General features: G+C 45.1%; 17 protein-coding genes, 3 long non-coding RNA genes, 8 other non-coding genes and 2 pseudogenes across 45 annotated transcripts; 12 read left to right on the top strand and 18 right to left on the bottom strand.

The window, feature by feature from the left end:
- Positions 1-1,505: 1,505 nt before the first annotated feature.
- On the bottom strand, positions 1,506-28,172 carry PIP4K2B (phosphatidylinositol-5-phosphate 4-kinase type 2 beta). 3 transcript variants are annotated; one of them, XM_060289937.1, is made up of 11 exons: positions 27,892-28,172; positions 18,129-18,226; positions 15,406-15,513; positions 14,970-15,066; positions 12,704-12,856; positions 11,669-11,815; positions 10,577-10,615; positions 9,925-10,038; positions 6,878-7,136; positions 6,308-6,411; positions 1,506-5,656 (listed from the first exon to the last, which is right to left on the bottom strand). In XM_060289937.1, the coding sequence occupies exons 1-11, from the start codon at positions 28,048-28,050 to the stop codon at positions 5,576-5,578; spliced, it is 1,359 nt and encodes a 452-aa protein (XP_060145920.1). In that variant the 5' UTR covers positions 28,051-28,172; the 3' UTR covers positions 1,506-5,575. The 3 variants fall into 3 exon arrangements, with proteins under 3 accessions (XP_060145920.1, XP_060145921.1, XP_030696062.1); XM_060289938.1 differs by having other exon boundaries at positions 15,406-15,487; positions 27,892-28,032; XM_030840202.2 differs by lacking the exon at positions 15,406-15,513 and having other exon boundaries at positions 27,892-28,171.
- A 918-nt stretch (positions 28,173-29,090) lies between these two features.
- CWC25 (CWC25 spliceosome associated protein homolog) lies at positions 29,091-62,269 on the bottom strand. The gene is made up of 10 exons (XM_030840201.2): positions 62,113-62,269; positions 59,685-59,857; positions 51,963-52,199; positions 48,887-48,956; positions 48,051-48,178; positions 47,328-47,391; positions 46,494-46,705; positions 46,020-46,118; positions 31,062-31,223; positions 29,091-30,579 (listed from the first exon to the last, which is right to left on the bottom strand). The coding sequence occupies exons 1-10, from the start codon at positions 62,128-62,130 to the stop codon at positions 30,465-30,467; spliced, it is 1,278 nt and encodes a 425-aa protein (XP_030696061.1). The 5' UTR covers positions 62,131-62,269; the 3' UTR covers positions 29,091-30,464.
- On the top strand, positions 53,674-54,413 carry LOC115843785 (mitochondrial import inner membrane translocase subunit Tim17-A-like; annotated as a pseudogene).
- Positions 62,270-81,051: 18,782 nt separating the features above from the next.
- SPMAP1 (sperm microtubule associated protein 1) lies at positions 81,052-86,276 on the bottom strand. The gene is made up of 3 exons (XM_030839718.3): positions 83,621-86,276; positions 82,167-82,266; positions 81,052-81,302 (listed from the first exon to the last, which is right to left on the bottom strand). Exons 1-3 carry the CDS (start codon positions 83,825-83,827, stop codon positions 81,145-81,147), a joined length of 465 nt encoding a protein of 154 aa, XP_030695578.1. The 5' UTR covers positions 83,828-86,276; the 3' UTR covers positions 81,052-81,144.
- Positions 86,277-86,425: 149 nt separating this feature from the next.
- On the bottom strand, positions 86,426-91,503 carry RPL23 (ribosomal protein L23). Its single transcript, XM_030839716.3, has 5 exons — positions 91,442-91,503; positions 90,800-90,883; positions 90,370-90,498; positions 86,669-86,782; positions 86,426-86,561 (listed from the first exon to the last, which is right to left on the bottom strand). Exons 1-5 carry the CDS (start codon positions 91,452-91,454, stop codon positions 86,479-86,481), a joined length of 423 nt encoding a protein of 140 aa, XP_030695576.2. The 5' UTR covers positions 91,455-91,503; the 3' UTR covers positions 86,426-86,478.
- Positions 90,633-90,768, bottom strand: LOC115843828 (small nucleolar RNA SNORA21). Its single transcript, XR_004035887.1, has one exon. It is a non-coding gene; the product is annotated as a small nucleolar RNA SNORA21 (small nucleolar RNA).
- Positions 91,504-96,492: 4,989 nt separating the features above from the next.
- Positions 96,493-96,564, bottom strand: TRNAC-GCA (transfer RNA cysteine (anticodon GCA)). Its single transcript has one exon. It is a non-coding gene; the product is annotated as a tRNA-Cys (tRNA).
- Positions 96,565-101,646: 5,082 nt separating this feature from the next.
- On the top strand, positions 101,647-101,718 carry TRNAC-GCA (transfer RNA cysteine (anticodon GCA)). The gene has a single exon. It is a non-coding gene; the product is annotated as a tRNA-Cys (tRNA).
- A 1,639-nt stretch (positions 101,719-103,357) lies between these two features.
- On the bottom strand, positions 103,358-103,429 carry TRNAC-GCA (transfer RNA cysteine (anticodon GCA)). The gene has a single exon. It is a non-coding gene; the product is annotated as a tRNA-Cys (tRNA).
- A 653-nt stretch (positions 103,430-104,082) lies between these two features.
- Positions 104,083-141,626, top strand: LASP1 (LIM and SH3 protein 1). 2 transcript variants are annotated; one of them, XM_030839880.3, is made up of 7 exons: positions 104,083-104,357; positions 111,411-111,505; positions 120,509-120,593; positions 127,776-127,883; positions 137,794-137,938; positions 138,294-138,397; positions 141,022-141,626. In XM_030839880.3, the coding sequence occupies exons 1-7, from the start codon at positions 104,289-104,291 to the stop codon at positions 141,193-141,195; spliced, it is 780 nt and encodes a 259-aa protein (XP_030695740.1). In that variant the 5' UTR covers positions 104,083-104,288; the 3' UTR covers positions 141,196-141,626. The 2 variants fall into 2 exon arrangements, with proteins under 2 accessions (XP_030695740.1, XP_060146607.1); XM_060290624.1 differs by lacking the exon at positions 104,083-104,357 and adding an exon at positions 104,956-104,977.
- A 5,235-nt stretch (positions 141,627-146,861) lies between these two features.
- On the top strand, positions 146,862-149,457 carry LOC115843659 (uncharacterized). The gene is made up of 2 exons (XR_004035837.2): positions 146,862-147,181; positions 147,758-149,457. It is a non-coding gene; the product is annotated as an uncharacterized lncRNA (long non-coding RNA).
- Positions 149,458-155,397: 5,940 nt separating this feature from the next.
- On the bottom strand, positions 155,398-172,789 carry FBXO47 (F-box protein 47). Its single transcript, XM_030839972.2, has 10 exons — positions 172,609-172,789; positions 171,970-172,140; positions 169,021-169,097; positions 167,620-167,697; positions 165,916-166,024; positions 161,151-161,327; positions 159,452-159,598; positions 158,630-158,772; positions 156,160-156,331; positions 155,398-155,507 (listed from the first exon to the last, which is right to left on the bottom strand). The coding sequence occupies exons 1-10, from the start codon at positions 172,787-172,789 to the stop codon at positions 155,398-155,400; spliced, it is 1,365 nt and encodes a 454-aa protein (XP_030695832.1).
- A 30,013-nt stretch (positions 172,790-202,802) lies between these two features.
- Positions 202,803-267,147, bottom strand: PLXDC1 (plexin domain containing 1). Of its 2 annotated transcripts, XM_030839924.2 has the most exons (14): positions 266,977-267,147; positions 258,401-258,582; positions 237,297-237,440; positions 236,936-237,005; positions 236,209-236,331; positions 235,474-235,592; positions 234,440-234,539; positions 225,297-225,392; positions 221,102-221,183; positions 217,762-217,822; positions 216,450-216,585; positions 210,231-210,266; positions 207,928-208,088; positions 202,803-206,383 (listed from the first exon to the last, which is right to left on the bottom strand). In XM_030839924.2, exons 1-14 carry the CDS (start codon positions 267,050-267,052, stop codon positions 206,264-206,266), a joined length of 1,506 nt encoding a protein of 501 aa, XP_030695784.1. In that variant the 5' UTR covers positions 267,053-267,147; the 3' UTR covers positions 202,803-206,263. The 2 variants fall into 2 exon arrangements, with proteins under 2 accessions (XP_030695784.1, XP_060146683.1); XM_060290700.1 differs by lacking the exons at positions 258,401-258,582; positions 266,977-267,147 and adding an exon at positions 248,345-248,417.
- A 1,884-nt stretch (positions 267,148-269,031) lies between these two features.
- On the bottom strand, positions 269,032-269,103 carry TRNAC-GCA (transfer RNA cysteine (anticodon GCA)). Its single transcript has one exon. It is a non-coding gene; the product is annotated as a tRNA-Cys (tRNA).
- Positions 269,104-269,762: 659 nt separating this feature from the next.
- Positions 269,763-269,834, bottom strand: TRNAC-GCA (transfer RNA cysteine (anticodon GCA)). Its single transcript has one exon. It is a non-coding gene; the product is annotated as a tRNA-Cys (tRNA).
- Positions 269,835-271,281: 1,447 nt separating this feature from the next.
- ARL5C (ARF like GTPase 5C) lies at positions 271,282-276,859 on the bottom strand. Its single transcript, XM_030840085.2, is given in 7 exon segments — positions 271,282-271,330; positions 273,326-273,360; positions 273,362-273,484; positions 274,010-274,093; positions 274,803-274,950; positions 276,135-276,195; positions 276,814-276,859. Coding segments are annotated over 7 exon segments (546 nt in total).
- Positions 276,860-281,485: 4,626 nt separating this feature from the next.
- On the bottom strand, positions 281,486-301,132 carry CACNB1 (calcium voltage-gated channel auxiliary subunit beta 1). Of its 3 annotated transcripts, XM_060290032.2 has the most exons (15): positions 301,000-301,132; positions 300,445-300,575; positions 297,926-298,012; positions 294,807-294,926; positions 293,559-293,681; positions 292,854-292,990; positions 292,551-292,627; positions 291,239-291,258; positions 290,902-290,982; positions 290,402-290,460; positions 290,106-290,215; positions 289,806-289,957; positions 286,114-286,209; positions 285,516-285,701; positions 281,486-283,763 (listed from the first exon to the last, which is right to left on the bottom strand). In XM_060290032.2, the coding sequence occupies exons 2-15, from the start codon at positions 300,526-300,528 to the stop codon at positions 283,302-283,304; spliced, it is 1,794 nt and encodes a 597-aa protein (XP_060146015.1). In that variant the 5' UTR covers positions 300,529-300,575; positions 301,000-301,132; the 3' UTR covers positions 281,486-283,301. The 3 variants fall into 3 exon arrangements, with proteins under 3 accessions (XP_060146015.1, XP_030696073.1, XP_030696074.1); XM_030840213.2 differs by lacking the exon at positions 301,000-301,132 and having other exon boundaries at positions 300,445-300,733; XM_030840214.2 differs by lacking the exons at positions 281,486-283,763; positions 291,239-291,258; positions 301,000-301,132 and adding an exon at positions 291,988-292,142 and having other exon boundaries at positions 284,361-285,701; positions 300,445-300,733.
- LOC132594098 (uncharacterized) lies at positions 300,827-303,318 on the top strand. Of its 2 annotated transcripts, none has more exons than XR_009560218.1 (3): positions 300,827-300,920; positions 301,974-302,039; positions 303,219-303,318. It is a non-coding gene; the product is annotated as an uncharacterized lncRNA (long non-coding RNA). The 2 variants fall into 2 exon arrangements; XR_009560219.1 differs by having other exon boundaries at positions 300,869-301,820.
- Positions 303,319-303,495: 177 nt separating this feature from the next.
- Positions 303,496-307,776, top strand: RPL19 (ribosomal protein L19). The gene is made up of 6 exons (XM_030840215.3): positions 303,496-303,607; positions 304,485-304,591; positions 305,939-306,061; positions 306,700-306,820; positions 307,200-307,310; positions 307,570-307,776. Exons 1-6 carry the CDS (start codon positions 303,603-303,605, stop codon positions 307,691-307,693), a joined length of 591 nt encoding a protein of 196 aa, XP_030696075.1. The 5' UTR covers positions 303,496-303,602; the 3' UTR covers positions 307,694-307,776.
- Positions 307,777-312,403: 4,627 nt separating this feature from the next.
- On the bottom strand, positions 312,404-326,332 carry STAC2 (SH3 and cysteine rich domain 2). Of its 3 annotated transcripts, XM_060290918.1 has the most exons (12): positions 326,152-326,331; positions 325,853-325,992; positions 318,704-319,010; positions 318,268-318,365; positions 317,995-318,085; positions 316,476-316,591; positions 316,308-316,380; positions 316,154-316,215; positions 315,589-315,686; positions 315,148-315,199; positions 314,664-314,801; positions 312,404-313,967 (listed from the first exon to the last, which is right to left on the bottom strand). In XM_060290918.1, the coding sequence occupies exons 2-12, from the start codon at positions 325,940-325,942 to the stop codon at positions 313,863-313,865; spliced, it is 1,230 nt and encodes a 409-aa protein (XP_060146901.1). In that variant the 5' UTR covers positions 325,943-325,992; positions 326,152-326,331; the 3' UTR covers positions 312,404-313,862. The 3 variants fall into 3 exon arrangements, with proteins under 3 accessions (XP_060146901.1, XP_030695662.1, XP_060146902.1); XM_030839802.2 differs by having other exon boundaries at positions 316,476-316,588; positions 325,853-326,331; XM_060290919.1 differs by lacking the exon at positions 314,664-314,801 and having other exon boundaries at positions 325,853-326,332.
- A 6,286-nt stretch (positions 326,333-332,618) lies between these two features.
- Positions 332,619-332,691, bottom strand: TRNAK-UUU (transfer RNA lysine (anticodon UUU)). Its single transcript has one exon. It is a non-coding gene; the product is annotated as a tRNA-Lys (tRNA).
- A 4,847-nt stretch (positions 332,692-337,538) lies between these two features.
- Positions 337,539-343,107, top strand: LOC115843622 (transcription factor CP2-like protein 1). The gene is made up of 10 exons (XM_070044571.1): positions 337,539-337,621; positions 338,120-338,271; positions 338,407-338,480; positions 339,226-339,331; positions 339,440-339,546; positions 341,640-341,792; positions 342,031-342,141; positions 342,618-342,712; positions 342,929-342,983; positions 343,057-343,107. The coding sequence occupies exons 1-10, from the start codon at positions 337,539-337,541 to the stop codon at positions 343,105-343,107; spliced, it is 987 nt and encodes a 328-aa protein (XP_069900672.1).
- Positions 343,108-343,154: 47 nt separating this feature from the next.
- Positions 343,155-345,842, top strand: LOC132594330 (transcription factor CP2-like protein 1). The gene is made up of 6 exons (XM_060291240.1): positions 343,155-343,360; positions 343,754-343,844; positions 344,300-344,382; positions 344,834-344,979; positions 345,124-345,175; positions 345,805-345,842. Exons 1-6 carry the CDS (start codon positions 343,195-343,197, stop codon positions 345,840-345,842), a joined length of 576 nt encoding a protein of 191 aa, XP_060147223.1. The 5' UTR covers positions 343,155-343,194.
- A 2,126-nt stretch (positions 345,843-347,968) lies between these two features.
- On the bottom strand, positions 347,969-460,719 carry FBXL20 (F-box and leucine rich repeat protein 20). 2 transcript variants are annotated; one of them, XM_030839845.3, is made up of 15 exons: positions 460,350-460,719; positions 412,931-412,992; positions 383,979-384,033; positions 381,282-381,356; positions 379,481-379,575; positions 378,918-378,986; positions 369,211-369,306; positions 367,449-367,575; positions 366,089-366,163; positions 362,577-362,707; positions 360,586-360,646; positions 359,395-359,439; positions 357,578-357,634; positions 356,361-356,573; positions 347,969-354,892 (listed from the first exon to the last, which is right to left on the bottom strand). In XM_030839845.3, the coding sequence occupies exons 1-15, from the start codon at positions 460,395-460,397 to the stop codon at positions 354,785-354,787; spliced, it is 1,317 nt and encodes a 438-aa protein (XP_030695705.1). In that variant the 5' UTR covers positions 460,398-460,719; the 3' UTR covers positions 347,969-354,784. The 2 variants fall into 2 exon arrangements, with proteins under 2 accessions (XP_030695705.1, XP_030695706.1); XM_030839846.2 differs by lacking the exon at positions 460,350-460,719 and adding an exon at positions 459,498-459,800.
- On the top strand, positions 424,652-424,906 carry LOC115843646 (small ribosomal subunit protein eS27-like). The gene has a single exon (XM_030839850.2). It carries the CDS (start codon positions 424,652-424,654, stop codon positions 424,904-424,906), a length of 255 nt encoding a protein of 84 aa, XP_030695710.1.
- Positions 460,718-468,817, top strand: LOC132594257 (uncharacterized). Its single transcript, XR_009560454.1, has 2 exons — positions 460,718-463,462; positions 465,182-468,817. It is a non-coding gene; the product is annotated as an uncharacterized lncRNA (long non-coding RNA).
- Positions 464,651-487,452, bottom strand: MED1 (mediator complex subunit 1). Of its 3 annotated transcripts, XM_030839842.2 has the most exons (17): positions 487,239-487,452; positions 485,156-485,262; positions 482,627-482,705; positions 481,086-481,140; positions 480,849-480,981; positions 480,078-480,106; positions 477,351-477,422; positions 476,758-476,832; positions 475,885-475,958; positions 475,190-475,279; positions 473,564-473,675; positions 472,916-473,040; positions 472,545-472,663; positions 471,566-471,767; positions 470,013-470,108; positions 469,784-469,889; positions 464,651-468,140 (listed from the first exon to the last, which is right to left on the bottom strand). In XM_030839842.2, the coding sequence occupies exons 1-17, from the start codon at positions 487,261-487,263 to the stop codon at positions 464,900-464,902; spliced, it is 4,740 nt and encodes a 1,579-aa protein (XP_030695702.1). In that variant the 5' UTR covers positions 487,264-487,452; the 3' UTR covers positions 464,651-464,899. The 3 variants fall into 3 exon arrangements, with proteins under 3 accessions (XP_030695702.1, XP_030695704.1, XP_060146976.1); XM_030839844.2 differs by lacking the exon at positions 485,156-485,262; XM_060290993.1 differs by lacking the exons at positions 480,849-480,981; positions 485,156-485,262; positions 487,239-487,452 and having other exon boundaries at positions 482,627-482,675.
- Positions 487,453-494,430: 6,978 nt separating this feature from the next.
- Positions 494,431-558,217, top strand: CDK12 (cyclin dependent kinase 12). Of its 6 annotated transcripts, XM_060290130.1 has the most exons (19): positions 494,431-495,518; positions 499,634-500,515; positions 506,472-506,648; positions 507,583-507,722; positions 508,717-508,887; positions 512,195-512,384; positions 517,579-517,635; positions 518,057-518,158; positions 524,026-524,103; positions 525,352-525,468; positions 525,947-526,078; positions 528,103-528,314; positions 529,381-529,833; positions 533,700-534,117; positions 545,556-545,666; positions 547,196-547,340; positions 551,180-551,278; positions 553,063-554,920; positions 555,021-558,217. In XM_060290130.1, the coding sequence occupies exons 1-15, from the start codon at positions 494,470-494,472 to the stop codon at positions 545,569-545,571; spliced, it is 4,194 nt and encodes a 1,397-aa protein (XP_060146113.1). In that variant the 5' UTR covers positions 494,431-494,469; the 3' UTR covers positions 545,572-545,666; positions 547,196-547,340; positions 551,180-551,278; positions 553,063-554,920; positions 555,021-558,217. The 6 variants fall into 6 exon arrangements, with proteins under 6 accessions (XP_060146113.1, XP_060146112.1, XP_060146114.1 ...); XM_060290129.1 differs by having other exon boundaries at positions 553,063-558,217; XM_060290131.1 differs by lacking the exon at positions 533,700-534,117 and having other exon boundaries at positions 553,063-558,217.
- Positions 502,492-502,564, bottom strand: TRNAW-CCA (transfer RNA tryptophan (anticodon CCA)). The gene has a single exon. It is a non-coding gene; the product is annotated as a tRNA-Trp (tRNA).
- Positions 558,218-559,043: 826 nt separating the features above from the next.
- On the top strand, positions 559,044-559,618 carry LOC132594148 (large ribosomal subunit protein eL19-like; annotated as a pseudogene).
- Positions 559,619-560,471: the final 853 nt, after the last annotated feature.

The following is a 560,471-nucleotide window of genomic DNA, read 5'->3' as shown; positions in this document are numbered from 1 at the left end:
TCTTTTTTGTGTGTGTTTTTTTTATTTTTGGCTGCGTTGGGTCTTTGTTGCTGCGCGCGGGCTTTCTCTAGTTGCGGTGAACGGGGGCTCCTCTTTGTTGCGGTGCTCAGGCTTCTGATTGCGGTGGCTTCTCTTGTGGAGCACGGGCTCTAGGCACGCGGGCTTCAGTAGTTGTGGCACACAGCCTCGGTAGTTGTGGCTCACGGGCTCTAGAGCACAGGCTCAGTAGTTGTGGCACACGGGCTCAGTTGCTCCGTGGCATGTGGGATCTTCCCGGACCAGGGCCTGAACCCGTGTCCCCTGCATCGGCAGGTGGCTTCTTAACCACTGCGCCACCAGGGGAGTCCCCACATCAGTGTTTCTTAACCTTAGCTGCATATTAGTCACCTAGGGAGCTTCTAAAACACAGGTATTTTGATCCCATCCCTGATTTATCTGGCCTTTTAAAGGGGCTGGGGCACCTCTTTTTTCGAAAAGTTCCCCAAGTGATTCCAGCTTGCAACCTGTAGCAGATGCCCTAATAAGCAAGTAGTTCCTAAACTTTAGCCTCCATTAGACTCTGGGGGGCTTGTTAAAGCAGGGGTCCCCAGTGCCTGGGCCTCGGACCAGCGGGCGAGCGAGCGAACCTTCATCTGCCGCTCCCCATCGCTCGTGTTACCGCCTGAACCATCCCCCACAACCATCTGTGGAAAAATTGTCTTTAATCCCTGGTGCCAAAAAGGTTGGGGGTCACCGTGTTAAAGCACAGTTTCTGATTCAGAGCTGCAGAAGGCCCTAAGAATTTATGATTCCCAGGTGCTGGTCCAGGACCACACTTTGAGAACCACTAGATTTTTTTTTTTTTTTTGGCTGTGTTGGGTCTTCGTTTCTGTGCGAGGGCTTTCTCTAGTTGCGGCGAGCGGGGGTCACTCAACGTGGTGCGTGGGCCTCTCTTGTTGCGGAGCACAGGCTCCAGACGCATAGGCTCGGTAGTTGTGGCTCACGGGCCTAGTTGCTCCGCGGCATGTGGGATCTTCCCAGACCAGGGCTCGAACCCGTGTCCCCTGCATTGGCAGGCAGATTCTCAACCACTGCGCCACCAGGGAAGCCCGAGAACCACTAGATTTTAAGCTAAACGTTTAGATGGAGAACCGGAGGCACATAGAGGTGACTTGTTAAGTCAGCAACATAGCTAGTCAAGGGAGAGCTAGGACAGGTGTGTCGGGTGTGTGGCTCCCAGCAAGTGTTGGTTCTACGCGGCTGGAGAAGTGAGGGGCTGTTGGTCCATTCCTCAGCGAGTGTGGTAATGGCAGCTGACAGGCAGATGGTCCAGTGCCTGTGCTCTTAACCATTGCTTATTAACTGCATCTGAGAGTGGGTGACCAAAGTCATTGACTGTTCTTTCCCCAAACTCAAGCCATACCCTGATTTAGCCCAAGCAGCCCCTAACACTGGGACCAAAACCTTTTAATTATGAAAAAGATAGATAAAAGGCTTATTTCCGAAGGACTCATACATAACAGGTGTGTACACAAACCTTTTTTGAATTTTATTTTTTTCCTCGGGTTGGAGATTCACCTTAACATGCATGCATCTTAAAACAGTAACAGGGTCTCGAACTGTTCCGAGCAGACATTAGACAAGCACAGGGGGTTGAAAATTCCTATTTAAAAAAAATGGAAATTGCAGTGGGAAATTGAGAAGTCACACACATATGGTGGGGTGGTCGTTTATCCTGCTCCCCCAAAAGCTGAATCTAAACTTCATTCACATTTTTTTATTACAATGACCCGACCTGATGCTTGGGTGTGCTGAGCCACACCAGGCCTTCCCCCAAAGGTTGTTGGTTCCCACTTCCTCCCAAAATGGCTCTGAGTAAGGGGAAGGGGCTTCTCTGGAAGTTTCCTCCCCAGCCTCCAAAGGATTGCCCGCCGGGGACAGCCGATTCTCCTCGTCCCTCTGGAGACACTCTTCATAAGTGGCACGTTTCAGGAGAAGGCCAGGGCTGTGTCACAAAGCCGCCTGCAGATGGCTGGTAGATTTGGGGGCAGTTTGAATGTTTTCCCTTTGATTCCTGTGCTCAGGCTGGAGCCTCCTCCCCACATTTCTGCCAGAAAAAAGTGAGGTCTCTGGTACTGGGGGAGCCACAGGTCTAAGGCCAGAGCTTCCTAAGGGTTGTTTTAAACACACTGTCCCTTCTGGCCCCTAACACGTGAGTAGCTCAAATGCTGGGGATTGCTGAAATTTCTTCTCTCCCAACCTGAATTGGTAAAAAGACAATTAGGAGGGTGGGACTGGCTACTGAGAAAAGTCCTGGGTCTTTGGTCCACCTCCCTGGGGCAGGCCCTGGCAGACTGTGAAGAGGGGAAAGTCAGTAGGGCAGGAGTATGTAGTCCCAAGCCCTGAGCGCTACCAGGGTACCTGTTTGAGGCCTAAAGCACAGGCAAGAGAAACAGAAGTAGGAAGAGGGAGAAGGGATGACGAGCTGCCTGTGGAGGGAACCTAGGGAGTGCCACTGAGAGCAGCCACAGGGGCGACTCATAGCACATCCCACAGACCAGTAACCCCTGAGCTAGATAAGGAGACATCGAGCATTGCCTCAGGCTGTGCTTCTGGAACTGCTGGCTTCCTAGCCTGCCCCATAACCCCCAAACTGCAGGGCACAGGGAATGAGCTTGCACTAGGGGACAAAGACTCAGTGGTTCATTAATAGGAACAAGGGCCAAAGGCCGCCTTCTAGTGGTCTAGGTGGAGTTTTCAGAGAACCCCTTACTTTGGTGGGGAGACCTGGGAGACTAGAGTTTTCTCAGCCATAGACTTTCAGAAGAGGGGCAGGGCGGGAGAAGCTGTGACTGGTTAAATGGCAGAGGGAGAGAATGGAGAAAAATCCTGCCCTGTCCCCATCCAGGCCTCACCCAGTCAGCCACGTTCTATTCTTATGCCTTTGTTCTTGGGAGACCAAATTATTCTGGGATGCCGTAAGACCATTCAGTTTTTCTTCATGGCTCCAAAGAGTGATGGTGAGGGTAGTCACTTTCCCTCAGACACCTGCCCAGAGAGGGCATGGTGGGACTTGGAGAAAAAACACAAAGGTTTGGGGATCACTTCACTTTCTCTACATTCAGACTGCAAACCAAATTTAACATCTTCATCGTTACAAAAAGAAGAGAAAAAACTTGTATAAAACCAGATAAATAGCTTTTAAACATTTGAATGCCAAAGGAGTTAAAGGACCAAACCCAAGGTTTTGAAGATAGCACAGAGAATGAGCTTTAAACAAAATTTAAAATCCACCAAACCACAGCTTAAATGTTTTGACCCAGTCAACAATACTGTTAGAAAAACAAAAAGAGCATTTAAAACAGAATGCTACCTCTCAAAATGTAAACAATATACAAAACAAAAACAAAAGCCCACAAAAACTCGATGTTAAAGAAGTTAGATACCTGGTAGCTCACCTTCAACTGAACACAACTGGTTACACTTTTCGTACACATGATGGCGACATGATCAGCAGACCAAATGCAGGAAGCCGAGGGAGCCCAAGGTTGTGGAGGCTGCAAGAGGACAGCCTGAAAAGCTTGGGAGATGCTGGGCTCGCCTAGGAGCAGATCCAAATTTTCATTCTTGATTAGGAGGTGGGGAAATCAAGTCCAAACATTATTCCTACTAATCCCTTCCTAAGTCAAATTTGTTTTCTCCACGAGCCACTTGGTTCCAAGTTCTTCCGGTCACTTCGCGGTCTTGCTGCTGACGTTCAGAGCTACCTACAGCCCCTTCCTGGGGCCAGGGCAGTTGTTTGGCCCCTGTCTGCCTCTTCCAGAAGGGTTCCAACAGCCCCAGTAGAGTCCAAGAATGCGGTCTCCATTCCTCCCTGACCTAAATACCGTGGGTTGGGCACAGAGATGGTGCTTGTTCCTGCTCCAGAAGCTGAGCTTGGCCAGGTTTGCAGGGAGCCAAGGAAACCAATCCATTCATTCAAAATGGTTCCACACACTTTCCTTCCATTTGCGGAGTTATCTACAGGTTTTACCGTGTCTCATCCCAAGACCCCAGTTCCTGGTGAGATGGTGAGAAGACGCAGGAATGTACCTCCCCCAACACAGGGCTGTCTTCTCTCCTAGCCAGACCAGACTGCTCTGACGGCATCGCAGAAGGACACAATTCTGAGGCTTAGGTAGCCGGCTCAGAAGGTGGGTAGAGATCCTGAAGGAAGCTGCAGGATGCCACTCCTGAGGAGGCTTGCGGGTGGCAGATCTGCGAAAAGTCTGGGGGGCCATCGAGGAAAACCAGATCCAAGGTTGGGGCCAGGTTGAATCGCACATCAAGCCTCCAAATTGGATTTCCCAGGTCAGATCCTCAAGTGGCTCAGAAGCAACCTCAGGCTTGGGTGCCACGCTCCAAGGTGGGGGGCACCACTCCCTGCTGGCCACAACCATCCAGGTGACAAACCACAGGGAGTCAGATTACCTACATGGCAGCCCTGGGGGTTGAAGAGGTATCTCTGCAAGGAGCACCCCAGGCACATGGAGATCTGCCCCCAACTAAAAAGCTCACCTACAAATGAGAGTGCCTGGGAGAAGGTCAGAAGGAAGTAAATGGATGGAGGGCATAGGACCTCATTCGATACTCAACAGCTTTGCTGGGCTTTCCCAAGGGGAAATAACCGTTTAATAAGCACGAGGGTCCTGTTATAGCCAAAGGTGCTTTCTAGTTCCTCTTGACTCAGTGGGAGGCTTTACAGAGAAGACATCTGAACTCCAGGGGCCGAGAGAGCCCAGGAGCTTGGGTGGTGATCATGGGGTTCTCTGAGAACCAGCTGTTCAAGAGCCCAGCAGCCCCCGACCCCTTACCATCCCATGAGGATGAACTCACTCCCCTCTGAGATCTTTGATTCTGATCCAAGATGCCTGATGTTGATCTGGAGTGTTCCTTCGGGAAGAACAGCACTTAGATGGAGGAATCATGTAACATTTCACTTGGAGCTGAGGCTGAAAAAGTGGAGGAAGCTGTGCACAATACTCCATGAAGTTAAAAGTTAACCTCGACAAGATCAAATGCAGCAGGGAGGGCAGAGGCGTCTAACCTCCTCTCCTGTGGCACCAGAGCGCTTTGCTCTGAGAGGACCCTTCGCTGGGTCTATGGGTGCTTCTCTAATCGAAGGGAAGTGAGAGCAGGTCAGGGATGGGGAGGGTGGATAGGGTGATGACATACATCGTTATAAATAGCAAATCTGGAGCAACGAAATTTCAGAAACAAAACCCAAATAAACCCACAAAGTCATCTCTAGCCCCAAGGTATCTTAAAAAGTAACAGGGTAACAAAAAGGAAACCCCTTTTTAACCTGGGTCAAATGGGGGGGAAATCAAGGGTAAGCAGGTGAGGTTACATCCTGTGAGCACGCGCACACACAGCACATCCCCTCCTCTCCAGCTAGTCTCTTCCAGTGTCACAGGCTGCAGTCGCATTGCTAAAGCCCTCCCCTACCCGCCACTCTGCTCCCCACCCTCCCATCCAGCCCAAATAACACCCTCTCCCTCTTCCAATCCCCGACCCCACATCCAGCACTCTGGCTCTGGCTGAAGGTAGAGGGTAACTACGTCAGGATGTTGGACATGAACTCGTTGAAGCGTTTGGAGTACTGCTCAGGGTTCACAGTTGAGATCTCCGCTCCCGCCTGTAATACACAGAGGCCCTAATCAGGAGGCTGTACCTAGGAGGGGCCTGGGTATTCAGGAGCCTCTGGCTCCACGTTAGAGTTGAATACTGCCCCCCGCCCCCAACTGGGCAGGCCACCTTGAGAAATGGTTCCCATGTCTCAGAAGTGCCCTGGCCCCGCTCCTCTGATTCACAATCCCAGGGCTGCTCCCACTGAAGCAGGAACAAGACAATGGGGAGACGGCAGAGGGGCCCCAGAGCTCTGGGGGGCCCCTGTTTAGAGAACAGTAGCTTGAAGCCCATGCGGAAACAGGCCTCTGGCGAGCAGTGTGGGCATGTAAACAAGGCTATTACTGGCGGTCAACAAGATGCATGACATGCCCAGCAGCCCTGGGGGAAGGAGCCAGAGAACAAAGCAAGTTGGGCATATCAGCCAGCTGCAGGGAGGGGATGGGACGTAGATGGCGGAGAAAGAACACAAGGCAACCAGGCGGGCTGCTCTTCCTGGTCCCTGTCCTGGGAGAAGGGGCCACGAGAGCATCCCCTTCGAGCAGGAGGCCTCCCTGGGGGTCTGAGGCCCCACCCCCAGGCCCGGATGGAGACACAAAGGACTCACCCCGGGGGTCTGAGGCCCCACCCCCGGGCCCGGATGGAGACACGAAGGACTCACCCCGTGTTTCACTGTTTTGGCAGCATGTGCAGCTTTCTTCTTAGCATCGTACGGCGTGAGGATATCGATGATGGCCATGAAGTAAACCTCCTTCTTGGGGGCACCTGAAGCGGGAGGGGAAGCAGGAAAGGAGGAAGAGCAGGGAGAAGAGCAGAAAGCAGCTGGGTCCATAACCCTCCAGATACGACACCCAGATTCATCCCTATCACTTTGAATGTGAGGAAAGGAATGACCCATGGAGTTCTTCTTAGAAGCTTTCATAGCTCTTATCTTATGTGATCTTCACAGCCACCCTGTGGGGTTGACGTGACACCGTTTAGGAGGCTTTGTCCATCCCATGAACCAGAGCCAAACCAGGCCTCAGCTATCCAGGACAAGCAAAGAGGTGAAGGAAGGCCTGACAGAGAAGGACCCCAGCGCCCCAGAAGACAGCGTTACTGCTGGTGACCCAGGATGGAGGCAGAAAGGGGCCAAAGTCAGCAGTTACTAAGATGGAGGCCCACTGAAGAGGGGGAGGGCGGGTAGGATGAGGGCTGGGGGCAGGGCAGGCAGGCAGAGGTTCCTACTTACTTTCATGGCTTTTCATGGCATAGACATCAACAGAGGGATCAAATTCCCCAGGACCAAAGAACCGGGGAAAGCTGAGGAGGTTGCCAGGGCTGTCCGGAGGTGTGCCGTAGGAGCAGAGCAGGCTGCCCCCCGCCCCGTCGTGCTCACACTCCTCATCCTCCGCCCGCTCCTCCACCTCCATCTCCTCCTGCTCTGCCCGGTCCACATCGTGGATGCCCACCAGCAGGCTGTAGTCCATGATCTTCAGCTGGGCCAGGAACTAGGGGCGTGGGGGGAGGAGAGAGGGAAGGAAGAGGTTACAAGGGACATCTGGAGAGGCAAAGTGGCATCTGGAAAGGAGAGAAAAGGCATTCCTTTCAACTTAATTCTCCCATTCTGAAATACAGCAGAGAATAAGACATCAGAGCCTCTGCCCTCAACGAGCTCACTATCTAATGGAGAAGACAGTCACTCCACAAGGGCGAGGAGCTGTGGGAGTCGACGGCAGAGGGGAGAGGGCCTCCCTGAGGAAAGGAGTTGAGCCTGACCCAACGAATGAAGAGCAGTCAGGCAGGCAGAGGCTGTGGGAGTAAAAGTAGAAGGAGCACTGCAGGAAGAGGGAAGAGCCGATTCTGTCTGGGATCAAGAGGTGAGGTGAGGTGAGGTGGAGGAAAGAGATAATGGAACGCTGCACTGCACCTTTCTCATCCATGTAGCAAGTGCTGGGGGCAGGATGGTATCTAAGCCTCCTGAGCCAGGACTCAATGACTTGGAGAAGAACAAAGAGCGTGGGAATGATACAGGATGGAAATGGCCAACTGGCATTCCAGTTTAACTAATGTGACGCCACAGCCACTGGTCCAAGTCCTCTGTGAACTAGCCAGCAGCCACCATCAGCCATGTGCCAGGCATCCTGCCATGGTCACAAATGAACCTGCAGCACTGCAGGAAACTGTCTGACTGACTAGACGGAGAATCATAACAGGACCAGAGGGGCTCTATGCACAGGCCCAGAAGACAACTAAAAGCATAAGAAGCCCCAGTGGTAGGAGATCAGCAGAATCTCCTCAGGAAAGAAAAGTGAGGGGCACCATTGCAAGCACCTCTGGACAATGCCCTCTGAAGGCCGAAGGAGAAGGGACCAGTGTCCCAAATGAATTGTGTTGACTGCCTTAAATTCTTCTTGAAGGCAGAGCAGGGAGAAAAGGAGGAAAAGGAGGAGAAAGACTCTGGACAAACCAAATGTCAGAATAAAAGCACAAACGTAGTAGGGGGTGGTTAAGGTAAAGCTTACTAACAAAAATAAGTCTGTTAAACCCATGTTCGCAGGAGCATTATTCACAATGAAGCAATCCAAGTGTGAGGGTTGATTTTATGTGTCAACTTGACTGGGCTACTGGGTGCCCAGAAATTGGGTCGAATATTATTCTGGATATGTCTGTGAGGGTGTTTATGGATGAGCTTAACATTTGAATTGGTAAATTGAGTAAAGCAGACTGCTCTCCCTAAAGTAGGTGGGCCTCGTCCAATCAGTCGAAGGGCTGAGAAGAACGAAAAGGCTGACTCTCCTGTGAGTAAAAGGGAACTCCTCCTGCCTAACTGCCTCTGAGCTGGGACATCAGTTTTTTCCTGCCTTCAGATGCAGACTGAAACATCAGTTCTTCCTGGGTCTCAAGCCTGCTGGCCTCTGGACTAAAGCTACACCATCAGGTCTCCTGGGTCTCTAGCTGGTCAACTGCAGATCTTGGGACGTGTCAACCTCCATAATTATGTGAGCCAATTCCTTACAATAAACATCTACCTATCTCTCTACACCCTATTCTGTTTCTCTGGAGACTAGAAACTAGATTAATTAGTTAACCTTAACTAGTGACCAAGTGTCCATCAATGGATGAACAGGTAAACAAAATGTAGTATATTCATACAATGGAATATTACTCAGCCTCAAAAAGGAAGGACATTCTGACACATAGCACAACATGGATGATCCTTGAAGACATTACGGTAAGTGAAAATAAGCCAGACACAAAGGACAAACACTGTATGATCCACTTATATGAGATTCCTAGAGCCGTCAATTTCACAGAGACACAAAGTAGAATGGTGGTTGCCAGGGGCAAGGGAGAAGGGGGAATGGGGAATTAGTGTTTCTTGGGTACAGAGTTTTCGTTTGAGAAGATGAAAAAGTTCTGGAGATGGATGGTGGGGATGCTTGCACAACCATGTCAATGTACTTAATGCCACTCAACTTCAAAATGGTTAAGATAGTAAATTTTATGTTATGCATATTTTACCACAATAAAAAAAATAAAACATTTGCTGAAGTTTATAGAATTTGGTTTTAATGAACAGGCTCCCAACTGATTAAAATAGGAGACACTGGGACTTCCCTGGCAGTCCAGTGGCTAAGACTCTGTGCTCCCAATGCAGGGGACCCGGTTTCTATCCCCGGTCAAGGAACTAGATCCCACATGCCGCAACTAAAGATCCCGTACGCAGCAATGAAGCTCCGTGTGCCGCAACTAAGACCTAGCACAGCCAAATAAATATTAAAAAAAAAAAAAATAGGAGACACTGAATTATCAGATATCACATTCATTATTTACCACCTGTCCTCCCCAAAGGAACTTCTCCACAGGAAGTCCTGTTCCAACCAGAATGCTGCTAGGTAAGTGGAGAATCAGAGCCAGAGAAAGGCACGGTTGGCAGATCTTAACAGCTGGTTTCCTGTCACTCTGACAGCTGGATGCCCCCTCCACTACGGGGACACCACCAGAAAGGAAGCTTGAAGAGGGGTTGGAACAGACTAGAGAAGAGATGAGGGAAAGCACTCCAAACCGAGTTACACACGTTCTACTGGCACAAATTGTGTCCCCCCAAATGGAATGTACATTTGCACTAGCTTTAGATGCAAATAACTACCTACATGGCTCAAATCACCACCCTTCCTCTTGTCTACACTCCTGGGAAGTGGTGAATTCAATTTTTCTTAAGATTAAAGAGGTTTCTGCTCTGGGGACAAGAGGAGGTCCTGTTTAACCAAAGTAAAAACGAGGGTAAATATATACCTCTACATCCCGTTTCAGTTTTTCCAGGAAGTTCTTTTTACTCTCTTCTCCCACGTGCAACTTCTGCCCTTCATTGAGGAAGTCATTGTCTTTGAAGGTTGGCAAGTCCTTGGCCTGAGAGAGCAATAGCAGTGTTAGGCTGGTGGCCTGATTTGTTCACCCCAAGGAGTCCTCTGCTGGGGGCAATGGTACAGGAAAGGAAAGGATCCTCAGCACAAAGGTGGCCAAGCTGCCAAATCAACAGCTCAGTCCAGGGGTCTACAGTCCCAGCTTCGGGCAGGCAGGGATGGCAAATATGTAGCACGAGTCAGACAATGAGGACTGACCAAAGGACTTCCTGCTGAGCCCTGAGACTACCTCAGAGCTCAAGCAGCCAGCCACCCACGGATTCAGGCTGGCCTGAGATGGAAACTGCTAGCCCTCCAGGACTACGAAGAACCCAGCAAGGGCAACGGAAAAGGCTGGAGACCAAGGCCTAGGCCAAGGATGAGGACAGACACAAGCTCAGTGACACAGCATTTCACATCAACAGACCGCATGTCTGGGAACTAGGCTGGGGCGGCAGCAGAGGAAGGGACAGGATGGCCAACAGAAGGTGTTTTTGATTCCCAGCGACCCATTCCACAAGTGATCAGCACAGGCCCCAGCATACCTTCTCCTTGTCACTCGCTTCTCTGGCAACAGTAGAACCCTGAAAGGATAAGAGCCATCAGGAGGAGTCCAGCTGAGGCAAATTCCGTTGATCGAAAAAACATGCACCGGTCTTTAGGGAGAGGCAGCAGGTGAACTCAAGTAGGCTGGTTAGACTCCTAGAGGGGCCAGGAGGCAGCAACTTGTTCACTTCCTCTGTCACAGACCGCTTACAGAGCTCTGACTATATACCAGACACATGCTCAGAATATCGGGCTGAATGGAGAGACTCAGTCGCTGCCCTTAAGGAACTCTCCTTCTAACAGGGGAGACAGACAGTAAGCAGGAGTTACACGATTAATTAATCCATTAATTCCAATGGTGCTCAGTGGTACAGGGGAGAAGGCAGGACTCTGAGAGCATGTAGTACAGGGGCAGGGTCCAGACTGGGGAGGGGCGGTGGCCAAAGCCTGCTTCCTAGAAGAACTGATTTTGAGCCGAGCTCGGAAGGTTAAGTAGGACGTAATTAGGTGGGGGAAGGTGGAGGTGGAGAAAAGGGCAGGGAGAGAAAAGATCACAGGCAGCCTATGTGAGATCTGGGGAGGCGGAGAGCACGGGCACTGCAGGAACGGAAAGGAAACCAGTGCAGCCGCAGCAGAGAGAGGGAGAGTGGTGTGAGGAGACAGGAGTCAGGAAGCCAGGTTCAAGAACAACGGAGTGCTGTGGTTCACAGGCACACGTGTGTTTCTGTCCGTGTCTAGAAATGTGCTTGTGCTGTCAGTCCATGGGGCTTGGACAGCTGCCAGGGTGCCTGCGTCTGCACAGCCTGTCCCCGTACTGCTGCCCTCTGTGTGCACATCCCCCTGACAGGGGTGGAAAAACATCAATTGTTACATAAATATGGTACATTGGGGGCTTCAATAACCTCTTGTCACTGTCACCTGGACTTGAGACAGCCTTTGGCTCCTAAGAATTAGGCACATCAACTCCAGAGCCACTTGCCCATGCGAAAACATACACTCCGGCTTTCCCATTATGTGGAAGTTGGAGTCGTGGCCCCTCCAAGCCTCAGGGAGAGGGAGGCCACAGAGCTGGGAAACACAGGGCCCCTTACCTTGAGGTCATACTTGCGGTGTACAGTGAGCCGATGGCTGAACACATTCCTGGTGACCACCATGTAGGTTTCTACGCCGTCCACAGTCAGGCGGTACATGCCCAGGAACTGTGGCAGAAGGGTATTGCCGTGACACTCCACTATGAACTAGAAAGGAAGGCAGGGAAGGAACAGGTGAAGGTGCCAGGATGGACGGGGCTCCTCCTGGGCTAACATGCTCCCTGGGATTCTAGCCTCTAGACCAGTGGTTTCCAAACTGGATTCTGTGAAGTCATGGGGGTTCCTCAGACTTACAACAGGTAACAGCCGCCACCACCCCTAACCGGCAAGGCAGAGGGAGAGGCTGAGCAGGCAGTGCAGAGCCCCTTTGGTTTCATCCGATTGGGATTCTGCAGGAAAATCACTGATCTAGGACTTGCATCTTCTCTGCCAGCCTGAAATGGGAAAGCCAAAGGGCAGAGAGAGGATGCAGAGGCAGGGCTGTGATGGGGTCGCCTGGGAAAACTGAATGGCTTCGTACCCAAAGCTCTCGCCCATGCCAGGCCCCAGGGTTTTCTGCTGTAACTCCCGAAACACCAGAAGTCCCTTTCACCACCTCTCAGGTGGCCAGAGAGAAGCCAGCTTTCCCTGAAGACCCAGGCAGGCTTCGGACAGGCACTCCCTGCCTTTCTCATGGGCAAGTTCCAGATGAGAGGAGAATGGGAGCGGGAAAAGCAGCAGCCCTGCTGAGCCGACAGGACCTCTTTTAGAAGAAATGAGGCAGGTGCCAGAGTGTGAAAACTTTCCAACTCTGACGAGACACAGCTGTTCAACTGGGCCTGCATCCATAACGTGCCTTCATTTCTTTTCTCTTTTTCTCAAGTAGGCATTTCACCTCACAGAAACACGGCCCTGGGGGAGGGCAAGTGCTTGGTTATCAGGAGGTACCTGCCATTACCAAAGAGGACCAAGCCCTCCCCAAGAAGCTCTACCGGGGGCTCCTCTCCCTCTTCCACCAACCCATCCTCTGCTGTTGAGGCTCTTGACTCACCATACCTGGTGGTATTTCTTTAAGATGTTGTGCATCTCAGCCACATCCTCACTTGACACAGTCTTGATCACAAAGCGCCGGTCATAGGTGGTGAGAAAACGTGTGCCGCACCGGCCCTGGCTGTCGCTGTTGATGGGGGCGCTGCGCGTCACTGAATTCTGATGGACCAAGACAAAAGCTGGTCTTGGGAGGGGAATGAAGATTCTGACTTGTATTCTGAGTCTTCTCTTACGGGTCAGACTGCTCTAAGGCCAACAACACTGAGACAGATGGGACCTTACCCACCCCATTTCTCATGGGAAATTCACATCTTTCCCAAAAAGTCTTCCATAAGAGAGACAAGGGTTGTTCCTTACCACCTGCTCCTAATCCTTGACTGGGATGGGAAGAGGACTGACTGAAATATTTCTTTTCATTCTGATCCTAGAGAACTTGCTCTAAAAACTAAAACTCGGCCTCAGATGTTAGGGGCCTCGGCTCTAATCCTGATGCTCACGTGTAATAGGACCTTGGGTGAGCCACGGAACTTCTCTACTCTTGAGTTTCCTCACCTGCAACATGAGATGATTGTCCCAGTCTCTTGGGGGTGACGAAGACAAAGCTTAGGAAATATTCAAGAAGTCAAGCATAAAGAAGGAGTGGACACAGTCATCTTTATCTCCTGTATGTACCCTCATGCTGGAAAACCTTTCCCAAAGCAGGAAGCTGGTCTTCACCACTCTGCCCAACACCTCTCCCCTGACCTCAGACTCCTGTTTGTCTTTGCAGAGCTACGAGGCAGATCCGGGGAGCTTTTCTAGCTCTGTCCCTGCTCCTTCTCGGAGGCCCATTCCCATTAGGATCAGAAGGCAGGAGAAGCCTCAAGCGGGGAGGGAGTAGGGGAAGGTGTGAGTCAACCAAAGAGATGTGTTCACCGAGCAGATGCTGGGAAAAGACCTTCGGGAGGTCACAAGACAGAGGGTTGACAAGCATAATTCTACCCCTGCCTCATTTCCAGGCAGCATTTCCTGTCTCTTTAAGTCACTGGTAGTCTAAGAGCAGAGAGTCCCCTCCCTGAACACCATCTTCCCTGCCCCTATTTCAGTCTTGAGCACCATTATTTGCCCAAAAGTCTATTAGAGAAAAAATACAGGATGTGGCTAGATGGCCAAGGGGAAGGGAAAGAGCCACCATGGAAGGAAGATACCCGAGCAACCTTGCCAATAATGGCAAGAAGTTTTCCAAAAACCTCATGCTCCAATCAGGGCATGACTTAGTTCAGGGTCTGGTCCCAATAGGAGGGGCTGGAGGCCCTCCCAGCACCTCCTGGACACGGCTGGTCCTGACTGTGCAAGTCTCTGGCATCTCTTCCTCCTCTCACGTTCCCTCACCCTCCTCTTAAGGAGGCCCCCTGGATGGAGGACAGAGGAGAAGGAGACCCTGCTTCTCATGATCTACTCTGTGAAAGACTTCCTGGGAGCGGGATGGGAGGAATGACAGCATCTTACAAGATGTGAGCATGCATTTTAGATTTCACTAGGCTGTACTCTCCTTTTTTCCCCCAACAGACAACTGAAAATCAGCTGTATTTCTCACTGCTGCACAAGTGAAGTGGAAAATTCTCCCACCTTCACCACCAGGCTGTCTGCCAGGGGAGGAAGTCCAAGGAAGGTGCTGGGTGGAGAAGTAACAGAAGCCCCAGACAATGAGTCAGACTAGAATGTCCCTGATATTGGGACTGATTCCTCCCAGTAGGCCAAAGGCCTCTGTGACATGATCACCCCCCGAAGGGGGCAGCTGCCCTGCCATGCCTAGCCCCCCTCCCAACGTTAGGACAGGGGAGTTTAGGAGGTGGCACTCATACCTGGCAAGAAGTTACACTACCCTTGAAGTCTTCCTTTTATAATCTGTCTTATCAGCTTTAAGAGGCCTCATCTCCCGCTGGCAATAATTCTCTCTTTTAAGTCAAACTACGAAGGAGAAGGGTTCTTCAGCCTAGACTGGGAATGTCAGACTAAAATGAAGCAGCTTCCGTAGACCCCTCTCCCTCCCACTGTGCTCCCTCCCAGGGAGAGGAGCCTGAGCCTGTGACGCATCATGAGAAGCACTTCTAAGGCCCTCACTCCTCCAAGAGCCCACCAACACTGGAGAAAGACTGCCTGGGCTGGAGTGAGACATGACAGGAAGACGCAGCACAAGAACAGTAGACACGTTTGGTTCCCTACTTGTCCCGTGGCTTCCTGACCCCCCTCCACTCCCTAACCCCTACGATTTTGCAAAGACACCCCATACCTGGTAATCCTGATCATCAATCCCAAACCTCTCCCGGAGATTTCGGAACACCATGGGGCAGTACTCCTTAAACTTAAAGCGGCTGGGGAGGTTCTCTCTGGGGAAAAGCAGAGACATGTTCTTGTGAACTTCTTATTCCTCTAACTCATACACCAGGACTTCTCAAAGTGTGGTCCACAGGTCACCTGGATCGGAACAATCTGCAGCACTGAAAATGTAGGCTGCTAAGCCCTCAGCATTCTCGAGGTCAGTCTAGAAATCTGCATTTTTAACACATACTCCAGGTGATTCTGAGCATGTAAAAGTTTAAAAACCTCACATTCCTTGTATATACTTTGTAAAAATTAATCTAGCTGTATTCTTATGATTTGTGTACTTTTTCTGAGTACATGCTATCTTTCAATAAAATTTACATTAAAGGGAAAAAGAACCTTACCTGCAGAGAAGTGAGACTGAGTGTTGGCCCTGCTTCACAAGTGCTGTACTTGCTGCAGGTAGGTGCCGCGTGTGGAGAGCTGCTGTGAGGTAAACGTCAGTCTGACTGCTAAAGGGAAAGGCTTTTCTCATCAAAGGACCCCCCTCCTCTGGAGATGCTCCTATCAATACATCCTGAAGATGGTTACACCCAGCAAGTCCTGCCCTTGGCTTCCACTGGGATGGAAGGAGAGGGTGCTTTAGATTGAAGAGGTCCTCAGTCAACTGACTGGGATCCCATCTTTCCATGAAGCCTCGTTTGCTGGCTGCTGGCAGCAGTCTACGTCCTCCCCACTCCTTAGTCAATCCACAGACTCCCAGGAGGAAGGAGATCACCTTGAAGGGATGCCTCCTCCAAATCCTCCATCTTGACAACAGTCAACCTGCTTGGGAACTCCCTTTCAGAAACATGGCCCTCTGTTCTCATCACAAGGAAAACAATTTTTTTTCTATTTCTTTAATTCTGTGTCTATATGAGAGGATGGCTATTCACTAAACTTATTGTGACAATCATTTCATGATGTATGTAAGTCAAATCATTATGCTGGACACCTTAAACTTACACAGTGCTGTATGTCAATTATATCTCAATAAAACTGAGGGGAAAAAAAAAGAAATATGTCCCTCTGACTACTCCAGGATGGTAGACTTCAAGGAAATAAAAAGCAGTGGCCTCTCATGAAGGCAGGGGCCTGATCTTCTAGTAAACAGCACTGCAGTCTTATAACTAGCATGTAAACAGTTGTTGAAAAGACAAAAGGAATCAAGAAAGATGAAAAAACAAATAAAGATACTGGATGTCCACTTTAGGCCAAGATGTCAATGTGGTGGACACCATGGACCCTGGTACAATAATGGCCACACCTGAGCCCGGACCTCTGGCACAGAACAATCCCCTTTCCTGCCTCACAGGGTAGCACTGCCTCTCTTTCCTTAGATGGTGTGATACTGGATATAATAACAAATATATATTTAGTCTTTGTCCTTGTTTCTGGCACAGAGCTCCTCAAATCTTTGGAATTTCCTAAGTGGTAAGAGTAATAAAGGTGTCTTGTTATCTGTAACAAACCCCCTTCAATCACACCTGAATTTATGTTAATGAGGTGACTTTTGTTAAGCCTCTAAGGATGGGTGCTCTTTACCAGGGGAGCCAACCAGGACTAGAGGGTTGGAACTTTCAGTCCCATATCCCTGACTTCCAGGGAGGGGAGAGGGGCTAGAGGCTGAATCAGTCGCCAGTGGCCAGCGACTTAATCAATCACGCTGTCATAAAAAGGTCCCCATAAAAATCCAAAAGGACAGGGTTCGAGAGCTTCCAGGTTGGTGAACACGTGGAGGTTTGGGGCAGGTGGTGTGCCTGGAGAGGGCATGGAAGCTCCCTGCCCCTTCCCACATACCTTGCCCTATGCCTCTCTTCCATCTGGCTGTTCCTGAGTTGTATCCTTTTATAAAAAACCGGTAATCTAGTACGTAAACTGTCTTCCTGAGTTCTGTGAGCTACTCAAGCAAATTAATCCAACCCAAGGGGGAGGGTCATGGGAACCTCTGAGCTACAGCAAATTGGTCAGAAGCACAGGTGACAACCTGGACTGGAGACTGGGGTCCGAAGCGGGGTGGAGGGGCAGTCCTGTGGGACTCAGCCCTTAACCTGTGAGACCTGATGCTAACTCCAGGTCGAGAGTGTCAGAACTGAACTGAATTGTAGGACACCTAGTTAGTGTCCTACAGAATTGCTTGATGTGTGGGAAACACACACATTTGGTATTAGAAGTGAGTAGTGATGTGAGAGTAGAGGAGAAACAGTTTTTCTTCTATACAGGTGGCCACTTAGCAAGTAGCAGCTATGAAGACAGACAGCTTCTAGAATATGATGTTATTACTTACTATGGCAGAGAGAGGCCACTAATGGATTTTTTCAAATCAAGCTTCTCCTCTGGGCTAACAGTCTGGGAATGGTGGGGTGACAGAGCCCAGCTGGTGAGGTGGTGGAGACGGTGAGACAATGGAGAGTGGAACCAGGATTCAAATGCAGAAAGGAAGAGAGTGTGAGCTGCAAATATTTCCTTGGGTGACCCACAGGAGGATGAAAAAGCAAGGCCTCTAAAGGGCTTACAGCAAGCCCCAAACTGTGCCAGGTGAGGCAGCTGCGCCATCAAAGTCCGAGACAAAGACACCAGTGTTAATCCAAGAAGCCACAATGAGCAAAAATGGGAAGAATGATTTTAGATAGCGCCCCTGGGCACCATGCTCAGCCTGTTGTTCACACGCTAGTTGGAAAGAAAGAAGCTTGGCTGCATCCCAGGCCAGGAACATGCCTGGCAGCTTCTTGCCTCAGACTAAGATCAAGATAGGGCCACTGCTGTCAGCCTCGTACTAGATACCTCAGCTCCCGAGCAGCTCACTGTTAACTAAACTGGCCCTAGATGAATCACTCTGGGCTGAGCCACAAGCCCTGAGGGACACTGGAGGTAGGCTGATAAAGGACTGAGATGACAGGACGGCACAAGGGGGAGAGGCACATAATGAATGCATTTTCCCAGCCAGTTTTTCAGCTCTGTGAGCCAGGTGTTGCTGTCACACCCTGCTAGGTGCTTGCCTGTCCTCACCACGGTGAGGTTTGGGAAGCTCTCTGCCTTGAGGGAAGGAACTGCCACAAAACCTGAGCCCACTCAGCAGGCAACTTACTTATTGAAGAGATGATTGTCCACCTTGATCTTGCTGTATGCTTTGAAGTCATCTGGCATTAGCATGACAGGGACAGGGACATTGCTCAGCTCATTGATCTGCAAAGCAAGGGGAAAGTGAGGTTCTCAGCCAAGGCACCTGCCTCAGAGAGAAAATATGCTACACCGTGGATGCCACCATCTCACCAAACACATGTCCATGGATTCCCTCCTTGTCTTTTTTTTTTTTTTTCTTTGGCGGTACTCGGGCCTCTCACTGTTGTGGCCTCTCCCACTGCGGAGCACAGGCTCCGGACGCGCAGGCTCAGCGGCCATGGCTCACGGGCCCAGCCGCTCCGCGGCATGTGGGATCTTCCCGGACTGGGGCACGAACTCGTGTCCCCTGCATTGGCAGGCGGACTCTCAACCACTGCGCCACCAGGGAAGCCCCCCTCCTTGTCTTTATTTCTGTTCTTTTCTTCAAATAAGTTCCCAACTTCATCTCTACCTACTGAAATTCTCTCCACCTGATAAGGTCCAGCTCAAAAGGCACCTCCCCTATGAAGCTTTCCATGATTCTCTAGACCATAAATGTTCTTTCCTATCTCGGGATTCCTGAAGCATTGTTTGTATCCATCCTTTGGCCATCTCACAGCCTCCCTCACGTTGCAGTTAATGCTTACAAACCTCACAAGCCTGCTTGACTATAAGCTAGGCAAGATCCTATCACTGATCTTTGTAAGCAAAGATCATCTAACTGACCTTGTAGGCTCCACACATGGTACTTGGCACCACAATTTGCATATGGCAGGTACTATATATGTATTTATCAAATGCAATAATACATGGATCTATGAATAAATATCACCCAACCTATGTGAGTATTAATTGAGGGCTTTGAACATCTTCATTACAATTGGGGATCACTCAAGAAATCAGCCTGGGGCAAGAAAAAAGCTGGATGGGTTTATGTGGGTATGTAACTCTTATCTCCAAAGTAAAGGATTAAATTTAAAGTGAGCAGAAGAGGTAGACATCTGGCCACTGGCTCGTTCTTACTCTCCTAATTAAAGCAGGGCCAGGCCCTAAAGCCATGTCCTCTCTTGTGCTGAACTGGGGGAGATGCGGGAGGGTGCCTTGCCCCCACTGCAAACAAACCTTCTCATTGTCCTTCATCCCCCCTTCAGGGAGCTGGAGGCTGCACAGGGAACTGGCTTCCCATTGGTGCAGAGCTGAGAGGGCAGCTCCTGCCCTTCCCCATCCCCAGTTTAGCCAATTAGTGGTCTAGTTAGCCGCAGATGTCCTCTCCCATCACAGCAGAGTATTTGACATTTGACCCTCAACCCAGTTGCCACTAATGCATTCAGGATTTAGAGAGGAAACCTTAGTCCCGACTTAATGGATAGGGGGCAAGGGGAGCACAGTCTTGTGTCTCCTGGATACTTTCGTTGCAAATCCTATTATCTCAATGAGGCCCCATGTGGCAGTGAGGGAATAACCTAGTCATTAGGACTCCTCCAGGAGCATAAATGGGGGGAAATACCATGTAATTTGCTGCTCCTTTCATGTTCCAAACCTTTTTTATTTAGAAATGTCAGAGGATGGAGGAAGTTCAAGTTAATGTAGTAACTGGGCTGGGGAAACCATACCTTCCTAGAACTGGTGAAAAACTCAATTTACTCACAGGGAAATGAAGGAAGGCATAGGAGTGTATGTGTATGGGGAGGGGCCGTAGGGTAGCAGTGTAAGTTGGCAGTGGGGCAGAGACAATAAACTGCTGGCATAACTGACTGGCATAAACGTAAAAGTACAGCGTGTATGATTCCATTTATATGAAATTCTAGAATCTATAGTGACAGAAATCCAGTAAGAGGCTGCCTGGGTTGTGAGGGGTGTGGATGATTATAAAGGGACGTAAGAGGCGCAATTCTAGGCTATTAGAAACGTTCTATATGTTGTTTAGGATGATGACTACATGAGTACATCATTTTGTCTAAAGTCCTCAAATCGTACACTTAAAATTCCCAGCATCCAGGTCTGAGATGCCCACCACTGGCTCAACAGCCACAGAAAAAAAGTTCTGCCAGTTACCATTCCAGGGGGTGCTCACAGGGCAAGCTGGTTGTTTAGTGAGCGACTAGAGAGGAAACCATTTCGCATCATTTTTCTGCCAATAGAAACAATTCATTGTAGCTGTCCCACTTCCTTTTTCCTGGCATATTAAGTCTGGCTCTGAGAGTTTAAAAAAGTTAAGTTCTGCCTTTTCTAGCTTATTCCACCATGCTAGAAAGAACATATCACTGGCTCAAAGAATATGGTTTTATACCAAAAGGTTCTAGTATCTGCTACTGATTGATTTGGGTTAGTCTAAAATCCAGACTCTATGCCATGGCCAGGGCTTGTTACTGGGAGAACTAGGAAAGACTAAAACACTTGCTTGCGAGGGGTCAATTGCCCCTTAGCCAGGATGAATTATTCTAATAAGAGCTATTCAGGGATGTTCCATTCGTTAATTCTCTGTGTAATTCTAAGTGCAGCATAGTTTGAATAGTTGTAAGCTGGTCAGTTTTTAGTTCTCAATTCATCTCTATTCTTGACTATAGGAATTTCTAACAGATGATATATTGCTGAACAATTCATATAGCTGAACTACGTAGACGCACCCTCATTTCCACTGGGCCACACGCAGATGATTCACTCTAGGGATCAGCTGTACTATTTTTTCTTTTTTTTCGTTGTGCTAAATTTTACATCCCCAGAGAGTTCTATTCAATTTCAGTTGAACAAGCACTTACTGAAATACCTACTACATGCTTCATTTTATGTTAGGGAGAAGGGAGTGTGCAGCAAGGGAAGCGTTGTGTGCACTGTGCACACAAAAGTGGGAGGCTTATCCTTTTATCCGGGAGATGACACAAACCTATGATACAGTAAATCTGGAAGTCAAGGAGCATTTAAGTAAGTGAGAACACAGGGACGGTGAACAGAACAGCCATGTCAGAGGAGGGTGAGGTTAATATGGTCAGAGTCAGACTCCCAGCCCTTACACCTCAGGCTAGAAACGGAACCTAATGCCCCTCCTGGTATTGCCAAGAGCACTTGACACTGGAAGAACCCACAACAAGATCACGTTACACCCTGCCTAAAAATCTTCCACGGCTCCTCACCAACCTCAGGGTAAAGTTTTAACTCCTTCAGCCTAGCAATTAAGGTCTTTCCTGATCTGGCTCAGACTCTGCCAAACTTCTATTCAGTTAACTTCTACTCAGTGTAGCCTTACTATGTGCCAGAAGCTGGGGATACAAAAATGAAAAGATATGGTCTCTGTTTACCTGGGAAGACAGATAACAAATAACAAATACAACGTGATGAGTGCTATAGAGTTATGAATAAAGGTAGACGGAAAAGTAGCTTAAGAAATGACTGATTCTGCCTGGGCATGGGAGAGCTGGTGGCTAGAGGAAGCTATAGAGAAATACCCGTGAGAAAGGCCTACGAGGGTAGTTCTCCAAAAAAAAAAGGAACAAAACACAAAACCCGAGGAAGGGAATCCCAGCTGTGGGAACAGTCAGAAACAAGCCTCAGAGCTGTAAAAGTATACTGCCCGTTTTAGGTAGGCGGGCGGGGGGAGAGTGGCAGGGTAGGACAGAGGTAATAAGTAGTGGAGGGAGACAGTACAGGAAAGACAGGTGAGCAGCCTCACATATTATCAATATTAGTAAATAACAGCTGCTTCTATTTATGGAATGTCTGTAAGTGGCCAGTGCTTTATATTATTATATATATCTCACATATATATCCTATTCTATATTTCTAATATTTAATGGTCACATTAATTATTATTAATCTGATTTTGCCTTTTGCAAAAGGTTCAAGGCACCTCGCTCAAGGTCACACAGACAATATGTGTAGAGTCAGGATTTGCTCCCAGGTCTGCTGGTGCCAAAACCTGGGCTCTGTTACACTGTGCTGTGCAATCCTTCTTATGGGCAGCTACCCTGGCTAAGGTAGTGTTTTCCATTCCTTTCCTCTGTCCTAATAATCTGCAAGGAAAGTGTTATGCTCATTTTATAGAAAAGGAAAATGAATCTCAGAGAGAAAAATTACTACTCCAAAGCTATACTAAGGGACATAGCCTGAATTTGAACTTAGTTTGTCCACTATATGATAAATTTGGACTTAACTCTGCAGGCAATGGGAAGTCCTCTCAGGTTTAAGTCCTCTCAGGTTTAAGTCTGGGAATTCACATGATCAGATGGGTGATACAGGAAGGTAATTCTGAAATCAAAATCAAGTAAGGATTGGACAGGGCAAAGGTAAGAAGCAGCAAGACCATTTACGGGGCTATTACAATAGTTCAGGTAGTAGACTATGGCAGCAAGACTAGAAGAAGCTTGAATAAAGCTAACAGAATCAGCCAAGATCTCACTAAATAACACTTCTGTGAAAGCTTCCCTGTCTTCCCCAGGTTGAACTAGTTACTCATTCCCATGTGCATCTTTATATCGTAAATATCACATTCGCCTGGGTTATTGTTTGCTTACATGTTTCATTTCTCCACTAGACTGTGAGCCCCTAGAAGGAAGAGACTACCTTACCCATTTTTATGTCCCTAGCAGAATGGCTGGCACAATTAGTTATACAATAAATGTTGGTTGGAGGGATGGATGGCTAGAAAAGGGGGACTGAAAGATGGCTAACACTAGGATAAAAAGAAAAAGAGATAGCAAAGCTGCTGTGACCATGCCTAAGGTTCATGGCCTGGAAGATGGGAAAGATGATTAAGGTTAGCTACTGAGGCTATGACCAGAATGTAAAGAGTCTTAAATGCCAGGGAGAGGAGAATAAAGGAGAGTGACCAAAAGCTTTGAAGCATGAAAGGTTGTGACTAAAGCAATGTTTCGGGAAGACGTGCCTTTCCTTTACTATCTAGCACATTTCTCGGCCAACCTCCTTCACCTTCAGCAGAAGTGCACTTGCGGAATGCAAACTCATTGGAGTAGCACGATAAACAGAACATATTAGGATGGTAAATGTGTTGTATCTCACATCATGTAAGTGGTTTTTGGATTATCCACAAGATTAACTCTATGAGCCATCAGCATAAATAATGAGGAGGCTAAACAAGCTGAGTGAGAAACAACTTAGAAGCAGAGGGTTTACCCTGTGCTGATCCTACTGGACATGAGAATTCAGTCACTAGTTCTAGTCCGGTGAACTTCTGATTCCAGAAGCCTCCACTTCCCTCTGCGACCTTCATAGGGATTGCTACCCAGGAGGCGCGCGTTGGGCATGCAGGCTTCCTGACATGTCCCAGGGTTCTGTGGGTGGCTCATCAATGGGCTGGCCACCACTGACAATCATTTGTTACCTGCCACCATCAGAAAACATGACGTGTTGGGGAACACATTCCCGAGACCAAGGAGGTCCAAGCGAGATGTGAAACTCCAGAAAGAAAAGGGGCAAGAACAGAGAGCCACAGGTGCCAACAAATCCACCCCTGGGTTTATTCCTCCTTTTTACACCTTGGTTTTTCTTTTCCTGTTTGAGTCCCCAGTGTTCTCTGTGAGGTGGGAAGGTGTGCTGAAGGACAAATTCATCCAAAGGCTTCACTAGAGCAGGAATATTTACTAAAGATTTTTTTTTGGCCACGCTGCACGGCACATGGGATCTTAGCTCCCAGGGATCAAACCCATGCCCCCTGCATTGGAAGCGTGGAGTCTTAACCACTGGACTGCCAGGGAAGCCCCTATTTACTAAAGATTTTTAAAGTAGCAGGAAAAGAGAAAAAGGCAGGGAAAGGAGGTTCTGGGTCTGCATTAGGCAAAGAAAATGTGTGGACAGAATGGGGGTAGAATGTGGGAGAGAACTGAGCAGACTTAAGAATAAATCTGTTCCTCACACCATTCACAAAAATTAACTCAAAATGGATTACAGATCTAAATGTAAGAGCTAAAACTAAAAGAGTTTTTCTTAGAAAACGCTGAGTTTTTCTTAGAAGAAAATATAGGAGTAAATCTTCACGATCTTGGGTTAAGCAAACCCTTCTTTGATATGACACCAAAAGTACAAACAACCAGAGGAAAATAGATAAATTGGACTTTATCAAAATTAAAAACTTGAGCTTCAAAAGATACCATCAAGAAAGTAAAAAAGGGCTTCCCTGGTGGCGCAGTGGTTAAGAATCCGCCTGCCAATGCAGGCAACACAGGTTCAAGCCCTGGTCCGGGAGGATCCCACATGCCGCGGAGCAACTAAGCCCGTGCGCCACAACTACTGAGCCTGTGCTCTAGAGCCCGCGAGCCATAGCTACTGAGCCTGCACACTGCAACTACTGAAGCCCACGTGCCTAGAGCCCATGCTCCACAGCAGGAGAAGCCACTGCAATGAGAAGCCCATGCACTGCAACAAAGAGTAGCTCCCGCTCGCTGCAACTAGAGAAAGCCCACGCACAGCAACAAAGACCCAACACAGCCAAAAATGAATTAATTAATTAATTTAAAAAGAAAGTAAAAAAGATAACCCAAAGAATGGGATAAAATATTTGCAAATCATGTATCTGCTAAGGGACTTGTATCTACAATATATAAAGAACTCTTACAAGTTAATAATAAAAAGACAAACAGCCCAATTTAAAAATGGGCAAAAAGTAATTGGCAAAGGATCTTAATAGATATGTCTCCAGTGAAAATATACAACTGGCCAATAAGCACATGAAAAGATGTTCAACGTTGTTAGCTATCTGGGAAATGCAAATCAAAATCACAATGAGATACCATTTCAAATCCACTAGGGTGGCTGTAATGAAAAAGACAGACAATAACAAGTGTTGACAGGATGTGGAGAAATTGGAACCCACACACACTGCGGGTGGAAATGTAAAATGGTGCAGTCACTTTGAAGAACCAGTCAGGCAGCTTTCCAAATAGTTAAACATAGTTACCATCAACTTCCCCTATTCCTTCTAATCACTGGGATGAGGCTTCATACATACCCGGTTCCTAAAATGGCCAACAGGTTATCAAGCCAGGTCTGCCTCCTCCGGTCTCCACACCCCTCTCCCAAGCCACCTCTTCCCTAACTCCAGACCCTCTGGGCTGTATTTCATTCACTAAAACTCTGGTTTTCTCTCTCTATTAGTTCTCCCCTGACAGATCCAAAGTCTTCTGATTTTTTTCTCCCTGTTTCCTACACAGTCTTCCTCTGCAAAGTCCAGGGGCTGCATCTCTTGTCCACAAGAGGAGCTCCTGTTACAACACTGAGTTCAAAGGCCTCTTTTTCCACCCAGAAGTAAACCAACCACCTCATGAGAGAGTATGTAACTGACTTGTACTACAGATAAAGACATATCCATCCTTCATGTCTCATATACCATCAACCATAGACCGTCACAGCCTAAATGCTTAAATGGGTGAGAAACTAAAGAATCAAAGAAAAGGTGGTATCTGAAAACTTAGACTGCAAAAAGTTGCAACGATGGGCTTCTGAAGGAAGGTGACCTCCAAGAAAGGCCATCAATCCACCAAAACAATGTGGTCCTGACCCCCTTGAGAACTGCAAGATTTTATAGTCTTCTGGGGAGATGCTCCATTTCCCAAGGGGACCCACGAAGTCCTAGACCTTATTGCAGGCTAAGCGAAAGCAAGAAAACTTTTGACTAACTGAGCTCCAAAGCTCGGCCTGTCCAGGGCAGTGGTGCCCAGTGCATCTCCCCCTGAGGTGTTCGCTCATTATGTCCAGAGGCTTGGGTCTTGCTTAAAGTCAATGCCTTCCCAGCTAGCTCTCAAACAAACTTTCTTAAAGTTAGCAAAACTAGAGGGTGACTAGGAATCACAGATGCCTCTTCATCTGCCAGAGACTCATTGCCTGCCTATCAGAAAACCAAGCACCACATACACTCCTGGGAACTGGCAGGCACAGGCACACACTCCTGACCGTAACATTCAGGTTCTCTAACAAGACCATAATTCCCATCTGTCCTGGCACTTGGATGAGAGGCAGGACAAGGAAAAGGAGGCAAAGAAAACGAGACCTCCTATTCAAGCACCACCATTGGCCAACACAGCCCACAGTACTGGACAACGAGCTGCGTCTTTTGTTGTAACCACAGGCGACCTAATCCTCCATCCAGGGCCTCCATTTCTTCACGTATAAAATAAGGGGCCCGAAGTCCCTTACGACTAGCTGTAACATTCCTGACTCTCAGACCTCTACCAATTCTCCATACAGACAGGATGCTTTCTAGTGAGAAACAAGCTGCACAACAAAATCAAGGATTGATTTCAAGGCAGGGACACAGGGTTCACATTTTGATGACCCAGTTTCCCTTGCAATGTTGTCAGATGACCCCTGAGGCAGCAGGAAGCAGTGGCAACAAATGCTGCTGGACTACTGAATCAAAGCAGCTCCCAGAAGTCTAGGCATTAAACCAGCGGTTCTCCCTACCCTGGCCAGGATGTCCACCTCAGTGGGGTTACTGAAAACAGTAACCTGCCCAAGACCCCCATGTGCACTTCTGTATTAGCAGTAAGGATCTAAAACCCCGGCTCAGACTATGGTTCATCAATCTCCAGCCAGAGGCTCTTCTAGAAAAGCAAAGCAAAAAGTCCTGCTGGCCCTGCGCCCCTTTGTCATCATTTGGTCTTGTGGGCAATTTCAAGTGCTCAGAAAAGTCAGGGAGCCTAAAGAACTGATATTCACGGGAAACTCAAGCCATTAGCTTCATTTTTCTCATTCCAAACTTTTAGTTGGTGAAGCTGGCATTTCAGGTCCTCTTACTTCCTCTTCTCATTTCCGGTGTAGGGACTCAATGAAATGGTCAGAACGCAAGGAGCAAGTGGCTGGAAGAGAAAGAAGATCCCAAACAAACAGGACACAAACGAAGTCCTCCAGATCAAACACTGTGCGGGGCTCCAACTTCCTAACAGGAGCTGTTGGCCAATCTCAAAACACCCCAAGGATCCAGGAAACCTCTCTCTCACCTTAATCACTGTCCATTATCACATCCCATGACCATACAGTAGAAAGCTCAGTAACTGAGAAGTCAACATCTTTGACAAGAACACCACAGTATTCAGGAAGACACATCATTTCTACTATGAGTGGTCCTCATAAGCAGGCCTCACCTTCTCTCAAATGGTTACATTCTCCCTTCTCCCTAACCCAGGAAGACCCTGGTAAAGTGTCTGTGGTCCAAGGAAGCCTGTGCTTCTTCAGTTGATACATCTCGTTCAAGAAGGAAAAAAGGAAACCCAAGGAGGATTTCCAGTCAGTGGCCAGGAGGTCTGGAGGATGGGGAAACTCTGAGCAGTCACACCAACCAAACGACCAGAAATAGAGGAATACTCAGGCAGGCCAGTGCCACCTGCCCTGTCAACTGGACAGTGAGCTAGGCAGCCAATTATAAGGAACATGGGGGAAAACAAATGCAACAAACGAGGTGAGGCGAGAAGAGAGGAAGAAGGGATGAAAGCCATTCCACCCCACCCAGGCCTTCCCTCTGCGCTCCAGGAGCTGCTCGAAGCCAGACGCAGGAAGCTTGAGGGACTGGAGAGGAGGGAACGACGCGACGGCATACCACCGACGGTGACACCAGGCCTCGCGTGGCGCGCGGGGAGGCACACCCGGCCGGGACGGCGTGCAAGGGTGGGGTGGGCGTGCAACTGGCTTGCCAAGGGGTTGCAGGCGTCACTGGCGGGGCCCGCCGGGCAAAGGCCCGGGACTGCGGGGGGCGTGAGCACGCGCGGGGCCGCGCTCGGAGGGGCGCGCGCCGGGGAGCTGGTTACCGTGTGGTTCACCCCCCACATCAGGACGCTGAGGATCGGCTCGCTGGCCCGAAATAGCTTCACTTTCTGGCACACGAAATGCTTCTTCTTGGTCTTGGTCTTGCTGGCGCTGAGCGGCGCCACCGCCACCGCCGTGGTGCTGGTGCAGTTGGACGACATGCCCGGGGCGGCGGCGGCGGCAGCGAAAGGGGGGGCGTCCGAGACGGCACACAAGCCAGCGGTCCCAGGCCTCCCCCGGACCGATCCCCACCCCCGCTCCCTCACCGCGCCATGGTCGCGCCCGTCCCGTTACCTCCCCACCCCGCCCCGGTGGTTCCGTCCGCCCCACGCTCCGCCCTTCTCGCCCCGCCCCAGGGAGCCGGCAGGCCCGCTCCGCACCCCGCCCCCGGGCGGTGCAGCAGCCCCGCAGTCACCAGGCCCTTTCCTCCCCGCCTGGGTGGTATCGCCCGTTTTGGGGAGGCAGCGGCCGCCAGGCCCGCTCCTCCTTCCCGGGCCTGACAGGAACTGAGCCGGCCTCCGCGCGCCTCAGAGCCCCGCGGCCGAGCGGGGAGGGGAGGAGGGCTGGGTAGGTCTCGCTGTCTACCGCGAGAGGGTCTCCCTGTTCGGGGCCCCAAAATTTAGCGTTTGGCTCTTTCCTCAACCTGACGTGCCAAGATGGCGGCGGCGCCACTGCTCCGGAGGGGAGGAGGGGCGGAGGGGCGGGAATGCGAGGAGGGTGGGACGTACCATCCCCACCCCGGGGGAGAGAGGAGGACCACAGCGAGGGGTAAAGTCCTGCCGGGAAAGGAAAGAAACGCCCCCTCGCTGCACCCAGGCGTGGATCTTCCCACTCCCCTGGGCCCCGGGGCTCGCTCCACCCGCAGGACACGCCTCCTCCCCCCAGGGCCAATGAGAGGAGCCAGCCGGGAGCCCTGGGTTTTATGAATGGGTCCCGCTCCCACCCACTGGCTGCCGACCTCCTCCCGCCAAAGGGTCCAGTTAAGGGACAGGCCGGCACCGTAAGACACCTATCCTTCGGTAGAGAATTATAATCATCTTACTCTCTGGCTCACTCGATGAAATCTTTGAGTAAACTGTCCACGGTTTGTTACATAATTCCTCTCAGACTAAGGCTCTCCATTTTATACTGGACACAAATTGCGGATCAATATTGTTCTGTATGGGAATTCGTTACTCAGCACAGGTGGCTTTTTGCACAGTTACAAAAATAAATGTAGCCTTTATTACCGATTAATAAAATAAAAGACATAATTAACCCTAGTATAGGGAAGCAGGATAAGGTGATTACATGCATAACAAGTGTATGTTACTTTCTCTCTGGGGAAAGACTGGGTTTTAAGCGTAACAGTGTCTGGCATCATAAGTGCTCAAAAATATAAATCCAAATTCATTTTCAGCAGAGTTAGGAATTAGCAGAACAAGGAACTGGCCCAGCTAATGTGTGGGTCAAGAGTGCCTAGGACTTCCTGGGTCAAATGAGGGCTTCTGATAAAAGAGAAGGGAAAGGCGTAAAGACAAGGAGATGGATCCCACGAGTCTGGGTTTTTTGTTTTGTTTTGTTTTGTTTAATACCTGACTAAAAAATAATAGCAAACAACTCCTGAAAATCTAGAATTGTAATAAGATTACTACATGATAAAAGGGAAGCCATGAAATACACAGCTTCCATTATATTTTCTTTTAAGAGCCAGGGAGCATACTGGTAGTTTGGTCCTGACTACTAAAATCATTTGACTTCAACACTGCACTGCCCACATCAGAGACTGTAAGCAGTGTAAATGGAGAGATACCCTAGATCCTATCAATAAACCCAGGCCCCTCCACAACCAGCCAGATTCCAAGAGGAAAGAAAAGCTGACCTGCCTTACTGTGTTACTGGATAACAAGATACAATGTGGTTCTATTACATAGTAAAGTCACTTACCAAACAAGATATTCTAACAAAGCTAACTACTCTTTTTTAAAGCATGTAAAAATTACACATTTCTACATATACACAATACACTTTACAGTTTGAAAGATAGTCCAAATAGTTCAACAGTTCATTTAGGGGTTTTTTTGCATTGTTTTCCCTTCCAGATTCTTTATCACTCCCTTGGCCCTGCCCTAATCTGACATCATCTGTCACATTATCTACTAAATCAAGTAAATGTTCTTTTACCCTAGTAAGCACAAACTATCTGGGTGACTCTGGGGAGAGAGGTTTCTGAAAGGTCCAGTCTATTCTGAGGTGGCAGAATAGGTTTGTTCACACAGGTGGAGGGAAGAGGCATAAGGGAGCCTCCTTCCAGAGCAAGATGAGTGCTCACACCTTGATGTTCCAGTGCCCACCCATTTAACAACAGTTAAGACCTGCTCTGCACCCAGCAAGTTACTGAGGGTCCCATAGAGCAAGTCACACTGGTTCTCAAAAGAAGTGGGCTGTTTTTGGAATCCATGGAGGAGAGTCACTTTGAACAGTGGTGGTTTGACATCTGTGGAAGAAGCCATTTGAACTCTTATAAAGAGAATTTTTAAGGGATCAGCAGCCTCCCTGGAAATTTCAGGAAAACCAGCAAGAGAGGGGATGGCTTTCATCTTTTCATAAAGTTCTTCTCCAGAGCTACTGAGGTTCTCTGTAGAGAGTAGATATTCCGCTTCACCCGATCTTCCAGAGAGGAGGTAGATGCACTCTCTAGCTTCATGCGGCTGGGAAGAGAAGACAGGTGAAAGTTAAGTAACATGCATTTATCAACTGGTCAACTATCTGGCAGAGTAAGAAGAAACAGGTTGCTAGCCATAAAGAGCTGCAGAAGCACAAGCTCTCTTAAGCCCATGTAGATAACTTTCGAGTGACTCCATCTGGAACTCAATTTTTTATAAATTTATAAGGGAAATGTATCTGTTTTGGAAAGTAAGTCCAAGCTTCATTTGAAAAAGGCTTCCTGAGCCATGAATTCTTAGGAGAAGGCCAAGGAGATTCAGTGAAAATACCAACTCACTTCTCCTCCCCTCAGATGAAAAACGTCCCACTGTCTGGCCAGAAGCTGGGAGTAGTAACAATGGTGTCTGGGGGCTGAGCTCCGCACCGACACAGAAACACTGGGAACACAATGAATGAACCAGTTGCCCAACTGCCTCCTTGGGACCATCGCCACAAAAGCTGATAGGCAGGAAAATGATGCACTCACTGGATAAACTTCCCATCCCGGGAGTCTAGCTTTTCCAGCCTCTGCTCCCGTTCATCGTCCTTAGCGTGCCTCTTGAGGATGTTCAGCCTCTCTTCCTCCCGCCACTTGGCGTTTTCCATCATCTCTTGCCGTTTTCGCTCTAGCTCCTCTGATGAGAGCTTTCTGTTGAACACAAAAATCACCCTAAGGTCTACTTCTCTCCCAGCAACAACAACAAAAAATAGAGAAACACCACAGGGAGAAGAGAAACCAAGTAGGACCCCAGGTTCTCCAGCCCATGGCTCTCTTCTCTCGGAAGTGCCCAGCCCAGTGCCACACTCAGCATGAGTTTCCTTCCTTCCTGATATCTTATTCAGGTGGTTGCACTCAAATTTCAAAGACTTTTAGTGAAGGATTCCATACTCTCACTCAATAATCTCTGGAGTAATTACTCTGAAACAATAAATACAAAAAATAAACTGAGAACTAATCAGGAGCCTCAGGCTATGGCAATTATATTCCAGTTGTTTGCTCAACAACTTATAAAACAGGGGACTAAGTTCATCCATGTAACGGTTAACATCTACCACCTACCCACTAGAGGTGCTTAGAAATTCATGGACGTAGTGCATGAGTATACCACTTTAGGACTAAGCTAGAAGCAAGATGCCTGAAGAATTCAATTTAGCCTTGGACAGTAATAGGTAGGTCTTTCCTGGCACTCACTGCAAATGAAGAGCAAGAAGAGGAGGTGATGAACCAGCTCGATCACTACCAATGTCAGACATCCAAATCCATTGCTTCTCAAATTTGTGTGATGTACTGATCCCCCTTTAAAAGGAAAAATAATTATCGGAGTCCCATAAGGGAGTGGGAGCCCAATTTTGAGAAAATTAAGATACTAAAATTTGACATTTAGTTATCTATAGCGAAATGAAAAGCCTCCCCTTCAAACACCCCACTAACTAAAATACATAAAAGCACAAGAAGATGGAAGAGGAAATAACACTAAATAAGAAATGTTAACAAACTGTCAGAAGATGGAAGTGGATGAAGGAGTAGTAACCACTTTAACAGATCAGAGGAAACTGAATCCTAAGTGCCTGATACTGATCAGAAGCAAGATATTCACAATGCAAAACCCAGGAAAGGTTCAGGGACTGCAGGAACCAAGCACTTTGGAGGGTGGTGCACAGGGTTGAAAACAAAGGGACTAATTTAAGGTCTGTATAAGGAGCAATTAAGACATTCTGGGGTCCTCATGCCTGACTCGGGGAAGCCTGTGACTACTCTCCCAAACATCTACAGCAGACCCTCTAGAAGGTAGACCCTCCAGTAGTTTCTGAGAAATTGAACCACACAGGAGAATGACACCAGACAGGTACATGTAAAAGAATGAAATTAGAACATTTTCTCACATCACATAACAAAAATAAACTCAAAATGGATTAAAGACCTAAATGTAAGACAGGAAACCATAAAACTCCTAGTTTTATGGACGTGGAGTTCATCTCTCTCCACGGATACATGAGGAATACATCTATAAATACAACAATTCTCACAGAACACTGGCTGAAAACTAGCAGAAGACCTTGGATGCCAGAAAGGACTATAAAGATCCCTGCATAACTGGGTAGGATGGAAAAAAAAGAAGGGAGAAGGAGGAGGAAAGGAAGCGGATGGGGACCTGCGCTCTGGGGCGGGGGAACTGAAGCAGAGGAGATAGTCCTGAATTCGGGGAAACCCCCTCTCCGACGGGAAAATCGATTGGGACAGAAGGGAAGCATTTGAGGCTGTTGGAAGAGGGTGGAGTGGCCAATCTGTGGCAGACGGGACAGAGTGAGAAATACACAGATGGTCCATACCGCGGGCCTGCGTGCCCCAGACTGGGACATGTGTTCACAGGTGTGCAAGGGGGCTGGGAGCTGGTGCATGGGGATTGGAGAACGGGCCCAGAGTGAGAACCGCTGCTGGATGTGGGAAGATGAACTGAGGGGATGAGAGGGAGGAAATCTGCAGCAGGAAATGCCTATGCAGGAAGACTGGACTGCCATGAAAGCAGGCGCTACTGCTGAGTCACATGCATGGGGAGGAGCCACTACTGTAACCTCTCTCTCCCCACACGGCCGGCGCCTGCCAACGACAATAAAAGAAGCCCGCTCAGGGCTGGCCCTCACACGCCTACTGCCGGATGCCAGAAAAACCCCGGCCGGGGCTGGCCTTCACGTGCCTTATGCTGGGCGCCAGAAAAGGCCCTCACTAGGGCCGTATCTCGTGCGCTCGTGGCCGCCGGCTTCCCTGCGCATTTGGCACTGTCCGGGCTCCTGCGATCCAAGCAGTCAGACCACCTCTGAACCCCATCCTCACAGGGGCAGACCCAAGAGCTCCAAGGCAGCCTCAGGACCAGACTCCTGTGGGTGGACCACACACAGAGGTGGGGCTAAACCAAAGCTGAACCCCAGGGACAGGGAAACTAAGGAAGAAGATTGAAAATCTTTCCATCAGCATACAAGCTGCAGATTAAATCCCCAGGATCAGCTAGGTAGACCCTGCATCTATGGAATATCTGAGTAGACAATGAGTGTTTCCCACAAATGAAAACGGTCTAGCTCTGGCAGCTGTGGACTTTGGGGGCAAGCACACACAGGAACTGGGCCAGATCAGAGTCTGAGTGGTGCTCACAGGGCCCACAGCAGGTCCAGAGACCAGCCCAGAGGCAGAGGAGCCTCTTGGGGAGGCAGAGGTGGGCTGTGGCTCATGGCATGTGCAAGGACACTTACAGCAGAGACCCCAGGGAAACATAATTATTACTATTAATTTTATTATGTTTTGATTCATTCTGTTGTTGGTTCTAGCTTTTTTTTTGGTTTCTTTTTCTTTTCTTTTTTTGTTTGTTGTTGCTTTAGTTTTTTTTCAGTCTTTTGGGATCTCCATGTTTTATTACATATTTTTATTGTTTATTTTTTATCCAATTTTATTTTTACTTTGCTCTTCTGCTGTTCTGTGTTCTTTCCCCTTATTTTTTCCTTCCTCATTTTCTTTTTCTTTTTTGAATCTTTTCATTTCTACTTTGTTTTTCTGTCGTCCTGTGTTTTTTCCCTTTTTATTTTCTTTCATTATTATTATTTTTTAATCGCTTTTATCGGTTTGTTCTGTTTCCTTGCTTTACTCCTCAGCTGGCACACTGCTTTGGTTTTGTTTTTAGATCATGTGTTTTTGTTAGTTTTAATCCTAATTGTTTGATTTCATTTTTGAGTTCTTCTCTTTGTCTGGTTCTTCTGCTTTTTGTTTTATTGGGCTCTGTTTTTGTTTCTTTTACATGAGTGTTTCTGCTTTTGTTTGATTTTGTTTTTACCATTTCTCCAGAGTTTTGTCTTTTTCTTTAATATATTTTCTATTTTATTGTTTTGTATTTCTGTTTCTACGCTGCTTTTCTGTTGTTCTGCCTTCTTTCCCCTTTCTCTCTCTTCTTTTTTTTACATCACTTTTTGTCGGTTTGTTTCGTTTCTTTGCTTCATTCTTCGGTTGGTGCTCTGCTTTGGTTTTGTTTCGGGGCTTCTGTCAGCTTTCTTCTTGTTTGATTTCGTTCTTGGGTTCTTTTGTTTGTCTGGTTGTTACCTTGCTATTTGATTTATTTAGTTCTGTTCTTGTTTCTTTTGTGTGTGTGTGTGTTTCCTTGTTTCTGTTTGTTTGATTTTACTGTTTACCATTTGTCTGGGGTTTTGTTAGTCTATTTTTTAATCCCCTTTATTGCTGGGATGAGCAACTTGCGGGGTCTTGGTCCTTCAACCACAAGTCGGGCCTGGGATTCTGGAGTGGGAGCACCAAGTCCAGGATGCTGGACCAGTAGAGAATTCCTGGCCCCAGGGGAGATTAATCGCCGAGAGCTCTCACGGAGGCCTCTATAGGAATCCAAGACCTGGCTCCACCCAACTACCAGCTGCTCCCAGTGCTGGATGCATCACACCAAACAACAAACAAGACAGGAACAAAAACCCACCCATTAGCACAGAGATTACCTAAAGTCATACTAAGCTCACAGACACCCCAAAACACACCACCTGACACGGCCCTACGCAGCAGAGGGAAAAGACTCAGCTCCACCCACCAGAACGCAGGCACCAGGCCCTCCCATTAGGAGGCCTACACAAGACACTGGACCAACCCCACAACCGGGGGCAGAGAACAGGAGCAAGAGGAACTACAACCCTGCACCCTAAGGAAAGGAAACATCAAATACTGTAAATTGGACAAAATGAGAAGACAGAGAAATATCGTACAGACAAAGAAGCAAGATAAAAACCCACAAGACCAAATAAATGAGGGGGAAATAGGCAAACTACCTGAAAAAGAATTCAGAGTAATGATAGTAAAGATGATCCAAAATCTTGGAAATAGAATAGAGAAAATGTAAGAAACCTTTAACAAGGACCTAGAAGAACTAAAGAGCAAACAAACAGTCATGAACAACACAATAACTGAAATTAAAAATACTGCAGAAGGAATCCATAGCAAAATAACTGAGGCAGAAGAACGGATATGTGAGCTGGAAGATAGAATAGTGGAAATAACTGCTGCACAGCAGAATAAAGAAATAATGGAAAGAATGGAGGCCAGTCTCAGAGACCTCTGGGACAACATTAAGTGCACCAACATTCGAATTATAGGCATCCCAGAAAAAGAAGAAAAAAAGAAAGGGTCTAAGAAAATATTTTAAGAGATTATGGTTAAAAACTTCCCCAACATGGGAAAGGAAATAGTCAACAAGTCCAGGAAGCACAGAGTCCCACAAAGATTAAAGCCAAGGAGAAACACGCCAAGACACATATTAATCAAACTAACAAAAACTAAAAACACAAAGAAAAAATATTAAAAGCAGCAAGGGAAAAGCAACAAATAACATACAAGGGAATCCCCATAAGGTTAACAGCTGCTCTTTCAGCAGAAACTCTACAGGCCAGAAGGGAGTGGCAAGATATATTTAAAGTGATGAAAGGGCAAAACCCACAACCAAGATTACTCTACCCAGCAAGGATCTCATTCAGATTTGATCGAGAAATTAAAAGCTTTACAGAGAAGCAAGAGTTGAGAGAATTCAGCACCACCAAACCAGCTTTACAACAAATGCTAAAGGAACTTCTCTAGGCAGGAAACACAAAAGAAGGAAAAGACCTACAATAACAAACCCAAACAGTTAAGAAAATGGTAATAGGAACATACATATCGATAACTGGCTTAAATGTAAATGGATTAAATGCTCTAACCAAAAGACATAGACAGGCTGAATGGATACAAAAACAAGACCCATATATATGCTGTCTACAAGAGACCCACTTCAGACCTAGGGACACATACAGACCGAAAGTGAGGGGATGGAGAAAGATATTGCATGCAAATGGAAATCAAAAGAAAGCTGGAGTAGCAATACTCTTATAAGACAAAATAGACTTTAAAATAAAGACTATTACAAGAGACAAGGAAGGACACTATATAATCATCAAGGGATCACTCCAAAAAGAAGATATAACAATTGTAAATATCTATGAACCCAACATAGGAGCACATCAATAAATAAGGCAAATGCTAACAGCCATAAAAGGGGAACTCAACAGCAACACAATAATAGTTGGTGACTTTAACACCCCACTTACACCAAAAGACAGATAATCCAAACAGAAAATAAAGAAGGAAACACAAGTTTTAAATGACACAATAGACCAGATGGACTTAATTGATATTTATAGGACATTCCATCCAAAAACAACAGAATACACTTTCTTCTCAAGGGCACACATATAACATTCTCCAGGACAGATCACATCTTGGGTCACAAATCAAGCCTCGGTAAATTTAAGAAAACTGAAATCGTATCAAGCATCTTTTCCGACCACAATGCTATGAGACTAGATATCAATTACAGGAAAAAAACCTGTAAAAAATACAAACACATGGAGATTAAACAATATGCTACTAAGCAACCAAGAGATCACTGAAGAAATCAAGGAGGAAATCAAAAAACACCTACAAACAAATGACAATGAAAACAAAACAACCCAAAACCTATGGGCTGCAGCAAAAGCAGTTCTAAGAGGGAAGTTTATCGCAATACAATCCTACCTCAAGAAACAAGAAACATCTCAAATAAACAACCTAAGCTTACACCTAAAGCAATTAGAGAAAGAAGAACAAAAAACCTCCAAAGTTAGCAGAAGGAAAAAAATCATAAAGATCAGATAAGAAATAAATGAAAATGAAATGAGGGAAACAATAGCAAAGATCAATAAAACTAAAAGCTGGTTCTTTGAGAAGATAAACAAAATTGATAAACCATTAGCCAGACTCATCAGGAAAAATAGGGAGAAGACTCAAATCAACAGAATTAGAAATGAAAAATAATAAATGACACGGCAGAAATACAAAGGATCATGAGAGACTACTACAAGCAATTATATGCCAATAAAATGGACATCCTGGAAGAAATGGACAAATTCTTAGAAAAGTACAACCTTCCAAGACTGAACCAGGAAGAAACAGAAAACATGAACAGACCAATCACAAGCACTGAAATTGAGACTGTGATTAAAAACCTTCCAACAGGGGCTTCCCTGGTGGCGCAGTGGATAAGAATCTGCCTGCCAATGCAGGGGACATGGGTTCGATCCCTGGTCTTGGAAGATCCCACATGCCGTGGAGCAACTAAGCCTGTGCGCCACAACTACTGAGCCTGCACTCTAGAGCCCGCGAGCCACAACTACTGAAGGCCACATGCCTAGAGCTTGTGCTCCGCAACAAGAGAAGCCACAATAAGAAGCCCATGCACCGCAACGAAGAGTAGCCCCCACTCGCTGCAGCTAGAGAAAGCCCACGCACAGCAACGAAGACCCAACACAGCCACAAATAAAAAACAAATACATAAATAAATTTATTTAAAAAAACCACAAAACCTTCCAACAAACAAAAGCCCAGGACCCGATGGCTTCACAGGCGAATTCTATCAAACATTTACAGAAAAGCTAACACCTATCCTTCTCAAACTCTTCCAGAATGTAGCAGAGGGAGGAATACTCCAAAACACAGTCTATGAGGCCACCATCACCCTGATACCAAACCCAAAGATGTCACAAAAAAAGAAAATTACAGGCCAATATCACTGATGAACATAGATGCAAAAATCCTCAACAAAATATTAGCAAACAGAATCCAATAGCATATTAAAAGGATCGCACCCCATGATCAAGTGGGGTTTATCTCAGGAATGCAAGGATTCTTCAATATACGCAAATCAATCAATGTGACATACCATATTAACAAACTGAAGGATAAAAACCATAGGATCATCTCAGTAGACGCAGAGAAAGCTTTTGACAAAATTCAACACCCATTTATGATAAAAACTCTCCAGAAAGTGGGCATAGAGGGAACCTACCTCAACATAATAAAAGCCATATGTGACAAACCCACAGCCAACATCATTCTCAATGGTGAAAAACTGAAAGCATTTCCTCTAAGATCAGGAGCAAGACAAGGGTGCCCACTCACACCACTATAATTCAAAATAGTTTTGGAAGTTTTAGCCACAACAGTCAGAGAAGAAAAAGAAATAAAAGGAATCCAAATTGAAAAAGAAGTAAAAATGTCACTGTTTGCAGATGACATGATACTATAGACAGAAAATCCTAAAGATGCCACCAGAAAACTACTAGAGCTAATCAATGAATCTGGTAAAGTAGCAGGATACAAAATTAATGCACAGCAATCTCTTGCATTCCTAAACACTAGCAACAAAAAAATCAGAAAGAGAAATCAAGGAAACACTCTCATTTACCACTGCAACAAAAAGAATAAAATACCTACAAATAAACCTACCTAAGGAGGCAAAAGACCTATATGCAGAAAACTATAAGACACCGATGAAAGAAATCAAAGATGATACAAACAGATGGAAAGATATACCATGTTCTTGGATTGGAAGAATCAACAATGTGAAAATAACTGTACTACCCAAAGCAATCTACAGATTCAGTGCAATCCCTATCACATTACCAATGGCATTTTTCACAGAACTAGAACAAAAAATTTTACTATTTGTATGGAAACACAAAAGACCCTAATAGCCAAAGCAATCTTGAGAAAGAGAAACGGCACTGAAGGAATCAGGCTCCCTGACTTCAGACTATACTACAAAGCTACAGTAATCAAGACAGTATGGTACTGGCACAAAAACAGAAATATAGATCAATGGAACAGGATACAAAGCCCAGAGATAAACCCACACACATATGGTCACCTTATCTTTGACAAAGGAGGCAAGAATATACAATGGAGAAAAGACAGCTTCTTCAATAAGTGCACCTGGGAAAACTGGACAGCTACATGTAAAAGAATGAAATTAGAACAATTCCTAAAACCATACACAAAAACAAACTCAAAATGGATTAAAGACCTAAATGTAAGGCCAGACATTATAAAACTCTTAGAGGAAAACATAGGCAGAACTCTCTTTGACATAAATCACAGCAAGATCTTCTCTGACCCACCTCCTACACTAAGGGAAATAAAATCAAAAATAAACAAGTGGGACCTAACAAAACTTAACAGCTTTTGCACAGCAAAGGAAACCATAAACAAGACAGAAAGACAGCCCTCAGAACGGGAGAAAATATTTGCAAATGAAGCAACTGACAAAGGATTAATCTCCAGAATTTACAAGCAGCTCATGCAGCTCAATATCAAAAAAACAACCCAGGGGCTTCCCCGGTGGCACAGTGGTTGAGAGTCCGCCTGCCGATGCAGGGGACATGGGTTCGTGCCCTGGTCCAGGAGGATCCCACATGCTGCGAAGCAGCTGGGCCCGTGAGCCATGGCCGCTAAGCCTGCGCGTCCGGAGCCTGTGCTCCGCAAGGGGAGAGGCCACAACAGTGAGAGGCCCGCGTACCACACACACACACACACACAAAAACCAAAAACAAACAAAAAACCCCAACCCAATCCAAAAATGGGCAGAAGACCTAAATAGACATTTCTCCAAAGAAGATATACAGATTGCCAACAAACACATGAAAAGATGCTCAGCATCACTAATCATTAGAGAAATGCAATCAAAACCACAATGAGAGGGCTTCCCTGGTGGCGCAGTGGTTGAGAGTCTGCCGGCCAATGCAGGGGACACGGGTCACCTCACACCAGTCAGAATGGCCATCATCAAAAAATCTACAAACAATAAATGCTGAAGAGGGGGTGGAGAAAAGGGAACCCTCCTGCACTGTTGGTGGGAATGTAAATTAATACAGCCACTGTGGAGAACAGTATGGAGGTTTTTTAAAAAACTAAAAATAGAACTACCATATGACCCAGCAATCCCACTCCTGGGCAAATACCCTGAGAAAACCATAATTCAAAAAGATACATGTACCACAATGTTCATTGCAGCACTATTTACAATTGCCAAGACATGGAAGCAACCTAAACATCCATCGACAGATGAATGGATAAAGAAGGTGTGGCACATATATACAATGGAATATTACTCAGCCATAAAAAGGAATGAAATTGAGTTATTTGTAATGAGGTGGATGGACCCAGAGTCTACCATACAAAGTGAAGTAAGTCAGAAAGGGAAAAACAAATACTGTATGCTAACGCACATATATGGAATCTAAAAAACCGGTACTGATGAACCTAGTGGCAGGGCAGGAGTAAAGACGCAGATGTAGAGAACAGACTTGAGGACACAGAGCGGGAAGGGGAAACTGGGACAAAGTGAGAGAGTAGCACTGACATACATACACTACCAAATGTAAAATGGATGGCTAGTGGGAAGCTGCTCCACAGCACAGGGAGATCAGTTCGATGCTTTGTGGTGACCTAGAGGGGTGGGATAGGGAGGATGGGAGGAAGCCTCAAGAGGGAGGGGATATGGGAATATGTGTACACTTACAGCTGATTCACTTTGTTGTACAACAGAAACTAACACAACATTGTAAAGCAATTATAATCCAATAAAGATTTTTTTTAAATAATATATAAAAAAAGAAACATAGGCAGAACATTCTTTAACATAAGTCACAGCAATTATTTTTTTAGATCTGTCTCCTCAGACAAAGGAAACAAAAGCCAAAATAAACAAATGGGACCTGATTAAACTTGAAAGCTTTTGCACAGCAAAGGAAACTATCAACAAAACAAAAAAAATGAGACTTCCCTGGTAGCACAATGGTTAAGAATCCACCTGCCAATGCAGGGGACATGGGTTTGAACCCTGGTCCAGGAAGATCCCACATGCCGCACAGCATCTAAGCCCGTGTGCCACAACTACTGAGCCTCCGCTCTAGAGCCCATAAGCCACAACTACTGAGCCCGCATGCCACAAGTACTGAGCCCACACGCCTAGAGCCCATGCTCTGCAGCAAGAGAAGCCACTGCAGTGAGAAGCCCGCACACCGCAATGGAGAGTAGCCCCCGCTCGCTGCAACTAGAGAAAGCCCGTGCGCAGCTATGGAGACCCAATGCAGCCAAAAATAAATAAATTAATTAACTTTAAAAAAAAAAGAAATACAACTGATTTTTTAAAAAACCTACTGAATGGGAAAAATATATTTGCAAATGATACGACTGACAAAGAGTTAATATCCAAATTACATAAGCAGCTCAAACAACTCAATATCAGAACAAACAACCCAATTAAAAAATGAGCAGGAGACCTGAATAGACATTTTTCCAAAGAAGATATAGTCTTCTATATCTTCTTGTGCATGTTGGCTAGTCTTCTTATAGTCAACATGTACATGAAAAGATGCTCAACATTGCTAATCATCAGGGAAATGAAACCAAAACCACAATGAGATATCACCTCACACCTGAAGAATGGCTGGTGTCAAAAAAACCACAAATAACAAAGGTCAGTGAGGACGTGGAGAAAAGGGAACCCTACTTACCCTGCTGGTGGGAATGTAGATTAGTGCAGCCACTATGGAAAGCAGTATGGAGGTTCTTCAAAAAAGTAAACATAGAACTACCATATGAACCAGCAATTCCACTCTTTTTTTCTGCCACGCCATGCAAGATCTTTGTTCCCTGACCAGGGATCGAACCTGTGCCCCCTGCAGTGGAAGCACAGAGTCCTAACCACTGGACTGCCAGGGAATTCCCAGCAATTCCATTCTTGAGTATATATTCAGAGAAAATAAAAACACTAATTTGAAGAGATACATGCACCCCAATGTTCATAGCAGCATTATTTATAATAGCCAAGATATGAAGCAACCTAAGTGTCCATCAACAGAAGACTGGATAAAGAAGATGTGGTATATAATGGAATATTACTCAGCCATAAAGAAGAATGAAAATTTTGCCATTTGCAACAACATGGATGGACTTGGAGGACACTATCCTTAGTAAAATAACTCAGACAGAGAAAGACTGTATGTTATTACTTATATGTGGAATCTAAAAAATGATACAAATGAATGACTATAACAAAATAGAAAACAGACACACAGATGTAGAGAACAAACTAATGGTAAACAGTGGGGAGGGGGATGGAGGAGGAACAAGATAAGAGTAGGGGACTAAGAGGTACAAACTACTATGTATAAAATAAATATGATACAAGGATATATTATACTGCACAGGGAATATAGCAAATATTTTATAATAACTTTAAATGGAGTATAATCTATAAAAATATTGAATCACTATGTTGTACACCTGAAACTGATATAATATTATAAATAAACTACACTTTAAAAAAAAGGTGTCTATTGGGGCTTCCCTCGTGGCGCAGTGGTTGAGAGTCCGCCTGCCAATGCAGGGAACATGGGTTCGTGCCCCGGTCCGGGAAGATCCCACATGCCGCGGAGCGGCTGGGCCTGTGAGCTATGGCCGCTGGGCCTGTGTGTCCGGAGCCTGTGCTCCACAACGGGAGAGGTCCGCGTACCGCAAAAAAAAAAAAAAAAAAGGTGTCTATTATTTGATCAAAACAATTAAAGAAATTGTGCCTTAATAATAGTAATTAATGCAAGAATAGTAACTCCATTTTCTATTTCCTATTGCCACCTTTGTTCTGGGCAATTTACAAGCCCAACAGAAGGAATTTTAGCCACTTCTGGGGTGTGACCTTATAGCAGTGATCTTTGTTAGTTTGTTTTGAGCGTACACATTTTTTAAAATTATAAGTGTTGTGGGGCTTCCCTGGTGGCACAGTGGCTGAGAATCTGCCTGCCAATGCAGGGGATGTGGGTTTGAGTCCTGGTCCAGGAAGATTCCGCATGCCACAGAGCAGCTAAGCTCGTGTACCACAACTAGTGAGCCTGTGCTCTGGAGCCTGCGAGCCACAACTACTGAGCCTGCATGCCACAACTACTGAAGCCCGCGCACCTAGAGCCCATGCTCTGCAACAAGATAGGTCACCATAATGAGAAGCCTGCACACCACAATGAAGAGTGGCCCCCTCTCGCTGCAACTGGAGAAAGCCCACGCACAGCATGGAAGACTCAACGCAGTCAAAAATAAATTAATTAAATAAATTTTTTAAAAAAGTGTTGTGATATCGTGATATCTATCACATATAGAATGCATAAACAAGGTCCTACTGTATAACACAGGGAACTGTATTCAATATCCTGTGATAAACCATAATGGAAAAGAATATGAAGAAGAATGTGCGTGTGTGTGTGTGTGTGTGTGTGTGTGTGTGTAACTGAATCACTTTGCTGTACAGCAGAAATTAATACAACATTGCAAATCAACTATACTTGAATAATTTTTTTTTAAAAGTGCTGTGTTGACTGTAAGAAATTTAGGAAGCACTGAAAGCAATGGAAAAATAATGTGGAATCCCTCAGTCCCCCAAAGAAAAACTTAAGAGAAAAAAAAAAGTCTTAGTCTGTAAAAATCGCTTTAAATTGAGAGCCTCACTGCTAAAGAAAAGCTTCATCCTTCAGCTGACAAAAAGTTGTTTTAGATCACTAATTAAAACAAAACATACATACAAAAGATAACTCAAAAAATTTTAAATCCTTACAGAACTCTCAGGCCCTTGAGGAAATATCCAGTGACTCTCAATCTGAGAAACAGTGGAACTAGTGCTAAGAAAGGTTTCACAGCCATAACTTTTCTTTTGTCTTAATTCAGCACCATCTTGGTTACATCTTTGGTGTTCAACTCCCTGGAACACCAAACCAAAACAAAGAGATATCATAGAATCCACGCTTTCAAGTTTCTGTGTTTCCATTCTTGGAAGACAAAAGTCTTGAGGGCTCTAACTCACTTTATTTATTTATTTATTTTTAAAAATTTTACTGGGACTTCCCTGGTGGCATGGTGGTTAGGAATCTGCCTGCCAATGTAGGGGACACAGGTTCAAGCCTTGGTCCGGGAAGATCCACATGCCGCGGAGCAACTAAGCCCATGTGCCACAACTACTGAGCCTGAGCTCTGGAGCCCGTGAGCCGCAACTACTGAGCCCAAGTGCCACAACTACTGAAGCCCACATGCCTAAAGCCCGTGCTCCACAACAAGAGAAGCCACCGCAATGAGAAGTCCGCACACCGCAATGAAGAGTAGCCCCTACTAGCTGCAACTAGAGAAAGCCCGCACACAGCATCGAAGACTCAACGTAGCCAAAAATAATAAATAGATTTATTTAAAAAAAAAACTTTATTGAAGTATTGGTCTATTGGTCCTATACAGTAGGACCTTGTTGTTTATTCTAACTCATTTTAAACCACAAAATTCAACAAAGATTCTAAGGGCGATAAGAAAGGCTGACAAAGTGAGACAAATTTAAGTGATGGCAGATGGCAAAAGAGACAGAAAAACAAAGCGGGATCTGAAAAAGCAGACCTTGCGCTGACCAAGAGCCTTAAAATACATCAAAAAAAAAAAAAACACTCATGAGCATCCATCCCTAAGAACAGCATGAATTACAGCAGAAGAACTGACCCAGTGTCACCAATAAAAGATTAAATTATGCATAATATACCCTCCCTCTCTGGGAAGGCAGGGAAATAGGTACATGGGTATTTTGGAAAGTTGCCAGTGAAAATGAAACCTTAAACTTAGGGAACCAGGCAATTAAAAGTTAAAAGGGACTTTAGGGTTTGCCTCTCTTCTAACAGCATACTGAGTAAAAGAGGTTGTTAGGAACTCTCAGTGGTTCTCAGTGCTGGTTGTGCACTGGAACTACTGGGATGCTTTAAAAATACTGATGTCTGGGCCCATCCCCAGAGATTGTGATGTAATAGGGCTGGGGTGCAACAAGGGATTGATTAGGATTTTGGTTTTTCTTTAAGCTTTCCAGGTGATTCTAATGTGCAGCCAACTGGGGGAGGCAGTTAAAGGAAATACACAAAAGTTGCCCAAGTCAACTAAACTTTTTTTTTTTTAATGAGATCTTCGTTCCTTGACCAGGGATTGAACTGGAGCCCACGGCAGTGAAAGCGCCGAGTCGTAACCACTGGACTGCGAGGGAATTCCCTCATCTAAACTTCTAAGAGCAATCGAGACCCCTAGGGACAGCCTTTCATGGGCACAGCCAACTCCCCTCAGGTCCCATGACTGCACACCCATGTTCTGTCTGACCCAAACCACACCCAACTCAAACACAGAGTTTATCTTAGGGTGTCTGCCCTCAAGGAGACCACCTTCCTGCTTCCCTTTCAGCTGATGCCTCAAGAAAGGAGCACACTCTTAAGAAAAGCTTCCTGTAGAAACCTCTGTGAGAATAACATGTTTACAGGTGTTGAGAGACAATCACTTAGTGAATTGGTCATTAGTTCAATAGTTCAAAACTATTTACTTTGTCCTTTCAATGTGACTCGCATGGGGTTGGGGGCAGGGCAGATGGTTAAAAGTTGACCAAGATGAATAAAAGAGGGGTGGGCAAAAAAGGTGATATAGATTATCCACTTGCCCTGGTCTGAGCCATTCCAAGACTCAGGCCTGAAAGTCTGAAGTTAACCTACTGGGCTCTTGACTCACCTGGTGTACCCATGACCATGCCGCCTTTGGTAGATGTCTTTTTTAGGTGATAGGCTCTTACTTCGGCCTCTGTCTCTCCTATTTACCTTAGAGTTGTGCCTGTAACAGACACAGAGGGCAGAGAGGAGAAGAGCTTTTTCAATACAGTGGCTTGTATCATGTCCCTCAAATGATGGAAGAAAAGCTAACAGTTTTAGAACTATAATCCAAATTGAAGAAAATAGAGGGAAGAAGTGGAAGAAAAACAAAGGCATAAGGATACATAAGATTTGATATTAATCTCACTCTAGAGATTCCACATATATAAATATGTAGTTCTAGGGGTCTGAGCTTTACATTAAAAAAAAAAGTAAAGATAATAACAAAGCAAAGACATTTGGAAGAGCTGATGAACAGACATCGCTAAAAGCAAATACCAGCTGTAACCAGGCCCCCACATACACAGGTTATTTCCCGCTGAATTCCCATACTCACGGTTTGCTTGGCCTTGGGGACCGTGACCTTCTGCCCGGGGATCGAGACCTCCTGTCCCGAGACCCTGCTTCTCTGGTGCTCTTCTTGTTGCCATGTCTGGGAGGTGAGGGAGAGGAGCTTCTGGACCTGGAGTAATTCTTCAACCCACGCACTCGCTTTTGCTCAGCTGTCAGAGGACCCTGCAGTCCCTGGCTATGGTCAGAGTTCCTGACCTATATCATCAAGGAAAGGAAGAAAAGTTATTCATAGGAAAATCTAGCAGCTCAGGAGAAGATGCAGTGAAACAAGAAAATGAGTAAGCACTGAGGTTCTGTAAGGAGCCAACTGGGTATACCGATCCCATCACACAGTTATCACTGAGAGCTGTATAAACTTAGGAAAGTTATCCTCAGAACGCCCTAAAAGGATGTATCACCCAACCACCTAAATTGGCTTGGCTCTTTGCTACAGCCGAAGGAGGAGCAGGAGGCAGAATACGGAGGACAGGACCTCAGGTTAAACATACTCAGGGGAAAAAAGGAATCCAGAGGGATGTACATTAATCAAAAAGTCATCAACCCTTAACATGTACGCATTTCATGTAAGTTATATGCAGAGGGATGCACGGAATGCCTAAATGCCCACTGGTAGTTTAGCCTCTCTGCTCAGAGGGCCCTCAGCCATAGTCAGAGGCTCAGGGATAAGGAATGGGCCTGTTCTCCAGTCTGTGCTGCCCAAACTCCCTTCTTTCCGCACGTCTGATTGGCTGCTAAATATGCTCTGTGTCCAAAAAGGTACCCAGGTTGGCACGTTCCAGTCCCACAGTCACTCCCTTTGAGAAGCCCATATCCTTACCTGTAAGCCATATCCAGGGACTTTGGACAAAACAGGGGAAGAATTTGCCATCTTCTTTTGAGATCTAAGAGATTAAAACACATATTCATTGAAAAAGAAAATGCCTAAAGGTCCAGTTTACAGCTCTTGTGCTGAGACGTGCTTCCTGTTTCAAACGTGACCTCTCCCACCTCCCGGCTCTCACATGGGAGTGTGTTTCTCTATCTTTGCGGGAAGATGTATCAGCACAGTCATGTTTTTACTGAGAAAAACCGTGGGCCTTGCTTTTCAGCCCCAGCGCCCGAGCACATTCTCCTCTCACCTCGTGCTGCTATTCTAGGGACTACGAGTGAGTCAGCAGAGACAGCGCTGGCGGCTCCCGCAAAGGAGACACACAGAACAGGTCCAGATGGGCCCATTAATGCATTTGGAAAAAAAAAAAAAAAAGCCTCCATAAAACCCACGTAAGTCTTGCAGGAATCAAGAGCTGAGATGAAAGTCATATCCAGGACGTCTGACCTAAGACTGACACAGCTACAGCCAGCTCCCCTGGGGGTTTCGCCAACTCCTCCAGGAACTCAAGTGCTAGCTGGCCAGCTCTGGGGGCAGAGGGCCGGTGTGCAAGTGTTCTCCACTGAACCCCCAGAACCTGGTGGCTCCTGGCCCGGAGCAGGTATTCAGTTCGTATCTGTGGAATGAATGAGTGAGTGAATCAAGGTGCAGGACGCCGTTCCACACACTCACCTCTCCCGGCCGTGCTCATCCTCGCTGCTGCAACGATCGCTGCCTGAGCTTCTGTGCTTATGTTTCTTGTGCTTCTTTTTCTTCTCCTTCTTTTTCTTCTTCTCCTTTTTTTCCAGACTCATTTGCAACTAGAAAATGTCCAGAACATAACCACGCAAGATTACTGGGACCCCTGTTAGTCCCTCTGAGGGGACAGGGTCATGGTAAACTACCTGCCTCCAGGCCTCAGGGTCTACAGGGGTCCAGGACATGATCAGACGTCCCCTGTCGACAAGAGTGGAGGGTCTGGACCCTGGCTGTGCACAAACACCCCTAGACTACTGAACAGACTCTCTGGTGGGTGGGGCTGGGAATCTGTGTTTTGAAACAGTCCCCAGAACCACTGCTTAGGAATTCCCATTTGTCAAAAGACTGCAACTCTGCTGACAGTAATCAGGGACCGCAAGATCAATCTTTAAATTTCCCTTACCAACTAATCCAAGGAACAATCACATAATATGTCACATGAGTGATGAATACCACCTAATCAAGCCTAAAGGCTTGATACCACCTGATCTCCTGAACACACTGCATGATCATGCTTTCCACAGGCATATCCCAATACCCCTCTTTTTCTGGAAGAATGATATAACATGCTGTTTTTCCAACCAAAAGACATAAAAGAGAAAAATCAAGCATAATTAAGCTTTATATGTTAAGATTGCACAAAATCACCAGGAGAAGGTCTCTAAAAGACAAAAATGTTTAAAGCCATGCTGCTTTCCCTCTCGTAAGAGTAAATGGAGAGGAGTTTTCATGTTAAGTAGCTCTTGATGCTTATTTGATGTACTACTTACCAATTCTTTGATTTTCTTCATTTTCACAGGATTATTCAATACCTCTCTTTTTTTCTCTTCTTCTTTCTTCCTAAAGAGAAGTTATAAAAATCATGATTCTTTCTTTCAGAAAAGGGGATTAAACCATTCATTCTACTCTCCATAATTCTATACAGCAATCTTTTTTCTCAGTGCAGGCAGACAGGCCCCATGGTGCAATCTGCATGATTCTGTGGAAGCCAGAAATCTTTCCCAAATCTGCATAAGGGATTGACTATTGTGGGGAAAGTTCACACTGGTTCCCTGTTGTGCAAGAAAGTGAGTTTGGTCTGTTGCTTATTAAGCTTCATGCTCAGGGCTTCCCAGCTGGTCAAGTAAATGTATGTCATCTTGTGTATCAAACGTATGCAACATTTCAATACTACCTCCACTGTTTAGCATGATAACCCCTGGGAAATAAACAGAATGGATACCTCTTTCAAGAAGTCTTACTCTCACATAGGGTTCATAGGAGGGTAAACTGGTCAACCTTCCCGGAGGACAATTCGGCAACATTTATCACAGCCTGTACATACTCACAAACTCTTTAGTCTTACAAATGCTTCCTCAAGAATTTGTTACTGAAAGGATATAATCAAGGAAGGTCACTAAAAAGGTGTTCATGTTATAACAATGAAAACTTGGAAACAAGTTAGGGATCCAACAGGAGAATATTAATAAATTATGGTAGAGACTTCCCTGGTGGGCCAGTGGTTAAGAATCCGCCTTCCAATGCAGGGGATGCAGGTTCAATCACTGGTCAGGGAACTAAGATCCCACATGCTGGGGCAACTAAGCCCACACACCACAGCTAGAGAGCCCACGCACCACAATGAAAGATCCTGCGTGTCGCAACTAAGACCTGATGCAACCAAAAATAAATAAATAAAAAATTTAAAAAACAAAACAAAAAAAAAGAAAGGGAAGGTGTCAAAAAAAATGTTTTAAAATAAATAAATAAATTATGGTATATCCATACAATATAGATACTAAAAATGATGTGACAGAAGTATAGTCAGCAACACAGAAAAATGTCCCATATATATGACTAGGTGATAAAAAGGAGTTTATAAAATAATATGCACAATATTTGTACACCAATGTTCATAGTAGCATTATTCACAATAACCAAAAGGTGGAAATAACCCAAATGTGCACGACAGATGAATGGATTAAAAAATGTGGTATACACATGCAACGGAATATTATTCAGCCTTAAAAAGGAAGGAAATTTTGATACATGCTACAACATGCATGAACCTTGAGGACATTATGCTAAGTAAAATAAGCCAGTCACAAAAAAACAAATATTGAAAGATTTCAACTTTTATGAGGTTCAGAATAGTCCGACTCATAGAAATGTAAAGTACAATAGTTGTTCCCAGGGGCTGGGGGGAAAAGGAAATGAAGAGTTGTTGCTTAATGGATACAGATTTTCAGTTATGCAAGATGAAAAACTTCTGGAGACTGGTTGCACAACAATTTGGATACCCTTACTACTGAACTATATATATACTTAAAATGGTTAAAATGGTAAATTTTATGTCATGTGTATTTTACCACAGTTTTTAAAAAGAAGGAAATTCTGACACATGCTGTAACACAAATGAACCTTGATGACATTATGCTGAGTGAAATAGGTCAGTCACAAAAGGACAAATACCATATGATTCCACTTATATGGGTAACTACAGTAGTTACATTCATAGGGACAGAAAGTAGAAGTGGCTGCCAGGAGCTGGGAAGAGGAGAGAATGGGGACTTACTGTTTAATGAATATAAGGTTTCAGTTGTGAAGATGAAAAAGTTCTGGAGAAGGACAGGTAGTGGTGATGGTTGCACAATGCTGTGAATATACTTACTGCCACTGAAATGTACACTTAAAAATAGTTAAAATGGGACTTCCGTGGCGGCGCAGTGGTTAAGAATCTGCCTGCCAATGCAGGTGACATGGGTTCGAGCCCTGGTCCAGGAAGATGCCACATGCCACGGAGCAACTAAGCCTGTGCACCACAACTACTGAGCCTGTGCTCTAGACCCCACGAGCCACAACTACTGAGCCCACGCGGCACAACTACTGAAGCCCATGCGCTCTAGGGCCTGTGCTTCGAAACAAAAGAAGCCACCGCAATGAAAAGCACGCACACCGCAATGAAGAGTAGCCCCCGCTCGCCACAACTAGAGAAAGCCCATGTGCAGCAGTGAAGACCCAATGCAGCCAAAAATAAATAAATTTATTAAAAAAAACCCAAACATGTACTCATGATACAATGTGAGTGTGGGAAGAGTGCCTGCTCACATTTGTACGCTGGTGAGTTTAAGGAACTTGAAAAAAAAAGAAAAAAAAAGTTAAGATGGTAAATTTTATGTTATGTATATTTTACTACAATTAATTAATTAAGACGCTAACAAAATGGGAGAAAATATTTACATATAAATATATATCTGTAATATATAGATAACTTTAAAAGAATTTTCAAAAGAAATGTAAATAAGAAATAAACATTTTTTAATGTTCAACCTTACACACTTGAAATAAAATAATGAAAATTAAAAACAAAAACAAAAAAAACGCACCACATGATTTCATTTAACACCCAAAATGCAACTCTACTTGATCTGTTACATATTAGGGTTAAATAAAATTCTACAGTTTCTTTTCAAAGGGTTCTGCTGCAAAAAACAAACAAAAGGGAGGGGTAGAGGGGAGGGGAAAAGGCCTATTCAACCCCCCAGCCAACTCTACACATATCCCCCAATTTCTAAGAAGCTGCCAGTCTTTCTCACCTTGCTTCTACCTCTTATTTTTGTTTAAGCGCCAAAGGTAAGTGAATAAATTTGGTCTGGCCTGGTACATTTACCAATCTCTTCCCAAACAGCCTAGTTCAGGCACCCTTAATAGAGCCTCCTTTTCAACATCAGAAGCCCAAATGGAGACAAATCCTTTTACATGGCAGACAAAAGCCAACAGGAAACCAACTGCAAAGCGAGAGGTGAGATAACATCTCTGCTAAGCATCTCTGTAATAAAAACCCCCTTCTCAGCCGCTCATCAGTACCTGATGATGAAGAGCGGATCCTCCCGGATTTTGCTGGCCATGTCAAGAAGGGAATTGGCACCTGATGGGGCAAAGATAGAGCCTGGGAGGAGTCCTGTCTCAGAAGAACAGCCTGCCTCCTTCTCCTCCATCTTCTCAAAAACGTATTTGTCAATGGGACGCCCCAGCAAGTACTCATCACGGTTCACCATCCCACCAGGACCCTGGTACATCCAGTCCAATTTTTCTTCCTTTTTCCTAGTTGAAGAAAAAAAAAAAATACAGTCAAAGAAAATGTAGACTTCTCAAACCTACACACAAAACCTGAACATGAGGGATAGATAAGCACAGCTGGGGGAATCCCCTGGCGGCCCAGTGGTTAGGACTCCATGCTCTCACTGCCAAGGGTGCAGGTTTGATCATTGCTGGTCAGGGAACAAGGATCCTGCAGGCCTCAAGGCGTGGCCAAACTTTAAAAAAAAAAAAAGGCACAGCTGGTCAGAACTGGACTCATTCTACAGGCCCCTTAGCAAGGGCTAAACACCACACTCCATGGGGCACTTGGGAAGAAACGGTAATTGCTGTCATGGAGTTTACATTTTAGGAGAGAGATCATTTCCACACACCTAAAGCAATTTCTGAGGAAAAAAAAGTTCCTCAGCCTGTGGCATGGATCTTCTGCTCAGGGTTTCTCAAGTCTCCTTTACAAAGTCTTTATGTTGTGCTTTCATTTCGAGGATAATCTGAAAGAGCTAACATGCATGTTCTGGATCAGCTCATCACCAAAACGATTTCAGTGACCACATATGCAGTTGTGTTTACTGTGTGTTTTGGTGCTTATTGTCACCTTGGCACCAGTGGTAATATACTACATTCGAGGGGATAATGAGAAAAGACCAGCAATAACAAGTTATGCTTTCAAGCCAAAAGAGGGAAGCCAAATTATGTCACAGTATCATGCCAAATATTTTCCTGTGGTTCTAAGAGAAAAAAAGTGGTGAGAAAATTGAGCCTTCACACAACAGACAGTAAAGGTGTGCTGAATTCATTCATAAGAGCATGTGTTGGAGCAGCCAATATCACATTCACACTACAAGTAGCAAAGTAGGTTCATCGAAACAATATTATCTATAACATTAGGTGCAATGGTTTTTGACTATGACTTTTAAATTTTGTATATTTATTTTTGTTTAAGATTATATAACAACTATGAGCATAAATAATACCTTCCTAGTTATATCTTTGCATATATTTTTAATAAAAATAATTTAAACCAATAATAGAGGGTCTAACCCTTCAGATTTCTTTTCCTATTATAAGGATTGAATTGAGAAACACTATAGTCTATGATTAAGAATTGATTGTGGGGCTTCCCTGGTGGTGCAGTGGTTAAGAATCTGCCTGCCAATGCAGGGGACACGGGTTTGAGCCCTGGTCCAGGAAGATCCCACATGCTGCGGAGCAACTGAGCCCGTGTGCCACAACTGCTGAAGCCCGCGTGCCTGGAGCCTGTGCTTCCCAACGGGAGAAGCCTCCACAATGAGAGGCCCATGCACCACAACGAAGAGTAACCCCTGCTCAACGCAACTGGAGAAAGCCTGAGTGCAGCAACAAAGACTCAGTGCAGCTATAAATAAATAAATTTATTAAAAAAAAAGAAGAATTGATTGTGGGCCACAGGGGTCAGGCTCCACCCAGCTTACCCAACCTCACTCACACCACTGGGGTCAAGATGGAGGAGCAAGAGTGAGAGCCGTGCCCCGGAGAACTATGTGGAAGACTGTGGTGGGGCCTTTATGATGGGTACCACAGGTAGTAGTGTCTTTTATGCAATTAAAGGTTTTCACCATTCTCCAGTGGGAGTAAACCAGAGACTACGTGGGAGTTTGACAGCTATTAAAACCAGGCCTCCGGGCTTCTCTAGTGGCGCAGTGGTTCAGAGTACGCCTGCCGATGCAGGGGACACGGGTTCGTGCCCCAGTCCGGGAAGATCCCACATGCCGCGGAGCGGCTAGGCCCGTGAGCCATGGCCACTGAGCTTGCACGTCTGGAGCCTGTGCTCCGCAATGGGAGAGGCCACAACAGTGAGAGGTCTGCATACCGCCAAAAAAAAAAAAAAAAAAAAAAAAAGCAGGCCTCCACAGTTGGGAGGTGGCTTTGCAGTTTGGGGAGGTCTGTTTTCCATGATTCTCTGCTGGATGGTGCATGTTAGAAAGACCTCTGGAATTCTGTCACAAGTGCAGCCTTCACAGGAGTCACACTGGCAGCCAAAAGGGACCAGTGGCCACAGCTGTTGGGTCAGCTGTGACTGGTGGCATTCTCCTAGGGTTAATTGGAGGAGCTGGTATCTTACTGACAAGATCTGCCTCTGTGTAGTTTCCCAATGGTCCTCGGTTTGCTGAAGATCCCTCCCAGGTGCCTTCAACTCAGTTACCACCCTCACCTTTTGGAGACTATCAACAATATCAATGACTTCTTTCCCAGAATTTCTTTAACAGAATAAGGTGTAATTCAAGAAGGATTTTGGAAGATCAAGATACAATGTATTTTTAAATCACAGGTGAGACAACCATGGCCAAATAGGCTATTAAGAGATATTGAGCACTTTTTTCTATTTAAAGGAACAGGGGGGATGGGTGTAAAAAGACAATACAGTTATTTATTCACAGTTGGACTGTATTTATAATCAAAATACATGTCTAACAGCCTTAAAAGAAACTGTAATAAGTGCTTAGAAGATGAAGAACCAAGGGACAAATAACAGTGAAACACAACCATCATTTCCTTGGAGACTTCTCTGCCTGGTTTTGTGTGTTCTGTTATTCAAACAATAAAAAACTCCTGGGGGTTGGAGGGAACTGACTGTGAAAGGCAGACTACATAAGAGCTTAAAGAGGTCTAAGCAAGAAGATCAGTGGTGACTAGAATATTCTGGCAAGCTCATTTTCCTGAAAGGCAGTATAACATAATGGTTAAGAGCACAAGCTCTGGAGTCAGGCAACATGGATTTGAATCCCGGCTCTAAAGCCAAGCAACTCATCTGAGCACTGGTGTCCTCACCTGTAAAATGGGGATAAAAGAGTACCTGCCTCATAGGGTTGTTGGGGATTAAATAAGTCAATGAATTTTTAAGGTGTTCAGAAGAGTGCATGCCACAAAGTAAGTACTAAATAAACACTAGCTAGTCTGTTTTGTTTTGTCTTTGTTTTACTTCAAGGGCAACTCATCAACTGGCAGAAGAAACATAAATGTATTGAGATAAAATATGTACTTCATAATTTCTTTGCCCCTCCTATCCCATAACCTACCCTGTAGTTCTGTCATGTCTTCTTACCCTGGGGATAATCACTGATGTTCCCACTAGCTAGTCTTTTTATTCTCTATGTATGTGTTTTGTATCTCCCACCAGGTTTTTTTAAACTCCTAGATGGCTGGAATGAATCCCAGACAGTTGCCTAATATGTTCAGTGTTTGACAATTCATGGGCAATGGGTCTGGAACTGGCAGTACTTTTTGAATGAAAAGCAGGTCTCAGTGATCGAGTAGGGGGGGATCCTAAAAGGACTTGTCAAAGATGGCTCAAGGGATCATGTCTATGCATGCCTGACACGAATGCAGATGGGGAAACTGGAAATAAATATTTGTTTATTCATTTGTAAACAACGACTCGGCACATTTCCTATGTGCCAGGCAGAGCAAGAAGGTCAGAAAGATGACAAAGATTCAGGCAGCTGAGTTGCTCACAGGCTACCAGATGAGGCACAGAGGTCAACTAATTACTGAACAGTGCTGCTGAGAGCTAAGTATGTGATGGGTAACTGTGGGACACTTGAAGCAGAACTGCCTGAATTAAAAAAAAAAAAAAAGAACTGCCTGAATATACAGAGGTACAAGAGTTTGTGTGGGATAAACGTGGGAGTCGTCAGCATGCAGCAGACACTGGTACCACAGGAGTGAAGGGAGAAGAACAGTGAGCCTTGGGAAGCAGGAGCAGTTACTGGATGAGGGAAAAGAAGCTAAGCAAGTGAATAAAAGAGAAGAGACAGTATGAAGAGGTAGGAGGGCCAGGAATATGCAGGCAAAGGAGCAAGACGTATCCAGAAGAAAGGATAGATAAAATGAAGACAGATACTTCTATAAAGCAGTATTTTCAGGGCTACAGCTACTCTTAAAAGGACTCAACTAATATCAGTCCTGCTCAGGCCCTCCAGTAAGAGAACATGTATCGCTGAGATCCAGTGCCACTGGACTTGACCTGGTTCCGCCACTACCCAGCTGGGTAAACATGCAAGTTACTTCTGTGCACTTCCATATCCTCACGTCTAAAATGGAGCTAGTAACTGCCATTTCTCATCATTTTTAAAGTGAGACCCTCTCTCTGAGTTTTTAAATGAGAGAACATTTGGGGTAAAAGTCATATAAAAACGAAATGGTGTATAGATTTTTGCTGTTGCTAGCACTAAGGATATAGAACAGGTTCTCAATTGAGGCTGCCCATGAGGATCACCCGGGGAGCTCTTAAAGTATCCAGATGCCCTCGCCCCAGAACCCCGCTGCTAATCTTAGAGAGTCTGCTTGGGTGGGAATCACTCCCATCTTCATTTATCTAATCTTCCAAGGACACCCTAAAGTGCAAGCGTTGAAAAATGCTGGTAAAGAAAACACAATTTTCTAATATTATCAGTAAATACTTAAACAACATTCTACTGCAAAGAGGGATTTGGATGGAGATCAAGGATAACATGCATATTGAGGTTTCTTCTTTGTTCTAAGAGAGCTGTATAATAAACACAGAAAAGATTATCTGAACCATACAAGTGAATTGTTAAATAGCAAAGGGTTGTATTGGATAAATGAAAAGCACGACACTATGCAAAGAACTACACAAACCAGTCAGCTGGACAAGCAGATCGTCTAAATACATCTGCAAGTAAAGACCAAAAAAAGTGACCTACGTGCTAACCTTTGAGTTTCATAACATTGGAGAATATGTGAGGGGGCAAAAAAATCAAAAGAATATAAAATCACCTTCCTCCCATTCCCAACAGACAAGAGAGCATGAGGGTCAGCAACAGGATATACACTGACTCCCGGCTCTGAAGCTGCTCATCTATACTCTGACCTCATTAATTAGACTCTGCAAAGCCCGAATTTCTGACGTATCAGGCACAGAATATGTAATGCTTGGCTGAATAAAAATTTCAAAATAATTTTTTACTTATGGTTAGTGGGAAAGTAAACTCTTACAACTAATGGCTATTCCGTCTAAAATTGACATTTGTTTTAAAATCAAGCGTTCAAAAAATCTCAAAACTCACATATAAAAATGTCATATAAGCTGCCCAGGAATTAATTCAAATGTGTGAAATTTATTTAGTTTAAATTATAAAGAATATAATTTATACAAAGTATATAAAGTAAAATAATTTAATGTGTATCTATGGTTAAAAAAAACTTATAAAATTTCATTATTTTACCTCATTTTATATATTAATGCCCTAAATATATTGTGCTGTACTTTAAAAACTCCAAGACTCCATTTATTTTAAAACATTTCAAATTTTATACTTAAGTCAGAATGGCCTTCTGCCAATCCTGAAAGAATGTATACATATATACAATGGAATATTACTCAGCCATAAAAAGGAACGAAAATGGGTCATTTGTAGAGATGTGGATGGATCTAGAGACTGTCCTACAGAGTGAAGTAAAAGTAAATCAGAAAGAGAAAAACAAATATCGTATATTAACACATATATATGGAATCTAGAAACATGGTACAGTTGAACCGGTTTGCAAGGCAGAAATAGACACACAGATTTAGAAAACAAATGTATGGACACCAAGCGGGGGAAATGGCGGGGGGGTGAACTGGGAGATCAGGATTGACATGTATACACTAATATGTATAAAATAGGTAACTAATAAGAACATGCTATATAAAAAATAAATAAAATAAACAAACAAACAAAAAGAAAGAATGTAATTGTTATCCTGCCTAAATTCCATAATGCCATTTCCACGAACTGAAACTAAGTCTCTCTCTCTCTCACACACACACATGCCTCTGAATGTCACAAATCCTCCTGTCATGAAATTACTAAGGAAAAGCCCTGTATATCCAACAGGGGAAGTATGTCACATGTCACCCTGGAGACTTGCCCACTAGGATATGAACAAGGGATAGTACAGATAAGTCAATTTTAGTCTATCTGGAGTTTTTATTCAATTCTGATTTAGGAATGCACTGCATATTTTTTTTAAATTAAAAAATACCGATTTATTGGTGATCGTTGCAGTGAAGACGTGGGTTTTCTCGGATTTGTTTTTTTCATACAGAATACAGTTCGTTGTTATTATATGCAGATTTTACTGAAACTTAATCAGGAAGTCAAACAAGAAAGCAATAGCTCTTACCAGAAACAAAATTTCAGGTATATTAAAATAAGTCAGAGATTATAAATAGCTTTAGTATATTCACTACTCATTGCTTTTCACTGTTTTAAAAAAACAATTCCCAAAGAATAATTTTACATTTGATTTTAAAGCAGGTGATTTTTAACTATATTTTCTTACATTTAAGATTTACAAAAAATATGTATGTACAGATTGTTTTATGTTCTTGGGATAAAAAAAAACATATTGACGACTCCCAATTTCCACTGAATACTACCTGTACTCTCAAACATGACATTTGAAGACCTTCACTTTTCATTAGCTGCAGAAAAAGTACATTGAACATTTAGAAACAAGAAAGAGTAAAGAAAATAGAGATGGAAATTTGGATCGGCTTTAAAAAAAAAAAATTGGGGCGCTCTCACAACACCTAGCTTCTATCCAGTGCTAACTCCATTAGCGCCACCATAGACCACCTCCCTGGCTCAAGAAACCTCCCTCTGAGAACAAGTTAGACTTTGCTTTTGCCCTCCCTGGGCCGTGGAACCTCCGCTTGAGAGCACCCTCCCCACTGCGCGGCCACTTCCCGGTCAAGAGCCCCGGCTGGACCCGGAGCTGATCTCGCCTTATTAAATTACAGAAATCAGTAAAGAAGAACATTCCCACTGTCTATCCTCACACCCCAGATTAGAATCCCAGGTTCCGGGAAACCTGCACTGCATATTTTATGCTTTTAATTTTTCTCAGAACACATTTATTCCCATCCCCTCTTATGAGATGGGTAGAGTAATTATTGTCTGTTACTCCTATCCTATATTATACAAGAGGAAACTGAAGTCAGGGTATATCGAATGAGACTGTCCACATTCACACAGCTTTTACTGACAGACACACCATCTACCTCCTTCCACGGGACCTCTCTGCCTCCCTAAAATGAGCCTGCAATCCATAAATAAACAAAAGCAGGACTGAGGCCTCAACACGTACTGAGAAGCAGGGTATAGGCAATCATCCTCAGCCACAGGTGTTTGGCAATCATCTACCATGAACTTGGTCTACACTAAGCCCTTTACATGTCATCTCATTTGATCCTCAACAAACCTTAGGAGTTGGGTACTCTCATTCCCCCGGTTCTACCAAGGTAACCAAGGCTCCCAAACTTGCTCCCAGTTACACAGCTAGGCTAGTCCATGCCATGCCAGCCTCAGAACCCAGGCCAGTCTGATTCCAAACTCACGCTCTTAACCAGCTATTATGCAACAACTGGACGATGCACCTGCAGGCAGTTCTGCAATTCCCCACACACCAAGACACCCCCAGGCCAAATCGCTCCAGCTCCTCACGTACTTGACAGCTCCAACGTCCTCCGCGTAGCGCTGCATCTCCTCCCGGGCCCTCTCCTCCCGCAGCTCGCGCTGAAGCTCCTCAATCTTTTTCCGCTCAGCCTCATGCTTCTGCTCAGCTTTCCACACTTTCTCCACATTGCGGAGGGTCTGCGGGTGCCAGCTCTTCTTCAGATTCTGAGGTAAATGAAAGGAGGGAGAAAACAATGCGGGCAGTGGGTGGGTGGTGAGTATAACTGGCCCTCCCTTTCCCACCCCTATATTCATGCCAAGGCAGGCATGTAAGGGCAAGACGTCTTTAACAATGGCAAGGTTGGCACCCAAAAATCTCACACATGGCGGGGCGGGAGAGAGGTTGTTCAAGTACATAAAGCTTCAGGATAAAACAGGCCCCTCCGAGATTCCCTTCAAATACTTCTATCCTTAAATGTGTGAGTCTGACTTCTACTGGCCATGCCTGAAGTGAGGGTTAGTGATGACAATACAGGAGGAATGGGGTAGAGAAGCAGGAAAGTATAGACTCTGAAAGGCAAAAGAATTCAAGTGCCTTTGGCACTGGACGTTCATTCTTATGAACACAGCCTTCTTTTCCTTGAGTCCACTTAACGTGCCTTAAACTTGCATGGTTTACAACCCCACCTAGTACCTCTTTCAACCTTCCTTCCCAAGAATCTCCCCCTGGTTCTGATCTTCCTCCTCACCCTCAAGGAATGCTTCTCCTCTCCCTCCTCCCCATGAGCCACTGCTTTGGTTCAGCTTCCCAACCAGGAAAGGTTTCCTGGAGGAAGTGACATCCAAGGATAATTATAAATTAGCCCAGTGATGCAGGAAGCGGGAAGGAGTGGGGTAGCTTTCCACACAGGGGTAACAGCACACACAACTGCCGGCCCAGTGGTGAGAAAGAACAAATAATTCAGCATGGCTGGAGATAGGAGAGCAAGCTGATGGGAAGGGGCTCAAGATGAAGCCAACTAAGAAAGCAACAGATTAAGGGCCTTATAAGCCATGTTAAGGGATTGGATTTTATCCTGTTGACAGCAGAAAACACTAAACATTCATATGCAGGTGGGAGGCATGACCAGCCTAGCATGTAAAGAATGGATTGGAGAGGATCAGGATTGAAAACCAGGAGACCAGTTAAGAAACCTAAATGAGGGAACTGCCTGGTGGTCCAGTGGTTAGGACTCCGTGCTCCCACTGTAGGGGGCAGGGTTCAATGCCTGGTCAGGGAACTAAGATCCTACATGCTGCTCAGTGTGGCCAAAATAATTTTTTTTTTTTTTAATGAGGGCTTCCTTTTCTCTCTCTCTTCTTGTACTCCCTTTCCCCTCATCAGGTTGTTCAGTCCTTCCTCCCTTCCTCCCCAACCCTCCACCTTGTCCTAATGGTCCTCGTCTCTCGCCTTCAATATGGGTGATTTTGCCTCCCAGGGAACATTTGGCAATGTCTGTAGACAGTTTTGGTTGTCACAACTGAAGGAGAAAGGTGCTACTGGCTAGAGGCCAGGGATGCTGCTACATGCACAGGACCACACACACAACAAAGAATTATCTCCAGCCCAAAATGTCAATAGCACTGAGGTTGAGAAACTCTGGATTAGAGCTTTCCTATCCCTAAATGCAGCTACTTGAAGACAGTAAGTCAGAAGAACCTTGATGGTATCTTGGAACTCATTCTAACTGATAACACCTGACAAACTCTAATATAGCTACTGGACAGGTGGCTAAACGAATCTATTTGCTGATTCAATTAGCTACACTTTCAGGAGATTAGCATTTTTCTGATCTTGCACCATGCTCTTATGGGTACATTTGCCCAATTCGGAGGCTTAGCCCCCTACAAATGAACTATACAGTTTAAGAGAAATAGCCACATAACTTATATTAAGTGCTATGAATTCAGAAGAAAGCTCTGCCACTACAGATCAGAATGCAGCACTGAAGAAGGAGTGGAAGTCAGAAAAGTGAACATGAGGAAGATCTTCCGTGACCCCAGGACATGGCTCAGGGACGAGGAGAACGGGGGCACAAATCACCCCTACTACAGCCCAGGACATGACTGAACTCCTAGCTGAGGAAAGGAGATGTATCCCAAGACAAGATATACAAAACAAAGTGACACGTCCTCCACACCTGCCTCCTTTCCTAGCCATGGTTCCAACCGCCCCCGAGTCTTCCCAGAATTTCCAGCCAGAAGAGCTCCCTGTCAACAAACACCATCTCCCCTCCTTGGCGACCCACCTCACATATCTTCCCAAGTCTCCGCCCGGTCCCTCATGGCCTTAGTTATCCGTCCCCTGTCCAGTGCTACAGCTCCCTGTCCCCAACGGCTGCGTTGCAAGAATACCCACTGCCACCCCCACCAATTTCCGTCCCCAGCCTCAGTCGGTCTCCGGCCTCAGTCTTGCCCCAGCCCTGGGCTCCCTCACTTACCAGGTCTCCGCCCCCCATGATGGTGGAGAGCCTGGAAGCCTCAGGAAGGATCGAGGCGAAACGCAGAGAAAGAGTTCAGCTACGACCTCCGGAGATCTGATCCCGGGGACGACTGGCTACCACTTTCACTGCCCGATCCAGAGACCACTTCCGGGAGAGCGTTGTATTAGAGCGACTGCGTCGCGGTACCATGACGTTTAATACTCGCTGTCGCGCTGCGTGGCGGTAGCGTCACGTGCAGCTTCGCAGGTTGCGGCCGTGATATCGCGGGATCTGTGGTTTCACTTTGGTCGCCTCGGGTTGGCTCCTCCCCTGATTTCTGGAGTAGTGAGTTAAAACGCTGCGGCTGTTTCGAGTTACAATTGGTCCTGGGCCTAGCCCGGCGGTTCGGTTGCCATGGCGACGCACGGCGGCGTCCCCCTCGGAGCTCCACTCGGGGCCTCCCTAGCGAAGCCCCAGCGTGGATCAGCCTGGGCCTCCCGGAATTTCTAAACGGCCTTTCAAATCCGCAGTCTCCTCAAACCTCGACTCACAGCCAACCCCCTTACTCCAGGCGTATTTTACGGAGTTAAATAGAAACCATCGAACCGAAATTCCATCAGCTTCCCTGCACCAAACCTTTAGAATCTGCCAGCTTTCCCCTTTCCTTCCCCTTCGTTTACGATGCAAGAAGCATCCCTCCTAATCTAAGGCACGGCGGTTCATCTGCTCGGATCCCACCCCTCGCATCTGGTATTACTCAATTCCTCCCTCTCTCCTCTATCTCCCTAAGTATTGGTTCTTTGTCATCATCATTTTAGATACGCTCAGTTGATCCTTAAAAAAGAAAAAAGCTCATGTCTTTCCCCCAGCTGCTGCACTCTCCTCTCCGTCTTTAGCGAACTTGAAACAAGTTGTCTCCACTTCGGAGACAAGATGCTTGCACTTCGGAGACAAGATGTTTCCGCTTCATCTTCTGCTTAACCTAAACCCTCCGCTCAACTATTCTTCCCGTGATCTTCAGTAATACCCCTGTATTTAAATCAAAAAACACATTTCATCCTCATCTGGACTACCCCTAGCCTTTGGTATTGAGGAGCACTCTCTCCTTATCGAAACACTTTTCACTTGACTTCTTCCCATCACTCTCCAAATTTTCCTTCTCTAGATCCTTCTCAGGGAACATTTTCTTTTTTTCTTCCTCATCCGTTCTGTCTTAGGTCCTTTCACAGTAGGTGCTCTCCTTGGGTGATCTCATCTACTCACAGGTTTCAGTTACCATCTATATGCTAATGAATCCCAAATTCATTATCTCCACTCATAGCCCTCTTTCAAGCTCCAGGGTTTTAAGCCTGGCTATTAGTCATTTCCAACTGGACATCTGGAAGTCACTTAAACTAAATGTGTTATCTCACCTATACTTACTCCCCCAATCCCCTACTACCACCACTTCTCCATCCAGACGTCATTCTTAGATCTCTCCCTCATCTCCAACATCCAATCAACAAGATTCTAACTGCTCAACATCTCTCAAATCTGTCCACCTCACCATGATATTCACCACCTGCCTGGTTCAGGCCATCATCATCCCTCACCCGGTAGAAGTCCACTTCCCCGTTTTCAGTTTTATCCCTTATAGATCTATGCACTCTTTTTATAGCTAAGAGTGATCTCTCTAAAATGCAGATATGATTGTATCAACCCACCGCTTTAAAACGTTTCATAGCTCCCCATTATTCATACTATAGAGCCCGCGTTTAAAAAATGTGAAGTCCTGGGAATTCCCTGGCGGTCCAGTGGTTAGGACTCTGCACTTTCACTGCTGAGGGCTCGGGTTCAATCCCTGGTTGGGGAACTAATATCCCATAAGCCGGGCTGTGCGGCCATGTCGAGTTCTTTCATGATCGGACTCTTCTTACCTCTCCAGTTTCATTAAGACTCCCTACCTCTCACTCACTATGCTAGAGCTAAACTTTTATTTCCCTAGCCAAACACTCTTAACAACAACAAAAAAACATTTTTTAGTGGGTAATACATTGTAAATATGTTTTAAAAGATACAAAAGTCAACACAGTAGGGAGTTCCCTGGCAGTCCAGTGGTTAAGAATCCACGCTTCCACTGCAGGGGTCCTTGGTTTGATACCCAATCAGGAAACTAAGATCCTGCTGCTGTGTGGTGAGGCCAAAAAAAAGTCAATGCAGTAGAAGCCTCCCACCATCCTTATACCCTCCTCAATCAGCGTTCATTTATCCCATGTTTCCTTTATAATTTTATATTACATATTTAAGTCTTTGATCCATTTGGAATTTTTTTTTTTTTTTTTGGTCTTTCTAGTTGATTCACCTCAACACCTCTACAGAATAATCTTATATTTTCCCTACTGGTGTGAAATACATACATATATACATATACTATATTCCCATTTGTATCTGAGTCTGTTTCTGGATTCTCTATTCCATTCCATTAATCCATCTATTCATGTGGTCTTATCAAACTGCCCTAATAGCTTTATTTTAATGACGTAGGCCTACTTCTCCCTCACTACTCTTCTTTTTCTGGAGTTTCCTGGTTCTGTTTACAATTTTATTTTTCCAAATGAACTTTCAGGTCAGCTTGTCCAGTTCCAGAGACAGTGTTTTTTATGTAATTATTGAGAGATATATTAAATTTGTAGATTAATTAGGCAAATTATATTATAGCACTTACTCTGTATTATAATTGCCTATGTAAGTTCCATAATGCTAGAGACCTCCACCTTTGTGTCCCTTGTGCTTGGCACAGTTTCTGGCACATAGTAGTTGCTTAATTATTGTTAAGTGAATACATGAATGGATGGATGAGCCTTAAAGGCCCTGTGTTTTGAAGTCACCATTGACCAAAGTGTTTTGCTTAGGGCATGACTTCATAGAAATAATAATAACCATTAATATTAATAATTTCATACAATAATAATGGGGGTTATATGTTTGAAAAAGCAATGGCTTTGACTTGCATTTGAATCACAAGTCTGTCAGCTATGTTACGTGACCTTGGACAAGTTACATAACCTCTCTGAGAGTTTTTCCTCATCCTTAAAATGAGAGCAATACCACCTACCCTGCAAAGTTGTAAGAATTAGGTGCAATTACATTTGTAAAGCATTTCACATAGTCTCTGGTAGATAGTAGATGCTCAATAAATGATAACAATTCTATCCACAAAGTTACCAATATCCATAGTAACTTCTCTTCTAGGGCTGATTGACACTAAAGGTTAGGAGGAAGGAGATGGTTCTAAAAGTCAGTGGTGCCATAGTTTTGTGGTGGAAAGTACTTGAAAACAAGACAAGGCTATTTTTGAGGCAGAGATAACTGAAATTGCAGAAACTACATGAGCCAATTTCTTTTCACTAATGTTTCTCAAAGTGTGGCCTGGGGACTACCTATAATAGAATATCTTGAAGGTCTTCTTAAACATGACATGTTCCTGGACCCTACCCTTGAACCACTGAATAGACTTTCCAGGGGTGAGATTCTCAGATTCTAGAAAGTTCTTCATGTGATTCATGTGCACACTAGAGTTTGAAAACTACTGCTTTAGAATAAAGTTAGTTTTCAAAGATAAATAAATAAATGAAATAGTCTTGTCTTAAGCCAGGAAACCTAAAGGTTATTTGCAAACACTGTAATACAGAGCTGTTTTCCCAATGAGGAGAGAGGCGTTATGAGAGGCAAATCAAGGAATTAATTGCCATGACTGATCTGTGTTGCCTTTCATCATCATTTATTCATTCATTTGTCCATTCAGTGGATGTCAGGCTCTGGACAAATTGTACTATAGCCATAGTCTGTAAACTGATAAATGCTCTTCCCAAGGTAGAGTCAGGTCTTTGCTACTCCTCAGCTACTCCAGAGATGGTTTTCCCAAATTCTGCTGCTTTGGAGCTTGTACAAGCCAGCCCTACAGTCAAGTAACCATAAATAGCCCCACAGCTGTTAAGTCAGGTTAACAACTATAGGCCCTGATCAAATGGTCTGGTTAGGCACGAATCCTGCAGAAAGTGGTGGAAGAGTACGCTGTTGAGATAGGTTAAGCCAGAAAGCATCATCCAAGTTAGAGAGCATTCCTTTCTTCCTTCCTGCATCCATTCAGCAACCTAAGGGAAAGATTATTATGTGCTAGTTAGCACTATACTAAGAAAAATGCTAAGTATGGAGGCTACAAAGATGGAAACTTTCCCCTGGCCTTTATACCCCTTTATGGTATAAAAGAGGAGGCGGATGCCTAAATACCTGACATCACTATAGTGTAGCAAAGGCCATAATTGAGAAACATACAAAGTAATATATTAACCCGGGGAAATAAAGATTTTTTGCACAAACAGTGAAGCATAGTGTGTGCTGGAGTCCAAACATACCTGGGTTAATATCCTGGCATGCCACATTGCAGGTCAGTTAACCTTTCTGTGCCTTAGTTCCCCCATTACTAAAACAATGATTTTATTAGTACCTAACCGACCTCATAAAGTTGCTGTGCAGATTCAATGAAGTAATGTTCTACTTCTCCACTTCAGTCATTCAAGTACTGCTCTCAAAATTTTTGTCACATTCATAAAACAATGATATTTAATACTTTTACTTACATTGATTCACCTTTTTTAAAAAGTCCCCAACATTTTATTACAAAAATTTTTCATTCAACACAGGTGAAAGAATTTTACATGACACACCCATATAACTACCAGCTAGATTCTAGAGTTAACATTTTCTTCTACTTGCTTTATTACATTTCTATACATATATCTATCCTTCTCTCCATCCAGTAAGTCCTCCTATTTTTAGTACTTTTTTTTTTTTTTTTTTTTTAGCGGTACGCGGGCCTCTCACTGTTGTGGCCTCTCCCGTTGTGGAGCACAGCTACGGACGCGCAGGCTCAGCGGCCATGGCTCACGGGCCCAGCCGCCCCGCGGCATGTGGGATCTTCCCGGACCGGGGCACGAACCCGTGTGCCCTGCATCGGCAGGCGGGCTCTCAACCACTGCACCACCAGGGAAGCCCAAGTACATTTTTAAAAAAAATTATTTATTTTATTTATTTATATTTGGCTGCGTTGGGTCTTCGTTGCTGCGCGTGGGCTTTCTCTAGTTGCGGCAAGCGGGAGCTACTCTTCTTTGCCGTGCACGGGCTTCTCATTGCGGTGGCTTCTCTTGTTGCGGAGCACGGGCTCTAGGCGGGTGGGCTTCAGTAGTTGTGGCTCGTGGGCTTTAGAGTGCAGGCCTAGTAGTTGTGGCACACGGGCTTAGTTGTTCCGCGGCATGTGGGATCTTCCCGGACCAGGGCTCGAACCCATGTTCCCTGCATTGGCAGGCGGATTCTTAACCACTACGCCACCAGGGAAGTCCCTTTAAGTACATTTTGAAGTAAGTTGCAGACAAACAGTACACTTCCTCCTAAATACTTCAGCATGCATATCATTAACTATAATTAGATATTCAGTTTTTACAGTGTTTATGTTAAAGTTACATTAAATGAAATGCATAAATCTTAGGTGTATGTTCACTAACTCTGTGTAACCCAAACTTCCAGCAAGAAATGGAACATTGACATCATCCCTCATTCCCCTTCCCAGTTAATCTTTGTCCCTCCCCCCAACAGGCAACCACTTTTTAAAAAAAAATATTTATTTATTTATTTTGGCTGTGTCGGGTCTTAGTTGTGGCATGCGGGATCTTTAGTTGCAGCATGTGGACTCCTTAGTTGTGTCATTCATGAGGGATCTAGTTCCCCGACCAGGGATCAAACCGAGGCCCTTGGCAGTGAGAGTGCAGAGTCCTAACCACTGGACAACCGAGAATTCCTGCTATGAATGTTTCTGTATAGGTCTTTTGTGAGCATATGTTTTCATTTATCTTGAGTAAAATCCTAAGAATGGGATTGCTGAGAGGTAGGTCAATATATTTTATTTTATATGAACTGCCAGACCTTTTCCCCGAATGGTATATACCATTTTACATTCCCACCAATTTGCTTGAGAGTTGGTATCTGATATTGTCAGTCTTTTTAATTTTAGACATTCTGATACATGTGGAGTGTCACAATGTGATTTTAATTTGCATTTTTCTGGTAACTAATGATATTAAATATTTTTTCGTGGGTTTATTGGCCATTTATTTGTATCTCCTCCTTTGTGAAATGTCTCTTCAAATCTTTTCTCTATTTCTTAATTGGATTGCTTACAATCTTTTTACTTTCAGGTAGTAAGAGTTCTTTACACATGCTGGATGCTAGTTCTTTGTCAGATATATATTTTGCACATAATTTCTCCTAGTCTAGACTTGCCCATTCATTTTCTTTTGATAGGCAGACACTTTAAATTTTGATGAAGTCTAATTTATCAATATTTTCTTTTATGCTTCTTGTGTCCTCTTGGTAAAGGAAAAATTATTCATGACACTTGTTAAAGAATAATGTTATTTAAGATTAGGGCCAATAGGGACCACTGCAATGGGGTCTTGTAGTGGGAAAGAGATTGGGCTCGACTCTGAATGAAACATGGACAAGTGGGAATTTACAGCCAAGCAGCAGTGCAGGGGGTAGTGGATGGAAAATCACTAAGAAAAAACATCAGGGGTAGGGATAGAATTCTGGCTAAATCAAACTAAAGACAGGCCAGAATGATCACACATCACCGGCAGGATGATGGGGGATGAAGGACCAGGTCAGATATGGTGGAGGGAGGATTCTGATTCTAACTAAACTGACTTCGCAAGATTCTTGCTAAAATTGGACAATGCAGAGAGGAACACGGAAGTCCAAAAGTCAAGGCTTAGTTTGGAGAGAACTCAGAAGAGTGTGCATGCCTAAGTTTGCTCATGGAGAGACTCCTAGTCATGCACTAAGAAACCTTTGCCTAGCCTAAAGTCAGAGAGATATTTTCCTATGTTTTCCTTTAACATCTTTAGGTCTATGATCCTTCTAGAATAAATTTTTTTGGAGACAATCATTTATTTATTACACAGGATAAGGTCATTTAAACAGGGGAACATCATAAAAATGTGTTCAGCCTGGGGTTGCAAGCATCAATGCTCACAACTCCAATGGAAAGAGGCCACATACAACCAGGAAGGTATTGACATGCCACTCAAAAACAAGCCACAATGCTTAGGAAACTATTAGAGAGTGTTAAAAAAGTAAACAACAGGCCCCCAAATGGAGTCACTTGTGCTAAGTCTCACATCAGCAAACCAAGACTTAATACCTAATGTAACTGCAGTTTCAGCTTCTCCCAGGAATGTGACCAATCTGGAATTACCTGGTCAACACTAGTGAGGTAATCTACTTGATAGACCCCCCCCCCAACTATCCCCAAAGAAAGGTGACCTTGCCTGAAACAATTCATTCTTTGCTAGAATAACTTCCTTGCTCTGCCCCCTTCCGCCGATAAGTTTTCCATTTTTGTACAGCTCCTCAGAGCTCCTTATGAATTGTTATATAAAACCAACTAGATCTTCAAATTTATTCAGTTGAATTTTGCTTTTTAATAGGAGTCACAGAGCATAATAATAGTCTCCAGTTCACCAGTCTGCATTTTCTGTGGCTGGGTCATTAGCCCATAGCATTTGCCTGGTGTTGTGGTTATTGAGAAGGAGACTTCCCGTATTCTAGAGAGCCTTGAAGAGTACACACTTCTGGATGTCACTGAAATCATAGTCAACTCTAGGCTTAACTAGCTCACATCACTACATTTTGGGTCTACCCTAGGTAGTGATGAGCCATCTCTGGAATTTATTTTTGTGTATGGTATGAGATTCATCTTCTTCCATATGGATATCCAGTTATTCTAGCACCAATTTTTGAAAAGACTTCTTATCCCCATTGAATTATTTTGGTGCCTTGTTAAAAATCAAATGACCACATAAGTGGGATCTATTTCTGGGCTTTCAATTCTCCACCACTGATCTATTTGTCGATCCTTATGCCAGTACCATCTGTCTTGATTACCATAGCTTTATATAAAGTATAGAGAACAGGCAGTGTTAAGTCGCTCAATTTTGTTCCTTTCTTTGAGGATGACTTTGGATATTCTAGGAGTTTTGTATTTCCGTATAAATTTGAGAATCAGCTTGACAACTTAAAAATGCTGGAATTTGATTGGGATTGTGCTCTTTCTATGGGTCTGGAGAACTGACATCCCCTATCATTGCTGAGTCTTCTATATGTGAACATGGTATATTCTTTTATTTATTTGAGTGTTCTTTAATTTCAGCAGTGTTTTGTAATTTTCAGAATAGAGGTCTTGCCCATCTTTTGTTAAGTTCATTCCTAAGTTTTTGTTGTTGTTGTTTTGTTTTTGTGCAGTACGCGGGCCTCACTGTTGTGGCCTCTCCCGCTGCGGAGCACAGGCTCCGGACGCGCAGGCTCAGTGGCCATGGCTCATGGGCCCAGCCGCTCCACGGCATGTGGGATCTTCCCAGACCGGGGCACGAACCCGTGTCCCCTGCATCGGCAGGCGGACTCTCAACCACTGCGCCACCAGGGAAGCCCCCCTAAGTATTTTTTAAATATTTATTTATTTATTTGGTTGCGCCGGGTCTTGGTTGCGGCACGTGGGATCTTCGCTGCGGCATGAGGGAATCTTCTTTTTTTAGTTTATTTAATTTATTTATTTTTGGCTGCATTGGGTCTTCGTTGCTGCGCACAGGCTTTCTCTAGTACCGGCGAGCAGGGGCTACTCTTTGTTGTGGTGCACCGACTCTAGGCACGCGGGCTTCCGTAATTGTGGCACTTGGGCTCAGTAGTTGTGGCTCGCAGGCTCTAGTGTGCAGGCTCAGTAGCTGTGGTGCACGGGCTTATTTGCTCTGCGGCATGTGGGATCTTCCCGGACCAGGGCTCGAACCTGTGTGCCCTGCATTGGCCACCAGGGAAGTCCATGAGGGATCTCTTAGTTGTAGCATGCAGGCTCTTGGTTGCAGCGTGCATGTGGGATCTAGTTCCCTGACCAGGGATCGAACCTGGGCCCCCTGCATTGGGAGCGCAGTCTTGGCCACTGGACCACCAGGGAAGTCCCAGTATTTGTGTGTGTGTGTGATGCTATTTTATTTTTGATAGATTTTTTTTCTTTCACTTTTATTCTTTTTTTAGCAAGAAAAAAATTATTAAAAGAATAGTGAAGGAATTCCCTGGCGGTCCAGTGGTTAGGACTTGGCGTGGCTTGGCCAAAAAAAAAAAAAAAAAAAAGAATAGTGGAAAACTTACAGATATTGAAAATAAACTTATGGACACTAAAGGGGAAACGTGGGGGGAAGGGTTAAACTGGGAGATTGAGATTAACATATACACACTACTATATATAAAATAGATAAGTAATAAGAACCTACTGTATAGCACAGGGAACTCTACTCAATATTCTGTGATAACCTATATGAGAAAAGAATCAAAAAAAGAATGAATATATATATATACATATATAAAACTGAGTCACTTTGCTGTACATCTGAAACGAATACAACATTGTAAATCAACTATACTCCAATAAAATTTTAAGAGAGAGAGAATAGTGGAAATGACTCATATGTCCATTAATAGAATGTGTAAGTAAACTGTGAGAGTCAGACAATGAAAGATGACAATGAAAAAAACAAACCACTGATAGAGACAACAACATGAATATATCTCACAGACCTAATCTTGAGTTAAAGAACCAGAGAGTATGCACTGAGCATGTGCTGTTAATTCCACTTATATAAAGTTCACAACCATGCAAAACAGATCTATGGTGTTCGTGTCAAGACACTGGTAACTGTTAGTGGCAGAGGGACTGCAAGGGCACCTGGTGAGGGATGCTGCATGCTGGTTACCCAGGTGTGCTTGGGGTGGGATGTTCATTGAGTTGCACACTTGATATGTGCTCTTTTCTGTGTATGCATCAACGAAAGTCACACAGAAAGAAATCAACACAGAGCTACTCGGTAAGGCAAAATGTCACCGCTAAGTGCTCAAGAAGCAGGGTTGGGGCTGTAGGTCCAAGCATGCTTCCCAAACCTGGCACAGAACTTGAATGAGCACCTCTCTGTTGCTGTGGCTGAGCACTAAATGCAGCTGTTTGCTTGGGGATGCCTCTGCCTGGGTTATGCCCATATCAGTACTTAACATTGGATTATTTATGCATTTGTTTATTTTCTGTCTCCCCAACTAGGGTGTGATCTCACTGCAGGCATGTAGTAAACACACAACAAATATTTATTGGATGTATTTGTCTCTATATCCTTCCTTCCCTGAGCAGAATTTGCCTTCTCATGGATGTATTCTTTCACCTATATTCTTTTCTTGCAAACATCCATCGTCTTATATAGATACAAAATAAAAGAAATAGAAGAATTTTTCCCTATGATGAGAACTCTTAGGATTTACACTTTTAACGAATTTCATATACAATACACAACAGTGTTAATTATATTACTCATGTTGTACATTACATCCCTAGGACTTATTTATCTTATAACGGGAAAATTGTACCTTTGACTACCTTTGTCCAATTCTCCCCACACCCCGCCTGTGGTAACCCCAAATTTGATCTCCTTCTTTATGAGTTTGTTTGTTTTTAATAACTACATTATTTTTCAGAATCCAGCAGCTTTTTAAAAATATTTATTTTTGGCTGCATTGGGTCTTTGTTGCTGCGCATGGGCTTTCTCTAGTTGCGGCGAGCGGGGGCTACTCTTCGTTGCAGTGTGCAGGTTTCTCATTGCAGTGGCTTCTCTTGCTGCAGAGCACGGGCTCTAGGTGCACGGGCTTCAGTAGTTGTGGTACACGGGCTCAGTAGTTGTGGCTTGTGGGCTCTAGAGCGCAGGCTCAGTAGTTGTGGTGCATGGACTTAGTTGCTCTGCGGCATGTGGGATCTTCCCGGACCAGGGCTCAAACCCGCGTCTCCTGCATTGGCAGGTGGATTCTTAACCGCTGCACCACCAGGGAAGTCCCTGTTTGTTTTTGAAGAATAATTGACCTACAACACTATGTAAGTTGCTGGTGCACAATATAGTGATTCAATATTTCTATACATTTCAAAATGATCACCACTGTGAAGCTATTTTATTATTATTTCTTTTGTCCGCACCACACGCTCATGGAATTTAATTCCCCCACCTGGGATCAAACCTGGGCCCTGGTAGTGAAAGTGCTGAGTCCTAACCACTGGACTACCAGGGAATTCCCCACTAATTAGTTCTTGTAGCTGTTGTATACGGAGTCAATATTTACTTAAATTTATTTGAAAAAGAAACTTTAACAGAAAATCAACCCTTTGGAAAAAAATCTAGCAGTTCCTCAAAAGGTTAAACATAATTACTGAAGCAGAGCAGGACCCTGTGGTCCTTTCCCGCCATAACCTCCGCCTGCCTTTTGTCTGTGAAAAAACTTTAGCCAAAGAATAAGTTTAATCAGAGAAATAAGATAGTTTAGTCATTAAGCATAGTCAAGGACCTTTAGTTCCTTCTCAAGGGCTATAGATAATATTCTGAGCCATGTCCTGTGAGCTGTCTTGTAGATACAGAACCCCCCCCAGAAGTTAACTATGTGATGACCAGACTGTAGCCATGACATAAGCTGCTACAATTCCGAGAACCGGCTTCAAGGAAATGGGAACAAATTGACCCTGGAACTGAAGATTAACTGTACTTACAACAATCAAGATGATGCTGGTCAGACCACCGCATGACCAATTTTAAGATAACTGTCAGAGCTTTCTGCATGTAGCCCCCTCCCTCCATCTATAAAGGCTCTTGCCCACTGATTGTCAGTGGTGGGGAGTCAGCCTTTGGACAGGAGTCTGCCCTCCCCCCGGTTTCCAGCATTCAAAATAAAGCAAATTTTCCTTTCCACCAACCTTGCCTCTTTATTGTCTTTTGAGCGGTGAGCAGCCGGACCCCACTTTCAGTAACATTACCAAATGACCCAGCAAGTCCACTCCTCAGTATATATGTAGGCTAAATGATAACATATATCCATACCAAAACTTGTACATGAATATCCATAGTGATGAAATAAAACTCATATTTTATAGCAAGAAAAATTTAAACAGAAAATTTGTCTTTGCCCATTTGAGCCTCCTCCCCCTCCCCTTTAGTGTGCATCTGCATTAACCAGATCTCTTTAGAGATAACATTCCTTCTTAATCTCATCAAGGGTCACAACTCCTTGGGAGATAACCTTCTTCTTAATCTTGTGACCCATGACCCACCCACTACTTGCTTTGTACCTGTAGACCTGGATTGTGTAAACTGTCATTTAATGTACAGTCCTCAGTCTCAAAACCATATATAACTGTGCTTTGACCTCTAATGGGCAGAACAGTTCTCAGAGCTTTCTGAGAGACTGTTCCTGGGTTATAATTCTCAATTTGGCTTGAATAAAATTTTCCATTTCTTTCTTAGATCAACTATTGTTTTTCTTTGACGATAGCAGCATAAGAGCCAACACATGGAAACAGCTCAAATACCCATCGACTGATGAATGGCCAGATAAAAGTGGTATATCCACACAATGGAATATTATATGGCCATAAAAAGGAGTGAAGTCCTGATACATGCTACATGGATGAACTTTGAAAACCAGTATGCTGAGTGAAAGAAGCCAGTCACAAAAGACCACATGTTGTATGATTCAATGTATATGAAATGTCTAGAATAGGCAAATCTACAGAGACAAAAAGTAGATCAGTGGTTGCCTAGAGATGGATAGGTTGGAGGGAATGGGGAGTGATTGCCAATGGGTATGGGGTTTCTTTTGGGGTTGATGAAAGTGTTCTACAATTGATTGTGGTGACCATTTCACAACTCTGTAAATATACTAAAAACAATTGAATTGTACATGTTTGATAGGTAAATTTATCAAATACGAATTATATCAATAAAGTTGTCATTGAAAAAGGAAAACCAGTATCACTTGCCATAAATAGAATGGAAAATCAAATACAAATTATTAAACACTAGCTAGGGAATTCCATGGCGGTCCAGTGGTTAGGACGTCATGCTTTCACTGCCCAGGGCCCGCTGCGTGACACAGCAAAAACAAACAAATAAAAACCACTAGCGGGCTACCCTGGTGGTGCAGTGGTTGGGAGTCCGTCTGCCGATGCAGGGAACGCGGGTTTGTGCCCCGGTCCGGGAGGATCCCACATACCACAGAGCGGCTGGGCCTGTGCGTCCGGAGCCTGTGCTCCGCAGCGGAAGAGGCCACAGCGGTGAGAGGCCTGTGTACCACAAAAAAAAAAAAAAAAACCCACTAGCAAGATAGTTACATTTACTCTCTGATTAAAAAAAACAGAGGATTCAGAAGTGTTAGACAGTTGACACCAAAGAAAACTTTTCCCTTAAGTTACTCAGGAACAAAAAAGAATTGAAAAAGGAATCATTTTTTCACTCTGTGGTTCAGTGTTTTTTGTGACCTGTTGGCTAGCTGCTGTCAAATTGCACGTACCTGCATACCCATCCCACCCTTGGGACAGACTGAGGTACAAGATGTGAAGCCAAAGTACAGCACCGAGTGTGTGGCATGTACTCCATCCACTTAAGCAATTCTTACTAAATGGCAAAGGAAGGGACATAAAAGCATTTCAGCTATCAATGTACAAACAGGCTTCTAAAAGTGATGCCAATTGGGTTTAAGCTGTCTCTTAGAAATAGAGGGGGAATTTCTGGGAAAGAAAACTGAATTGAAATAGGGACCAGCTGCCTTGCGATGAACTATTCCACCACAGAGTTCTGACCTCCACCAGCGCATTGCCATCATCCAGTAATATACATTCCTTCTGAATACTGTAAGGAAGTACTCTCTCCCCAGCTGGGGCCCTGTGAGAGCAAAAGGAAGGGACAGCAAGTCCCTTCTTCCACACTTTGATGATTAATTAATTAATGAAGGCAGTTTCAGCTGACCGTTCTCAAACACTTTCTCAGCAACACTGGGTAGAATTGGACCCAAAGCCCCCAGGTTTCTTGGAAACTACTAAGAGACAGAAAAGGTGCAGTGATTGCAAAGGGAACAGTAGGACTTGAGGTTGGGACTCCTGCTGGATAATGAAAGATTCTAGTCCTGCTGTAATAAGCCCAAATTCTGTTAAGTGTTGCAACACTTAATTAAAAGGGTGGGGGACTCCCCTGGTGGCGCAGTGGTTAAGAATCCGCCTGCCGATGCAGGGGACACAGGTTCGAGCCCTGGTCCGGGAAGATCCCACATGCCACGGAGCAACTAAGCCCACACACCTAGAGCTTGTGCTTGGGAACAAGCCACCGAAATGAGAAGCCCGCACCCTGCAACTGATACAGCCCCTGCTCGCCACAACTAGAGAAAGCCCGCGCACAGCAACGAGGACCCAGTGCAGCCAAAAAATAAATTAATTAATTAAAAATAAATAAATAGAAAGGTGACCTTTTAATTACTAGGGTTAAAAGGTGGACGTGGCTCAGTGTGTTGAAAGCAACTTCAAATATCATCCTGGCATGTGTCTATCAAAACAAAGACACAACAAAAAGGGCAAGGAACTGAAGACAGCTTTCATTTGACCAAATGTGTATGTTGGTAGAGTTATATCTGTTGTTTGGCCAAAAATTGCCCCTATGTGGGGCATACGCTGTGCGCCCAGCACGTGGTAGGTGTTCTGTACTGTGGCTACATGAACAAATGAGTGAATGAATGAATGGGAGAATGCAAGAAAACTGTTTCCTGGCCACTGTAAAGAAAGAGCAAGCACAGCAAAGCAGTCGCTCTTAAGGAATTCCAACTCAAGAGATAGGCCACATGTATGCACACTTTAAAATCCATATAAAAATAATTATCATAGAGAAAAAAACATGGAACGTGTATTTATCAATAGCTCCATCCCCTCCCAAAACTCTTCTAAAACAATAGCATATATAACTTGACAAGGACAAAGACAACTGGAGAGGGAACAGAAGAGCTGTGTCAAACAGTTTTTGAAGGTGGAAAGCAGTGTGGGGGGGTGTGATTTAGCTGAGAAGAGGAAGCTGAAACCTAAGTATTGGCGCTGACAGTGGTTCTTCATCTTGAGTGCACATTAAAAGGACCTGGGAGATAAAGAAACAAATCTGGAGACCTGGGTCCCACTAGGCATCAAATTTTAAAATATCTCTGGGTATATGGCAGTTCCTCAAAAAATCAAACATAGAATTACTGTATGATCCAACAATTCCGCTTCTGAGTACACACTCCAAAGAATCTGAAGTAGGCACTCAAACAGATATTTGTATATTCTGTTCATACTGTTCATAGTAGCATTATACACAGTAAGCAAAAGATGGAAGCAATGCAAGTGTCCACTGACGAATGGATAAACAAAGTGTTTATATATATATGTTTGTATATATATAAAATGCAGCCTTAGAAAGGAATGAAATTCTGACACCTGCTACAACATGGAGGAATCTTGAAGACTTTATGCTAAGTAAAATAAACCAGACACAAAAGACAAACACGGTGTGATTGCACTTATATGAGGTACTACAGTAGTCAAATTCATACAGACAGAAAATGGAATGGTGCTTTCCAAGAGTGAGAACTGTGGAGAGGAATAGAGAAGAGAACTGATTGATACGTGAGGAATCCCAGAAAAGCTGGGAACTTGGCACCGCCAGGTGGGCTGCAAATAGGGAATTTTGGTGAAAGTCTATATAAGGAGCAGTTAAGATCCTTAATCTCCCTCCCCAGTCCCAAGGGTGAAAGATCTGTTGGGGAGACTGAACCTGTGAGACCCCTCCACTTCCAACTGCGTGGCCAAGGGCTTTCAGAATGGCTGTAGGGATTAAGCGAAAGTCTGCTTATTAAAAAATGGCGTCACTAATTCCCTTCCTCCTCCTTGTTCTACTCCCCAGGCAGGAGATCTCAGAATTTTTCTATGGAGAAACTAAATGACCCAAGGAATAGGTCCACAGATACAGACATTTGGAAGTTCCCAAATGAAAAGGCTGGCTCACCGTTGGACTCCCCACAAGGAAATCCATCAGTCAGCAAGCCTACTGAAGACTATAGAGCTTCCAATGGCCTTTACCCTATGGAGTGCCAGTTATCTGGTGAATGCTCTCAACACAAGAATCTAAAACCAAAGGAAACAGCAGCAAAAAGGACACTGAGGAAAAACAGACAGTACTTGGAGAAGAATACTTCAGAAACAACCATAATTTTAAAGAAACCAGAGAATAACCTGTATCCATAAAACTAGAACAGAATGTAATAGCAAAGGAGCAGTTGGAACTATGAGAAAACTGAAATCAAAAAGCTAACAAAGAAGTCGGAAGATCAAATGAGCAAATCTCCTAGAAAGTACGACAAAAAGACAAATGAAGAGTAGGGGGGAACAAAAAGACAAAGGAACAGTAGGGGAGAAAAGGTAAGTCCCCAGATGAGCAAACAATGGAGAACAAAGTATAAAAGAAAAATAAAACTTAAGATAGGATTTGAATCTCTAGATTGAAAGGGATCACCATGTACATCATTGAAAAACTTCAGAACATCAGGAACAAAGATTCTAAGATTTTACAGAGAGAAGCAGGTCACATATGGAAATAAGAATGACATCAAACCTACCAAGAGAAGCTAGAAGACAATGATTTTCAAACTTCTGAAAAAAAAATTCTCAACAATAATTTTATTCCCAGACAAACTATCTCTCAAGTGTTTGGGTAAAATAAAAATATTCTCAGACATGCCAGGACTCAAGAATTTTGCCTCCCATATATTCTTTCTCAAGAAGCTCCTGCGGATTATTCTCCACCATATAAAGAAGGAAACTAAGAAAAAGGAAGACATTGCCCAGGAAACAGAGAGAATCCAACACAGAGGAGACAGAATGGGAATTCCCAAGGCACCCCAAACTGGGTGGCGGGTCTAAACAGCCTGAAACAGAAGGATAGAGGGTGTCAGGAGGACTGCCTTGAAAAATTAATTTGGTAGGTTTGGAGCAGGTGAATAATTGTACCGTGAGGCTCTTGAAGTTCAAATTACCAATAGGCACAAAGAAAAATACACAAATGAGAAAATGAGGTAATTTTCTTCAGAAAAGTTTTCAAGAAAGGAAATACTATCACAGTATATATGGATAGACTCAATAATAAATAGTATTTACATGATCATGATAAAATGTGAACACGATTTAATACAAACTTTTGATTTAATTAATTTTAGCCAATGGGAAATAAAGGGGTATGAGAAAGCAAACCTTTGACTGCCAGGACTGAAATTTATAACTTATCATGCTCTCTCCTTACAGTAGTTTCTTCAAGGAGGAAAAAAGGTTGCATTCATTTTTACATCCAAACACCCACCCCTCCAATTCTGGGGTAATATCTCGTGTTGTCAAACCTGGTGAGGCAAGGCCAACCTTGTCCCCTTCCTGGAGGAAAACGACATGCATGTCTGACCACGGCTCGGCCAATCAAATGCTTCCACTTGGCATTTTCAAACTTGAGGTATCGTCCTGAATATGTGCCTAGGGTTCTTGGCACAAGCAGTGGACACTTCCAGGGACAAGACTGAGCTGGATCTCTAAATTATATCTAGAAAAAGTGGGTAGGTCTTTTTTAAAGTTTCTTAGCCACACAGCACCTGTGGGGTCTTAGTTCCCCCGACTAGAGATTGAACACACACTCCCTGCATTGGAAGCACTGAGCCTTAACCACTGAACCACCAGGAGAGTCCCTGAATAGGCCTTTTTAAAAGGTGAGAGTCCCTGAATAGGTCTTTTTAAAAGGTATCTCTTTCTTGAGCTACAGAGTGCTCTTCCTCTGATGGCTGTGTGTGAATGTGTCAACTTCCACTAGACTGAAAGCTCCCTGAGGACAGCTGCCCTCTTTCATCTTTTAATTCACTGCAGCCTTGTGTGTACTAAGCTCTCAACAATACATGTTGTACAAATGTCTTTATCTTTACTCTGTCATACATCATATTGCTAAATTGTGTTCACCACGCTCAGATCTAATCTCAGACTAAGAATTTCCTCATGGACTTTGTCTTAATTGAAGCCCAACGGAGTCCTCCAGGGATCTGTTCTCAGTGGTCATTTAGAATGTGAGAGTAACTAGTAATTCTGAACAAGAATCCATTGAGAATTCTTGTCTTCCTCCTCTAGTGACCCTGGGGCTGGGAGTGAAGAAATATTTACTCACTTCCACTTAATGGAAGTAAAAGGATAAAGGAGGAAGGGGGCAACCAGGATTGAACCAGAGACCTCTTGATTTGCAGTCAAATGCTCTATCTCTGAGCTATAACCCCATGGCCTCCTGGGACTCTCTTTCTTGTCCACTTATGGTGATTCAATACGAACAGGTTCCACCCACTCTGGAATTCCGGCAAGCTTTGTATTCTAAAGCTCCACCTCCTTTTCTATCCATCATTTGCTCTGGTTTTCCTCTTGGCCACCAATAAACCGGGTGGGGCACTTGAAAAATGACATGCTGGAAACTAGCTGAAAAGGAAGCTGACATAGCATTAGTAGAGAAAGCGTCCGTATACACGGTATTACTGTGTCAGAATCCTCGGCCCCAGATACATTCTGGTCGTCCCCTGACTCTTGATGAGTTGAGGGTGGGAAGGAGAAGGAAGATGTCAGTTCTTTCGGATGGGATGACTCAGGAAAATCAGGAACTCCTTCTCAGGGCAACCAACGCCAATCCCTGTGGCCGCACTGCCTGCTCCGTTCTTGATGGAAACGGTAGCCAGCTTCTGACCTGGGCCGTCCCGATGCCTGGGGAAGAGCTTGGATGTGGGTTTAAGTAGTGTCGTTCCTCCTTATCGCAGCGGCAGGGGAGACCTGAGGCCTCTCCTTTCAAGCCTGGCACTCCGTTTGCATGGAGTTTAAGGCACAGCCTGAGATGCCCTTTCTCCTCTCACCTCCTCCATAGGGTAGGGAAGCCGAGGACGGAGAAACTAGCTTGCCCCCTCCACCAGCCTCAAAGAAGAAACGGCACACTTGGAGACACACACACAAAAGTTTTAATATCAAATAACACTGAGAGTTCATATACACATCTCAGAAATTCAGGTCGAGGAGTGTGAAGAGAAGAGCTGCTGTTAGAAGAGAGGGAATTGGGTGACCTCTCCAAAGACAGATGGGCGCTGGCGGAGGGCTGGGGTGTTCCGGCGATAGCCAAACCGACCATTGAACCCCTGGGTCGCATTCAGATTGGCATTATAGTTGTCATGTCCGGTCACCTGCTGGAGGGAATGCCCTTGCGGGACAGAGAGAGAGGCCTGAGCCTGTATTCAGCCCCCTCTTGCTTTCCCCACTCCCATTGGGCTGGTATAGGAGGCCAATCCAGGTGTAGTCACTGTGCTCCCATGTCCCAGCTGAACCCTCAATCCTGAAAAGCCAAGGGTTGGTGAGGTGGAGGAGGCAGATGGCATCCTAGAAACCAAGCCTCATCCTAGGACTAGCATGCAGGGGAGCGTGAATGGTACATGCTGGGACAGGAAGGGCCAGAAACTTCTGGGCTTGGCTGAACTTGCTTTGCTGCCAGGAGAACAGAGAAAATTTCCCCCTTGCATCTGACCCAGCTGGAGAAAATGGATGAGCTCAATTTGGCCAATGGTGCCAGGGGACATGTGACTAGAATGTGGCCAAAGGGTGGTGGAGTTGGGGTGGGAGGAGGGTTCACCCTGCCAGAAAAACAGGTCTCAACTCTCCCTTTTCCTGTTGCTGCTAAATGGGGCCTAGAGAGTGAGCAGGACACAGCCTGCTCTGGGAGCAGTGAGAAGAACACAGGCTTTCGTTGGAAAGAGGAGAATTCCAACCCCAGCTCAGCCCTTCTTAGCAAATCATTTTAACTCCCTAAACCTCAATTTCCCTGGCTGTAACCTGGGGATACTCTGAGGGTAAAAAGCACCTGACATACAGCGGGTGCGCCATAACTAATAGAGAGCACTGTGACACCATCTGCTCATGTATGAGAAGAAGAGCTAGAGGATGCAGTCAGACCCTGGGTCTCCTCCCCCAACCAGGTCTCCTTATGGCCCAGTTTCTCTCTCTATGGAATGCACACCACTCTTCCTAGGTGGGACCATGGTGAGACTGGAAAGGGAGGTGTCGCACTTGCCTGCCCCTGACCAGTTTCTCCTGTTGAGGTATCTCTGTCCTTGCCCGAAGATATGGAAATAATCCACTATCCAGCCATCCCTTCCTGTACCGCCATGATCCTGAGAATGAGGGAGAAAATGCAGACTATATCAGTCATGATGCAGAGAGATGCACAGTCCAACCCCTGCCTCTGGGCTTGCTGGAGGGAGGGAGAGGTCACAGCCAGGGGTAACAGGGCCAGACAGATTAAATATACTTAGTGACTTATTGCCTTTCAGGGAGAGGCAGTGTAGCTTGGCAGTTAAGGGCTCAATGTCTAACACCAGAGAGACTGGTTCTAATTCCAGCTCTACCCCTAACAAGCTGTGTGACCTTAGGACAATGACACAGCTTTTTTGGACCTCAACTTCCTCATCAGTAAAATGGTGGGTTGCTTTGAAATTTAAGTGAGATATAAAGGGCCTTCAAATAAAGGGCCTGGCATATTAAAGTTTCAATAAACATGATCTTCATTTAAATGAAAATAATACCTACCACAAATGGTGTCTGTGACGATTAAAGAATACTTACAAAATGGAACATAGAAAAATTCAAAAGTGTGTACACCATATTATTTTTCAAGCTTTTAAACTCTCGAGTTTTCCCCCAGATTCTGGCTCCTTCTGCTATAAAAATCACGAGTAGACAGCAAGCACACACAAACATGGCACACACAGATGTGTGTCCATATGCATGTACTGAACACACATGTGCACACGCGAACACCCGGGACCACAAAAACTCCCAAGATTTGTTCATAGAATAACCCGCATTAAGTCCTCCTCTCCCTAAGTCACTGACATGTATTATAGACACAAATATTGGAAGCAAAAGTGTTGAAAAACATTGGAGCTGAGCCTATAATAGCCTCAGAATCTTTGATCCAGGGGAAGTACTCTGCGGGGGAGGGGCAACATCCACGAGGGAAAAGGCCTGGGGAGAAGCGAGGGCTGCAGAACTTCGGGAGGTTTCCTTCCAGTCAGCTCACAGAAGGTCGCAGCGAGCGAGCCCTCTTGAACTATGACGTCACCGGACCGAGGGCGCCTCACCTAGGCAGTTCTTTGTCTTTTTACCGATTGTCGGGCTTTTTGAGAATTTGCGGCGGGAGGTCACCCAAAGGGTGGATCCGTGATGCCAAAAACGACAACGAAACCCCTTTGTTTGGCAGAGGCTTGCAGAAACCCAAAATGAAATCATTCTCAAGTTCAGGCGTGGAAGGTGGTTCTGTGAGCTCCGTGAGCTCGCGCTCAACACCTGTCTCCCGCCTCCGCCAGTTCCCGGGTTTCATTAAGAAAACTGAGAGGGTGCGAGTCGGGGAGCCTCCCTGGTGGTGAGGGCGCTGCCATGAGACGCCCGGATCTGGGAAGTCGGCCCCGCCACGAGGGCCAAGCTCTGCGGGAACAAACGGTGGGGTCCTCCACGGCGCTCCTGTACCTGATCGGTTTTCCGCAAGATGGGCGGAACCACGCGGCTCCGGAAGTACCGGTGGGCGTGGTAGTCCTGCTGCGCGTTGTAGGGTGGAATCGCCGACCAGAGCTTAGGCCTCAAGTGCTCATAGGTGCGGGCCATGGTGCTCACGGCCACTCCATCCAAGATGAAGCGCTTCTCCAGCCACAGGGGACACGCGCAAAAATGCCCCATCCTAACCACCGCAGCCTCCGAGGACTTTTCTAGAGGGAGCGGAGGGTCCTAGGTGGGGGCTCCCCTGCGCATTGTTACGTTATGTCAAAGACCCCTGTGACACAAACCGTACTGTCCCCATCCTACGAGGTAGGCTCTCGGAGGCTACGGGGGAAGTTGCTTAAATGGTCCAGAGGTGAGGGATGTCTAGGAGGGAACCATGCAAGAGGAATCAAGAGATTGAAGAGAAGGTGGGTTACTGAATGTGCGCAGTGTTAACGCAGTCGGGCCCAGCTCCCTGTTTTCCTTTTAAGAGCAAGGTTCTCTGCTCCCACTTTATTATATACATTTCCCAAACCCAGTTCCCTTGAAAAGCTTGTACCCACAAAGGATCAGAAAGAGCTCAGAGAGCATCTACGTCCAACTCTCGTTGTACAGAACTGGAAGTTGAAGCTCAGAATGTTGGAATATTCCCTAAATCCATTTAGTGGCAGATCCAGAACCAGAATTCAGATCTCCTGATTTCCAGTAAACCCACTTAAAGCACTTCTCCCCTCCCCACCCAATTCTTTTCATCAGCTATTCCTCCTCCCGTTAAAATTTAAAAAACCAACAGTAAAAGTTGTATACTTATCAATAAAACAGTAAGTACCATACTTCCCTCTAATATTATGTATGTATGATAGGATACAGCAAAACATGAACAGTGATCTTCCCTATTGTTGTTACAAGTGATTTTTCCTTCCTTTATATTTTTTACTTCCCAAATTTCCCCCTTGAATAAACTCATGGATGCTTTACATATCAAAGTGGCTTATACAAATTATTCTGCTCCTCACACCAACTCTGAGGTGCTATTATCATTTTACAGATGAAGCAATAAATCCAGGAATTCTTTTATGTTATTATAATACTAGTAACATAAACATTATATATAATACAAAGGCACATGTATTAATTAGAAAAAGGTTGCATTATACCTACACGTAATAATCACCAATCCCAGCATCTCAATACTCAGCATATGTAATTTTTCTACACTATGACAGGCGAGCTCCTAGCAATCAAATTTGAAATTATAGGAAGTCTATAATTTGAGCCCATTCTATTAAAACATGAAGAGAACCTGGAAAGAACATGAGAGGACGAGGGGAAAAAAATGACAGGCCCAACTCTCACCTCACATTTGAGGAAGGCAGGTGAGAAATTTCATATTATGCAATGGGATAAAAAAAGATTCATTTTAAATGGAGTACCTGGGGACTTCATGTCACATTAAAGACTTGAAATTCACCTGCCTGGAGGATGGGGTAGGGGAGGAAGACCGGTCTATTTTAGACTTTGGAATTTAATATTCCTAAAACCAAGACTGACTCAGTCTAGACAGAGGACTGGTCCTCAATCTTGGCTGCACTTCAGAATTTCTTAGGGACCTTTAAAAAGTCTTGATACCAAGCTTCCCTGGTGGCGCAGTGGTTAGGAGTCCACCTGCCGATGCAGGGGACATGGGTTCGAGCCCTGGACTGGGGGGATCCCACATGCTGTGTGCGCCATAGCTGCTGGACCTGTGCTCTGGAGCCCACACGCCTAGAGCCCAAGCTCCGCAACCAGAGAAGCCACAGTGAGAGGCCCGCGCACTGCAACGAGTGGCCCCCGCTCCCCGCAATAGAGAGCCTGCGCGCAGCAACAAAGACCCAATGCAGCCAAAAATTAATAAAATAAATGAATAAATTTATATCACTGCTTTCTAGTTCTGGTACATCTGAAGGACATCAATCTGAAGTACAAAAGAGAAGTCATCTCACCAAGTGACTCTGTGCTAGGGTCTTCACATACACTCTAATCCTCAGCCTTTCATCGTACCCAATCTTACAGATAAAACAATTTCCAGATACTAGATACGTGGACACAAACAGCGTAAAAATCCTCTTCCAACATCTTTAGGCCAGACTGGAGTGCTCATTTTCCCCAGACCCTGAATGTCACCTAAATCAACTGTCATGGATTGGAAAAAAAAAAGCTACAATGCTCAATACCTTCAGGCAGAATTTGCCAGGGCTCATGCCTGTCGTGCTGGCATTCTATTATCTTTTATTCTCAAGCTAGGGTTTGGCAGATATAAGACCATCGTGTCAAAATACTTTTGATAGCAAAAAACTTGCAGATATTAACAACTTAGTCATCTTCCATGAGAGCAATTATTATGTGGCAGGTTTTATAAATATAAACTCATTTATGTGCCAACTTACCCAAAGGAAACCTGTTAACTGCAGAAGTGCACATATATACGCGTATACCTGGTTCCTACTCACATCACTCCTTGAACTCCATGAGTGTTCAGGATCTGACCATACGCTACCTTATCTCAAATACCTTTCTAACTGTAAGGCAGTCACCTGGGATAACCTGTCACCAAGCGGTATCTACCACCTGAAATTTATTTTAAGAACTAAAAAACTCAAGTTTTTACAGCAGAAATTGCAAAGTCCCCAAAGTCTGCACGCTGACAGAAGTGCAAAGACTGTTTATCTTTTTTTACACATGCCCACAGAAAGTCTGCACTGGGTAGTTTTATTTTACAGAGGGGGTAAGGGTTAGGTGGTGTCAAGAAGAGTGACATGGAGCAAATAATTTTTATTATCATTGTTTTCTTTTACAAATACACCGAAGAATCATGCAATGCTGCCAGCATTGGATGCAATCCTGGGCCACAAGTCTGCACATTCCTTTGCAACTGGTCCTGTGATGGCAGAACCTGCATAAAAGAATGATGTGACACATAAGCTCAGAGGGCCCTTTCCTTGTACTCAAGTTAAACCATCCAATCTCAAAAGCCTAACAATGATGTGCATTCTTTATTACCTTTCATCTCGCCTTTATTGTTTACTATGACCCCTGCGTTATCTTCAAAATAAAGAAACACACCATCTTTTCTCCGGTATGACTTTCGTTGTCGAATTACCACCGCTGGATGTACTGAGGGGGGGAAAAAAAGCAGCTGTCATTTAACCTGCCAAGTTCCAGTGCCACCACGAGAAAGCAACTTACACCTTGGCTAGCTCTCCAACATTTCCCATTTGGACAGAATGTATACTCATTAGCTTTTCATTTCCTAAAATCAAGTGTGAAAGACAGTGCAAACACCAATCACCCCTTAAGAAAAGACCTTACTCATTTCAAGTCCAAACTGCCTGCATTTCCTTGCAGGTGTGAATCTGTACTTTGGGAGGATGATTAGCAACACACCAGCAGGAAACTTGCTAAGCACTTTCTATACTTTTCCTCACTTCACCCAAGAGGTGGGTACTATTTAAGATCCTAATGTCAGGACTTCCCTTGTGGTCCAGTGGTTAAGACTCTTTGCTCCCAATGCAGGGGGACTGGGTTCGATCCCTGGTCAGGGACCTAGATCCTGCATGCCGCAAATAAGAGATCCCATGTGCCACAATTAAGACCGGGCACAGCCAAATAAATTTTTAAAAGATCCTAATGCCATAGAATTGGGAATGGGACCCTCCTCACACTGAATGAATGGAGAGGCCAAGCTATTAACTCATTATGCAATATTCCATCCCAATTTATATCAAAACTTCCAAGAACAAACCTTAACCTAAAAATTAGTACTTTATGCCTAACTGCAGGGCACATGTTGTTTTAAGAGCAAAACCTGGAATTAACCTAAATATCTCAGGACACATGCACAGAACAGAACCATTTTAAATGATTATGTACTTCTGTAATTTTTTAATATGCAAGACAATCATTTGTGAAGCAAAAATGGGTTATGGGAAGGTAATGGTCCCATTTACATTGGAAAGTAGGACATAAAATATTAAAAACGATCATCCCCTGGAGGTCTAAGAGCTGGGTAACTGAAATTCAACTTCTATTTCTTATTTAATTAACTCTAGGTTTAACTTTTTGAGGAAATGTTTTCCAGGGTCATAAGTAACTTTTAAATCCTACCTGCTCCAGGGCTTCCCTGGTGGTACAGTGGTTAAGAATCCGCCTGCCAATGCAGGCGACATGGGTTCTGGTCCGGGAAGATCCCACATGCCGTGGAGCAACTAAGCCTGTGCGCCACAACTACTGAGCCCATGCGCTCCAGAGCCCGTGCTCCGCAACAAGGTAAGCCACCACAATGAGAAGCCCACACGCCGCAACGAGGAGCAGCCCCCCCCCGCTCGCCGCAACTAGAGAAAGCCTGCACGCGACACAGACCCAACACAGCCAAAAATAAATAAGTAAAAATAAAATAAATTTTAAAAACCAAACAAAAAACGCTACCTGCTCCTAAAGTGAACATTTTTCCAGACATTCAAAGCATCTACTGCACTTAAAAGAAAACATGGATTCAAATCCTGACTGACAGTAACCTGGAGACCTTGAACAAGTTACTTAATCTTCTGGAGTTCAAGTTTTCCTCTTCTAAAGTAGGGATAATAGTTACATTTCCATATTTAATATCAGACACTAGAAATGCAGGATCTTCTAAGGACAGAGATCCTGGCTATCCTTGAAGCAAGTACTATCTATGTACATAGATGGTCTCTGAGTTTTTTAACAATGGGAAACACACTGAGGGACAGATAATATTGGCTGAGACCCTCCTCCGTTGGACTCTCATCTACTTAGTTAAATTCTCACAAATGCATCCAGCAAATAAGGCCACACGAATACAGGACTCTGGATTTCCAGTCCTGCAGTCCTACTCCTTTCCACATTTCTGTATGTTATAATTAAGTCTAAGGCCAGGAGATGTAGCTGATCCTTGAAAAATGAAGGGTTAGGGGCGCCAGCCCTGTGCAGTCTAAGATCCATGTGTAACTTATAGCTGACCCTCTGCATCCACTGATTCAACCAATCTCGGATAGCGTAGTACAGTAATATATTGTGGGGGGGAAAAAAATCTGTAAATGGACGCATGCAGTCCAAACTCACGTTGCTCGTTGTTCAAGGGTCAACTGTATTCATTTAGAAGAAACAAGGACCAAAGAAAAAATTAAGAGTTGGAAAGTCAGAACTATTTTTAAAACCATGAGTGTCCTCTGGTCTGTCCCACAACTGACTGAGAGAGACAGCACACCCTGCTGCCACCTCACCCATAGTGATGGACAATTGTTCCGCCCTTCCCTGACAGCTCCCCAGGCCACACACCAGACCCAGCAAGTGTTCTAAGAGGAAAGCCTGTCTAGTTGCATGCTGATCCCAATCAACACATTGATTTATCAATGCTTAGGCACAATGCTTATTCCTTGCCTACCAAGCCAAGTGAATATTAGAGGTCAACAAAGTACGATTTCTGACCAAAAGGCTAAACACCTGGGGATAGAGTAGGATACAGACCTTCAAAGAGTAACTGTGATACATGGCTGAGACCTGTCACACGTGTACTGTGCATTAAGAGGATTTCTCAGGAAAAGCAAAACATCCCAGGCCAGAGACAAACTAAGCAGGCACAGGAGAAAAGTTCAGGAGCTGGAAACTCAAGTACACTGAGTATCAGAAGCTCTAAAGTCAGTCAAGTCAGAAGTATCTGAGGCCCCCCCTCTAACCCATACATCTAGTAGGAAAACTTTCGGGGGTTGTCCACGATTAAGCAATGAGCAGCTCCCTGTTTTACTTTCTACCAGAAGACATTTAGAAGCAACCATGCCAAACTTTTGACAAGTCACAACCCTGAGTTAATCTTATCTATGTATAATTATTCCTTTTCAAATTAGTAGTTCCTGAAAAGGAAACTTGCCTGAGGTGACTTAAGTCTTAAGGCTGTGATCTCACCTGGAACCACCATGTTCATTTGTAGCCAAGGAGTCAGCAATTAATTAAAGACCTGCTCTCATAGAAGAGACAACCCTAGTAGGGGGCACAGCAAAAATCTGAGGCACAAAGGAAGGGATTTAAGTTGGAACAAAAAAACCAAGAACTAAAAGGAGAGCTGGGGAAAGAACTACGTGGATGGACTGTAAATCCCAGAAGGACAGAGCTTTTGTTTCTATCGGTATAAATATGTGAGGTGGTCTGTTAACTATTGGCTGAACTTGCTGGGAGAAATGGCAGGGTAAATATGAAAAGCCCCTAGCTTACGATGGAAGCCAACAAAGAACTTAACTGGGGGTGGGGTGGTGGTGGTGGATGAATTGGGAGATGGGGATTGACATACATACACTATCAATACTATGTGAAAAATAGATAACTAATGAGAATAACTAATGAACTGTACAGCACAGGGAACTCCACTCAATGCTCTGTGGTGACCTAAATTGGAAGGAAATCCAAAAAAGAGGGGATATATGTATACGTATAGCTGATTCACTTTGCTGTGCAGTAAAAACTAACACAACATTGTAAATAAAGCAACTATATGCCAATAAAAATAAAAGAATGGTCTTTAAGACAGCAAGAATAGAACTTCAACTGCAGGTTAACTCACACTGCCTCTCAAAGAAAATCAAGCTTTAAGAGGCCCTGAGAATGGTAAAACTACTGTTCTATTTTCCAATAGAGGGAGAAGTCCTTCAACAGTCCACAGACCAAAAGGAGGATTTGGTCTCTCTACTGACCCTTCTTTCTGAGCTCTGGTTTGCCTTTCTTGACTGTGGCCATCACCATGTCACCCACACCAGCAGCAGGAAGTCTATTCAGTCGTCCCTTGATCCCCTTCACAGAGATGATATACAGATTTTTGGCTCCTATACAAGGAAGTAAACAACAACAAAACGTTTTTCTTGAGAGCCTGTTAGGCAGTTCTGCATTTCTCCAACACCTCCAAGGCCTCCCCCTCCACACACACTCCCAAGAAGTTAGTCCTCCCCCAGGTGGAACACCTTGTCACACCACCGATTGAAGCAAAACAACACAACATGCTGCCGCTTCACCCAAAAGCGGTGTTTTCACTCTGCCCTTTCTTGACGGCTCAGTGGGTCATTAGCAAAAGGCCCACTGAGTGCTTTTAAAAGGGGCAGTTTGGCAGAGTGCAGCCGAAGGTCTCACCTGTGTTGTCAGCACAGTTGATCACGGCTCCAACCGGAAGACCCAAGGAAATCCGGAATTTCGCACCAGAGGACCCACCACGTCCTGTAAGTAAGAAGGGAATCAGGAGAGGTCCCTTCACATTCTTAAGCTATATAATCATTCGCATGTGCTTCGGGGAGCTGTACACCGTAGTTTCGCTCTCTCTAGGACTCCTTATCCCCTCCCCATGTGCCACCCAGTTCTCAAGGCAAATAGCCAATTCCTCACTCTTAGCACGTTACATTGAGATTAAGGGACCTGGACGACTCAATTCTCGATCCAACTTTTGCACCACGTAGTTCTTCCTACAAGGCGAGAGACCGCACAAGTCGCCCACTCTGGGGATTAAGCCAGTCTAACTCCAACCCCATTACTGAAGCGCTAGGCGCGGAGTGAACCCGCGGGATTCAGCCAAGAATCACGACTGGATCCTGCGAACTCAACCCTCCAGGCCCTCCCGTCACTTTCGGGGGCTCTCCCGGTGCTCTCGCGGTGTCCCTCCCCTCCCTCTCCGGCCCGGAGCAGAGCAAAGCGTCCCAGCTGTCCATGGCCGCCGTTCCCGGCGAGGCCAGCAGCCACCTCGCGACAGATGGTGAAGGATCTCCCAAGGCCAAAAATTACCTCGCTTCGACATCTTGAACGCCGGAAAGTGACAAAAAGGAAGTAGGGATAAAGGCCACAGAGATCTCAACCCCAACGCCCCGCCCAACATGGTCACGTGACCCGGTGTTCGTTCAATCCGCCTCTCTTCCCCAGGGCGCGGTCTTATTACGTCACAAATCCTGGACATAGCGTAGAACTCTTGCTGTGAAGTGGGCGGAGGAGTGGTTGAGGGCTGCAGGAGTGTACGTGGTACCCAGTACGCCGAATACGAACTCGAAAGTAGTTGTTTGGGACACAGAAACATTGGTTTAATTTATCGGAAAACCTCTCTGAGCAATAAGTATGTGCCAGGGACTTGGATGGACGCTAGAGGTTCAGAAATGATTAAACGGTCTGTGCTGTATAGGGGCCTCCAAAGAACACACGGCGTCGGGGGCTAGAGGGAAAGAGTTCGAAACGGTTTCATTAGGTTGTGATATAACTGAGAAGTACCATTATAGCGCTACAGATAATTCCATATGTGTGTGCTTGGTCCCATACCCATCTGTATTTTAGATATCTTTATTCATTACTCCTTTCACTGCTTCAACTTCTCCCATTCTTCGGACTTCTTTCTGCCGATATATTCATTCAAATATTTATTAAACGACTACTTTATGCCAGATCCTGTTCTGGGCATACGCTAGACTACATGAGAGAACAAAACAGATCAACATTCATGCCCTGTGGAGCTTACATTCAGCCAGGGTGGTGGTGAAGGTGGGTATTAGATACTAAGCCATAGACGTAGTAATTGCAGTATATAGTATGTTAGATGGTGATAAGTACTATGAAAACAAAAGTAGAAAAAAGTAAGAGGGATCTGGAAGTGGGAGGAGAGGCAGATTGCATTTCAAAATAGAATGATCAGTGTGGGCCTCATGGAAGAAGTTGACATTAGTGCAAAGATTTTTAAGGTGAGGGAGCTAGCAATATGACTGTCTAGGGAAGAGCAGTCCAGATAGAGTCATCAACCATTGAAAGACCCTAAGGTGGGATTGTGCCTGAACAATGTGAGGACCAGCAAGGAAGCCAGGAGTGACTGGACAGAGTAAGTGAAGGGAAGAGTAGTAGGACAGAAGGTCAGAAGTAATGGAATTGGATCATTAGAGCTTTGTACACTGCTATGAACTTTGACATTTACAGACTGAAATAGGAAAACAATGAGCCATGAGCAGAGGAGGGACATGATCTGACGTGTCAGAAGGATCACTCTATTTGAGACTAGGCTGTGGGAGGGAACACAAAGATACAATAAGGCGATCTATTGGGAAGCTCTTGCAGTAACTCAGGAGAGAAATGATGGTGGTTTAGACTAAAGAGGTAGCAATAGAAGTAATGTGATGTGATCAGATTCTGGATATGTTTTGGAGGTAGAGCCAACAAAATGTGGGGTGCAAAAGAAAGAGAAGAAAATGTTTCCAAGGCTTTAGTTCTGAGCAAGTGGAAGATGGCATTGCCATCAACTGAGATGGGGAAAGCAATGGGAGGAACAGGTTTGGTGGTAAGAGTATGAGTTCAGTTTTGGATATGTTGAGTTAGATGTCTGTCAGACAACCAAAAGAGATTTAAATAGCAAGTTGGACATATTAGCCTGGAGTTCCAGAAAGAGGGAGATATAAATTTGGCAGTCGTCAGCATATAGGTATATTTAAAGACATGATAGTGGATGAGTTCACAAAGAAGCAAGGGTAAATTAAAAAGACCATGGGCTAAGATCTGGGGTACTTCAACGTTAAGAGGTCTATAAATCTATACATTTATAAATTTCTCTTATCACTCTTAAATCCTTCACTTGCTCCTGCCAGTTTCTCTAGTTACCAGTTTTTCTCTCTCCTTCACTTCTCAGCCAAATTCCATGTGTTTCTGAATATATGATTTCATTATCATATTTGTCTCTGTTGATAAATGAAACTAGCATCCATCCAGGTGTCCCTCTGGGATTCCTGTTCATTTCTCTTCAGTCTGCCTTCTCAATGTCTCTCAAATATATCCACTTCTCTCCATCTCCTCTGCTAATGCTCTGGACCTAGTCACCTCCATCTCTTGCCTAAACTATTTCTGAAGCTTCCTAACATGTCTCTTGACCTCTATTTCTCCCCCCTCCATCCACTCACTCTTCATACAATGGCCAGAAATAATTTTTCAGAAACGTAAACATTACGATGTCACTCTCCTGAAAATCCTCCAATGGTTTCTGTACTCTTAGAATCAAAGTTAAAATCCATATCACAGCCTACGAGGCCCTGATCATTGTCCTACCTCTTAACCTCATCTTGCACTGTGCTCTGTCTTGCTCTGCAGGGTTGACGTTTTGCTGCCAGATACCATCCATGCTCCTGAATACCCGTAGGCCTCACACATGTTTGGAATACTCTACCCTGCCTACCCGTATCACGTATTTCACGTGTACTGATTTTTCAGATCTCAGCTTAAATATCTTTTCCTTAGGGAAATTCTACCCTGACCTCTCTTACATAGTATTTTTCCTTCTTACTATTTATTTCAATTCTTCAATATATATTTGATGACTTTGTTGAATAACGATCTCCCCCAACTAGTCTATATGCTCCATGAAAGGCTGAGTCCATGTTCTCCTTTGTGTTCAGTGGTATATCCCCAGCATTCAGCATAGGGCCTGGCTCAGTAAATACATGCTGAATGATTGCTGAACAAATGAAGAAGTCTACCTCTATGGTCTCCATACGTCAGCATCCTTGCGTGAAGGAATTTTTATTCATCTATGGCAAAATTAGAAATATTTGAAAAACACAGTTTCTTATAAAGCTCCATTTGCTCAATTTAAAGGACTGCCTATTATTCTGGGATTATCTTCTTTCATCTTTCTTGTTAAAAATGTTCCTTTTGGGCTTCCCTGGTGGCGCAGTGGTTGAGGGTCCACCTTCCGATGTAGGGGACACGGGTTTGTGCCCCGGTCCGGGAAGATCCCACGTGCCGCGGAGCGGCTGGTCCCGTGAGCCATGGCCGCTGAGCCTGCGCGTCCGGAGCCTGTGCTCCGCAACGGGAGAGGTCACAACAGTGAGAGGCCTGCGTACCGCAAAAAAAAAAAAAATTAAAAAATGTTCCTATGTCAACTGTCAACTTTCTACCATCCCAACACTGCCCTTTTTTTTCTCTTTGTAATTTCAGTGGTCCATGAAAACCAAAGGTCTGGGAATGATCTGTCTCTATTTCCTTACTTCCTGCATGCACATGTTCCTTGAACCCCTGTAGTGTAGTTTATGTCCTCACTACCTGACTGAAATTATACTAGAAATTATATATACTGAAAAATTATACTAGAAAGGTCACCATGACCTACTCTTTCCAAAATCCAAGGACCCTCCTCAGTCTTCATCTTACTTGACCTCACAACGTTTCACACTGGGGCCCTTCCCATCTTCTTGACGCTCTTCACCCATGGTTTCCATGATGCTAATAATAATAGAAATTACTATTTTTGGAGTGCTACTAAGTACCAGTCATTGAGTTAAGCATTTTACAGGAACGTGGCTTCTTGAATCCTCCCCACAACCCTGTGATTTAGGTATTATTCTTCTCATTTTTCAGATGAGAAAACTGAGAAATAGAAAAGTTAAGCCATGTGTCCAAGATCACACAGATCATGAAAGGTAGAGATGGAATGGCACCCGGAGTCTGGCTGATTCCAAAGCACAGACTCTAAGCCACTCTGTTGTATAGCTCTCTCCTCCTTACTCATTGTCCCTTCTCAGTGTATTTCCCTGAGTGATCACACCACCCAGTAGCTTCCATTACCATCAATATGCTGAGAACTCCCAAGTCTGTATCTCCAGCCCAGACATTTCTGCTTAGCTCTAGCCAATATATGGAACCAATGACTGGGACACCTCCACCCCACAGGCACTTCCAACCTGACGTCCAAAGCCGAAATCATGATTTTCCCAGAAATTTTGCTTTTCTGCCTATATTAGTTGTCTTGGTTGGTGCTACTAATTTTTCTGTCCGTGCATCTAAAAGTCTGCCCTTGGTTCAGAGCTATTGCAACAGCCTCCAAATGGTCTGACCATAACCTCTGGTTGCTTAAAAGCCTGTACTGGCCCTCTAGTGCCTATGGAATAAAGTCCAAGCTCCTTAGGATGGCATTGGAATCTCTTCCCGAAGTGGCTTACCTTCTCCCTGGACTCATCTCCCATCACCTCGCCTCTTACACTTCACACTCCAGAAACACCAAACTGCTTAGGATTTCAGGACTTTTTCTTGCTTTATCCACTACATGTTCTTCAAAACTCTTTCAATGTCATGTATTTTTGAACAAGCCATCTCTTCCCTGTGCCATTTCACAACCCCAGCATGCTCTTCCCCAAACCACCTCTTTACTTAGAGCAGTCATTCTCCAATATCTTTGTCTGAATATTCTTTACATTCTTAAGTTATTGAGAACTCCAAAGAGGTTGTGTTTATACAGTTATATCTATTGACATTTACCAGATTAGAAATTTAAATTGTGAAATGTTTAAGGTAATGAATCCACTGCCTGTTAAAAGACATAACATTTTAAAATGAAAAAGAACTGTATTTAAATTTTAAAAATAATGAGAAGAGTAGCTTTGCTTTACGTTCTTTTAGAAATCCCTTTAATATCTGGCTTAATGAAAGACAGCTGGATTTTCATGTTTCCACATTTAGTCTGTTGTGACATCATGTAGCCTCTGGAAAGCTCCACTGTACTCATGAATGGATAAGAATGAAACAGGTAAGTAACCAAGTATGAAATAAATTCTTTTTCCCTATGTAGAAAGTGTCTCACAGGCAGACCTCCAAGAATTCAACTCCCAAACCACAGACTGGGAACCATTGACGTAGAGATAGAGAACACAGAAAATTCCTTTGCGCGTTGACCTCATTGGAATATAAAATCTACGATGCTGTAGTTTATTACTTTTTGTATTCCCAGAAAACACTCAAGAATGACCAAATATTCGCTTGGTTAGTACCACCTTTCTTTAGTACCATCTTTGGGATGATTTAAGGTTTAAAAGGGAAGCACGAGGGGGCACCCGGATTTGAACCGGGGACCTCTTGATCTGCAGTCAAATGCTCTACCCCTGAGCTATACCCCCTCTACTGGCAAATAGGAGATTACAGCTTATTTGTAGTGTTTACTGACCAGACAGTGCATTGGTGATTAACAGTAGTTTGATATGTATGACCAATTGCTTCAGGTTTCCTGGGGTGATGCTAAAGAACGAAGAGAAAAGGCAATTCGCACCCAGGTGGTAGAAGGGGAGGGCGAAGTCCAGTCTGAGCTGGGCTTGAAGGTCCTGTGGGATGTGCGATGGGATATCTCTCCTTCAACAACAACAACCTCTTGTACCTCTGGCATCTTGGAATTCTTTAAGTCTAATTTCCATACTCCCTGCCTGCATCCCGAGCTGCACTGGATCCCCAGCCTGTGCTTTGCACAGGAGAGGAAGTGCTTCCCTTGTCCTTCCCAAGACACCCCTGCTCTTGTACCAGACGTGCCCGCAGTATCTCCATTCTCTCCAGTATCTTCAGTCTCTTCCACTCGCTTGGCTCCTTCAAACATCAACAGGCTTTCCCTAGACTGGAAAATCTTCCCTTTAGCTGTTATCGCCTGTCCATTTCTTCTTGCTCACTACCAATTTTTAAGAAAGTCTGTGACTTCATTTCTCTCCTTATCAATAACCTGTCTCCATAGTTCTGTTACTCTCTACATTTACTCCTCGACTGTCAGGTATTTTTTTCCCCTTGGAGTATGTATCTTGTTTCTCCAACTAGACTGTAAGTTCCTTGAGGGCAGGGATCATGTTGCATTTCTTTTTGTATTCCCCACAGTGGCACAGTGCCTGGTTCACTATAAGCCCTGGGTGGTACCTATCAGCCAAACCTAATTAAACTCAACTGTGGCATTCTACCAAGCTTGCACCCAAGCAGCAAAATGTTGTTAGGGGAGAGCTCAGAAGTCTGGGTCGCTCCACCAATCTCAGACAGTCTCCCTGTTTATGACTCTTCCACCACTGACTGACTAGTTTCACTTTCTCACTCTCTAAAATGACTATTTCACATACGTTCTCCAGTCTCAAACCTTCTACACCTTATCTTTCCTCCTCAGAGAGTGCTGAAGAGCTGGCCTCTTCCTTTCTGGAGAAAGTCAGGAGCAGGGTTGTGCTGATAAATGGCTGACGACTGGCTCCAGGGGACCTGATTTTTAGCATTTGCCAATTCCCATAGTGCAAATTCGCCCACCTGTCAATTTCCAGTGAAGTCAACTGGCTTTAAAAATTCCTGAAAATTTAACAATTGGTTCTCACAAGGCAGTATGAGTCGAAGCTAGCACACTTTTGGGATTGACTCCCTCTTTCACCAGCTACCAATTATACACTGACAACTCCCCAAATTATGTTTCCAACCTAGACATTTCCCTGAACTTCAGAATTAACTGGATCTCCACCTGCATACTTAGCATCTCCACTTAAATGTCTACAGGGCACCTCAAACTTAGCATATTGACCTCATACTAGAATGTGAAGTCTATGAGGATAGGAGGTTGTACTTTATTACATTCTGTTTCAGAGCTTTAAAAAGAAACTCTTGAGGGGTTTTTTATGTTTTTGTTTTTCCTAAACTTACTCCTTTCTCAGTTCTTTATCTCAGGAAACCACATCCACCCAGATAGTGAAGACAAAAAAGAAGAGTTATTCTTTTTTAAAAAATTTATTTTATTAAAATATAGTTGGAGAATTAAAGGGAGTGGGTGTCGGAGGCAGAGGTTCTGAAAGTTCACGACTCCTAGAAGGGAAGGGGAATGAAAGGCTCTCGGTGAAGAAGGACTCCTCAGAGTCTTTCTATCCTGATGACAGCATGACTCTTTCCAGAGAGCAGCAGTGACAGCTCTGGAATGTCTAGGGAGAGGAAGGGCTTAGTGACCAGAGTCTGCTGGCAGCACAGGATCCTAGGTCCAGAACCCTTCAGATCAGCTTACCAATAAGTTCACTATGTAAAACAGTTAAATTTGGTTCAAATGGGGAAGGATGAGAGTTATTCCAACCTGGCAACACTCCCTACCCCCATTCCCCCCCTCCCTACCAGAGAGGCTCCAGGGAGTACTTTGAAGACCATTGGAAAAATTCTCCTCATAAATGACTTGAAATGCCATGTCTGTAATATGCTACATTAAATTTTTTTACCCATTCCAATTATTTTTCTGCCCATCTCATATTTTAATTAATTTAGAGCCTAAGAGCTTTGTAATATAACAAAGGAAGACATTGTAATGTCTAATAAGTAAAATAACAACATGTTTTTTTGGGGGGCCGGCATATTAGTGTATTTCTTTAAAATAATGTCTACTATTGGCAAGATTTGACTAGATACCTTCAACATAGATATTCACTTGGTAAAACTATATATTGATCAATCAATCAATCAATAAATATAGTTGATGTACAATTTTGTGTTAGTTTCAGGTGTACAGCAAAGTGATCCAGTTATACATATATTTTAATATATTTTTTCATATTCTTTTCCATTATGGTTTATTACAGGATACTGAATATAGTTCCCTGTGCTATACAGTAGGACCTTGTTGTTTATCCATTCTATATATAATAGTTTGCATCTGCTAATCCTAAACTCCCAAGCCATTCCTCCCCCGCCCCTTGGGCAACCACAAGTCTGTTCTCTATGTCTGTGAGTCTGCTTCTGTTTCCTAGGTAAGTTCATTTGTGTCATATTTTAGATTCCACAAATAAGTGATATCATATGGTATTTGTCTTTCTGTTTCTGATTTTACTTAGTATGGTAATCTCTAGGTCCATCCATGTTGCTGTAAATGGCATTATTTCATTCTTTTTTATGGCTGAGTAGTATTCCATTGTATATATGTACCACATCTTCTTTATCCAGTCATCTGTCGATGGACATTTAGGTGGTTTGCATGTCTTGGCTATTGTGAATAGTGCTGCTATGAATGCGGGGGTGCATGTATCTTTTTGAATTATAGCTTTGTCCAGATATATGCCCAGGAATGGGATTGCTGGATCATACGGCAACTCTATTTTTAGTTTTTTGAGGTGCCTCCATACTGTTTTTCATAGTGGCTGCAGCAATTTACTTTCCCACCAACAGTGACTCTAAAGAAGAGTCATTCTTGATTCTTCTCTTTCCCTCATCTTTCTCAAGCCATCCAGTGTACAGGAAGGACATGGCTCCCCTGCCATGGTCAATCTGGATGCCTGCTGTCCTCTCTAGTTCTGCTGTTGCCCCTGTGATAAACTAAAAAATGGGCCTCCAAATATGTCCACATCCCAAGGCCCTTGTGAATACGTTACCTTACATAATAAAAGGGACTTTCTAGATGTGATTAAGGGTCTTGGGGTGGGGACATTATCCTGGATTATCTGAGTAATCAGAAGAGTCCTTATAAGAGGGAGGCAGGAGGATCAGAGTCAGAGAGGGAGAGACGTGAGGATAGGAGCAGAGAACAGAAGGTGAGGAGATGCAACCCTGGCTATGAAGATGGAGGAAGGGGCCATGAGCCAAGAAATGCTGGCGGACTCTACAACCTACAAAAGTCAAGGAAACTGTTTCTACTCTAAAGCCTCCAGAAGAAATGCGGGCATACTAGCACCTCGATTTTAGTCCAGTAAAATTGATTTTGGAATTCTGACCTCCAGAACCGTAAGGTAATAATACATTTGTGTTGTTTTAAGCAAATAAGTATGTGGTAATTTGTTACAGCAGCAACAGGAAACTAATACGTCACTGTCGTCTCAGACATCGCTACCATCTCTCACTTGCACTGTTGCAATAGAATCCTACCTAACCTCTCTCTCTCTCTTTTTAAAAATTTTATTGTGTCCACTTTTCTTCTTTTCCTTTATTGTGGTAAGAACACTTAACATGAGATCTACCCTCTTAACAGATTTTTAAGTGTACAATACAATGCTGTTAACTATAGGCACAGCAGCTCTCTAAGACGTATTCATGTTGTATAACTGAAACTGTGTACACATTGATTAGCAACTCCCAATTTCTCTCTCCTCATCCCTGGCAACCACCATTCTACTCTCTGCTTCTATAAGTTTGATTGTTTTAGGTACCTCATGTAAGTAGAATCATGCAGTATTTGCCCTTCTATGATTGGCTTATTTCACTTAGCATAATGTTCCCTGTTGTTGCATATTGCAAAATTTCCTTCTTTTTAAGGCTGAATAGTATTCCATTGTATGTATTCTCTGTTTCTATTCTTCACTCCCTGTAAATCTCCCCCACAATAGCGTGAATGATGATTTCCAGTCCCTCTGCTCAAAACTGTCCAACGGCTGGCTTTTCATCCATTTGGAATAAAATCCAAACTCCTTACTTGGGCCTATAAGGCTCTCTGGCTACTTCTCCAGCTCTCTTGAATCACTCTCCCCTGTTTCCTGTTCCTCCAGCTACTCTGGCCCTAGGGCCTTTGCAGTGGCCATTTCCTTTAGCTGGAATACCTGCCCCTGACAGATGGGCTGGGCAAATGGCTGTCTCTTTCATATCATTCACATCTTAGCTCCAAACTCACCTGCAAAGAAAAGTTTTCCATGACTATTCGCCTTGAAATACCCCCCTGGACCTCCCTAAGACACCGTCTTGTTTTTCATTTTAGTCACTTCCCTTATTACTACTGGGCATTTCCTTGTTTATTCATTTGTTCATTTGTTTCTATTCTGACTCCACTAGATTTTAAACTCAGTGAGACTGAGAACCTGTGTGTCTTTCTATTTGAAAGTATGTTCTGCACTTAGAGTGGGGCACATAGTAGTTGCTTCATAAAAAGAGAGAGGGACCACTAGAGAATACAGCCCAGGAAAGTCTCTCAGTGGAGATGTCTGTTCAGCTGGTGTTTGCATTCTTTTTAGAGAGACCAGGAGAAAGGATTCTCTATTCAGTTTTGCAAGAAGCTCTTCTCTGACTTCTTAGGGTGAAGAGATGAGTGGGATTGTGGATAAAGAATTGAACCTAGAAAAGGCTGATTGGTACCTAAGTTCACATGTTTTCAAAATTCCATGTTTTTAGTTAGTCTTTTTAAACTCGTTATTACTAAATTCAGTATCACGTAACAAGAAGAAACTAATTTTGGATGTTTTCAGAAGGAAAAATTTGGAATGGATTTAAAAAGAATTTACCAACATTTTGTCTGTAGAGGGGGTATAGCTCAGTGGTAGAGCATTTGACTGCAGATCAAGAGGTCCCCGGTTCAAATCCGGGTGCCCCCTTGTCTACGTGTCTGTTTTTCACAGCCACTCAGGTTAACCCCGAATAACGCAGGAGTCTGAGGTTTCTGAATCCAGGATCCAAAGAGGATCCTGGAGATCCTCTTGCACCTGGTGAATATTTTCTCTCCCCAGAAGTCACACGGGGTGACTCTACCATGTTTCAACTGAATACCCCCACTCAGTGGCAAGAAGCCTGAGCAGGCAGAAAGAAGGCTGAGACCATTCCAGTCCCTGAGACCCTTCAAGACTTACTGGTTTAATGTTAATAACAGTTTCTTTGCGGGGTGGGTGGGTGATGGAATGTTGGGGCGGGCAATATTGTTTTGCCTAGTTCATACTCTGACCAGGCAGATTAGAAGAGAATCCAAGTTCAGAAGGTTTATATAGTGGCGAAGTTTAACGGGACACAGCATAGATGTAAGAAGGAGGGTGAAAAGTGGACAGCTTTCTCCTTCTTTATATGAGTTCAAAGGCAGGGCTTTGGCCCGTTACACCTACAGGTGGTGAGATTGAGGCCTGGTGTCCAGGAAAGGGGTGAAAAATTAGTTATTTCTCGGGTCTGGGCTTTGCACCGCACAGCAGATCTGTTTAATCGCCATGTCCAGCTTCGCGACGCATCGCACAGTAATGGGAGCCGTGGGGAAAAAGTGCATTCGAGTAGTATTCCCCCGGGGCCCCGAGGGCTGACACAACCAAATTCCGAGTTTAAGATATCACAACTGCCCCCTGTCTGAAGAAGCATGCCTCTCCCACTATCCTTTCTTTTTCCTTTTTTTGGGCAAAACCTAGTCGAGAGGCCTTGCTCCCTTCTCGTTTTCCTCGGATCCAACAGTGATACTGTCAGTCACGTAGCCAATAGATATCTGTCCCTGTCTTTAGGTTATGAAACTTGATGGCCTTTTATTATTTGTTCAGTGGTTCTCAAAGTGTGGCCCAGCAGCATCAGCATTCCCTGGGAACTTGTTAAAAATGCACATTCTCGGGGTCCCACTCCAGGCCGAGAGAATCAGAAACCGGGAGGTGCTTTAACAAACCCTCCAGGTAATTCTGACGCAAGCTCAAGTTTGAGAACCACTACATTAGTTTATATCAGTTTACATCCGGATGTAACTTTATTTTTGTAAATGAACTTTGGGGTCGGCATTGGCCATTTCCACGTTCTCGAAGTGCTTTCACTCTGCCGGTGGCATGAGCAATAGGGAAAGGTGAACACGGCATGCGCCTGTCACCTGTAATAAAGAAAGTTTAAGTTGGAGAAAGTCTGTGTCTGTGGGTTTCCTTCCCTTGACCCAGCCCCACCCAAAACTGAACACGAATTTGGGGGAGTCTTGTCTCTTGAACCAGCTCCTGGAACTGCCTGACACCCCTGAGGCTGCCAGCGGTGACCGCAGAAATCCTGATACCGCTGGCGTGGGTAGTGGGGACCTGCAGCTTTTGTACCTGATTTGTGCCTGTACCCACCCCCTCCTCCTGCGGAGTACGAAATAAAGCCGAAAGCTTTCCGTTACGGTTGGAAAATGAGGAAGGAATTTTTAAATAGCTTTTCAGTGCTTTCTTTAACCTAGAACCCAAGGTTAAAATATGAGTCAAGAGTCAAGAATGAATTATATTAGTTACATAAGTTTAGGAAAAAACTACGAGGGGGCACCCGGATTTGAACCAGGGACCTCTTGATCTGCAGTCAAATGCTCTACCACTGAGCTATACCCCCACGCCGTCCCTGGGCTTGGATACTGCTCTTTTGGGCGTTAAGTCAACGCTACACCAAAGGTGGAGAGTAAGGATATAGAGAAAGGAACGAAAGAGGAAAAGGGGCCAAGCAGAAAGCAGAAGGCCCCCGGATCCGGGGAACCACAGGAAAGCTGCACGGCAGAGGCGCGGGGAAGGAAAACCTAACTCGAGCTGCGAGGCGCTGAGTCCTGGCGGGAGGGACTGGTTCCGCCCTACAAATGTGGGAAAGGATGTTGCAGGGGAAGGCTAATGAGGGCGGAGCAGGGGCTTCCCGTTCGGTCCGCATGTTCTCGCCGGGTACCAACGGGTACAAAGGAAGTCTCCAAATCTGGAGAATCTGATTTGGTGTTCGGGTGGGCTCAAACCCCACCCTGGAGGGGTGCGAGGGGTTTGCCCGCCTCCTGCAGCCCAGACGCCCAGATGTGCACCCAGATCGGCTCCGCCCCGCCGGAAGTACCCTGGGCAAGGTCGTCTGTCCGCGCCTAGCCTCCGGGCCTATCTCTCCAGGGCTCCTCCTGCTTGGGAGCTCACCTAGGCGCGTAACCCCGGGTCCGCAGTCGTCCCCGGAACCCGCCCCCGCGCAGCCCCGGGTCGCCCGGGGAGCGCGCCTCGCCGCGCGCGCCCCTGCCCGCGCCCGCGGCGCGTCCCCGCCCCGGTACAGCCCCTCCTCCCCGCTGTGTTTATTAGGGGAAGGAGGGCGGAGGCGGAGGCCAGTTCCCTAGCTCCAGCCGCCGTCGCCGTCTCCTGTGCAGTTGCAGCCGCGGCCGTCTCCCGCCAGCTCGCTCCAGGGAAGAACGTGCGCGAGCTCCGGCGTCCCCGCCCTAGCCTTTCCCGGAGCCATGAATCCCAACTGCGCCCGGTGCGGCAAGATCGTGTACCCTACGGAGAAGGTGAACTGTCTGGATAAGGTGAGACGCGGGACCCGGAGGCGCGTCTTTGCAGTCCCCGAACAGTGCTCCAGATCGGGGGAGGAGAGCGGGGCTGGGTCTATGCCGCCTCATCCCCGCGATCCTGGGAAGAGGGAGGGAGGGAGGGCGGTGTCGTGGGGTGTGGGGACAGACCCCAGTCTGGAAACCAGGAGATCGGGGCAAGGCAAGGAGTCCACGCGTGGCGGGCAGCCACTACTGGAGAAGAGTGGGCTCTGTGCCCAGGGGTTGGGAGGACGCGAGTGGAGTAGGGAAGCCAGGCCCCGGAGTGGGGGTGGGGAGTGAGGGAAGGTTAGGGGTGCAGTCCCGCCCCCTAGGGCCGGGAGAGTGAGAGGAGACGGCCGCTCCCTCTCCCCGCCTCGCCTAGCGCCAAGTAGGCGGAAGCGCTGGGCGCTGGGGGAGGGGGCGGCGGGGGGGCGGGGCAGAGGTTGGGGGCCCAGCGAAACCGTCCGCTCCGGCGGCGAATGGCCGGGCTTCCTGGCCTGGAGACTGGAGGGCGGGGGCTATCAGCCGGCGAGTGTTGCATCTGGTGAACTGGCCTTCGGATAAGGCCCCAAGCCCCACTGCGACACCCCTTTTTTGCACGACCTGCAGTTCTCTTGGTGGGTGAGCGGTTAATGGACTAGCAGACGTTCTCCGTACCTTCCCAGCCCCCACCTCAAATTGGAAGCCAACTCCCAGTGCTGGTCCGCCCAGCCGGACCGGGGAGGGGTCGCGTGCTGGAGTAGGGTGGGTGGGGGTCGCTTCACAGAAATCTCCTGAAATTGTGCTCAGAGGCTGAGTCCAGCTTGTAGAACAAAGAGCTAACTTTTCAAAGCAGGTTTCCCCAGTGGAGGGTGGGGTTGGCTGAGTTCAGGGGAAGCCAAGAAAAGGGGGAGGTGTTAGGGGGATGGGAAGGTGGCCTTCTGGAAATTCACTGTCCCCTGGGGGCCCTTACGCGTCTTCCTCCTCCCCCCGCCCCAATCATGCTGGACTCGTTCATCTGGTTGCCATTATACTTTTGGAAGGGGGCGGAGAGTAGAACTGGGTATTTCCGGCAGTTTGGGGTAGGATCCTGGCCTCTTTTAGTCTCCCGAAGACCCTAAGGCCAAATCCACCTCCTCTCTGCATCCCCTCCCCAGTCTGGAGGAGAAGCCTGTGTGATTTTGTCCCCCTCCTCATCGTGCCTGTCATCCACCTCCTAAAGCTGGCCCCAAGTCCAAAGATTCCCACCTTCCTGTCTGGACCGGCAGGGGCTGGGGGGCATGGGATGGAAGAGGGGTGCAGAGCCCACCTGGAGCCAGGTTTTGTTTGGGAGAGGGTAGTTCGTTGGATACTTTTGTCTTTCCCCTCCACCTTGGGGTTGGTGCTTCCTCAGTGACCTTTGGTCTCTGAGTCAGGGTGAGGGGGTGGGGTTCTAAGGTTCTGACATACATTTGAAATTGCTCTTGAAGGAAAGGGGCATATGGGGCTGCTGCTGTTTCACAGTCCTGGGCCTGGCTGGGCAGGTGGAGAGGAAGGCCGTGTTTTGGGTACAAGGGATGTGGGTACTGACCTTCCTCCCAATGACCATGCCGGAAGGCAGGATTTGAGCTTGCAGGCAGGACCTGAGAGCTCTCTGTCCTTGCACACTGGGGTTTTTGCCCTTCCCCGGTGATAGGGATTTTGGTCTCTGCATCTTGAGTTCCCTGTGCGCTCCTTCTTCTGCACGGTTATGAACTGGGAAGAGGCTATGACCACTTTCCACCCACATAAGGCAGAAGCAATATATGATGGAGGGATTGCTAGCCTGGGAGTTGGGAGACTTGGTCCTGGTTCCAGGTCTGCTCCTGCCAGCTCTACGAATGGCTCTAGGCCTCAGTGTTCACCATCTATCAAATGGGTATGGTAATGTCTTTTCCTTGAAGGTGGGGAAGTGCACTAAAGTGCCCGGAAGGGGATGTGGTATAGGCTGTACCCTGCCTACCTTGCTAGGGTACTCTCTCCAGCCCCACACCTTTGGAGTCAGAGCGGAGTGGTGCAGGGATCCTTCAAGGTGCCCTCCCCAGCTGTTCTCTTGCCCTCGCAGAAAGAGGACATTCAGGTGGAGGTTGCCCTGGGAAGTGAGAGTTTGTGATTCCCCTCTCTTTTTGGAACTCTCCTTACAGGAGGTGGCCCTGGGGACACCTCACCCCTGCACTGAGCAGGAGGCCTGGAATATCCAGGTATCAGACCTATTCCTCCCAACCCCCTTCAGGTAGTAAGGGCAGGCACTTGGAATGGGGACCTGGTGCCTGGAGGACTGAGACCTGAGGGGGAACCTTCGGTCCCATAGATACAGTTGCTAACCAACTTCGCAAGGCTTCCCCTTTACAACAGGAGAGAGTCAAATTAGACTTGCCTGTTTCACTGCAATTTCCCTACGACACGACATGACCCAGAGCACAAGCTACGTCCTTGGTGTTAGCCTTTTCTCCTCCCTGAAAGACTTAGCTGGGTTAAAAGCTATGTCGCCTCTGATGGCCACCCTGCCCTCAACCTGCCGTACCTAGTGTGCTCTGTGTGCTGAGTGAATATATATTGCTGGTGTTTGAGGTCGAGATCTGCTTCCCCAGAGGACTTATGGGATCAGAGTTGGGGGAGAACAGGGTGACATCACTCATTCATTCAACAAATATTTATTGAGCATTTACTTTGTGCCAGGCACTCTCAGGGGCTGCTGCAGGGCCTTTGGGGAGGGAGAGGGGCTGTGTCTCACAACGTCCTCTACATTTTGAGGGAGGTGGAGTTTTGTCCTAGACCCTGTGAGGAAACAGTCATATCTGGGGACCTGCATTGTCAAGAGTCTTGCCATGTCCGTCTGCCCTGGCTTGCTTTCGCCGGGCTCCTGAACACAGGTGGAGGCATTTGGGAAGGATTGAGGATTGGTGAGCTGCTAGTTCCCCGGACTCCCCCATTGGGGGAGTTCTCTGCCTCTGGCTGTCTGAACCACCCTCCTCTCAGCCCCCACAGGTGGCAGCAAGGTAGAGGGAAGCTGGGCTGGACACAAAAAAGGAGAAAAGGCCTTGCAGCCCTGGTGCCTCATTTCCTAGCTGAGAGCACCCCACGATCATCCCGTGACCATCCATTCATAATAGCTACGACTCATTGGAATGTGCCAGGCTCAGTCTTCGCAGGAGCCTTACCAAGCAGATGTGATCGCTCCTGTAAATTAAGAACCCCATAATCAGAGGCTCAGACAGGTCATGCAGCTCACTCCCCTTTCCGCCAGAGCTGGAATTCAAATCTAAAGTTCTTTGTGCTCAGCTCTTCTGCCTGTTGTGTTTGCAAAAAGTACTTTTATTTACACTATCCCATTAATAGTGGTCCCTCCCCTTCCTGACCCTGGCCTGAGGAATGCTCTGGGCCTGGGCTCTTGAACCAGGAATGTGGGGTGGTGCAGCCACGGTCTATGCCTTTAAGCCAGCCTCCCAGGTGGCCAACTGAGCTAGGCTGGTGACCTGGCCAGGGTGGGGCTAGGGTTGCCCCTGGAGGAGTGAGAAACTGTAACCCTGGGTGACAGGAAGGGAGGGAGAGGTCTCATACTCCAACCCTGAGTCATAGGCAGCCCGGGTGCAGAGGGCAAGGTACCAGGCTGCAGGCACAGCAACCCGAAGTTCACGCATCCCCCTCACCCAGAGCTGTGAGCAACCGCTTCCGCACGTCCATGGTGATTCCAGAGAGACTGGGCTGGCCCAAGCCTCACCCAAGTGCAGGGGATCTTGCTTCTGTCCCATCAGCCTTTGTTTGCCTTTCTGTGGAGTTGGTGGCAGCTTTGGAGCTGCAGGCAAGGGAGAGTTGAGGGCGATGCTGGAGCCTAGGAGATGGGCTGAGAGGCTTCTCACAGGCACCAGAGGTCTGGTTTTTGGTGAATAGGGAAACAGTGGACTTCTGGGGCAGCAGGGAGGATTCAAGTTGCATGCCTAGAGGTAACTTTGCTCCCTGAGTCCCGGGATGCTTCTCTGAAATCTTCTTACCTGTGGCCTCTAAGAAAGAGGGGACTCTTGAACTTCCCTGGTGGTCCAGTGATTAAGCCTCTGTGCTTCCAAAGCAGGGGGCGGGGGTTCGATCCCTGGTCAGGGAACTAAGATTCCCACATGCCGCATGGTGCGGCCAAAAAATACAAAAAAGATTTTTAAAAAAAATTGAAAAGAAAGAGAGGACTCTTGCTCTGAGACAGGGCTCGTGGGGCAGGGGAAAGAGGCAGACAGAGGCTCATTGTGGGGTTGTATTGACTTATTTCCCTAGACCCAACTGAGACAGGGATGGGGTTTTTTCATTTGGGGTCCCCTCAGAGTTCCCAGCCCAGGCTTGGCCCAAAGGGGCTGTTGAATGACTTGTCATTTTCTGCCCCTGCTCCCCTCGCTTTCCTACCCCAAAAGGACACAGTGGCAGGAGCTGCTGGATTTTCTTGAACCTTGGAGCCCTTCTCCAGAGAGGGGAGGGAAAGTGATGAGAAGCAGCTAGTGTGCCAGGCTTGGAGCCTGTGTCATCTCCCAGCACCTCTTTGGGACCAGGAGTTTTAGTTCCTCTTTACAGATGCAGAGACCGAGTTCCGTAGTTACCCTGAAGGTACTCAGTCCACTCTTGTTTTCATTTTTCTGTTCCTGGACCCCCTGTAAGAGAACAGATGACCACTGCCTCAGCCTCTAACATGTGTAGCTGAGAGCAAGGCGGGTGGGGGTGAGGTGGGGAGGAGCTACCGATGGAAATGGGCACCGTTCCCTTGTACGGGGGCTCCCGTTCCTCCCAGTGGCAGCTGGCGTGTGTGTGTGTGTGTGTGTGTGTGTGTGTGTGTGTGCGCGTGCGTGCGTGTGTGTGTGTGTGTGTGTGTGTGTGTGTCTTGTGGAAACCCCGGATTGGCTGTTGGCCCTGTACCCCAGCCTGGCCAGTATACTCTGCCCCCTTCCCAAGGGGCTTGGCTCCGGAGGGGGGGACCTGGCTGTCGGCTAGGGTGGAAGTGTCTGTGTCTCTCTCCTTCTCTCCCCCAAGTCAATCAGGGGGCAGCTTCGGAGGTCCCCAGGCCTAGGACAGTGCGGATTCCTGCCTACGTGTGTGTGAAAGTGGGTCATGGTCTGGATTCCAGAGAATGTTTTTCCTGGCAGGCCCCTGCGGGGGTAGGGGCCCAGGCAGGGACATGTGCAGCTAAGCAGGCAGAGGCCAGCAGACTGGGTGGTGACAGGGCTGGGGCACTCTGCCAGTGCCTCCCAGGAATTGGGGAGGGAGAGGGGCTTTCACTTCGCGGGCTGGTGGGGGCAGGGACTACCCCATTCTAGCTTTCCGGTGGGTCGTCTGTGCTGGGGTTTTGCACCGGGAGGAGTGTGGGCTGGACTCAGGGATAGGCCCCGGTTGGGGTGGAAGTCCAGCTTACACCAGCCATCCCTTGCTTCCAGATTTCCTGCTGACCTTCTTCCCAAAGAGCAGTTCTCCTGTCACTTCGTTTACTGTTCCACCACTGGAGAGTCCTTTGGGCCTCCTTGATGGGGAAAGTACCCTGTTAGAAGGTGATTATCCCCCAAATTACCCCGTCGTCTCTGGTTGAAGTGGGCCAGGGTGAGGGAGGTCGTATGCCAACGTCTCAGCTTCCTTTTTTCTGCCCCCTTCTCCGAAGTGTCCTAGAAGCACCCCTTGGTTGGGAAACACATTTTGAAAAGCACCTCCTTGGGGGAATTTCCTGACAGGTGGCCAAGAACTGGGCGTGTGCTGGGCACCTTGAAAGTCTCCCTGTGCCCTTCCCTGGCTTCTGGCCTCTTTCTTTGAGGGGTCAGGAGTGTCTCCCTTGGCTGCTGGGAAGTGGGGCAGGGACGGGCCAGCTGGGTCACCCCAGCAGCCCGGATTCTGGGGTCCTGGAAGCTGGACTCCTGGTGGGTGCTGATCCGGGGGCCTCGTCCCGGGCTGCCAGGGGCAGATTTCTCTCATTTGCTTGGGTTCGCGTGAGCATCAGTGTTTCTCAGGGTGGGCTCACCTCTGTTGCATCAGTTCCCCTGCCCTTATGGTCTTTGACTCTCTTCCCCTCCCTCAGCCACCCTGGATGGATCCCTGTTCTGTTCTGGGTCCCTGGGCTTCGCTGGAGTCTTCCCTGTCACGCATTCTCACTCACACGCACTGTAGCTGTGGTTGGGCACGGCAGAGCCCCACCTGTACCCCAAGACACACCCACCTCCCGCCAAGCTGCCACACCCCGCCCAGCACCTGACACCCGAGTAAGTAGGGATGCCACGTGCTACGCTGAGGGCTCTGTAGGTGATTTCTCATTTAAACCTCAACAATCCCAAGAGAGATGGGTATTATGATTTCCATTCTACAGACGCAGAAATGGCTCAGAGTAGGTCCTGACCAAGGTCTCACAGCTAGTCAGGGTGGGGCTTTGATGTCCACTATTGCGGGGGGGGGGGGTCCACCTCCAAGCAGAGGAGGGCGGTGCCTCAGAGGAAGACCAGCTGAGGGATGGGGGAAGGGTGTGGGTGTGGTGGCTACAGCCTGGGGCACCCACACCCAGTCTGGGCAGGGGTCGCTCAGGAAGTGGGGAGGCATTGGGGCTGGCGCATTGCCCAGGTCCAGGTGTGTCTGGAGGCCCAGGTGTGTCTGGAGGCCCTGGTGTGGGAGCTAGGAGGGACTGGGTGCATGGGGGCTGGGCCCTCCTTCTCTGTCAAGGCTGAGGAGCTGCCCCTCACGTTCAGCACCGGCTTCTTAGCAACCCTGGCGCAGCTTTGCATAAGCAATGAGGCTTGTCCTGCTTGGTCAGAGGGAGTGGTCTGGGGGAAGTGGCGCAGACCTTCTGGGGGCTGCTCGCCACTATTATAACTGGCTTCTTCCCCACTCAACCTTGCGTGTGCCCTTGTCCCCCTCCGGATAGCTCCAATGGGACAGGGGAGGGTGGTGTCATCAGCGGCCAGAGCCTGTGACCTGAGATGGCCCCAGCTCACCTGGGGTGTGGGTGTGTTCCAGTCCGCGGATGGAGTGCTCCTTCCTGGGGCCTGAGCCCCTTTCCTGAATCCTGGTGTCTGACGGGTGTCCTCTCTCTGCCTCTGTCCCCAGTTCTGGCATAAAGCATGCTTCCACTGCGAGACCTGCAAGATGACACTCAACATGAAGAACTACAAGGGCTATGAGAAGAAGCCCTACTGCAACGCGTGAGTCCTGCCTTGGGCGGGGCCTGGGCGGGCATTGGGCTCCCTCCTAGCGCTTCCTTGACATGGCCCAGCATTTCCACACTCTGCTCCATATGTTTTAACCATGTTGAGTCCTCCTCACCACAGCTGGATGAAGTTAGGGCTGTTAATATGCCCATTTTACAGCGAAGGAAACTGAAGCTTCAGGAAGGGAAGGGGCTTTCCCAAGATGAATGACTAGTGACAGGCCAGTTCAAACCCCGTAGAGCAAGCTTGTTCCTTCCACCGCACTCTGCTGAGAGAGGGATCCAGCATGGTCTTTCAAGAAAAAGTCCTGTTTCTGCCCAGTTGTGTTCTCCACTTCGCCTTCCACATTTCTTTCCCCATGACAGCACCTGACTGTTTCCTCTCCCCTGCCCCCTACCAGCCGGTCTGGGCACTAGGCCTGGGGGTTCCTGGCCACGGCCCTTCCCAGTAGTCATTTCTTGAGAAGTGGGGGCAGCATGAAGGGAGCGGCCTGGCCCCAGGCAGATCTATTCCCTGCCTGGTGGGAGGTGGAGACCTTCATGTCTTTTCCAGTGGAGTTTGCTCTGGTCTACTGCGCGGAGGTGGGTAGAGGTGGGTTCCCCCATTCCAGGGGGACACCCCCATCCCATCCCGTGCAGTTTCAGGTTGATTGCGTTAAGCTCAGGGCTCACGTAGGACCTCACAGCCACGCTATACTAGGCGGGGCTTCAGAAGGTCAAGTCACTGCAAGTAGGCGGCAAGATCAGTGTTCAGAAAGATTCAAGATCTGACTTGAGTCCTTTTTCTTTTTCTTTTTAAATTCTCAGTCAGGAGGTTTTCTGCAGCTGAAGTTCACCTGGGAGGGGAACGTTGGGACCTGTCTAAAGGGAGTTGGGGCTTTAAACCCCTGTGAAAGGCTGTCTTCCCCCTTACTGCCCTCCCCTCCCCTGCACATACCACAGCCTCATCTCCTTGGGGCTGGCGCTTACTGCCTGCCCTGCCGCCTGCTAGATGCCAACCTGTGCCAGGTGCTGGGAAAACAGATTTTCTGATAAAATCTCAAGCCCAAGAAGCACCATGAATCATCACCTCCCTTCTGGGAGGGATTGGGACACTGGGAAGACTGCCTGGGGTAGAGGGAGGGTCACAGCTCTGTCCTGGCTTCTCCTTCAGCTGCCCCTTCTCCTCTATTAGCTTCCACTGGTCTCCTTCCCCCTACCGACCCCTCCCACCCCCCCCCAAGGGAAATGGGACATTCTTCAAATTCTTAAAGGCTCACACAAGCCCTGATTCTCTGCAACTTCCTCCCTCTGTTGGGGAGTAGGGTGGGGTTCAGCAAAGCCAGAGGCTGGGGCAGTTAACCCCTTGATTGCCGGCCCACTTCAGGCTAGATTCTGGGCACCTAGGCTCCTTTGGGGGCAGCTTCTGCGCCTCGGGCCCTCCAGGCAGAAGTCTGGCTGAGCCCGGAGCCCAGTGGATGGCAGGGACTAAGGCTTCTTCACGTCTCTTCCTAAGACCCCGGTAGCCTAGAATGCAGCAAGCACTGGGAGTTGGAAGAAAGCGATCGGAGGCTTGTCCTTGTTTCCTCTGCCTGTTCTCAGTCTAGTGCCAAAGTCCCAGCTTGCTTTTCTCACCCTCTTCTAGGGAGGCTGCAGCAAGCAGGGGTGGGTAGCTCCTGCAGGGGTTGGGGGGGCTCCAGGGAAGGCAGAAGATGAAACACCCCTCCCGGCATGCTGCTTCCGACCTGCCGAGGGTGAGATGCCCCCGGCTCTCTCCTGGCCTCCAGCCAGAGAAGCAGGTTGACCCCTCTCCGTTCCCTGAGCCTTTACAGTCCTTCTTCCGCGCCTAACTGACCTTTGGCCCAGCTGGGATGTTCCCTGGGAAGGACCCTGGTTGAGGGGCCAAACACTTGGGGGATTTGTGGCCCAGCTGTGTTTCACTCGCGCTGTGGTAGCACCTGGCCTGAGGCAGCCACACTCCCTCAGCTGGAGTCTGCTGAGCTGCAGGTCCTCGCCAGCGAGCCAGACGTGGGGATTCCGGGATAACCCAGAGGCAGGCCCGGCTTGCTCGGGGCGCCCTCCGGACCTGTCCGGGCCTCAGTTTTCCCGTGGTTAAGAATTGCTACCCAGGGATGCTGGAGCCTAGACCAAAAAGTTTTGTGCACCTGCGATGTGCCAGGCACGGGAGTTGAGTGTTCACTCTCATCCCTTCCTGTTTTCTTCCTGCCTTTGGCTCCATCCCCCAGTGACATTCCAGTTCCTGAATCCTGGAGTTTCCAGGATAAGGCCAGCCTGGCCTTCCTTTGTGAAGCTCAGGCCTGGCTTTTCAGCACGTCCCTCTCAGGACCCAGAGGGACAGGTGATCGCTCCCGGCCCCCGGCCCCCGGCCCTTGGCCAGGGAGTTGAGCCCACCCAGGGAGGGAGTGTGCAGGTTTGGTGTGCAGGGGGGCCTCTACGTTCTGCCGATCTCTGGTTAGTCCCTGAACCAGAGTCTTGCAGGAAGGGTGGGCAAGAGAAAGAAGAAAGCTGTCTGTCTCTCTCCAGTGGCTTCCCAAGATTGAGATTTAAGTTCTGGAAAGTGACTGAAAGCAGCAAAAAAGGCCTCTTCTATTTCTCTCTTTGCACCAGACTTATCTGGGGTGAGGCCGGGGAGAGAACATAGGCCAGAGCCCACAGCCGGCCTTCTGGGTGGTAGTGGACCCCCAAGGACGTACATTTATACACGTGCCTGTGCATATCCAGACACACGCTGCCGCCAGCTGTGGGGCCAGGGAGAAACACCAGGGTGTCGGACTTGTATAGGCTGTGTTTGTGTTCACACTTCCCAGGCCACAGGCACTCAGCCTTGCTATGACAAGGTAGAGGGGAGCATGCCTGCTTTTGCATAATAGCCAGTGGAGGAAGAGCCCACTGTTAATCGAATTCTCCCTTGAAGCTTCTGGGTAGGTGGGGTGAGCCTATTCCAGTTGTTATAGGAATATTTATGCCCTCGATGATCTGTTTTGTAAACTATTCTTTCTGAAAGTGGGGCAGATGGGTCCACGAACAAACCTGGTCCTTTGTCTCCACACAAACAGTTGAGGAGCCTGGAGGACGGGGGGTGGGGGTGGGGGTCAGGGGGACACGTGCCTGTTCCTTTCTCCTCGGGGGCCATGAGTCTGTAGAGGCTGCAGACCGGAGGCAGAGTTGCAGGCCAGGGGAACCAGCTTTTGGGGTGTCAAGTAGTGGGTGGACATGGGCTGGGGAAGAAAGCGGGGGATGCTCAATTGTACCTTTCCCCTCCTCACTGACTGCAGTGGTAGGGGTCTGTCCTTCAGTTGCCTTGAGCTGTGGGCTGAGGGGCTGAGGAGGGTGGAGGTGTCCCTGGTTCTGGGGAACAAGGCACTGTGGTCCTACTCCTTCCCCAGGCCTCAGAGAGTGGAGTGGGGCCTGTGCTGGTGGGGCTTGAAGTATCTCTGGGTTCTAGCAAACTGTCTTGAATCCCAGCTGCTCTTAGGGGATGGGGCAGCAGTGGGCAAATCCAGGAATAGGGACTGGGGCTTTCCCACCTCCACAGAGTTCTCTGCCTCTGACTGGGAAAAATGGGATCAGATGTCTTGGGGAGCTGGGGGTGGCACCAGGAGAGGGCGTGGGATGGGTGTGTGTGCTGTGTTTGGGAGCGGGGAGTCAGTGTGGCCTCTGGGCAGCCCCTACCTCTCTCTCACCCCCAGATCCTTATACTCAGATGTCAGGGCCTCAAGGAACCTCAGGGATCACTTTGCTTCCTAACAGCCCATTTTATAGATGAGGAAACTGAGGCGCAGTGTTTCCATGCCTTTCCTGACTTGGCAGAATCATTTCTGTTTGTGTATTGCCCTTTTTCATTTTGTCTACGACCACTGAGGGCTGGTAAGTTCTTCTTCATGTCTAGCCTTGATCTTTTTGGCTGCTCATTTTTTTCCCTCTGGTCAAACAATGCCTCCTTGTTGCTTCCTATCCCCACCGTTTCAGCCCCTTTGGCCTGGGGAACTGGTGAGAAACTGGGTGAGAAGGGAGCCCTCCCTGCCCGCCTGCCCGTGGGCAGTGTTCCCAGCAGGGGAATCAGCAGCTCCTTCCAGAGGCAGGATGTAGGGGCTGTGGGTTTTTTTCCTCCCCCTTTTGGTGAAACCAAAGGCTCCTTGTTGCTTTTGTTGATGTATTTTTGTTCCTCCTTGAACAAAAAGCTGTGGTTTTTGAAGGGATCCAAGGCTGGAAGAGACGAGGTTGCCTGTAGAAAGGGGGAGCTGGGCTTCCAGGATATCTGGTCTGTTCTTGTTCTGCCTCTGGAACACAGCTGATGGCGGGACTGGGAGTGGGGCTTCCTACAAGTGATCTCTGTCCCCAGTAAGCCCATAGCAGGAGCCCTGCAGCTTCTCAGCATCCTCCCTGTCCTCATTGCCCCTCCAAGCAGGAAGGTGGCTCAGAGGTCCTCTGGGGCAAGCCCCCCTTCTCCTGCATTCCTGCAGGTCATGTCTGGACTCCTGAGACACCTGCGTTAGAAATGTCTTAAGGAGTAGGTGGCTTCTGACTGGGGGTGGCTGAGAGACCCCAGAGGGTTCTCTCATAATAGCCAAGCTTGGAAACTGGTTGGGTTTAGAAGAGGAAGTTCTCTACCGACCCAACCAAGCGTATCTTTCCGCAGAGCTGGGAGTGGGCAGGCGTTCACTTGGTGGGGGAGGGATGTCAGCCTGCGCTTAGCTGGCTGGGCAGGTGTGGTATAGGGGAGAGTGCATTGGGCCAGATCTCTGTCCTTGACACTGAGCCTCAGTTTCTTTATCTGTAAAATGGGCACAGTGATAACACCTGCCTTTTTTAGCCCAAAGCCTTGTGGCAGGTTTCAGGAGAGAATGTGCACAGGATACGGTGTATCCAGAAGTCACTTTATGTGACTCTCAGTTTTCCTAGAGGCCTGGGCTGCTGCCAGCAGCTGCCTGATTGTCCTGTCCCCCAGACTTCCTGTCCTAGTGGGCTCTCTCCATGCCTCTCTCTTTCCCAGAGCAGCTGATACTGCCATCGAGGGTGGGGAGGGGCATCGGCAGAGGGCCCACCGCTTGGAATGATTAACAAGGGGCCGGGTGCAGGCTGGCCCACAGAAGGGACAAAGAAGAGCTGTGCTCTGGACGCGGCTCCAGCCCAGGGTTGGGACACCCAGTTCTCCCCACCCTGGTCCCTCGTTCCCTCACCATGGCCCAGTCTGTTGGTGGGGCTGGAGTTCCAGTGGGGTCACTAGCTGGTGCGGGGGGACCCCTCTTCTGCCTTTGCGCCTGCACTGGGATACGCATATATCCATTCATCTCAACTGGGATCTGAGGGTAATGGGTTGCGGGGGCACTTCAACCTGAGGGATAGAGAGGGAGGGAAAAGGTAGAATTCCCAGCAGTTGTTTCTGGAAGGAGGTCAAATCAATTGTAGCCCTCTTGGAAGGCAGTCATGTGGATGGGGGAGGGGCACAGCACTGGCGTTCTGGCATATCCTCCCTTCTAAAAACAAACCCGTGGCACCTGTCTTCCTCAACTAAATTGTCTACAAGGATCCTGCAGACACAGCCTCCTAGTTTTGCCTTCGTGGGTTCCTCTCAGTTGAGGACCCTGGCTGTCTGTGTCTCTTCCCCCACCCCCATAGACTCTCTCTGCCTGCTCTCACAGCTCTCCTGCCTTGAGCCGAGGATGAGGTTGCCATGGGAACCCGAAGCGCAGTGAGCAGGGGATGGGAAAGGCAGAGTTGTCTCGCCAGGGCTGGGGGCTGTGGGTAGGGGACAAGGTTGACTCAGCAGGAGGAATATAGCCCGTGCTCATGGCTGCCTGCCTTTTTTGGCCTGGGGTTGGGGGTTAGGAGGCAAGGGTAAGAGGACTGGAGGCTTCAGAGCCCCTCTTTAATCTGTCTTAATCTGATGCAGGCTTAAAATCCCCCTCCTCCTCCCACCAGATTAAGCTGAGTCGACGACATCTAGGCTGGTCCCCCCCTTCCCTTCTGATGGAATTAGTGTTCTGGCTGTGGGGGGCTGAGATCTGGGGGTCATGATGGCTCCAAAGAGAGGATGAAAGACCCGCCAGCCCCATCCAGAGGCACCCACTGCATGTTGGGGGGGGTCTCCTGAGACCCTTCTGGTGGCGTGTAGGAGGTATGTGAACGTGGACCTGCTGGCGTCAGTGTCTCGGAGAAGTGCATTGCTGCAGAGGGCTCGTCTAGATATTCATCGTGTGTGAGGAATAACGCAGAGTGCACAGGAGCCTCGGAATTGCAGAGTGGGGTTGCGTCTGGCTGACCTTGGGCCACGGGACCTGGCATTCCGTTTTAACCCTGTACATTCAGGCAAATGGGAAACCACGGGTTTGCAGACTGGCTCCTGTGCATATGTGTTTTCCGAGCCTGCCAGACACCCTTCCCCACCAAGTGCTAACCAGAGCCACCATCTCAGAACTGACCCTTCAGGCTCTGGGTCAGAGCTGCCCTGAAGGTCTTCTCCATCCCCCTGCTTCAGGACCTAACCTCCCTCCTGTGCTCATGAGCCCCTACTTACAGACGCTCTCCTCACCACACTGCCCACCCCTTGACACCTTCATAACGGCTCTGATTCGGTGGGAGGGTCATCTCCAAAGCCCTCCCTCCTAGGACCTCAGGGCCCGCCATTTCTGCTAGAGATCTTACTTAGATCCCTCCTGCTGTTCTCTTTCTAGTCTCCGGGAACAGACTCCCAGTTGATCCTCCCTTTTCGTGGAACTGCTCAGGGATTTTGAATGGCGCACCTCAGCTATAGGTGGCCCTGGCTTTGCGGAGCTGGGCCAAGCCTGGGACTGGACCCACAGCCTTAGCCCCACGTTCATCTATGGGACATTTCTGTTGACGGCCGCAGGCACCTGTATTTGCTTTTTTTTTTTTTTTTTTTTGCGGTATGCGGGCCTCTCACCGCCATGGCCTCTCCCGCCGCGGAGCACAGGCTCCAGACGCGCAGGCCCAGCGGCCACAGCTCACGGGCCCAGCCACTCCACGGCACGTGGGATCTTCCCGGACCGGGGCACAAATCCGCGTCCCCTGCATCGGCAGGCGGACTCCCAACCACTGCGCCACCAGGGAAGCCCTGTATTTGCTTTTTAGTCTCTTGCCTTGCTCTTCCCTCTGCTCGGGGAGCCCTGGGCCTAGACTGATCTGGGAGGCAGGACTCAGGTGGGGCAGTGCAGGCTACGAGTTGGGACACAGCTAGAATCACCTTTTGTGCTTCTAGGTCCAAGATAATGAAGTTAGCTCAGAGGGAAAAACGATTTGCCAATCACCCTGTGAGACAGTGGCAGGGCCAGCACCCAGCACTGTGCTCCTTCTAGCCACCCCCCACCCTCCCCCCCCACCATTTAGTTGAGTTCTCCAGCCCCCGAGTCCTGCCCTTGACACGGGGAAGTCTGTGTGTGATTACCAATAGCTCTCGCTCAGGATGGGCCGGGCAGCTGGAGAACATGCCAGGCTTGGTGAAACACAGAGGTGGAGGGCTGCTGGTGTCCAGTTCCGGGGCACATCCGCCAACCTGGCTGGCTGGAAGATGGCGATCCAGCTCTTACCTGGGGACAGGCTGTGCGTCTGGCATCGGCTAGTCGTCATGGTTGTGGTGGGGTGTGGCCAGCCAGAGCTCAGAATGGCTGGCTTCTGCTCAGAGAAGCCCCCTGCCAGTCCCTGAAGTCACTGGGGCCTGTGTAGCCCCCCAGCCCTCTCACACACCAGCATCTACACACAGACCACAGTGACTCAGGGCTGCCTCTCCTCTAGCTGGTTTGCTGGGGGCCTTTGTGATGACCCAGGGGAACGGAGGAGACCCGAGTTCTAGTCCTGGCTCTGCTTCAACACCTGGTAGGACATTCGTTTATTCAACAAATATTTATTGAACACCAGGTATTATTTGGGGAGCTTGGAATAAACCAATGAAGGAAAGACCAAGAATCCCCTCACCTCATAGAGACCCAGTGGAGAGAGAAGACAGTAAACCGATGTGATAAATAATTATGAAGTCAGCTAAGTGCCTGGCACCAGCACACGACTTCCTCCTCTGGGAGAAAGGAGAGGGGTGGACCGGATGGTCCTGGAGGTCCCCGCAGGCTTGGCTCTGAGGGCTGAACTGGTTCCTGCTACCTCCAAGCCAGCCCTCTTTCTGGGGGACAGGACCGTGGTCTGTCCTGTGTCTGGAGATTAGAGGGTTTGGTTCAGGGTGTTGGGTCCTGGGAGACCGTTTGGGTGCAAATCTGGATGCGTCCAGTTACTGGCCGTGTGCCTTAGCCACATTGTTTAACCTTACCAAGCCGCTGCTCTCCAGTCTGTCAAAGAGGGATAATGGGGCGGTTTTAAGAAGTTGATGAACTAAGGCATGCACACCCTTAGCACAGGGAAACACCAGCTGTTGTTACAGTGCTCTCATCTGTCACCCGTGGTGCCTCTTCTCGGCCTCAAGCTGATCTCTCCTCTACCCTCCGATTGTGTTGGACCTTGTTAGCTGTTTGAAACACCACTCTGGATGTGTGTGTTTTTTCTGTCTCACTGCCTTTTCCTGGAAGCCCCCCTGGATATGTGTATCCCTTTCCCCTTTACTTCTGTCTCTGTATCCCTCCTGCCCTTCCTCTGCTACATTGGTCTCCACTTCTGGTCTCAGCTGAAAACTTTGTCCTAACCCCATGAGCATCTTCCTCCCAGCCTGGCTAGGCCCTCCTGGGTGCCTGGCCCCCTTGACCTTCCTGTGCAATAGACATGGATTACTTGGGTGATCTGAAACCCTTAAAGAGTGTCCCCATGTCCTCCCTTTGGAGTTCTGGGTGGCCAGCCAGCCACTCAGGCCTGATGTGTCTTCCCAGTTCAGCCCAGGCTGAGTCTGAGAAACGCTTGCCTCCCCTTGGCCATGGGCAATGGGCATTGTGGTTCTGATGCTGGGACAGGGGCAGGGGCTGCCCAAGGATAAGAGAGTGGAAGCCAGAGGTTCCCGCCCCTTCCCCCAGAATGACCCCCCTTCTTTTTTTCTGTCCTGCAGACACTACCCCAAGCAGTCCTTCACCATGGTGGCCGACACCCCGGAAAACCTCCGCCTCAAGCAACAGAGTGAGCTCCAGAGTCAGGTGAGGGGGCGGGGCCTGCCCCTTGGGGGCGGGGCCACCCCTGGATTTGGCAAGGGCTCCTTCCTTCTGTGGTTACTCCGCAAGGCCAAGGCGCTGAAATCCTAGCAGTTACCAATCTCCCTGCCCCCACCCCGCCCCCAGTTACTTCACATTTCCTGACTTGATCAGAGAAGTGGGCGAGAGTGTACCCCGCTTCCTACCTAAAGTGGGTGGGAGGGGTGTGGGCGTCGGATTTTTTCTGCTTCAGGAATTTTGTGGGGGACCCCGAGAGCCCACCTCCTCCAGGACGCTGGTCCCCTCCCCCTCCTCTCCACTCACACCCACCCTCAGAGGGCAGGCTGCGAAGGGGGCCTGTCCTGCCTGTGTCTCCTTGGGCCTGATTTTCCTGAGCGCCTGCTGGGTGGGGAGCCGCCCTGCGTGTCACCGCAGCAGGGGAGGAGACGGGCTTCCTGCGCCAGGGAGAACCCGGTCTTCAGGGGACACTGAGGAATAAGCAAAAGGTCCAGAACCTTTAGGCCAGAACGACTAACCCTGCCTGGGGGTCTGGGAGGGCTTCTGGGACAAACCTGGCCTGGACTGTGGGGTGGAGCGGGGCAGAGCGGGGCTTCATCAGAGACCCCTTGGGGAACGTAACCAAGTGGGCAGGGTGCCCAGGGCCAGGAAAGTGTCTTGCAGGATCCACCAGGGCCCCCGAGGGGGATCTCTCCTGATCCCTCCGGAGTGGGGCTCTTGCTGCCAGATCTCGATGTGACGTCTGTGGTCACATGAAGGAGAATCAGCCCTGGGCCATCTACACGCATTCTCTCGTTGAATCTTCCGAGCAATCCTGCGAGGAAGGTGCTGCTTTCCCATTGTACAGATGAGGAAACTGAGGCTCAGAGACAGTAAGGGACTAGCTAAGATCATATATGTAGCCATAGAGGTAATAAATGTATTAATAGTTAATGTATGGAGTGCTCAGTGCTCTGGGCGTATTAATGTTCAATCCTCACAAGAGCCCTGTGCAGTTGGCAGGATCGGTCTCACTTTATGGAAGAGGTTCAGGCCGCCCGTGTGTCCCACAGTGATGGGGAGCAAGTAGGGGAAGCTGATGTCAGCAGCAGCTCACATCTGCCAGCCCAGACCCTGCCCCCGCTATGGTGTGAAAGCCACAGTCACTGGGGGAGCCGGTGTGGATACCAGAGTCTTGCCAACTGAGGAGGGCTGAGTAGCCCAGCTGGCAGGAAGTAGGCTTGAGACAGCGCTGGGGCCTGGGCCCGATCTGCACAGGGAAGACCCTAGCCAGGCCCTGACCACCGCCCTGGACTCCCCATCCTGTCTGGAGCCTACTGGGGCCAGAGGTGGAAGGGGCTACATGGGGCCGGCAGACCAGAGCACCATGGGGTGACCTGTAGTCACCCCACAGCTTGAGAGGAGTGTGGGAGTGTGTGTACACACTCAGGCAGAAGCAAGGGACACACACACACACACACACACACACCCCCACACACACACACACACCCACACCCCTACTCTCAGAAGGAGAAATTCAAACCCTGTTAATTCCCTCAGCCTTTGTTGGTCCCACAAAAGCTGGGCTGCAGCTCTTTTTGCCCCTGGAACTTGATCCCTGCGGGGCGGGGTCTGTGGGAGGAAGCAACCCCTGCTTCCTTCAACCCCAGGGTCTGAAGGCTCTTCTGACCTGTACCCGTCCCCCCGCTGTCCCCCAGGGGCCTGGCCCCACTGCTCGCCTCCTGGGTCCTGGGCTCCTGGCTCTGGGGCCGACTGGGGATATCATGAGAAAGGCAGTCACTCTTCATAGGTTCTCACTGCGTCCTTCATAGGACCTCATTTAATCCTCACAACCACCTGATGACGAGGAACTCTTGTCCCTGTGGTGCAGATGGGGACACAGGTGAGAGAGGCCATGCCCCTTGCCAGAGCCCCGTGATGGAGGCAGAAGTCAAGCCCCCCCTGCAGCCTGCTGTGGCACCTGTGCGCTAACGCCCAGGATGCTCCAGTCACCCGTGGGGACAGGGGGCCTTTTAGAATGCAGAGTCCTAGGCCCCGCCCAAGGCGTTTCTGTTTGGCAGTTCTGGGCGGGTCCAGGAATCTGCATTTTGGTGGCCCTGGTGATTCTGATGAGGGCTTTTGGTCCCACAGACATGCTCTGAGAGGCTGAGCCAGGCTGTGGGGTAGGGAGGGAGCTAAGGAGCTGCTGGGAGGGGTGTGAGTTAGGGCTTTGCATTGAGGCCGCTGCTGCAATCTGCAGTTGGGCTCCTGGGGGCCGGGGCTGGGATAGACGGAGGGTGGAGACCCCGGTCCTGCCCTCTTTGCAAGCCTGGTTCTGTCTCCTGCCTCCCCCCAGCTGTGTGGTCTGAGTCTGGCCCCCTTGCCTCTCAGAGTTGTTTTTTTTTTTTCCTGCCCGGTAAAATAGGGACAGCAAACCCAGTTACCTAGAGGTTGGGGGCTGGGCCCGATGCTCTGAGGCTTGAAGGGCTGAGCAGGCCTGGCTGGGGGTGGTGATGGGTTCTGGTTCCCTTGGCCACTGTGGAGGCAGGGGCGGCTGGCGTGGCCTGTGGCTGACCGGAAGGGAAGTGGGAGCCTCTTCTACCTCGTCTGCCCCACCTCACCCGGGTGTCAGCTGGTCTCTTTCCAGGCCCCTTGCTGGGCCTGCATTGGTGTGTCTCTTCTCAGTCTCTGGGAAGTTGTCCATGCTATTTCAACTTTGTTTTCCTGTCTCTAGATTGGTTCCCAAAGTGGTGCTTTGGGTGTCTGGGACACCTGGAGCCTCCCCTGTGGGGGCAGCGGCCACAGAGCTGACCAGAAATGACCTTCTGGGTGGTCCTGCCCAGGCCTGGCTGAGGCAGGGCACTGGTGGCTGGGCCTGGTAGCTCTCCCACTGCCAGCCCTGCGCTGAGAGGCAGCAGCCTTGGGGTGGGGCTGAGCTGGGGCGGTGTGGGCCCCTGAGCCCAGGCAGAAGTGCAAGAAAAAGGTCTCTTTCATTTTTCCCTCCTCATCCATGGTGCTGCGCGTGGGCTATGCCACAGGGCACATGCCTCAGGGCACAGGAGAGTGTAGCAGAGCCTCATGCTCTGCCCTGCTCTTGGCAGGGTTCGCACTCTCTTATCTTGAATCTTGTGACCAGCAAAGCAGGCAGCATACCTGTGTCACTCTTACTGGAGCTGGCTGAGGGTCAAATGCTGGATCTGCCATCACTAGCTGTGTGCCCTTGGGCAAGTTATTTAACCTCTCTGAGCCCTAGTGCCTTCATCTGTAAAGTGTGGATTACCTCTCTCCAAAGGTTATTGTGAGGATGTTAGTATATATTAGGCATTTAAAAGAGTTCCTGGCATACAGTCGGCACTCAATAAATGTTCGCTGTTACTATTCTCCTGGAAAGGAGAGGAGATGGAACTTGGGTATGATAAAGCTGAGGAATTCTAGACCTTCTGATGATTGCTTCCAGAACTGACATTCCAGAACTGGGAACATTTGGGGTTTTTTTCCATTTATGTTATGAACTCATCACAATCCCTCTTTTTTTAATGTTGTGTATTTTCTTTCTTTATTTATTATCTTTTCTGGCTGCGTTGGGTCTTTGTTGCTGCGCGCGGGCTTTCTCTAGTTGTGGCAGGCAGGGGCTACTCTTCGTTGCAGTGCGCGGGCTTCTCACTGCGGTGGCTTCTCTTGTTGAGGAGCATGGGCCCTAGTGCGCGCGGGCTTCAGTAGTTGTGGCTTGCGGGCTCAGTAGTTGTGGCGCACGGGCTTAGTTGCCCCGCGGCATGTGGGATCTTCCCAGACCAGGGACTGAACCTGTGTCCCCTGAGCTGGCAGGTGGATTCTCAACCACTGCACCACGAGGGAAGTTCCTGTGTGTGTCTAATTGTAAAACGATTTCTTTTTTGTTAGAAGGGGATGGGTTACACAGTATGTGGGTCCAGCTCACAGTAGGCACATAATTGGAAATTGTTGGTATGTTTTTTGCAATAAAAGTTTTTAAAGTTGTGATCTTTTCTCTTATGTTGGGTCAGCAGGGCAGTTTTTTTTTTTTTTTTAAACATCTTTATTGGAGTATAATTGCTTTACAATGGTGTGTTAGTTTCTGCTTTATTTTTCAAATTATGCTGCCTGTTTGGAGCATTTCACATCTGCATTCAATTCATTCATCATTTACCCAACAAACACATGTTTATACCTACTGTTTGCTACAATAGTGATGAACAGGATAGATCCTGAGAGAATAATTAATAAATTTACATATTAAAAAGTAGAGTTTCTTGGGGCTGTGGTTGTTCAGGCCTGAGGGGCCTCAGGCATCATTCCCAGCCCTGCCTTGGGAGTTTCCAGGATGGGAGGCCCAGGCAGCATCCAGGCTTCAGTTATCTAGCTGCAGTGCTGAGTTGTATCCTGAATCTACCAACAAAGCAGGTTGAGTGACCTTGGGCAGGTAACTTCCCTCCTAGAGCCTCCTGTCCTGTCCTGGTGAGCCATCCCAGATGAGGGCAAACACTCCTGCTTCGGTGCTGAGCGAGGCGCTAGGCGGGGGCCTCCCCACGCTCTTGGTTCCCCCCCTTTTACCTCTGCCACACACTCCACCTCCAAACAGCCTCCTGGAGAATCTTCCCCGCCTTGATTCTCCATAGTCAGGGCCTGCAGGTGCTTAATAGATAGGGTCACACACTCCAGAGCTGGGAGGGCTTTTAGAGATCAGCTGGGACCCAGACAGGGGGACTGACTAGCCCAGAAACATACAGCAAAGTAGTGGTGAGCCCAGTCCTCCATCCTTTCTTGCCCCCACTCCGCCCAGCCCTGCCCTCTCTGGGCCGTCTGTGCCAGGAGTGAAATGAATTACCCTCCCCAGCAGGGAGGGAGAGGCAGTTCCTGAGCCTGGGAACCAGCTGATGTCATTGTAGTGTTGCCATGACAATTATTCCCCTGGATTAGGGGCCTGACAGCTCCCGAGGCCAGGAAGTAGAGGAGGAGTGGGGGAACTGGCATTTGTTCAGCACTCTAAGGTTGACAAAGCACTTTCACACCTGCCCTTATCAGTACGCATTGAGCCCTGCTGTGTGCTCCACAGTGTGTTTGCTGCTTTAGAGCCACTGTCTGTAATCCGCACCGTTCATTGGACTGGGTCCATCGTGATCCGCATTTTACAGATGTGGAAACTGAGGCCCGAGAGGTTCAGTCAGTTGCCCAAGATCACTCAGCAGGTGGGAGACAGCCTATGTTCATACCAGCTCCCCCTGGCTCTTTGCCTATGCTTGGTGATAGGAAGCCCCCTCCCTATTTTAACTGGTTCCTATGACAGTCCTCTTATAGGGGAGGAAACCGAGGCCAGAGGCCGTGGATCTGGGCTTCTGCATCTGGAGCTACCCATTTTTTTTTTTTGGAATTTTTGAATTTTATTTTATTTATTTTTCTATACAGCAAGTTCTTACTAGTTATCCATTTTATACATATTAGTGTATGGAGCTATACATTTCTGACTCTAAGTTTCTTACCTTTCCTGATGCCCCCTTCCCAGAGGGTTCTCTCCACCCCGCTACCCCCAACACTAAGAGTTGCTGTGCTGGCCCAGGCCTTCCTGGAGGAGCTGATGCTGGGCAATTCTGGGCCCTTGGGGTGGGTTGGTACCTGTACCCACTGTGTTAACTTCCAGTCTGATGGGAACTAGCACATCCAGGCCTTTGTTTTTAGTCTGGATCAGAACAAAAGAGGTTCTGAAACCTTTTAGGCACAAGAACCCCATGGATGGGTAAGCTGGGGCTCGGGAGACAAACAGGGACCCCAGCCCCTGGGGGATGTGCAGAGGACCTGACAGGTATGTATTGTCAGTCGGGTCACACGGGTGCAGCTTGGCCCTGTGGCCAGATGACTCCACGCCTGGGAGCTGCCTGGAGATTCCCAAGGTCCTGGGCCTCATGTCCTGGGCTGACCTGCCTCTAGGGCAGTACAGCTCCCATGGAGGGAATCCAGGCAGCTGGTGGGGTTTGGAACAGCTGGCGCCGAGGTGGATGGTGAAGACTCAGAAAGCCAAGGAGCAGTTGTCTGCCCCAGGGACATTTCCAGCCTCCGTTCTGTTCCTCAAAACCCCAGGGAAGGACAGGATAGTTTTCATATTTCAATTCTTTTAGTGCTTGGGAAGTCCTTTCTGACGTCTGACTCAAGTCCCTCTGGTACTCAGGTTTCCGTGGAATTCTCAGAAAAGAGGGGGGCAGTGGAGGTGTGGTAGGGGACTTCCCCGGCGCTTGGAAACCCGTTCTGAAGTGCTCTCTGTCCCCCGCCAGTTTCATACCCTCCTGTGGCGTTGACCTCAGAAGCCAGCCTGGCAGCCGCCGGGACCTGTCAAAGGCTCATTGATTGAGTTTTCCGAGCTGCTGTCTTACCTCCCCCCTTTCTGGGCACCAACTTTGTCCCTTGGTACAGCCCTCACTCAGCTGGTCACTTAGAAACTCCCTCGGGGGCCTCCCTGGTGGCGCAGTGGTTGAGAGTCCGCCTGCCGACGCAGGGGACACGGGTTCGTGCCCTGGTCCGGGAAGATCCCACATGCCGCGGAGCGGCTGGGCCCGTGAGCCATGGCCGCTGAGCCTGCGCGTCCGGAGCCGGTGCTCCGCAACGGGAGAGGCCACAACAGTGAGAGGCCCGCGTACCGCAAAAAAAAAAAAGAAATCCCCTCGGGCTTTCGGCGGGTAGAGCCACATCCTGGCTAGGGTGAGGGCTGGGCCCGTCATTGGAGCTCTGGAAAGAACCTTCTTCCTCTAGCTTTCAGGCAAGATGGGCCAGTGGTGAAGGAGCAGGAGTCAGGCAGATGAGGGTTCATCCTGGTGGCTCTGGACATGAGCTCCTAAGCTGCATGACCTTGGGCGTGGGACTTTGCCTCTCTGCGGCTCAGTTTCCTTGTCTGTAAAATGGAGCTAATGATGGTATACAGCAAGACTTAGATGAGATAGTTCATGAAGAGCGCTTGGCACTCAGGATAGACTGAATACATATTAATGGTTTATTATCACGAGTCTAATACTTTTTGGCCAAGGCTTGTGCTTTGAGTTGGGGCGTGGAGGTGGATGTCACTGCAGGGGGGTTTCTGGTCAGGGTCTCTCTCCTGGCTGGTTGCTGCCTTAGAGATGGCTGCAGGCTGGGGCCCTCTCTGCTCCCCGTGCCTCGACTCCAATCCCTCTCCACCCTTTGGTCCTCCAGGTGCGTTACAAGGAGGAGTTTGAGAAGAACAAGGGCAAAGGCTTCAGTGTGGTGGCAGACACACCCGAACTCCAGAGGATCAAGAAGACCCAGGACCAGATCAGTAACGTAAGCTTCCCTGCTCCCTGGGGTACCATACTGATGCCCTGCGCTCTCTTCTCGTCCCCTCCCCGCCCGTCTGGCAGACATGCATGAGGCCAGTTCTCCGCTGCTTCTGCTCTCTTAGGCGGGCCTGGCTGGCGGCTGCTTGAGCAGAGGGAAGGGAAGGGTTTGGAGTTCCCAGATGCCTTTCCTCTGTGCACCCCCAGATTCCCCCTTTGATACCCTCTGCCCACATAGTATTTCCGCCTTAAAAGGACTGGACTTTTGGGGGGTGTACAGGGAGGGCCTTTATGCTAAATCACCCCCGTACCCCTTACTCTCTCTGAAAATCCCCCCCCCCCCGGCTGTGGTGAGTGCCAGGGTCCAGACTGGCTGTTTCGTCTGAGCACAAAGGTCAAAACTGGGTGGCAGAGGTGGGGGAGGAGCCGGCCTCCCCCTCGTCTGCCTCTGGGTGCTGATACTGCAGTCATTTCCGCCCCTCCTCTGCCTCCTCCCCCACCTCGGCTTGCTCTTCCTTCCTGTGTAAAAACCCCAGCCGGTTTTGCCTGCTGGCCCCGGCCTGGCACTCCTGGGCCCAGGGCGGTGACCAGCGTCTGGCCATGGCAGGGCTGGGTGTGGAGCGTGGGCAGTGGATCGATGCGCCCCATGGCGCCTGTGGCCAGGGAACAGGCCTCGGTTCCCTGCTTGGTGGAGCCATGGGCCAGCAGCCTGAGTGGCTCTGGGCTGCGGGAAGGCTGCCTAAGGGCCTTTGGGCAATGTGAGGTCATGGGAGCACCACTGTGAGCCCCAAGCACAGGACGTGGGCCGCAGACCCATGTCGAACAGGGCCCTACAAAGGACCGGGCGAGCGGTTGTCTTCATGTCTGGAACAGGAAGAGGTTGACAAGTTGCCCATGTCACTGGGCTGAGGGACTGGAGATAGAGGCTGCAGGGGGCCTGGGTGTTAGCTGGTCCACCCGGCATCCAGCCCTCAGCCCTCCACCCGGCCTCCTTGGTCGGGCACTCCTTCTAGAAGTTGGCTGGACCGTGCTTAGCGTGGACTCCGGCAGTGGTTCAGGTGGATGTCAGAAGCCAGGGCCCAAGCCGTCAGAACCTGCCATGCCCCAGACCATGGCTTTTAAGCTTTGACAGCAACCTGCAGTATGAAATACATGTCACATCGTGACCCACCCAACAGGCCTGCTGATTTATTTAAGGGAAACAGAATCAAAGCTTCCAGGAAAGAGGGCTTTACCGCTTAAAGGGCATTCGGATATCTTCTGTTCTATTTTAGTTTGTGAAAGACGCTGGTTGCCGACTTAACTAAATGGGTTTCGCAACTAGGTTGTTGACCAGCAGCTTGAAATTCATGGCTTGAGGAAATGGAGTGCTTCCCTTGGGCTAGGATGCCTCTGAGGGCTGTAATCCCTACCTGCTCCCCTGCTCCTCTGCCTCCCACCCCCGCCAGAAAAAAAGCCTGTCTCAGTTGCTTCTTCATAAGCCAGGGCCAGACCTCACACCCTAGAGCTTCCCTGCCAATCGGTGGCCGGACCTCCAAAGGGTAAAGCCGGAGGCAAGAAGGTGTGGGTCTCAGCTCTCCACATGGAAAACGGGAGGGAGGGGAAGCCACGGGAAGGGACGGAAGACCCAGCGGGCTCCCAAAGCTGGAATCTTGAGTCTTCAGCCTCTGTGGCTTTTCACTGTGAAGACGGTCTTGTCTTGGATACCTGTTCCCCCCCACCCCACCCCCGCCTACAACCCAACCCCCAGCACAGTCACTCATTGCTTCCAGCCTGGGGCTTTTAGAAGGGAGACAAGCCCAGTCGTCCCTGCCTCCCTTTCGGAGAGCCTTCCAGAATACTTCACACGCAGCCTATTGCACCTGCACGCACCCCTCCCCCCTGCCCTCCCCCCAAACTGGTTATTGGAGGTGTTAATGTCTGAGGAGCCCTGGTAACAGAGCTCACCCTGGCCAAGACACTCACACCTGAGGAGATAACATCTTATCATTAACCACAGGGCTGCAATTAGCTGATTGTCCTCTGCTCTGAGGTGGGGGAGGTGACTCGAGCCTGACCTGGTTCTGCTTTTGCAGCCTTAGCTGGAACCTGTGACTTGTGACCACAAAGCTGGAAGACTCTTGGTTTTAGCAAGTACAGTTAGTCTGTCAACTGTGGGCCTCCAAACAGCTGGACGAGAATCACTTGCAAAGGTTGATTGAAAATGCAGGCTCACAGGCCTCCTCCCCAGGCCACCTGGGAGCAGAACCCAGGAACCAACATTTTCTCTCTCTTTTTTTAGGAACCAGCATTTTATTTTTAAAATTATTTTTGTTGTTCCTTTTTATTTTTATTGAGCTATAATTGGCATACTGCACTGTATACCTTTAAGCTTTCCAACATGATGATTTGCCTTACTTACATCATGAAATGATTGTCGCAGTAAGTTTAGGGGACGGCCATCATCTCATACAGATACAAAATTAAAGAGATAGAAAATAAAATTTCTTTTTCAGGAACCAGCATTTTTAACACATCCCCTGGGTTACCTGAAGTTTGAGAATCGTCACCAAGAGCCTGAAAAAGTTTCACCAGAGGTGCCAGGCCTGGCCACATCCCAGAACCCCCCAGGGAACTTTAAACCATGTTGTTAACTTGTCCCTCCTCCAGAAGAGTTTTGGGAAAGATGGTGTTTTGAGCCACACCTTTTGTTTTGTATCCAAAATAGTGTTCCTGTATGTAGCCTGTCACTCACTTCCCAGGTTAACGTCAGATGACTCCTCATTTGCGAGGAAAATGTCAAGCACTTAGCATGTGATAAATATTGTCAGTTGCTATTAATTTAAAGGCAGACTCCTCTGCTTTCTATACTGTGGCTAAAGAAGGGACATGCACTAAAGTTTGGCTGAAAAGTTAGGCCATTGTCTAGTACTGAGCATGTCTGGAAAACTGAGGGGGCAAGGTGCTAGTTAGACATCTGTGGTGAGTATTTGTGTCTTTTTTTTTTAAATTGAAGTCTAGTTGATTTACAATGTTGTGTTAATTACTGCTGAACAGCAAAGTGATTCAGTTATACATATATATATATATCTACGTTCTTTTTTTTATATTCTTTTCCACTGTGATTTATCATAGGGTATTGAATATAGTTCTTTATGCTATACAGTAGGACCTTGTTTAGTAATTGTGTCTTCATTAAAGGCACCTGAAGGGGTGAGAGGCCAGGACCGCAGGCTGTGAGCTGAAATTTATCCTGGCCTTTGGTCACCAGCTGTGATGGCTGTAATGGACGGGAGTCTTTAATTGCTGAGGTCCCTATATGGGAGCCACAGCCTTCAAGCAGAAAAGCTTTTATTTATCTGCACATCTACTTATATACTGACTTTCTGTGTACAATTTTGGGTCTTTTAACTTTTCCTTTTTCTGTGAAGTGTAACACATAAACACCTGTGTGTGTACTCACCATGCAAGTCAAGAAGCAGAGCGTGACAGCACCCCTGTCAAAATAGAGTTTTCAAAGTGTTAAAAAAAACAACAACAAAAAACGTAACTCTCATGCAGTGAATACCTATCATATAATTACCTTAATTTTGAGGAACCAGCTGGAGCATCTGACAGGCAGAGATGATGCCTAGTCTGTGAAAGAAAGCACTGGATATAATTAGATACAGAACTAGTTAGTGTTCTGCCATTAGCTGCAGAACTAGTTAATGTCCTCCAGGACTATAAAACCATAAGCTTTGGGCTTCCCTGGTGGCGCAGTGGTTAAGAATCTGCCTGCCAATGCAAGGGACACGGGTTCGAGCCCTGGTCCGGGAAGATCCCACATACTGCGGGGCAACTAAGCCCGCAAGCCACAACTACTGAGCCCACGTGCCACGACTACTGAAGCCTGGGCGCCTAGAGCCCGTGCTCCGCAGCAAGAGAAGCCACAATGAGAAGCCTGCGCACCGCAACGAAGAGTTAGCCCCCCGCTTCTCAACTAGAGAAAGCCCGTGAGCAGCAACGAAGACCCAACACAGCCAAAACAGACTAATTAATTAATTAATTTATATAAAAACCCAAAACCATAAGCTTTGGAGATAGCCTTGCTACAGGCAGAAATCCTTTGCGTTTCTTTCAGTCAGAAATAATTAGTAGCTTATATTCCTTAAATAAGCTTCATTCCTTATAGTCCAGGCCTAATCAGTAGTAAATAGTAAAGTCAAAGAAAATTCTAGCCCCAGAGTCAAATGCCCCAGAGGTGGGCTTGTTGGACAACCCTGTAGTTTAATTTTTGACAGCGTGTGCTGTTCTTTTCTTTACAATTTTAAAATGTAGCTATGCTTTCTTTTTTTCACTGTGTAATTTTTTTTCTTGTTTTTAAATTGAAGTATACTTGGTTTACAATGTTGTGTTAGTTTCAGGTGTACAGAGAAGTGATTCAGTTTTATATATACATATTTTTCCCCCAGATTCTTTTCCCTTATAGTTTATTACAAGATATTGAGTATACTTCCCTGTGCTATACAGTACGTCCTTGTTGATTATCTCTTTTATATTTAGTAGTGTGTCTATGTATCTCAGACTCTTAATTTATCCCTCCCCCGCAACTATGCATTTCTGAATACTATAGTTTTGTTTTTCCCAATTTTGAACACATCTGTTCTTTTGCGTCTTGCCTCCTTTGGGCAACGTTGGGTTTAAAGAATCATGTACGTGTTTGCATGCAGCTGCAGTTTGTTCTTTTTTGTTGTTGTGTAGCATTCCATTTAAGATGCTTATATTGATGCTGGTGTTGATGGTCCTTTGGAGTGCTTCTATGGCTGTGGACAGCTTCGTACATATTTCCTAGTGTCGATAATGTGGAGTGGAATTGCCAGATCTCAGAGCGTATGTTCCTTCAGCCTTACCACATAACACCGAACTACTTTTCGGGCGGTGGTATTGATTTACCCTCTCGCCGGCAGTGATGAGTTTCCGTGGCTGTGCATCCTTAGACTTGTCCCTTTAGCCATTTTGGTTGTGTGTAGTGGTGTCTCACGGTTCTAACTTGCATTTCTCTGATTCCTAATGAAATCGAGCACAGATTTACATTTGTTTTAAAAACAAAATCGTGTTAGTCTCTCACAGGGAGCACAGCGCAACCTGGTGGTTGAGAGCTAGGAGCTGACGTTAGGACTCACCCACCCCTTACCTACCTCCTGAGCATTGGTTTCCCCATCTGTAAAATGGGGATGACAGTGATTCATTGTTCTTGGGCTGGCTGAGAAAAGGAAATGAGTTATACATATAAGGGCACCACAGAGGACTGCAACAAACGGAAACACTGTTAGAAAAAAAACAGCCCCTGGCTGGTGAGTTGACTATTCCATTCAAAGCCTGATGTTCCCTTCTTGGTCATGATGTAGAATCATGTGGAAGCAAGTGTGGAGGCAGACCTTTGTTTTCCACCACAATCAGGAGAGCAGGGGTTCAGAAAACGGAACATCAGCTAGCAGAAAAAATGCATTTTTCTTAGGTTTGGAATGGACCCTCAACTAGTCATCCTGGAGTCCTGGCTGGCAGGGCCCTTGGATGAGTGAGGAGGGTCCTTAGGCCTGGGTCCCTCTACCCATGTGCACTTGGATCTCATGGGCACAGTTACAGCCTGGCATAACAGGGGATCCCAGGACAGTTTTTAGACCAGGGCTCTGCTGACATTTCTGAGCTTATGGTGACACCTTTTCAGGGCATTTAGATGATTAGAACTTTGCTGAGCTTGGAACAGGGAGGGATCAGACAGGGCCTTGGCCTCTGAAAAATGTTCATTTTCCTTTTGAATGTGCTAACACCCTTTAAGGTGCCTCTTTGCTTCTCAAACCATTAGGTTGATCAGCAAAGTAATAACAGTTTCCCCGCTTGTTGGGCAGGGGAGGGAGAGGAAGTTGAGAGGATTGAAATTTTATCAGGTGGGGCTGGGCAGAAGGGAACTGCAAACTCACTTTTTGCAGTCCATTTCCCCTCTGTGCTGCAACTCCTGACTTAAGTGCCAGGCACCCCTTCTCTCAGTTAGGGTGACCTTGTGATTATCATCCCTTTTGAGAGTGAAAGGCAGTGCTATTCCTATCTATTCCAGAAGACATGAACTGGTACTAGGGGCAGACTTGGGCATGTGGTCACCCTGACCCAGGAAAGGGCCCATCCAGCTGTGGCTTTGTCCTTGTGTCCCCAGCCTCAGCCCTGACTGAGTAATGAAAGTCATTTAACTTCTGAGCCTCATTTACTTCTGTAAAATAGGAGTTAAAGTGTACCTATCCGACTTATTTTTTAAGGGTGATTATTGTCAGGGCCAAGGGAGATTATGTGCAGAGAACTCAATGTGAAAAGCTGAGCAAAGGTCAAGGTTATTCCTATTAGATTAACAGGTGGTTCCTGCATGGATGGTGGGGAGGCTGCCACGACGCTGTCCACCCGAATCAGCTGGGCCTAATTTTATAGATATTTACGCATGTGGGGTGGCTTTTTAAGGAGCAAGATGGATGCCATCAGCCACTCGTGGAAACGCACACACGTCCATACTCGCTTCCAGCTCTAGAGTTCGGCTAGGTTCCTAGAGGTAGTCGGGAGCCTCCAGACCACGTGGGAGCAGGTGGTGCCGTAACCTCTTTTTAAGATGAGGAAACTCAGGCTCAGAGGGGACGGGACTCTTCCAAGCTCACTGAGCAAGTGAAGGGCTCATGACTCCGGGGATGAGACATGGGAGGGACACTGCAGCTCTCGATGAAGGACCAAGTCTGTAGGACACAAAAGGGGAGATGGTGCCAGGCCTGGGACCCAGACATGCCTCCTTCTTCAGAGTCACCCCTTCACTAATACAGACAGAGCCGTACCCAGAGAAGTGGGCCGTCAGCCGGGACACACCTGCCCCTCAGCCCACCTCCTGGCTCCCTCAGGGCCCGGTGCAGGCCTCTGTCGGCCTCCAGGCCTCTGTCGGCCTCCACATGTGCACTTTCCCTCCCCTAGTCATCGGCTCCCAGAGTCAGGCCTCTTTTCGTTAACAGACAGTAAACAAGGGAAGCTGACCTTTCCCACCCCCCAGGACAAAAGTCAGAAGGCCAGTTGCCTTGGGAGCCTAGAGGCCTCTCCTTGTCCCCACCCCCGACTGCTCACCAGAGGACGGGGTCACCAACGGAGTGGGGCTAAGGGACACTCACCTTTTGCCCTTGTCTTAGGAATCTGAGAGCAGGGCACTGACCCTGTGTCTTTGAACTTCACCCCTGGGTGCTCTTCCTTTTGGGAGTTCAGGGATTCGATGAGTTTTCAGTCTGACCAGGATCAGCTGCCTCCCCTTCAGGAATGGGCTCAGTTTATTTCACCATTTGGTTGTGGGTCCCTACTTGGGCGTGAAGGGAAGGGGCAGGGGGAGGAGGGGACTGGTCCTCCCTGCCTCCAGACAGGGCCCATCCTGGGCTTTGCTGCTGCCCCACCTGTTCTCCCAGCCTGGGCTGCAGTGGGTCACCGTCAGTTAACAGCTGGAAGAGCAGCTGAATGATGTGGGTGGAACGATGTGGGTGGTCCCAGCCCACCACCCCTGCAGACCTTTAGCCCAGCTACTCCTGTGTAAGGCCTGCCTGGCCGAGTGTTAACTCTTGCCCTCCTTGCAAAGCGGATACGAGAAGGCAGCAAAGAAAGTGGGAGGGGGTGGCCCACGGGAGGTCCCGGGCTGGGACAGCTGGATCAGGCCTTGGTAGGGGCTTCCGGGGCACAGGATCACTCGTCGCTTCTGCTCCGGGACACAGGGCAGGCTTTGCCCCCATCCGTTCCCTGTCCCCTCACCCCACCCCCTTTTTCACTGGGAGAAGCATGGGGCAGGATCCTGGTGAACAGGAAGTGAGAACCGGCTTCTGGTCCGAGGCCTGGAGAGAATTCAGCCCCGGGTCTGCTCAGGACAGGACCAGTTTTCTGTGTCCTGCTTTCCAGGTTTCCTCTGGGGGGTGGGGGGGAGCTATTCTGTCACTCTCTGTCCCACTTCCTCCCCGAGCCCCGGCCCAGCCCAGCGATCCCGGAACACACAAACCACGGGCTTTCCACCTCCTCGGTTGCTTCCTCCCCACCAGGGTCCTCTCTGAAAAGTGAATAGACCCCACTAGGGGTCCTCAAGGTGGGGTGTGGGCTACATGCCAGTGAGAGTACAGGGAGAAAACCCTAGAACTCCTGGAGGTTGTTCTTTTTCATCTCATCCTTTGTTTTATTCATATTTTTGGTGTGAGTTTTACAGGAGACATTCCATATTTGTAAAGTGATGCTTGTGTGTAATTGATAAAATAGATGCAGTTTGGGAGGATTGTGCTAAAACAGATTTTACCAACGGGAATATGCATTCGACATATTTGGGCAAGCAGGGGTCAGCAAATTTTTCCTGTAAAGGGCCAGAGAGTAAATATTTTAGGCTTTATGGGCCGAAGGGCCTCTGTCGAAGCTACTCAGCTCTGCAATGAAAGCAACCATAGGTAATGGGAAATGAATGGTGAGACTGTGTTCCAGTAAAACTTTATTTCTGGGCACTGAAATTTGAATGTCATAGAAATTTCACAGGTTACCAGTCTTATTCCTCTTAATCCTCCCCCCACTCCCCCATCCCCATCCTCCAAACATTACAAAATGTAGAAACCGTTCTTAGCTCGCAGGCTGTGAGCAAACAGGCTGCAGGCCCGTGGACCAGAGTTTGCCAGCCTCTGCTCTAGATCACTGGTTCTCAAACTTGAACCTGCTTCAGACTCACCTGGGGGAATCTTTGAAAAGTGCATAGTCCCGGGTTTCCCTGGTGGCGCAGTGGTTGAGAGTCCGCCTGCCGATGCAGGGGACACGGGTTCGTGCCCCAGTCCGGGAAGATCCCACATGCCGCGGAGCGGCTGGGCCCGTGAGCCATGGCCGCTGAGCCTGCGCGTCCGGAGCCTGTGCTCCGCAACGGGAGAGGCCACAGCAGTGAGAGGCCCGCGAAAAAAAAAAAAAAAAGTGCATAGTCCCCCCCACAAAAAAAAGAAAGAAAGAGAGAGAGAGAAAGAAAGAAAAAAAAGTGCATATTCCAAAACCCTAGCCCTGATTTTGTAGATTCTATGAAAGGTCCTGGAACCTGCATTCTAACAAGCAGCTCAGGTGGGTTGGGAGCAGACAGTCTGAAGACCAGATCTTAAGAACGCAGCTCTGGGTCCCGGTATGTTCAGTTCAGCCAGCCCTTGCTGAGGACCCTGGGGTGTGTGGCTTCTCTAGGCCTCTTTTTGCCCATTTTTGGAACCTGAGGAGAGAAGGAACTCATCTTCTAGATACCAACCCACCCTCAAGGGAGGGCCTGGCATTTCTTTGCCCTGCAGGCTAGGGTCCTCAGCAGAACTCTGCGAGGTCATGCCCACAAGAGGCAGAGTCGCCTGCTGGTTAAGAGCACAGCCTCTGGAGTCTCTGTGAGCATGGGTAACTCATGCTGCTTGTCGGTGACTTAGTTTCCTTCTTGTCTGTTAAATGGCGACTATACTGTACCCCCTTGTAGGTGCTGTCAAGGTAAAACGAGCATGTGATGCAGAACACCTAGCACAGTGCCTGGCGCCTAGTAGGTGCTCAATAAACAGGAGTTGCTGCTTTTGCTGCTGTGGACCAGTGTGAAAGCAGGGTAGCCCTAGCCCCTGCCACAGGCACAGAAAAATGACCACTTACATTTGTCTCGTGCTTTAGTTTACGTGGCCCTTTTACATCCATTATCTCATTGCATCCTTCAGCAACCCCTGTAAAGTGGAAATGGAGGTGTAGCAAGGTTAAGTGCTTGTTCAGGGGCACATAGCTGGTACATCCCCAACAAGAACCCAGCTCTCTTTGCCTGGAGACCTCCAGGAGTCTCTCCCGTCCCAGGATCTTGAGTGGCAGCGGAAGGGGAGCTTTGGCTGGTTTGCTGTGGGTCCTTCACCCAGCACTTTCTGCCCCCGCAGATAAAATACCACGAAGAGTTTGAGAAGAGCCGCATGGGCCCCAGCGGGGGTGAGGGCCTGGAGCCAGAGCGCCGAGATCCCCAGGACACTGGCTATCGGCGGCCCCAGGAGCAGCAGCCTCACCACATCCCAACCAGCGCCCCAGGTGAGCATGAGGCCTGTGCGGGCAGAGGACCTGAGGCCAGGCCGGCTACAGGGTTGGGAGGAGGTGAGAGGGAAGCCTCGTGTACACACACACACCCAGGTCTCATCCCTACTGAGGGCACAAGCACCAGGGTCAGGGCCCGTTCTGGGCTCCCAGCGCCATGGGGGGAGATGCAGCCCCTGCTGCAGAATTCGTGGCACCGGCAAATGTGCACACAGAGACAGAAGGCTTTGAGCAGCGTGGCGGCTGAGTGAGGCGATGGGCGGTGGAGATACATGGCATGGGCTTCGTGGAAGAAGGGAGCAGGCTGGCTTTGGCAAGGCAGTTTCTGAGCCCGTCTCCTGCCGGCTTCCAGTTTACCAGCAGCCCCAGCAGCAGCAGGCAGCCCAGTCCTACGGTGGCTACAAGGAGCCTGCAGCCCCGGTCTCCATACAGCGCAGTGCCCCAGGCGGGGGCGGGGTGAGTAGCCCTGGCTGCGGGGAGAGGAGGTGTGGGAGGTGAGTGGGCCTCGGGGAGACGTCCTGGACGTAATTCTTGCACTTTCCTTAGAAAACCCACCCAGGAGGGCTGGCCTCCCCTGACCTTTGACCCCAGCTCCCTTGCCACCTGCAGATAATAGGGGTCTCAGCCTCTCGAGGAGAAAGCAAGTGTGTTGTAGGGGGCAGATTGGGACCCTGTGTTCCAGCCATAGCTGTACATTGGGCGAGTCTCGTCCACCCAGCTCCCGGCCCACGTTTCCTTACTCCAGCTACCTGGGAGCACACAGAGCACCTTTCTGCTTGGGGCCCTCCAGACTGCGCCCTGCTCCCCAGTCTCCATGACGACGACCTGCCAGGTCCTTCAGATCTCAGCTTGCCCCTGCCTCTGAGGCACCCTCCCAAACCACCCTGTGGCGAGTGGGTCTCCCCTGACGTGTCTGTCCTTCCGCCCCACTGGTTTCCTTCAGAGCACTTTTTCCACCTTGAAACAGTTCTCTGGGTTTGTCATCTTCTGACTGTGACCCCCACTGGACTTGACGCTCCATGTGGGCAGGGCAGTGTCTCTTTGGTTCACCTACTCTGAGCCAGGCTCAAAGCGGGAAGTCATCAATTTAGTGAATAAATTAACGAGCAAAGTGGGAGGTGGGGTGGGATCAGGCTTACCAGCCCTCAGACTAGAGGTTTGGTCTGTAAGTCCTGCTACTTATCCCAGTGACGGTGCAGCCAAGCTCAGCTCCTCTGTGCCGGGTGCCTTGGAATTCAAAGTAGCTCACGTAGAAGCAGGAGGGACAATACTCCGAGAAATAAAGTAGCTTGAGATAAGTGGCCTGCTCGGGCCTCAGGCTCTGGCCACACAAACGAGGGAGTGATTGTCAGTGCTATCTGGGGTGTCAGGTGGGCCGGAGAGGTCGTGTGAAGGATAAGGTTCCAGATAGACCAGCCAGTCCTTCCAATGCTCACTAAGCCTGTTCTGGACTGAAGGGATTTGGCTCTGAATAAAAGTCCACCTTCCTGCCCTCTTGAAGCTTACATTCCAGTCGGGAGACAAACACGAAAGCCAAGAGATAAGTAGGTAAGTAACGAAAGGTCAGAGAGAAGCTGTGAAGAAAAAGACAGCCGAATGAGAAGGGGAGAGAACAGCAAAGTTCTCAGTAAAGTAAAGGAATGAGTGGTGGAGGAGAACAGCAGTTGCAAAGGTCCTGAGGCAGGAATGTTCTAGGAAAGTTCAAGGATCAGCAGGAAGGCCAAGGTGACCAGAGAGGGGAAGAGGGCAGGGAATGAGGTCTGATCATGCAGGGACTTGTAGGCCATAGGAAGGCCTTTGTGACTGGTGAGCTGTGCAGAGTAAGGGGTTTGACTTGTGTTTTTAAAACGTGGCTCTAGCAGCTGCGTTGAGAAGCAGCAACAGAAGATTGAGGGCGGAAGCAGGGAGATGAGTTAGGCGGCTATTGCAGGATGCGGGCTTAGATGTGGTGACTTGGCCCAAGAGATTAAAGGCAGAGTTGGTGATAAGAGACCGAGGTCACTTCCGTCATTTCTTGAGGGTTGTGACCTCTTATTCCATAGCCTTCGGGGCTGATGAAGCTGGTTTCTGCTGCGGGGGTGGGGGCGGGTTTTGAAATTTCATGCTGAAGAGGTTAGGGGGCCCCTGAAGGATTTAAAGCCAGGGAGGAACATCCTCAGGTTTGCATTTTGGAAAGTTCCCCCGAGATCACAATGGATGAACAGTTGGAGGAGGCAGACCAGAGGCTGCAAACAGAAGGTCTGAGCAGGGGTCCTGGTGGTGGGGCGGGGCAGCGGGGGCAGATCCCGGAGGTTTCTAATGGGCTCGTCCAGCCCCGGACCCACACTGATCCCAGAGCCTGGCCTGGGGCACCGTAAAGCCTGAGCTGACCCCCGGAGACAAGTCGATGTCAAGGGCAGTGAGGGTCAGAGGACGTTAGAATCTTGCCTACTTCCAAGATCACAGCTAGAGTTCATGTGTTTTTACTGGACATTTCCTAGAGCTTAAGCACAAGACTTTGGCTGAGGTTGGAAGGTGGGACCTGACAGATATGTCTTGTGTCACCTGGAGGTTCTTCTCACAGGAATTGGTCTTTGTCCTGAATTTGGGAACCAGATTCATCAACAGCTTCAAAAAAAGAAGAAAGACTGGTGCTTATAATAACACAGATAGGGACTTCCCCGGCAGTCCAGTGGTTAAGATTCCGAGCTTCCACTGCAGGGGGCACGGGTTCGATCTCTAGTCGGGGAACTAAGATGCCTCATGCCACGCGGGGCGGCCAAAAGAAAAAAAAATGCAGATAATAGAACACATGTCATATTTTTAACCTCTACCCGGCATGGTGTCCACCGGACATTACTGCGTTCCTGTTCCGAGAGACAGGGCAGAACTACTGTAACCTCCGTCCCTGTTTATGCCTGGCCCTTGTTAGACGCCAGATGCATTATTAAAAAGGTGGTTGCTCTCAGAAGATGAGACACAGAGGTGAGAAAATTCATGGCAGAGCCCAGCCCTTCCGTGTCTCCCAGCTCCTGGTCCACTCTGCTCTGGGGTCCCAGAGAGTTAGGCACCCCTGACTAACCGTGCCCCGACCCCTGCAGAAGCGGTACCGCGCCGTGTATGACTACAGTGCCGCCGACGAGGACGAGGTCTCCTTCCAGGACGGGGACACCATCGTCAACGTGCAGCAGATCGACGACGGCTGGATGTACGGGACCGTGGAGCGCACCGGCGACACGGGGATGCTGCCGGCCAACTACGTGGAGGCCATCTGAGCCCGCCGGGCGCCGCCCGCCCCATCCGTCTTCAGTGCATTCCACAGCATCGCATCCGTCCTGGGCGTGACCTGTCCACCCTTTGGTGTCTCTGTTTTTTAAAATCTGCAACAGCTTGTTTATTCTCCCCCTCTTCCAGCTTCTTTTGCCAACCGAAGCCTTGTTCTGCCACTTTCGCGGCTCCTTCCTCTGGCAGGTTTTCCCCTTGACCAACTCCTTGATTTTCTCTCTGGATGGAACAGGTGTGGACCTCTCTGAGGGAAGCCGAGGCCCGTGGGGCTGGTCTGGGGGGGCGACCCGTCAGCTCCCAGGCCTCTGCCTTCTCTCTTTTCTTCCCCCTCAGCCCCTCCTGCCCACCTCCTCACACACCCAAACATTCCAGGCTGGGGTGAGCCCCAGACCCCCAGGACTCCCAGGGCGGCTGGGAGTTGCTTCACACACTCCCGGGAGTGGGACCCACCGCCCTTGCCCCTGGGATGGGGACAGGGGTGCTGCCGTCGTGCAGGGACCAGTGAGATGGGCTTTGCCTCTGCTTCTCAAAGATGGGGCTGCCAGCCCTCCAAGGGGCTCCCTCACCCTTCTCTCCCCAGCTCAAGGGCAACAGAGGAGGGTGAAGTTCCTGCTTTGGGATTCATTCTTCCCTCCGGACACGGTTCCTTTTCACACTGTGATTTTGCTCAGCTGCCCACCCGAGCCTGGTGTGGGTGAGCAGCTCCCCAGGAAGCTCGGCTTGGGTCCGGTTCTCGCCTTTACTTTAGGGACAGCTGCAGGAAGGAGGGGAACGGGGTGTTCTCTCTGCAGCCCTTTTCCCTCACTCCCACCCCGGTCCCCAGGGTCCCTGGCTTGCCTCCTTGTGAAGGGTGCACCAGGGAAGCCTCGAGCCTCTCGCCCATGCAGCCCAGCCTCTCGCGAGATCTAGTTAGGCCGCTCCTCGCCGCGCCTCCTGGCAAGGTGTCTCCAGGCCTTCCATGGCCTCCCCGCTCCCCACTTCCCGCCCGACCCCAGGTGGACTGTGCGAAACCACAGGACCCTCTGTATCTCCAGAACTTTGTTGCGGGAGAAGGAGCGAGTGTCTGCAGGTGTCCGTGACAGGCGAGGGTGAGTGTGAGCGTGAGAGAAGCGGGCGGGGTGCGGGCTGTGTGTGCAGAGCTGTCCTCCCCGATATTTTCCTCAAAACCCACAGTGAGAGGGGCGGACGCTGGGGGAGAGAAATTCCTTATGTTTTCTTTGGAGTGAAAAATCCCTCCTTCTATCCCCGAATGGAGGAAGCCCACCCACCCCCTTTCCAATGTGCCAGGCGGAAGTAAGGGGGGGGGGGTGTGCTTCGTGGGGGAGGGGTGGAGGGAAGGCTTTGTGGCTCCAGGCATATTCTCTCCCCCATCTCTGTGTCCTGGGCCGCAGAATAGGGGGCCAGGGGACCCTGTGTCACCCACACTGTCTCCCCCGCCACCCTGCCCAGGCTAGCTCCCCATTTACTTAAAGCCTCCTTGAAGCAGAGGGGAGGGTCCCAGGGCTACAAAACTGGAAGCACAGACCCAGGATGAGGAAGGGAAAGATGGTGCTATCTCCAAGTCCCTTCTCTTGCTCGTTGGTGGCTGTGACGACCCTTGCCTGGCTTTATTCATCTCTGGGCTTTCTTGTCACCCTTCTGGGTCACCCCTCCCATCTTCACCCCGAGTCCGCTGACTCAGGCGCCACAGGTTGACATCCTTGCATCCTTGTGCCCTGCAGGCATATTTAGCATCAAGTCCTCACTGCTTGTGAGTTGACTTGGGAATATTTACCCCAAATCAGAGGCTTGAGCCCCTGCCTGACCAATCCCTTTCCCCCTTGGCCAGAACCAAGGTGAAGGCAGGTGGGGTGTCTTATGTTGGGCCATTTGGGGGATGAGGGAGGCAGAGGGAACAATTTTGGGAGCCTTGAGGCAGGCGCTGGCCCATTTTGTTTCCTCTTGATCTCAAAGCACAATGTGGATTCTGGGACCAAAGGTCAGAGACACATCCTGTTGGAGAGCCTGCGGTTGGCAGGGTGGTGAGAGGGTGGGAGGAGGACCTGGGGGAGCAAGAAGTAGCCTCTTTTCACTCGGCTTAAATTTCCTTCCAAAACAAGGCAAGCCAGCCGCTGGAATCTTGCTGCCAGCCCTCTGCTCCTCCCATCCTAAAAATAGGGGACCTTTTCTTACACACCCCCAGAGAGAGGAGGGACTGTCACACTGGTGCTGAGGGACCCAGGGGCTGCTGGGAGTCCTTATTCCTTTCCAGAACCATCCATCCCTAGAAGAGCACAGAACCTGAGGGCTGGGCCAAGTCCTGGTCTTTTTTTACATTTCACAGGTTTTTTAGCTGATCTAATCCCAGGAAAGCAAAGCTAGAATGTGAATATAACTTTAGTGGACCAATAATGAAATGCAAGAAGCTCAATGGTGAGAAAAGTGAATTCTCTCAATATTGCTTCCTGTTTTCTTTCTCATGTCCCTCCAGGGAAAATTGTTGCTTAATTTCCGCCTTTTCCCCCTCACATATGCACTTCTGGGCCCTTTTTTTTTTTTTTTAATAGCTGGAAAAAAAAAAATACCACCCCACAGACCTGTATTTAAAAAGAAACAGAAATGACCATGTGAAATTTGCCTCTGTCCAAACATTTCATCCGTGTGTGTGTGTGTGTGTGTGTGTGTGTGTGAGTGAGTGTGAAGCCGTCGTTCATCTTTTTATATGGGGTGGTTGTCTTTCCTTGGTCTGTTTTGGTCCCCTCTCTCGTGGGCTTGTGCTTGGGATCAAATCTTTCTGGGCTGTTATGATTTTGAACATTTGACTTGGACCACAAGTGACTCTTTCTCCTGGTGACTCAAATAAAAGTATAATTTTTACCTGCAGACTTGGTTATCTCTCTGGCTCTGAGGTGCTGCTGTGTCTGTGTGTCCCGTCTGCTTGGGGGGCATTGGCCCATCACCCTCCTGGGAGCTCTGCTGCCCTTCAGGGGGAGAATGACCAGCCTGGAAGCTGTCACCCTGGGAGGAAGGGAGCAGTGGTGTGTCTGCTCTGATGGGGGCCTGGGCATCTACTTCCTCACCAGCTAGCTCCTCACCGGCTAGCTCCTGGCTACATCCCTCTGCCCAGCTTGGTGACAGCTCTGATGGGGGCCTGGGCACCTACTTCCTCACCGGCTAGCTCCTCACCGGCTAGCTCCTGGCTACATCCCTCTGCCCAGCTTGGTGACACTCCCAGAAGTTTCTTTGAGCTCCCATATTCTTGTCTTAACTGTCTTACTTCCTTTGTTCTGCACCTGTCTCCCCAGCCAGTGCACTGTCAGGGCAGGTAATGGGGCTAACTCATCTTTCCAACCCCGCTGCCTGCCCAGGGCTGGGCACATAGCTGCTCAGCAAATGTTTGCTGAATTATTGAATGAGCTCAGCTTGGGGGTGGGGGCAATTTTGCCTCTGCCTGACACAAAGGAGGAGCTCAGCACGTGTTTGAGGAATGAAATGACAGATGGCCTGGGACAGTCTGCAGTGGGATGACATGGGTGAAGCCGTCCACAAGGTGCTCTGGCAACCCGAAGCAGCACTCACGATGTCTGATGAATGGATCTTAAACACACATTTTTTCCCTTTGACATTATTACCAGCTCTGTGAGAGAAGTAGCTACTGTGATGTCCATCTTACAGATGGGGTTCACTGAAGCCCAGAAATGCAGAAATGTTTGGTGGGAGTCACACAGCTGGTGGCAGGGCTGGAGGTGTTAGGACCCCAGTGTGATGCTCCCAGCCTCCCGCTATGACCTTGCCACATGCCCTTTGCCCCTCTCCCGGCAGTATCTCCCTTGCTCCATTCTTTGCTCCAGGTGGCCTGGGTCTGACCTCTGACCAGGCACGGCAGTCAGCTTCCCCTCTTCTGCAGGGTTGGGAAAGGGACAGTGGTAGAGAAGGAATCCAGATCCTTCAGCCCCAGCATGGGCCCACCAGTCAGGCTTTGTGGAGAGGAGCATTGCCCACTCGGGCTCAGAATTAAGGCTTTCCCTGGCTTCCGGATAGCAGCAGGCTGGAGAGGAAAGGCCTTTCCCCAGAGTAAGCCTTTGTAATTAGGGGATGAGGCGGCTGCCAGGCTGCAGCGGTGTAGAGAGTGGTGAGGCAGTACTGGGTAGGATAATTAAAGTCAGTACTGACACCTGCTCCCCTTCCGAAGGCGCAGGCTGCCTAATATTGCCCCAATAGCGGGGAATGAGTTGGCAACTCTTGCCTCCGTTGGCCTGCACCCTGTTGTCTGTGGAGCCTCTTCTTCCCAGGAGCTTCAATCACCTCCAGAGTGATTTCAGGGCTGGTCTGCTTGGGAGGGAACCAGCGCCAAGTCTCCACTCCCTAACAGCTCTGTTCCCTGCCCGCTGGAACCCATGCGGGGAGATTCTGAACCCCCTTCTAGAAATGGCCTAAGTTCCTGAAGCTTAGCATGATGAAGGGGTTGCTAATGCCCTCGTCCTGGGTCCTTCAAAAGAACTAGCTGGGGTGGAGCCAAGGACACTAGACCTCAGAGGTGACACAGGGAGGTTTTTTTTGTTTTTTTTTTTTAGTAGGAAATAAGACAAAAGGCATAAAAATTACATAAGACATAACACTACCCGCCACCCAGCTTAAACTATAAAACACCAATTCTCCTTTCCCCTCAGAAGAAGCCACTTGAAGAATAGGAAAAAGAATATATATATATGTATAACTGAGTCACATTGCTGTACAGCAGAAATTAACACAACATAGTGAATCAACTATACTTCAATTAAAAAAAAGTCACTTGAGTTGCATTTCTAGACACCTACTGCAGAGGGATGGGCCTAACCGAGAGTTCTTTAGTGCCCTCTCTGGGTATAACACTGCAATGAGTTCTGAAGAGGTTATAAGAGGGACAAGGATGTGGGAAATGACCACGAAGAGATAAGGAATCAATGGAGGAGAGACCTCTGGGGCTCACACTGTAATCGGAGGGATCTGAGCAACACGCATCGCAAACTGAGAAGTGCAGGTGGGGCTGAGGGGGCATTTCAGACTAACAGGGTGGGCCAGTCTGGAGCGAGAGAAGAACGTGGACTCCGGAGTGGACAAGCCTAGTTTTGGATCTTGGTCTCTACCCTTTCCAGTGAAACATTAGGCAAGTTCCTGACCATCTCTGAGCCTCATCTATAAAAGACTTGTAGGGAGGTTGAAATTACACCACGTGTGCAGTATCTGACACAGTATAGAAATCCCATAAGTGTTAGCTCCATCCCCAGACATGTCATCTGAGACTCACATGAGAACTTCATCCATGTCCCTCCATAACGTGACTTTACAATGTGCCAGTGGCCCACCCAGCTCCCAACCATTATTTTCTGAGCTTATTTGCCAAGGATGATGGGAGGGAAAAAGGAGAAGAAAGGCACTCAGGAGTATTCATTCCTTGGGCACCTGGATGCAGATCAGATCTCTTCCTACTTCCATAACATTCAGACTCCATTTAGATACAAAGGGGTAGGATTGGGTTCCTGGGGAGAAATTGAGCCTCTTCACTTCTGCCTGGTCGAAATCGAGCAGTTCCTTGGTTACCCGCTCCCGGGCTTTGTGATTGGTTGGCTGTGGGGTGAGGGGGGAGAGTAAGCTGCTGATGGAGATGCAGCATCCCTTAGTCTCAGGCCCTGGGAAGGGGAGGGGAAAGGAGGGCTGAGCAGTGGAGGGAAGAGGGAGCCATTTCTCTCCACTGACTGCAACCTCCGTGCTCACAGCTCACATTTCCCCGGGACCCAGAGGCCTCCTCGGCCAAGGACTCCACAATGCTGGATATTTTCATCCTGATGTTCTTTGCCATCATAGGTCTGGTCATTCTGTCCTACATTATCTATCTGCTCTAGGGGCCCGCAGCGGCGGCGTGGAGCCTACAGCTCAGGGGGGAAGGATGAAGCTGACTGGCCGAGCATCCTGCTTGCTGACGCACCGGTGGATTTTTGCTTCTGGCCATTATTCCGGGTATTGCTTCAAAAACAAAATTACAAGAGATCTTGTTTTCCTATTTTTTTCTCAGGTGCACTGATGTAGCATTTCCCAGACCACTCTGAAAAGAATAAGAAATGCCAACTTCTTTCTTTGAGACCTAATTTAAAGTAACAATTTTAAAAATGAAAAGTAAAGCCCACAATGCGAAGGATTTTTAAGTAGAATGTGTTGGGAGTGGTGTGCGTGGTGGGAGAGACTATATTTCCTAGTTTTTTCTTCAAGTTAGGTGCTCAAACTCCAATTTGTCCATTTTCTCCTGGTAATTAAAGGTAAAAAACATCTTTATATGTCAGCAGGGTGGCTTACAATTATGCTTGCATAATTGCATTAATTAATTAACTAGTGACTCATTCTAACTTGAGGATGATATAGCAAATTAAATTTACTTGGGAGTGGGGTTTTGCGGGAGATGTCAATTCTTTCCCAACTGTGGGGCTTGGCGGAGTGGCGAGAACTCCTAATTCTTGTCTTAGTCCGTGACCAGTATCGGAAGCTGATACCTTTGCTGCTATTCCCATCTGAGCCTTGCTGTTTCTGGGTTTCCCACAGCTCCTGGACTCAAGTCCAACAAGAAGCCTCTCATCAACAGCAGTCCTGCTGCCCAGCAGACCTCTTCCAGAGCCTTCCGGATACGGTTAACCCCTGTCAAGCAAGGGGCTTTTTGAGCTCAGAGGCAGAGGCACTCAGCTGGGACATCAGGAATTCATGGGCATGGCTGGCAGCTGCTGCGTGCGTTTGAGCTGTAGACAGAGGTGTTGAGAACACAGAGAGCTGAAATGTAGACTCATTAAAGTTACTATGGAGAACTGCTCAAAAATTTATTTGATAGCCTTTCCTTAGGTCTAAATGCAACTGCATATTATGCTAAAGTATGTTCTTTCCTTTCTCACACGAGGGGGTTCCCTTGTAGGTCCAAGAGCATGTTGTCTATCTTCATCTATGAAGTAGTCACTTTATCACTGTCTTTAGAGATTGCACAATCTGGGGTTGTGTGATTTCCCATGTCTCACTCTCTAGAAGGAAGTTGTCATTTGAGTTTTTAAGATTTATCATATGTTCCCCACTCCATACCCCTTGTGCTCCAGCTTCTCATTTAAAGAAAGAAACAGTTATATAGTCCTCATTCTTTCTGAATAGCTGAATTATAAATTATTGAAATAAGATGGCTACACTTATCTTACTTGTTATTTGGGAAAAATCTCTCTCTTACCCTCAAATAAATGTTTTTTATACGGTCATATGTTCCTTTTCTTAAAAGCAAAACAAAACAAAAAACTTTCAACATATTTCTCTCTCCAAGTAGGTTGAAGAAACCATATATTTGAGGGTCCAGAGTAGACTTGGGCCCCAAATCTGTGGTATCTATTCCTTTGAAAAGTCTGTCTTGATTGTTCTACATTGATTTTTATTTCTAGCTTAAAAATAAATGAGGACAAAGATTAATAGTTTTTATTTATAACATTGTGTTCAATTTCCATGTTTTAAAAAGAAAGAAAATTGAGGCAGTATATGTCAAACTTAAGATGGAAAACTTTCATTTTAAAATACTGGCCAAGAAAAAATACTGTTCTAGGAGCTTGTCTAGGCAACAAATTATGTGGCCTCCAATAAGTGATTTAACATTCAGGGCTTCAGTTTATTCTGACAAATGTAATGGTTGGACTAGAAAATTGTTAATGTCTCTTTCCATTTCAAAATTCTATAATTCTAGGATGAAAACTACATCTTCGAAAACAGAATTCCCAGGAACAAACTCTTTAACAGTTTACCAGGAGTCCACTTTTCTGCTCTCCCCAAATGACACTGTATAATGAAAACTCAACTTCAAAGTCTTTTTGGGTACCAACCGCCACATTGTGAGGAGAAAATGAAAATATTTATTTACCCCAAACATATATCAGTGATCATTTGTCTAAGCTGCTTAGGGAATATTAACAAGTCCAATACTACATGGTGGTATATAACAAAAAGGGGTAATCTGACAGATACACTAATGCAAGAAGCATGGCTCTGAACATTAATACATTCAGGGATGATCTTCTGTTTTCTGTGGAGTCCGTGACGTAACATTTCCCACTGAAACAGTCCTCTTAACTCTTTGGTATAACTTGTGTTTCAAACTAAAATTTTGTACTTCAGGTCAAGCGAGCAGCTCTATGTCCTTACCTAGGTAATTAGGGCAAGTGTCAGTATTTTGGAGGGATCCAAGTTACACAGTTAATTATGGTGGTGTAGATCTTTGTGGTATAGTCTCTAACCGAGCTCCCTCTGAAGTCTTTTACGAGGTCAAGGCTCTTCCGCCTGTATCCATACAAAGTTGAAACAACTAATCAATTCAGTGAAAACAATTCGCCGATTTCAGTTATCCACCAGTGATATGTACCACTGGTATTGGCCACAATATAAAGACAGATACCCTTATTTTCAATTACTTGTGAAATATTATGGTTTTAAAAAATAAAGTTACATTTTGGAAGAAACTTTATGACTTTGTACCTCTATCCATGCTATAATATGCCAGTTTATTTTTTTAATATTTATTTATTTGGCTGCATTGGGTCTCAGCTGCGGCATGCAGGATCTCTTTTGATTTTTTAGTTGTGGCGTGCGGAATCTTTTAGTTGCTTTTATGGGATCTTTTGGTTGCGGAATGTAGGATCTTTAGTTGTGGTACGTGGGATCTAGCTCCTCGACCAGGGAACCCAGACCCCTGCGTTGGGAGCATGGGGGTCTTAGCCACTGGACCACCAGGGAAGTCCCAATATGCCAGTTTATAACAGAGTTTTACTGGGTTCATTTCGATAAAATTTTCTAAATTTCACATTTAAACTATTTGTGTATTGCCATCCTAAAATATAATAAAACACTGAAAAAATTACTTTTGTATCAATATAGTTTTGTGTAAATTTTATAAATCTATGTCATAGGGCAATCATGTCCTATAAAAATGAGGATTGTACTTGGCCCACATGAATGTAGTAAAAACATCTCTAAATAATTGCAGATTACTTAGAAAAAAATTAATGTGGCATAATGCTAAGAATCATTATATTAATACCTGCTTTCTTGGTTAAAAAAAATAAGGGGTTTGGGTGGAAAAAGGATTTTTTTTTTTTTTTTTTTTTTGCGTTATACGGGCCTCTCACAGTTGTGGCCTCTCCCATTGTGGAGCACAGGCTCCGGACATGCAGGCTTAGCGGCCCAGCCGCTCCACATGTGGGATCCTCCCGGACCGGGGCACGAACCCGTGTCCCCTGCATCGGCAGGCGGACTCTCAACCACTGCGCCACCAGGGAAGCCCCAAGGATGTATTTTATGTTAGGAGAAAAAGAATATATTTTGGGAAACAGTTAAATAATGGGAAGATAAATGTTACTAAGTTGGAGCCAGCTAAAACTCATTGTTTGGGTACTTTATATGGAATCAAATCCAAACTTTGAGTTTGAAACTTGGCATGACGTGATTTATTAAATTTCCGAAAATTTCTTTTCTTTTAAAAGGCTTAAAATTAGCATTGTTCAAACTTCAAAATCCCTTAACAGTATCATTTTAATTTTAAATTATTAAAAAATAATGTGAATGTCCCTTAATAAAGGACTTAAACATAGTTGAAGTGGGAAAATTGTCTTTGTAAATTACATGCTTTGGCTTTATCACAGACCAAATGCTTACTAAGCCCAGAACGGCTTCTTCTAAGTTAGTTTTGCTTCCATCTATTTTAAGTAAAAATAAAAGCAAAGTCATATATAAAGGGGGAAACAGAAAAAATCACTGACACAACTTCCATTATAAACTAAAAAAAAAATCTGCTAAGGCAGACATTTTTTAGAAATATTTAAGAACTCTGTTCATAGAACTACACTGTAAGATCTTGTAGTCATGGGAAATTGCAGGTAATCCACAATACTTAATCACATATTTTGTTTTTTGAAACTGGTGTTAAACTATGACAATTGTAGTATATTAGCAGCAATTGGAATATTAATTGCTTGGGAGTTTGGTCTCTGAATTAAATAACAGAATAGTATAGAATACTGTTCTGCTTATAGATTTATTGTTCAATTTAACAGTTGTTGCTAGTAAATGAAATTATTTATTTATACACTAAAATATTAAGCATAAAAATATACATAAATATATAGCTAATTGAAACATTATTTTGTATTAAGACATTTAGTTTTTTGATCATGGTAGGGCTATAATTAACAGCTTAAATAAAAATAAGTTCTTCCACAAGAAATAATTTAAAGGAATTACATAGCAAATATTTTATAATAACTATAAATGGAGTATAACCTTTAAAAATTGTGAATCTGTAATTTATATAATATTATACATCAACTATACTTCAATTTTAAACATTTAATTTTTAAAAATACAAAAAAATTTAAAAGAATTACATGCTCAATGATTTGCATCATGACAAGCTCTGAATAAGTTAGCAATGTTTCCAATTTTAATTTTATTTTATTAATATGAATAAATAACAAATAAAATTAGCAAATATTTTAAATATTTAGGTATCAAAGACAGTTCACCAGAAATACAATTCTTTAAAAATAACAATGAATACTTTTCAGTTTTGTGCACCTTTAAGAAAGCAGTGATCTTAGAATCGTACAATTATTAATTTTTAAAAATTTAAAAGCCTTTCAAGGGCTAAATTAAGTTTTTGTTTTTAAGTCTAGTTACTTGAGGAATTTTCTGGAGTTGTATTTGCTTTCTTGATGAAAAAATATATATGTTCTTAGTCCTTTGGCTTTTTTTTTTTTTTAACCTAGAGAAGACTGTCCAATACAGCTGTCTTTCAGGTCATCTTTCCTACCTTAGTGATGTCTCAATAAGCCAAGGAGCATATTTCCATCGCCTGATTTCTTACAGGTTTCAGAGCTACCTGCTAGTGGACTTGGTAAAGAAGTCACATTGCTAGTAAGATGTCCAATAACCAAAGAGGTTTTTGTGGTAGCATTGTGTTCTTACCCTTCACAATATTTATTGACATGAAAATCTGTAATCATATAATTGAGTACTATTCACTTAAAGGGGTTAACTCTTGAGGAATCATCACACAAAGAGGCTCACGTTTGCTTTTTACTGATATAAGGTGGTTCTTCCGTTGCACTTTTTTGATGGATTCCTCATGCTTGCTCTAATCTGCAAAGGTGAATAATTATCCTGGCAATAAAATCTTTGTTATTAACAGAAGAACTGGAAGCACCAACTAAGCCATGAAGGGATGGATAAAGGTGAAATAAGGTGCCTATTGTTAATGCTATGGGGAGCGGGCCTGATAAACAACTGCTTGAGCTTCCTGAATGCTTGAATGGCTTCCCAAGTACAGTAATGTACTGCCTGCATCATGAAGATGATATAGTTGAGGGGTCAGCAGGGCATGAGAAGGAATTATCCAAAAAAGTATTAACCATACACATTCTCACATTCTATAGTTTCATAAGGTATAGAGTATTTATCACAATATATAAACTTCAGTTTCTAAGGCGTGTCATTAGATTGTTATTAGTGCTATTGTGGTGTGGTGTGTGTATTTCGAAACAATAGTAAAAATAAATATAATGATGTGCTGTTGAGCTTGCTTCTAGTGGAAGTAAAAATCATCCTACAAATCAAGGTCAAAAGAGACTGAGGATATCGTTATCAAAAGGGGAGAAAAGCTAGAAGCCCGGGTTAATCTCCTAGTTTAGAAAGACGTACAGGTGAGATAAATTATCTGACCTGTTGGTAGTTTATATCGTTATTTTATGACTGTTCTAGAATGAATTAGAAGTGGACAGTCTCCCAGTGTTTTTAGCCTATTTATTTTGCAAACGCTCCCTTTTTTGTGGCAATATGACTGCCTCTACCATCACTTAAACGTCAATACTAATGATAATACATACTTGTGCAAGTTAATTTCCCACCTTAAAAATTGATTCACACTTTGTTCCTGATGACAAATGTATTCAGCAAAAAACTGCCAAACTGAGGAAACTTCCAATTTGGTCTCAAAAGTTATTTTATCTATTAATAATTGAATGAAGAATTTGTCAGTTTATGTTTTAGTGGTAGCAAGATGATATCATTTATCTACTGTACCCAAAGAATGAATCAGATTTTCTTATGTTCCAAATTTCTGGGGAGGGTGAGATAATAATCTCACAATTATTAAGAATAATGAAATAAGGCGAGTTTTAAAAAAATTTACAGCAGCAGTCATGTCAATTGAAGTGTGTGATGTGATTCACAATCCAGATAATCAATCCAGATAATCAATGTTTTAAATCAATGTTTTAAATTTAAACCATGCTTCTTTTGTAAACCTGCTGAAAATAACTGGTGTGGAGACTTGGATAGTTCAAGGTTCAAGGAGATTTCACAATGCCAAATTTCTTTCTCTAAGGGAATGAAACTTAACATTTATTTAGCAAAATATTTAAAATATTCACTATTTATATGAAAATTTTTACTTCTTTCCTTTATTTTTCTATTTTCCCCCATATAATATTCTCAATTTGGAGTCACCAGTGTTTTGACAAAGAAAGGGATTAGGCTTTCCAAAGCACATATGGAAAAAAGGGTGAAAGAGGGAAAAGAAAAAGCTAATTAAAGTGTTATTTTTGTATTCTGGTATCTGCCAACTTTTAATCTTTATAATTTAGTTGTGGGTGAATCCTTAAATTGAAAAGAAGAAAATGAAACCAGGATAAAAGCAAGAATTTTGTACATAAATATGTAAATACTAAACTCTGGAGAAAAAATTCCTGCCACTGATGGAATTACAGTTGGACAATCCATCAAAGAAAGACAGTTAATTTCTGACCCTCCAAAAATAGAGGTAAGTCCTTTCGCTACTAAAATATAGTAAAACCTTGTTATTACAATTCATATCTTCTCCATAATTTTCACTCTTTCTCAATCCTATTAAGGTGTGTCATTAGATTGTTATTAGTGGAAGTAAAAATCATCTTTTTGCCAAACTTGAGAATTTCCCACAATTTGTACCCTACTCCTGTGGGTAATTTCTATATCTTCTAGTTCTTCTTCCCTTCCTCAATTACAGAGGTGAGTTAAGTCAAGGGCTTAGGAAAACAAGAAGTCAGCCTCTGAGAAGTCCAGTGGGAAGGGGTGTGTCTTCAGCAGAAGTAAAGTGATTAAACCCAAGGAGAAGAAAATAGGAGATCCAGGAGGGCTCCAGCATTATTTCAGCTTGTTAGGCACTATTTTTTCTATTTTAATAGTAAGAGTGGCAGTGGCAGAAGCTAGTCAAACTGAAATAGTCCTGGAGCTTCTTGGAATCCATTTACTTGAGTGAAGATAAACCCCATTCTCTCATGGGCTGCTCGAACCATCCGTGCTTTCAGTTTCCTTCAAGTCCTATTTTTTAAGATAGGGAGAAAAGCTTTAGGAGCAGAATAGCTACTTTCTTTCATTTTATATTTCTCCTTACTTGCAACATTTTACTCTAATCCCCAGGAAAGAATAAAAGATGATTTGATTGTATTAAGACAATATATGCCTTCCTCTATTTATATACTTTTTAGATTGTCTTAGAGAAGGAAATATATGTGTGTGTGCATGTATGTGTATATATATATATATATATATACACGTATGGATATATACGTACACACACACATACTTCCTTTGGTTTTTGATCTGCAAAACATGAAGCAAATAAAATGTTCTTTGTAATCATATGCCAAGAAGGTGGTAAAAAAAATGTGATTTATATCTGCACATTCCAAAACATCATACTGCAAATCTTCACAAAACATTCTAAGCTATGTTTACACAACCTAAGCAAAGTGAACAGATACACACCATTTAGTGAATTTGGGTCTGTTCTAACTATGCATCAGAATTTTCTCTTGCTTTGAAGACCCACACATACAGGTTGGCTGGCCCCAGATTCTTGAACACTAATGTTCCATTTTAGCTTGGTGTTAGGTTTACCAAAATCTAGAGCAGCTTGTTTTCTAGAGAAATATTAATACATTCTTGGGTTTGCCTGAAAGTTTTATATTAATAATTGTATAAGCAGTTGCTTCTAAATTTTTATGCAGCTTTTGAATTCTTAGGTTACTTAGGTGATAAAAAGTCCCATGGATGCTATTCTCTGAGTGTGGAAAATTAGCACTCTTCTAATAGTTAGTTCACTGAGTTATTCTCTAAATGCAAGGCTTTCTGAGTATTTAGGTAGAGAGAGTATTCATGGTCAAACACAGGACCTCCTTATGGAAGTTAGCCTGAGCATGCACAAGATGGAACAAATTCAGAAAGCTTCTGTTGTCTTCATCATGGTCTTCCATATGCCATACACAGGAATAGACAGTAGGGAAAAGAAAATGACAGTTAAGTTTCTAAATATATGATTTATTTGAAACATAAGATGTTCCAATTTCCCTAATAATATGTAACAGAAGACTAGTTAGTGATTTTCCCTAAGTCAGACGTTAACCATTGAAATCATGGAATTATATTTAGAGCTCTGAATTAGAAATCAGAAGAAAAAAATGCTGGTCCATGCTTTATTGCTTCTAACTTCATGACCTTGGGCAAGTCAGGTAATTTCTCTAAGCCTTAGTTTTCCCATCTGTAAAATAGGGTTAATTATCCTGTTGGGCACCTAATAAAACTATAAAAATTTATATGTGTAAACTATACAAATAAAGAATATCATGATGATTATGATAGTTGGTTAAGTAAGCAAGTTAAAATTTTTTGGTGTGCAGAATTGAAATTAGTTCCTTTCAGAGCAGACTCTTCAACTTTACATTTTCCATTAAAACTAATACCAGATTTAAAAAGTGACGAAACCAGGAACTTAATATATCTCATGGAAAAACAATGTCTGATTTTTCTATTTTTAGCTTGGATATAAAAGTCTACACAGAATTATCTATGTCTTAAGGGGAGACTAGAATGCAATTTACTCACAACTGAGCACCGTCTACATGCATACTCACCAGACAGAACTGATTGTAGCATTTCCATTATCACATACGCAAATGCATTTGCCACACTCTGGAGGAAGTTATTTCTTTCCACTGGAGTGCTAAAGACTTTACAGACTTTTTGCATCATTTTAACTGCCCAATCCATGCAGTATAGTTCTTTCTCACATACCTGATTTAGACATACAAAGCATTATGGTAAATCTTTATTTGAAGAAAGCAGTAGAATTTGAAAATGGTATTAACAATGACCATTTATAACTTTACAGAATTTAATACATATAACATCATGTTGAGTCTATAAATGGGAAATGCTCTTATATCTAATACTTCTTTGCTTTCAAATGGTATAAATTTAGTGGGGAAAAGTGTGAAGTAAAAAAAGCCTGGTTCAAGATTATCATAGAAAAAAAGATTATCATAGAATATTTGTTTATTAATGTAAGAAATAATATTGAAAACAATTGTTAAACATATGAAAAATAAGGCCCCTGCTCATTCATTCAATAAGTGTTTATTGACCACATGCTAAGAGCTGGGGATACAATGGTAAGCCATAAAGACATGGCCTCTATTTTCAAGGAGTCCAATGAGGGTGACAGACAAACAATTTCAACAGGCAAGAGAGCCCTATGGTGACACCAACTTTCCATCTTGAAAGTAGTAGGGAATATTTCTCTATTATTTAAAAGATAGATGAAGTGAAAATTACATGTTTATAGGTAAAACTGACTGAAAGGAAAAAGGTTTATTTACTAATATCTTAAATGGTCAATTTAACTCACATAGCCAAATAACATAGAGCATGAAAATAAACTATATAGTACTGTAACTAAATAATGTTAACCTGACAAGAAAGATATATTGCCTACTTATTATGTGTAAAGCACTGTACAAGGCATTATGAAAGAAATAAGTGGCGTAGCCCTGGATTTCAAAGAGCTTGCAATCTATTTTGGGAGATGACTTACCCCACACATACAGTGGCCTTAGAACACCACTGGTAAATGAAGATAAAGAGAAGACAAATCTGAGGCCATTTAGAGAAAATTAATGACCAGAGTTGAGATGTTAAACAGAGAAGGCTTTCCGGAGAAGGTTTCTCCACCCCTAGCGGTTTCCTCTCCATTCCTTTTACTACAGTGTGGCCAAACTCACCTTCCAAAAACGTAAAACTGACAATGTCTCCCTGCTTCCTAAAACTTGTCAGCAGTGTGGCTCCTGTGGTTCAGGCTCCACAGAATGGTCTACCAGGCCCTGCCTTACCTAGCCTCTCCCTTCCTATCTAAACTTATCATCTCCTCTTCTGCACATTTTTCCCTTCAGAAATAATACTGAACTGCTTATAGTTCCCTGATATAGTCATGCAGTTCCAATTCTCTCTTTCCTTTTTTTGTTTTGTTTTGAGGGCCTCTGCTTATTAAAATAAACATTTACATTTAGAATACAATTAATTTAGTAGCTTTCTTCACATTTTAAAAGAGCCACAGAGATTTCATTCATGTTTTAAGCAGTTGAGTTGGTGAAGATCCTGTCTCCATTTTGTAGAAAATGGATTACATTCAATTATTCCTCACAACAGCCAACTGAAGATTATTCCATTGCTTTTGAAGCACTGGTTGGGCTGGCATCTGTGATGGAAGCCAAATAAATGAGATATCTATGCAACACATGCAGGTACATGCTTGAATAATTGAACCCCTCTGTCTGGTGAACACTTCCTATTCATTTAAAAAACTTATATCTACTGGAATTGGGGAAGCCCTCTCTGTACTCTATGCCCACCCAATATTGACTCCTCTCTGATACCTTTGTATCTTTTTTTACATATTTTTGCACTTATCACACTGAATTTATTTATATATACTTTGATATTGCTTAGAAGACTGTAAGCAGCTTTTGGTCAGGGATTTGTTCTATTAATTTCCACAGTCCTAAAATCTCTCACAGGTATGGCCCATAGTAAACACTCAATTTGTGTTAAATACATTTTTAAATGTTTTTATTTTGAAAAACATTTTAACTATATAAAAGTAAAGAGAGTAGTATTATGAACCCCTAGTATCCATTCCCTAGCTTCAACAATTACTAATCTTGTTTCACTTCTACCACCACTCACTTACACCTTCTCTCCCTGCTGCCCAGGGATTATCCTGGAGCAAATCATAACGGATGCTTTATTTCTAAATGGAATTTAAGGGAAAAAAAAGAATATAACTTGGCAGAGCTGTATAATGACAATCCAGATATGAAGTGGGGAGAGGTTAACACAAGGAATGATTCCAGATATGATAGTTTATTATATAAATTAAAAAAATTTTTAAATATATAAAGTATGTATAAAAATATATACTTAAATACTTATTCTTTCAAAATGTTTCGTACATATTTCAGTTCCTTCAGGGCAGCTCCCTAGTAGGTCAACTATCATGTTAAACAATTTGCTAGAAAAAACTTATTTTATACTTACCAAAGCCAAAAAGACTATCAGCCTTGCCAGTTCAATGGCCCGTCCATTCATAGCTTTACTAGCCATGAAAGTGAAACAGACGCTGTTCCCACTTAGGATTAGGAGATGTGCATTATTCTCTAGAAGCCACTCACGGGGAACCACTTTTATTAAAGAAAGAACAGTTATTTAATGAGAAATTACACAATAGCTATAGTAAACATCATTAAATACATGCAATATTATATTACTTTATTGGAAATACAATCAGTGCCGAGGGAGAATCTCAGAAAAAATGCTTTAGTTTTCCGATTACAGCATTCAACCGGGGACAGAGATTATTTATTGCCAAGTCACAGCGACTCTCACAAATATACTAGTAATACAGTCAACGCATTTCTCCTACACATAGGTCAACAGACAAGGTGGTGTAATCCTGCTAAAGAAAGAAATCTTGTAAACTTTAGAATCTAAAGGATTATGCAGGAATGGGAAACATTGTTTCATCTCGCCAGTACCAACAGGAAAGGGCCTTCTTCTTACCCAACATTCGGACGTGTTTCTGAGAACTTCAAAATGGGAATAATTAAGCTAATTAAATTATGAAGCTTTCAAATAATAGCAATAAATACATATTTATAAAATTGGCAAGGAAAATGGAAGGAAAGTAAGTTGATTATATGCATTCTCTTCAAACATAAAGACAAACTTTAAATATTTTAAAGCATTTAGTGATTTCTAATAGGCAGTTCTTTTGTTACCTATAGAGTTGTCCTTACAATTTTATAACTGTATTCTAATAACAAATTTCTATTACTGTATGTGGTAAATAATTCCTTTTACCTGATAGTTCATCTACAAGACTGATAACATCATCTGCTGTCCATTCTTTGGTGCCTGTATCATACAGTAATTTAATGGCATCAGCCAAACCTTTCAGACTGGGTTCATCTGCAGGTCCTTCTATCATTTTCTGCCAAACCACCTGTCCTGAATGATAATTGAAACAAAAGCTAGGCTATGACAGAATAGTTGGCTTTGTGATAAAGACTATACAGATTGTTTAAAAAGGAAATTGGATTGCATAACGGAATCCATTACTTATATATGCTACTTTCATTTTAACTTTCATAATGAAAGATCAATTCTGATAACAGTATAAATTTTAATGTCTCTGACTGATGTGATGAAGCACAGCAACAATAGCTAAATGAGGAAAAGAAAAGGTAGTTTCACCAAGCAAAACACTGTTTCTGGTTTAAAGATAATGCTACCCCATAACAGAAATTAAAACAAACAATTGATGTAATCTTACTAAAATGAAATAAAACCTAGTGATAGACTTCCAAAAAGAGAGCATGCTGTATCTGAGAATTTTCCAGACATTAATATCAAAACAGAGTAATCCAGTCAATTTTTTATTATTTACCTCTGACCAATTTCTTTTTGTGAATTACACACACAAACAAAATTTGATCCCAGATTGGCTTCCTGCTGCTACTCAACACACTTTAAACTAGTTAACTCCTGATATAAGGCAGTGTGAACTAAATACATGCTTATTTTAACATTCATCTAAGCAAAACTTAATTAGAAAGGCCAAAAAATTGCAAAAAATAATATGATGCACCCCAAATTAAATAAAACATCAATTCTGACTACCACATTGCTTCCCTTGCATTATTAGTCCCCTACAGCAGCAAATATAATCTTGAGTTAAGATAATGTTTAAAGGGTTTCACTGGTGGCACAGTGGTTGGGAATCCACCTGCCAATGCAGGAGACACGGGTTTGAGCCCTGGCCCAGGAAGATCCCACATGCCTCAAAGCAACTAAACCCATGCACCACAACTACTGAGCCTGAGCTCTAGAGCCCGCGAGCCACAACTACTGAGTCTACGTGTCACAACTACTGAAGCCTGTGCGCCTAGAGCCCATGCTCCGCAACAAGAGAAGCCACCGCAATGAGAAGCCTGCACACCGCAAGGAAGAGTAGCCCCTGCTCACTGCAACTAAAGAAAGCCCGTGTGCAGCAACGAAGACCCAACACAGACAAAATAAATAAATAAATATATTTTTAAAAATAATAATAATGTTTGTTTGTTTGTTTGCGGTACGCGGGCCTCTCACTGTTGTGGCCTCTCCCATTGTGGAGCACAGGCTCCGGACGCGCAGGCTCAGCGGCCATGGCTCACGGGCCCAGCCGCTCCGCGGCATGTGAGATCTTCCTGGACCGGGGCACGAACCCGTGTCCCCTGCATCGGCAGGCGGACTCTCAACCACTGCGCCACCAGGGAAGCCCGAAATGCAGTTATTTTGGGTAAATCAGAGATGATGAGAATATATTTGGAAATGGCCTGCAGTAGAACAATTTCTGTCTTGATGCTTAAGTTATATACAAGTCAATGTAGTATATACATTTATGAAACATGGTTTACTTATTAGGAATGATGAAACTAAGCAGGTACAAAAAGATATGTTTCCTAAAGTGAAAGTAATTAACCAATTTTGTAACGTACATCCCAAAGAAATGGATGCTCACCATCTTGAGGAGCTACTGGTCCGAAGATGATATACAGTAATCTTGCCTGATTCACCATTGGCCATGGTTTTAATATGCACGTCAACCAAAATGCAGAATCACTTCGACGGGTCCAAGGATCAAGAAAAACGTTCCTACAGAACAGTCTGATCCATAACTCCAGTTTTGTGGCAATTCCTACGAAGACAAAAGCACTGTAAACAATTCTTCCTAGAAAGATTGATATGCATATTGGATAGGTCAAGACATACATCATTAAATGCTTTGTACTGAGAGTGTTACTTCATTTTACTCTGTAAAAATTTGAGATTATCAAGGAACTACTTTTTTTAAAACAACTTTATTGGGATACAATTTACACCCCATAAAATTTACCAATTTAAAGTGTACAATTCAACGTTTTTTTTTAGTATATTCACAGATATATGCGCCCATTACCAAGTAAATTTTAGAACATCTTGATTACCTCAAAAAGAAACCCTGCTCTTTTAGCTATCACTCTCCTATCCTTCTGCCCTTTACCACACCCAGCACTAAGCACTACTTGCCGTCTCTATAGATTTTCCTATTCTTCATATGAATGAAGTCACGTAGTAGGTGGTTTTTTGTGACTGACTTCTTTCCTTAGCATGTTTTTTTTTTAATACTTATTTTCTATTTATTTATTTGGCTGTGTTGGGTCTTAGTTGTGGCATGCGGGATCTTTTCATTGCAGTGCATGAGCTTCTCTAGTTGCGGCGCATGTGTTCCAGAGTGCGTGGGTTCAGTAGTTGTGGGCTTAGTTGCCCCGTGGCATGTGGGATCTTAGTTCCCCGACCAGGGATGGAACCCACGTTGCCTGCATTGGAAGGCGGATTCTTAACCACTGGACCACCAGGGAAGTCCCCTTAGTATGTTTTCAAGGTATATCCATGTTATGGCAAGTATCAATACTTCATTCCTTTTTATGGCCAAATCATATTCCATTGTACAGATATACCACATTTTTTATCGATTCACCCATCGATGGATATTTGGGTTGTCTCACCTTTTGGCTATTATGAACAATGTTGCTATTAACATTCATGTACAAGTTTCTGTATGGACATATGTTTTCGTTTCTCTTGAGGATATACCTAGGAATGGGATTGTTGGGTCATATGGTAACTCTATATTTAATTATTGAATAACTACCAGATTGTTTCCAAAGTGACTGCACCATTTTGCATTCCCACCAGCAATGTATGAGGGCTCCAAATTCCCCACATTCTCACCAACGCTTGTTATCTGACTTTTTGGTTCTAGCTATCCTAGTGGGTATGAAGTGGTATCTCACGGTTTTTTTTAAACAGCTTTATTGAAATATATATAATTTACATACTGTATACTTTACCCTTTAATGTATATAATTCAACAGTTTTTGATATATTACATTATTTTCCTAAATTGTGGTAAATATATATGATATAAAATTTGCTATTTTAACCATTTTTAAACTATACAATGCAGTGGCATCAATTACAGTCACAGTGTTGTTCAACCATCACCACTGTCTTACACTAAAATTTTTCATCTCAAACAGAAACTCTGTAACCATTAAGCAATAACTCTGCATTCCCCATCTTCCCACATCCTGGTAACCTCTAATCTACTTTCTGTTTTTATGAATTTGCCTGTTCTAGGTACCTCACATAAGTGGAATCATACAATATTTGTCTTTTGTGTCTGACTTATTTCACTTAGCATATATTTTCTTTTTTTAATTAATTAATTTATTTTATTTTACTTTTGGCTGCGTTGGGTCTTCATTGCTGCGCATGGGCTTTCTCTAGTTGCAGCGAGTGGGGGCTACTCTTCGTTGCGGTGCGCAGGCTTCTCATTGCGGTGGCTTCTCTGGCTGTGGCGCACGGGCTCTAAGTGCACGGACTTCAGTAGCTGTGGTACTTGGGCTCAGCAGTTGTGGCTCGCAGGCTCTAGAGCGCAGGCTCAGTAGTTGTGGGACACAGGCTTAGCTGTTCCATGGCATGTGGGATCTCCCCGGACCAGGGCTCAAACCTGTGTCCCCTGCACTGGCAGGCATACTCTTAACCACTATGCCACCAGGTAAGCCCCTTAGCATATATTTTCAGTGTTCATCCATGTTGTGGCCTGTATCAAAACTTCACCCCTTTTTATGAGTGAATAATATTCCATTGTATGTATATGCCACATTTTGTCTATTCATTCGTCTGTTATGAACACTTGGGTTGTTTCCAGTTTTTGGCTACTGAAAATAATGCTTCAGTGAACCTTGGTGTACAAGTATTTGTCCTTGTTCCTGCTCTCAATTTCCTTAGTTATGTACCTAGGAGTGCAGTTGCTGAGTCATATGATAACTCCACCTTTAGCTTTTTGAGGAATGTCCAAACTGTTTTCCCTGGTGGTGGTAACATTTTACATTTTATATTTTTATACCATTTATGTTCTACTTACTTGTAGATAAGACAAGTGTAAATGGAAAGTCTGCCAATGCACTAAGGCCATATGTAAGTGTCTCCTGATGTGTTAAGTCAAGTAACACAGAAGTTTAGAGGAGAGAGATTATTGCAGGTCTGGGAACATCAGGAAAGGCTTTACAGAGGAGGTCAGGTAAATTGGGTCTTAAAGGGTAAAAAGGAGAGATGGTATTTCAGGAAAAAGAGAGAATGAATAAAAGGTATGAGGTAGAAATGTGTAAGACATGTCTGAGATACAGTGAGTAGAGCAATATGCCTATGTCAAACTGATACAGAGGTAGTAGGCAATAATTTTGAAAAAGTAAGTTAGGATTAGAATATGAAGGCCAATATAAACAGTTTGGGCTTTATTTTGAAGATATAAGGAAGCTAATAAAACTTTTTGATCAACAGAGAGACATGATAAATTAATTTTGTTATTGTCTCATTGGGCTTCTATGTCTGCCTTTAAAATAAAAATCTGCCATGATTTGTTTCATAATGAAATATTTCAAGCTGACAGAAAAGCAGAGATACTATAACAAACACTGTGTACTGATCAGTTAGCTTTGTCAAATCTTTAGTTTTTTGCTATATTTGCTTCAGATTTTTAAAAATAAATAAAACATTCTGATATAGTTAAAACTTCTTGTGTATCAGTCCCAATCACCTTCCTCCCCAGAGGTAATCACCATCTTGAATTGGGTTTTATCCCTCCTGTATTAGTCAGCTTTCTCTAGAGAAACAAAACTAACAGGATGTGTGTATATACATAGAGAAGGATTTATTTTGAGGAATTTGCTCATGAGGATTCTGGAAGCTTGGCAAGTCCATAATCTGCAGGGTAGGGTGGGAGGCTGCAGACAACAGAAGAGTTCTAGTTCAAGTCCAAAGGCAGTCTGTTGGTAGAATTCTTTCTTGTTTGGGGAGGGGAGTCTTTTTCTGTTAAGGCCTTCAAGTGATTGGATGAGGCCCACTCACATTATGGAGGGTAATCTACTTTACTCAAAATCTACTGAGTTAAATGTTAATCTCATCTAAAAAATAACTTCAAAGAAACATCTAGAATAATGTTTGACCAAATATCTGGGTACTGTGGCCTACCCAAGTTGACACCCAAAATTAACTATCATACCTCCCAACTATGTTTTTATACTTTTTTACATATGTATATAACCATAAAGAATATATAGAATTGTTTTGCATGTTTTTAATATGTATATAAATGGTATCATATTAAAAGCATTGTTTGGTAACCTTTTTTTCTCAAATTATATTTTGAGATTTATCCATAGTAAGACACATGGCTCTAGTTAATTCATTTTAACTACTAATGTTTTTTTTTTAAATAAATTTATTTTTTTATTTTTATTTTTGGCTGCATTGGGTCTTCGTTGCTGTGCCTGGGCTTCTTTCTAGTTGCAGCGAGCGGGGGCTACCCTTTGTTGTGGTGCGCAGGCTTCTCATTGTGGTGGCTTCTCTTGTTGCGGAGCACAGGCTCTAGGCACGTGGGCTTCAGCAGTTGTGGCACGTGGGCTCAGTAGTTGTGGCTTGCAGGCTCTAGAGCGCAGGCTCAATAGTTGTGGCACACGAGCTTAGTTACTCCGTGGCGTGTGGGATCTTCCGGGACCAGGGCTCGAACCCATGTCCCCTGCATTGGCAGGCAGATTCTCAACCACTGCACCACCAGGGAAGCCCACTACTAATGGTTTTAATTGTATAAATATGCCATAATTCATTTATCCATTCTCCTGACAACAGGCATTACTTTGTTTGCAGCTTTCCCTGGTTACATGCTGCAATGCTCATTCTTATACATCTCCTTGTGCATACTGTGGGAGTTTCTCAGAGTGAAATTGCTAAATTGTAGGGTTCTTTTAATTTTTTTTTTTGGCTGCACCGTGCGGCATGCAGGATCTTAGTTCCCCGACCAGGGATCACACACAGTGGAAGCATGGAGTCCTAACCACTGGACTGCCAGGAAAGTCCCTCTTATAATTTTTAAAATATGAACTATTTCAGGTATATATAGAAGTTTAAAAAATACTATAATGAACACCTTTGTATCCTCCACCAGCTTAAGGAATAAAATATTATTAATGTGGTTGAAGCCCTCTGAGAGCTTCTCTTTCTCTAATCACAGGCCACTTCTGCCTCACTATCTGATTCAGTGTTTATCATTCCCTTACATCTCTTTGTCTTTTTACTACAAACGAATGCCACAATTTATTTTGAAATACACTTTAGAACTATACTTTTTTTTTTCTATTTTAATCTCTGTATAAGGTTATCTCTGAATTTTAGTTCTTTACCTGGTTTGCTGCAGACAACTGTCTGCATGTTGCGGGAGAGATTAGTCAGCTCACATAAGAAGTTATAAACACGATGGCACTCAAGTTCATCCCATCCTGCTGTTAAGGTCTGAGGATGATAAAGGAAACATTTCAGATGTTCAAACCATCAAATCAAAACATAAGTCACTATTGCCTTATGACCATAACTGCTGTAGTATAAAATCGAGGCAATGTGCAATTTTTATCCACTATGGAACTGTTCAAATTCGTAGGAAATTTTATATAAACAAAACCGAGAAATGCTCCAAAATCCAGTTTCTTTTTGGTTGCACAGGGAGTATCTTTTCAGGGAACTAAATGGTACTGAATCCTGAACTCTGACAGTATAGATACAACTTTAGACATCTGACTCACAACCATGCTGTGGCTTAGTTTTAGACTACAGTAGAACCCTTTTGGTCCCCTCTAGCTATCAGTTATGATATTGCTTACAAATGATAATGACCTCATTTTAATGTGACAATCATGAGCATTTATTTACGACATTTGGGTGTGAACAAAAAACAATTTTTATTAGGACCAAATATAGTAATTATCTTTGAGGAGACCAGAATGTACAGTTAAACATATATGAAAAATTCAAATGGTATTCAACTATATGTAGATTTTGAAAAAGTTGATTAATCATATCAATTTTTCTTAAAATAGTTGAACTATATTTCAGTAGTTTAAAAATGAATCTTATTCTCTTTGGAAGGACATAATAGAAACTGCTCACAGTGGTTACTTCTGTTGAAGGGAACTCTGTGAACAAGGAACAGGCCTGGGAGGAGACTTAATATTCACTTTATACCATTTTGTACCTTTTGAATTTTATATGAATACATGGGCTCATATTACCTGTTCCAAAGGGAAAAAGAAAAAGCAGAAATCTATCTATCTTGGAAGAGGGCTAGAAGGAGGGCCTATGCCCCTGGAATCTGTACATGCAGATGGTGGCTGGCTGGCAGGATGGGTTATAAGCAAGACTGTTGTAAGATTGTTGTAAACCTCATAAGGTTGCTGTAATATTTAAGTAAGTTAATACATGTAAACTGCTTAGAACAGTGCAATATATTAATAATATATTGAACAGCATTAATAATAATGTTATTATTATAATGTTTATAATAAAATAGTAAAAAATGTTCTTAAAATCATGCAGTTGATTTCTTCCCCCCTCCCAGGTTTACTGAGATATAACTGATGTATAACATTGTATAAGTTAAAGACATATAACATAGTAATTATATATATATAGCAAAATAATTACCACAGAAAGGTTAGTTATCCCTATCATTTCCTATAGTTACTATTTTTTTTATACAGTTCATTTCTAAGATCACATCTTAAATAACTAGCCCAAGACTTAAAACTCATTGCACACACACACCCTCTACCCCACAATATTTCTAGTCATTACAATTGGCTGGAAACTTCAAGGACATTGGTATAGAGCAAATAAGTGTTAAACATTTCTTACCAGTGAGAAATCCAAGAAGAAAATCTGAGGTGGCAAACATATTATTGGATTAACACATTCTCAAACATTTACAATGTTATTTTGTTTTCTTTTTAGATCATTATTACTTTTATTATCCTATAGAAAGACAGATTACATGCTCTACTTGATAACAGTTCAAAAAGAATTCCTTTTCTTCTTTCACTAAAAAAAAAATGTACCTGTAAAAACATGCCGTAACATGGTAATCCTAAACATTGCAATGGAGTTACACAGCCGTTAAATTTAAAACAGGAAACCTGTAAAGAGAACAACTGTTAATTCCTCCTTTTCACTGCAACTGTGCAATGATTTGACATTCAAATTTAATGGAAGTACGCAAGGATTGTTTTCAGTCTAAACTGAAAATAAAACACTAAATAACTGATTAGTCACATGTTATATAGGTGGGGATTATGAAATATAAAACAAAGTCTTTGCCTCAAGGAGCTCACACTTTATTTAGAACAATAAGATATACATACATGAAATTAATTTTATATTTCAGGATAAAGTATGTATAAATGCTAAAATGACCAAATAAACATATCAGATACAATGAAAGCAGGGAAAGGATAATTTTGAGAATGATTAAAAAAGCTTATGAAGGATGTGAAACAAGCAATGTCTTTAAGTAGGATTCAAATATAATCAATAGATAGTATTGGTGAGGGAAACAATAGGGCAAAATGGTATAGAGGTAAAAATTTTAAATATTCATTTGGACAGAAAGATATGAGCAGCTTAATTAGGCTCAAAGCAGTAGAAAGTAAGGCTGCACTATCAGGGGGAACCCCCTAAATACCACCTGTGGACTTTGGACCTTATCTTGATGAAATTGAGTAGCCACGGAAATATTTTTAAAAGCAAGAAAATTAATTTGATGTAAGTGATTCAGCATTTAGAATGTCTTGGGAAGTGAAGAAGTGAATGGCAGAAAGATCATCTTGGAAGCTGCTGCAATAACATACAGCTGAACTCAATGCAAACACTGACATGAAAAAAGCCAGTGGATCAGAAACAGTTTGCATACTATTGAGTGTAAAACTGAATCAGCAGTATTAGATATATATTGGGTTTATATAGTAAAACTCAATGTCTAACAGAGATTATGCCCAAACATATTGATACACATTTCCAAGTCAAAAATTATCATAAAAGGTTTGTCATTTTATGTATTAAAAATAGTTTTAACACAAATATTTAAATAGTAAAATGTTAACATTTGGAAATAATTTTCATTTTAATAAAATATCTAAATCACCACCTTAAAACAACCTCAAAATTCCCACATGAGGTAAAAATACTTTTATTACTCCGATAAACCTAATAAACTTGAATGATGTACTTAGTTATATGTAAAAATTATTTTATAATAAGTAAAATACTCCTATACTACATTTTGGTGTTTTATAATCTCTGAGCACTTGGTAAAGTATTAGATTATCATCAACCAACTTTTTAGTACCAATTCATGAAATTCCACTAATTAAAGATAGATTTAAAATGAGTATAAGACATTAATAATAAAATATATTTACTGGAAATCAAGACTGTGAGCTAATTCAGAAGTATGATCTTACTTCTGCGAGTATCTTGTGAATGTACTTCAGTCTTTCCTTTGTGGGTAGCAGCAATGTACATCTTTTAAACAGTAGACCTGAGAAAGTAAAGAGACATATGAAAAAATGACAACAATGTAATTAACTTAAGAATATCTATAACTCACAGCATAATGTTTCCTGAAAGTCAAGTATACGATAGTGGATTGTGAGCTGATAGAGTTTTTAAGAGGAAGTTTGGGAGGAAGGGTGCAAAACACATATATGGTGTTTACCAAGTGACTCTGGTGTCCACCTAAGAGGCTATGGCATAAAATCTTACAAAAAATTGTGAAATTGATGGTATAGTACAGATATGAGAAAGTATTCAGATTTTAAAAGATACAATAACCAAACACAAAACAAAACAGGGAAACTCTGCTGTCTTTATTCCATAGAAAACATATTCCAATACCTCTTAAAATTAAGCTCATGTCCACCATGAAAAATGTTTTAAGAGTTGCTAATGGAAAGAATGAGAAAAGAGATTTTGTACTCCTTTCTCCAAATACAAAAACTTGAAGTCGTAAGTATTTAAAATTTCAGAGATTAGAAGTCGGTTTTTCTCTCACAGAAAGTATCCAGTTTGGATGAAATATTTATCTCTTCCTTCAGAGATATCCTTTTATGGGGCTTGCATGTTAAGAATGTATAGAATTTTGTGTTTAGATATTTAAAAAAGAAAAAAAAACCTTCAATTTCCCAGTGAGATATGTAACTTGAACTACAGTGACAGGAAGTGTATGGTTATGATTTATTTCCTCTAAGTGTTCTGTTTTCCTAAAATGGCAATACATTGTTAACATTCCTATAAGGCCAAATGTCCTCAAACTAAAAATAAGATACATGGTAGGAAAATATATATCTGAATATCATGACTTTCTTCAGTTTTCATCTTCTCTGCATTTACTTTTTTACATAATATAATAACTACTTTATATATAATTCTGTAGACTCTATGGGAATTGAATCTATTTTTAGAAGTTGCTATGTTTGGGCAACACATGACCAGAATTGAGTTTTAAACATAAGCCCTCCTTATTATTGTACATAAAAAGACATTTTCAGTGTTTAGTTTTCAGGCTGAGTTCTCTTCCTTTCATGTTTTGGCATCCAGTCCCATGGCATATCATAGCTGGGGAATTGTAAGCTATAATTGTATGTTGGTTGCTTTTTCTAATGTAGAACGCCTATTTTTAAGGGTTTCAATTTACCATAAAAAACAATTCTGGCTGGGCTTCCCTGGTGGCACAGTGGTTGAGAGTCCGCCTGCCGATGCAGGGGATGCAGGTTCGTGCCCCGGTCCGAAAAGATCTCACATGCCGCGGAGCAGTTAGGCCCGTGAGCCATGGCCAATGAGCCTGCGTGTCCGGAGCCTGTGCTCCGAAACGGGAAAGGCCACAAAAGTGAGAGGCCCGTGTACGGCAAAAAAAAAAAAACCCAAAAAACAATACTGGCTGACTTATTTATTCTTTTAACACAGGTGCTCTGCTATACCCTTTAGAGACTAACTTCTTTAATTTCTTCCCACTAAAATAGAGTCAGATGTAATGTTCTTTCCACACTGGCCATCTGCTCTCTTTTGTATGAAGAAGCAAATTAAAATTTATAATCCTTAGAATGGAGAATTCTGAAAATGTTATTTTAATGTTGGAAAACAAGAACAGATCAGATAGGAATGGCAACATGAGGAAATGGTAAGTACATCAAACATTTGTCTAAAGAATTAGTCATAAGCTAGGTGTCTGCACAAAATTTAAATGGAAGGTTGAAATCATTACATGAGTAAAACCATTTTTAAAAGCTAGCTTTTGAGATCAATACATATTTGTATTTTTAACTGAATTATCCACATAATTGTCTTAATGCTATTTTGTTTGTTTATGCAATTGAATCTGGTCAGGGAGAAAAAATTCTTTCAAATTAAAACTAAAGAATAAGTTTTTCCCAAGTAGCCTTCCTCAGCATCTGATGATATTGGAAAAAAAGATATTCACAATAACAAGAAGCAAAAAGTAATTGCCGTATTCTGTTACAGGCTTCACAAAGCCTAATCATAAATACTGAAACCAATAACATTGTAACCAGATTACAGACCTTTCATTTAGCCTTACTAAGTATACCTGTCAAATACACTTTGGTGTATTTACATATCTATATAGTCTTATTTTATTATCTTAAAGCTAGGCATCCTTGGGCTACTAAAAGGTAACTTACTCTTATGCCTTTATTTACATCTCAACATCACTCTGATATTTAATTTTATTGCCATGTTTTGGTTAATTATAAGTAGCTTCATAATTAAACTGGTGTCATTAGTCAAGTCAAAATTAGAATTTTTTTTCAGCACTCTTAGGGAGAATGAAATCAATGAATGGGGTAAAAGACATAAATGATTACAAATCAAGGGAAGAAATTGTCCAGAATTTCTTTTGATAAGGTTAATTTAATAATAGCATTATGATTTATTAGTAAATATGCACAGTGCTTTAAAAAAAAAAGAAAACCACTGTTTCTGATAAGAGAATAAGTGATTTTTCACAATAATATGCTTAAATTTCTATTTTAAGAACTAGATTATGGTTGAAAGGGAAAAGCAGTACAGAGATAAAACTCATTAGATTCACAGGAAGTAAAGCATAGAAAATACATCAATTTCCTAAACTGGCAAGCCACCTAGACAATAAGCACAGGTGACATTGTATCTACATGAAATCACAAGGACTGACACTTTAAAGTGCATTCTCTCATCTTTAAATATAAGTGTAAGGGACTGTTATTAAGGGAAAGTCCTTACACTGAAGAGTAAAAGCATCATAGAAATAGGAAGTATTCCATTTCGCACAGGCCTTACAGAATTGTATAATAAAATCCCCTTAATTAAGTATAGTTCTTTACTTGTTACAATTCTCATTACATTACATAAATTACCTAGAGATCTGTAGTGTTCCAATATAGTGGAGTTTTGTCTCCTGTCAGGCAGCTCAAGGTTATGAAAGTCCTGTAGTAAAAGTCTTTTGCTTCCTGATGAGGTTGAGATATAACTAATAATGTGCTGGCTGACTGTTTTGGACACCATGCTTAGCACGCTGATATCCTTCACTATCAAAAGAAACATATATATATATATATATATATATACACATATATATATACACACACACACACACACACACACACATATATGAACGGCTTAAATACAAGAACATCACTATTAGCACAATCTATTAATTTATAATAGATTAATAACAATAATATTAATACTAAATAAATAATAAAAGTGGGGGAAAGGAAAATCTTAAAATTGTTTTAAATCTATTTCTCAATGAATTAGAAACATTGGGGATGTAACAGTCAAATTACCATGTCATTATAATTAGAAGCATGTTTTAAAGCATTTGAGTATCATATTTTCTTTAAGTAGCACTTACCTAACACTGACGAAATTTTAAAAATAAACAATGTGAACACCATTAACATTCTAGCAGGGCCTAAGATGACAAACTAGTTCTTGGGGAAAATAAAACATTCAATTGTCCATGTAGCCTACTCATAGTCCCCAAACCTCACCTGACAAACATCTTAAGATTATTTGGAATATTTCCAATGGCAAGGCTTTAAAATTTCCAAGCGTTGATAAGGGCTGAGAATCTGGGTCAAGGATGTTGGAAAAACGGTTGGATCGATGATTACGACGTCTGTATTTCTGGTTGGGAATCAAAGTGAAACTGGTATTTACTCTAGATGCCATTTTTTTTCTTATCTCATGAATTTATCCTGATTAGAAAAACAAAGTAAAAGAGACAACGAAGAAAGGAAATCAAAATGGTGAAGAGCTGTTGTTTTTTAAAATGGAGAGGTTCATACATTGAAGGGCAACAGCTGTCTCTTTGTATTTACAAAACTTTTAATGTGATGTCCAATTTATGGAGTTCCAACCAGTAGAGTCTATTTATTCATCTCAGCATGATATGAAATACTTAAAAATCTTTTCCCTCTTAGCCAAATATTTTAGATAGAGCTTTAGTAGAAAACGAGATGTGTATTTGGATGAGATATATTCTAAGAAAAGAAATATGACATTTTTATGTGACATTTTTAAAGGGGCTTCCCTGGTGGCACAGTGGTTAAGAATCCGCCTTCCAATGCAGGGGACATGGGTTTGAGCCCTGGTCTGGGAGGACCCCCTATGCCGCAGAGCAACTTAGCCCGTGTGCCACAACTACTGAGCCTGCGTGCTACAACTACTGAAGCCCACGCGCCTAGAGCCCTTGCTCTGCAACAAGAGAAGCCACCGCAATGAGAAGCCCGAGCACCGCAACAAAGAGTAGCCCCAGCTCGCCGCAACTAGAGAAAGCCCGCGCGCAGCAACGAGGATCCAATGCAGCCAAAAATAAATAAATAAATAAAATTAAATTAAATTAAAAAATAGAAATGTGATATTTTTAAAAAGTAAAAGATTTAACACAAAAAATAACAAATTTAATATTCAATATTTGTCAATTAGTATGTTGCTTTTACAATCTTTACATTCTTAAAAAAATCTAAGTATTACTGTAATATTAAAAATTTGTAGTAATGTTTCTCTATTTCTTTAAAACTGAGTACTGACATGTTTTGTTAAAACAATAAAGACAAAAGAGATTAAAAAATAGAGATTTTAGTTTACAGCTTTTAAAATTTACTAGCTCTAACAGATTAAGATGATTGCATTATGATTACCAATTATGTGCAATGAAATCAAAGTTTTGTAAAACTAATAAGACTAGAATAAATTAATAATTGCTCCTTCAATTCCACTTTTGGTTAATAGTAGATACTAAATAAGTCTTAGGAAGGGCCTACACGACTTATTTCAAAATGAATATTTCCTAGAAGGAACTTTGTTAAAATTACTGATAATTTACTTACACGAAACAATAATTCTTTTAAAAAATGTTATTCATCACACACAGTGACTTTGTGTCACTCCTCCTACAATTCGGAAAACACTGTCCTTTGTATATATACATGTATAGGTACATATGCATAAGTACAACTCCAATCTAAGGCTCCTTGTTTCTGAAGGAACCACTAAGACAGCTCATCAAAGAGTTACAATATATCTGACGAAAATGCATTTTCTCCTTTTGTCAGAAAATTTCTAAAAATCACATTGTTACTTATTCATCTAAAAGGTTACCTGTCAACTTATATCAATTTAAAATCAGCTATATATTTGAAAATGTGGCCAAGAAACTTAGTGCTTAGTGAAAAGCATACTGTGAACCTCCTTTAAAACCATACTATACATAGTGCTCTGCTTCAGCATTCAATGAGCATTGAATTTAGCAGATATTTTAAAATAATCATTAAAATTACACAAGTAACGTGCATTGTCAAAATTTTACAAAATACAGCAAAACAAAAAGAAGAAAATTAAATTCATTTGGTTTTTAACATTTAAAATTAAGCACTTTGGTTTATCATTCAGAATTTTACATATACATTTCATTTTTACAAAAAAAGAGGGAATCTCTGTTCACACTATTTTGTAATCTGCTTTTTCAGTTTTAACTGTAATTAGAATTGTAATTTCTTTCCATGCCAATAGATACACTTCTGCAAGTACATGTACTGATATTTTAAGAACTGCATGGGATTCCATCAAATGGAAGAATTTTAATTTATTTAATCCATAAGATTGTTTTTAACTTTTCACAGTAGGCATTTTAAATCATTTTCATTATAGGAAAATATACATCTGGCCTAGGATTTGTTCTGTTTCTCTGAGGACCAGGTAACCTGGGACTTGGGTGGGGGCCTGTGGGCTCTTCAGAGACTCACTGACATCCAATACCCAGGGGACTTTAGTCAACTACACACTATATATATTTTTAAACCTCTGAGAGGATTAAAACACAATAACCCAAATTCTTCTAAAACTGAACTCTCCTCTTACAATTCTTTATTTTCCTCAGATCTGAACGTTTTGGGGGAGATAGCAGGCTTTTCTGAAAACCCTAAAGGTGTAATTCCAAATTATTTCTGGTTTCCTCTCAGCTTTCTAGAGAATGAGAATCACGAGCCCAAATAATCCGAATAAGATGATGTTTCGGGCTTCCCTGGTGGCGCAGTGGTTGAGAATCTGCCTGCCAGTACAGGCGACACGGGTTCGAGCCTTGGTCTCGGGGTATCCCACATGCCGCGGAGCAACTGGGCCCCGAGGGCCATGGCCGCTGAGCCTGCGCGTCTGGAGCCTGTGCTCCGCAACAAGAGAGGCCGCGATAGAGAGAGGCCCGCACCGCGATGAAAAGTGGCCCCCGCTCACCACAACTAGAGAAAGCCCTCGCACAGAAACGAAGACCCAACACAGCCATAAATAAGTAAATTTAAATCATATGGGATTCTAAGAAGACCTCTGCTTTAAAAAAAAAAAAAAAAGATGATGTTTCTACTCCACGCCACTCACTCTTGTCCACGTATGAAAGGCTTTGAGGGCCCTCCTGGATGAACTTTTCCCCCCCTTTTCAGAGAAAACCGTCCAACAGCAATTCACTAGGATTTCTACTTTGTTTTAACCTAAGAAAATCCTTTGAAGAGACCCACCCCCATCTGCTCGGGAAGTAGCCCAAAACATCTCCAAAGAGGTAAACTAGGGAGGCCATAAAAGAGAACTGGTCAATATAAGAGTCAAACCACACTGTGGTGCATTTTTGACCCTCTTCAGCCCATGTAAAGATGAAACTATCTCCAGAAAGCATTGGGGGAAAAAATCTCTTTTTACCACAGATTTTGACAGTTTTCCGGCTAAAGGGTCACAGGAAAATGGGACTTAATCGTTTTGCCCTACCATCCTCAAATTTCTTAATGTTTAAAAAAAAAATTTCCTCAAGGTTTTGCCGCCGTGAAGAGGGAAGTTCCGGCTCGTGTCAGCTCCAGCCTCTCAGGCGCCCCCTTGGCCTCGAGAGTATTTTAGAATCCTCCCAGGAGCCCCTTCGGGAAGGAGGCCCCGCCCCCTCATGAATAGCAAGAACCTCGGCTCCCATAGTACCCTCCTTCCTCAGGGATATTTTAGAACCCTCCCAGGAGCCACAGCGGCAGGGAGGCCCCGCCTCTCATGAATATTTAAAGAACGACGCCCACAGTGCCCGCCTACAGCATGAATAATTAACGAGAACGGGGCCTTGGGAGCCTGAGCTTAGCCCGAAGCCACCCTTTGCTTCAGGCTGATGAGAGTAAGGGTTGGTGCCGTTAGAGACGCGGAGGGGAGGGTGCAAAACGAAGAGCCCCAACCTGGCGCAGCACACATCTGCTCCAAACCACTTCCTTTCCCTTTAACCTAGTTTTTCGCCGGTATTTAATTCCTCCCCCCACCCCGACCCGCCCGACCCAGAAGAGGGTAGGTTACAAGAGCTTTCATGAAAACTTCTGTTGGGAAAACCTCCAAACGTTCCTTTTTAAACCTATCTGGGTGCCTAGAATCAAAGGAGGGTGAGTGCCTCTGGCATCTCAAGATGGGGTCCAAGACAAATCTTCCTTGCATGGTCCTCCTCCCTTAAAGATTAAGTTCTCAATCATTTATTTATTCAGTAGCTATTTGTTGAAACCTGCTCTGGGTCAGTCACTGGAGTAGGCCCTAAAGATACAACAGAGAACAAGATATATAAGTTTCCTGCCTTGATGGAGCTCATTAATCTAATGGGAAATATAGAATAAACAGGCAAAATAAACTGCAGATGGAGAGCAGTGTTTTGGAGGAAATAAGGCAACAGAAAATGAGAAGGTTGGGGGTAGGGAGTGTGCACCTATGTTAGATGGACTGGTCAGAAAAGTCCCTTTCAGGAGGTTACATTTAATTTGAGAACTAATGGAGGAGAAAGAGCCAGTCAGGAGAAGGGCTGGGAGAAAATGGAACAGCAGGAAAGATCTTGGTATGTTCTAGGCATTTGCAAGACTGGCTGGTTGAGTTTAGTGAGCAATTAGGAGTGGCCTCATGGGGACCGTGGAGAAGGCAGCATAGATGGGGATGTGCAGGACCTTAAATGAGGGCCATTTTCGACCCCTGGAAGGCTCTCTATACTCCTGCTTTTGGGATCCACTCCACATATATCCAAGAAATTAATATGTACCCACATCCCTCAGTAAAATAAAATATATAAATAACTTCATAAAGGTTGAGATGAAATTTATGATTAATTGACATATATCATGCAGTTACAAATATTCATTAATTTTGACTTACAAAGTTTTTTTGGAGCCAGTTCCTTTTTTTCTCCCCTGTCTCAAGCATTTTTTATTAGTCTGTGACAAGGTCTCAGCCACTATGCTGTGGGCTATGAGTGCCTAGTGGATACCAAGGTACAGAGTGATGAGAAGTTTGGATTTTATTCAAAGTGTCATGGAAAGTCATGGAGGAGTTTTAAGCAGTGATACAATCTGATTTACATCACTTAAAGATTGCTCTGGCTTTTATGTGGAGAATGAACGAGGTGGGTGAGAGCAGAAGAGGTAAGATATGTTAGGATGTTGTGCAGGGCTGGAGTGGTGGCCTTGGAGAGACAGGTTTGAGAGATATTTGGGGGATAAAACTAACTGAATTTGCTGATATACTGGATATGGGAGGGAGGGGAAGGAAGGAGATAGGGATGATTCCCAGGCTTCTAACTTTAATAAGTGAGTGGATGGTAATCTCATTTACTGTGATATGCCAGTGGGGAGAAGATTTTCTAGCCGAAAATTAAAAGTTTAATTTTGCAGATGGTAAATTTGATATGTCTATGAGACATCCAAGCGAGATGTCAAGGAGGCAGTTGAACTACACCTGGAGGTTGGAGGAAAAAAATCTGGGCTGGATATATAAATTTAAGAGTTTTCTGCAATAGAAGAATAGTGACCTTCAGAGATTGGGAAAAGGAAGACAAGTTCTCCAAGGAGATTGAAAAGGAGTATCTAGTGGAGTAAACTGGAGAAAATCAGGAGAGAATGTAGTCACAGAGAAGGCTTGAAAGGGAGTGCTTCAAGAACGAGAGTGGTCAGCTGGACCCGGTGCTGCTGATTTCAGCCAGGTGTCCGCTGGATTAGCAATCTAATTTAGGTAGAAGTACTGTGTGTCCACCTTGTCATTCCCCATCTCAGGAACCTATGGTGACTTTGCCTTGTCAGCCACATCAAACTCAAATCCCTCTGCCATTTCTTCAATGTCCTCTATAATCTCTTCCTCCTCTATTGGTTCATTCATTATTTATGATCCATGCTCATTTTCTGCCAAGCCCCGTGTTAATTGCAGCATAAGTATGGATTCTGTCTTCTTGTGGCTCATGGTCACAAGCACCCATCCTGGAGTAACATGTAGCAGGAATCAAATCTGCTATTTCAGCGAGGATGGGGGGGAAGGGAGAGAGGGATGGGAGGAGGTGTCTCTTCTTCAGCAGATTCACCCCCACTCTTTGTGCTGAACCTTCCATCAAAAATGACTTCCTTTCTTTCTAAATCTTCCTCCAGGACCCACTTTAAGATTGACACCCTGCATAAAGCTTGTTTCTTCAATAAGTATGCTTTCTCTCCTAAACCAGGCTGTAAACTTCTTGAGATGCCGTATATCTCTTTTGTATCCTTCACAGATGAAAGAACAACAGACACAGAGATGGAGCTACCACGGGCCTTTGGAAAATTAAGCTTCAGAGCCTCCTACTTGCATAGGTCCCTTCCAAGGCCCCATACTTAATTTTGTATTCATAAACAGTAGGTGAAAATTGAAGACATATTTGCTGATGGTCTCTGAATTTACTAACTTCAAATATTTGTTGATTTATTAAGCTTGTTTTATTTATAGGACTCTATATGAGAATTGTAGTTACTGCTTATAGAATTCCCTTGCACAAAAGCCTTCAGTGGCTCCTTACTGCCTTTAATTAAATAAAAGTTTCCCAACCTGGCCTTCAAGGACCGCTTACATGTGGCCAAATTCTATGTCTCCAGTCTTATTTCCCCCAAACTGAACCCCTCGCTGTCACCTTGGTATAGTTTTTCATACTGATTTCTCTGCTCAGAAAGGTCTCTTCCAACTCTACCTTTTGACTTCCTAAGATAGCCTTTAGGCCCTTGCTCCTGGAAGAGAGGTCCCTAGATGAACCAAGTGACCCGAGAGCTTGTTAGAAATGCAGAAACTCAAATGCAGCCCCAGACCTACTGAATCAGAAACTGTATTTTAACAAAATCCACAGTCAAGGTTGAGATATACCGACTTAGGCCATTTCGAAGGCCACCTCCTCCTTTTCAACCCTTTAAAATCCCTAAAGTGAGAAATGTTTTTCCTCTTTTGAACCTTCTTCATTCTTTGCTGGTACTTCTCTGTGGTCACTTCATTCGGCCTTGAATCGTGGTTAATTATGTACAACTCTTAGTTTTCCTGTTAGATTGTGAACTCTCTGAAGGCTGTAACAGTGGAACTCAATTTAGGGATGAGTTAGTTGACTTGGTCTTTCTCTCGCTGCCCTTCTACATCCCCATATACACGTGTAAACCTACCCAAACCTAGGTGGTGCTAGTGCTGTTTTAGTTGTTTCTCAGAATTTTGCAAGGATCCATATGTAAATTGACTCTCAAATGTGCCATGTGTGGGAGGGAAAATCTGTTGCAATTATTTTTACTTAATAAAATGAGCATTTAACTATTATTTTATGTTATGAAAGCCTAAAATATCATTCCCTTTACCTTTGACTGCTGCTGAGTGATCAAATTATATCTTAATCCCTGAATTCCAGAGTAGGAGGAGAGCTGATATAAATTATTCAAAAACAGCTCGTTACTTGTAACATTACACAAAAATTTTAGGTAACGAAATTCCACAAATTTCTTTGATTAAAACAATATACAGGTTTCTTTTCCTTAAAAATATTAATTTTAAATTCCTACAAGAAATCAATGTTTATTACAGAAAAATGTAAAAATATACATATTTCCCTCCCACCCCCCAAAAATCAACCTAACCTTTCTACCTGGAGATAACCACTGATATCACTTTGGTACATCTCCTTCCTGTTGGAATCTTTCCTGGCCAATAAATATAGATCTATATCACTCCTTTTACTAGTTACATGGTATTTCACTATAAAGATATATCGTACATTTGTTTAATTGGTTCAGCATCAGTAGTTTGTTTCCAATTTTTTAATATTAAACAGTGCTGCAAGGAGCACTTTGTATATTCATCTGAGGATAAACTTTCTCAAATTCTGGTTTTAAGAAGATAGCACTTAAAATTAGGATAAGCTTCAAGTGATAGAAAACTCCAAACTACAGTAGCTTAAACAAGATAGAAGTTTATTTTTCTTATATAAACAACGTTTTGAGATAAGTAATCAGGACTGGTGTGGCAGCTCCACAATCATCTGGAACCCAGGCTCCTTCTATCTTGTTGCTCCACATCCTCAACCTGTGGCTCCCACCTCATGGCCCAAGATGGCTGCTTGAGTTCAAGCTATCATATTCACATTCCAGTCAGCAGGAAGGAGGAAAGGGGGAAGAAGGGACTTCTCCCTGACACTTCAAAGACTCTTCCATTGACATGGATTTGGCCAGAATTTAGTAACATAGTCAGTCCTAACTGAGAAATATTTTGGAGGGCCCTGTACCCAGCTTAAAAATAGGGGATTCTATTACTGTATAAGAAGGGAAGAGCAAATATCAGAGTACAACAGCAGTCCCTGTACAAAAAGTAAGCACATTTTCCACATTTTACTTTCTGATTTCCCAACCCTTAGTGAACAGTTTTTTAATGTCCAAATGAATCTAAGAGGCTAAATCAATTTCCTGTTGGTTCTTGATAGAGAAAACACATAGTTGGCTTATATCTTTTATATAATTGAAAATAACTAAAGCTACTTCTAAATTCCCTTCTTTAGACAAAGTAATTTCCTTTCTAATTTGATTTCCTTGGCATTTCCAAATCCTATTCCATCCTTCTGATATATTTCTCATCTTCTCTTGATGTTGCTTTATTTTGGTCCCTAAGTCTGTTACCTTTTCTTCTGACTAAATCATAATTGGTTGAATTGAATTGAAACAGTTATTTGTCCTTTACTTTTGTGCATTTATTTCTTTAAATACTAAGAGTAAAGCCCACAGACTGAGGACTTTTTATCTTCTCTTTTGTCCTCATTTTTTTTTTATGGAAAAGATGGGTATTTTCTTTTTTGACTCTTCATGTTTAAAGACTAGTCAGCTGAATCACAAAAATTGCAAGCAAAAATAATAAGGCAGATTCAAGTGATTGTATAGGGCAGTCAGAGAAAAATATACAAATGAGAATAAAAAGATGTATAACCTAAGGGCATGTGGAACCAGGGACTGTTACATAGAGTCCTTAGGATGTAACATGGTGACAACATTTCATCCAATAAAAGGCTTTGGCAGGAGAATAGCAAGAAATTCTTCACTTTTCAGACAAGGACACCAAGGCCCAACAAGTTGTGTCTTTCCCAAGATTTTCAACTCCAGTGTCCTTCCCGGCATGAAGCCAGTTTTAGTGATTACGTTTGGGTCATGTCAAATTTTGCCTGGAAAAGTGCTATGTTAAAAAGTCCACTATATAAAAAGAAGGAAAAAAAAAAAGAGAGAGAAGAAAAGTCTATTTTAAAGTAATGTGTGTGGTATTATACTATTTTAAAATGAAAAAAACGTATATATAAGTATATAAAATACTGGAAGTGTAAGCTGATAGGGTAGGGGGGTCCCCAGAGAAAGAGAACCAGATACAGCCTTTTGACACGAGAAGCCATTTGAGGCTTAAGTCATTTTGGGATCTAAGTCTGGTCACAGTGCTTGCCCTTGAACAGGTCTCGGTAATAATGATCTTAAGGGAACAAAAGAACAAACTGTTATCAGGCAAGATAAGTAGCAATATTAAAGATAATAAATCAGTTGTAAATACTCCAGGTTCTGTTTCAAAGGTAAAGATTGGCCTGAAGCACTTTCTTGAGCTGTTTTGCAGAATTCAAACCCTGAATTCAAACCACCCCCACCACCCCCACCCTCCCCCATCAAGCGCTCATCAGATCAACTGGAATCTTAAGGGATGATGATGTTGACATCTTCTGACCCTCTTGGCTTTAATCAACTAAAGCTTGAACTCTGTTGACCTTTGTCCCAATTCTATGCTGACTTCTCTGCTCAGACCCCTTCATGAATATGCATGTACCCTTAGCTTAAACTCTTACCCAGTTTTGCTGTTTGGGGAGATACTGCTTTGGGAAAGATCCCTAGTGCTCTCCACTTGCTGCAAGTAATAAATCCCTCTTTCTCCCTATCTTTGGCCTGGGTGTGTCTTTTGGCTCAACACCCACTAAGAGGCGAACCCAGTTTTCAGGTAACAGGAGGAATGACACTAGTAATATGTCTGCAGTAGTTTTTTGTGTTTTTTTGCGGTACACAGGCCTCTCACTGCTGTGGCCTCTCTCGTTGCGGACCACAGGCTCCGGACTCACAGGCTTCACGGCCATGGCTCACAGGCCCAGTCGCTCCGCGGCACGTGGGATCTTCCGGGACCGGAGCACGAACCCGTGTCCCCTGCATCGGCAGGCGGACTCCCAACCACTGCGCCACCAGGGAAGCCCAGCAGTAGTTATTTTTGCATGGCAATATTAAGGGAGATTTAAGTAAGTTCTTTTTTGTTTTGTGCATTTCGGGGTTTTCCAAGTTCTCTGTATTGAGTCCATATTATTTGCATTATTAGAAAAAATATTTAAAATGTACACTGTTGTATATTACTGTAGCACAAATGGAAGAGATGGAGAAGGGTTGAAAAGGTGTTTTGGATATTTTTAAACGAGTATTGTCATAAACTGAACTATAGCAATAAATAAATGTACTCAAATATTTAAGCCAGTTGATAGCTCTGTCTGGGAAATTATGAGGCCGAGGGACAAATAGCACAACAGTTAGTGGGCACTATGCCCTTTTCCCAAAATCTTTTTCTGATCTCCTTTCAAAAGGAGCCCTCCCTCAAGATTAGTTTTTAGAAAGGTGTAGGATTCTGAATTTTTTTTTTTGGCCTAATGGCTTGTGGGATGTTAGTGTGGGCAGTGAGAGCACAGAGTCCTAACCACTGGACCACCAGGGAATTCCCCAGGACTCTGATTTTATTACCCCTTAGATTGCATCAAGCTCCAGGCAGCTATACAAAAAAAACCCTGAGATAGTGAGAATTCAGATAGGAAGGGACTAGCTATTGGCTCCCACTCTCAGAAACCAACTCAACCCCAACTGGCAATAAATTTTTTAAAAATTGAAGTATAGTTGATTTACAATATTGTGTTAGTTTCAGGTGTACAGCTAAGTGATTCAATTACATATATTTTTTCAGATTATTTTCCATTATATGTTATTAAAAGATATTGAATATAGCTCGCTGTGCTATACAGTAAATCCTTGTTGCTTATCTATTTTATATATAGTGGTGTGTATCTGTTAATCCCATACTCCTAATTTATCCCTCCCCCGGCTTTCCCCTTTGGTAACCATAAGTTTGTTCTCTATGTCTGTGAATCTGTTTCTGTTTTGTAAATAAATTCATTTGTATTATTTTTTAGATTCCACATATAAATGACATATATTTGTCTTTCTCTGTCTGACTTCACTTAGTATGATAATCTCTAGATCCATCCATGTTGCTGCAAATGGCATTATTTCATTCTTTTTATGGCTAATATTCCATTGTATATATGAAGCACATCTTCTTATCCATTTATCTGTTGATGGACACTTAGGTTGCTTTCATGTCTTGGCTATTGTAAATAGTGCTACTGTGAACATTGGGGTGCATGTATCTTTTTGAATTAGAGGTTGTTTTTTTGTCGTTGTTTGGCCACATGAGTTGTGGGATCTTAATTCCCGGACCAGGGATCTCAAACCCGTGTCCCCTGCAGTGGAAGAATGGAGTCCTAACCACTGGACAGGCAGGGAATTCCCTGAATTAGAGTTTTCATCTTTTCCAGATATATGCCCAGGAGAAGGATCGCTGGATCATATGGTAGCTGTATTTTTAAGTTTTTTGAGGAACCTCCATACTGTTCTCCATAGTGGCTGCACCAATTTACATTCCCACCAACAGTGTAGGAGGGTTCCCTTTTCTCCACACCCTCTCCAGCATTTATTATTTGTAGACTTTCTGATGATAGCCATTCTGGCTATCTGTGTGAAGCCATTCTGCGTGAAGTGATATCTCACTGTGATTTTGACTTGTGTTTCTCTAATAATTAGCAATGTTGAGCATCTTTTCATGTCCAACTGGCAATAAATTTAATCCCATATTTTATATTTTATAATTGAATTATTTGGGCTGTACTTTGAGCATTGTGTTGAGAATTCTAGAAAATGGTTTTGTTTTAAAAATTAAGGCCGGGCTTCTCTGGTGGCGCAGTGGTTGAGAGTCCGCCTGCTGATGCAGGGGACACGGGTTCATGCCCCGGTCCGGGAGGATCCCACATGCCGCGGAGCGGCTGGGCCCGTGAGCCATGGCCGCTGAGCCTGCGCTCCGCAACGGAAGAGGCCACAACAGTGAGAGGCCCGCGTACCACAAAAAAAAAAAAAATAAGGCCAATAAGTCACAAACTGGGAGCAGATATTTGCAAAAGACATGTCTGATAAAGGATTGTTACCCCAAATATACAAAAAACTCTTAAAATTGTAAGAAAATGAACAACCCAATTAAACAATGAGCTGAACAGATACCCAAGAAGATATACAAATGGAAAATAAACATATGAAAGATGCCATGCATCATATGTCTTCAGGGAACTGCAAATTTAAACAACATTCAGATCCCGTTACACACCTATCAGAATGGCCAAATTCCAAAACACTGACAACACCACATGCTGGGGAGGATGTGGAGTAATAGGGACTGTCATTTGTTGCTGGTGGGAACACAAAATGGTACAGCCACTTTGGGAGACAGTTTGGCAATTCCTTACAAAACTGAACATATTCTTACCATATGATCCAGCAATCATGCTTCTTGGTATTTACCCAAAGGAGTTGAAAACTTATGTCCACACAAAAACCTGCACATGGATGTTTATAGCAGCTTTATTCATAACTGCCAAAACTTGGAAGCAACCAAGTCCTTCAGTAGGTGATAGATAAATAAACTGTGGTATATCCAGACAATGGAATATTCAGTGTTAAAAAGAAATGAGCTATCAAGCTACAAAAAGACATGGAGGAACCTTAAACTCATATTGCTAAGTGAAAGAAGCCAATCTGAAAAGGCTACATACTGTATAATTCCAACTATATGACATGTGGAAAAGGCAAAACTATGGGGACAGTAAAAAGAGCAATGGTTGCCAGGGGCTAGAGAGGAGGGAGGAATGGACAGGCAGAGCACAGAGGATTTTTAGGACAGGGAAACTATTCTGTATGATACCGTAATACTGGATACATGTCATTATATGTTGTCAAAACCCTTAGAATGTACAACACCAAAAGTGAAACCTAATGTACTTTGGACTTTGGGTGACAATACTGTGTCTATCAAGTTTAACAAATGCAACATTCTGGTGCGGGATGTTGATGCTGGGGGTTGAATGGGGGGGGTGGGGGCAGATGGAAAATCTCTGTACCTTCCATTCAATTTTACTGTGAACCTAAAACTGCTCTAAAAAAATTAAAAAGTTAAGGCCAGCACTTAGTCTTTAATTCAGGAACACTTTCCCAGTTAAAAAACTAGACTTTCCAGATATAAAGCAGTCAGGTAAAAAAATATATATACATGCATTCCAGGTTGTGTGTGAGGGTGTGAAAGTAGATGAGCATTTGTACCCTTGTCTTTTAGAAGACAAAAATTAAATGTTCCAGAAATGTTTAAAAGATACTTTAAGAAAAAATTTTTTTCTGTTCTATTAAGTACTTCTTATCAGATCTCATGAATGCGACACTAACAGCGATTATTAAAGCAAATTTTGTGTGCGTAGTTTTGGGGGGACAGTCATTACAAAACACGGGACAAGTATGGAAAATACTCCCCTGTGGGGAAAAAAATACTGCTAAAAAATTAATTTCAAGATGGTCAACTCAGATGGCTTGATTCATTTGGAATGTTTTAGAAATTAAAAACACTGAAATTGGGGAAACACTGAAATTGGGGAAACTCAGAAATCTATAATTCTCATTAATGACTGAAATTACTAAGTGAACAAGCCACAGGATCTAGAGAGCTCACTGGCTACTGAATAGAGTGCGTTTCAAGTAGAAATAGGTTCTGTAATTTTCCAGCAGGTGACAGCAGAGAGCTGTGTAAAATTTAATGTTTTCTTAAATGAGGAGTGGAAATCCTCAAGGTGGGGAATTAGAAAGAGCTTTAGTTGTCACAGAACACCTTCAGTTTATAGATGAAGAAACTGAGCTACAAAAGATTACCTGACCTTCCTAAGGCAAAACTCTTCGCTAACATAAATTCCTCGAAACACATCAGGCTATGCAAATTTCACTTATAATTACATTATACTCGAGGCAAACAAATTTAATTAGATATGAAAAATATAATATTTCACGTGAAATATTAAGGTGTGATAGAAAAGCTTTTGGAGTATTTCCCTTTTTGATTAAACCTTAAAAAAAAAAAAAGAGGGGCCATCTGAAAGCTTTCTGATGGGAGGTGCACTGACAGGGAAAAAGTACAGATTTGGGAAGCAAACCTGAATTTGATTCTTCATCCATCTCATTTCGTTGTCTCACCTTGAATAAATTATTCAAACTTTGTGTTCACTTTTTTAAAATTTCCTTTAAAAAATTATTTTGTATATTTAAACAAATTTTTAATTGAAGTATAGTTGATTTACAATGTTGTATTAGTTGCAGGTGTACAGCAAAGTGATTCAGTTATACCTACATATATATCTACTTTTCTTCAGATTCTTTTCCCTTCTAGGTTATTACAAAATATTGAGTATAGTTCCCTGTGCTATACTGTTCACTTTTAAATGGAGTGATAATAAGTATCCCATAGGGTTGTTGCAAGGTTTAAATGAGATCACACTTGCAATGCGCTTGGCTCATAACATATGACACTCAGTAAATATTACCTCCTTTTTCTACCCACTCCGGGGCACTCAGAGGTGGAGAAACTGGGTACTTCCATTAACGGGGCTGCCAGGTAAAATACAGGACACCCAGTTAAATTTTAATTTCAGGTAAATGACAAGTAATTTTTTAGTATGTGTATGTCCCATGCAAAATCTGGGACGTACATACGCTAAAAAAGTGTTCGTTTTTGCATGTGACATACTCATACTAAAAATTACTTGTTGTTTATCTGAAATTAAAATTAAACTGGGTATCCTGTATTTTTCTTTGCTAAACCTGGCAGCCCTAATTTTTAAAGGCTCCTGTTTTATTACAAAATGAAGAAACACCAAAGCAGTGTTATATAATTAGTGGTAAATTTTAACATATTTACATTTAATAAGTTAGAATGCCAAACCAAGAAATATATTGCAATGTAACTGCTAGTCAGAAGATAATGGTGGGACTTATAATAAATATCAACCCACAGGGCACTACAGGAATCATGGTCTGATATTGGGACATGCACTTCAAACTACATAACAAATGTCTTTTAAAAATCTTTTTTGTGTGCCTTTGTGACTGTATTGTAATCTCATTTGGAGATGAGGTCAAAGATCTAAATTTGGGGTTCTTTGTGGCTATGTGGGCTCTGCCAAACAGCCCTCTGCGCCCCCATAATTAGCCTTACTCACTTTCTAATATAATAGTAGAGATGCTTAGTACTTTATCCTGGAAAAATGTTTCCTTTGTCAAAAATGACAGGATCTTTTATGTGGTTGTATTTTATGTATTATTCCTTTGTTGATGTTGGGGAAAAGGCAGAGAAAGCTAATGGGATGAATGCAGCCAAGGGACATAGTGGCCCAATTTCTACCCTGCAAGGAACTGCAGCAAAACTTTAATATACCCCAAAGGAGGGCATGTTCTCCTTTTAACCACTTGCATAAAGGAGAGTTATGGTTTATTATATCCTAAAGTTGTCTGTTCATCACATCACAAGTACTTCTCTAGACCACGGAACCACAAAGGTATTAGGAAAGAAGTAGCCTAGACAAATCTAGTTAAGTAGCTGGACTCGGTGTTTGACACTGTGCCAAACTTACAAATAAAGCCAAAACTCTAAAATATATATTGTTAGGGATCTCGGTAAAAATTACATTTATTAAACACTGAATAAATTTAAAAGAATATTTGAAAAATATGTGTGAGGATAGAAGAATCGTGATGCAACAGACTCCTGTGTATACCTCACCACTCAGTTTTAGGAAACAAAACAAAACATCATCATGACCTCTGAAGTCCCCTAGGGTCCCCTCCGAGATCCCTGTCCTTCCCTCTCCCTCAGAGGGAACCATTGTCTTGAATTGGTGTTTATAAATTCCCTTGCTTTTCATTACAGGTTTACCACATACATTTATTTTCCTCATATTTATATGTATATATGTGCTTCAAATTTTAAGAGAAATATGGCATGCATACAAAATCAGGTGTGAAAATATATATGTTTAGTTTAAACAACAACAATGAATACCTGTGAATCTATTAGCAGGCCAAGATAGAACACTGTCAAGACCCATGCCTACTTCTCTCCAACTGCATCTCCTCTCTTCTTCCCAGAGATGAATATTATCTGGAATTTTAGATTAACCATTTTTTGTTGTGGTAAAATACACACGATATGTACCATTTTAACTATCTTTATGTGTACGGTGCAGTGGCATCAAGTGCGTTAATGTTGTTGTGCAACATCACCACCATCCATCTCCAGAAATTTTTTATCTTCCAACTGAAACTCTGTACTCATTAATACTAACTCTTCATTCCCTCCTCCCCCGCAGATCCTGGAAGCCATGATTCAACTTCCTCTGAGACTTTTACTACTCTAGTGCCTTATGTAAGTGGAATCATACATTATTTGTCCTTTTGTGTCTGGCTTATTTAATTGAACATAAAGTCTTTGAGCTTCATCCATGTTGTAACATATGTTACAATTTCCTTCCTCTTAAAAAAAGGTTTAAATTCATCTGTGGAATGGGATTGCATTGAATCTATAGATCTATTTGAGGACATCTGACATTTTTATTAATGCAAATCTTACAGTCTATGAACATAGCAAAGCCCTCTGTTTATTTTGGTATTCTTTAATATCTCTTAATAAAGCTTTATAATTTTTCCCGATAGAGATCTGGTGCACCTTTTGCTAGATTTATTCCTGGGTATTTCATATTTTTAATCTATTAGTAGCTGGTGTATAGAAATGCGCTTGATTTTCATTTATTGATTTTGTTTCTAATACACTTGCTTGCTAAATTCTCTCTTTTTAAAATATAAATTTATTGATTTTTGGTTGCGTTGGGTCTTCATTGCTGCACACAGGCTTTCTCTAGTTGCGGCAAGCTAGGGCTACTCTTCATTGCGGTATCCGGGCTTTGCATTGTGGTAGCTTCTCTTGTTGCGGAGCATGGGCTCTAGGTGTGCGGGCTTCAGTAGTTGTGGCACGTGGGCTCAGTAGTTGTGGCTCGCAGCCTTAGTTGCTCCGTGGCATGTGGGATCTTCCTAAGGGCTTGAACACGTGTATCCTGAATTGGCAGGAGGATTTTTTTTTTTTTTTTTTGCGGTATGCAGGCCTCTCACTGTTGTGGCCTCTCCCGTTGCGGAGCACAGGCTCTGGACGCGCAGGCTCAGCGGCCATGGCTCACGGGCCCAGCTGCTCCGTGGCATGTGGGATCTTCCCGGACCGAGGCACGAACCCGTGTCCCCTGCATCGGCAGGCAGACTCTCAACCACTGCGCCACCAGGGAAGCCCTGTCCTGCCCTTTTATATGTTTGTAGGCAGCCAGCATTTCACAGGCTGTCCTGGGACTTGGGGTTCTGTCTACCTGGGCACATTTTCAGGCTCTGGCTGGCAAAGCAGCCCCATCAATTTTTGCAGAGGGACCTGCGCTGGAAGAAGAAAAGTGAGATCACAAGGAATTCATTAGCATCCCAAATTCTTCTTCTTCTTCTTCCCTCTCTGTGCCTACTCCCACCCCCAACAACCCCAGCAATTTCTTTTCTTCCCTTTAGAGTAGCTGAGGGAAGCTGCCAAAGCCAGGACAGGAGCTTGCCGTTTCTTGTGTCTTTTCTAAAGACCCAGCATTCAGCCCTCACCCGATGAGAAGCTGTCAGAGCAGCAGGCAGATGATTGTCCTTTCAGCGGATGGAGGCTCTACCGTGAATGGACATTCAGATGTTCGCTGCATCTGTGGTCCCACATCAGGGAGGCGGTGCACACCAACAGGCAAGTTTTACCTGGGTCAGTCTGCAGGAAGTGCTGGGCCTCGGAGGTACGAGGAGGGGTGTAGCCAGGTTTGGGCTCCCTTCCCTGTGAAGCAGTGGGTAACCTGCTGGACCCTTTCCTGAGGTCTCTCCTTAGAGACCAGTGCAAACCAGCCCATCCTTTCAGCCTAGCTCAAGGAGGCCACCTCCACTAAGAGGATCCCAAACTCAGGGACAGAACTTAGGATGAACAGATTCCTCCTCATTTAATGGAGGAAAATCTTAATAACCATGTAGCCAACAATGGGGCATGCTGCCTAGCAAGGTAATGAACTCCCCATTACTATAGGTATTCAAGCAGGCGCTACTTAGCTGCTTTCCAGGAATATTACAGAGAGAAGACATGTCATGGGTGGGAGTTTAGCTACTCTGCCCTCCAAAGCCTTTTTACCTCTATGAGTTCTCATGGGGATAAGAGCATGAACTTGGAGTCATCCCAGGCCCAGGATTCAAGTCCTGGCCCTGCAATTAGGTGGCCATGGGCAAGTCACTTAATGTCTTATTTAAAATAAATGATATAAGCAAATTTTATTTTTCTGATCATGGTTGATCACTGTTTAAAAAAAAAACAAACACAATTTATTGTGGACACTTTCCATTGAAATACATTTAGTTTTTTTGGTTTGTTGTTTTTAATATTTATTTATTTAATTTATTTATTTGGCTGCACTGGGTCTTCGTTGCGGCATGTGGGATCTTTAGTTGCAGCAGTTGCAGCATGCGGGATCTAATTTCTTTTTTTTTTTTTTCGGGATCTAATTTCTTGACCAGGGATCGAAGTTGGGCCCCCTGCTTTGGGAGCACAGAGTCTTAGCCACTGGACCAGCAGGGAAGTCCCACATTTAGTTTTAACTTACCCTTTTTCATAGTTATATACTTAACTCCTTTAAGCCATGGCTTCCTCATCTGTAAAATATTCAATAGAATAACAATGAAATTGTGGAGATGATGAAAAGATTAAATAAGGAATGCACATAAAGTGCTTAGCATTTAGTTAGGCATCTAAAACATGAGGACTAATCATTATTTGAAACCAGCACTGTCCCATAGAATATAATGTGAAGCTCCACACAAAAACTAGTAGAACTGATAAACGAATTCAGTAAGGTAGCAGAATACAAGATTAGCATACAGAAATCTGTTGCATTTCTTTACACTAACAATGAAATATCAGAAACGGAAAGTATAAAAACAATCCTTTTTTAAATCGCATCAAAAAGAATACAATACTTAGGAATAAGCCTGACCAAGGAGGTGAAAGACTTATATGCTGAGAACTATAAAACATTGATAACGGAAATTGAAGATGATTTAAAGAAATGGAAAGATATACCATGCTCTTGGATTGGAAGAATTAATATCGTTAAAATGGCCATACTACCCAAAGCAATCTACAGATTTAATGTGATCCCTATCAAATTACCCATGACATTTTCAACAGAACTAGAACAAATAATCCTAAAGTGTATATGGAACCAAAAAAGACCTAGAATTGCCAAAGCAATCCTGAGGAAAAAAACCAAAGCTGGAGGCATAACACTCCCAGACTTCAGACAATACTACAAAACTACAGTAATCAAATCAGTGTGGTATTGGCACAAAAACAGACATATGGATCAGAAGAGAGAGTTTGGAAGTAAACCCACACACCTACAGTCAATTAACTTTCAACAAAGGAGGCAAGAATATATTCAATACAATGGAGAAAAAACAGTCTCTTTGGCAAGCGGTGTTGGGAAATCTGGACAGCCTCATGTAAACCAATGAAGTTAAAACACTCCCTCACACCATACACAAAAATAAACTCAAAATGGCTTAAAGACTTAAATATAGACAGAACACCATAAAACTCCTGGAAGAGAACATAGGCAAAACACTTTCTGACATAAATTGCAGCAATGTTTTCTTAGGTCAGTCTCCCAAGGCAATAGAAATAAAAGCAAAAATAAACAAATGGGACCTGGGCATATATCCAGAGAAAACTCTAATTCAAAAAGATACAGGCAGGGGCTTCCCTGGTGGCGCAGTGGCTGAGAATCTGCCTGCCAATGCAGGGGACACGGGTTCGAGCCCTGGTCTGGGAAGGTCCCACATGCTACGGAGCAACTAGGCCCGTGAGCCACAACTACTGAGCCTGCACGTCAGGAGCTTGTGCTCCGCAACAAGAGAGGCCGCATCAGTGAGAGGCCCGCGCACCACAATGAAGAGTGGCTCCCGCTCGCCACAACTAGAGAAAGCCCTCGCACAGAAACGAAGACCCAACACAGCCAAAAATAAATAAATTAATTAATTAATTAAAAAAAAAAAGATACAGGCAGGACTTCCGTGGTGGCACAGTGGTTAAGGATCCACCTGCCAATGTAAGGGACGCGGGTTTGATCCCTAGTCCGGGAAGATCCCACATTCTGCGGAGCAACTAAGTCCGTGCGCCACAACTACTGAGCCTGCACTAGAGCCTGTGAACCACAACTACTGAGCCCACGTGCCACAACTACTGAAGCCCAAGTGCCTAGAACCCGTGCTCTGCAACAAGAGAAGCTACCTCAATGAGAAGCACACGCACCACAATGAAGAGTAGCCCCTGCTAGCTGCAACTAGAGAAAGCCCACACACAGCAACGAAGACCCAATGCAGCCAAAAATAAATAAATAAAAGATAAATAAATTAATTTTAAAAAAAGATACAGGCACCTCAATGTTTATAGCAGCACTGTTTACAATAGCCAAGACACGGAACCTAAGTGTCATTGACATTTAGATAAGTGGATAAAGAAGATGTGGTATATATATATATATATTCCATCGTGTGTGTGTGTGTGTGTGTGTGTGTATGTATATAGATATACACACACAATGGAATACTACTCAGCCATAAAAAGAATAAAATAATGCCGTTTGCAGCAACATGGATAGATCTAGAGATGATCATACTAAGTGAAGTAAGTCAGAGAGAAAGACAAATATCATATGATATCTCTTATATATGGAATCTAAAATATGACACAATGTTACAGAACAGAAACAGACTCACAGACTAGAAAACAAACTTATGGGAGGGATAAATTTGGAGTTTGGGATTAGCAGATACAAACTACTATATATAAAATAGATAAACAGGGCCTTACTATACAGCATTATATTCAATATCTTGTAATAACCTATAATGGAAAAGAATATGTATATATAATGTATAACTGAATCACTTTGCTGTACACCAGAAACTAACAGAATGTTGTAAATCAACTATACTTGAATTAAAAAAAGAGAATATAATGCATGTCCCATATGTAATTTAAAATTTTCTAGTACTCACATTTAAAAAGTGAAATTAATTTTACTAATTTATTTAACCCAACATACACAAAACATTATAATGTTAATGTGTAATCCTAAAAATTATTAATGTGCTATATTTACAATAATTTTTTTGGTACTAAATTTTTAAAATCCAGAGTGCAGATTGAATTTATAGTATCATCTCAATTATCTCAGTTTGGACCAGCTACATTTTAAGTGCTCAATAGTAGCATGTAGCTAGTGGCTACCAGACTGAATAGTGCAGCTCTAAATCTTCCATCTTAGTTCTCCTTTGAGCTACTGTAGCTTTGAGAGTTTAGTCAGCTTACCAATTTAGGCCATAAATATGGATTAGATTGTATTGTTTTCTGTCTGGAAGGAGCTTATCTTGTCTCACTGACTCTACCATGAGTACCATAAAGGCAACTATCTCCTATGTTCTGTTTTTTTTTGTGGCTGCACCACACAGCTTGTGGGATCTTAGCTCCCTGACTAGGTATTGAACCCCGGCCCCTGGCAGTGAGAGCACCGAGTCCTAACACCTGGACCTCCAGGGAATTCCCTATATTCTGTATTTCTAAAGCTCCTGCTTTGCTGGGCCCAGGTTGATGCCTAAAAAGTGCATTTTGATTGATGTCCTTGGGAATCCAGCAGTGAGTGAAGGTCACTGCCTTCCTTTCCACTCTCTGGCTGAAATGCCTATGAGATGCTTAGTACTGCTTGGACTACGAAAGATGCTCCATAAACTTTAGCTGTCACTGGTATATTATTAGTGGTGGGTGGAGTTGAAGTTCTGATGTGATCTCCTGGTCCGAGGCAGTGGGGCCTGGGAAGATCATTCAGGGCTCTGAGTTTCAGTTTCCTTTATCCTTAGTATGAGATGTAGGTTTCCACCCTGTTAATCTCAAAGGAGAACTACTATGCTCAGATGATATACCATATTGAGAAAATGTTTTGAACACTAAGAAGATCTATCAATATAAAGTATGGTTATTCTAGTACTGAACTCGGCATCTTGTTTGGCATTGGGCTGGGGGGAGGAATGGCATCAGGAGGTCCCGACGCCCCCCGTGGCATGACTTGAACAAGTGAAAGTGTTTTGAGAGCTGTAAAGCCCTAAAGGAGCGATCCTTTCATTACGAGTGAGAGTGGAGGCGGGAGAGGGAGCCCCTTGTATGTCAAACTGGTGAGGAACTTTGTTTTATTAGAGCATAGGGAAATACAAGTGCTGTGAGAGCTGTACTCATTTAGGTTCTTGTAATTACTGGTTGTCAAATCTACAGCCTGAAAAGAAGGAACTCATGGAACTAACAGAAATCACTGTGGTGGATATATCTTCAACCATCACTTCCAAGTAGAAGAACTAGGAGAAAACTTATAGAAGGCCCATGGGAGCTTTTCTGCTTCTCTGAGCTCTGAGAGGCAGAATGACTTCCTCAAAGGGACTTTTCAGTAAATCTTCATAAACACAGAAAAGGGGATATTCCTTTGTAGCCCTTTGGTACTTGATTCTGACCCGCCCGGGGCCATGAACCCTTCCATGCCTCCCACTCTGCTAGGGGGTTTCCACTGCAGAAAGCGATTTTCCCAGAAATTGAAAATCTGGATTAGGAAGACCTGGGCAGGAAGGAGTTTGTTCCAGAAACGTCTCTGACACTTTGCATTTCCTCATTTTGTGTCCTTTCTTTATGCAGCAGGCTGCCTATGAGTCATATATTTGGGTGCTGAGGTCTGAGAGTTAATGTGTGCCTTTTCCCCCCAAATAACCAGAAACTGGCAGACCCAGCCCTGGGGCCTGTGTGAGTGGGAAATGCTTCCATGTCCAATGACCCATTGTCCTGCTTCTGGGGTTGCCGGGAACTTCAACAGTCTCCCCTCGTGAAGGAGAGGAAGCAAGCAAGAGGAGAAATGAGAAATGTGGGTTTTCTGGTTGTTCCGTGGGCCTAGAGATTAAAGGCTCCCTCTTCAGCCAGGCATGGGGATTCATCCCGCCCTTCCTCAGGCCTGTTACCCATCCGCACGCACAAGCCTGCAGGAGAGCCACATCTGGGCTTGTCTTGGCCTCGTGTGACAAGGCTTTGAAATAATGTGAAAGTCTTTTCCCCTTTTTCCTTTCCATCAAAATATCCCTGAGAGGGATTTCTCAGGTGAGGAAAAGAAGAGTTTCCAGATAAGAGCCATGCGTCTTGTTCTACATGTATCTTTTCTACAAATATGCAAAGTACCTGTTAGTACTCATTGTAGGTGCTCTATTAATCTGTTTTTAAAAAGGAATTGCAACAATTAATCTAATTTAGGTTTAAAAGGAAATAGAAAAGTTAAAAAAAAAAAAGGAAATGGAAAAGTCAGCCCAGTGCCTCATCTGGTCTACTTAAAAAAACAGTCAGCCTTGAGTACTGAGAACTTCCTTCAAAATTAATCGCTGAGGGAAGTTTCCAGGGTTTGTTTGTTTTTTTTCAACTTAAAGATGTATGTCTTCTTTGTTTTCTTTTTTTAAATTTTTATTTATTTATTTTTGGCTGTGTTCGGTCTTCATTTCTGTACGAGGGTTTTCTCTAGTTGCGGCAAGCGGGGGCCACTCTTCATTGCGGTGCGTGGGCCTCTCACTGTCACGGCCTCTTGTAGCGGAGCACAGGCTCCAGACATGCAGGCTCAGTAGTTGTGGCTCACGGGCCTAGTTGCTCCGCAGCATGTGAGATCTTCCCAGACCAGGGCTCGAACCCGTGTCCCCTGCATTGGCAGGCAGATTCTCAATCACTGCGCCACCAGGGAAGCCTGAGCTAGTGTTTTGAAGATAATTATAGAAAGCTAAGAATGCAATGCAATCCCTATCAAACTGCCAATGGCATTTTTCACAGAACTAGAACAAAAACATTTCACAATTTGTATGGAAACACAAAAGACCCTGAATAGCCAAAGCAATCTTGAGAAAGAAAAATGGAGCTGGAGGAATCAGGCTCCCTGACTTCAGACTATACTATGAAGCTACAGTAATCAAGACAGTATGGTACTGGCACAAAAACAGAAATATAGCTCAATGGAATAGGATAGAAAGCCCAGAGGTAAACCCACGCACGTATGGTCACCTTATCTTTGATAAAGGAGGCAAGAATATACAATGGAGAAAGACATCCTCTTCAATAAGTGGTGCTGGGAAAACTGGACAGCTACATGTAAAAGAATGAAATTAGAACACTTCCTAAAACCATACACAAAAATAAACTCAAAATGGATTAAAGACCTAAGTGTAGGGCAAGACACTATAAAACTCTTAGACGAAAACATAGGCAGAACACTTTATGACATAAATCACAGCAAGATCCTTTTTGACCCATCTCCTAGAGAAATGGAAATAAAAACAAAAATAAACAAATACGACCTAATGAAACTTAAAAGCTTTTGCACAGCAAAGGAAACCATAAACAAGATGAAAAGGCAGCCTTCAGAACAGGAGAAAATATTTGCAAATGAAGCAACTGACAAAGGATTAATCTCCAAAATATACAAGCAGCTCATGCAGCTCAATATCAAAAAAACAAACAACCCAATCCAAAAATGGGCAGAAGACCTAAATAGACATTTCTCCAAAGAAGATATACAGATTGCTAACAAACACATGAAAGGATGCTCAACATCACTAATCATTAGAGAAATGCAAGTCAAAACCACAATGAGGTATCACTTCACACTGGTCAGAATGTCCATCATCAAAAAATCTACAAACAATAATTGCTGGAGAGGGTGTGGAGAAAAGGGAACCCTCTTGCACTGTTGGTGGGAATGTAAATTGATACAGCCACTATGGTGAACAGTATGGAGGTTCCTTAAAAAACTAAAAATAGAACTACCATATGACCCAGCAATACTACTCCTGGGCATATACCCTGAGAAAACCATAATACCACATATATAACATATACCACAATGTTCATAGCAGTACTATTTACAATAGCCAGGACATGGAAGCAACCTAAGTGTCCATCGACAGATGAATGGATAGAGAAGATGTGGCACATATATACAATGGAATATTACTCAGCCATAAAAAGAAACAAAATTGAGTTATTTATAGTGAGGTGGATGGACCTAGAGTCTGTCAAACAGAATGAAGTAAGTCAGAAAGAGAAAAACAAATACCATATGCTAACACATATATATGGAATCTAAAAAAAAAGATGGTTCTGATGAACCTAGGGGCAGGACAGGAATAAAGACGCAGATGTAGAGAATGGACTTGAGGACATGGGGAGGGGGAAGCGTAAGCTGGGACGAAGTGAGAGAGCAGCATGGACATATATACACTACCAAATGTAAAACAGATAGCTAGTGGGAAGCAGCCGCATAGCACAGGGGGATCAGCTCAATGCTTTGTGTCCACCTAGAGGGGTGGGATAGGGAGGGTGGGAGGGAGATGCAAGAAGGAGGGGATATGGGGATATATGTGTACGTATAGCTGATTCACTTTGTTATACAACAGAAACTAACACATTGTAAAGCAGTTATACTCCAATAAAGATGTTAAAAAAAAAGAAAGCTAAGAATGAAGAATTTCAGTGCCTTTCTGTTTCCTTCAGAGTACCGAGAGCCACCCCGTTGCAGGGATGTCTGTCGGTGTCTGTCCCCATCCCGGGGAAAGTGGGAGGCATTCTGAGAGGGATGCTTTCTGAGCAGGTCACTCAGCAGAGTGTCTCCTTCTGGTAGATGTGATGCTCAAACATAAAGACAGCAGGAAGCACCAGAAGAGCCGTTCACTGCCCTGGGTAATAGGTGGTGTTGCATTCAGTAACTAACAAGTAAAGAAGAAGCCAAGACTTCCGGAGCACTTAGTGCTATGCGTGGCTAAACACTGGAATATTTCATCCTCATGAAGCTTGAGGAGGCAGGTGCTATTCCTTTCATCACTTCCATTTAACTGAAGTGGAAAGTACATAGGGACATTGAGTAATTTTGTAAGGTCACAGAGGTGGTGTGTGGCATCACCAGGAATCAACTCAGGCCTGGTGGCATCAGAGCCCATGCACTTACCCACTACACATGCTGGAGAAACAGCAGGGGCGGCTCTCTCACTTCCTGTGTGGTCTTGGGCGTGGTTCTTGGCTTTCCTGGGGCTTCCGTTTCCTATCTGTAAAACTAAGGGATTGGGGACTGGACAAGAGACCGCTTCTTTTTTCTTTAATTAATTAATTTATTTTGGCTGTGCCGGGTCTTAGTTGCGGCACACTGGATCTTCATTGCGGCATGCGGGATCTTTTTTTTTTTCACTTGTGACATGCGGGCTTCTTAGTTGCAGCATGTGGACTCTTAGTTGCAGCATGTATGCGGGATCTAGCTTTCCGATCAGGGATCAAACTTGGGCTCTCTACATTGGGAGCGTGGAGTCTTACCCACTGACCACCAGGGAAGTCCCAAGAGAGCCATTCTGGTAAACTGGGCTCTTACAGATGAGAAAACATCTGGTAAGAGTCTCTTAAGATGTGTGGCCCAAAGGATGGGAGGAGCACCCCCAAGAAGGTTCATTCCTACAGGGCTAAAGCCTAGTGAACTGGAGGTCACCCCATCTGTGGGGCCTCAGAGATTTAAAACTTCTACTTGAAACTAGGTCAGTGATGCCTCTTCCCACCCAATTTCACTTCCTGGCTGGGAAGTGAGTCTTCCACGGAGGACAGGGTCCATAGTGCCTTTGACAGAAGACGGGTCGAGGTGTTGAGGGTAGGAGAGTGGGCACGCTTTGGCCTCAGGAACCAAAGCTGAGGGCCAAAGTCCATCTGACTTCTAGTTACCTTTGCCGAGTTCTAGTTACATTTCCTGAGTGACCTTGCTGGTGACCTTGAGCAAATTCCCTCTCGCTCTGAGCCTCAGCGGCCTCCTCTGTAAAGTAGAGATAGCAGTAGCATCTGCCCCATAGGTGATAATACAAATAACTCTCATAAAACAGTGCCTGGAACACAGTCAGCACTTAGCAAATGTGAGCTGCCACGCCCCCATCATCATCATGTCAGAGGACAAAAATAAGTAGATCGGGGCCTTTGTAAGTAAGCATTGCTAATGCCCAAAGTTGTGAGCACAGAGGCCTTGGGGGAGAAGGGCCATGTATGGTTGGACCACTTAAGATGGCTGTTCTCTTGCTCTCTGTACATCCCCAGCCCGACCAGTGCCTATGCTTCGCCTATATCTTACACGCATGACTGACCTTCCTAGGTACTTGGCCCAGGCCCCAGCTAGTGATTGTTCTAGTTAAAGGGGTAGTGAGGGGCGTGCCCTTCTACTGGTTTCCCTGGTGACTAATGAGCCCACCTGATGTCAATTTCCTTGTAACTGGCAACTCCTTCCCCCTGGGAGCAAAGACTGCCACCATGGCCTGCCCGTCTGCTGCACATGGTGGGGTGTCGCTCCAGGACCCTGCTTCAGACGTGTAAGCTCCCCCATCCATTAAACCATCGATGTCTCTGTTGCTGACTCCAGGCTCTTTCTTTGGTCTTGAATCTGGGCAAGCACAGGCCTTGTAGGCCTGTGGGGTGCAACCCAAGCAAACCCAAGGAACAGAGAGGGGTGTCTGCAGCTCTGGCCACTGGAGACTGTGGGCCCTGGAGCAGGCTGCCCTTTTGACCTTGAGGGAGGCTCTTGGAATTACTTACTGCTCCTTGGGAGAGGGGAGTAAAGGCAAAACAATCACCATTAGGCACTGGACCCACTGCGTCCAAGTTTGTTGAGAGCAGCAAAACTGTGTATTCAAAATGGGGTCTAAACTGAGGGGAATGTAAGGCGGATCCGTGGAGGAGAGATGGGATCTGTTATTTTTATTTATTTATTTATTTATTTTGGGGGGATCTGTTATTTTTTGAGGCTTTTCAGACTTTCTCAGCTGGACACGATGAGACATACATTTTGGCTACTCCATCTGAACCCCCAGTGGTGACAGTCAGTTTCTGAATAGAAAAATTTGAAGAGGAAACACTGAAGCTGGAAGGAAAGGTTCTCACCCAAGCCTGGGAGTGTATGATGAGATTTTATTGGCTTATATTTAGATGTTTCTTTTTTCCATGCTTTTAGCTTTGTGGAAAACTGTGGGTATGATTTAGCTATCTCTGGGGACCAAAAATGTAAAAATGTTTTATGAACATCAGAAAAATCGTCCCCAGAAGAATTTCTCTTTGGTGTTAGCAGTTCAAGTAAGGATTCTCCCTCCCCTCCCCATCTCCCTTCTCTCCAGCCCCATGGGAAAAATGAAGTAATCAGTTGCCGTCCATTCAAGAAAATAAGCACCGAGGGGTGCCTTGGTGTTCTGTAAAGCCTTACGGAGAGTGTTTCCAAATCTTCACGTCGGAGGGTCATTGGAGTGGGGGATCCGGGTGAGAAGGAAGCAGTAAAAATGAGGATATTTTTAAGCTCTTGGGCTGTGTAAATAAATAGATGATAAGCTCATGGTTTCAGGACCCAAAAGTACATACTGTGCCGCATGGCACGCAGGATCTTAATTCCCCAACCAGGGATCGAACCTGTGTCCACTGCTTTGGAAGCGCCAAGTCTTAACCACTTGACCGCCAAGAAAGTCCCTAGAGTATGTATTTGACGTCGTTGTTCTACATCTTCTTGAGACTCTCTACAGGCCTGGAAGGGCTCTGTTTAATCTACAATCAGCTTCCCTGTTACACTGTGGCCACGTGGTTCTGGCGTCACCCCACAGTACCCGGGGAACAACCCCGGATGGGAATCCAAAGTCCTGGGTTTGGGGACTGTCTCAGCTACTCACTAGCCGTGTGACCTTGGGCAAGTCACTTAATGATGCCTGGCACACAGTGTGTGCTTAATGAGTATTGATCAAATGAATAAATAAATAAGTAAACCACCTGAGCCTCAGTTTCCTCATCTGAGAAATGGGGGAATAATTCTGCCCCCCCCACACACACCTGACAGGCTGTGATCATGTCAGTAAAATTGTTGCCTAGAAATGCTTCTCAAATGTTCATGCGTTTCACTTCAGTCACCTGGGGAGTTGCTCAAATGCAGATTCTGACTCAGTAGGTCTGGGTTGGGTGGGCCTGAGTTCTGCATTTCCAGCTGACCCCCAGGGGATTCCTGTGTGGACCACACTTTGAATAGGTAAGTCCAAGCCTCTGATGCTCTACAAGTACTTGAGCTTGTTAACATCTCTTCAGCCAATGGGGTCGGGATAGACTCCAAGGATAGACTAACCAATTGTCCCAGCGGGCTCTCGACTAAGGGGTTTCCTGGGACACAGGGCTCTCAGTGTTAGAGCCAGGGAAGTCCCGGGCAAACAAAGTTGATCACTTCACCAAGATAATGGAAGCGAAAGGGATGCTTCCATCTGAGCTGCTTGTGAACTAGAAAAAACCAAACAAAACAGAAACAGATGAGCGTATTTGCTAAGGAGAGGAAAACATCCCCTCCTTAGATCAATAAGTCCTCCACCCCCTGATTTCACAGAGGCTCAGAGAAGTGGGGTGACTTGGCCGACAACACACAGCTCCTCAGGGGCAGGGCTGGGGCTGCAGCTCCGCCTCCTGACGCACTGTGGAGCAGCTGGGGGGCTTTCTCACCAATCCACATGGCCTTCTCCAACACATTCCTCTTTCTTTGGCAAACACAGCATGTTTATTTATAAATTGGCTTGTTTTTGGAGCCTGAAATTTGGCATAGCTGATTTTGGCTGTAAGAAGTTCAAATTTTTCCTCTTTTTGTTTTGGTTTGCTTAACCATGTTTTGTGAGCAAAATATGCAAAGTAATAAAAACGACGAGGCTACTAAAGTGGTTCAAAGGCAAAGCCTCCAGAAATGTGGCAGTGTCAGCTTAGCACATTTATTCTGTATTTCTAGATAGTAGATTAGAAACCCATGAGGTTTACTTCCGGGGACTTACAAACCACGAATAAATAGCTGGAGTCTCTTTCCAGGCTGTTTCTCTTGAGGTGGGACAGGAGTTTGGGAAGAGCACCCCTGGTGGGCAGATTGCTGGAGGCTGTTCCTCTGCTCCTTAGCTCAGTCCTTAGAGAAGCTGGCAGTCATCAGGACTAAAGTCTGTGCGAGGATTTGTAGAATGTCACACAAAATCCTTTGCATTTAATTTTGCACACGGCAGAAGTCGTAAATGAACGTTGCCTTTTATTAACACTGAAATCCGTGCAAGGAATTTTCACGCTGAATATGGAAATACATTGCATTTAGAACAGCTAGTGTGCCCTCAGGTCCCAGATCCTTCGAATTGTGCTGTAAGTTCCGGTGACTTTTCGTTGGGGGTGGGGTAGGGTGGAGATGGTGAGAGAGAGAGGCTGGTTTTATTTGTGACTCCACCTGGTGTAGGGAGTCTGGGTGTGGCCCCTGATCAGGGCTTCATGCAAATCTCTTATCTGTTCCTGTACCCAGAGAACAGAGTCTTAGCTCTGCCCACAATGAAATAAGTGATCAGCTCTGGTGGTGAACACTCTTCTTTTCCCATAGTGTGGTTGGCTGGCAGCTTCTGCCACTGTCTTAATATAATACAACAAGCTACAGGCTGAGCGCAGCTACAAGCTTCATCCGATGTTCTTAGCAATAATCTATCTATCTATCTATAAATACAGATAGACACCGAAATATATACATACAAGAACACGTGACACAGGCAAGCCCTGGCAAAACACACACATTTTAAAGATTGTTTCCATAGGCCCACCGAGAACCTCTAACAGGGACAAAAGGACATTTTCAACCTCAGGCTCCAGGCTGAGACCTGAAGACCTGAAGAGGCAGTTTCCAGAGTCAGGGGCCAGCTGGGGTGAGTGGCTGGTGATACCTAATTATGGCGGAAGGGAGACAGCCAGTTAGTCAAGCTTGAAAAACCCCATCTGCTCTTCCCGGGGCATTTCTGGGTACTGGGGTTGGTGGCTGGGCTTATAGGCACCCATGTTCTAGAATCAGAAACCCCAGGGGCCTGACTGGACAGATCCACAAATCTAGGGGCAGCTGATTAAAGGGGAACTAAGTTGTGCTCACAGCCTGATCCAGGGGTCTCCTCTCACACTTGGCCTCTGCATTCTTCTTCTTCTTCTCATTTTCTTGTTGGCTCTCTTAAGAGTTCTGGTGTAAAACAGAGCCTCCCTGAGAGCTTCTGAGTTCTGGGTACAACACAGACAGCTGTTTCAAGGGGTTGAAGCTTCCTGTCACAGTCATTGTATCTGCCTGTGGGGTGGAGGGGACCGGAAGTTTGCAAGCTCTCTGTGGTTGTGCACAGCACAGCACAGAAGTACCACTTCGCTGGTTGACCATGAAACCCCTGTCTCCTTCTGGTCACTCACTGTGCAGGTGAGTCACTCTCTATAGTTACCCAAAGAACCCGCTCTAAACCTTGGAGTAAAACTCCTGGGTCTAAGAGATGCTTGATCTTGTGAGAGATCCTAAGGATATCTGGGAACCAGTGTTAACTCTGCGAGTTGCTGGCTGTTTCCTAGGAGCGCTTTGTTGTGGCTTGAGGGACTCTTAGTGTCCAGGGGCCTCTCTTAGGGACACATCTTTAGTTCTTTGTTGCTGTTAACAAACCAGGCTACCTGCTACCAAACAGCTCCACTGCCCTCACCACTGTCATCCCAGGCGCCAGCTAGGCTTGCTGTGACTGGTCCGAGCTATCTCATGCTTTCTCTCTCTACCTGCAGTGTTACCGGCAGAGACCTCAGGACATCACCGCCCGTTTCTTCACTCTTGTGTTCTTCCCCTCCAGGAATCAGAACAATCGGAAGGGCTCCCATTGGGAAGAAGTGTGCTGGAGTTTGGGAGTGGGACCCGTGGAGCTGTGCACTGCATTTGGCCACAGTGGGGACTGCCCCACTGGCCATTTTAGACACACAAAAGTCATAGATGCTCTGCTGGTCCGGCAAGGGCAAAAATCACCCTCCTGCCAGCCAGCAGTGCTGGGAGCCTGGAGTATTTCAGCGCCTGGCTGCAATTTTCCCGTTAAGAGAGCTCTGTTTCAGACCTTTCTGTCCTTCAGAAGCTTGAAAAGAATCCTATTCTCTTTGCTGCATTACCTTTTTACTTTCGCAAATTCTGCTACGATTTCTCAAAACCATAGCTATTCCTTTGCCTGGTTTATGAAGAATACATATAGATAGCCGAGGTCCAGCATGTTTCCCACTCTGATTGTTACCATCCTCACCAAGGATAAACCATGAAACATCTGGAAAACCTTCAGCCCAGTGTTTGGATGTGCCTGGTTATTGGCAGACTCCCTACCCCCGCCTCAGGAGGCCTTGTATTTAAACTAACTTCTTTCTTTGGCAGCATCCCGGTGACATGCATAAAAGGATGTGACTAAGTGGAGACTGTGATTTAATATTTATTTGCTGATGATGTTTTTTTACTTTGAATGAGGGTGAACTATAGGTTTTCACTTGAAATGCTCTTCAGAAGCAACCCCAACTCATCCCTGGGACAGAACTCCCTTAAAAGCAGGTTAAGTTTAGGAGCCTAAACTCTCTGCCCCAAGAACTTCCGGAAGAGCTGGGGAGATGCAAGCAACTTTCCAGGTCAAGGTCTTACGTATAAAGTCCCTCTTTCCCACACCAGCTTCCTCTATCCCAATCCCTCTGGAGGCTTTGCTTTTCAACTGAAGCTCCCTGCTGGGTATGTTTCAAGAAGCCCTCTCTCCACCTTGTTTCTCTTTAATGGCTATAAAATTCCAGCTCAGAGGAGGAAAAATATTAATCAGGCAGGCCCTGCCTTTGGAGGTACTTACTGGCACTGACAGAAGACCAGGCCAGTGAATACAGTGGACACCAAACGTGCCATTGGAATGAAGAGCCCGCAGGGTAGATGCGGCCATGCACAGCACGGCTTGCCAGGCCCGGGCTGGGCTGCAGTTGGATAAAGCCCGCAACACAGGCAACACACATGTTTGTTGCAGAAGTACTGGTTCTCAGCAGAAACGTCAAGCTGGGGTAGTGAAGCCTAAAAATACAATCTTCCCACGAGTTCTTTCTTCTCTCCTTTGGCTTTCTTCTGATGCCAGCATGCCGGTCAGTGGCTTGCCAAAAGGGCTGGGAGCAGCCATACCTGTGATTTAACAGATGGAGAGAACTCCTTCTTCAGACTTCCAGAGCACAGAAGCTGGGGCAAATTATGCTGCATCCATAGCCTTGAGGACCAGCTCTTGAGTCTATGGACCCTGGAATACAGCGGCCCCAGTCTAGAGCTGGGTTCTCTCGTGTCATATGCGGGGGCGTTAGGTGACCGGAGCAGGGCATCTGGCCGTCTCCAGGTGGGAGGGGACCTCTGAGGCAGCTACAGAGTAGACCATTGAGAGACTCAGAAGGGGAGACCCCTGGCATCAAAGCAGGCTGAAATTAGGTTACTGTTCCTTCAAAGTTCAATGTGGTGGCTTTTCTGCCTCCTGCTTCAATAGTTGGGGTGTGATGGCCAAACTATAGCTCTGGCGCCACAGACCATGGGCTCATCTTCCCAGCCAGGGTGTGTTCAGAGGAGGCCAAGGAAGGTCACTTCTCTGCTTTGCTTTGACTCGTTTGCTGAGGTCCCCGGGTCTTCCTTCCTACCCTTCCAAGGGAGACCTGGCGCTCTCAGCACTGCTCGGCCTCCACGAAGCCCTCCTTCTCGTGGCCTGAGGGCTCAACTTCTGTGTAGGTGGAGTGGTTAAGGTGGCTGCGGAACTTCATGGCCGGCCAGCGGCGAGGTCTCCGCTGCGGGGACACAGGCGCAGAGTCAGTGGGCGCGATCCCTCCCCTGGGACCCTCCCCTCCCTCCCCCTTCCCCCGGGGGACGGCTCTGAGAACTTCTCAAAGGTGCTGGTGGAGGGTGAAGTTTAGGGCCCTCTCCCCCAGAAGGCTCCCGGCTGTGATCCTTCGCCCCCCTGGGAAACCTGCTGGGAGCCCCAGGAGTTGGGAAGGAAGAGGTCATTTTATTCCTCGCCGTGTGGACTGCAGGACGCAAGATGAAAAGCGCAGTGGCACACTGAGTGGAGTCCTGAGACTGTGGAAAGTGAGCGAGTGGGTAAGAGATGGAATGATCTGGGAGGCTCTGGAAACGCTAAGGTAACCCTCCAGACAGTACAGGTCCTGCATCAGAGCTGGGGAGCTGGAGGAAATGCAGATTCCCAGGCCTCCATCAGACCTCTGGTCAGCATCCCTGTGGCTGGGGATCTGCAGGTTCCCCAGGAGAAACAAGGTTGGCCTTAGCCTCAGTAGGTCTTAATCTTAAGCTAAGAATGACTGGTTAGAATTCATAAGAAACAGGGGGCATCTAAACAGAGAGGAGGGGGCTTCCCTGGCGGCGCAGTGGTTGGGAGTCCGCCTGCCGATGCAGGGGACGCGGGTTCGTGCCCCGGTCCGGGAGGATCCTGCGTGCCGTGCAGCGGCTGGGCCCCTGGGCCGTGGCCGCTGGGCCTGTGTGTCCGGAGCCTGTGCTCCGCAGCGGGAGAGGCCACAGCAATGAGAGGCCCGCGTGCCGCAAAAAAAAAAAAAAAAAAAAAGAGAGAGGAGGGAACGACCTAGGCCTCTGGGTGATGAGGTTGGGGCTTGTGACCCATGTGGAGGATTGCAGTCCCAGAGGCCCCATCACTGTAGGAGTCAGAGAGCTGGCCAGATGCCGAGAGTGGGGGGCTGGGGCAGGGGCTGCTGAGCTCTGTGGCCCAGACTGAAGGGGCGCAGGCCTTACTTCCCATGCTGCACCTCAGGCTGACTCTTCTGAATCCTGAGATGTTGCAAACTGCAGCATCCTCAACAAAAGCTCCCAGACAGAGCAACTCTTATGATTACTATGGCCTGTCAAATCGAATCGAAAATCGCACACAGCAGGCCAAGAGGCAGAGACCTCAGTTCCATTACGGCTTTGAATAAGCACTAGGCCTGGAAGTTGGGTGTGAGAGACCATAAATCATTAGGGATGGTTGCACAGCACTCAAGGGGCATGTGAGGCGTTTTTGGCCTCTTTCTTTCTTCTGGGGACTGTTCTGATTTCACAAATGGGAGCGCAAAAGCAGAGGCTGTTCAACAGGACAAGAGGGCCGGAGGAGTCCTGAGGGGTCAAGCCCTGGGGGGTTAGGGACTCAGAGGGTGCCCGCCAGTGCAAGATGTGCCTGGATGGAGTCAATGAAGTCCCTCAGGTGGAAACAGGAGGCTGGCACGTGGTGGGTGAGGGATGAGATGGGGAGAGGCAGGTACTGAAAGGCTGGGGAAACACTGATGCAGATGCAGACGCCAGAGCGGTGGCCCAATCCTGCACTGACCTCGATGAAGAAGAGCGCAGTGTTGGAGGTGGGGTGGCCATTGATATAGATCCCGGCCAGGATGATGGCCGCCAAAAGGAGGACGGCCAGCACGATGCCCACGATGGTGCCCAGGTGCAAGGGGGGGCCCTTTGTCTTGGGGGACAGGTTGTTCTGAAGGCCTGTGGAGAGACCATTAGGTCAGGGGAACAAGGAAGGTGGGGTCATGGGGTCCTGGGTTCTGACAAAGTCCCAGAGATGAAAGCCGACAGACCCTTCAGGTCTACTTATCAAATACATGAAAAGGTGGAGTCGGTGGAACCATTATGAGTATGACATGAACTTTGTTCTTAGCACGGTTCAGGTGGTTTTCCAAAATCGCTTAAAAGTTGCCCAAATGTCTACTAAGGATCATAACATTTCTCTCCAGTACCCATCCCATATAAGTTCTTTGAAGAAATTCACAAAGGGCATGTGATGGTTAAGACTTGGGATCTGGAGCCTGGCTGCCTGGATTCAAATCCAGGCTCTGCTACTTACGAGCTGTGTGACCTTGGGCAAATTATTTAACTTCTCTGTGTCTCGGTTATCGTTTCTGTAGCACAAGGATAATAATGTTAAGTACCCGGTAGGGTTATTGAGAGGGTGAAAATGAGATAATTCATGTCAACGGCTGAGGATCACGGCAGGTATCTTGGACAACTTTAAAAAGTGTTAGCTATCATGATAGCAAAATGACCACATCTTTACCTGTCACTGTCCACTACCAGATTGTGACCTCCTGTAGGGCAAGGACAGTGTCTTAGTCATCTCTGTGTTTTCAACTCTTAGAAAAACCGGCAGACCCATCAGAGGAACTCAATAAAAGAAATGAACTAGACACTCGGAGGGCTGAGAAGCCAGCAGACACTCTTTGTGAACATTCCAAGCATTTGAAATACATTCCCCAGGAGAAGACTGGGTATTTTCCATAGACTATCGAACTGGAAGCTCATCCAGTCCAACCCCTTTCTCGTACGGCTGAAGGAATGGAAATACAGAGAGATGAAGGGATTTGTCCAAGGACACAGTTAGTGCCAGCCTCCAAGAAACCTAGTTCCCTGATATTACCTGGGGTGGGCTTTTGCTCCTTCTCCCTGCCCTAAAAGGATGTGGAGATAACGACACAGAGAAGACAGATGAGCATGTAAGCAACACAAATGTTGAATCCACTTTACATCGCTGGTGGGTGGAATGGGAGTCAACAGTGGGTAGAGATTTTTAATAAGATGTTGTGTGCATCCAAAATCATTATGTTCCCCATCCCCGTTTCTCCGTCAGCAGAAAAAAAAACCAGGAGAGAAACTATCCTGGGGCACTCCTGTGCGTGGTTCATGCCTCCATCTGCCAAGAGCTGGGGGAGCTGTGATGACACGCCCCAAGCTGGCCTCTCCTGAGCTGGCCGTCAGACCTCAGCCTTCAGTGACCCTATGATCTGAGGGGCAGAGCTTGGGCTGATGAGCACATGGTGCAGAGTAAGGGGAACGTGGCCCAGGGCCCCCTGCTTCCCCACAGCCCAACAGACACACGTGTACACTCACACCCACAGCCCACAGAGCAGCAATGGCTCCGTCTCCTGTGGGAGACCCCATTAAGATGTGCTGCGTTAATAGCCCCTCCTCTCCTGCTGGAGCCCAGGTAACAGTCTCCCAGCCCCCGGGGCCGGAAGGCTCTTCCATCTCCCCTTTGTGGTAGTTGCAGCAAGGGCTTGAGCTGGCTCTGGGCAAAGGGCAGGGGAGGGGTGGGGTCACCCCATGTCCCCAGAGAGGAGGTTATCCCCCAGGCAGTCCTGGGGAAAGGGGATCCCACCTTCTGGCACCCTGTAAAAATTGTGGTGGGCAACGTTTATGTACTCTCTGGCAAGCCACTTGAGTGAGAGAAGCTGCTCTCCACCCCTCATTGGCTGGGAGGCCCCTGGAGACAGAAGCCAGGGCCACAGGCCACACAGCCATGCCTGCCCTAGCTTAGCCCTCACTTCCTCCTCTCACTCCTATCAGGGAAGCGGATACTCAAGGGCACAGAGGCCGGGAGAAGAACCACAGGAGGTTCCTGGCTGAGATGAGAAATGTCTAGATGTAGATTTGCTCCTTCAGTCTAGGGGGTCTGTTCCCAGAAGCCCCCTGCCTTCCCACCCAGCAGGAAGTCTGGGAAGCACAGGCTGCTGTTGTTTCCCCCTCCCCCACTCAGAGTAAAAGCAAAGAGGCCAGGTGACGGCTGCACCCTCTTCCAGGGTGGGTCCAAGAGGCAGTGGTGTGTTGAAGAGGGGCAGGCAGTTCTGTACTCACCCTCTCCTTCTGCATAGGGATTCAACTTGGTGTCATCTTCAAAGGGAAAGGAGAGAAGGCACAAGATTAGTGGAATCATGATGGTCTCTGTCACTAGGTCTAGATGAGACTTTAGGGAGGTTCAAGTCCAGCCCTTCATTTTGAAGGCTGGGAAACTGAAGCACAGAGAGGGGAGGTGACTTGCTCAAAGTCACACAGCAGTGTAAAGGTAGAAGGCCAAGACAGACAAGCCAACTTTTCGTAGTGTTCATACATTCAACAAATATTTACTGAGTGTTTACTAGGAGTTGACTCCGACTGGGGGCCTCGCCCAGACAAAGGGAGTCAAGAAGGAGGGATGAGCTATGGGGCTGGGAGAAAGGGTCCCAGACAGAGGAGAGAGCGGGGGCAAAGGCTGGAGTCAGCAAGAACTTGGCCATTTGAGACAAAAAAAGCAGTTCAGTGCAGCTGGAGGGTAGCGAGGATGTGAATGAAGGGTGGTGAGAGTGAAGCGGGGGCGTGGGGGGATCAGCTGTCTGGAAAGCTAAGTTGAGGGCCTAAGGGGCAGCGGGAAGCTGAGGAAGGATTTGAGGAGAGGTGTGTGTGTCACAAGATCGAATCTGCTTGGAGACTTCCCAGGGTACAACACACTCCCTCTACACCTCAAGGAGTGTATCTTGCAGCCTCCTAAACAAGTTCCAGTGGGTGACCCTTCCTGTGGCTCTTCCCCACAGATTCCTATGGGGAAAGGACAGTGAGAATTCCACGTCAGGAGAATGTTCTAGATGACTGGAGCTTACTGCTTCAAGCGTCAAAACGTTAAACCAGCGGAACCTTCCACGATGTAGGGCCTGCAACATACGCTTCGTTCCTCCTTCCCCTCCAGCACCTCCACCGTCCTCCTCCTTTTAAAGGCTTCCACTGGCTCCCCTTTGTTCACAGATTTTCAAGGCCCTTCTCAGTCCCAATCTTCTTTTCTCCTACCACTGGCCACAGCTCAACAGCATGTCAGCGTCTGTGACAAGCTACCCAAGGCTCTCCAGACCTTGGAGCCCTCTCAGATCTCTGAGCCGCTGTATGTACTGTTCCTCCTGCAGGGGATGCCCTTCCTCCACTTCTCTTTCAAAAGTCCCAACCCTGAAATGCCCCCTGCAGGGCTGGGGCTAGGTTGATACATGTGACACAGGGGCTGATCCTGTCTTTTTAGAATTTTTTGAAATTTTGTTGATTATGGAATTTTTGGCATTAATTTTGATTTTTACAAATATTGCAAGAAAAGATTATTATCTTATTTATTACTTTTTTTTTTTTGGGGGCCTCCTTAAACTTGATACCTGCACTGAGTGCCTCACTTGCCTCACCCTAGTCCTGGTCCAGGCCCGTCACTTCCTGGAGGACAGATGGGTGTGTCCTCCTCTGTGTCCCATTGCATTTGGTATCTGTTTCTGTGGCATCTTGGGTCCCATTGATTCCATAGACTGTGAGCCTCTCAATACCCAGCTATTTACACTCCCAGTGCCTGGACGTGGCATACTGCCCTGCTCTACATTTCCAATAAATCTTCAAATATCAAAAAATCACATTAGATAATAAAAGAATAAACCATAAGAAAAATTTTAAATGGTCCCTTACAGAGGAAAGAGGGAATAGGGCGGAGGGGAGAAAACTAGAAACTAAACTTCTTTGAATATAGCTACTTTTGTAGATTTGACTTTGGAACCATGTTAATTATCATTTAACTGTTACACAATTTATAAAAAAGTTAAATTTAAAAAGCACCCCTCGGGACTTCCCTGGTGGCTCAGTGGTTAAGAATCCGCCTGCCAATTCAGGGGACATGGGTTCAAGCCCTGGTCCGGGAAGATCCCACATGCTGCGGAGCAACTAACCCCGTGAGCCACAACTACTGAGCCTGCGCTCTAGAGCCCACGAGCCCGCGTGCCACAACTACTGAAGACGGCGCGCCTAGGGCCCATGCTCTGCAACAAGAGAAGCCACCACAATGAGAAGCCCACGCACCGCAACGAAGAGTAGCCCCTGCTCACTGCAACTAGACAAAGCCTGCACACAGCAGTGAAGACCCAGCGCCGCCAAAAATAAATAAATAAATAAAAAATAATAATAAAATAAAATGATAAAAAGCACCCCTAAAAATTCAAAGTAAAACAAAACGAATAGAGAGTTGTAGGCATATAATAGAAAGATACGTTTTCTTCAGGAATTTCAATACACGAGGTATTTATGTATGCCTCTGAGTCTATTTTGTTACTACAAGTTGAAATGATGAATTGGTTACTCAACACTAACCAACGTAACCCTAAACATCATTGGACAAATTAACTTGATTGGAATCGACTTGCTTTGAATCTAGACCATTGGAAATCCATTGTAACCCAGTCCACATCTGCCCTTGGCAGACAAGAGGGCACCTACAGCCAGCCCCTCCCGCAAGGTGACTGAAGGTGACCACCCTGTGCTCACAGCAGCTTTTCTCCCACTCACTGAGGGCTGGTTGGGGTCCACAGAATGCAAACGGATTCCCTCATTAAGGGACTGTGGCCCAGGCCCATGAAAACACAGAGAGAAGAAATGTATGTGATGTCTCGTGAGTGAGTGGTCATGTTCTGTAGTTAGTGGTCGCTTCTGGCTGCTACCAACATGTTCTGTTCAGCTGCTCATCAGATGAGCCCTTACGTTGCACACAGTTATTCCGGGTCAGTGCCTGTCTGTCCTTGTAATAAAATGCATGGGCTTTGTGGCAGCTGCTCGCCACTCTGAGGTCATTCTGGTTCACTTAAGTGGGCAGCATTTAAGCAAGTGAACAACTCTTAAAATCCAGCCCTCATACCTCCTGCTCCCCTGGTCCTCTCCATTCCTCTGGATGGCTGGTGACAGAAGGGCTCCACACGCCCTCCAGCAGCTGCTCTCACTAACTTCTCTGCTCTCCAACTCTGCTCTGACCAGGTGGGTCCCCCTGGCTGAAGTGCTGTATCCCCTTCATTCACAATATCTTCCTGGACCCCGAGATATACTCTGCCTCTAGTAAGTCTCCCTGTGTGGGTTATAATTGCACAGGCAGGGGGTGACCCAAACCTGTCCCTCCAGACACCTTGAGAGTTTGGGGTGGGGGGAAGTCTTTATCAATTTTTCTTTTCTTTCTTTTTTTTTTTTTGGCTGCACCACACGGCTTGCAGGATCTTAGTTCCCTGATAGGGATCGAACCTGTGCCCCCTGCAGTGGAAGCGTGGAGTCCTAACCACTGGACCACCAGGGAAGTCCCCCCAGTCTTTTTCTTATAGAGGTAACCTAACAATCTCTACCACCCGCTCCAGGACTGGAAGGACATATGTTTTTCTTTTGGGGACTATTACACAGCAAACAGAAATGACACATTCCTGGGCTGATAGAAGACACACGCATGATAAAACTGATAAACAGAACACGCTGCCTCTATGTAGGGACAGCTCATCAGGGCAATAACCCGGGAGAAATGGAGAATACTTCCAAGTCAGAATTTGAATCCAGCCCCCAGATGCCGTGCGCTGGGCTCTCCATGCCCACACAGCCACCCTTCTGGCCTCAGGCACTGTGCCCCATGCAGACGTAAACCTCTGAGGGAAAGGCTGCGTTCGGATCTGGAGGATGGGGTGTGTAGCCCCCAGCCCAGCTCTGGGCTCAGACCGTGCCCTCAGTAGCACATAGGGTTAACTCAGGAGTGACTGGCCAGGGGTTCTTCTTTTTAAGTAGAGTGTCCTTTAACTGGAAGGTCACCCCTGGACTCAGTTATTAACTCCCTGAGGGCAAGATCTCCTCCTGTGTCATTTTTCATTTGGTTTGTTGAATCCCTCACAGCACTAGCACAGTCTCTGCTCTCAATACCTGAGCTTTAACCAGCTACTTGTTATTCCTGGGCAAGTTCAGAGTGTTGGGACCTGTCTGAATCTGCCCACTTGTTCACCCTTCCCTATTTTTCCACCCATTGAATCCATGAAGACCCTTTTCTATTTTTTTTTTCAGCACTGAGAAAGGCAGTGGGGTCGAGGGGCAAGATTGCTGCTTTTGGAGCTAGATGAGACCTGACTCCACCTCTTCCTGGCTGTGTGACCTTGGGCAAGCCATCAACCTCTCTGAGCCATACTGTCTCCTCTGTAAAATGGGGATCAAACAGCATCAACGTACAGGATTGTTAGGAAGACTAAGTGAATATTAATGGGTGCACAATGTTACCACCCTACGTGGCACATGGTCAGTCCCCTTAAATATTTGCTCTTTCTATCAACTGTTCACTTCCCTCCAGCCAGATCCATGGGTTCCTGCTCTCCAGTCCTCTAGGCTGCATTTAAAAAGTCAGGAGGGGGGCTTCCCTGGTGGCGCAGTGGTCGAGAGTCCGCCTGCCGATGCAGGGGACATGGGTTCGTGCCCTGGTCCGGGAAGATCCCACATGCCGCAGAGTGGCTGGGCCCGTGAGCTATGGCCACTGAGCCTGTGCATCCGGAGCCTGTGCTCCACAGTGGGAGAGACCACAACAGTGAGAGGCCCGTATACCACAAAAAAAAGAAAGAAAGAAAGAAAGAAAAAGGATAAGGGAGGAATTTCTCAGAGATAGCCAAAGAATCTGAGGAGCCTGCACGGGGTTCCCCACAGGGTGGCTGGACCTCTAGCAGTTTCAATAAGACCTCAGTCCTGGGTGAAACGGAGCAGGACCCTATGGTCCTTGCCCCCCATGTCCTCAGCCTACCTTTCGTCTGTGGAAAAACTTTAGCCAAAGAGTAAGTTTAATCAGAGATGTGAGAAGATGCAGAAACAAGGGAAAATAGTCCAATAAGACTGAATAATAATAGTCTAGGCATTAAGCATAGTCAAGGACCTTAGTTCCTCTTCAAGGGCTATAGATAATATTCTGAGCCATATCATTTGAGCTGTCTTATAGATACTGAAACCCCCATCAGGTGGAAGAAGTTAACTACATGATGACCAGACTGTAGCCATGACATAAGCTGCCACAATTCTGAGAACTGGCCTCAAAGAAATGGGAAGAAACGGACCGTGGAACTAAAGACCATGTTAGGTAGCTAGTCAGACGTGAGTGGGTCCCGCCCCATCCTGGATGGGGTCATCTTTCCCTCCCCACCTGGACACTGGTGACCAGAACATGCCCAGAGATCCTCCCTTTTTGTGGTTAAGGACCGCTAAGTTTCCAGCCTATGAGGACCAAGCAAGATATTGAAAACCCAACAGGGTTTTCCGAACCATCAGCACCGGTTGGTGCAGGTGCACCCAGACCTAAGAGGTGACTCAGACTAACCTGGGGTTCATTATGCGGTATTTATAATAAGTTACCATTGTGGTTCCCCACCCCCACCCCCATTTCCGATTGGGTGCTTATGGGTAAGTGTCTGCATACAAGGAGAAAAGTTATATAACCTAAAGCTGTCAATCAACTTGTCAATCCAATGATGCAAGACACAGGGAGGGACTTGCCACGATTTTGAAAAACCCAGCCCTACCCTCACTGCGGGGCTGATTCTGGTACCTAGACAGCTCACTGTCCTCCCTTCTTGAGGGTGTACTTTTGCTTTGCTTAATAAAACTCCTGCTGCTTAAAACCACTCTACGTCTCTCAGTTGAATTCTTTCCCTCCAGAGGACCAGAACCCAGGAGTCACCGTTCCACCGGTAACAGGTGCGTGGCAGAGGAGGCCCAGGGACAACCAGGCCTGAAGAAGCAGAGATGGATCAGCAGCAACCCAAGGTGGTCAGAGCTGCCCACCTACCCTCCGCCCACTGGACACCACAGGACTGTGTAGCCAAGCCCCAGGACGGCAGGGGTGGAACTCCCCACCAGGCCAGCTCGGCGAGGGCTGGGAGCCAGAAGGGAAGTCAGAAAAATCAGGCAACCTTTCCCTGACGTCTGAGTGTGTGGACTGAGTTCATACCTGCTACCGGGATGCTAAGACCTCACAGGTTCTCTAAGGATCGCTATTAAGATGAACTGCGATATTATATAAAATACGTGGCAGTGTGCTGGGACAGTAGTTTTTCCCCTCGCCACAGTGAATTCCGTCCCACAGCCCTGATATGGGCGTGGAGTCTACTCGCTCTGAACCTGGCTTCTGCCTTTCACCAGCAAGTGTCCCCACTCTTGGAGCCTCAGGTGTGAAAGGATGGAGCAACCCTCCCCTGAGATAATTCCCATCAGGGACAGTGAGGCTCCAGGGTGGTGGCTCCGCCCCACTCTTACCTTCCGTTGTGAGGCTGTCGACGAAGACAGAAGAGGAGGTGGTGGTGAGGTCTCCGTCAAAGGGGCTGAAGGAGCTGTCGGGCGAGGACGAGAAGGAGTCCTCGTCCTGGAAGTCCTCACACGTCCTGCCGTCTGCCTGCAAGAGAGATCCAGTGCTGCCCTGGACAGAGGCCTCGCCGGCGGCCATGCTGCACACAGGAGGATGGTGGGGCGCTCGCATCCCTCAGCGGCCAGAAGATTTAAGATTCCAGTGCGTGGCCCAAGCACGGTGATCTAACCAAAGCTGGGCTCTGAGTACATTTAAGCTTTCTACTTTATCCTGAAAGCGTCTTATCTTACAGGGCAATTTATCTGTCAGCTGCCTCGAAGCCCTCCTGAAAGAAGGAGCTGAGATGCCAATCTTAAATAAAGCGAATCTGTACGTTCACCAACAGCCAGCGTGAGCAGTAGGCTTCTGGATGGACAAAGTTTGTTTTTTTTCTAAGGCCAGAAACGGCTCACTCAGCCTTACTGATAAAACAGATGGTGGTGAGCACAGAGCAGTAATCCTGGGGGTTCACATTTAAATGCTGGGCCTGGCACCTTCACCACCTCGCCGGCTGCGAGCTGCAGGCCAAATCACTAAACCTCTCTGAGCCTCAGTTTCCCGCTCCGGTAAGTGGGGGCACTGGCCCCCAGCTCCCAGGGACCGTGTTAGGATTAAATCAGGGCAAGTGCAGGGCAGCACGCGGTGAAGTGCTGGGCGCATGCGCTGTGCTTGCACTGCAATGGAGGGAGGAAGGGAGGGGGAAAGGATGCGTGGATGAAAGGGTCTGTGTCAGTATAAGGTGTGAGAAGTGGAGGCTCCCCACCCAAAGTGTTGAGCATTCATGGAAAATTCCAGCAGTGAGAAGGAACCTGCATGGGATTCTAAACGGGAGGTGCCAGGAACAACCCTCCTCGTTCCCAGAACCACTGCCTTCCTCAAATGCCGGAGGGCTGGAGCCGGGTAGTCGCTTTTTGAACATCACCAGGTGCACAGCCTCCCGGAGGATCCCGCTGTGGCCAAGGCCACGCCCAACGTACCCTCTGTAAGGACCAAAAGAGCCCCTGGAGAGCTGCCACTCCAGGCCAAGTCACCAGAAGTGCTTGTCTCAGGGGCCCATCAAGCCCTCGGAAACCTCCCATGTGGGTCTAATTGGCTCAGAGCAGACAGGGAGACAAGCCCCAGGTGGAGGGGAGAATTTCACCAAGAGCCAGAGATGCCTTGAGAAGAGCTACCCGAGCTAGTAGCCCTGCTCCTCCCCACACCTGGCTCACTTAAGCCTCTCACCTCCTGGGCACAGCCATAGGACAGCCACTCCTGGCGGTAGCGGTCAAAGCCACTGGAGCATCTGCAGGGGAAACCAAAAGGCCAGAGGTGTGATGGGATTGACAGAGAAGCCCTCCCCTTCACCTCCCCCTAGGCGGTAACAGCTCTCCAATGATAGCAAGGAGGGGGCGAACCTCCCCAAGACCACCGGGCAGGTGCCGTGGGAGCGAGAGTCAGACCCTCCTGTCCCTCTACTCCTTTCCCCAAAGGAGGGGAAGCTATTTGTGGCAGCTTCTCCCTCCTCCTGACCAAGCTCCCCAGGACCAAGGCCACATCTGCCCAGATGTGGTGTGTGTAGGGAGCTGACTGATTGCATGACCTCTAATGACCTTTAAGGCCCTCCTGACTCTGGGCGGCCACGAAATTGCTGAGAATCCAGGGAACTCACACACATGTTCTCATCTGGGGAAAGTCTTACTCATTCCCCAAGCCCCACTTCTTCGTGGAGGAGCCTAAACTTGTCAAGGAGGGGCAGGGCTGAGGGTGGCCGTCAGCCAATCTGGCCAACACCCACTGTGTGATCACTGAAGGGCAGAAGTCAGGGTCCTGCCAGAGTCTGGGAGAGAGTAAACACCGGTTGACAAGGGTTCCTGGAGGACAATGAGAGCTCAGCTGGGCTGGAAGTTGTCAAGTGCTTCCCTAGGGAAGGGGTGTGGTGTGAGGATGAACCAGAGAATGTCCTCCATGGCATCAGTTCCGCTCTTCACTCTTCGGTGCCAGGAGACTCCACCAAGCCCTACTTAAGCTCAGGAACCGCCGCATGGGAAGATAATATCCCGAGCCACCAGCGCTGCGAAAGGATTCGTGGCTGGTTAACTGCACCGGCAACTGCCTGCCCATCGATCCGAGACCCGGTGAGGCTGAGGCTTCCAGGCGCTGTCAGCCTTTCCTTCTGAAGATGCCTCTGAGCTGCTCCTCCTGCAGCAGCGGCAGCTGAGCTGAGCCATCCACACCCCCTCTGTCAGGTCCTCCGTGCCCCCTCCCTTGAGGGATGGAAGATTAAGGGCATTGTTGGGGACTGGGGACTAAAGTTTCTTTTCAGCCGAACGAACTGGTTCTTTCAAGGACTGAGCCTTTGATAAATGTCTAAGAGCACCCCTTTCCAAGCTCGGGCCAACCAACCCAGATGCAGAGGAGAAGGGCATGAGAAAGGGCCACTGTTCGAGTGCCTCCTGAATGCCAGGTGCTGCCCCAGTCCCATGCTCCTCCGGCACTACCTCGTGGGACCCTCGTGACAACGCTGTAAGACAAGGGTTATGTGTGACCCTCATTTTCAGAGCCAAATCCTGGAGTCAAAGTCACCCATAGACTTCAGAGTGGGTCACTGGGGGGCAAGAGGAATGAAAGGAAAATACCTGCATGATAAGTGAAATAATCTAAATCAGATCTGGCCCCAGCACGGGGAGGGGACGCTCTGGGAGGCTGCAGAGGGCAGAGTAGGCGGAGGGGAAGCCGAGAACCCATGTGGTGGTTTCAAGCAGCTGTTGGTGGGAGAGACCATGGTGGCCGGCCCCCTGCACCAGCTCTGACCTCTGGCTTTTTAGGAACCTGGAGTCAGCTCTCAGTTGAAGCTGAGGCTCCAGAGATCTGTCAAGAAGGGGCCCGTGCTCGGTGAGCCCAGGCTCACGGACATCCGGGGACAGGATCCCTGATGGAGCTCCTTTGTCCCGTAGTTGACATAACCCAGCAAAGGCAGTATCCACACCCAAGGCCCTGCCCTCCCCCTGACCAACCCTCATTAAACTGTCATAGTTTTCTGGGTTTGGGCGTATGCATTAAGTGGGGGTGTATCAAGCCAGGGTTTTGCTTTCATGTGAGCCATTTTGCAGTTCTCATGGCTCAGCTGCTGGTGGACACTGAGTCATGCGGTGGCAGCCAGCCCCGGCGTTCCAGCCTCCTCTGCAGTCATCTGGATGATCTCCCTGTGCTCAGACAGTGACTCTCAAACTTGAAAGTGCACAAGATGGACCACACTGCAAAGCTCCACGCCAGGAAGAACCAACCTGAGGTGTGCCCTGTGTACTCTCTCTGAGGCTCTGTGCCTTTCATGTGAAGGGCCCTGAACACTTTGCAAAAATACTATCTGGTATTTGAGGAGTTAAAATAACAGGCATGTTCCTCACCCACATCTCCCCGAATCACATAACCCCAGCCCATTTTACAGGGAAAACAAACTGAGGCCCCAAGAGAGTGAATAAGAGCACAGCTGTTGGGAAGAACACCTGGGAGGCCAGATGAGCACCCCTTTCTCCTCCCGGCCCAGAGCTGTGTCTTGTGTGCTAGGCCGGCGGCCTATAAAGGCAGTGGCTTCTACTTCTGCACCAGGATACTGGAAAGGAGCAAAGGAAACACTGACAGATTCAGGACAGCTGCAAAGAACTCAGAGCCTCTATAATTTGCACTTTTTCAAGATTGCCTTAAAGGCTCTTGTAGTTCATAGCTTTTCCCACTCTCATGGGAGCCCTAGTCCCCAAAGAAATTCTCCCCCCCCCCACCCGCCATTTATTTCTCTTGGACGGGAGAACAGGGCTCAGATTCTGAGTCTAATCCGTGAGGGAATGATTTCAGAACAAGGAGAGGAAGATGACTTGGATTTAAGAACTTTATGCCTGAGCCTGGATCTCATCCAGAATTTTCCCTGCTTCCAAAACCAAGCAAACACAGCTTTGTCACTTGCTCCAGCTTTCCACAGACGCCTGCGATTTCCACACCCATGGTTTTTAGGCAACCCTTCTGCAGCCTGAGAAAGATCTTGAGGTGCCGATTTGGGGTCATGGGGCTCTCCTCCAATGGCGATGGGTCTTAAGCTCATCCCGTCCCTGAGCCGGCGGATCTCACGCTTGTTTGCAGATGAGGTACCGTGTTAAAATGCAGGTTCTTGGGCTTCTCTCCCAGAGACCTGATGCAGGGGGCCAGGGGTGGGCCCCGAGAATCTGCATGTTTAGCGCAAGCCCTAGGTGATTCTGGGATGCTCACAGCTGTGGACCACTCTTTGAGAAGGCCTGCCAGAGGATGAACCAACCCTCCCAGGTGCGAGGAGGGAGCTGCAGTAGCTGGAATCTCTGAATGGTCTTCCAGAAGTCTGGTGTCACCACAAGGTGACATGTCGTCACCTTGATGGGTCACAAGCCTCAGGGAGACACTCACTTTCATGATATTCTTGTCCTAAGTGTCACAGTAGCGCTGGCCAGAGATACCCTCATGTTGGTAATGAGGCCCGAGGCAGGGAGTGGGGCCGTGCCACCAGCTGCCCCCCTGCACAGTCTGCCTGTGGGAATAAGAGGGTGAGCCTGGTACGAACCTCTGGAGGACATGGCACCAGCTGCAGTTGAAGATCAGGTCTGAGGACATGCAGGTGTCGCAGCTCCGATGCTGCAGGCAGGCTGCAAGAGAGAAGGCAGCGGCCCCTCAGTACCAGCACCTCCACAGGCCTCCAAAAGGTGCAACTTTCCTGAATGCAACTTTCCTTACACAACTCTGGAGGTTCTGACTAGCAGGGACCCTAGAAGTTTTTAATGCCACCCTCACTTGAGTCCAGCCTTGATTCTCTAATTCTCCCTCTCTACCCTCCCTCCCTCCCACCCTTCTTTCCTCCCTCCCTCCCTCCCTCCCTCCGTCCCTCCCTCCCTCCCTTCCTTCCTTCCTTCCTTCCTTCCCTCCTTCCTTCCTTCCTTCCTTCCCTCCATCCTTCCTTCCTTTTGTCACCAGGGGGTCAGGCCCTGAGCTGGTGCTGGTGATTCAGCAGTAAGACCTGGTACTTTCTTGGGCCTTACAGTCATATGGAAAGACAGACCCTAAGCAGATCATCAAACAAAAATAACTACATAATTATCATTGTGATGAGGTTTACATAGGAAAATTACAGGGCGCCATAAGCACGTACAAAGGGATTGCACCCAGTCTGGAAAGTTATACTTCTGGCCTATTGCCTACAATTACAGGGTTGCAAAGGATTTTTTTAAATCGACATATATTGGACATATAACGTCATGTAAGTTTAAGGTGTACGACATATGGATTTGATCCATTTATATCGCTGTATGATCGCCACTGTAGCATTTGCTAACGCCACCATCACTTCACATCAGTATCATTTCTTCCAGTGCTGGGAACAATTAAGATCGAGTCTCTCGGCAAATTTAGTGTTTACAGTTGTGTTGCCTACAATCCCTGGAAAGGATTTAAGATGTCCTGGTTTGACCAGCTAGCACTCCCTGCTCCTAGGGACTGTTTGTGTGGCTGGACTGCCGTCAGAGGCCCGCTCCTGGCCTCTCCAGCTCCTCCCAGGGAAGTCTGGGGGCTGACTTATTGAGAGTAAACCAGGCCAGGCATATGGAATTCCATTCCTTTCCTCTCCCTCTCCTCTTGGAAGTGAGCTATTCCCAGGGGGTATGCTGACCTCTGCTCATCCAAGCTTAAATCTTCCCTAGAGAGTTACCTGACCTGTTGGTGCCTTGGTATCTCACTTGTAAAAGAGGGATCAGGATGCTGTCTGTGTGGGAGGCCAGCTGTGAGAGGGTTTATAACAGAGCTGGCCACACAGTGAGCCAGTGAATGCATTTGTTATCGACTCTGGTCCTTCATTCCCCTCAATATACCTATCAGGTGCTCATTCACTCATGTATTCTTTCAACAAATATTTATTGAGCGTCTACCCCAGGCCCGGCACTGTCCCAATGCTGGAGATGCAGCGTGAACAGGAAAAGACAGAAGCACTGCCCACATGGAACCTGCAGTCCAGTGGAGGAGACAGCCAACAAATACACAGACAAACAGACCCACCCTAGGGTTGCCAGTGGCGAGAAGGGCTGGGAGAAAAGCGGATCAGAACAGGGAGGTGGAATGACGGTGGGGGATGTGTTTTACTCAGGGAGGTTGGGGAAGGCCTCTGAGGAGACTGAGAGAGCGAGGAAGCCAGCCTGGCAGCTCTCCTGGGAGAGAAGTCCAAGCAGAGGGGCCTCTGTGTGCAGAGGCCCTGGAGGAACACATCCCAGGGATGCTCCCAACAGCTGTCAGCACGCTGGCCGGCTCAGCAGAGTGGAGAGCTGGAGGGTGGTAGGAATGGGGAGGAGGGGCAGCTGGGGCCTAGCCGGGCAGGGCAAGGGTGGAGAGCAGGCAAGTTAGTGGGAGCAGCTGCTGGAGGGTGCGTGGACCCCCAGCAGAGAGGGCCCGGGGAGCAGGAGGTATGGGGGCTGGATTTTAAGAGTTGTTCACTTGCTTAAATGCTGCCCACTTAAGTGAACCAGAATGACCTCAGAGTGGCGAGCAGCTGCCACAAAGCCCATGCATTTTATTATAAGGACAGACAGGCACTGACCCGGAATAGCTGTGTGCAACGTAAGGGCTCATCTGATGAGCAGCTGAACAGAACATGTTGGTAGCAGCCAGAAGTGACCACTAACTACAGAAAATGACCACTCACTCACGAGACATCACATACATTTCTTCTCTCTGTGTTTTCATGGGCCTGGGCCACAGTCCATTAATGAGGGAATCAGTTTGTGTTCTGTGGACCCCCAACCAGCCCTCAGTGAGTGGGAGAAAAGCTGCTGTGGGCACAGTGTGGTCACCTTCAGTCACCTTGTGGGAGGGACGAGCTGTAGGTGGCACTGTGTCCATTTGTCTACCAGGGCTCTGCAGGCTTTGGAAGGGTGGAGGAAAAGCCATTAGCAGAAAATAAGCAGGGACCGACTTGGCCCAAGAACAAGAGCGCTCTGGCGCGTCCAGAGGGTCTAGAACAGCGCCCAGCACGTGGTAGGCAGTTAACAAAAGTTTATGGACTCGATGAATAGTTGCTTTTGTTATCCCCATTTTACAGAGGAGGAAACTGAGGCTTGGAGAGTCACAGAGCTAAGAGTGGCAGGTCTGGGTTTGAACGAAGGTCTGTCTGAGCCGAGAGCCTGAGCTCCTAGTCTCGAGGTCCCGCTGTGGGAATCCCCCTCCCCAGCTCCCACCTTCACCCCAGGCCACCTTTTCATGAGTCTCTTCTAGAAGAGGGACCAGCCATGGAGTGCTATGGCTTGAAAACAGTCCAGCCACACCTCTGGAAGAATTTTGGCTAAAAGTCCTCCCCTACCCAAAGGTAAGGGAGAAAGCCTGGGGCTGTGGAGTGCAGAGTTTTCTGAGGACAAAGCAAACCTGCCTCCCAGGGGTTCAAATCACAGCCCTGGTAGCACTGTCCCTTCCCCTACATGGGAGCCCATGATCATTCCCAAGGACTCTGGAGACCCCTTAAATGGCTCCAGTCAAACTGAGAAAAAACCCTGGGAGCCTTGTGGGATATTCATAAAACCCACTGACCTTTGTTTCTCATCTGCATTTCAGATGTCCTGTGTGCTATTAAATGCTCACAGAATTCACTGGAGGGGTGGGAAGTGGCTTCAATGTACAGACAGTGTCCCAGAAACGCGTTCCCAGGACGTTTCACGTCTTCCGCCCCAGCAGTTAGCCCTGCCCTTGGATGTCCTTGTTCCCAAATGCAGTGTATTCATTCCTGGGTTTGCTCTCACCAGTCCTCGAGGAAGCCCTGCCTAGGGGGAGGGCCACTAGGGTGGGGGCGGGGCTGGAACCGCAGGTGTCCTTGTCCTGTGACTAGGGGTCAGGGACCGGCCTCTTTTCCAGGGGAGGACACCTGCTGGGACGTGGCCTGGCATTCTAGAAGACCCTTCCTCCTCCTCTTCTTTCTTCAACCCCTGCTCCCAGAACCTCCAGGGAAAAGGAAGAGGGGGAAAGAGAGGTAAGAAATGCCCCAGAAGGCAGGGAGAAGGCCGCGGCTTCAGAGGGAAGCTGGGAGGTACCATGAAATGGGAGAAGAGATGAAAACTTTCTTTAAAACTAGAACGAGAGCGCTGTCCTTCCCTCACTCTCCCCAGACGCCCTGACCACATCCTGAAGAACATCCCACCCGATCCTGCGGGGTCCGCAGCAGCAGCTGGGGCCCCAGCCATGGTGTGCCTTCAACGGCAGGTGAGTGGGGTACAGAAGAGGGACAGGACCAGGCCCCCTGGATCTTGGAGGGCTACTGGCTAAATCCCTCTACTGCCTCCTGCCTGTGGATGCCAGCATCGTGCCTCCTCTAAGGAAAATACAATGATAAACTTATGGACCCATTCAGTTCCTGGATCATCTTTTCTGGGAGCTCAGTCTAAGTTCTCAGAGGTACCTCTTTCCTGGGTTTCAATTATGTGTTAATAACAATAGCTGTCATGTATCAAGCACAAGCCACGCCCTGGGCCTGGGATGTGCCAGTTAATGTCTGAGCTTTCACTTACACCCTCAGCTCTACCTACTGTAGTTCTAACCCTTACTGTAGCCCTGGGAGGGAGGTGGTGTCAGGCCCATGTTACAAATGAGAAATGGAGGCCCAGAGAAGTTAGGTGGTGGTACCCAGACAGGGGACAGTGGTGGGCCTGGGATGGAACTCAGTCTGACTCCAAAGCTCTTTCCAAGATGGTGGAATGCCTCCCCCCTCATCAGTGGGAACAACCCCTAATTACTTGGTAATGGGGTGAACTCCACAGCAGATGTGCTGGTGACCTTGCTGGGGTCCAGCTCCACACGGTGGTATTCGAAGATGGTCCTTCGCCGAGATTCTGAAACATAGGCAGAGCCTGTCATCAGGAGCAGCTCATGGCCAGAGGGCTTCAGGGCCTGGACCTGGAGCCTGACAGGTGGGTAAGAGATTGTAGTGAGTGGAACCGGGAGTTAGTATGCAGCCACTGAGGGCAGGAAGTAAACCCGTCATCCTGGGATAATGGTGTTGAAACTGTGGGGAGACAGGAGAACAGGAGTTGGCCTTGAGGGGAGAGCTTTGTGTTATAAGCAGATTAATAACGCAGAGGCCCGGCTGTTCCTGGGGTCAGGACACAGGGGGTCCACACTTTCCCATGCCTCTGTGACTTTACAGCTGCTGTTCCCTTGATCCATAATGCTCTTCCACCCTTTCTCTTCTTCTCCAGCTCACCCTTCCAGATCCAGCTCAGGACCACTTCCTCTGAGCACCCACTCTAGACCAGCTGCCTCTTATCACCCCCTCTGTCCTGTGCCCTCCTCTCACTGCACTTACATTGTGTGGTCATTAGGGTTGATTTGGAGGGTGGGGACCATTCGACTATGGTCACCTGGTCCCGAACTTGACCCACAGTGAGCACTCTGCAAATGTCTGCAGATGGACAGGCTGGCCTTGGAGAACCTCTCCCCTCCTTGATGCAGGGGAGAGCAAGTTTCAGGGCCTGGAGCCAGGCTTATGTCCTGCCTCACTCCCTGCAGAAACTTCCTACAGGACCTCAGAGTCAAGAGCCCTGAGTTCTGAGTCAAGTTCTGCTCCTGACAAGCAGGATAACCTTAGGGCCTCGGTTTTTTGTCTGTGAAGTGCATCTTCTTTCATGACCCTGCCTCCCTGGCCACACAGTGATTGGTCCAGGGCTGGGCATCTGATGAAGTCAGACCAATCAGAGACCTTCCCTGGGACTTTTAAACTATAACCAGAAGGCCCTTTGCTCTCCAGTAATACTGCTAAGAAGATGCAAGCTCGGCGTCCATGAATGGCCATGGTTCCAGTCTCAAGGGGAAAGCTAGAGGATGAAGCCACCTCGTGGAGAGAAACTGGTGGCATTCCAGGCTCTGGAGTCCCCACACCTGCCCTGGTCCTATCTTCCCAGTTGTTGGCTCTTCCTTTGGTTCTTTGGGCTACTTCAGTATCCCCAGTGCACTCCTTTTCTCACTCAGCTGAAGGTGATTTGGAGAAAAGTTTCCCGAGGTGGTAGCAACACTCAGTGGGGGCATCCATGAAAAGGAGGGTGTCCTGTGCAACTGCTGGGTGGCCCATCCTGAATGAAGGATCGAGGGGAGAATCCACTGCTCAAAAGAACATCTCAGCTACGTTTCTGTAATTTATTTATCCTCAATTTTGGAAACGTTCCCTCCTACTTAACCCAGGATTGAACCCCAGGTGGTCTGACCCAAAGCGTGCTCTCTTCGCACCACACCCCACTGTCCTGCCGCAGAGCCTGGAGACACCTCAGCCCCTGAAGCATCCGCGACCACAAAATACCCTTGAAACATTCTGTGCGATGAAAAGGAAACTGCTCCGGCGCTGGTGGCCGCAGCACTACCCCGGAACTAAACAGGAATCTGCAGTCCACCTCAGAGGCCTGTGCTTGAAATGCAAGCACTACCCACTCACAGGTGTGCACATGTGCGCGCGCGCGCGCACACACACACACACACAGATTTTTTCTAATACAAGAAAGGTCCTTTGCCAAGCAGGGGTGGGTCTGAAGGAGACTGGGGTGAGGAAGGGCACTTTTCCGTAATTCAGCTGCCCAGAAGAGGCACCAATTTTCAATTCACCAAAGGCCCACATGTGCTGCAGGGCCCTCCCTGTGTGACACCAACTGCTCTGCGAAGGTGGACTGGGCTTTGGGTGAGCCTGCAGGATGTGAGACATTGGGTGGAGGATGGGGAAGTTCCAGGCAGCCTTTCCCAGCTCCATCCCACCCACTACCCCCAGAAGCCATCTCTCCTAAAGAATTACCCCTTTTAACACTGAAATGGAATAGGATACAAAATAAAGGTGAAATTTCAGGTCTTCCGAGGTGCCTGAGGCCATGGGGTCTGGACTCTGCGTAAACATTTCTTTCTTAATCTGCCTCGTCTTTCCAGGCTGAGTTCAAATGACAGGCCCCCCTTGAAGACATCCCCCACCCTTGGGTGCAGTTAGTGGCCCCTCCACAGCCTCCTGTGCACTGTCCAGTGTCACCTGTTTCACAAACATTTACTTTGCTGGCCACCTCCCCCAAGGCTATGAGCTCCCCAAGAGCAGAGCCTACAAGTTATATGTCTCTGTCCCCCAGCCCCTCGCACCAGGCCCTGCACAGAACAGGGTCTCAAGAGACGACTGTGAATGAATGAATGGCTTACAAATAGTCAGGAAAACCCCAGCAACTTATTATAACTTCAGCCCGCAGCACAAAGGAAGAATGCTCTTCTTCCTCAGCCCACCTCAGATTATGGCCTTTCTCAAAAGGGCAGCCGCCAATGGGCCACAAAAAGTCAGACCCTCCCGAAGTTAGAGTTCAAAGGAGGAGGAGAATTGGCTTTCAGGATTTCTCCACCTGCAAGGATACAGGAGAGAGCCTGCCCTTGGTCAGAAGGCAGGTGAAATAGGAGGACAAAGGGGGTCAGGGTTGGGGCATGATAGAGACACGGACTTGTCAAGGGAGTCGAATTCACGGATAGAGACACACGAACAGCAGCTGGGGAAGGCGGGGCTCCCAGCAAACCCCACACCAGAATCTCGGAATGAGTCTCCCCACCAGCCTACTGGGGAGCAGAGGTGGGGACGTGCCTCAAGTGAGGGTACGGCCAGAGATGATCAGATATCCTCCAAAAAGCAACACAGCCCTACCAGCAAGGGTGGAGGAGATGTGTGTGGTAGGAAGTGGGAGGAGGGTGGGCGGGCCGAAACATATCTCTGATTAAAAATAGCTGCTCACGGGCTCCCCTGGTGGTGCAGTGGTTAAGAATCTGCCTGCCAATGCAGGGGACATGGGTTCAAGCCCTGGGCCGGGAAGATTCCCACATGCCGTGGAGCAACTAAGCCCGTGTGCCACAACTACTGAGCCTGTGCTCTAGAGCCTGAGTGCCACAACTACTGAGCCCATGTGCCACAACTACTGAAGCCTGCTCGCCTAGAGCCTGTGCTCTGCAACAAGAGAAGCCACCACAATGAGAAGCCTGCGCGCTGCAACGAAGAGTAGCCCCGGCTCGCTACCACTAAAAAGAAAGCCCGCATGCAGCAACAAAGACCCAAGGCAGCCAAAAAGAAATAAATAGATAAATAAATTTATTTTAAAAAAATAGTTGCTCACTTCAACTGCCAACTTGTACTTTTTTAAGTGTCTGGTTTGGCAATACTTTTATTTCTTGATAAACAGATCCCTTAATATCCCTGCCTGTGTTATTTGTTTTTGGATTATCTCGCCAACATCTGGGGCTTGCCCAAGGACGATGACGTCCATCTGCCTGACCAACAGATCCCTGCTGGAACCAAGACAGTGGCCACCCCAGCGCCACATTTCTGGCAGTTTCAGACGTTTCTGTTTTATCTCTGCTTCCATTCATCAAAGATTCAAAAAACACTAAGGTCCAGACATGGAAAGCCCTGTCATGCAAGCAAGAGATGTTCATGGCTCAAAAGCGAGGTTGGCATGTCCTGTTCTGTTTCCACACCAGACACCAGCAGGGAGAGGGTTGGTTTGGTCAGAAGAAATCAGACTGACAGGTCCAGCCACAAACTTCCCTCCAAAACAGTGGTTACGATATAAAAAAATCTAAGATGGTGGCTCAGGAAAAAGTTTTTGTCTGCTCATTCACATCTTCCTTTGTTCATTTGGTTATTCTTTTACTAATCATGAATTGAGCCCCATCAGGGGACCCCAGAGATAAACACAATGAGGGTCCTGTATCCCAAGGAGCTTTCAGCCCAGGAGGGGAGGGAGGAGAGACCTCCTCGGCACAGATGCAACGTAGAAAAGGTCAGAGGGAGGAGAGGAGGTGAGAAACGGCAAGGCTCAGGGAGCAGAGTAGAGGGAAAAACAGAAAAGAAAAAAAAAAAAAGTGAAAAACGGGGCGGGGGGGATGGGGAGGGGGGAGGGGAGGGGAGGGGGAGGGGAGGGGGAGGGCCCCAGGATGGATAAAAAGCTACAGTGAAGAGCACTGTAAAGGATCCTTTATCAGGAGCAGGGAGAAGACAAACTGGGCCAGATCTGGTGATGACACCCACCACCACCACCGCTTGGCTTTTCCTTCTCACTCCTCTGCAGCCAGTTCTGGGGCCTCCCCGTTCCCCACCCAGCTGCCCAGCACCAAGGTACAGCACAGGCCTCTGCCACATTTCTCAAGCCTGCTTTTGAAAGGAAAGGAAAGTTCTGGTAAAGGAGAAGGCCCAAGTGTTCAGGCCGGGCCGTCCAAGGCCATTCTGGGGTCAGCCAAGGGGCGGGCTACAATAAATTAATGAATTAATACAATTCCATTAATTCAGAATCTCTGTCAGTTTTGACTCTGGCTACCCTAAAGTTGCTTTTATACTGCCCATGAAAGAAAGGGTTTCTTAAACAAACGAATAGAGGAAATTGTATTGACTTCTGGGGGCCCCTCCAGTCAAATAGTGTATCAGCTACCCTCTATGTTTTGCATGCTTCTTCAAACAGACGCTGCTAATCTGAATCTTTTCTCTGCATCAAAGCGTGCTCTGCAGACTCTGCTCCAAAGCCTGTGGAGCAGTTTCTGCGAGGAAGTAATGGTAAGAGAAACTCTGGCTGTTTTCAGCATTTCTTCCCTCAACCGCAGGAATGAGACTGTGCAGAATTCCCTCCACCCTCAGACAGGGGTGGGAGGAAAGTGTTTGGAGACTGGGGGGAGGAGAGAGTCCCCCAGACAGGGTTCAGGGACTGGGGGATTCTTGAATAGTGGGGAGTAAACTCCACTCCTCACAGGGCCCCAGGCAGGGAGGAACCAAGCTTGGGTACAAGGGCGGTGACATCACTCATTCTGTAGGACAGGTGGGTTGGGACAACGGGAATATTCGAGGTGAATATCCCGGTGATAGGGTCTGTGGACCAGAGGCCTCTACCTGAACTTCTATCATGGTTTTTTGGGATTTACTGTTATTTGCAGCTCAACCAAATTCAAACAAATTCCCTGCTTGCTGGGTTGAATATCAGACCCAGAGGAATCTGATCTCTCAGCCACATAAAAGCCATCACTCCGAAAAGCAGAGGTTGTAGCCCTTTTTTTTTTTTTTTTTTTTTTGCGGTACGCGGGCCTCTCACCGCTGCGGCCTCTCCTGCCACGGAGCACAGGCTCCGGGCGCGCAGGCCCAGCGGCCACGGCCCACGGGCCCAGCCGCTCCGCGGCACGCGAGACCCTCCCGGATCGGGGCACGAACCCGCGCCCTCTGCATCAGCAGGCGGACCCCCAACCACTGCGCCACCAGGGAAGCCCTGTAGCCCATTTTAAAACCCAATGAAGGCCATGGATACTGCCCCAGAAAATGCATGCACGTGATATGCTCCACCCGTACCTCCATGTTCCTTCTAAAGTCCCTGCCTGCACCCCCAAGCTAAAAAATATCTGACAAAAAGAGATGCGATTATCAAAGCACTCACCCCCCAAACTCAGATGTCAGGTCCTGTTCTCACTTAGTGTAACCACAGGGCAGGGGACAGGGTCTCTGCTCCACCCATTCCCGTCAGCGCTCACTCTCGAGCTGCTACTCGTGTTTTGAGCACCTGCCCTGCTGCAGGCACTGGGCTAAGTGCTGGGGCCACGGCCAGCCCCCAAGGAGCTCACAGCCAGTTGGGGAGAATATGGATGAGCCAGACAGTGTCATGAGTTCTATATTAAAGCTTTTAACAAAGTGCCGGGGGGATGGAGGAGGAAGCCGTGAATTCTGCTGCATGGAGGAGGCAACATCTGAGCTGGACCAGTGAATGAGTAGGATTTGCCAAGTGGTAAAAGGACTTCGGGCGGGGGGCATTTCATACGAGGAACTGCATCAGAAAGATGCAGATAGCCCTTGGCATGTTTGGGGAACCCAGGGCATGCAGACCAGTGCTGCGTGGACAGAGTAGTGGGTGACAGGAGAGTCTGGAGATGAGCCTATAAAGGTGCGCTGTGACCATAACATACATGAGAAATATAATGAACACTTGTCTGTTACATACGGAGGTCGTTAAGAGAGTAAATCCTAAGAGTTTTCATCACGAAGGAAAAAATCTATTTTTTTCTGTCTTTAATTTTGCATCTATATGAGGTGGTGGATGTTCCCTAAGCTTATTGTAATCATTTCGTGACGTATGTAAGTCAAATCATTATGCTGGACACCTGAAAGTTACACAGTGCTGTATGTCAATTACATCTCAATAAAACTGAAAGAAAAAAAAAAAGTGGGCTGTGCCCAGAATCAAAGGACTTTGAACTGATGCTTTGGGCAACAAGGAGCCAGAGAATGACGTGACCAGATCTGTCTGGCAGTGACAAGAAGGAATGGGGGACAGAGGGCATGGAGACTGGAGCCCGGGAGCCGCTGGGCAGAGTGTGGGAGTCAGGCGTGGGTTTCGCTTGGCGGGTGGACCCAGCACCTCCGAGAGTCACTGAATCCAGCAGCTCCCACAACAGAGCCCTTGCGTCTCCTTCTGGTCTCACAGGACAGGTGCAGCTGCCCTCCTGTTATTTCAGGTGGGCTCTGCTTCCTCCTCCGCCCCTCCTTACCCCACCTCCTCACATCTCCCTGGCTTGCTCTAAAACAGCCTTTCATTCCAGAATCACAGAGGAGCCTCAGATGCACACACTCCTGGGGGATCTGACTTCCTCTAATCCACCCTCATTTAACAGCTGGATCCAACACAGATTTCCTGAGACTCTCCCACTGGGCACAGAGAGAGCCCTGTGAGCTGTGAGGGAGGCACAGACCCCGCCCCGATGATGCATTAATGAATGGGGAGGAGGGTGGCATGGACACCAAGAATGGTCCTTCCTGCAAAGCAGCCTGGGTGTGTGCACAGCCTGGGTGTGTGTGGGCGTTTGGGGAACTGAGGAGGAAAGGAGTCACCCCTCTGGGTGGAATGGGAGTGGGTCAGATTTACAAAGTTTCAATAGTGGACCCCAGGGTTTAAAAAACAGAAGATTTGGGTTTCAGTTCTACCTTTCATAGCTGTGTGAAAGCAAGTCATGCCACCTCTCTTAGCCTCCGTGTCCTCATTTAGAAAGAAACAAACGCACAGACTTCATTTACAATGCTGCGAGGATGGTCCAATAAGATGCTGTAAAGCTCAGTGTCTAGGGATGGGATTGTAATCGTGTGGTAAGCAGCCTCTAAAATGGCCCCCAGGGCTTCCCTGGTGGCGCAGTGGTTAAGAAACCGCCTGCCAATGCAGGAGACACAGGTTCGAGCCCCAGTCCGGGAAGATCCCACATGCCGCAGAGCAACTAAGCCCGTGTGCCACAACCACTGAGCCTGCGCTCTAGAGCCCGTGAGCCACAACTACTGAAGCCCAGGCGCCTAGAGCCCGTGCTCCACAAGAAGAGAAGCCACCGCAATGAGAAGCCCACGCACCGCAGCAAAGAGTAGCCACCGCTCGCCGCAACTAGAGAAAGCCCGTGTGCAGCAACGAAGACCCAACACAGCCAAAAATAAATAAATAAATAATTTAAAAAATAATAATAATAAAATAAAATGGCCCCCAATGATCCCTGCCTCCTGGTGTTCACACCCTGTGTAATCCTATCCTGGGTGTGGGTTGGACGTAGTGACTTGCTTCCAACCAGCGGAATATGGCAAAAGCGATAGGACCGCACTTCTAAGATGAGGTTACAAAAAGACTCTGGCTTCCATCTTGCTCACACTCTACCGCTGTCTTCCTTGCCTGCTCTGATGGAAGCCAGTTGCCACGTTGTGAGCCATCCTATGCGGAGGTCCACGTGGCAGGAACTGAAGGGGGACACTGAATCTTGCCACAACCACATGAAAGCTCTTAAAAATGGATCTCCCCCCAGCAGTGGCTGAGGTAACCCTGGGAAACACCTTGAGAACAGCCTGTGAAAGACTCTGAACCAGAGGACCCAGTTAAGTCATGCTTTGCTTCCTGATCCACAGAAACCCTGAGATAATGTGTTTGCTGTTTTAAGCCTCTAAGTTTTGGCATAATTTGTTATGCAGCAGTAGCTAACTAATACAATCAGGGTGATACTGAAACTGTTTAGTAACCAGCTCAGTACAGACATTAACCAATCAGAGCAGATGCTGACTGCAGCAACGGAGCAGGGTCTGAGCCACTCGCTAGAGCACTGGGAGTTCAGGGTGGGGACAGTGGAGGGGCAAGTGAAGTGGTGGGAATTAATCTTATGGAAATACACAAGGGCATAAAAGTAGCTATTTGCAAGAATATTCACTGCAGTTGTTGTAGTGAAAGATTGAAACAACTGAAGTCTATGCACAGGGGACTGGTTCAATTAAGGTACATCCACACAATGGGCTATCACACAGCCATGGTGATGCAGAATGATGGGCAAGATATACTTTGTTCAGGAGCAGAACAGAGGACATCATATGACATCTTTGGTGTTAAATATACGTACGTATACTTACCTGAAGGCTTGTAGCCCTAGAAACACCCTGGTAGCCCTGGTTGCCTCCAGGAAGGGGAATTGGAAGATGGGATCAGGGACAGGAGAGAAACCTAATTTTCCTGTCTCCTGAAACCCCCTGGGATGCCCCTTGTATCAACTGGGGGTGGGGAAGCAATTATGGTTATGTTCTGGGAGGACTCATAAACCCTAATTTGGTGTCTTTGGAGATTTTCTAAATAGAGGGTGTGCTGAGTGGAAGGGCCCTGGCTCTCCTCCCCCTCCGCCACCAGAGCAGTCCCTCCCCCTGGAGATTTTATTGGAAAAACCGGTTCCTCTGCTTGAACGAAGAAAAGTTGGAACTCATTCTGCCCCTTTTCTTCCCTCAGTTCCCACTCAACTCTCCACCACCCCTCCACTCCCTGTCACTGCCATTGCCCCTGACAACCTGGCTCAGTCTGAGCTGAGTCCAGCCCCATCCAGGGATCTCTGTGGATCCCTGGGGACTCACCTGGTACGTCCGGGGATGGATTGAGAATCATGAAGGCATCTGACAGGCCTGCTTTGACGGGGTGCTGGGACGAGCTGATTTCCAGGACGGGCATAGGGATCTGCAGTGGGAAGAAGAGGCTCTGTCTACCCCCCAAACGCTCTTGGGCCAGCCTAGACTTCCCCTCCGAGCTCCAGACCCATCTGCCTGCTGGGCCTTGCCTCTTGGAGGACTCAGACATCTCAAACCCAATGGGGCCCCATCCAAATTCCAAGTCTTCCCCACACTATCTCCAAACACATTTCCTTTTTCTTTTCTCCCTCTCTGTGAATGGTGCCTCCATGCAGGCCAGAGACCTGGGAGTCACCCTCAGTTCGCACCCCCCCTTCATTTCCCTCCTCCTCCGTCTAATACATCTCTAATACATTAGCTTGCTAACTGGCTCTCAAATCTATCCAGTTCTCTCCATCGCCCCCTCCCTACCCCAGGCTGGCATTACCTGTCTCCCATATCATCTCCCAGCATCCCCTCTGAGCCCCAGCCCTCTGCTCTCCACTCTGAAGCCAGAGCGTCCTTTTCAAAGGCAAATCCGGTTGTCCCCCTGCGCCCCCCTTCTTGCCCTCACTCTCTCCCCTCCGGCCAGGCTGCCTTCCTGCAGAGGTTTCTACCGGCCATGCTCTGTCCTGCCACAGAGCATGTGTTTTCTCGCTCCTGGAGCACACTTCATTTCTTTGCTTCCTTAGCTCCTACACATTCTGCAGATTTCAATTCTTTTCCTCGGGAGAGCCTTCCCTGACCCCTGTTCAGGTAAAGAGCCCCGTGAAAGGCTTTCCTGGCATCTCCATTTACGAGCACTTGTCACAGTGGCAATTCTATACTTGTCCCCACAATCTATCCCTCCAGCCAGACTCTCAGCTCCACAAAGGTAGGGCCGTCAGCCATCTTATTAACTGCCAGCATCCCCGGCACCACGCCCTATGTCTGGCACATTGGAGGATCTCGACAGATAACTGCTGAATGAAAGAAAGGCCGTCTCTGCAGCTGGGCCCACTCACCTCTTTGTAGCCGAATACAATGCGGCCATCTTGGTGCAGAGCTGCCTGGAAGGTGAAGCTGCCCCTGTCCTCCCGGTCCTGGAGGTAGACGTGGTCCCACTGAACAACAAAGACTGTCCCTGGTGAGGAGAGCAGAGACCTGGCTGGACAGGGAGACAGTGAGGGGAGCAGGGCCCTGCGGAAACGGTGGCCAATGTGGATGGGCCACAGCTTGGCTTCCTTAGGGATGATGGGGCAGGAGGCAGGAGCTGGGCAGCCCACAGACAGCCTGACTTCCAAGCTGAAGAGGAACCAGAAAACCCTTCTTCAGCTTCCCCACCCCCAACCAGGTACTGTGATTGACCATCTCCAACCCCAAGCACGCCCTTTCCTTCTTGCCTATCCTGACCCCCTGGGATGAAAAGGAGGAGAAATAGGAGAAACAACTGTTCTCCCGGGGTGGAAGGTAGGTGTTCAAGGGACAACCTGGTGAGAATAAGAAACAGTAAAGGTCTCTGATATTTATTTCACCTCTACTAAGAGCCAAGTGCTTTCATTTCATTATCTCATCAGGTAGCAGGCATTTTTGTCCCCATCTTACAGGTGAGGAAAATGAACACAGAAAGTTAGGGTGGCTGTCTTGCTGTGTGACTGTGGGCAAGTCCCTTGCCCTCTCTGGGACTTGGGCTCCTCTAAACGGGCTGGACCAAGGGAGCCCTGGAGCTGGGTGACTTAAACTCTGAGCTCTGATCTCACCATTGTCAAAGTAAGCAACTGTGGAGTTGTCGGAGCGGCCAGGGTTGAAGTTGGCCATCAGAGGAGCCACGTACTGAGTAGCCGTGAGCATCCGATGGACCACATCACCCATGAAGATGAAGCCTGGGGTGGGAAGAAGTGTAGACAAATCATCAGAGATGGCCCAGAGGGGTTGCTTCCTCGTGCAGGAAAGAGCAGTGTAGACGGGGCTGGAAGTGAGTCTTGGACCTCCGTCCACCAGCCTCACATAGTGGGCACGGGTCTGGCATGTATGGAGCTAAGGGGCCCCAGACCAGAAGGTTCTCTCTGCCCCTCCCACCTCTCTCTGTCCCTTGGAAAGCGCACAGGAATCAAAGACAGGCTCCTCATATCAACTGGAAGCCTGGTCCCAGGAAGCAGGCTCTCAGTGCAGTCTCCTCTCTCTCATTTACAGACTCAGAAGCACAGGGGCCAAGGGACTGCCCACAGTGGCCTGCACAGACCCAGAGGGAGAGAAAAACACACACACACAGACATACACACACACACAAGCAAGTCAGTTGATGTGAGGAAGCTGGGCTGAAACACTGATGACCTCTCTCCTGAGAGTGGGGTCCCAAGAGAGCCACATGTGGGACCCTCCCCAGTCCATCTGTAAAACCCGGTCTCCAGGGAACCTTCCCAGATAGGTCCCAAGTTCTGGCTGAAATCTCCACACCCTCTCCCAGTCCCACAGACAAGGCCTTACCTCCGGTTGCTATGGTGATCTGCCGCAGAGGATGCCCGTAGAAAGGGAAATCAAAGGACAAGACCACTCTCTGCAGGGGATGGGAGAGAATCAGCATGGGCTAACCTGCAGGCCAGAGGGCTGGGCATCCACACTGCCCCATGCTTATCTGGATGGGACTGGTTGGGGGGTGGGCACAGGCATGTCCAGGGCAGTACCACAGGAGGGCGCTCCAACTCTGGCAAAGCCCCCCAGGGTCCCCTGGAAAGCACTTCCCAGACCACAGACCTCAGGCCACAAGCCATGCCCACTGACCAGGTGTGGCGGGCTGGCCCCCAGCCTCCCAGCCCAGGGCAGCGTTGCCAGGGACTGGGGCACTCACCGAAGCCTGCCGGTGGGTGTTGGAGAGGATTCGGTGAACTTTCACTTGGCTCTGGTTGGCCTTGGCCACGTCCACCCACAACTCCCGGCTGCGGGGCTCGCTGGGACCATAGAGACGGGACACATAGTAGCTGTGGTTGTCCTCCTGTCGTTATCCAAGACAGAGCCCACAGGAGGCATGAGGAATCAGGATGCCAAGAACCACAGAGTCTGGATACAAGAATTCATGGCCCTCCCAGGGGGGCAGACCGTGGCCCAGAGCTGGTTCAGGCCTGGGAGCCCTTTGGCCCCGGAGAGCTCAGTACCTGCTCCCTAGCCATGCCCCCAACAGCTCTGGCCCCAGCTAAATCCATACCTGCTGTAGCCATGCTCCACCCTGCCATCCCCAAGACAGGCCAGGAGGCTTCTCCTACAGCCCCTGAGTCCCCCGCAGAACACACCCAAGGCACAGCTCAACTTGGGAGGTGAGGGAGCAACAGGCAAGGCAGCCCCAAACAGAGCCCTTGTCTTCAGGGAGCTCCCAGACTGAGGGGGAGACATAGCCCCCTTCCCTGGGGAGCACCCAGTTTAGGGGAGAAGAAAAAACTGGATTCAGAAGCCACCGGTCTAAAGATGTTGACCTTGGGGCGTTGCTTGGGGCATTGCTAGTCTGATGGAGCAGGTGGGACTTATACAAACAGAATACACAGACACAGACCCTCCAGCAGAGAGATAAGACAGGGCCCATGTCAGTCACTAAAGGCTTGAGAGACGGGAGAGAAGCGGCAATGATGCCTTCGGGACGTATTTTTAAGCTTTACCATGTGCCTGATGGGGACAAAATAAAAGAACAAGCCAGAACCCAGAGGGCTGGGGGTTAACTCTGTAAAGCCTCCCCTGTACAGGAGCATTTAGGGGCAGGATTTAAAGGAGGCTGGACATGGTCAGCAGAAGGTATGGAAGAACCCAGGGAGGAGGCAATGTCAAAGCATTTCAGCCCATCCGGGAGTACCAGCCACCAGCCGTAGGAGGAGAAGAGGCAGAGTGGGCAGGTCCACTCGGCCGCTGCCACAGAAGTGGAGCTGCTGACTCGTGCGGAGCCCTGGCGGGTCATTAATCAGGCTGTCAGGCTGCAGTGGCCGCAGACACAGCAGAGCCGACCATGTTCTCCCTGCCAAGCTGCCAGCTGCCCAGCCAGCCCTTGCCCTGGGCCCAGCACGAGCAGGGCCGAGGGATGCCTGCTCTCTCCACCCGCCCGGAGACAGACTCTGCTCTTCTGACGAGTGACACACTCTGAGGACCTGGGGTCGGGGCAGGGCTGGGGGAAGACGAGCAGGGGAAACATGGGGCTGGGGGTAGATTTCCCACTGCCACTGCCTGGTGCCTCCCCTCCAGCCTCTAGACTGCCGGCCCCTCCACCCATCCTTAGCACGGACATCAAACAAATCTAAACAAACCTAAAACACATACGAGGCCACAGCCCGCTGCTCACAAGCCATCGGGGGCTCCCACTGCCCTCGAGACAAAATCCAAACCGCAGCCTCACATACGAGGTCTCACCGTGAGCCAGCCCCACCTTCTCTCTAGCTTCACTTCTCTCTCCCTCTCCTTCGCCTGTGCCTCCTTGTACACCCACTCACCAGACTGACCCCCCGACAGTCTGAGGCCGCCAGTGGTCACTCATGCCTTTGCACACGCTGGTCCTCCTGCCTAGAATGACCTTGCTTTCTCCCCATGGCAGATTCCTACTTCTTCAATGCACAGCTTAAACATCACCTTCTTATTGATCTCCTCCCCCAACTTGCCCAGTGAGGACCTCCACCGTCCACAGGAGTCCTCCAGGGCTGACTCATGGGTACAGTTTGTGAGAGTCACATGGGCCCATGCTTGCTGGCTTTCTGATTTGACTCATGAAGCCACCTGAGGGGGTCACCCTGATGCCACCACCTCTGGGGTGCCCATGCCAAGGATGCTGCCTCCCATTGCTGTCACAGTCACTTACCCTGGGGTCCCAGAAGATGCCCAGAGGAGGAACCGCTGCCCCCCAGTTTGCCCGTGGGCACCGGGGCAACTGTGCTTATGCCCTGAGCTCACAGCTTCCCTCAGGAAAGCGGCCCCTTCACCTTCTGCTTCTCCCCTGCCCCACAAGAGACCAGATGCCACGTCTTTTCTCCCTGGGTCTCCATCTCTCCTATCTCCATCCATCTCTGCTGGGGTCCCCACCTTGACCAAAAAAAAAAAACAACCAAAAAAATTACCTGCCACCACTATTGAAAACAGTATGGAGGTCCCTCAGAAAACTAAAAACAGAATTACCATATGATCCAGCAATCCCATTCCTGGGCATATATCCAGACGAAACTATACTTCAAAAAGATACACGCACCCCTATGTTCATAGCAGCACTATTTACAACAGCCAAGACATGGAAACAACCTAAATGTCCATCTACCGATGAATGGATAAAGATGTGGTACATATATACAATGGAATATTACTCAGCCATAAAAAAGCATGAAATAATGCCATTTGTAGCAACATGGATGCAACTAGAGATTATCATGCCAAGTGAAGTAAGTCAGAAAGAGAAAGACAGGGCTTCCCGGGTGGCGCAGTGGTTAAAAATCTGCCTGCCAATGCAGGGGACACGGGTTCGAGCCCTGGTCCGGGAAGATCCCACATGACGCAGAGCAACAAAGCCCGCGCACCACAACTACTGAAGCCCACGCGCCTAGAGTCCGTGCTCTGCAACAAGGGAAGCCACTGCAATGAGAAGCCCGCGCACCGCGACAAAGAGTAGCCCCCGCTCGTCACAACTAGAGAAAGCCAGTGCACAGCAGGGAAGACCCAACACAGCCAAAAATAAGTAAATATATTTTTAAAAAAGAGAAAGACAAATACCACATGATATCACTAATATATGGAATCTAAAATATGACACAAATGAACCTGTCTACAAAACAGAAACAGACTCACAGACATAGAGAACAGACTTGTGGTTGCCAAGGGTGAGGGGAGGTGTGGGAGGGATGTGGGAGTTTGGGATTAGCAGATACAAACTATTATATATAGAACGGATACACAACAAGGTCCTACTGTATAGCACAGGAAACTCTATTCAATATCCTGAGATAAACCGTAATGGAAAAGAATATAAAAAAAGAATGTACATGTATGTATAACTGAATCACTTTGCTGCACAGCAGAAATTAACACAACATTGTAAATCAACTTTACTTCAATTAAAAAAAAAAAAAATCACTGGCCAAGAAAAAAAGCCCCTTGCACACAAACTCATGCAAAGACATGTGAACAAAGGTGCCCAAGAGAAGAGTCTGAGGGCCCACAGCCTGCTTCCTGGGAGTCACATGGTGAGCAGTTTTTAATCCACCTCAAAGCAAAAACAACAGGGGGCCCTGACCAACACTGTGCATCTGACAGTCTGCAGGACTCCAGCGCCGAAGCCAGTTTAGGTTCAGCTGCATGGCTACAGCTCAACTCTTCTCTCCACTAGCTCCAACCAAGGAGTGGTTTATTAAAGGGCATCCATCAGCCTAAACTTTTGCCTGAAGAAAGGAAACCAAGTTTAGATGCTATTCAGCCCATCCTTTAAATGTCTACTCCCACCGCCACCGCCACCCCCAACCCCCAACTCTGAGCCCCTGACACATAGGGACAGGCAAGATCACCTCTGCACCCATGCCTGAGTAGTGTTTGGCAAGGTGAGGCGAGGCCTGTTCTGGGAGTCCAGAACCTTCCTTTTGCCCTTTTATAGGAGAAGAAAGAGGGACCGGTGCCTGGCACAGTCAAAATTTTGGAAGTAAACCTGCCTCTCCAATTCCTAGGCTGTCTTATTATGACCTGTCGGGGAGGGGGACGTGAGTGACCAACAGAGCAAAGTAGCGTCTAGGTGGCACTCTAGTCCTTTTGAACTCACAGAAGGTTTAACTGTGTCCTGCAAAAAGCTTTGTTCAAGTCCTAACCCCCGTACCTTGAATGTGACCTTATATGGAAAGAGAGTCTTTGCAAATGTAATTAAGATGAGGTCATACTGGATGAGGGTGGGCCCGACTACAGGTGTTCCAGTAAAAGAAAGGAGAGGGAGATTTAGGGACACAGAGGGGACACAGGGAAGAAGGCCATGTGACAACAGAGGCAGCGATTGGAGTGATGCAGTTTACAAACCATGAAATGCCAAGGATGACCAGGGACCACCAGAAACTAGGGATAGTCAAGGAAGGATTCTTCCCTAGCCTTCAGAGTGAGCGTGGCCTTGCTGACACCTCGATTCAGACTTCTGGCCTCCAAAACTGTGAGACAATAAATTTCTATTGTCTTAAGCCGCCAAGTTTGTGATATTTTGTCATGGCAGCCCTAGGAGGCTAATACACAGGTGTGTGTTGCTCTGCCTCAAGTGGGGCAACGCTGAATGTTTCCCCTTTCACGTCACCACCATGTTTAGAACATTCTGCGGCTTCCCAGCTGTACTCAGAGTGAAGGCCATGCTCCTCACCATGACCTACAAGGCTCTGTGGGGCCAACTCTAGACACTGCTTACCCAATATTCATTACCCCTCTTTTTTATTAATAGCACATTGATTTTGTAGCAAGCAAATTTGACTGCTTGTCCCTCTTGCCCTTGCCCTTCTCCTTATTCCTGCCTGGAATGCAGATGTGATGACTGCAGCTTCAACAGCCATCTTGTGAGCATAAGGACAAGAGCCACCTCCTAACGCTAGTGGAGTGGAGAGTTAGACAGAACCTAGGTCCCTGGAGGGATGCTCGTTAAGTCCTCGGATTCAGCACTCTGTTATACGCAAACCTGAATTCTTCCTGATGCATAGCAGTCTGGCCCCAACCCCCCACCTCTACCTTCCCCCTTGCTCTCCATGCTCCAGCCCTGTTGGGCTTCTCTCAATTCCTGAAATCACCAAGTGCTTGTCTGTCTCAGGACCTTGGTACTTCCTGTATCTCCAAACCTCTTTCTCATGCAGTTCAGAAGCTGACTCTTCTCTGTCCTTCAGACCTCAGCTCAGTGGTTCTTCCTGATGCTCCCGTTACACTCTCGTTGCACCTCAGCCTTCTCCCTCTCAATGTGTTGTACACTTGTGATGACTGACTTGACTTTTTTTTTTTTTTTTTTGGCTGTGTTGTGCAGCGTGTAGGATCTTAATTCCCCAACCAGGGATTGAACCCAGGCCCTCGGCAGTGAAAGCGCAGAGTCCTAACCACTGGACCGCCGGGGAATTCCCTTGACTTGACTTTTAGATTTGTTTTCTCCACACTTGCCTTTCCTGTAAGACCATAACTTCCCCACGGGTAAGGTCAGCTTTTTCCTATGGTGTTTAAATGATAATAAATGAATGACCATTCATAGTTTCAGAGCAGGACCATTCAAAGCACAGTTCGTTGAAAGCCTTCTCATCCTTTGTTTTATTGCTACCACCATGCATTCTAGCGACCAGGATGGGATGGTATTACCAAACAAAGCAGGACAGCAGCTCATGGGGAACAGGTACTGTCAGGTACAGTGGGAGTCAATACAGCTCCCACCTAGGAACCTGAGAGGAGGCCAATGTTTAAAACTGCTGCTTGGAGGCTTGGAAAGGGGTCCTGTTTCCATCACCTGATGCCTGGGACTCGCCTGGTCAGAGCGTCCACCAAACCTCCAAGCACCGGAAATGAGGGTCCCTGCACAGAAGCCGCGCTCTGCAGCTGTGAAACCCAAACAGACGTTAACACGTCTCTTGCTGCCTCATCTAAGAGGCAAAGGGTGGGGTGGCTGGGGACGTTTAGCCCATTGCTCTGAGTCCTTGGTCCATGAAGGACAAACGGTCCACAGCCCCAGCCGGTGCCGCTCCGCTGTGGAGCCAGGCTGTGTGCTGTTGGGGGATCCTGGGACAGACCTGTCTCATTCTTTGAGTTCCCAAGGAGCCCTCCAACGGCACCTCTTAACTGACAAAAAGTCTTCAACCGTGCTGACTCTAGGAGAGTCAGAAGCTAAACGAGTTGCTGCCTCTAACTCCCAGGCACACACTCTCTCCAATGTGTCAGCAGATCCCCGGGTGAGCACGGGCCTCCGTACCTATGGGTCCCCTGCTCAGGCCAGGTGGGTGAGGCTGAGGCTCTGCTTCTGGCCTCAGAAGTGCCAGGTGCAGCTGGCCTGCCAGGGGAAGGACTGCCTCAGGGGGCAGCGCCAGGCAGGTCCCCAACAGGCCCCAACAGACCACCTCTCCTGGCACGGGGTGACTGATTAATCCTAGGACAGTGAAGCCGGGAGCGGTATCTATTCCAAGCCCCGGCCTAGGGAGGCTCCATGGTGATGGGTGAGGCCAAACTGCAGCTTAGAGAGGAGGGGACAACTTGGACCTGGGGTCACTCCTGGGCAGGGCGAAGAACGAAGCCCTCAGGGGTTGGGGGGGGCGGTGAGGTGCTTGGGAAAATGGGAGGAAAGAGAAGGGAAGTTGGCCTTTGCAGATCTGCGAGAGTTGTGCGTGACAACCCTGGGAGATGAGTGCTACAATGAGTCCCGTTTTATAAGTGGGGAAACCGAGGCCCACGTAACTCTCTGAAACCAGGTCAGTCTCACTCAAAGGCAGTGACTTTTCCTCTGTCCACTGTTTCTCGGGTCTTTAAGTGACCGCCCCACTGGAAGGCGACTTGGGCTGCTTATTAGTGATTGGTTAAAACGTCTCACATCAGAAGAACCAGAGTGGATCCTTTCTGGAGCACAGAGTTCAGGGACCGTGTCCCAATCCCCTCCTCACCCCTAGCACCTTCCCAGCACAGGGCTGGCACCTGGCACATGGTAGGTATTAGGGACCTGCTTGTTGAATGAGTGCAATCACCAGGACCCCACAGCTGATGGTGCCGGAGACTGTGCTGAGAATGTGCTGTGTGACGCCAATAAGGACAGCATCCTCCCCCAGCACTGATAGCAGGTGACACAAAAGCCACGTGTGAAGGAAGCAGCTGCCTCCTCTGGGAATCCAAGTCCGTGGAAATCATTCCCATAGCTGGGACATCCTGTCCAAAGGAATGCACCTCCAACTCCCCGTCTTCTTTTCCTGAAATGCCCGTATCATCACCTTAGGAGGTCCTTCCAGTCAGAAGACCTGAATTGCTGCACTTGAGGCTTGAAGCATGTCAGTTGGGCTGTATTCCTGTCCCAAGTGGGGCAGAGTAGGAGGAGTTTGGGACGCAGGGAAGGGGAAAGAAAAACAGTTCTCTGTCAAAGGAGGAAGGAAGGGAGGAGGGAGGGAGGGAAGGAGGAGGAAGTGTTAGCTTCATTTCTCCGAGGAAGCGAAGTTAACGCGGGAGATGCTCTCAGGCCATGGAAGGAAACCCTGGCTCCACCTCCTCAAACTCGGAGGAAGAGTACTCGATCATGTGACTGAGAGTCCAGCAGGGTAGCAAGTGTGGAACACGGGGCCTCTGGTGTCATCAGGACCTTGTCCTGAGTGTGACTGCTGGGCCACAGAAACGAGAAGGAAGCCAGCCCTCACATCCGCCTTCAATAAATATATGCTGGGGTCTTCCCTGGTGGCACAGTGGTTAAAAATCTGCCTGCCAAAAAAAAAAAAAAAAAAAAAAAAAAAATCTGCCTGCAAATACAGGGGACACGGGTTCGAGCCCTGGTCCGGGAAGATCCCACATACCACGGAGCAACTAAGCCCATGCGCTACATCTACTGAGCCTGCACTCTAGAGCCCACAAGCCACAACTACTGAAGCCTGCATGCCTAGAGCCTGTGCTCCACAACAAGAGAAGCCCCCGCAACGAGAAGCCCATGCATCCCATCGAAGAGCAGCCCCACCCCCGCTTGCTGCAACTAGAGAAAGCCCACGCGCAGCAACGAAGACCCAATGCAGCCAAAAATAAATAAGTTAATAAATCATTTTTAAAAAGACCCAACGCAGCCAAAAATAAATAAATAAATTTATAATAAATAAATAAATAAATGCTGGGTGAGTAATAAAGAGACAGAATTGAGGAGGGTGTCGAAAGACAGAGAAAGCAGCCCTGGTTCCTGACAGCTTTCCAGGTCCCTGAGGTCAGGCTGTCCTTCATCTCCAGCCCTTCGATCCCGTGACAGGTCTCTGCACCGTCTCTATAAACCTGTCCCCTGAGACAGCTGGAATGGCTCCTTGGACCCAAAAGAGCCCTAATGAGTCTTTCTCACGGGGTGATCAGGGGAAGTACCTCCAGGGATACCACAGATAGTCCTTCACCAGCACAGACAGTGAGAATCTGCATGGGAAGAGAGAAATGAGAAACCAAATTTCTGGGAGAATTTTTTTCCTGGCAACACACTAACCACCATGTTTTTTCTTCTACAAAGTCAATCACCACTGGCTTCTTGACTTGGCGGTGGCTTGGAAGTCAACAACCTTGGGGGTGCTTCCCGTCTGCCACTGCAGGTCCCTGATCATGCTGCCACCGGCACCCGCAGTTTTGAAGGCGAAGTCCACACACAGCAGAGACTGATAACTGTCTCCCAATAACCACTCTCCTCTTCTTCCTTTAGTAGCAGAATCTTCCAGCTTTAGTTAGGCACGTGGGCACCGAGCTAGACTACGTTTCCCAGCCCTCCTTACAGCTAGGAGACATGACTATGCCTGGCCAGTGGAAGATGAGCAGAATGACTGTCCTCAGTAGGAACTGGGGGACTCTCACCTTGCCCAGTTCTCATTGTTTGGGACGCAGATGTGATGGTGGGAGCAGAAGCAGCCATTTTGGACCACAACATGCGAGGCACATGTTGTAGAGGGGAGCTGGCTCCCTAACACCATAGAGACACTACATCAACTCCTGCTTACTTATGCTCACACTATTACATGTGAGAGAGGAATAAACCTCCTTCACGACTAAGTACCTTGTCAGTTGGCCATTTTTTACAACAGCTGAAACTGTCTCCTAAGCCCAGTCAATCCGAAGCCTTCTTCACATATTCCATATAGATATGTCTCTTGAAAAGAATTTCGAGGCCGCGCCCGGCAGTGAACTTGCCTGAGGAATTCACCCAATTCACAGATGTCACCGCATCTGACCTGCTGTCTGTGGGGCAGTCCTGATAACCCAGAGGGCAGCCCTCCAGGCACTGTGGACTGGAGGCTAGAAGCTGAGATGGGGTGACCTGACATTACAGAGGGTCAGGGAGCTTAGCACGAGCCAGACCATTTGGCAAGTCCGCCAAAGGGAACTATGTTTCCTTGAAATGCCTGCAAGAAACCCCAGTGGATAAACCACATTCATTTTGGTAGGCAGCATGATGTGGCTTTCAAACGTTTTTGACCGTGAAATCCTTTCTTCCAATTAAACTTCCATGGAGGCGCGATACATAAATCACATCAAAGTAAGGCCACTCGGGGGGAAGGAAAGAGAAGGGCCTGGAGCCCAGCCTGCTGTGCTCCTTCCTTCCCCACCACCCTCCATCCTACAGCAGCCCGTGAAGCACCTCTGGGAACCCTTAGGGTTCCGTGGAGTGCAACTTGAAAACCACTGCTTTAGGATCAAGGGCAGGGGCTGTGGAGTTAGCAGACCCAAGTTCAAAAACTAGCTCCACTACATAATAGTTGGTGCAAAACATCCCTCTCCTCTCTGAGCATCAGTTCCCTCATCAGTAACCTTTCTTGCAGAGCTCTTGAAAGGATCAGACAAAACATAGCAACGTAAAGCTCTTAGCCCAGTGCCTGGTCCGCAGTAGGTGTTTGAAACGTGGGAGCTATTAGCATGATTCTGTTGGACCTTTCCAGGAAAGGTCTTGATTGTGGAGGCTGCCTCCTCAAAACCATCCCCAGCCCCCTCTTCAGCACCTGCTGTTACAACGTCTCTTCTGCCTCAATTATTCATGCCCAGAGCCTGCCAGGCACTCCATTTCTGACAGCAGGGCAGCATTTACCTTGGCTGGGCTCAAGACGTTTCTGGACAGGAACTCTGGCTAAGCTGTCACCGTCAGCCCATCACCTGCCAGCCAACTGGCAAGTGGAAATGCCGGGGCGAGCAACCAAGGGCATCCTGCAGGGCCTATTGGAGAGGTCTGGCCAGCCGTGCTGGTTAGAATGGCACGCCAGGAAGCTGAATCCTACCCAGGACATGCTGAGGGGAATGCTGGGGGAACGGGCATCCTACTCCCCGCCTCCACTGTTCTAGGAGGCGTTACAAGGCCAGTAGGAATGTTTCCTAGATCCCTGCTACTCAGAGTCTGGCCCAGAGACCAGCAGCATCAGCATCACCTGGGAGCTCAGCAGAAATGCAGAGTCCAGGGCCCAACCCGAAACCTGCTGGATCAAAATTCGCATCTGAACAAGCTTCGTAGGGGATTATTTTGCACAGTAAAGCTTGAAGAGCGCTGGTTAAGAAGCACCCTCTGTCTGGACCAACGCATCACTCATTTATGTTTCTGAAGACTCCAAGGACAGAAAGACCTGGGTTCTTGTCCTGGCTCTGCCACTCACTAGCTGTGCAACCTTGGGCAAGCACTTCACCTCTCTGTTCCCAGATAGTATTAGAAACACCTGCCTCCTGGGGTAGTTGGGTGGATGAAATATAAGGCCACAGAGTGAGGCCAGCGCTCAGGGAGGGCTCCTTTAGTTCCCTTACCTCATTCATCCACACGATGACCTCCATCTACCCTCTGGAGGTATTTACGCCTCAGGCTGAAATAAACCACCTGGAACACTTGTCATCACAGAAGTGCGGAAAACAGGTCCCCTGGACTAACCCGGGAAGGGAGGGACCCAGCCTAGACAAAGGGGTATTTGCATGGTGCTGAGGGCCTGGGGTAAAGAGGTGCCAGGGTGGGTGAGGCTGACCTGAGGAGGTCCTGGAAGTGGGGATTTGCACCAGGCTTGGAAAGAGCGTGTGAGCTGGCTCTCTAGACAAAGCATTTTTTAATACCCCTCACGCTTCATGGAAAGGAAAGAAGCATCTTATCCTGACACTGATTCTACATGTGGGCTTTTGGAGGATATCAGTCAACCAGAGATTTTGATAGCATCAATATATATCATATAACCACAAAGAATTAGGAAATAAGGAAAGACAAAAACAGGCCACCCCATCTCTCACCTCGTCCTGTTCTGCCATATTTCCTTCTAGTCTTTTTCCTATGAATGTAATTTCACGCGGTTATAATCCTGCCGACTATCCAGTTGTGTGGACGGCTTCTGTCATGTTTCATGATATCTGAAGCAGTTTTTGATGTTGAACACGGTCCTTTAACCATCATCTGTAAAGGCGTCATGGCCATCTACTCAGAAGAAAACCCACAATTTTATTAACTTTTTCCTTACTGTTGGGCACTTAGGTAGTTTCCAGCTTTTATGCTCTATTTTTCTATTTTTAAATACTACTGTGATAAATTTGTTGATACACTTTCCATGTCCCGGATTATTGCCCCTGCTTCAAAGCCTTGGCTATAAAGCAGAACTTCTCAATCTTTAATGTGCATACAAATCACCTGGGAATTAGATCCTGATACTGCAGGTCTGAGGGGCCTGACCTGCATTTCTAACAAGCTCCCACCATACGTTGAGGAGTCGTGAGGATATGAAGGGTAGCCCCTGAAGTTTCAAGGCCAGGAAATCCTCTTTTGTTGCTGGGATCCCATTTTTGTACTTCCAGCTAAGATCTGGGGGAAAAAGCACTACCCTTTTTTTCCGAGACCTTTCTGGTTAACTTTTCAACCAATTAGTTCAACCGATTTTTATAACAACTCTATGAGGCATTCTCAGTCCCACCTTACAGATGAGGAAACTGAGGTTTAGAGTGATGACATGGCAAAGATACACACTATCTTCCATATTGGGACCAGAGTAAGATGACCAACTGTCCCGATGTACCTGAGACTGAGGGGTTCAATGCCAAAATCAGGACCATCCTGGGAAAACCGAGATGGTTGGTCACCTTGACCACAGCCTAATTCAGAGTCAGCTAATGTTTATCATTTCCAACCCTGGGCGCCTTTATGTAGATTACTGTATGACACCTTTGCAAGTACACTTAGGCAATATAGCATCGCCATTTGACAATGAAGAAATGAGCTCAGAGGGGTTAAGAAATTTTCCCAAGACAAGGGAATTCCCTGGCGGTCTAGTAGTTAGGACTCCATGCTTCCACTGCAAGGAGGCACGTGTTTGACACCCGGTCGGGGAACTAAGATCCTGCAAGCAGCGTGGTGTGGGCAAAAAATTTAAAAAAAAAAAAAGAAAGAAAAGAAAATTTCCCGGGACGGGAACTAAGATCCCACATGCTGCGGGGCAACTAACCCATGCACCACAACTAGGGAGAAGCCCGAGCGCCGCAACGAAGATCCCGCATGCCTCAACGAAGGAAGATCCCGTGTGCTGCAACTAAGACCCGACGCAGGCAAAAAAATAAGGGAAAAAAATTATAAAAAAAAAGAAAGAAAGAAATTTTCCCAAGACAAACAGCCCAATTTTTTAAATGGGCAAAGGACTTAAGTAGACATTTCTCCAAAGAAGATATACAAATGGCCGACAAGCACATGAAAAGATGCTCAACATCATTAGTGATTAGGGAAACTACAAAGCAAAACCACAATGAGATACCAGCTCACATCCACCAGGATGCTATAATTAAAAAAAAAAAAAAAAGGAAAATAACAAGTGTTGGCAAAGATGCAGCAAAATGGGAACCCTCATACATTGCTGGTGGGAATGTAATATGTTTCAGTCACTGTGGAAAACAGTTTGAAAGTTCCTCCGAGTTAAACATAGACTTACCCTATGACTCAGCAATTCCACTCCTAGGTATACCCCCAAAGAGCTGAAAATAGGTACTCAAACACATACACATACACATGTTCACAGTAGCACTATTCACAAGAACCAAAAGGAAGAAACTCAGATGTCTATCAACAAATGAATAGATGAACATAGCTGTGGATATCCGTATAATGGAAAATATTATTCAGCCATAAAATGGATGAGTCTTGAAAACATTATGCCAGGTGAAAGAAACCAGACACAAAAGGTCATATATGATATTTCATTCATATATGAACTATCCAGAACAGGTAAATTCATAGAAATAGAACACAGATTGGTGATAACCGGGGACTGAAGGGGGTGAGGGATGGGGTGCAACAGCCTGAAAGGTCCAAGACTTCCTTTTGAGGTGGTGAAAATGTTTTGGAACTCGATAGAGGTGATGGTTGCACAACATTGTGGGTATATTAAATACACTTCACTTTAAAATGGTTAATTTTTTGTTACGTGACTCTCACCTCAACAAGAAAGAAAATCAACCAACCAACCAACCAAACAACCAGCCTGCAGAAGGAAAAGGAAAAGGTCAACCAAAGGGACCTGCGTGGGAGACAGACCGCCTGGGCCTGAGCAGCCAGCAGAGGGCGCTGTGGCACGCTCACCGAGCCGGGCAAGGGAGACCACCGGGACTGAGAACCCATCACATGCCTCGCATTTTGCTCTCGAGTCTCAACCCAGGAAGATCAGTACCTACCCTCCCCTATTTGGGAAATCTGAAGCTAGTAGGGGCTTGAAACGCCAGGTTCATTAACTGAGGGTTTAAGTGTCCAGCCCAAGGTCAGCAGCTGGTACGTGCCGGATGGAAGGCCAAGACTGCGGGACCCTTTCCACAGTGCTGAAGCCTGGACGTCTGGACTCCACCTCCCACCTCCCTGGACACCCATTCTTCTCACAAAATCTCTTATTGTCTGTCGCTTCAAAATTCAGCTCACGACTTTCCCTCCACCCATTCTCACCCTCAACCCCCAGAAGTCTTCCCCTAACAGCCTTGTCACCTCATCCTTTCCCCTCAGCGCCCGCACTGCCATGGCCGGGTTCTTCCATGAGCAGCGCTTGGGGCTCTTCATGTGTCGATGCTACAAGTCTGTCTGTCCCGTCTCCCCTAGGCCCTTCTGAAGGTCTCCTTTTGGGAACTGCCTCCTTTGGGAGGGTGTAGAAACCAGGAGGGCATTGCACTCACTTGTTCCTCTCGCTGCCCAACTGTCTTGGATGATGGGGTTCCTATCCCACTGTGTGGTCCCTCAGCATTCCTGGGCCTGCCATGGCGGTTGGATGAGCTGGGAAGTTTTGCTTGGGCCAGAGAGGAGAGGAATTCAGGGAAGCTGGGCCAGGAGGAAGACTGGGGTAAGAGGAGGGGAGTCAGAATTTTCTATTAGGGTGTGAACCTGTTCTATTAGGGTGTGAACCTCCAAATCTGACTGCTCTTAAACTTGGTTCTTCCCAAACTGTGACCCAGACATGAACCACAGAACCAAGAAAACCTTTAATTTGGATTTGGAAATCCCCAGGCTTGAAGACATCCTCCTTCAGCCTCCTGGAGAATAAACTGTGGTTCTTCCCGGATTTCTAACTTACCACTATGGCTCTCCCCAATCCCTCCCTCGCCCACAAAATTTCCAGTGTTCCCAGGGCCTCAGGATTGGTCTTGGTGGAAAAATCTCTGGAAAGCTTAAGTCCGGACAAGAATCCTATTTCCACAGGGATGTGGTGGTAGAGTGAGTGTGGGAATAAAATCCAAGGAGATGGCTCTGACCAGGGGCCTGCCAGCTCATCCTGGGAGCACAGCCTGGATGGCTCAAGGCCTCCAAAGCAAGAGGGTCTGAGTTGGAAGGAGCATTGTGGCGAGGTCGCCAGGCAGGAAGTGCTGGGCAGAAGGGACTAGGAAGATGGGGTTGGGCCAGAGGGGTGAGAAGGGAAGATGGTCAGAGGGGCCTGGGCCAGAGAAGGCCTGGGATGGGGGCTGGGCAGAGGGGCTGAGGTGAGGGAGCTGGGCCAGAAGGGAAGCTGGGGCCAGGAGGGTGGACTGAGGAACAAAGAAGGGAGATGATGGGGCTCCGGGGTGGGCGGGGGGGAGGCAAAGGGGATGGCAGCCTACCTGCCAGGCCCGAAGCCCCTCGATAACGGCCCCAGAGCAGAGGGAACTAAAGCCTGGTTCCTGTTGGCAGAGATTAGACTGTGATATGGATAAACCGTTGAAAGCCAAGAAAACTTTATGAAACAGAGCAAATCAAACTTGCTGAAATGTCCCCTTCCTTCCACTTCCCTCTTGCTCAGCCCTCTGCTGCCAAGATCGGGTTTCCTTCGGCCAGAGAGACCCCAGCTCTCAGAGACGCTGACCAGAGACACGGGAGAAGCAGCAGTCTCTGGGCCCCTTCCCGGGGCACCTGCAGGGACCAAGGGGGCCCACCATCCAGGGGAGGGTGAGCGCACAGCCCAGGTGGTGTGGAGGTCTGGCTGTGCTGAAGGGGGCGGTCGTCACCATGCCCCATTGACTGCTGCTCAGTGCAAGGCCTAATGGGTTCAAGGCGGGGTAGGAATGGAGCCCAGGCCCCTCTGAGGATTCCGGCACGAGACCCCCCCGGATCGCAGTGTGTGCACACATGTTCCGGCATCTATGGCATGTATAAGCACTGACATTCTCTTATGTGTGTGAGAACCCGGGAGTCAGTAGAGTTTGGTCCTTTGAGGCCACTAAGTCCAACAACTCACCCCAGGCACAACCTCTTCTCTTCAACAACCCTGTCTTTCAAGGCCTCTGGAGATGGAGAAATCCCTACTTCCTTTGTTCCTTCAAAACAGGAACACCCATCATGCACCAGGCACTGGCTACAGAGTGCTAAGACAGTCTTGGGTCTCATGGTGCCTCGGTTTCAGGGAAAGACAGGCAATAAAAACAAATAAATAGATAATTCAGGGCAGGAAGGGATATGAGCTGTGGAGGAAAATAGTCTATTCCCTCTGCCCCAGTCACAGCCCTGCAGCTATTAGGAAACAGCCACATCTAGAAGCTTCTCTATACCAGGTTAAATACCCCAAACTCCTTCAACCATGTTGGACTACTCTGGTTTCTAGAAAGCCATTTGAAAGGGGGTTCAAACCCCTCAGCTGTGGTCAGGACAAGAAAAACCCCACAGGATCCCCAGAGCCCCAACCGTGGTCCCCGGGTTTCTGTGGGTTTTCGTGGGTTTCCATGAACACAGCTGGCTTTCCCACCTCCGTCTGTGGCAGCCACTCCACACTCCTGACTCATCCCAGCCCACAGGCAGTGAGGAGCCCCAAGTCTTTTCCTCATGAACTGCTGCTAAGTCACATCTCTCCCACCTTATTCTAAACGGAAGTGCCAGGATTTCTAATTATCCCAATAGTTTCCTCTGGCCTGAGGCCAGCTATCCACCAGCCTGCCAAGGAAGCCTTCCGGTTCCTAATCTGACATTCTGAGCTCTCTTCCAGCTAAGGGAGAAGCCTGGTCTAGAAGTCTGATCCTCCAATCTTCTGGGCAGGGCTGGGGACACCCCTAGCGCAGTCAGAGGGGCCTCCTGCCAGGGTGGCCTTGCTTCTTCACGTCCACTCTTAATGTGTGGCTCCTGAGGGGGCCACAAAGCCCCCAGGATGCTGGAAGTCTTGTGGTCAAGTCCAGCCACATGGTGCCTGAGAAAGCCTCAGCTTCCAGTGTTCAGTTTGGCAACCGATTTTAAAATTGGTTTGAAATGTTACAGCTCCCAAGTTCCCACACCTAGAGAGCCATCAGGATCACATGGGGGGACTTTTAAAGAAACAGATTCCCAGGCTCCAGTGTTTCTCAGCCAATCAGTCCAGGGTGGAGCCCGAGAATTTGAGCTGTTTTTTTTTTTTTTGTGGTATGCGGTCCTCTCACTGTTGTGGCCTCTCCCGTTGCGGAGCAACAGGCTCCGGACGCACAGGCTCAGTGGCCAGGCTCACGGGCCCAGCCGCTGCGCGGCATGTGGGATCTTCCCGGACCGGGGCACAAACCCACGTCCCCTGCATCGGCAGGCGGACTCTCAACCACTGCGCCACCAGGGAAGCCCTGAGCTGTTTTTTAAGCTCTGGGGTTATTGAATCCATACTGGCTCTTAACGATCCCCACTGCCCTTTCTGAACACCCACAGATAATTGCTTCCAGAAGGCCACGCCTCTGTGGCTCTCTTCTGCAGTGGCCTCTCTGCACAGACTGGACCGTGGCCCTCTGACCATGGTGTCTGGCCCAGAGCAAATACCAGTTCTTTAACCAGTAGCCCAGCAAAGCTGGGGGTTGGGGACAGGGTGAGTTTCCAAGTGTTCCCTTACTTGGGGTACCTCTCCTGCCCTGGCCCTCCGTTCCACCATCCCACCATGGCTCCTTGGTTCTGCAGGATGGAGAAGACAGGGCAGCGTGGCGGGATTAGGGTGAGGCGAGGGCGGCACTGACCTCGGGTGTAACAGTTAAAGTGGCACCAGCAAAAAGAACTTATTTATAAAACAGAAACGGACTCACAGATTTCGAAAACAAGTTTATGGTGACCAAAGGCGAAACGTGGAGGGGAGGGATAAATTAGGAGGTTGGGATTAACATACACACACTACTACATATAAAATAGATAACCAACAAGGACCTACTGTATAGTACTCAATATTCTGTAATAACCTATATAGGAAACGAATCTGAAAAAGAATGAATATAGGTATATGTATAACTGGATACTTATGTTGTACACCTAAAACTAACACAACATTGTAAATCAACTATACTCCAATAAAATTTTTTTTAATAAAAACATTTAAAAAGCGGCACCTACAGACTCAGTCATCAAGAGAATATTTTAATGCCATATATTTTTAAATCAAATGAGTTAAACTGATGCAGAAAAATCCATGATGAACAAAAGATCAACATTTTAAATAAAGACAGGATCAGTAATGGGGCCAAGCCATGTCTGAGGACGAGGTAAAAGGAAAGGTAAGTCACAGAAATGATGCAGAAAGAGAGAGAGTTCAGAGAATGTATTACCCTGCTCCCTCCGCACCAGGCTGCAGGCTGGCCCTGGTCCGTCTCCCACCCGCACTGGTACAGCCCCTGTCCGGCACCCCTCCTGCAGAGGCATCACAGCCCTTGCTGCTTTGGGGACCCACCCTCCCTGCCAGCTCAGGCTCACGTGTAGAGGTCTTAGCTGCTCCCTGCTGCACTTTTTCCTAACGTCTTCTCTTCCTTCACCCTGCCCACACCTGGCCCTCCTGTGTATACTGTCCCTACATTAAATGGAAAGAAAGAAAGAGAGAGAGAGAGAGAGAGAGAGAAAGGAAGGGAGGGAGGGAGGAAGAAAGGAAGGAAGGAAGGAAGGAAAGAAGGAAGAAGGAAGGAAGGAAGGAAGGAAGGGAGGAAGGGAGGGAGGAAGAAAAGAAATGATGCAGGAAAAAATATTAAAATTCTAAAAATATCCTTAGAGAGAGAAGCTATTACATCCGTGACACAAGAACAATGGGAGACTATGTTTTTAAGAAATGATCAGAAAAGAATAAACAGCTCTTGGAAATGAAAAATATGAAAGTAGAAAAAAAATCGGTAACATTAAGAAAATAAGGTTGAGAATATCGCCCAGAAAGTGGATCAACAACAACAATTACAAGCAAACTAACAAATAGACAACAAAAAATGCAAAGGGATAGAAACAGAAGAGAGAAGAAAGTTTGGGGATCAATCCCCGAGATGGACATCTAATTGAGGGGTGTGGTAGAAACAGGAGAGTACATAGAGAAAAGATGATCAAAGCAATAAAACAAGAAGACCTTCCAGAACTGGCGAATGTAAGTCTCTGGGTTGAAACAGTCCATCAAGTGTCCAGCGCAGTGAGAGAGAACGAGCCCAAACAGGCACTTTCAGAATGCTGGGGTTAAGGGAACACCCCTGAAAGCTTCCAGAGGCGGAGAAAGCAGGCATCTACAGAGATCGGGCGTAAGCGCATCAGACCTCTCAACAGTGACATCAGAAGCCAGAAGACCATGTGAGATGCCTGCAAACTTGGGAAGGAAAATTATTTTTAATATAGAATTTTATATTCAGCCAAACCATCAATCAAGGGTGAGGATACAATAAAGGCGTTTTCAGATGTGCAAGTTCTCCTCTTCTGTACCCTTTCTCAGAAAGCTAAACAAACAAGGGAATGAAGTGGGAAAGAAAACACACAGGGTCAAGAGAACAGGGTGCCCAGCAAGGAGAGAGATAAGGGAGTTCCAGGATGAAGGAGAGGGAGGTCCCGGGATGGCTGTGGGCAGGCAGGCGAGCATCCGGCCAGGTTGGAGAAGGATGACGACGGCTGAGAGGTTTCCAAAAAAAAACCCCAAAAAACAAAAACTGACAGGTTTGGCCACACCAAAAATTATATTTAAGGCCAATGGATGTTTAAGATTATATAGCAGTGGACTTCCCTGGTGGCTCAGTGGTTAAGAATCCGCCTGCCAACGCAGGGGACACAGGTTCGAGCCCTGGTCCAGGAAGATCCCACATGCCGCAGAGCATCTAAGCCTGTGCGCCACAACTACTGAGCCTGCGCTCTAGAGCCCACGAGCCACAGCTACTAAACCTGCGTGCCACAACTACTGAAGCTCGCATGCCTCGAGACTGTGCTTCGCAACAAGAGAAGCCACTGCAATGAGAAGCCCGCACACCACAACGAAGGGTAGCCCCCGCTCGCCGCAACTAGATAAAGCCCGCACGCAGCAACGGAGACCCAGTGCAGCCAAGAAGTAATTAATTAAGAAGAAAAAAGAATATATAGCCATGGTAAGTACAAAAAACTAAGAAAGTAGGTGGGGATTGGGGGCAAGAAAGGCAAAAATGATGCAAGAAAGTAAACAGTGACATTACCCTGATTGGATTAGTGGTGAACAATATTTACCTGATTACAATAAAAAGCAGAGCATATGGATTTAACAGTTGTATTGAGAGCGTTAAACCACGCTTGGGGGAGTAGATAAAAGGCATATAAAAGGCACTCTTCATCTACACAACAGGCAACCAACAGATAATGTCTAAATGGATTTATCGACAGGTAGCAGTGTAAGCAAATTACTTAGAAATATGGAGATGACCTCCAGGAGAAGGTGCCCAAAGTGACACCTTCTGAGAGAGGGGTGGGCAGGTCCGGAGGAGAGGGGTGGACTGATGTGTTTTGTTTTCTGATTTTAGCACTATTTGGCCTTTTTTTTTTTTTTTTTTTTTTTTTGCTGTACGCGGGCCTCTCACTGTTGTGGCCTCTCCCATTGCGGAGCACAGGCTCCAGACGCGCGGGCCCAGCCACTCCGCAGCACGTGGGATCTTCCTGGACCGGGGCACGAACCTGTGTCCCCTGCATCGGCAGGTGGACTCTCAACCACTGTGCCACCAGGGAAGCCCTATTTGGCCTTTTTGACTGCATGCGCTTCTTGGATTTAAAAAATTAGTTCCTAACATAAAATAAAGAAATGCCAAGAAGCCCATCCTCTTGTTGTTTCTCTTTTCATAGTTTTTCTGCATCCTGAGAACCCATCCTCTTCACCGGCAGCCGTGCGCGCCTCCACACACAGCCATGGGCACATTCACACTCACACGGTCTCACACACACACACACACACACACACACACACACTCATCTCAGACACAGCAGCTCGTGGTGACAGACACACAGGCAAATGTACATAATACACAATAACCCTCAGACGTACACATGATTACAGATTCTCCCACAGACACAGAGGCCCCCATGAGCCTCCCAGGTAGCCAGCTGGGGAGCAGGGCCGGCTCTACAAGGGGCCAATTCCTCCCTGCATTGCCACCCCCAGAACTGCCCCAGGCAGAGGAGGTTTTCTCCTGCAGCATCACCCTAACTGCTTCCTCCACTCGGAGCGCCCTCCCCGGAGGCTGAGCAACCAGAGCCTCTGTACCATGAACCCTCTGGAGCCACATGGTCTGTAGATGGTGCAGAAATGAGGTCGGGGTGGCGCCAGAGCTGGCAGCCGGCTGTGACTAATAATGCCACCTTCATTCAGCTTCTAGTGGAGGCCCTAAGAAGCGGAAGAGTCCAGTGTCAGGAACCCTGCGGACATGCTGTGCATCCTTGAGCAAGTCACTTCACCTCTCTGGGTCCACAAGGAGGTAGGCAAGCCTATGAAGCTCTGAGAGGCCAAGATCTTATGACCCAGGCTTGACCCCGCTTCCATCCCCTCTCCCGGGAGCCCTGTCTCCACACCGACGTCCAGGCCCAACCTCAAAGGATACACTTGTGTGTCTGACAAGTGTACATGGGGCACCTGGGGGCCCCCCCACTGCCAATTCCCTCCCGCTCCATGTCCCTCCAGCACTTACCACCACCCTGGTCCCGTTATCCGGCAGTGTGTCAATGGCCAGGGTGCCCCCACCCAGGTCCTGGCTCAGCTGAGTCCTGTCCGGCTCCGACACCTGGCCAGGGATCTCTCGGGCTCTCCGATTCCAGCCCTGCACGGTGGTCCCCTGGACGGCCGCTCCAGAGCCTCGGCCTGCATCCTGACCTGGGAGAACGGGACAGAAAGTTGAGTCCTGACAGTCAGCGTGAAGGCCCTGGAGGGGGACCAGCCTGCTTACTCTGCAGAAGCCCTGATTCCCACGCCGTCATTGACTCTGGGGACACTGACATTCAGGGCAGGAGATACCCAGCATGCACTGAGCTCCACCCACACACTTTGCACAGGAAACACTTTAGCCCTCACTCCAGCCCTCCACCGTAGGTATGATGCTCTCCATTTTGCAGACAGGAATCAGCAGCTCACAGAGGTTAAAGAAGATCATACAGCAGGTAGGGATGGAGATAAGTTTCCCTTATCTGCTCCCAAAGGGATGATTATTCTCAACTTCACTGGAATCATCTGGGGAGTTTTAAAAATTCCTGCTGTCTGAGTTCCACCCCAGAGATTCTGATATAATTGGTCTGCGGTGTGGCCTGTGCGTGTGGATCCTTAAATGACCCCCCGGAGAGCTTTTGAGAAGACCTGGACCTTACACGGCAGACAAGGGTGAGAACAATTGCTCTGGAACATTCCAAACCAGTTCCCTATTTCTCTACCACAAGTGGCACACAATCTCACCTTCCAGGGACTAGAAGCCAGAGAGCAGAGTTCTTTTAGTTCAGGGCTTCTCATCCTTGGTACTACTGACATTTTGGACTGGATAATTCTTTGTTGTGGAGGACTGTCCTATGCATTGCAGGACTTTTTAGCAGCATCCCTGGCCTCTACCCTCTAGATGCCAGTAGCACCTCCTCCCAGGTTGTGACAGTTGAAGATGTCTCCATAGCGGGGACCACTGTTTAGTCTCATCACTACCTTCAAACACCTTGGGCAAGTCACTTTCCCCATGAAACAAGGAGCTTAGACACCATCAATGATGGCAAATAGATTTCATCTCAAAAGCCATCTCCAATCGATTAGTGACAGCCAGGAGCACTCTAATTGTGAAGAATTCTGAGGTTCCATTTGTGTTTAGCAGGAAAGGTTGTCATGATCAATTAGCAATGTCTGCTGCGGGCACAGGATTGGAGAGTGGCTGCACACAGGCCATCTAGCAGCCGTTCCTCGACTTGATGCTCTCTCCAGTTCCCTCTAGGTCATTAAATTTATTCCAAATGACACAGAAACCATGCTTTTCCATTTCAGAAAGATTTGTGCCCCCAAAGATGTGTCTTATACGGTCTCTCCAATTGCCACACCTACTATGGACGTGTATATGGGACACAGACCACCAGACGGGTGGAGGCGGCATTCCCTGTGATCTCCATCAGTTTCAGGCCTGCACTGTGTCAGAGGCCCTTCTCCACCTCGACCTGCCCCACCCCCTCCCCAGAGCTCCTGGATGTAGCCCTCTCTCCTAGAGCACCTGCTGGTGGTCTAACTGTGCCTGTCTCCCTGGCAGCCTTGAGCTCCCACAGGACCCTCCCACCTTCCGTAAATGTGTACCCTCGGTGCCTCGCAAACAGTAGGTGCTCAATCACTGCATAATTGAGGACACTCTACTGGGGGTAACTTGGGAGCCATCAGAACAGAGGCTGAGAAAAGGCTTGCCCAGGACCAGGCCTGGGACCGGGGCCAGGAGCCTGCTGTGGGGCTCTGGTTTGTCATTAGACATTTTATCCAATTAAGTCATTCTTGGCTGCTGGTGCCTGCTGGATCCTTGCCGGCCCCCTCTCACTCCCCTGCCCCTAATCGCAACCAGATGCTCTGGAAAAGATGGAGAGAGGGTGGTCTCCAGACCCCTTCCCCAAGATGTCCACTGGCTGAGATGGACCTGAGCCCAGTGCTGGGAAGGCAGCCTGCCTGTGGCCCAGACCCCAAGCCAGGGCTGTCTTGCCACTCTCGGGTGGGGCCCACAGCTGCCCCTGGTGGCAGAACTACTTGTGCTGGGCTGGTCTGCCCAGCTCCCTGGGTCCTCCTGCAAGCAGCCCTCAGGCCTGGGCAGGACCCAGAACAGGAAAGGAGCATGTGCAGAGCAAGGAGAGGAGCTCAGCTGGCCCAGAAAGGGTTGCTGGGGATCTGCAGGCATCACCGTCCTGCAACCGAGAGAGGAGGGAGCCTGGATGGTGGGGGCCTGAGGCCTGGGGAGAGGGCAGGGAGAGGGGCCTAGCCAGAGCTGGGGCCAGGGAGGGCACACCTGCCACCACAACCTGTGTGACCTTGGACCCATCAGTTTACCTCTCTAAGCCTCAGTTTCCTCATCACGAACATGGGGATGACAATCATGCCTGTGGCACAGGCCACCGTGAGCATCAAGGAAGAAAAATAAATGAGAAGGTTTTTTAAACAAGGAGGGGCTTCCCTGGTGGCGCAGTGGTTAAGAATCCGCCTGCCAATGCAGCGGACACAGGTTCGAGCCCTGGTCCGGGAAGATCCCACGTGCCGCAGAGCGTGCACCACAACTACTTGAGCCTGCGCTCTAGAGCCCGCGTGCCACAACTACGGAAGCCCACGTGCCTAGAGCTTGTGCTCCGCAATAAGAGAAGCCACCGCACATGGACCACAGGGAAGAATAGCCCCTGCTCACCTCAACCAGAGAAAGCCCGCATGCAGCAAAGAAGACCCAACGCAGTCAATAATTAATTAATTAATTTTTAAAAAAGTTAATGATATAAACAGGGATGCTCAGGGTCAGAGGCAAAGTGTCCAGGAGGGAGACAGGGGCGCGGGACAGAGAGGGAGGTTGCCGAGGAACCTTGCCCTACTCTGTCCTAACCCTGAATCTTGCCCTCCCAACCCCCGACACCCTGCCCCCTCCCAGTTGGCTAGGATGGGACACCACCCCTTCCGCCTGCAGAAGGAGCCCACATGGCTGGTTGCTCACGTGTGTGTGTTGGGGCCCACATGCACACACACACTTGCCTGAAGGCCTGGGCCCTCCTCCTGCAGGCTCACACACATGTTACACACCTATCCAACCCTCAGCCACCCCCGGCCCTGCCTTCTGCCTTGCCCTGGAGAGCTCCCTCTTCCCAGCAAGAAGCTTCCAGAGCATACGCTAGTCATGGATTCATCCATTCCACCACCCATGGCCCTAAGTGGCATACAGTCTAGTGGGATGTCACAATAGTGACAGTAATGATAAAAATAGCAGCTGACTTTTTTTTTTTTTTTTTTTTTGCGGTACACTGGCCTCTCACTGCTGTGGCCTCTCCTGTTGCGGAGCACAGGCTCTGGACGCGCAGGCCCAGTGGCCATGGCTCACGGGCCCAACCGCTCCGCGACATGTGGGATCCTCCCGGACCGGGGCACGAACCCGTGTCCCCCGCATTGGCAGGCAGACTCTCAACCACTGCGCCACCAGGGAAGCCCAACAGCTGACTTTTAGAGAATGGGTACTCTGTGCTGGTACTATTCCAAGGGCTTTAAACCCACTAACTCATTGAACCCTCACAGTCACCCTCTGAGAGAGGTGCTAGTTTTAGATCTATTTTACAAATTGGGACACCTAGGCACGAGGACATTAAGGAATCTCCCCAGGTCACACAAGTAGTCCAGGACAGGAATTGCACTCAGGCACAGAAAAAGTGCAGGCTCTGCTCAGACCACAGAAGGTACAAGAGGTGACCGGCAATGCCAGGCTGCGTCCTAAGGTGCAGGGGCAGCCCCAGGGCAGAATGCACTGGGTGCCATTGGGTCCGAACCTGGCAGCTTCTCTGGCAGACTGTAGCCCCTGGAATGCAGGGGGACGGTCCAGTGGTAGTGCCCCAACCCTCTTCTGGTGCCCCTGCCCTGCTCCAGGGCAAAAAGCAACAGGCTGACTTCACAAGGCCTGGTCACGCAATCCCAGCGCCTGGGCCAAGCCACCTTCATCCCATGCATCACACAAGCTTGCCATTCCAGCCTCATGGCCACCACTCAGTCCTGGCCACTGTCACCTCTTTCCTGGTGGCAACTTCAGCCCCCACCCTTAATGCCCTCGGGCCAGTCTCCCACACGCCTGCCAGGGCATCCTGTCCAGAGGACAGACTTCGTTCCATCTCCCCCATGCTCCCTGCTCGCCATGACCCTTCGGCTGAAAGCCCAGCTCCTCCCCTCAGCACTTGAGCCCCTTCATGACGGGATCCCTGCTGGCTCTCCAGCCTCCCATCTTCCTAAAGCCCTTTGCAGGACGCAGCCCTACTCTCCCTGGCCACGAGGCTTCACACATGCAATTTTCTCATCCTAGATCACTCTGCTCCATAAATAAATCTTTCTCCTGATGAGCTCTTGCTCATCCTTCAAGTCTCATGAGATGTCACTTCTTCCCAGTGCCTCCTCTGACATTTCTGCCCCTCACCCCAAATGCTACATGCACCGTCCCAGCCCTGATCCTGACACATTGCTGCTACCCGTGCCACCACAGGCTCTAGGTGCCTGACATAGAGCAGATGCTCATCAAACACACATGGACGATGGAAGGAAGGAAGGAGGGAGGAAGGGAGGGAGGGAGGGAGGGAGGGAGGGAGGGAGGGAGGGGGAAGGGAGGGAGGGAGGGAGGGAGGGAGGAAAGGAGGGAGGGAGGGAGGAAGGGAGGGAGGGAGGGAGGAAGGGAGGAAGGAAAGGAGGGAGGGAGGGAGGAAGGAAGGAAGGGAGGGAGGGGGGAAGGGAGGGAGGGAGGGAGGGAGAGAGGGAGGAAGGGAGGCATCCTTAAATGTCCTAAGTACCTGCAACCCACAGGGTTGAAAAGACTCTTCCCTCATGGCACAGCCTCACCAGAAACCCTCCCTGTAGTATCACAGCAATAAAAGCACAGGTTTGGGGGCTTCCCTGGTGGCACAGTGGTTGGGAGTCCGCCTGCCGATGCAGGGGACACAGGTTCGTGCCCTGGTCCGGGAGGATCCCACATGCCACGGAGCGGCTGGGCCTGTGAGCCATGGCTGCTGGGCCCGCGCGTCTGGAGCCTGTGCTCCGCAGCGGGAAGTTATAAAAAAAAAGCACAGGTTTGGAATCAGACAAGCTTGAGACTGAACTTTGAATCTATCGCTTATTGACTATGACTCTGGACGAACTGCATAATCTCTCTAAGCCTCAGTTTCCTCCTCTGGAAAATGGAAATGATAAAACCTACATCGGGCGAGTCATTCTGAGTCTTAAATAAAATAACGTGCACTAAGCACCCAGCAGAGTCCTCCTGCCTTTCCTGGGATTCACGTGACGAGCAACTTTCTGAGGGGCCCGGGGAAGGCTCCAGACCCTGAGCTGAAATCCTGCCCCTCAGTTACAAAGTCCCCAACTGCAGCCTCTCCCCTCCTGCTGGCAGGCAGAAACCCACTGAGGACCCTGATCTGGGGAGAGAGAGGGAGGCATGAGGAAGGGGCAGGGAGAGATGGCCAGTAGCTCAGAAGAAAAGAGGGGAGGAGAGGAGAAGAGAAGAGTTTGCCTCTCTGAGTTTCTCTCAAAGGGACAGAGTGGGGTCTGTGACCCCCTCTGATTCATTCACTCACTCAGTACATGTTTATTGAGACCCTACTGTGTGCCAGGCACCGTGCTGGGTGCTGGGGCAATAACAGGGAACAGGCAGACACAACCCCCGTGCCCATGAAGATTCTAGTCGGGAAAGACACACACAAGATGAGTAATTCAGCAAACGAGACAACGTGAGGCAGCGCGAAGGGCTGTGAGGGAGACAGAAGGACGAGAGGGCTCGGGATTGTTGCTACTCTGGACAGAGCCCTCAGGGGGAGCCTCTCTGAGAGGTGGCCCTTGAGCTGATGGAGACCTGGACAAAGAGAAGCCAGGGGACAGATCCCAGGGGACAGCAGCCTGAGGGTTTTGGGGGATGGCCGCAGGCAGAATGAGAGCAGGGGTGGAGGTGGGGAGGGGCTGTTCGATGGCCACTGTGAGAAATCTGGATTTCAGTCTCGCTCTGCTTGGAGGTCCCTGGTGAGCAAGGAGGAGGCCGGAAGCAGAGTCAGAGCTTCAAGGGGCCCTAGAGGCAATCTGGTCCAAACCTCATTTTATGGATGGGGAAACCAAGGGTCAGAGAAAGGAGGAAGTTGCCAGGGTCACCAGGGGTCGGTGCTGGCCCTGGTCTCCTGACAGCCAGGAAGTCACGTCCAGCCTTTTCCTTCTCTGTCTGCTGTAGGCACTTCCGGTTTCCCCTGGACCAGACCCTGAGTGCCACCACCCCAACGCTCCCCCTGTGCACCCCAGTATCTTCCTGTCTGTCCATCTGTCTGTCTATCAGCCTCTGCTGGTCTCGCCACCTGACTATATCTTTGGGTCACTCATCTTTCTCCTGCTCCCGTTTTAATGATAGACGAAGTTTCAAGGCTCCACTAAACAAGCCAATTCATCAAGTGGGAGGGGAGATCTCAGCTTCCTCCTGAGCCCATCCCCACCGCAGCGCGGAAGACTTGGAGCCTTGGGGCTGGATGGCAGCGCCCCTCAGGTCCAGCTCCCAGCTGCCCTTTCATCATCACCAGGGCTCCACCACCATTCGGAGCAACCCTCCCCCAGAATGTCCCACCCCACATCTCTTCTCCCCAGAAGACATCCCTCTGCCTCCACACAGGGCCCCCCTCAAATCCAGCCTTCCCTTGTGAAAAAAGCACAGCACTGGGAGTAACAGCTGCCCCCGCTGGCTTCTTAGAGCTTCCTTAGGTCTAACCAATCTCTCCTGCTGCAGAGAAAGTCCATTTCTCCTGGCTGAATGTCTGTCAAAGCCGAGGAGACAGGGTGTCCTCTACTGAGAGATGTGATTCAAATCTGTCTGCCCCCTCTTTCTGACCTCCCAGGGTATCTACTCTTCCAACCCAACTCTGAAGAGGCAGCCCTCAGCCAGGCCTGGGTCTGGAAACAGCACATCCTTGTTTCCTCCCAATGCCCCCTTCCCCAACCCTCTCCATGGTTCTCCCAACTCAGTCAGGTTCAGAGCCGTCTCTCATCCACCCAGTCACATCCTAAGTTCAGAAGATCCCACCAGGTTGGGTTTGCAAAGGACCTCAAAAATTGACCTGTCCAACCCATTCCTTTTTATACTGAGATCTAAAAAATTGTTTTCAATTACCCCATACACATCCTAACAAATCTGAAAAGGAAAGACAAACACTAAAAAAGAAAAAAGATCTCTCATAATCCCACCACCAAGAGTTAAAAATTTTGCCCACAGCCTCACTTTATAAGGGAGGAAATAGGCCCAGAGAAGGAAAGTAACTTGCTCGAGGTCACACAGCAAGTGAGATGCTGGGACTAGAAACCAAGTCTCTGGCCACTCTCTGCGTGGTGTCTCTGAAAACTGGTGGCTCTTCACCAGCAGCCTCTTGCCATATCAGCCTCCACTGTCCTCTGCCCACACCCTCCTTCTCAACAGGGACTCAGGCCTGTCTCAGCTACATTCAGGGATCATTAAAGTCAAGCACACTGTCACTGACGCTTTGCCTGATGACAGCACACCCCTGAGACACAGCAGCCCAACTACAGCATCACCCTCGCCAAACCCTCCACCTGCTCCATCCATCTGGGGGACATGCATGCCAATGAGGCATGGAGTACTATCTTCCCAATTCTCTCTGTCAAGAGGCTTGACTGCAATTACCCACCTCCCCAACCCCAGAGAAGTTCTATGTACATGAGGAGGAAAGAGGAGAATGTAAAATTACTTGTTGAAAAATGGTTCTCCTTTTATAACAGGAGGGACTCAAGGTAGATCTCAGAAAGGACTTCCACGTGACAGCGATGATTGTAGAGAACTGCTGTGCGGAAGAGGAGTGTGCAAGATAGGACACCCCCACCCCCCAATCTAGAGCCAGAGAAGCTAAAGGCCAAGGACCACCAGGGCAGAGCAGAGCAGGAGTGACAGGAGGACCCTGGAGGCTGGGGGTGGGGGAGCGGCAAGTTGCTTCTTTCTGGGCCCTGCTCTCCGAGTACCAAACGGAGAGAGGAAGGCGTCAGGCCCGTAGTGCCCTTGTTGGAGGAAAGATGCTGGGTCTCCTCCATCCTCCTGGCTGCTCCCACCCAGCCCCCAGCCTGGGTCAGCTTGGGAGTGGGGGCAGGGAAAAGAAAAAGGAGGCAAAACTGGGACAGGAGGCACCCCAGACTCCGCATCTCATCAGAATTCAGCCTCATCCGGTGTGACCAGGGGTCCCTATGTCTCGCCCACTGCCCCCTTTGGGGCCAGAGCCCACTGCCTTATAGATCCCCCTCTACTAGGGTCCCTCCAGTGTCCTTCCAGGAGGGAAGGAGAGCTCGGGGCATCAGTGTCTGACGCTTCCTCCCTCACTCATACACCCTGTGTGTTTAGAAAAGTGGGGTCCCTGTCCACCTGCCACAGTCCACAGGGCGCCCGGCCTCCCGCAGACACGACCCCCCGGCGCCCCAAACATCGCCAGCATGCCGGTACCTGCCCATGCCCACGCCCGCCTACCTGCCCCCCGCCCCCCGCCCCGATCCACCTCAGCCAACTCCGGCCAGTCCTACCTGCTCCGGGCTGGGGGCTCAGCCCCCGGGCAGTCTCCCTGAGCACCAGCACGAGGAGCCAGAGCTCGGCCCGCATGGTGGGGGCCAGGCCCGCCCCCGGCCCGCAGCTGCCCCGGCCGGGCTCTGGCGGCGCGGTCCCCCGGGCTGGCAGGCGGAGGGGTGGGCGGCGGAGCGGCGGCGGAGCGCGAGTCCGGCGAGAGCGGCGAGAGCGGCGAGAGCGGCGGAGCGCCAACGGGCGGCGAGCGAGCAGCGCGGCCTCCCGGAGCCGGGAGGGGGCGGGGCGGGGGGGCGCGGCGCCTCCAGAGCTCGCCCTGAGGCTTCCCCAGCCCTCCCAGCCCTGCCCGAGCGCTCCCCGAGAGCTCCCGCGGCCGCTCCCTAGGCGGGGGGAGGGGGGGCAGCGGACGCAGGAGGGGGACAGGGCGGGGGACCCTCGGGCTGGAAGAACTCCCGAAGAGCACCAGCTACCCCCACACCGCACCTTAGCTCCTGCCTCCCTTCCCCTCCTGACTCCCTGGGGGAAAGCGGTGGAGAAAAGGCTCGAGAGGCCAGACCTCTTCCTCGGACCATGAGCTCCTACCACCCACCCCCCGACCCAGCTCCACCAGGCTTCCCGACTTTCTGGGCTGTTCCACGGAGTTGTGTGGGTTTCTGATGCCCACCCCCACCCCAGAATCTCCCCTTGCAGCAGAGGCCTGAATTCCACGCCCTCCCGTGGCTCCTCTCCACTTTATCCCACCCCCATCCCCCATTGCCAGCAGACAATTGCCTTGTCCCTATTATCTTGCCCCCCAGCCCAGCAGACATGGAGGTGGAGGGGGCCTGGCTCACCCCTACTTTGAAATAACCTGGACCCCTTCCCACCCCCAGGAGGTAACCGAGGCCACCCTCCTCTCCGGGGACCCCAGGCCTCCTCAGGGCCCGACCCAGTCAATCTTCAAAGCCAGTCCCAGAGCAAGGAAATGTCTCACCCCAACTGCCACCACGTTATAGCAGCCTCTGGGAATAGATTTCCGCCTCCCCCCTTTTTTTTCCTACCACAACAGAATAAAATACCTGCAATTTAGGCTATTTAATAGACGGCAGGGAATCAGGTCAGGACACGGAGGTGCCTCTTCCCTCCCCGACCTACTTCGTACGACAGCAAGAAACTCGAGCGCTGGATGGAGGGAGATAGAGGGGCGAGGGGGGCGCCCTGACATATACGGGGCTGGGGTCCTAAAGACGCTCTAATCTTTCAGAATCCCAGTTCCTCCTTCCTCGGGACCCAGGGTCCCAGAAGCGACCTCCTCCAGTCCTAAGGCCTCTATTCAATTACAATGGGACAAGACAAGGCCTATCTGTAAGTTCTTCTTGTTGTCTCATTTAAATTGCTATTTTGCCGACGCTCAGGATCAAAAAGACTGCTGCTTCCAGCTGTAGCTTCTTGCTGCCCTCTAGTGGGCACATGACGAGCCGCAACGCGCCTGTTCTGCGGTTTTCCTCACTTTTCTGGTCCTGGCCTGGAGCTGCCCGCGACCTCCTACTCCAGCCGGGCAGGTTCACAAGTCTTTGCCCCTACCTTCCGAGAGGTCAAAGTGAGAGGTCCCAGGACGAAATTCCAGCTCCGGCACTGATTTCTTTGTACATTCCCCCGTCCGGGATGCCCCGCGGTCTGTTTTAAAAGGTCTCTTAATAAGAACTCAGGCTGAAACAGCAACTTGGAAATAATTAGAAGCAAACGACCTGTAATTTTTTTTAATGTAAGCTTCTAGAACTTGAAGAATCACCTGGAGGGCTTATTAAAACATAGATTTCTGGGGCCACCCCCAAGCTCAATAGAGATAGGGACGAGAATCCGCATTTCTAACACGTTCCCAGGTGGTGGTGCTGTTCTCGGTACCACATTTTGAGAGCCACTGCTCTAGAATTCCTGTATTTCGTACTCTCGCCGCTCCTCATCTGCCCAAAATAGAGGCGGCGAAGGAAATGTCAACACAAAATTGTGGAAGGAAAAAAAAAGCTGTAAAGAAAATTGTTGCTAGAGAATCGGAGTCCGGTGCCTTTAAAAAGGCGCTGAGGGGGCACCCGGATTTGAACCGGGGACCTCTTGATCTGCAGTCAAATGCTCTACCACTGAGCTATACCCCCTCTTGTGGCAACGCTAGGCAGATGACTTGTTAGTGCTTCTCTAGCGCAGGCGCTGTGCTGGACGCAAGAACAGAGGTGAGGTCCAATGTTTACAAGAGATGGAGAGAAAATGAATCTCAAGAGATTACTCATCTGGGTGCAGGGTTTGTTTCCTGAAGCTCTGAACTAAAGAATTCTAATGATGTAAGAAACTTGCAGTTTGAGAATGTGGGAGGGGAAGTCCCTAGAGATTCCACACTTCAGGGGCCTTCCTTTGGGCCTGGGTGCCCCTTTCCTGCCCTGCTAGAGTTCCCTTAGCGTTTCTCTTGGCGCCCACTTCTCCATCCTACACGCTCTCGTAGACTCCTCTCGGCCTTCCTTCCCTAGCCCGAGCCCGGCCCTTAGAGACTCAGCTTCTCTTGTTCCCAACAGCAATTGGGGTCCCCGGGCAGGGCCACCTGCGGGTGCTCCCGCTTCCACCCTACCATTACGAGAGTGGGCCTTTGTACAGTCCACCAGCAGACTGAGGACACGATCTGGCAGGGCCGGGGACTCCACTCCACCCACGCCCGACTGCAAAACGGGTCAGCAGTGCTGGAGGATCCTTCCCCTCGCGTTTGTAAGTAAACTTCAGCGTGTGCATTGCAAGACCAAGAAAACGCGAAAAGTCTTGCACAGAGAGGGGGCACCCGGATTTGAACCGGGGACCTCTTGATCTGCAGTCAAATGCTCTGCCACTGAGCTATACCCCCATCCTCCTACTACCCTCCAGTGAGAATGAATTTCCGTGGAATACGGGGATGATATTACCTTTGAACTATTGTGTTTCTCTTTGAAAATAATCTAGTGAAAGGAAAATAGAATCTGAACGGCGATGTTTAGAATTCCTGAGTTCTTTCTCCACAATCACGCCTTATGTAAACCACAAGGTTAAAAAAATCCTGAGCCCTCTACATCTGTGTCCAGCCTCTCACAGAGATGTCACTACCTGACTTGGGAAGGGAAGAGACCCCACTGATCTCAGGACCATCCCAGGTCTTCTGGGGTAATAGCACTGCTCCCTGTACACAGATGGGTAGCCTGGGTTTCCATCCTGTTTCCAGCTCTGCTTTGATAGGACCCCTAGGCTTTTCCAACCCCGAAGGGCCCCTCCTCCCCTCCTCCATGAGTTAGCATCAAACCACTCTTTCCCCTAGGCCCAGGCAGAGCCCAGAGCTCTAAGTCCTGGCAAGTCCGGTATCAGTCACCTGGCAGAGGGCTGCACAGCCCAGGACCAAAGAGCCAGTCCCCTAGCCAGACAGACCCTTGAGGCAGCCCCCCTCCACTTCCAAGGTGGATTTCCCCTGCCTGAGAGCTTTGTATGAAAACCAAAAGCCAGTCTGAGGCACAAGCAGAAGAAGAAATAAGAGGTGAGCAGTTTTCAATGACATTTATTACACCTTCATAAAATTCCTACTACAGTGTGAAAAAAATCACTACAAAAAGACAGGAAAAGCAAATGCTCTAGGAATCTGAGATATTTGGGAGGAGTAGGATTCACACTGGAAGGACACTGGGAGTGAAGGTGTGGCTTAAAGCTCAAAAGCTGTGGTCGGAGGGAAGGGGAGGGTGAGGGAGGAGTAGAAGTCCCTGCAGTGTGAGGGACTGTCCCTGGCCAGAAGGTCCTGTCCTCTGCCCTCTCCCCTCCCAGCCTTTGGTTCTGCCCTCCTTCCCCTGAGCCGACCCCTTCACCTTTCTGGAATCTCCTCTGATCAAAGGGTAGGGGACAAAGATGGCTAAGGGGCCAGAAACCTGGAGTAGGGGGTGAGGGGCTTAGGGTTAGGGTTCTAGGAAATAAAGAAAAATTCCAGGGTTTCTTACTCTGTCCTCCATTTTTCCTACAGAGAGGTTGAGGGCTGAGGGGAGGGGGCTCCACTTCCTAATCCCCCAGCACATCCAGCAGCTTCCCTGGTGTCTCCAAGAAGGATACCTGCTCCCATGGAGTGAAGGGCAGCTTTTACTGTTGTCCTGTCTGCAGCGATTCAGGGTGCTCAGTCTAGCTCCTCAGTGCGGGTTGGGTGGATAGTGGCAATCTCACTGCCCATAGCTGTCCCTGGTCCCATCAGAGAATCGCAGAAAAATAACAAATAGTCACTTGGGTTTTCCACCCACATCGTCCATGCAAAACCCTCAAAGATTCTGGTTGGCCTCAGGCTGACATCAGTTGACAGTGGCCCAAGACTGCATGCACTGAAGCCCAGCAGGCAGCCTGCAGGGACAGAGGAACAGGGCAAGGGTCAACATATCCCATGAGGATGATGGCCTTCCCAGCCCCCAGCCCCTGCTGACTGATGGAACGACCAAATTTATATCCAATTTTGTGTGCAGTTAACAAATATAAACGGACTGTGTACCTACCATGCATCAGGTACTGTGCTAGGGGCTACTGGTGAAAAAACAGACGTGCCCTCTAGGGCTTACAGTCTAGCAGAGGAGATAGATATTAAACAAATGATCAAACAATTCTGTAACTACGTGCTGTGATAAAGGTTAGAAAGGAGATGTACAGAGGCCTCCGGATGTCTGGGAGTCAGGGAGGGCTTCTTTGAGGAAGAGGCCTGGAGACCCACCTTAGCAATGTCTTTGCGCAAGGCTCCAGTGCCCCCTTCCCACCCGCTCCATCACTGGGTCAGTACCAGGGTGGCCTCAAAGGCCTGGGAAGAGGCTCCATAAGCAAGTTCTTCCATTATACTGTGAGCAACCCCAGAGAAGGAGTAGAGTCTTGGTCATGTCTGTATCACTTGGCACAGTGCCTGGCACATGGGGGTTTTAGGAAATGCCGACTGAATTGAACCAACTGTGGTTTGGGGGAGGGGGTCCTCCTGACCCAGGAGTTGGCAAGGACACTGCCAGAAATGTGTGGTTCCTTGGGCTGGCCTGCCTAAAGTCTCCCCTTCTTCAACTGGGCATCCATGTCCCCAGCCTGCTGTGACTCCACTTGAGAGGGAAGAGGAAGGGGAATTCTCCAGGCCTGATTCGAGGTCCTTTCTGTAGGACCATGACTTAGCTCTCACACATCCTTCAGGTGTTTAAGCAGCTACCTTCTCAGCAGCCCCTCCCTGGACACCTTATCTAAAACTGCAACATTCCCCACAACAGACATCCAGCTTCCCTTTCCTATGGGTTTTTCCCCTTTACACTTATCACTTTTTAACTTACTGTGTATTTTTCTTATTTTTATTGTTTATTGTCTGTTTCCCAACCCCCCACCCCACCCCCACTGGAAAATAAGCTCCACAAGGGCAGGGATTTTTGTCTGTTTTGTTCACTGCTGTTTCTCAGGTGCCTAGAACAGTGCTTGGCACAAAGTACAGTCATTTCTCCATATCCATGGGGGATTGGTTCCAGGATCCTCGCAGACACCGAAATTCTCGGATACTCAAGTCCCTTATATAAAGTGGCATATATTTGCATATAACCTAGGCATATCCTCCTATATACTATAAATCAACTCTAGATTACTTATAATACCTAATATAATGTAAATGCTATGTAAATAGTCGTAAATACAATATAAATGCTACGTAAATCATTGCTGGAACACAGCAAATTCAAATTTTGCTTTTTGGAATTTTCTGGCATTTTCTTTTTCGAATATTTTCAATCTGCAGTTGGTTGAATCTGAGGATGTGGAACCCATGGATATGGAGGATGGACTGTAGGTGCCCAATGAATGTTAAATGAATGATATCATTTATTCTCTATAGGAACTCTGGGAGGGAACAGGTATAATCACCCTCCTCTTTACAGACAAGGAAACTCAAGGCCAAAAGGACTCAGAGATTCCTGCCTGGAAGGCTTGTCCCCCAGGGCTTCCCATGGCTGTCTCTTCATTCAGGTCTCAGCTCAGAAGTCACCTCCTAGTAGAGATGGTCCCTGACGACCAGAGCTAAAGCAAACCCATCCCTGTTATTCAATTTCACTTTCTTCAAGCACTTCTCAGTACCTAACATGTTTGTGTTCAGGTGGAGTGTCACCTCTCTCCACACTAGAACAAACCCCTAGAGAGCAGGGACCCTGTCCTGTCTTGCTCACTGCTTACCCACAGCATCTTAACCATGGGTAGATGCTCAGCTGTCTTGACCCAGGAGCTAACTGTGAGCCAGATTCTGACAAGAGAGAGACAGGAGAAGGTTCTGATGGTCAGTCGTCAGCACCACTGGTTAGGCCAAGCCCTGGAGGTCCAGGTGGGACAGCCATTAACCTTTCCCCGGTGAGGGCAGAGCAGCCCTGTGTGTGCCATGTGCCACGGGTGGTCTTTCATGGCACTAAGGGTGAGGAATTGGGAGATCTCCACGGTGGTCATGGAGTCCTTCACGTCCTGCTTATTGGCAAAGATCAGGATGGAAGCATCTCACAGAGCCTGTGGACAGAGCTCTGTGGACCCAGCCCCAGTCAGCCTGCCAGGATCCAGCCCCCCTTCCCATGGCCCCATGAGTCCTCCCTACCTCCCCTGCTTTCCCAGGTGGGGTGGGGATGGAGGTCCTGCCCAACACTAACAACCACATCCAGTGACACCGACAGCTCCTGGAATGCCTTTCAGCCAGCTCATAGTATCCTTACAATGATCTCGGGAGGTAGGAATTTGATGATCCTCTCCGTTTATACTTGGGGAAATTGAGGATTAGAGAGGTGAAGTAACTTGTCTGGGGTCCCACAATGCGTGAGAAGTGGGGTCAGAACCTGAACTTGCAACTCTGGCTTCTGTGATCAGTTGTGCTGAGGGTGTTATTGCCCTTCATCTGGGATAATCTCGCCCCGCCCAAGCTGCTGGGATGGAGGTTCTCAGAGACTGGGGCATTAGGAATAACGCTCAGAGAGGCTAAGTGAGTAGACTGAGGTCACAGAGCTAGTACACCGGGTCCTCTCCCAACTGCAGGGGTCTTACCTCATGGGCCAGCATCTTACACAGCTCCTACAGCGTGGTCAGCAGTCGATCCCGGGCCGTGCTGTCAATCACAAGGATGATGAACTGACCAGCAAAGGCGAGTTGTGAGTGATGGGCTTTCCCTTCAATGAACGTGTCTCCTTGCTCACTGCACTCTGCCCTGATGTGAGTCCCACAGAAAACAAACTGTGCATTCTCAAGACCTCACTGCCCTAGTCCCATTTGAATTCCCTCTTCTATCCAGACCCAGGGTGGACTGAGCACAGCTTCCGATTGTGTGCCAGAGGTTATGCCAAGCACTGGGCCTTCATGACTCCATTTAGGCCTCATCACAGCCCCGTGGAACTGGAACTGTTACTATGCCCATTTACAAACTACGAGACTGAGGGTCAGGGAGGTGTGTATCTTGCCCTTGGCCACACAGCCTATGAGTAGCAGTACTGGAGCTTGAAATCAGCTCTCACTCCAGGAATGAAACCACTGGATTCTGCTGCTGCCGGAATGAGAAAGTAAGGCCCCCAGGGACAAAGGGCCTGCCCCATCCAAGGCATCAAACAGAAAACTGCCAGCAAGCAGACAAAGCTGCCAGGAAGTATTCAAGAATTTTAATGGGCTTTGCGCTGCGTTAAGTATTTGACACATCTGAATTAGCTCTTGTTTTATTATTTAATTTTCACAACCCAGGGAGGTCATTATTATGGTCTCCATCTCACAATGGGACAACCAAGGCTCAGAGAGGTTGAGTGACTGGCTAATATCACACAGCTCCTCCAAGCCCAGGCACCCTCCTCACCTCAGCATTGGAGGAGTATGTGTTCCAAGCGGAGCGCAGAGCCTCCTCTCCTCCTATGTACCCCATGAAGAAGTGGGTCTTTTGCAAAACAATCTTCTCCACGTTGCTACGGATGGTGGGACATGTAGGGACCACCTCATTCTTCAGGCTGGGGAGGCAGGAGAGGGTACCAAGTGCTCAGCCCAGTCCTCTCCCAGCTCTGGTCCCCCACCTGAAGTCAGGCTGAATCTAACTTAGAACAATTCAGCCCAGGTTGACGGAGCCTCTGCTGGGCATGAGGGAATGCAGACAGGAGTGAGACCAAGTCCTGCCTGGCTTGGACCCCAGAGAGGGGAGATTTATGAGAGCAGTCTCCCCAAACTTTAATATGCAGCTGAATCACCTGGGAGTTTTGCTAAAGTGCACATTGTGATCCAGTGGGTCTGGGCTACGGCCCAGCATTTTGCATCTCTAACAAGCTTCCAGATGATGCCAACACTGCCGGTCTGTGGACCACACTTTGAGCAGCCAGGGATCGGAAAAAGGAGACAGACATAAGTGAGGGCCATCAGAAAGGGGCTTTGTTTAAAGTGACTTAGAAAACACACACGTTTTGATACGTAGGGAATGCCTCTGGAAAATCTGGGAAGTGAAACTGGGAGTTAGGGATGAGAGGGAAACTTACTTTTCACTATATATGCTTGTATTGTTTGAATTTCTCTTTTCTTCTAATTAAATATATATATATATATATATATATATATATATATATATATATATATATATATATATATATATAACTTTTTCAGGGGAAAATTTTCCTAAGCAAATAGGTTCCAAACAGGAGAGATGCCATCCAGAGTAAATATCGGGAAAAGCTCCGATGGATAATTACTCAGCACGTGTGCCAGACTGCTAGACCAGGAGCTACAGAGACCAGGCAGACCCAAAGCTGGCCCCACCTTCTGGGTTTGAAGAAGGGGGAGAAAATGAAGACACAAGACTGGGGTGCAGGAGTTAGAAGGAGAGACCTGACGCTAGGGGGAGCGAAGAGCATGGAGACTATCGGGCAGGTTCGGACAGCTTCAAGCCCGCAACCGGGTTTGGCAGGGGTAGGGGGTAGACGGAGGGAAGCAGTGGGGTTGCTCATACCGAGCAGGATTCAAAGGCCTGGCCGAGAAGTCATTGAACTGAGCGGCCACTTTACCAGGAAGGTCACACCAGGTTCCGCCAGTCAATCCTCCTGGCTACAGGGGAACCCGAGGACGCTGGGAAGGGCTCCGGTGATTGGTCCAAATGCTTGTCAGTCTGGTGGGAAGGCCCAGCCCCGCCCCCCAGCCGAGAGTCGCTTACAACTGGTAGGAAATGGAGGTCTTTCCTGCATGGTCCAGTCCCACGATGATAACCCTGTGTTCTGGACGCATCCGGGAAAAGGGCAGGGTCAGGGCCAAACCCGATGACCAAGGGATTGTGTGCTCCACCAGGCCTCCCAGGAAGGAGACAAGTGTTCCCAGCAGGCTGGGGGGCCTGTCCCCACCTTACTACTTCTGCTCCCCCGCCCCCTTCCCCCACAAAAAACAACAGGGCAGGTTTCTTTCCCACCGGGCCGAGACACCTGCGCCACTCCAGAACAGGGGAAATGGGAGCTGAGCCCCACATTCCCTGCTCCACATTTCCAGAAAAGCGATTGTGCCAAAGGTCGGGGGCGCTCAGGACTTGCCAAGAGAAGGGGTCTGAGGAAAGAGCCGAGCGAGCGTGAAGTCACAATCGCAGGAAACCGGCGACAGCGTTGAGCCGGAGGAAGGAGGCTCGCCCAACCCTGCGCCCCTGGGCGCACCGAAGCGCGCGACCACCGAGGAGTGGGCGGGGAGGGGGCAGGGGAGACTGCGGAGCAGGCGGGGAGGCCCCACTCAGGACCCTCCGAGCCCGAGGTCCCCCATCACATCCGCCCAGACGACCCCAGATCGGGGGGATGGGGGACAGGTGGGAGCCGGATCAAAGCGGTCGCTCGGATGCCCTGTGCTCCCCTTACCCTGTTTCCCGCAGATGCTCATCAACTTGCCGATCAGTTGTCCCATGGCACGTGCCGGGTCAGACAGGGATAGGACTCGGGGGCCTTCGGGTGCCCGGGTGGGGGTCCCGGCGCTTGGAGCCCCGCCCCCTCCCACACACCTCCGGAGAGCCGGGCAAGCTTTACCTACGGGGTTGCGGACGCCCCATGAGTCCGTCCCCTAAGGGGCTTGGGAATCCCCTGGGACGGTGGCCCCTCTAGGGCGCTATGAACCTCACAGTGACAATGAGCTACGTGTCCAGAGCCCTGGAGGTGTAAGGAAAATGGGGTCCAGACTTCACATCCTCCCCCTCGCCCTGAGAAAAGCCCAGAGTTCTCTGGGTGGACTACTCCCCACTGCAAATCAAAGAGACCTAGCACAGGGGCCCACATCGGATGCCAGCTCTCCCTTCTCCGAGTGCCATGTCTGAGGCACTAGACAAACAAAACCCTAGGCCACCCGCCTTCTGTACTTACTAGCTGTGTGAAGCAGACAGAGCCCACCCATCCTCTCTGAGCTGGGAGAACATTCCAACCCTCTACAGGCCTCTAGTTGTTTCACCGGTGTGGGTCCTGTAGGCCTACTCAGAGTGAGTTCCCTTGGGGAAGGGCAAGGTGGCCCCTCCTTTTGCAGGCCCCTTGGTGATGAGCATCTTCTAGGAGTAGAGCAGTGCTGCTTCCATGCTTCACTGACAAAACTACTGCTCCAGCACAGCTTTCTGATTCCCAAGGGTGGGCATCTGAAGACAGTGACGGAGCAAAAAGAGAGATCTCTCAGCCGGAGACCCTGCAAAGGGGGCCAGGATACTAAGACCCAGCCAGGCAGAGCCTGGGCCAAGAGAGAGCCAAGCTGGAAGAGGGAGAGGAAGGGGGAGCTGCTTGTGGCTGTTTGTGAATTTCCTTCTTCGCTTAAACTGGGAAAAACCAGAAGACAAAAGGAGACATGGGGAAAAGGCAAACCGAACTCAGGCTGAGGGGGTGGTTAAGAGAGACCAGTCACCACACAGGAGACTCGACTCCTAGCCCACTGCCACTGCCCTCTTACATCCCATGAGTGCGCCCCTTCCCCAAGGGAACAACACTTTAACTGGTCTCCCTGCCTCCCCTTTACTCAGCATCCTCCGCACATCCCTATTAACCTTCCTAAAGCACAGCTCAGAGTCTGCTACGCCACAGCTCATAAACCTTCAATGGCTCCCACTGGAGTCAGATCATCTCCTCACCTGACATTGAAGAGCCACCATGAGCAACCCCCACCTGCGTCTGCAGGTTATTCCCCCCCCCCCCATGCTCTGCATCCATGGTCCTTGCCCACACAGGCCCAGCTATGATTTTGCTTCTCTATTTCCTCCACCTGAATGTCCTTCACCACCTCAGAAAGGTGGGTTCCTCTGTCCCTTTAGGTGCCTGCCATAAAAGCCACCTACTTCCCAAGCCCTGGCCTGGTTCTCCAACTAAATGGGACTTCTTTCTACCCTGAGATGATAACTGGCATGTCTGCTTTCTCCAGTCAACTGTGAGTCCTAGGGAATTCCCTGGCAGTCCGGCAGTTAGGGATCCTCACTCTCACTGCCAAGGGCCTGGGTTCGATCCCTGGTCGGGGAACTAAAATCCCATGAGGTGTGGCCAAAAAAACCAAAAAAAACAAAAACTGTGAGTCTTAGAGGGCGGGGTCATGTCATGCTCATCTGTGTACCCCACCCCCACTCCCTGCCCGAGCCAGCGCCTGGCATACAGTGAGGATGTGTTGTTATTGGATTGAAGGGCCGTAAGTTAAGTTACAGCCTGAGAAATGGTCTTTGGAGTATTAAAAAAAGGAGTATGAGCATAAGTTGAAGAGGATTGAGGAAGGCTGGGAAGTTTGTGGAGAGAAGAGGGAACAGCTCACTAAATACAGAAATTTCATCCCACCCATGGTGGTGCCCAGAGTTACAAGGAAGGAGAACTGACTACCAGAGCCCATCTGGGCTGATTCCGTTTCAGCCCTCGTTAAAAAGGAGCTGGGGCTGCATCTGGGTGGAGTAGGATAGGGGCGCAGAGGGTGCTAGGGGAAGCAGCAACATTTAAAGCATTTTTACCATCTGTTTCCTGGAGGGGAGGCGGGAAGGAACCTCTTAGTGCACCCTGACCCCACCATCAATAGCAGAATTGAAAGTGACGTTCTGCTCGCTGGAGCACATTCAGTAAACAGACAAGAGCTGCCTCTGCTGTGAGGCCCAGAGCCTGGATCCTAGGGGGTACTCATTCATTTACTCATTCATTTGACAAACGTGAGTCAGGAATTAGGAACATGCCAAGCAGACAAAACAGACCGTGTCCGGGAGCTTGCCATCTAGTTCGGGAGACAAATACACGCACCAAAACCCAAAAAACAACCCTGAGAGACAGTAGGCTAGAAGGCCTGATTTAGAAGGGAGCTGAGGCACACGTCTCTGAGGATGTGATTACCGGGGCTAAGACAAGATTTTTGTCAAGGGTACTGGGCTGGAAACCACACTCCTTTCCACCCTGCTCCCAGGCCCTGGTGGCCTCACCTCAGCTCACTTTTACAATGGTGGAAACCTTCAGTCTCTCCGACCTCAGCTCACTCTAGTGTAGAACCTACTCAAAAGACAGAAGCAGATGGTCAGGGAGGGAGATAGGAGGGGTCCCCAGCATCTCCGTTCCTGAGTCCCTGAGGTGGCTGCGGTCATAGCACCAGCCTCTCTGGGCCTAGTCCCAGCCGACTTCACGGTTGTGGAAATCCTCACCAGTTGACAACCACCAACGTGCTTATTGTGTGCTGGTTGAGGGCTTCTGGTTACCAGGAGACAAGAGTCTCTCTCTTCAGGGACTTCCCTGGTGGTCCAGCGGCAAGACTCGGCACTCCCAATGCAGGGGGCCCGGGTTCGATCCCTGGTCAGGGAACTAGATCCCACATGCCACCACTGAAGATCCCACATGCCACAGCTAAGACCCAGCGCAGCCAAATAAATAAGTAAATAAATAAATATTAAAAAATAAGTCTCTCCTCATCTCTCAATATCTCTAAGCCACCTAGAAATGCCTCTGCTGGCAAGTTCTGGGCAAATGTAATTTCAGGCAGAAGGCACGTGGAGAGAAGACAGAAACATACTCAGACACCTGCCTCCTCTTCCCCTGCACCCCTTCCCTTGCAGAAGCTAGGGCATCCTGGGTCAGGAGAATTAGCACGAGACTTGGGGGTCACGGACACCACAGAACTTGAAATCCGATCTCAGTTCCTGTCCTTGCTTGATGGCTGTGTTACTATGGACAGACTGCTTAACCTCGCTGAGCTTTATCTGTAAACTGAAGCTAATGAGCTCTGCCTTTGATTTTAAAGTACCAGGGTCCACTGCAGATGGAGTTCCTCTGTGCAGCCCCAGACCAAGCCTGTTTTCTGCTCTTCTCCTCTTGGACGTTCTCCCACATGCACCTTAAACCCACCTTGTCCAAAGCTAAGTATCATTTCTGCCTCTGACCTGTTTTTTCACCTGCTTCCTCTATGTCTGGGAAGACCCTCACCCACAGCCACCCCAGATGCCTCCTTTTTTCTCACTAGCTGCCTCCAATCACTCTCCAAGAGCTCTCAATCGTAACTGCTAGATGTCTCTGGCAGCCACCGCCTCCTTCCCCATTCCACTGAAAACCCTCCTCATTTTTCACCTGGAGCATTGCAGCTGTTTCCAAGCTAGCCCCCCCCCCCCCTCCGATCTATGCTCCAAACTGCAACCGAGACAATCTGACCATCACTGCTTACAGTCCTTCAGTTTCTGCACACCAGCTTGAGGACAAAGCCCAAACTCTCTAATGTGACTCAAGGCCCCTGTGACTTACTCCCGATGACCCCTCTCTTACCACCACCTTGAGAGCACACTTTGCTAGCAAAGTGCCAAGAACGTGTCATGCGTGTCACCTATTTCCTCTGCCTTGAACCCTTCCCCTCCTTCTCTGCCCAGGTTAATTCCTAACCAGCCTTCTAGACTCCACTCAAGCCTCACCTCCTCCACGAAGCACCCCCTGATCTCCCCAGGTTAAGGCAGGGACCCCTCTTCCAGGTTCCCTCAGGACCCACTGCTTCCCACATCAGAGAGCTCGTTGTGCTGTCCTGAATTGTCTGTAGCTCCCACTTAGACTTGTGCCTGGTACATAGTAGATGCTCGATAAATGTTTGCTCAATGAATAAACACAGGAAAGAAAGATCGATTCCATTGAAAGGCAGTGGGAGGAGCACTATGATGGCAGGCAGACTGGGCTCCAGTCCCAGCAGTGCTGGCTTTGCCATCACCTCCCTGTTGGCCATGGGCCAGTCACTCGACCTGTGGGCCTTCCCAGTTCCTCTTTCCTTGGGTTTGCTAACCCCTCATCTGGAGGGTCCTGACGTCTGTTGCCCTCTACACACACACTTTGCACAGGAGCATTCAGGTCCACCACCCCAAAAACAAGAACCATGAGAGTGGAGAAATGGTTTGTGCGTGCTGGGTGAGGCAGGATACAGGTGACAGCAGGAAGGATCAACCATCACAAGTCCACATCCGGCCAGCTGATGGTGGCAGGAACGGGCACTGTCACGTGCTGACTTTCCTCCTGGCTTTTGATCTTTCTCTCAGTCTGGGACTGGGATGGGGGTTCCTGATTCTCTGCCCTTCCCCACAAACAGACCTCTTCCCCTCCCACCAGGCTGGTTAGCAGGCCCTGGGGTGGGTAGTTGTGGAGGCATCAGTGGAGGGAGCCGGAAGCTCAGCCCATCCCTCCCTGGGAAGCTGGGGAGCAGCTGAGGCCACAGGAGCAGAGAAGCAAGCACGGGCCTCTAAGACAGTGTGCCAGTGGCTCTGGATCTGACCCCCTGAACAAAACCCAGGGCACCCCACTTCCCGTCTCAGCTTGCAGTTTTGCCTGGCTCTACTTATGGGGAGACGGACCGGACAAGCATGGGGCTTGGGGCTGAGCAGAGCCAAGACTGGCCACGGCTTTATTCCTGCACCCACCCCTTCACTCTCCCTCCCTGCACATCGGCAGCTCCCACACACCTAGGCTGGCAACCATGCGGCGGGAACAAAGAAGCAGGCTCAGGAGGTGGCCGCAAAGGACAGGATGGCGGTTTTATATGTGGCAAAATACTTCTCCTAGGGGAGTACAGACGAACAGACAGACAGATGGGGGCACAGGACACCAGACAGGAAGGGGAAAGGTTGGGCAGTGGTCTCTTCTAACCAGTAAGTGGAAGCTGCACCCCACCCCCGGGTGGGGGTGGGGGGTGGGACAACATTGGCACAGGAGGTGGCGAGACAGGCATGAGGCACCCATCCCTGAGGCGGGCAGCCGGGCAGGGCCCAGTCCTCGTTGGCACAATCGGCTCTCTCTGGCCCAGCTGGGTGCTGGTGGGGGTGGGGGACGGGGCTGCTGGGCTACGAGATGCTAGGCAGAGGGACGATCCAGGGCAGAGGGGGTACCAAGGCCTCTCCTGGGGGGCGTAGACATGGGTAAAGGACGGGATCACAAGAGGCAGATACAGAGCAGCAACAGCAGCAGCTAAGCCCCCCGGGGGGATCCGAGGTCCTGAGGCCCCAGGGGTGACAATTACCCTCTCCCCTGGGGCCTCAGGGTGAAAGTGAAGCAGTTTTTTGGTTTTAAAATGAGCTGGACCAGAGTGTTCCATGGGCTCCACACCCAGGTGACAAGGGGATGGGGGGGCTCAGATGGAGAGGGGCCCCCTCTTCTGATGGCTGCAGGCAAGGGATGTTGTAGGCAAAGCTCATTCCTGGGGTAGGCAAAGCCTTGAGGCATGGAGGTGGTGGTGGGGGTAGCAGCATCTCGGGTTGCCCCCTCCTCAGGGTTCTAGGTCCTGGGCGGGCACAGGGCACTACATCTGATGCCTGCCAGCTTCTACCCAGACCACTCCCCAAGACGAGATCCCGGTGGGGTTTCCAATGCTGTAACTTTCACCTCCCAGACAATGCTGCCAGGAAGCTAGGGGGAGGGGTGGGCATGGTGAAGGACCCTGGATCTGGGGCTTGGGGAAGACAGCCCTCATAGGAAAGAGTCTGTGGTCTCCCTCTCCAGGAAAAGCCCCCCTACCCTTCCCAAATACTCCAGGTTGGAAAAAGAAAGGGCCACCCCATTTTAGGACACTCATTTAAAGCCTGGAGTAGAAGGAGTTAAGGAACTGCACCTTTTCTCTGGGCGAGGGGAGAGAGCCCCCTGAGGTGGGGAAGGGGATACTGCAGGAAGGTTGTCATCCCCCCATGCACCCACAACATGTAGGTAAAAACCTACCGCTGAGGCTTAAGGGAGTCTCAGGAGCTGGTTGGAATGCTACCACCAAAGAAACCCCAAACATTGAGCAAAGGCATCTGAAAGGAGGGAGACAGCGCCCCCTGGAGGCAAGATACATCCGCAGTGGTGAGCCCCTCTGTCCCACCCCTCCCCTGGGCTCAGAGCCCTTCCTCCCACTGTGTGGCCCCCGCCTCTCAGCGGATGTAGACGCCCCGCCCCCAACCCTGCAGCTCATTCTTGTTGCGTCCCAGGACTGGACCCCCGCCCTCCGCGCAATAGCGCGCCTTATTCCGGCCGCGGTTCCGGTTGTTGGTCAGCTCCTCTTCATAGTCTTCCTCATCCTCCCAGGATCCCTGTCGGGCTGGTGGGGTGCTGCCCCCTGCAGGGTCTCCAAGCCCTGGCCCCTCGGAGGGGTCAGTCTCCATGTCCACACACGAGTCTCCCAGCTCCGTGTAGGCAGAGTTTCGGTTGCCAGGGGTGTCGGCATCAAACGTGTCTTGGTGGGACAGTGCGCGCAGGGTGCCCGCCCGGCCTGGCGGCTGGCTGCTGGGGTAAAGGCCTGGGGGCTGGCCCAGCTCTCCCGGGTACTCGTGCACGCTGGCGTGCTCCCCGGTGGCCCGTTCCAGTGACTGGTCCCCGGAAGCAAGGTATGGTCCCTGGTTAGCAGGCAGACGGCACACACCATGCAGATCAGGCAGGAGTGAGAGAAACACAACAAAGCAAGGCAGGTTAGTGAGGGCACCAAGACACCCAGCCTGGCTGAAGGAGAGGAGGGTGCTGACCCTAGGGGATGGGCAGCCGGCAAACGGCTCTGGAGCCCAGCCAGAGAGCCAGAGGACAGAATTCAAGGCATTTGCTCCTCCACTAGGAGAGGGGGCACCGGACCTTCCTAAGGTGGGTGAAGGCATGAACTCTCCCGGTAACCATGGTAGAGAGCCCACGAACAATTAGTCATCAATTCCTCAAGGCACACATTAATGCTGTCTTGGGCTAAATCATCATTAACAGCTCATTAGTATTGCTACTCGTTAGTGGTTGATTCGGTTAGTCATTGCCCCCGTTTCCCAAATATACTAAGGGGGGGATTTCAGCCAGCTCCTTCAGCCCAACCAGACCCTAATCACAGGCTTCCGGAACCCCACACTTCCCCCCACCCCATTGCCTAGTCAGATGACAGAGTCTCCAAGGTTGATAGGATTCCTCCCCTGCCCCCAACAAAGACTCAAAGCTGCAGGCTGGGGAAGGCTGATGGGTCTTTATCCCCCACTGGCAACAATGAGATGGCCCAATGTCCTCAGCACCAGATGCCACATGAAGATGGCCGTAGAGGCTGCTGGGTAGCGTGCAAAGAGACCTGGGTTCTAGCCCCATTCCCTGCTACTTCAAGCTGTGTGACCCTGAGCAAGTGACTCCCGTCTCAGTGGCCCAGTGTCTCTGTGGTGGTATGATGGGGATTAGACTAGAGCAGCAATTTCCAAACTATTCCCTGGAGATCTGGGGTGGGTGGACAGGGCACAGAGTGCTTCAGGGGTCCCCGTGGAAGTGAAATGGAGGCCAAGCCACTAGCTCCCTCTGAGCAGAGCAAGGATGCCTTGTCTACATACTGAGCTTCCACATAAGATTCAGTGAACAAGTGGGCTCTGGTGCTGAAAACAAATTTGAAAAGCAATGGTCTAGAATGACTTCATGGGTTTCTTCTGGTTCTAATTGGAACCCAATACTTAATGGTTTGACCTCAGAGACAGGCCTTGGCTCCCATGGGGGGAGATCAAGGCAGGGTGGAGAACCCACAGGAGGGTCTTTCCTGGAATCTGTTTAACCGGGAGAAGGATGGAAGGTTCAACTCATGGAAGACGCTTCACTTTGGGTCCCTACTGAGAAGTCTCCCGAGATTAGGGCTCTGGAGGAGGGGGGCAGTTTCTCTGGTTTGAACGGCCCTGCTCTGTGGGATTCCCTGCGTCTCAGGGCCCTTGGTCTGCTGCGTCTAAAATGCTGTGACCTCTGTTGGGTCTAAAATGGGTGTAGAGTCCAGCAAACATATATTGATTTTCCTGTTTCTTCCCAGTCACTTATCCTACAAGGCCCCCAAGGCAAAAGCCCCCAGGGCCGCAGATATGGTCCTTTGAGACCAGGCCCAGGGAGGCCCCACCAGCCAGCCCCAGTCCCATCAAAAACCACAGACACCAGAAGCTGCCACTCACCACATTTTTTACAAAATAAAACTCTTCCCTTCCTTGCCCGCGTTCACTGTGCTCAGTTCCTCAGTTCCGAGCCCTGGGCGGGAGGGGACATGGGTGGGGCACCTACACGGTGTGCTCCTGCTGCTGGGGCACCGCCCTGGCCCTCTGCGAGGCCTCCAGCCCTCCCCAGAAGCTGAGATTTCTCCTGAGTGAGGTGAGCACCTGTACCTGGAGGTTGGAGACAGGGGCAGGGCTGGCAGCAAGGGCTGCAGTAGCCATGGTGCGGTTCAGCAGCGGATTGGGCGGAGTGCTGCTGGGCGGGTGTGTGGCCTTCCAGTAGGCTTCCAAGTACTCGGCCAAATGCTCGCAGGCATCCTCCAGTTGATTCTCATCCAGGATGATGTCAAACATTTCCTGTGGAGGCGGGGTTAAGGGCAGGGCTGGGATGAGCTGGGCATGACCAAGGGGTGAGGGTGTGGCCTGGGGCAGTGGGTGGAGTCAAGGGGTTGAAGGACAAAGTTAAAAAGAAACCTCTGGATGTCCAGGAAGAGGAGGGCTCTTAGACATACAAATCGACAGAACTACAAGAGGTCTTCGTACCCCGATACTCCAACTCCCTCATTCTAAATATAAGGCAACCAAGGCGTGGAGAGAGGCTTAACTCCCCACAGAGAAGTGGTGCTGCTGGGACTTGAACATCCAGCACTCTTTTCCCTGCATCTCTGGACCCCGCCCAGGCATTCCCGGTCACTCTCTCAAGCAGGCCAGAGGACACGTGGAGAACCCAAACGTTGCCCCTTCCCTTCCCCTGGGTCTGAGCACTCACAGGAGGACACTGCGCGAGCTTCTCCGAGGCTGCTATTTGCACATTGAGGTGTTTGGACTGAGACTTCCCTCGAGACTTGATGAGCCTCTGAAGAACCTGGTTTGTGGGGGGAGAAGAGGAGCTAGAGGGACCCTGCAATGCACCACGCCGGAGAGGCAGGTCCTGGCTGGAGCCAGTGTGGAGAGACAGTATCGGGGCCAGGGGATGTTCCATGACTCTCAGCCCTGGCCGCCTCTTCAGAAATGACCTCACCAGTCCTGTGTCCATCCTACACAGTGCTCAGGCTCTCTCCTGGGTCTCATGCCAGCCTGTCCTGGGAAGTTCCAGCAGTGGCTGTAATGAAGGGCAGTGATTCTCCTTCCCAACCCCTGTAACCTTTATAGGCTTCATTCTCTGGGCCAACTTCCCCTCCACGTTAGCAGCAGTAGCCATCCTTTACAGGGACATGTGCTATGTCCTGGCACTATTCTGTGCTTTTTACACAATCAATTCATTTAGTCCTGACAATAATGCCATTATGCAGCCACTATTATTATTCTCATCTCAATGATAACAGTAATAATGATGATAATAGCTAAACATAAAGCTACAACCTTAACTAAGTGATCAAAGTTAACAGCACCAATGATACAACAAACCGACATCCTGTGCTTCCTGATGCAACGCACTCAGAAGGACACATCGCTTTGGTGATGTTCCTACCTGAAACGTAAAACCTAAATCTAGTCATGGGGAAACATCAGACAAACCCACACCGAGGAACAATCTACAAAATAAGTGATCTGTACTCTTAAAAAATGTCAGTGTATGGGGCTTCCCTGGTGGCGCAGTGGTTGAGACTCCGCCTGCCGATGCAGGGGACACGGGTTCGTGCCCCAGTCCTGGAAGATCCCACATGCCGCGGAGCGGCTGGGCCCGTGAGCCATGGCCGCTAAGCCTGCGCGTCCGGAGCCTGTGCTCCGCAACGGGAGAGGCCACAACAGTGAGAGGCCCACGTACCGCAGAAAAAAAAAAAAAAAAATGTCAGTGTCATGAAAATCCAAGAAAGGCTGAGGAAAATTTTCAGCTTAAAGACTATAAAGAGATATGACAACTAAATGCAACACATGATCCTGGATTGAAGGGGAAATTGCTATAAGGGGCATTATTGGGACAACTGGTGAAAACTGAAGATGGACAGTATTTTAGATAAGATTTCTTAAATTTGACAATTGTACTGTGGTTATGTAAGTTAATATCCTTGTTCTTAAGAAATACATGTTGAAATATTTAGGGATAAAGGCACACAATATCTACAACTTACTCTCTAATAGTTCAGGAAAAAAGATACACATATATAAGCGCACATATACATAATACATACATACATAAAGTAGTGGCAAAATGTTCAAAATTAGTGAGTCTGAAAAAAATTAAATTGTATACTTTAAATGGCTGAATTGAATGGCATGTGAATTTTATTTCAATAAAGCTGTTAAAAAAGTAGTGAATGTGAGTGAAGTGAATTCAAAGATAGTCCTACTATTCTTACAACTCTTCCGTAAATTTGCAATTATTTCAAGATAAAAATCTAAAAAAAAAAAAATAGAATAGATACAGTGCTTAGTAGGTACCAGGCACTTTGCATGGTTAATTTGTTTATTTAATCTTCACAAGCACCATTTGAGGATTCCTATTTTGCAGGTGAGGAAACAGAAACATAGAGAAGTTAGGTGACTTGCCTAAAGAGCACAGAGCCGGTAACTGGTGGCACTGGTACCTAAACTCAGGCAGTCTGATTCCAGAGTCCCCACCCTTAACCTCAGTCAGTGCTCAGTGGGGGCAATGGAAGTGTCTGTTAACTTTCTAGTTCACAAAGTGTTTTTGCAGCCATTGTCTCATTTGATCCTTTCAACCACCCCAGGAAGTACTTAAATCCCATCACCCCTTTTATGCTTATTAGAAACTTAGGACTCAGAAAGCTTAAGAAACTGGGTGCTCAGGGACTTCCCTGGTGGTCCAGTGGTTAAGACTCTCAACACAGGGGACCAGGGTTCGATCCCTGGTTGGGGAACTAGATCCCGCATGCCGCAACTAAAAGATCCCGTGTGCTGCTACGAAGATCCCACAGGTGGCAATGACGATTCCGTGTGCCGCAACTAAGATCCAGAGCAGCCAAATAAATAAATATTAAAAAAAAAGAAAACAAGAAACTGGGTGCTAGCATGAGATGTTAACAGTTACCACCTCTGGTTGCCTTCATCAGTCAGACAGAACTCTGGGCTCTTTACATCATTACCTCCAACCCTCTCAATAATAACATATGAGAATGATTATAATTCCCATTTTGTAGGTAAAGAAATTGAGGTGCAGGAGCTTCCCTGGTGGTGCAGTGGTTGAGAGTCCGCCTGCCGATGCAGGGGACATGGGTTCGTGCCCCGGTCCGGGAAGATCCCACATGCCGCGGAGCGGCTGGGCCCGTGAGCCATGGCCGCTGAACCTGCGCGTCCGGAGCCTGTGCTCCGCAATGGGAGAGGCCACAGCGGTGAGAAGCCCGCGTACCGCAAAAAAAAAAAAGAAATTGAGGTGCAAAGGCTAAATAATCCCCCCAAGATCACAAGCTCAATAAAATACAACCCAAAAAACCAAAACCAAGATTTAATTAATTAAATAAAAATAAGCCAATCAGAGCTAGGATTTGAACCCCATACTGTCTTCTCATTTCAAATCCTTCACCTAAGCTCACCTTCCATGTTTCTCAAACCCCTACTAATGTCTAGGAGGGAAAACTAACGGAGCCACTATATGACCAGAAAGTAAATCAGCCTTCCTACCAATTTCATCTCTATCGAGGCCTACATGAAGGCAGTGCAGCAAAAAGGGCTGAAATCGAAAGACAGGAAAGGTCTTTTCCCAGCCACCAAGCAGCTGCGTGACACTGGGACAGAAAGCACAGAATTCTTTCTGTTTTCTGGACTCAGGAGAAGTCAACAAAGTAGAGACAGGGGACTGGCCTGCATGACCCTAATAATATTTAAAATAGTTAATACATGAAAAGGGGGACTTCCCTGGTGGCGTGGTGGTTAAGAGTCCGCCTGCCAATGCAGGGGACATGGGTTCTATCCCTGGTCTGGGAAGCTCCCACATGCCGCGGAGCAACTAAGCCCGTGCACCACAACTACTGAGCCTGTGCTCTAGAGCCCACGAGCCACAACTACTGAGCCTGCGCTCTAGAGCCTGCGAGCCACAACTACTGAGCCTGTGCTCTAGAGCCCGTGAGCCACAACTACTGAGCCCACATGCCACAACTACTGAAGCCCGTGCGCCTAGAGCCCGTGCTCCGCAACAAGAGAAGCCACTGCGATGAGAAGCCCGTGCAACGCAACGAAGAGTAGCCCCCATCACCACAACTAGAGAAAGCCCACGCGCAGCAACAAAGACCCAACGCAGCCACAAATAAATAAATAAATAAATGCTTTAAAAAACAAAACAAAAAACATGACCAGGTATATTATACCAGACCCTTTGCTAAGTGCTAAGTATTCGCATTAGGTTGAATCTTCACAATATCCAGACAATGGAGTTCGACAGAGCAGGGAATCTGGGCTCGAGGAGATTAAGCCACACGATTAGTAAGCAGCACCTGGGGTTTAAACACAGGCAGCCCAACCAGAGCACTCCTGTCTCCAATCGGGTCAGACTCCTGCACCCACCTTGGGAGAGGTGATCTTGATGTAAACAATGATGGGGGCCAGTGAGGTCTTGGAGAGCTGGGCTGGGTGGTTGATGGTATCGGCATCCAGGGCAACCAACTGAAGGGTCCGGGCCAGCTCGAAGATTCGCTCGATCTCGCTCTGAACCTCAGCTGGGGGAATGGAGTCATGGGGCAGGCGGAAATGTAAGGGGGCCTCCCAGGAGGCCGTGGGCAAACAGAGCATTTCCGGAGATGCCCCCTCCCCCCCCACATCTGGCCCCAGAGCAGGGGTGCGGGTGGGGTTACGGGGTGGGCTCACCCAGGCTGGAGCGTGTGTTTGAACGCTCGATGATGATGTGTTTGCTGGGGTTGTTGAGGACTGAGCGCTTAGCCAGGGAGATGTCCGCTGTCACACGAGTGATGGAGATCCTGGGGGATGGGACAAGAGGAGTCAGGGGTCAGGGTGGCCTAGAATGCCCTGCCTGCTCCCCAGGCTCCAGGACAGCCTCTTATCCCTCAGTCCAAGAGTTCCAGGATTGTCCTTCCAGCCATCCTGCCCATCCCCAGCAGCAGAGAACCACAGTGGGAGCGGAGAGCCAGCTCCCAGGGTCTTACCTGCCATCAAACCGATGCTTCAAGAAGTCAAATAAAGCTTTCTGCATCATGTCTGTAACCTGAGGTTGGGGGGTGGGGTGGGGGGAGGAGAAGTCAGGTGTTTAAAGCCCCTCAGGGAAGGTGGACCGCTAGGTATTTGCCCCCTGACATTCCATTTTCTTCTTAAATCCCTGAGATGAGGAAGTCCCTGTTGTGGGGAGGGGGCAGTCCTTTTGAGTCTGAGGGGCCTCCACTGGGGTCTCTGATTGCAAAGATCCTTTTAGGTGGGATCTCTGGGAGGACTTCTCTGGGGCTCTTTTGAGAGGACTAGACCCTTCTGGGGTCTCCCTGGGGGTTGGGCCCCCCATGGAGGGGGGTGTCTCTGAAGGTATGTAGCCCTCTGGGGAAGAAACCCTGGGAGGGCCCTGCTGGGGGATCTCTCTGGGGTCTGAAGACCTGTCTATGGAGTCTTTCCGGAGGTCTGGGCCCCTCTGGGTCCACTCGCCTCTAGGGGCTCCTACCTCATAGCCCTTGAGCGACGGTCCCACCAGGATGATGGGCCTCATGGAAGGTACCACGTCATAGGGGGGCACATGCTCTGTCTGGGGGGGGAAGCAGGGAGGGGAAACCCCAGAGTGGAGATGGCATTAGCCCCTCTTCCCCCACCTCCAGGCTCCCCCATGCATCCTTTCCTCCCCCTGGTCCCAAAGTCCAGATGTGGGGATCGGGGCGGGGGTGGGGAGGCATGGCGAGGAAGGGTTGGGGAAAAGGGGGGCAGATATGGGAATGGGTGTTAGAAGGTCCCCCTAGCTCATCCCAGGGGGTGGGGAGGGGGACACAGAAAGCTGTGATACTCACCAACTTCTGCTTCTGTTTGGCTGGGTCCAGAGATTGCCAAGAGGAGGGCGGGGGAGGAGAAAGGGGAAGGTACCCAGGCAGGGGCAGAGGGCAAGGGAGGAGCCAGGACAAGAGAGGGAGGGAGAGCGGGCAGACGAGGAGAGATAACAAGGCATGCGTGTTAGTGACAGACAGAGCCAGAGAGAGGGGACGGGACCCCGTGCCAAGGGGGAGCCAGAGGTGGCCCTGGATCAGGGCTGGGCGCAGGACTGACAGCCAGTCCAGTGAACTTGGGAATGTTCAGACATCCTGTACCCCCTTTCTGGGTCCTGCTCTGCAGCCAGGAGATCCCCGTGTGCCCACCCGAGCCCCGTGGAGTCCGGAAAGGGCCAAGAAGGTCACCATTCCACCTTCCCCTTCACATGTGGCAGTGGGGGCAAACACGGCCTAACCCACTGGCAGTGAGGGGGAAAAGTCAGGTCTCATGACCCAGACCCTGCTTTCAGTTGAGGGGCGGGGGCAGCCTTCCAAGAGAAAGGGTGCTTCCACTGCAAGAACCATCCGTTCCAGGGAAGTGGGCCAGGGTGTAGTTGTGTGTGGAGACAGACGTGCCTATCCTCGGTGTCATTCTACCCTTCCCTCCTCCTTGGCAGGAAGGACTGATTCCCACAGAATCAGGCTGAGACCACGTCGGAATCCATTCCAGCCCCCTCCCCCCCCAAAGCACTGGGCTCTGACCTCCCCTATCACAAGAACCCAGCAAGAATTACCTTCTTGAAGAAGGGGATGCGCTTGCCGTGGGGTGGCGGGGTGGTGACACTGCTAACGCTAGTCTTGGCAGAGCCACTATGCTCACCGAGCTCTGCCTCCTCATCCTCTAACTCCAGGGGGTCTAGTTCAAAGGCTAAGTTAGTCATTTCATTACCTGGACCGCAGAGTCAGGATGAGGGAGGAAGGAGGCGAGGTGGGGAGGAGTGAGATGGACATGAAGACACAAGTACAAAACGCAGGGATGGGATGGGGAAAAAAGAAAGAAGAAGAGGTGAATGGAACAGGGCTGGGAGAAATGAATGGGGGGTAGGGGGCAGGGCAGTCAGGCAGAGAGATGGAGCTACCAAAGAAATGGGAGAGTAGAGACATGAAAGAATGGGCGCTGAGGGACAGGCCCAGCTTGTGGGGTGTCCTGCTCTTCATGGAGGGGGTACCACCGGAGGTGTCTGGAGGACTCAGGATTGGGGTACCCCCAACTGCAGGGAAAGGAGGGGACAGGCAGTGGGGAGACCACCCCGCCCAGGAGCTCCACCCGACCCCGTGGGGTGGCGGTAGCTCTTACCACTGGCAGGGGGCGTGGGGCGGCGGGTGCCAGTCACCACGTCTCCCAGACTGGAGCTGGAGTTGTCACCTGATTTGCTGTGTGGGCAGAGAGGCAAATGGAGCCGTGAGCAAAGGAGGTGGGCGTGAGGGTGGGGGATCTGTTCTCTCACAGGCTGCCCCCTGCGCCCCGCCCTCATTTGCCAGCCCCACTGGTGATGCCACAGACAGTTTTGTGTCCTCAGGGCAACGCGTCAACCCTCAGGGTCTACTCCCGGCTGGCTGGCTGGCCTCTCCCGGAGGTGCCCTGGCCCCAGCCAAACACCTGGAGCTGAGGCGGTTCTGGCGCAGCTTCTGTTCCTGCAGCAGGCGCAGGCTGTCCAGTTTGACAGGGCTGGGGATGAAGCCAACCTCACAGCCCTCCTTCACCAGTCGCCCAATCCACCAGTCATTATTGTATTTCTGCAAACGACAACGGCAGGTGGGGTGGGGGAGACCAAGAGGGAGATTAGAGGCACAAGCCAGCAGCCAGCTCCAGGGGACACCACCCCCAGCCTTGCCTACCCCGCCCAGGGGGCGGCACCCTCAAACAGCCCTGGCACCAGCCTCTGATTACAGCCCCCAATTCTCAGGACTCTCCGGAACCAGCATCCTCTTGTGCCATGGACCACCCACACCCCCAAGCACATCCCTGTTCTGAGAGTCCTTCCTCCCCCATGTGCCAGCTCTACCCTGGAAAGGCAGGGAGAGAAGTTAATGCTGACACCTCCATGTGCCTGGCACACTGCCACCCCACTGACAGGCCTCATCACAAACCCTCCCAACAGCCTTGTGACCTAGGCATTACCATCCCATTTTACCAATGAAAAATGCAAAGCTCAGAGAGGTGGAAAGATTTGCCTCAGGTCACACAGCAGATTTAGCCCAGCTCTGCTTGGCTCAGAAGTCTTTTTCCACTAGAGGTCTGACAGCCCCTCTCCTGGCACCCACTACCCTGCCCTCCCTCCAGATGCCAACACATCCTCCCCACCTCTTTGATGTGCAGGAAGTCCTTGGGCTCGAAGGTGATGGCCACTCCCTGAACAGGCACCTCATCCCCTAGAGATGGGTTATAGCCGACATTTGTCCTCACAGCAAATGCCACTGGCTTGGTCTAGAGGAAGATGACAACCAGAGGGTTAAATCACAATGGGATGTACAACTTCCTGACTGTGGTGGTGATTACGGAGAGGTTTGTTTTGTAAATTGTTTATTAAAACATATACTGTACACCCTACTATACATAAGATAGATAAACAACAAGGACCTACTGTATAGCACAGGGAACTATATTCAAAATCTTGTAATAACCTATAATGAAAAAGAATCTGAAAAAGAATATACACATATATGTATAACTGAATCACTTTGCTGTACACCTGAAACTACACAACATTGTAAATAAACTAGACTTCAAAAAAATTTTTTTTAATAAAAACATATACTGAATGGCTTATGCAGTTTTTTACTGCATATATTAAATTTCACAATAAAAAAAAAGCAAACCATAGAACTCAGTCCTCTCAGGGTGGAGGGGGGCATCAGGGAATGCTAAGTATAGGTGGTGGGAGAGCCTAGAATAACACCAAGAAGGAATAATAATAATAGTAACAATAACAATAAGAACAAATAATAGTAATAATAATGATAGCAGCTACTGTGTAGTGTAACAGGTACTGTGTTATATGTTTCACACCCATTATCTCATTTATTTATTACAAAAACCCTATGAAGTTAAGTACTATTACCATATTCATTTTATGGGTTTTTTTCTTTTCTTTTTCTTTTTTTTTGCTGCGCCACGTGGCTTGTGGAATCATAGTTCCCCGACGACCAGGGATTGAACCCGGGGCCACGGCAGTGAAAGTGCTGAGTCCTGACCACTGGACTGCCGGGGAACTCCCACCATATTCATTTTAATGAATGAGAAGACTAAAGTTCAGAAAGGTTAACTGACTTGCCTAATATCACACGGCTAATAAGAGCCCAGAAAATTTGACTCTAGAAATGAGTGGAAATGTTTAGCTCCTATTATGTGTAGAAATTAGGCACTTATTGTACTTCATAAGGAGGCAGGTATTACAGCTTACACTTTACAGGTGAAAGGCAGAGGCACATCAGAGGGGTACATGAGCTAGGAAGTGGCTAGGCCAAGACTTGACCCTGGGTCTGTCCAGGCTGTCTCTGAGGCCTGGGGTAAGGGAAATAATGCCAGCACAGCCCTTCCCATCTTTCTCACCTTGGCTTTCTCGAGCTGGGCTAATGCCTGGCGCTCTGCCTCCTTCCTTAAGGCTTCTCGGTCCTCCTCCAGAGACACATCGGAGTCTGACGGACGGCTGGTATAGGACTCTGCTGATCCCTGAAAACAGACAGGGCCAGCTCAGGGCCAACGCTGCCTCCCCAGCTCCTGGGCCTCGGAAGGCACCCGTCGTGGTTGCCTCAAGCCCCAGCCAGCCCAGCATGATACCACAAGGGCTAGGAGGAGGTGGTATTAGATGGGAAGAGCCGGAGAATGAGGTCTGCAGGCCCCTGGAAAGAGTGTGGCCCTAGGAAGGGTGACAGCAGCAAACAGGGGATTACGGCAGGTCCAAGGACAGCTGCTTGGGGCCCAGGGAGGGGTAGGAACCTGATAGGGGCACAGCGCAGGGGTGGAGTGCCAAGGGACAGTCTCCACTCCCTGCTCCTCCTTCCCTCCCCTGCCCCCAGCACCGGCTGAGACAGACTCAGCACAGGCCCAGTGAGTCCTTCCAGGGGCTGTAGCCACCAGCTTAGGCCTGAGCTCTCGGCACTGGCGGCAATGGGCAGCCTGCTCCACGGGCTAGGACCACACAAAAATTTGCCATTTTCTGCTCAAGGGTGAGGGAAGATAGAATCCTACCTCCTCTTCCAGAAGCTGGGGAGCCCCAGCCCTCAGGCTCTCATAAGATACAAAAAAGAACCCAGGATTCCTGGGATGGCGCAAGAAGAGGCAAGTTAAGAGAAGGACATGAGCAGGCCTTTCCTCAGTACTAGGGCTGCCGGCTGCCAGGGTTAAGGCAGCCTCAGGAGTCTGGGTGTGCCAGGAAGCAGGCCTTGATCACACCGACCATCCCAGAGCACAAGGAACTCCCTCAGTGATGCAGGCACAAGTGTAAGACACGCATAGCCTGTCCAGACCCAGGGCGTGAATGAACATGCTAATTCACGGATGTGCTTGGATGTGCAACTTCAAGGGTATGTTCTATGGTATGTCCTGGTGTGTATGACTGAATGAATACAGGTACACGTGCGTGCATACGGGGCGGAACGGGTGGACGCCCTCAGTGTCTGTGTCCCTGAGGGCATGTGAGGGCAAGAGCCAGGAGGTGTGGATTTGTGTGACCGTGCAGCGGCGGTGTTGCTACAAAGGGCAGGAGGGGACCTGAAGAAAGAACAAGACTGCAGAGGTGAGGGGGTTCTTTCCTGAAGACAGAAAAGGGTCACCTGGCCAGGAATGCCCATTAGCTTCGTATGGAGGGAACCTGGGAAAGACAGAAGACCAATTCCCACCTCCCCAGAGCGCCCTGGTGCATCAGTGAGAGCAGCTGCCCATCAAATCATGAAAATGGGAGAGTGGAGAGGGGAAAGGTGGGGGGTGGGTGGGGTACTAAAAGAAGCTGGAAAAGAGATGCAAAGGAAAGAGAGTGAAAACCAGTTAATCTACCACTCTCCACCCCTCCCGACGGGAGCACTCAGAGTCAGAAAGACAGATGCCAGGAGAGCCAGGGGAACAGACCCAGAGATGGAGTGGCAGAGAGACACTTACTAACCCCAACACACACGCAAACACGCATACACACACACACCCCCCCAAGAATGGTGGGAGACAAGGAAACAGTGAGGCAAGGAGACAGGCTGGAGTGAAGGCCTCCCACCAGCTTTCCTGAGGGGCTGTTCCCACCTCCCCCCACCTTCACTCCATCCCCAGCTCACCACTACGAGGGTCCGGTTGGACGCCTCCATCCCGGCGCCCTCAGTGCCTGCCCCTGCTGGCCTAGGGGGTGGCCCAAACTGCCCGTTCCCCCAAGGGGCTCAGGTTACAAGCAGAGTTGCTACATGTGCAAACTGCTAGGGTATATTTAGCTCAGAGATGTGGCAAGGACTGCCCCCCCACTCCCTGCCACCTACGGGGGGTCAGAGCTGGGGAGCTAAGAGGAGGAAGGATTGGAGACTGGGGTCTGATCCCCTGGGTCAGCAAACACTGAAGGAATGAGGCCCTTTTCTGTCAAGAGGGGCTCCACTGAGCACAGTGTCATTCTTCCTAGCCTCGGCCCTGGCCCAGTCCTGCAACACAGGGGATGAGGGAAAGATCAAAGAAAGGACTTCGTGTTTGTATGGAGGTGCTGGGATGAAGAGCCCCTTTCCTGACGCTCTCAAGTCAGGCCCGGGCTCATATGTGCCAAGTGTCGTGGAGACAGAAGAAGTGAAAAGAAGGGCCCCTCTCCAATCTGTAGTGGATCTGCCTGGCATCACCCTCTCTCTCCTGGCCCGGGGTGGGGGGGGCGCGGCTGACTTCCCTACTGTCCTCTGCCGTCATATGCTGCCCATGTTTTCTTCAACGTACTCCTTTCCTTGTCTGATCCTAAGCCCCTCTTGCCTTTTTTGGGTACCAGGCTTTGTTGAGATGCTCTGTAGTCATAGCAACTGCATGGCTCTCTCACTGCTTCTCCCTGAGCCTGAGATGGCCTGGGGTTGACAGAACAGAGATGAGAACAGCATCTTCCTGATGGGAGAATAGAAAACCCCAGAAAGCCATTCAGCTACACTACCCCCCTTCACTCAGGGATGCTGGGCTAAAGTCCTCTCTAATATCAACTTCCTCCTGCCTCTCCTCCACCTCTGTCAACACACGTTCTCTCTCTGCGTATTAAAGAAGTCACATCTGGATGTGAGGAGGGTGTTTCCCTGACCCACACCTAATCAGGGCTCCAGGGACCCAAATGTCCTGGCTCCTCATTTCTTAGGACCTGCCTCTACCCCATGCTGTCACAGATTCTGGGGGAGGACATGGAAGGAGACAGCCGGCAGGGGGAGTGGGTGACAGCCTGAAGCCAGCTAGAAGGAGGCAGGCCAGGCTGTCCCTGAATGAGATGACGCAGGCAGGCAGGCAGCAGGGGCTGGTGTCTGGTGCTGGGAGAGGGATTGGGTGGGGGCTGAAGGAGTGGGTACAGCTGACAGTATATGCAGAGGAGGTCATGGGGTGTAAGGGTATGGGGTGGTTGTGGGCAGGTGACAAATGACACGGGGGAGGGTGCCTGGAGAAAGCCTCAGACCCAGCTCACCAATCCTGGTCTCCACCAACCAGCCATCTCCCTCCTCTCAGCCCAGCCTACCCATTACCTGGCGGACAAAGCTGTTGGATGTTGTATCCGAGGATGTGCTCCCATCCGACCTTTTGAACCGCCCTTTCCTCTTGCTGTATTTGCCCTGGAGAAGCCAGGAAGGGACAAGAGTAGAATCAAAAAGGCCCTTTCCCAACCCTCATCCCATCAGGCCCAGAACCACAGCAAAGCCTTGGAAATATCATTCCCTGATCTCAACAGCCCGCCCCTCTAGCTTCTTCCTGAGATGGTACAGCCCAAGCGGGAGGGAGAACCCAGACCACAGCCATGGGGTGGGGGACAGTGAAAGAGAGCCCTAGGAAGCACACACAGAAACCCCCAAACCAAGACAGAGAGGTTGGGAAGGGGGAGGCAGTGAGAAGCTGGAGACTCATTAGGCAGCAAAGCTAATTGAGACGCTGGGCAGGCGGCAGAGGCCTCAGGGGGAAGGGAGAGGCTGCCTGCAGTGCTGGGGGCGCGGAGAGAGCTCCTGGGAAAGTTCCCCTCCCTCTCTACCTCAGCTGGAGCAGAGTGGGGCTGAGTGTGCCTGTGGCCCCCAGAGAGAAGAGGATTCACCAACCCAGGCCCAGCTTGGCTTTCCCCATGCCCAACTCCTGCCTTGTTTCTCGCAGAGTGGGGAGGGGAGTTGCAGCTCTCAGCTCTTGGAGACCTAAAACTAGATTCCCAGGGAAGGGTAGGGGGCGTGGAACTGTATTTGGAAAGTAAACATCTAACCCCAACCCCGACCCATGGGGGCAGATTTAGCACCCTGCCTCCAACCTGGTAGGACTTCTTCTCAGCCCGTCCTCACAGTCACAGTGATCATACTTCTCCCCAAGGGGGCAAGAGGGATCAAGCCCTCTAACCCTCAGCTGCCAATGCCCACGTCCTGTCGCCATGATATCCACCAGGCTGCAGCAATCTAAATGTCCCCTGGCCCTGCCCCAAGATGAGTCTAGGTCACAGCCCCCGCAGGGCCTTGGTGAAGAGTTGCTCAGTCCCACAGGCTGGGCTCCTGGCTTCGGTGGCGTGGACACTGCCCGACCTCTCACGCAGCCACCCATTCAGGTATTTCCAGGCCTCCTGTAAAGGGGGCTACTTCTTTGCTCTCCCCAACTCAAATATACACATTGGCCCCCAGCCTGTCTAGAGTGGGGTGGGGGGGAATCATTGATGGTTCAGGCCCTCCAAGCCCCTGCCCCCAGCCTCCATCCTAGAGTTTCTTTGCCAAAGAAGCTAGGTAAGCCATGACCAGGCTAGAGGCTCTGGTTCCTTGGGCCTGAGTACAAGGAGGAGGGTGGATAGATGGGAGAGAAGGGCACCTGGGAACCCTTTGAGAATCCTCCCTCCCATCACCTTCTCTCCAGCAAGACGTATCTCCAACCTCGAGGACTGAGGATCCCTATGAACTTAAGAGGATTCCCCCAGTGAGCCCCAGACTCTTTCAGACCACGACCACTATCCCAGGCAAGGAAAAGGGAGTGGCACCCAGAGGGACAAGGGACAGCTGAAAGGAAGGCCCCAGTCAGCTGCCTCCCAGGCTCCAAGGGGCCTGGGGTGGAGAAGGGAGGTATTTTTAGGTCTGACCTGACCCCCGCACCCCACGTGCCCACATTATCATGGTGGTTACAGTTGCTCCAGGCTCACCACAGCAAGAAAAGAGTTAATGCTATCCTAGCCTTGGGGTGTTGCCAGGTTGGATAAGGACACGTCCCAGAGAAATCCCCTGGCACGACCACCCCAGACCTTGCTGGTCACTCCATGGGCACCCTCCCTACCCAAGAATACCCCTTTCTGGGGGTAACCTGGGGGCACAGGAGAAGTGTGAGTGAGGGGGGCGGCAGACCACCCCCATCCCCGCGCCCCCCAGGTAACACAGTTTCTTCCTCTCCAGTACAGTGAGTTGGCATCCATTCAACTTTCCAAACTTTGGAGGCATTTTCTGGGGCTGGGGGGATGGGGTGGAGGAGGGACAACGTGGGTGTTTGTTGGGGGAGGGGAGGTGGTCCAATATAGGGGTGGAGCTGAAGTGGCTGGGACGGGGGCCTGGCCCGGAGCTGGCCCCTTCCCCGCCCTCGAAGGCCAGTGTCCGCAGCTCTGAAGGCCTGCTGGCACTGCCCGGTGACCACCGCCTCGGCCACCCCCGCCCCACCCACACCCGCCCGGCGCCCCTGAGCGTGCTCTGCGTCCCCCCTTTGCCTGAGCTCTCTCTCTAGCTTCCTTCAACCCCCGGGTCCCCCCGCCAGCACCCACACTCTCAACCCACTGGAGCCGGTACCCGAGCAGCAGAGACCCTGACGCGTGGGAGAGGAGGCGAGGGTGACAGGCGGCCCGACCGCCTCCTCCCCGCTCTGCCAAACCGCAGCACAACTCCCGGCCAAGCGCCCATCAATCATTCACCGGCAGAGCTGGGGGGCGCACAGCCTTCTCCCCTGGGCGCCGGGCATGTAACCCCTTTTTCCCCGGCCCCCCTCGATCCGACCCCACAGGGTCCGCGGGACAGGCCCCCTTCCCTCGATCCCGGCCACCACGCCTCACCTGTGGGCTGGGGTCGAAGACCTCCATGGGGATCTCCTGGGAGGATGGGTAAGGGCCCCGGGACATGCTGGTCTTCTGGACCATGGAGAGGAGCCTCCCCTCCGGCCGCCGGTCCGGCCCAGCCGGGCGCCCTCAACGCATGAGAGAGGCCGTCGGAACCGAGAGCAGCGCAGCCAGCACCCGGTCGAGCCACCTGGCCCAGCCTTCGGTTGCCCTCTTCCTGCCTTCCCTCCCTCCTCCCGCTCTCTCCTCTGCTGCCGCCGCCTCCTCGGCCCCTGAAGGCTCAACATCTCCCCCCGCCCCCTCCGCTCCCACCCGCCCCTCCCTCCCTCCCTCTCTCCCTCTCTCCCTCCCTCCCTTCTCCGGCCCCGGCCCCGCCCCTCGCAGCCCCTCCGCTGGCTCCGCACAGACAATGGGAGGACGGCGGAAGGGACGCATGTCTCTCCCGGCGGGCGCTAGCCTCCGACTGGCCTAGGGTGAGGGTGGCCCATTATGGGGGAGATTAGAAACCCGCCAAGGGGCTGAGAGCGGGGTGGGGTGGGGGTTGCCGTATACCAGTGGATGCCAGGCGCGGATGGAACTGAAGCGCGGATTAGCATGGCTGGCACCGCCCCCCTCTTGCGTCCCAAACCGCTCTTCCTAGCTGGTCTCCCCATTCCACTCCAGCTTGGGCCACCGGAACTTCACGGCCCTGGTGATCCTGGGACCCGGCTTTAACTCTTTTCGCCCCACTGTGGTCCCAGGCAGACTGGAACCAAACGGAAAGTCCCCTCCCTCGCCAGTATGGTGGTGCTGGCCGGCTGGGGGCTGAAGCTGTGGTGGGGAGGGTGTCCAAAAGGAGTCTCAGCAGAGACAGCAACAAGAAATCCTAGGGACTCAGGAGTCCTATTGCCCTAGTGCTAATATCCCCCAAGCCCTTCCAAAAGGCCAGGGGTGGGCCTGGGTGAGGTCTGTGTTCCTCGAAAGAAAGGAAAAAGGAAGAAATGTGGAGTTGAGACAGGAGAGACTGGCAAAAATCAGATCTGTGACCTCCTGTTTTTTTTTTCTTTTCCCTGTATTTTGGCCGCGCTGTTCGGCATGCAGGACGGTTCCCTGACCAGGGATCAAACCCGGGCCTCCGCAGTGAAAGCTCTGAATCCTAGCCACTAGGCCACCAGGAAACTCCCAGATCTAATGACTTTTGACCTAGAATTGCTCCCGCTTCATCCTTGAATTGGGGACAGATACCCAAGGCCTGAACCCCACCCACCATGATCTATGGAGAGAAAAAGAGTAGGGGATTCTGGCAAGAGACCTTAGTGCCAACTTGGTTCAGGCTCTTTGTGGTGGTGGCCCTGGACGGATCAGCACACCTCTCCTGTAAAATGGGTTTGCCGGTACTGTGGTGTCTTTGTCACCTGGGATTACTGGGAAGAAGAGGGAAACGAAATTAAACGATGGATTGCTGGGGTGTTTGGAGATGCTGTAAGGTGCTGTGCAGGGGTCAATCATGACAGGAAAAACTTACCTCCTTGTTTGACCCCTTCCAGGGCTCCACAAAGAGGAGAGATGAGAAGTAGAATGAAGAAGATTTGTGCAGATTCAAAGACCCTAAAGTAAGCCAACCTGGGAATTCCCTGGCAGTCCAGTGGTTAGGACTCCGCCCTTTCACTGCCTAGGGCCTGGGTTCAATCCCCGGTCTGGGGAACTAAAATCCCGTTAAGCCAGTGCGGCCAAAAGTAAAAAAAAAAATAAGGCAACCTGCTATGTTCTGCTGGAGGGGAGACTGTGAACACACTGACTCCTTTTTACCCTGGGTTTTGCAACAAGTGATGGCCAGCCCCAAGAGCCAATACTGAGCAGGGCTCCCATCTTCCCCTTGGGCACAGGAGAGCCTGGCATGACAGAGAAGGCATGGGTTTTGTAGTCAGAAAGACCTAGATTTTCAATTTTTGCTACCTCAGCTGTAAAATGGCAATGACACTACTTGTGAGGAAGTGGCATAAATTTTGCATCCCTTCCTCTTTTTAATTTTATTTTGGGGGGTGGGGGCGCACCGCACGACTTGTGGGATCTTAGTTCCCCCGAGCAGAGATCGAACCCGGGCCCTTGACAGTGAAAGCACGGAGTCCTAATCACTAGACCGCCAAGGAATTCCCTTCCCTTCCTCTTTTTGACCTTCTCAGCTCTATTTAGCAGCCAGGAAAAGTTCAGATGATAGATACAGGATTATCAGCTGGAGCGAAGCAAGGAGTTGGAGCCAGAACTCAGATCAACGTTTCTTGGACCCTGGAATGTTCTCCTTGGTTTTTTGCCTTGGATGCTCCAGAGCAAGAGGAAATAACTATGAGAGGGCCTGTCATTCGATTTTTCTTTTTTAGACTTTCGCAACTATTCATTCACTCACTCGCCATTTCTCAAGTGCTTACTACCTGCAGAGCTCCATGGCCACTGGAATACAGTGTGAGCCAAACCAAAGACTGGTTCCCGCCATCAAGGAGCTTGTCTTAATGCCTTCTTTTGCAAGTTGCAAACGTCAACTCATGTGATTTTCACAACTAGACGACGGATATATTAGAACTAGGTACACTATACATAAGAGAAAACTGAGGCACTGAGAGATTTAGAGGCGCAGTGGCTCAAAAACATACACTTATGTCTTTGGTGATCTATTCTGCACTCCAGAGGCTGCCAATTACCGGAAGAGTGAATAAAAGGTTGCTTTTGTCTGATATCTGCCCTTATTACTCTCTCTTGCTTCATTTTTTTCCCGCTGATAAATCATCCTTCCATAGAATCCAGTATGCCTGGGAGGAGTGGGCCGCTCTAGTCAAACTACTTTATCCCGCCTGCGCAATCCAGCTGACTTCCGGCTTCCACTGCCCACGTGATCAGGTACCATTGCTGCGCATGCTTAATAGGAAGTCGGACTATACCACTTTGCCATGCCGAAGGGAGATATTTTCTATGTTTTAAAGTTTAAAACCGATTCCTGATATTAGACTTCTGTTATCCCGGGTATTAACAGAATATATAAGTAAGTTTAGGGTGGCGGAAGATTAAAGGACCGGAGGGGAATACGGGCGAAAGCGGAGCGGGGGGTGGGCTCTCCCCTTCACAGATAATGGGAGGAGCCTGGGGAGAGCAAGCTCTTTCCTTTGGCCCCTGCGGTCGCAGCCATGAGGTAAGGGCTCTCGGGTCTCTGATATTGATTGATTCTGGCTGCGGCCGCACTGCGGGGCTGTGTACCGCAGCCCGTGCTGGAAGAGACGGGGTGGAGGCGGCCCTGAAGCGGCGCGTCCCGGAGCTTGGGATAGGCCGGAGCACACTAGCTCCTAGCCTCGAGAGGAGGGGGTGGGGGAGCGTTCCCGGAACTCTAGGACGGGGGAAAGGTGGGCTTCGCGCCCCACGTGTGTCTGAGGAGACCCACGCGGGCAGAGGAAAGGCGGCGGCGGGGACTGGGTTGTGGCCCCCTTACTCACTGGGCCGATCTATGGCTCCGAGCAGATCTCTGCTTCCATGTGACGTAAGACAGGTCGCGAGTAGGCCCCAAGCCTCCGACTTTATTACTGGGATAAGAAAGGGAAAAAGAGCCCAAGAAGCAAAGGACTAGATTAACTAGCACATCAGGCCCACTGGCCTCGGATTCTTCACGTTAAACACTTGTTTTTAGTGTTGGGTACCAGAAAGGGCATAAGCCCCATCTTCATTCCAATTGTATCCGTTAGTCTCATTTTCCAGAGGAGAAAACTGAGACACAGAATAAGACATAACCTAGAGGTTGTCGACATCCCAGGGTGGGCTGTTCGCCTACAGGAACGCACAGGCAAAGCTTTACAAAGGTCTTGGTATAGGGAAGATTATTAACCTGGGGCTGCGTCGTGGGTGGCCGAAGTCTGGGGGGACGTGTTTGTCTTTAGTACTAAGTGCATATACACATGCACCTCCCCCCGCCATGTTTCACGACATTAGAAGACTTGGAAGGGCAGGTCTTGTTGGGGATGCTCATTCTTGCCCAGGAATGGTTTCCAGGGCCTGATAGTGTTTTCTGTTTGTCGCAGTATGCTCAGGCTTCAGAAGAGGCTTGCCTCCAGTGTCCTCCGCTGTGGCAAAAAGAAGGTCTGGTTGGACCCCAATGAGACTAATGAAATCGCCAATGCCAACTCCCGTGAGTTCTTGGGGTCTAAGTTCCTTCTTCATCCTACCCCTTTCTCATCCTTTGTGCAATGAAAGTTGACACGATTGTGTTGACTGTTAACAGACCTAGGAGAGCTCATAGTTTGGGGGGTGGTTTATAAAATGGAGGAGTCACAGAAATACGGAGTGCCAGATGTTCTCTTCCTGCCACTTGCCAGAATGACAGGATGGAAGTTAATGGAACCACCCGATGTTATATTAATAAATATCGCTAGAGTGGATATTCTGTTTTATGGCTGTGAGAAGGATTTGTGAAGAGACAGTACAAGGACTGGGGCGGGGTAGAGATGGCCGATGAAATGATGAATTGGAAAGACCTGGGGCCTCAGACTTTATTAGAGGCCTGTTTGCATATAATTCAAAGTAGTAAGACAGTGTCAGTCCTGCAGATAACATCAACATGCCCACATTACTTCAACATAATATTGTTACAGGGAAAAAGTATTCAATGAAATTGTTTAAAATTGTAAGGCAGACTTTATTCAGAACAATTGCAGTAGTTACAGGGACCAATGGGATTTTACTTTGGGGGAGAGAGATTGAACTCAAGTCAGAATATAGCATGGGCAAGTAGGAATTTATAGCCAAGGAGCATGGTTTCGGGGATCCGTGGATGGAAAATTAATAAGAGGGCGATAAACTATAATGGAAAAGAATATATAAATATATAAAGAATGTATATATGTGTATAACTGAATCACTCAGCAGAAATTAACACAACATTGTCTTAATTGTTTCTTTTTTAAAAAAGAAAATTACTAAGGAAACAGGGGTAAGGGGGATTCTGGCCTGGGTGGTCAGTTATCAAGGGTAGGGGCTTCTGCTTAACTAACTTAAGCAGAGTTTTTTACTAAAACTAGAATTTACAAGGAAGCGTACAGATGGGCCTAAGAGAAGCTTCAGGAACCTGATGAAAGTTTGGTCAAGCAGGAATCTGTGAATATCAGGGAAATCCTTTACCTGTTTGGGTTTGTGGTATTGTAATGTGTGCTCAAAAAGTCCTTATTTTAGACTGGTAGCTAATAGGTGAAACAGGATCTGAAGGACTAGGCCGTATTTGTATGCTATTTTGATCACATATCCCTAAATATGTATATTTGGAGTGTGCTGTAAAACATCTAAAAGGGTAGAGGTTTTCTGTTGTTGCTGCTGTGTTTTGTTTTTTAAGAAATAAATAGAAGTTCCCCACTTCCCACCGTTTTTGAAAACCAGGGATGTGGGCAGCGTTTCTGGCATGTCCTGTTTGGACTCTGCGTTGTGACTGGTGTACTTGGGGCTAGGCCCCACCTGACTGACCAGGTGCATTGTGGTTTCCCAGGTCAGCAGATCCGGAAACTGATCAAAGATGGGCTGATTATCCGGAAGCCTGTGACAGTCCATTCCCGGGCTCGATGCCGAAAAAACACCTTGGCTCGCCGGAAGGGCAGGCATATGGGCATAGGTAAGTACATTCTTCCCTTTTCTCCAAGACTTAGGGAATGATAAATGATTAAGTCTAGACTAGGATATATTCAGAAACCTTTTCCATTCTGACTCATTTTGAGCCCTTTTCCTACTCCATGATACTTGGTGTGTTTTTCTCTCTGCAAATCAGAAAGTTGGCACTGGTGTTGGAGTTGAAGGTCTTGGTAGAAAGAGGTCACATTTATTGAGCACCTGTACCCCCGTACCCTACCCATCCATTCTACTGGATGCTTGGGAAATGTCCAATAAATCCTAAAACCGCTTTCTAGGCTCAGGATGACCTAGGGAGATGACGGTCACATCACCTTTTTAAAGCCCTTCCAGCTTACCGTGCTGCCTTGGTGCATGCCCTGTCATATCCACATTCTGTGGAGTGAATGGGGAATAATTGCCTTGTTTGTGCTTCCTTAAAAATTGAGTAAATGAAAGAAATTAAATACTTGGGATCATCATCTGTAAAGTGGAAATAAAGCTACTTAAAGTGAGGTACAACTCTTGGCACATGACCCAAAGAGTTATAAAGTGTTTCAGAAATTGGTAGCTATCGTTGTGACCAGTCAGCTGGCTCTAGTAACCCAGATGCACTACAGGGAGCCTGAGTCATCTTCCTCGTAGGTAAGCGAAAGGGTACTGCCAATGCTCGAATGCCCGAGAAGGTAACCTGGATGAGGAGGATGAGAATTCTGCGTCGGCTGCTCAGAAGATACCGTGAATCTAAGAAGATTGACCGCCATATGTAAGTACCTTCTCTCGGGCCCACCAAGACCCATTGCTGTTTCGATGGCTTGTTCTTTGCACAGATACAAGCTCTGTCTCATTGGTCTTGGGGAGAGAGCCATGTGTCTTGGTATTTTCTAAGAAAGTTCTTCCGTTCTGTCCTGTTCTGCTCACATACACCATCAGGACAGCCCAAGAATTAAGTTTATCTGCCAGGTGAGCTCTTCTGTCTAGAAATTGCACAAAAAGTCCTAGTTTGGGGGAAAGAAGTCCCTGCAGCAAGAAGAGAGGAAAGGAACCCTACATGCTTAGGGGCCTTGTGTAGAGGAGCAGATCACAGGCCAACCTCGGTGTTGGTCCCATTGCTGACCAGAACCTCTAATCCTTGTACGCTACAGGTATCACAGCCTGTACCTGAAAGTGAAGGGTAATGTGTTCAAAAACAAGAGGATTCTCATGGAACATATCCACAAGCTGAAGGCAGACAAGGCTCGCAAGAAGCTTCTGGCGTAAGTTTCTTTAGGAATTGGTGTCTGTCACAGGGGCAAGTTCTGAGACATTTAAAATGTGCTGATGTCTAATCTCGACTTACATGCAGTCTGTCCAGAATACAGTTGTTGTGTTAGAGGTATATGCTGCTCTGTCCTGTACATACCCACATACCACCTACCATCAATGTCAGGGTAGTGTGGGGACTTATTGGCTAGTTGAAGCAGGAGCTCTTGGTGTCCCCAGCAGCTCACCCATCTTCTCTCTTCCATTACCCAGGGACCAGGCTGAGGCCCGCAGGTCTAAGACCAAGGAAGCCCGCAAGCGCCGTGAGGAGCGGCTCCAGGCCAAGAAGGAGGAAATCATCAAGACTCTGTCCAAGGAGGAAGAGACCAAGAAATGAAGTTCTCCTTTTCTTCTCTGTACATAGTGGCCTCAGCAGTTGCGTAGATCACTCATTCAATAAAAAACAAGGCTTTATCTGCCTGCCTCTCTGCTTCCAGTTTCTGGCTGCTTGGTGGGTCTTCACTGTTTACAGGGCCAGCACTGAGGAATGAGATACAGGCCCTTCCCTGGGTTCCTGCTTCATTTCTCCCTTGGCTCCTGGCCTCTGGTCAGGCTCATGCCCCCTCCGTCCATGGGGTGTGGGACCTACTTTGAAGGGAGGAGAGGAATGGCTTCTACCCAAGCCTCAAAGACTGTGCCTCAAAACTGCTCTTTTCAGCAGAGCATGAGTGGCACCTCAGACATGGTCTCAAATGTTGGTTGGGAACCAGTATTCAGTTGTGACATGAGTTGTCACATTATTTTAAAACAACAGAAAATATATGCTTGCACTGCTCAACTGCACTGAGGTTCAAGGTTGTGGTCTACTGCCTTGGAACTCCAGGACGGTGGGAATTTGAACCACCACCAGTCCAGAAGGTATGGTCTGGACTTGAACTGCTGGCGACTGCCTAAGCTGTCTTCAGACAGCCTTATTGAGATAGAACTGAAGCTGTCATCTTGAGCATCCCAATTTCTATTTCTAAACTTTTTTTCTTTCCTGTCCTTAAAAGAAGGATTGTTTCCTGTTTTGGTTTTTGGTTTATAACCATCAAAAATGTCCCAGAGAAAAAAGGCTTTCTCAGCAGAAATTGGAATAAAGGCACATAACATACAAACTTGTCACAGCAGTTTTGAGTTACTTAATTCATATCCCTTTTTACAAATGAGAAGTAGGTTTTATTTTGCCTATTAACTGGTAGTAGTAACCACCAAGGAATTTTTCAGTAAAGTATCTGCTCTGTGAGCCAAGTACTGAGGCACTTTACACTGACTTGTATTGATTCTATAATTTTCACAACATTGTAAAGTAGGGTATTAGCGTCTCCATTTTGCAGATGAGAAAAGAGGTGAAGCCAGGTGTTGGATTCACCTGTTAAGACGACCTGAATGGGAAAAATGGGTTCAAGATGAAGTAAGATAGGACTTTGTAGACTTACTACGGAGGCCTCAGGAAGGCTAGCTTGGTCCCCAGGCCTCGAGCTTTGGAGGACTGGGCAGAAGATGCCTTTGGTGATCAGGAGAAGAAACTAGTTGTGGTGGGGAGGATGCCTGGAAGAGCCAAGTTGAACATTTTGAGTGGGTGGCAGTTTGAGTGACAGGTGTCCAGGTGGAAGGGGTCAGTCAGCCAGTTAAATACAGGAGTGTCAGCTCAGGTGAGAAGTCGGGGGAGGAAAGTTGGGCACAGCTATGGCTGGTGTGCCCGTCCTGGTTACCTCTGTGGTCTACCGGTCTCTGAGGAACTCTTGTGGGCAGTAATGCGAAGGCCAATGAGGGGTCTTCAGGATGTGTACTGGGCACATGTTTCCATCTGCACTTGGTGTGGGAAAGGCAGGGCTAAAGCGATCCTGGGGGCAGCAGACCTATCCCCAACTCTGCCTGCAGTGTCCTTGTCCAGTCTGGACAGGTGGGGATGTGGGTAGCCCAAGCCAGGGAGGCCCGGACGGAATAGTCCAGACAACCTCCATCACCACCCATGTGCATCAGAGCCCCAGCTAGGACACTGCTTTTTGGTTTCCCTGTTGCCGCCATAGCAGCCTGTGCATAATGTATCCTTAGGCTTGCTCTAAGCCTGTTATTCCACATGGGGAAGCTGTGGCCTGGAAGAAGGGCCTCGGCTAAGCTACTTGGAGCGTGAGATGCCTTCTTCTCAGAGGAGGAAGGGCATTGAAGGCCGCCCACCTCCACTTCCTCCAGGCAGTAGAGGGATGACAGGAAGGAGATAAGGACCTTTACTGAGGCTCGTGAGCCTGCAGCACAGAAAAGGTTTCCACCGTGGACCAGGAGATGGTGCTGTTCTCTCACAGGTCACTGAAGGTGTAGGAAACTGCCTCACTTTTGGCGGAGTCGGGGGCGGGGGGGGGGGGGGGGGGGAGGAAGAATCAGGTTGTAGGAACCTATCTCTTGGGAAGACTTGCATGTAGAAGACACTTCTTTCTGAAGCTCACCCCAGGCCTAAGCTTACCTCTTTCCACCACAGGCCTCTAAGCCCTTCCTGGGGCAGGGCCTAGGAGGGCCTCCTTAGCAGGCAGACCCCTTAAAGTAACCGCTGGGTCTCTTCCAGGTCCTGGGGCCTTGTGAAATTCTGATGAAAAGACATGTCCATTCTCTCAAGAGTTTGCAACTGGTCCCATCATATAATTTTACCCTTTAAAGGGGCTCATGGCCCTGAGGTAAAGACTCCATGAGCAAGTCCAACTCCATTTCTGGAGGAGGAAACTGAGTCCTGGAGGGGCCAATGACTCCCCAGAATACCAGTGTGGCTTGAACACTAGCACCCACCTTTGAGTCCTCCAGACCAGACGTGGGAGGGGGTGACTCGGAGTGGGCTGCAGCCAAGAGGTACGGAGCACAGCTGCTGCTGCAGGGCCACAAGCTGGAGGAGGGGTACAGGGTACAGTGGGCGCTCTCTCTGAAGCTGAGACGGACCACCTAGGCTGGCTCCCCAAAGCACAGGGAGGGCCGAGGCCGGAGGTACACTGGCTGGTCGCACTCTCCAGCAGATGCCTCCAATGTCCTAAGCACTGGGGCGGGGGTGTTAAGAATGGGGGGGTAAAAAAAAGGCTGAAGGGGCCAAAGAGAGTGGTGCTAGCAAAATGGGTGGGGTTGCACAGAGGGGACCTGTGTCCCCACCCACTGCCTCGTATCCATCTCTCTGCCCTTTGAGGCCTCTTGTCTCTTGCCCCCAGACTCCCCCTCTTTTTGTGTCTCCCCTAAACCTTCATCCCCACAGGATACATGCCAGCTTAAGCTCAGGCTGAGGGGGGGGGGATGGAGGGCACGTGTGGGTCAGACAATAGAGCCAAACGGTGGGTTGGCACCACCACAGGTTGCTTGACATCCTCTGCCCCAGGCCAATGGTGTTGCTGGTCCTGCCACCCCCAGAGTGGGCACGGAGGTGGGCAGAGGCTACAGTGGGGGCACCAGCTGTTCCCAGCCCCAGGCTGTGAGCATGCTGTTAGTGGTCCAGCTACCACGGGAAGAAGCTGCTGTGCTCAGCAGTGCGTCAGATGAGCTGGGGAGGAGGCAGGGGTCCAGGCCAGCTGCTGGCCGGTGCAGACACAAGTTGGTGTGCAGAAGGTTTGGCTGAAAGGCTCTGACCCTCTCCAGTGGAGTAGGGTCTTGATCCCTGGAGCCCCCGGCCCAGCATTTCAAGGTGTCTCTGCTTCCATCGTGCTGGTTTAAGCCACTGAGGAACCCAGGGTCAGGTGGGGGAAGAGATGAACTGAGAGGCAAGAGATAGAATTTCTGAGACCAGTTTGACCGTTAATTTGCTGGGTGACCTTGGGCAAGTTTCTAGTCTGCTCTGGGCCTCAGTTGCTCCAAGTATAAAAGGGGAAAGGTTGGGCTGGCTAATTTGTATGACCATGGACAAGCCACCTAATATCTCTGGGTCTCAGTTTCATCATCTGTGAAAAGGGGACACCACCACTTTCCTCACTGGGTCCTCAGAGGATAAAATAAAATTAAGTTCCTGGCATAGTTTCCCAGGCACAGTAGGTGCCTGTTTGTGTGAGTTCCCCTCTTTTTAAGACTCTGGACTGGGTTTGTGACCCCTTTATCCAGTCCCATCATCAGGGGTCCTAGGAAGGGGGTCACCCTCCTTCTGCTCCCCCTACCACCTCCAAGCTCTAGAGTCATCCCTGAAGCAGCCCAAGGAAAGCGGTTGGGGACCCAGGGTCTGGCCCCACGGGGCCTACCTTGATTTCGGGGGGCTGGAAGGCAGAGCCGGATGCATTCTGGCAGCACGGCGTTGCCCTGGCACCGCCACAGCCTCTCTCTCTCTCTCCCTCTCTCTCTCTCCCTCTCCCTCTCCCTCTCCCTCTCCCTCTCCCTCTCCCTCCCTCTCTCTCTCTCTCTCTCCCTCTCTCTTTCTCTCTCTCTCTCTCTCTCCCTCTCTCCTCTCGGCGCTCCCCATAAATAGCACAGGACGTGCTCGCCTGGGCGATGACGCGGCCGGCCGTGCGGACGGGAAAGAAGCGGCTCAGCCGGAGCAGGTGGGCGGCGGGCACCGCTGGGGGCGGGGCGCCACCGCGGCCCCCTGGCGCCAGGCTCCCGATGAGTCATCTCGGGGCCCCACCGTCCGCGGCTGTCCTCGCCGCCAACGTATCTGCCTCGGGTTTAGGGGGCTGCGGGGGCGAGGCTGATCTCGGGTGGGTATTGAGCCCCCCCGCCCCCGACCCTGGGTACGGAGACTGCTGGTCTCCGAGGGCATCTCTGCCTGGGCAGGAACGGTCCAGACGCAGAGGTGTGTGCCCGCCCCCTGCGCGAGGCAGGAGCGCCTCGAACCCGAAAGTGGCCGCAGCCCCACCCTCTCTCTTTCCGGCGTCCCCCAAACCTCCTGCCCCACTTCCTCAGATCCCGCCTGGCTCAGGCTGCTTGGGTGGAAGGGAATGAGAAGGCTTGGGGACCCTCACTGTCAGGGCCAGCTGTCCCCATACCCCTCCTCTCGGAGATGAGCGCATTCTCCGATCTTCAGGCTGTCCCCTTTCCGTACCTCCACCACCCCCCGACCCCTTCCCCCTTCCCTTCCTCTAGCCCAAGCAGATAGAGCAGACAGGTTGGGACAAGAAACATTTAATTAGGAGTCTGGGGGCTCAGCAATGCCCCAGCAGACGCCTCATGCAGCCTCATGTACAGTGGGCATTGGGCCCGCCCCTGGGACATTGCTGGAGGGGGGGGGGCCTCATGGCAGCAAACAGGGCAGTGTGGCTTGAGTACCCCTCTCTGCGAGGGAGAGGTGGGGCAGGGGCCAGTGGGTAGGAGGATGTGTCCCTCCCACTGCATGGGAGGGTGTGACTGTGCCTAGGATGGGGGGTGGCATTGGCTGGCACGATCAAGGGCACAAGAGGAGGCTCTGAGCTTGGGGGGAGAGGGAAGTTGGTACCAGAGAGAAGCAACCTGCAAGGGAGGGGTCCTCTTTGCGTGTCCCCCCCCCCCGCCCAGGATGCCTACCCCCTTCCCCTCCTGGTGCTCCAACAGAATTCTTTGTCTGTCTCCCACTCCCTCTTCCTCCCAGGGCTCTGTGTCCTGGACAAGGGAGCAGATGCAACCAGAAAAGGAACCCCTGCAAAGGCAGCCCTGTCCCCTGCAGAGCCTGGAGAGAGGGGGTGAGGGAGGGTCACTGCGGGGTCAGCCCTGAAGGTTGGGTTCCTGGGGTGGGCCTGGAGAGGACTGGGACAGGAACTGAGCTTTTAGAGTCCTGACAGTGAACTGGGGGTTATTTTGAGCAGGCGTGGGCCAGTCTTTTGTTCTTAATCGGGTTTCTGTGTTCAGGCCGCTCTTGGGTGTCCTTTCCCAGTGCACAAGGGGAAGATGAGGCTGCTCTGTGGTGACTGCACTACTTGAGGGACAGTCTCTGATTTACCACAGCTTCCCCAGACCTCAGCCCTCCCCTCCTCTGTCCACCCAGGTTTCAAGTAATGGGAGAGATAACCGCAGAACTTTCCTGAGAATTGATGGAGTGACAGAGGTGGTGAGACGAGGATCCTCCTGCAGCCCTGAATTCCCTCCCTACCCAGAGCTGGGGCTAAGGGACCCGGGAAGGCACCTTCCCAAGGCCCCACTTCCAAAGGGGCAGCTGCAGGGTCACACACACAAAGACCCAAGCAGAGGCTCTGTGAGGAGAGGGGAGCTGTCAGGCAGGCAAAGATGCTGTGGGCAGGGGAAGGTCTCTGGAAGAGGCAGCAGGGAAGTTCCCCAGGAACTGCCTCTCAGGGCTGGACTCAGCATGGCAACGGGCTTTGGGAGTGCATGGGCACCAGGGGGTCCCACCTGGAGCTTTCCCCTCCCCTCCCACTTTCTCCTCCTCCCCACCTCCAAGTCTCAGAGCAGCAGCCTCCTCAGGGCACTCCAGGACCCATGAAATAAAACCCTCCTCAGTGCAGAAGCCTCCCAAGCCATGGTGACTGGCCCCAAGGAGAAGGGCAGAGGGAGAGAGAGTGTGGGCAGAGGCCTGCTCCCCTCCTGGGGCCAGAAGCAAGGGCCGGGCACAGGCAGGGGTGGCTTCCGGGTTCTCTTGGCTCTTCTCAGATCTCGGTCAGGACGTTGGCTGGCACCAGACCCCGCTTCTTGCCGCTGCTGACGCGGATGAAGCCATCAGCATCCTTGCTCCTGCCCACGCCCACACAGATCTGAGCAGAAGAGACATGAAGCTGAGGCTTGGCACTGCCTGCGTCCCTGGCCCCAAGTCCTGCTGGTGGCTCCCAGGCGGTCCATCCCAGGGGATGAAGGGACCAGCGTCAGATGTGGTTGGAGCCCGGGTGATGGGAGCAGATCCCAGGAGAGTACAGGGTGCAAGACCAGGCAGTCAGCAGACACAGAGCATCACTTCGGGTCTGACCTTTGAGATCAGCTGGTCTAATGCCCCTGACAAACCACCATTTCACAGAGGAGGTAACAGGGGGAAAAGGACTTGCCCATGGTTAACAAGAACCCAAAGGCAGAGCCAGCATTCAAACCCGAGCCTCTAGACTCCTAATCCAGTGTTCCTGCCCCGACTCTCTAACATAACTCAGCCCTCTGCCTGTGTTAGCTGCCAGCCCCAGTTCCCAGAGGGGAGGACAGGAGAGCCCTGCAGTCCCACTGCTGCTTTTTTTTTTTTTAACGGGAATTTCAGTTCCCGGACTAGGCATTGAACCCGGCCACGGTAGTGAAAGCCCAGACTCCTAACCACTAGGCCACCAGGGAACTTCCCAGTCCCACTGCTTCTAGCCTGCCTTCCCTCCTGCTGCCAGGCTGCAAGCATCCTCCTCCAGGGCCCTCGCCCACACCCTTGCCGCCTCTCTCCCACGCCCACCTCTCCAGCCATGCAGGGCCCAGGCCCTCACCTGGCTCTCCTTGAGGCTCATGTAGCCCTGTTCCTTGTTCCCGGAGAAGGGTTGGCAGCAGCGCCAAACGTTCTCGCCTGGCCTCACCCGCTGCACAAAATTGGCTGGGAAGAAGCCAACCCGGTCGCCGACCTTGCCCTGGGGATGAGGCTGGCAATGAACACTCGTGCCACCCCCTGACCCCCACTGCTTTCTCTAGACCTAATGCCCACTCAGAGCCAATGCTGTCATCCTCCAGATTTGGCTTCTCTGTATTTGAGCCCCTAGTCGGGTGGCTTCTGGGCTGGAAAGGGCACAAGGTGGACGGAGGAACAAGGCTGGGGCGGGGAGGGGCACAGCGAGAGTAAGACCTGAGGGTGGGCCTAGGCCTGGCTAGGGCCGGTGGAGGAAGGAGAGGAGGTCTTTGGGGCTGTGTTCTCTGAGGGTGCGGGCTAGTGATGTACCTACCACCCCCCACCCTCCGCTCCCCACCCTGCCAAGTCACCTTCCACCAGTCCTCGTTAGAGTCATCCACCAGCATGATCCGGTCTCCAGGCCTGGGATGAGAGAGCGGAGGTAGCACATGGGGCAGGAGGGACCCTCCCACTCTGCATCCCAACAGTCCTAGGCCCCCAGATCCCCTGCATGCCCCCCTCAGCTGGGAGAGAGTTCTCGATGCCCTTGGAGGACCCTGAGTGACTACAGGTATGGCAGACGCTCTCCAGGACAGAGGCCGGGCAGGGGGCAGGAATCGTGACATTAGCACCAATCCCTCTTGGACTCTGGCACCTCTGTCTCCTCTTTGGGCTCAGTAGCCTCAAGTGTGCCAGGAGGAGGTTCCTGAAGGTCTCCCTCACACTCGTGTTCCAAGGTCTGGGAGCACAGAGCCCTGAGGTTGGAGCCAGGCAGCTGCCCGGGGCGGGGACTGGGCCGCTGGAGGACTTACTGCAAAGCCAGGTCGTTGTTTTCCTGGGGCAGAAACTTGTAGAGCGCGACGTAGGAGTACATGGGCCCCACATCCTTCCGTAGAAGGGGCCTGGGGGCCTGTGGAAAAGCTCTGGGTCATTGTGGGGGGGACACCTTTCTTATTCCACCTACTCTCCCCTTGCCCTGACCTTGCCTACCCTGGGGGCTAGGAGATGGGGCACAGCGCTCCTGGGTCAATGACAGGGGAGGTGAAGACTGTCCTATCTGCCGTGCTTACACACCCCTGAAGGGACTGGGCCAGGGATGGAGAAGAGGGATCCTCCTCTGCCTGCTGCACCCTAGAACTGCCCACCCTTGGGGCAGTAGGAGTGGGCACAGTAGGCACTGGGTCAGTGGAGTGGTAACACCCCTGCCTCCCGGGCCTACTCACCCCGGCATTGCCCATCCCTGTAGACTGAGGATAAATGATGGAACAGGGATACTCCCACTCAGCACGCTGTCACCCACCTAGGGATCAGTGACAAGGAGAAGAACAGTCCCTTCCCACCTGGCCTGCCGGGGGCTCACTGCCAGCCCAGCCTCACCTGCTGTCCGGGGCTCTTCTCCTCTGGTCCTGACCCTTCGCTCTCAGCCGCGGCTGTGAATACTGGAGATGCCAGGGTGGGGCGAGGGTGTGAGGCAGCAGGCAGCGGCCCGTACTGCGCTCCATTCCTGCCCCTGGTCCCCAGTCCCACTCACCGCTGTCGCCAGGGCCCTCCTCTGAGCTGCGGATGCTGCCTTCCCCGTCCTCAATCAGCTCATCCCGCTCGCTCTAGGGACACAGCGAGGGGAGGGCTCAACCCCTGGACCCCCCACCCTCTGAGACCTCTGCCCCCGAGGCTCCCCTTTGGTGCTCCCCATACCTACCAAGCTCCGCGTGGGGGACTCAGAGGTGCTGCTGAAGCTGGAGCGGTTCATCAGGGCCAAGGAGGTTCCGTAGCGCAGGGTCTCATAGACGGGGTCCACCTTCCCGCTGGCCCCTACTGAGGAGTCACCATCAGGGCCGGGCACCCTGCTGCCAGCCTCGCTCTGCCCTGAAGTCCTGCATCTCAGCCCTGTCTGCCCTGCTGGCTGTCCCGCTCAGCCAGCCCTAAACTGAAATCTGCACTCCTCTCACCTGCCCCTCCCAGGTCTCCCTCACGGTATGAGAGCTCCGTGTCCTCCCACGGTGCCCAGGCACAAACCTGGAGCATCCTGGACCCCTTGCCCGCCTCACTGCCTGTGTTCACTCCATCACCTCATCCTACCTCCCAAACACTTCTAGAATCTGCTCACTTTTCTCCATCTCCACTGCTACCAGCCTGGTCCAAGCTACCAAACTTTCCTGGCAACCATCATGGCCTCCCAACTGGTCTCCCTGCTTCCAGTCCAGCCTCTCCAACCCACACAGTAGCCAGAATGCTCTTGTAAAAACACAAAAATTGACCTTATAATAAAGTCCAAAGACCTGTGGTTACCAAGGGGGAGGCGGGGTGGGGGAGGGATGGATTGGGAGTTTGGGATTAGCAGATGCAAACTGCTTATACGCAGAATGGATAAACACCAAGGTCCTACTGTAGAGCACAGGGAACTATATTCAGTATCCTGTGATAAACCATAATGGAAAAGAATATGAAAAAGAATATATATATGTATAACTGAATCACTTTGCTGTACAGCAGAAATTAACACAACATTGTAAATCAACTATACTTCAATTAAAAAAAAAAAAGAATAAAGTCCAAAGAACACTCTTAAAATGGACCCCGAGGCCCTGCACCCAGGGTCCCATCTCACCCTTTTACTCTGACTCCCTCAGTCCCATCCTCATTATCCTTTCTTTAACTCTCTGCCTCTCCCTACCTCTGGCCTGCCTCCTGTCCACACTGGTCTTCCCCAGATCCTCAGACTAATTCCCTATCTGTCAAGTCTCCCGGATGCCTTCTTTGCCTCTGTGGATGAGGTCGGTGCCGACTTTATCCTCTCTTTATTCCCTATCCTTCCATTTCAGGCATTCACCAAATGATGGTTAATTGATGATTTATGTGATTATTTATTTCATGTCTAGCTCCCTTACTAGACCATGAGCTCCACCTTCTTCAGGGCTGTGTTCCCATGTCTAGCACAGTGCCTGGCACTTAGTAGGTGTTCAATAAAGTGTTTGTTGAAGGATGGATGAATGAATGAATGAAGTCTACATTCAGGACAGCAGCATTCAAAGAAGGGAATTGGGGAAGAAAACCAAAACAAACAAACAAAAAGAAGAAGAAGAAGTCTAAAAAAAAAAGAAGGGAGTGGTAGTCGTGCCAAGAACGGGCAGTGCCAGTGTGACTCAGGTGCTCCTCTGAGGAGTGCATGGGTCTCTCATCCCACCACAGTGGGATCAGGGGCAACAGTGGACACTCACCAGTGGGTGGGGACTCCTTGCTCATGGCACAGGCTGGTGGCGGCTCATGCACCAGGAGCGGGGAGCTGAAGTTGCGGCGGAAGGAGGAGGACTGTGGCGGGGGGTGGGGTGGGGCAGAGAGAGGGCACAGGGAGGTCACAGCCCCTTGAGAGTTTGGCCTTCCCCAAGCCCAAGCACCACCCCACATGAGGAACCAGCCCTGCAGGGCACTCATTCCCCCACATGCCAGGCCTGGGAGCATCAGCCAGCCATCTCTGTGTGGTCCCCACTCACCGTCTTGCCTGGGCATTGCTGGTGGGAGATCTCCTCGGAGCACCAGAGGTGGACGCTGACTTTGCATGTCTTACACCGCAAACCCTGCTTGGAGTTTCCTGGGAAGAATGTGGGTTTGGCAAGAGGGGGTGGTCAAGAGAGGCTACATCCAAGGACAAGGAGCAAAGGAGGCAGGTTAGGGCATGAGGGAGCAAGGGACTGGGCATCCTCATGCCAGCCTGGGGCCTAGCTCCGACCTCCACACAGTCAGGGTGGAACCTGAGCTGTTAGTAAACACAGCAACACGGGGTCCCCACCCCCCCCCAAGGGTGCTCATGTGTCCTCCCAGAGGGAGGGGCACAGTTAGGTTTAGCAGCAGCCCAACATCAGGCAGTCAGGTCCATGGGCCCACACCCACACTCACCCCGACCCCTTCTGTTGCCACCCAGGCACCTACCCACAATGAACTGTTGGCACAGCTCACAGGGGCTGGCTCGCTTGAAGACGTGTTCCTGGAAGCTGTGCAGCCTCACTGGTTTGAGTGGTGCCAGGGGGCGTGAGATCGGGCAGGGGGACAGGGCTGGGGTGTGTAGGCCCCAGTCTGCAGACGCTGGTGGTGGGGAGGGAGGTGGCAGCGGGGTCGGGGGCGTCAGCAGCACCTCGGTGGGGCATTTGGGCTCAGACCCCGAGCGAAAGAAGAAGTTCTCCATGCTCTTACTTCGGAGGATGTTCTTGAGGGAAAGTGAGCGCTTGAACCTCTGGAGCTGAAGGAGGAAAAGGGGCTGTGAGCCTGGAGGGGGCTGGCTCCCCGGGATCTCTCCTTGGCCAGCGGCAGCCTGAAGGCTGAGAGCCAGAGGTGAGATGAAGTACTGAGAAAGAGGCTGCCAAGTCCCAGAAGGCAGGTCACCATCCCAGGTGCCCACAAGAGCCAGGCAGGGAACCTCCTCGAGCAAAGGAGCTCTGGCTGGACAGGCACCTAATTAGGAGTGGTGGGGACTGGACAGTCAGCGAGTAGCTGCTGGTCTCCTTCAGCCAGCTGAGCTAGTCTCTAGGGGCAGCCCAGCGTTGCCAGGTTTCTCAATTTTCAAAAAGAAATCTAGACTTTGTTTTTTAAAAATATTTATGGGGCTTCCCTGGTGGCGCAGTGGTTGAGAGTCCGCCTGCCGATGCAGGGGACACGGGTTCGTGCCCCGGTCCGGGAGGATCCCACATGCTGTGGAGCAGCTGGGGCCAGGAGCCATGGCCGCTGAGCCTGCGCGTCCGGAGCCTGTGCTCCACAACGGGAGAGGCCACAACAGTGAGAGGCCCGTGTACCACAAAAAAAAAAAAAAAAAAAAAAATGTATTTATTTGGTTGCATTGGGTCTTAGTTGTGGCAGGCAGTTTCCTTAGTTGCAGCTCACCAGCTTCTTAGTTGCGGCGCATGGGCTCCTTAGTTGCAGCATGTGAACTCTTAGTTGCAGCATGCATGTGGGATCTAGTTCCCTGACCAGGGATCGAACCCGGGCCCCCTGCATTGGGAGTGCGGAATCTCAACCACTGAGCCACGTGGGAAGTCCCTAGACTTTTTTATTTATTTTTTTTAACCTCTTTATTGGAGTATAATTGCTTTACAATGGTGTGTTAGTTTCTGCTGTATAACAAAGTGAATCGGCTATACATATACATATATCCCCATATCTCCTCCCTCTTGCATCTCCCTCCCACCCTCCCTACCCCACCCCTAGACTTTTTGTTTATATAAGTAATTTTTTAGTAAAAAATATTCATCCATTTCATGAACTTATGAAATTTAAAGTCAGTTAAGAGGGACTTCCTGGTGGTTCAGTGGTTAAGACTCTGTGCTTCCATTGCAGGGGGCACACACAGGAAGGTCCGCACGCTGCGTGCAGCCAAAAAAAAAAAAAAAGTCAGTTAAGAAACCTAGAACTTTATGTGACGTTGGATAGAAACAAATTCAAGAGGCTTTATTTCCTTTTTAATCTGCAGAAATGGTAGTATACTATTTCTCCCGTGCCTTGCGTTTTTCTTGGAAATCCTTCCATACAAATACACAAAGAGTTTCACCATTCTTTTTGTACGGCTGCACAGGAATTTCACTGAATGGAGGTACCATTTACTCGACTTGACAAAATAATACTTTGGGGGCCAAAACACACCAGGTCCTCGGTCCTTGAACAGGGAGTGGGGGAGTGGTCACCCTGGACCCTCATCCTCAGGGCTGATTCTCCCTCCAAAACACCTCTCCGGTTCATCCCCTGTAACACCTCAGCACCCCAGAGCCCGGCCCTGGTTCAGGTTCCAGCACCCTGTCGGGTTCAGGGCCATAGCTCTTTGCCTCCACCTTGCCCATCCCCACCTGTTCTCCATGCACCTGCCAGGGAGGTGATCCCTGACCCCGCAAAAAACCTTTCATGGCTCCTCAGGACCCAGGCAGGGCCCCTGTCCCAGCCATGAAACTGCAACTTGGCCAAACCTGCCCTTCCAGCCCAGGCCCTCCACCTGAGCCCACATGTGAGGACTTGAACTCATCCGTATTTCATGCCTCTGCGCTTTTTACATGTCTGTCCTCTTTGCCTTATCCAGTTATTCCCCGCTTTCTTCTTCAGGGTTTCCTGTGATGCTTCCTTCTCTGGGAAGCTGTCTCTTCTTCTGCAGGAATTCCCTTCGGTGGGACCACTCCCTCCTCTGGCTGGCTGCATCTGGACGGGCTTCCATGATAGCTCCGATCAGGTTTATGTTGTCATTTACTTCTCCCTCCTCCGGGAGGCTGTGAGCCCCTGGAGGGCGGGGAAGGTTGCTTCAAATCCCCATAACGGGCCTCAGCACATAGTGGGTGCTCAGTCAATGTTTGTGGAATAAATGATGAGCAAGTGGCTGGAATCCTAAACAGAGCACGTGTTCTGGAGTGCACGGTGGATTCTGCGGTGAGGCCAGAGTTATTCCCATTGCTCACCCAAACACACCCTTATTCTACCCGGAGTGAGATCTGGACCTCTCTAGCCAGACCCCTGCTCTACTCCCCTCCTGTTGAAAGCCCTTACCCCTCCCATTCCTTTCTACCAGTTAAAAAAAGAAACGGGTGGAGGTGGGGGGCAGAGGCCTGGCTCTAGGCAGGGACACTTGGCCAGGGTTCCCAGCTGGGACACCAGGCAGCCTGTGTGCCAAGGGAATGGAAGTGGTGGCCCCTCTAACCCTAGGGAAGCCAGCAGGCCACATGACAGAGGGGAAAGCAGAGGGGGAAATGTTTGGGCAACAGGCAGGCCCCGGTAGGCCAGCTGAAAGGCCAGAGCCCTAGGGGGACTGGCATGCTGAGTTGCTCAGCTCCTTCCAAATCCAGCTTCCTGGCCAGCACTGTGGGCTTCTTTGTGTGTCTCTGAGAAGCAGGGCCCCGGGCCCCAGCTGCCTGGGCATTGGGGCAGAGGTCGAGGCCCAGAGGGACAATTAATTAGAACACGAATATGTTCTATGTGGCTCTCGGGGCTCTGACAGACCCAGAGGAGTGGGTGAACCACCCACTGCTCTGCACAGGGGCCGTGGGCACAGAGCACAGGAGGTCTCTGGGAGGATGTGCTGGGGGGGTGGGGGCAGAATGCAATCTGCTGCCTGAAGGCAAGTTACTTCACTTCCTCTCTCTCTAAGCTTCAGTTTCCCCACCTCCAAGTCAGGGTTAGATGCTCTCTAAGCAATACAGGCTCAAGTCCCCAAAGCAAAACCTAAACTTATGAACATAATGAGGGACTGTCGTTGTCAGAGTCCTGGAATTGATATGCAGAATCTCATTAACCCTGGCACTACCCACTGAGGTGGTGACAATTATTGGTCCCCTTTTTCAGATGAGGAGCTGAGGGGGTTAAATCACTCACTCATCATGAGTCCGCAGCTGCTAAGTAGCAGAGCCGGGACTTGAACCAGTGGCTTTGGCTATTGAGCCCAAGTGACCAGGAGCACCCTGCCTTGGCCCTCAGCTCTGGCCCTCAGTTGTGCCATGGGCTTGTCATGAAATGTAGGGTTAGAAGGGACTTGAAAGACTGGGCACATAGAGCAGTCCCCACCCCGCACTGCTCTGGCCATGTGCCCTCTGAATTATTGTTTGACTCTGTTGGTCACCTCTTGTGACGGCAAGCCCATCCTCTCTTGGGACAGTCATTCCATCTTTGGGCAGCTGCAATCGCTGGAAAGTGCTTCCCTATTTAGAGCTGAAAAACCTGCCTCCCTGCCTATCGGCCCTTGTCCCTCCCTTGGCTCCAGGAAGGGATACTCTCGCTTACACACATCAGTTCTTCAAATATTTGAAGACATCAATAATGTTGCCCCCTCCTGAGGCCATTATTTCCAAAGTAATCCTCATAGGATGAGATTTCAAGCCTCCCTACTCTCCAGCCTGTGCCCTTTCCTGGTCCCCGCCTGGCCTCAGTGCCAAGAGCCACCTCTGCAGGGTACCAAAAGCCTCTGGAACAGAATGTTCCCTGCCACCAGGGCAGCCCCAACTCTGCCCCAGATCCCAGGAGGGTGGAGAAGTGGGAAGGAATGCCACCTGGGGTGGCTGGCAGATGTCAAGGGCTGTGGCTGGAGGGCAGACGACGGCATCTCTGCCAAATGGCTTAATGCCCGCCCACACCAGAGACATCTGGCTTGGCCACCCAAACCTCATTTGGGCTCAGCCTGGCCAGGTATTTCCATTCCTGGGACTCCTAGTTCCCAGAGAAGACCTTTCTCTACCTCCCCACCCTCTATCTTTTTGGTGCCCCCACTGTCCCAGGACCCATTCCCTGGTGTGAGAAGAAGTCACCATACACCCTGGCAAGATGGCCCACCTGGACCCCATTCCCTCCCAAAGCACCAGGAGCTTGTCTGGCTTGGAGTCTGGACCATCAGACCTGTTATTCTGAATCCCCTCCTGGAGGCAGGACCTGGCCTGCCTGCCTCCTCCCCACCTCTCCACACCCTGGACAGTCCTTTCCTTCCTCAGCTCCTGCCAGCTCCTGAAATGGCACTAGGCAGCTGGCAGAGGGTGGTGGCAGATGTGACACAAGCTGACTCAGATGGCAGAGCTGGCATGGCAGGGTCTTTCCAAAGATGGCAGCAAAGTGGGTGCTGGCAGGCCCCATGTAGTAGGATGGGATGGGGACCCAGAGAGGGCGACGCTGACACTAGGAGGGTGGCTGAGTAGCTTGGGTGCCGGAGTGAAACCCGACTTTAGGGTGAGCAGGAGGCTGGACTTGGGCTGGCAAGAAATCCCCAGGGAGCCCCAAACACTGATGAATAGGTCTGGAATGTTGACTTCACTGCCTAATGAAGACAAGTACACCAGCCACCTCTGTTGTACCTGCCTCAAACTGAGCTGGGTGGGCAGCACCGACCCTCTCCCTTCCTCTTCTCCACCTCTACAGTCTGAAGACAGAAGCTACTTTGGGACAAGTTGAGGTGGGGGAATGGAAAGAGGCTGGCAAGTGTTCTGAATCCTCTCTCTGCCCACCTCTGCCCTCCTGAGTACCTTCCCCCAGACCTGCAATCCAGCCTGTGTTGTTATTACTGAGTCCTTCGTAAATGAGGTACAGGGGAGCGCGGCAAAGGGGCAGGGCTCCAACTGGCCTGGCACAGAGGGACCAGGTCAGGTGTACACTCCCATTCCTTCCCTGCTCCTCAGATCTCCATGGCTCAGACCCAGAGGTGATGGCATGGGACAGTCCTTGGGCTGGGAGGAAGGAGGTACAGACCTGCCAGGCCCTGACCACCCCTCCCCACACAGCTGAGCTTGCAGCCTGCTGACTGCTGAGGCAGCACTGCCCAGCCCTCCTGCCTGCTCTGGAGAACTCTTAAGGAGGGGGCTGAGTGGCCAGGCCGTGGTGTGGGAATCAGGGCAGGACCTGGGAGGCCCTCAATTCCCTGGGAAGCAAGTAAGGAGTTTGTATGTGTCTGTCCAGGGTGACTAGAAGGCAGCTGTGAAGCTCAGGGGCGCTGGAACTCAGGATGCGGCTCAGTTCCCTCAGGAGGGGGATCTTCTGCTTGAAAGAAGCTGTCACAAATATTCCAAGCAATATTCTGCCCCCCAACACCTCATTCCTTTCCCAGGAGGCTTGGCTTTCTGAGGGGGAGGTAACTCTGTGGTCTGAGAGCCCAAGGTCTAGTTCTCAGAAGGGAGCAGGAGAAGGTCAAGTGTGAATCTGAAGACTTGGCTGTGGAGACCCACTGGGTCGCTTTGGTTTAGGCATGGGGAGCCTACCTGGGGTGCCTCAGCCTACCTGGGGTGCCTCTGGTCCTACTCATCTTCCCTTGGTCACTCCCTTGAAGACCTTGACCTTGAATTAACCTCATATCCTGGGGGCGGTCAAGACAGAATTAGGAGGAAGACGGGCATTGGAAAGAGCTATAGATGAGCCAGTGATACCAGGGGGAGCCAAAGACCCCACCCATTTCTGGTCCTGACTGCCCCCCTCCTCATCTGGGTAACAGAAGCCTGGTGGGAACAATTTACCAGGGTGGAAAGGGAGAGAGTAGTCTGGGCCTGAAATCTGGGGGGGTGGGGGTGGGCAGAGAGAGCACTGCCCCTTCTTCTCTCCCCATCCCCAGGTCCCCCGCTCAGGTCGCTTCCTGCAGAACTTCTTGCGGGTCAGCACCTAGAACTCGGGGAGGGAGCAGGCAGAATAGAGGCGTGGGGGGGGTTGAATGTGAGCAGTGTTCTCCCCCACCCCACCGCCTTCAGCGCCAGGAGTCTGCGCTCCGCCTGACTTCTTTGGGGAATAATTTATTCATTGTGACTCCCGCAGGAGTAGCAATCATACATAATTAGGGTTAATTATGACATTCATTAATTATGATGACTTCCCTTTTTGTTTCTAGCAGCTCCCCGCCCCCCTCCCCGGCACACGGCCCGCTGGCATGGGCTGCCTGTCTTTCTCATCCGGAGCCGCAACAACAGTCCCCGGGTCCCCGCCAGTGATGGTCCGCCCTGCAGCAGCCCCCAGCGCGAACTCAGAAGCTGCGCAGCCCCCGGCCGCGGCCTCACGTCCCCGAGCCTAACCCGGTTGGCAGGGGGCGAATGCAGGACTGCGGCGGGTCAGAGAGAGACATCTAGAGAGACTCAGAAATAAACACACAGAGACGCCGAGAGGACCCGAGACGCACACAGAGAGATACCAAGACAGAGACAAACAGGTTGTAGAGACATTTTCAGAGAGACACAGGCAAAGAGAGAGGCACAGACAGAGACCTGGCGGACACGGGAGGGGTGCGCCTCGCACGCACACGCGGGCGAGTATACCAGCCCACACCCGCTACACACCGCTACACACTGCCTCCGCCTTCGCTGCGCCGACTCCCTCCAACAAACGCGAGTTACATACAATCTCCCTGGAGGGTCGCGGTGGAGCGTCCGCTCATCACGCGCTCAAGGGCGTGTCGTGCTTGTGTGATGGGGCCTCCTTGTGGCCCCTCGTCACGAGCCCACTGCCCCCGGGTCGCCGCGCGGAGCGTTGGGGACCACACGGGCCCCGCTACTGTGACCCCAGGGCACCCGAGGCCACAGTGGCAACCGCATCGGGAAGAGGGCGCCCGGGCTGGGGGCGCGCTGGGCAGGGGTCCAGGCCTCGCGCCTCCCGAGTTACCTTGGTTTCCTGGAGGGCAGAGACTGTCCCCGGGGGGGTGTGGGTGGCCGCGTCATCCGGTTCGTTCTCCTTCTCGCTCATTTCGGTCATGGTTAGGTGAGAGGGTGCCGAGACCCGACGGCAGCCCGGCTGGAGGCAGGCTGAGGGTGGCAGGTGTCTCTGTGGGACCCTGAAGCCCTTCTCTAGAGACTGCCCCCCAACGAACCCCAGGAGAAACCCGCCCAGGCAAAGCACCCCCCCCCACTCCCGGGTGCTGGCGGAGAAAGTTCCCGGGTTCGTGGGTGAGAGGAGGTAATTACACGGAGCCGCGGGAGCAGGACGACCCCAGAAGTGAGGACCAAGGATGCTGCTCCGAGCGAGGGGAGGAGGGAAGTGGGGACTCGGGGATGAGCCGAGGGAGGGAGCGATGGAGCTGTCAGTGTCCGGCAGGCTTCGCTGTCCTCTACGTCCGTCCCGCCACCCCCTCCCCCTCCCCCCGCCGGCCCCAGCCGGGCACCCCCTCCGCCCAGTCCTCGCCTCCCAACTTTGATTTAGGAGGTCGCCTGGTCCCTCCCCTTTCCCTCCGCAGCTCCCCAGCGCCTCTATGCAAATAAGGTTCTCAGCTATTGGCAGCCGCGGTGGCCAGGAGGGCGAGCTGGGCGGAGCCTGGGGGGGGGCTTGACAAGATGGGGAGGGGCTTGGAGGGTAAAGAAGTGGAGGGAGCAGTTTTACCTGAAAAACCCGGAACTGGGGGCGTGACAAGGTTGAAGGAAGCCTCAGGAGATCATATTGAGTCTGGAAGGGTTGGGGGGGGAATAGAAATAGGTTGGATCTGCAGAAGGATAGCTGAAAGTGAGATAAAGGTAGGACCTCCTGATAGCGACGTGAAGAATGGGGACACTTCTGCCCAATTAACTGGATGTCTCTCTGCCCTGGAGACACTCTCCCCAAATGTGTCTCTCCTCGGACTATGTAGGGGTTTCCTCAGCAGAGAATGGACAAATGAACATCATGTGTCAAAGGCCAGCCCTGTCCTGGAAAGCAGGACAACTATATTGTTTTCCAGTCTTGTTGCCTGGACTTCAGCAGAGAAGAGGCCTCGGTCGCCACACTTGAGGTCCCCAAACCTCTCCAAGACATGCCCCCTCCTAAAGATCCTACCACAAATGGAGTTAGATGGGGGTAGGGAGAGGTGAGGGGGAAGAGGTTTCTTACCCTCCAAGGTGTCCTCTGTCCACTTGGCCTGAAGCTAATGCATGTCACCTACCTGCTATTTCCCGAACTTCCCCTACCTCTCCTCCTGCCTCTTCTGGTCCTGATCAAAAGGTCTAGCTTCATCTCTGGGCCTATCCAAGAAAATGGAGGTAGGTTGCAGGTTGAGAGAATCCTTCCCTGGGTGTGGGTGGAGAGACTTCTGGGTCTAAGTCTCCTTCCTCCTCATCTGCTGTGGGTGATGAGATGAGGGGTGGGTGGCACTCAAGAGGGTCCTGCCTTTATGCCAGCCCTGGAGAAGGGGCTGAACCTAGTGTTCCCTCCTCCGCCCGCCCTCCCCCCATGCACCTAGCCATTCATGCCATCTATCTCCTCCTGAGGATGAGCTCACCGGTGGAGCACTGCTCAGGTTACTGCGTCCAGGAGTAGAGATTTATTTGCCACTGGCAGAATTAGGACAAGGGTGGACGGGAGGGTTTGTGGTAGTGGGGGCTTAGTCCCCTCCCCCTCCAGATCCACACACTGCAGACTCTCTGAGTGCTAGCTTTCCTGAAAGGAGTTTGAATAGAACCTGGCCTCAGCCCTCAGACCAGTTTCCCCAAAGGCCCATTCATTACCAACTGCTCCCCTCTGAGGGCCACCCTCCTCCCTCCTGCCCAGCACAGGTCAGCCCAACGACCCCCACCTAGGCAACTCAGACTTAGAAATGCTTGGAGCACCTGAGTTGGGGTCATCAGCCCTCTATCTCTACCTGTCCTGGGCTGGAGCAAACAAGGGCTTCGTCTGTGTTTGTGAGGCCTTCTGGGGGGAGGTACCCCTGTTTCCCTCCAAAGAGGAGAGGCTCTGGGTTCCTTCGAGTCCAGTACCTGTGTAGTCACTAATTCACTTGACCCTGGGTAGGTAACTTTTTTTTTTTTTTTTTTTTTTTTTACGGTACACGGGCCTCTCACTGTTGTGGCCTCTCCCATTGCAGAGCACAGGCTCCGGATGCACAGGCTCAGCGGCCATGGCTCACGGGTCCAGCCGCTCCGCGGCATGTGGGATCTTCCCGGACCGGGGCTTGAAACCGTGTCCCCTGCCTCGGCAGGCGGACTCTCAACCACTGCGCCACCAGGGAAGCCCTGGGTAGGTAACTTTTAAAGCCTTGATTTCTTCATCAGCAGAATGGAGGTTGTGCCTACCTCACTCCCGGGAGAATGAATGAGACAGTGTAGTATACCACTTGGCCCAGAGAAGACAGGCACAGAAAGTTCATTTTCTTCTTTCTCTCCTTTCATCTGGGAGATTTGTCTCTTCCGAGGTCTTTTTCTGAGGTAGAGAGAAGAACAGCTTCCTTCCCTCGCTTTCCTCGGCTGCTTGCAGCCTGCTACTCCATGAGAGAACTGACCCAGGAGACTCTGACTAGACGTGGGAAAGAATTCCCAGGGGAATCAGTGGGGCAAGGCAGGGAAGTCGGTGGGCCCTGGGGCCCATCTGGTCTGGGTTTGAGAAATCTGAGGTGGGGCAGCTGTGGAGGAGGCAGGGGGCTGGATCCCATGACCTCTGGATGTCCTTTCTGGCCTGTGGCCTTCCTGTTTCAGAGCGGTCTTTAATGATCTCAGCCTGAGTCACTGTCTCAGTGCCAACAGTTCCCACTGCAGTGGCTCAGAGATGGGGCAGGAGCAACTGGGCTAGCTTCTCTGGGAGGAACATCTTAGATTTGGAGGGCAGAAAGGAGGGGTTGTCAGAGCAAGTGGCAAGGTGGTCCAGGAGGATGAGTGGCAGCCGTAGTCTCAGAAGGGCTCTCAGACCAGACGTCATGATAGAACTACCAGGGGGCCTCTTACTAGGAGAGCTGAGTGAATGAGCATGGGCGCTGGGCTCTCGGGAGCCTGGGGACAGAGGAATGGATGGAGGGATGGACAGATGGCTTCAAATCTGCATATGGCACAATGTCCAGCACATTAAGAGCACCTGGTCCTCATCCTGGTCTGCCCTTTTTTCCTGCTCTGTGACCTTGGGCAGAGAGCTATCCGCCTCTGGAGGGTCTTTGGTTTCCTTGTCTTCTGATTGGCAGAACTGGACTAGATTAGTTTGAAATGGAGTTGGATTAAATGGGGGCAATAATTGTATATCTCTTAGTGTTCTTTTGAGGATTAAATGAGTTAACATATGTAAAGAGCTGGACAGAGTAAGTGCATGATAAATAGTTATTATTATTATTTTATTTTTAAAAAATATTAAGGATTCTTAGGACTTCCCTGGTGGTCCAGTGGGTAAGACTCTGCACTCCCAATGCAGGGGGCCGGGGTTCGATCCCTGGTTGGGGAACTAGATCCCACATGCATGCCGCAACTAAGAGCCTGCGTGCTGCAACGAGGATCCCTCGTTCTGCAACTAAGACCCGGTGCAGCCAAAATAAATATATAAATAAATAAATATTTAAAAAAATTTTTTTAAGGATTCTTAACCTTGGGCTTGTAGGTAAGTTTCAGGGAGTTCGTGAACTGCTTGAAGCTGTATCAAATTTTGGAGGATAAGCATTTTCTGGGGGAGAGTCCAGAGCGATCATCTGCTCCTCAGAGAATCTTAGATCCCCAAAAGATTAAGAACCACTGGCCTAAATGACCCAGGGCCCCTCCACTAAGGTGTTGAGATTCTCTAACGTGAGGGATTGCCTCTGCCATAAGGACTGACCTATTTTCTCCCACAAACACCTTCAGTTCAAGCCCCTCCCTGCTGTGGCCTCTGCCCCCATGGGATACCAAGGACAGCCCAAGCTGAGCACATGAGTGGCTGGCCTCTCCCTCCAGCTTTAGAATCGGGGCTCCTAGGGTAGGGGGGTTCATCACGGTTGAGGTCAAGTCTGGGTTCTCATCTCCCAGTTGGGGAGAGGAAGAGGACCCAGCCTCAGTGGGGCTGGGGATGCCGAGAACACAGTGAAAAAGGTCTGGCCTTGCCCAGTCTCCCCTATGTCCCTCTGCCAGCCCACCCCAGGGCCTCAGAGGCAGATACCGCTCTAATGAGCTAAGGCCCACGGCAGGCATCGGTAATTACGATTTTACAGAAATATAGAAGGCTCTTATGCAAGTGCCTGACATACTTCCTGGCTGTGGCATCTGCGACAGCTAGGTCCCCAGAGGCTGGAGAAGGGCCCCTCCACCCGCTGCTGCCAACAACCCTTGGAGCTTGGGACACTGGCATAGAGCCGCCTTCCCACTGCCTGTGGCGCTGTCCCTAACACGCCCTGGGTGAGCTGTTCCCTCTCTCTGTGCCCCAGGCTCCCTGGAGCGGAACAACATGGGCTCCAGTGTGTGCACCCCTCTCCCTACCCTGCCAAGTCGAGGCTGTCCAGGAGACTTGTTTCCATGGGAGGGGGATAATGGTTTTGGGGGTGTTTCCCTTTCTCTCAGTAAGAAGACCTCTCTTTCCACAAAGATGTCCCCTTCTATTCTATTTCTTTTCCCCTTGAGGCTGGGGACATAGGGATGACAGCAGCCTGTGGTGGGGGTCACAGCCCCTGGCTGCCCCTCCCCAGGCCCTATGCCAGTTTGCCCACCCCCATCTCCCATGCCTCTGATAGTGTCCTGAAGCCACCCCTTTCTTTCCCTGGTCCATTCCCCATACCCACCCACAAAGCATCTGTTACCAAGGTAACAGCAATGTCATCACTTTGGGGTGAGCAAGGAGGTGGAGCCCAGTGGATGGGATGGGGCTGTTAGGGGTTAGAATTTTAGAGATATGAGCACTGAGGGCCCCCAAACTCTTAAAGGAGGATCTTTGGCTGCAGAGGGGCCCTGGGCACAGACTGGGCTGCAGGGTGCTGCTGAGAGCTGGTGGAAAAGAGGGAGGATGAAGCCTGGAAGCAACTGGATCTGGGTGTTAGGGGTGAGGGTGACTGGCTTACTAAGTGGGAGAAGCGTGAGGGTGATGATGCCAAAGAGATGTCGAGGCAGGGAGGATGGAGCCTGCCTGTAACTCCTCCTTTGGGATTCAGCTTGTTAACTCCTCCTGGGGAGAGGTTTTCTGGCTGGGAGAGTCTAGACCCAGTGGAAACAGCAGCTGGGGATCCTGGGGCCAGCCTGGGTCCACACTGCCCCCTGCAGACTACACAGAAAACAACGTTGCATGTCTTCCAGGGAGGAGTGTGTAGGTGGGGCCTTTGAGGGTCTACATTTGAGACATCTAAACCATGTGGTCCTACTAAGTGCCTAGAGAGGCTCTGGGCACCCGGGGTGCCAGTTTCCTGCATTTGAGGCCCTCCTGTAAATCCTGACCCAGAGAGTGCCCTCCTGCCCAGAGGATCCCTCTGAGCAGACTTGGGGGTAGGAAGCAGCGGGGACAGAGATGCGCCTTCAGCTGAGTTGACAGAGGCCATCAAGAGGACTAGAAGGCAGAGGGGCCAGAGTATTCTAGGCAGATGCAACAGCCTGGGCAAAGGCACCGAGGTATGAAACAGAAAAGACTGTTCTGGAAGTTGCCGGTAAGCAAGGGAGAGAGGGAGTGGTGACAGGGAAAGGCAGAAAAAGGTGGACAAACAGCCTTGGATGCTGGGCCAGGAAGATGCATTTTCCTGCACAAACGGGCTTCTCAGACTTGCTCATTGGAACCCAGGTGAACCATCCAGGGGTACCATGGAGGCATGCGGGGCGGGGGGCAGGTAGGCAAAGTGGTTCACTCAGAAATTGAAAGGAATTTAAAAACATGTCTCTAGGGCTTCCCTGGTGGCGCAGTGGTTGAGAGTCCACCTGCCGAGGCAGGGGACACGGGTTCGTGCCCCGGTCCGGGAAGATCCCACATGCCGCGGAGCGGCTGGGCCCGTGAGCCATGGCCGCTGAGCCTGCGCGTCCGGAGGCTGTGCCCCGCAACGGGAGAGGCCACGACAGTGAGAGGCCCGCGTACTGCAAAAAATAATAATAATAAATAAAATAAATAAATAAAAACAAGTCTCTATATTAAATGTTTGTGCAAGCCTTGCGTTTGAGTCCAAGAATATCTATACTCATATCTTTGAGTCCAAGGACTGTAACCCGGTGGCCTGGGTTCAAACCCTGGCTGTGTCTTCTCTTAGCTGTGTGACCTTGAGATAGTTACTTAACCTCTCTGTTATATAAATAAACCAACAAATGATTTTAAGCACTAACTATGGTGTGCCACAGATGCCCTGGAATATGGGCATGGTTACCCAGGTGTTTCCAGAGCCCAGCTTGAGAATAGCGCTGCGAGTGATTATGGAATGGTCATTCCTGTGTCTTAGGAAGATCCCTCTGGCTCCCAAGGGCAGCCACGTGGAAACAGAGCCAGAGTAGTGGGCTCAGGGTCTTCTGGCCAAAGGCTTCATTGCAGGGATGGCCTGGAAGGAGTCCTGTGTCTTGGTCTGGGTGCATGGCAGTGAGGTGACTCAGGTTCCAGCCCACCCTCACTAGCTAATAACCTTGGACAAATTGCATAGACTGTAACTGGGGACCTTCTTACTTCAAGGGGTGGTTGCAACGTGCAGTGGGACCTGGAGGATCGCATACCCCTGAAAAGCTGCTTCCCTTGCCTGCAATGCCTTTTTTTTTTTTTTTTTGCCACGCGGCTTGTGGGATCTTATTTCCCCGACCAGGGATTGAACCCGGGACCTCGGCAGTAAAAGTGCAGAGTCCTAACCACTGGACCGCCAGGGAATTCCCTCCTGCAGCCTCCACTGCTGCTTATCCCAAGGGAATTGTCAAGCCATAGCCATCCTTGAGGAGACAAAAATCCCGTTTCCTGCTCCTCCTGCCGTTATTAATACCCCCCCCCCGCCCCCATCTATCAAAACCACAGCAGACCAGCCACTGTCATTCATATTTACTCATCCTCAGGGCTCACAGCCCAGGACTGGAACAGAAAGTATTTTTCTCCATTTTGCAGTTGAAGAGGCTGTAGCTCAGAAAGACCAGGGGTCCCTGCCATCCAGGTTCCGGGGTCTGATACTTCTTTGGGAGCCGTTAAATAAATGAATGCATGAACGATGAACACTGCCCCCCATCAGCCCCTCTTTCTTTGGGGGAGGGGTGGTAGACCTCATTCTCCAGCTCCCCAGGTTGGACTGTTGCCTGGTTAATTTCAGAATTCCACACACATTTGTCCAGCAGAGTGGTCATAGTACAGTCATTAGGAGCAATGTAACCTGGTGGCCTTGGTTCAAACCCTGGCTGTGTCTTCTCTTAGCTGTGTGACCTTGAGATAGTTACTTAACCTCTCGGAGCCTCAGTTTCACCATCTGTATAATGAGGGGGGCGGTGATAATAGAATAATAGAAAAAAAATAGCATCTGTCTTAGAAGATAGACTGAAAAGCACTCTGGAGTCATACTGAGCACTGAAGAACTGTTTGCTAAATAAGAAGACCCTCTACATTTATAAGTGTTATATAAATAAACCTACACTTTTAAGTGTTAAATAAATAAACCTGTATGATATACTAGGCACTGGAGATATGTAGAGAAAAAGACACCTACATTTACTGAGGGCTCATTATCTCATTCATTATTATCCAGCCCTGTGGGGCAGAGGTTCTCACCATCCCCCCCCCCTTTTTTTTTTTTTTTGCAGTACGGGCCTGTCACTGTTGTGGCCTCTCCTGTTGCGGGGCACAGCCTCCGGACGCGCAGGCTCAGCGGCCATGGCTCACGGGCCCAGCCGCTCCACGGCACGTGGGATCCTCCCGGACCGGGGCACAAACCCGCGTCCCCTGCATCGGCAGGCGGACTCTCAACCACTGCGCCACCGGGGAAGCCCACCATCCCCTTTTTATAGTTGCAGCACGAAGCTCAGAAAGGCTAAGTTACTTGCCTAAATCCACCTAGTTGCGCTTGCACTCAGGGTCTATCGAGAGGTATGTTTACCTCTTAGTCCCTACCTTCAAGGGGCTTCCACTCTGATGGGAAAACAAACATTAGACAAAGTACATTAAGAATAAACTGCACATCAGACGACTGCTGTGAAGGAATTTGGTGAAGGGCAGAGGAGGGACATGGGGAACATAAATGCCAGCTGGCTGGGTTGCAGGAAGGGTTTTAAGAAGGAAGCAGTAAGTTTGAAGTGTGAACAGAGTACCTTTCCAAGGTGAGACTTACTGGTGGTGAGAGGGACTCTCAGGAATAAAAGATTGGAGACTTAGAGCCAGGCCTGTGCATCCTCGAACTCTAGGGGTGCGCTGTTTAGTGTGGTGCCCTGTGGAGCTGCACACCCAGAGGCCTCGGAGACAGTTTGCTGGAAAAAAGGACCCCCCTCCTAGGGTGGGGGCATTCGTGTACACAGACACACAGAGCACACAGGGATTGCCATATGGTATTGCCAGCTTCCTGTGTGTGTGCATGTGTGTCTGAAAAATTGTGCTCTCATCCATTCCTTTTAGGGAAGGGGAGGGTGGGACGAATTGGGAGATTAGGATTGGCCTGTATACACTACCATGTGTGAAATAGATAGCTAGTGGGAACCTGCTATATAGCACAGAGAGCCCAGCTCGGTGCTCTGTGATGACCTAGATGGGTGGGAAGGGCCGGGGGTGGGGTGGGAGGGAGATCCAAGAGGTAGGGGATATATGTATACATATAGTAGCTGATTCACTTCATTGTACAGCAGAAACTAACAAACATTGTAAAGCAATTATACTCCAATTTAAAAAAGATAAAAAAATAAAAATCATTTCCCTGGAACTCAGTGCCCAGACCTTTTGACCACGAATGTAGGGGTAACAGCGGTGCCTGAGCCCTGGATAGGTTAGGATTCCACCCACCCAGGTACCCTGCCCCAGGTCCCACACACCAGGGAGGGAGGGAGGGAGGGAGAGAGAGCCTGGTACATAGTAGGCTCTCAATAACATTTTGTTGAATGAATGAATGAATGAGGAACACTCCCCTCAGCCTCTGTTTCTCTGTGGGAGTGGTAGGCTTCACTCTCCAACTCTCCGGGTTGGAATGTTGCCTGGGATAGAAGACAAAACAAAACGATACATTTTGGTTAGAGGAGAAAGACACTGACTTATTTCTCAGCAATTTTGACAGATAAAAACTTACTTCCTTGGCTCAGGGAACCCCGAGGGTATTATTAGGATCGTGTTATGCCGTGGCCTAGAAAATGATAGAGCATTTGGGGTATGAAATTCATCTGTGTTGGGGGAAGTTTCTGGGACAGTCATGTCTGTACCTCCAGAACTAGCGAGGGACACCGCCAAGGAGGCTGGGGCCCTCAGTGGTGTCCTCGCTACCCCAAGGGAAGCTCCTGAGGGTTAAACACTGGGATAAGGTGCAACTCCACAGAACTTCCTTGGATCCTCACGGCCACACTGAGTGGGAGGGAGGCCTTGATCCTATTTTACCGATGAGGAAAGTAGGTTCAGAAATGTGTCCCTGCCTCGTGGGGGCCTCAGACCACCCAGAGGCTGAGACTCCTCTGAGAGTGGGGAGCCTGGACCAGAAATTTCCTGAGGCCTCTCTGGGCCTTGGATGGGCTGTTTATACCCTGTGCTGTGCTGGCCCGGGAGGTACAGCGAATGGGTCTGGTGGGGGCTCTCAGTGACCAGGTTCTGTCTGCCTCAAGCCTGGCTGCTTTCCTTGGAGAGACAGAGCCAAGGAAAACCAGCAACAGGCCCAGGGACACCTATTTGGGGACAGAAGCCCAGAGACTCTGAGATGGGCGGAAGGAGGGAGTAGCAGCAGGAGTAAGGGAGAGGTGGGCCTTCCCTGGTGGTCCAGTGGCTAAGATTCCGCGATCCCAGTGTAGCAGGCCCGGGTTCGGTCCCTGGTCAGGGAACTAGATCCCACGTGCCGCAAGTAAGAGTTCACATGCCGCAGCTAAAGATCCCTCCTGCCAGCAAAGAAGATCCCGCACGCCACAGCTAAGACCCGGTGCAGCCAAATAAATAAGTAAATATTTTTTTAAAATATGAGTAGGAGAGAGGGGGTGCTCAGAGGGGGAGGTAGAGGACAGGCTGGGGGGCGGTGCAGGGGGTGGGACTGGCTTATGGAGCAGGAGTCCCCTCCACTGGTGTCCTCGAAGGGGGCCCGCGCCAGCCTCCACCTTTCCCACCTCCATCCCCCATAGCAAGCATAACAAGCCCCGCCCCCCCACCTACCCCCATCCCCTCTGCCCCACTGCCACCCTTACACCCTGCTCCCCCGAGGCCAGGGCCAAGCCCTCCCTCTGGACCCCTCCTACTCCCCTTACCCTGGCCTTCCTGGGATCTTGCTCTGTCCAACCTTGCAGGGTCCCATGGGGGGCCTCCTGACCTTGGATCCAGCTTTGGGCAATGGGTGAGTCTTGAAGTCTTGGGGGTCTTACTGCAGATCTTGGGGACTCAGGTTTCTTTGGCCCCCATTGTCAGGAATGTTCCCATCCCCTTTTCCTCCTTTTGTCCGGCTTCATGAGAGAAGACCAAGGGCCAAGGTACCTGGAGGTACCCTGCCTGCCCATTGTGTGTGTGGGCATACTCTTTGGTTTTCCCTCTCCCTGCAAGGGAGGCCCCCCAGAATCACAAAGCCTAGATAGTTAGGGTCACATGAGGTCAAGCCGCATCTTTAGAGCCCCATCTGTGCTCTCTGCAAGGCCCTTATCTATTTACACCCAACACAGTAGTGGGGGGTGGGGGCAGGGGGGCCCCTGAGCTGACTGTGTACAGTGACAACAGGGGCTGAGCCTGGGGAAGGGGGTCGTCCCCCAGGCAAACTGTATTTGTCCATAAACACAGTGCACCCCGAGCCCCAGGGCAGAGGAGGGGCAGAGAAACCAGCCCAGCTGGAGCGCCTCTCCTTCTACCTCCCTGGGAGGGGGGGCTCTCCCGGGCCCACCCCCTCCTCCTCACAGGCACGCTCTCTCTCCCAGCACCACCCCCCGAGTTGTTTCCACAGCAAGCTGGACTATGTTCTGTAAACTCCAGTCCCCTAGCCAGGTAGCCCCCAGCGACAGGACAGGTGTCAGGCCATCACTGCACCTGTGTGTATGGGGGCGGGGTAGAGACAAGGAAGGAGGCCAGGGGGAGCAAAGGCCCTTTGTTGGTCCATGTGATGTTGTTTGTCGCTCTTCCCGTCCCCTGGAGCGGTCAGGCTCCACCCTCCCCCCATGGGGTCCTGTGAGGGGTCTGGGCCCATAGGTCTCCAGGACTCTCTACGTGGCTTACGGATCTGGGGCCAATCTTTTAGCCTGAGGGTGCCCCTCGTTGTTCTGGGCCTCTGGGGGAATGGTGGGGCAGTGGATGTCCGTCCCGGTGACTTGTTTTGCTGCACCACCACTTCCCCTTTGAGTTAATGATTGGTGGGGAGCCCTAGGGATGCCATTTCTTGATTCCCCTCAGCTTGGGCTGCCTAATAGGTCCTGAGTTTCCTAGAGCCCCGGTTGCTCAGCCAATAAGAGGCTGAGGCCTTGCCCCACCCTTTTGGGGCTATGCTCTTGTATATAAAGCCCGAGGCCCCGGGTGGATGGCCCAGTGGGTCCAGCCCAACCCGGTGCTGAGCCTTCTGTGACACAGCTGGTCCTGCTCTTTTTCCAAGATGCTGTTTTGGCACAGCCAGCCGGAGCACCTGTGGCCCAGCCCCGGGGAACTGTACCCCGGGCCACCAAGCAGCTTGCTCAGGTAAGGGCCACATGCCCTTCCCACAGTCCCTGCGGAAGGCCCTGCTCTGAGTTGAGATGGACACGTCAGGGCCCCCTGTTTCAAGCGAAAGCTTATGGGCCTCCTGATCTTGAGTTCCTCTGGGGGTGGGGAAGTGGTCAAATGTACCTGGAGTTCAGTGGGTCCCAGGACGTCTCAAAACATCCTGACCACCCACCCACTCAGGACACTTGCGGTGGGCATTCACTGGGTGTCAGGCAAGCCCTGAGGGTGCAAACGAGTAATTAATAGCAGATGTTTGCAAAGGCTTGGTAGTATCTGGGATCTGTACCTTGAGGGAGGTCTGCTGGAGGCCAGAGGAGCTGAACAGGGGCCCCTTAGGCCCTGGCTGCTGCAGGGGTGCCTGCTACAGCACACTGTGGGCTCCCTGAAGGGAGAACCTAGCAGAAAGAGTCAAAGCCTCTTAGAGGATGGGGTGGACAGGGCAGAAAGCCAGCAGTGCCCTCCTCTCCCTGGCAGGGAGGCCTTGCCCTTGCCCTACCTGAAGCAGGAAGAGCCGCCCAACATCCCCCGTGCGGAACCGCCCTGCCCCACCTTCCAGTACGTGCTCTGCGCAGCTACCTCGCCAGCTGTGAAGCAGCAGGAGGAGACCCTCACCTACCTGAACCAGGGTGAGCTGGGCCTGGGGAAGGAGAGGGGCTAGCGAGGCAGCAAGCTCTGGAGGCTGGGCCCAGGGCAGGCTGGGGGTGGCAGGCAGCATCTCTGCCCCTCAGAGTGGGTCTCACACATCCCTTAATCTCTCCCAGGCCAGTCCTATGAGGTGAGGATGCTCTGCAACCCCAAACTGGGCGATGCCACCCAGGGGCCCCGGCTGCTGAAGGTAGGTGCATTCCTTCCAGAATTGGCAAAAGCTTGGCTATGACTATCCCTCTGGGCAGGAAGCCAGTGTCATCACTATGATGTCATTGTCAAGTAGAACCCTCTCAAGTCCACCTTTCAATCTGACCTTCACTATAGCTCAGTGGTGGGCAGGAATTGTTGAGGAAACAGGCACAGCGAGGTTAAGTATTTTCTCAAGGACACAGAGCCAGTAAGTAGCAGAACCAGGACTTAGAAATACATTTACATAGCATTACTCACACACATGATTCCTTCTTTCTCAAAAAAAAAAAAAAAGTATTTAGCTCCCATTCTTTGCCAGAAACTGTTCGATGAGCTAGAGATTCAGGGGTAAAGAGACAGATGCAGTTTCCTTCCTCAGGGGGCTTGCATTCTGCTGAGTGAGACAAACATGTAATTACACAAATTATTAATATATGCAATTACAAATTGATTTACAAATCGCAAACTGATAAGTGCAGCGAAGAAAAGAAATGGGTAGAGTGACTACGAGTGGGAAGGGATTAACTCCTCCATTTTACAGATGAGGAAACTGAGGCTCTAGGTTACTTCCTCAGTTTCACAGCTTGTGAGTGGCAGGTGGCATCTGGACACGGATCTAGTGATTCTAAGTCCTTCTGCCCCTGGAGGGTGGGAAGCAAGGTGGGGGAGAGGCTGGAAAGGTTGGCCTGCCCCAGGTGTGGGAACTGGTTCCCAAATGCCCAGGCGCCCTCCTGTGCCCGCAGAGTGTGGTGCGTGTGGTTTTCCACGACCGGCGCCTGCAGTACACGGAGCAGCAGCAGCTGGATGGGTGGAGGTGGAGCCGGCCTGGGGACCGCATCCTGGACATAGGTGAATGGGGAGGGACCAGGGACCCTTTAGGGCTGCTTTCTGTCTTAGAGGCCCTTGTGGATGGGGAGGGCTGAGCCCGACTCCCTGCCTGCAACCCTGTGCCTGCAGATGTGCCACTGTCCGTGGGGGTGATAGAACCCCAAGTGCTACCCTCACAACTCAACACGGTGGAGTTTTATTGGGACCCGGCCAAGAGGACCTCCCTCTTTCTGCAGGTGAGTCTGAAGCTGAGACAGGGAGGAGGCTGGAGCTCAGATGTGGGTGGCAGCAGCCTAAGTGGGAAAGGAAGGTGATTTTGGGTGGTGGTGGGGGGCGTGATAAGAATGAACCACTTCTAGAAACACCTTGAGGAAAAAAAGACGGATAAATGTTGATCGAATCTCACCAAAGGCAAGGACTTGTTAAACATTAAGGCAATGGAAGAAATGAAAAAACATAGGACAGAATTTAGCTTCATAAAAAGTAACGGTCTGCAATACACAGGCAAAATTAAAAGGAGACATCAAATGGGAAAAATAGTTGCCACATATGACATATAATGTGTTATATAAAATGCTAATAATGCTAATAAAATTATATATGTGTGTGTGTGTGTGTATATATATATATATATATAACTGGCAAAGACTTTTTAAAAACTGTTATTGGTAAGGTTTGGAGAAACAGACACCCTCATATCCTGAGAATGCAAATTGGTGCACCCATTCTGTAGGTATGTGGCACGTGGGCAAATTTTATTAAATTTAATGTTCATACTCATTTACCCAGTAGTTCCGCTATCGCAGTGTTCAATAAGTACACAGAAATATATTTACCAGCTATTCATGCCAGTGTCGCTTTATATATTAAAAGATTTTAAATAATCAGATGTCCAGCAGAAGAGGATTGACTTTGATATAAGTGTTTAGTACAGGTTTATAATGGACATTGTGTAGCCATTAAAATGATGTCTCTGAGAAATATTTCATGACAAGAGAAACTGCTTTCCCATAAGTAAAGGCGGAATATAGACTTGTATTTAAAGTTTGATTTCTATTTTGTAAAAATAAAAGTGTGTGTGTATACAAAAGTTGTGGGGTTTTTTTCCTTGCCCAGAGAAAAGATAGGAAGAGACAATACTTGAATGTTAACAGTATTATCTCTGAGAGGTGGGGTGATGGGAAATGCTTGTATTCTTCTTTATACTTTTTCAGTGTTCTCCATATTTTCTATGCTGGAAGGTTTCCTTTTATAATCGAAAAATATTGTCAAAACTCACCTGTAAGTCCCTTTTCTGAGTGTCCACTATAGTCTAAGTATCTGGATTTGGAGTCAGGTGGATGTGGCACAATTTCAGTTCCACCACTTCCTGGCATGGACCTTGCCCAGGTCACATGATCTCTGTGAGCCTCAGCTTCCCTACCTTTACCTGTTCTTCACAAGATTTGGGGAGGGCTACAGTGGGTGTGCAGGTCAGGAAGGCTTCCTGGAGTAGACTGCTAGATTTAGCAAATAAAATACAGGACACTCAGTTAAATTTGAATTTTAGCTAAAGAATTTTTTTTTTTTTTTAGTATCAGTATGTCCCATGCAATACTTGGGAATACTGATGCTAAAAAATTATTTGTTTCTTATCAGAAATTCAGATTTAACTGGGCATCCTGTATCTTAACTGGCAACCCTACTCTGGAATGGGATGTATTGGCTCAGATGTGAGCAGAGAGAGCTTTCCCGGTAGAGAAAAAGCTATGCAGGTGTATTGAGGTGATGATTAGGCTGGATCGGTAGGTCAGCGGGTTCATTGATGGGGGAGAGAGAGCAGCCGGGCAGAAAAGCTTGACTTGACTCTTTAAGATGCTTGAATGCCAGCCAGGGTCAGGGACTTTGCTTCTCATCTCATAACCCTGGGGAGCTGCTGAGGGATTTTGAACAAGGGAAAGAACCTAATAAAGTTATATTTTAAGAAGAAAGTAGATCTTAAATGATCTCACCACCAAAAAAAGGGTAATTATGTGATGGGGTGTTTCTGTGATGGAGGTGTTAGCAGCTAATGCTATGGTGGGTGGTAATCATTTTCCAATATATAAACGTACCATATCAACACACTGCAAACTTTAAACATACACAATGTTATATGTCAAGTATATCTCAGTAAAGCTGGAAAAAATTGTTCCCCTTAAAAAAAAAGTTATGCTTCAAGAATAGACACTGGTTGGGGGTGGGAAGTTGCTGTGATTAATGGCTGACAGGTGACAGACAGGTAACAGCTTTCAGGTGAGATCCCTTGAATGTGGGTGGGACCTGGAGTCACCCTTCTTTTCCACCTCAGGTTCACTGCATCAGCACTGAGTTCACTCCTAGGAAAAAAGGTGGAGAGAAAGGTGTTCCCTTCCGCCTTCAGATCGACACTTTCAAGCCCTGTGACAAGGAGCTTTCGCCGGAGCACCTGCATTCAGCTGGCTGCCTCATCAAGGTGTTTAAGGTACATGCAGCACGGGGGCCCTGTCCCCTCCCTCTCAGGGCTGTCACCCTGCCTTGCTGGCTGTGTGGATCTGGCTCTGCTTTGCAGCGGACCCTTAGCCTGCGGTTCCCCTCTCTGGGACTGTTTCATTCTCCGTGCACAGAGGGATGGGGCTTGGTCTCTTTCTCAGAGCCCCTCCTGTAATGAGAAGTGGGCAGGTGAAGAAGGCCTCTGAGGTTTTCTTGTCACCCTCCTGCAGCCCAAAGGAGCTGACCGGAAACTGAAAACTGACCGGGAGAAGGTTGAGAAACAGCCCGTGCATGAGAGAGACAAGTATCAGACAGCCTGTGAGAGCACAGTCTTCATGGAGGTGTGTGTACTGGGTGCAGGGGCGGGAGGGGAGGTCTGGAGAAAAGATCCTCGTTGTATACGCTGGGAAACTGAGGCCTCAGGGGCTGCGACTGCTCCAGGATCATCACAGCCTCCCAGTGATTCCACCTGTTTCCTGCGAGGACAAACTGCACTGCCTGTTGTTCAAGACTCCCAGGAGATGACGCCTTGCCGGCTGCCTCTCCTTGCCCTGCCGTGGCCGCCCCTCACTTCTGCTCCCTCTGCCTGGAGCACCTCCTTTCCTGCTGTAGCTCCTCCAGGAAGCCTTCCCCAAATCCCCCAAACAGAGCTGCAGGCTAGTTTACTCTCTTCTTTGTGTGGAAACTTGATCTACTTGTCAGGGACTCCTGGGGCAGGGGCCAAGTTTGGCCCAAGGCAGGCCAACAGCCACCACTGCCCACCGCCCCCACACACACCCGAATGTCCAGGCTAACCTCACTGCTTGTCTACCTGCAGTGTTCACCGTGGCCAGAGCCCAGTTCGGGACCCCACCCGCCTCTGAGCCCTCTTGCTCTGACCTCCCCCAACTCCTGCAAGCTCCCCCCGGAGAGGTGAGGCAGGACGAGCACCTTCTGTCAGCCCTTGGGGGTGAGAATGAAGAGAAGAGCCCCTCAGCCTAGGCAGCGGGGGAGGGGCCGGCCTGAGGGTGCAGCTGAGGCAGCTTCTGGGGAACACGTGGGTGACACCGGGACAGGCCTGGGGAAGGATGAGGGGGGCAGGAGACTGGCCGCACTGTTTCCCTGAACCTGACTCCCTGCTCCCCACAGGCTCTGCTCCTCACCACCATTCGCCTTGGACACCTTGGGGGGCAGCCCAGCTCAGGTGAGTCTTTCCTTTCCACACTCCCACACCCCCTATTGCAAAGCCTTCTCAGCAGTGTCATCTCACTCTCCAGAATAGGGTGGCCCTGCCCCCTGGTGGGGAGATGTGGTATGGCCACAGATAGTCAAATGGTTCGCGGAGGGCGCTGGGCACTTGCCTCCGGCAGGACGAGCCTCCCGTCTCAGACTTGGGACCTCCAAGGGCAGGGGCCATGTTTCCCCTCCACCTTGTTCTCAGTCCGTGGGTCCACGGTGTTATCTGGACCGCTCTCTTTATACCTCAGGATCTGAACCCTGGAGCCTCCATCCTAGAGACACAGCAGTGGTTGCATCGGCACCGGTTCTCCAACTACTGTCGGTCGCTGGCCAATTTCACTGGTGAGGCTGGGGTCTGGTAGGGACCTGACCTGTAGGGGACTGAGGGCAGACAGTCGGGCAGGAAGCCTGTCTCTGTCCTGGCTTGCTGTGTGACCTTCAACTAACTTCTATGTAGAACTAAGAGTTGGCAAGCACACTATGCTGGCTAGGCTCTCTTCTCGTGTATTATCCCATACAATTTATACACTACCCCTGAGGACAGGGCTCAGAGAGGTTAAATAACTTACCCAAGGACACACAGCTAGCAAGTGGCAGAGGTGGGATTTGAATCCAAGTCTGGTTCCCATGCCTGGGCATACGAGGGCTATTTGTAGACTAATGTTGGATTGTATCCCTTGCCACCCTTGATCCCAGTGCTCTCTTCCCCTAATCTAGCCCTGTCTGACTCTGCAGGCACTGATCTGCTGAAGCTTACCCGCCAGGACCTTATCCAGATCTGTGGAGCTGCCGACGGGATCCGCCTTTTCAATACTCTAAGAGCCAGGTGCTGGGCACTGCCAACCAGGGTCCCCTTCCCACTGTAGTGGCACTTACCAACTCAGCTGACACTCACGTTTCATAGACTGTTCAAGCCAAAGGCTCCCAAAAGACCACTTAGCCCCACTTCTCTCTTTTTACAAAGGAAGAAACTCAGGCCCAAAGGACAGCGACCTGCCTGAGGTCACAGAGCAACAAGGCTAGCAGAATTGGGCTTAAAAGTTAGGCTCCTGTGACTTCTTCCTGTGGCCAGCCCATCTGCATCACTCAGTTTCTGGGGACAGAGATGGATTCTTCTCATCTTCTCTCCCCTAGGGTCCAGCATTCACTAAATACCTAAGAAAAGTTTGGTGACCCCCTATCCGTAGAGACCTGGGAGGACGCAGGGTTTCTCCCAGGGATGGGGGCTAAAACTGGAACCTGTTAGTTCAGGTATGAATGTAGACTATTTTCCTGGCCCAGGCCCATGCGTCACCGGCTGACCTTATATGTCGCTCAGGAGGCCTCTAGGCAAGAGAACGAGGTTCCTAAGAACCCTGACTCAGGTGAGGTTCTGGCCTCTTCAGAAGACGAGAAACTCAGGTGTGGTTGCATGAAACCTCTTCTGGGCTGGGGAAGGGGTGATGCTCCGCCATTCCTGGGACCCAGGATGCCCTTGGCATTCTCATCTTCCATGACTAGATTAGTCTTCTTTCAGGATGACTCCCTGGGTTTATTCCTCCATGCTCTATACTCTGACTCCATCTGATTCTGTCATTCTATCATTCGGTGTCCCATCTCTTCTTTAAACTGGGGGTTCCTCTCAGCCTAGGCCTCCCCAAAGGTGAGGAATAGGAGGTGAAAATGAAGAGGATTTGTAAGGTTTTTTCCTTCTTCCCTGACCCGGGCCCTCCCAATGAGCCTGTCGCCTTGTCTTCTCCTTTCTCCTGATATCTGGGGCTCCCTCTGGGCCGCAGCCCCCACTGACTCCTGCCCCTGTGCTGCCCACACCCCCAGGCTTTTATCAAGAGATCTCTCTGGATGAACTCAGTGCTGTAGAGCTCATGGGGAAACTGGCTGAACTGCTGGCCCTCCCAGCCAATCAGATCCATCGGCTCTTCCACCAGGGCCCTGGGGGCATCCTCATTCTCCTCAGTGACCAGGTAAATCGGGAGCGGTTCCCTGCAAGGCCCCACAAAGGCCTGGATCATTCTCCCAACACCAGGCCCAGTCTCCCTCTCCCTGTCCTAGCTTATTCCGTTTGGTTCTAAGAACAGAATCATCTTAGTGACCCCTCTCCCTTGCAGGTGGTTCAGAATCTTGAGGATGAGTCGTACTTTGTGGCTGTGGTGAAGAAAGGTAGGGCTTTGAGAGGGAGAGGCGTGTGTCTCACAGGCCCTAGAAAGGGTAAGACTGTTTATAATACTGTCTCCTAAATGAGATTAAAAGGTTCCTTGAAGGTGTGTTGCGGGTGCTGTGTCCCAATCAAGGGGTAAACATCTGCTCAACACCAGCTTTGTGTCAAAGGGACAGGGTCATACAGCTAAGAGACAGCCATTTATTGCTCAGGAAGAAGGAACTGAATAAACGCACTCTCATGCCCTAGTTTCAGGGAGCTTATCAGAAGGGAAGGAAAGGCCCCTACCCCTCTTCCCGCACCCCCCCCCCCCCCCCCCCCCCGTCATACAAGTCAGAAGGGCAGGTGCTTGCTGGACACCACCTGGAGCAGAGCACTTCTGATCAGCATTTCCGATCAGCTGGCTCGTGGTCCTGGTTATTCAGATGCCTGCCCTCTATCCCTCCTCTGTGCTCCGGTCCCCAGGGAGGCTTCCTAAAGCGCTGGATCCAGGGTGGGGCTGGAAGAACACTCAGGTGTGGCAGAGGCGCTGCAGGCCGCTTGGAGGTTCAGAAGCAGCACAGTAGTTAGTGGTGGTTGGGGCCCGTCTCATCCCGGTGGTGCCCTTTCTTTTTTTTTTTACTGCTTTCAGTGCAGAATCCAGATGGCTACTACCTGGTTCTGACCTAGGCCCAGGGGTGCCCTGCTGCAAGAGGAGGAGACTGGTGCCAGCCTGGTTCTCTGGGGTCCTGTGCTCACCAGAAGCCTTGTTAACATCCTCAGCTGCTTCACCAGGCTTCAGGTGAAGAGCCAAATCGTCATGTGTCCTCCTACGCCTGGGGAGGAGCCAAGCAGCCCCCAGGCTCACGTTTCTTTCTGCTCAACAGCAAGTTGTTGGAATCCCTGAGACACAGCCTTCCCTGCTGAGCTGAGCTGGCCAATCCTGTGAGGCAAAAAAACCCTGGCAATATGGATAAGGAGCTTTTGCCCCAAGCAGTGCTGCTGAACAGAGTGCATTAATTCATGTTTATTTAAAATTTTATTCATCCCCTTTAAAAGTAAAGATACATATATATATATATATATATATATATATATATATATATATATATATTTTCAATGTGTTGTCCAATTCTCTTGGTGTTATGGTCCTCTCGGGGATATGTCCCCTGCTTAAAGAGACCAGGGCAAGGGACGGAGAGTCTGGGACAGAAATATAAATAAATCCGACTGGACTCTTTTCCCAATTAGTTTGGGCAAAAACTAACCACTAAAGCCTCCAAAAGATTATTCAACTATTAAATCACTTATTTAAAACTTCAGTTCTAGAGACTTGGGAATTACTATAGCTCTCTTCTTGAACAATGAGGCTATAGGGCTTTATTATTTTTTATTTAAATGTAGTTGAATTAAAATTAATCTTTTAATTTTTAGGTCTTAACAAATCTTTCCGTACATTAAGGTAAATATAATTTCCTATGAATGTCTTCCAAAGTTCAAACTTTAATTTTGTGTTTCACTTTTAGGCCTATAATCTACCTGAAAGTGATATTCTCTGTGTATTTTTTTCTGTGTAGAAAACCAATTTTATATTAAAGTACTTTAAAAAAAGATAAGTGATTTGGGGCCATATTTTATTCCACTCCTCTTTTTTCATCCCCTTCCCTCAAAATTTTTATTATGGAAAATTTCAAACATACTGAAAAGAGAAAACCCATTTGCATGCACTGGGAGATAGGCCAGGATGCCATTATTAATCATTTACCCCATTTATCACTTACTGATCATCTTTGTTGAGTCCTAAACCTGGTGGCCTCTGGCTAGGGAAGGTAGGAAGGAGGAAGGCTCTACACTGGCTGCATTAACAGGATTAAAGCACAGGGGAAGGGAAAGTCTGCTTACTGAAGTTCAAAGACCTCGAACTTGCCTCCCTCAAAAGCCAAGGCTGTCTCAATATGGACAAGGAAGCAGGCTTGCTTCCTTGCACCCCTGGAAGGGACTGTGGGACCCCGCTGGCCCCAGATGACCAATCCAGATTAGGCATTTAACTCATGCAGGATGAGCGGATTTCGAGTGAGGCCTCCGATTCCACAGGGCTCCCCAAAGGTGTTTCAGGGCACGGTAGATACCCTGAGATTTAAATCGAGGTTGCTGGTTTGGCTCCACTGCTCGTCTCCACCAAAAGGATAGGGACCAAAGGCATCAGCCCTTGTGCATCTCTCAACCTAGGAGCCTCTGGCACAGATTAGATACTGAAATATACTGAAATGAAGCGAATAAAAGCAGGTAACATGTGAGCGTTTACTATGTGCCACTCTTATCACTTTTAATCTTCACAACTCTAAAGCAGGTACTGTTATCCCCACTTTACCAACAAAGAACTGAGATAGAGGGGTTAACTGGCCAAGGTCACGTGCAGTGAGTTTGTTTAACCATTACACAGCTCCCTCACTCCTTCCTAGTCCAGGTAAGGGCAATGCTTTGCACAGATAAGGGACTCAGGTTGAATTGTTATTATCCAATTAAGACAAAAGCTTTTTAGAAACTCTGATTTATATTATGTCTTCTGTTTTTCTTAGAAGCAAGTGGAGTGCAGGGTATTAAATAAAGGCTACTGAAAAGGTACTAAGTAAAGATTATTAAACAATTAATAAATAAATAAATAAAGGGTACTCACTAAAGGATATTAAAAAAAAATAAAGATGCCAAAAAGAAGTCCCTTCATTCAGCCTCAGGAGCCTTTACAGATCAAGGGTTCAAGGAAGTTAAGAATCACAGCTCCAAGTCAGGCTATTTCCACAGTAAAACGAAAAGTCTTCACAGCTTATTTCCTTTAATTACATCATAAACCAAAAATTAGAACATACAGGAAACAATAATAGTTACATAACAATTTACTTTATATATTCATATATAAAAAAACATTTTTTTAATTTTTTTTATTTTTTTAGTCCAAAGATTTTTAAAGCAAAAGGAATCCTCTACTGCCACCTTGGATTTTATTTATTTTAAATAACCCTCCCTCCCTCCCCCCATCCTCAAGCGCCAAAAGTACTGGGTGGAAACGCAGTCGCTTGGACAGCTAATGGAGGCTGGTGTTAAGTCACCATGTAGGGAACTGTGTTGGCCCCAGGGACCGGCTAAGTGTTGGGGCAGGCCTGGTGGAGAAACAAGCAAGCAGCAGCTCCCACACACTGAAGCTCTCACTCCAGAGCAGGCCGAATGGCTGGACAAGGCTTAGGCCAGACAGCAATGTTGGGGATCAGACCCTGCTAGTCAACCATCCTCTGCACTTTACCCCTTCCTCAGGGGAGTGGGGATGGAGGCGGGGCAGTGCAAAGGGCGAAACAGCCTGGTTTGAAGATAAAAATTGCTCCCGCAGCACCATTTACCCATCCATCTCTGTCCCCAAGTAGAGTCTGAAAGGCAGGGGTAGTCCTCACAGTTCTCTGAGCTCTGCACAGGCCCCGTCTCTCAGGTCTGTGCTCTCAGGGTCACTGGAAGGTGGGCAAAGGTGAGGAGAGCAGTTGGGAAATGACAGAGGCAGGTTACTTGGAAACAATTCCTGGGAGGAAAAAGGAGGCCGCCAGAATGGGAGGCATCTGAAGGGTGATCATAAAACAGGAATGGAGAAAGGCAAAATTGAGAGAGCCTTTCTCTGCCTGTAGTAACCCTTCGGACTGGGTAGTCACAGATCCTCAGGGGCCAGCTCTGAGAGCTGCAGCATGATGAGAAAAAAACCCCACAAGCATCTTATGATGGGCCCCATGTCATGGCTCTTATATATGTTAGAGGTTAGTGTGTAACTTGGGGGTAGCGTGAGGAGGGGGGTAAGAGGAGAAATCTCGGGTTCACCTCTTCCTGTACTTACTAGAAATTAACAGTCATAAGAGAAGCGCAGATAAGACATTATTTTTAAGGGAAGGAAAAAACTGACGTAAACCCAGAAAAGTAGCAGCAAAGGTTTCACTTATTACAGATCTATTATATAGCACTAGGGAAGAAAATCATTCAAGTCTTTAGGGGGAAAAGGTAAAGTAATTAATCAAACCATGCCAGTTAGAGACTCCTTTTCAAGTTAGGATTTTCTAAGACTTTAGGTTCTCATTCGCTAGTGCCATAAAAAAAAGAAAACACAAAACAGAAAAATGACTTCAGGGGCTGAGAAGGGTTAGGCTAAGGTAAGAAACACATACATGTATGTGAGCAGCAGTGTAGTACAGATTTGAATGAATAACAACAAGTAGTATAAGAGACAGTGACAAGCTAAAACTTAGTGGGGTAAATCTTTCTTCATCCACTTTAATTAAAAAAAAGAAAAAAAATCACTTCAAAGATTTCCCTGGGTTCTTGGGGATATGGCAGAAGAGAACAGGTATGTGTCTGAACACCTCTCTTCTCTTATCTCTCCCTGGGGTGGGGATTCTCATTTACTGCCTACTTGCTCTTGCCCTGGTGAAAATCATGCCCAGAAGCCGATGGGAAGCACTGGTGGTGTTCAGTGGTGCCAATCCCCACCTGGATGACACTGGTTAGGTGTGTAGAAAGTAGAAGCCCTCCTTGCCACTAAGAAGGGCATGGAGTTCATTACACGGAGAGGAAAGTAAACCTACTCACATGTGAGGCAGCCGTTTCTACATATTCAGGACAGATGCTTGTACCTGAAGCAAAGTACCCCAGTTCCAGAACCGATTCTCTCCTCTACTTTGAATGTCAACTACCATTTCCCCACCCCAATTCTTCAAAACAAGACACTGAAAAACACAGAAAATAAACAATGTCAATTGATACAGTTTTGGTTGTTCATGGTTCTTTTTCCTAAAAGGGCAGTGAACTACCCTGGCTGAGGAAGCACTAGGTCTCAACACCTATGAACCAACCTCTACTAAGGGGTTACTCAACAAACACAGAAGGCAGAGACGGAGGAAGCACATTATGGAATTTTCTTAACACACACATGATTTTGTCCAACAATTTTTTTCTCTGCTGAAAATTAAGGGTAACTCTCTTGGGCTCCAAAGATTCACTCAGACTCAGCTGAGAAGGTCTTACTGACTTTCCAAAGGATCAAAGGCTTCAGAGATGCAGAACTGATGTTTTTAAGAATAAAAATGGGCAAAATAGGTAGACTTGCCTTGGGAGGGCACGGGGCGGGGGGTGGTGGTGGCGGGGGCGGTGCCGCAGAAGCCCTTCACGCAGAAAACTCACTTGCCTCAAATGGTAGTTTCTGGTAGGTAGAAAGTTTGTCACAAGTGAGAGGGCAAGGTTAGAGCAGCACGTTCTTTGCTGGAGAACCAAGATGTTAAGTCTGGGCATCTGGATATAGCAAATATAAGCCAAATTTTATTCCCAAATTACCTGGGTTAATTATACCCTATCGACATGGTTGTGTACAGCTCTCTGTAACTTCCAATCTTACAATTAAAATTTATGAGAGAAATAAAGGTGAGGAGAGGCTGAGACTATTAATTCCCCTCACCCTCCTGACACTTTAGCATTCTTTGGTCCAAGATCATTGTAAGCGGGAGGGTTCTGCCTCAAGACCTCCAATGAAACATCCTACATGTCTTCTCAAACAAGACTTGACTAATTCACATGGCCTGGATTTGAGGTGGTTAAAAATCCTAGAACTGGTGGGCAGACAGAGAAGGCAATCTTTGTATAAAATGTTCCGGAAGCTCAGAGCATACCACTGAAAGAGTCTGTCAGCCAGGATGCACAACAAGGATAGAAATCTAACCTTAAATCATGTACACAAGGAGGGAAAAAGCAGAACAGTCCAATTTTCTTTAAACCCTTCCTCTCTCACTAGTGGCAACTGTCATAAGCAATCTGACTTTCAATAAACATTAAATGGACAAGGGTCCACCATGATCAAGTGTTCCTCCCCTCTAAACAATACAGTCACCAAGGATACGCTGCCCACAGGCAGGCAGGAAACCACCTCTTCTTTCCAGGGACACTCTCACACTTCCTAACAACTTCAAACCAAGACAGGTTCCAACTCATACTTTGTTTAGCCCCCCCATGGCATTAGTGGGTTATCAGACCAGTAACAATGCATTTTACAAGGCAATTAGAAGAAATAAAAGAACTTGACTGCTATATAGCATTGTAGCTATACTGAACCATTCAAACAGTTTGGAAAGCCCCAAATAAAGCATTATAAAAATATTTACCAGGTTGCCCTCTAAAATGTGATATAAGGCATATGAAAAATTTCTGACTTGTATGTCTGCTAAATCAACTTAATGGATGTGGAAATTTATAAAAACCACTTAATCTGAAATACTTTTACATCCACTAAAGAGCAGAATAGGAGGAGAAAACATTTTTTTACATAAAGCACGATGTGCTTTCACATTCCAAATATTGGAAAAAGGATGAGGGCAGATTCTCTTACTCCTCATGTCTAACAGTTTGATTTCAAATCCAGTAAGCAAACATCAAAGATCACCCAGTGAAAAATGGCCTGAGCTACCTGACAGTTACTGAATTCAAGGCTGCCCAGGATAGTTTGCCCAGATCAGGACAAGGATCCAAAGAGGAAGCTAAACTGAAGACACGAGAATAAATTAGCAGCATTGCTGGGAGTGAGATGGAAGCTTTCCAAATAGAGGGCAAGGATGGGTATAGAAAGGACATATGAGAAGTCAATGCAAAAAAAAAAAAAAAAAGCTGGAATCATCACCTTGCTGGGGCCAATGAAGGTGTAAAAGATACTGATGATGCTAAAACATGTAAGGGGAAAAGGCTGCTTAGGAAAGAGATGATCCGGATGCATAATAACTTTGAGGGCACCTTCTTACTTATCCCAAATCTCTTCTCTCCGTTCCCTCTGTATTTTTTTTTTATTATTGAAGGCATATTGTGGAGTGGCTCTGGAGTCAGACAAATGGACCAATAAGCTTTTCCTATGGAAGAGTTTCTCCTACATCAGTAAAGCCTTATTGGATTTTCAAGAGTGTCCCTGAAGATGAGACAGGAAATACTATGTTCAGATGGCAGGGCCCTTCCACCTGACCAAAACTTACCATGTTCTGCGTTCTCGAAGTCCTGGTACATTTCATCAGCTGACATCGGTTTTAGATTGGCATAAAAAATACATGCCCTTCCAAGCTTGGTGGGCCAGAAGTTTGCTTCAGAAAGGAGCAAGGTTCCTGCCTGACCACATACATGCCAGTGCTGCACACTCCAGGGCCTTTATTCCCTCTCTTGACTCTGTTCTTGGCCCAGACAGGCAGGGCTCGCCTCCACATGGACCTGCACATGGGTACACTCTTTGAGAACAGAAACAGCATTTCTAAGATCTTCATGTACTGGTGAATAGGGTTTTTTAAATAAAGAAGTACCTCAAGAGCTTCAACTATTGGGAAATCCGAATCCACACTCACTAATAAATCAGGGTTTTGTTCAGACACTATTTTTTTTTTAAACTTGTACGTTAGAGCACCTGCACCCTAAATATTCTTCTTTTTAGTTTTATTTGAGTGAGGACCCAGGGATCTGAATATTATCAACCACATCTGGAAGTGTGTGTGCACATGTGTGTATCTGTATATGTGGGGTATAGCCAGGAGAGTGGGTCTCACTTTAAAAAGTATATTCCTTATATGGTAATCTGAAAAGAGGATAAAGGAAGGGAAATGAAAAACACACATAATCTGAGCTTAAAAGGGCACAATGGGATTTAAAATAAATTAAGCGCTAAATAATGGTGGATAGTACAGATTCCTAGGACCTTTTCAACTGATCGCTTGTGGAAAAACAAATCACACTTTATTCTTACATATGCTGGTAGAACCAGCACCTACAAGCATTAAAACAAGCCTGATAACAGCCTGGATCATGCAGAAGATGACCTAAGATTATAGTGGACTGGACATTAATGTCCTAAAAGACAAAAAGTCACCCTACTAAAAATCACACAAGGTCTCTAACCTTGATATTTAGAAGTCTACTTCTCGTACTTCAGAAACTCATTATATTTCCCTCATCCTCCATGATTTTTCTTTTTTCTTTTTTTAGTGGGGGGAGCTTCTTCTTTGACTCTGAGTCACGGGCACTAAATTCCCTGCCCTCAGCTCTGGTGACCAGGCTGGGAAGAGACACTGAACCCCCTACTTCCTCTCAATGTTCTCTTTCTGCTGCCCCAATGCCTTCACCTGGCTACTACAGTATTTCATTCACAGAAACTCTGGAGCACAAGAGAGATATGGCTGACAGGTTCTGGTCCTTTGAGGCTCCAACATTAGATATGATACCATCAACAATGACATACAGTTGACCAGCTGTGATAGGGTCATTCTTGAACCCCTGATAGGCTGAAATGGGGGGGAAAAAGAGAAACTACCCGGCTCAACCGCACAACTCCTCTAGCAGCATTCCTGCTAACGCAGAACAAACCTCAGAGACACAAATCTTAGATGCCACTGATCACACCTAGATTTCGGTGAACACACAACACATCTGAGCTTGGGTGGCGGCAGCTTTCAGGTTCAGTTTTGGGATTTGCCATTCCACCGTTTCCTAATAATGCATTTCTCTCTCCTTATTAAGTTAGATGGAAGGAAAAATGTGCAGGGGGAATACCGGGCGTATCATGCATATTATCATTTATCACAAGATATAACAGAAACCAAAAGGCAAAGTTTGTTTTCATCAAAATAGTCTTAGCTCAGTTTCTTCTCAGAATTTTTCTTGCTTTTGTTATAGTTTCCCTTTAGACTGGCAAAGATTCAGGCAGGGTCCCCTAACGGTAAAATTTAGAATTAAAAAAATATTTATTGATAATGTCTCTCTTAAAAATGTTTGGTAACCCCAACTAATCATCCAAAATGCAAACTGTAAACATAACAACAGTGAAGGAGTAACAAGTGTGAGTAAGCAGACTGTGCACAGACGACAGACTGAGCAAGAGTGCAGGAGGGAGCAACAGAGAGTGAAAGACAGGTACACAGTGTGCTACAGAGAGTGACAATTTGAGTGAATACGTCATCACTTTTGGACCACAGCGATTTCAATGCAACCATTTAGGAAACCTCTGGGCCAAATACTAAAACACAGGAGGAGGAATGGACAAGCCTTCTTTGTGAGCACGCTCGGCATGTTGGCATGGGAACAAGGAAGCACAGAAGCTCTGCAGTCATCTTACAATGGATGGCTACCATTGATAGGATGCAAAGAAATCTTCTCTCTGGTCCCTGGATACAACATGTATTGTTTTTCTATGCTTTCCTTGACCCTGGAGGACTGCAGCTGCTGTTCCAAAACTGCCAAAGAAACCCCTTAACAAAATAAAGAAACCACAGTAGCAGTAACACTGGGTTTGCTGGAATGCCCCCTTCCGTCTACCTTGCTTCTGATTTTCTTCTGGGCACATCCGACAGGAATGGTGAAGTTTTACCAATCCGCATGATAAAGCCAGCACAAACCCAATCCCCTGGTCACAGAGACAGAGTGGGTGGGGGTGAGAGTGGGTATGCGTATGTATGTGTGGCTCTGGGGATCTGGACGCTGCCCTCACTTTGTAACCTTTGCCCGGAACACTGGGGTCGCTTCCAATGGAGATCCATGGTAACTCTAGAAGTGTCATTAAATACTCAGTTCACCAAGGTTGACCACCTCCATTGTCATAGGATGATGCAGCATCTGCAGAAGCGCTGTCTGCTGCCCCCTACTGATGGGGGTGGAGTGACAGGTGCGAAGTAGGCGTGGACTTTAATATTGGGTAAATGGGTCTGAAACAAGACAGAAACATTACTAAGAGAGAGGGCTTAAACAGAAAGAGCGATCTTGCTTTTCAGAAAAACCACTGAGGGACTGAGTGTACATGAGGGCAGGGCAGAAGCTGAGCACAGACGGGATGTTGAGAGACCTGGGTTCTACTTTGTACCATCCCATGTTATTCTAAAAGACCAAAAAAGCTCACATAACTGCTTCCATAATAATAAAACTGGGGAAAAAATTCATGCTAATCTCTTAACCTGTCCCAAAGGGGTTCCCAGAGCTGGAAGAAATTATATAAGCTTAAAAACTCAATTTTTTCCAAGCCATTATGGACAATGTTTCTTCTGATATTTAAAAAAAACCTCATTATCCTCTTTTAACAACATGCTTCTAATTTTTACTACATAGTTTCTAAATTCCTACTATGTTCAAGGCACTGTGCTAGTTATGTAAAAGGGCTGCAAAGATGGTCAAGATGGAGATCCTGCTTTTAGGGGACTTACAGTCTAGACATGCACATAAATAGCTAAATTAAGAGTGTCAAAGTGCTAAGTGACTCTTGAGGATTCAGAGGTGGAAGAGACTCCTGACAGCCAGGCAGGTCCAAAAACCCTAATGTACGTAGGCCATAGAAGACGCTCTGGTTGACCTGTGGCTCTCTTCCTCTTTTGGTGTTGAAGACATATGGGTACAAGGCCTCCCCATTGCAGTTATGTTCTCAGTCCTCTAGGTCTGAAGGGAGAGGCGGAACTGAGGTCAACTGGAACTCAAGATGAAGTGTGCTGCTCCTTTATGCACTCAGATGCCATAAGGCCAACATGGATATTTTTAAAGGTTGATTGTAAGGGCCAAATTAACACAGTGCCTTTCCCACAACAGGCGTCAGGCAGATGTTCCAATAAATGTCTGTTGAGCTGAATAATTCAACATATAGATTCATCCAGTCTTTTATAAGCTCCTTGCTGGCAATCTGTCTTTTAGTCATTTGGCTATACATGGGTCTCTCTATTATGAAGGATGGGGCAAAAGGAAAAGGTAAAAAACTACGTGATCCATTTGTTGCCTTAAAAAAATATGAACCGCAGCAAAACACTTTGATATGAAAGGAAATACAAATTAAAAATTTAAATCCCATTTAACTAAATATTTTCTTTATGTTACTCCTTTTTTTCCTTTAGAACCAAAATCTGACATTTGCTTTTCTGACTCTGGGCATGTTATCAGAGAGACTCTGCTGGGAGGAGATCTACTTTTCGTCCCTTCAGTGGGTATTTTCCTACCAAATATCCGGAACAACAGGTAAGAACTATCTACCCTTAGGTTTGCTCTCCATCTTTTTTTCTCTTTGCTGAATGTCCACATAAATATAAATAATCACAGGAATCTAAATCTAAAAAAAGGAAATGGAGGGAAAAAATAAAGAAAGAAGGAAAGCGTGCTGAGAACACTAGAGCCAGAGGGTGATGCCACCATCTTTACCCTGAGTCTCTTGATTCCAGCCCGTGTGATTTGCTGGCAGTCATAGAGTTCTATCCGTTCAAGGCTGTGACAGCTCTTCAAGTGCTCCAGGGATGCATCTGTAATTAGGGGGCAGTTGTCCAGTTCAATCACCTCCAGCTGGTCATGGGCGCAGGCCCCGTTCCCCAGGTGACGAATTCCATCGTCTGTGATCAGCTCACAGTGAGACAGACTCTGCAGCCAAACAGAGCAAGGAAGGACACTGAAATATTTAATGGCATTCTTCTACCCAGAGGCCTGTGTGCAACCAAAAAGGAGAATTTTCTCGTTTGAGTCTGAAGTATACGGAGCCATCACTGGAGCCATGTGGTGAAATAAAGAACGCATACTGGAGTTGCTTGGGTTCTGCTTTTGACAATCAATGATCAACATTTCTCTGTGTGATTCTAAATATATTTTGTGAATTCCTATAATGACTGTGAAATAGTTGATAAACAAAATATCTCCCCCCACGCTCTCCACACACAAATTATTGATACTTTTCTTCTCTACAGGGACAAGTGGGGCTTAAGCTTTTCCTGTAAAAAATTTTCTGGAATTTGGACTAAATGTTGAATACCTGGTGCAGGGGCATGCCCAAATAGTTAATTAACCTAAGATAACTCTTACAGCTGTAAGATGTGGTCATCTCTTCACTTTACGAGTTTTCCTTAAATCCCTGGTTCCTCCGTGTGAAACTCAGAACCCTCGACCGAAACATAGTTTAATGTGCCACAAAACACCAAAATAAGCCTAGGTACAGAACAGTCAACCAGAATGCTTTCCCACAGTGTTACTGGAAGCAGTAGCAGAGAACGACCCCTAGTAAAGCCTTGATTGGTTCTATTTTATAGGAACACTTGGTCCCAATGGGAAGCAAACCGTATTTCAGGCCATCTCATCTCCTGGATCTCTGGAAATTTAAGCACTGTTCAGGCTGGAGTGTAATTCATGTGGGAGCGAGAACTCATACTCTCCATGTCAGTTTTCAAGCTCCAAGCATTGATACAGAAAATGTTTAACTTTTCCAGTTTCTATCTCAGTTTCTCCCTTCACGCAGGTCCTCCCTTGGTCCTCTGTAAGTTGACAATTTGGAGAAATATGCTTTCCCCAAATGGTAGCCAGGCACCAAGATGAAAGTAAGAGCTGGGTTTTGATTAAATCCAATAGATACATAAAACTTCCACAGTGAAACTCACCAATACTTGAAGTCGAGGACAGTGTATAGAAAGTTGGATTAATGTGCTATCTGTTATCTGAAAGAAACATATAAGTTTATTTTAGGTATTAATCCCCAAAAACTCATAGGTCATACGTCATTCTTGACTACACTAGTATTTTAGACTGATATCCTGATATCACTCATCAAATAACAGAATCGTAAGGTTGAAATCCCATCAGCTACCAGAACCTGTTCTTCTTCTTTTTTTTTTTTATAAATTTATTTATTTCATCTATTTTATTTTTGGCTGAATTGGGTCTTCGTTGCTGCATGCGGGCTTTCTCTAGTTGCAGCAAGCAGGGGCTACTCTTCATTGCGGTGCACAGGCTTCTCATTGCAGTGGCTTCTCTTGTTGTGGAGCACGGGCTCTAGGTGCACGGGCTTCAGTAGTTGTGGCTCGTGGGCTCCATAACACAGGCTCAGCAGTTGGGGCGCATGGGCTTAGCTGCTCCGCAGCATGTGGGATCTTCCCGGACCAGGGCTCGAACCCGTGTCCCCTGCACTGGCAGGCAGATTCTTAACCACTGCGCCACCAGGGAAGCCCCAGAACCTGTTCTTTGAGAACCTATCCAGGCTGGGCTTAAACTCATCTAGTCATCTTTGAACAGGTCTGTCGAAATTGTTTGTTTTTGAAACAAATGAAAATGTGTTCCCTCGTAACTTCCACCCACTGGACTTTGACCTCCTTAGAACCATCACAAAAGTGAATCAGAAGACACTGCTCCATGAAAAAAATTAATGTAGGAACATCCTCAAATTTTTAGATATCTGGCCCATATTTTTATAAGCCATGTCATAACTCAGGATTGATAATTGGCATGTCAGTTATTTTCCCTAAGGGTGGCAGAAAGAGGCTGCTGCTGGGTTAACTACGAACATTCGGTAGGAAGAACTCCTGAAGGAAGAACAGTATTTTATAGTTATCTTAGGATGGAGAGTAAATCAGCATTTCTTTTCAAATTTCTCTCCAATTCTGAGATTGTTGTTATAATACACATAATTTCACAGGGGCTAAGAAATGGCAGAGGTGGGGGACTGGAGTGGGCAGGCGTGTGCACATCACTCAGAAGGACTAACACTGGAAAGGACACACAGGACATTTAGGCATGTGCAAGAAACAGATGGATGTGAGTAAGTTTTACTTTAATAAGAACTAATAGGGACTTAGTGTCCGGATAACAAGTAATTTAGAAAAATTGGCGTCTATAGTTATTGAAGTATGTTCTCTTCTTTATTTTTACCATTAAAAAAATTCACTGTTCTATCTTCTTTTTAGGAGTCCCTCTTTAAAATTTCTCCCCAGCCAACTAATAAGCTGAAAGCTCTTAAAATTGGTAATAAAAAAAAACTGTTGATAAGAAGCTAAGTCTGCCTGCCTGAAGGGCAGGGTTCCATACAGAGTTGGGTCTCCAGGGTTAATGATGTAAGGGGCACTGGGTCCAGTTAAGCTAAAAAGGGGCAGTGATATCTATCAGTGTGCTGGGCCTTTAATTGTTTATTAGCATCATAACCCTGTAGGTCTAAGGAAATATCTTAGTATCTTTATGGTCCAAATGCCTGAGCCATCTTTCTTTCCAATGGCAATCTTACTGATGGCATGTGTTTTCCTAGTTCCTTAGCAAAAATACCATGAGCACCTCTGCTGGTATGCCTGGAGGACACCTCAATAAATGGAGAGTCAGCAGTGCTGCAGGCTCCCCACTATACTAGGGTAGGGAATTGAACGTTCTGATGTGCATGTATTGTGTAAGTCTCTACCGTACTATATTTCTGAGTAAAAATCCACAATCTTACCTGAACACACTCTTCCAGGTCCATCTTTTCAAGCTCATGGCAATTCTATAAGATATAAACCCAAACATTACAGTACAAACATTTAAAATTGGGAAAAAATTAAGGTCAGAAAACTAAGAAGTCGTATTAAATAGACTGATGAAATCTTAAGAGCTTCAGTGTTGGTATCATTCTTACATCACTTCCTGCCTTATTCCATTAATTACACATTTTTTAAAAAATTTATTTTTATTTATTTATTTTTGGCTGCATTGGGTTTTCATTGCTGTGTGCGGGCTTTCTCTAGTTATGGCGAGCGGGGGTTGCTCAGCAGTTGTGGCGCAGGGGCTTAGCTGCTCTGCAGCATGTGGGATCTTCCCGGGCCAGGGCTTGAACCCGTGTCCCCCGCACTGGCAGGCAGATTCTTAACCGCTGCGCCACCAGGGAGGTCCCTAATTACACATTTTTAAAAGGCCTTTATCACCGTGAAATTTCTCGACTATTCCACACTTAAAAGTATCTAACATCTTAAAAGTCCAAGGGAATAAATTTCCTGAACATTGATACTGAACTAATACAGAGATCCTTTCAACCAAAAATAATTTAATGAAAATGATTTCTTTGTAAGCACAGAAGGGGAATTTGTATGTCCTCATCTAGTTATGCCATGGGCTGCCCCCGCCCCCATTAGTATTCCACTGACCTGCCTGAAAGCAAATGCCCTTCCCATGTTCCATTACACTGGTCAAAGACGGTATAATTTTAAATACTATTATTATACAGTGATTTACAAACCACTCCATGTATTAAAATCTTGTGGAGAATACAGAAAATCTCTTAAAACCTCTCCATTTAAATCAGGCTTATATGTTTCTTTCAACATTACTCTCATCCACCAGTTGCATACCAAATAACCAAATAAGCTTCTTTCAAAAGCACTAGGAAATTCCCACTTAGTTTAACATAATCTTATGAGGCGGCGGAAAATCAAGTCTCACGAAGGAATGTCATGGTCTCCAACGCACGTCTGCCTTTCCAGAGCAGCTGCCTGTAGCTGCAGCCCAAGGACGCTCAGGAACACCAGCCACAGAGACGTCCCCCCACATCCTACACCCTCAATTCTGCTGCCATTCCACATTTCCCTCATTGCTCATTCTTCTGAAATAAAACAAACCCTGAACAAAACCTACAGAACCTGAAGAAAACACTTACCCTGGCCAGAGTGGTAAAGCCTACATCTGTTAGTTGAGAACACCTTGCCACTTCTAATATTCTGTTAAAAAAACAAAGTGAAAGTCAACCCATTGGTCCCTGAAAACTGGGTTTATTAAAACAGCCAGAATTTAAGAAAACAACCTCTTATTCCCTAAGGACTATATAACACGGAGTTACATTCACAGCTAAGCATGTCTGTATACAGATCTTGCTATTCATTTTCATGGAGTCATCATAAAGTGGTCCTGTAAATACCACATTTTAGGGTGATGCAATCAGAAGAATATAATAGAAGCTTGTAGTTAATGCCAAAATGCATGAGAAACGCATTTAAAAGCCTTCTTGATGGCATACTGCTTACCCCCAGAGGGCAGCCTGCTCCTAGAAAACAAAGGAGATGGAGATAAATACTCTGTCTCAGTTAATCTGTTGCTAAAGTAAATTATTCTCTTTCCCTATTTTACATGTAGGCTCACTAAGATTTAAATAGCTTTTCGAAATACTATGAAGGGACTGGTTAATCATAGACCTGTCCCAAATATGAAATTCCATACTTATGAAAAAATACCCTTAAGCTTCCTGCCTCCTCCCACAGGCTCCCAGGGAGGCCCAGTGGAGAGGGCAGCTGAGCCCCTATCGGAACTGCTGAACACCACCCTAAATATCAACCACAGGGCTGGGGAATCAAAAATAGTAGCTCTTCTTTGTGAAAAGTCTGGTGGTGCCTGCACAACAGTACCAAAGAACACTGTATGTTTGCTTACAAATTACTATAGAAGTTGAAAAAAAACATAAAGCTAAAGTATAAGGAATCATTATCAACTGACAATCAATTAAAATACTGTATCTAATGGGAAAGTATGATCTGACTGAACCCAACTTTTAAGTATCACATTTGAGAGCCTTTCTTTTCTAACAATAAAATAAACCATGAAGGAGAATGGAGCTGAACATCCCTGTCTTTAAAACAGAAAAAGGTAATACGTAATGTTTTTTAGAGAGAAGACTGGCTACCTCCTCAGCTCCTGGCGAGTATTCTACTCTAGGCTTCCGAGATTACGAAGGCCCGTGGCCAGGTGATTACAAAAAAGTTTTAAGAAAGTTTTTATTGGTTTACAATGATTCTTATGTGTAAGACAAGTGGTTTCATAGGTTCTGGAGCTAGACTGCCTGAGATGGAACACTTGCTCCTGCACTTACTAACTGTGAGACCTTGAACAGGTTACTTGACCTGTGCTTCGGTTTTCTCACCTATAATACAGAGATAATAACAGTGCTTGTATGGTGTTATGATGATTAAATGAAGTAATATTTGTAAATAATTTAAAACAGTGGCTGACATGTTTACTATATAGTAAATACAATGTAAGTTTTGTTTTAAAGAACAAAAAAGGTATACGGGGATTATCCCTATTTATTACAAATAGTGTGCTGTGTGCTCTTACAAAATCAATACGGGCTTGATACCATGTGCATGCTAACACTGCATTCTTAGTGAATAGTCAGCCAATCCTGTATTTAGGTAGAGAAGAGGAGCCACAGAGAAATAAAGCTTGCTTTAAAAGACCATCAGCACAAAGGAAGAGCTGTTTTTTCTCTTTAAATACTCCCTGCTATGTACCTGGCATCATTACTACAATATAAATGATCACAGGGTGGGCTTCTCAAAACTTTCTTCAGAAAGGAATTATATGAAAGCATTAATAAGAGAAAATGTCTTTATTTCTTTTCTCAAGTAATGTGATAAAATGTTGATATTTTTCTAGTATGGATAGCCAAGAAGCAGAAAATGAGGACTATTACCCCCTGGTTCAGGCCAATTACATGGAATCAAATGAGGTACAAAGCAAGTAGGTGCGCATCTGAAAGGGTAGTAGTGGCCTTGTAGTGTCTACCTTAAAAAATTCAAGGTTCCAAGGAATAAATATGAGTGAAGGAGGCCACTGCTCCTTTCCCCTGATTTTTTGAGATAACCAAGAAATGTTTACCTAAGCCGTGGGCAGTTCTGACCTAAAGCGTTCAGGATGGCATCTGTGATGTTGGAGCAGCCAGAGGCACAGAGGGACTGTAACTTATGGCACCCTCTGCATATAGTAATGAGACCTTCATCTGTGATTTGCTAAAAAAAAAACAAGAGGGAAAAACCCATAGTTATTAGTAACTTGGCAGAAGATAAAGACAGAAAAAAGTTACCTCTGTGAAACAAGTGCCAAAAAGAAATAAAAGGAGATTTGATATTAACCATGTAGCAGACCTAAAAGAAAATGAATACACTTTGTTTCTTCCTTCCAGTTCCTTTTGATTTAGCTTTCAAGAGAATCTGTGCTCATTTCTGGTGCAAAGGGAAGAAGCTATAACAGGGTTCTTTTAACCTAATGGGACTGACAAGACTGGGAACAGATGGGGTGCATCATGGTGTAGGTTCAATTAAATGATTTTAAAACCTAGAAAACAGATAAAAACAGCAGTATTTTAATAGTATAAATGCATTTACAAGTTCAAAATTGATACTGATATTAAGGTACTTTAAAAAAATGAAACAACCTGTGGATCACAGCTGTAATCTCATATCAACCATAAATCCATTTATTTCTAAATTTTAGTTTTATAATATAAAGACTATCCTACCTGGAAACAACCTAAATGTGCATTGACAGACGAATGGATAAAGAAGATGTGGCACATATATACAATGGAATATTACTCAGCGATAAAAAGGAACAAAATTGAGTTATCTGTAGTGAGGTGGATGGACCTAGAGTCTGTCATACAGAGTGAAGTAAGTCAGAAAGAGAAAAATAAATACTGTATGCTAATGCATATATATGGAATCTAGAAAATTGGTACTCATGAGCCTAGTGGTAGGGCAGGAATAAAGATGCAGATGTTGAGAATGGACTTGAGGACACAGTGGGGGAAGGGGAGGCTGGGACATAGTGAGAGAGTGGTACTGACATATATACACTACCAAACGTAAAATAGGTGGCTAGTGGGAAGCTGCTGCATAGCACAGGGAGATCAGCTCAGTGCTTTATGACCACCTAGAGGGGTGGGATAGGGAGGGTGGGAGGGAGGCTCAAGAGGGAGGGTATATGGGGATATATGTATGCATACAGCTGATTCACTTTGTTGTACAGCAGAAACTAACACGACATTGTAAAGCAATTATACTCCAATAAAGATGTATTAAAAAAAAAGACTATCTTAATTTAATGGAGATAAATAGTTGTATCCAACTCAAATATAATTTTGTAAGTTTTAAATTATTATTTTATATTATTTTAAAATGAAAAAACACAAAAGATGTTACATTGAAAAAAAGATGTCATATATAAAAATCTTAACATGTTGGATATGATCAGCATTTTAATTTGTCCTGATAGATTTGCTAATTTTTTGTAAGCCTCAGAATAAAGCTCTCCTGTCATTTCTGTTTAATCAAACAGTATTCTTAGGTTACAAGGACAACTGAAACAGAAATCAAACTTTAAATATTCACTGCCTAAATCAGTATGTTCTCAGTATTATAGAACTGAAACAACATACAGATGAAAAATGGATGCTAAGGCAGATGCAAGATCTGTCATGAGAATAAACTGATGAGGCATATACACATGTAGAAGTACCTTAAAAAGGTGCCACACAGGGGCTTCCCTGGTGGCGCAGTGGTTGAGAGTCCGCCTGCCGATGCAGGGGACGCGGGTTCGTGCCCCGGTCCGGGAAGATCCCACGTGCCGCGGAGCGGCTGGGCCCGTGAGCCACGGCTGCTGAGCCTGCGCGTCTGGAGCCTGTGCTCCGCAACGGGAGAGGCCACAACAGTGTGAGGCCCGTGTACCGCAAAAAAAAAAAAAAAAAAAGTGCCACACAAATGTGACGTATAGTTATTACTAAACAAGGATAACTGAAAGAAATGTAAATAAAGAGAGAAGCAGCAATCCATAAACCTGCATATTTAGCAGGCCAATGGAGTTTGCGTCACACATTATTAACAAAATACTGGGAGGGCTGTGCTGCCTTTTCTTTCTTAATGTTTTGAAATCTACAAGGGATTACTGAGGAAGAAAGTCATATTACCAATACTTTAAATTGTTAAAAGAGCAAAATCTACTAAACTTTTGTGTTTTCAAATTAGTCAAGAAAAAGAGACTACATTAAGTGTGTACTTTGGTCCCTTCAATAGTTCTGGGCAGACACTTCAAGAAGTGTCACGAATGCTGAGAATCATTTCATCACATTGTACAGAATGACAGAAGGAATGACTCATGCCCTATGATCTGGGTGAAGGTAAACAGTAAAATAAACATGACAGAGCTGGTTCTTTATGCTTACTAATTGGTTTCTGTCTGCTGGAAGGGTAAAGGAAATGAAACTAAAATGGCAAACGGTAGGTATGGTATACATGTATTTATATGTATGTATGTGTGTACGTACGTAACATACACACACACATATACAGAGTGCACGTGTGTATATTTATGTATGTATATAAATAAAATCTGAAGATGTGCAAGAACAGTTTTTTCCTGCCACTGTAAGATGACGGTTTCGTGTTTACAATAGCTGTGTAAGATCTTTCTTTCAGGCCAAATATTTGTTTCATAAATGAAAGTAGGCAAATTCTGGTAGTTAGCAACTATGGAAATCAAAATATCATTCCTTTAACTCAGTCTCTAGGAGCCTCTGAAACAGATCGCTATCAGCACCATCCCTTAAGGGCTGGGAGGCCAGGGTGCTTAAATTGCACAAAACGTGGCCCTATATGTGTCACCTTTAAACTAAACAACCACTATGCTCTAAAGTTTCAGGTGACCAAACAAGAAGGAGAGAGTATTATTATACACAGAAGGCTTAGCAAAAACAAAGAAAACCCTCACCAACTTTTTTCATTGCTGTGAGAGGCTCTCACTCCAAGGCAACACATATATGCAATTTTCAAGGCAAGAGGCAAAAGCTAAAGGTGTATTGTCAATGTTCTAGGATCCTGAATAGTTTCAGCAAATTCTCTGAACAAAATTCAGGGGGTTTGGGATAGACACAAAAAAGCTGATAGTCTAAACAAGCCAAATGTGAACTACAAATACTACTTGAAAATAATTTAAAGGGTACATTTTGCTTGTCATCTGCTTATATCAATGATTCCCAATAGTCATTACTCCCTGATAAATGTTAGTCGGTGTGACTGCAATTAATTTACCAAAAATATTTTAAATGCCGTAGTCTGTGAAAAATTTACTTCTAAAAAGTAGAGTTTTCTTAAGTAGAAGAGAAAGGGGTGGAGCTACAGTTTAGCTTATTTGGAATTCTGTATAAGCTACCCTCTATCTCATCTACGTCAAAGCCCCTAGGGGCGAGTACTGTTGAGCATTTAAAAAGTCATCTATGATTACTGCATCCCCAGGGTTGAAGCAGACAAACTACTGGTCTTTATGACTGAAACTCTTACAATAATATTATTGAAATGAATTACTAATACAGAAGCGTTGTGGGAAGGACTGCTTACTAAGCAAGTCTGCAAGTTCAAAGTCACCAGTTCAGGACAGTGTGCACCTATGTACTTGAGAGCTTCATCTTCTAGCTAGAAAGATTAAAAAGAGAGAAGAAATTATTACTGACATTGTTTAAAATATTAAAACCTTAAATCTTAAAGATTTAAGAGTGTACACATTCATCAACACATTCTAAGTATAGCCAACCAACTTTCAAAGGAACAAATGAACCAGAAACAATGAACTATGATCATATAAACGTGTCATTCAAATGATTAGTACAGTTATCAGTATTTGTTATCAGTTCTGACCACGTCAAATTCATATTATCACCAAATCAAGGGAAAGATAAAATAAACATTGCCTAATGTTTATGGATTTTTCTTCTGATAAATTAAAGATGCCTTGCAGCATTTTGCTGAGGGATTTTGAAACTAAAATAACTTTCACATTGCTACACTCCCTGTAAAGTTTCTTAACAACAAACTTTTGGGAACAGGAGCTGAGAAAGAAATCTGTAGTTTATCTGCTGCTAGAAGATCAGTGCTATGCGTGCAGTGCGGAGAACAGATCACAAGTAATTGACTATAATGACGCACCCCAATCAATATTTTTCAGGATTCCATAAATAACCAGGAGCTCAAGTTGTTGTTTTAAGGTGGTCATACTTTCAAAGCTCTGTTTCAAACCGTGGAAATCCTCCCTTCATGGTGAAAGAATGAGGGCATTTTTGAATAGAATACAAGGCATGGTTTTAGCAACCATTAATAAAATAAGGTAATAAGAGCCTAGCCCTACTTTGTCAGTCACTTCTAAACTCACTCTTGATCATTTCCTTCCAGGTGTTGTTACCATGTCAACTCCTTTTTTTTCCCCACTGTAAAACACTGTGATATTAAAAATTTTAATGACAAAATATGTTGGATTTGTGATGTGACTGGCAGGAAATTAGCATCAATACTATAAAATGTAGCTTGCTGTATACTTGGCACATTTAAGAAAAGCTCTTGGTAGTTAAACTAGTGGAAACTGCCAAGACTGTCTTCCTTGCCTATCCAGTTCAAGGTCTCAGGCAGTGACAACATGACAAGTTGTCTTTTCAGATTAAATTACATGAAACCCTTCTTGCCTGTGGCACCTGTTCCGTATTATGATTTTGTCTTCCCATCTTGCCTCCCCTCAAAAATTTATCTTTGGTCAGGCAGATGTTAATTCTTCTATTTTTTCACTCTAGGGAAAACCCTTTAATTTTTGGTAAGCATGGGTCTTTGGTCAGTAATACACAACTACTACGTATCTCTCAAGCCAACATCTTGGGCTGCCCACCAAGTTCATGGTGCCTCTATCATTCACAAGTAAGACAGGGAGTATTACCTGTGTGCAGCCTTTTAAGAATAAGGCTTTAAGACCTCCACAGCCTCTCACTAGTGCTTGGATACCATCCTTGGTTACTTGGTCACACCAGGAAATGTTTAATTGCTCCAACAGTGGACATCCCTCACTTAGGATAAAACAAAATGAAACAAACATATGACTAAATCCAATTCCAAAGGCACCAAAGTCTCATGTTATTGGCCATCTAGTTGGGGACATATTTACTTAATGTAGATTTAGAATACAGGCAATTCTGTAACAAAAGGGGCATTTATCAACGCTCATGGTGTTCATGTCCTACATCACTAGGAGGGCTAGCTCAAATCCACCTTAACTAACAAGCTCAGGCACAATGCTGTTTTTCAGATACATCAGATTTTTATGGAGGTTTATACTTTTCAAAGTATATTCTTTTTGCACTTATCACAAATGTAACGGTCTCTATATAGGAAATGGAAATTAAGCGACTGGTTCAAGTTAACAGAGTAATTAATGAAGAGTCAGATTCAAACTCAAATTCTCTATCAAATAATTCAAGTACTTATCAAAGTAATAATGAGGCCATTTAAACTTTTATTTAAAAACTTACAAAGGATCTGTAAATTCTCTCTCTTGGGAAGTATCTAGGGTACAGTTTCCACAGGCTGAATTTAGGATATATTGTATTATGAGATCTCTGCCTTCTATCAAACACTAGCTTCATCTTTGATCTTTGATTTCACATTTAAACTATGGAAGAATCCCAAGCTCTGTGGCATTCTTTGGAAAATACTGCTTTAATTGTTTTATAAAATAAAGCCAGGGGATCTTAGTTCAAGTTTATTCTTCAACATTAATAGTGTGACTTCAGGCAAGTCACTTCGGGAAGCCTGACAGAACCTCTCTTAAACCAAGATTAGCAGTAGCCCTTCTATGTTCGCCCCAAACTAATGCACTCATTTCTACCATAGCACTTATCCCGCTGTAATATGACAACACATTTAGTTTTTTTTTTCTTCTACGAGACTCTGAGCAACTTAAGGGCAGCAACAATATCTTATTCAGTTACCTCCCATGGTGGAATCACAGTACCCGGCATTCAAAAATGTTTTAGATTTTCTTATCTGTAAAGTGTCTGTCCTATCTACCTCACAAGATTTCAAAATAAATGAGATCATTTATGTGAATTACTTATGAACTATAAACACTGTTATACTATCTTATTTATTATCCTACACCAGCCTTAGATACATGTGTTCAGTGCTCATACGGAAGGTATAGAAGGAGACACAGTTTCAGATTACTTACACTCTACTTAACTAAATTTACATTTCATCTTTTAATGGCTTAATTCTTACTATTCATAAATGTAACTAATACATGGCACCATGATCTTTTATAAAAGGCTGATAAAAAAGTAAAAGTACAAAGACATTGGGCATTTCACCCTCCTTTTAAGATATACCTTTTTGTAATGCACTTTTAAAAAATACAGTAACATTAAAACAATGAAAACTTACTGAGCACTTACTATATATACAGAATCCTGCTAAGCACTTCATTCATGTACAAACTGTACTATTCTGTTCAGAAATCCTAGTTACCTCTATCATTTCACCTGAATGTGTCCTGTAATTTGGGCACGTAGTAAAACAAAAGATCTATTTTGAACTACAGTACGTATCTATAAAACATAGTTTCCTTCAATTCCAACTTTATTTTAGTTAATAAAAAAATAAGTATCTGTTCTGATTATTGGACATTCTTGTTGTAAGAAATTTACCTCAGAGCTTTTAGAGACATGTTTGTTATTGATGTACAGGAAGCCAAGTCAAGGTGCCTGAGTTTGGAACAGAACTTGCTAAGGCTAGTACATGTACTGAAAAATGGAAAAAGGAGAAAATAATGAATAAACAAATAAGAACACATCCTACTAAGGATATTAGTATGATATACCAATATCATACACAATTCTCAATAAACAAATACGAACACATCCTTGGAATATCATACATGACTCTCACATGTTACAAGAACTGTAAAATTTCCATACCCCAAATAAAAGCAGTTATAAATCCAGGGACCTTTCATGCTGAGGAAGAGGCAGGTTTACGAAGGATAAAAAAAGCTGTGCTGTTTATGAGAATGTGCATGAGGGCAGGATGGTGCCTGATTCACATTTGGAAATGTTAGTAGCTACTGACAGCAAACTACATTTGTGCTGATAAGAGATCTACATGCATTTTGTAAATTCTGGAACACCAGAAAGATAGCTAGTACCTGCCAGCAAGTGGTGAAACATGAAGCCCAAAACCTCTGTCTCTGCTCTTTCACTTAAATCTCTTTCTGCTCAGATAACCTTTTGCATGGCAGTAATGAAAAAATAGGATTTTTGCAAGGTATACAGAGGATGGACCAGTGTTGGGCTGAAACAAACTAAGTTATGTAAATTACTGCCTGCTTTCCTCTATGAATTCCTTAAAGGCTCTTTTCCCACAGTGGTCAAGTTCCTCATTTAAAATTTTTTTAAATTACAGACAATCTCAAATATACTCAAGAATGAATAACAGAGAATGCACATGTACCATCATTAAGCTTTGACATTTATCAATATTCTACTATTGCTATTTCATCTATTTTTCTCCTTTGTTTGTTTCAGTATTTTAGAGCGAATCCCAGACATATTATTTTACCTGTAAATATTTCAGGACATATTTCTAAATAAGGATTTTAATTCCTTAATGTCTGACACCCACTCTGTGTTCAAGTTTCCTCAATTGCCTCATAAATGCCTTTGTCAAACTGCCTCTTGTGGTTTTATTTTGCAATTTTGTAATGAACACTCTTTCTTGTGTTTGTTAACCATTCATCTCTTTCCTTGGTGAAATGTCTAAATGCTCAGGCTTTTTTTTTTTTAATTAATTTATTTTTTTGGCCATGCAGCACGGCATGCAGAAAGAACCTTAATTCCCCAACCAGGGATTGAACCCATGCTCCCTGCAGTGGAAGCATGGAGTCTTGACTACTGGACCACCAGGGAAGTCCCAGGCCTATTTTTAATTGGATTGCCTTGTTATTGATTGTAAGAATTCTCTATATATTCTTGATACACATCTTCTTTAATTTCTCTCAGTAATGTTTTATGGTTTTCAGAGTCGAAATCTGGCATTTCTTTTGGATTTATGTTATCTCCAAAAGAGACAGTCTTCCTTCCTTCCTATTGGTATGCTCTTTTTTTTTTTTTTTTTTTGTAAACTTATTGCATTGGCTAGAATCCCCAGCAGAATGTTGAATAGAAACGCACTTTGCTCCTGACTTTAAGGTAAGGCATTCAGTCTCTCACCATTAAGTACATTGTTAGCAGTAGGTTTTTCATGGAAGCTTTTGATCAGATTAAGGAAACTCCCTTCTATTCCTAGTTTGTTGATTTTTTTTTTGGCTGCGCCTGGAGGCTTACAGGATCTTACTTCCCCAACCAGGGACTGAACCCGGGCCCTGTCAGTGAAACTGCTGAGTCCTAACCACTGCACCTCCAGGGAATTCCCTGTTTAAAATTCTGATCACGAATGAATGTTGCATTTTGTCATGTGCTTTTACTGTAACTAAAGATGTATTAGTTAGCTACTGTTGCACAGCAAATTACATCAGAAATGAGCAGCTTAAAACAATAATTATTTATTATCTCATGGTTTTCATGGATCACGAAAATAGGCACAGGCAGCTTAGCAGGGCGACTCTGACGCCACGTCTCTCACAAGGCTACCATCAAGGTACTACTGGCCACAGCTGCAATCATCTCAAAGGTAACTAGGTACAGATTCCCTTCCAAGCTCATTTAGGCGGATGTTGGCAGACCTTAGACGATCTAATTCCAAGCTTACTCATTTGGTTTTTGATAGAATTCAGGTTCTTGCTGGCTGCTGGCCAGAGACCTCAGTTTCTTGCCACATGGACCTCTCCACAGAGCTACTCACAACAGGGCAGCTTGCTTCCCCAGAGCTGGAGAAGAAAGTAGAGCAAGACAGAAGTCACAGTCTTTTTGTAACCTAATCTCCAAAGAGATATCCAATCTCTTTTGCAGTATTCTATTGTTAGAAATGAGTCACTCGGTCCAGTCCACGCTCAAGGGGAAAAGATTACACAAAGGTGCAAATATGAGGAGGTAGGGATTATTTGGGGGTCATTTTAGAGGCTGCCTGTCATAGTGAGATGATCATGTGGTTTCTGTCCTTTATTCCAGAGGGCAGTAAATCTCACCAGCTGCCTATTTTTATATGGCCACAAGTCAAGAATGGTTTTGGCATTTTTAAATGGTTGAAAGAAGATACTATTTTGTGACATGTGAAAATTAAATGAAATTAAAATCTCAGCACCATGCAATAAAGTTTTATTGGAGCACAGCCATGCTCATTTGTTTATGTATTGTCTGTGGCCACTTTGTAAAACATTGGCAATGTTTGTAAAACACTGGCAGAGTTGAGTAGCTGTGACAGAGACCATATGGCCAACAAAGCCTTAAATATTTCCTTATCCAGCCCCATACAGAAAAAGTTTGTTGATCTCTGCTTTATTCTACTAATTATTATGAACTATTACATTAACTGATTTTCAGATGTTATACCACACTTGTATTTCTGGGATAAATCCCAGTTGGTTAAGATCCAATCCTTTTATATGTTGCTGGATTCAGTTTGCTAAAATTTTGTTAAGTATTTCTGCATCTCTGTTCCTGAGGAATACAGTAGATTTCCTTTTATTGTGAAATCTTTGTTTGGCTTTGACATCAGATATTTTTGGTATCAGAAAAATATTGGCCGGAGAAAACAAGTTATGAAGTATTTCTTCTTTTACTTTATGAGTGAGTTTGAGTATTGGTGTTATTTTTTCTTTAAATATTTGATGGACTCACCAGTGAAGTCATCTGGGCTTGGGCTTTTTTTGTGGGACAATTTTGAATTACTGAATGTACTTGCTATCGATCTATACAGATTGTCTATTTTTCTGTTGAGTCAAATTTGGTAATCTGTGCCTTCCCAGGAATTTGTCCATTTCACCTAGGTTGTCTGATTTGTTAGTATGAGGTTATTTATGGTATTACCTGATAAACATTTCATCTGTCTTTTGGCTACTTAGTTCTCTCCTTTATTCGTGCTTTTGATAATCTGAGTCTTCTCTCTTATTTTCTCAGTCTAGGTTTGTCAATTTAAAAAATTTTTTCAATGAACCAGCTCTTGGTTTCATTGATTTTATTACTGTTTTTGTTTCCTATTTCTCTGATATCCAATCTAATCTTTATTTTTTCCTTCTTTTTGCTTTGGGCTTTGCCCTTCTATTTTCTTAAAGTTGAAGGTTGTTACTGATTTGAGCTTTCTTTCTTTCCTCTTTTGTGATATAGGAATGCAGAGTTGTATCATTACCTTGGCTGAATCACGTAAATTTTGGTAGCTTTTCATTTTCATTCAGTTCAAAATTATTTAGAAGCATGATGCTGAATTTCCAAATACTTGAGCATTCCCCACATTTTGTTCTGTCATGAATCTCTAGTTTAATTCTCTAGTTCTGGTCAGAGAACATATTTTGAATGATTTTAATCTTCTTAAATTGATTAAGACTTGTTTAGTGGCCCAATCTATGCTCTATCATGGAGAATGTTCCAGTATGTTTGTAAAGAATGTCTATTCTGTAATCATTGGGTGGAGTGCTCTATCTGCATAGTATGCATTTTTCCATCTGTTTACTTTCAACCTATTTGCGGCTTTGAATCTAAAGCATGTCTCTTGTAGACAGCACACAGTTGCGTCTTGCTTTTTGTTTTTGGCTACATTGGGTCTTCGTTGCTGTGTGCAGGCTTCTCTAGTCGTGGCAAGCGGGGTCTACTCTTCATTGCAGCGCATGGGCTTCTCATTGTGGTGGCTTCTCTAGTTGTGGGCCACCGGCTCTAGGCACATGGGCTTCAGTAGTTATGGCAGGTGGGCTCAGTAGTTGTGTTGTGGGCTCTAGAGCGCAGGCTAAATAGTTGTGGTGCACGGGCTTAGTTGCTCCGTGGCATGTGGGATCTTCCCGGATCAGGGCTCGAACCCACATCCCCTGCATTGGCAGGTGGATTCTTAACCACCACGCCACCAGGCAAGCCCCGGGTGTTGCTTTTTAATCCATATTGATAATCTGTCTTTTGGGTGAAGAGTTCAGTCTGTCTACATTTAATAAAATTATTGATATGGTTGGATTTTCCCTCCCATTTTGCAATCCTTTTCTGTTTGCTTCATGCTTTTTCTGAGTTTGTTTTTCTGTGTTTGTTTTCTTGTTTTTAAGTGTACTGTTTCAATTCCTCTGTTGACTTTTTACTTTTTCTTTCTCCAATTATTTTCTTATAGTCTGCTCATGGAATACCATATGTATCTTAATTTACCACAATCTATTTCAAAACAATAACTTAGGGACTTCCCTGGTGGTCCAGTGGTAAAGAATCTGCCTTCTAATGCAGGGGATACAGGTTCGATCCCTGGTCAGGGAACTAAGATCCCACATGCCATGGGGCAACTAAGCCCACGCGCCACAAGTACTGAGCCCATGAGCCTCAACTAGATAGCCCGTGTGCTGCAAACTACAGAGCCCATGTGCTATGGAACCCACACTCCACAACTAGAGAGAGAAAAAAACAACCCGCACACCACAACTAGAGAGAAGCCCGCGCACCACAACTAAAGATCCTGCACACCTTAACAAAGATCCCACATGCCACAACTAAGACCCAACACAGCCAAAAAAATAAAATAAATTAAAACAAGCATAAAGCACAAGCATGTTGCTTCAATACATAATGGTTCCCTCCTCTCTCCTTTGTGCTATTATTTTCATATGTTCAAATGTATTTCATATATTACCTCTATATATATATTATAGACCTAACAATACAATGTTATAATGATTGCTTTATACAATCTTCTATTTTCTAAAGAAGTTAGGAGAAGGTATGAAAAAATCAGAGTCTTAGATTTACCCACATATTTACCGTTTCCGATGCTTTTCATTTACCAATTCCTATGGATCCGAGTTACTGTCTGGTATTTATTTCCTTTCATCCTGAAGGGCTTCCTTTACTATTTCTTGCCAGGCATATTTACTAGGGACAAATTCTCTCCCTTTTTGTTTATCTGGGAATGTCATTATTTTGCCTACATTTACAGAGGACAGTTTTGCTAGATACAGAATTCTTGTTTTGTTCCTTTCAGCACACTGAGTATGTCACATGGCTCTGGTTTCCATTATTTCTGATTAGGTCACCCATTAACCAAATATTCTTTTTGTATACATGAATTATTTTCCTTTTGCTGCTTTCAAAAATTTCTGTGTTCAATTTTCCACAGTTTGGCCCTCACATGTCTAGGTATGGATATTTTTATCCTTCTTGGGGTTCACTGAACTTCTTAGATCTGTAGAATAACGTTTTTCATCAAATTTGGGAGGTTTTCTGCCATTAATTTCTCACTTTTTTTTTTCTTCCTGCCTCTTTCTATCTTGTCTGGGATTCATTCACATTCTACTCTTGATGTTGTTCCACAGGTCTCTGAGGCTCTGTCCATTTTTCTTTAATCTTTCTGTTCTTTAGACTGGATGGATAATTGCTACAGATCTCTAAATTTATTACTTTTTAATATTTGTTTATTTTTGGCTGCATGGGTCTTCATTGCTGTGCAAGGGCTTTTCTCTAGTTGCGACGAGTGGGGGCTACTCTTTGTTGCAGTATGCAGGCTTCTCATTGCGGTGGCCTTTCTTGTTGCGGAGCACAGGCTCTAGGCGCGTGGGCTTCAGTAGTTGTGGCACATGGGCTCAGTAGTTGTGGCTCACGGGCTTAGCTGCTCCGCGGCATGTGGGCTCTTCCCAGACCAGGGATTGAACCCGTGTCACCTGCATTGGCAGGCGGATTCTTAACCACTGCGCCACCAGGGAAGCCCTACAGATCTCTAAATTTATTGATTGATTACCTGTTTTTCTGGGGTTTTTTCCCTCTAGCCTTATTGACATGTAATTGACATATAACATTATGTAAGTTTAAGGTATACAATGTGATGATTTGATACACATATATGTTGTGGAATGTTTACCACAAGAAGGTTAGTTAACACACTGTTTACCTCACATAAATACCATTTTGTTGTTGCTACAGTGAAAACATTTAAAATCTACTCTCAAGTATACAATACAGTACTGTTAACTATAGCCACCATGCTATGTATGTTTTAGATACTGTATTTCCAATTCTAGAGTTTCCATTTGGCTCATATTTTACAATTTCTTTTAATTGATATTCTCTATTTAACAAGTTATTATTATCATACTTTGCTTTTGAAAATTGGGTATATAATTAACATGTAACATTATATTAGTTTTAGGTGTACAACAAAATGATTCAATATACACATATATTGCAAAATGATTACCACAATAAGTCCATCCGTTACTACGCACGGCTCCAATTTTTTTTTCTTGTGATGAAAACTTAAATTTCTTTCTTTCTTTCTGGCTGCGTTGGTTCTTCGTTGCTGTGCACGGGCTTCTCATTGCAGTGGTTTCTCTTGTTGTGGAGCACAGGATCTAGGCGCACAGGCTTCGTAGTTGTGGCACTCAGGCTCAGTAGTTGTGGCTCTCAGGGTCTAGGGCTCAGGCTCAGTAGTTGTGGCACACAGGCTTAGTTGCTCTGCGGCATGTGGGATCTTCCCGAAGCAGGGCTCGAACCTGTGTCCCCTGCATTGGCAGGCGGATTCTTAACCACTGCGCCACCAGGGAAGTCCATGAAAACTTTTAAGACCTACTTTCCTTTAATTTTTAGAAATCTGATTTCAGTGTATGTAACGTGCACATATTTTTATTAAGTTTATCCTTAAGTATTTTATGTTCTTGGATGTTACCACGAATGTTGCTATATTTAAAATTTCATTTTCCATTTGTTCGTTGATGGTTTACAGATACAGAATTAATTTTTGCATATTAGCCATGTTTCCTGTGAACTTGCTAGAACCCTATCATGCCATTTAAAAATTATTTTCTAATCTGTATGACCCCGCTTTTTCTTCCCTTATTGTACTAGGTGGACTTCCAGTACAATGTTGAATAGATGTAGTAGACCTAATATCCATGCTTTGACCTTAGGGGGAAATGTTCAGTATTTTATGACTAAATACAATGTTAAAATTAGGTTTTTCATATATACAAGTTATCAGGTTGAGGAAGTTACCTTCTCCTAGTTTGTTTAGAGATTTTATCCTTAATGGGTGTTTAATTTTGTAAAATGCTTTTTCTGGATCTATTGAGATGATCATGTGATTTTTCTTCTTTGATCTGTTATTAAGTTGGAACTTAATAACACTGACTGATTTCGCATGTTAAAACAACCTTACATTTCTGAGATAAATCCAAATTGATTATGATTTATTACCCTTTTCATATGTTGCTGGGTTCAATTTGATAATATTTTGTTACGAATTTTTACAAGTGCATGTGGGATATTGGCCAGTAGTTTCCTTTTCCTGTAATTTTTATTTTATTTTTGATATCATGGTAATGATGATCTCATATAATGAATTAGAAAGTTTTCCCTCCTCCTCTATTTTTTTGAAAGATTATTCCTTTCTAAAATATTCAATAGAATTCAGTACTGTCCAAGCCTAGAGGTTTTTGTTTTTATTTTTTGGTGGTAAGGTTTTTAATCACCAATCCAGTTTATAAAGATATAAGGCTATTCAGATTTTCTATTTCTTTACAGTTTTGGTAATTTGTGTCTTTCAAGGAAATTATCTATTTCATCTAAGCTGTCAAATTTATTGGCATAAAATTGCTCACAACATCCTCTAATTAACTTTTGAATCTGTGTAGAAACTTTAGTGATATTTCTTTTTATAGTCTTGGTACTGGTGATTTGTGTCTTCTTTTTTTTTTTTTTTGCAGTATGCGGGCCTCTCACTGTTGTGGCCTCTCCCGCTGAGAAGCACAGGCTCCGGACGCGCAGGCTCAGCGGCCACGGCTCACAGGCCCAGCTGCTCCACGGCATGTGGGATCTTCCCGGACCGAGGCGCGAACCCGTGTCCCCTGCATCGGCAGGCAGATTCTCAACCACTGCGCCACCAGGGAAGCCCCTGTGTCTTCTTTCTTGACTAATTTCGACAGAGGTCCATCCAGCTTATTGATTTTATTTCAAAGAAACCGCTTCTGGTTTCATGGATTTTTCTCTACTCTATGCCCATTTTTTATTTCATTGATTTCCACCATTATCTTTTTTATTTCCTTCCTTTTACTTATTGTAGATTTACTTTTCTTTCTCTAGTTTTCAAAGGTGGAAGATTTGATTTTAAACCTTTCTTTTAAGATAAGCATCTACAGGACTTCACTGGTGGTACAGTGGTTAAGAATCCGCCTGCCAATGCAGGGGACACGGGTTCGATTCCTGGTCCGGGAAGAGCCCACATGCTGCAGAACAACTAAGCCCGTGTGCCACAACTACTGAGCCTGCGCTCTAGAGCCTGCGAGCCACAACTACTGAGTCCGTGTGCCACAACTACTGAAGCCGGGGCGCCTAGAGCCCGTGCTCCGTAACAAGAGAAGCCACCACAATGGGAAGCCCGCACACTGCAACGGAGAGTTGCCCCTGCTCGCTGCAACTAGAGAAAGCCCGCGTGCAGCAACAAAACCCAACGCAGCCAAAAATAAATAAAATAAAATAATTAAAAAACAAAAAAGTTAACCAGTTGTAACCTCAAAGAAAGCAATAAAATAAACAATGTGTACCCTGTGCTTGGACTGTCTTCTACTTTCCCTCATTCAAGCAATTCTAAAGAGCCCATCTCTTTCATGAGGCCTTTTTGAAAAACAAGAGGATCCACTGACTAATCCTGGCCACTCCCTGTGTAAACATCTTCTTCACCTTCCAATAGGCAACAATTTCCCTACATAATATTTAAATGTTATTTGATACATGTTATTACCAACAGATCCTTAGGCTGAATGTTTTTTATGTCTACCTTCTTATGTCTATTGGGTCTGTGACAGTAAACTCTGAAGGATGGAGGATTATGGTTTCTTTCTTTTATATTGTGACTGACACAAGACACTGTACTTTTAAAGAGTCATTAAATAAACACTCTATATTGATTACTCTAAGCTATGTTTAAGATTTTACATCTTTTTATAGCATCACCTGTTTATGTGTCTTTTGAATGATAGCTACTAGTGTCTTTTTGAAATATAGGTAGTCCTATATTAGTATTCCCTACTGCACATTCACTGACTACAATTTTAAGTTTTCTTTTAAAAATCAAAACAGAATTTGAGCCAAATTCTAAAATAAGTATCTTATTCTATTTTTAAATTTAAACATCTTTCCTCTATAAAACCAAAATGAAATTTGCTAAATATATTTAGTAGTCTGCATTAAAAGCTAGTATAGGCAGGACACAAGAGGCTATGACTTACCCTTCTAAAACATAAAATACTTACGCATCTGTAGTCTTTGTACACCCATTGAGATTCAGTACTTCAATGTTCCTACAGTTTTGTGCAAAGGTCCTTTACAGGAAAGAAAGTAAAGGGTTTGAGGTAAAACGGGCACAATTCTCGACATTAAAAAAATAATAGAAGATACCAATAGTGGTAATAATGGATATTACTGGTACAAAATGGTACAAAAAGTTGTTCACAATTACGAATAAGTTACTTTTCAACCATAAACTTATAAACATCAATCTTTTTGTCAACCAAAGTTAAAATTATCCTAACTTCGAGTAAACAAACTTAAAACAATTTACTCAAAGCTCCAAACGAACCATTTATAATATGGGGAATCTGGCTTTTTGGGGGGAGCACTTGTTCTTGTTTTATTCTCAAAACCACACATCCCACTACTGGATATTTGTGTTGTAAGCAGTGAACGTGTATTTGGGTTCAGAATAGCTTAGGAATATGAAAACTATTCCAGCCTTTTCTGGGTGAGACAGTGCTGTGTTAGGTGTTGTTCTTCACTTCAGTCAAGAAGATGAGTTAATCGATAGCTATGTTTTTACCTTAATGCATTGTCTCCTACTCCGAGACACCCACGAAGACTTAACTTTCGTAAAAAGCCCCCACACCTTTTTGAAATATTCTCCACTACCCGGCCCTGCAAAAAAAGAAGACAGGTATACAAAGGTAAGCCACCACATCGTTTCTGAAAAGACCACATCCTCGTTTTTAAGAGATTTCTACTCATTTTAAAGACCTAATTAAATCAATATGAAAATTTCAACTTACTGGGAGAAAGCTTTCCTGATTAACCCATCTACTTGAAACATACCTAAACCCTATATTGTTATTTACTTTGTTCCTCTTGTAAGATACCCTGCATTTGAGGAAATGGTGCTCTGTAGTTCTCTTATGCCACTACATCAATGTAGATTCCCCTCCTGCAGCCACAGGACATTAACTCTCTCTATTATTTCTGTGTATTTACTATAGTGCTCTAAATACAGCAGAGACTCAATGAACACTTCACAAAAGCTTGCTGAATGGTTTTGTAGGCCAGGCTGCTTTAAATATTTACATCCATGAAGATCAGAGAATTGTGAAAAACAGAAAAATCCAGCATGTCGGTGGGTATCATTTTAAAAGTACTTTATGGGACTTCCCTGGCAGTCCAATGGTTAAGACTTCGCTTTCGAATGCAAGGGGTGTGGGTTTGATCCCTGGTTGGGGAGCTAAGATCCCATATGCCTCGTGGCCAAAAAACCAAAACATAAAACAGAAGCAATATGGTAACAAATTCAATAAAGACTTTAAAAATGGTCCACATCAAAAAAAAAGTCTTTAAAAAACATATTAAAAAATAAAAGTACTGGGCTTCCCTGGTGGCGCAGTGGTTGAGAGTCCGCCTGCTGATGCAGGGGACACGGGTTCGCGCCCCGGTCCGGGAAGATCCCACATGCCGCGGAGCGGCTGGGCCCGTGAGCCGTGGCCGCTGAGCCTGCGCGTCCGGAGCCTGTGCTCCGCAACGGGAGAAGCCACAACAGTGAGAGGCCCGCGTACCGCAAAAAAATAATAATAATAAAATAAAATAAAAGTACTTTATGAAGATAATATAAAGTTCATGTGAGGTTTTTTTAACTTCTTACATGGATTCTCAAGACCACTCAAAAAAAAAACCACTCAAGACCACTCAAAAAAAAAACAAACCCAACAGAAAAAATAGCTACATCTAAATCTAATTTAATCCTTATAACACAGTGAGGAAGCTATTACTTCCACTCTCCAGATGAGAAAACCAAGGACTACAGAGCTCAAATTCAGGTTAAAATAATTTAAGCTTAAGCCATTCTTCTCCATTTTAGAGAAAATAGGCAATACTAAGAGATAAAATATGGGGGAGAAGTGAGAAGGGAAAAAATCTCTCCCCAATAAAAGTAATCCAATTCATTCTCTACAAAAACTATCTATAGGCTCCCCCAGAACCCAGAATGCTCATCAAGAAGAATTTATGCAGATATCATGCTCCAGTAAATTAACTCCACTTATTTTTAAATAAACAAATATGAAAAGACTTCCTTAAAAAGAGCAAACAAAGGTTCACATTTCCACCACAAAAATAAAAACAAAAATGAGTCCTATTAAAACTAAATAACTCAGTATTATTTCAGTAAAATAATTCTGCTCATTCTCAAAAACTGAACCAGTTCTTGGGAAAATTGCAAGCTCCCATGAAGTTCAGATGCGCTGAAATGAACAGTCTCTCTCTCCAGGGAAAGGAGATTTATGTGGTTGGGGCTAATCTGTCCTATATGCTGCAATTACATTCTAACGAGAGAGATGGGGCCACACACCACGCAGTCATACCTCGATATCCCTCTGGAAATCAAACAGGTCAATTCGCTGCCAGTTACTGCCATCCAGAGCCAGAACATTCCAGGCCTATTTTGAAGAAGAAGAGACAGAATGAACAGAAGCTGAAATGAAGGGGAAAAGCTAGCAAAATTCAAGTTCACAATTCAACCTACTAATGATTGAAATTGACCAAAAAATTTCTTAGCACCTCCACCATTAACTCCCCAAAAGTCAGTCTTATTTCTGATTCATACATTATTCTCCAAGTAGATTATCTCATAAATGAGTGGGTACAGAAATTAGTAGCTACGAAAGATCTTACATTAGCGGGCTGGGGAAAGAACAGGTTGTGATAAGTATCACAGCCGGAAACTGTTTTCTAACTTGAGTTTCCAATCTCAAAATGAGATAATCCAGCTAATGAAAAGCAAGTCTGTTACTCTATCCCTCAACTAGGAACGAGGTGAGTGTGAAACCAAAGAAAGAAGATGGCACTCTGAATGTAGTGTGTTCAATACATATGCCATGTTCAATAAAAATATGCTATTCATAGCATCACTTGTTTGGACCCAAAACTGTGATATGGTGACCTGGGATTTACAAAAGACACTATCATTTCTCAGTATACATGACAGAGACTTAAGGCTTTCCTCATTACCAATTTGCTCACTCAGGCATGTTTTTCAATTGGTCATCTTTTCCTTCAACTTGATTCAGTGGTAATTTTAAACACTGAAAGTTTTAAGACTTCTCATACATTTCTTTAATTACCTAAAGGGAGGCAAGAAAGCTTCCAAGATTTTCAACCTTTCAGGATAAGGTGAAAAATGACTCCACTAAGAGTTAACCTTTTGCGGATCGTTCTGTATTTTAATCAGAAAGCCTTTAAACGTTTTCCCTACTAAATTTAAAGTGTAAACAAAAGTCTTAACACTGTTAAGTTATAAACTTAGAATATTATCTCTTACTACAACAATTCAAAACACAGATTCGATACTGAAATTCTAAAACGGAAATTAAAGATACCCTTATAAGCCCCAGGTAACTATCACACAATCAGTAAGAAAGATGTCAGGGGTATGAGGGTTAACAAAGTTATTATTATAGAAATCTTTAAGGTTTTCTCAGGATTTCGATGTTACTTTTCTTTTTGTGGCTTCATATTTTTCCAACAGTTTCTTAAATGGCTCCATGGGAGACAAGAGATAAAACCTTTAAAGATCATATGTTTACTAGATTCTTAGGCTAACTCTATCTCTGATTTGATACTTCTCATTTCCTTATACTATTTTCTTCAGCAAGCAGGACACATGCTAAAGTGAGACTAAAATTAGGAATGACAGGTTCCTCTCTAGAGTTTTTGTTGTTGTTGTTTTTTTTTAAAGCAAATTAACTAAATACTTCAAGTACAGAGAATAACAGGCTAACTACCGATGTTCCAATTGTACAGATGTAATGAAAATTGGCATTCTGCTTCCTTTTAAGTTAAAACACATTAAGAAGGAAGAGGAACCTGAACATGAAAACAACAATTAAAACTCACTCAAATCAACATTCTTGAGATGAGACTCTGCAACCAAACAGGTTAAGACACTGGTCTGGGAATTTTGTTTCTCAATGATGACCTCAGCTTCATATGGAGACAAAAGAGAAACCCCACTCATTTGTACCAGCCATGACTAAGGCAACCACTCAGGTACCAGGAACAGAACTGTCATGAATAGAAATCATCAAAATATGCCTGATTGTTTCTTAAATAGCTGAGATACAGATTTAGTATGGCTTTTAGGATGTAGAAATTACATTAAAGTTAGCAAGATGAGGTGGATTTTCTATGGCAAGTTTTGTGGGGGTTTTTTTTGAAGGAAATTGGTGATGGAAATTTGAAGGAAAACCTGGGTCCACTTAACAGAGGTAAACACAATACTCTGATGCTGAGTATTGTGATATAACCATATTACATACTCAGCACCTAGGACTATACCTGGTACATAGTAGGTTCTCAATAAGTATTTGTTAAACATCAAAAAGCCATTGTCCAGTTTATAAAAAGATGATAACTGTATGTACTCATTCATTTTATTAATTATTATATATCTGTATTACAAAAGAGACTATGAATGATTCATAAAGCAATTTTCCCACAACAGAGATTCTATTCTTAATATTAATGGCAGCAATAAGATTATGTCTCACTGTTTTGTCATAGTAATGTCAATTGACAAAAATGGATAAGTAAGAGTAATGCAGAAACTGACTTTGAGAATGGAATTTGGTTTGCTCTACAATTTCTTAAAAATTAAATTCTAGCTATAACCTTTTGAGAAAAAAATATAGGGAGATATCAAGAGCCTTCCATGTATGTACATAAAATGAATAAGGGAAACATAATGAAATACTATATTATTACAGTTCTGAGTAAAGCCTATTCTTTTAATTTGCATGTTTAGTGCTTTTTCCTTGAAAATGTTTCTTCTGTTTATATTACACAAATAGTCAAGAATTTCAAAAAATTAAAGTTAGAGATAGTACATATAGTAGAATTCCACTGTAGAATTAACATGGGTTTGGGTATCCCATGGGTGAAACCACAACCTTGGAAACATAACATACAACTACCATCTGAAGTAAATAGTCGGCCTACTACAGAAGCTGATTATCATTAATGTCAGGAAGGGATGCTCTTGTAATCATGTCAGCCATTCTTACCCTGGAGACCTGAGCACAGCGACACAAGGTTACAACATCCAGAAAAGAAAATATCCTAAAAAGAGACGGAGGAAAACTTTATTATATGATGAATTACTTTCTCTTGATTTTTCCTTATAAATAATTGGCGATGTTAACACATGCACAAAAGGGCAGATGTTCTTTAAACAATAACACAAAAAGCTCTGGCACTTTACAATACTGCCCATAAAAATGTAGGGGGAAAAGGTAATCTTTTACTTGATAATGTACGTGTAAGTACCATAACGAGTTCATTTATTCACATCAAGGGATGATAAAATATTTCTGATACTTTTTAAAGTAAAAAACCAATTTCCACATTCTGGTTATCAAAAGAAACAGGCTAGGGGATGGTTATGTTTATAAAGAATTTTACAGCTATGAAGGAAAAAAGATAAAATATTGGTAAAACCTAAAACTGAGCAACTATAAAATGTTAAATCTCTATATATTTAATTCCAATTTGGGAAATTATAAAACTCAGTTAACACATCAATGTCAGGACACACCATCTAAAATTCTTCTCAGTCTTAGAGAGGCTAAATATTTATTTTGTAGCGTTATTACTTGAAATAATTAATTTGCCTAAAGGACGATAACTCTCTATACCATAAACCACCTGTAAAAACAGCTCAGAGCATCCTGGGAATAAAGTGAACGGGTTACTTGTGCCTACAGCTCTCCTTACTCATGAATGCCCTTAAAGATCATTTTGATCTGAATAACAAGTAAAGCTCTTGTGCAGGTGGCAAAAGGTACAACATAGCGTATACTTTAAAGATGATATTCCTTGAGATAGCTGGAGTGTTACAAAATGGAGGTCAGGAAGCATTAATCTGGAGACGAATGAAAGCTACACTTTCTTTTCCGTTATTACTCTGAGTTAGCTTAATAGAGCAAAATTTTGTTATTTAGTGATTAGAGGCTGTCAATCACATTTTAGAACTTGGAATAAACTGAGTTAATAATTACATCAGACAAAGTTATATGCATTTTGTAAATAAAGTTTTTTGAAACTCTTTAAAATTTGGGTAATATACATAACATTAAACTTACCATTTAACCACTTTTAAGGGTATAGTTCAGGAGCATTTAAGTACATTCACACTGTTGTGCCACCACCACCACCATCCATCTCTAGAACTTTCTCATCTTCCCAAACTGAAACTCTGGACACAGTAAACAATGACTCCCCGTTTCCCTCTCCCCCAGCCGCTGGCAACCACCACTCTACTTTCATTCTTTACGAATTTGGCTACTCTAGGTACTTCATATGAGTGGAATCACGGTATTTGCCCTTTTGTGATGGGCTTATTTCATTTAGCACCAATGTCTTCAAGGTCCATCCAAGTTGTAGCATGTAGTATCAGAATTTCCTTCCTTTTTAAAGCTGTATACCACATTTTCTACATCTGTCCATAGACGGAAACGTTGAAACTTTCTTGTTCCCCTGAGGCAGACTTGCTACCACCCTGATGGCTCTCTTTAATAAAATAAATTTCAAATGGCGGAGGAGGAACCAAGTTGGTGGAGTAGAAGGACGTGCTCTCACTCCCTCTTGCAAGAACACCAGAATCACAACTAGCTGCTGGACAATCATCAACAGGAAGACACTGGAACTCACCAAAAAAGATACCCCATATGCGAAGACAAAGGAGAAGCTACAATGAGACGGTAGGAGGGGCGCAATCACAGTAAAATCAAACCCCATAACTGCTGGGTGGGTGACTCACAGACTGGAGAACACTTATACCACAGAAGTTCATCCACTGGAGTGAAGGTTCTGAGCCCCACGTCAGGCTTCCCAACCTCAGGGTCCGGCAACGGGAGGAGGAATTCCTAGAGAATCAGACTTTGAAGCCTAGTGGGAACTGATTGCAGGACTTCGACAGGACTGGGAGAAACAGAGACTCCACTCTTGGAGGGCACATACAAAGTAGTGTGCGCACTGGGACCTAGGGGAAGGAGCAGTGACCCCAGGGGAGACTGAACCTGACCTACCTGCTAGTGTTGGAGGGTCTCCTGCAGAGGCAGGGGGGTGGCTGTGGCTCACCGTGGGGACAAGGACACTGGCAGCAGAAGTTCTGGTAAGTACTCCTTGGCGTGAGCCCTCCCAGAGTCCGCCATTAGGCCCACCAAACAGCCCAGGTAGGCTCCAGTGTTGGGTTGCCTCAGGCCAAACAAGCAACAGGGAGGGAACCCAGCCCCACCCATCAACAGTCAAGTGGATTAAAGCTTTACTGAGCTCTGCCCACCAGAGCAAAAGCCAGCTCTACCCACCACCAGTCCCTCCCATCAGGGAACCTGCACAAGCCTCTTTAGCCTCATCCACCAGAGGGCAGACAGCAGAAGCAAGAAGAACTACAATCCTGCAGCCTGTGGAACAAAAACCACATTCACAGAAAGAAAGACAAGATGGAAAGGCAGAGAGCTATGTACCAGATGAAGGAACAAGGTAAAACCCCAGAAAAACAACTAAATGAAGTGGAGATAGGCAAACCTTCCAGAAAAAGAATTCAGAAAAATGACAGTGAAGATGATCCAGGACCTCGGAAAAAGAATGGAGGCAAAGATCAAGAAGATGCAAGAAATGTTTAACAAAGACCTAGAAGAAGTAAAGAACAAACAAACAGAGATGAACAATACAATAACTGATATGAAAACTACACTAGAAGGAATCAATAGCAGAATAACTGAGGCAGAAGAACAGATAAGTGACCTGGAAGACAGAATGGTGGAATTCACTGCTGCGGAACAGAATAAAGAAAAAAGCATTAAAAGAAATGAAGACAGCCTAAGAGACCTCTGGGACAACATTAAACGTCAACAACATTTGCATTATAGGGGTCCCAGAAGGAGAAGAGAGAGAGAAAGGACCCAAGAAAATATTTGAAGAGATTATAGTCAAAAACTTCCCTAACATGGGAAAGGAAATAGCCACCCAAGTCCAGGAAGCGCAGCGAGTCCCATACAGGATAAACCCAAGGAGAAACACGCCAAGACACATAGTAATCAAATTGGCAAAAATTAAAGACAAAGAAAAATTACTGAAAGCAGCGAAGGAAAAACGACAAATAACATACAAGGGAACTCCCATAAGGTTAACAGCTGATTTCTCAGCAGAAACTCTACAAGCCAGAAGGGAGTGGCAAGATATACTTAAACTGATGAAAGGGAAGAACCTACAACCAAGATTACTCTACCCAGCAAGGATCTCATTCAGATTCGATGGAGAAATCAAAAGCTTTACAGACAAGCAAAAGCTAAGAGAATTCAGCACCACCAAACCAGCTCTACAACAAATTTGCTAAAGGAACTTCTCTAAGCGGGAAACACAAGAGAAGAAAAGGACCTACAAAAACAAACCCAAAACAATTAAGAAAATGGTCATAGGAACATACATATCGATAATTACCTTAAACGTGAATGGATTAAATGCTCCAATCAAAAGACACAGGCTTGCTGAATGGATACAAAAACAAGACCCATATATATGCTGTCTACAAGAGACCCACTTCAGACCTAGGGACACATACAGACTAAAAGTGAGGGGATGGAAAAAGATATTCCATGCAAATGGAAATCAAAAGAAAGCTGGAGTAGATTCATATCAAATAAAATAGACTTTAAAATAAAGAATGTTACAAGAGACAAGGAAGGACACTACCTAATGATCAAGGGATCAATCCAAGAAGAAGATATAACAATTATAAAAATATATGCACCCAACATAGGAGCACCTCAATACATAAGGCAACTGCTAACAGCTATAAAAGAGGAAATCGAAAGTAACACAATAACAGTGGGGGACTTTAACACCTCATTTACACCAATGGACAGATCATCCAAAATGAAAATAAATAAGGAAACACAAGCTTTAAATGACACAATAGATAGATTTAATTGATATTTATAGGACATTCCATCTAAAAACAGCAGATTACACTTTCTTCTCAAGTGCGCACGGAACATTCTCTAGGATAGATCACGTCTTGGGTCACAAATCAAGCCTCAGTAAATTTAAGAAAACTGAAATCATATCAAGCATCTTTTCTGACCACAATGCTATGAGATTAGAAATCAATTACAGGGAAAAAAAATGTAAACAACACAAACACATGGAGGCTAAACAATACATTACTAAATAACCAAGAAATCACTGAAGAAATCAAAGAGGAAACCAAAAAATACCTAGAGACAAATGACAATGAAAACACGACGATCCAAAACCTATGGGATGCAGCAAAAGCAGTTCTAAGAGGGAAGTTTATAGCTATACAAGCCTACCTCAAGAAACAAGAAAAATCTCAAATACACAATCTAACCTTACACCTAAAGGAACTAGAGAAAGAAGAACAAACAAAACCCAAAGTTAGCAGAAGGAAAGAAATCATAAAGATCAGAGCAGAAATAAATGAAATACAAACAAAGGAAACAATAGCAAAGATCAATAAAACTAAAAGCTGGTTCTTTGAGAAGATAAACAAAATTGATAAACCATTAGCCAGACTCATCAAGAGGGAGAGGACTCAAATCAATAAAATTAGAAATGAAAAAGGAGAAGTTATAACAGACACTGAAGAAATACAAAGCATCCTAAGAGACTACTACAAGCAACTCTATGCCAATAAAATGGACAACCTGGAAGAAATGGACAAATTCTTAGAAAGGTATATATAACCTTCCAAGACTGAACCAGGAAGAAACAGAAAATATGAACAGACCAATCACAAGTAATGAAATTGAAACTGTGATTAAAAATCTTCCAACAAGCAGAAAGTCCAGGACGAGATGGCTTCACAGGTGAATTCTATCAAACATTTAGAGAAGAGCTAACACCCATCCTTCTCAAACTCTTCCAAAAAATTGCAGAGGAAGGGGCTTCCCTGGTGGCGCAGTGGTTGAGAGTCCGCCTGCCGATGCAGGGGACACGGGTTCGTGCCCCGGTCCGGGAAGATCCCACATGTCGCAGAGCAGCTGGGCCCGTGAGCCATGGCTGCTGAGCCTACGCTTCCGGAGCCTGTGCTCCGCAACGGGAGAGGCCACAACAGTGAGAGGCCCGCGTACCAAAAAAAAAAAAAAAAAAAGTTGCAGAGGAAGGAACACTCCCAAACTCATTCTCTGAGGCCATCATCACCCTGATACCAAAACCAGACAAAGGTACTACAAAAAAAGAAAATTACAGACCAATATCACTGATGAATATAGATGCAAAAATCCTCAACAAAATACTAGCAAACAGAATCCAGCAACACATTAAAAGGATCATACACCATGACCAAGTGGGATTTATCCCAGGAATGCAAGGATTCTTCAATATATGCAAATCAATCAACGTGATACACCATATTGACAAACTGAAGAATAAAAACCATATGATCATCTCAATAGATGCAGAAAAAGCTTTTGACAAAATTCAACACCCATTTATGATAAAAACTCTCCAGAAAGTGGGCATAGAGGGAACCTACCTCAACATAATAAAGGCCATATATGACAAACCCACAGCAAACATCATTCTCAATGGTGAAAAACTGAAAGCATTTCCTCTAAGATCAGGAACAAGACAAGGATGTCCACTCTCACCACTATTATCCAACATAGTTTTGGAAGTCCTAGCCACGGAAACCAGAGAAAAAAAGAAATAAAAGGAATACAAATTGGAAAAGAAGAAGTAAAACTGTCACTGTTTGCAGATGACATGATACTATACACAGAGAATCCTAAAGATGCCACCAGAAAACTAATAGAGGTAATCAATGAATTTGGTAAAGTTGCAGGATACAAAATTAATGCACAGAAATCTCTTGCATTCCTATACACTAATCATGAAAAATCTGAAAGAGAAATTAAACACTCCCATTTACCACTGCAACAAAAAGAATAAAATACCTAGAAATAAACCTACCTAGGGAGACAAAAGACCTGTATGCAGAAAACTATAAGACACTGATGAAAGAAATTGAAGATGATACCAACAGATGGAGAGATATACCATGTTCTTGTATTGAAAGAATCAATATTGTGAAAATGACTATACTACCCAAAGCAATCTACAGATTCAATGCAATCCCTGTCAAATTACCAATGGCATTTTTTACAGACCTAGAACAAAAAATCTTAAAATTTGTATGGAGATATAAAAGACCCCGAATAGCCAAAGCAGTCTTGAGGGAAAAAAAACGGAGCTGGAGGAATCAGACTCCCTGACTTCAGACTATACTACAAAGCTACAGTAATCAAGACAATATGGTACTGGCACAAAAACAGAAACATAGATCAATGGAACAAGATAGAAAGCCCCGAGATAAACCCACGCACCTATGGTCAACAAATCTGTGACAAAGGAGGCAAGAATATACAATGGAGAAAAGACAGTCTCTTCAATAAGTGGTGATGGGAAAACTGGACAGCTACATGTAAAAGAATTAAATTAGAACACTCCCTAACACCATACACAAAAATAAACTCAAAATGGATTCGAGACCTAAATGTAAGACCAGACACTATAAAACTCTTAGAGGAAAACATAGGAAGAACACTCTGATATAAATCACAGGAAGATCTTTTTTGATCCACCTCCTAGAGTAATGGAAATAAAAACAAAAATAAACAAATGGGACCTAATGAAACTTCAAAGCTTTTGCACAGCAAAGGAAACCACAAACAAGACAAAAAGACAACCCTCAGAATGGGAGAAAATATTTGCAAACGAATCAACGGACAAAGGATTAATATCCAAAATATATAAACAGCTCATCCAGCTCAATATTAAAGAAACAAACAACCCAATCCAACAATGGATTTAGGCAGGAGACCTAAACAGACATTTCTCCAAAGAAGACATACAGATGGCCAAGAAGAACATGAAAAGCTGCTCAACATCACTAATTATTAGAGAAATGCAAATCAAAACTACAATGAGGTATCACTTCACACCAGTTAGAACTGGCATCATCGGAAAAATCTACAAACAACAAATGCTGGAGAGGGTGTGGAGAAAAGGGAAGCCTCTTGCACTGTTGGTGGGAATATAAATTGATACAGCCACTATGGAGAACAGTATGGAGGTTCCTTAAAAAACTAAAAATAGAATTAACATATGATCCAGCAATCCCACTACTGGGCATATACCCAGAGAAAACCATAATTCAAAAAGACACATGCACCCCAATGTTCACTGCAGCACTATTTACAATAGCCAGGTCATGGAAGCAACCTAAATGCCCATTGACAGACAAATAGATAAAGAAGTCGTGGTACATATATACAATGGAATATTACTCAGCCATAAAAAGGAACGAAATTGAGTCATTTGTTGAGACGTGGATGGATCTAGAGACTGTCATACAGAGTGAAGTAAGTCAGAAAGACAAAAACAAATATCATATATTAACGCATATATGTGGAACCTAGAAAAATGGTACAGATGAACCAGTTTGCAGGGCAGAAGTTGAGACACAGATGTAGAGAACAAACGTATGGACACCAAGGGGGGAAAACCACGGGGGTGGGTGGGTGGGTATGGTGGTGTGCTGAACTGGGCGATTGGGATTGACATGTATACACAGATGTGTATAAAATTGATGACTAATAAGAACCTGTTGTATAAAAAAATAAAATAAAATTCAAAAATTCAATAAATAAATAAATAAAATAAATTTCCCACCTTTAAAAATACTGATTACAAATCATTCCCAAATAAATATATATACCCCCAGGTACCTCAATTCCTAAAACAGTAAGTTTATCTAATGCAACAAACCTTCTTACACTGCTTAAATGCTGCTGCTTTTTCCTGTCATCCACTATATAGTGCCTTTATGTGGAGCTTCATAGTCTAAAGATCCTGTTTCTGCCAAATTACCACTAATCCCTGAGCAATCTGTATAAATATAATATTACACATGGCGGGGGCACAGGAGAGAAATTTTAGATAACGATCCTAGTTAGACTTTAGTAAACTTTCAACAGATAGATTCTTTACAAAATAAAGATGGACATGAAACCTCAGGCTATAGGTCAAATGCAGACCTAGGAGACTCTCTGAAGCACATGCCCCAACAATCATAATTTCATTCTTAGAATGTACTGCCTGGGGTACTTAATGTCAAAATTCCCATAAGTTGGCTTTTCACCTGGGTTCGACATTATGATACATTAAAAAGAGAGAGAGAAGACAAATACAGTCGCTGTGCTCCTCTATCAAGCAATAAGAGCTTGGACTCTCCACTCCTGATTTGGCTCCCTGGTATGTGATAAGCCTCTGTGCTTAAATCCCTTCTACCACTCCACAAGCAGTCTGTCTAAATGTCTGCTATTATTTAGTAGCTTCCGACTTCTATTTATTCTACGTACTTGACAATAGAGACAATTACCTTTAGAAACCCAAATATAAGGATTGATGGGATAAGCTGCCAGAGTTTTAGTTACAGTGATTGGGGGGGTGGGTGGGGATGGAGGATGGAGAGGAGGAGGTTCACAGTGACCATTTATTCTTCTAAATATGGTAACATTAACTTAAATAAAAAACATCACTGTAAGTATGTATTTGTAAGATAAATCAAGGGGAAACGACAGTGACATTTCTATATGATAGGCCAGAACAATAAAACATTATACTTAGAACGTTCCTGCTTTTCATCATCTTCAGGCTTGGTACCTTACACTTTAACCCTTTACATAATTCCTTCTTGAGGACACCTATTATCCATAACCAGAATGGTTATGATCAAAGAGATAAGAAAACTGACACAGAATGAAAGGTCTTTTATTGTTGAAGGATCCTGCTTGACTGCTTCAATAAAAGTCCTCCTCCTTCTCTTATCAACAGATTGTTGAAAAACCGGCCTAGCTTTGAGGCAAAGTGGGCCTCACCTTCCCCACTCACACAAAAAGACTTTGGCCAGGTCTCTGAGACATTATGTGGAAGAAGACGGGGTCTGGTTATAAATAAATCTATTGCTGTATAAAGAAAGAAACAAACAAAAAAAAAACCCAAACCCTTAATACTAGATTCTTGGAGAACATGGAGCTGGCTGCTAAAGTAAATACCGAGAGTAGATTTGGGGATATGGTTACCCATGGTATGGTTCTGCAAAAAAAAGATTTACTCCCAACTTCCTTTGGCTTGACAGTCTTATGACAAAAATCCCAAACCTTCTTGAGCAATACCTCTTAATATAGTTCTGTTTATTAAATAAATTTAAAAAGCATAGCATGATCCTGGAGAAGGTATAACAAAATAAGTAATTCCATTCATATCATGGGGATATCTATGGGTACGACTCTTTTGGAGAGTAGTTCAATAGTACCCATTAAAATAAAAAACACAGGGCTTCGCTGGGGGTGCAGAGGTTAAGAATCCGCCTGCCAGGGCTTCCCTGGTGGCGCAGTGGTTGAGAATCTGCCGGCCAATGCAGGCGACATAGGTTCGAGCCCTGGTCTGGGAAGATCCCCTATGCCGCGGAGCAACTGGGCCCGTGAGCCACAACTACTGAGCCTGCGCGTCTGAAGCCTGTGCTCCGCAACAAGAGAGGCCGCGACAGTGAGAGGCCCACGCACCGCGATGAAGAGTGGCCCCCGCTCGCTGCAACTAGAGAAAGCCCTCGCACAGAAACGAAGATCCAACACAGCCATAAATAAATAAATAGGTAAATAAGTAAAGAAAGAAAGAAAGAATCTGCCTGCCAATGCAGGGGACACAGGTTCGAGCCCTGGTTTGGGAAGATCCCACGTGCCGCGGAGCAACTAAGCCCGTGCACCACAACTACTGAGCCTGCGCTCTAGAGCCCGCGAGCCACAACTACCGAACCCGCACGATACAACTACTGAAGCCCACATGCCTAGAGCCCGTGCTCCGCAATAGAGAAGCCACCACGATAAGAAGCCTACGCACTGCAACGAATAGTAGCCCCTGCTAGCCGCAACTCGAGAAAGCCCGCACACAGCAACGAAGACCCAACACAGCCAAAAATAAAATAAAATTTAAAAATAAATAAAATAAAAAACACAGACACTACATCCTGTAGAAGCAAAAGTATGAGTAAAGATAGTTATCAGAATGTTTATGGCAGCATTATTTGAAATATCAAAAAGTTCGAAAATGACCTTAACATACATCAATTAAAAAATGCTTAAATATATTATGGTACAAAAAAAAATTTGCACTTTGCAGCCATTTAAAAGAATGAGACAGAGCTACATGAACGGACCTAAAATGATGTCAATGATTATTAAATGACAGAAACAAAAACAAGTTGTAGAACTGTTTTTATATGTTTTCATTTTTGAAAAATATAATAGGTACACATGAACACATGCATGTAAGCATTGTGCATATTATATATCTAAATATAAGAGGATATATGTTAGCTTTGTGGGGAAAATAGGCTTTTTGTGGGGGGGTGTTGAGAAAGTGGAACAAGGAAGCCATTTGTTTACGATTTTTCATTTTTTAAAAAAGTGCTGGGCTCATGAGTGATTTATATTTTATTTGTTAAAAAAAATTTTTAAGGCACTAGATGCAGATCTTTGGCCACATGAGTGTTAAAGCCTGCTCCGAATGTAGAATTCTGATACTTGTCTACTGTCTGACAGAAACTATACTATATTTTCAAAGTTGCAAACCTATTCCTCATGAGACCATCGGTTTGCAGGACTTGTTCATTAAAACTATATGCTAGGGCTTCCCTGGTGGCGCAGTGGTTGAGAGTCCGCCGGCTGATGCAGGGGACACGGGTTCGTGCCCCGGTCCGGGAAGATCCCACATGCCGCGGAGCGGTTGGGCCCGTGAACCATGACCGCTGAGCCTGCGCATCCGGAGCCTGTGCTCCGCAATGGGGGAGGCCACAACAGAGAGAGGCCCGCGTACCGCAAAAAAAACCCAACAACGATATGCTAGTGTCTTTATTAGCAGACTACAGATGTAGGTTTGCTACGCTCCTGTTTTACTGGGATGTATCATCTTAGTTGTAGTGGCTGGACACTCAACTAAAAATGGGTGGTCTACTACTATGGGAGGGAAATGTAACATGAGTAAAGTCTCTGCCTCCAAAGAAGCAAAAATGCAGATATGCCACGTGGAAAAAAAAAAAAAAGAATCCTGTGGAATATAATTTACATTCTAGGAAAGGGAAAATGTGTTTCTCATCATTGGCATTCTTGAAAATGCTCCTGACATATGGATGAGTGAAAAACACAGGTTGAATAAGAGCATGATGCCATTTAAGACAACTGATAAGAGGACTTCAGGTATAATTATGACATTGTAATTAACCATGATCTTGTGAAGAATTCTGCCAAAAGCAACGTATGCTACCTGTAGCTATAATGGACTTATTTGAGTTTGACTCTTTAGACAAGAATGAGTTGTTATATATTAAGTTATAAAAGTTCTCTGTACTTGCTTAGTTATTAATGTGAACACAAAGATAACATCTTCCATATTACTAACTGAATCAAAGCTGGTACACATAATCTGCTACATCAGATAATCTTCAACCTCCTACTGTGCTTTGGTCCCCCATTCCTTTTAAACTTGAACATCAATGCAAAATCACTCTTAAATAAACCAGATGCACAACCCTGGCCATAAAGGAGAGAAAACTACGTCTCCTACTCACTTTTGAAATGACCTTATTTCAAATAAGAAAATACGAAGAGGAGACACATCAGACAATTGGTCTTGTTATCCAGTTACTTACAGTTAACTGTTATTATTTTTTTTAATTTTAATTTATTTATTTCATTTTATTTTTGGCTGTGTTGGGTCTTCGTTGCTGGGTGCAGGCTCTCTCTAGTTGCGGCGAGGCAGGGCTACTCTTCGTTGCGGTGCACGGGCTTCTCATTGGTGGCTTCTCTTGTTGCGGAGCACGGGCTCTAGGAGCACAGGCTTCAGTAGTTGTGGCACGTGGGCTCAGCAGTTGTGGCTCGTGGCCTCTAGAGCGCAGGCTCAGTAGTTGTGGCACACAGGTTTAGTTGCTCCACAGCACGTGGGATCTTCCTGGACCAGGGCTCCCACCCCTGTCCCCTGCGTTGGCAGGCGGATTCTTAACCACTGTGCCACCAGGGAAGTCCTTAACTATTATTTTAACCAAGGTTATATTCAGCAGAAATTATGCAAACCTAATCTATCCATATCTGGTAATCCCATGTACAAGATGTGACCATATGAAATCTGTGACTGATTTAGCCATGGAATTTTAACTACCAAATCTAAGTAAACTCCCATTTGAGAAATTTCTCTTAGAAACCAGTGCTAGGAAGCACTCTGTTTTTATGGAATAATATGTATTTTTCTTCTTTTCTGTTAAGAATGACATTTCATTTATGCTATCAAGGAGTTTAAAGCTAAATTTGAGATCCATCTATAGCAACTACGTAGGCTCGTACAAGGGTGCATCTGTTTACTTTCTGGCTTTGGTTTTCTACTTTTCTTTACATTTCTCATGATTCTGATTATTTATTTGTATTTATTACATTTGCTCCCGATCTAAGCTACCCCAGATGCTCTGGAGACAAATTAAATAAATAAAAATCAAATAGGTTTCAGTTATAGCTGACATATTGATTTACATATATTAGATTAAGATACACATGAAATATTGCTAACTCATAAGACATCAATCACCTTAATATAAAATATTTAAGCCAAGAGAGAATATGTAAGAGTACAATTGTCTGGACGTATGGCCAAACCTCAACATCTACCATGTACAGCTCTTTTCTAAAGAGTTCCACATCAACTACCAGGTGATGATGCCAAGCTGGTATCTGTCTGAACCTGGTTGGACACCTGACCCAAAGGCTGCCCATCTACAGGACAACCACTAGGCTATATATGATGTTTTGGCCCCAAAGCTCTTTATTTCAGTGTCTGAGAGGCCTTGTGTTTCCTTCTGGTTTCCTTATTTCCCACGGGTACTGGTAAATCGAAAAGAGCTAAATATAATACAGTGTCTCATGGCTTTAGTTACTATATATATGTTGATGACTTCTAAATCATGCTGATAAGCTTTAGACTTGTATATACATCTGCCTTTTGACAGCTCTACTTTGATATTTTCAATTATCAAAACTGAACTATTTTCATTGTTTTCCTCCCATTAGTCCTGTTTCTCCACCTACTTTCTTTATCTTAGTGAGTATTCCCACTATCTACTTAGTAGAAGGAAAAAAACTTGCGCATCATCTTTCACTCCTTTCCAATACATACCCCCACTGACAATGCGTCAAATCAACCAGCAAATATGTCACCAAACGTTAACTCTTAAAAATCTCTTGATTGAGTCTATTTTCTCTCTAGCCTATCACTATCATGAGGTTCAGGCCATCACTTTCTCCCAATAAAGGGCAGAATTTTTTGTTTCAAATTTTATATAAGTAAAAATGTATTATGTAATTGTATATTTTACCACAACTATATTTATTATTACACATTTATTATAAATTATATTACTTACTGTAAATTAAAATAAGTTTATATACAAGTTATATACACATGAGGAAATTCACAAACCATAAAATTTACCATTTTAAAGCACACAATCCAGTGAGTTTTAGTATGTCCACAATGGTGTGCAATCATCACCACCATCTAATTTCAGAACATTCTCATCGCCCCTAAAAGAAACCTTGTACACATTAGCAGTCACTCCCCATTGCCCCTTTACTGCAGCCCCTGACAACCCCTATCTCCATGGATTTATCTATTCTGGACATTTAATATAAATAGGCTAATACAGTATGTGGCCTTTGTGTCTGGCTTCTTTCACTTGCTGTGTTTTTAATCATACATTTATGTTGTAGCACACATCTGTACTTCATTCCTTTTTATGGCTGAATAATATTCCATTATATAGATATATCATACTTTGTTTATCCATTCTTCAGTTGATGGACATTTGGATTGTTTCCACTTTGGTTACTATGAATAATGCTGCTATGAACTTTCACATGTAAGTTTTTGTGTGAATATATTTGAGTATAGGAGTAGAATGCTGAGTTATATGAGGAAGGACAGCATCCACAAAGAGGGTGACCTAGTGAGATATTGGACAAGCAGGGTGAAGGGGAAGCCTGGTGTGGGGTATCACAGGTTGAGGGGGCTGAGAAGGATGTCGGTGTAGGTGATTCACATGACGAGTTGAAGCCCAAAAGAAGTGAGGGCATCCATACACTGGGGTGACCTACCATAATGTGTCAGTGCCTGGGCCATATGAAGAGGGCAACCACATGGAGCAGAAATCCACCATGGGTTTTGGAACCCAAGCAGAGTAGAAGGGTGTCCGTGCAAGAGGAGGGGAGTGGTCTGGCACGAGTTGTGTGAACCCAGTGGGGTGAAGATGGAATCCTTGTGAAAGGGAGCAGCCGCAGTCGGAGATTGGTTACAATCAGGAAGTCTGAGTAAATAACAAAATACATTAAGGATAATGACAGGTTTGTCACAGAAGGGAATTCAAATATGGAAAGGGAGGAAATTAGACTTATATGGTGCTGGATTGGAAAACACAAAATAAAATATTAAGGACCTACTCATGGGGTATCAGGTTTGCAATTTATTCTAATGGCTTAGGAAGAAAAGTTTTTTGTACCATAGTGCAACTTTTCTGTAAATTTGAGACTGTCAAGGAAAATACTCTTCACCTTAATAATCCACGTCTAGGATTCTATCCTAATGAAATCATAAAGGATGGTTTCAAATACTCAAAAGAAGAAAGATCATTATAGCTGTGCAATGATAGCAGATAACTGGGGAAACACCTAGAGGCTAACAAGGAATGGATTTTGAAAACTAGGTAAGGTTAGGAACAAGACAAGAATGACTGATAGCATCACCTTCATTCAACATTTATTTTGGAGGTTGTGGCTAAAGCAATGATGAAAAAATTACTATAAATAATTGGAAGAGTTTTTTTTTTTGGGCAGGAGACAAATATATAGAAAATCTAAGAAACAACTAAAAATTACTAGAATTAATATTAAAGATGTGGCTAAAAGATGAAAAATTGATAGCTTTCCCTACAACTAGCAATAATAGAAACAGAATGAAATTTATTAAGAAACTGTAACATTAAGGACATGAATCAAGACAAAAATAATTAATAACACACAATGTTCTTGGATAGCAAAACAAACAAAAAAAGTTAATCTTGTTAATATACAGTCACACAAGAAAAAAGGTTAAGTCATCAAGTGTTCACAGAGTTCTTAGTTATATCCAGCACTCTATTAGGCAGAGAGGAAATTCAATAATATAAAACAACGTATTTGCCTTCCAGAAGCATATAGCCTTTGTAAAAAGAAACATGTAGACACAGGGCAGCTTATGATTAACCGATATAATGTGTGACCTGAAAATATAAGTGCTGCTGAAAGTAAAAAAACAATGGGGTCAATATGGGTGGAGATAGTCAAAGAGAAAAGGGTTTTTTGTCATCACTCCTTTTTTCTCACTTTACAATCTAATTTCTATCTTTACTACTCAATTGCAGTTGTACCTTGAAGAACACTAATGGTTTTCTTGTGCTATCCAAAGGCCGTTATCAGTCTTCAATAAGCCTTATCCCTCCAAATATATTGACCATTCCCTTATTAAGAACCTCCTCTTCTGGCTTCTCAGATACCATCTTGTAACTGCCACTTACTATACTTCTGTTTTCAAATGAAGGCATTTCCCAAGGTTTAGTTCCTATTCTTTTGCTTTACTGTTTACTAAAGTGCGGTTCATGGATCACTTGCACCAATGTATTGAGTGGGCCAAGAGGTCTGTTCATTTTTTTCCGTAAGGTGGCTCTAGTAGCACTTAGTTGTCTTTAACTTCATTTGAAAGAATTTTGTTAGACTGTATGTGACAGCTGTCATATCAGTGTGTGTTTAAAAAGAGACTTATCGGGCTTCCCTGGTGGCGCAGTGGTTGAGAGTCCACCTGCCGATGCAGGGGACACGGGTTCGTGCCCCGGTCCGGGATCCCACATGCCGCGGAGCGGCTGGGCCCGTGAGCCATGGCCGCTGAGCCTGCGCGTCCGGAGCCTGTGCTTTGCAACGGGAGAGGCCACAACAGTGAGAGGCCCGTGTGCCGCCAAAAAAAAAAAAAAAGGCATCAAAATTGGTGAATTTTTGTGTAGCCATTTTAATATTGAAGATGGAAGAAAAAACCCAACATTTTTGGTATATTATGCTTTATTATTTCAAGAAAGGTAAAAACGCAACTGAAACGCAAAGAAAGATTTGTGCAGCGAATGGAAAGGTGCTGTGACTGATCGAACATGTCAAATGTGCTTACGAAGTTTCGTGCTGGAGATTTCTCGCTGGACGATACTCCATGGTTAGGTAGACCAGTTAAAGCTGACAGCGATCAAATCAAAACAATAACAGAACAATCAATGTTATACCCCGCAGGAGATGGCCGACATACTCAAAATATCCAAATCAAGTGCTGAAAATCATTTGCACCAGCTCAGTTATGTGAATCGCTTTGATGTTTGGGTTCCACATAAATTAAGCGAAAAAACCCTTCCTGACCGTATTTCCACATGCGATTCTCTACTGAAACATAATGAAAACGTTCCATTTTTCTTTTTCTTTCTTTTTTTTTTTTTGCGGTACTCGGGCCTCTCACTGTCGTGGCCTCTCCCGTTGAGGAGCACAGGCTCCGGACGCGCAGGCTCAGCGGCCATGGCTCACGGGCCCAGCCGCTCCGCGGCATGTGGGATCTTCCCGGACCGGGGCACGAACCCGTGTCCCCTGCACCGGAAGGCGGATTCTCAACCACTGTGCCACCAGGGAAGCCCCGAAAACGTTCCATTTTTAAAACAAATTGTGATGGGTGATGAAAAGTGGATACTGTACAACAATGTGGAGCAGGGGAGATCAGGCGGCAAGTGAAATGAACCACCATCAACCACACCAAAGACCGGTCTTCATCCAAAGAAGGTGATGTTGTGCATATGGTGGGATTGGAAGGGAGTCCTCTATCATGACCTCCTTCCAGAAAACCAAACGATAAATTCCAACAAGTACTGCTCCCAGTTACACCAACTGAAAGCAGCACTCGACAAAAAGCATCCAGAATTAGTCAAAAGAAAACGCAAAATCTTCTATCCGAATAACGGAAGACCGCGTGTTTCTTTGATGACCAGGCAAAAACTGTGTCAGCCTGGCTGGGAAGTTCTGATTCATCCGGCACATTCACCAGACATTGCACCTTCGAATTTCCGTTTATTTCCGTCTTTACAAAATTCTCTTAATGGAAAAAATTTCAATTCCATGGAAGACTGTAAAAGGCAACCGGAACAGTTCTTTGCTCAAAAAGATAAAAAGTTTTGGGAAGATGGAATTATGAAGTTGCCTGAAAAATGGCAGAAGGTAGTGGAACAAAAGGGTGAATACGCTGTTCAATAAAGTTCTTGGTGAAAATGAAAAATGTGTCTTTTATTTTTACTTAAAAAACCAAAGGCACTTTTTGGCCCACCCAATACCTAGAGTGTTTAATAGAAATATAAATTCCTGGTTCCTAGCCCAAACCTACGGATTCAGAATTTCTGAGTGTGGAGCCCAGATATCTGCAGAATATTTTTTTAAAACCACTCTCCAGGTGATTCTTACTAACATTATAAAGGTTACTAATTTATCACTCTCAAAAACATTTATAAAAGATGTGAATTTTGAGGTCAACAATTCAGATATTTTTAAAGCAAACTGCAAAACAAGTACACCTTCATGTTTTTAACCCCCTGATCACAGACTGAAATATACCAGGCTAGAGAGATGACAATAGTGCATGGCAGCAAAGTTTTATCATTAATTTACAAATTCACGTCTCTAGGTGAAGATCAATCTTTTAGTTAATCCATAACCACTGACAAAAAAAATGGATGTCAAAGATGGCATCTGCCTCAGTTTGAAATCTAACACTCAAGAGAAGTGAAGGTCAAGAATCATTCTTCAGGTACTTCCCTGGTGGTGTGGGTAAGACTCCACACTCCCAGTGCAGGGGGCCTGGGTTTGATCCCTGGTCAGGGAACTAGATCCCACATGCATGCTACAACTGAAGAGTCTGCATGCCGCAACTAAAGGTCCCACATGCCGCAACTAAGACCCAGCATAGCCAAAATAAAATAAATAAATACTAAAAAAAAGAATCGTTCTTCCATCAGAACTCTTGTTAAATGATTCAAAATGGAGGATGGGGATGGGGTAGAAAGGTGGGGGTGGAGGAACATATCTCCTGTTGTACAGATCTGACTTCTGAAACCATGTCTGTTTTATATAGTCAGAAATAAACAAAATCGGTTCTATTTCTGGTCACGGCTGAGTAAATTTTCACTGTTCTAATCTTCTAACTTCAAACTCTGAACAAAATATAAAAACAACCATCTGGGGCTTCCCTGGTGGCGCAGTGGTTAAGAATCTGCCTGCCAATGCAGGAGACATGGATTCGAGCCCTGGTCCAGGAAGATCCCACATGCCGCGGAGCAACTAAGCCTGTGCTCTAGAGCCCACGAGCCATGGCTACTGAGCCCACATGCTACAACTACTGAAGCCCGTGCGCCTACAGCCCATGCTCCACAGCAAGAGAAGTCACCACAATGAGAAGCCCGCGCACCACGACGAAGAGTAGCCCCCGCTCGCCTCAACTAGAGAAAAGCCCGTGCATAGCAATGAAGACCAAATGCAGCCATAAATTAATTAATTAATTAATTTAAAAAAACAAAACAACCATCTGAAGGCAATGGAGAGTGAACAAATGCAGGTAGCTACTAAAGAGGAAAAGGGAAGAACAAGCGACTTTCCAGTTGTTTTGTTTTGTTTTTTCATGGGTTTTATCCTGAGGGCAGGTTATACTTGGGGCCCTTAGAACTTGGATAGAAATCTGTGAAGGAGAACCAGAGAACAAAGTTTGGAGCAACCACAGGCAATGGGAAGTGAGGAGAGAAGGGAGAGAGCCAGAGTGAGGTGAGGGGAACACAAATCCTGTCCAAACCTCTGAGTGACCTCTGAATACTACGTGTGTGGGGCAGACTCCAAGCTGCTAAAGTTAGAAGAACTGAACTTACATTTCAGGGGCCAACCACCACAGGGGACACAAAGTTTGTAGGTTGGTAACTGCCAAGTTACCTATCTGCTAAAAACAAACAAATAAATCCATTGAATAAGGATGGAAAGGAAAACCCCAAACTGAATACAAACAGAGATGAATAAAATGAACTACTTTTATTTAATTTATTTATTTATTTATTTTTGGTACGTGGGCCTCTCACTGTTGTGGCCTCTCCCCTTGTGGAGCACAGGCTCCGGACACGCAGGCTCAGCAGCCATGGCTCACGGGCCCAGCCGCTCCGCGGCATGTGGGATCTTCCCGGACCGGGGCACGAACCCGTGTCCCCTGCATCGGCAGGCGGACTCTCAACCACTGCGCCACCAGGGAAGCCCTGTACTATATTTTAAATGAATAATGTAAAAAAAGAGAATTAACCAATGTAACTTTTTTTTCCAATGTAACTTTTGAACTCAGTATTTTCTGTATATCACCAGGCAAAAGACCAAAACAAACAAAAGTCACACCAAAAAACTATAAATAATGAATGAACTTTAATTAGATTTTTTTCACAACGTTATGGGTTAATTATTTCATGTGCATTCTAAGATTGAGTAAATAAGTAAACATATTGTGGATAGAGTCATATTTCTCCCTTAGAGAAGACAGTTATAAATATGGAAAGGATGAGAGCTAAAATGAGCCCTATAGTATTAGACTGGGATTGGGGGTGTTAGTATAAACTAGTTATGTAAAAGTATTGTCATTTTTAATCTATCTATCCACCTATATATAGATACAGACAGACATAAAATTGCATAAAGATATGTTTACGTACCACACACCCCCAAACATGTATTTAGCTCTACCTGATGAGAAGATCTACGAGCAATGATGCTCCAGTAGCAATAAGCATAGCTTGGGTAGAGATCTTAGCTTCTAAATACCAGTCTCCACTAAAAAACATCCCTGAGCTCCTTGCAAAAATGTCTGATTCCAGGACTGGGTCAGGAGAAGTACAAGAAGGTCCTAGAATATCTTGTGTCAAAAAACAAGGATAGTGGAGCGGCTGGGCCCGTGAGCCATGGCCGCTGAGCCTGCACGTCCGCAGCCTGTGCTCTGCAACGGGAGAGGCCACAACAGTGAGAGGCCCGCATACCGCAAAAAACAAAACAAAAACAAACAAACAAAAAAACGAGGATATATTCAAACAATGATGGGGCATATTCCAAGAACACAGAATATAACTGTAGGGGCTCCCACTGGCTAAGTCTGAAACATTCTGAGCAGAAAACAAGGATAACCCAAATGGGATTAAAACACACTGAATAAAGTAGGAATCCATGAGTCTATATTGACATTAAAAAATAAAGGAAAAAATGGGATAGAACAAATACTGAAGCCTGCGCACCTATAGCCCGTGCTCCACAACAAAGAGAAGCCATCGTAAAGACCCAATGCAACCAAAAAAAACTCCCAAAAAACAAAAACTAGCTTCACAATATCAAGCTGAGCCTGGTGGGAGTTCACAGTATTAGGATGTTTAATGATAGGAAGACAAAAAGGACTTAGAAAAAAAATAGTATCTTCGCATGGCCAGGTGGCTCTTAGTCTCAAAACACAAACAGCTCTGTGTGTCCACATATATACACGACCTAAACAAAGGCAGTGTGTCTAATCTTATTAATAGTCCATCACTAACATGCTATCAAGGCAGCACAGGAGTTGCTACTGGCTAAGAAAATCTGGAGCCAAACAAGAGCTGAAGTCTCTCCCTGACAGACCTAAAATAAAACATCCAATTTACTCCTCAGAATATTTTGTTGTTGTTGCTCCTCCAGGCAATGAAGTGTAAGGCTTGGAAATATTAAAATAGCAAATTGTGGGACTTCCCTGGCGGCCCAGTGGTTAGGACTCCACGCTTCCACTGAAGGGGGCACAGGTTCGATCCCTGGTTGGGGAACTAAGATCCTGTATGCCGTGTGGCACAGCCAAAAAAAAAAAGCAAATGGCAATTATGAAGAAACACGCAAACCAGGGAGGAGATGAAGTTCTATACACAGGCAGCATCCAATTTACTAATGGACTGTATGTGCAAAGTTTGTAAATTCTCCAATATAAACAGTATCACAAATGACAGTTTGCTTGCCAGGCAAACCTTAGGAGAAAAAAATCCTAAACTACAATACTGTGTATTATGCAGAAGAGATTGAGCCTCAAATCTTGTAGTATAGCTGAATCAAAGACCCTTTGCCTCTGTCCACAAAGGGGAAACAATAATCTCACATTTGAAATGTTCTTCTCCCTCACTCTTCTTCTCTGTCCAGTTAATCACTACTTACCCCTTTACGACTCAACTCATGTCTCATTTCCTTGAAAGCATCTTCTGAACTCTCCAAGGTTGGTTGTAAAGTCCTACATGTGAGCTTGCTGTAACGGTCTAGGCAAACCTCCATTATAGCTTTATATTGATTATTTTCTTGTTGGTGTTTTCTACTACTCGCTGAGCTTCTGAGGACAACGACTCCTGTTTATTTCTATATCTAACATAATGCCTGGTACACTGCATGTTTGCTCCTATAGTAAGGTTGAAAGAAATTCCAACTATGTAACATTTTGGAAAAAGCAAAACTATGGAGATCAAAAGGGAGAGAGATGAATAGGCAGAGCGTGAAGGATTTTTAGGGCAGTAAAAATACTACGTATGATATTGTAATGATGGATATATTATTACACATTTGTACAAACCCATGGAATCTACACCACCAAGAGTGAACCCTAAGGTAAACTATGGACTTTAGATAATTATGACGTGTTAACGTAGGTTCATCCTCGGCAAAAAAAAAAGTGCCATTCTGGTGGGTTATGTTGATACTGGGGGTGGGGGGGTTATGCATGTGTGAGGCTGGGGGTACGTGAGAAATCTCAGCACCTTCTTCTCATTTTATTGTAAACCTAAAACCGCTCTACAAATACAAATTCTTTAAAAGAAAGAAAGTTGAAGGAATACAAAGTACAAGAATGAGGTCTGTAGTAATTTTTAAACTGTGCCATTCTGCTAATGCAAAATTCTCTCACCAAGAAAACATATCGATTAATTGCAGTAGCAAGCTCAAATGAAAATGCATCATTCATACATGGTATAGGAAAAAACCAGCCTAAATATACGTTTATAGTCATATATGTAACTACTGTGTTAAAAATCAGTAAAGAACAAGATGTACTGACTTATTTTTCTTGGTATTTAATTAAATTTATCACTTGAGCCACTTCCTCCCCAAAAGGTTTAAGGGAATATAATTTAATTATTTCTTGATATTGCATAGCTTTCATAAAGAAAATCACTTGTCATCCTATACAGTGAAATCCTCATGGGTAACTAAGCGACTAAAACGTCTCCTCATTAAATAAGCAACCCTGTACTGTATTGGTTTTGAATGTTACTATTTATTTTTAATTGAAATAACACTGATTTATAACACTGTATAAGCTTCATGTGTACAACATTATATTTCTACTTCTGTATACCCTATAACAAGCTCACCACCAAAAATTTATTTTCCATCCATCCACCATACAGCTGACCCCCTTTACACCTTTCGCCCTCCCCACCACCCCTTCCCACCTGGGATCCACTGCTCTGTTCTCAATCCTACTTGTTTGTTGGTTTGTTTTTTTTCCTTTTTCTCCTTTCTCTTTTTTTTGTTAGCAGCACCACGGGGCACGCAGGATCTTAGATCCCCGACCAGGTGCCGCCTGCACTGGAAGCGTGCAGTCTTAACCACTGGACCACCAGGGAAATCCCCTGCTTTTGTTTTTAAAATTAGTTTTTATATATTCTCCCTTACTATCAGATTGCTACTTCTTAAAACTCAGTGGACCCTCTATTAACATAACTCTTCTGATCCCATTTTTACGTACTGCTATTCATAATCAAATTTGTAATAACTGTGTCTAAAGAAAAAAAAAAGAAAAGGAGTACATAGGGCCTGAGAAATGGCTGGCATGCATCCGCTGAGTAAAATGCACATTTGTTCTTCCAGCTTGCTTCCTGTTTCTTTGATTTGTTCTGGACAATTGAGAAGGCTAGAAAACTAAATGCTCAGTAAGAGCAATATTGGTTTTCTGTTCTTTCATTCAGGAACATCTGCCAATGCACCTTAAAGTTGACAGATGATCACTTTTGGTAGTCTTAGCATCTAATCACATCATTTTATGGTCTATGAGTAAAAAATAGAAATCAATAGTAATATACATAACATTTTTATTGCACTTCTTATGTGCCAGGCACTCTTCTAATAAGCACTTTACATTTATCAACCCTTTTGATCCTTAGGATAACTCTAAGAGGTAGGTACTAAAATCCTCAATTTACAGCTAGTAAATGACAGAATCCAGGTGTTCAGATTCCAGAGTCCATGTTCTTCATCATTATGTGCCTTTAAAAGTAAGAAAACACACAAACCCCTATCTGCCCTAAATTCCTGGCAAATACACTGAATGAAAATCTACTAGATAGCATCAATGTTGTAAGCTTCCTGGAAGAGAATATAAGATAGCATGTGTACAGAAAAGAGTTCACATAGCAGGCCTATCCTTATTAGAAAGGCCTGCTTGCAGTGCTGACCCTTGGATGGCATTTGAGAATTTGGATTGGGGAGGGTTCCCACTATTCCCTGATAAGCTTCCCTGGTAGACAACATTTTACTTTTTTTGTTATAATTTATTTCTGGAGGAATTAAGCACATCCTGTGTGACTCCACTGGGAAAGGACTCATAAGCCTACACCGGGTTTCCTCTCTATTTCACTCCATGTGCCTTTTCCTTTTGCTAATTTTGCTCTGTATCTTTTCCCTGTAATAAATCATACCCATGAGTATGACTATATGCTCATAGCCTTGAGTCCTCCCAGTAAAACACCAAACCTAGGAGTAGTCTTGGGGACCCCCAACACAGCATGATTATCTCTTTTAGACAAAAAATCCCAGCCAATTCATTCTTTCCATCTAAGTTCAGAAAGTTCATCTACCAACTCACACGTACGTATTACATATTGCATGACAATTATGACCCAACACCCCAAGAGTTGAAAAATTAATGAAAAAAGTTTCAGATTCTTATAAGCAATGATAATCCTCATTCTGAAACTGCACTTTGTTTTATAGCCAAAAGGGCATGTGTGGGCTCAAGCAGTCTTACCACTCACATTATTATCAGTTATCAATATCATCCTCAGAAGGAATCTTCGAGAAACAAAGATTCACTTTGCATTTCACTTTAATGAATGTAATGTAATTTCACTTTACATTAGCTCTTGGAAAACACATAAGAGTCTCTATCTTATAAACACTGACATTCATTTTTCAAGAGGTACTTCTAAATAAATGCATATGGTTCTTCTCTCAAAGGAAGTACTGTCAATCCTGCTAACTGAATTTCACATTATGCAAGCAGTGGATTCCAGCTTGCTAGAGCATTACTAATAAACTTTGTTTCAAAAAGGAAGGAGAAAAATTAGTAAGGTAAAGTAAGTTACAGTTAAGAAAAAATAAGAACACTTCCTTAATTCATTGGTAACTTGGTTGTGGCTCTGGGTTTGCAAGAAAATAGTACAGCCCTAGTAACACAACTTTTCTGCTTGTAGATTGATATTTGGTGGATCAAATAATGTTAACATGTAACTTAAAATCTAATCAAACCAAATATTCTATGCTACTTATTAATCTGTATTTTTTAAAATAGCTAATACAGGGACTTCCCTGGTGGCACAGTGAATAAGACTCCATGCTCCCAATGCAGGGGGGCCCCGGTTCAATCCCTGGTCAAGGAACTAGATCCCACATGCATGCCACAACTAATGAGCCGGTGAGCCGCAACTAAGGAGCCCACGTGCTGCAACTAAGGAGCCCATGAGCCACAACTAAGACCCGGTGCAACCAAATAAATAAATAAATACATAGTTTTAAAAAGTCTTTATTGAATTTGTTACAATATTAAAAAAAATAAAATAAAATAGCTAATACACAGACATGGTATGAAATTCCAAACACACAGACACACACACACACACACACACACAAATTCAGAAGACATAAAAAGGCTGAACAATAAGTCATGATAGTAACAATATAATTCATAAAATAAAACAAATATCCATGAGTTTATACTGTTATAAATAACTGAATAAATAAGTAAATGTAATTGAAGTGAAGGCTCTTCCTTCCAGTAGAAGTCTAATTATTATTAGTTAGAATAATAGAAATAGAATTTATATGCACGAAGAATTATAGAAATATAAAACTTTGGCAAACATAACAGTGGTAACTGTTTCAGGTAACAGCAATGAATGCTAAAATTAGTGGACAAAAATGAGTAACAACACATAGTCTTGTAACAACACATATCTCCCCACAAGATAACACAGGTCTAACAACACATATCTCCCCACAAGATATTTATCAAGGTATTCAAAGTTCTTAAGGAAATATTACATTCAACGAATTTCAAAAAATTACAAATGCCCTGGATAGAATTTATTAATATTTATACTAATCTATTGTTACCTGTTTAGTGTAATTTCAAAGATACCACAAAAGCCTCTTTTCTATTTGGCTTAAATGGTTTAAACAAAAAGTTGACCCATTGCCTGAAAGAGAGCCTCAGCTAACCCATAGCTTCATGTAATGGTAAGAAAAGGCCACTGAGATTTAGGAGTTGTTTGTGGTAACAAAAACTGGTTGATACAGAAATTCCTCTTTATCCAATCTTCCCCAAAATACCATCTGTTTTGGCAACTATAGACCTTACAGCTCATCAACAGGTACTAGAGTAAAGTCGAAACAGTAACTAAATCAAAACCATAATGACATATCACCTCATTCCAGTCAGAATGGCAATTGTCAAAAAGACAAGAAATAACAAGTGTTGGTGAGGATGTGGAGAAAAGAGAACCCTCATACACTGTTGGTGGGAATGTAAATTGGTATAGCCATTACTGAAAACAGTATGAGGTTCTTTAAAAAAGTAAAGATAGAACTACCATATAATCCAGCAATTCTACTTCTGGGTATTTATCTGAAGGAAACAAAAACCCTAATTTGAGAAGATATCTGCATCCCCCATATTCGTTGCAGCATTATTTATAATAGTCAAGACATGGAAGCAACCTAAGTGTCCACTGGTGAATGAATGGATAAAAAAAAATGTGAGATATGTGTGTGTATGTATATGTGTGTATATATATACATATACATACACACAATGGAATATTATTCAGCTCTAAAAAAGAAAGAAATCTTGCCATATGCCACAACATGAATGAACCTTGAAGGCATTATGCTACATGAAGTAAGTCAGAGAGAGAAAGACACATACTGTATGATCCCATTTTATGTGGGATCTTAAAAACGACAAAAAACAAAACGAAAAATGGAACTCATAGATACAGAGAACATACTGGTGGTTTCCAGAGGTGGGGGGTGGGTGAAATAGGTAAAGGTGGCCAAAAGTTATACATAACTTCCAGTTATTTATAAATAAGTCCTCAGGATGTAATATACAGCTTTGTGACTATAGTTAATACTGTAACATATGTTTGGAAAGTTGCTAAGAGAGTAGATCTTAAAAGTTCCCATCACAAGAAAAAAAATTTTATAACTATGTGTGGTGATAGATATTTTTCTTTTCTTTTCATAAATTTTTATTTATTTATTTATTTTTTGGGCTGCATTGGGTCTTCATTGCTGTGCGCGGGCTTTCTCTAGTTGGCGGCGAGCAGGGGCGACTCTTCACCGCAGCGCACAGGCTTCTCATTGCGGTGGCTTCTCTTATTGCGGAGCATGGGCTTTAGGTGCATGGGCTTCAGTAGTTGTGGCATGCAGGCTCAGTAGCTGTGGCTCACGGGCTCTAGAGCACAGGCTCCATAGTTGTGGCGCACGGGCTTAGCTACTCCACTGCATGTGGGATCTTCCTGGACCAGGGCTTGAACCCGTGTCCCCTGCATTGGCAGGTGGATTCTTAATCACTGTGCCACCAGGGAAGTCCCTTTCTTTTTTTTTTAGATTTTTTTTTTGATGTGGACCAATTTTAAAGTCATTATTGAATTTATTATAATATTGCTTCTGTTTTATGTTTTGGTTTTTTTGGCCACGAGGCATGTGGGATCTTAGCTCCCCGACAGGGATCGAACCCACACCCCCTGCATTGGAAGGCGAAGTCTTATCCACTGGACTGCCAGGGAAGTCCCGTGGTGATGGATATTAACTAGATTTATTGTTGTGATCATTTTGCAATATATCTTTTTTTTTTCTTTTTTTTTGGCTGCACCACATGGCATACAGGATCTTAGTTGCCCGACCAGGGATCAAACCCGTGCCCCCTGCAGTAGAAGCATGGAGTCCTAACCACTGGACTGCCAGGGAAGCCCCCATTTTGCAATATATACAAATATTGAATCATTACGTTGTATACGTGAAACTAATAGATTATACGTCAATTTATATCTCAAAAAGGAAGGAAGGAGGGGAAGGGAGGGGAAGAGAGAAAGAAACAGTGACTAAAGCTAGAAATGGCCAGGGCAGGCAATGCAGTGTAAAAAATTACACAAAATGTTATCTGTGTTACTCTCATCTCTTGCCTGGATTTCTTTAAAAGTTTTCTTGTTGCTTTCCATTCCAATCCCCCAATCTGGTTGGAACATAGTACCCAGACTAATTCTTTAAAAATATACACCAGATCATGTTATTCCCCTGCCATATCATGAGAGGTCTTGTAGGCCACAGTAAGGAATTTGAGTTTCATGGCAAAAACAGAAAAACTCTAATAAAATATAAAAATATAACCACAACAGGATGCAGCCAGTTACCAAAGAGTCAAATAACTTCCATATATCTTTCTGAGTCTCAAGGTAAACTACTGCAGTACAAAATAACGCTTAATATTGAAAATAAGTGTGTCTTAGTCTTAGTGTACTCAGTTTATGGTAACAGTGAAGAACATAACCTGTTTTAAAAATATCTTTCTTTAAGATGGCTAAAATTTCGCTGAAATTTGAGGGATACCCAAGATATTCAGGATACATTTTTCCAATGGTTCTGGGTAGTCTAGGAGGTTCTTTACACTATAGTCAACCAGCACATATGTATGTTTTGCTTTCACAGAAAACATTCATTCCAAGTTCAATTCAGTTCCTTTTTCTTAGCATCTTCAAAGTGTAAGTCCTACGTAAAGATTTATAGGATTTTGTCCCTGCTTCCATGGATCTTGCAATCTAGTGGAGGACTCAGCATGCAAATACTTAGGAATGCCAGGAATACTCTTTACCAGCACTAGTGCAGAATTTTTCACCCTGAAGCAGGGACTGGGCTGGTTATGGGCTAGACTGCAGTAGCAGCTATGAGCAAGAAAAAAATGTCCCGAGCACAGTATCTTGTTAACTTCCAACATTTGCAAAGAGAATGTGCCTTTCTCAGTCATGATATTCTACAAAAGTGAACAAAGAATGGTATGATTATGTGCCCAAATAATGGGCACTGAAAATAACTTCCCTGGATGCCTGTTTCTTCCCAGGTGATTCCTAAGTCAGAGGTATATAAATTGGGAGCTGTGTGTTTTATGTTACAAGTGATCCCAAATGTAGTTTCTACACATTAAAAATAAGGATGGTAAAATCATAAGTCTAACAGAGCAAAGTGTCAAATAACTTGTCTTTTTAATTTTTAAAAGGCTATAACCCCTAGAATAAGATTGTTTAACAAAAGAATCAATAAATTTTAAAATCTACATAATCCAGATCCTATACATATATGAAAATTAGCAACAAGTCTAAAATTTTTTTAAACAGGCAAATATGATACACACACACACAAAAAAAACAGCATAAAGTTAGACTTACCGTAATAGGAGTTCTTTGGGAAGTTTTTTATTAATTACAGCTTCATCACTATTTGAGAACATCTGCAAAAACAAAATCATTGTATCAAGTGTCACTTAACATTTTATTATGTTCAACTCAACAGTTTAGAGGTAATCCTCTTAGGAGAGAGGTGAATAAGTACAGTGGGTGTTATAAGCCAAAGTCATATTTTCAGAAACTCTTTAGGCTAAAAAATGTCTGAGACATTTAATTTGTTCCCTGTCTTTAGAAAAAAATGAACTAATAGCAGTCAGAAGGATGACATTATGTGCCAGATGCTATTTTAAGTGTATTTTATGTATTAGTGTACTGAATCTTCATACTACCCTTAATCTTCATTGTACATATAAGGAAACTGAGTTACAAAAGGTTTATTTGCATATCAGTACAGAGTGACCATTTAAAAATGCCATTAAGGTAAGGTTATTCTCCAAATCTAACTCACATTTATTTGTTCACAGAGATGTTCAGAAACCTAGGATAGGAAATGTTCTCTTTCAAGTTTTATATATCATGCAGAAGAGTAATAATGCCTCATAACCACCACCACATGCATTCTGGATGAATGCAGGATCATTTAACAAATTAATGAAATAACTCATAATGGGTACTGTTAACAGAGCCGTCTAGTAAGCTACATAAAAAAACCAAATATCTATATATCCAATAAAAAGCAACTAAAAACAATACACATGTCACTGAAGCTGAGAGGAATATGTTCAGTCCCTGCTATTAGGTATTACATAGATGCCTCTTGACTTCATACAATGAACATTTACTGAACACCCTGTGTTAGGCACTTTTCTAGGCAATGAAATACAAAAACAGTAAGATGTTATCTCTGTACTTAAGGAGCCCCTGCTCTACAATGAAGAACACAGAAATAAGCAAATACTAATTTTGGACTGGCATCAAGGAGATAAGCTAGAAATATATTAAAATTATAGTTCAAGTAAAAGATGATGCAGGTAAGATTACAGGGGTGGTGGAAGTGGAAAATAAAAGTAGACAAAAGGATTTTTAAAGAAGCTACAGGATTTGCTGATGGAAAGTTGGATCATCTACCAAGTTTCAGTGCAACAAACACACTATGTTAAAATAAAAGTAATGCTGCCTGACAATTACATGTTTTTGGAAATTGCCTGACATCAAAGAATAATCTGCTTCCCTAAATTCTCTACCCATTAATGGAAGGTATTAAGAAAAAATCATATCCCTTTTCTGTAAGGCAGACTTTCAAAATGAAGCCATCACATTTCCTCCTAAACAAGTTCTCAAATTCCACGGTTTCTAAGACTCTACACCATTAAGATCATTCTTCTTCAGGTACACTTATAGGAAAGAATGCATGAAGTAGTTATAAAGTATACCCTGAATAATCTAGGGTTGATGACATAAATAACAATGTTATTTGTTGATAACATTATAACATTATGTTATTTATGATGACATAAATAACATTAGCAAAGACAGCTAATGTATCCAAAATTGAGACCTGCCTGGGGGACTTCTTAGCACACAACATATATCTTAAGCTTGAGATCTTGGGGAAAAATCAAGTTAGTAAGTATAAAACAATATCACTAAGCTAAGCACCCAATATACTAGACTATGCCCAACTCAAATCCACAAAATATAAAAGATAATCATTTTTATACTAGAAATACTAAGCTCTTTATCTTGTATATTCAAAGTATTTAATTGAATGCTACGTACCTCACCCACCAAGGCACTTTGCTCACTTGAATATACAGGGTAATTAAATTGATAAAAAATATAAACCTGTTATGTGTTGTTCACATGATTTGTGCAATTCTAGATACAAAAAGGAACAAAAATCACATCCAGGGGCTTCCCTGGTGGTGCAGTGGTTAAGAATCCGCCTGCCAATGCAGGAGATATGGGTTCGAGCCCTGGTCCGGGAAGATCCCACATGCCGCAGAGCAAATAAGCCCATGCACCACCAACTACTGAGCCCACGTGCCACAACTACTGAAGCCCACATGCCTACAGCCCCTGTTCCGCAACGAGAAGCCACTGCAATGAGAAGCCTGCGCACCGCAACGAAGAGTAGCCCCCACTCACCACAACTAGAGAAAGCCCACGCACAGCAACAAAGACCCATCTCAGCCAAAAATAAATAAATAAATTTATTTATTTATTAAAAAAAAAGGTCACACCCAGCAGCAATTTTTTCCCCTAAGTCACTCTAAATAGACCAAATGTTGTCTCTGTAAGAACACGAGGTATATGAAAAGAGAAAAGAAAAAAAGGAATAGACAGTGTCCTGGGAGTATCTGGGAAACATCATGTGTATAGGATATCTGTCCAGACTTATATTTCCCTCCAATTCCTTCTGCACATATGTATCCTACTCCAAGTCTGCAAGAAAAAGATCAGTGGTTCACAAACCATGGTCACCTGACTAACAGCATCAGCATCAAACAGAACCTTGTTAGAAATGCAAATTCTTGGGCTGTACTCCAGACCTATAGCATCAGAAACAGGATGCCAGGGGTGGTGGAGGGAAAGACGGGCAATTTGTAGTTTAACAAGACCTCCAGGTGATACTGATGCTTCCTAAAGTTTGAGAACCAATGGAACAGATAAAATAGATTGAGAATCTCAGGACTTAGGAAATTACAGTTATAACACATAATCAGAATATTTTATTATTTGAAGTAACATAGCAATGGAGCTTAGAAAACAATCCTAGAGGTAGACACACATTAATTTTAGATGTTTTCTAGGAAACCCAAATGGTTTCTGCTCCAGTTCACGGTATTGGGTTTTTTTGTTTGTTTGTTTAATTTTTTGGCTACATTGGGTCTTTGTTGCTGCGCATGGGCTTTTCTCTTGTTGTGACGAGTGGGGGCTACCCTTCATTGCGGTGCATGGCCTTCTCACTGCGGTGTCTTCTCTTGTTGCGGAGCAAGGGCTCTGGGTGTGCAGGCTTCAGTAGTTGTAGCACGTGGGCTCAGTACGTGTGGCACACAGGCTTAGTTGCTCCAGGGCATGTGGGATCTTCCTGGACCAGGGGTTGAACCTGTGTCCCCTGCACTGGCAGGCGGATTCTTAACCACTGTGCCACCAAGGAAGTCCCCATGGTATTGTTTGTAAAATAAATGTTTCACAGAAGCAATAGAATACATGTTTTAGATATCTTACTATTTCAGCTGAATCCAAACTCTAGGTTTCTCATACAAAATATAAAGGGTGTCAAATCCAATTATATCAAGGATATAATGAATTATAACAAATTTGTGAAGGTTTTAGATATAATCGTAGAGAAAGTCACTGTTCAAACATTTGACATTCTTAGGTTATCTGGTTTCATATTAATGTGTGGATAGATTATTATATATTTTAATAATCTATCCACAAAAAATTACAAGGATATTGTGGGGGGGAACATGAGAACAACTACATTGTTCTCTCTCGATTATTTCTTTCAAGGTAGGACATCATCCCCTAAACAAACAAAAACAGACACTGAAACAGCCCCCCTGTCTTACAGGGATAGGACATTCTTAAATATTCAGGTTTTTAAAAAACTAAGTGATTTGTTTTGTCATACATTAGCATTTATTGTTGTTTTGTATAAAACTGTAATCGTTTTTCTATAAATAACCTAGCTGAGAAATATAACTGTGAAACCACTTGTTGCAAACTGTAATTACAACATAGAGTTCCTGAAGAGTAAGAAGCATTTTTTTTTTGGCTATTATTTTAGCCTTTCTGATCAGTTTTTAAATCTTTGGCACATTCTGGGTATTAGTTTACTAACATAGTAAACTTAAATGCTTAGCACACAAAAAAGACACAGGAAACCAATTCAAGAGGCTTTAAATACAGGATCTGGGTGGGAAATGCAGATGGGTTGAACAAAGGAAACAGGAAAAGAAATACTTTCGCAACAGTGACCCCTGCTGATTAAAGTATAGCTACCAACTCCAAAAACGGAAATTAAAAGGTCTGACCTATGTTATTCAAGCATTATGGAAGAAATACAAAAGTTAATATATGTATTTTGGCATAGAATACTAGTATCCCCTCATATCCTCTCTACTCATCTAGAGTAACAGAATTCCCAATGTTTAGCTAGCACATGGCTGTGTGGAAAGAAGACTTTATTTCTCATTACGTTCTGGCCAATGGAATGTAAGAAAAAGTGATGTGTGTGGTATCAGGAGAATCCTTAATGAGAGAGAGTGTGCCCCTTCTTTACTCCTTCCTCTAGGATGATGTGTCCATTACATCAGAGTGTAAACTCTGAGAGGAAAGGGGCCTTGTCTGTTTAGTTCAACCCAGTATAGTCGGTAAGCAACACAATGCCTAGAAATTCCTCAACCAATGAATGTCATTTTTACTAAATAGATCAGGAAGTACTTTTTGACTGTAAATTCCCAGCAGGTTTCCATGGTTTTTTCACTTTGTATCTCAGGAGGGGAGGGAAGAGGAGGGGAGGGGAGGAAGAAAGAAATTTAATAAACTGAATGTTACTCTAAATTCAGCAAATAACATGCAAATGACATCAACACAGCAACAGACTGACTACATTACAAAAATAACGATTAAAATACCTGAGGAAAAAAGCTTGAAGATTCAACTTATGGCCCATTTATTTCAAGGGATATGATACATTTCTTGTTTAAAAAAAAAGAAGTTGTAATAATTCCTAAGTTTTCACCATCACGGGATTTCATCTGTATACAGCAATTTTAGCAGCTTTATTATGGCATAATGCAAATATCGTAAAATTCACTGGTTTTAATTATACGCTTCAATAATTTTTAGTAAATTTATAAAGCTGTGTAACCATCACTACGATTCAGTTTTGATCAATTTCCATCACCCCAAAAATATCCTTTATGCCCATTTATAATCAATCCCTGTGCTGATCCCCAACCTCAAGCAACCACTTATCTGCTTTCTGTCTCTGTAGATTTTCCCTTCTGGGCATTAAAAAAAAATGGAATCATAAAATATGTCATCTTTTGCATCTTTTTTTATTCTGCATGTTTTTGTTTTGTTTTGTTTTGTTTTTTGCGGTATGCGGGCCTCTCACTGCTGTGGCCTCTCCCGTTGCGGAGCACAGGCTCCGGACGCGCAGGCTCAGCGGCCATGGCTCACGGGCCCAGCCGCTCCGCGGCATGTGGGATCTTCCCGGACCGGGGCACGAACCCGTGTCCCCTGCATCGGCAGGCGGACTCTCAACCACTGAGCCACCAGGGAAGCCCTCTGCATGTTTTTAAGTTCACCTATGTTATAACATGTACCAGTTGTTCATTCTATTTTATTGTTGAATAGTATTCCAGTGTATGGAATTCTATATTTTGTTTATTCATTCCTAGCAGACAGACATTTGGATTGTTACAATTTTTTTTACTATTATGAATAATGTTGCTATGATCATTCTCATACAAGTCTTTGGGTTGAAATATGTTCTCATTTCTCTTGGATAAATTCTAAGGTGGATATTTTCTGGGTTGTATCATATGGTTAAGTGTTTTTTGGTTTTTTTAAAAATAAATTTATTTATTTATTTATGGCTGCGTTGGGTCTTCGTTGCTGCGCATGGGCTTTCTCTAGTTGCGGCGAGTGGGGGCTACTCTTCATTGTGGCGCGCGGGTTTCTCATTGCAGTGGCTTCTCTTGTTGTGGGGCATGGGCTCTACGTATGTGAGCTTCAGTAGTTGTGGCACGTGGGCTCAGTAGTTGTGGCTCGCGGGCTCTAGAGCTCAGGCTCAGTAGTTGTGGCACACGAGCTTAGTTGCTCCGCGGCATGTGGGATCTTCCCGGACCAGGGCTCGAACCCGTATCCCCTGCATTGGCAGGCGGATTCTTAACCACTGCGCCACCAGGGAAGTCCTATGGTTAAGTTTATTTAAAACTTTTAAATTGTTTTCCAGAGTAGCTGCACCATTTTACATTCCCACCAGCAATGTACGAGGTTTCCAGTCTGTCCCCATCGTACCGTTCCTTGTTGTTGCCTTTTTTATTTCAGTCAGTCTAATGGGGTGGTATCTCATTGTGGTTTCAATTTGCACTTCCCTAATTACTAATGCTGTTGAGCATCTTTTCATGTGCTTTTCAGCCATTCAAAAGACTTCTCTGGTGAAATGTGTATTCAAATCATTTTCCCTTTTGAGTTATCTTCTTACTATTGAGATTTAGGGGCTCCTTATATATTTTGAATACACATTCATTATCTACTCTATGACTTGCAAATAGTTTCTCCCATTCTGTGTGTCATGACTTCTATTTCTTAATGGTGTCTTTTGAAGAACAAGTATTTTTAATTTTGATATAGTCCAATTTATCCTTTTTTAACACATCATGCTTCTAAATATCATACATGTGAACTCTGCCTAACGAAAGGTTATACAATTGTCTTTTAAATCAGAAACTTTTAAAGCCATACCTAGCTGACTCTCTTGACTAGACATAATGGCCTCTAAGAAGCTAAAGGGAACTTATGCCACAGCAGATAGACACAACCAAAGTCAGGAGAGGACTGTCTTTAAAGAGTTATAATGATGTAGCTTTTGGGACATGGAATAACACAAACCAGATTCACAGAAAATTTCAGAAATTTTAAAGGAAGTTGTACCTGCTGGGTACAACAAGGGACAGAAACTATTTAAAATGAAAAAAAGGCCACTGGGTTCCCAACTTTCTATAGGGAGGAAGTACCCTGAGAAAGCTATTTAGCTTCATAAGATATTTCTTATGTAAAAGGAGAGACCTCTCAGAAAGCAGTGTTAAGAGCTCATAATGCAGTACCAAGAATCACAGAGAACAATGGATTAGGGAACCATTCCCAGGAAGCAGAAATGGGCCCCAATCAAGGCACGTTTCCTGCTTCTGGGTTACCAAAAGTAGGGTCCAACTGCTTGCTGCTCGAAAGCCAATACTTGAGAGGCAAGGTTGGTGGAAAGTAAAATTTGCTTTATTTCAGAGGCCGGCAACGAGGGGAGAGGGTGGACTCATGCCCAAAGGCCAACTCCCCACTGACAATCAGTGGGCAAGAGCTTTTAAAGGGGAGTTTCAGGTGTGTATAGGCGGAGGTAGGGGGCTACATGCAGGAACCAAATAGTCAGCTCTGACAGTCATCTTGAAATTGGTCATGCGGTGGTCTGATCAGCGTCATCCTGATTTTAAGTACAGTTAATCTTCAGTTCCAGGGTCGGTTTGTTCCCACTTCCTTGAGGCCAGTTCTCAGAATTATGGCAGCTCATGCCATGGCTACAGTCTGGTCATCATGTAGTAAACTTCTTCCACCTGGTGGGGGTTGCAATATCTACAAAACAGCTCAAAGGACAGAATATTACCTACAGCCCATGAGAAGGAACTAAAGGTCCTTGAATTTGTTTAATAACTGAACTATCAATATTTGGTCTTGTTTGACTGTTTTCCTTTGCTTCTGCATTTTCTCAATTCTCTGATTAAACTCTTTAGCTAAAGTTTTTCTACAGACAAAAGGAGGCAGAGGACATGGTGGGGAAGGACCATAGGGTCCTGTTCCATTTCACCTGGAGTAGGTGACCTGACAATGCGTCTGCTATATTTCAGAATTGATATATGCTATATGCCTCCTGTTACTTCCCCTTTTTAGGGTGAATGTATACTGCCGTTATTCTATCTCTGTGAATAACGGTATATGTTGAGTGTATGGGGCAGATAACTTTTTAGTTCATAGGTCTCTGGATCAAGAGGAACTGCAGGTGAGGACCCTCATCTACCTCTAAATCAAATGCAGATAACAAGTTACAGGTTTTCACCATTATTTATTTGTGTATTTATACAGGTTGTTTTTGGATATAAGACTTTCAGATGTCTTGGGAGGGAATGATTTGCATGAGACAAGAATGCGAACCATTGGAGCCAGAGGGCAGACCATGGTAGAACCTTATAATAAGGGCCTCTGAAGAATCTTATCTCCTTGCTACAATACCCTTTTGCAGTGGGCTTTTGCTGCACCTCCCTTCAATAGGTGGAGTCTGTTTTCCCACCCTTTGCATTTGAGTTCACATGATGACTTGATCTGACCAAAAGAATGTGGTGAAAATAACACTGCAATTTCCAAGCTAAGCCTTAACCAAAACTTTACCTTCTTCAAACACTCCTGCCACCATGTAAGAAAGCCCAGGCTAAACTTGTGAATGATGACAGGCCTTGTGGAAAAAGAGTACCAGCTGACAGTGCCACCAAGGTCTCAGACTGTAAATGAGGCCATCTTAGACACTCAAGTCCCAGTCAAGCCACCAGAGGACTGCAGCCTCACGGGCAACCTTTTTGGGTGACTAGAAGAAGTGCCAGACTGAATAACTGTTTCAAGCCACTAGGTTTTAGAGCGGTTGTTAGACAGCAAAAGCTATGAAAACACATTCTACATTTTAAAAGTTCATGACTCGTGATCTAAATTTCATAGATTTGAATAAAATTTGAGACATACTGAAGCAGCCCAACACAGGTAAAATCTTTGGTGGGAAGAAAATTTCTGAGAGAGATTAAGAATGAACCATCATAAAGAAATCCAGAGTTGAAGCTGCAGAGATTTTTTTAAAACGATTTTTTCCTATAAGTAGTTTTTACTGATTATGCCATTCCCTCACTCAACCAACACCAGATGTTTTTCCAACTGATTTCTCGCCAAAATCTAAGAGGAAAACATTTTTGTATGCCTAAATAAACCTAAAACAAAGTAAGTTTGTCATTCCTCCACCCAACATCTTGTCCCTAGTAGAAATATAATTGCTTTTTAGAAGCAAACTGCTGTCAGTGCATTACCATATCATGACTAAATTTATCTTAAGAAAGAAATCCCTAGATAAAAACACCAAGGAAGGGATACATTTAGAAAACAGATACATTACTTAATAGATCAAACTTTCTGCTATGGACACTTTCTAATATCTGACTCAATATTACAAGCTTTCTTTTATCCTGACTTCTGTTTCTTTAACCGAAATCAATATCCACTACCAATTCATTGCTCTCAGTCTAAAATAAGTATACACTTTTATTCTGTTTTCTGTTGAGAATTTCTTCCACTTAATCAGTTTTAACTATCCACAGCAACATTCCAGAGCACCAACGACTCCATGAACTTTGATGAACTACTGGATATGACTGGGACTCATTTTGGGTACTGCTCAATCCTGGAAATCTTCCATGCCCTACTGAAAACTTCTTTTGAAGTTATGAAGTGAAAGGAAAGAATTTTAAAGTCAAGGTGGCAATATAATTATATGTCCTCCCCTTTTCTCCTCCACTTACCCCAGCTCCACCACACTATATACACACAAAAGAAATACTAGTAGATACAACAAGGCCATGATGGGATCTGACTCAGGATTAGCAAGCATTTAACTGAATCTCATATTCCAAAATGCCAGAGCGGGTGGTAAATCAGAGGAAAGTAGGGTTTGACTTCCTCATGTACAAATTCTAGTCGATGTGCCAGAAACTGAAAACTGGCAGAATCTGTGGAATTTTCCAAGACATATGTCAGATAGCAATTTTACAACTCACTCACAAACACACATTCTAAATCATCTTACTGCTATGGAAATATTTCCAAAGCAATGGTATTTTAATACAGCCATGCTACTTATTTGTAGAAAAAGCATTCCCCTGTTTTAGATAATGTAAGAAACAAAGTACACAGTACCCTAGATACCCTAACTGCATGCCAGAAATTATATTTTAGATTTAAAAGGAACCAAAAGAAACAATATGTTAAATCAGAACAAAGGTTCTTTAAAAAGGAAGGGAAGATATAACTTTGTAAGAAAGTCATTAAGGAAAAGTGATACCAAATTAACAAAGGAAATCTATTAGACTTCCTAGGCCATGATATGAATAAGACAGTGGCTATTATGAACAAGAGAGCTAAACAAAGGATGCATGATATAGCTAAATATTTGGCTGTTATTAATTGATATATATATATCTAGAAAGAGGTCTCTATAATATACCATATAACTTAACTGAATTTTTATATAAAAATTCAACCAAGACAAAAGGACATTGGAAAAACAGTAGGGTCCGCCCTACCCCTATACCCCATCGAATCTTCTAGGGGGTTCTTTTGATATTTACCTCTGTTTTTCTAAATATGCTTGATTTATCAAATTTAGATATTACCTATTGACATACTGCCAAGGAATATAAGTATTTAGTTTCAACCTCTACCTCTAGCCTCCATACCCTATGTAATTTTATGACAATCTTTGTTTAAATAAAGAGTGAGTGTGAATGTAATACTGGACAGATACTACTGAGTGCTGAGCCAGCAGAACAATAGGACCATGTAGTCTTTGTCCCTACAAATTAATGACAACCTCATTTTTCCTACTTTCTATATATTTTTAACTTTTCCTCAAATGCTCCAGCATCTGTCACATGTCTATCAATATTTTCCATATGCTCAAACACACCAGATATTGCTTTTTCCCGGAGCCATAACTTCCCAGAACCCTTTGGTCTTTCTTCTGCTTCCCTCTGTGGGGGGACTCTCTAGACTAGGTACAGAGCTGTCACCTTGGGCTCTCCCTTGGCTCTTCTCTTTGACTGAATTCTGAGTCTTGGACCCGATTTCTTTTCCCTTCCTATTTAAGAGTACATTCACTAGTAACTTACGGGGGAAAAAAGGCTCATGAGAACTGAAATCCTGGTCACTTGCATGTCTAAAAATATCTTTATCCTAGACTCACATTTGATTGATAATATGACTGAATAAAATTATAGGTTGGAAATCCTTTCCACTGAAGATATCTGAAGATACTGCTTAATGCATTCTGTCTTCCTATGTTACTACTGTGATATGTAATGCTATTCTGATTAGTCCTTTGAATGTAACCTCTAGCTACTCTTGCTGGAAGCTTTTAGTACAGCCTCTGTATCCCCAGTTTACTGAAATTTCATAATCAGTCCTCTTGGTCTGTGTCTTTTTTATTATTCTATCAGATCTTTCAACTTGCAAATCTATGATTCAGTTTGGAAAATGCTTTGGAAATCTGTTGGTATCATCTCCCACTATTTTCTCTGTCCTCTCTTGCTCAAATTCCTATTAGTCAAATATTGGACCTTCTGGTCTATCTTTAATTTTTTAAATTATTTTCCTCATTTAATATTTTCTTTCTAATTCCTAGGAAATTGCTTCAACTTTACTTCCAATCTTTACACTAATTTTTTTTTGGGGGGGTATCATTTTTTATTTCCAAGAGTTATTTCTTATTTATTGAAAGAGTTTCAAAAGACCATTCTGTTTTTTGAAGATGCAACATTTCATTTCTTAGAGATTAATATTTAGTCTCTTAATTTAATATTTATTAATATTAATAATTTCCCCTCTGCCCTACCCGCGGTTTTTTCCTCTCTGCTCTCTACCTTGTTTCTTTTATGTGTTTGTCTGGCCTCTCATTTTGGAGGCTTTCCTCAACTATCAGGTTATCCTTGGCTGTCCACTCCTTTTCATGGCATTAAGAAGCTATTGTAAGTTCATTCTTTGGCTCCACATCCCTATCCTTTTCATACATCTGATATTCCTGGATCCAGAACCCTCAGCCTCCATTTTCTTGAAGAAAAAAATGCCCAGTTTCCTAGAGGGGGAAGAAGTAGTTTACATAGGATTCAACCACTTAATTTAAGATTTCTTCAGTCTTTCCGACGGTGACGACCTCCCCATGAGAGCATGCCTCTCTCAAAGGATCTCCTTCGTCCCTCTCCAGAAGAGGAGAAGAGGAAACACAAGAAGAAGAGCCTGGTGCAGTGCCTTAATTCCTATTTCATGGATGTGAAATGCTCAGGATGCTATAAAACCACCACTGTCTTTGGCCATGCACAAACAGTAGTTCTGTGTGTTGGCTGCTCTACTGTCCTCTGCCAGCCCACAGGAGGAAAAGCAAGGCTTACCGAAGGATGCTCCTTCAGACGGAAGCAGCACTAAAAGCCCCCAGAATCAAGATGAACGGGAAACCATCCCAATAAACACATTTTGGATTAAAAAAAAAAGACTTTCTTCAACCAGTACCTACTTTTAATCTCAAGCCTCATTCTTATATTTTCACTTTTTACTACCAAGTGTTGAGTCTTTTTGGAGGTTTTGTAAACTTGCTTGCTAGTCTCTGCAGACAACCCAGAGTGTACCTCCCTCTACTTGGCTAAATTATTTAATACTATTCTACTAATTTTTTTATCTTCTAAATTTTTTTTGTCATTCTTGTGCCTGTGATCTTATACTCCTTTTTATTCTTTTATTATAATGTTAGTGCTATTTGAAAAGAAAGGAAATAAATGTATTAAAGTCAAACTCCCATGGTTAGCCAAAACACCCATGCAATAGTTTTAGATATCTTGAATACAGTCATAAGCATATTTACTAAACTTCTGGATACCATGAAACTCATTAGGATAAATAATAACGTTGGATAACAGAATCAGGGTTCAACATGATTTTAAAAGGACAGTATCAAGAGGAAACTAGGGACCTCCCTGGTGGCGCAGTGGTTAAGAATCCGCCTGCCAATGCAGGGGACATGGGTTCGAGCCCTGGTCCGGGAAGATCCCACATGCCACGGAGCAACTAAGCCTGTGTGCCACAACTACTGAGTCTGCACTCTAGAGCCTGCAAGCAACAACTACTGAAGCCCGTGCACCTAGAGCCCGTGCTCCGCAACAAGAGAAGCCACCACAATGAGAATCACGTGCACCACAATGAAGAGTAGCCCTCGCTCGCCGCAACTAGAGAAAGCCCGCGCACAGCAACGAAGACCCAACACAGCCAAAAATGAATAAATAAATTAATTAATTTAAAAAAATGAGGAAACTAAACAGGGTAAATTTTTTTTAAATCTCTCACTAAAATTAAGCAATTACCAGTTATATAAATATGAAACTAGAAACCTAGTTTCACAAAAAACAGAGTTTTAGTTTATCATGAGTTACTTATGTGACTTCCTGTAACAAATTTTAAAAGAAAAGAAAAACTGTATCTTAGGATACACTAATGGAAAGCAGACCAGACCAAGGGACAAAACTACTGTATATTCTGAGTGGTTGTCAATAACTCTAACGTCACATTTGAGAAAGGAAATCAACTAAATATCATTTAGAAAATGGATCCCAGGATACTGAGAGGTTCTAAAGCTAAGTTTTGTGGAAGATGGTAAAGATAAGAGGAATACTCAAAATGTTCAATGGAAGAACATTATAGCTGCTATTGAATAGCTGAAGAATTGTCCTTTACAATCAAGTAGCTCTATACTGTTCAAGATAACCAACCTAGGAGAAGCGGAGACAATGTGTTTAAGACAGATTTGGCTTAACTAACTGTGTAAAGCTGTGAGCTCTCCCCATTACTGGTCAGCCAGTCTCTCCAATATCAGCGATGTCATAGAGTAGATTGTTCCATTGAAGGAGCTTTAACTAGATGACATTAAGCCTGGTTCCACTAAAGGAAGACAGAAATAAAGAAACCAAGAGTCAAAGAAGGTCATTGTATAATGATAAAGGGGGTCAATTCATCAAGAAGATACAACAAGTGTAAATATTTATGCACCCAACACTGGAGCACCTAAATATATAAAGCACATATAACAGAACTAAAAGGAGAAACGAACAGCAATACAATAGTAGCAGGGGATTTTAACACCTCACTCTCAATAACAGATCTTCCAGAGAATTAATAAGCAAACAGAAGATTTTAACAACATCACAGACTAAATGATCTAATAAACATACACAGAACAGTCCATCCAGTGGCAGCAAAATACACATTCTTCTCAAGCATACACAGAACATTCTCCGAGACAGAACATATGTTAGGCCACAATACAAATTTCAACAAGATCAGTAAGACAGAAACCACATCAAGTATCTTTCCTGATCACAATGGTATTCAGACGTGTGTTTTCCAACACCCAAGCAATACCCGATTTCTTAGCAGACACTGAATGGGTGTCCTACAAATTTAACTCAATTCTGACACTATCTACCAGGAGATAGCATAAGATCTCACAGGTGAAAGGCCCAGTCCCACAAGACTACCCCCACTTCAGACACCAATTGCAAGTCCAGGGTGTTACTTTGTGCTTCTGACCAACTGGCTATAAATTAAAGGTTCCTGCAACCCACTTCTCAGGTTCAATTAATTTGCTAGAAGTGGTACACAGAACTCAGAGAAACATTAACGTATGTCTCTCAGTTTATTATTTTTTTTTAATTTACTTAATTTAATTTTTATTTATTTTTGGCCACGTTGGGTCTTTGTTGCTGCGTGCGGGCTTTCTCTACTTGCGGTGAGCGGGTCTACTCTTCGTCCTCAGGTTACAGGCTAAGGGGTTCAGCAGTTCTGGCTCGCGGGCTGTAGAGCACAGGTTCAGTAGTTGTGGCGCACAGGCTTAGTTGCTCCGCGGCATCTTCCTCGACCAGGGCTCAAACCCGTGTCCCCTGCATTGGCAGGTGGATTCTTAACCACTGCGCCACCAGGGAAGCCCTCTCAGCTTATTTAAAGGATTCAGATGAACAGCCAGATAAAGAGGTAACACAGGGTGAGGTCTGGAAGGGTCCTGAGTGCAGGAGCTTCTGTCGCCATAAGAACTGGGGTGCACCACCCCTCTGGCATGCAGATGCTACCAACATGGAAGATCTCTGAACCTCATCCTTTTGGGTTTTTTTAATGGAGGCTCCAATACATTGACATAATTGATTATACCACAGGCCATTGGTGACTGCTTCAACCTTCAGCTCCTCTCTCCTCCCCAGAGGCAGGGAAGGGGGAAATGGGGAGTGGAACTGAAAGTTCCAACCCTCTAATCATAGTTGGCTCCCCTGGCAACTGGTCTCCATCATTCAGTTACCTAGGGGCCTTCAAAAATTCACCTTATTAACAAACTCAGGTGTGGTTGAAAGGGGCTTGTTGTAAACAAAAAGACACCCATTTCACCTTTATGGCTTTGAACTGAGAACAAAAGATGTTCCTACTGCTTGCTTAGGAAATTACAAGGGTTTTTGGGAGTTGTGAGTCAGGAACCAAGAACAAAGACCAAAATATATGTGTTATAAATCACAATATCATGAAACTAGGCATGAAACTAGAAATCAGTAACAGAAGGAAAATTGGAAAATTCACAAATACGTGGAACTCAATCAACACACTACTGAACAACCAATAGATCAAAGAAGAAATCAAAAGGGAAATCAAAAAATATCTTGAGACAAACAAAAACGGAAACACAACAAACCAAAACTTATGGGATGCAGCAAAAACAGTTTTAAGAGGAATGTTTATAGCTATAAATGTCTACATTAAGAAAAAAGAAAGATCCCAAATAAACAGCCAACATTTCACCTCAAGGAACTAGAAAAAGAACAAACTAAGCCCAATGTCCGCAAAAAGCAATAATAAAGATTAGAGCAGAAATAACCGAAATGGAGAAAGGAAACCAATATAAAAGATTAATGAAACTAACACTTGGTTCTTTAAAAAGGTAAACAAAATTGACAAACCTATAGCTAGACTAACCAAGGGAAAAGAGAGGACTCAAGTAAAATTATAAATGAAAAAAGAAAGAAAAAAATTGTAAATGAAAGAGGAGACATTACAACTGATACCACAGAAATATAAAGGATCATAAGAGACTACTATGAACAATCATACCCCAATAAAATGGACAACCTACGAGAAATGGATAAATTCCTAGAAGCATGACCACTTACTGTTAAGGTAATTAAACAAGGAGGCAATTGGGGTTTAATTGTCTGAGGTGGTTCTAATGCCTTGGTAGCCCACATTGCAAACCAAAACCTAAGCCAGCATAAATGCACTGGAATCTGAGAAAATGAAACTTAAGAACAATCCCAAGTAAGGCAACTCCTTAAGATACAGCCAATCAAATAACTATTTTGCTTCGGTGTCTTGTCTATAAAAACCTTGCCCGTAGCTCCTGTGCATGGAGCACTTCTAAAATCACTTCTGGACTGGTGCTATGCAATTGAAATTAATGTCTGCTCAAATAAACTCTTCAACATTTTAATGTGCAACAGGTTTTGTTTTTCTTTTTTAACACTTCCAAGACTGAATCATGAAGATGTAGATAATTTGAATAGATAAATAATGAGTATGGAGACTGAATCGGTAATCAAAACCTCCCAACAAAGAAAAGCACAAGACTAGATGGTTTCACTGAGAAATTCTAGGAAGCATATAAGAAAGAATTAATGTCAATCCTACTCAAACTCTTCCCCAAAAATTGAAGAGGAGAAATCACTCCCAAACTCATTTTATGAAGCCAGCATTACCCAAAGCCAGAGAAGGAAACTGTAAGAAAACTATAAGCCAATATCCCTGATGAATTTAGATGCAAAAATTCTCAGTAAAATAACAGCAAACCACATTCAACAGCACATTAAAAGAATCATACACCATGATCAAATGGGATTTATCCCTGTGACACAAGGATGGTTCAATGCACACAAATTAATCAATGTGATAAACCACATTAACAGAATGAAAGACCAAAATGATATGATCTGAATAGATAGAAAAAAAAAACACTGGACAAAAGTCAACATCATTTCCTGATAAAAAACAATCTACAAGCTGGATATAGAAGGAATGTACCTCAACATAATAAAGGCCATATATGACAAGCCCACAGCTGACTTCACAATGGTGAAAGGCTGACAGCTTTTCCCTAAGATCGGAAACAAGACAAAGGTAATCTAAACACTCCTAGTCAACACAGTACTGGAAGTCCCAACCACAGCAATTAGGTAGGAAAGACATAAAAGGCATCCAAATCAGAAGGAAGAAGTAAAAGTATCTCTGTTCGCAGATGACATGATTTTATACAGAAAAATCTTAAAGACTACACCATAAAACCATGAGAACTAATAATTCATTAAAGCTGCAGGTTACAAAATCAGCATACAAAAATCAGTTGCACTTCTATATACTAAGAACAAACTAGATGAAAATATACAATCTCATTTAAAATAATATAAAAAAATAAAATACCTAATAACTCTCCCAGACTTCAGACAATACTACAAAGCAACAGTGATCAAAACAGTCTGGTACCGGTACAAAAACAGACATATGGATCAATGGAACAAAATAGAAAGCCCAGAAATAAATCCACATACCTATGGTCAATTAATCTTTGACAAAGGAGGCAAGAATATAAAATGGGAAAAAGACAGTCTCTTCATCAAGTGGTGCTGGGAAAGTTGGACAGCTGCGTGTAAATCAATGAAGTTACAACACCCTCACACCATGCACAAAAGTAAACTCAAAATGGCTTAAGGATAAGACATGAAACCATAAAACTCCTAGAAGAGAGCATAGGCAAAACATTCTCTGACATAAATAGTACCAATGTTTTTTTAGGTCAGTCTCCCAAGGCAATAGAAATAAAAACAAAAATAAACAAATGGGACCTAAGCAAACTTACAAGCTTTTGCACAGCAAGGGAAACCATTTTAAAAAAAAAAAAGACAACCTATGGAATGGGAGAAAATATTTGCAAATGATGCAACCAACAAGGGCTTAATTTCTAAAATATAGAAACAGTTCATACAACTCAACAACAGAAAAGCAAACAATCCAATCAAAAAATGGGCAAAAGACCTTAACAGACATTTCTCCAAAGAAGACATACAGATGGCCAGTAGGCACATGGAAAGATGCTCAACATCACTAATTATTAGAGAAATGCAAATCAAATATACAATGAGGTACCACCTCACACCAGTCAGAATGGCCACCATTAAAAAGTCTACAAATAACAAATGCTGGAGAGGGTGTGGAGAAAAGGGAACCCTCCTACACTGCTGGTGGGAATATAAATTGGTGCAGCCACTATGGAAAACAGTATGGAGGTTCCTCAGGAAACTAAAAATAGAATTCCCATATGATCCAGCAATCCCACTTCCTGGTCATATACCCAGACAAAACTATAGCTCTAAAAGATACATGCACCCCTATGTTCATAGCAGCACTATTCACAATAGCTAAGACATGGAAACAACCTAAATGTCCATCAACAGATGAATGGATAAAGAAGATGTAGTACATATATACAATGAAATATTACTCAGCCATAAAAAAGAATGAAATAATGGCATCTACAGCAACATGGATGCAGCAAGAGATTATCATACTAAGTGAAGTAAGTCAGAAAGAGAAAGACAAATACCGTATGATATCACTTGTATGTGGAATCTAAAATATGGCATAAATGAACCTATCTACAAAACAGAAACAGACTCACAGACATAGAGATCAGACCTGTGGTTGCCAAGGGGGAGGGGGGAAGGGAGAGGGATGGACTGGGAATTTGGCATTGGTAGATACAAACTATTACATTTAGAATGGATAAACAACAAGGTCCTACTGTATAGCACAGGGAACTATACCCAATCCCCTGGGATAAGCCATAATGGAAAAGAATATTTTAAAAAGAATGTCTATATGTATAAAACTGAGTCACTTTGCTGTACAACAGAGATTGCCACAACACTGTAAATCAACTATACTGCAATTAAAAAAATTAAAAATGAAATAAAATACCTAGCAATAAATTTAAGCAAGGAGGTGAAAGATCTGTACATAAAAACTGTAAGGCATTGATGAGAAAAATTGAAGACACAAATAAATGGAAATATATCCATGTTTATGGACTGGAAACCAAATCACCCAAAGTGATCTACATATGCAATGCAATCTCTATCAAAATTCCAATGCATTTTTCACAGAAATAGAAAATCAATCCTAAAGTTTACATGGAACCACAAAAGATCCTGAATAGCCAAAGTAATCTTGAGAGGGAAGAACAAAGCTGGAGGCATCACACTTCCTGACCTGAAACTACATTACAAAGCTTTAGTAATCAAAACATTATGTACTGGCAGAAAAACAGACACACAGACCAATGGAACAGAATCAAGAGCCCAGACATAAACCCATGAATATACGGTCAACTAATATTTGAAAAGGGAGCCAAGAAGACTCAATGGGGAAAAGATAGTCTCTTCAACAGTAGGTACCGGGAAAACTATATATTCACATGCAGAAGAATAAAATCAGACCTCTATATTACATCACTCACAAAAATTAACTCAAAATGGATTAAAGACTTAAATAAATGTAAGGCCTAAAACTCCTAGAAGAAAATATAGTGAAAATGCTCCTTAACATTGGTCTTGGCAATGATTTTTTTGGATATAACACCAAAAGCACAAGAAGTAAAGCAAAAAACAAGTGGAACTACATCAAACTAAAAAGCTTCTGCACAGCAAAAGAAACAATCAACAAAATGAAAAGGCAACCTATAAAATGGGAGAAAACATTTGTAAACTATATATCTGATAAGGGATTATTATCCAAAATATATAAGAAACTCATATAATAATAACGAAATAAAATAAATAAATAAATAAAAATGGGCAAAGGATCTGAACAGAAATTTTTCCAAAGTATATGAAAAGGTGTTCAACATCATCAGGGAAACGCAAGTCAAAACCACAATGAGGGGGGCTTCCCTGGTGGCGCAGTGGTTAAGAATCCGCCTGCCAATGCGGGAGACACGGGTTTGAGCCCTGGTCCAGGAAGATCCCACATGCCGCAGAGCAACTAAGCCCGTGTGCCACAACTACTGAGCCTGCGCTCTAGAGCCTGTGGGCCACAACTACTGAGCCTCCATGCCACAGCTACTGAAGCCCGCGCACCTAGAGCCCGTGCTCTGCAACAACAGAAGCCACCGCAATGAGAAGCCCGCGCACCCCAACAGAGTAGCCCCTGCTCACCGCAACTAGAAAAGCCCAGGCACAGCAACGAAGACCCAACACAGCCAGAAATAAATAAATAGTTATTTTTTAAAAATTATTAAAAAAACAACAACAATGAGATATCACCTCACATTTGTTAGAATCACTATAATCAAAAAGACATGAGGGGGCTTCCCTGGTGGCGCAGTGGTTGAGAGTCCGCCTGCCGATGCAGGGGACACGGGTTCGTGCCCAGGTCCGGGAAGATCCCACATGCCGCGGAGCGGCTAGGTCCGTGAGCCATGGCCGCTGAGCCTGCACATCCGGAGCCTGTGCTCCGCAACGGGAGAGGACACAGCAGTGAGAGGCCCGCGTACCGCAAAAAAAAAAAAAAAAAAAAAGACATGAGGGCTTCCCTGGTGGCACAGTGGTTGAGAGTCCGCCTGCCGATGCAGGGGACGCAGGTTCGTGCCGTGGTCCGGGAAGATCCCACATGCCGTGGAGCGGCTGGGCCCGTGAGCCATGGCCGCTGAGCCTGCGCGTCCGGAGCCTGTGCTCTGCAACGGGAGAGGCCACAACAGTGAGAGGCCCGCGTACCGCAAAAATAAAAGACATGAGATAATAAGTATTGGTGAGGTGGAGAAACGCGAACCCTTGAGCAGTGTTAGTGTGAATGTAAATTGGTACAGCCACTATGGAAAACACTATGGAGGTTCCTCATAAAATTAAAGACAAAACTGCCATATAATTCAGCAGTCCCACTTGAGGTATATATCCAAGGAAATGAAATTACTATTTCAAAGAGATACCTGCACCTCCATGTTCACTGCAGCATTATTTACAACAGCCAAGATATGGAAACAATCTAAGTGTCTGTCAACAGATTAATGGATGAAGAAAACATTGGTATATATATACAATGGAATATTATTCAGCCACAAAAAAGAAGGAAATCCTGCCTTTTACAACAAAATGGATGAACCTAGAAGGCATGGTGCTAAGTCAAATAAATCAGAGAAAGACAAATACTGTATAATCTCATAAGCGGTGGTTGCCAGGATCTGAGAAGTGGGGGAAATGAGAGAAGGTGGTTAAAGGGTACAAATATCCAGTTACAAGCTGAAGAAATTCTGTAAATCTAATCTACAGCATGGTGACTATAGTGAACATTAATTACTATACTGTATACTTGAAAGTTGCTGAGAGTAGATCTTTTTTTTTTTTTTTTTTGCGGTACACGGGCCTCTCACTGTTGTGGCCTCTCCCCTTGCGGAGCACAGGCTCCGGACGCGCAGGCTCAGCAGCCATGGCTCACGGGCCTAGCCGCTCTGCAGCATGTGGGATCTTCCTGGACCGGGGCACGAACCCGCGTCCCCTGCATCGGCAGGCAGACTCTCAACCACTGTGCCACCAGGGAAGCCCACTGAGAGTAGATCTTAAATGTTCTCCCACAAAACAAACATCACTGGAACTTCCCTGGCAGTCCCGTGGTTAAGACTCTACTTCCACTGCAGGGGGCACAGGTTTGATCCCTGGTCAGGGAACAAAGATCCCACATGCCATGCAGCATGGCCAAAATAAAATAAAATAAAAACACATTCAAAACAAACATCATTAACTATGTGAGATGACAGATGTGTTAACTAACTTTACTGTGGTAGTCGCAAAATACACGTATGTCAAATCATCATGATGTGTACCTTAAACTCACACAATGTTATATGTCAATTATATCTCAGTAAAGCTGGATACAAAAAAAGAAAGAAACCAAAGAGGGAACCAACATAAATAAAGAAATGTAATTTACATAGGCATACAGAATATACTAAAATAGGTTTACATTTAGTTATTTTTCTTAAACATTAAAAAAGAATCAAAATTAGGACTTCCCTGGTGGTCCAGTGGTAAAGAATCTGCCTTACAATGCAGGGGACGCAGGTTCGATCCCTGGTCAGGGAACTACGATCCCACATGCTGCAGGGCAAATAACCACTGAGCTCACGCGCCTCAACTAGAGAGTCCATGTGCCGCAAACTACAGAGCCCACGCGCTCTGGAAGCAGAGCGCCACAACTACAGAGCCCATGCGCCCTGGAGCCTGTGCGCCACAACTAGAGAAGAGAAAACCCACACACCACAACTAGAGAGAAGCCCGCGCGCCGCAACGTGGTATCTCACATGCCTCAACGAAGATCCCACCTGCCACAAGTAAGACCCGATGCAGCCAAAAATAAATAAATAATGAATAAATCTTTTTAAAAAATCAAAATTAAAATCAACACAGACTGAGAAAAAGCAAGCCAGTGTCATTACCGGATGTACAAACAAATTAGGACTTAGCCTAGAACACAGGCTTGATAACTCTGTTCTTTGGCAGTATGCTTGACCCTATCTCCCCAAACCAGTGGTGACCCAAGACAAAACAAAAACTATTAGGACAATGATATTTTTCATAAATCTACATGCATTCCATTTTTAAATGCTGGGATTATACCCTTTAGAGTTGGTTTAAATTAATCTGTATTTTGTTTTAAAATATCAATGGTATATGACACATTTAAGAAAATGTTGGCAATCTTTTATTAGTTAGCCCCCCTCCCTTTTTTTCTCTCCATTTTACTAATCCAAGGCTTTTGAAGATTTCCTAGAATGTATGTTTTATGGGACAGTTCTATAAAGAGTTTGGTCATGAATAACTTTACAAGGTTGTCTGCCAACAGCCATAAAAAATAAACAAAAACATGTTTACAGATTTTTTTTTAAAAAATCAACACTGATAGGCACAAGCCTATTGATACATAAGCAGAATTTTAAATTCAGCTACCTTTTCTCTGGAGCCTTCTCTTACTAGAAGGAAGACTCTAATCCCTTACCTGCCTGATGGAATTCTGGAACTACGTGAGGGAAGGAGACTAGCAGGTTCCACTGTTCACTGTGGCATCTTAGCCTCATTCGCCTCTGGGCTTAGTGTCCTAGGTCCTGAACTTCTCATGTTCAATTCCTCCAAAGAATAATGTCCTGACTTCTGTAAGTCTGATGGCAGTCATTCAACTGATCAGGGTGCATGGGGTGAGTATGGGGGTGGGGGTGGTGGCAGAGAGGGGTCCATCCCCCATTATAGATTTTTCAGACAATGCTCCCTGTTCTCAGCCTCCATCTGTGGTACATGGTACTTCCATGTACTGAGCTTTTCAGGGGTCTTGCAGAGAAATCATGATCTGTCTCTTGCCAGTATTCTCCTCTATAGAGTTTGACCTTCCTCTCCTCTGTTAGGTCACTTACTACTTCTTTTTGCTTTCCTTCTTCCTATACAAGTAGGATTACAGATGTCTTATCCTTTCAAAATGGAGTTTATTCCTGTCTTTAGGTGATTTTCAAAAAAGCCTGGAAATAATTTTACTTTGCTGTCTTAAAACCTGAAAGGGATAGTTTTTGTAATCTTTTAAGTCAAATAACCTTGAAATAGAGCCAACTACTGTTCAAGAGCTAAATGTTTATGTTTGATAATAACCCCCAAAGGATAACACTATTGAAACCAAGAACTCAAATGCTCGGTTAAATTAGACTACTACCTCTTTTTCAAACAAAGCCTATACTTTCTCATCTCTATGGCTTTATGTCTTCTACCTAGAAATCAATCCATTTTTTAAATGCTCTGCTCCAATTTCATATCCTCCATGAAAGCTTCACTGATTCTCTCTCCTAGGAGGGAATGCCTTTTTCCCACTTCAGGTTTTCATAAGGAAGGACTTGCACTAAACACACTCCTGACTTCTCTGTACTTCTTTACTTACAGAGACAGAGTGACTTATCTGAACCTGTCTGACTAGTTAATCTTAGAAGAGTGAAGAGCAAACTTGGCCCATCTCTGTGCTTCTACCTTTCCAAGGTGTGGAGCAAGCATTCGCCGCTTATTTAGGGCCAGACGCTCCCTTGCATAGGGAGGCTTGAGTCAATATAGCACTGCTTGGAGGCAGGTTGGTCTACCTAAAGGACTTCAGTTAAAAGGCACAATTTGGCTCACGTACTGAAAGTTGTATCCTCCAACCTGGTCTCTGTTAGTAATAAAAGTGGTATTTTGACCCCTACCTGCCACTCTTGTTTTCTTTATTTGTTCAGAACTTCAGAAAGGATAAGGGATGCTTTACCTGAAACCTCTTCAGAAATCCCAATCTCTAGGTGGAAATGTTTTCCTACTTTCCTATAATCCAGAACTTTGCTTATAGTTCTATTATAGATCTTAAATTTTTTCTTACTGTGTTGACAATCTTCTAACCTACTAGGCTGTAAGCTTTTAGAAAGTGGATTAACCACAGTGCCTTACACATGACAAATCATAATATAAATATTTGTTGCACTGACTGACTGAAGGGCTAAATGTTTCTTTAAAGTAAAAGTAAAGAGAATTTTATGGTTTCTAGCTATTTCAGGTTCTACTCATTCTAAAGTCACAGCAAGTGCATATCAAAGACTGCCAGATTATAATTAATCTTATAACTAAGATGTTGTTTTCCCTTGTCAAATTTCCTCTGCAATACATTGGGTCATTATCACCAGTTCTGTTTTTTTGTCTGCATGCTCTAGGAATTTTAAAAGCTAATTAGGGGCTTCCCTGGTGGCACAGTGGTTAAGAATCCACCTGCCAATGAAGGAGACACGGGTTCGAGCCCTGGTCCGGGAAGATCCCACATGCCATGGAGCAACTAAGCCCGTGTGCCACAACTACTGAGCCCGTGCTCTAGAGCCTGTGAGCCATGACTACTGAGCCCACGTGCCACAACTACTGAAGCCCACACGCCTAGAGCCCGTGCTCCACAAGAGAAGCCACCACAATGAGAAGCCTGCGCACCGCAACAAAGAGTAGCCCCCGCTCGCCGCAACTAGAGAAAGCCTGCACAGCAACGAAGACCCAATGCAGCCAAAAATAACTAAATAAATTTATTAAAAAAATAAAAGCTAATTATACATCCTATAAACCTAAAATTGAAAATAATTCAGTTTACACTGAGGAGATGAATTCAAATGAAATGGATAGAATCTAAGCTGCTATCTCAAGATACCTTTCTATAATATAGGACAAAGACAATAACCACTCAAATTCACTGTATTAATTAATCATCATCAGTAACTGTAGTGGTTAAAAATAAGTAGTACGTAAAAATGATTAGGAGACGACATGGCCAAACTAGTGGTTGTGGTCACTCTTCTGCAGAATAAAAATTAGAAATTGAGAAAGTACATTTTTAGTATAATTGGAGTATTTCAAAATTAGGGAGCCAGAATTGGGTTTCTTCTAAAACCTCAGATCAAAAGCGTACTCAGAGGTGACATCAGCAAAAATGGTGGAATAAGGAATTTTGAAATCCCACCTCCCCATAAAAGTAACCAAAAAACTGACAAAATCAAATATTTTTGAACTTCAGAAACTAACCGAAGGCTTGCAACAGTCCACGGAGTGTATATTCAAGAACAAAGGCTGAATCTCAGTAAGAACAGAGAGCTTTGAGGCATTTTAAGTTACCCCAATCCCCACATTTGCAGTAGCACTATCTTGAAAATAACAGCCCACACTGCTGGTAACTGAGGAACCAGAACATATCTCATTTTCAAAGTATTGTAATGATTTGTCTTGACCTGTCTGGTTGCTCCCTGGAAGATCAGCTCAAAAGGCTTGTCTTTATTTTGCCCAACTCAAAAGGGGTCTAGTGCTAAAGAAATTACTCCACTTTGTTCAAAACATTTACAGGCAAATGTTTTAGTCACTGCTGCCTAAGGAACAGATAACAATTGGGGCAAACAACAGACTAACCAAAGAGGTTGAGGGGAAAGGGCTAGAGAATGAGATGTCCATAACAGTACTGAAAAGCTCCTATATCCTGGGAATCTAGAAGGCCACATGCATGCCCAAGGTTGTGCACACACTCAGGAAAAACCTGAGAAGACCCTAAGCTGTCACTTCTGGTTGATCTTGAGGCGTTGCAGAAACAGGAAGTGAAGGCTAAGGCATAATTGTAAACTGCCTGGCTGAGTGCTGAAGGCATGCCCTAACATGTACAAGAAGCCCCTCAGCAAAGACTGAGAGAATTTCTGGTTCCAGATGTTTAAGGAAATCTCTGTACAATCATTAGCTGACTACTAAGCTAATAGAACAGAGATTTCAGTGGCCACACACGACAAAGAATAGAGTTTATAGAACTAGTTCAGAAAAAGACACTAAACAAACAAACAATACTACTACAATAAGCAGCATCAACAAACCCAGGAGGGGAGGGAATGTGATTTCTAGAGTTGCTATATTTTAATATTCAAAATGTTCAGCTTTCAGCAAAAAATTACAAAGCATGCAATGAAGTCATTTGCAAATTATATGATACGGGTCTAGTATTCAAAATAAAGAACTTTCACAACTGAACAATAAAAATACAAATAACCCAATTTAAAAATGTACAAAGAATATAAATAAACACTTCTCCAAAGAAGATATACAAATGGCCAACAAGCACATGAAATGCTCAACATCATTAGTCATTAGGGAAATACAAAGCTAAACCACAATGAGATACCACCTCATACCCACTAGGATATTATAATTTGAGAAAAAGAAAAAAGAAGGGAAAAGAATAACTGTAAGAATATGGAGAAATCTGAACCATTGTACATTGCTGGTGGGAATGCAAAATGGGCAGCTGCTGTGGAAAATAGTTTGGCACTTCCTCAAAACGTTAAACATAGAATTACAACATGACCTAGCAATTCCACTCCTAAGTACATACCCAAAAGAACTGAAAAAAGGTTTCAAACACATACTTATTCATAAGAATATTCATAGCAGCTCTATACGCAACAGCCGCAAGGTGGAAACAATCAAAATACCTGTTAATAAATGAATGGATAAACAAAATGTGGTATAGCCATACAACGCATTATTCAGCCATAAAAAGGTAAACATGCTAAAACATGGATGAACCTTGAAAACATTATGCAAAGTCCAGAAGCCAGTCACAAAAAACCACATACTATATGATTCCATTCATATGAAAGTCAGAAAAGAGAAATCTACAGAGACTGAAAGCAGATGAGTGGTTGCTTAGAACAAGGGAGTGATAGGGGATAAGGAGTGATGGATAAAGGGTACAAGTTTCTTTCTGAAGTGCAGAAAATGTTCCAGAATTGACTCTGGTGATGGTCTGCACATATCTGTGAATATACTAAAAGCCACTGGATTGTATACTATAAAAAAGAGAACTTTCTTGTAATGTGAATTATATCTCAATAAAAAATATAATTTAAAAATGTGTACTCAACAAGCTCTTTGAAGAAGAAAGATAAAAATAAATTCACAGGAAACTTCTCCTCAGTAACAACAGAACTTGGAAGATGATGGAGAAATATCTTTAGAGTACTCAGGGGAAATAACTGCAACTGAGAACTTTGTACCCAGCCCACCCTAGATGACCCTAGCAATGAGGAGGAAAAAAAGATGTTTCCACACATAAGTAATTAGGTAAGTTCACCACTTAGGTCCACGGTAAAAGAACCTTTTTAAAAGGATCTACTTTCAGAAGAAGAAAAGTGAACCAGGTACTTCTCCTGCTTTTGGGAGTAATGGACCAGATTATTTTCATGAACCTTTTAAGAACGACTAAAAACTCTGGTGAAATATTAAAAATAATGACAACAATAATAGTAGATTTTTTTAAAGCACGGATGAGCAAAAAATAGTATAAAGAACTACCAGTCCAAAATCTAGAATGTGAGAACCCAAAGTAAGCCCAATACTCAAAAATAAAATGACTTTACAGCAATATTATTAGATAAAATTAATTCAAGGAAAAAATCATTAAGAGTTGAAGGAGAGGGCTTCTCTGGTGGTGCAGTGGTTGAGGGTCCGCCTGCAGATGCAGGGGATGCGGGTTCGTGCCCCGGTCCAGGAAGATCCCACATGCCGCGGAGCGGCTGGGCCCGTGAGCCATGGCCGCTGAGCCTGCGCGTCCGGAGACTGTGCTCCGCAACGGGAGAGGCTACAACAGTGAGAGGCCCGCGTACCGCAAAAAAAATAAATAAATAAAATAAGGGTAGTTATAAGGTAGAGAGTTAAAATTATCTATAGGGACTTCCCTGGTGGCACAGTGATTAAGAATCCGCCTGCCAATGCAGGGGACAGGGGTTCGATCCCTGGTCCTGGAAGATCACATATGCTGTGGAGCAACTAAGCCCGTGCACCACAACTACTGAGTCTGAACTCTAGAGCCCGCGAGCCACAACTACTGAAGCCCGCATGACTAGAGCCTGTGCTCCACAACAAGAGGAGCCACTGCAATGAAAAACCCACACACGGCAACGAACAGTAGCCTCTGCTCACCACAGCTAGAGAAAGCCAGTGCGCAGCAACAGAGACCCAACGCAGCCAAAATTAATTAATTAATTAGGGGACAAAAGAGAGACAAAATAGACGAAAAGTTAATAAAAACCTAGAGGATTTGAATACCACATATTACAAGTTTGATCTAAGAGATATGTGTAATGAATTGAGTCAAATAATAACAATAAACTTACTGAATGTATATTGTATACCTTGCGGCCTTGTAAACACTTTATATATCATGTAACTCTTACAACGACCCTGGATAGAAAGATTCTATTTTGTCTCCATTTCCTAAATTAAAAAATTGAGGTGCAGAGATTAAATGTATTCCAAAGTCACACAGCTTTAAATAGCAATCTCAGCCAAAATATGAACTGATAAAAATTTAGCTTTGCCATAATTCGACAGTACTGCATGTCAGTAATTAGGGATCGGTAAGACCCTAATAAAATAATAAATCCTTAATGTTTTATTGGACAAACAGTATGATCCCTTTCAAAAGTGTCATCAGCCCTTTTGAAGTTTTCCAAGTTTAAACTGACTTTTTAAAATGTTGTAAGTCAGAAATATGAGGTCCCCTTTGTATTTAGGGTTCATCATTAGGCTTTTCCCTCTTCTACCTAAGAGTCTTCTTAAGGGTTCTGAGGCTTGCCTCCTCTGTTGATCCATCACAATTTCATATTTAGATATAAATAGAAAAACCATAATTTTAAGAAATGTTAAGAAAACGGGGTATTCTGGTCTTCAGTCTCTGACTGGTAAGTACTTCTCTTCTTCCTTCCTACAATGCACCCTTTAAAAAGGCAGTCTAATTTTAAAATTTTGTGTCTGTGATTTTTTTTTCCCCACATCAAACCCAAGCATTCAATAAACAAAATCTTACTTTGTTCCAACACAGAACACTTACAAAAACTGATGATGTACTTGGCCACAAAGAAACTTTCAAAAACCAGTTATCACGGGACTTCCCTGGTGGCACAGTGGTTAAGAATCCACCTGCCTGCCTGCAGTGGTTAAGAATCCACCTGCCAACACAGGGGACACGGGTTCGAGCCCTGTTCCGGGAAGATCCCACATGCTGCAGAGCAACTAAGCCCGTGCGCTACAACTACTGAGCCTGCGCTCTAGAGCCTGCGAGCCACAACTACTGAGCCCGCGAGCCACAACTACTGAGCCTGCGTGCCACACCTACTGAAGCCCAAGCGCCCAGAGCCCATGCATCACAACAAAGAGTAGCCCCTGCTCGCTGCAACTAGAGAAAGCCCACGCACAGCAAGGAAGACCCAACGCAGCCAAATAAATAAATAAATAAAATTAAAAAACAAAACACCTGTTATCATAAACCACTAATACACTTATATGTAACACAATAAAATTAGAAAAGAACAACAAAATAGCCCCTTGAGATCAATATACCTGAAATTTTAAAATAGATAGGAAATAGCAGAGCTAAGATTTGAACCCAGTCAGTATGGTTCCATTGTTTTGCTCAAACCCTAAAGTCCTCCTAATTATTAGGCTCCAAGTCTGTGTTACCCAAAGTGTGGTACTCATTTAGGCATCATCTTTATATATCTTAGAAATGCAAGTTCATGGGCCCAGGTGATTTGCCAGTTTTCCAGATGACTGTCAAGCAAATTGAAGTTTGAAAACCACCTCTCTGAACCAAGGCTCTTAATCCTGGTAAAAGCTCTGCTTTTGACTCCTTATAATGTGAGATAAGGAACACCTTATTCTTTAAGCCACTAAAAGGGTTTTCTACTATTTGCAGCTCGGAGCATGCTAACTGGATACAAAAATGAATACACAAAAATCAATACACCAACTTTATAGGTTCCTAATGACAGTAAATCCTATCATTTCTACCTTTAAAATATATCCAGGAGCCAATTACTTCTTACACCTCCATCACAATCAACTTCATACAAGATACCACTATTACTTTTCTGAATTACTCCAAGAACCCTTAACACCAGTTATATATATACTACTTCTCTACAAAGCAAGAGTGATCCTTTCAAAGCCTGAATGTTCCTCTTCTGTTCAAAAATCCCTATGGCTTCCCTTGTCAGAATAAAATCCAGAGCGCAAAACGGCCAATAAGTCCATTTATGACCTGCCCTGCTCTCCCATGCTCCCCACTCCCCACCCCACCCCGACCCCCGACTTAAAACATTAAGACTAAAACAAGAAGATACTCAACTTCAGTAGTAATGAGGGAAATACAAAATACAATAAAACACAATTTTCCTTCTATCACTGAAAAACTTTAAAGTTGGGAAACATCACATGTTGGTAAAGATGTGGAGAAACAAGTTCACTCACACACTATGGGCCAAAACATAAATTAGGAAGGCAATTTGACAATACCTGATAAACTTAATAATCATATATTCCCTATGACCCAGAAAACCCTCTTCTTGGTATTTAACGTAAAGGAACACTTGCACATATATAAGAACATTCATTGCATTTGTGTTTGTGATGCAAAGGAGAAAACCTAAAGGTTAATTAATAGCTAGCTATACAAACTAGAATATTCATATAATAGAATATTATGTAACTGTGAAAAGAAATATATCTAACAGACCTCTAAGACATATCGTAGTTAAAATTTCCGAATGCCAGATACAGTATGAGGCAACTTACATAAACACACACACAGAAAACTAAGGCTATGTAAAAGCACAGAAAAAGACTTGCAAGGACACTCATCAAATTTAAAATTGGTCCTTATCTCTCTTTTTTTTTGGTTTCCCCTTTTTTAAATTAATTAATTTTTTACTGAAGTATAGTTGATTTACAATGTTGTGTTAGCTACTGCTGTACAGCAATGTGTATATGTTATACATATACATACATTCTTTTTTTTTAATTCTTTTCCATTTTGGTTTATCATAGGATATTGAATATAGTTCTCTGTGCTACACAGTAGGATCTTGTTGTTTATCTGGCCCTTATCTCTTTAGGTGGAGAGGATCAGGATTATCAGCAGTATAAAAAGGAATTATCATACTCAAAATGTTTTAATTTTTAAATAAAAATGTATCCACATATTTCTTATATAAATTAAAACTTACTATAATTTTTTAAAAGAAGAAAAAAGCGAGTTTCTAAACTGTATGTCCAGCATAATTTTGCTTGATCATAAAATGTGAACATATCCATACATATTAAATAGATAAATAATTTTTAAAAGGATACATATTAAACAGTTAACAATTGTTCTTCTAGAGAACAGAGAGATGGAGGAATTGCTTTTCACTTGAAACTCACTTTAAGGTGCATAGTAAATTATAATTTAACTTCTCTTCCAAGAACAAATACTAAAGCAACAACTTAATTTAACCCCCATTACCAGTCCCAAATTAAATCATAGGCCTATAACTGTCTTATTTTTGCAAAATACAAGTGGGCAGAAGAAAGACACGTCCCTGAAACACATTAAACTGAGAGATCTGAGGCTACTTTAGGACGGCCAAAGCAGATGATGCTAAAACTGACTTTGTCTAAAATAATGGTACACTTCACGGAGACTGCATGCCATTTAATAAGCCATAGTCCAACCCAGCCACAGTAAATAAAAGCTACAAGAAAGTTTACTAGGCTAATTCTTGGTTAAGTTTTACTTAGATTTCAATTTGATCATTTCCTTTTTAGTACCACTGGCGTTAAGCAAAACAACTACTTACAAATACTATTTGGCTGGCTATGCACCTTCAACTTGAATGCGTATCCAGGCCTAATTCCACAAGAGAAAAACATTATTTCCAATTAAGATAATGTGGAGTGGCATGGACATATATACACTACCAAATGTAAAATAGATAGCTAGTGGGGAAGCAACCGCATAGCACAGGGAGACCAGCTCGGTGCTTTGTGACCACCTAGAGGGGTGGGATAGGGAGGGTGGGAGGGAGATGCCAAGAGGGAGGAGATATGGGGATATATGTACATGTATAGCTGATTCACTCTGCTATAAAGCAGAAACTAACACACCACTGCAAAGCATTTATATCCCAATAAAGATGTTAAAAAAATAAAAAGGATAATGTGGAGCATATATATTCTCCCCTGGTTCCCAGCCTAATGTTGAATTGAATCCTGTAGTTTTTCATTTTGTTAATTCATCTCTGAAACAATATCGTTACTGGAAATACCGACAAGACCCCAGTCACTTGACAACAGCCAGAACATGTAAAGTATAGAAAAATAAAACTGGATCCTAGGTAGGTATATAGTATAGACAAGACTAAAAAGGTAATGTAGTGAATTATCACACATTTCATATAAATATATATTTGATAGCTGTTAGAAGGGTCAGATAGATCTTGGCCATAACTCCAGAACAGCTTGAATTTTATGGATGGGATCATTTTTAATGCAAATTTCAGATTATTTAAATAATTTAAACACTCTAGAAGATGATAATATTGCTTCTTGGTATTCTTTCTGATATTAAACTTTTTTTATTCTACTAAACCTACTTGATCTTTATCTAGACATGTCTGTTTATTCATAAAATACTATATCCTAAATGTTTACTATTTTTCACTCAACAGTGGTATACTGCTACCTTTCATCTTTAATAATATATTATGATAAATTGAGTAAAATGCTGCCCAGACTTTATACATCAAGCCTAAGAGCAAAACTTGCAAAGAAGCTGAACATGAAGCCTTATAAACTTATATTCAAGATTCTACAAATACTTATTATAAAACTTTTAGTATCTCACTCCTAGTTCTCATGAGGAAGAATTATAGTAAAGAAGGTAATCAAATCAGTTTTATTCAACATATGAATGATACACTAACAGCTTTTGCTACAAATGTAATTTATTACATAGGTATCTGAAAGGAATTTACAACTTAGCGTGATTTATCCAGAATATTTGTTCATGGCTGTTTAAGAGTTACTTAAGTTGGCTAGTAAGCCAAAGTACAGGTTCAATGCCCATGTTTTGCAGTCCCCACAAAATTAACTTTGCTCAATTCTTTCGCCACAAACTCAAGTGTTAATCAACCCTAACCAAACATCTTATAAATACTTGCTATAGATCAAAAGAATAACAATGGGTAAACTGTTCACAACAACCCATTCTCGGGGCTTCCCTGGTGGTGCAGTGGTTAAGAATCCGCCTGCCAATGCAGGGGACATGGGTTCGAGCCCTGGCCTGGGATGATCCCACATGCCACGAAGCAACTAAGCCAATGAGCCACAACCACTGAGCCTGCGCTCCAGGGCTCGCGAGCCACAACTACTGAGCCCATGTGCCACAACTACTGAAGCCTGTGCGCCTAGAGCCCGTGCTCCACAACAAGAAAAGCCACTGCAATGAGAAGCCCGCGCACTGCAATGAAGAGTAGCCCCTGCTCGTTGCAACCAGAGAAAGCCCGTGCACAGCAACAAAGACCCAACAAAGCCAAAAATAAAAATAAAAAATAATAATAATTATTACTATTTTTTTGCAGTATGCGGGCCTCTTACTGCTGTGGCCTCTCCCGTTGCGGAGCACAGCGGCCATGGCTCACGGGCCCAGCCACTCCACACCATGTGGGATCTTCCAGGACTGGGGCACGAACCCGTGTCCCCTGCATCGGCAGGCGGACTCTCAACCACTGCACCACCAGGAAAGCCCCAAAAAAATTTTTTAATAAAATTAAAAAAACAACCCATTCTCAGCTGATTCACTTCACTGTACAGCAGAAACTAACACAACATTGTAAAGCAATTATACTCCAATGAATGAAAAAAAGAAAGAAAGAAAGAAAGGAAGAAAGAAAGAAAGAAAGAAAGAAAGAAAGAAAGAAAGAAAGAAAGAAAGAAAAAAAGAAAGAAAGAAAGAAAAAAAGAAAGAAAGAAAGAAAGAAAGAAAAAGAAAGCAAGCAAGCAAAAAAAAAAATTCTCAGTCAGCATGCCCTAGAGGCAAGTATAAGAAACTTCAAGTCAACTGGATTGAAGTTCCGGCTTTTATACTCAGCTATTTAATGTTGGTAAAATAACAGCCTTCCAGAGTATCTGCTTTCCTACCTATAAAATAGCAGAAAAATATCCCCTACCTAACATACAAGATTTTTTTTTAAGTTCAAATGAAATCATAAATGGGAACATGCTCTTTAATGTGTAAAACACTATATTAAGTGGTTATTTAAGGCAGTTCAAAATATCTGCCCTACTAAAGGAAGGTTAGCAGGATGCCCTCCATAAATGAGGGTCAGTATTACTCAGTCATTCATAAATTCCTTAACAAAATTTATTCTTTGCTTTAAAAACAAATGGAACAATATGTGTATAACTACCTACTATATAATTAATTCCCGGAATTACTGGTGAAAGTGTTACTTTCCTGTTACTCTTCTTCTAACCCTGTTTAATTTCTGCTTACATCTCAGAAATGTCCAGCTTTAGAGAAGAGCAGTTACTCTGATTAGCTCTATCATTAGTAGTCCCACTGTTTTGTTTCCCTAAAGATGTACCAGTAAAACCAAAGAAATTACTAATGAAAACATACCTCTTTTCCCTTGGTTGTCCCTGGTACAGATAAGTATAAGTAATTCATACCTGTACTTTTTAAAATAAATTTTGGACTTCCCTGGTGGCACAGTGGTTGAGAGTCCACCTGCCAATGCAGGGGACACGGGTTCGAGCCCTGGTCTGGGAAGATCCCACATGCCGCGGAGCAACTAAGCTGGTGCGCCACAACTGCTAAGCCTGTGCTCTAGAGCCCGCAAGCCACAGCTGCTGAGCCCATGTGCCACAACTACTGACGCCCACGCACATAAAGCCCATGCTCTGCAACAAGAGAAGCCACTGCAAGGAGAAGCCCACATGTCACAACGAAGAGTAGCCCCCACTCGCCCCAACTAGTGAAAGCCTGCGTGCAGCAAACGAAGACCCAATGCAGCCAAAAATAAATAAATAAAAAATAAATTTATTAAAAAAATAAATTCTTACACCTGACAGTATAGTGCTAATATTTTTTAAAAGCAGCCTCAATGGATTTTTTCTTTTAAAAGCACTAAGTAAAATGTAATGCGTCTCATATAAGCAGTATGAGGATAACAGAAAGTGTGAATGCTTTTCATGAAATTGGTTCTTATCACGCTCCCATATAGCTATCTCTGCATTTACCAGAACCCACTAAATTATTTTTCTCATGCAGTTTTCTTCTTAACTAGACAACAAACTCCCTGAGGAAAAGACAATGCTTTGGAGCAGCTTCGTACCTCTAACACCTATCAATATCTGACACATATTGGTGCTAAATAAAATCTGAACAGAACTGAACTATCAATACCATGCCCTGGTTTTCTTTTTCTTTTTAATTTATTTATTTTATTTATTTATTTTTAGCTGTGTTGGGTATTCGTTGCTGCGCGGGGGCTTTCTCTAGTTGCAGCGAGCAGGGGCTACTCTTTGTTGAGGTGCGAGGGCTTCTCACTGCAGTGGCTTCTCTTGTTGCGGAGTACGGGCTCTAGGCATGCAGGCTTCAGTAGTTGTGGCACGCGGGCTCAGTAGTTGTGGCTCACGGGCTCTAGAGCTCAGGCTCAGTAGCTGTGGCACACAGGCTTAGTTGCTCCACGGCATGTGGGATCTTCCCGGACCAGGGCTCGAACCCGTGTCCCCTGCATTGGCAGGCGGATTCTTAACCACTGCACCACCAGGGAAGCCCGCCCTGGTTTTCTATAATGAGATTTTCTGTGCCCCGGACAAGGTCAGATAAGCTTTGCTGAGTTCCCAGACATATTTGTTCTTGGTAGTTTGAGAGGCTGTAGTGTGGTGTGGTGGTTTCATTAGTAAAACTGAACGTATCTGATTCATGTAAAATGTACAAGTTGTAAAAGAACTGTATTTTAGGTGCTATACATTAAATATTGCTCCTGTTTCTAGGGCTGAAACATCTAGGATAGGATATAAACTTACGAAGAGATATTGGTTTTATAATGGCAAATCTATGGTATGTAAATTGATTTCCCAGCTTGCAAATACAAGTTAACTTTGTACTCTTTATCCCAGTGTTTCAAGGGATTAGTACTGTACAACAAACTTCACTGGTGATTCTGATTAGACATTCAGGTTGTTACTTATTTATCTCTACTATGGAATTCAGTTGCCATAAATTAAATTTAGTTTCATTTATTTCTCCTTAATAATACCCATTTAACTCAGGGAGTACTAGAGGTTTTAGGTTTAATCTTTTTTGTTTCTATTGAGGTATAATTGGCATACAACATTATATTAGGTTTAATCTTTAACATTAATCCAGTTTGTATTAAGACAGGGAAATAGATATTGGAAATCTTATTTTAGAGCTGTAAAGACAGAGAAGTAAGTGGTTTTCCCCAGCGTTCAGTTTGAGTTCACCGTACTGTCAACATTAGGCCCCTTGAGTTCTTGATTCCTATAGGCCAAACTTTTCTGTCTGGACCATTTAGGGCCTATAATCCACCTTCTGAGGCAAAAAATCTAAATACAATTTTTCTTTCTTAAGGAACGTGTTGACCTCAGTAAAACTGCATTTTTTGTTGTTGTGTAGATCTAGATTTGGGAAGCTGTTTTTGTATAACTCCAGTCAGCTGTGACTAAGAACACTGAATATAAAGTCCTTTATCTTCCTGAAGTTACCATTCATGATAATGTTAGGAAAGTTACATTATTAAATAAATGCTTTAACTTATCCAAGGATACTTCCAAAATATATCATGTTTCCTTCCTACAAACGGGTTGCAGAAGTAAGTTATGATGTGATTTTTGCAACGTGAGTGTCTTCAAATGAAGGACATGTAAATAATTTTCCAAATAAACTGATAAGGATGAGTGTGGGGAAAGGGTATTAGCAATGCGGTGCTCTTTTAAAAAAATAAATGCATCCCTACTTACTTGTCCATGTTCAGTCATGCCATAGCTTTATTTTCTACAAATCAGAGATGGAAGAATGACCAGTTTCTGGGGTAAAAGCTGACTGTTTTAAATGTCAACTTACAATTTAGTTCCAGATTCTCATCTTAGGAGACATATATCCACATTTGCCTAACAATGAATGCAATAATGGTTACAGTATAAACTCCAAATTGAAACACTGTTAATTACTGTTCAACTACATTGGTTAAAATTCATAGATGTTCCTGTTCAATAAACCTGATATATAAAATTGAATCAGATGAAAAGAGATCATTAGTTACATTCTTTCCTTTTAATACACTTTTTCCCAGCCAGGGTTCAAACTCAGACTTCAAACCTAATGCTCTTAAATAGGTTCTCTATATATAAATACATAAATTCCATAAATATTAAAAACTGAATCATAACACCCTAAACTCCAGGATATCACACAATCATATCCATTCCTCACTCCCTTGGCAAAGGTCATTTGGACAGATACACCATAGTTGTATATACATATACATGTACATATGGTTTACACGTACTTGTGGTATATACACATACCATACTTTTTGTCTTTTTCTTTTGCCAGTGCCCACCTCCATTTTTATCAAAATTCAGGGCAAAAACAAGCAGGAATCCAAAGCAGAATATAGGTTCAGGTCACAAAGGCTAAGTAAGTGTTTTGTGTTTAACAGCAGTTAAAAACAAAGAAATGTAAGAACACTGGCAATAAATTGAATATCTAATATCTAACTCACAGCAAGTTGGGGGATTTATTTACAGAGAATCACAGAATTTCCATGTGAGAAGGAACCTTAGAGTTCAGATAGTGGGGTCCAGAAGGCAATTAACCCAAGGTCACATAGATACACACGTGTATGTGTATGTAATATACATACACGTGTATTTCATAGTTCAGAAGTTACTTCCCCCTGTAAAATCCTAAAGACATCATCTTAACGTTTTCATTTTCTTTTTTTTTAAATTATTTGATTTATTTTATCTTATTTTTTGTCTGCATTGCATCTTTGTTGCTGCACATGGGCTTTCCCTAGTCGCAGTGAGCAGGGCTACTCTATCTATCTATCTATCTATCTATCTATTTATTTATTTACGGCTGTGTTGGGTCTTCGTTTCCGTGCGAGGGCTTTCTCTAGTTGTGGCAAGCGGGGGCCACTCTTCATCGCGGTGCGCAGGCCTCTCACTATCGTGGCCTCTATTGTTGTGGAGCACGGGCTCCAGACATGCAGGCTCAGTAATTGTGCCTCACGGGCCCAGCCACTCTGCGGCATGTGGGATCCTCCCAGACCAGGGCTCGAACCCGTGTCCCCTGCATTGGCAGGCAGATTCTCAACCACTGAGCCACCAGGGAAGCCCCAGGGCTACTCTTCATTGCGGTGCGCAGGATACTCATCGTGGTGGCTTCTCTTGTTGCGGAGCACAGACTCCAGGGGCGTGGGCTTCAGTGGTTGTGGCACGTGGGCTCAGTAGTAGCTGTGGCTCACGGGCTCTAGAGCACAGGCTCAGTAGTTGTGGCGCACGGGTTTAGTTGCTCTGCATCATGTGGGATCTTCCCAGACCAGGGCTCGAACCCATGTCCCCTGCACTAGCAGGAGGATTCTTAACCACTGCGCCACCAGGGAAGTCCCATCTTAATGTTTCCGTCCTCTCCTTACTCAAATTAATTTCAAAATTAGAACATTAAAGTACATAGATGATCTAGTTCAAAAAATAAGATGACAAAAAAATGGATAACGTATTCTAACAAAAAACTCTGGAAAACCTTGCAGCTAACATTTATAGTTAATATTAAATTGTTAATTTTCTCTTTTTTTTAACATCTTTATTGGAGTATAATTGCTTTACACTGTTACGTTAGTTTCTGCTTTATAACAAAGTGAATCAGCTATACGTATACATATATTCCCATATCCCCTCCCTCTTGTATCTCCCTCCCACCCTCCCTATCCCACCCCTCTAGGTGCTCTCAGGGAGCTGGTCTCCCTGTGCTATGCGGCTGCTTCCTATTAGCTATCTATTTTACATTTGGTAGTATGTATATGTCAATGCCATTCTCTCACTTCGTCCCAGCTTACCCTTCCCCCTCCCTGTGTCCTCAAGTCCATTCTCTATGTCTGCATCTTTATTCCTGTCCTGCCCCTAGGTTCTTCAGAAATACATTTTTTTAACTGTTAATTTTCAAGGAACTGCAAATCCCTTCTCTTTTTTTTCCTTTCACCCCACCCACCTCAAAAAAGGAAAAAAGAAAACAAAGAACAAAACAAATCTGGCTCTTCGCTGGTAACTGCAATTCAGGACACAGGCAGTTGGCGATGACATTTCCAGGGCCTAAACTGTCAACCAAGGATGACAGAAAGAAAGCATAAAAGAAGAGGTACTCTACATTTAAAAACCTGCCCTAATCTAGAAATTTACTGCTTTCTTTTGGCCTGTCCCTCCTGCCACATAAATACCTTCATACTGCATATAGTAAAAAAAAAAAAAAAGTACTCAGAATAGCTATACCTATGGCATATTCTTATTATTGTAAATTGTAGTAAAACTGAGAATGTTTTTCCATTTTTTACTTTTGAATGATCATGAAGAGTTAGTATATGCACCCCTTGTTGTTCTAACCCATTCTGAAAGTACAACTCTTTTCGTGTCAGCAAAGATCTCCCACTTTCTCAGTCCCCGAGATATCTATTTCTTCTTGGTGGGAAAAAAAAAAACAAAGAAACCCTTAGCTACAAATTCTAAGATAGGGAATAAACCACAGTCTGACTCTGAATTCTTGAGTTTTGTCTGTGCATGTACCCATAATTATCCACTCTTGTTAAAATATAATTAATTTATAACTCTTTAAGTCATGTAGGAAATATTATATAAAAATAAAGTAGCAGAATAAATCAAAAATAAATAAATAAATGATCGTGAAATTATATCTGCCTGCATCCTTCAGTTAATCAGAAAGTTACACTCACCAACAAATATCACAATAGCTTTTACATTTGATTATATAAAACTGGGCAGGCATTCGATATATTGCCAACCTTCACCTCCTTGTTACTAGATATGATTTCTGTCTTAGCACCAAAGTAATGCATAAAATCAATTTACTATTTACTTTCAGTGTTCTATTTCCCTTTTTTTACTTTTTACTAGAAATTCCTGGGATCAAGGATAAAAATGACAGAAGACATTGCCAATATATGTTTCATAACTGACTAAACCCTTGTCTACCATGTTTTAATAGGTGACTTTTACCTCAGAGCAACTTAGAAGACAGCAAAATGGACTAAATTACTTACATTTCCACCTGATTACAACTGTCAGATATGAGGCTTATTAAAGCCAACAGAATATCATAAAATCAAATTGGAGGAAATATGATTCGGGAATAAATAGGTTACTTACCTATAGCTTTAAATCACATGCCTGCTAAATCGTTACTCGATATGTGCTGAAAATAACTAGCCAGCAAAGCCATTCTTTTAACAGAAATAGTCTTCAAAAGCTAATGCAAATCTGTTTTGGATTTATTACCTTTGAATACATACCTTTCTTTTTAAAGTTGTATAATAAAGCAACATGAATCAAGCATATAAATACTACTGCATAGTTCAATACCACCACCTACTGTAGTTGCTATTAAGTTAAAATCTTTTTATCAAATGGGTTCAAGTGCATTAAGACATAAAACTATAAAACCACAGGTGGATGCCTTCATTTTTCTGAGGCAATTTTTGGGTAGGGGTCTGATCTAAGAATTCACTAAGTCTGGGATATTAAATAGGAAAACAGTGTAAAGACAACTGCACAAGCAGCTAAATTTGGTCAGTTTAAGGGCATTCTTTCTTCTTCCTCCCTCCCTTGGATTTTCCTGGTGTAACGGAATATTTTATTTTGGACATCTAAAAATACCCTTGCAAGACCACAGTATTAGTTAGATTACTGAAATTTTTAATTTAGTTTCCAATCTGTCACCAGTTGGGAAACAGTAATCTAAGGGCTAGCAATAACAAAAGTACTCATTAATTTAGAAGAAATATGAGACCAAAATTTCAAAAAAGGCAACTCTGAGGATGAAAATTGAAGGATTTTTTAAAATTAAGATTAAAAAACAACACCAATACTAACAGCTAAAACTGACAAAAGGCCTAGAACATAAAGACATGACTTTAAAAGTGTGGATACTTCTAACAGAAATACTGCTTTAATGAATGAAAATCTTCAATGTAGAAACAGATTACATCGGGGCTTCCCTGGTGGCACAGTGCTTGAGAATCCGCCTGCCAATGCAGGGGACACGGGTTTGAGCCCTGGTCCGGGAAGATCCCACACGCCGCAGAGCAACTAAGCCCGTGTGCCACAACTGCTGAGCCTGTGCTCTAGAGCCCGTGAGCCACAACTACTGAGCCCACGTGCCACAACTACTGAAGCCCGTGCGCCTAGAGCCCATGCTCCGCAATGAGAAGCCACCGCAATGAGAAGCCCACGCACCACAACGAAGAGTAGCCCCTGCCCGCCGCAACTAGGGAAAGCCCGCACGCAGCAGCGAAGACCCAACACAGCCAAAAATGAATAAATAAGATAAATAAATTTATTTTTTAAAAAAGAAATAGATCACATCTTATAACTAGGATTAAATATCAACAATACATCTTGTGAAGTTTTTGCCAAGTTAAAAAAATTTAATGACTTAATGGAAAGCATAATTTTCAATACATAACTGTATCTTATATATACTATAGCAAGACACAAACATATGTTTATTTTAAATAATGAATGACTACAATATAAGTACATGATACAGTGTACTGTGCTTCAAAAGGACCCATGATTATACAATAAAGAAATATCAGTAACATTATTCAAAAAAGGACAGATTGTCTGAATGGGCCTAAAAAGCCCAGACTTTTAATTTGCATTTTCTATAGTAATGTTAGATAATTGCTTTCAAACCAATCTCTAAAGCATTAAAAACAAAATTCCTTAGTTTTACTAGTACTCTTTCCCATTGCAAGGCCTTTCAAATAGAGTGACACAAATGACTCTCACCCACTGGAAAATATAACATTTTCCACATGCACCAACTTGGAAAATATGGTTATTTACTATGCAGAATGTTCTTTAGGTTAGAAGATAAAACCTTAAGGGAGAAAAAGGGTCATTACTGCAGTCTTAACTGTACTGTGTGACTGAGCCTACAAACTTTGACAAAATACTGGAGTGGCTATTTCAGAAGAAAGGACCAAGGTCGGCTTTTATTCAAAAATTACAGATTCATAGGATCTGGAACAAAAGGAACCTTAATAATTGATTCTAACTCCCTTTTCTTACAGAAGAGGTAAATGACCAAACCAGAGAAGTGAAAAGAGATGACCAAAGCTACAGTTAGTTGGTGACAAAAATCAAGGTTATCTAATATCCAGTTCTCTTAACTCCCAAAGCAGTATTTTCTTTCTGCCACAGAACAGTTTATGATTTTTCTTATTTTGGACAAATTGAAGCAATAAAATGAAGCAGGTAAAGAAATATTACAACCTAATCATACAAACTGTAGTATTACAGATTTATCAGAGAGGCAGTGAGGTATAATGAAAAACAATAATGAACAGGGATTCAAAATACCCAAATTGGAACTCATCACTTCCTAGCTATGTGAGTCTTAACATCTCCGGGGACTGATTAAACTGTAAAATGGTATGTGAATGTCAGTGAATGTTACCACTATAACTTTTTTTTTTAAGTTATACTTTTTAATAAACCCAAATAAGAATTTTTTCCTCCAATAATACTACATTCTCATAATGGAGCTACTAAGAGTATGACAAGTGGAGAGTCCTAACTGAAAAAAATCTAAACTTGGATTCAAGGGCTAGCTTAGATATTTACACATGTCTGTCATTAATTTCACTATGTTAAGATAGCATTGGCTACAGCACTTAAAAAGGATAGCTGTATTCTCTCGATAGCAAAAGCAAAATAAAATATACTGGATGAAGAACTTTAGGAAAGCTCTTTTCCACACATTTTATGGGCTTTTATACTATGTTATGCTAAAAACAGAGCAGAATGATAGAGTGGAGTAAAAAAAAAATTGCAGATTGGAATCTTGGCTCCCAAAAATACTAGCTGTGCAACTTGAATACTTCTTGGGCCCTAGCTTTCCTCAAAAGAGAATTGTGAGAATTAGAAGTAACCAAGGTAAGACATCTAGCTCAGTGCACCTGGCATACAGGACATATTTAATAATCATTATTAAATTTGAAAGGAAATTATCAAAATTTGCCACAAAACAAAGTGTACTGCAAGTAATATAAAAGTATTTGGGGCTTCCCTGGTGGCGCAGTGGTTGAGAGTCCACCTGCCGATGCAGGGGACACGGGTTCATGCCCTGGTCCTGGAGGATCCCACATGCCATGGAGCGGCTGGGCCTGTGAGCCATGGCTGCTGAGCCTGCGCGTCCGGAGCCTGTGCTCCGCAACGGAAGAGGCCACAACAGTGAGAGGCCCGCGTACCGAAGAAAAAAAAAAAAAAGGATTTTAATGAATTTCAATTAGAAGACTAAGACAATTCAGTACGCATGATGTTAACTTATAAGGGTTATTATAGTACAGATTTAATGCCAAAGTGATACAGCAAAGAACAACAATAATTTTCACACCTCCATATCTTTTTTTAAACTCTTTTATCCAACAGTCATCTACTTGGCTATTCTACAGGATACTACATAGCTGCCTAACAGATACTCTTCTCCCTTGATTTTAACTTAAAATTTTTTTTTCTACAACTCTACCACTGAGTGTGAGATTTAAAGTGTGTGGCCTTCACTTACAACATCCAAAAGCATAATACACAGAATATTCCCTAAAAAAGGTTTTAAAGAATTAAATAAAAAACAATAAGCTTTAGTTATCTTCTGCCCAGAAAAAAAAATGTGGCCAAGAAAACAATCTTTCACTTTTTGTATTAACCATAACTAATTTGAAATTAGTTGTTATATATTTGCTATAGAAATTTCCCGCACTCACAAAAATTTTCAGAGCTATCTGCTTACAATCATAAAATTATCAGTCCTTTAAAAACCTGTGATTTTTGAGAATTAAAAAAATAATGTAAATATTTTAGATATGAAAAGGCTGCTTCATCTTATCTACATCTTTTATCCATTGAAAGTAAACATTTAAAATGTTTTCAACGAATTAGCAAGGTTTATTACTTCATGAGAGACCAAAGTTTATTGCTTTATTACCTGTAAATTAGGTCATTAAGGGGTAAATGACTTTAAGAAACATCAGACAATGAAACTCATTAACACATATCATTTCCAGTCCCTTCTCATTTTTATTTCAGCATGAACACTTCACTTCATAATAAGAGTAGCCTTTTGTTTACAAATAAACACTGCAGAAGAAGGAGTTTTCCCTCCCTTTTTATCTTAGACATGTTAAGAAAACTTTAGTTGTACCAATCAAGGTAAACAGACATGCTTGCAGGACTTCCCAGGCAGCACAGCAGTTAAGAACCCGCCTGCCAATTCAGGGGACATGGGTTCAAGCCCTGGTCCAGGAAAATCCCACATGCTGCGGAGCAACTAAGCCTGTGCGCCAGAACTAGCCGGTGTGCTGCAACTACTGAAGCCCACGTGCCTAGACCCCGTGCTCTGCAACAAGACAAGAAACCACAATGAGAAGCCTGCGCAGCACAATGAAGAGTAGCCCCCGCTCGCCACAACTAGAGAAAGCCCGCGCACAGCAACTAAGACCCAGCGCAGGCAAAAATAAAAATAAATTAAAAATAAATAAATTTATTTTAAAGACCCAGACATGCTCAAGAAAGCAATACATTCTCTTATTATTTTAGTACCACCAGTACAGATAAACTACAAATTAAAATATAAGATAATTACAAAAACAGGATATAGCAATGCATTTTTAAAGCACAAACTACAAAGAACTCTTTCCAACAATTACTCACACAACCTAAAAGTGAATAGCAAAATGATAAAGAGCTGACTGTAATGGCAAAAGGCCACCCTCCACTCAATTCTTCAGCATTTGGGTTTCCCTTTGAAGATTTCTGTTAAGTGCTAAATATCTATTCAGTAATTTTAATGGCAGTCTGTACTTTTACAGTAGTACTGAATAGGAAACCATCATAAATTAAGTTTACTGGGTCTCTCTACACTAGGGCAACATAAAATTCTATTAAACACCAAAACATATCTACTATAATAATTCCTTCCCATGATGAAGGTAAATATGAAGACTCTAAGGAGACCAATTCCTTGATTTTTCTCCACTCCTGGCCTGCAACAGTAACACTGTAGCTCTGCAGTTAAACTCTCCCCAACACTCCCTGTCTTGATCTTTATGGGCAAATTAAAATATTTTTCCCATAAGCATAAAAAGAAATCAAGGAATAGACTAAACTGAAGACCTTGGGTAACAATTTCATCCTCTGCAACTAGTTGGCAAGCTTCCTGAAACTTCTGTCTCACCGTCTTACAATTTCATCCTTCAAATGGAAATGAAGAAAAACACCAAGTGAGATGTACACTGAGCTGTGAGTGATCCCAGGTCAGCCTGATTCTCTGCCAAAAAAGGCCAGGCAACATTTACTCTTCTTGCTGTAGTTTCTTTCTCTTTCTTATCCCCTCAAAACACCTTCCCGTAGATTACTATACTACTGTAATTCACCTGTAGCTACGATACTTCACTTCCCAAAGGAACCACTTCCTGACACTGACTACCCTCTAAAGACGCTTTCGGATGTTTTATTTCTTCACCCATTCTTTAATTCCATTACTATAAACCTCTCTCGCCAGAGGTGGAGTTCTTAGAGACAAAGAGACTTGAATGGATTTTAAGTCTCTCAGACCTTCGTCCCAACCTCAAAGCCTGTACACGTCTAAGAGTTCCCAGAAACAATGAGCTACAAAAGTACAGACTAAACGGGAAAGAAGAGGAAGTATCAGAACAATACCCAAAGCAAACAGCACCGAAAACTCGTGGTCGTCTCTATCATCTCAGTCTACCACCCCCACTTCCCTAGTTTAACCAAGGTCTCTCAAACTCAGAGAAAAGTCCCCTAGCCCATAATTTCCCCCTCGCTTCACGAAGAAAGTGGCAGAAAGAAAAGAAGCTAGCTCCCTCCGGTCGATCGGAGCTGTGATGCTTTTTCTGCCGGGTGAAGGGAGGCAAGCCAAGGGTTGTGTAAAGAATGGAAAGCTGAGTGATACTGGGGGGAGGGGGAATTAGGGCGCCAGAGCTAATCCCCCGCCGGGGCCCCGCTGGTGGAAGAGGCAGGAGGCGACCGGTCGGGAGGAAGAGGGAAGCCGGGCTGCACTGGGCTTTCGGGTCGCGAAAAGGGGGAGAGAAGTCTGGCAGTCCTAGAGGCCGGGGGGTGACGGCGCCAGACAAGGGAGGAGGCTCAGTGCGGAGCGAATTTTTCGGGGCACGAGAGAGGGAATCGCCTTCCTCCCGCCACCCTAGCCCCCTCCAAGCGCACACCTCAAACCTGCTCTTGGTCACTCCGTTCACGTCCCTCCTCATGGGGCCGGCGGGTGCGGCCGGGGCCGGGCGCTGCGGCGTGCGGAGTGCAAAGACTGGGGGCCCCGGGCAGGCCCGTGAGTTCCGGCACCGAGAGGAGGCAGAGGAGCTGCGGGCAGGGGCCGTCGGCGGGGAGGAGAGATCTCTCGACTCCGGCAGGGCCTCCTCCACCTCCCGCGGTGTGGCGACGACTGCTCGTCGCTAGCTCTTCTCTCTCCTCAGCCTCAACTTCAACCCAAAACAAAAACACTCCCCACCTACCAGCAACGCCGCTCCTCATTGGGCAGAGCCGCTCGGGCCTCGGAACTGCGTGGGGAGGGGGAGGAGGAGGAGCGCGCGGCGGCGGCGGTGGCGGCGGCGGCGGCGGCGGCGGCGCAGGACCACCCCTCCCCCACCCCCGGGTGCAGCCGGCGACCATCAGCCTGGGAGCAGCCGGAGCGCGGCGGCGGCGGCGGCGGCGGCGGCGGCGGCACGAGCCCGCTCTCGCCTCCAAGGCAGGAAAGCCCACCGCGAGAAGGAGAGGCAGGGAAGTGCCTATGTGTCTGTGTGTATTTATGTATGGGAGGGGCTGTGGGGCGGATGCGAGTGCGCGCGTGCTCGCCGACCGGTGAGAGAAGAGAAAGCAGGACAACTGCACACAGCACCCGAGCCCACTCTCCTCTCCTCCGCGGGCAAACAGCACGCACCAACTCACTAAGCACTTGAGCTGTCTGTCTTGTCCTCCCAGCCCCCTAAGTCTTGTCGCTTCCCCGATAGCCTGTGCTGGCGCACATGTCCTTCCCAGCCACCCAACTCCCTTCCCCTATCACTCACTGTCGCCTTGAACCCAAAGTGCAGCAGGCGGTCCCTACTCGGAGCCATTTTCCTCGTCTCTGGTTGTCTCTAGATTGGGGCAGTGCTGCTGCCGCCGCCGCCGCCGCCGTTGCTGCCGCCTCCCCCGCCCCCGTGAATTGCATTACCGGGTGTTGCAGGGAGGCTTGGGGGGCCGCTGCGGAGCGTGGATCTTCCTGTGCATGGATCAGGAGGACAGAGGGACAATTGTGCTGCCCTCTGCTCCGGGGACGTGCGGCAAGGCGCACCTCGTGCCTTGGGGTCAGGGGGTGCAGTGCAGGAGCTGGGCGACCATTCCTTTAGCCGGGGGAGGGGCGCGCTTTGGTGGAGGTGGGGGCGGGTGAGGCAGAAAGGCCTCGGCTTCACCCGCTCCTCCGCCGCCCGACCGCCGCAGGCACCCAATGGGCTCTAGTGCCTACCCGCCCTCCAATCAGGGCTCTGGTTGGTGAGAACCTGATCCTGACGCCACTTTGGCGGGAGAAACAAGCGTGTCTGAAGGAGCAGGCGGGGGCGCTTGCCCCGCCGTAACATTCATTATGACTCTTTCTATAGAAGCTAGATTGTGTCATATTTTAGCAACCCCAGCCCTCAAGGTCTCAAAACTTATGATCTAATTTCTATGAATTAACGAATAAGAGTTTACCCTTAGAGCGACAAACTACAGAATTGTATCCCAAAGATAAAATATTAGAAACTATTATAAATTCTAGCAGTCCTGGCTGGACCACTTCTAACTGTATTACAAAGTAGATGAGTTTGTCTTCTTACCTCTTTTCACTTGCACATTCAGTGACTGGCTTATTAGGAATGTCTGATTAAGAGATGAGCTTATTTAAGAGCAACTAGTGCTGGAGATCTTTTAAAATAGGCATATTTTTGCTGGAAGGCTTATGAACCAACTCTTCAAGAACTTTTTAAAATTTTTTTATCCTAGAAAGGGCTTCCTAAGCAAGGAACCCAGCTTCAGAAACTCATTCTCAGGCCCACAAAGCCAGGTCTAGATGTTACAGCCTCCTCCCGTCCCAGATACTTTTACTGTTATTGCTTCAGTTCAGTCAAATAAGAACAGCATTTTAGTTGCATCTCATCTAAGAGCAGTTTTCTCCCAGCAAGCACTGCTGATGAATTTAGTGACGAAGGCCTGCAAAAGTTAGTAAAACTGGCTTGAGCAGATAAATCAGATGAAAACTTTCACGGGTCTGTTTCCCTAATTTCAATTATACTTTCCAGTTAATTTCAAGTAATACTCAGCAAAGACTTTTACTTTGTTAGTTAAAATTTTTTGACTGGACTTTTAAAAAGCTGAATAAACAAAAATTATTCAAAGGTTAAAAATTTATTACACATAGGCATGTTGCTTTTTATCAAAGAAATTTATTCGCATGTAAATAAACACGTTTTTGTAATGTTTGGGGGGAAAAAAATCCCACAGATTTTTATCTACTTTCAAAAAAATGAAAAACCCCCAAGTATTTACAGAACGGCCATATGCACAGAAAATCAAATTTGAAAAGATTTTAGAAAAGACCCTCCCCATCTGCTCCTGATGTACATTTTTGAAACAAAATTTAAAGCTCAGCTTTTGCAACTGAGCATGTTTCCCAACCTAGCTTCTGATATGTTAAGTACTTCCTACCCCTCAAAAAACTAACTCAAGGGTAGAAATCAGGGGGGAGGGAGATTGGGGGGGAAAAAAAAGGTAAAAGAAGATGAGATTGCTTAGGGATTGTGAATAATGAGTTTCCTATACTGGAATCTGCTTTAAGTGACTCAGCTGGATACTATGACTCACTGGCTCCCTGGAAGGTTTCTTTTGAGAATTCATAATAGTGCTGCCCTAAATTTTCAAACCTAGGCCTTAAGGAAAATCCTTCCAAGAGCCACCAACCTCAAGCCTAGTTTTGGCAATTATATCCTGCTTCATTCCCACCGCCTCCCCCCCCAATACTTGTTTTAAAAGAAATTGATTTTTGAACCTGGAATCTTCATGTACATCAGAGCAGGTTTTGACCAAGAACCCCTAACATGAAGCCAAAAGACAGAAGAGGAATCAGGTCAAACTAAGAATACATAAAGACTCCAGCAGCAGAAGATAGGTAGAAGTTGACTTCATGTCCTTGCCGTCTTTTGAAACAGGAGAATGAGTACACCTAGACAGGAGGGAGGTGTCCCAGGCTTGGTTTATTCTGCCTCTTCTCCTCCACCCTGTGGAGAAATGCAGTGCTCCCTGGTTCTCAGGCAGGGTGAAGCAGTTTAGCCCCGGCTCCCTGTTAAGCAAGTTCAGATGCTGGGTCAGTGTGTGGGGTGTGCCCATCGACAAGTCAGGGGCTTATCCTTCATCCAGATCCTAACTCGGGATTCTTTGATCTGGGATGAAGACAGAAAGAGAGAAAAAGCTTCCCAGTTTACTCATTTTGGTATTTGTTGGCTCTGCTTGGGGGAGCTGAGCCCCTGATACTATGCAGTACATTCCCCATAAGATTTTCCCCACCCAGACCAACTTAAAAACCATTTTTTTTTTCCTGCAGAAACCAATGGGATAGGATTCAAAACTAGGTGAGAAATCCAACCTGGTTGTGTGTCTGAGAGGCTGCTACTGTATCAGCATCACAAGATAAAGCACTCTGGTATCACCTTGCCCATGTCCTCCTTAGTGTCACCCAAGACATTTGACTCTGATACGGTAACCGATAACTTTTCTTGCTCCACTTTGCAATGTTTCGTTTCCTACTTCTTATTACCTTGGGACACAAAAGTGGCAGAGTTGTTGTGAGCTGATGACCAGAAAAGGGAGAACACTAAAGGAAATCAGAGACAGTCAGGAAAGAAAGCCAAAGCTGATTTTCCAACTCTATGCTAACTCCAACCTGCAGAAAGGGATGAATATAGAAATCTTCAATATCTGATGAAGTCACTCCATTTATCTCACACACATACATCACACACACACACACACACACACACAAACGAATCACCTGGCTTTTTTTTTTTTTTTTTAATCCAGAAGAGTTGTGCTGGGGATCATGCCCCGTCCTGCTGACACAGAACCTGAATGGAATCATCAGGAATGGCACAGTGCAGGTGTCAAAATCAAAGTAAGGCCGCAGAATTTTGAGAGGACCCTCCAAATACTGAGAACTTGTGTTGCACTCAAATGGTCTCCTGGATTTCTATATTTATTATGAGAAGGGCTTCTTATTGATGTCCCCCAGAATCCAGACTCAGACCTGTTCCTCCAAAAAGGTCCAATTGTGTTGCTACATAGTAGCAAGGGTTTATCTTCATACCCACCTAGCATTCCAGGCCCCCCCCGCATTACTTCAAGTGAGCTTGGAACTGTTTTAAGTGAACTATGGCTGCAAATTTTTTACTGTTTTATCTAAGGGAGCATACAATGGAATAATTAAAGTCTGGACTCCTTATCCTTGTGATGAAGGGAAACAAGGAGCCCAGCTCTCAGGAATGGCATCAGTTCTCCTACTAACAAAATGCTGGGATGTGGACTTTTGGCACATTGTAGAAATAGGAGAACTATTAATTCTGTACTGGTTTTCATGCCACTGGATCAAAGAGGCTGTCCCACTTTTAAACCTCACTGCATCTGAAAACACGTTTACATCCCAAAAAGCCAGCCCAGCTTTCTTTAAAGGAAAAAGAAACTATAAATCAATACCTCCACAGAAAGATATCTCTTAATATTCCTATGATGTCTGAACCATATGAAAAACCTCCTAAAACAAAAATACCATTTTGGTTTTCTACGTAACTCCAAAGGTGGACTCTGACTAATCTGCTTCAGCTTGATACTGCAGTACCAGCACAAGCTCCAAGCTCCCTACCACCAAATAAGCCTCGTTCTTCCACCTCCCATCATTTTGAACCCTGAACCTCATAGAATTAGAAAAAAACACTGTATAAAAGCAAACAGATAAAGGATTGAAATATTACAAATAAATAGCTAAAATCATCTTCCCTCCCCAATCACTCCTAAGAAACAGACACCAAACATTACTTAAGTGTCCAAAATGACCAAAGTCCTTCATTTGCCCACGCCTCAAATGGACAACTACCCAAACAAAGGTGAACAACCTTCATGCAAATGCATCAAGGAATGTATTGCTTTTTCATTTTCTGCCCAGCCCTTCAAATACATGCACTAAAATGTGTTTAAAACATGGCCTAAAAATGGAAAAAGGGAGAAAAAATATATATGAATATTTCCCACAAAACTGGTTCCCACCCTTCCCTCTCCCTAAGCCCTTCCCACCCCCTCCCTTTCATAAACAAGTATTTTAACTTTTTTTTTTTTTTTCTGGCAAAGGAACAAGTGATTCGTGGTAACCAGAATCAAACCCTATGGTCTCTTTAGTAGGGTCTGGCTATGCCTTTCTAAATTCACCCCACTTGGTGTCAAAGCCATGCCATTTAAGACTCTTAAAACACAAAATCAGACCTGTCTCACTCCTTATGGTGATTTGCCTATACACTTAGTTTTTCTCTGGCCATGGTTTTTGCTTTAAAAAGTAAGGTTCCTAGTTGCCAATCAGGGCCACATCCATAAGATCGTCATCTTCCTCCCCAATCATAAAGTCAGGGCTAAGCCTTGAGGGCCTGTCTGTAGATAAGATTGTGTTACTTGTCATAGACAAGGACTGGTCTGAAGAGATGGGTGATTTAGACCAACTCTCTGGCTTGAGGCTATGAGATTTTTTCTTGTCTCGGTCTTTGTCCCGGTCCCGGTCCCTATCTTTGTCTTTTACTTTCTTCTTTTCTTTTTTGTGCTTCTTATGCTTCTCTGTGCTGTACTCTGGAAGAGGTCGGATGCCATCATCTGAGCTGGGACTGTTCTGATAAGACTTCTCTGCTATGGAGGAGCCTGACTCACTCTCACTGTCCAGATTCTGGGGGGTATATGCTGGTGACTTACTATGACTGGGAGAGCCACGCTCATGCTTTGGAGTGGAACCACTGATGAGTGGAGAGCCATAGTTTTTGGAGGAGGCCATCTGAGGCCTCAGCCCTTCTCCACTACTTTCCCCAGGTTTCTGCAAAGTCACTTTGGCTTTAATGCTGGGGGATCCCCCATCATGCTTGCTGATGATAATTTTTGCCACACCCGTGCTCCCCACATTTTTTGACTCTGAGGTCTTCTTAGTTGAATCCACCGAGCCCCCCAAGGTGGAAACCTTTGATTTGTCTTTATCACTTTTCTCACGCTTGCCCTGGAACTCTCCTCCTGACATGTTATGTTTGGAGGACACAGGATGGCTAGAAGAATTTGTGCTCACCCCCACCTGGCCGTCCATTGGGTCTTCACCCCCAGGGCCACTGGTGACAACCCCATGCTTCAGTTTATCTATGACAGCTGTTAAGGACGGCTTCTTATTTCTGCTGGGAGATTTCCCTTTGGAACTCCCATGCTGGTTCTGAGAGGATGACATGGAAGAGCCACTTGAGGAAAAGGAAGAGGAAGATGCTGTACAAGAGTTAGATGATGGGGGAGTTTTCTGAGACAATGAGCCTGAAGATCCTAACCCTGAAGATGACTTCATGCCAGTGCTTGAACTAGTTCCAGACATGTGAGAACCACCAGAACCTGAACTGATAGGAGACTTGGCTTTAGAGGATGGGGGAGTCCCAGGAACAGGCTTCATTGGAGAGGCAAGCTTATCAGAGCCTCCAGGTGGCCTTGAATGGGAAGGGGATATGTTTGGTTTACTCAAAGAAGGATTCATAAGTGATGATGGCTTCCCTTGAGGTTTCATCTTGGTGCTGCTGGAGCCACTGCTCAGTCCATGCTTGGTAACAGGAGAGGAGCCAGGCTTCCCCCCAGACTGGGATGAATTTTTGGACTGGCTAGATCCCGAAGACCCCTGGCTAGAATATATACTGCTACTTAACTTGGAACTTGATGAACCTTCTGATTTACTGCTTTTCATCTTGCCTGAGTTGGAAGCAGAAGACGAGGAAGAATGGCTATGGTGGCTTTTACTTCCTGAGGAAGACACAGAACCACTGCTGGTATACTGACTGTGAGAGGAGGGCTTGCCCACCATCACGGTTCCCTTAGGAATCTGAATAGTGATTTTGGGAATGGGTGGTGTGGCAACACCTGGGGGAGTCTGAGATCTTCCTGAACTGCCTGGAGATTTGGATCCACCTGTACTAGTAGGTGGGGTGAAAGGTCGGTTAGAACAACTGTGAGATGGAGACTTCCCCTCAGTGTCTGCCTTCTTCCGTTTTGGAGGCTTATCTTTGCTTTTGCCATCATTAGAAGGGGTTCGACTGCGCTTCCCTGGTTTGCTGTCTAATCCTGGCCCTGATAGACTACTGTTACTGGTGCCATTGCCTTCCTTTACTCTCTTTTGAGTCTTTTCTTTCCCTAAGTCCCCAGTGGTCAATAAAGGACTCTGGCTACCACTGTGATGCTCCATAAGATCTGTAGGACCCAAAGCCTTACCAGCCACTGCTATTATACTGAAATCAACTGTGTCAGCTTGGCTATTGCCTTTAAACTTAGTCTCCCCATTATCACCTCCAAGCATTGGCACCCCCAAAGTATTTAGTGCCTGAGATGTAAATCCTTTGAAATCATCATTATCTCCACTTTGGCTGCTTTCATCAAAATATTCTTCTCCAAAACCACTTTGGCTCTGGCTGTTCAACAAATCAGGATTGAAATCTACTCCATCAGGAAAAAAATGATTGGTAGGAGAGTCACTACTGGGGCTTCCAGCAGCATCTGCAATAAGGTCAGCTGGATCAGTGTATGGATTTTCATTATTATTGGCTTGAAAGACATCAGGGTCAAAGAGGGCACTCTGAGAATGCCCAGAGCTTGAAGAATCTCGAACAGGGGTGCCAATGGGTGGACAATCGTCACTAGTGCTGGGAAGCTTAGAAGCTTCTTCTGCAATGTCTGAAAGGATATCAGTTACATCCGGGCCAATGCTGTCTGAACTGGATAGTCGGACCATCCTTTGAATACTGGATTGGGGATGAGGTACTGGTTGTGGGTAAGTTGTTGGGGGAGTGCTACACTGGCTTGGAGCTGGAGTGATGTGTGGCGTATCCAGCGTGTCAGCTGTCATGTTGACATCAAAGATAGGGTTCTGTGAGTCAACATCCATTGAAAATAGCTCCCTCTGAAAGTCATCTTCAGTCTGGTGCTTGGGTTTGTCAGGTGGTAATCTTGATGACTTCTTCTTCTTTGCCTTGTTGCTTCCCGAGCACATTTCCATCCGGGGTGAGCCGGAAGAGGAGTTCTGCCTTTCTAAAGGGCTGCTTCCATAAAGGGTTGAGAAATCCTGGGCAGGATTATCTTTAAGAAGGTTCATGAGCATCGGGTGGTTCTTGGTGTTGCCGGCCATCGAAGAGACAGGTGGCGGCGTGTGATGAGGAGGGGTCGGACTCGAGCCAATGGTAGACCCCCCGTTCCCTGTGATTTGCAACAAACTGGTAAGAATTGGGTTCTGAGATACCTTGCTGAAGTCCTCCCCATGGCCCACCGACTCATGCCGATCTTTGATGCTCATGCTCATATTAAACAAGGTGGTAATGGGACCCCCCGGAAAGGTGTTGGTTGGTGTAGTGGTACCACTCATTGGGTTGTTGCCTGTGGTCATGCCATACCCTGGGCTGCTAGCCGGGGGCAGGTTCTTTTTCACCATGTCTTCAACTGTCTCTGCAATGAGGGACAGTGCTGGAGTGTCGGCCTGAATGGTTTCAGCTTTCCTCCGAATAGCCCTCATCGTCACAGGGATGGACATACATCTGTAAAATAAGATGGAAAAAACAAAGTTAATATTGTACTAGCTGCTAATGAAACCAATTTTTTATTTGGGAAAACAGGCTTTTAATTTTGCCTGAGACTTACATATGCCAAAAGGTTTACAATAAGCAGCTTTCAGGCAAGGCAAATAACCCGCAAGGCAGGAGCAGTTCTATGAAATGCCAGAGCTTTGGGTAAACTCATTCTAAAAGAATCTGGGGGCTTCCCTGGTGGTGCAGTGGTTAAGAATCCACCTGCCAATGCAGGGGACACGGGTTCAAGCCCTGGTCCGGGAAGATCCCACATGTCGCAGAGCAACTAAGCCCGTGTGCCACAACTACCGAGCCTGTGCTCTGGAGCCCATGTGCCGCAACTACTGAAGCCCGTGCGCCTAGAGCCCATGCTCCGCAACAGGAGAAGCCACCGCAATGAGAAGCCCACGCACCGCAACGAAGAGTGGCCCCCGCTCACTGCAACTAGAGAGAGTCCGCGTGCAGTGACAAAGACCCAACGCAGCCAAAAAAAAATTAAAAATAAAAAGAATCTGGATGGAATTCCCTGGTGGTCCAGTGGTTAGGACTCCATGCTTCCACTGCAGGGGGCACGGATTCAATCCCTAGTTGGGGAACTGAGATCCCGCAAGCCTCACAGCACAGCCCCCCAAAAAAAAAAAAAACAATCTGGACCAGAGGCAATCATCAACCTCTTTTGAAGTGCCACCAAATAAACCAACCATAAACAAGAGTCCAAATAATTAGACATCATACTGAACTAAAATAAAACTGGTAATAATGAACTTAGTAAGAAAATGCCGTCCTTTTGGGCTTTACATGTTATTAATGGTATATATAATTTATCTTAATTGATGAATCATTAGAAAAACCTCTTGACCCATCAAGTTCTAAACTTTAATGGCTTAGATCACCCCAAAGCTATACTGTGAAAAGTGCTACCACTGGCAGTAAATCTTTTTTATTTTAAAGCAAAGCACTTTTGATGTTACAGATAAATTTATGTTTATAAACATGTTTGAAAATATTTTGCTCTAGAATATGTCAGCAACCTTTCTTAAAGGACCAGATAGTAATGTTTTAGACTTTCAAAGATCATATGGTTTCTGTCCAACTACTCTGCCATCTTAGCTCAAAAGCCACCATAAACAATATGTAAATGAAAAGATGTGTTCACTTACAGGTATGTTTTATTGTGTTCCAATAAAATTTATTTACTAAACAGACCACTGGTACCTACTCCAAAAAAATCTTGAAATTACATATTAATGTTTATGGAAAGCTGACTGGCTTAAGGATCTTCCCACATACTGCCATGTGACACATTGTATGTGTTTAAAAAAAAATGACACAGAGGAAAAAGTGGAAAAAGATCTACATCTTATTTCAGCTCTCTCCCTCATAAAAGAACCCTAATGCGGGGCCTGAAGTTACCTACCTTACTTCCTATTACTCTCATAATGAGATTTATAAAACCAAAAGCTCATATTGCTTCTGATGCAAAAGCAGAGAAGGGTGAATTCAAAGCAGTGACTAAATGCTTTCCTACTAAATTTCCAATTCACTCTAATACTGAAAACAACATTCCTTATACACCTCTTAATGGGACTCTGATGGAAAAGGGCCAGTGCTACCTTTGAACAACTTTGGCAATGAAGTCATCTGTGCAGATGAGTGCATCTGACAGCCCCTTGTAGAGTTTACAGCTCACATGTGTTGAGTCCTGCACATCCATTACCACTGAAAGACAAAATATATAGGAGGCATTTAAGATAGAGTCAGCTTCAGTTTCTGACTTTCCAAAAAAGATAAAGGGACCAAACTGCTGCCCTGAGAGAGGTGCTAGCCACCCACATAACTCACCACACACCAGGGAGTCATTCACAGGGTGCTGAAAAGATACGCTGAAACGGGATTCTGAGAGGGGACACACTTCAAATTGGAGTAGCCCAGGAGAATCTAAAAGGCAAAGAAAAGGATCATAAAATAATCAACCAAATAAAAGACTTGAGACATGTAAATGGTAATTATTAACTATGAAATTTTCTCTCCCTCACTGGAAACTAAATCCCACACACATTTTTTTAATACACAAAACCTACTATGTCACCCACAGGTGACTAAAGGTATCAGATTCCAAGGAATCTACCAGTGTATGTTACGAATACTCCAAAACAAATAAGTAACTAAACTTCAGTTTTCTAAAATGAAGGCACTTAATCCCAATTGATGAAGTCCTTGGCAGATATAAACACCCTGCCTTGAAAGTGAATTCTGAAAATAAATGTGGCCAAGAGGAGCTTCTCATTCTATTTGATAAGCAGACATTAGAACCACTACCATAAACCCTGCTTTCTACCAGTATACAGCTGTTAGCTATACACTCCATAGTTTGGTAAGCACAGATGTAGGGGCTACAATCTAAAATGATACATTTATGCCAAATTCTCTCTCTCTCTCTCTCTCTCTCTCTCTCTCTCTCTCTATCATTGGTTTCTAAGCCAAACAGGCTGACAGCCCAGAGACAAGGATTATATACTTTCTTGGGAAAAACCATGCATCTCTGTAGGACTAACTTCATAACTACCTCACAAAAACTCATTTTTAAATACCATGAAGCTATGTGGAAAATTCTCCTAGGATTGAAATATGTGAAATAGAAGGGTCATAAGGACACTTGCACATGCTCTGTGTCATTACTCCAACTTTCTAAAATTTCTCATTTCTAAAGCAATTCTTATTCCCATAAAAGATGTCTCCTGATTTACCTTCCATTTCTTCTTGCCTACCATTTGTGCTGATACAGCTCTATCACTGAAGTGCTTTACAACTAAAGTAAAAAATTAACTATGGTTAACTAGAGAAGTCAAAATTCGTATCAAGATTTCTAATAGCAAACTGTTTGAAAAACATCAGCATTCCAGCATCCTGGGAGAAAAAAGAGAAGGGCACAGGTCTCATCCCTTTTTAAGCTATATGATTAAGTTCTCCAAAGAATGGGGAGAGGAAATATACTCAGGACTAAAATGTGGGAACCACTGTCCTAACAACCTAAAATTTAGATATCAAGAACTCCTCTCTTCCTGCAGAATCCCAAATTCTACCTTATATATCTGTTGCAAGGTTCAGGCCCTTAGGTACCCAATTATATTGCTGCATGCAGAACAAGAGTAAGTCCATTGCAACAAAATCCAGTGGTTTCCAAATGCCAATTTACAGACTGGTTCCATCAAAATTATTCATGGAGCTTGAACTAGATTCCCAACTTCTCCCACATTAAGTTCATTTGAGTATGAAAACCAAATGTATGTAGTTTTAAAAGCTCCACAGGTGATATGATGGGCCACAAAATTAGAGAACTACTAGAGTAATCAGTTTCCATTTACCAGTAAGTGTATCAAAAGGAAAGGCAGTACCTTCTTTCAGAATAGTTCTTTTGACACAGCTTCCAATTAGGGTGTTATAGGCCACTTGGTGTCTGATCAGATTCAGGATAAGAGGAACCCGGCCAGGGTGCTGAAAGGTGATTTTGCTAACAAGGGTTCCCTGTAGACTTCTACCATCTGGAAGAGGAGCATCTTTGTTGAGGAAATAGCAATGCTGCTGACCTGGAAGAGCCTGGGCAAAAAGAACAAAGGAAACGAATGCTATTTACTCACCCACTGTACTCCAACCGCAAACTATCCTTAAAAAAACCCTACTCCTCAAAAATCAGCAATTTCTTGCTGAATATTAAAGCTCCACAGTCAGTTCTTTGGTCAGCTAATGTTAAATGCCAAATACTCGCTTGGCTGAAAAGACCCCTTCTTTGTAAATGTTCCGCTAATGGTTTCCTAATCTAGCTAATATAAAAATTACCTCAGAAATCTGTATAAGAGAGGTCCCTGGACCACAAGTGCAAAATCTATATTTTTAATAACACCCTATATAGTTATAACAGAGCCAGAATTTGGGAACTATTACTTACTCCAGACTACTGTCAAACATTCAAATAAATTCAAGTCCAGATGTGGTTTTAAAACGCTCCTTAATTTATTCATTCCAGTACTTTCTTCTCCATTAAATACTTTGCAGATTATAAGCTCATGGCACTTGAAAGAATTAAACAGCAATAACTCTTAATACCTACTTATGTGCTTGTAAAAGTTCAGAATACCATTAAGACACTTTCACCTGAAATTTCAACAATGAAATGTACGTTGTTTCCTGACTTGGAAACTCATGCTTTTCCTTCAGTATGTTTCACAGATTTCTGTAATTTCCTGCCTGACTGAGGAAATAGGACATGATCCAGCGGTCCAAAAGAACATCATCTGACCTCAGTTATCCTATAAAAGGAAGATTCTGATCTTGGGTCCAAACATAATCTACAACAATTCATAAGGACTTACTTACAGCATAAAATCGCATGTTGTGATTCAAAGGTATAGGGTCAGGGTCCTTTGACAGCTCAAATTGAGTGATCAGTTCATAAAGGGGTACATAAGTTGGTTGGGTTTCAAACAATGGAATTCCTAGAAAAACAAAGATCAATACAATGATCACAGTGAGATGCAAACGTTGACAGCTCAGTTTTCCCTTCATGAGTTCTACTTCATACGCCCATTTATTCAAAAAGTACTTACTAATAAGCAAAAGCACCATGACATCTATACCCATCAGTGGTTTTTTGAGGCCAAGACTGAAAGGTCTAAGATAATCTGAATGTGAAGTTTGCTTTTCACTTTTATAACAATTATTAGCTCCTGATGCTTCCTAAAACTCACCTGTGCAGTTCTGAAGTTTCTGAACAAATGCTCTAGATACTGGGATTGGCTGGGGAAATTTCAAGAAGAAACAGGCAGGAAGATCAACACTGTTGGCACTGGTGATTGAGGAGAAGGAGGGAGTCCTTCAAAAAAAAAGAAAAGGTGGAGGATTGGGATTTTGAATGATGTGAAAATGAAAAATCTAAACACTCATTCTTAGACATGTCTGTATCATATAACCACCTACTCACAAAACCTATCAAAAGTTCACTCTTTGAACTTCCTTCCCCCAATTCCAAAATATCCTGTTTGTTAACCCTAGAGTATCTTACCAAACATCTATCCTGAGGCACGTTCTCTAGTTATTACTCCAGTATAGCTCTAAATCAACATAAAGTCCCATAGGAAAATCCCATAGAGCAATCATTAAACCAGTGCAAGTAGCACAGTTCTCTTCTTTCTCTCTCAGGATAAGAATGTGTTCTATGAGCAGACTTCAAAGAGGAACATGCAGATATTAAAAAGAGAAATTAAATGGGTAAAACAAAAAGCCCATCTCTAGAAAGTCCACTGGGGGAAGAGCCAAGTCAAAGTAATACCCGTTTCTTACTGGGCTTAAGGTTGAAATAAATGGACATTGCTAACCTACAATTATATTTAACTTACCATTTGTTGTCAACTGGATGTGACCCCATAATTAATGGTGCAATTGGGAGTTTATACATAGCAGATGTTCCTTCGATTGTCACTGATGCATTCATGCCCAAAGATCGAGGAACTGAGAAAAGGAAAGAAAAATGGTATTCTCCAAAGTAACACGAATTATAAGGATCTTGAGTTTCCCTGGTGGCGCAGTGGTTAAGAATCCGCCTGCCAATGCAGGGAACATGGGTTCGATCCCTGGCCCTGGAAGATCCCACATGCTGCGGAGCAACTAAGCCCATGTGCCCCAACTACTGAGCCTGTGCTCTAGAGCCTGTGAGCCACAACTACTGAGCCCATGTGCCACAACTACTGAAGCCCGTGTGCCTAGAGCCCGTGCTCCGCAACAAGAGAAGCCATGACAATGAGAAGCCCACACAGCACAACAAAGAGTAGCCCCGGCTCACCGCAACTAGAGAAAGCCTGCGCACAGCAATGAAGACCCAACACAGCCAAAAATAAAAGCAAATAAAAAAATAAATTTATTTTTTAAAAAAAAGAAAAAATTATAAGTATCTTAACATTAAAAAAAAAAGCTAAAAGCTAACTTCTGTAAAATTTGTCAGCCCTAATTTGTTTGTCAGATACTATAATACCTATATAACTCAGAAACACTACAAGTTATCTTTCTAACCAACCAATATTTCTGTCAGTAAATAAAACAAAATACAGGAAACAATGCAGTCAAAGGAAAAAAAAATTTTAAAGGCTCATTACCAATATTTACTTATTTTCTCCAACTTCAGAAAGCATTTAAGTAGAATTATGATTATAGGATAGTCAATGATTGAAGTTAAAAGGGGACCAAATGAGGTATTAGGCCATTTCTCATTATGTTTTAGTCTATTAACGTGCAAATATAGGGAATTCTCTGGTGGTCCAGTTGTTAGGACTTCGGGCTTTCACTGCCAAGGGCAAGGGTTCAATCCCTGGTCTAAGATCCCATCAAGCCGTGCTGTGCAGCCAAAAAAAAAGTACAAATTCAAAGTAAGATCCATTATTTTAGTTCTTTAGTAAGTTGGCTAATTTCTTTACCTTTAAAGTAATGATTAAAGGGAATTATTTCAAGTCAGATGGTTTACATTTTTTTATTCACTCATTTACTTATTCAAAAGGAATTATTAAGTTTTTATTATTATGTATGTATGTGTACATATAGATATGTATATCTGTAGGAGTGTATGTGTATGTATCAGATGCAAACTCTGGTAGAAATGGAAAACTTTGGTAGGGATGGCAGATTTATTTGGGAGTAGCAAACCAGAAAGTACAGGCAGGCCTGGGCATTCAAATTTTTTTTTTTTTTTTAATTTTTTTTATTTTTTGCAGTACGCGGGCCTCTCACTGTTGTGGCCTCTCCCGTTGCGGAGCACAGGCTCCGGACGCGCAGGCTCAGAGGCCATGGCTCACGGACCCAGCCTCTCCGCGGCATGTGGGATCTTCCCGGACCGGGGCGCGAACCCATGTCCCCTGCATCGGCAGGCGGACTTTCAACCACTGCGCCACCAGGGAAGCCCGGCATTCAAATTTTTGAAAATATTTTTTAAACACTGAGCAAAACCTTCAGTTAATTTACAGTGAAAGTCTTACCATTATTCTCATGCAAAATGATAGGGGATGTAGTCTTATCATCCAGCAGGTCAGAAGGAGAAGCATAATACTTCAAGTTCATCAAATGACCTATGCAAAATAAAACTTATCACTACTTTTTTATCAGGTAAATTACAAATAAAGAAAAACATTCCCATTCCTATAAACCTATATACAAGAAAAGAGTTTCAGATATGAGGACTAATGATCCAAAACAGCTTATGAAATATGACAGAAGCATAAATATTGATTCTAGCAGCAACAATTTACTTCACAATTTTAAAAAAAAAACTAGGGGAGGGCAGGTGTTGACACCTTAGAAACCATTAAAAAAAATACACAAATGAGAGAGGGATAAATTGGTAGTTTGGAATTGGCATATACAAACTACTATAAATAAAATAAACAACAGGGTCCTACTGTTGTACCATACATAATATCTTGTAATAAACTATTATAGAAAAGAATGTGCAAAAGAAAAAAAAACATATACACACATATATATAACTGAATCACTTTGCTCTATACCAGAAACCAATATAACACTGTAAATCAACTATATTTCAATTAAAAAAAACCAGAAACACAAATGACTGGTAATTTTCACCTTCTGCTTATAAACCCAAGGTGAAATTGTAATAACCCCTCAACTAAAATTAGACATTTTTCTAAACAGGTAAAATAGAATCACATACCGCCACTTCTTGGAGTGAGATAGCCAACACTTCCATGAAGAATCTTATCCAAGGGACCAGCATTGGTTGCTTTCCTGCAAGACAAATGATCTATGTTTGCTTATATTTAAGCCCTGAAGGTATTAGTGTACAATGTGATAATGAGTTCAGCTCTTAAACATATTATAATTCTATCCTAATGACTCTATGTTGTACCTGGGCATTTAACAATTGTATTTCAACTTCAAAGTGAAGGGATTATTTCTAAGAATACATGTATGTATTATGTAATACATGTATTGTATGTAATATGTATGTAATATGGTGAACAAAAATTACAACTATACTATTATTTATCAGAAGGGAAGCCAGGGCTTCCCTGGTGGTGCAGTGGTTGAGAGTCCGCCTGTTGATGCAGGGGACACGGGTTCGTGCCCCAGTCCGGGAAGATCCCACATGCCGCGGAGCGGCTGGGCCCGTGAGCCATGGCTGCTGAGCCTGCGCATCTGGAGCCTCTGCTCCGCAATGGGAGAGGCCACGACAGTGAGAGGCCCGCATACCGCAAAAAAAAAAAAAAAAAAAAAAAAAAAAGGGAGGCCAGGTTTGACAAGTCTTCTGATAAAACCTAAGAAATAAAAATTTTAAAAAAATTAAAAAAAATAAAAAACCTAAGGAATACCAACCAACAACTTAGGGATACTGATACTCAGAAAATGGAATGCAATCATTTGGGAACTGAAAGGATATGGACAAGATGTACAATACAGGTAAAACACAGATGCATAGTAACATACATCTATAATATATATTTAAAAAAATAAGAGCCTAGTAACCCCATAGACGAAAAACTTTAAGAACAAGGTCAAACAGAATTGACACTTTAGCCAGTCTTACCAATACATAACTGCCATTTTAGATAGATCCTGTTCTAAGGATTGGAGAGCCAAGTACATTTTAGTCTTTAGTTTGCTAGAAAGTAAATAAAGAAAACAAGAATTAAATAGTTGACAAATATATGTACACACACACACAAACATGAAAGCCTAGAGAGCAAGTCTACCTTGGAGGCAACTAAGATATCTATTTAAAAAACAAAATAAAACTTTAAAATGTTAAAAAATCATTACTGATCTACCAAAGCTAACTTTTATCTCTACTTAAAAGAGCCAAGCAGGTATACAGAATCCCAGGTAGGTTAAAAATAAAAGTGGCAACCCAGTTCCATAACAATTTCTTTCAGCCTAGAAATCAGTATGTTGAAGACATCTCAAGGATTATCTTCTAGCACTATAATCCATTAATGCAGATATTTGTTTATTTAATATACCTTTAAAAGACATTAAGCTGGAAGCTGAGCTATACATTGTCAGTATGAGTAGAAATCACAAATGAGCTAGGGCCGAAGACTTGGCAAATTTCTAAGTACAAAATGGTTTATAGATTTATACTAATTTTTCCAAAAAAAGCAAAAAAATAAAAATACTTACTTGTCCCCTGGAAGGTTATAAAGATTAACAAGACCCTTAAGGTGCTTAGAAAATTCATCAAAATTTTTTTCCCTATAAGAAGTTCAGGGGAGAGGGAAGAGAATAAAACATACAATTACTATTCAGTCTTATCAGCAAAGTGCCAAAAATCATGGCTATATAAAACTAATCTTAATAATTTACTTTACTCTTTTTCCCCCAAAGTTTTCTAGAATCAATCAAAAGTAGGAAAAGAAAATGCAGTGTATCCCTTTCTCTGCCCCATTTTTCTGAAGGAGGTGCTAATAAGCAGTATAAAAGATAGTCAGAAAGACCCGATAACTCATATAGTAATTCGCTCTTAAGTAATGAGACTTGGTTTAAATAAATCACTTCTTCTCCTCTTAATCTGTAAGTGAGATGATTGGATGTCATGAGGAAAAAAAACTTTTGGAGAGAAAATGGAAATAAATAAATTGGGAAGATAGAACACTTTTCATGTATACAGATAGAACACTTTTCATGTATACGGCAACATAAGAGCAAAGAAGGAAAATGAACACTAGGAGAGAGATGGGAGACCTAAGGAAAAGGGGAATGGGTACTGTGGAGGCAAACCACATATTCCAAAATGTTCCTATGACTAGCTTTACCCCAGGAAAAAGTAACTACTACCATGAACCCCTGGCTTCCTAGAACCTAATATTCAGGCATGGTTTCTTAGTCGAATAAGGTTTTGTGGACAGGAATCCAACATAACTCGACAATTCTAACTCTCTACATCTATTTCAAACTTAAAAACAAAAAAAATGTCCCTTGAAAGCTGTACTGCTCTGACAACGTCAGATACTTGGTCGGGCATTTATTGACCACTTACTGCCCAAAGTGCCATGAAGACATTAAAAGGAAGCAAGAGCAGCAGCAAAATATATTCCCTACCTTAAAATTACCATCTATACAGAGTGATCAAAAATACCAGGTAGGACTTCCTTGGTGGCGCAGTGGTTAAGAATCCACCTGCCAATGCAGGGGACATGGGTTTGAGCCCTGGTTCAGGAAGATCCCACATGCAGCGGAGCAACTAAGCCCTTGCACCACAACTACTGAGCCTGAACTCTAGATCCCACGAGCCACAACTACTGAAGCCTGGGCACCTAGGGCCCATGCTCCACAACAAGAGAAGCCATCGCAACAAGAAGCCCGTACACCACAACGAAGAGTAGCCCCCGCTGGCCGCAACTAGAGAAAGCCCACGCGCAGCAACGAAGACCCAATGCAGCCAAAAATAAATTAATTAAAAAAAAAAAATACCAGGTAAAGACCAATATTCTTCCTAAGGTTCCCACTTTAAAACACGCCTACAAATTAACTTTAGAACACCATCAGTTCATAAATTGGTATGGTCTCCTACTCCACATTAGAGCCAGACATATTTTTTTCCTGGACTATTCTGGTAATACAACTTTGCTAGACTTATTGAGTTAATGAAATCATAAAATGTTATTTTTTATGTTACACTGCAATTTTTCAAAGCTCGTTCAAATCTGGTGTATTTGGCTATAAGGACATTAAACTGATCATTGAGAAGACTGAGTGTAAAACTTATTTCCTCAATATTAACACCCTTTCTAAGACGCCTCCATGTGATATCTGATAACTTCACTATAATTTAAAATATAAAATAGATGTAATGACTTTCTCAAATTCCCAGAGAGTTAACTCTGGGTTTAAATTTAAGCATGAAAATTTCCACTCAATTCAAAGAGAAAAGATAAGCCAATGGCAAAAAACATCAATTACTAAAAGAGACTGTCTTCAAGCCTAGCACTTTACTATAATGGGACCCATATACCTTAAATAGAAAATAATTTTTCTCAAAGTTGAAGTGAAAAGAAGTTCTTTTCATGGTATAGACTCAAATTTCTCAAGCTTTCTTTGATTCAATAATTAGGTTCTATTTATTTTTGTTCCACACAGAATTCCTAAGGTTAGCTCAGTAGTTCTCAACCAGGAGTGATTTTGCCCTCCAGAGGACACCTGACAATACCTGGAGATATTTTTGATTATCATAATTCAGGAGATATTGCAACTAGTTGGGAGAGACCAGGGATGCTGTTAAACATCCAACAATGATCTGGGCATCCCCCTACAGCAATGAATTTCCCAAACCAAATTTCAATACTGTCAAGGTTGAGAAACCCTGGGATAGACGGAATACGGTAAAAAAAAATCAAGCTAAGTCAATTCTGAAAGTGAACAAGTACAGACTGTGAAAAATCTTGACCCAAGAAAATAAATTTGTTCCTCAGGAAAGTAACTTCTGACCATCCTCAAAACTTAGCTATAAAGAATAGCACTGTCGGGCTTCCCTGGTGGCGCAGTGGTTGAGAGTCCGCCTGCCAATGCAGGGGACACGGGTTCATGCCCCAGTCCGGGAGGATCGCACATGCCGCGAAGCAACTAAGCCCGTGTGCCACAACTACTGAGCCCGCGAGCTACAACTACTGAGAATGCATGCCACAACTACTGAAGCCCGCGCACCTAGACCCCATGCTCCACAACAAGAGAAGCCACTGCAATAGAAGCCCGCACACCACAACAAGAGTAGACCCTGCTCGCCGCAACTAGAGAAAGCCCACGCGCAGCAACAAGGACCCAACACAGCCAAAAATTTAAAAAAGGAATTAAAAAAAAAAAAAGAATAGCACTGTCTGCCAGTATCAGGGAATATAAATGTCATCTGCTCACCTTAGCTGCTGTACAAGCTCTGGACAGCTCTGAAATTAAAGAAATTATGTTAAAACTTTAAACTACTTTAAGACACTTGAAGACATCAAAAGTTTTTCTCTTTTTTTTTTTTTTTTTTTTTTTCAAAAGTTTTTCTCTTTTATTAATAACACATGCTTTATAAAAAAACATTAAAACTATAGAAGATTCTTATATTAAAATATCAAAAATATCTTCTTCCTACTTGGTAAACCATGGGTTGGGTCAGGAAATTAAAGATTAAAATATATATGAAATAGCTTATAAAGGAATCAACTTTCAGCTGCTTGTTTAAAACATTAGGACCTCTCTTTAAAGCCATCCTTGGAATCCATATTCAACTGTCTGGTTATACACATTTTACATTCCTCTCTATTACAGGGTTTTTCAGATACATTAGTTATGTACAAGATTATCTGTCCTTCTTGATTATAAATTCTTTGAGGTAGGAACTTTAAATTATTTGTATCCCCAGAAACTATTGTTCAATTGCGGCTCATGTTTGTTGATATGAAATGGAAAGGGTTCCTCTGGTGTTTCCTTTTGTCAAAGCCTCTGGATGATGTCAGAGATGGACCCAGATTATACTAAATTCCACTCTACAGCTACTGATGTTGTAGCCCATCACATCATCTCTATAGTGGCTCATGAAAAAACCTAAACCCAAGCTATTTCAAACCCCAACAATTCCTTTTAAAATTAATGTCCCTAAGTAAACCCCACAGATTCCAGTGAAATATCAACAACACATACCACAGGATTCTCCCCATGGTGAGCCACTTTTACATCACAAAGCTGTCCTGCAGGATCTAACTGCACTTCCACATAGAACATATCTGACGTGATGTAACATTCAGTGCCACTGGCACTGAGATGAGAGCCCAGTCTAGCAGGAACAAATCAAAACAAAAATTAATAGAAGACACATAAATAAAGCCACCCAAAGTCAACACTAAGTTAAACATTTCTGCCTACAGATAGACTACTTACCCGTTCTGTCTTGCTATAGACTCCAAACGGTCAGTCATTGCTGGTAAAGATGTTACTACAAAAGGGTGAAAAAAGGAAATCACAAAAGATGTTCCAAATAAATTGTATTCTTCAGAGTCAGAAACATCTCAAGAGTATATCTATCCTTCCAAAGCCAGAAACATATTCAATAGTTCAAATGCTTATAATGCGCATAAAGTTCATTGGTAAGGCTTAGCTGTGGCCTAAGCAGTAATAAGGATCAAAAAAAAGATCTATTTGAAAAAAATGATTGCACCTTTCTCGTCTCTCTTTTTCATTACTCATTTGGGACAAGTTATCTTTAATTTAAAGAAGACACACTTAGGGACTTCCCTGGAGGTCCAGTGGTTAAGACTACGCGCTTCCACTGAAGGGGTCGCAGGTTCAATTGCTGGTCAGGGATCTAAGATCCTACATGCCGATCAGTGCGGCTAAAAAAAAGACACATTTATCTGCTAATGCTAGAATAAGGAAGATTAACATCAAAACCAGCATAGAAACAAATATTCTATGTTCACAGTGGCATTATTTACAATAGCCAAAAGATAGAAACAACCTAAGTGTCCATCAATGAATGAATGTATAAACAAAATGTTATTTTGTTTACATATAATGTATACATACAATAAAATATTATTCAGCTTTCCTAAAAAGGAAGGAAATTCTGATATATGCTATAAAATGGATGAACCTTGAAGATATTATGCTAAGTGAAATAAGCCAATCACAAAAGAACAAATACTGTATGATTACACTTATATGAGGTATCTAGAGTAGTCAAATTGTTAGAGTCAGAATATAGAATGGTGGTTACCAGGAGCTGGGAAGAGGGGAAATGACAAGTTACTGTTTAATGCGTTCAGAGTTCCAGTTGGGAAGATGAAAAAGTTCTGGAGATGGATGGTGGTGATGGTTACACAACAATGTGAATGCACTTAATGCCACTGAACTGTACAATTAAAAATGGTTAAAATGGTAAATTTTGTTATATACATTTTACCACAATTTAAAAAAAACAATATTCAGCTGAATCAGGTTCATTTGTGATAATCAGAGTAAAATCTGTTTTTACTTTCATTTTCCTTCAAAAACAGACAGAAGTACTAATTATAAGCTTGAATAATCAAGTTCATGATTTGAATTTTATGTTTGCTTGCCTGAAAACATTCTTTATAAACACTGTAAAAATCTCTTAGAGTCAAAAAGTCCATCTTCTTATTGAGTTAATTAGGAGAGAACATGTGAAGGAAAAAAACTTTCCCCTGCTATCTGCAATCTTATAGCTACCCTCCATCAATTACCTTTTGAGTTTCTACCAACCTCCAAAATGGGATAAAAAATAAATGTTTCAAAAGTTCAGGTAAGAGCTCATCTCAACTCCATAATGAAAGCAAGAACAACACCTAGCATAGAACGGTTGACCTATCTCAAATTTATATTTCTAGTGTAAGTATAAAATAGTCTTTCCTAAACTGGGTTTTTTTTAAAGAAATTAGCATATTTCAAAGATGTTTACAAACCTTTGAGAGCTTTCTGCAGCGTCTCCAAGCAGCTGACCAAATGTTGGTGCCCTCCAGAACTCATCACAACCCTCTTCTCCTGTATTAAGAAGGAAAACATTTCAGGTAAAAACTAACAAAGCCAACAGTGTTTTGGGTAAACATACACATTATCCCAGAAATAACATTTCAGGATAGTCTATATATTATGGTATAGTTTATATACTCTATATTTTCTATATATTCTAGATAATCTATAGATTTTTAACTGTTAGTCTGTCCATCCATCCAAAAGAGGAAAGGTTAATATACATGGATACAGGCATATCCATATCCATGAAAGCAGAAAAAGGTATTTCCAGATCTAGGACTTCCCTGGCAGTCCAGCGGTTAAGACTCTGCACTTCCAACGCCGGGGACGTGGGTTCGATCTCTAAGATCCCACATGCTGCATAGCATGGCCAAAAAAAAAAAAAAGCCTATACCAAAGGTATTTCCAGATCTAAAGTAAGATAACTTTCAGGGAAAAATTAGGAAGAATCAAAATGTAATAAATGAGATCAGCCTCCTGTAGAAGTGACTACATCCTAAGATTCAGTAACTTAAATGGGGTGGCTCAGATGGGACAATTCCCAAATCTAATAAGGTGATATGCATGTAATCTAAGAAATACAGCCAGACCTTAGTCAAACTAGATTGACTCTAAGAAACAGGATACGTAGTCCAGAAAAAGCCAAAGAGCAAAAAATTTAGCATAGTTTTTCTAAACATATCCAGGGAAGAAGTTTCTCTTTGCACAACATTCTAGTCCCCAGAAGTATGAACAGTTTTATGATACAAGGATAGTTTTTCAGACTTTTCCACGCCCGAAATCCATCTCTCTTGGCTCTAATTCCACCCTCACAAATATCTGACTAATTAATAATCTAGCTCCCTTTGTACCTTGAATATACAAGGACCTTGTCCATTGCAAGGACAATGGATACCAGTACTTTGGTAGCTGGAAAGACAAACACTCTGCTGTAAATTAATAAACTGGCATTCTGATTTCCCCGTTAATCTACTGAAATTTTGTTAGTATGTCAGTTGTTGAAAACTCTTCAAAATCTTTTACGTACCAATAAAAGTAGGTTTCTGAATCTGCAAAAGTGAGAAGTAGACAATGGAAGCTATGGTGACCAAACCAAGAACTGGTAACCCAAAAGAGGGTCTTAGTAGCCACCTGGAATCCCTCTATGTCATAATGTCTCCCTAATGACAATATCACTTATAGACCATATTTCAAACTAGAATATGGCTGCCTTATAGTATAAAAATGACAACCTCTGAATTCCCAGACTGGAAAAATTGCCATTCTTTAAGACTTCTAAAAAAAAACAAAAAACCTTTTTTATGTACACAATCCTGAGCCAGAAGATATCTGTAGAACTTAGTTATAGAAATCTTTTAGCAGCATGACACTTTGGTGTCCATTATCTCATTTGATCCCTACAGCAAAAAACTGGTGTTGTGTGTCTCTACTTTCCAGATGAGGAAACTGAGGATCAGAAAGAACAAATAATCTGTCCAAGGTCACTTAGGTAGAAGTACTGGAGTCAAGACTAAAATACAGGTTTTTTGACAGCAAATTCAGTTTTTTTACTAGGCTATATACTGATATGATCATTTTAAGCTCTAATAAATCTACTAAACTGAACTTACACTGGACCCGGTGTAAGGTTTGGTAGAGGGGTACTTTCACTGAGTATAACATGTATACAGAAAAGTAGATGAATCTGAAGTGAAGAGATCGTTAATTATTACAAAGTGAACACAGACATATAACCATTGCCCAGGTCAAGTCATAAAAAAGTACTCCTGTAACATTTTACTACCACTGGATTCATATGGATGAACTTTTAACATCCAGCCTCTACCCTCACCCCACTCCCTGTATTCCACCTAACTAAGGGCTCCCCATACTGGTGAATGACTCAGAAAGGAGAAGTAGTACTGTACAGAAAGAGGGCCACAGAGTAAACAGGTGAAGTTAATTAAAAATGAATTGCAAACTCAACTAGCAGAAGAGATACAGTGACAGTATTAGCACATTAGAATCAAGGAGCTTGACAGGAAGTGAAAAATAAATGTCTCTCTATATCAGTCTGTCATGTGTATCTTTTTTTTTTTTTTGGCGGCACTGTGGTCCTTGTGGAATCTCAGTTCCCCAACCAGGGACTGAACCTGGGCCACGGTAGTGAAAGCCAGGAATCCTAACCACTAGGCCACCAGGGAACTCCCTATCAGGTGTATCTTTTATAGGTGTATTTCTTAGCACTTTGCCTAAAGTACCCCAGTGTACTATAACTCACAATTAACACAATTCTATAAATATACCTCCTTCTTAGGTAGACTCTTAAAAGTTGAAAGCCATCATGTGCTTATGATTTTATGAGAAATAAAACTGAAGACACACCATAATAACTAGTTAGAAAAAGTCTACACAGGGAGCTTAGCTTATTAAATAATTATCTAAGCACAACACTTTATCCACTTCACCACAATCCTCACCATGACTTGACGCACAAGCTTAATGGTTTCACTCCAAGGTCTATTTTGGTTAAATTTTGCATGGAGCCGTTCCAAGAGAGAACTCATCTTACTCAGCTTTTCCGACTCTAAGATATAAATCAGAAAACATCATTAGCAACTGTTCTTTCAAGACCTTCCACAGTTTTTCTTGCAAACAAAACTCCCATACTTCATCCTGGTAAGAGCTCAGTTAAAATATTTTCCAATATGATTTACTTCAAAACATATGAAGAATTTGTTTTTAATGACAAGAAGACACACACAATTGTGGGTCTAGTCTAACAAACACCATAGAAGGGGACTGCTTTCTATTCACACTTAATGAGAACCAAAAAAAGAACCATCTCTAATGCTGTTTAAGGATCAAGACTACCATTTAGTGACAAAATAATTTCATGGTATTCGTGAAATCCCTTATATGATATATGCAGAGCACACATTTGAACATGGCCTAACTACGGTTAGTTGGTTTTCAAAGTGAAAATACAGACTTTCTTAATTTTTTCACATAATTTTAAGAGATCAATTTATAAGTATTATCAAGAAAACAGGCTTTATTTGCCATTCAGATTTTTCCTATTTAAACTCAAACTATATGAACAAGGAAGATGTCAATGACTAAAGGATGAGTTTCCAGAAAAGTTAAGAGAAAGGCAGAAAAGAATGGCTCCTGGATAGTGTGTGAAGGAACCTCCTACACCCTCCAACACTCCTGTAATTCTTGTAACTGCTTAGCACGAGCAAGGACCTGTGCTGGAGACCACCGGCAGTGTAAAAATACAATATGCCTGAGATGATACCTGTGAGGGGGTGTGGGTAAGTTACGTGAAAATAACCGTCACACAAAGCAAAATGAGATTTGTTCTTAAAAACAGAGACACATTACTACTGAAATTCAAAGGAGGAAAAGTTTGTAATTAGTTGTGGGGATGTTACAGAAAAGGTGCCATTGAAAGATGTACAGAATGTCAGCAATCTGAGTTGAGGTAGTGACATCTTCTAAATCAAGATTCAACTCCTCCCTCCAATGCCTTCATCTTCTGGAAAACTGTTTTTTGGTTTGTTTCAGCCAATTTATAGTTCTGGAGAAATGTCTGACAATTCCCACTTTCAAGACTCATTCACTCAGGCACTATTTTACATGATGGAGATACAGCAGTGAGCAAACTAGACAAAACTGCCTCATCTAGTTTCCATTTTACACTTGTCATTCCTCTGCACCAAGAAGTATACCTTTTTTCTTCCTCCCCTTCAAAACACACCCCCCCTTCTTTCCCTTAAGAAGCCTGATAATAAATATCTTTACAAAAATGCTCTAATGAAACATTTTTTGAGCAACTATTATGTGCCAGGGACTGTATAATGATGAGTAAGGCAAGATCCTGATCTACATAGCTCAGAGCACATTGGAGAAGACAAGTATATAATAGTGAGCTGTATCAACAGAACTATGTCCAAAATGCTAAGGAAGCATTTAAACTGTAAAGTGGAACGTCAGAGAATCTATGTAAGGTTACACAGAAAGTTGTTTTTCAGCAGTTCTGAATTAGTTCAGACATTGAAAGATTGAAATTCAACGCATTTTTAGAATATACAATAGCACAAGATGTGAACACTGTGACATTCTTGAGAACTGCTGGCTTTTAATACCATAAGTACCTAATCATTTCATTCACGCGAAAACATTCTCCAGTACTTTGACATACAGCGCTGTGTTACTGTTTTTATGTCATCATTCACACTTCTCTTCTGGAAGGAGCAAGTTTTACATTCACTCGCCGCGTCTCCCATCCCTTTAGGCTAAAAATGCCCTGAGGCCCAAATGATTGCCCCTAGCTAAGCAGGAAACCTTAACATAAGTTGGGAGCCCCCATCTCCCCAAAGTCAAAGCTCTCCATCACCAAGGAAGGCAGTCGGAATCTAAAACTCACACACATCCCGCCTCCTACACTCTGAGCCCTCGGGAGAGTGGCCCCCGCGGAAGCATCTGCCCCCCAGCTCCTCTCAGAGATTGGCTCCCCCAGCTGTGTCCCGCCCCCTGCTTTTCCCCTCAGTCACTCACCCTCGGTTTCCCCCTGAGCCTTCATCCTGACAGCGGGAAGGGCCTGAGTCCTACACAAGAGGATATGCCCCTCCTCACCACTAACAGAGGAACCAAGTTGGTTCGGGCTCCCGGGACGCAGGGCGCCTGCAGTCCCCACTCTTCCCGGGAAGGCTCAGTCTGAAGTCCCCGGCGGCAAGAAGAGAAGGGTGCTCGCGGCCGCCGCCATCTTCCGCAACAGAACTTCCGAAAGATCGCGAGATTAACCGTGATCCTGCGAGAGAGAGGAAAAGGGTTGGGCACCAAATATCGCGAAAAATGGTTAATACGTTGCTACTCGCGAGATTCTCCCCACCCTTCCTTCTCTCTCAATTGTCTTAGGCTTCTCGGCCGTAGGTATGGAGTTTGCTAGTTGGAAGTGTTCGGCTCCTCTGCGAAAATTGGCACTTTCGTTTTGGCTTTTAAGCAGTTTGCAAATTTAAATCCCCAGCTCTCTTTACTAAAAGACTAGCTCTTCGAAAATACTGTTATCGGGAATATTTTATTAAAATACTCGCTTTCTTGAGATACTAGGTGGAAAAAAATGTTGGGTATTTGTAACAATGTCCCAAGCTAGCCCGGTACACTTAATTTACATGTCCTAATTTTCTTTTTAATTTCAGAAATATTTTTCTTGAGCAATTCCAATATTTTTGAAGATCTGGGAGATTCTGGATTAAGAAAAACTTGTTTGCAGCAGTCAGATCATCGGATGCTGTTAATTATCTTTAGGATCCCAAAGGTGTTCACAATTGATTGTATCTTTTTTGTAATCATAGTGAAAACAAGCAGTTTAGCTAATACTCTACACTACAAATCACAAAGAATGTGTAGTCATATCTCTTGTATCAGTAAATCCTCCCAAAGAGAAAGCTGGAGTAATGCCGATAAGTTCGTGGCCACTGGAACAAGAGCCAGGCTAAAATACAATTGTGCTAGCATTGGGTGGAAGTTCTTAAAATAGTTAAGGCTGCATTTTTTTTTTCAATGTTCTTTTTTTCCATACACACCCTTGAGAATAACTGCTGAAAAGTTGGATTTTACCTAGTTTGCTGTAAGGATATTAAGCAATGGATTTCCACTGGTTCTTTAGTCTCAGACTTTCCCCATATTTCAAAAATGATATGCAAACATCCTCCAAAGCCATTCCAGCAGGTAACTGCAGTTCAGATGAGCAGGCACAGCAGTGTAAATTTAATAAGAATAAATCTTTATTTGCCACATGCTTATTGCCACAAAGATATAAACCATGCTCCTTGAAAGTAGAACTTAAATTTTACTTCTTGTCTATTCCTCGTGCCCTCATTCCTTTCAGTCACTACACAGTGAGTTTCTCGGGGCAGGAATTGCCTCTCATTTCTGAATCCCCACTACCTAGCACTGTACCTGGGCTTAGTAGACAAATGTTTTACTGGGCCTAAAAAGCTTCTCTAGACCCAGCTCTTCTCCCCTTGCCAAACCCCAGCCACACTGACCTTCCACCTGCAGACAATTCCTTCACTCCTTCCTCTCCCAAGGTCCTTGAACATGCCTTTTTAACTGCTGGGAGGTCTTTCCCTACCCCACCCCCCTCTCCTCACTGAGGCCGACTTATTCAGATCTCAATGTAAATGTCTCTTGCTCTAGACTAGAGAAGCAAGGCTTCTCTAACCCGTCACTTGATCAGGTCCTCCGTTATATTATTTCAAATTTCTCTTTAATACCACTTTCACCATCAAAATTAATTAAGTACATGATGATGCATTCAATACCTGTCTTCCCTGCTAAACTATCAAATCCAGGAAGGGCGGCTGCTTTCACTACTGTCTAGTGATACTGCCTAGCCTAGCTCCTGACACATGTCAGAGACTCAATACATATTGTTGGGATAAACTGATAGTGTTGTCAGATAAAATACAGAACACTCAATTAAATTTGAATTTCAGATAATCAACAAATTTTTTTTAGTGTAAAAGTATGTTCATGTAAATCTAGCAAAAGCATTTATCCAAATGAGAATTTCCAAAGACAGTTCATATTTAAAATGCTGTGGGAATTCCCCGGCAGTCCAGTTGTTAAGAGTCCATGCTTTCACTGCCAAGGGCCTGGGTTTGATCTCTGGTTGAGGAACTAAGATCCCACAAGCCGTGTGGCACAGCCAAAAAATAAATAAATAGAAACAAAAAATAAAATAAAATGCTGTTTCCTTTCCTGTTGTCAAAGTACTCTTCATCCAACAAATATCTGTGGAGTCCTAATACTTGTGTATTAGGAGCTGGTAATATAAACTTGAAAGCACAGTCCCAGCCCTTGATGGGCTCACCTGATTTAGAGTTCTGAAAATATGACTGGTCACTGTAATTGTAGGCACCGAAAAATTTTTTGTTAATTTATTCTTACGCCCAAAGCATCACTGTTGGATACACAGTTACATTTCCCCATGAAAGCTCTCTGTACAAATAAACAATAATGTCTGTACTAAGTGTGGCTAGGAAATGTTAAATCATATAAAACTTGAAAACAGAATAAACTTTACCAAATTTTAGTCACAGAATAGAATAAGTTATTATTTCTCATCCGAAAATGCAGCTGAAATGACATTGTGGAAAAATTTGTACTCTAAAAGTAAAGATAGGAGAGACGTGTCATTAAATAAGAAAAGCATTTAAGGTACACATAGGAGTAATCTTATATGCCAAGAAGAGGAGGATGGACAAATTTTAAATGACTAAGCTTTGTGGGAGACTCCAGAGGACTCTTTAAACCAAAATCTAAACTAACAAATTGGCCTTGGGGTGAGGGAAAATTATTATAACTTTAGTTAAATATTTCCCCTTGTGTACAGCCTAAGGAGAAGCTTTCTGACCTGCTTTGGGGGATTTACAGGGAAACTACAGTCATCACCTGACTGATCACCTTGGGCTTCCCAGAGTTGCCCTGACTCCCTGCCCTGGGAGGTCATGCAAATAAAGCAAATCATGCAGTCCTGGAATTTCAGAGTTCAAAGTTTTTCTGTAGAGGGAAGCAACCCTTGTTTTACAAAGGCACAATTCTCACCAGTTTTGGCCAATCTCAGCAGTTGTATTTAAAAATTTAGACACACTCAAAATGGCTTGAAGGCTTAAAGACATAACACCATAAAACTCCTAGAAGAGAACATAGGCAAAACATTCTCTGACAATAAATCATACCGATGTTTTCTTAGGTCAGTCTCCCAGGGCAATAGAAATAAAAGCAAAATTAAACAGGGGACTTCCCTGGTGGTCCAGTGGATAAGACTCCACACTCCCAGTGCAGGAGGCCTGGGTTCGATCCCTGGTCAGGGAACTAGATCCCACATGCGTGCCTCAACTAAGAGTCTGCATGCGGCAACTAAGATCCCATGAGCCACAACTAAGACCAAGCACAGCCTAAATAAATAAATAAATATTTTTAAAAATGTACCATATCTTTTAAAAAATAATAATAATAAACAAATGGGACCTAATCAAACGTATAAGCTTTTGTACAGCAAAGGAAACCATAAAACGAAAAGACAAGCTGCAGACTGGGAGAAAAATATTTGCAAATGATGAGACTGACAAGGGCTTAATTTCCAAAATATACAAACAGTTCATGCAACTCAATAACCAAAAAAAAAAAAAAAAAAATCGAAAAATGGACAGAAGATCTAAATAGACATTTCTCCAAAGAAGACATACAGATGGCCAACAGGCACATAAAGAGATGTTCAACATTGCTAATTATTAGAGAAATGTGGAAATCAAAACTACAGTGAGGTACCAGCTCACACTGGTCAGAATGGCCATCATTAAAATGTCTACAAATAATAAATGCTGGAGAGGTTGTGGAGTAAAGGGAACCCTCCTACACTGTTGATGGGAATGTAAATTGGTGCAGCCACTGTGGAAAACAGTATGGAGGTTGCCCCCCAAAATAAAAATGGAGTTGCCATATGATCCAGCAATCCCACTCCTGGGCATGTATCTGGACAAAACTATAACTCAAAAAGATACATGGGGCTCCCCTGGTGGCGCAGTCGTTGAGAGTCTGCCTGCCGATGCAAGGGACACGGGTTCGTGCCCCGGTCTGAGAAGATCCCACATGCCACAGAGCGGCTGGGCCCGTGAGCCATGGCCGCTGAGCCTGCGCATCTGGAGCCTGTGCTCCGCAACAGGACAGGCCACAACAGTAAGAGGCCTGCGTACCACAAAAAAAAAAAAAGAAAAAATCAGAGTAATTTTGATGAACTCATGCCAACGCTTAATAAGGTGGACCAGTCACTTCATCTAATCGGCTCATTAAGTCTCATGTCATCTGCCATCATGTTAGACACTGGTGGAGACCTTTACATCCAGGCCTCTTGCAGCAATGAATGAGGAGTTACCACACCTGAGTTCAAGTACTTAATTCTATCCTCTTTTATTCTTTTTTCTTGATAGTATTAATTTTACTTCTGTAGATGATTAAAAAGTTGTCATGAAAAACTTGGTCTTTTTCTTTTTTCTTTTTTTTTTTTGGCTGAGCTGCATAGCGTGTGGGACCCTAGTTCCCCCATCAGGGATGGAAACGGGGCCCCTGGCAGTGAGAGCACAGAGTCCTAACCACTGGACAGCCAGGAATTCCCTGTCTTTTTCATTTTTTTTTAATGAAGATTTATGGGCTCAAACATTTAAGTAAAAAACTTTTTTTGTACCCATGTGACCCAAAGCAACAAGAACATTTTCAGGGAGTGATTTGGAGAGTAGATTTTTCTGCCTTCATTCAGAATGTTTTCTGGCTCCTAATTTACTGGATGCTCTTTTCATATACAAATCCTTATCTACGTTTTCTGGTCCAACTCAAATGTCATACTTTTTAAAAAAATTTTATTTGTTTATTTTTGGCTGTGTTGGGTCTTCGCTGCTGCGCGCGGGCTTTCTCTAGTTGCAGCAAGTGGGGGCTACTCTTCGTTGCAGTGCACGGGCTTCTCATTGCGGTGGCTTCTCATTGCGGAGCACGGGCTCTAGGTGTGCGGGCTTCAGTAGTTGTGGCACGCGGGCTCAGTAGTTGTGGCACACAGGCTTAGTTGCTCCGCGGCATGTGGGATCTTCCCAGACCAGGGGTCGAACCTGTGTCCCCTGCATTGGCAGGTGGATTCTTAACCACTGGGCCACCAGGGAAGCCCCTCAAATGTCATACTTTTATAAAGCTTGCTCTTACCACTCCCAACCTTCTTTTGAACCTCCACACTGCTCTGTATCATTCTTATGACATTTATTACCTTATGTTTTGAGGTATGAATATATTGTCTATATCCTTCTTGAGGGGTCTCAGTGGGCACTAGTACACGGAGAAGGACCTTAAAGTCCCACACACATATTTATTGAAGAAAAGAATGGGGAAGCTTGGACAAGCCACTTAGCTTCTCTGTTCCTTAGTCGCCTCACTAATGCAACCTATTTCAGGGGTAAGTTGTGAAGAGGTAAGTTGTGAATGGAATGAGTTAACATGTGCCAAGGAATTTTGAAAGATAAAAAATGAGGGGCAGTGTAAGATACTTTTTCCTGTTCATGAATACTATGCTTTGCTTGTTCATAACTATAATCTTCTGTGTGAAGATAAATGGCTAAATGATTCCAAAAGAGCCAGAAGATGATCTCAAGAGGTGATGAGCTTTCAAGATTCTTAAGATTTTAAGCAGACTGGAGAGTGGTAGTGCCACACAATGAAAGAGATTGTAGCTTAAGGTCAGACATGAATTTTTTTTTTTTTGGCTGTGTTGGGTCTTCATTGCTGTGCCCGGGACTTCTCTCTAGTTGTGGCGAGCAGGGGGTACTCTTCACTGTGGTGTGTGGGCTTCTCACTGCTGTGGCTTCTCTTGTTGCAGAGCGCAGGCTCTAGGTGCGCGAGCTTCAGTAGTCGTAGCATGCAGGCTCAGTAGTTGTGGCTCATGGGCTCTAGAGCGCAGGCTCAGTAGTTGTGGTGCACTGGCTTAATTGCTCCACGGCATGTGGGATATTCCCGGACCTACGCACCCTGCATTGGCAGGCAGATTCTTAACCACTGCACCACCAGGGAAGTCCCCAGACGTGAATTTTTATCTCTTCTTTGGCCCTTGCTGGGTTAGCTTTGTTACCCTAAGTAACTTACTCAACTTTTCTGAGTCCGGGTTTCCTTATTTGTAAAATAGGGATGAGGAAATTGTGTTATTGCAGGGCAGTACGAGAATTAGTAATAATGCACGTAGTAGTATATGCTACCTAAGTGGGAAGAATCGTTAATACTTAGGGACTTGGGTTGAAATAGCCCCACATTTGCTCTTTATTCTGTTGACAATATTTTCATCGTGGTATTTAAAGGAGCTGTTACAGAGTATGCAAAAATTAGTTTGCGCCGGAACTTGGGAATATGTATTTGTTCAATGAGTTATTAATAAAGTCTTGAATTTAAAAATTCCTCCTAAGTCCGTTTCAATAAAGTTTTGCTCAAACGCGGAGCTGGGATCTTATCGCGAGAATCTGGCGGAATGCGTTTCTGGCCCGGGACTTGCTCTCGCGTTGTTTGAGCAGGCAGTGGGGAGAGGTGAAAGGAAGCACGAAATACCGCGAGAGTACTGCAGATTCTCGCGATATTTCCTGGGATTACCCCCTCCCCCTTCCTCCCAGTGCTGTTTCGGTTTAACCTAGTGTGTGACTGTGAGCCTCTGTGAGGGAGCGAGTGAGTGTGAGGTACTGAGGTGAGGCGGAAGCTAGAAAAGGGACTCTTTCAGTAGCGAGGGACAAAGGGGGCGTGAGGCACCTAGGCCGCGGGACCCCAGCGACAGGAAGCCGCCCCGAGCCGGGCTACCGGGAAGGGGAAGGGCCCGCGCAGTCCTCACAGGGCCCCAGAGCCGGAGTCGGCCCCACAGCCCCGGGCCGTCGGCTTCCTACTTCCTCGACCTCCCCGGCGCCTGGGCCTGAGGATTGGCTCGGCGTGGGGAGGAGGGGAAACAGACTCGAGCGGCTACCCGTTGTCTCGCAACTCCACTGCTGAGGAACTCTCATTTCTTCCCTGGCTCCTTCACCCCCTACCTCATGTAGGAGGGTGCTGAGGAGTCGGGAGGGAGGAGGAGCCTGGGCTACCGTCCCTTCCCTCCCCACCCCCTTGTAGGGGCGCTTTGGTAGGCGTGGGGCTGGGGCTGGGGGGGAGGGTGGGGGTTACTTTTTGGAGTGCTGGGGAACTTTTTCCCCATTTTGAGGCCAGGGGAAAGGGAATGCCCAATCCAGAGAGACATGGGGGCAAGAAGGACGGGAGTGGAGGAGCTTCTGGAACTTTGCAGCCGTCATCGGGAGGTGGCAGCTCCAACAGCAGGGAGCGTCACCGCTTGGTGTCGAAGCACAAGCGGCATAGGTCCAAGCACTCCAAAGACATGGGGTTGGTGACCCCCGAAGCAGCACCTTTGGGTACAATTATCAAACCTTTGGTGGAGTATGATGACATTAGCTCTGATTCCGATACCTTCTCTGACGACATGGCCTTCAAACTGGACCGGAGGGAGAATGATGAACGTCGCGGGACTGATCGGAGTGACCGCCTGCACAAACACCGTCACCACCAGCACAGACGTTCCCGGGACTTACTAAAAACTAAACAGTCAGAGAAAGAAAAAAACCTGGAAGCCTCCAGCAAGTCGGGATCGATGAAGGACCGGATATCAGGAAGTTCAAAGCGTTCAAATGAGGAGAATGATGACCATGGAAAGACGCAGGTCTCCAAAAGCAGCAGCAACAAGGAATCCAGGTCATCCAAACTCCATAAGGAGAAGACCCGGAAAGAACGCGAGTTGAAGTCCGGGCACAAAGACCGGAGTAAAAGTCATCGGAAAAGGGAAACACCCAAAAGTTACAAAACCGTGGACAGCCCCAAACGGAGGTCCAGGAGTCCCCACCGGAAGTGGTCGGACAGCCCCAAGCAAGATGATAGCCCCTCAGGAGCTTCTTACGGCCAAGATTATGACCTTAGTCCCCCGAGATCTCACACCTCTAGCAATTACGACTCCTACAAGAAGAGTCCGGGAAGTACCTCAAGAAGGCAGTCAATCAGCCCACCTTACAAGGAGCCTTCTGCCTACCAGTCCAGCACACGGTCACCCAGTCCCTACAGTAGACGACAGAGGTCTGTGAGTCCCTATAGCCGGCGACGTTCTTCCAGCTATGAAAGGAGTGGCTCTTACAGTGGGAGATCACCCAGTCCCTACGGCCGAAGGCGGTCCAGCAGCCCTTTCCTGAGCAAGCGCTCTCTGAGCCGGAGTCCGCTCCCCAGGTGAGCTATTTGTCTAACAGCCCGTTCCTTCTTTCGGTGGCTTATGAGGAACAGGTGATTAGACATGTTAACATTTTGTTGAAGCCCCCAGTGTTCATCATTGACTGGAACACTTTGCTATTGGCTAGTCATCATGTAGGTGAGTCTGGTCTCCTCTTAACCCAGAATTGGAGAAGTGCAGAGTTCACATGCCTACAGCTGCTAAAGGTAGGTACTTCCAGTGGTGGGATCTTCAGTTGTAAGCTCCCACGTGAGAAAAATCATAGGCTTCTGCTTACTGACTGCATAGGATTGATACTGGTGCCCAGAGTTTATCCAGCTATTTCAGTTGCTTTGTCTTAACTTTTTAAAAATCACTTTGGTATTAGTGCCTTAGGCTTCATTGGACCTGATTGGAGATGTAAGAAATTAAAATTTTTCATTTGTATTATCTCGGGGCTATTTGCCTAAGTCATCTACCATTTGTGCTGTCCACTGAGTCTCCAAACTTGTAAGTTTATTTCCTAATTGACAATTTTTTGATAACTTACAAGAGACTCCTGTCTTTTTTACGGTATGCGGGCCTCTCACTGTTGTGGCCTCTCCCGCTGCGGAGCACAGGCTCCGGACGCGCAGGCTCAGCGGCCATGGCTCACGGGCCCAGCCGCTCTGCAGCATGTGGGATCTTCCCGGACCGGGGCACGAACCCACGTCCCCTGCATCGGCAGGTGGACTCTCAACCACTGCGCTACCAGGGAAGCCCGAGACACCTGTCTTTTATGTGATGTTTCTAGTGGAAATTCAGCCAATTAGTTCTTTTTCCCTTTTATGGTATAACCTAGCAGAAATTGTTTCCAAGGATAATTTGATTTTATTTACAGCATCACCATTGACTTATTTGTGACCACAGGTTAATTTCAAAATCTTTCTCTTAAAAATTGGTAATAGTACCTTCACTGTGATATTTTTGGTGAGAAAGTCATGTTAGTTTGAAATTTAATTGTTGAAGTGAATTGTCTACAGAAAACTGTTCTTGTTCCTAGGTGGTGAGATGTACCTTCCTCTTTGCTTTTCTTCAAAAGCAGAACTTGGGCTTTGGAGTTATACCTGAGTGGAATCCTAATCTTGCTTTTGTGACCTTTGGCGTATAATTTAATTTCTCTGTGTGTGAAATGAGAATAATAACTACCTACTTCTAGAGTTGTTGTGAGGATTAATTAGTAAATATGAGTGCATAGCCAGGTACAGTGCCTGGTACTTGGAGCCAGTCAGTAAATTCTATCAATGAATGAGGGAAATGTTGTTGAACACTAGTAGAGAAATTATGCGAATTTGAAAAAATCCATGCATGTCTTTTATATGTCAGTGTGAGTAATTTTTGCTGACTTAAAGTTATAATTATTCGTAAACTAGTTTGAATTCATCAAGCTACAGGAGTTCCTAGCTGTTAGAGTCTGAAGTTCCTTAGGCTTTTCCCCTCCATTTTATTACAATTTTTCAAGCACAGAAAAGTTGAAAGAATTGTAGTGAGGACTCAAGTATGTACCACCTAGATTCTGCAATTAATATTTGCTATACATTTTATCATCTCTATCCATCTCTCCACCTTCATTTGTTTTGATTCATCTGAAAGTAAGTTGCATACTTACTTGAAGTTTATAGTGAAGTTCCATTCCGTATACTTCACTATAAACACTTTAGCATGTACACCATTAGCTAGAGTTCACTTTTTTTTTTTGGAGGGATGAGGGGTAAATTTATATACAGTGAAATGGATGTCTTAACTGTACCATTGTAAAATTGCTTAGTTTTTTAAGGATGCCTTAGAAATATTCTCAGAATATTTGTTTTCTTGAGGGAGTAGTTTCATTAAGCCTGTTCTGAGAATTTTTGATTGTTATGGGGTTTGGGAATACAGAATTACATTGAGGCTAAAACACTAAAACAAGTTTCAGTAAAAACTGCTACTTTGCAGTGATTCCTTTTGGATTCAAATCTCAAGTTCTCTCTTCCTCTACTCACTTAGTTGGAACTAGTGCAGTGATGGTAAAAATAAATCAAGAAAGAATTGGAGACACAGTATTATAGGACACAAATATAAACACTACATAATAATTCTGGAGTCACATGCACATTTTTAGTTGGCTTGAAAAGAGCATTATGTGTTTGTGTGTGTGCGTTATGTATGTAGTTTTCCTCATTCAATTTCTTAGAGTCAGGGTGGAGAAACATACAGATCCCTTTTATAGTATTCTCTCTTTTTTTTCCTTGAGAGACAGTTAAGATTAAACAAAAGATTTCATTTTTAAAGACTGAAAATGCTTTGGCAGAAACGCAAGGTCTTTGCATCCACCAAATTATTAGTGATTAATAGTAGAAATTTCATTTCAAATGGTGGGACCTAACTTAATTTAGGGAAAAAATACATTTGTTTTTGAAGACAATTTTTTTTGTTGCCTGCATTTACCTATTTGTTGTTCCCTATACCCCCTTTTTTCCTTGAAGAGTGGACCTGGACCTCAAATGTAACGTTTATATAACCTATGGCCATCCAAACGTCCTATTAATTGTAGGCTTCTGTTCAGAAGTTTAAGGTTTGTAGCAGAGTTCCTTAGGAAGATTTAGTCATGCTGAAAGATGAAAGAAACAGTGGTTTGTAGAGCACGGTCTCTGACATTACTTAGTGTTTTTCTGAGATAATGTTAGTTTTAGACCAGCCTATAATTCAATCAGAGAAAACCTCTTGTTTTAGCCACTTATTTATAAGAGAAGTATTAGTTTTCTGAAGGGTAAGTGGATACTTGGTAAATTCACTTAACTACTTTCAGTATTTTATATTCTCATGTTCATATATACATTGTTGTTATTGTTGTTTTGAGCACTTTGATTCCAATGATAACTTTACATTTTAATAAACGTGGAAGAAAGTTTCCAAAAAGCATTATAGGTATAAGAAAATCATGACTAACATCATGTGAGTTGTTTCACCTACCATGTATATGCTATTTGTTTTGAAACATTTTGAATCACATCAGCCTTACCAATGATCAACGATAAAGGGAGATATTGAAGATCTGGAATGGGAACAATTTGTTTTACACTACTGCGCAAATTATCTTTTGTCCAGTCACATTTTTTGTGCTGATTTTTTTTCCTCCTCACACTGAGGCCTGAGCACATTAGGCTTTATGAAAAAGCAAAAAAGAATTAATGAGGGTTTGGGTTTTAATTTAGAATAATCTGCCTTATAGATTCCCAGATTTTACTTTCCAATCCTTCCTTAATAATGGAGAAGATAAGTTGAACATGCAATAATACCTTGCTTTATGAATTCCTAAAAAGTTTATTGGAAATCATTTTATATTTGAAAGTACTAGAAGCCATCATAGTTTTAATAACTTCTAATAAATTATTTTGGTAAGACAGTTTCTCTGGTTTATCTAGTTTTTGTAAATCCTAACTCTTGTAATTGGGGGTTTGTTTAGTATAGGTGCAACTTAATTATAAAGTGAGGATACAAGGAACAGAAACTTTTCCTGGGATTTCTCAATAAAATAGCTGTCTAGTTTAAAAAATTTAGGTTTTGGTGAAGTGTGCTAGTTACTTTTAACTTCCTAATTGATATAACCCACGTTTAGCATTAAGTATGACTTTTTAAAATCATGTTTTCAGTTTATCAGATATTTAAACCAAAGTGCTAAAAGTAATCATTGTGAATATGGGTATTTTCTAACATGGGAAAAAAGTATCCATCCATCTTCCTTCAGTTGAATAAGTAGTGGATAATTTTTAGATTATATGATTGAAGTATGTTGCCATGCAGGATTTATTTCCTTCTAATCTATTTTTTAAAGTAAAGAACAGTTTTAAATTTACAGAAAAATTGTAAAGATAGTACAAAGAATTATTTTATGTCCTCAAACTCAGTTTCCCCTATTGTTAACATCTTACATTTGTTACAATTAATGAACCAATATTGATACATTATTATTATTATTTGATGGTACCTAATCTATTTTTAAGATTGCTAAATACTCAGTGGGTTTTTTAAGTTACAGTTCTTCATAGTTTGTTTAACTGATCTATTCCACATTGCTGTAGTCTATCCATTTTAAACTGCTTTTTTCTTTTTCCAGTAGAAAATCCATGAAGTCTAGAAGTAGAAGTCCCGCATATTCAAGACACTCATCTTCTCATAGTAAAAAGAAGAGATCCGGGTCACGTAGTCGACATTCCAGTATCTCACCTGTCAGGCTTCCACTGAACTCCAGCTTGGGAGCTGAACTCAGTAGGAAAAAGAAGGAAAGAGCAGCAGCCGCTGCAGCAAAAATGGATGGAAAGGAATCCAAGGGTTCACCTATATTTTTGCCTAGAAAAGAGAACAGTTCAGTAGAGGCTAAGGATTCAGGCTTGGAGTCTAAAAAGTTACCCAGAGGTGTAAAATTGGAAAAATCTGCCCCAGATACCGAACTGGTGAATGTAACACATCTAAATACAGAGGTCAAAAATTCTTTAGATACAGGGAAAATAAAGTTGGATGAAAACTCTGAGAAGCATCCTGTTCTTAAAGATTCAAAAGGACAGGGAACAAGAGACTCTAAACCTGTAGCACTGAAAGAGGAGATTGCTACTCCAAAAGAGACAGAGACATCTGAAAAGGAGACCCTTCCACCTCTTCCCACAGTTACTTCTCCACCTCCTTTACCAACTACTACCCCTCCACCTCAGACACCCCCCTTGCCACCTTTGCCTCCACTACCAGCTCTTCCACAGCAACCACCTCTGCCTCCTCCCCAACCAACATTTAGTCAGGTTCTTTCTTCTAGTACTTCAACTTTGCCCCCTTCTATTCACCCAAGGACATCAACTCTGTCCTCTCAGGCAAATTCTCAGCCCCCTGTACAGGTTTCTGTGAAGACTCAAGTGTCTGTAACAGCTGCTATTCCACACCTAAAAACTTCAACGTTGCCTCCTCTGCCCCTCCCACCCTTATTACTGGGAGATGATGACATGGATAGGTAAGTCCTGTGGTTAACTGGGAAATTTTAACCCTCTTGTTCTAAGTGTAATGTATTTTTTGTTCTCAAGCTTTGTCAAAATTGATCTAATGAATGGCTGTTTAGAATGCTTTCATGAATAGGAAATGCCTTTGATGTTTGGTTTTCAGTGGAAAAGTCCTTATATATGACATTTATTAGGAAAAGAGAATTACAGTTTGAGGTCTACGTAACCCTTTTTCTCATAAGTGTATTTATTGATAATTTTGATTCAAATTTTTAAAAATCATGTGTTTTTCTCCTTAAATTTTTATGTTGAAAATTTTAATATTAAATAGCTGCAGAAAAGTTAAAAGAATATAATTAACACCTGTATACTCTTCACCTTGATTCACCAGTTGTTAATTTTCTGCCATATTTGTTTTAACTGTAGATATCATGACACTTCTGAATACTTGAGCATGTCTCTCCTAACAAGAACATTTTCCTATATAATCACAATACCTTTATCACCCTAAAAAACTTATCATTCATTTATTAAATAATATCAGTAGCATATCAATAATAATAATATCCTCAGTGGTCCCAAAAATGTCTTTTATAGCTACTTTTTTTTCCCTCCTGATGCTTTAAAAAAATTAATTATCCTGTAAGAAGAAAAGAACAATATATAGAATCTTTGCTAATTAGAATATAAATTCACAGTGGGGTGATGGGAAGAGCTCTAATTTTAATGAGTCCTCTGAGTGTTGAAAACTGAAATAATTTGAAGCATGAATCTGATTTCATGGAAGGCATTAGGAAATATATTTGTTTAATTTCTTGACAGGCCTAGCCAGGCAAGTACCACCAAACAAACATGATTTAGCAGTGACATATGCCATGGCAATCTTTGTATTATTCTTTTTCCTGTGGAGATTCTGCCCTCTTGTTCTGGAGGATGAGTTTCACTTATTGCAACAAACTTCCACTGTAAGCACAAAAATAAGTATTATTGGTCTTGCATCCCAGACCAATTCCCAAGCTTCCCTTACTTTCCAGGTGACATCAGTAGTTTGAACAGTGATACATTTCAGCCCTTTAGATCTATATTTTTTCAGATTACACTCTGCACTTTTTTTAGAAGGTGCAAGTGCAATAAATGAGAGGGAAAGAGATTATTTAAGAGAATGGCTCCATTACTATACATAGCTGTAAATCTGATTTTAAAGAAAAATTTCACATGCTCTTTCTAATATTAATAGGTATTTATGAATTCTGCCACATCCTGAGAACTGCAAAGGAGAACAGAACCTGAAATTTATGTAGAAAAATTTGTTTGAGGTACACAATATACTTCTCATAGATACAAGCGATATATTTTTACAGTTTTTGTTGGAAAATAGTCAATTGAGTATCATCCAAAGGGAACCTAGGCCACTGTCTATCCGCAGGAACCTTGTTTAAATCTTAGTTTACGTAGTGGCTAGGACAATATCAGTGTGGCTAAGGATCTTGCTTTTGAAATGTTTACTTGGCTAACCAAATAGCTGTTGAACCTCCCTACCATGCGTCAGCATGGAGTGCAGGTTTCCAGAGGTGGAACAATTTTGATAGAAAGCACATAGGAATTTTTATCTTTCAGATTGCAGATGAGGGGTAAAATAAGACCATTCAGTGCTTATTTGAGTATGTGTAGCTATCTTTAAAAATGTGTAAGCGAGAGAATGAAGTGAGAAAACTTATTTTTGTTATATATTCTGATTCCAAAAGTGTAACTATTTTATTTTATAGTCCTTACTAAAGGTAGAAAAATGGAAGTGAAGATTTCTTCCACTATCAGTTTTATTTTTTCACTATAAAACTATAAATTCAAGATAGTTTTTCTGTTCTTGTTTTTATTTACTTATTTGGTGCCACCCTATCCATGTACCAGCTGCACCTATCTTTCACATGACAAATATTTATTTATTTAAAAAAAATTTTTTGGCCACACCGCGCAGCATGCAAAACCCTAGTTCCCTGAGCAGGGATTGAACCTGCCCACCTTGCATTGGAAGCGTGGAGTCCTAACCACTGGACCACCAGGGATGTCCCGAAAAATAATTTTCTGTAAGAAAACTTTTTAGGAAGGAATCTGAAAGTTGCACATGGGACTCATATTCCTCCTACTTTCTCTCATGTGAGGCTTCAGGAGCTTAAATGTTGAGAATGTGACTTACACATCTTTTTATTGCCTACAGTGTTTTAAACATAGAACACAGAATGCAGTCATTAAATATTGATTATTTGAATAAGTAAAACTGCTGAAGGAGCCAGAGTCAGGGCTTGTGTGAAATGACATCGGGCATGTAGTTAAATTATTTGCCACCTGGATGACATAAGGCTTGTATTAGAGGATTTGTCCTTTTGGGAAAAGATTGAAATTTTTCTTTCAAACATATATATTGGGCAGGAGTGTATTAACCCAGGTATCAAATGCAGGAGTGAATTTAATTAATGGTACTGCAAAAACCTTTATGATTCATGGTGTACAATTCTTGGTTTCAAGAAGCAAAGGCTGCCAAACATCCACCGTGATATGGTACATTCTTCATGAACATAGCTATTCATGGGGATCTGCTGCTTTTTAAAAATTTTCAGTTAACCACATAGGGTTTTTTTAATATTGTTTTCTTTATTTTTTTGAAAGCCTTGTTCATTTGGAGTTTTATCAGACTTGAATAGAGTCTACGTTATTCTCAAAGGCTGTATTTTTAAAGTACCGAGCTCGTGTAGAATAGGCCTGGGTAAACATTCAGATTAGATTTTAGGATTTTTGTAATAGAATGCTTGTTTTTTACTAGAATGCTAATACAATGTTTTTAATGTATTCACTCAAATTTTTAATAGAAGTTTGTAAAAATAAATCACTTTTTAAACAACCTGCTTTAAGGGGAAGGAGATAAATGATCTATTTAAAGTAGTTTATTTTACATTTTGAAAATTAATAAGAATTAATTTTGGGGAATTCCCTGATGGTCCAGTGGTTAGGACTCTGTGCTTCCACTGCAGGGGGCTCGGGTTCTATCCCTGGTCGGGGAACTAAGAGCCCTGAAGCCACGTGGTACGGCCACCCCCCCCCAAAAAAAATTAATTTCTTTTCACATAGTTCATATGTAAATTCATATTTTTTTTCTTTATTAACAATAAAGACTTATTAGAGGTGTTACATTGTATCTACAGATTAAATCCAGCATCGTAAATTCCAAGAGACTATCCGGATTCTAAAATTTCAGCATCTTGGAGCTTGGCAACTTTTTTTTTTTTTTTAATTATATACAAGCATTATGCAACCTTGTCACTACATGTGAACCCATCTGCAGGTATAAATGGAGAACCAGGAAATACTGATATTGGTAGGGTAGATCAGCACTTCCTGGTACTGAATCTTCAAGTAATGACTTAGATGTTCAGTATCTGCTCCAATATGTTAGGCTCTCTGCATCTACTGTATGCCCTCAGAACTATATAGAGCTTTATTTTAGTGAGTGCCCTACACTAAAGGCTAAAGAGCATAATGTTGTTAAGCACTGCAATTTTATAGGTCATCATTATTCCAAGGTTTTTGGTACATTTGGAATTTATTGAAACAGAATTTGATCTCTATTAACTTGTGCCCTGAACTGGTAGTACATATCCCATCAAACACTCATTCTTTCTTGACATAAACATACTAAAAATATAATTTTTCAGAAGTAATGTACATTTTCACAGTAGCAAACAATATTTGAACCCATAAAGTAAATTTTGGATAAAACAAGTGTAAATATAAAATATAGACTGAACGTAAATGATGGTGAAAGAATTCAGATAATTTGATTCTAGTGACACAGAACCAAGATGGAATCTATTTCTGAGTCATGAGGAATTGAAATTTATAAAAAATATTTTGACATTAGTTGAAAAATTAGGAATTTTCTTTCCCAAATGTCTTAAAAATTGGGGAAATTTAAAAAATCTATATGGCATCCTGACTCAAGAGTTTTCTGGTAACAGGCTTTGTTCCCAGGGTAGAAAAATCTTAGTGCAAATTATAATAATGTTGTGTGTTCATCTCTATCAGTAATTAAACAGAAAGTTTCAGGTGATTGTTTTGCTCTCCATTGACTACCCCAGTTCTGGTTGATATGGTACAAACTAGATTCTATTGTTCTGTCTGATTTATAAGAGATTAAAATGATGAAAATTGGTAGGAAGTAGTAGCTTTTGAGATTGTGTTTCACACACAGAGGGCAGCAGTATGCTTTAAAAAGATACATTGTGGGGCTTCCTTGCTGGCGCAGTGGTTAAGAATCCACCTGCCAATGCAGGGGACACGGGTTTGAGCCCTGTCCCAGGAAGATCCCACATGCTGCAGAGCAACTAAGCCCGTGAGCCACAACTACTGAGCCTGTGCTCTAGAGCCCATGAGCCACAACTACTGAGCCCGAGTGCCACAACTACTGAAGCCCACGCGCCTCGAGCCCGTGCTCTGCAATGAGAGTAGCCACCCAATGAGAAGCCCGTGCACCGCAACGAACAGTAGACCCCGCTCTCCGCAACTAGAGAAAAGCCCGCGCCCAGCAACAAAGACAACGCAGCCAAAACAAACAAACAAACAAACATACATTGCAAGGGGTAGATCTGTTCTTTATGGTTCTGTGGAAGTATTCATGAAAGAATTCTTTTTTAAATAACCACTTGTTGAAAACGTAGAGGAGGTTTGTACTGTGGTTAGGATTCTCAGATTCTTTTTAATCTTCTGATACTGTGATGGAATACAAAAGACTATCTAGCATGGTTTTATTTGTAGGCATGAATTAGTATGCTGCACTATCTTTTCTGAGGACATGCATGGCACAAAATCCTTCCTTTACTCATAAATAGAGGTGGTTAAAAATTCGATCTGAAAACTGAATTTTCTAGTCTATTCCAGGAAAGCCATCCCTTCTGTTTCCCCCACTGACTATTAAAATTTGTTGATTATCATGAGAGACCTTCTGCTATCAGTGTTTTAATGATTCTGAAATAGTCTCTTGGACTCTTCTCCTTAGATTTTTAGTTTGAAGGTTATTTATCCATTTTGGATGGTCGGATATGGTTGCCTTTTGCTTCCCAGCCAGTAGAATAAATAAGTATATTTTTCACTTATTTTGATTTTCAGCTTAGCTGTATTTCTTACAAAACACTGTAAAATACTATTTGCTTTTTCCAAGTTTCTCGCCACATCTTTAGTAACATAATAGTATTGGCTTGGCCAAAAAGTTCGTTCAGGCTTTTCTGGAACATGGAAAAACTCGAACAAACTTTTTGGCCAACCCAATATTACATTGCTGGGCTTTCAGTCATTTAAATCTTTGCTGGTTAAAATATGGAGCAGGTTTGGTGACTTCATGAGTTGCATTGGTGCTTTGCAAATTTAAGATTATAACTTCCTGCATTTTATTTCATCTCAATAAAAATCCACATAGAATCTTAGGAAGGACATTAAAGAAGTTTATTAAAGTTGCTACAGGGGCTTCCCTGGTGGCGCAGTGGTTGAGGGTCCGCCTGCCGATGCAGGGGACGCGGGTTCATGCCCCGGTCCGGGGGGATCCCGCATGCCACGGAGCGGCTGGGCCCGTGAGCCATGGCCGCTGGGCCTGCGCGTACGGAGCCTGTGCTCCGCAATGGGGGAGGCCACAGCAGTGAGAGGCCCGCGTACCGCAAAAAAAAAAAAAAAAAAAGTTGCTACAAATAATATGCCAAATTTTTTATTAGTTTTTTTAATATACTATAGATTTCTTTTTGCAAAATCCAAGTCTCTTTAACTGTGATAAACTCCATTTCATTACGTTATATTACTGGGGTTTTTTCCCCTTAAAAGTAAAATCTTTGTAATCTTTTAACAGCCAGACATTATAATCTTTGAAAAGGTTTATTTGCACATCCTTTAAGTAATTGTGATCTTTTTCATTTTTTCCTCTCTGTTGTTTAGTCCGAAAGAAACTCTACCTTCAAAACCTGTAAAGAAGGAGAAGGAACAAAGGCCACGTCACCTACTCACAGACCTCCCTCTCCCTCCAGAGCTCCCTGGTGGGGATCCATCTCCCCCAGACTCTCCAGAACCAAAGGCAATCACACCACCTCAGCAACCATACAAAAAGAGACCAAAGTGAGTTTTTGGAGGGACCCTTCCTTAATTACAGCTTTCTTCCTTACCTTTGGACCACAACCTACACCAGTAGGCTTATAGAGGATTGGGCGTAATGTAGATCTTATTTTATTTTAATGGATAAAATCCTTTCATCTACACTCATAGATACCATGTTGTGTTTTTTAGAAAAACAGTAATTTCCCAAATCCAAGTATACCATGAACATTGATCCCAGTGTATCTTTTGAATTCATAATACTTAGCGTATTGAAGAAGAAAAAAATCCTTTAATTCAGAGGGTGTCAACCATGTACACATTAATGAAGAATTAACAGATGGGGGATTTTTTTTCCCCGAACTACATAAATTGCCATGCCATAAATGTAGTAGAATCTGAGTTTGATCTTCAGATTGTTAGCATTCTTCTCTTGGTAGTAAAAATAGTTGCCATTTATTGAGCACATATTATTGCCAAAGTTTTGTATTTTACTTTCATAGTAACCCTATGATGTAGGGATTATTTTCCCATTCTATGGCTGAGGAGGCCAGTACTCAATAAAGTAGCAAATCTATTGTTATTTGATCTTATGTCTTCCTGAAGCAAAAAAAAAAAATCTGTGAGAGATTAGCCACTGTGAGAGACTGTTTAAACTATTTATTTCATATCATTTGAGTCCTGCTTTTTTAATAAAGAAACTGATAAAAGACTCAGGAGCCAGAGAAATCATCATAAAAGAATTCTGTTTTGTTCTTTGAATACACTTAGGTAATTCCTTGGCGTGGTTAGGACTCCATGCTTCTACTGCAGGGGGCACGGTTTTGATCCCTGATCGGGATCCCTCAAGCCGTGTGATGCAGCCAAAAAAATAAATAAAAAAGAAAAAGAAAGGAATGCACTTAATTTTTTTAAATAACTTTTTTGTTCGTTTTTATTTTTGTTTTGCCTTTTTTAGAATTTGTTGTCCTCGTTATGGAGAAAGAAGACAAACAGAAAGTGACTGGGGGAAACGCTGTGTGGACAAGTTTGACATTATTGGGATTATTGGAGAGGGAACCTATGGCCAAGTATATAAAGCCAAGGACAAAGACACAGGTAAATATTGCCACAAAATTTTAGATGTCAGAAGGTTAAAAATTTAGCAGTACTGATGTCTTAGGTGGATTTAGCAAAAGTAAACTTTGAGTTCTTATTTGATCTCCAAAAGTTATGAAATAGACTAAAATTTTCCAAAAGAATAGTATAATTATTACTGTCTAAAAACCTTCCTCCTTCTGTCCGTTGTAAATGTTTTATAATAAACTTGCTGGGAATTTAAGAGAAGGTAAAAATAAACTTTATCAGTTGCTCTTTGGTAAGGGGCTAGTCCTTGAAGATAAAATGAAGTAGCTGGATTATTGATATATTTTAATAATACAGAATTTTTAGGCTTAACAGAATATTGAATTAAAATTTTAAGGGCTTCCCTGGTGGCGCAGTGGTTGAGAGTCCGCCTGTCAATGCAGGGGACACGGGTTCGTGCCCCGGTCCGGGAAGATCCCACATGCTGCGGAGCAGCTAGGCCCGTGAGCCATGGCCACTGAGCCTGTGCATCCGGAGCCTGTGCTCCGCAATGGGAGAGGCCACAACAGTGAGAGGCCCGTGTGCCGCAAAGAAAAAAAAAATTTTTTTTTAAATCTTTAAAAAGACAAAGATAAGAAAGGGAACATGGGGATTTTTTTTTTTTTAACAGTATAAAAGTATCTGCCATGTAGCATTAAAGTAGGCATTAAGGGGCTTCCCTGGTGGCGCAGTGGTTGAGAGTCCACCTGCCGATACAAGGGACATGGGTTTGTGCCCCGGTCTGGGAAGATCCCACGTGCCGCGGCGTGGCTAGGCCCGTGAGCCGTGGCCGCTGAGCCTGTGCGTCTGGAGCTTGTGCTCCGCAACGGGATAGGCCACAACAATGAGAGGCCCGCGTACCGCAAAAAAAAAAAAAAAAAAAAGTAGGCATTAAGTCTGTTTCAGAGCAAGAGCATATATTGGTTGATTCATGATGGTGGCCAAAAAATGCTAATTGTAATATAACAGTTTGAATTTGTTGTAACAGGAGAGCTAGTGGCCCTGAAGAAGGTGAGACTGGACAATGAGAAAGAGGGCTTCCCAATCACAGCCATTCGTGAGATCAAAATCCTTCGTCAGCTAATCCACCGAAGTGTTGTTAACATGAAGGAAATTGTCACAGATAAACAAGACGCGCTGGATTTCAAGAAGGACAAAGGTACTAGCAAAGAATCATGTTTCTGCATGGGAGATTGGTATATTTTATTTCCCTTTCTTAGCTTGTTTGCCTGTTTGCATTTTTTAACAAGTTGTACTGAAGTCCAGCTTCTTTCTTTAATCCACATCAGAATTAAGATGTTAACAGATTGTTCTTGTGCTGAACAGTGCTTATTTTATAAAATGTCCATTCGTCATTATTGTACTCATACTTTTAGAAATCATTGTTAATCATTAAAATTAGAGTCTGCTGTTAACACCTAATAAGGCCAGCACACGAACAATATAAGATTCTCCTCCAACCAACGTTTTGAAGTCGGTTTTTTTTGTTTCTGTTTTTTACAAATTGTAATAACAATAATGGAAATTAAAACCCAGATTTGACAGTTACTCTCATTTTTACATCCTTCATTTATATGCATCCTTTTTTTTTTTTTTTTTTTTTTGCGGTTCGTGGGCCTCTCACTGTTGTGGCCTCTTCCATTGCGGAGCATAAGCTCCGGACGCTCAGGCTCAGTGGCCATGGCTCACGGGCCCAGCCGCTCCGCGGCATGTGGGATCTTCCGGGACCGGGGCACAAACCCGTGTCCCCTGCATCAGCAGGTGGACTCTCAACCACTGCGCCACCAGGGAAGTCCACATCCTTTTTTTTAATGTAGTTTTGTACTTATACAGTTTCGAATCCAAAGCAGGTATTTCTAAAACAGTTTTCAGGTCACATAGTGGTTTGTTTTCCTGGATTTGTAACTTTTGTCTATGGGGATACATTTGTTTATTGTTTTCATACTTATGTTTGAAGTAGTCTATATATGACATCCAGCCTACTTTTATTAAAGTAAATCTGAAGGTTTAGAGAGGGGCAGCTGTGAAGAGGTGGCATCTGTGAATATAGCCTGAGATGTTAACAGAGAATATGATTGAAATACATAAAATTAGGAGGGTAATGGATAAAGTTAAGTTGGACTTCTTTACAGAGCCTCAAATATATTAGCTCTAGGGGGGTAATACCTCTTGAGTTTAGTAGAAGTAGTTTTAAAGAAAAGAGGAAATCCTGCTTAGATAAATTTATGAAAGTTAGATTGGAATAGAATTAAGTATACTAGGTATATTTCTGGGTGTGTTTTTTTAACCTTTTCTGATTATAAAAATAATACAGTGTAGGGGCTTCCCTGGTGGCGCAGTGGTTGAGAGTCCGCCTGCCGATGCAGGGGACACGGGTTCGTGCCCCGGTCCGGGAAGATCCCACATGCCACGGAGTGGCTAGGCCTGTGAGCCATGGCCGCTGAGCCTGCGCGTCTGGAGCCTATGCTCCGCAACGGGAGAGGCCTCAACAGTGAGAGGCCGACGTACCGCCAAAAAAAAAAAAAAAAATACAGTGTATAGCTAGTTTCTGTGAGGATGCGTAAGAAAGTGTTAATCGGTTGCTTCTGGAGAGGTGCTTGCTTTTCATCCATGCCCTTCTGTACTGTTTAAATAATTTACCTCGTACTGTTTAAATTCTTTTTTAAAAAATCGTAAAATAATGGGTGGTTAAGACTCTGTGCTTCCACTGCAGGGTTCATGGTTCGATCCCTGGTCAGGGAACTAAGATCCCACATGCTGTGTGGCACAGCCAAAAACTTAAAAAAAATTTCTTTAATCATAAAATATTAAATGAGTGAATGGATGTGATGCATGCCCCTTGTGGAAAAATTGAAAACATAGGCGAGTAAGAAAAGGAAAATGGCAATCATTTCTCTCCCACTCCCAGTATATGAGCATCCATAGAAGATCACTGTAGTATTAGCATGTTGGCATTTTTTTTCTAGTACTTTATATTTTATATATATTGTATTTATTTTAACATAACCAAGAGCAAAGTGTATTTAGTGTTTTATAACTTGTCATAAGCAATTTCTTGTATCATTAACATGTTTTAATGACTGTGCATATAGATGAATCCAAATTTATTTCACCAGTCCTTGTTGAACAATTAGTTGTCAGTTTAAAAAAATATAATAGCACTGCATTGAGCATCTTTGTGCATAAATATTTGTATTTTGATTTATTTCTTAATATAGTTTCCTAGAAGTAGAATTATTTGGTCAAAGGAATTTTCATATTTAATGTTAGATTGCTTTTAAGAAAGATAGTAATAATTTATGTCCCACCAGTGAGTCCCATCCCACTTTATCCTCCCTAACATTGAGTTTATCTTTTTAAAAAATTGTCATCTTACCTGATAGGTGAAGTATGAATGATATCATTATTTTGGATTGCATTCTTTATATTCTGAGTTTTTTTCCATGTCTATCAATTTTACTTATTTCCTCTTTTTTTGAGTTGTCCGTTTGTGTCCTTTATCCACTCTCTTCTGCAGTTTTAGTGTTTTCTTAATTCATACGAGGGCTTAGCTAAAGCTAAGATATTCCTTTAATGCAGTGGTTCTTAACTTTTTGGGAGTCATGAACCTTTTAAAATATCTTATGGATTCACTCTTCAAAAATATACATTTAAAATGTTGCATACACATGTGTTTAAAATGTTGTATGCTATTTAGAGAGTTCAAAGAGTCCTTGAAGCCTATCACGTAGACGAAGAATCCTTGCCTTTATGCTACTGAGAGAAGAATTTTAGACTGGATGGATCATTGTCTAACTAGGTCTAGTATTTCGTATGTTACAGTGTTTGCTTCTATCATGCACCTGTTGAAAGTGGAAAGACAATGTGGATTTCAAATCTTTCATAATTCTCTTAGCCTTTTATCTACTTTTAAATTTAGGGAGTTGAATTAGATGATTCATTTTTCTTTCAATTCTTAAATACTATAAATTTCATTAATAATTCGTACTAAATGTACCCCTGGCGTTATTACGTGAGTGCTGTTAACTAGGGTAAAGATTTCTACAAAATAGTCTTAGACAATGTGTAACAAATGGACATGTTTGTATATTACAAATAAAACTTTATTTACAGCAATAGACAGGCCGGATTTGGCCCAAGGAGTCTGTAATTTGCCAACTGATTTAGATCATAAAAGACTAGTTATACAATCTAATTGGGGCAGTTGTCCCTTTAGAGAAGTAAGTAGTCCAAAGAGCACTGGACTATGAGTCAGAAGATTAATTCAAAAAATAGTTCTGTTATTTATTGTTAGAATGGGCAAGTTATTCAACTGCTTGAGTTTTAGTTTCTTCATGTGTAAAATTAAGTGGTTTTTCCAGAAAGCTTATGGTCAACTCCAAAATTATGTTAAAATTTGACGCATTGTCATTTTGGCATCCTTTTTTTTTTCTCTTGTTTTTAATTTTTTCCTTCGTCCTATGTAGGAGCCTTTTACCTTGTATTTGAGTATATGGACCATGACTTAATGGGACTGTTGGAATCTGGTTTGGTGCACTTTTCTGAGGATCATATCAAGTCATTTATGAAACAGCTAATGGAAGGACTGGATTACTGTCACAAAAAGAATTTCCTGCATCGGGATATTAAGTGTTCTAACATTTTGCTGAACAACAGGTAACACAGTAACCATATGAGGTTAAGCATTTTCTTCATCTCTTCTGACACCCTTAGTTTCAGCTAGTTAATTGGGGTTATAGGTAAACCCAGTAATGCACTTTTTTGCATTTACGTACATCTGATGTCTGTACCTTAGGAACAACTTGTGATAGGGGTACTCTGATCAGCAGAGTCTCCAGACTCAGTGTTGATAAGGACTAAAAGAGGTAGGATTGTAAAGGTTTTTTTAAATGCAGACATTTTAGAGAATTACTTACATCCTATAGGAATATTCAAAGAGCTTTTGCCATAGTTAGTAAATAATACTTTTGTGGTCTTAGGCAAATTCAAACACACATTGAGTTCTTAATGACATTCTCCTTTGTTTAGTGGGGAGAGACATACCTGCTCTTTTAAGTGCTCTTGAGACTTTCTCAGTTATCGAATTTCAGAGTAAACACAGATGTAGTTGGTGACTGACCTTGCTGCCCAGCACTTACTCCTGGGTTTTAATAGTATAGACAGACAGGAATTTGGTAAAGAACAGTGTTAATTCTTCAGAAGTTTTTATCATCTGCTTTCTTCCTCTCTGGCTATTTGCCTAAATTGCGTTGGTGATATCAGTTGCGTTACCGTAGTCTTTGGTGATAGCCCTACATACTGAGGAATAAAAAGCAAGTCTGGTACCATTGAAATAAGGCCAGTGTTTTGTTCTGTAGGTAGTGGGCTGTTTATGGCCATCTTTGTCTGATGCACCCTTTGTTTTAAATATTTCGGATCAGTTCTATTTAACAAACATTATCTAGATGGGAATATGGAATGGTTATGACATATTTCCTGTCTTTGTGGAGTAGGGTGACCAACTCTCCAGTGTTGCCCGAGACTGTCCTGGTTTTAGCACTAAAAGTCCCACATGGGATGGTTGGTCCCTGAAGATTTCAGAGTTTAGTAGGGAAGCTAAACAAATAAGTTGCTCAATTCAATAAACATTTATTAAGCTTTTTTTTTCCCCCCTTGAATTTGGGAGCATCTGGGAAGATGCAGTCTTGAGGAATGAACAGGAATTTATCAGAAAGACTGACAACAGAGGTTCACATTTCTAGGCAAAAGAAGAGTGCATGTACAGAAGCACATAAATGTGAAGATAACATAACACATTATGTTTGGAAAACTGTAAAGGAGTCAGTATTGCTAGGGCAAGAAGAGTGAAGCACATAATGGCAAGAGATGAAGCTGGACAGTTGCAAGGAGCCAATTTAAAGATCTTGTACATCTTGCTAAGGAGCTTAAATTTTATTTACAGGTAACAGCCATTGAAGGGTGCTGGTTAATTTTTTGTTTTTAAATTAGACAATTAATGCATTATTAATTGTACAAATTACTGTAAAATTGTTATTTGTAGTTAAATACCTTTTTTTTTTTTTTTTTTTTTAATTTTTTTATTTTTGCAGTACGCGGGCCCCTCACTGTTGTGGCCTCTCCCGTTGTGGAGCACAGGCTCCAGACGCGCAGGCTCAGCGGCCATGGCTCATGGGCCCAGCCGCTCCGCGGCATGTGGGATCTTCGCAGACCGGGGCATGAACCCGTGTCCTCTGCATTGGCAGGCGGACTCTCAACCACTGCGCCGCCAGGGAAGCCCTTAAATACCTTTTTGAGACAAAACACGATATTAAAAATGTCATTCTTTTCTGGAGACTTCCCTGGTGGTCCAGTGGTTAAGACTTTGCCTTCCAATGCAAGGGTTGCGGGTTCCATCCTTGGTCAGGGAGCTAAGATCCCACATGCCTCACGGCCAAAAAAAACAAAACATAAAACAGAAGCAATATGGTAACAAGTTCAATAAAGACTTTAAAAATGGTCCACAACAACAACAAAAAAGTCTTTGGGGAAAAAAAAAAAAAAATATATATATATATATATATATGTATATGTCATTCCTTTCTGTCACTATCCCTGTGATCCACCACAATTCTCATTAAAGCTGGGCTTGGTTAATCTGTATCCACAGTAATAGTGCTTCAGAAATTTGATGATGGCTATCATCTTGCAGCTTTCTGGACTATAGTATTAATATACTTTTTTCTGTTCCTTTTGCTCCTCTATTGGGGGATATTTCAGGCCAGGGAATAACTGCAGTCCTGCTTGGTGTCCTTTCTGGTGGGTCAGGCCCCTTTCTGTCCCTGACTTCCCATATTCAGGAAGTTGATAAGGTTTTAGACTAAAGTGAATTTCCTTCTCAGGTTGCTAAGCAGGATGCAAGAGTCTCATGGTGTAGTCTGATCCAGCCAGCTTCTGCTCTTGCCCATTTAGTTCTGTCTGCACAGAGACTTCTTGGTGAGATGGCCTAGAGAGGAGTCCTCAGGTGGACAAAGAAGAGAAAGCATTGACGGGAGAGGGAGGAGAGCAGCGTTGGGCTCCATGATGTTTATTTTATCTTAATTACACAAGTATAAATGACACCAAATTATTTTAGATATAGGAGAGACATAATTAGTCTTCTGTTTTAGAAACATCACTAAATGGTCACCATATAGCATGTGGACTGGAGGCAGAGAGACTTATTAAGAACAATGTAAGAAATGGTCAGTGCTTGAACTAACCAAGGCATTGCTAGAAGAGGATGGGCAGGATAGACTTGGTAGATCAGTAGACTTTGATGAGTGAGTGAATGGTGGCGAATGAATCAAAGTACTTTAACTCAAAGATTTCTGACCTGAGAAACTATCTAGATGGGTGGCACAGTGGTCAATATAGGGAATACAGAAGGAACAGCAGGATGCGTCGGGGGAAGAGTAAACCCCTTTTGGATATGTCTGTTATATATCCAGGGTAGTGATATCAAATAGGCATATGGTCACATGGGAGTTTCAAACTAGCATTGTAGATTTAGGAGTTATCAAGCATAGAAAAGATGTGAGAAGATGGAACCCCAGGGGCTGATTAGACACAGAGGAAGAAAATAAGGAAATATGAATGCAAAATAGGCAGGTTTAAGAAATGAGTGGTCATAGATGTCAGGTGATGCAGGTAGATTTTAAGGCCCAAAGAGAGAATCTGAAAATTAAAAGGTCAGTGGTGAAAGTGTGGGGTAAGTGGGTGGGTAGCACAATTAATGGGAAGGTGATTGTAGGTGTGACTTCAGTTTTTTGTTTTTATTAATTTTTTTATTAAAGAAGCAGAGGTTTGAGCTTATTTAAATGCTAAGCAAAAAGAAAATCAGTAGAGAGGGGGAAGTTGAAGATTCAAGAAAGAACCAAAGTAATTTAAAGAAATGAGTTTCTAAAGGAGATGGGGGTCAAGGCCAGAGGTGGTAATACTGATTATCCTTGAATAAGAAAAGAGATTGACGCACTTTTCTGTAATTGAAGGGAAAGGAGAAAGCAAGGTTAGAGGTGTAAATAAGTTTATAGGTAAAAGTATGTTAAATAGGTCCCACCTGATGGCTTCTGTCTCCAATGAAGAAGGTTATTTACTGAGAGTGAGAGGGGGGAGGGAGGGGATGGATTAGGAAATATGCTAGGTGCTGGTGATGTTTAGGTCTAGCCTCATTTTCCATAACTGTATATCTATTGCCATTTCAACTTTCAGTCCTACCATAGTAGGACTTACTTTGAGTCTTGGGATCAAAGTAAGGATACCAAGAAATTTGAGGAACGCTTTTTGTCTCAATATAGGGCTCAAGTCAGCTATTTCTTTCCTTTTTGCTTCTCTTAGAATTTGCTTATAAATCGAACTTAAAATGTGATGATGTCTGGGACAGGTGGGTAAGGTGCCCGTAATCTTTACGAGGAATGGTAAGAGTTGATTTAATGTAAAATTTCGTTGCTAGTAGCTTTTTTGTTTTACTATTTTGTCCCATTGCTCAGACTTTGAAGAGCACCTCCTAGAAGAGCCCTTTTTTTTTCTCTTCTATCTCACTTTTCTGCTTGATCTGAGCTATCAGGCACCTGAGATCTCCCCAGTCCTTTAAAAAAGGTGAATTGGCTTTTCATTCCGCAAGATGTAAGGCAAACTGTAAATGTGAATAAATAGACTACACAAGAATTTAGATAAATATGATTAATCCAAAATAGTTAATGATGGTTTTTAAATAGTTTCCCAACATTTTGTGTTGCATTTTATTAAAATATTGCTTGACATCACTGTCAAAGACAGAATATTTAGCAGAGTGAAATGTGGATGTGATCCCTTTAAGGGAGTGGTTCTCAAAGTGTGGTTCTCGGATTAGCACCATTGGCATCACCTGTGGGCTTGTTGGAAATGCGGATTCATGGACCATGACCTACTGAATCAGCATCTCTGGGAATGGGGCCCAGAAAACATTTAACAAGCTTTCCAGGTGATTCTTATTTCGTATTAACGTTTGAGAACCCCTCTGAAGTCATAATTGTGTATCTTTATGGTATAGGAAGTGATGGCAGTTTGTTGGTAGAAGGGGCCTTGTTCATCATAAAAATTGTTTGTTCAGATCAAAGGTATGTTCTCTGTTTGAAAAATCTGTTATAGCCACAGAATTGTTGCAGTTTACTTTTTGTTATGAAAAATGTCAAATTATAAGAAAAACTTGAGACACTAATATAATTAATAATACATATACAATTAACATTTTGCTATATTTGCTCCCTTTTTATTTTTCTGCCTGACGTATTTTAAAGTAAATTACAGATATCATTACGTTTGATCCAGTGGTTAGGACTCGGCACTTTTACTGCTGGGGCCCAGGTTCAATCCCTGGCTGGGGAACTAAGATCCCGAATGCCCTGTGGCATTGCCAAAAAAAAAAAAAAAGCCTTTTGTATAGCTAGTTTATTCAAACCAGAATCAGTCAAGGATTATGAATTGGATTTAGTTGTTAGGCCTCTTAAATCTCTCTTAATCTAAAACAGCCCATTCCGTTTTCCCCCAACAGTAGGTATTTAATCTAGCAGGTTCTAGCCACTGTTGTTTGCCAAGAAATAAAAGAAATATTTAGTTAAGGAGTCAGATCCAAAAATACAGTAGTAGTCCAAAAAAAACTCTCTAAGGCTTTGTATAGTGGAGTCCTCAAAAGAGGCTTAATCTGGCAGAGTGACCATTAAGAGTAGAACTGAAAGCAGAGGTTAAAAATTCATTTTTGTAATTCCTTTAACTCCTAAATTAGCACTTGACTTTTTAGGTGTAATTTGGAGGCTGCTGTTGTTACTTATGAAAATAATTAATTTTTGTTTTACAGTGGGCAAATCAAACTAGCAGATTTTGGACTTGCTCGGCTCTATAATTCTGAGGAGAGGTGAGTCATTCAACAAAATTACATGCGGGAAATAGAAAAGAGTCTTTTTCATTCTTGGATATGCTAGTATTCTGCAAATTGCAATAACTCTCTGAGTTCCTAACTTTTTTCTAAATGTGTTAGAAAAAAGTTCCCTAATTTTCTAAATGTGTTACCACCTAGATTTTAGACAGTAAATTATATCTAAATTCTTGAATCTGCCTTAGACTGAAATAAATCAACCCAAATTGGAATGGAAGTTATTTCTTCATCACCTTCTGTCCAGTTTACTTTTGAACTCTTAGGTTGCTATGGAGCTGTTTTGATGATCCCGTCTCCAGTTGGCAGCTATTTTAATTTGCATTTATTTGTACAAGTATTTTTCATCAGAAACCATTGTAACCATTGTAAATTTATGTCATGGTTATGATTTACATTTCAGCCGCCCTTATACAAACAAAGTCATTACTCTGTGGTACCGACCTCCAGAACTTCTGCTGGGAGAGGAGCGTTATACACCAGCAATAGATGTTTGGAGCTGTGGGTAAGGCTTTTTTCACCTTTTCTTTTGTTTGTAACTCACATACTGTTGAATTTGTAACCTGTTTTATCTCTACTTTGGCTTTTTGCCGCTCTTATTTAAGTTCAAAAGGATGGGGATCAACTTTTACCCAGATTTCAAAGAAATCTGTTGAATATTTCTTAATATCAGACACATATTTTTTTTTAACATTTCCCCAATTTTCTTTTTTTTTTTTAAGCTTACTTTGAATTTGGATCCAAATACATTCAAATAAGGCTCATAGATTGTAATTGATTATCTCAAGTCTTTTAATTATAGATTCCCCCTCCATCACTCTTAGGATTTTTTCCCCCCTCTTATAATGTTTTTTAGAAGAAACTGGGTCATTTGTCCTACAGAATTTCCCATAATCTGGACTTTGCTGGTTGCATTCTCATGGTGATCTTTTAGCATTGTTCTCTATTTTTTTTATTTCCTGTAAATTGTAGGTGAATTCAGGTTTGATTCCCAATACCCACTGACCCTGAAACTATTTTACAGGTGGTTTTGAGTACTTCTGACAGATTACATAGTCACTTGTACATCAGAGTTGGGGGTAGGTAGCAGTGGGAGCCTCTGCCCATAGTACAGGCAATAACTGGATACATTATCTGTAGAGAACTTAAAAACAATTTAAAAATGCATTACAAATTAGTCTACTTTTTATTATCCTCTTATACAAGCAGTTCTAAACAATGTCTAATAAAATATTCATCCCTATGGGAGCAGATTTACACATACACACACCACTTTATATAATATGTAATTGTCTCTTTTTGAAATGTTATTAGCTATTAATGATCCACATCCATCAATCCATTTGTGGTTGTTTTGTGATACGATAGTCTAATCATTTTATTCTTTCTTGAAATAAAGACAGTTTATCTATTTGGGTACAGATGATACAGAAAAGGTTTAATTAGGGAATTCCCTGGTGGTGCAGTGGTTAGGACCCCATGCTTTCACTCCTGAGGGCCTTGGTTTGATCCCTGGAAGGGGAACTAAGATTCCACAACCTTCATGGCACAGCCAAAAAAAAAAAAAAAAAAAAAAAGTTGAAAAGGTTTAATTAAAGGTTGAATTATTTCATTTTATTTACCAGTTTTCAAAATAATGAGGTGGCTTACTATTATCCTCCAAAGATGACCAAAGAGAAGTTATTTGGGGTTTGTTTTTTTTTTTTTTTTTGGGGGGGGGGTTTGTTTTTTAGTTTCATTATGAACTCATGGATTTAAACAAATTTGACATGTTTTAATTCGTTGTAGTTATCATCTTTATTCCTCTTCAAACTGTCCAGTCTTTGGTCAGTGGGAGTTTATGCAGGTTAATTCTTGGGACCTTTTGACTCAACCATATTAGTCTTTGATAGCCTTCATTGTTTTCTGGTTCTAGGCTCATCCTGTTCATTTCCTGCTACAGACCTGGAATTGGCCATTTCTCTAAGGAGTCTTAGTTCCTTTTAGTACAAAATGATACTTAGAGGCCACAATTTGTATGTTAGGGGCATAGACATTTAAATGGGCTGTGTTTGTTGTTTCATTTTTTTTAATATATAAATTTAATTTATTTATTTTTGGCTGCGTTGGGTCTTCGTTGCTACACGTGGGCTTTCTCTAGTTGAGGCAAGCAGGGGCTACTCTTTGTTGCTGTGCGCAGGCTTCTCATTGCGGTGGCTTCTTTTGTCGTGGAGCACGGGCTCTAGGCACGTGGGCTTCAGTAGTTGTGGATTGCAGTCTCTAGAGCACAGGCTTAGTAGTTGTGGCACATGGGCTTAGTGACTCCGTGGCATGTGGGATCTTCCCGGACCAGGACTTGAACCCGTGTCCCCTGCATTGGCAGGCGGATTCTTAACCACTGCGCCACCAGGGAAGTCCCCTAGTTAATTGTTTTCTTACACTGTATGATTTATGTATGCACACTGACCTTGACCTCCGTACTTTAGGATTCTGACACACATACTTCCCAGTGGAGCGTATCACTTTTTTCCATTTTCTCTCCTCTGTTAATGTCATTCTTTAAAAGGAGCAGTATAGGGCTTTTATTTCAAAATTCAAAAGGGTGATGGAGAAAGAGCATAATTTCTGTAGTAGCCTACCCAATTCAAATGAAGCTTTAGTTAAATTTTACTGACTCAAGCTGGGTGTGTTTGTGTTCTGGACTATTTGCTCTAACAGTATTAGCATTTAAATTGTCACAACTAGGCTCTAAAGTTAATGCCCCATTAAGATGCACAGGGCAAGTTCATAGCTCTGTTGGTACTATTTCTGTGCAACCTGCTACATTAGTGCAGTAGCAAAGTGTTGATTACATAATGATGTCTTCCCCACCAAAGGACTGGAAACTGAAATAAAACACAATTGGAAATTAAAATTATAGAAAATTATACTTTCTTTAAAGCTCAGTGACTCATTGAATTGAGATTTTGCTTGACTTTTGATGTGCACTTACTGCTTTGGTGATCCATGGTAGTCTCTCAGAGGATACTTTTGTGGGATGTTCTTGACAGAATTAATTGATGGAGCAGTTCAGTTTGAAAATCCGGGGAGAAACCAGAAAGACTAGTACAACACATTATACCTAGAGTGTGAAAACTCATCTGGGTTTGTTCTTTTTGCGTTTTATTTTACATGTTGTGATAACACTGTATTTGGAATTTGATTTGGCAGTTAATATTAGAAACAGAATTAAATTTTACTTATACTTTTCTTTCTTTGGATAAGGTTTGTGAGAATATTGGAAATAAGAATTTGAGGTTAACAAATACTAAAAGAAAGGTGCTAATAACTTTAAAAGCTGGGTTTGTTTGCTTTCTCAAATTTTGTCAAGCTGAAAAATTTCAAAGTTAAACTATATACAGTTGTCCCTCTGTATCCACCGGAGGATTGGTTCCGGGACCCCCTGCATCCAAAACGCGGGGATGCTCAAGTCTGTTATATTAAATGGTGTAGTGTTTGCATATAACCTACACACACCCTCCCACATATCCTCCAGTATACGCTCAATCATCTCTGATTACGTATAATACCTAATACAATGTAAATGCTGCATAAATAGTTGTAAATACAATGTAATTGCTGTGTAAATAGTTGCCAGTGTGGCAAATTTAAGTTTTGCTTTTTGGAACTTTCTGGAATTTTTTTTCTAAATATTTTCAATCCATGGTTGGTTGAATCTATGGATAGGAACCTATGGATACGGAGGGCTGACTGAAAACGTTGGTTTTGGGAATATTTGTAAATTAATCTCATTTCAGAGCACAGGTTAGAAGAGATGCGTTCACTCTTTTGTTCCCCACTTTTTGAAAAAAAAAATATTTCAGGCACACAAAAAAGTATAGAGTATTCATGTAATTTTTTTCATGTTTTAAATTTATTTTGAAATAATTTTAAATGTACAGAAAAGATGCTAGAATAGTACAAAGAACTTTAGTATAACCTTTATCCATATTCACTGATTTTTTTTAACCTTTCAATTGAGATTTACAATAAACTGCATATATTCAAAGTGTATAATTTTTTTGACATATTATTTATATACACCAGTGAAACCATCACCAAGGTCACCTCCAAAATTTTCCATGTGCTCCTTTGTAGTCCCTCTTTACTGTCCATACCATCCCATTCCCAGGCAACCACTGTTCTGCTCTCTATCACTTTAGATTGATTTCCATTTCTAGAATTTTATGTAAACAGAATCATACTATATATGCTCTTTTTTCCCTATGGCATCTTTTTTTTTTTTTTTTGCAGTACGCGGTCCTCTCACTATTGTGGCCTCTCCCGTTGCGGAGCACAGGCTCCGGACGCGCAGGCTCAGCGGCCATGGCTCACGGGCCTAGCCGCTCCGTGGCATGTGGGATCTTCCCGGACTGGGGCACGAACCCGTGTCCCCTGCATCGACAGGCGGACTCTCAACCACTGCGCCACCAGGGAAGCCCTGCCCCTATGGCATCTTTTACTCAGCATTAATTATTTTGAGATCATTTGTGTTAGATTCACTAATTTTTTGTTTGTTTGTTTGTGTTACGCGGGCCTCTCACTGTTGTGGCCTCTCCCGTTGCGTAGCACAGGCTCTGGACGCGCAGGCTCAGCGGCCATGGCTCACGGGCCTAGCCGCTCCGCGGCATGTGGGATCTTCCCGGACCGGGGCCCGAACCCGTGTCCCCTGCATCAGCAGGCGGACTCTTAACCACTGCGCCACCAGGGAAGCCCAGATTCACTAATTTTTAACATCTTGCCACATTTCCTTTTATATTCACATATGTATATATTATGTGGTATGTATATGTATTATATATATGTACTTACATATAATACAACGTACAGTATATACATAGAATAAAATGTGCGTTTATATATGTATACCATATATGTTTTTCCAGAACTATTTGAAAGTAGTTCTATGTATCATGCTCCTTTCCCTCTTAATATTTAGTGTACGTTTCCTAAAAACAAAAATATTCTCTTACAATCACAGTATAATTATCAAATACAGGGAATTTAACATTGATACAATATATTTAATAGAGTACTTTAACCTACATTCCATACTCTGATTTTGTCGGTACCCTCATAATGTCCTGGAAACAATACTTCACCTGATAGAGGATCCAGTCCTTTATCATATACTACATTTAGTTTTCTTTCTTTAATCTGGAACAGTTCCTTAGCCTTTTTTTGGTTTTGATTTTGGCTGGAATATTCCATAAGTGTTCTTTTTTAAGTTTAGTTGATTTATAATATTAGTTTCAGGTGTACAACATAGGGATTCAGAATTTTTGTACATTATGTTTCATTTAAAGTTACTATAAAATATTGACTATATTCCCTGTACTGTACAATGTATGCTTGTAGCTTATTTGTTTTATACATAGTAGTTTGTAGCTCTTAATCCCCTACCCCTATCTTGACCTTCTCCAAGTCCCTCTCCCCATAACCACTAGTTTTTTCCCTCTATCTGTGAGTCTATTTCTGTTTTGTTATATTCATTCATTTGTTTTATTTTTTAGATTCTACATATTAATGATAATATACAGTATTTGTCTTTCTCTAGCTGACTTATTGCACTAAGCATAATACCCTCTAGGTCCATCCATGTTGTTGCAAATGGCAGAATTTCATTCTTTTTTATTTCATAAGTGTTTTTTTTTAGGGTATTACATTTGTATTTACATGAACCCTGTTTGCCTCTTACTGATGATGTTAATTTTGGTTACTTGGTTAAGGTGTTGTCTTTTTTCCACACTAAATAGTTATCAGTTTTCCTTTTGTAATTAAGTAATTTGTGGAGAGATACTTGGAGACTGTGTAAATATGTCAATATAGTTTTGAAAGGCCTTTTCAAAATGGTAAGAGTGTTTAAGCATAATGTGTTTGAAAGTCCTATTGAAACTGATCCTGACTGATGACAATAAACTTTTCTTTACAAATACAGTGCCAAGAGGGCTGTACATGTACATAGTGCACATTCTGTAGAGCAGATGAATGAAAAAGGCTAATATTCTTTTTGCTGAAACTGCTGAGCATCTTTGTAAAATTGAAGTGTGTGTTTTTCAGTGTTTAGTTATTTCCTAAATTTACAGTGGAATTGATAGAAAAGGCTTCTTGACTCCTTTTTTCTGCTTATAGACTGTCCTTTATAGGTGGCAAAAGTTTGATCTACCAGCAAATCTAAATCTTTTGTACTATTTTCACTGCAAGAAATATTTTCTTTTATGAAACTCAGACCCTGAGTTTTGGGCTTATTTAGTATATCAGATACAGTCTGATATACTATAAAAGTTTATTGAGACACACTTTAAATAGGCTCCAGGGATTTCTCTTCTGACCTCTCATTTTTATTCTTTCTAGATGCATCCTTGGGGAACTGTTCACAAAGAAGCCAATTTTTCAAGCCAATCTGGAACTGGCTCAGCTAGAACTGATCAGGTACAGCTGTGCATGTGCTCTGAGTGCCCAGGGGTGATAGGTAATCTCATCCTCTAATTTCTAACACTTTTCAGTCATTCTACTAAGTGAGTTTATGCTCCTTATGTCTACGTAAGTTTCTCTTCACTCAGTCAGGTTTACCATATATTTTGTCATGGGTTGTATATGGAAAGAAGTTGTATTCCACTTACTTCTTAGGTCTTTCTTGGCATTTTTTTTATTAGTTCTTCATATAAAAGCATGCTGTTTTCAGGATGGCTGTTGCATTCTTATTTAGGTTAGATTAAGATCAACTTTATCCAGCAAACATTCGTTGAGCCTGTTCCTAGAGCCTGAGATAAATTCCTATCTCTTAAACTTTAGGATTCAGAGATAAATAAGATAGGTCCCTGCTCAGAGAACTCAGAGTTTAGTAAGTGATGCATCAGGTAAACAGATAATTATAAAAGGGAGTCTGTAATAGAGGATTTGGGGAAGGTCTGGGGTTGGGATGGAACTTGAGTTTTGTTTTCTGTTTTGTTTTATTTCTTTTCAATAAGATTAAGGGGAAGAATACGACAGGCTAATATAGACCTTTTTTTTTTTTTTTTTGTGGTACACTGGCCTCTCACTGTTGTGGCCTCTCCCATTGCGGAGCACAGGCTCCGGACGCGCAGGCGCAGCGGCCATGGCTCATTGTCCTAGCCACTCCGTGCCATGTGGGATCTTCCTGGACCCAGGCACGAACCCGTGTCCCCTGCATCGGCAGGCGGACTCTCAACCACTGCGCCACCAGGGAAGCCCTAATGTAGACTTTTTTTTAAAGGTGGTGTGTAACTCATGTGTTATGCAGTAAATTCAGTTTTCCATCAAAATTCCAGACTTAGGCTCTCTTCTGCTAGTTTTCCCTTTTAGGGACATTATAGGACCAGCTCAGCGCTTTGAAATTATTATTAACTGAACAGAACAAAATTGGTAGTTGAAACCTATGTGGAGGATTAAGAACATGTTTTACAAAACCAAATCTGTGGATCATTTTGGACTATTGTGCCAGTATTATCTCTTCACTATCATGTAACCAGTCTTTCTGTCCTGTTCCTTCTGTCCTTAAAGCAGTGCGGTCAGGTTTTATCTCTCTGCATGCCTTTTAACTTAATAAGCCAAGATCCCCCAGACCTGAGGAGGTAATAATTTCTGCTTCTAGAATCTCCAGAATTTATGATGCTGACTCACTGACTTCCTTGTTCTTGCTTTTTGCTTTGTTTTCAGTCGACTCTGTGGTAGCCCTTGTCCAGCTGTGTGGCCTGATGTTATCAAGCTGCCCTACTTCAATACAATGAAACCGAAGAAGCAATATAGAAGGCGCCTACGAGAAGAATTCTCTTTGTGAGTTTGACAAATGTGTACATCTAGTTTCTGTGTTTGGCTGTTGTTTGGACTTGACTTTTTCCTGTCCTAGGGAGTTAGTGCTGTCCCAATTTATTATGAAAACACACCATAGGAAAACATTTTATTTTTGAGCAGTATGAGTTTTATCATAGCCCTTTTGTAATTTTCTCATATGAAGGCTTTAGCTGATAGAAAACCATTTTATTTTGAATGATATACAAGTTTTCTCATAGTCCTTTTGATCTTCCTAAAACAAAAAGAATAAAACTGCTGGCTTCATGTTTTCTACCTGTATTACTATTGCATTTCTTGAATCCTTTGTGGAAGTAAATCTGCTTGCTTGTTTAGCCAGGTTCCAACTCCCTTCCCATAGTTTTACATGGAGCTGGAAATTCAGAGACCTTTGACATAAGGTTACCGGTTTAAGAACTGTGGGGTCATTGTGAACTCATTCTTTCTCTCTTCCTTTTCACAGCATTCCTTCAGCAGCACTTGATTTACTGGACCACATGCTGACGTTAGATCCTAGCAAACGTTGTACAGCTGAACAGACCCTGCAGAGTGACTTCCTTAAAGATGTCGAGCTCAGCAAAATGGATCCTCCAGAGTAAGTGCTGGTGGCCATGTAGTGACCCTAAACCTTCCCGAGGCTTCAGGAGATGAGAAACTCAAAATAATAGGTTTTTTAAAAAAGGAACTGCAGTGGCCAACCAAATAGAGAGGTGTCCTTGAGTATTATGGTTGATAAGTTTATTGCTTTATGTTTTTTTCTTAAACAAGGAATAGATTTAGATATGATATTTGTTCTAACTGGACTCATGCTATCTTCTTTTGTCCCTGGATCCCCAGCATATTGCTCTATATAACCTCTTTGAAAGTATTCCTTCTAATTTTTGCTTTTAACCATTTCATCTTTTTTAATTCCCTATATCTGTGGTGACCATGTTATCCCACACGTGCAAGGACAGTCCTAATTTTAAATAGTTTGTCTCACTATCAAGCCATATGTCCTGAATTTTGATATAGAAAATATGGTCTATGAATGTGTCTTTCTTCCATCAGAATCTTATTAATTTCCTGTATTGTATGAGATCCTCAGAGGTTCTACACTCACATCTCACATTCTGATAGATAAAAATCTTTGACTCTCACTGACAGCATTATAGCTTTCATGTCAGAGTTTTTGGGCATTTCTTTCTTATAGAAATACTGTGTATCTTAAATGTATGAGATGTTAGTACACGAACAGGTAATATCTACAAATCTGATAATCCAAAGAGATGTTCGAATTCATTTATTGTGTTTGAATTTTGATACACTGAATGTGATTGAAATATGTAAGCTTTTTAGTAAAAATTGGAAACTTGTTATAGAGAAATTTTGGCTATGATAATCTTTATTGTGGTAAGGTTTGACTTACTGGAATTTATTGAGTATAGGAAAGTCTGGAAATACGTTAAAATATACTAATAAACCTCACAAATGAAAATATCCAGTCATGAAATTCAGTGGGCAGAAAGAAGAAAGAACCAGTTTTTTGGTCCTTACAGACCAAGTAATACATAAATCGATTTTACACAGAGGTGATTTAATCATGATATTCTCACGTGGTTCCAAGATTTAAATTACCTTGCCTGGACTTTTTGTAGATATTAACAAGGCAGTCACCTCTGTTCTATTTATTCCCAACTGAAACTTGACCAGTAAAGGTCTCCTTTATTTTTGTTATGCCAAGCAAGAACAGTTATAAAACTTAACTGTTTGACTGGAATATGGGCATTTATATAGCAAGTGTGTCTGTGGTATTAGCAACATCTTCATTTCTCACTGTAGAAAGAAATTCTTTGGGCTTTTGGATTTTTAGTTTCTCAGACTACAATATGCCATGATTCTATTTACACTGCTACTATCTGTTTACTAACTTTTCTGGTTAGTTTTATATTTTCCTTATCCTTTCTATTTCCCCTTGCTCTTTGCCTTCCCATTTTATTTTATTTATTTTTTAAAATTTATTTATTTATTTTTGGCTGCGTTGGGTCTTCATTGCTGTGCGCAGGCTTTCTTTAGTTGCGGGGAGCGGGGGCTACTCTTTGTTGCGGTGTGTGGGCTGCTCATTGTTGTGGCTCCTCTTGTTGCAGAGCACAGGCTCTAGGCACATGGACTTCAGTAGTTGTGGCTTGTGGGTTCTACACGCGGGCTCAGTAGTTGTGTCACATGGGCTTAGTTGCTTCATGGCATGTGGGATCTTCCCGGACCAGGGATCGAACCCAGCGTGTCCCCTGCATTGGCAGGCAGATTCTTTTTTTTTTTTTTTTCCCCCGGTATGCGGGCCTCTCACTGTTGTGGCCTCTCCCGCTGCGGAGCACAGGCTCCGGATGCGCAGGCTCAGCGGCCATGGCTCACGGGCCCAGCCACTCCGCGGCATGTGGGATCTTCCCGGACTGGGGCACGAACCCATGTCGCCTGCATTGGCAGGCAGACTCCCAACCACTGCGCCACCAGGGAAGCCCAGGCAGGCGGATTCTTAACCACTGCACCACCAGGGAAGCCGCTGCCTTCCCATTTTAATCTCTTGTTCCTCCATTCACTCACTACTGCATTCCCACACACATTTCTTTTGTCTTTTTCCAGCCTCCCCCACTGGCAGGATTGCCATGAATTATGGAGTAAGAAACGGCGACGGCAGCGACAAAGTGGTGTTTTGGTAGAGGAGCCACCTCCACCCAAAGCCTCTCGAAAAGAAACTATCTCAGGGACAAGTGCTGAGCCTGTGAAGAACAGCAGCCCAGCACCACCTCAGCCTGCTCCTGGCAGGGTGGAGCCTGGGGCTGGGGATGCAATAGGTCAGTGCTGGCAGTGCTGGGATAGAGCCTTTGTGCTTTTACTAAGCACTTGGCAGATTTTGAAGGTCAAGTGCAAGGGTGTGTGTGTGTGTGTTTTGTTTTGTTTTTTTGTGGTACGCGGGCCTCTCACTGTTTTGGCCTCTCCCGTTGCGGAGCACAGGCTCCGGATGCGCAGGCTCAGCGGCCATGGCTCACGGGCCCAGCCGCTCCACGGCATGTGGGATCCTCCCGGACCAGGGCACGAACCCGTGTCCCCTGCATCGGCAGGCGGACTCTCAACCACTGCGCCACCAGGGAAGCCCTGTGTGTGTATGTGTGTTTTAATTTAAGATGAGATTACCCATGGCTCTCTAACATAACTGGAGCCCTGTTTTATGTTAGATTTGATAAGACCTTCTTAGAATTTAATCATGTTAAGTCACAATTGCTAAATGTAGTTAGTTCTGTAGCCTGTTATTTGATCTAAATATATCAAAAACTGTGTAATAATGAATTATTATAAACAACAAAGTAGCTCTCCTGTGGTGCAACCATTTTTTCTGAACTACAGCTATTCCTTCCTTGGCTCATTTTTCCTTCCTTGTCCACTTAAAACAGTGGTTTTCAATTCTGGCTGCACATTAGAATCATCTAAAAAGCTTTAAATGTAAACACCTCCAAACAATTGCCAGATCTCTAGGGATGGGACCTGAGGCTTCTGAATTTTAAAATCTCTCCTATTCTCATTGTAAAGCAATTATACTCTAATAAAGATATTAAAAAAACAAACAAAAAACCTCTCCTATTCTGATGTACAGTAAGGGTTGAAAATCACTGACCTTGAAGAATATAGATAAAATGAAGTCACTTTTACTCACAATACAGAGATGTTTTAATTAGTCTCTGTATTTTTAAGTGAAAATATAAAGAATAACAAATGTGTCATGGCAGTTGGAGGCATGAAAAATGAGACATTCAAAGTGAAACTTCATTCATTGGGTATTGTAAGTTGCTATTGCCAATTGAAGAAGGCAGAGGTCCTTGCCTTGCCTCATCCTCTTATATTGGCTCAACTGTCTCTCCACAGGCCTCGGTGACATCACACAGCAGTTGAATCAAAGTGAATTGGCAGTGTTATTGAACCTGCTCCAGAGCCAAACCGACCTGAGTATTCCTCAAATGGCGCAGCTGCTTAACATCCACTCCAATCCAGAGATACAGCAGCAGCTGGAGGCCCTGAACCAATCCATCAGTGCCCTAACAGAAGCCACTTCCCACCAGCAGGACTCAGAGCCCACGGCCCCAGAGGAATCTTTGAAGGAGGCACCCCCTGCCCCAGTGGTCCAACCTTCCGCAGAACAGACAACCCCTGAAGCTTCAAGCACACCAGCTGACATGCAGAATATGTTGGCAGTTCTCTTGAGTCAACTAATGAAAACCCAGGAGCCAGCAGGCAACCTGGAGGAAAACAACAGTGACAAGAACAGTGGGCCACAGGGGCCCCGAAGAACTCCCACAATGCCACAGGAGGAGGCAGCAGGTAAACAGACCGGTCATGAATCTCATTGAGCTCAGGTGCTGTTGATCCTCTTAAAAATCTCTTAACATTTTCTTTTTCACATCAGTGGCCTCGGTTTCAGTCTTTCTGTCACCTAGTCTACAGGAGAACATAGCACCAAGTGCTGTATTTCTTGCCCAGCTTCTTTTATTTAAGTCTCAAAGCTTCTTAAAGCACCTTTCATGTACTGATTGTTTTTCCATCTTTCCATTTCCTAGGAAGTAGGTAAGTAAAGTCCCTGTGTTCTCACACAAGGAAACCACAACTGTAGCTAGTGATGCATCTTGAACCACTGTGTGTGTGGTGGCCAGCTAGTATTGGCACTTGAAAATCTGCCTTCCAAACAAACCATTATCAGATTGTACAAATAGTCAATTGTACTCTAGTATAGTGTATGCTAGATACCAGAGTCTCGCCAGAAACATACAGTCAAGAAAGCCCTAATAAGATATCATTGTTAATCTCCTGAAGAATAATTTGAGATTTCTAAGTAGATAATTAACAAAGTACATTTCCTTTCCAAAAAATAGCATATAAAAATGATTCCTTTAAATCTGTGTTCCTGAAAGAGATAATTAAATGGACCCCAGATTAGGAATTGAGCATTATATTAAAAAAAAAAATCTGAAAAAAGGAAATATGTATACCTTGATCTCAGATGACCACAGCATACAATTTATTCGAGGGAAAAGAAGTTTAAATTTTCTAATGAATTCTGATTCACAGTCTTTACTTGCAAAATCTTTACTTATCTGAAAGTGATTCCAACTCCTTGGAAATTTTTGCTGTCCATGAAGACCCCATGAATTGGGGAATGAGAAGATGTACAAGGCCTGATGGGGTACACTAACCTTCAACTTTTAGGCTGTTGCATTCACATTTCATATGGGTTGGTATGGAGAATATATGCCTTATTTCCACTAGCACAAGGTCAAATATATAAACTATCATATGTAAAGTTAAAAAAAAAACAGAAGGTAACATAAATAAAATTACCCGCTTACTTTATAGATAGGGAAACTGCAATCCAGGGAGTTTAAATAAGCCTGCCTATGGTCCCACTGCTGAAATCATATTATTGGCAGAGGCAGAACTAGAATTCCTATACTTTGTTAATGTGTTTCTTTTTAATGTGTTTCTTAATTCACTTTGCTATTATGCCATAACAATTCTAGTTGTTTTTAAGAGACTCCAGGACGTGGAATAACAGAGAAAGCAAATCTAGAATTAAAGTAGGCCTTTTTGTCTTATCTCTCATACCTTCCTTCCTTGCACCACCACCCACCCCCCAACCAAAAAAAAAAAAAATTCAGCTATAATCAAAATATCTGAAAGAAGTTGTTCAAGTTCAATGGCATAGTGATTGAAAGAAATTCACCCAGTAATTGAGTCAACAAGCTATCAGCCAAATGGTGAAATTGAACTAAAATTAAGACCTGGCTCATGGCCAGAAATTGTTGGATTTACTTTTCAGAGGAGAGTAGAAATGCCATTCCTAATGATTACAGTCACTTTTGGATTATCCCGTTGGTGTCTCTCCAATGTCTCTATGTTCTTGTTTCTCCCCTGCTACCTCTCATTTGGCCATTTTAGTGTTCATTAACACTTCCACCAGAGGGCAGACTGAGTTAGCCAGAGAAGGTAAAAATCTATCACTTTGGCTACTGTTTAGCTATTCTGTACTCGTTGGGAAAGGGTTTTGGTTGAAATCTAATGAGTAAAATGAAGTTTTAAGTTATTTGTGTATTTCATTAATCCCTCCCGCCATCGGTACAGGCTGTTAAGGATTGGCATTATTGTTAATACTTTGAATCTTATAACAGTATGTTTTTTTAATGTGATCTTTACTTTTAATTCTCTTAAGATGTTTTATTAACCTTTAATAGTTCTTTACAATCCATCTGCCTTTGCTATTTTGAAATAGTCTTCATCCTCTCATACATGTGAAAGAATGTGAGCTCAAGAATTAGTTCTATTGAAACACAACTAGGCTATTTACATAAAAGGCAAATATGAAAAGTAGTATAGATGGAAGAAAATAAGTGTAGCTTTGTCCATTTTTGCAGTTAGGCATTTTTAAAGTTGTTTGCCCTTAGTATTAAAAAAACAAACAAACAAAAAAAAACCAAAAAAACTGGTGTTCCATTTCATGTACAGACCAAAAATACTTTAAAAAATAACTGGTACTGTGATTGATGTTCTTATGTAGTGAGATATGTAGTGTTCACGGCAAAAAGCTCTGAAATCTATAGATGTTTGTAGTCCAGTTAGCTCTCCTTTTTCTGGATGTCTACTTTTCAAGTTGTGAGTTTTCTATAGCTAATTCTTTTGTCCTTTAATTCAGTTTTCTCTACCACCTAGTCAACCAGCCAGTCTGTTAACAAGTAGCTTGGGTGCGTATTGTATATAGGATGACCACCTTGTCCCTGTACTGTCCTGGTTTTAAAACTGAAAGCAACCTGGGAACCCCCTCAGTCCCAGGCAAATTGGGACTCTTGGTCACCCTACTTGTATGTTACACACCGACCTTATCCTCCTACTGCTCAACAGTTTTGTAGTGTTTTCAGAGTACTTTCATCTGCACGCTAAGGGCATGCTTACTTTCCTGATTGTTTTTGCAAAATATAATTGTGATAAATATACAACCAAAATACCTAATGATAACTATAAAAACTACTTTTGGCTTGCCTGAGTAATGACTTTATATCACAATCTCAGATAATAATAAAGAATTGATTATATGGACATTTAAAAATATGCTTCCATAGGGAACAGAAAAATCAATCATTTGGAAGATATCCCAAAACTTTAAGTCTTTTCTTCAGCAGGATGACTCCCAACTCTCTAAAGTCACAGTTCTGATTGTACTTGGTTTTGTGTGTCCTCAAACTCACGCCATTGTACATGTCTAGTCTCTTGCCTTGGCAGGAGTTCATTATCAGACAATGATTGCCATGGTTAGGCAAAGTAATCCAGCAGTGGGTGACAAAAACTTTAGGGAGTGGTTCTAGTAAGATCTTTGGAAAGACAAAGTGTAGTATTAGTTCAATACATTTCTAAATACTCGTTTCTTGTCACTGTCTCCAAGATAAACAGATGTTTATCAACATCCCATTCTGCATGACATTGCTATAGTGATTTTTTATAATTACTGTAACAAAGGAAACTGAATGACAGTATGGTGGTTAATATCCTATTCTTCAGAATGTGATTATGGGGAAAAGGGACTCAAGTTGGGAGAAGCAAGTGTATAATTTATACATGACGGTAATGGAAGGTTTTTACTTTATTTCAGCTCTCCTGTATATTCTTTTAGTTCTGTTTTACGTGTTAACCTTATATCATCAAACGTTCTGTAAAATGTGTTAGCTAAGTCCATATAAGGTCTCCTATTGTACAGCAAGATTATGTCCTAGATATGTGACCACAGCATTTGTATTGTTCCCTCTCATCTTCCTTCTTTCTAATTTTCATTAATGTTTTGATCCAACAGCAAAAAAGGGGCGGGGAGGCTACCAACAGCCTACATATTAGGACAATTCCTTAAGGAAGGAAATGGAGGAAATCTCAGACAAAAATCAGGACAATCATTTGAAATATATGATCTTTTTACACCAGCTGTTAGATCCAGAATGCAACTGTTTTACTTTTAATCACTTGATTTTATTTATAAATTGCGATTTCCTGATCCCAAGGTTTTATTCTTTATATATATTTGGTTACTTGTATTGATATTTGTTTATGTCGGGCAGTGTGTGTGTGTGTGTGTCTGTGTGTGTCTGTGTGTTTGTGTTTATAGTCACATGTGATTTTTAAGATGGTGTTTAAAAGAAGTAACCCTTCCACAGCATGTCCTCCTCACATTCTTCCACCAGAGAAGAGGCCCCCTGAGCCCCCCGGACCTCCACCGCCGCCACCTCCACCCCCTCTGGTTGAAGGCGATCTTTCCAGCGCCCCCCAGGAGTTGAACCCAGCCGTGACAGCCGCCTTGCTGCAACTTTTATCCCAGCCTGAAGCAGAGCCTCCTGGCCACCTGCCACATGAGCACCAGGCCTTGAGACCAATGGATTACTCCACCCGACCCCATCCCAACAGGACTTACGGAAACAATGATGGGCCTGAAACAGGGTTCAGTGCCACTGACACTGATGAACGCCACTCTGGTCCAGCCTTGACAGAATCCTTGGCCCAGACCCTGGTGAAGAACAGGACCTTCTCGGGCTCTGTGAGCCACCTTGGGGAGTCTAGCAGTTACCAGGGCACAGGGTCAGTGCAGTTCCCAGGGGACCAGGACCTCCGTTTTGCCAGGGTCCCCTTAGCATTACACTCAGTGGTCGGGCAACCATTCCTGAAGGCTGAGGGAAGCAGCAACTCTGTGGTACATGCAGAGACCAAATTGCAAAACTATGGGGAGCTGGGGCCAGGAACCACTGGGGCCAGCAGCTCAGGAGCAGGCCTTAACTGGGGGGCCCCAGCTCAGTCTTCTGCTTATGGAAAACTCTATCGGGGGCCTACAAGAGTCCCTCCAAGAGGGGGAAGAGGGAGAGGAGTTCCTTACTAACCCAGAGACTTCAGAGTCCTGAACGATTCCTTCCCTATCCATCCTTCCACCCAGTCCTCTGAACCTTTAATGAAATCATTTGCCAGAGTGAGGTAATCATCTGCATTTGGCTACTGCAAAGCTGTCTGTTGTATTTCTTGCTCACTTGCCACTAGCAAGCGACTTATAAAATAGTGATGTTGGCACCAGTTCCCCCTGGATGGGCTATAGCCAGAACATTTACTTCAGCTCTACCTAGTAAATATAAGTAGAGAATACGGAGAGGGTCATTAAATTGAAAAGTAAATGTTTAATTAGTTCATTGCCTGTACTTCTTGAGCAGAAGAAAAAGGAAACAGTTTCAATTCTGAGATGGTTCAGGAGAGGCTCTCTTTAGGTTTTTAAAGTTTTGTGGGTTTTTTGTTTTTGTTTTTTTAAGAGAATAGTGTTCACAAAATTTGAGCTGCTCTTAGGCTTTTGCTATAAGGGAAACAGAGTGACTGGCTGATTTAAATAAATGTTTCCTTCCTCTCCACCATCTCACATTTTTGCTTTCAAGTGAACTCTTTTTTTACCCCATTGAGCATCTTGAACATACCTTTTTTCCAAATAAATTGCTTGTCCTTAAAGTTTGCTCCACTTTGAGAAAAGACATGCCCTATCTCTCCCTGCACATGAAGCAGGTTGTAGAAAGTGGCATTCTTGGGCAAGTAGGTAGACTTTACCCCATCTCTTACCTTTTTTACCCCATCTTTATAGTTTTTCTTTCGCTCGCTCTCTCTGTCCTCTCTTTTTTGAGGCATTTGTTTGGAAAAAAATAATTGTTGAGATGCCCAAAAACCTGGGATAATTCTTTACTTTTTTTGAAATAAAGGAAAGGAAATTCAAACTCCTATATTGTTCTCTGTAAATCTTCAATTCTAAAATGTTTTTTGGTTTTTTTAAAACCACGTTCTGATGGTGAAGTTGATTTGTAGATGCAACCAGCCTAGGACATTGCTGCTGAGCTAGGATAGGAGATGATGCCTCCATACATGGAGGGCTACTAAGATCAGTTAGCATACATATTGTTTACGCATATATTTTTATGTCAAGAAAAACCTTTGAAACAGAGCATTGTAATATTGTCAAAGAGAAAAAAATACATCCTGAAAATACATGGAAATGTAACTTAGTTTAGGGTGGATATTTTTCTGAAGATGTATCACTACCTGAGACCTTTTTTTAAAAAATAATTTTAAAAGAGCAGACCATAAGAAAGAACAGTATTGACATATACACATCTCAGCATGTATATCCTGCCAATTCTTTTAGGGATTTTCCTCCAGAGAGGTTTGATTTTGGTTTTGGTAAAAGGGGTTAAATTATGACTTCATGGCAAGAATTTTGCCTTATTATAAACAAAATGGAAGAGGGAAAGGCTTTCAGGGTGGGATAACCTGGGAGGTTTCTCATTCTGGCTTCCAGTTTTGTGTGAGTACCAGCATATAATGTGTTTTAAAAACATAAACATTTAAATAAATTATCTGCACAGACCTAGACCTTTGTGAAACGTAGGTTAGTCCCGTTTTACAAAGAAAAGGCAAATACGTTTCAACATCTTGGAGAATAGTTTACAGACCTCAACTCAAAGTTTCATGTTTCAATGCCAAGTTCTTATATTAAAAAATAAACACTACTTGTAAGAGAGAGGTGCGTTAATTAAAAAATAAAACAAAAACAACAACAAAAAAAAACTTTAAAGAAATGAAAGAAGAACCCTCTTCTGATACTTACATGAAGACTATTTTCCCCTGTTACTGAAATAGGCAGATATTCGGTGTGTGCATTTCTTTATTATTCTCTGGGTTTTGGTCTGGCCTTGCCCTCAGGGCCAAACACTGATTAAAAAGAGAACCTTCTAGCCATTTTGGCATTGATGGCTTTTTATACCAGTGTGTCCGATTAGATTTGCTAGGCTCACTGACATGCTATTGGTAAATTGCATTAAAGTTCATCTGAACCTTTTGTCTGTTGACTTCTTAGTCCTCAGACATGGGCCTTTATATTTTAGAATATTTGAATTAGAGTCATTGAGCCCTGCTCTCCCATTTTTGATTAAAGAACTTAAGCCTTGGATACTTTCAAAAGTATCCAGTGAGAAAAATCGGTTTCCCATCAAATATGAATAAAATTCTCTATATATTTTAATTGTATTTTGGTTATCAGCAGTCATCAATAGTGTTTTTCCCTCTCCACCCCTTATTTTTAATTATGCCAAATACTCTAAATAATATACTTAAGTCTCCATTCCCCCATCCCTACTACTAGGGATGGGGGTGAGTATGTGTGTGTGTGTGTTTGTGTATGTATGATCCCATCTCAACCCCCACCCCCATTTTGGGAGTCTAACCTTTAAAAAGAAAAAAAATATTTTGGACTATTTCTAAAGGCGGAGGGACAAAGAAACAACCTGTAATCTGTCTGGAGGAAGAAGAGGTATTTGCTAATTTTTCAGCTATGTTATCTATAAACGTGATGGAAGTACAGGTTTGGCAGAATTTCTGCTTGGCTATTAGAAAATTACAAACCCAATTATATTCAAAAGTGGTTTTGGTTTTAGTTACTGAACCATGGGAGATATTGTCCATTAAATACATTATTTTGAACAGATGAGAAGTCTGATTCTGTTCACGAATGAGAGGCAAAACTGGTTTGACCATGATCATTTTTGTGTTTTGAAAACAAATTTGCCTGACCCAGTTTCTTTAGTTTTTTCCTTCAACTGTCCATGGGAACAATAAGGATTTGAAAACATCAGATCTATATGTTTAAAAGCAGGGCAGTTAGCACAAATTTGTAAGTAGGATTTCTGTTAGCTTATTCCATAGACATCACCCAACCGTGTGTGTGTGTGTGTGTGTGTGTGTGTGTGTGTGTGTAATATGCATATATAGTTACAGTACTAAAATGGTTACCAGCAGGTTTTGAGAGAGAATGCTGCATCAGAAAAGTGTCAGTTGCCACCTCTCTCCCTGATTTAGGTTCCTGACACTGTATTCCTTTCTCTCTCTTGTTTTTGCCCCCCATCGGGTTTACCTTGTCTATGTATAGATATTTTGTAATATATTAAATTTTTTCTTTCAGTTTATAAAAATGGAAAGTGGAGATTGGAAAATTAAATATTTCCTGTTACTATACCACTTTTGCTCCATTGCATTTACTTCTTAATCTGTACCCTTTGAGCAGATCTAATTATATGTATAAAGGGCATTTCTCCTCCACTTTATCCTAGGGGTTCTTTGTCTCAGAATCTCTGTAGACTCATAAATTATCACAAAAAAAAAGTTCTCAGGATTTGAAGAGGTGCTTCAAAACACTAGACTAGGAACTAGAGAATAAAGAATTGGGGGAAATCATAAGATGTGATTTTCTAAAGTAAAAAACAGTTGTACAAAAGTAATGATGGTGCTAGGCCATCAAAAGAGTTGAGCTTCATGTACCCTGACTCCTCCTGAAAGGAGAGGTAAGTGGGTTTGAGCTCAACTGTCATCAAGAGAAGTTGGTAAGAAGCTGTTTAGACCAAAAAAAAAGTCTCTTAAATCAGAAACTCTCACCCTCACGCCAGTTCCTGTGTTGCCTTGAGTAGGGCCAGCATGGGGATGGATTAGTGTTGCTAGTTCTGTTGAGATTTCCTGATACATTGCCAATCCAGGAAGTAAATAGAAGTTATTTATAAGGGTAAAATTCCTATTATTTCCAAAATCTTTTCCTGTCTCCACATGAGAAAATTGCTTTCCCTTCCCTTTCATGGTTTAGGACACTGGGGACTAAACGTTCCCTTGTAATATGTGCTACAGTCCTGCTAGTTATGACATAAGTAGGCAGAGGACAGGAAAAAAAAAAGCATCAGGAGACAGGAAGAGGGGAGAACAGGTATCAGGAAGTTGTGAGTGGGGTAAGCAATCATACAAGGTTAAGGGGTACACCAGCACAAGGAAATTGGGAAGAAATCTGATTCAAAAACGTGATGATGAGGGTTGCCAGCTTGTTTTTGAATCCCCACAGTTTAAGTAAGATGTTTCCTTGCCTGTGGGCTGTCATGTCTTTACCCAGAAGGAGAATGGAGGGCTCAAGATTGTTCCACTTCCTGGAGTCCTGTGTTCCTTGTTACCCTCCAGAGAAAAGGAATTCGTTTTTGATCTTTATGTACTGCAAGTTCATGACTAGGAGTGTGAACTTCAACCTAGTAGAGAATATTGTTTCCACTTCATAGCAATGGCTGTCTTCAATTCTGGGCCTGAAAGTTGAGGACCTAACTAACCTGGACTTTTTTCTCTATCACACTCAAGGCTATTTCTAAGTAGAAGCCATACTGTTCAGTACCTAAATTTCTTGGGCACTATCTTTTCCTAGACAGGCATCCTTAACTGTGTGGTAAGGTTAATGCCTCAAGGAAGTTAACAGTTAATATTCTTTGTGCTGAACTGGGATTTACATTGTTACTAAAGACTGCCCAATAGCTTGCCTTTTTTTTTTTTTTTTTTTTGGTATTGAGTTACTTCTCTGTTCACAACTTAGTCATCCTGAACGGCTAGGTGGAATGGAAGTGGGGAGTTCCTCAAGTGAGTGAATATTCAAACATTCCAAGGGAAAAATGGAACTGCTGAGTCTTCTGGTTGTCCTGAGAGGAAAGGTGAGCATTCCTGGACACTTTGGTTAATTTTACTGTCCAGGTGTGGCATTTCTAGTGTTCCTATATAGCCTTAGGAATACTCTCAAGTGAGAGTATACTCCAAGCCAGTTGGGGGAGGTATGACACCTAAAGGAATTACTGGTGGTACTCTACCACTCCTCACCATGTGCAGCTATCTCTCCATCTCCTGTCCACCCACTTCCTTTCATTTCCTATTTTTCTCTCTTCTCCCAACTCACTACCCAACTCACATGCTTTAGTCCTGCCAGAAATATTGATTGATTAACCCTGCAGGGTATTTAGAGTTATTGCTGCTTAGTAGTTTTGAAGGGTAGTGAGAAGCAATTCAGGAGACAAATGTCTATTCCAAATCCTCAACTTAATGGGGTGAGAGGTGAAGGAGAAAGTAAGATAACTTTCTTATTGCTAAAAGCTATGAAAGGAGCTTTTAATATATGTTGTGTGGGGTACAAGAGATTCTTTAACTGGTTAACCTTTGCTTCTTCATTCTCTTCCCTCATATCCTGAGACTGTTGCTTTTGCTGATAACATTTCGAAGCTCGGTTGCAGATGGTGTCTATAGGAAGTAAAGCTTGATGAAAAGAGGGCCCTGCTATCCTTGAGAAAGCAGATGAGGGTTGCTTTGATGTCCTGGTGATTTAATCACTAGGTTGCCAAAACACTGGACCACTGGGTTGCTCTCATATCTCTGTCTCAAGAATTGCTAGTCCAAGGCTGAGAGAAAGAGGCTGATATGCAGTTAGTCTTTAATACTCCCTAGGTGGGTAGTTGTTAGCCAAGCCTTCTCAATATGCAGCCTTCAGCCACATCATACTTCCCTGGAATGAGAGGGTATAGCCATAAAGTAAATTCATTCAGACATATGTTCCCTAGGACCTGGAAATAGATGGATTTGGGGATGTTTTGCTCTGGCATAGTTGTAACCTGAAGATAATATTGATAGCTCTAAAAGAATGAAGGACATTGTATCCGAGCCAAACCATCCCTGACGCCGTCAACATGGAGAAACCTTAAAAAGGCTATAATGTAGCAAAGCTAAGTGAAGAGCAGAGCCTGGGTCTTTGAGAGCGTCTTGTCTTTAGTTGAAGGCGCCTGCCTGATGGGTTGTCTCAAGGAGAGGATCTTTCTTCCTCTTGTGTTTGATGAGGGACACCCTTGGTGAGGATCAGCTTGTAGACAGATAGCCCTCCCTACCAAGGCTAACGCAGTTTTGAATGCTTTTGGCCCTGGAGAAAGGAGGCTGAATTCAGAGACCTAGAAAAGCCTAGGAGTCTGATCCCTTTTATAAATTCAGGAACTTCTAGGTTTGGCCTTGTATCAGTATTTGCAATTTCTGTTAGGGGACCAAAGACCTCATATAAAATGAAGCAATATGAGAAGGAGATGGAAATAAGGGAAAGAAGGGAGAACCAGAGGAGTCTGGGGGTGGGGCTGCAGAAAGAAACAGTGTATCATTGCTTATAAAGAAGAGATACAGATATGAGGATGGAAGGAAAAATTGTTGTTGGGGTACTGAAAGGGGATAAGTGCCTTAAAAGTTCACAATTCATTTCAAGGAAGCCCCATTAAAGAGTAAAGTGTCCCCTTGATTACAGTAGTGTTACCTTTATGGTTGGAGGATGAGCCTGGAACCCTTAAGCTGGGGGATGCTCTGCAGACAGTTTCACAAGGGAAGCTAGATTATATTAAGCAAATAATTTATATCAAGGACATTTTTCTTAGCACTGCTATCTATGTAGTTCAAGAGAGTATTTCAGGAATAAGAAGGAAATGATATGGATGCATCAAGCTAAAAATTATTTGTATTTTTGGAGTTCTAAAACTCTCCTGCAAGTGGTTCTGTATGTTTTAGGTCAACCTGCAAGCTAATTATTCCTCTCCCCTTCATTTTAGACCCAAGTGAGGATGATGCATAGAAGAGCAAACAAACCAGAAGATGTGAATTAGAGTCACAGAATGTTAGAGCTACAAAAGGACATTAGTTTGTCTAGTTCAGTGCCGTCGTTAGCCAGTGAAAAAACAGACCCAAAACGGTTGAGAAAGTGTTGGGAGGAAGAAGGGAAAGAATGGGGAACTAACGTTGTCTGGAACCTACTGTGTCAGATACCATAGTACCTTTGCTTTTATTATCTGGATTATTAAGCACCTTGAGGCCAAGGGATGGAAAGAATAAAAGGCAAATCCTTATTGTCCTGAGCAATATGTAGGAGATAAAGGGGGGTGGCAGATAATTTTTGCCTGTCTAAGCACACAGGGCTAAACTAGAGGAAGTGGAGTCAACATTTGAGAGTGAGGTTAATCTAAGGAAGTACTTGCTAAGTAGTTGAGAGAGACTCATGAATAACTTCTCTATTCCTAGGTACCTTCCAAAAATGTGATGGGTCAGAGGCAGGCTAGAGACAAGGCTGGTAGGAAACAAGATTACTATTGCCTCTGGGATTGATTTCATTCTAGAAAATCAGGTCATGACCTGAGAACATAGGATTAATCTTAGAAATAGGGAACAAAATGGGGCTTCTCATCCTAAGGGGTCTTAAAAAAATAGTATATATACTATGAATTAAGAAGATAAACAAAATCCTATGGTTACTGTATATATATATATTTTTTAGGTTTTTGTTTTGTTTTGCAACACACTTTGAAGTCATGTTCAATGTTGGTAAGGGTAGGTGGCAGCCTGAAAACTGACATTGAGAATAAGATTGTATTTCTTGTAGTTGTTTGATATGATATCCCGAATTATACCATGAGGGCTGCTTCTATGGGGAGCAGTAATATCATTAGCTGGATCATGTCCTGAGTACAGGGCAACTTCTGGGGAAGATGATGAGAGGGTCCCAACTTTAGGAAGCTTCTGGGTCTAGTGAGAGATGAGGCTTATACCTGGTGGGAAGTAGGGAAATAAGTACATTAATGCAGGTTATAAAATAAAATAGTAACATAGTACAGAAGGAACCAAAGCAAAGAAGTAATCAGAAAAACTGGAGTTAACCAGAAAAGATTCCTCGAAGGTAATGAGGATAGAGGACATGAAACAGAAGAGAGGAAGGTGATCAGAGGGAGAAAACTTATGGAAAGCTTATGTGTTTTGTGCAGAGGGCTATGAGTGGAGTAGTCAGGGTAGTACGGGAAAGGAATATTAGGAACCGAAGTTGGAGGAGCAATCTTGTTGGCCTGAATGAGGAATTTGAATTTGATTTGGTAAGCAGTAACACAGCAGAGCATGATGAGATGAATATGACGTTGAGGCCTTTTGCAGCTATACTAGGTCATGGAAGCAGGAAAGCTTGCTAGGATATTATTGTTCTTAACCAGACGTAAGGCCCCAAGAGCCAGGACTAGAGTAGGACAAGGGGAAGGAGATGAAAGAGAGGGGGCAGTAGAATTAGCAAGACTTGATGATAGTTTGGATGTGAGGGGAGGAATAGAAGATAGGCTGAAGATGATAACCCCAGGATGTATTTATGCTGTTGATGGTGATGAGAACTTGGAAAGAGGTAGCTGGTTTGTTTTTAATAAGTAGAAAGTGTTTACTTTATTAACCAATTGATGGACTATGTCTATGTTCATTATTGCGGAGTCTAGGAGGAGGCACAGCCCCTGGAAAATAGTTGAGCACATGCTATGTGCCCAGATGATCACCTGCACTCTGCGTTTTTCAGGTTGGAGAACCAAGTGAAAGAGAGTTTATTCCTGGGGTGTACCCGCAGACTTCAGGAATGCTATCCCACTCTGGATCTGGGAAAGAAAATACAGTTTTTTTGCCAGTTTCTTCCCCTTTAATGCTTTGAAAATGGGATAGGACTAGCCTGTGGCAGCATGTGCCTGTGGATGCACAATTCTCTGGCTTGATTCTTGGAAGGCCTTTTTCTCTCCCTCCCTGGGGGTCATTTGTATCTCTGGTTCCTGCTCCCAGAGCCATAAAGTGGGAGCCCCCATTTATTAATTGGGTTGGGACTGGGGAAGGGGTCGGCAGGGGACTCTTTAGTGCAGCCGGCGGGGGTCTTCCCGAATGAGCCCATTAGCCAGCCCCAATGGCAGCTGAAACGGGGCCGCAGCCAAGTCCTCTCGGTTTCAAAAACCCTCTGTTGCCTGCAGCAGATCAGAACAAGGCCTGCGGGAGCCCTTAGCTTCTGATTGCAGCTGTGAGGAAGGACAAAACAATTTATAGGAAGCCAAGTATCTCCTGTCTCACTGTCTCTTCCTTTCTGACTTTGGGGAGGGAGAAGACTGGGATGTGGTGTCCCCTCCCACTATAGCTTCTTACAAGGCATGTATAGGCCTAAGTAGGAGAGAACAGGAGTGAGTGTATATGCATTGATCGGACATTTACGTCTATGCTCCTGAAGTGTTTACACATGTCCTCGCTTTCTTCTTCCATCCACACACAGTTGTGTTGGCTAAGCAGTCACTGGTTATACGGGGCTCCCTAGGGTGAGTGTGCTCAGTGTGTTAGGGGGGCATGCTTGTCATACTCTTTCCTGCCACATACCTGCCTTTTCTCCTATCTGCTTTCAAGATTCAAGGTTAGAATTAGATCACCTTTTTAACATCTTTTCTTCATAATCAGAGGAGTTTGGCCTCCTGCTGGAACTCACTTGTTTGTCCCTTTAGTTAAGCCAGCATGAGAAAGGCAGGCATCTACAGGGGAGCTTCTTTATGCAGTGGCCCTGAGAGAAAGGTGTGAAGGGCAGGAATATCTCACTTCCTGATGGAAGGACACTTGTGTCTTCTTCCTGATAGAATCATAGATGGCCAGAGCTAGAAAGGGAACTAGAGACCACCTAATTCAACTTCTCAGTTTACAGAGCAAGAAACTGAGGCTTAGGGAAGGGAAATGCCTTGTCCACAGTCTCACAGTGAGTTAGTGGCAGCCAGCCAAGATTAGAATCCAAGAGCATCAATTCCTGACAGCCCTGTGCTTCCTCCAGAAAGGAAGGTAGGGCTGTGAGATTTTGAGGGGGGAAGGACAGATTGAGGGGGAAAGTTAGGTTTAAAAAAATTAGTAGAAAAACTGAGAAGCTTTATATATTTTTACCTCAAAGATTAATCTTTCAATGACATGAAAATTGTACAACTGTAATTTTTATTTAGAGTCAAGAACTCTGGTTCGTTGGGAAGCAAGTGGCAAGCCACAGCCAAATATCCTGATGCCTCAGAGTTACACCATAGTTCTAGGAGCTCATTGCCAACTATCTCTGGGGGTTGGATAGTAGGGAAAAGATCCTCAGAGGCATTGTGAGGAGTTTACCCCAAAGCTCAACTCAGGCTCCTTTGCATTATAATACAGCTATATTGAAAAATAAAATCAGAAGGAAAGGAGAAAGAAAACACCTCACTTGCTGGGAAACTAAGGGGAATTGCTGAATGAGAGAAGGGATTATAGAACTCTGAGTAAAATAAAATATTCTCTGAGATTACAGGCAAATGGGGGTGGGGCTGTACTCCTCCCCCCTGTTATTTAGCTTTGGGTTGGTTTTCTCCTTTGTTGGGGTGGAAGGAGGGTGGTGTGCTCCACAATGACCTAAGCCCTGAATAGTGTGCTCAATGGACTGACATGCACAGCAGGTTCTAAAGTCATCTCACTCTGGTACTGAGACTCCCCTCGCCTCTTTGGACCTCTCCCAGATGTTTCTACAGTCCCTTCCAATGCTTATGTTCTGAGCATGAGTCTGGGAGCTACTGACGTGCAGGGAGGGGAATGCTAACGAGTTCCTAAAGTGGAAGCAGTATCTTGGAGGGAGTAAGGCAGTTTAGAGATAGAAAGAATTATAGGTCTGGGTCAGAGGGGCCGGGAGGCTGCAAAATGAGTATTGACTGCTCTTGACATATAGATCCCAGTACATATCTTTACGTTTTCTCCATCACACCCTGGTTGATAGCACAGGAGGAATGTGGAGTTGGTCCCGGTGCAGATTAATCCCTACACAGGGAGTGTATAGACCTACCTGCCCAAATTGCATCAAATCTGCTGTCCCACAAACCTCCTTTCTATCTCGTAGGACCTTTTTCTGGCCTCTGAGCCTTTCTTCAAGAAGCTGTTTTGGACAAGAGAGGCTTCAAATACAATCTGATTATCTGATCTAAAACTAGATGCCCTCCTTTGAGTCACTTTCTTGCATTAACTTTCCATTAGCCTTGAACCTTCGTTGCCCTTTATAATTCTGGGTTTCACAGCTTCTATTTCTGTTGAATTCCTAACTTTTAAGTATAGGAACCATGGTTTTTTACTTTATCAGACTGGGAGCTAGTTCCCTGGAGCGAGGAATCTTAGAACACTTACAACTCTCTTTGGGAGCATACTTAAGGTTCACCAGAATCCTTCTCAGCTCTGTGAATTAGAAGAGTGGTGACCATCGCCATCACTTTACCTACCAAGGCCATGCTCCCTGGGTGAAAGCCCATAGACCCTTTTTGGTGTCTAATCCCTTATCTCATTTCTAATATAACCTGAATTTTCTTTTACAGGTGGCAGCAGCAGTAGGAGTGATGGCCCCTGAGGAATTTGGTAATGTCCATCAATTACCTGACATCCGGACCCCTGCAAAATTCAGTCTCTTTCACAGACTTTAAGGCCAGGTAGGGACCTTAAGCCAATCAGAGGCCACTGGCCTGCTTTTGTAAGGGATTAATACACACACACACACACACACACACACAGTCTCAGGGAAGTTCTTATACCCAAAGATGTCCAGAGGAGTTTCCTTAGCTTTTTTTTTTTTTTTTAAAATTCTTTTCCATTATGGTTTATTACAGGATATTGAACATAGTTCCCTGTGCTATGCAATAGGACGTTATTTAATCCATTCTATATATTATATAGTAGTTTGCATCTGCTAGTCCCAAACTCCCAATCCAACCCTCCCCCCAACCCCCTTCCCCATTGGCAGCCACAAGTCTGTTCTCTATGTCTGGGAGTCTGTTTCTGTTACATAGATAAATTCATTTGTGTCATATTTTAGATTCCATATATAAGTGATATCCTATGGTATTTGTCTTTCTCTTTCTGACTTACATTGCTTAATATGATAATCTCTAGGTCTATCCATGTAGCTGCAAATGGCATTATTTCATTCTTTTTTTATGGCTGAGTAATATTCCATTGTATATATGTGCCACATCTTTATCCATTCATCTATCGATGGACATTTAGGTTGTTTCCATGTCTTGGCTATTGTAAAAAGTGCTGCTACGAACATAGGGGTGCATGTATCTTTTCAAATTATAGTTTTATCTGGATATGTTATGCCCAGTAGTGGGATTGCTGGATTATATGGTAACTCTATTTTTAGTTTTTTAAGGAACCTCCATACTGTTTTCCCTAGTGGCTGCACCAATTTACATTCCCACCAACAATGTAGGGAGGGTTCCCTTTTCTCCACACCCTCTCCAGCATTTGTTATTTGTAGACTTTTTAATGATGCCCATTTTAACTGGTGTGAGGTGATACTTAGTGATGTTGAGCATCTTTTCACGTGTCTACTGCCCATCTATATGTCTTCTTTGGAGAAATGTCTGTTTAGGTCTTCTGCCCATTTTTTCATTGGGTACTTTGATTTTTTGTTATCGAGTTGTATGAGCTGTTTGTATATTTTGTAAATTAAGCCCTCATCGGTGACATCATTCACAAATATTTTCTCCCAGTCCATAGACTGCCTCTTTGTTTTGTTTATAGTTTCCTTTGCTGTGCAAAAGCTTATAAGCTTGATTAGGTCCCATTTGTTTATTTTTGCTTTTATTTCTATTGCCTTGGGAGATCCTTAGCTTTTTACTTGACCCTATGATGGTGTCCTGTCTTCTGATTAGCAATTCCTCCCTCCTGGCTGGAGTGGGTAACCCTGTCAATTGGCATTGTGGTCATTTCATTCCTGTCCTTTTCTCTTGGCCACAGCTGTGCTAATGAATATTCCTCAATAGTGTGATGCTGATATTGGCTACTCTCAGCCTCTCTACAGCACCTGCCCCACTCACCCACCACCTCATACGTACACATAGTCCTGCTTTCTTCTTCCCCAAGAAGCTATTTTCTCTTTCTTTCTTTTGCGTGAGGGTAGGGTATTGATATCCCTTCTTACTACCTCTCATCAGCTTCTCCACATCATTTCCAGGTTTGATGGGAGATCCCCCCTGTCCAAACACTGTGCAAAGACACGAGAAGTAGAGGTCTGCCAGCCTGCTTATTTCCATCCTCAATGCCTAGACCTGGGCAGGTCACCAACCTACTATGCCTACCCCTACCCTTCTTGCTGCCAGGTAGGTGTGCTCCTCTCCCTACCCACCAACCCTAAACAGGGTCATATTTCTCCCTGGGACTATTTCTCTCTGTTGTTAAATATCTCCAACAAGGGGAAGGCCTCTGTGACTCAGCTCTCCACCTTGGTGACTTCCAGCCCTAAATTTTAGAGAGCCCTTCCTAATGTTAACTCTCTACCCCCTTTTCTGTAGTTTAAAACCATTTCCCCGGGCTTCCCTGGCGCAGTGGTTGAGAATCTGCCTACGGACGCAGGGGACATGGGTTCGTGCCCCGGTCCAGGAAGATCCCACATGCCGTGGAGCGGCTAGGCCTGTGAGCCATGGCCGCTGGGCCTGCGCGTCCAGAGCCTGTGCTCCGCAAAGGGAGAGGCCACAACAGTGAGAGGCCCGCGTACCGCAAAAAAACAAAACAAAACAAAAAAAATACATTTCCCCCATTTAGTTCATGTGGAAAGAAGGGAACAGTAAACAGTAAGTGGTTGGTATTTGACACTGGAGGGGAAGGGTCTAATGACAGGCAACCCTTCTCTTCGAGCTGAAAGCCTGAAGTCCAGATGTGCATTCTGTCCAGTGGCCTGGCATCCTTGGGGAATACTTGAATCTTTTGAGGGAAAGGTTTTATCTGGTGTCCATTCCTGAGGACAAGGATCTCAGACTCTAAGAGTCTCTCCATATTCATTCCCAGACCCCTCCAGGGGGTAGCAAACGGATTGCTACAGGGAAGAACCCAGCAATAGGTAATACTCTGTCTTGAGCTCGGGTGGCATCTCTTGTCTGGCACGTATAGGGAGTTGGCAGGGGTGCCAGAGCCTCTCCTGCCACTGGAGTTGACATCAGCTTACCCTTTTGACCTTAGGTCTCGTCTCTCAGCAATGCCCCTCTCACCCCTGCAATCCAGACAGCACAAGCAGCAGGCCTAAATAAGCGCCAGGTCTGGGTAAGGTGCTCCCTCCCCCGGCAGGCACATACCTTGAGTTGGAGGTGAAGCAGGATGGGATGGATGGAGGGACAGAGTAGGTGTTAGAAAGTAGGAAATGTCTCTGGAAGTGGTTGAGCAGTAAGTAAGCTTTGGGCACCTGGGGTACCCTGCCTACCTCTCTGTCAACCTAGATGTCTGATCCCTCAAAGCTGCTGGTCCACTTGGGCGGCTGCAGTCTTGGTTTCTGCCACACGAGGGCACTGCTGACCAATTAAAACTCCTGCCCCTCCGCAGACAGAGTTTGGGTGAGGGGAGAGGGGGACTCTGCGATCTTTCTCCAAGATAGGGGTCAGAAACACCCCCCAGAGAGCCTGAGACCAGGGGCCCAAGGAGCCAGAAGAATAATTAGTTGTTCTTTCACTTCTTCTTCCTTAAAAATGGCCTGAGACCCTGAATGCTCTTCCCTAGTGGACTGACATGTCACTATATTCCCAGCTGAACCTGGGAAGCCCCCTAGCTCTAGTCACAAAACACCTTGCACATGTGTTTCTCTCCTTCAAGGTGTAGCAGGCTCCAGCTGTCCACCCCACTGTCCCCAGCCTCTAAGACAGTCTCTTTCTGGCCCAGAGGGTGGAGGTATCTGGTTTTTCAGAGAGAAAAAAAAAAAAAATTCTTACAATTGTTTTAAGAGAAGTAGCTCTTAAAGAACTAGCTCTCTTAGGAAAGAGTTTTGGGGAGAGGACTCTCTCAGAGAGACTGAGAGACTAGGAAAGTTCAGTCTTCTATGCCCCCATCACCTCCCCCAGCACAAACCCGCAGAGCTCAAGATGGTCTGGAGGATGTTTACCACCTGAATGGCTGGAGGACACCCAGGCCACTCTGGGGCGCTGCGACGACAGTAGTTTCAGAAAGCAGGATGGGGAGGGCGGCTGCTCTGACCCTTGATCCTCATGCCGCCTGCCCCTGTACTGTGTAATGTCTCTGCTAGGGATCCAAGTGGCCGTGGAGCCCTTATGGGGATGAGGTATCCCATATTTGACCCTCAGTCTCCATGAAGCCCTTCCAGGCTGAACAGGCTAAGGGAGGTGACAGAGGTTCTCCTCCTCCCTCCTACCCCCATGATCGAGGGCCCCTCCCCAGGAGGACAGCTTGATTAAACAGTCGGTGCTGCTGGAATTGCCGCACAGCTGGCGCTCCCCCCAGCACCCCGAGCAGCGCAGCAGTGCAGATTAAAATCTCCAATTAGCGTTAAAGTGAAGTGAGGAGGTACTGAGGCTGCCAAGGAGGCCAGACGGGGGCCCTCGGTCGGCAGATACCCCCACTACTGCCTGGATTCTGAGTACCACCCTTTTTTTCCTAGCTCCTCTCCCAACATCTCTCAGTGCCTACTAGCTTTGCATTGCTTGGGGCCAGAGGGCTTTAGAGGGGTGGAGGGTGGAGCTGATGCCTTACCTGACAAAATGCTGGGGACACCATAAATGTGGAGGAGCAGAGATGCCCTACTCACAGGCTGCCAGTTTGAGGTGACTTCACACTACTGCTGCTTCTTTTTGCCTAGAGAAAGGGCAAATAGGACAAGTCCCTCCAGATCCTCTTACCTATAAGGTGCTGCCCACACAAATGTACATGCTTGTATATTTTATCCTATTTGACCCATCTGCTCCCACCCAAATTATGGCTCCTTCCTTCATCGCTCCGTTTTTTCCTCAGCTTTCCTGTGGGCAGGGGTAGGTACAGCCTGGCTTGGGAGCACAGCCATGCCCTGCCACCTGGGTCCCAAACGGCTTCTCGTTATCTTCTTTGCAGTTCAGGGAAGAGCAGGGATATGCCAAGAACAGAAGCCTCAGATTCTCCCAACCCCTGAACATCACACCCCCTCTTAAGGGCCCTCTACCATTTATACTTCTACTCCTTCCTTCACCAAGCCCAGAAGGAGGGCAGTATAGCTAGACACACCCTTTGACTTACCTCTGCCCCTTTAAGGGAAATGGAAGTGGGTACCCAGCTGACTGAACCTACTCACACCTCCAGAAATTAGACACCAGGGCACAGTGCCACCCTCCCAGGCTGGCACATGCTACCCTGGCAGAAGTTCAAATAGCTCCCCCGCCGAATACCCCCACCTCTATGTCTTCCTCTTCTCTCTCCCTCTTTCTTCCTCTCTCTCTCTTTTTTTTCTCAGCTCAAAGCACAGCTGAGCCTTAAAATGGGGGTGGGGAGGACCAAGCTGGGGCAGGGGGGTGGAGAGTTCCAATAGCACGTTTTCACCTGCCATTTAATTGGATGTATTTTTAATTAATGGGACCTCAGGGACCAACATGAGACAATCTGATCTCTGAATAGGGACAGGGGAGGGATTGGGTAAGGGAGGAGGATTGGGCCACTGGGTGCGGTTACCAGGAACCCAGGCCCATCAATCACTGGCCACTTTGCGTTCTGGCATGGAGAATAGCAAGGTGGAGGAGGAGGGGAGGCACTGGGGAGAGGTACCAGGATTTCCCCCCAATGGCCAGGACCTCCAAAAAGGATGGAACTGTACCAGCTGACTCAGTTTGGGGCCCCAAAATTGCAGCCAGGATATTAGGTAAGGCTGTTTTCTTGTTCCCGAGGTTTTGTTTGGTTGAGCTTGTCCCACTGAGTGCTGTAAAATTGTGAAAGGAAGGTGGGGACAGAGCTTTGAGGTCCTTGAAGGGGAGGACAGGAACTAGGGACCGTAGAACCAGAGACTGTGGTGACAGGGAGGAGAAGGGCAGGGTTCAGAGATATTTCTGTGTGTTTAGACATAAAATAAGTGCCGTTGAGATTACATGCAAAACAGCATGCAAATGAGGGCTGGTGCCTTTGGGGTATGAATCATAGACCCTTACTGTTGCAAGGAAGAGAAGCTGGAGCTCATCTTGCCAAACGATTCATTTTACAGATGTGAAAACAGAGACCCAGAGAAGGGAAATCAGTTGAATCCTGCCCTGGAGTTGCTTTTGTTCCTGGATTTGGAGAGTTCCTGGGAACACAGGGAAATGTAAGTAGGTAGGGTGTGGGGAGGAAAGTCAAGGGAAGAGGGTAGGCAGAATATTATTCTCTATTGCTTGGAGTCTCGCGTCTCTGGCTCCTAAGTCTTGGAAGCAACTCAGGGGAGTCAGGTGGGTGCATTACTGGGGGAACATTTCCCTTGTACAGCCTGTTCCAGAGGTCATCTCATCCATTCCCTTGCTTCCAAGTAGACAGATCCCCCATAACCTCCCACTCCCATGAGATTTTACCATATTCTAAAAGGTCCACAGGGAAGGAAATACACTAACTTCCCCAGTTCCTTAACCAAGAAATAAATCCCCCAATGGTGACTAAATATTGAGCTTTTTCTGAGATCTTATCACAAGTTTCTCTGCTGCAGTATAAGCTGCTAGAGAAAATTATGCCAAAAAATGTAGCGAGGAGTGGTCTTGTCCCATGTCTAAGCCAAGAAGAGAGACAGAATTAAAACTCAAGGCTCTGAAAGCTGAGTCAGAAATGCCCCTGTATTCACACGGTGCCATGGCCCAGAGCTCTTAGTCAAGCCCCATCTGGCTCTATGCGGTGTTGGTGCACACTGGAGAGAGGGGCACATTTCCAGCTGTCCCCATCTCCCACCCCCACCTCCTTCACTATTCAGACACTAGAGTTAAGAAAGAATGATGGAGAGAAGTGGCTTGCCCACCAAGTTGCCAAAGATGGCATTTCCTGGCATCTCCTTCCTTCCTCAAAAAATTCAACATTCTTTTTTCTGTGCTTCCTGAGACTAAGTTGCGAAAAGCAGTATGGGTAGAAACTTCGTCACAGCCTCCAAACCCCCAACACTTATCCTTTACTCCCAGAATTGTCTTCTCCTCTATCTTGGTACACCATTTAATATCCCCAGAGTCCCTAGGGAAGAGCAAGATGCACCTCTCTAAGTGCCCCCAGACTCACCCTGCCCTGTCTTAGACACTCAGGGTCATCTCCTTGGCTACCTAATTCTCTGCCTTTTCTACTACCAACAAGATGAGAAGGGCCCCCTTGCATTGCCTCAGGACAGTCTGGATAGACTCCATCTAGCTCCTCCCCTGTTTCCAAGGGCCTGCAGAAGTGGGAGTGGGGGAGGAAAACTGTGCCAGGGAGTTGAAAAGGAAGATTCTTTTGTGGGGGGAAATGGGGGAGAAGCCTGAAAGAGGAGAGAAGTTAGAGAGGGGAAATTTGGAAACTGAGGCCTGTAGTCCCGCCTGTGGGGCTGGCTGCATAACATAAGGCAGGCCGTTCATACTGAGTATTGTTCAGGGGGGTTATTAGATGGCTCCTGTTTCAGAGCTGCTGCTTCTCCTCCGAAACAGAGAGCAGCAGAGGAGGAGCACGCAGTGAAGAAAGAGAGGAGGTGCCAGGCTTTCTCTAGGCCCTCTTTCTCACCCCTTGTCCACCCCTACTCCAAGATTAGAGGTATATTGGAGGGGCTAAAAGGCCCTTAAAGCATTCAATCTAGATTCTTGATGTTTCTCTAAGGAACAAGATCTCCCTCCTCTCAATCCCCACCAGCCCTGTCTCATACTCCCAAGGTTTAGCCAAGGGTATGAGATCTACAGCCCTGGAGTCAGAGCCTGGAGCCTACTCTGGAATCCAGAAGAAACCCTGAGCTTTTGCAGGGAAGGAGGGATAGACTTGAAGTAAGTAGAAGGCAGAGGTAGCGGTACCCAGAATCCCCTGCGCTCTAGAGAAGAGGGAATTGTTGAGGAGCTCATTGCTGGCCCAGGGTTTAGCTTTTACTCTGATGGGACTCCTTTCCTCCTTCTCCCTCAGTGTGTCCCATTGGTTGGTGAGAGAGCTGGATGTCTGAACCTCCCACCTCAGCACCTCGAAGGTTATCATGCAGATCCCCTCTCTAGCTCCCAGAGCCATGGAAGAAGTGAAGGAAGATATTTCAGAGGTGGCAGCGCCATGATGTCCATCAGTACCCAGGGAGAGAAGCCAAGGAGAAGAAACAGTGCCCAGAGAGGGAGCCAGGAGGAGATGTGTGCTCCTGAAACAGCCTTCTTACCCCATCCCCTCCCCTGCCCCCTCCAACATGCCAACAAGGCTCTGTGCCCAAGTTGTGCCGGCTCTCCTGGCTGGTGATCCTGCTCTGCTGTACAGGCAGCTGGCCCTCTGCTCCAGCACAGAGCGCGTGGTGGGGTCTGTCGCACTTCTTTCTAACTCATCCCAGTGTGTCTGTGGTGCAGATTCCTAGGGATGCAGGAGGGGGCTGTGGCCCTGCGAGTAGGAAGACAGTGGGCTCTGGGGCCCTTTAGGTGCATATCTTCCTGGCTGGAGTGGCTGTGGGGAGGGAGAAGGCTGCTGGCAGCTCACCTGAGTTCAAGGTTCTGGTGGCTCATAGCAACAGGGGTGGCTCATGGAAACAACCGAGGGGAAGGGGGTCCAGGCCTGTTAGAGCTCTCTTTTACCCCATTTTTCCCCCACTCTGAGCCGTGGATAGAGGTCTCTCATCTGGATTGTGGGGCAAGGAGAGGCCCCAGCTAAGAAAGAAGAGAGGGAAATGGGAGAGAAGATAGCAGGGAAGCTGAGCACTCCCAGGGAGAGGCTTCCCAGTGAGGAAAGGATAGGAGAGGCTAGTTACTCTTGCCCCAGTGTATCCATGGGCTGCACAGAGGGTTCTGTGCTGAGGCAGCTCAGTGCTGCTAGGCACCTTTCAGGAAAGGGGCTTTCCAGGCAGACACAGCTACTCCTCCCTACTCTCACTTACCTGCCCAGAGGTCTGGGTACCCAGCTGACACCGCACGACTTAGAAATTAAAAGAAAAGAAAAGAAAAGAAAAAGGCACTATTACAGGACCAGAACCTGGAAGGATTACCACTACTTGGTCTCAGTACTCTTTTGCTGGAAACAGAAACCATGATCTTCAAAGGTGCTGATTTTCTCTTCCCTTACAGGTCAGGTGGGCAATGTGCATCTTCTCCTGACTTTCTGAATCAAGGGGATGATAGACTACTGTGTTTGAGGTCATATCAGCAGAATAGGGCCAGAAAGTGGACCAGGAGAATCAGCTGTGCTTCTGACCACAGTCCCAAGGGCCTCCCTGTTTCAGCAAAAGGAAACAGGGATCTCGGATACCAGTGTATCCAGACACATAATAGATATCCTCCTTCTAACCTCAGAGGAGAATAGGAGGGGAGTTCTCGGACAGAGCCTAAGGTTCCATTTGCCTATTTCTATTGCTTTCACCGATGACGGCTCTGCTGTCCAGCTGGGATGAGGGGCCCTCTGCGGGATGCTCCTGGGGATCCAGAGACAGTTCTGATTGGAGGAAGGGACAGACCAGCTGCTCTTCGTGCAGGGAGATGGGATCAGCTCCACTCCCCCAGCTCTCCCTGGCAGCATCAGGAGCCCAGGGGCCCCTGCTGGAACACCCATAATAAAGCCCAATCCTGAACTGAACTGACATATCACCTGGCTCTGGTATAAAAGTGCTGAGGGGGAGCCTGGGTGCACCAGGTGGGGTGTAGGCAGGTGTAGGGAGTTCAGCCCCAGGAGATACAAGGATCACTCCTCAATACCACGTGTTCCTCCTCTTAAACCTTCTCCTCAGTCCCCCTTTTCTTCCACCTCCCTTCAGCTGACTCCACTCCTGGCTACCTCATGCCCTCCAATCTGAGAAGACATGGTAAGTAGTTGTCTGTTCCCTATACTTTTCTCTTTCTCATTCTCCTCCCCTCCTCCCAACTCCCAGCCAAGAGTTACCCCATTTGACCTCTTCCTACCAGTGAATGCCATCAGGATCTGAACCTGGAATCACCCCCTTCCTCTGAGAATGCCACTCTGGCTCTGAGACTGACTCACCAGTCCTCATCCTCCAGATAAGTATAGCCAGGCCAAGACAGGTACGTCCACTGGCACCAAGGCCCCTGACCTGGAGCGAAGGGCAGCCCTAGGGGTACAGTGGGGCTTGGCCCTAAATGCATATATCTCTGTGTATTGGGCACACTGGTTTATTAGTGTTATTTCAGCATTGTGATGCAGAGAGAGTAAGTGTAACAGCTGCTCCTTGCTTGCAGTGTTTATTGTTACCTAGAGACAACCTCCTGGCTTTTTCCCAGCTCCCCCTCCCCCCCCAGCCCAACCCCCTCCCTGCCAACAGTCCTCCTCTCCCCACACTGATGGGAAATTTATAGCTTGCCCATACCATGCCTTTAACTCTCTCCTGTCCATAAGGTAGATGGGCCAAGGGAAGCCAAAGTGAGCTGTGAGCATGCTTAGGCCCTGGCAGGGTAGAATAGTGCGTGGAGGAGGGAAGGAAGGATGGAGGGAGGGAAGACACCTCTTGTTCCCAATCTATGTCTAGACTCAGGCCCCAGTTTCCCTCCTGGCTCTCATGTTGAGAGAAAAGAGCTTTGGACCTAGTCTTGGGATCCCAGCCTCCTCCTCATAAGATTATTCTTCTTCCTCAGATTATTCTCTAAGCTCTTCCCGTTAGGCTGGCTGGTCCTGAGCAAGTACTGCAAGGTAGTATTGAGACGGGAGGAATAAAGGCAGAGTGGCAGAAGCCCCAGATCCCTCCTTTCTATAGAGATGTCACATTGCGACAAACAAGAGGCTCTGGTGTGAGGGATGCTGGCCAGACCTCCACAGCTGGGTAGATGTCAAACATGAAGCTGGCTGCTGAGCCTGGTGGGGAAAACTGACCACCTTAACTTCACCCTGAGCCCAGGACTTAGGTCCTGAAAGAGTCCCAGGCCGTCCTCCAAGTTGGTCTCCTTGGTCTGGGTAGGCTACTCTCTCTGCTTTTCTTCCTGGTTCATTTTCTGCTCCTCATCTTTTGGTTTGATACCTTGGGGAAGATCCAAGAGACCAAGGGAACTGAGGCCTCAGTAGTCCTGGGGAAAGAGAAATTCCTCGATCCCCTCCTGACTCAGAACCTTTCATGGAGGGGCACCATGTCATATATTCACCATCCCCACTGGAAACAAGAGAGGAAAAGGGATTGGATTTTAGCAGAAAGGATAGAGTTTAGACACATGGAAAAACTTACTCATGGGATATAAGACTTCAGAATGGACCTACTTCTCTTCAGAGATTTTTCTTTTGCCTGGTATGAGTTTAAGTCTGTGTCCACCCAAGGGGCATTGGAAGAACAAAGGGTATTTTTCTGGGGCTCCTCCAGATGGGGGCCTCAGTGCAGTTTCCTCCTCATTTCTTCTAAATGTAGTATGTGTGGCGGTTAGAGTGTAATGCCAGTGCTGCCGTTTACGAGCTGTGCCACCTAGGTAAGTCGCTTAACCTCTTTTAGCCCTAGTGTCCTTGTCTGTGAAATGCAGATAAACAACCTTTTAAGGTGGTGAAGAGAGTTTAGTGAAATAATGTGTGTAAAGTACCTAGGACAGTGCCTGATACTGAGTAGGTGCTCAGTCAACAGTGGTTGATACAATAGAGTCTATTAATTTTATGGAATCATCAGGGCTGACACCGTGTCAAAGACTCTATGAGTCCCCTGGAATTATAGGCCAAATGTGAGCATGTGCGTGTGGTGGGGAGAATGTCCATAGTTTTACTGATGATTTGGAGCAGGGGGTGGCAGTCTCCTGGAACAGAAGTAGCCCCAATCCTTTGACTCATACTCCCAAAGAAGTCAGTTTCCCCATTCCCATGCCTCCAGCTAGGAGTTCCTTAGGTAGTGTTCTGCCTGGAAGTACAACTTCATCTAGGGTGGAGCTGGGAGAGACAGCCATTAAGATAGCAACACAGAGGAATTCCCTGGCTGTCCAGTGGTTAGGACTCTGTGCTTCCACTGCAGGGGGCATGGGTTTGATCCCTGGTCAGAGAACTAAGAGCCTACATGCCACATGGTGCAGCCAAAAAAGAAAAAAAACAAAAGATAGCAACACAGAGCACTTGCCAAGCACTTTACAGTTTGTCAAGTGCATTTACCTATATTAGCCTTTTAATACCCAGAACATCCCAGTAAAGTGAACTACCATTTATTGACTGCCAGGCATTGTGCTCAGTGTATATATTTTTTTAAGTATGTTTAAAGTCTATAGAGTATTTCATCACCTAGATCTGCTATGATGTATAAAGCTCATCCACTATTTTAATCATTTAGACATATTTACTGTTATAAATAATACCATGATGTACATCCTATCCTAAAACTTCATGCATTTTTTTATAGTAAATTCCAAGAAGTGAAATTATTGGGTCAACAGATACAAATATCCCCCCTCCCCATAGGTATGATCACTTTATTGATGTACCATAATAAGAATAATATTTTTTAATCTTCCTCTTTGGAATTCTTCAATGGAAACACATGGGCAGCCCCTTCTTTCTCCTAAACCCAGCAGAAACATTAATAATCTATCATATCCTTTTTAAAAAATTGAGGTAATTGTAGATTCACATGCAGTTGTAAGAAATAATACAGAGAGATCCCTTGTACATTTTGCCCACATTTACCCAGTAGTAACATTTTGTAAAACTATAGTATGACATCACAACCAGAATACTGACATTAGTTCGATCCATATTTCCCCAGTTTTACCTGTGTATGTGTGTATAGTAAGTTCTACACAATATTGTTACCTGTGTAAGTTCTTACATCTGCCACTACAGTCAAGATACTGAACAGTTCCAACACCACAAGGATTCTTCATGTTGCTCTTTTATAATCACGCCTACATCACCCCCTTCTTAACCCTTGGCAACCACTAATCTATCCTCCACTTCTAAAATTTTTTCTTTCGAAAAATGGAGTCATACACTATGTAACTTTTTAGGATTGGATTTTTTCACTCAGCATAAGTCTCTGGATATCCACTCAAGTTTTTGAATGTATCAGTAGTTTGTTTCTTTTATTTATTTCATGATATGGATGTACCACAGTTTAACCATTCACCTGTTAAAGAACACTTTGTACACAACATTGTAAGTCAAGTATATGCCAATAAAAAATTTTTTTATAAAAGGAACGCTTTGTGCTCCCACTTTGTACTCGCTAGCAATTAATGAAAGAGCCTGTTTTACTTGGTGTCCTGAGTGTTTCTTAACCCTTCAGGCATGGTACCTATTATTATTTCCATTTCATAGACAGGGAAAATTGAGGCTCATCGTAAATGATTTTCCCACAATCACATGCTGTTAAATGGCAAAGAAGAGCTTGGAACTCAAGACGGTAGGGCTCTTTCTACTACACCAGGCTTTCTCAGACCTTGACGAAGGTTGCTGGGAAGAGGGTATAGGCAGAACCAGAAGAGAGATGTCGGAGGCAGGAAGAGCACTGGAGCAGCCTGGACCACTTCAGGTCCTCACAGCTAACTTTGGTTCATAGGTTAGAAGATCAGTGTCATGAAGCAGGGGGCAATACGGCTTATGCCCTTCAAATTGTTTCCCCTTTGCTGCTTCAAGACTGAAGTGGATGGAGCCCATGAGCAATCTGCCCACAGACCTGGGGCCTAGAATAGGAAAGGGAGGACTCAGCCTTTGGGTGTCCATCAGAGCATAAATGGTCAAGGGTCTCCTTGGAAATGTGAAATTGAGTGTATCTCTGTTGAGGTCTGAGGAAGTTGAGTCCCATGACAAGTGAGCTCTCTATTCTGGGGCGGGGGGCAGTAAGGGAGAAATAGCATTTTAATTTTATTTTAGTGTGGTGGGGAACTATAGGTCATTTACACACACACACACACACACACACACACACATACACACACCCCTTGGGCAGGCTCAGTGTCTGGGACATGGTTCGGGGAAAGCAAAGTGGAATCAAAAATGGTTTTGCTGCTGCGGCCGCAGGCATGAGTATGCTCAGGCTTCAGAAAAGGCTTGGCTTCGGTGTCCTCCGCTGTGGCAAAAAGAAGGTCTGGTTGGACCCCAATGAGACTAATGAAATTACCAATGCCAACTCCCATCAGCAGATCCGGAAGCTGATCAAAGGTGGGCTGATCATCTGGAAGCCTGTGACAGTCCATTCCTTGAAATACACCTTGGCCCACCGGCAGGGCAGGCACATGGGCATAGGTAAGAGAAAGGGTGCTACCAATGCTCGAATGCCCGAGAAGTTAACCTGGTTGAGGAGGACGAGAATTCTGCGCCCACTGCTCAGAAAATACCGTCACTCTAAGAAGATTGACTGCCACGTGATCACAGCCTGTACCTGAAAGTGAAGGGTAAAGTGTTCAAAAACAAGCGGATTATCATGGAACATATCCACAAGCTGAAGGCAGACAAGGCTCGCAAGAAGCTGCTGGCGGACCAGGCTGAGGCCTGCAGGTCTAAGACCAAGGAAGCCCAAAAGCGCGAAGAGCGGCTCCAGGCCAAGAAGGAGGAAATCGTCAAGGCTCTGTCCAAGGAGGAAGAGACCAAGACATAAAGTTCTCTCCCTCTTCTCTGTTCAGAGTGGCCTCGGCAATTACACAGATCACTCATTCAATAAAAAACAAGCCTTTATCTGCTTAAAAAAAAAGAAAAATGCCAGTTCACACTTAGTCCTCACTTTACCACTGCTCTTTCTCTCCAAATCATGGACAGCTAAGTCAGAAGGAGCTAGAGAAATCATTTGGTCTATCCCCCAGCCTCTGGGCACTGGTAGAAGCTGACAGGTGGAAACCTAGAGTCAGCCCAAACGCTGCCTCTTCCCACCTCCTGCTGGAACTGGATTTTTTACAGTTGATGTTACCATTGCTCCCTTGGCCTATTCTAGTAGCTGTGGTGGACTTATAACAACTTTCTCTGTCTACTTAAAGCTCCAGAACCAGGCTGAGAGCGCATATCACTCTTCTCCATCTTCCATGGCCCATCAGAAATGGTACATCTTCTTCCAATGGTGCCCTCCATCCTTATCCAGTAATTCCAGCCATGGGGGATAAACACTGAGGGCTTCAGAATGTATAGGGAGTACTTTGCATTGTTGAAGCAACCAGAGATGTCCATTCTAAACCTCTTTTTTGGGTGGACTTTTTTTTTTTTTTTTCCTGCTGTGCCTAGGGGCTTGCAGGATCTTAGTTTCCTGACCAGGGATTGAACTAGTGCCCTTGTTTGTGAAAGCATGGAGTCCTAACCACTGGACCGTCAGGAAATTCCCTGGGTGGAAGTTCTTAGACAAAAGGAGATCACTATTTACTGGCTTTTATCCCCTCTGAGATTTCCTGATTGTCAGAGGTCCTGAATGTGGAGACAGCTACCTGCCCTTGAAGCCAAGATGGCGCCTTATCAGGAAACTTCAG

Source organism: Globicephala melas, chromosome 20, assembly GCF_963455315.2.
Source record: "Globicephala melas chromosome 20, mGloMel1.2, whole genome shotgun sequence".
In the NCBI taxonomy this organism is placed as follows: Eukaryota; Metazoa; Chordata; class Mammalia; order Artiodactyla; family Delphinidae; genus Globicephala; species Globicephala melas.
This window is presented reverse-complemented; position numbering and strand designations above follow the sequence as displayed.

Bases quoted from the DNA above. Each gene is read 5' to 3' on its own strand.
- PIP4K2B (XM_060289937.1), bottom strand. From the start codon at position 28,050: ATGTCGTCCAACTGCACCAGCACCACGGCGGTGGCGGTGGCGCCGCTC. The intron at 7,137-9,924 runs GTATATATTTAC...CCACGCCCCTAG, and splicing joins AACTGAAACGGGATGTAGAG to TTCCTGGCCCAGCTGAAGAT. The intron at 5,657-6,307 runs GTGAGTCCTTCG...TGTGTATTACAG, and splicing joins CCAAAACAGTGAAACACGGG to GCGGGAGCGGAGATCTCAAC.
- CWC25 (XM_030840201.2), bottom strand. The intron at 48,957-51,962 runs GTACTGATGAGC...ACTTCTCTTTAG, and splicing joins GATCCGCTCTTCATCATCAG to GAAGAAAGAAGAAGAGAAAA. The intron at 30,580-31,061 runs GTGAGTGCATCA...TTCTCTTCCCAG, and splicing joins CGGGATGGGAAGTTTATCCA to CCGCATGAAGCTAGAGAGTG.
- SPMAP1 (XM_030839718.3), bottom strand. From the start codon at position 83,827: ATGGGGCATTTTTGCGCGTGTCCCCTGTGGCTGGAGAAGCGCTTCATC. The intron at 82,267-83,620 runs GTACAGGAGCGC...CCTCATTCTCAG, and splicing joins TCTTGCGGAAAACCGATCAG to GATCATGGCGGTACAGGAAG. The intron at 81,303-82,166 runs GCAAGTGCGACA...CTGTCCCGCAAG, and splicing joins GAGAAACTGGTCAGGGGCAG to GGCATTCCCTCCAGCAGGTG.
- RPL23 (XM_030839716.3), bottom strand. The intron at 90,499-90,799 runs GTGAGACCTTCG...TTCCTTGTATAG, and splicing joins CAACTGTGCTGACAACACAG to GAGCCAAAAATCTGTATATC. The intron at 86,783-90,369 runs GTCAGTAGAGAG...TCCCCCCCTCAG, and splicing joins ACCAGAGCTCAGAAAGAAGG to TACATCCAGCGGTGGTAATT.
- LASP1 (XM_030839880.3), top strand. From the start codon at position 104,289: ATGAATCCCAACTGCGCCCGGTGCGGCAAGATCGTGTACCCTACGGAG. The intron at 127,884-137,793 runs GTAAGCTTCCCT...CTGCCCCCGCAG, and splicing joins CCCAGGACCAGATCAGTAAC to ATAAAATACCACGAAGAGTT. The intron at 138,398-141,021 runs GTGAGTAGCCCT...CGACCCCTGCAG, and splicing joins GTGCCCCAGGCGGGGGCGGG to AAGCGGTACCGCGCCGTGTA.
- FBXO47 (XM_030839972.2), bottom strand. From the start codon at position 172,789: ATGGCATCTAGAGTAAATACCAGTTTCACTTTGATTCCCAACCAGAAA. The intron at 172,141-172,608 runs GTGAGGTTTGGG...TTCTTTTGATAG, and splicing joins AATCTTAAGATGTTTGTCAG to TGAAGGATATCAGCGTGCTA. The intron at 167,698-169,020 runs GTAAGATCATAC...TTCTCTTTACAG, and splicing joins TTCACAAGATACTCGCAGAA to GTTTCCTGTTTTAAATTTAA.
- PLXDC1 (XM_030839924.2), bottom strand. From the start codon at position 267,052: ATGCGGGCCGAGCTCTGGCTCCTCGTGCTGGTGCTCAGGGAGACTGCC. The intron at 236,332-236,935 runs GTAAGGCCTTGT...TTCCCACCCCAG, and splicing joins GATCACCATAGCAACCGGAG to GCTTCATCTTCATGGGTGAT. The intron at 208,089-210,230 runs GTGAGTACAGAA...GTCTCTCCACAG, and splicing joins TCCCTATGCAGAAGGAGAGG to GCCTTCAGAACAACCTGTCC.
- CACNB1 (XM_060290032.2), bottom strand. From the start codon at position 300,528: ATGGTCCAGAAGACCAGCATGTCCCGGGGCCCTTACCCATCCTCCCAG. The intron at 290,983-291,238 runs GTGAGTATCACA...TTCCCCCCCCAG, and splicing joins CCAAACAGAAGCAGAAGTTG to ACAGAGCATGTGCCCCCCTA. The intron at 285,702-286,113 runs GTGAGTGCTCAG...CCGCCTCCACAG, and splicing joins AGCTCGCGCAGTGTCCTCCT to GAAATGTTTGACATCATCCT.
- RPL19 (XM_030840215.3), top strand. The intron at 304,592-305,938 runs GTGAGTTCTTGG...GTGGTTTCCCAG, and splicing joins AATCGCCAATGCCAACTCCC to GTCAGCAGATCCGGAAACTG. The intron at 306,062-306,699 runs GTAAGTACATTC...TCTTCCTCGTAG, and splicing joins GGGCAGGCATATGGGCATAG to GTAAGCGAAAGGGTACTGCC.
- STAC2 (XM_060290918.1), bottom strand. From the start codon at position 325,942: ATGACCGAAATGAGCGAGAAGGAGAACGAACCGGATGACGCGGCCACC. The intron at 316,592-317,994 runs GTGAGTGTCCAC...GTGACTCCTCAG, and splicing joins CAAGGAGTCCCCACCCACTG to TAGGGGCCAGCGGGAAGGTG. The intron at 315,200-315,588 runs GTAAGTCCTCCA...CTCTCATCCCAG, and splicing joins AACAACGACCTGGCTTTGCA to GCCTGGAGACCGGATCATGC.
- LOC115843622 (XM_070044571.1), top strand. From the start codon at position 337,539: ATGCTGTTTTGGCACAGCCAGCCGGAGCACCTGTGGCCCAGCCCCGGG. The intron at 338,272-338,406 runs GTGAGCTGGGCC...AATCTCTCCCAG, and splicing joins CCTCACCTACCTGAACCAGG to GCCAGTCCTATGAGGTGAGG. The intron at 339,547-341,639 runs GTGAGTCTGAAG...TTTCCACCTCAG, and splicing joins GGACCTCCCTCTTTCTGCAG to GTTCACTGCATCAGCACTGA.
- LOC132594330 (XM_060291240.1), top strand. From the start codon at position 343,195: ATGTTTCCCCTCCACCTTGTTCTCAGTCCGTGGGTCCACGGTGTTATC. The intron at 343,845-344,299 runs GTGCTGGGCACT...TTCCTGGCCCAG, and splicing joins TTCAATACTCTAAGAGCCAG to GCCCATGCGTCACCGGCTGA. The intron at 344,980-345,123 runs GTAAATCGGGAG...TCTCCCTTGCAG, and splicing joins TCATTCTCCTCAGTGACCAG to GTGGTTCAGAATCTTGAGGA.
- LOC115843646 (XM_030839850.2), top strand. From the start codon at position 424,652: ATGCCTCTCTCAAAGGATCTCCTTCGTCCCTCTCCAGAAGAGGAGAAG.
- FBXL20 (XM_030839845.3), bottom strand. From the start codon at position 460,397: ATGGCTCCGAGTAGGGACCGCCTGCTGCACTTTGGGTTCAAGGCGACA. The intron at 379,576-381,281 runs GTATGACTGCGT...CTTTTTTTGCAG, and splicing joins ATTTCCAGAGGGATATCGAG to GGCCGGGTAGTGGAGAATAT. The intron at 360,647-362,576 runs GTAAACATTTCT...TTTTTTTAACAG, and splicing joins CAGAACTGCCCACGGCTTAG to AATATTAGAAGTGGCAAGGT.
- MED1 (XM_030839842.2), bottom strand. From the start codon at position 487,263: ATGAAGGCTCAGGGGGAAACCGAGG. The intron at 485,263-487,238 runs GTGAGTGACTGA...TTTATATCTTAG, and splicing joins GGCTCAGGGGGAAACCGAGG to AGTCGGAAAAGCTGAGTAAG. The intron at 482,706-485,155 runs GTGAGGATTGTG...TTCTTAATACAG, and splicing joins AGCTTGTGCGTCAAGTCATG to GAGAAGAGGGTTGTGATGAG.
- CDK12 (XM_030840073.2), top strand. From the start codon at position 494,470: ATGCCCAATCCAGAGAGACATGGGGGCAAGAAGGACGGGAGTGGAGGA. The intron at 495,519-499,633 runs GTGAGCTATTTG...TTCTTTTTCCAG, and splicing joins AGCCGGAGTCCGCTCCCCAG to TAGAAAATCCATGAAGTCTA. The intron at 525,469-525,946 runs GTGAGTTTGACA...TCCTTTTCACAG, and splicing joins CTACGAGAAGAATTCTCTTT to CATTCCTTCAGCAGCACTTG.